The sequence below is a fragment of the Molossus molossus genome, unplaced genomic scaffold (genome assembly GCF_014108415.1).
Source record: "Molossus molossus isolate mMolMol1 unplaced genomic scaffold, mMolMol1.p scaffold_m16_p_18, whole genome shotgun sequence".
Lineage (NCBI taxonomy): Eukaryota > Metazoa > Chordata > Mammalia > Chiroptera > Molossidae > Molossus > Molossus molossus.
This window is the reverse complement of record NW_023425353.1, coordinates 65003184-65519492: the sequence shown is the minus strand read 5'-3', so window position 1 is coordinate 65519492 and position 516309 is coordinate 65003184. Positions and strand designations below refer to the sequence as shown.

The 516309-nt window shown below is 43.6% G+C and overlaps 7 protein-coding genes across 13 annotated transcripts; 3 read left to right on the top strand and 4 right to left on the bottom strand.

The window, feature by feature from the left end:
• The first annotated feature begins 34941 nt into the window (after positions 1-34941).
• Positions 34942-35838, top strand: LOC118632981 (basic proline-rich protein-like). The gene has a single exon (XM_036266321.1). The coding sequence runs from the start codon at positions 34942-34944 to the stop codon at positions 35836-35838; it is 897 nt and encodes a 298-aa protein (XP_036122214.1).
• Positions 35839-55854: 20016 nt separating this feature from the next.
• On the top strand, positions 55855-128431 carry DCAF1 (DDB1 and CUL4 associated factor 1). 4 transcript variants are annotated; one of them, XM_036266349.1, is made up of 24 exons: positions 55855-55985; positions 68475-68592; positions 80126-80202; positions 82853-82926; positions 85729-85842; positions 88284-88421; positions 89368-89880; positions 93402-93503; positions 97463-97621; positions 101356-101535; positions 102063-102272; positions 102955-103124; positions 106194-106318; positions 107254-108517; positions 109086-109284; positions 110804-110886; positions 111444-111528; positions 114762-114995; positions 115583-115676; positions 116358-116462; positions 116907-116980; positions 117772-117873; positions 123605-123857; positions 127478-128431. In XM_036266349.1, exons 2-24 carry the CDS (start codon positions 68483-68485, stop codon positions 127534-127536), a joined length of 4524 nt encoding a protein of 1507 aa, XP_036122242.1. In that variant the 5' UTR covers positions 55855-55985; positions 68475-68482; the 3' UTR covers positions 127537-128431. The 4 variants fall into 4 exon arrangements, with proteins under 4 accessions (XP_036122242.1, XP_036122245.1, XP_036122243.1 ...); XM_036266350.1 differs by lacking the exons at positions 55855-55985; positions 68475-68592 and adding an exon at positions 81673-81739 and having other exon boundaries at positions 80128-80202; XM_036266351.1 differs by lacking the exons at positions 55855-55985; positions 68475-68592; positions 80126-80202; positions 82853-82926; positions 85729-85842 and having other exon boundaries at positions 88392-88495.
• Positions 128432-131635: 3204 nt separating this feature from the next.
• On the bottom strand, positions 131636-134639 carry RBM15B (RNA binding motif protein 15B). The gene has a single exon (XM_036266354.1). The coding sequence runs from the start codon at positions 134637-134639 to the stop codon at positions 131955-131957; it is 2685 nt and encodes an 894-aa protein (XP_036122247.1). The 3' UTR covers positions 131636-131954.
• A 2002-nt stretch (positions 134640-136641) lies between these two features.
• Positions 136642-140174, bottom strand: MANF (mesencephalic astrocyte derived neurotrophic factor). The gene is made up of 4 exons (XM_036266810.1): positions 140048-140174; positions 139203-139330; positions 138298-138439; positions 136642-137156 (listed from the first exon to the last, which is right to left on the bottom strand). Exons 1-4 carry the CDS (start codon positions 140130-140132, stop codon positions 136972-136974), a joined length of 540 nt encoding a protein of 179 aa, XP_036122703.1. The 5' UTR covers positions 140133-140174; the 3' UTR covers positions 136642-136971.
• Positions 140175-143759: 3585 nt separating this feature from the next.
• Positions 143760-391145, bottom strand: DOCK3 (dedicator of cytokinesis 3). The gene is made up of 53 exons (XM_036267098.1): positions 391028-391145; positions 374966-375006; positions 369051-369106; positions 360951-361047; positions 314967-315115; positions 307619-307703; positions 301639-301680; positions 300849-301003; positions 256422-256503; positions 249926-249986; positions 248292-248439; positions 238587-238675; positions 234583-234708; positions 223983-224107; positions 222343-222505; positions 221713-221819; positions 221029-221200; positions 220572-220669; positions 218387-218470; positions 216965-217065; positions 212768-212849; positions 205576-205746; positions 201568-201760; positions 200599-200726; positions 197896-198042; positions 195539-195637; positions 190815-190909; positions 188853-188928; positions 187965-188065; positions 187642-187700; positions 185065-185213; positions 181967-182052; positions 179582-179608; positions 179350-179445; positions 177424-177484; positions 176814-176907; positions 174489-174637; positions 169367-169453; positions 167857-167961; positions 163189-163330; positions 161795-161961; positions 161562-161648; positions 160996-161175; positions 160178-160261; positions 159956-160072; positions 157471-157592; positions 156152-156290; positions 155606-155753; positions 150996-151114; positions 149769-149856; positions 145949-146071; positions 145343-145425; positions 143760-144306 (listed from the first exon to the last, which is right to left on the bottom strand). Exons 1-53 carry the CDS (start codon positions 391143-391145, stop codon positions 143797-143799), a joined length of 6213 nt encoding a protein of 2070 aa, XP_036122991.1. The 3' UTR covers positions 143760-143796.
• Positions 391146-466521: 75376 nt separating this feature from the next.
• On the bottom strand, positions 466522-490967 carry MAPKAPK3 (MAPK activated protein kinase 3). Of its 2 annotated transcripts, none has more exons than XM_036266757.1 (11): positions 490883-490967; positions 490340-490616; positions 473608-473747; positions 472483-472547; positions 471965-472044; positions 470101-470224; positions 468852-468927; positions 468414-468538; positions 467932-468017; positions 467590-467670; positions 466522-466879 (listed from the first exon to the last, which is right to left on the bottom strand). In XM_036266757.1, the coding sequence occupies exons 2-11, from the start codon at positions 490562-490564 to the stop codon at positions 466727-466729; spliced, it is 1155 nt and encodes a 384-aa protein (XP_036122650.1). In that variant the 5' UTR covers positions 490565-490616; positions 490883-490967; the 3' UTR covers positions 466522-466726. The 2 variants fall into 2 exon arrangements, with proteins under 2 accessions (XP_036122650.1, XP_036122649.1); XM_036266756.1 differs by having other exon boundaries at positions 490868-490928.
• A 7801-nt stretch (positions 490968-498768) lies between these two features.
• Positions 498769-504463, top strand: CISH (cytokine inducible SH2 containing protein). 3 transcript variants are annotated; one of them, XM_036267547.1, is made up of 3 exons: positions 498769-498886; positions 501773-501981; positions 502212-504463. In XM_036267547.1, the coding sequence occupies exons 1-3, from the start codon at positions 498867-498869 to the stop codon at positions 502736-502738; spliced, it is 756 nt and encodes a 251-aa protein (XP_036123440.1). In that variant the 5' UTR covers positions 498769-498866; the 3' UTR covers positions 502739-504463. The 3 variants fall into 3 exon arrangements, with proteins under 3 accessions (XP_036123440.1, XP_036123441.1, XP_036123439.1); XM_036267548.1 differs by lacking the exon at positions 498769-498886 and adding an exon at positions 500193-500223 and having other exon boundaries at positions 501769-501981; XM_036267546.1 differs by lacking the exon at positions 498769-498886 and having other exon boundaries at positions 500342-501981.
• Positions 504464-516309: the final 11846 nt, after the last annotated feature.

Genomic DNA, 516309 nt, shown 5'->3' with positions numbered 1-516309 from the left:
ATAGTAGTCCCCCTTTATCTAGAGGGATGGTTACATTCCAAGTCCCCAAGTGGAACCCTATATGTATGCTATGTTTTTTCCTATACATACATACTTACGGTAAAGTTTATTTTATAAATTAGGCACAGTTAAGAGATTAACAACAATAACTAATAATGAACTAGAACAAGTATAACAATATACTGTAATAAAATGTGTATGACTATGGTCTCTCAAAATACCTTACTGTACTCACCCTTCTGGTGTTGATGTGCGATGGAGTGAGGTGAATGACACAGGCGCTGTGACGCAGATTAGGCCTGCTATAAGCGTTACTTGCACACAAGCACTGGGTTACCTCGACGGTCTAATGACCAATATGGCTAATACAGGCAGGTGGCGAACACAGCATGGGTACACTAGACACAGGGATGATTCACATCCAAGGCAGGACAGAGCAAGATGGCATGAGATTTCATTATGCTACTCAGAACTTAAAACTTATGAATTGCTTATTTGTGGAATTTTAATATTTTGTATCCCAGCTGACCAGATACATGAAGCTGCAGAAAGTGAAACTGTGAAGGAGGGGGGACTACTGCACTCACATTATCTGAAAAGGCTATTAAAACACTCCTTTTTCCAACAACATTCGTCAAGTATTTCAACAATACAATAAATCAACAACACAGTATGTCACAACAGACTAAATACAGAAGCAGACCCGAGAATCCAGCCGTCTCTACTCAGTCAGGCATTTTCAAATATGTAAAACGAAAGGGTGGCCTTTGTTTTGGAAAATGTAATTGTTTTTGTTTAAAAGTTATCTATATTAATATACTGACCAATATAACCCAGATAAACAAAAGCTCTTTAGGGTCTTCAGTGACTTATTTTGAAAGTATAAGGAACCTAAGGCCAAAAAGACTGAGAACCGTTGTTCTAACACAAGACTCTAAGATTTATCTTATCATCCCTAAAATTTTAAGTTCACAAAGAAAAAAAAAAAGGCATTATTTATTTATTTTTTTATTGATTTGAGAGAGAGAAACAGTAATGTGAGAAACATCGATCAGTTGCCTCCTGTACACATCCCAACTGGGACCAACCAAACCCGCAACCTAGGCATGTGCCCTAACTGGGAATCGAACTGGTGACCCTTGAGTGCACAAGATGGTGCTCAACCAACTAATCCACACCAGCCAGGGAAAAATAGGCATTTTAAAAATGTAACAGAGGACCATGTTACATGAACATCATAAAATATTTGAACAGTCCACGCTATATTCAAATAAAAACCTCCAAGATCAATTTGATATATAAATGGTATACACAAGGTATTTTGTAAATGTAACTAACCATTAAGGGCAAACTTTCTCAATGACTTAACTTAATACTACATTTGCAAAGTCAAATTTTTACTTTTCCACTGGATCTCCGCTACCCACATCTCATTTAGAATGGCCAAGAGCTGAGGTTCCTTGTGTCCCCCTCATCAAAGATCCTCTGGCACAGGTCACTGAGCTGCACATCCCTGCAGGGTCAGCCCTAGGGGTTTTGACAATGTAGAAATAAAGCCCTAGAAGGCCACTGCTAAGAGGAGCAAATGAAAGGCTCACTTCATTCTCTATGGAGTCAGCGGGAAAAGGAGGTAGGAGAGGATGGGGAGAGGAACCCTGAGAAGGAGAGAACAACTCAGTTGGGAAGGTATGCGCTAAAGCAGGAATGACGGCTTTGGCTATGAGCAGCCTGTACAGAGCCACTACTCCCCAGATACATGTGGGCTCTGAAAAATTCTCTCTGTGCTCGCACGTGCACACGCACACAAGCACACGCACACAAACACACACACACAACCACGCACACATATGACCACCTACTTGTACCTTAAAACATCAGATCAGTGTAATCTGAGTGAGTGTGGTGAAAAAGAAAGTGAAGTTCCTAGATCTCTGAATACAGGAGCTGAAACAGGAGGAAAAGCAATTCTGGGTATGTTACCATTCAGCTTGTGAGCCATGTATCTCTTTCCACACAGCTCCAACTTCTTAAAAGGGAGTTTGCAGAGATAAAGGCCCACATCGCAGGAAAATGGATGGCCTGCTTTCCTAGGCTTCCTGGAGCCTAAGCCAGCCCTGAGTCCAGACCCACCTAAAAGGGGGTCAGGTTTCCCTACTAGATAGATGGTAAGACTGAAGAGGCTTGGAGAAAAGCCCGACCATGCTGTCTCTATCCCTCCAATGTCCCCACCACCACCACTTCCACTCCCCTCACCAGTCTTTTCCCAAAGCCCAAGCCCTCGGAGGCTCCTCCCTCTCCTAAGTGTTCTGTGATCACAAAGCCATGGAGTTCAGTCTGGGTGCTTTCAAACCCAGAAAAACGCAAGCTGTGCACGGAGGGGATGGTTTGCCCTTCATAGCCCTGCAGTCGGCCCGAACTTTTGTAAAGACTTTTCTATATCTAGTCAACCTACTCATGAGACACAGTCCTGAAAAGCTCTATGCAAATAGCATTTCAACAAATCAAAGCTTTTAAAAACAAGACTATAGCAGGGGCCCCACGTGAATCCTTCTATAATACAACTAGTAACCACTAATTTTCTGAGTTGATGTGGATCACTTTAGATTTTCAATTATTTCTTTTTAAATAGCTATGCCTAAATGGTTGTAGAGTGTGGTCTTTCCTAAATTGGTAAATACTAGAAATAAAAGTTATCATGGATGACTACTATTTTTGTGGTATGTACCATTATATTGTCAAAATATTTTATAGGTGAAGTATAATAGACTAATGTAATTGTGTTTATATGGTTACTCCAGTTTTTCACTTTGGCTTTGCCAGTGACTTGGGCACTCTGTGTACTTAGCTCCTTAAAGACATAGATAAACTCTGGTTCCACTTCTCACGGTTCTAAAGTGAACGAAAATGCTGGTCAGGTGCAGATATAATGATCTGTTCTTAGTTCTCTAAAGATTGAAACACTTAAGGAGTACAAAAATATCTTATTTCAAGGTAAAGATTTGAAACATTGGGGAACTTCCGGTCAAGAAGGCAGTGTAGGTAAATGTGATACTTGCCTCCTCCCACAACTACATCAAAATTACAACTAAACTACAGAACCACCATCATTCAAAACTGCCTGACATCGAGCTGACTGGAAGGCCTACAATTACAAAATTAAAAAAGCCACAAAGAAACTGGTAGGAGGGACAGAGACATGGATGAGCTCGCCCCACACCCACGTGTGGCGGATAAAAATCAGGAGGGGCACCTTGGCTGGGAAGGTGCTCCCTGTGGAATGAGGGGTCCCCGTCCCACAGCAGGATCCCCCCTCAAGGTTCCGGGGCCAGGAATAGAAGTACCCTCACTTCTGGCTATAAAACCAGCAGGAACTGAGGCTGAGGAAGGCTGAGGCTTCTGGAGTCCCAGGCAGTTCTTCTTTTATCCTCCCCTCACCCGAGAACACTTTTTTTTTTTTTTTTCATTTATCTTTAGATAGAATGGAGAGAAGGAGGTAGTGAGAGAGAGAAACATCAATGTGAGAGAGGCACATCGAGTGATTGCCACCCATACGACCCCAACTGAGGCCAGGGACAAACTGCAACCAAAATACATGCCCTTAGCAGAAACTGAACCTGGGACTCTCTGGTCTGCGGGCTGAAGCTCTAACTGCTGAGCCAAACCGGCCAGGGCCCAGGGTCTTCACAGGGACTTACTTGGACTCGCTCCTTCTGGCCTCCAGTGTTGGGGAGGCAGCTTGAAAGGCACCAGAGACATAAGAAGAACTGAATTGTTCGGCACTGGGGTGAGAGCTGGAGGGGCACCTTTCTCCTGGACAGGCTTGCACTGGGGGGCCTTGTTCCCTTGGTGAACCCTTCCCTGGGGCAGCAGACAGGCCATACCTGAGACTCCAGCAACCTGGCTCACTTGTTTGCCCCGCCCTGGTGATTCTGAGGCCCTGCCTCACCCAACCGTTGGGCCCACCCAAGTTGTTTCCGATGGCTTTACCATAGGATTGGCCTGTCTTGGATCCTGCTTCAGATTTTCCTAAAATGTCTCAAACAAGCAGCACCTGGTCTCAGCAAGCCCCTTACCTCTCGTTAAGTGGCCCCAAGCCTGGCACTAAAAGCAGCCAGCCTTGGTTCACAACTTGGCTTTTCCTGGGCACCTCCAAGCCCAGCACAAGAAGCAGCCATCTGCAGTTCACTTTGTAGCTTATGCCTGGTGGCCCCGGGTAAAACACAGGCAGAGGCTGACCTTGCTCCAGAGCCAGCACACCCAGTGGACAGCTTCAGTCCATATCGAGGCACCACCAACCAAATACCTCCACAAGTGACACACTCAATGAGTAGACTCAGTGGGTACCAGAGCCCTGCTGGAGTAAGTCTTCCTCTGTGTGTTGGGCCCCTACACTACTGATCCTCCAAGGGAGTCAGAGACCAGTGGTCAGTGCGCACAGCCAGTTCTTGTAGCTGATCAGCCTAAGTATATCCCTCCCATTGATGTGCCAACAGCAATCAAGACTCAATTACAAAAGAAGGGTGTACAGTTCACACTAGGAGGGCACCTTAAGGGCCCAGCTGGGGTGATTAGGGAGGCTGTGTCACTGGAACCTACAGGACACCTGCAACAATAGGCCACCCTACAAAGCCTGGGAGACACAGCAACTCTACCAAATACATAGAAACAAATACAGGGAAGCAGCCAAAATGAAGAGACAAAGAAACATGTCCCAAGTGAAGGAACAGAACAAAATTCCAGGAGAAGAACTCAACAAAATGGAGATAAGCAATCAATCAGATGCAGAGTTCAAAACACTGGTTATAAGGATGCTCAAGGAATTTAGTGAGACTTTTAAGGAACTTAAGAACTCCAAGGAACTTAGTGAGAACATCAACAAGATAAAAAAGGACCAGTCAGAAATGAAGGATGCAGCAACTGAAATAAAAATAATTTATAGGTAATCAATAGTAGAGTAGGTGAAGCCAAGAAGAAAACCATAGCCCTGGCCAGTTTGGCTCAGTGGTTAGAGCGTCAGCCTACAGTCTAGAGAGACCGGGTTCAGTTCCCGCTAAGGGCGTGTACCTCGGTTGCAGTTTGTCCCCAGCCCTGGTTGGTTGTGCGGGTGACAGCACTCGATGTGTCCCTTTCATGTTGCTGTTTCTCTCTCTCTCTCTCTCTCTCTCTCTCTCTCTCTCTTCCTCTCTCTCCCTCCCGCTGTATCTGAACAAAAAATGGAAAAATGTCCTCGGGTGATTAAAAAAAAAAAAAAAGCAAACCATTAAATTAGAATATAAGGAAGCAAAAAAACACCTAATCAGAACAGCAAAAAGAAAAAAGAATCCAGAGAAACATCTGTAACAAAAATAAATTAATAAAAATTGAAAAATAAAAGAAAGAAAAAAGAATCCAAAAAAATGAGGACAGTGTAAGGAGTCTCTGGGACAACTTCAGACGTACCAACATTCGCATCAAGGGAGTGCCAGAAGGAGGAGAGAGAGCAATAAATTGAAGCTCTATTTGAAAAAATAATGACAGAAAACTTCCCTAACTTGATAAAGGTAACAGACATATAAGTCCAGATAGCACAGAGAGTTCCAAACAAGATGAACCCAAAGAGGTCCACACCAAGACACATCATCATCAAAATGCCAAAGGTAAAAGACAAACAATCTCAAAAGCAGCAAGAGAAAAGCAGTTAGTTACCTACAAAGGAGCTCCCATAAGACTGTCAGCTAATTTCTCAAAAGAAACTTTGCAGGCCAGAAAGGGGTGGCAAGAGATATTCAAAGGATGAAAAGCAACGACTTCCCGGCCCTGTCCCCCCACCCCCCCAAAAAAAGAAAAGCAACGACCTACAACCAAGATTACTCTATCCCGTAAAGCTATCATTTAGAATCGATAAACATATAAAGAGTTTCTCGGACAAAAAAAAGCTAAAGGAGTTCATCACCACCAAACCAGTGTTATATGAGTTGAAGGGTCTTCTTGAAGGAGAAGAACAAAAATTTGAATAAAATGGCAATTAACACATATCTATCAACAACTGAATCTACAAATAAAATGAGCATACAAAACAGAAACAGACTCATGAGAACTTTTTGTTGTTTGCCAGATGGATGAGGGTTGGGGGGATGGGTGAAAAAGATAAAGGAATTAAAAAGTACAAATTTGTTGTTAGACTGATGAACCTCAAAGGGAAGGGAGGCGGGAGGTTGGGAAGAGAGACCCCAAAGAACTTCTATGTATATATGCATAACCAATGGACACAAATAATTATGTGGGAAAGGCAGGAGGGTGGGCGGGATTGGGGAGGAGAGGGTCAGTGGGGAAAAAAAGGGGGGGACATCTATAATACATTCAACAGTAAAGTTAAAAAAAAAAAGAAAGAAACATTACCTAGCTGACTATTCTCTCTAGTCAATTAGTAACAAACTTCCTTTACTTTAAAAGCACAGTAACTTTGCCCTGGCTGGGCAGCTCAGTTGGTTAGAGCAACATCCTGATATGCCAAGGTGGTGGGTTTGATCCCCAGTCAGGGCACATATAAGAATCAACCAATGGCCCTGGCCGGATTGGCTCAGCAGTTAGAGTGTTGGCCCATGAACCAGAGTGCCGGGTTCAGTTCTGCTAAGGGCACGTACCTTGGTTGCAGTTTGTGTGGATGGCAACCACTAGATGTGTCTCTCTCACATTGATGTTTCTCTCTCTCTCTCTTCCTCCCTCTCTCCCTACTGCTCAATCTGAAGATAAATGCAAAAATGTCCTTGGGTGAGAATAAAAAAAAAATTTAAAAAAAAATCGACCAATGAATGCATAAATAAGTGGAGCAATAAATTGAAGCTCCCCCCAAAATCAATAAAAAAGAAAATTAAAAACAACAACAAATTAACTTAGGGTTAAAAAGGCTAATTAAGCTTCCCAGCATGCCCATGCGTAGACAGGATGTCCTCTTCCTAGGGGGTAGGTCTCTCTCATTCTTCCCCTGGGCCCAAGAACTGGAACCATCTCTCAGGCAAGTCTCACTTGGGTTCCCTGTGGAAGGCTCTAGGTCTGATCAATGTCATAAACAAATAGCACCCCACAGGCATGTAGAAATTAGACTCCCCAGCTTGCCCTCCCTTCTTTGTGTTGATGTGGCCCAGTTCTGAACAGTCTTCTAAGGAGACTTATATAATCTATCCTAGATTACACGTTTCACTGTTACTTTATGGCCAAGACTGTTCAACCTGTGCCTAGTTCTTAGGCTTCTCACACACATACTTCAGTGGCTTGAGACTCATACCACTGAACCAATCAGAGTTACTTAAATAAACTTACTCTACAAGTCTTCTGTAGTCTAACACTGGACATAAATACTGAAGAAAACAGTGAAATCTGAATATTAGCAAAGATAAGTGGGAAAGAAAGTGTGTACTTGACCTAAAGCCAATATAGTGAAGTAGAAAAAGTCTTCTTCTTTCAAACTAATACTCCTATAAATTGGGGACAAGTATATGGGGCCTGGACAAAACTCAGGCTATAGATTTTACAAGTAAAAAGAGGAAAACCTCATTTCTATACACAGAAAATAATGGATGTGAACCTTTGGGAAGAAGGACCATCTGTCAAAGACTGGAACGTGGCCTGTGTGCCTGCCACAAATAAATCAAGATTCTACTCCATGGAGACTAGGCCAAACTTCAGTACACCAAATGGAAGGTACAGAGAACATAATAATTCACACAGGGACCTCTTGGCCAGGAGATATTGTCATAGTAGGAAGGGATAGAGGGTAAAAGCTGAGATGAAGTAAAAGCTTGAAGAAATATTTTAAAGAAAAAAGTGTCTGGGAAAAAAATGATAGTTATTTTGGTGCTCAAGGATGCTCATTCATCCTAGTACAGTGAAGGGTACAGTCTGGGGCTGCATGATTTGTCTCTAACTAGGGTGAGGCTGCACCTAGAATTAAACCCAACCCTCTGTCTCATCAGCACTCACTATGCCAACTTACAACGGCTGGCAACCACCATTCAAAACAGTCTAGTTGACTGAGAGCGAGGAATAAAAGTAGAGCACCTAGAGACAACTGCAAATCTCAAGGACAGCGGCTCCAGCCCTACTTTTAAGCAAGAAGGTTAATGAAGTTCCAATCTTCTGGTCTTTCAGTCAACAAGTAGTTATTAAACATCTTGTGGCCTATTCTCAAGTGGACATTGCCAGAGCACTGCAGCCAAAATAAAAATACTCCCCAAAAGAGAAGGGGAGTGAGTGCTAGAAGAATAGGATGAGGACCTAAGTAAGCCTCCCTCTTGCTCAGCACAGCACACAAGGAGTGCAATTCACTATTACGTAACAGTGAGGCTGAACCACAGACCCAGCTGAGTCAATGGCAGCATCTGCAGAATGCAGAGACCCAGTGCGAGAGGCTGCCAGTCAGCCCTCTAATCGATAAACTGCCAAATACCCACATCACAGCTCTTTCCAGCATCTCATCATCTCTTCCATTAACGAAAGACAAAAACACTGGATTCTACAACAAACAATTCCGACAGAAGGGCCTCTTCAAAGTCAGTGGTCCCCATTTTAAGACAGTCCTGCTCTTTTTTCCCCTTCACCTGAGGATATTTTTCTATGTATCATTAGATAGAGTGAGAGAAAGGGAGGGAGGGAGGGAAGGAGGGAGGGAGGGGGAGGGAGGGAGGGAGAGAGAGAGATCACTGTGATTGAGCCACATCGACTGGTTGCCTCCTGCACAACCAAACCAGGGCTGAGGATGAACCGCAACCGAGGTACATGCCCTTGACCAGAATCAAACCTGCGACTCATTGGTCTGTGGGCCAACACTCTTAACTGTTGAGCCAAACCAGCCAGGGCAGAGATAGTCCTGCTCTTAATGTAGTTTACATCAAGTTATCTTTGCACCAGCTTGGACATGACATACTAGCATACCTCTACTTAGATTTTTTGACTTAATACTAGTATTATTCAAACTGTATTTTACAAATGCCTTTGGTGATGCTATCTTGATCAAGAACTATGAAAAACACTCCACTTGAGAATTCACACAAACCAAGATTAAGTGTGCCATTTTATAACTCCCTCACTGATTACACTTTTGCAGCAAAGCATGTAAAATTATCTGCAAAAGAAATCATTGGCTGAGAGTACTTGGATAGTGGGTATTCTAGAGTCACGAAGTCAGGACAGCACCAGAGAAGAGCCCAGGTCAACAGCTCTAGAAACTGCCCAGTGGAAACCAGTAAGATAGCACCACAATGAAGAAGGTACACCTAACAAGCTGGACAAGGACTTCAAGCTTGGCACCTTGCATACAGGAGACCCTGTGAATTCTCTCACTGCAAAACACCTAAAAATAAGGGGAAAAAATATAATAAGCAGCCATTTTAAATACAGGGCTGTTTTCACACAAAAAAAGTAATAAAAATCCCCAAGGACCAAGAATGAAAGGCAAACTAAAACACAGATGAATTTTTTTGAGAGCTGACACTACAGCAATCCTAGGGGAAGAGCAGGGTGCCATTGGGGGTGCGGGGGGGGGGGGTGGTAAGAGACGATGCCTGGGGCTCAATGAAGCTAAAAAGGAGGGACTGTGACCTCTACATAGAGCCAGGACCTTGATGAGCTATACTTCATGAAAGAGTGGTGTTAAAAAAAAATTTACCACCAACATGAAAGATAACATAAAAGCTTGTGTCAACCTAGGTTGGAGAAGGGTAAAGAGGTATCCAATAGAGTCTGTAACCATGAGTCTGCCCTCGACCCAATTTAAGGTTGAAATATATACTTACCTACATGGTCCAAGAAATTAACAAAACCAAAGTGGTCCCAGACAAGTAATACACCCTGGTTGCCTACAAGCAAACACAAAACATTTCTGCAACATACCTCAATCTGAGCTACAGAAGACTGCCACAGACAAAGCCTGACTGAAGATAAGCTTACAATCCAAAAGTACAAGCAAATGAGGGACTAAGCAAACAAAAGCAAGAGCCAACAAAGTTAAAACTCCTAAAAACTTCTGATAATAAAACTATTAAAGGAGATAAACTATATGTTATTTCAGAAAAAGTTTTCATGAAATTCATACCCCATTCATAATTACAGAAGCAAACAAAGAACAAACTAGAAGAAAACTTCTTTCACTGGATAAAGCAATCATCACATTTAGTATAAGACACCGAGAACAAACTCTTTAAATTCAGGAACAAGACATGGTTGCATGCTATCAAAATGTCGATCAACATCAAGTTAGACAGTCTAATCAACAAATGAGACACACACATAAAATGCATAAAAGCTGGAACAAAGAAAATTGTTAATGGTCAAGAACTGTATTATTTCAATATAGAAAATCTGTAGGCAAACTATTAGAGATACAGGAGAGCTCAGTAAGGTGGCTGGAAGAAAGATTAATATAGAAATATTTATTTTATTTCTATATGCAGTCAATACTCATTTAGAAAGTGTGATTTTAGCCTGGCAGTGTGGCTCAGTAGATTGAACATCATCCAATGGACTGAGAGGTCCCAATTTGATTCCCAGTCAGGGCACACGCCCAGGTTGCAGGCTCAATTCCCAGTAGGGGGTGTGCAGGAGGCAGCCAACAGATGTTTCTCACATCAATGTTTCTATCTCTCCCTTCCTTTCTCTCTAAAAAAAAATCAATAAAAACATATATATAAAAGTATAATTTTAAAAACATCGTTTAGCCCTGGCTGGTTTTGCTCAGTGGTTAGAGCATCGGCCTGCGGTCCCAAGAGACCCGGGTTCAGTTCCCGCTAGGGGCATGTACCTCGGTTGCAGTTTGTCCTCAGCCCTGGTTGGGTTGTGCGGGTGGCAGCCACTCGATGTGTCCCTTTTACATCGATGTTTCTCTCTCTCCCTCCCACTCTACCTGAACAAAAAATAAAAAAATGTCCTCAGGTGAGGATTAAAAAAAACCCCAAAAACATTGTTTATTGTAGCAGTAATAACCACATGGTATCTAGTGATAGGAAAGATATGTAAGACCCGTTTGTGGGAAAAAACCTTAACACTTCACTTACAGACATTAAAGAGACCTAAATAATCAGAAAGATGTGATATGTTCATGGATGAGAAGAGACTATTACAAAATGTCAACTTTCCCTATAAACTCAATGTACTTTTAATTAAACTCCAAAGTCACAAAATGTGAAAACTATAGAGGAAAGATCAATAAATTTCACTAAATCAAAAATGAAAATATCTACACAAGAAAATACCATAAAGTAAAAACAAGCCACAGTTGGGGGAACATTATAAGCACAGAACCAGTGAAAGGACTGGTATCACAATTATGAGAACTTCTAAAGACCAGTGAGAAAAAGACAAAAAAGTAGGTAGAAAACGAATCAAAGAGCATGACTAAGTAACTGTTGGACGAGGAAACCCAAACGAGCAGAGAGCAGCTCAGATATTAGGTCAAGTCTGTGCAATGCCTGGCAGTACAAAGTGCTGGGGAGGCTGCTGAGCAGGAGGGATTCTTACCTACAGCTGGTGGGAGTGCAAATTGATACTTTTACTAATTGGGACTATCTAGCCAGGTTAAGGATGTCCATGCCCTGTGATTCAGAATTTTACTCTCACAGAAATTCTAGAACAGGTATATAAAGAAATTTTGAATTTACATTGTATCATCATAAGGATTAGTGGGGGGAAAAAAGCAATCTAAAACATTCATTAATAAGAAAATATAAAAAAGAAAATACATAAATATATTATAGCTCACTCATCCAATGGAATGTTACACAATTTGAAATAAACTAATGAACTAAAGTATAACATAATGAACATGGATAAACTTCAATGACATAACATTAAATGAAAAAAAGTTGCAGAAAGATTAACAAGATGATAACCATTTATATAAAATTTCAAAACATATAACACAACACTCAATGTTGTAAGGAAACATACATGTAGTAAAAGAAGGAAAACATGCATAGAAATAACATATAATTCAGAGTAGTGTTACCTCTGGGGAAAGGAAGGAAAAGGATTGGGAAGTTAAACAACTTTAACCTTTTTTATTTAATATAAATATCTGAAGCAAAATTATAATATAATTTTGAGACATAACAAAGTTTGAGGGCCATAAACCTGTATTTGTTATATTGTTCTGAACACTTTACTATATGTTCAAAATAAACAATAATCAAAAACAATAAACAATAAATAACCCCCATCAAAAACAGTAGATAGCCCTGGCCAGTTTGGCTCAGCAGTTAGAGCGTCGGCCTGCGGTCCAGAGGGACCCGGGTTTGGTTCCTGCTAAGGACACGTACCTCGGTTGCAGTTTGTTCCCGGTCCTGGTTGGGTAGTGTGGGTGGCAACAACTCGATGTGTCCCTTTCAGGTTGATGTTTCTCTCTTTCTCTCTCCCTCCCACTCTATCTCAACAAAATATCGAAAAATGTCCTTGGGCGAGGATTAAAAAAAAAAAAAAGTAAATAAAGGTTGTAAATGGCAGCTACCCTCAAAAGCCATTTCTTTGGCATTAAAAATTAGTCCCTCCCAAAATCAGTTCCAGCTCTATGATGGAAACTTGGAAAATAAGCCCTAACTGGTGTGGCTCAGCTGATTGGGTGTCATCCCACGTACTGAAAGGTTGCCGGTTCGATTCCCTGTCAGGGCACATGCCCCAGTTCCGGACTCAGTCCCCAGTAGGGGTTGTGCAGGAGGCAGCCAATTGATGTTTTTCACTCACATAAATGTTTCTCTCTCTCCCTTCCTCTCTCTCTAAAAGACAGTAAAAAAAAGGGAGGGGGAGGGGGAGGGGGAGGGGGAGGGGGAGGGGGGAGGGGGAGGGGGAGGGAGACAAATTGCTTCACTGCTTTGCGGAAGAATAGTCCTGGCCTGTGGGTTTCCGAAATCCTTACCAAGCCCCTGCAGCAGCTTCAAACCCTACAAAAGGCTTGTATCTATATAACACATTAAGACCAGGACACAGATGCTATAGCCGGCTGACTCAAGCCTCTGAAAAGCCCATTAGCAACTGAATCAATTATGTTACTTTGCTTTCCAAAAGTTGTCTCCCTCTGGGCTGCCTCTAAACTGGGCAGGAAGTAACCAATTTTTAAGTAATAATTAGAAATAACCACAGCATATTTTAGGGAATCATTTGAGAGGAACTTCAGTGAAAGGCACCTCAGGATCTGTGGAGGACAAGCTGATTCTCTGGATACTCTACCAGCTAGTAACTAATACTCCCACACCCGGGTCTTTTCCAGTGTCAGGGGGAGTCAACACTTTCATTATCTGCAAACTTAACAATCAGTTAATCATGAAAAGAACTATTAAATGATTATGCACAGAAAAGTTAATAAGAAATAAACCTTTCTCTGAAAAATGATAAAGCAAGTGCTATGGTATTACTACATTCTAGTGATTTTTGATAAACACACTGGGGTCAGAGTGGGGAAGGGTAAACCTGGAGAACATGATTTATAACAAACCAAGAGGTTCTTTTACTAAATTCACATTCTCTGTGCCCTGACATAAAGAGGCTCTGAGATCTTGGATTAGGCTTTTCTTGAAGCTTCAGAGAATAGAAGTGATGACTGAGAACCAATACTTGGAAAGCTCTTATATCATATGAAACCAAAACCATTACTTAAGGACACAGTCTCCTAGGGTACTAGTCAACAAAGGACACTGAACTGTAGTAGAGGTCCAATTCTTAAAAGAGGGAAAAAATAGTGCTACATAGAGAGCTCTAACACATTCAAAGTGCCAAAAACAGAGAAAACCTCGGGTTTGGTTTTAATAATAAATTAATCCCTCATATCAGAAACTGACTCTTACCTACTCCAAGTTATTAAAACTGACAAAATGGCTCATCATGTGGAAGCTTTGGTGGTCTCTGGGATATCTCTATCTAGTCACATCTCCAAATACTCTGTTAATTCAACAAAAACGTATAACTACCTTTTACCGGGGACACAAAGATAAACAGCGAACACAAGTTAGGTCGGGTCAAGCGTTAAGGAGTATGCCCCAGAATGAGTTATGAAGAAAGAGTGGGGACAATGACAGGAGACTAGAGGGATGGCTTGGAGAAGACTGGGAAAGAGGTGAGAAGAGCTCAAAGATAGGCAACTCTATGAACAATGATTCAGAGACAAGAAAGAGCAGATTGCGTTCAAGGAAATTCAAGAAGTTTGAATTACTGCAGCATAAAGTAGGAAGTATAGGAGAAGAGTAGAAAGTAAACCTGGAGAAGTAACAGCAAAGACCCTGGAGCACTCTGAATACATACTAGGGAGACTGGGTTTTACCCTACAAGGAAGACCAGAATGACACGCTCAGATCCATCCTGTATGTTCACTGCACTGTAGACTGTTGGACAAAAGCAAGGGTAAGTCACTCCCAGCCAGTATCCTTACCTGTAAAATGGAGGTGCCCCCTACCTTCAAAGATTATGAAGGTGGTGAATGAATATAAATGTAAACTGTACTACTATAAAGATACACAGCTCAGAATCTAGCACATTTTAAGTATTGAAAACATAGTCTGGAAGAAAATTTTGCTGTAAGAAATGTGGCAAATGGAATAAGAGGAGACAGGGAATAGTAGCCAGTTAACAAGCCAGAGGAAAGACCAGATCTGAGAACTACTTAGGAGGCAAACTAAACAGAGCTAGTGAAGCACTGTTCTCCAAGCCTCAATGGAAGAGTAAAAACACAGAGGTTTCTCTTCCAGGTTTCCCTGCCAGGGCCTAGGGTGCGGCTGTCACCTCTTCCTCAGACAACAGCCTAGGCTGGAGACCAGATGCCACATATAACCCAACTTTCACTATCAGCACTGCTGAAGAGGCAACAGGGATATCACGGAGTGGGAGCGCTCTGGTGTCAGAGAGACCCAAGTTAATGGCACCACTTAACTGGAGCAAATTACTTACTTTCTCCTCATCTGGGGTAACAACACCTACACTTCAGCTGCTGCAAGGGTTTAAGCAACATAGGACCCAGCAACATAATAAACACTCGATAGCGTAGCACAACACAAACGAATCCCACACAGATGTGAAACTTATTTTACAATGTCTCTCATGGAAACACTACAGCCTTATCGCAACCCCAGCCCATCTGGCACCCTGGGAGCCGAGCCGACCCAGTACACATCAGTATGTTGGTTCTCAGATAGACAACTGATGATCCGTTTAGGGAGAGCCTGTTTTTATTTCTAGTATGTGTGTAACGTCTTTCACCATATCATGTGCTATCTGGTTTCTAAACAAATAAAACTGGTTTCAGGGAGCTCATCTCTAGAGACAGCAGCTGGGATACTGTACAATTTTACCCAAAAGTTAACAGTTGGCCCCAAGCCCAGAAAACAGGCATTTCTCCCAGACAGAACTAGATAAACCAAGCCTACAAACAATGAGTGGATGAATCAGTGCAGAAAGGAGGAACACAGAGACAGCCAGAATAACCCACACTGCAAGGCCCTCCCACAGTCCAGAGGGGAACCAGGTAGGGCTCTGGAATGTATCAGTTCAGATCTGAAGCAGTCAGGTGAGGCAAAAGTTAACCAAGTGCAAGACACCCAAATTACTAAATAAAACATATCTGGGACACAGATATTCTCTCTGTTAAGCCAGATAAGGTTTATAGAAGCAATAAGAACCAAAAGCTCTATCCACATTAAGATTCAAGACTCCTTATGAGAGATTCGGCTGCTGGAGACAACCTGTGGAAGGAAGAATATCGGTGGAGACAAAATTTAAGCACATTAAATGTGAAAGAGGAGCCCTGGCTGGTTTGGCTCAGCGGTTAGAGCGCCCGCCTGCGGTCCGGAGAGACCCGGGTTCGGTTCCCGCTAAGGGCATGTACCTTGGTTGCAGTTTGTCCCCGGCCCTGGTTGGTCGTGCGGGTGGCAGCCACTCGATGGGTCCCTTCACGTCGATGTTTCTCACTCTCTCTCCCTCCCACTCTGTCTGTACAAAAAATGGAAAAATGTCCTCGGGTGAGGATAAAAATAAATAAATAAAATTTTTAAAAAAAAATGTGAAAGAGGAACAGTTTCCACTTCAACAGGCTATTTTATTGATGCTGCTGTTTCAGATTTGATTTCTCATAAGGAATGGATTGCTTGTATACTTCATAAGGCATTCTTTACTATTTGTGCTTATGAAATAGTAAGATAAGTGAATCTTCAAGGGATAAAAACTTAGCCCTGGCTGATTAGGATCATCTGCTCCTGGCCAAAGGGTCTTGAGTTCAATTCCTAGTCAAGGGCACGTACCTGGATTGCAGGTTTGAACCCTGGCTCCAGTCAGGATCATGCAAGAGGCAACCAATCAATGAGTCTCTTTCACATCTCTCTCTCTCTCTCTCTCTCTCTCCCCCCCCCTCTCCCTCTCTCTCCCTCCCTCCCTCCCTCTCTCCCTCCCTCCCATTCCATCTAAAAATAAATGGAAAGCCCTGGCCGGTTTGGCTCAGCAGTTAGAGCGTCGACCTGCAGACCAGAGAGGCCTGGGTTCGGTTCCCGCTGGGGGCACGTATCTCGGTTGCAGTTTGTCCCCGGCCCTGGTTGGGGTCGTGTGGGTGGCAACCAGTCAATGTGTCTCTCTCACATCAATGTTTCTCTCTCTCTCTTCCCCCCCTCTCTCCCTCCTGCTCTATTTGAAGATAAGTGCAAAAATGTCCTTGGGTAAGGATGGATAAATAAATATAAATGAAAAAAGATCCTTAGGTGAGAATTAACAACAACACTAAAAACTTGGCAAAATGTCTTCGAAATGCAATGGTTCTGTAAGATGCTGCCATACCAAATGGTTTTTTATTTTTTTATTTTATCCTTGCCCAAGGACATTTTTCAATACTTTGTTCAGATAGAGTGGGAGAGCGAGAGAGAGAGAGAAACATTGACGTGAAAGGGACACATCGAGTGGCTGCCACCCGCATGACCAACCAGGGTCGGGGACAAACTGCAACCTAGGTGCGCGCTCTTAGCGGGAACCAAACCCGGGTCTCTCTGGACCGCAGGCTGACGCTCTAACCACTGAGCCAAACTGGCCAGGGCACATGGTTTTGATTTAAAAAAAAAAATCAAGCTTTCTTCTAAACATCTACAATGTTTCTTCAAACATTTAATCTGAAATATCCACTGCAGTCAGTAGATGAAATGAAAGCCTACAGGGGCCATCTAACAGATGAGACAAGGTCACAAGTATCTCATGCAGGAATCTGGGTTGAAAGCACCTTTTGGGTCCATTGGTGAATTCTAATTTTCCCTAAACAGAGCTTGCAAAACAAACCTGGCGAAGTTCATGAACAAAGCTACCAATATGTAAAAGAGATGACTGCCGGAGACCTCCGACCTATCAGAGAAAGAAAAGCCTTTCTGAGAAAATAGGTACAGCAGAGTGGGTAAGATTTTTTTTTTTTTTTTTAAAGAATAGTTTATTGCCGCCCGACCAATGTGGCTCAGTGGTTAAGCGTCGACCCATGCACCAAGAGGTCGATTCCCGGTCAGGGCACGTGCCCAGGTTGTGGGCCAAATCACCAGTGGGGGGCATGCAGGAGGCGGCCAATCGATGTTCTCTCTCATGATGTTTCTATCTCTCTCTCCCTCTCTTTTTCTCTCCCTCTAAAATCAATAAAAAGAAAATATTAAAAAAAAAACAATAGTTTATTGATTTGTTTGTAGAGGGAGAGGAAGGAACAGAGAGAGAACAGCATAACATCTATCAGTTGCCTCTTGCCCACCTCCTACTAGGGGATCAAGCCCCAAACCGGAATATGTGCCCTGATGGGGAACCAAACTGGCAACCTTTATGGTACACAGGACGTCACCCAACCAACTGAGCCACACTGGCCAGAGCAGAAAGATATATATATTTTTTTTATTTATTTTTTTATCCTCACCCAAGAACATTTTTTTTTTTTTTTAATCCTCACCCGAGGACATTTTTCCATTTTTTGTTCAGATAGAGTGGGAGGGAGAGAGAGGAAGAGAGAGAGAGAGAGAAACATTGATGTGAAGGGACACATCGAGTGGCTGCCACCCGCACGACCAGCCAGGGCCGGGGACAAACTGCAACCGAGGTACATGCCCTTAGCGGGAACCGAACCCGGGTCTCTCCGGACCGCAGGTCAACGCTCTAACCGCTGAGCCAAACCGGCCAGGGCCCCAAGAACATTTTTGCATTTATCTTCGGATAGAGTGGGAGGGATAGAGAGAGAAACGTTGACGTGAGAGAGACACATCAAGTGGTTGCCACCCACACAACCTCAACAGGGGCTGGGGACAAACTGCAACCGAGGTATGTGCCCTTAGTGGGAACCGAACCCAGTCTTCTCTGGTCCATGGGTTGATGCTCTAACCACTGAGCAAAACCAGCCAGGGCTCTATATTAATTTCAGAGAGAGAGGAAGGGAGAGGGAGAGAGAGATAGAATCAATGAGAGAGAACATCGACTGGCCACCTTCTGCATGTCCCCACTGGGGATTGGGCCCACAACCTGGGCATGTGCCCTGCCCGGGAATTGAACTAGTGACCTCTTGGTACATGGGTCAACGCTCAACAACTGAGCCACACTGGCCAGGGGAGGGCAGAAAGATTTTTAAGACCATTTTTTAAACAATATAATGTTGTACAGAAAAACAATATTTAGATCTAAATTTTAAAAATAAAATCATACGCCCTGGCCGGTTTGGCGCAGTGGTTGGAGCATCGGCCTGCGGTACTGAGAGACCCGGGTTCGGTTCCCGCTAAGGGCACGTACCTTGGTTGCAGTTTGTCCCTGGCCCTGGTTGGTCGTGCGGGTGGCAGCCACTCGATGTGTCCCTTCACATCGATGTTTCTCTCTCTCTTCCTCTCTCTCCCTCCCGCTCTATCTGAACAAAAAATGGAAAAATGTCCTCGGGTGAGGATAAAAAAATAAAAAAATAAAAATTAAAATAAAATCATAAAAATGCAAATATTTATGCACAGGAAAAAACAAGAAGGAAATAAAGCAAAAAGTTAACCATTTTTTAATCTCTGGGTGGTTTGTTTCTTTTTTGAAATATGTTTTTTATTGATTTTTTTTTTTAGGGAGAGAGAGAAACATCAATTGGCTGCCTCCTGCATGTCCCCTACTGGGGATCAAGCCCAAAACCCAGGCATGTGACCTGACCGGGCATTGAACAGGGACCTCTCAGTCCATGGGACGATGCTCAATCCACTGTGTCACACCAGTTAGGCTGTGTTCTTTTAAATACTCACACTTGAGGATATGTATAATAATTTTAGAATGAGAGGAAAGGAGAGGGATGGAGGGAGGTGGGAGAAACATTAATTGCCTGCCTCCTGTATGTGCCCCAACCAGCGATCAAAACCACAACCTAGGTATGTGCCCTGACCAGAAATCAAACCCAAAACTTTTTGTACAGGATCATGTTAAAACCAACTGAGCCACCCAGCCAGGGCTCTGGTTTGTAGTTTTACCAAAAAAAGTTATTTTCTTCTTTATTCTTTTGTTTTGCAATAAATAACTTTATCATTGTAATATCAGCATTTTATCTTTATACATGTATTCTCTCTCTGTAAAGTCATCAGTGAACAAATCCTGTTTGGCCTTATGCTCATCCTTAGCAGTATCATATTCTTTAGGCTGTGACTGCCTCTATCCATACCTACATCCAGTGACCAACCAGGGCAAGCTCTCACACTGCTAACAAAAGCTCCCTAGGTGTCTACCACAGAGACCTCATCTCAGCTGGGGCTCACATGGGGGTCCAAGTCCCCATGTGAAAAAAGATCATCAACAGTCAGAGTCACCCTTGAAAAGACTCTTCAGTTGCCCACAGTATAGTTTTATGTATGTATTCCTATAGACATATACACCAAAAATAATTCCAAATGGGTATAATATTCAGAAAATCTTTTTTTAACGTACTGATTTTGAGAGAGAGGGAGGGGGGAAGAGAAAGGGGTGGGGGGAAGCAAAAAATATCAATCTGTTGTTTCACTTATTTACCCATTCATTTGTTGATTCCTGTATGTACCCTGATTGGAGATCAAACCTGCAACCTTGGAGCATCAGGATAAAGCTCTAATAAACAGAAATACCCACCAGGGCAAGAAATTAAATCTGTGTTTTGATGTTTGGACCAGTCTAGCAATTGTATGAAGATTTCAGTTTTCAGACTTTCCCTATTCATCCTCATCATTTCCAGTAAATCTTTTTGAGTCAATAATTCTCTATGGCCCTGGCCGGTTTGGCTCAGTGGTTAGAGCGTCGGCCTGCAGTCTGGAGAGACCCGGGTTCGGCTCCCACTAAGGGCATGGAACTCGGTTGCAGTTTGTCCCCGGCCCTGGTTGGGTCGTGCGGGTGGCAACCACTCAATGTGTCCCTTTCACATCGATGTTTCTCTCTCTCTCTTCCTCTCTCTCCTTCCCACTCTATCTGAACAAAAAATGGAAAAAAGTCCTCGGGTGAGGATTAAAAAAAAAAAAATTCTCCATTGCCCTCAATTATTATTATCATTATTCTCCTCCTTTTTTGGCAGACTATTTACCAACCCATCTCCACACCACCTAAACAATTTTTCTTCTAACGGTCAAGAACTTTTTAAGTTTATAGCTTTTGTCAGGTACTCACTCACCAAGTAAAACGGTGAGTAGAAATCACCTCAACATTTAAATCATCATTCCTGCTCTCTCTCCCTCTCTCTTTCATTTTGCAAGTGTATAGTTGAATTTTAGTAAGGTAAAATGTTGGATGTAATTCCACTGTATAATCAGAGCTCCTCTGTATTGGGGGTGCATAAAGGGAGTCTTATATTGGTGGGCTTACTATCAGTCTAGTTAAGGACACAGTTAAGACACTTATTAAGTGTGTAATAAATGACAGAGACCCCAAATACAGCCAAGTTCAGAGAAGGAAGCAATAGAGCTGAGTCTTGGAATGGGCTAAGAGGCTTCTCGGAGGTGGCAGACCTTGAGATAAATTCTGAAACAGGTCAGAATGAGACAAACTGGTAGCGGAAAAGAGGACATCCCACAAAGGAATCACGGCTTTGATCTGAGGAGCACAGAAAAGGCAGAAAGTACCAGGTTATCTGGAAAGGAAAAGAAAGTGATTCATCAATAAATACTCATTAATCATCTACTATTGACCAGTACTGGTAGGTACTGAAGATATACAGATGAGAGAATGCTGGTCAGAAAGTGATAACTGGAGCCTTCAACTGACACATACTTGTAAGCAATCTGAGAAGTACAACAAATGACTAAGGTTCTTCCATCAACTGATGAATGGATAAATAAAATGTAGCATATCCATAGAACGGAATATTTATTATTCAGCAATGAAAGGAAATAAAGTATTGATACATGCTACAACATGGACAATCCTTATAAACATTATGTTAAGTGAAACAAGCTAGTCACAGACTTTTTTTTTTTTTATCCTCACCCGAGGACATTTTTCCAGTTTTTGTACAGATAGAGTGAGAGGGAGAGAGAGAGAGAGAGAAGCATCGACGTGAAGGGACACATCGAGTGGCTGCCACCCGCACGACCAACCAGGGCCGGGGACAAACTGCAACCGAAGTACGTGCCCTTAGCGGGAACCGAACCCGGGTCTCTCCGGACCGCAGGCCGACGCTCTAACCGCTGAGCCAAACCGGCCAGGGCTAGTCACAGACTTTTAATTCCAGACTCCAAACTCCTATCCATGGCCCAGGTTTCCAGCTTGAATGATGGGTTAGGTTATAATGTTAATGCGGAAATGCCAGAAACAGCTGAAAGATGAACTAGGGTCAGAGATTTGGGTGTTTCAGGTAGCTGAAGCTTCAAATACAGAAGATGCTCCAAGAGTGTAGGTAGTGTGGGAGCGTAGCCAAGGATGGGTTAAACCATGAGGGAGTAAAGAAAAGGAGTCTACACAGAGGGTCAGAGAGGTAAGAAAAGGAACAGCCTGAGAGTATGCTATCAGGAAAGACATCAACAAGGTCAGCATAACTGACAGAGTCAAATGCTACAGAAGTTTCGGATCCATTCACTGGAACTGTAGAAAAAGACAGCATTTGGGAGGAATTCGCAAAGGCTGCCTGGTGTTTTCTGACCCTGTCAGGGCATCAGAATCTAGGGATGTAAAAATACGTAGCTCCCCAGTTCCTGCTAACGGTGATTATGTGTATGTGATTCAGTCTCTTTAAACCTCTACTTTCTCATCTCTGAACTGGAAACAAGAGCATCGACCTCATAGTGCGATGTTATCACGTGTATGTTTTAAAGCAGCTCCCAGGTGATTGTGACACATTTTTTTGTTTGTTTGTTTGTTTGTTTTTTGTGGTACGTGCTCCTAGCAGGAACCGAACCCGGGACTCTCTGGTCCGCAGGCCGATGCTCAACCGCTGAGCCAAACTGGCCAGGGAAAAATATGTTTTTATTGATTTGGGAGAGGGAGAGGGAGAGAGAAACATCGATGTGAGAGAAACATCGACTGGCCATCTCTTGCATGCCCCCACCAGGGATTAAACATGGGATCAAGCCTACAACCCAGGCATGTGTCCTGACCAGGAATGGAACCAACAACCTTTTGGTGCATTGAATGACATTCAACCAACTGAGTCATAGCGGTCAGGATTGATTGTGACACTATCTGAAAACTGGCTTTTAGGAACCCCCAGATACAGGAACCACAGAAGAATTTTTAATTGGAGAGAGGGTGAAAGGCAATTCTTTCAGAAGGGCTGCAAAGATAACAGAATGGAGATGGGAAAATCAGCCGTCAGAATCCAGGACTAGACCTGTAGGGCCAGGGTTAAGGAGAAGGCAAAGAACAGAATAATGGAGCAGGTGTAAGATAGTACCAACTAAAACTGAACAGAATCTTCTGCACAGGAAGAAACATGAGGAATGTTTTTTAAATGTTTTTATTGATTTTTTTTTAGAGGGAGGGGAGGGAGAGAGAGAGAGAACTATGAACGTGAGACAGAAACATCAATCAGCTGCCTCCTGCAGGCCCTCTACTGAGGATCAAGCCCACAACCTGGGCATGTATCCTGACAGGGAATTGAACCAGAACCTTTCAGACCATGGGACGACACTCAATCCACTGAACCACAGTGGCCAGGCAAGGAAAGGGAGGAATTTATTATGACTCTGAGGCTTAAAGTCTGGATGATTGCAAAAATGATGGCATAGCCCACCGGTGTGGCTCAGTAGTTGAGCGTCGACCCATGCACCAAGAGGTTGCTGGTTCAATTCCAGGTCAGGGCACATGCCCAGGTTGTAGGCCAAATCCCATGTAGGGCATACAGGAGGCGGCCAACTGATGTTCTTTCTCATTTATGTTTCTATCTCTCTCTCCCTCTCCCTTCCTCTCTCTCCAAAATTAATAAAGAAAAAAAAATTTTAGTAAAAAAAAATGATGGCGTATACTTCTCCCAAATCAGGGAAAACAACAGAGGAATAACTGGATTTTGGGCGTGGAGAGTGGGGGATGAAAAAATTCATGCAAGATATTTGATGAGTGATTAGTGTGAGAAAAATAAACATAATAGAGCCAACTGGCAGTAAAAATGTTTTGGACAGGAAAGCAGTACACCAGGTTAAGAATACAGACTTGGCCCTGGTCTGTTTGGCTCAGCGGTTAGAGCATCGGTCGGTGGATCAAAGAGTCACAGGTTTCAATACTGGTCAAGGGCAAGTGAGTACCTCAGTTGCACTTCTATCACTGGCCCTGGATGAAGTCATGCAGGAGGCAACCAATCGATGAGTCTCTCTCACATCAATGTCCCCCCCTCCACCATTCCTCCCTCCCTACCATTTTATCTAAAAATCAATGGAAAAATATCCTCAGATAAGGATTAAAAAAAAAAAAAAAAGAATACAGACTGGGCCCAGCCGGTGTTATTCAGTGGATTGAGCGTCATCCCATGGACTGAGATGTCCTAGTTTGATTCTCGGTCAGGGCACATGCCCAGGTTGTGGGCTCGATCCCCAGTGGGGGACACGAAGGAGGCAGCTGATTGATGTTTCTCTCTCCCCCCCCCAAAAAAAACAGTAAAAACATATTAAAAAAAAAAAAAAGAGTGGTATGAAATGGACTGGCTCAGAATCCCAGCACCGTCACTTTCTGTCTACGGGACACTGAGAAAGTTACTTAATTTCTCTAAACCTAGGTTTCTTCATTTATAAAATGAGAATAAAAACAGCACATATCTAATTTTTAAATTAATTGAAAAATAAAGATTAATTTTTGAATTAATTGAAAAATAAAGTTAAGTACAATGCCTAGCACATGGTTAGTTAGCATTCAATTAATGTTGGTAGTTACCTTTAACTACTCCATGATGACAACCATGCTTTGGAGAAGCTAAATCATATGATCTAAGAGGCAGAAAATTTTCCCAACTCTGAGACAGGACAAGAAAGCAGAGGACTCTGAATTTTGAGATCAAGCAATTACTCCTGAATTAGTACTACTACTACCATTTCACAACCGTTTAAAAACATTTCTAACCAAACTGGCTCAGCCCACTGACCGAAGGGTCTTGGCTTTAATTCCCAGTCAACCGGTACGTATCTGTGTTGCAGGTTCAGGTCCAAGGCCCCTGTCAGGGTTGTGTGGGAGGCAGCCAATTGATGATGTGTCTCTCACATCTGATGTTTCTTTCTTTATCTCTCTCTCCCTCCCTCTCCAAAATACCCTCGGGTGAGGATTAACAACAAGAAACAAAACAAAACATTTCTATAGCCCCGGCCAGTTTGGCTCAGTGGTTGGAGTGTTGCCCTGGACCAAAGAGTCGAGGGTTCATTCTGGTCAAGGGCACATACCTCAGTTGTGGTTTGTCCCCGGCCCTGGTTGGGGTCCTGCCAGAGGTAACCAATCGATGTGTCTCTCTCACATCAGTCTTTCTCTCTCTCTCCCCTTTCCTCCCTCCCACTCCATCTGAAGATAAATAGAAAAATATCCTTCAGTGAGGATATAAATAAATAAGCCCAGCAGGTGTGGCTCACTGGTTGAGCGCCAACCCATGCACCAAGAGGTCGCCAGTTCGATTCCCAGTCAGGGCACCTGCTCAGGTTGTGGGCCCAATCCCCAGTGAGGGGCATGCAGGAGGCAACTAATCAGTGTTCTCTCTCATTGATGTTTCTATCTCTCTCTCTCTCCCCCTTCCTCTCTTTTTCAAGTCAATAAAGCAAAAATATAGATTTAAAAATTAATTAATAACATTTCTATAAATGTTCCTAACTCGAAACAAAGTCTATACTTTAGTTCAGACACTTATTCAATAAATATTTATTGAAAAACCATTAATAAAAAAACTGTGCTAGACACTGTATGATGCAAAATTACACACAATGTAAATGTGGTATTCAAGGAGATTACAAACTAGAAGGCAAGAACAACTTACATACACAAATATCTGAAGTACCAGCCACACTGTGGAATGTCACTGATGCACTACCAGTCCTGACAGTTAAAAGAGGGGGGACTCACCCTGGCCGGTTTGGCTCAGTGGTTAGAATGTTGGCCTGCGGACCAGAGTCCCAGGTTCGGTTCCCGCTAAGGGCACATACCTCGGTGGCAATTTGTCCCAGCCCTGGTGGGGGTCGTGTGGGTGGCAATCAGTCGATGTGTCTCTCTCACACTGATGTTTCGCTCTCTCACCCCCTCTCTCCCTCCCGCACTATCTGAAGCTAAACTGCAAAAATGTCCTCAGGTGAGGATTTAAAAAAAAAAAGAGGGGGGAATTATCTCCAATATAGATGAAGCTATCACCTAAACTAAGCCTAGAAAGATGGTCACAATTTCAATTGGCCAATATAGATTCAGGGGAAACAATGTGGATAAAACCCCATACCCCACAAAATCCCACTACAAAACGAAACAAAACAAAAAAATGTGAATACAGATGCAAAGCTGACAAAGGTCAAAGGTGTGTTCCAGGAAGAGCCAGGAGTCAGGATTAACTGAAGAACTAGCGATGAGGTAACTGACCTAGTGTAGAGGACAAATGAGGGCAAAACCGCAGGAAAACCACAGGGTGCAGCCTGGACTTCCTGGGAGACACCAGGCAGGGAATGTCAGAAACCTGTCTGAGGAGCAGAACAGTGGCTGTGGTTCCACATATGCCGAGTAGGACATTTCTGAAACCAGCTTCTCTTAGCTGATAGGTTTTTTTGTTTGTTAATCCTCACCCAAGGATATTTTTTCCATTGATTTTTAGAGAGAGTGGAAAGATGGAAGGAAGGGGAAGACGGAAGGAAGGAGAGGGGGAGACAGAGAGAGATGTGAGAGAAACATAACAATTGGTTGCCTCCCGCACGTGCTCCGACTATGGCCAGGGATCGTACCCTTGACTGGGAATCAAACCCATGACCCTTCAGTCCATGTGCCGACTCTCTAACCACTGCTCAGGGCACAGTTGATAGGCTTTTTAAGCTGGACAGGGTCCTGGCTGTGTGGTTCAATGGTTAGAGCATGTTCCATATACCAAAGGCTTGCAGGTTTGATTCCCGGTTGGGGTACATACCTAGTTTGCCAGTTTGATCCTCGACTGGGGCACATACAGAATGCAACTAATTGATGTTTTTCTCTCTCAAATCAATAAAAACATATCCTTGGGTGAGGATGAAAAAACTATCTATCTATCTATCTATCTATCTATCTATCTACATAAAAGAGAGAATGTTCAGTGCTAGAGGAGAAATATAAATTGATACAATAGCAGAAATATAAATTGATACAATCTTTATTGGGTAATATATCTAGCAAAATTTTAAACATGCATAACCCTTGACACAGAAATTCTACTTGTAGGACTTTATCCTAAGATGTGTATACAGAGTATAAAAAGATGTATACAATGTATGCAAAGAGGTATTCAAGGATGCTTGTAACTACAAATAAAAACAAATGTCTATCACTAGGGACTAAAATAATTGATACAAGTATGTAATATAATACTATGTAACTATTAAGAGATACAATTGACATGTGTCCTAAATATGGGAAAATACAAAAGCAGTAAATGGGGGGAAAAGCAAGTTACATAAGAGTAGATACATTGTGATCCCATTTCTGCAAAAAGGAATTATTTATCTCTCTCTCTCACACATTAGCATACACAGTGAGGGGGAAATGTGGATAAATGCAGACCAAATTTTCAGTGGTAGTTAACACTGAGACATGGGATTATGGGTTCTTTTCCTTCTTTAAAAATGTTTGAATTTTACTGTGCTCATATATTACTAGTATAACAAGAAAAAAGTCAAAAGTCAAGGATTTCCTAAAATCAAGAGACTCAGTATGATAAAAGTATCATGATAATAAAAAGGGGGCAGGGGGCCTGGCTAGTTTGGCTCAGCAGTTGGAGTACGGCCCATGGACCAATGAATCCAGGGTTCGGTTCCGGTCAAGGGCATGTACATTGGTCGTGGTTCGTCAGGGCCCAGTCATGCGGGAGGCGACCAATCGATGGCTCTATCACATTGATGTTTCTCTCTGTCTCTCTCTCTGCCTCCCTCCCACTCTATCTGATAATAAGTGGAAAAATATCCTCAGGTGAGGAATTTTTTTAAAAAGGGAGGGGAGCCCTGGCCGGTTTGGCTCAGCGGTTAGAGCGTCGGCCTGCAGTCCGGAGAGACCCGGGTTCGGTTCCCGCTAAGGGCACGTACCTCGGTTGCAGTTTGTCCCCGGCCCGGATTGGTTGTGCAGGTGGTGGCCACTCGACGTGGCCCTTTCACATCGATGTTTCCCTCTCTCTCTCTTCCTCTCTTTCTCCCTCCCAGTCTGTCTGTACAAAAAATGAAAAGGTGTCCTCGGATGAGGATAAAAAAAAAAAAAAAGGGAGGGGAGGATAGGGAGCACAAATCCCAAAGTGAGGTCAAAGGTTAAGAACGAGGGAAATGGAGGACAGGTTTGGGGCCTGAGGGGAAAAAAGAGCCTTGGGAAAGCAGCTGCTGCAGAAGATGGGACCCTGAGGGCAGAGAGCTCAAGTAGGCACTGCAAACTGCTAGCAACCAAGACAGCCACTGTCCTGACTCCCTCCCAACACTGGGCAGTCTAGGGGAGCAAAAGAAGCCAGGAGAGATCACTCAGGGATGGCGACTAGCAGAGCAAGACAGTGCGAAGTCAGGCAGGCAGAGCTCTCGGACCAGGGGAAGCAGCACTGGAACTGTGGACCCCGGTGAACCGGCACCCCTGCAGACGGGGGAGGTGGGTGGAAGAGTGGGGAAGAGAAAGGTGGAGCGATGGGACGGGGAAAACACAGTAAGAGAAAAAAGCCTGAGCTCAAGTCAGAATCACACCTAAAAGCATTCTTTCATTTTTCTTCCAATTTCTATGTATCATCACATTAGAAGGAAGATCCCTACTTGTTTCCCTGGGCATCAAGTGCAAAAATATCTCCACCTGGTTCTGAATTTTTGTCTTGACCCCTAAGTGGTCTGTGAGGAAGGTGCGGCTCCCTCTGGGTTCCTCCCTACCCAGTTCTCCCGGAGTTACTGGGCTGCTCTTAATGGAGCAGAAGCTCTACTCCCTGGGTGCCAGTACTCTCCTTGTGTGTAACCTCTATCAGCCAGAAGCCTCGAATAAGCGGTGACCGTCACCCCAAAGTGAAGCCCTAACAATATCCATGAGGATATAAAAAAGGGCCCTAAACTTAGAATCAGAAAACCTGGCATCAAGTCCTATCTTTTCCCCTTATGGGCTTTGTGCACTTGAAAGTGAGCCCACCACCTCTGCGTGTGCTTCCCCATCTGTAAATGTGGCTATCTGCCCCCCAGGGTGGTTAGGAGGGTGAAGTAAAGGAAATATACAAAAAAGTGTTTCATAAACTAGAATATCCTATATATACAAGGTTTAATTAATCAGAGTAAAGCAAACATTTTTCATTTCTTTTTTTTTAACAATTTATTTTTTTTAATCCTCACTCGAGGACATTTTTCCATATTTTGTTCAGATACAGTGGGAGGGAGAGAGAGAAACATCGAGGTGAAAGGGACACATCGAGTGGCTGCCACGCGCACGACCCAACCAGGGCCGAGGACAACTGCAACCGAGGTACGTGCCCTTAGTGGGAACCGAACCTGGGTCTCTCGGGACCGCAGGCCCACGCTCTAACTGCTGAGCCAAACCGGCCAGGGCACATTTTTCACTTCTGCTTGTATATAACTTTCATTGATGGTGCTATAAAACCTTAAGGGTGCTAATACCTCCAATGTGCCTGTGCTGACTGAAACTGTCCATGTTTCTATTGCTTCTAACCTATATTATAACAACTTCTTTCTCAATATCTCAACTGCTTGCAAAAGGACTTCAGCTAACAGTTGCTTGCAACATTTAAAGTTCTTTATGCTTTGTCTCAGTTTTTCTTTTTTTAAATTTTTTATCTCATATCAATGTTTATCTTTAATCTAACTACGGTTACTTTCATGCTTTCCTTTTCTGCAGTCTGTTAAGTTTGTCATCTGCATGACAGAATAACTACTATGTAGCTTCAATAATGTTCCTCACACCTGGCCTTCAGTGGAATTCCTATGTGGTCTGATCAACCAGGAAAATAAAATCAAAGTGATTTAGATAGTATATTCTCTCAAGTTATTTTTACAACTAAGAAGAACCAAGAGGGTGACTAAATGAATTGGCATAATTCCATAACTTCTAGGTTAATAACTCAGAACACACAGCCTCCAAACAAAGAATTAATATATCAGTTTCAGTGTTAGCATAATATTAAGCTGAGCAAAGGGCTGGTAATGAGTTCAAATTCCTAAACAAAGTTTGGGCAAGTAATCATATAGTATCCTGAATATGCTGACATTTAACTCAGCTGAATCTCCAAAAGGTCCACCAGCCATCAAAAGTCACAACACATGAGTGTTGAATCCACTGCCCAAGCCCAGGCTGGCAAGTAGTTTGTCTGGAGACCTATGGCCCAAACCGACTTAGATCCTCTTCTTCACACATGAGGACGAAGTGCCGGGGTTAGTAAATGGGCAATGGAAAATCTCCTGATAGTACCAATGAAGAACTGTTACATTCTCTTCCAAGGGAAACTTTTGCAAGACCCAAAGAGAGCAACTTATAGCTCCCCCAACCCCTCAAAACCATGAATGTATAAAATAAGCAACACATTTTCACAACAAAATTAAGTATTGCTTTTAGCAACCTACAAATACAAAGGCAAAGGAATGTTGTCTTTGGAAATACAAAAATCAGATGCAGCCATGAAGTCAGAACTCTCGTCATATCACCAACTCCACAGGAATGACTTCCAGTCATTTCATATGCAGAGGCCATTCACTCGTTCTCTCAACAAACATTTACTGAGTAGCTACTCTGTGTCAGAAATGGCTACATACTGGGATATATAAATAAATAAGAGGCCCAGCAGGTGTGGCTCAGTAGTTGAGGTCCTGAGGTCGCCTGTTCAATTCCTGGTCAAGGCACAAGCTCAGGTTGTGGGCCAAATCCCCAGCGGGGGGCATGCAGGAGGCAGCCAATCGATGTTCTCTCTCATTGATGTTTCTATCTCTCTCTCCCTCTCCCTGTCTCTCTAAAATCAATAAAGAAAAAAAAAACTTTTTAAAATAAATAAATAAGAGAAGTTCCTGCCTAGTTCACAACGTAGGCATGGAAAACACAAAAGTTAAGAGTACAGTATGATTATGGGAAAAAGCTGACACAGAATGCGTAGGCCATGCAAAGGAGAGGCATTCAGCTTAATCTGGAAAGAATCAAGGAAGGCTTTTAAGAGATGGTAGTGCTGGTTTTCCCGGTCAATTCAAGCCTAAGAGTCAGACAAGTACAAGGATGGAGAGGATAACTAGCAGGAAGAAGAGCCTGAGCATGCTGGGACCTTCCAGGAGTCCACTATGGAGCCTTAAGTGCCAGAGGAATTGTGGCAGAGGAGGGACTAGGACAGAAGATACAGAAGAGGTCAGGTCATAAAGGTCCTTGTAGGATGTTGACACACAGACACTGGGTCTAGATATTCATGGTATTTTCAGGCCATAGGAATATTACTTACTTTTAACTAGAGTTCAAGACCACCTAGCACAGAGGAGGGATTTGAGTAAGGAAGACTAGAAGAGATTTAGAGCTAGTTATTTTTAATCACTTCTGTCTGGCTTGTACTAATTTTTCTCTTGCCTCCACCCCCCTAGGGAAAAAATAAAACTGAACAAGCCTATAACAAAACCTGTGAATCTTCTGTTAATCAAAAACATTTCTGAACAGAGTGCTAGATTCTATCAAAGTAGCACAAATCAGAGAAAGACGACATCTTTCCAACATCTGAAGCCTTGCAGGCAAAAAGACCCAAGTCAAATCTCTGATGGCAACAGCAGCTACAGAAACATCCAAAATAGGGGGCACACAGAACACAATGCTGCTCGGCATACTCTAGCACCCTGTCAATGGGAATGCCCACTCTTCCCCAGACTAGGATATGCCAAATAGTTACGTCCTGGCTTTTCCATAGAAACTTTCAAGGGGAAAACAAAAAACAAAAAACCTAACAGTGCTGGGAATAACCTTGGACTGTATACTGTGGACTCTTGCCGACTGTAGTACTTTGTCCAGGGTGCTAATGGGTGAAGACACTGGGTTGCCTTCCTCACCAGACAAGGAAACAGCCTCTCATCCATACATAGCACCCAGCTACACTCCTAATACTAGTATTACAGAGAACAGTATCCCCTATCGCTACCCCCAACTACATTACCTCCTAACAGCAAACCCTTACCACCATGGAGCCCTATGCCCTCATCTCCAGTCCTCCTCACAATCTGCAGAGAAGGTTATATTAGCCTCATTATACAGGTGGGAAAAAACTGAATAAAATAAGAAGCAAGACTCAGAGAGGTTACCAGTTTACCCAGGTCAAAAAGTAAGCAAAAGTTAGAGGTGGAATAACTCCAGAGACCATGCTCTTCCCATTCTACTAGGCACCTCAGAAGTTTTCTAATGAAATAAAAAACTCTAAGCCTTCTTTCTAAGAGTTTCTTAAGTTCATCCATTTGACTAAGAGGTAATCAAATCATTTCTTTGAGCAATCACTTTGCCTTCAAAGAATAAATAAACCAGTTTTCATTTTCTTGGATATTTCAAAGAATGTATTTATTACCCTGGCCGTTGTGGCTCAGTTAGTTGAGTGTCCAAGGGGACACTGGTTCAATTCCTGGTTTCGGGCTCGATTCCCAGTAGGGGACATGCAGGAGGTAGTTGATCCATGTTTTTCTCTTCCTCTCTCTCTAAAATATCTATATCTAGATAGATAGATAGATAGATAGATAGATAGATAGATATCACATCGATTGGTTGCCTCCTGCACAACCCCAACCAGGGCCAGGGATTGAACCTGAAACCCAGGTATGTGCCCTTGACCGGAATCAAACCCTTGATCCTTTGGTCCTTGGGCACACAGTCTAACTGTTGAGCCAAACCAGCCAGGACAACACACATACACACACTGTATTTATTATCTAACTGCCTTGATTTTACATTTATTCGTTTTAGGCCAAATATATACACAGAGAGATAAAGAGAGCAAAGGACAAAATTCCATTTTACCAGATCAGAATGGAGATTAGCAATTAAAGCAAAAAAATATTCAAATATAATTTACATTATATTTTATGCAGGAAAAAATTAAGAGGCAATTTCAAAAAGACTGTCCCACCTCAATCTTACTCTTCCTGTTCTAGGGGACAGCACTCCAAGTGATCAGGAGACACTCCAGCCTACTTACAGTGACCCAGACAAAGGAAGGAAGTAACGCCTTCATTCTCCCAAAACCACAGTGAGAAAAAAAAGTGTGACAGCTTCCTGGGGAACCTGAGCTCATACACATTATCCGTAAATCGCTGTGCATCCAGACACACAAACAAAATGTTTACCTTGTGGTTTGTCTACAGGAGTACTTAAAGTTAACAAGTGTGTTTAAATAAAACAATGCAAAAACAATCCCATACCAATGTAAAGACATTACAGCTAAACTTTTTCTATGGAAATATATGAAGATAATCAATTGTCACTCATAAAAGTCAATACTTTATAAAAAACATTATACAACAGCTTTACTGATCAGAAGTTTGATATACCTGAATCTCTTCTTCCTTCACAGGCCTATAACCACTTCTGAATTAAGAACAACTATCACTAAAATGTCAAAAATATCACCATTGTGGAGGTGTCCGACCCAGTGCCTGGCGTAATTCAACAGATATTGGTTTATTAAAGAATGAATTACTGAAGACAGAACATTTAAGAGAGACAAACAAAGAGCACAATTAAGGAAAAATACATAGTTTTTCAAAGATTAGGGGGAAAAACAATCCCCAGGACTATCAATACAACTACAAACAATCAAATTTACCTCACGTCTCACCTGGAAATGCATACCAGATTCCAGCTAGGCAGTACCCCCTAACACTCCAAATAAATGCATACATACAATGATTCTGGTCCAGTTTTTTTCACATAGGGTTTGATATCTCATCCACAGACAACACACCAACTTTTGCACAAATACTACATACAGAGCTCTGGTGCACAGTTGCAGGCCTGAGAACTGAAGTTTGCACACTCAATGATAAAGAAGAGACCTAGTTTACAGTCTAAATTCACTGAAGATAGGTAACATTTCTAGTGAAGATAATGTCTTGTGAGAGCCGACAGTGATTAACATTTAACAGATTCAATTTAATGACTTTTTAGCAGTAGGAAAGTTTCGTGAACGTAGGGATATAAAGAACTTTAAATTTTTTAAATTAAATGTATTGGCCCTGGCTGGTTTGGCTCAGTGGATAGAGCGTTGGCCCACAGACCAATGAGTCGCAGGTTCGATTCTGGTCAAGGGCACATAACTCAGTTGCACCCGTCCCGGGCCCTGGTCAAGGTTGTGTAGGAGGCAACCAGTCAATGTGTCGCTCTCACATCGATGTTTCTTTCCCTCCCTCCCTCCCATTCTATCTGAAGATAAATAGAAAACTATCCTCAGGTGAGGCTTAAAAAATATAACAAATTTATTGGGTAACAATGGTTAACAAGATGATATAGGTTTAAAGTGTACAATTCTATAATAAACCATCTGTATACTGCATTGTGTGTTCACTACCCAGTCAAGTCTCCTTCCATCACTACACATTTGACCCATAAAGAACTTTTAACATAAACTGTTAGAGTCTTCACATTCCTTTCTAGAGTTGCACACATTACACAACACTGAAACAAGTGAAAACAGGCCCTTAATTTAGATTTATTAAAACTGGACTGAAACCCCCTAGAATTTACATATATTGTGGTGTCTCAGTTTGTCCATCATTACAAACAATAGCCACAGTGCTGAAAAGAAAGTATGAGTCACAATTCAAAAACAAAGGAGGAAAAAAATGAACAGAGGAAAGCTTTGACTCAACATACCACAAAGAAATTCTTTACTTAAAATATTGTCAAGGATAGCGACCATTCTGACTTGGAGTAAGAAGGAATGGTCCACACTGTTTTCTACTCAGGAACAAACTCACTAAGCCCCCAAACGCCCCTCCCTGCCCCATCACCCAATCCGGTCCGCCACGTCCACTGGCAAGCAGCAGAATTCTAACAGATCTGAGTCACCCACTCCCCCGCGGGAAGAGGTCATTCCTTGTGAGGAAGCCCACTCTGCGAAGTTCCCCTGTTCATCTCCCAGGCAGCCACACCATGGCCCACATACAGCAAATTCTCCGACCTCGGCAGGCCTACCAGCCTTCTCGACACCCCAGCCTCACTCTAACGCCAAAGCAGCCAACACTACTCACTGGGACACTCCTGTGCCAAGTTCCCTGCCTGAGAACCACTGAACGATGACAGGCTGCATTCGGGCCCAGGTGAGCTCCAGCCTTCCCAGGAACTACTCTCAGAGAAGCTAAACTCTCGATGCCTGGTCTCCCCGGCCAGACCCCAGTCGGCCAAGTTCACAGCCCTCGGGGAGAAAGGCGCATCGCGATGCGCCTTCGGGTCCAGGCACACCGAGGCCCCCCGAATTCCGAACGCGAGCCCCCACCTTCACCCCACAATGGGCAACCTCCACGGCGTCTGCATCCAGGGCCAACAGCGAACGCCGCTAGAGTTGTGTCCGTGCCCCTACGACTCCCTTCCCCGGCTACAAAAACACGAAATATCGGGCCACCGAGGCCCCGGGTCGAAGCTAAGATCCCCTCCAAGCCCCCGGCCACCGGAGTTCCCCGGTCGGACCCAGCGCCTAAGGCCGGGCCGCCGGGCCCGCCTCGCTGTCCCAGGCCGCTGAGCGCCAGGGCCCCGGGCCGCGTCCCACTGGGCCCCCATTGTTGCGGGTCCCATCGGCCCGAGCAGGGAGCGGGGCCGGCACCGCACTCACCTCCCGCGCCGCGGCTCCGGGCCGGGCCCGGCCGGGCCGAGGGCCTCACGTTCCGCTCCGCCCGCCTCGGCGGTGTCGGCGGCGGCGGCGGCGGGGGCGGGAAGCAGCGGCCAGGCCCGGGCGCCGCCGATGGGCTCCCACCGAGCTCCGGGCTTCTCTGGCGGCGGCGCTCGCAGCCCCCGCTGGCGGTCCGCGCTGGAAAGCGTCCCCCTCCCGGCCCGCGCGCCCGGCCGCCCGGGCGGGAACACACGCCGCCGACAGGAACGTTCCGCTGCGAGCAGGCGGCGGCGGTTCTCCCCCGCGCCAGGTGGACCGCGACTCCTCCCCCGCTCGCGCCGTCGGCGCCGCGGCTGAGCGTCTCCGGGGTGACGGAATCCACCTGGGACTGCTTCCAGGGCCGGGTCCGACGGGAAGGGTCTGCACCGCGCCAGCCACCGCCGAGGCGCGCTGGCCACCCAGGGCTGCAGCTGAGCGTCGGCTCCCCCTCATTCCTCACTTGGGGGTAACCTTGAGGGCTCCGTAAGATCGCCTGAGATGAAAGTGCCTGGCGCGGGAAACGGGGCGGCACGCCGGGGCGCGCTCATTGCCGGGGCTACCGGTGATTGTTGCTACTACTACCGTCGCCGCCTCCAGAGGTTTGCGCCGCCCTCGAGCACCCCGAAATCGGTGCGCACCATCTCTCTCCTGCTGGCCGAAGCTGTCCTCAGAATTCCCTGGAAAAGAAGCCGGCGCAAGAATCGCTCTCTCGATCACTGCCACTTAAGGGGAGGACAAGGGTGCAGATTCTTCTTCCTCAAGTTGATAATTACTGCCACGTGGGCTCCAGTTAAGGAGAAGAGCTTATTGTGTCCGCTGTCTCCATTACAACCCCGGGCTCTCTTCCTCCTCTGAACATTGGCTAGGTGAAAAAACAAAAAATTCTGAAAGCAAGTTTTGCTTTCTTTATAAAATCAGTGAATTAAAAAAAATTCTTTCTCTTTCCCACCTTTTTTCCGGCCCATCACACCTCTAGATATGGCATAACCTAGTTATTTTCAGAGCAAATTAGTTTATAAAAATACAAGTGTGTATTCCCGGACTCTCAATGGGAAGTGAGAGCTGCAGAAGGTGCTTCAAAAAGGATCATAGCTTTTAGGTGTTCTAAAATTTTCCATTCTCACTTAGTCCCCTGGCTTCTGAGACAAGAAATTTTAGCTTGATACCTTTTCTCCCTTGTCTGAAGAGACTTTCCAGAAAGGCTCACTTGTGTCAGTCACTTGTACCTGAATTAAATGTTGTCACTGTATCACACACATATACACGTGGATTTCCACTTAGATTATCCTCTGGAAGTTAGGGCTCTGCCTATTTAAACTAATTTTTGTAACCATCTAGAAATAGCAAGCTCATGGGTTAGAAAGCAGCATGCTCAAAACCTCTGGAGGTTCTCTGCTCCCTTAAGCAAGGGCATTTTTATGCAATGGAGGACTTTCTAAAGAAAGGCTTTTAAGCATTAGGAGGCCTTGCAACACAGAACAGCATGGGAAAAGGCATGGATACAGGAAAGAAAAGAAATAGGTAGTCCTAGCTGGATTTCAGGGTTTTGCTGGGCAGGCTGGGATGGGTCATTTCTGACCTCTTATTGTAACTCCTGAAAGCTCACTCAGTGACCACTCCTATATCACTTTAGAGCCCAAGTTTTAATGGTTCAGGTTCCTTGTAAACAATCCTGTGTTAGGGCTGGGTGGGAAATGTGAGGGGCCCTGGGCTCCAGGGCCATGAGGATCTGCTCACCCTCATCACACATGTATACCCCCAGAGACAAAGTTGTCTTTCATGATAAAAACACTCAGCACCCCCCAGCCAATGTGGCTCAGTGGTTGAGTGTTGACCCATGCACTAGAAGGTCGCTGGTTCAATTCTCGGTCAGGGCACTTGCCCAGGTTATGGTCCTGATCCCCAGTCAAGGGCATGCAGGAGGTGGCCAATCGATGTCTTTTCTCTCTCATCGATGTTTCTATCTCCCTCTCCCTTCCTTTCTCTCTAAAATCAATAAAGAAAAAAAAAATTTTTTTTAAATCAACAACTAACATTGTACTCAATGGTGAAATACCACAAGTTTTGAAAGCTTTCTCCTTAAGACCAGGAATGAGACAAAAATGTCTGTTTTCACCACTGCTATTTAACATTGCACTGGAAGTTCTAGCCAGAACAATTAGACATGAAAAATATGAAAAGCAACTAAATAGGCCCTTTTGCGATTAAAACAAAACACTCAACAAACTAGGAGTAGGAGACTACATCAATACAATAAAGGCCCTATATGAAAAGCCATAACTAACATGTTCAGTGACAAAAAACTGAAACTTTTTCTCTGAGATCAGGAATAAGACAAGGATACCTACTTTCACACTTCTACTCAACATAAAACTGAAAGTGCTAGCCAGAGAAATTAGGCAAGAAAAAGAAATAAAAGATATCCAAATTGGAAAAGAAGAAATAAAATTATTTCTGTTCATAGATGACATAATCTTATATGTAGAAAATTCTAAAGATTCCATGCCCCCCCCCAAAAAAATTAGAGCTAATAAACCAATTCAGCAAAGTTGTAGGATACCAACTCAACACAGAAATCAGTTGCATTTCTTTTTATTTTTTTAATTTTTTTCCTTTTATTGATTTTGAGAGAGAAAGGAAGGGAGAGGGAGAGAGCGATAGAAACATCGATGAAAGAGAACATTGACTGGCCACCTCCTGCACAACCCCCATTGAGGATTGGGCCCACAACCTGGGCATGTGCCCTGACTGGGAATCGAACCGGCGACCTCTTGGTGCATGGGTCGATGCTCAATCACTGAGCCACACTGGCCAGGCTAGTTGCATTTCTATGCACTAACGCTGAGCAATCTGAAAAGGAAATTAAGAAAATTTCACTTATACTAGCATCTAAAGAATAAATTACTTAGGAATAAGCTTAACCAAAGAGAAAAAAAGACTTGCACACTAAAAACTAGAAAATGTTGCTAAAAGAAATTAATAGATACAAATAAATGGAAAGATATCTATGTTGAACTGTTAAGATATCAATACTGCCCAAGGCAATGTACAGATTTGATGCAATCCCTATTAAATCCCAACAGAGCTTTTGCAGAAACAGAAAAATTCATCCTAAAAATCATGTGGAGCCTGGCCGGTGTGACTCAGTGATTGAGCACCAACCCATGCACCAAGAGGTCATCAGTTCAATTCCCGGTCAGGGCACATGCCCAGGCTGTGGGCTTGATCCCCAGTGGGGGATGTGCAGGAGGCCGACAATCAATGTTCTCTCTCATTGATGTTTCTAACTCTTTCTCTCTCTCTCTCTCTCCCTTCCTCTCTCTCTAAAATCAATAAAGAAAAAGAGCCTGGCCAGTTTGGCTCAGCGGTTGAGCATCGACTGATGGACCAGAGAGTCCCAGGTTCAGTTCCCGCTAGGGGCACACACCACAAAAAGAATAAAGAAAAAAAAATTTTAATAAAAAAAATTAAATTCATGTGGAGTCTCAAAGGACCCCCAGATAATCAAAACAATCTTGAAAAAGAAGAACAAAGCTGGAGGACTCAACACTTCCTGATTTCAAAACTTACAGTGCTACAGTAATCAATATTGTACTGGCATAAAGACAGACATATAAATCAATGGAACAGAATAGAGAGCCCCAAAATAAACCCTCACATATATAGTCAAGTCAAGTGATTTTAGACAAGGATCCTTCAATGGGGAACGGACAGGCTTTTCAACAAATGGTGCTGGAAAAACTGGATATCACATGCAAAAAAAAAAAAAGAGATGGAACCCTTACCTTATACCATCTACAAAATTAAAATCTATCAAAGACATAAATGTAAAACCCAAAACTGTAAAACTTTTAAAAGCAAACATAAGGCAAAGTTTAATGATATTGGGTTTGGCAATGCTTTCTGGATATGACACTAAAGGCACAGGCAACAAAAGCAAAAAATGGATAAATTGGACTTCTTAAAAATGAAACACTGTTGTGTATCAATGGACACTATTGACAAAATGAAATGGCAACCCACGGAATGGAAGACATATTTGTAAATCATGTATTCTGGAATTAATATCCAGAATATATAAAGAACTACAATTCAACAACAAAAAACTCAGCAAACTGATTCAAAAATGGGTAAAGAACTTGAACAGACATTTCACCAAAGAAGATCTACAAATAACCAATAAGCATATAAAAAGATGCTCAACATTACTAATCATTGAGAAAATGTAAATCAAAACCACAATGAACCCTGGCCAGTGTGGCTCAGTTGGTTGGGCACTGTCATGTGCATCGAAAGGTTACTGGTTCCATTCCGGTCAGGGCACATGCCTGGGGTTGTGGGCTTCATCCCCAGAGGCGGGCATGCAAGAGGCAGCCAATCAATGTTCTGCTCTCACATCAATGTTTTCCCCTCTCTCTCCTTTGCCCTTCTTCTCTCTCTCAAAATCAACAACAACAACAACAAATCTTAAAAACCAAAAACAACACAATGAGGTACTACTTCATACCCATTAGGATGGCTATTATAAAACAACAATGTAAAAAAAACCCAAACAAACAGAACATTACAAGTGTTAGTGAGGATGTAGAGAAATTGGAACCCTTGTCTGTTGATGGAAATGTAGAACGGTGCAGTCACTGCGATAAACTGGTGGTTCCTCAAACAGTTAAACAGAGTTATGATGTGATCCAGCAATTTCACTCCTAGGTATATGACCAAAAGAATTGAATTCATGGCCTCAACAGATACTTGTATACCAATGTTCATTGTAGCATTATTCACAATGTCGAAAGGTGGAAAAAAACCCAAGTGAACCCAACACATAAATGGATAAACAAAATGTGGTATTATGTACACAGCGGAGTGCTATTTAGTCATAAAAAGGAATAAAATACTGATACAAATGACAACATATAGCAACATATTGAAAACAATGTTAAGTAAAAAAAGCAAGACACAAAATGTTATACATTAGATGATTCCATTTACATGAAATATCTAGAATAGGTAAATACATAGAGACAGAAAGAAGGTTGGTGGTTGCCAGAGGCAGAAGGAGATGGGGTATGGAGGTGAACAACAGAGAATAACGGCTTAACAGTTTTATTTTGGGGTGATAAAAATGTTTTGCAACTAGATAGAAATGGTGGTTGCATAACACTGTGAATATGCTGTGAGGTGTTCAAATCATTAATTTTATGTTATGTGAATTTTACCTTAATTAAAACAAACAAACGAAAACTAAAGCTCAGAGAGGTTCATTTACATGAGATCTCACAGCCAGTAACTAGTGGAGCCAGCCCTGGCCGGTTTGGCTCAGCGGTTAGAGAGTCGGCCTTGGGTCCAGAGAGACCCGGGTTCGGTTCCCGCTAAGGGCACGTACCTCAGTTGCAGTTTGTCCCCGGCCCTGGTTGGGTCGTGGGGTGGCAGCCACTCGATGTGTCCCTTTCACGTCGATGTTTCTCTCTCTCTCTTCATCTCTCTCCCTCCCATAAACAAAAAATGAAAATGTCCTCGGGTGAGGATAAAAAAAAAAAAAAAAAAAAAAACTAGTGGAGCCAGAATTTATTTTATTTTATGTTATTTTTTCTTTTCTTTTTTTTTTTTATCCTCACCTGAGGACATTTTTCCATTTTTTGTTCAGGTAGAGTGGGAGGGGGAGAGAGGAACAGAGAGAGAGAGAGAAACATCGATGTGAAAGGGACACATCATGTGGTTGCCACCCACACGACCAACCAGGGCCGGGGACAAACTGCAACCGAGGTACGTGCCCTTAGCGGGAACCGAACCCGGGTCTCTCCGGACCGCAGGCCAACACTCTAACCACTGAGCCAAACTAGCCAGGGCTATTTTATGTTTTTGTTTTTATCCTCACCTGAGGACATTTTTTCCCCCATTTTTTGTTCAGAGCCAGAATTTAAACCCAGATCTAAGAATTCAAATTATATATATATATCTCACAGGAAAGTAGGAGTATTTACTTACTTCAGGGGGGAATGACTGTTATGCTGGCGGACAGCAGGTTTCAACAGGGGAGGAGAGATGATGCTGGCACATAGAAGGTGGTCAGTGCCTGTTCTTCTGAGTAGGAGAGGAAGAACGGTCTCCACGTACAGACTCAGAGGTCTGGGGGAACTTGGAGCGTCTGAGAGGGCTGTAAAGCCCTCCAAGCAGTGAAGTGTTCTCTCAGGGATGGAGCAGGGTGGGGGAAGGGCAGCTCCTCTCACATGCTGTGTGACCTTGGGCAAATCACTTAACCTCCCAGAGATGGGTTCCTCCTCTGTAAAATGGGAATTACATGCTTGTAATGGTGAGAAAGAAATGGGGAAATGGCTCGAAACTCTCTCTGGAAGTCCTAAACATATGTGCGGGTTTATTTCGCTCAGAGAAAATTTGGCTAACATATTAGCTGTTTTAAATCAAGTCTACCATCTCTTCTAGAGCACATTATGGGCTCTTATTCACCTCTACATGAGATTGGCTGGAACTCCCCAGACTCATCTGCACTTTTGCAATAATCCTGGTTTTAGCACCTATCTCATTCTTACTGGAATTGTGACTGACTCCTCCAGATGGGACCAGGTGGTTCATTTCAGTAGCCTAGCGTCGGTACAGGGCCAAATTCCATGTGCCAGTATTGAATGCACTGTTAGGGTTGTCCACACCCCCATTTGCCACAAGGGGATTCAGTTTCATTCAAATGACCCTGGGGATTTGTTACACAAGATGAAAAGTACACAGTCCCTGAGGCTCCTGGGGGACACGGACACACAAACAATTATAATACTACCAGCAGAGGTTCAGAGGAGAAAATATTTGGTTCAGACACGGAGTCTAATCTCCCCTTCAGTTACTCCTCACCCATTTCCAGCTCTTACCCTACTTCCTTAGCAGTCACCCAGTGTATACTCAGTAATGTCTGGTTGGACCAGTTCAGGCCACAGGGCCACCATTCCCTCTTGCTAAATCTCTACTCCCAGTTAATAAAGTCCCTCTGCTTTAAAGCCTGACCCAAATGTCATCTTCTGTGATGCCTCCATGAACCTGAAAGCCAGTCCTTTCTCTGGGCTTTCTTGGCACTACATCTCACAAATATTTATTGGGCACATGGTGTTTCAGCCCTGGAGACAGAATTGTACAACTTGGCCTCTGTCCTAACAGCTTTTGTCCACTGGGGGAGGCGGACCAGTAACAGGCAGTTGTACTATATATAAGAGGGAAGCACAGGGTAAGCACCCTAAGGGTTGCAGGAAACACCTTCGGGTCTACCTAGCTCATATTCCCCTTCCCCAAACTGACCACCCTCTCAGGAGTGAGGCCTAGAGAGTATGTTTGTGCCTGCCATGTGTCTCAGTGCCCTAGTAGTAGCTGATTGGCCCAGGGAGAATACCTAATTGTGGGTGACCAATTGGATGCTATATCTCAAGATATAAATTTTGAGTCCAGTTTCAAAGACACAGAGAACTATGAAGCAACCAGTCACAGAGCCCTGGGTTGAGAGTCCCAGAGAAAAGAGGGAAGGGCCCTGGGGGGATAGCTCATTTGGTTAGAGCATCATCCCAATACCCCAATGTTAGGGGTTTGATCAGGGCACAAAAAAATTTAAGAATCAACTAATGAATGCATAAATAAGTAGAACAAGAAATCTATGTCTTGCCCTGGCCGGTTTGGCTCAGAGGTTAGAGCGTCGGCCTGTGGTCTAGAGAGACCAGGGTTCGGTTCCCGCTAAGGGCATGTACCTCTGCTGCAGTTTGTCCTGGGCCCTGGTTGGGTCTGCGGGTGGCAACCACTCGATGTGTCCCTTTCATGTTGATGTTTTTCTCTCTCTCTCTCTTCCTCTCTCTCCCTCCCATTCTATCTGAACAAAAACACGAAAAAATGTCCTCGGGTGAGAATAAATAAATGAATAACCTTTAAAAAAAAAGAAAGAAAGAAATCGATGTCTCTCTCTCTCTCTCTCTCTCTCTCAAAAAATCAATAAATAACATTTAAAAAGAAACAAAGAAAAAAAGAAAGAACCAAGTTTCCTGTTTGTGGATCTGAAACGTACCCCTTTTCTCTTTATAATCAAGTCTTTGTTTTGCTAGAATCTTTGGGGGTTGAATAATATCACAATGACACTAACTGAGGCAAGAGTGACCAAGTAGGCTCCCAGCTTAGACTGGGGTAAAAGCAGGGGAAGGGACAGGCGGGAGCAGGAATGAGAGATGGGTGAAGGATGGAGAAGAGGATTCTGAGTAGGGGGAACAGCAGAGGTCAAGGCAAGAGGTGGGAACTGTGCTAGTAAAATGAAAAGAAACGAGGCTGGAGATGTGACCAGGGTCCTTATAAACCACATTGAAAGTATAAGACTACTTGCATTTTAAGTTGTACCAAGAGTGAAGGCTAGAGGAATCATACCTGGGGTTACAGGGGAACTCTACAATGGTCCAAGCAGGAGAAATTGATGGACTAAAATGAAGGGGGGGGGGGGGGGGCGTGCACAAATGGAGCCAGAGCTATTTAGGAAATGACACTGTCAGGTCTTGGTAACTGAAAGTGGGGTTGGCCCAGCCAGTGTGGCTCAGTGGTTGAGTGTCGACCCATGTACCAAGAGGTGGCTGGTTCGATTCCCGGTCAGGACACATGCCCAGGTTGTGGGCCAAATCCCAAGGGCATGCAAGAGGCAGTTAATCAATGTTCTCTTTCATCAATATTTCTCTCTCTCTCTCCCTCTCACTTCTTCTCTCTCTAAAATCAATAAAAGGGAGGAAAAAAAAAAAAAAGACGTTATCTTGTCCGGCAGGTGTGGCTCAGTGGTTGAGCATCAACCCATGCACCAAGAGGTCGCCAGTTCGATTCCCGGTCAGGGCACATGCCCAGGTTGTGAGATGGATCCCCAGTGGGGGTATGCAGGAGGTGGCCAATCAATGTTCTCTCTCATCGATGTTTCTATCTCCCTCTCCTTCTCACTTCTTCTCTAAAATCAATAAAGGGGGGATGCGAAAATGTTATCTTTTTTTAAAAAGCGGGGTTAAGGGAAGGGAGGAGTTAGGGTGACACTTGCCTACCTGGCGATGCCTTCTGTGGAGAGGGAAGCTTACCTGAGAAGCAGAGTTAGAGAAGGTGTGGTTGTTCAGAGTCTCGTTGCTCAAAGCCTGGACTAGAACTAACAGCTCTGGCCTCTTCTGGGAGCTTGTAAGAAAAGCAGATGATCAGACCCCAGCCCAGCCCAGCCCAACCCACTACAGTGAAGTTCAAGGGTCTCACTGATTCAGCACTGCCCCCTCCTTTTTCCCTGGCCTTGCTCTCTACCCAGTTTAATCTTTCAGAGTCCACTAGGAACGTTAGGCCCTTCAGCACTCAAATTTGTAAACAGAGATCCTTGGGTTTCAGAGGCCTATGATATACACATACAATGGAATATTGTTCAGGCTTTAAAAGGAAGGAAATTCTGGCAACAACATGGATGAACCTTGCTAAATAAAATAAGCCAGTCACAGAAAGACAAATACTATCTTTTTTGAGGTATGTAAAGTAGTCAAAGTCAAAGAACAGAAAGAAGAATGGTAGTTTCCAGGAGAACAGAGAATGAGGAGCTGTTACTGGTACAGTGCTAGTTTTATAAGATGAAAAGAGTTATGGGGATGTATGGTGGTGATGGGTGCACATTATGAATGCATTTATCTATTTTTTAAATCCTCACCCAAGGACATTTTTCCATTTATCTTCAGACAGAGTGGAAGGGAGGGAGAGATGGCGGGGGCTAGGTGGGAGAGAGAGAAACCTCGATGTGAGAGAGACACATCGATGTGAGAGAGATTCATCAACTGGTTGTCTCCTTCACAACCTGACCAGGGCTGGGGATGAACCACAGCTAAGGTACATGCCCTTGACCAGAACAGAACCTGAGACTCATTGGTCCAAAGGCTGACACTCCAAGCACCAAGCCAAACTGGCCAGATCATATGAATGCATTTAATATCACTGAACTATACAGTTAAAATAGTAAATTTTACATTATGTGTATTTAAACACAATTTTAAAATGAAAAAATAAAAAAGAGCTAAGAACTCCTGGGATCCAGAAAAATGTTTCCACTGTTGGATGTGGGGGTTACAAACACAGTATTAGGGCACTCAATATTAAGAACCAGGTAAATTTTATTTATTTTTTTCAGATAGAGTGGGAGGGAGGGAGGGAGGAAGAGAAACATCAATGTGAAAGAGACACATCGACCAGCCACCTCCTGCACAACCCTGACCAGGCCAGGGCAGGGGCTTGAACGGCAACCAAAGTACATGGCCTTGACTGGAATCAAACCCAGAACTCTTTGGTCCACGGGCCGATGCTCTAACTGCTGAGCCAAACTGGCCAGGGCAAGAACTAGGTAAACTTAAAAAACAAATAAATAAAAAGCATTCGTTTCCTATGTAAGCATATCTAGGGCTTATAAAACATAAATGTGGCCTTTAGGAGCTACATGTCAGCCCTGCCTGGTTTGGCTCAGCAGTTAAGAGTGTCAGCCAAAGGGTCTCAGGTTTGATTCTCAGTCAAGGGCTTGTGCCTGGGTTGCAGGTTCAATCCCCAGCATACAGGAGGCAACCAGTCGATGTGCCTCTCTGACATTGATGTTTCTCTCTCTCTCTCTCTCTCTCTCTCTCTCTCTCTCTCTCTCTCCCTCCCTCCCTCCCTCCCTCCCTCCCTCTCTCTCCTTCCCTTCCACTCCCTCTAAAATCAATGGAAAAGTATCCTCGGGTGAGGATTAACAAAACAGAACAAAAAAACTATGTCATCCAGCCGGTGTGGTGTGGCTCAGTGGTTGAGCGTTGACCCATGCACCAAGAGGTCACCGGTTCAATTCCCAGTCAGGGTACACGCCCAGGTTGTGGGCCCAATCCCCAATGGGGGAATGCAGGAGGCAGCCAGTCGATGTTCTCTCTCATCGATGTTTCTATCTCTCTCTAAAATCAATAAAGAAAAAAAATTTTTAAAAGAGCTATCTGTCAACTGCCCCAGATGCTCTGCCCCTCTTAAGCAGCCGTTGAGGTCCGGGAACATGTTCATTGCAACTTTAGTCACATTATATGGCTGTTTGTGTGACTGTCTCCCCCATGTGAACATGAAGCAGGACTGTTTCCTGCCCAGCACATTGTGCTCAATGAAGGAATGAACAAATGGGTGTTCAGCAAGAGAAAGAAATGCACCAGCAGTTCTAAGGAGGCTGAGGGAAATCGCAGTTTGCGTTGTTCCCATGGTTCCCTTCATCTCTTCCTCCCCTTCCTTTGCAGCCTGTCCCTCACACCTACCACCTGCTGGAAGCCTTCCCAGATTATGCCCAGCTACCTCCAGGTTAGCCCCTCCTCCTCATCTTCCTCTCACCTGGAGGAGGCAGGCAAAGGGGCTCACAAAAGGAGGCATGAGCTAGCTGCCTTTAGAGTGTGTGGTAGGCCAGAAAAGGGAGGGTGGATGGGGAATCAAGGCCCCGGCTCCAGGACCTCCAACCTCAGACCCCAGAGGATGGGGCCTGGAATGCTTCCTCATGTCTCCCCAGGGCAGGTGTCTCAACTGACCTGGTGGAGGCCTCTGGGCTGCTCCAGCCCCTCTGTGAAGATGTCGTCCAGGGTGACATCTTCATTAGTCTGCTGAGGGGCGGGGGTGGTGGTGGGGGTTAGTGCCACAGGCCAATCAATCCCTGGGGTGCTGGCTGAATGCTCACCTCTCCTACCCACATTCTTGATGGAGGGGGAGGGGGAGCAGGAGCTCTAGACTTTGCCTTATTGCTGAGCAGCCCTGCATAAGTTAGTTAACTTCCCTGAGCCACAGCTTACGCATCTGTTAAAATGGAGTGTGCTGCCTACTTCATAGACTCGAGAGGCTGAGCACAGGACTGCGCAAAGTAGGTGCTCAGTGCGCGTCAGGAGTCTGGACTGAGTGCAGAACTCTAGCCCCAGCAGACGCCAGTGACCAGAGGCCTGGCTGTAGCATCACCAGTTAAGTCGTGTGGCTGAGCTAGTGATAAAGCCTCTAGGGCCTCAGCATCCTGAGATAAAGGGCGGGAAGGGCCTGTCCTACTATCTCCCTCCCATGAGTGGCAGCTGAGAGGGAACCATGGGACAGAGATAACTTCAGAATAAAACACAAAAGCCAACTTACGTTGAGCAACCACCTGACTCAGGCTAAGCCTTTTACGTCTGTTAGCTCAAATAATCCTCACAACCACCATGGGAAGGTTTTACATTTATCTGTTTTTTACATATAGACTATATTTTTAGAGCAGTTTTAGGTTCACAGCAAAATTGAGCAGAAAGTAGAGTTTTCCCCAAACCCCTAGCCCCACACACGCACAGCCTCCCCCACCGGGAGTGGTACATTATTTGTCACGACCAGTGAAACAACATTAACACATCATCATCACCCCAAATCCACAGTTTACATGAGGGTTCGCTCTTGGTGTCTGTATATTCTGTGGGTTTAGGCAAATGTGTAATGACATATATATTTTACTTTTCAATACAATTTTATTTTTATCAAAGCAGTTCATGCTCAGTGGCTTCAAAGCCAGAGTATTAGAAAAGCTTGTATGAAACACCAACCACACCTCTCCCTTGCCCTCCCCACCCCTCCTAACCTCAGGCCCAGCCCCAGGGGCAGAGTGGCACCCTCCTCTTGTACCCTTAGCTTCAGGGGCTACACCATTGGCACTGAAGCAATGATCCTTCTCTGGATCAGGAAACTTAAAAGGGACTGGAGACGAAGAGCTCATTGGGGCCAAATGGCCAGACTGGCCTAAGGTCAACCAGGCATCTCAAATAAGACATTCTAGGTATTTTAAACCTCTCCACCTGCTTCTTTATCAGAACAGTGATCATTCTCAGTCTGCTGGGTGAGGAGAGCTAAAGCTCAGCGTAGAAGTCCGTGGTGATGGGGAGCTGCCTGGGTGGAGGGAGATTCTGATTCTGGCTGGCTGCTTGGCCTGGGAAAATTTCTCCCCTCTGGACTTTGAGGTCTTAATGTGAAAAACTAGGAGGTTGGACAGGTGATCACTAGAGACCTGCCTGAGCTGACAGATGGCTTCTGGGCTGCTGCTGGTCGCCCCATCTCTGGAGCTCTTCCTGGGAGCTGGTGCTCCCTTGAAGTAGGCAGTACTGACTGCCCTGTCTTCCAGGTGAGGAACTGAGACTCAGAGGTTGCCAGGGCCACACCGCCAGAGAGAAGCAGGGCCAGGATTCTAAGCCAGAGCACACGCTCTCCTTCCCTGGGGCTGGATCCCTGCGCCTTCTGTCCTGCTTTCCCTGCAACAGGTGCTCTGGTGTGTGAGTGGCATGTGGGTGGGTGTGCAGGTAGGCACTCCCATGGCTTCCAGGAGCAGCTGGGCCCAGCTTATACTCAGCCCCCAGGATTTCAAGCATCTAGGCCCCACCTCAGGGTGAAGACCATCATAGCCACATCCTGTGTAATGCCAATCTCTTCTCCTAGACCAGTAATTCTCTGTCTTTGCTGTGATTAGGAGAGACGCTGATTGAATGGATCTGGACTAGGGTCCTGGCACGGCAAGGCATCAAAGCTCCACAGGTGATTCGAATGTGCAGCCAGAGCTAAGAACCTCATACTAGTCCGGCAGCTTACTGAAGGACCTTGTGCATTTCCCATGCCTGTATGCTCTCCTTTGGCCTGCCTCCCCAGCCAGAAGGGTAGGGCAACCTTTGCTCTCAGCTACAGTGCAGTAGCTCCCTTTTCCTGTAACAAGGTCCATGGCACCACCACTCTGCTCTCCTGAGTTCGTTGTACTCAGAGTAGTAGCCAAGGACATGACATTTTCTCATGGATTCTGTGGAACAAAAGCCCCTGGAATCCAGGCCTGCCTGGCTTGTTGTGTGGGTAGCCCACCTTGCTGCGTCCCTCTGCTCTGCATGACAGTGGGCGAAATGGGGAGGGAGGTTTGTTTGTTTGTTTATTTTTTTAATCCTCACCTGAGGATATGTGTGTGTGTGTGTGTATTGCATTTATCTTCAAATAGAGCGGGGGAGAGAGAGAGAGAGAGAGAGAGAGAGAGAAATATCAATGAGAGAGACACATTGAGTCACTGTCACCCACATGACCCCAACCTGGGCCAGGGACAAACTGCAACCAAGGTACGTGCCCTTAGCGGGAACTGAACCTGGGACTCTCTGGTCTGCGGGCCAACACTCCAACCACTGAGCCAAACCGGCCAGGGCGAGAGGGGTTGTTCTTTATCCAGGCTGCCCTGGGCATCTTCTGGGTCCTAGGTGAGACTGGCAGCCCCATGCAGTTTCCTGCATTCAAATAGAGACAAGGGCAATTCTGGAGGCTATGAGGGTCTCAGAGCTGACTGTTAGCTGGAGAAAGACTGTCCCGTCTCCTGTCTCCTGTCTACTGAACTCAGGTACAGACAGGTGCCTGCTGTGCTCCTGACTTAAGACGCCTACGTGGGCCCCGGGCCACAGAGCCCTGGACGCTGATTTCAGAGCCCTCACCGGAGAAGCGAAGCTGGGAGCAGAGGGCCCGGTGAGAGGGCCAGAGGTGCCCTGGCAGTTGTAAATAAGCTGAACCGGAACTAGGAACTGGAAATGGTAGTGGGGAAGATACTCGGGCAGGGCTCTGATGCGGCCACCAAACACGGCTTTCCTTGGCCTGTTCTCATCCTGCATGAAGCCAGGGTTTGAAGTCACAGATTCACGGCGAGTCAAACCTGGAAGGATCTGGAAGCATAGGCTACTTGGTTTCCAAACTGAGTTCCTTGAAACCCTAGAGGTTCCTCAGAATTGGTTGGGACTTGGCCACACCATGTCCTGCAACTCCCAACATGGCTCCTTTTAGCTACTCGATGAAAAGATGTACAAGGTTTCACTGGGGAAAAGGGATTCCATGGTAAAATAATACTAACACAATTTGAAGCCATACATGTAGTAAACTTAGGAGGGAGGGGTGGGGAAACTCGCCTCAGGCCAGGTCTGTCCTCACAGCTCACTGCCGGCCGAGCAGCAGCCAACAGACAGCCGAGGCTCTCGGTGCAGGTGCGGCTTAGCGAACGACCCCAGGCCCAGACCTGCACACCCGGAGAGGCAGTCTGTCGCTGCCTTGGCTCAACTATCAAAAGTCTGGTCTGTTCTCACCTTGAGAGGAATGTAGGGCCCTGGCCTGGGAGGTGGGGCTCCTGGGTTCTAGGCTGCTCCACCACTGCCTGGAACGTAGCCTTCTCTTTAAGGGAGGCCAGGGAGCATAACCCACTAGTCCCTAGACTCTGGGCCCTTGAGGGCAGGACCTGTCATCCTTACTTACCATGAACACAGGGTACAGGACCAGGCACAGAGCTGGAGCTCAGGAATCGCTTTTGTTCGTTTGTTTTTAAAACAAGTCTTACATCAAGTGGCCGGCTCCCCACCCTCCACATGCAAACTGCAACCTTTCACAATAGTGGCTGACTCTCTGCACTGTAAGTAGTGAAGCTCCTTCCTTCCACCTGTTTTCTTCCCTGGGCTGGCCCCTCTGGCAGTGAGTGTCTCCACACTGGAGGAAGTTTGTGCTGAGCACTGCATTGCTCCCAGCATCCCCCTTCCTTTGAGCAGGCCATGAGGGCTGCTTATCGATCAAAGCAGTACAATTTGGCAGCTGCTGCTTGCCCAGGAAGCAGGGAAAGTAAACAAGTGGATGATCGGGAATGGAATGCACGGAGGGGAAGATCTGGCCCCTGGTCAGAGGGCTTAACCTCTCTGCCATGAAATACCCAGAACAGCAGTGATCAGGACCCTTATATATACCCCGCTGTGGTGGGGAGCTCCTTCCGCACCTCCCCCCAGGTCTTGAGGGACAGGCCCATTTCAAAGACCACAGCCCTAGGCCACAGCTGTGCTCCCCTCCTGGCAATGACCAAGACCTGAGAAACTGTCCACATCCCCAGGTCTCCAACAGATCCCCTCACTCCCTACAACCTGAGCCCCTCCAGGCCCCACACCCTTCTCCAGAATCCAAAGGCCACTTCTGAAGCCCCCAAGGAATTCCCGCTAGTCCCTGGTTGTCTTGATGCCTGGTCATGTGGGGAGGCAGCCAGCTTTGTGACTTCACAAAAGGTTATCTTGTGACAAGTTTGGGTCTGGTGAAGTAGGAGCTGGGCAGAGGGGCTCTCCCCAGGAACATCATGTGACTTTTCATGGAGAGACACCCCCACCTCTGAGGGAATGAAGAGGAAGGAGCTGCCTCACGGTAAGCGCCCAGGACACACCTCTCTTTGATGACTTTGGTTCCCAGGCCTAACTGGGTACTCCTGGCTATATGTAGCACGATTTCTAGAAGGCCCAGGCCCACTACTGCTAGATTTGGGCAAGGGCAGGAGGTGGTTACTCCAGGTGGTGATGATTGTGGGTCTCTGACCTCAGAATTGGGGGCCAGAGCAGCTTCCTCCCATCAGACCAGACCATTCTTCTCTGGGCTTTTCTAAATTAAAGAACTGACTAAGTGGGAAGCTTTATGTGACCTGAGTCTTCATCAGGGTCTGCCTCAGCAGTCCCCAAAGTACTTTCCAGTGGGCCTAGCCAGAGATTCCTGAATCCTGTAAAAGGTCTTGTGGCTACAAACAGGCATGGCCAAAAGTCCAAGGGCTTCTCTGTCCAATGCTGATTTCGATGTTGTTTCTTCCTGGAATGATTTACGATTCCAGAAACCTGAGGCACCTGGAAGACAGAGTTTGGCCCTCATGCTACAGCTCCTCTTTGTGCTTGGCAGGTCCACTGTGAAGGCCCACTGGCCATCCCCTCTGGCCTCTGTTTTGATTGTGACATCACCACCCTGCCAGAGAAACCCAGGGAAGGAAGTGTGCTCTGGGCAAGAGTTCTAGATGCTTCATCAGGAGGCAGGGACCATGGCTAGTTTGGGGAGGGTGACCTGTCTGGCTTCACATCCAAAGGGATCCTTGGCCTGGACTGCCTTCACCCCTGATTGGTGGCAGCCCTTGCAGGCATGAGGAAGCCTAGGAGCAGCTCCTCTTAAAAACACATTCTGACCCACTCAGTTTTTAGTTCTGGGCTGGGACAGAGAGTGAACAGGTGATCCCTAAGAACGGTAACTTCACTACTTCCCAGTGCATCTCGGGTTTTTCTGGTAAGGAGCTCATTTCTCATGTAAACGAGGAAATCCTGAGCTCTTCCAGCAGGCAGTACTGGAGGCAAAGAGAAACCAGCCTGGGCTGAGGCAGCCCTGAAGAATTTCAGTGGGGACAGCCACAGATCCAGAATAAGCGAAACAGGAATAGACATCACTTAGCTAGCAGAGCTGTGTGCCAGGCCCCAAGCTAAGCACCTCACATGCATCATCCCGTTTAATCCCCACAACAATGCTAGAAAAAAGGTGTCCTTATTCCCATTTTCCAGGCAGGGAAACTGAAGCTCAAGAGGTGAAGGAATTAGGCTGAGGTCCCACAGCTGATAAATGGAAGCACCACTATTAAGACAGACGTCTGTCTGCCTTCAAAGCTGGACTCACTGTTGACCTGTCTCTCCTGCAAACTATTTCCAGTATAGAGGAAAAACTATTTTCTCATCCCTGACCATCAGCAACAGGGTTGAAGAGAGAAGGGCAGAAAGGAAGAATTTGAGCCTGATGTCACCCAGGTCATCAGCTTTTGGATAAGGGAGCCCTGACTGCGTGGCCTGTCTAATCTTTAATGAGACCCATTGGGAGGCAGCTGTTGTGATCTGCTTCCAACTATTTTTCAGATGATTTAAACGAGGCCTTGGGGACTGCAAGGGGGGTCCTTGGGGTCTGTGGCTGAGCAGTAGCTCTGAGGTGGGGTTGCCAGATAAAATATAAGATGACCAGTTCTATTTTAATGTCACATAAATAATAATTTTTAAAAATATAAGTATGGCCCGGGCCGGTTTGGCTCAGCGGTTAGAGCGTTGGACTGTGGTCTGGAGAGACCCGGGTTCGGTTCCCACTGAGGGCACGTGCCTCGGTTGCAGTTTGTCCCCGGCCCTGGTTGGGTTGTGTGTGTGGCAGCCACTCGATGTGTCCCTTTCACATCGATGTTTCTCTCTCTCTCTCTCTCTCTCTCTCTCTCTCCCTCCCTCCCTCCCACTCTATCTGAACAAAATATCGAAAAATGTCCTCGGGTGAGGATTAAAAAAAAAAAGTAAAAAAAAAAAAAATTTAGGGCATATATATATGCCCTAAATATTGCATGGGGCTCTTCTGAGGGTTCTCACTCTGACTCGGGCCCTGGCAGTGGGAACTGGGGTGGGACTGGGAGTTGCTGCTTAATTTCCCACTTGAACATCAGGCCCATCTAGGAAGTTGTGCCGGTGGGAGCATTAGATAGAGAACTGACTTCTGGAGACTACAGCTGCTGTGATTACTGGACAAGTGTGGGCTTCAAATGTTGCCTTTGTGGAGCCTCAATTTCCCCCTCTGTAAAACAAGAGTGGTAGACAAGGATGTGGTCATACAGGAGTGGTTGCTTTGCAACCTCTTGGGCAGTGGGGGTTAGTGTTCCATTTTTCTAGGAGGCTGTGGGGGCGCCCAGGCAGGGAGAGGGCACTGAGTGAATTACTGGAATTGCCCGTCCTGTGAAATGTGTTAGTGAGCATGCTTGGAATGTTGGCGCATCCCAGAAAACCTGAGTGCTACCCTTTCCCCATCTCAGGGTGGGGATTTTGGGAATGCCTGCAGGTGTGTGGCCATGAGTGTGTAGGGGTGTTGGCAGGAGCAGAGGGGCTGCAGGTGTTACCGAGCAGAGATTCTGGAGGGAGTAGTTTCTATACAGGTTCTGTATAGCTCCTGTTCTGCTTCCCCAGTCTGGTTTCTCCAGAGCGCCTCACTCTCATCACTGACACAGGGACACAGACTGGGTTTCTGAGGGGAGCAGTGCCATCTGGTGGCAGGCTGGGGCTGTGCCAGGAACAGGAGAGCTGGACCCTGTGTTCCCATGAGGATTCTGCCTTTGAGGACCCCAGCCAGTGGAGAAGTCACCACTGCACTAGTTAAACCATGGACAGAGAAAAGATATCTAAGGCTTGAACACTCCATCCTTATGCATTTTGGGTTTATGACCCAGGGAGACCTAGCAAGAAAGTCAGCCGAAGGAGTGCTGGAGAACAGGCATTGGAAAGTTACAAGTCCAGCCTCTGGACCCATGAGCCTGGGCCCCATTCCTTGGGCCACCTCTCTGTGCTCAGATTTCTCGTCTGCATAGGTGGCTAACTGTATCTACTCTGTAGGGGTGGTAGTGAAGGTTATATGAAAAAGTTTTGGTGGAACAGTTGGCTCAGAACTGAGCCTGCTGTAAGTCAAAAGAAATGATAGTGGCCATTATTGATATAGGCAAAGTTCCAGAAGCACAGAGAAGGGAGTTGTGAGTCATGGCAGGTGAAAGGGTTGCAGAGAGGTGACGAGTCTGTGCACTGCCACCCCACATTCTAGAATTTTGTGTAAGCAGCTGCTCCAAGTTACACACTTAAGGGAAGGAGAAAGGTCTCTTTTCTGGAAAAGGGGGAATGAGGTCCAGCAGGGAGTACAATCAAGAGACCCAGCATTCAGGCTATGACTAGCTTCTTACTAGCTGTGGAACCTGAGCATGGCAGCAGGCTTGCTGTGTTCGGTGTTCCCAAGTGAAAATGTTGGCCCTGAGGACTCCATCGAAATGCACAGAAACTAGCTTAGGACCCCCAGAGAGATAAAGGCTAGGCAGGATCTTGTCAGGGACAGATTCTGCTCATCTTTGGAGTCATATTTATCTTTCACGTGCCTAAAGAAGGACCTTGAGTCAGTCAGTTGTTCTGTTTCTGCTGCTAATTGGTTGTGATATTAGGCAAGTCACTCACTCTCTCTAGGCTTCACTTTCCCAGCTGCAAAATAAAGGAATTAAATTAGATGACCTCCGAGGTCAGCCCTGCCTTAATTTATGGCCTTTTTATTTATTTTTTTTTCCCTTTTCTCTGCCTCACATATAATACCTAGAATAAATATCTAATGATTCCACGGACTACGTATTGGACAAAAAGACAAAGAAAAACCAGAGCCCTCTGTTTAATGGGTGCTCTGATTTCTGGTGCGCTTGTGGGAAATATTTTCTCAGATTCTGGTCCGTTAATAATGGCGCAAATGGGAGAATGAAACAAAAGCTCTCCCCTGTCACACGGGGCGTAACAAGGTACTGAGAGCGTTTATAGAGCTTGTTTGGAAGGACTCGCGTTCCTCACTTTTCGCTTCCGCTTTCTCAAACAGCCAAAAAGTACACTGCAGTTCGCGTTAATCCTAAAAACTACAAATCCCAGAAGTCCGTAGTGTGGGCCAAGTGCTCATGCGCTCATTAAGATGCCCCCCCCCCCCCCGGCCCCTAGAAGAGGAACTTCATTTCCCAGACGGCTGCAGAGTTCGTCGATATTCCTCCGCTCGAGCAGGCGTTCTCCTCCCGCCTCCTGCTAGCGAGCCTCGCGCCCAGTTGGGAGGCGTGCGCGCGCGCGCGCGCGAAGCACGTAGCGCGCGAGTGACGCATAATATGTGGGCCGCTCTGGAGCCGTGGTCGCGCCGTGTGTGAGTGAGGGAGAGTGCGGGACCTGAGGCGGTGTGTGTGAACTGTGGCTGCTGGCGGGGTCAGGGGGGAGCGGCGGAGCCGCCCGGGAAGGTGAGTGGGGAGGGGAGGAAGACAGCTGTCTGGGGAGGGCGCGAGGAGACAGGGCGCGTGGCCCACCGGGCGGGAGAGTGGGCGCCGGGCTGGGGGAGGGGCGGCACCTGCCTGGGCCGCCGGCGGGCAGGGGGCGGGCCGGGCCGCCGGGGAGGCTGGGCCCCGGGCCTGACAGGACTTTTCCTCCTCCAGATTCTTGGCTCGGGGGCGGGGCCTCCACGTTCTCTCCCTAGTCGGCAAAAGCGGCTTCCCGAGAGTAACTCTTCCGCCCGGAGTGGGGGATAGGGGTGTGCCCATCCCTACCTGTACGAGGGCTCCGTCTCGTGTCCCTTGTCACCTTTTTCCTCTTAATCATCCCAGTCTCCGTTCCGTACGGACTGGGGGGCTCCATCTTCCCTGCCGTACGACAGCCCCCTTCCCACACTGTCTCCGCCTCTAGCTCCAGTCACCTGGGCGGGCTTTCCCCTCCCTCGGCCTCGAGCTACCTCCCCCTGCACCCGCCTGGCTCTCCGACCGGGCGAGGGGGCGGAGCTTGCCGGGCACTCCTCCCACCCTCCTGGTGGAGGGGAGGGGTGGGCCGAGCTGCGAGGGTCCTGCGGTGTGGGGCCAAATCTCGGAGTGCCAGTCAAGCTTCCCGGGAACCTGCTTCCGTGGGTTGTAGTCGTTTGCAGCTGGGGTGTCACAGGCGTTTGCTTAATTCTGTCTTCACTTCCTAGGCGGTTTCCTCTTATTGCAGGGTTAGCGCTCGGGTTTCGCATTCGTTGAAGTCGTAGTTTTGTAGCCTCTGTAGTAGTTTTTTTGGAGCCTCAAACGACTCATTCCTGTCTACATCACCTTGTGTGTTTTTTCTCACTCTGTTTTCAGTGAAGCCTTTTAATTAGTCTACGTGTTTTAATTAATTTATGTTAGCAGCATCTTCCTGTTCTGAACGCTTTAATGTCGAGTGAGAGGTTCATTGACAGTGTCGTCCTGTAATTTTCTTGTTCTAATTTACTGGAGTTTGCCTTTAAGGTTTGCATAGGCTTCACTGGAGTTTATCTTTAAGGTTTATATAAGCTTGTATGTTTAGACTCTTAGGAATCGATTTGGTGTTTTTCTGCTTGATGCTGTCAAAATTTGGGCTTTATATATTTGAATATTGAGCTAAAAGAGACATGGGATGGTGAGCACACAACACAATATACAGATGATGTTTAGACTTGTTCCCCTGAAACCTATATAATTTTATTAACAATGTCACCCCAATAAATTCAATAATTTTGTTTTTAAAGCTAATAGAATTTAGCCCTGGCTGGTTTGGCTCAGCGGTGGGAGTGTCGGCCTGCGGACCAGAGAGTCCCGGGTTCGGTTTCCGCTAGGGGCACGTACCAAAAAAATAAAAGCTAATAGAATTTAGGGAATATATAGGAAATAATTTTGTACTCAAAATCTCTTGAGTGGTTGCTGAGCACAGTGGTTTATTGTTCTACCTTTTGTACAGTTGTTAAATTTAAATAGAGGAAGAATCTGGTGAAATGAACCACACGTTAGCTTAGCTTGAAGTAATGATTGAAATTGGTTTATTACTAATTTTCTTATGTTGTTTTGTAAAGGAGATGATCACAGGCAAATAATAGAAAATTGTTATACATGATTTCATACTAAAGCTCCAAACTTGAATTTTTTTCCTCCTTTTTTTTTTTTTTAAGTAAGGAAGAATGCTTTTATAAATTTGTTTCAGGTTATGGGGTCTTTGCTTAAAGTGGACTTTATTTTAGGCTTTGGAACAATTTTGTTAATAGGCCATTCAGTGTTGTGTATTGGAAGAGGAGAAATTTTATGATTCAGTTAAAAGTTACAAAATAGTTGAAAATGGTAGAGCTGGGGTATTAAAGTATGATGGAAAATCTTTCTCCTACCTTTATTCCTTAGAAAGTCAGTTATCGGCCACAAAAGTCATCGTTGTTCTCTGTTTCTTGTGTATTCTAGGGATACACACACTGCTTTTCTCATTGATAATATATTTGAGAGTTGGTCCAAATTAGGAAAGGAAATACATCCTAATCTTTTCCTTTTTATTGTGAAAAATTTTAAACATTAAAAAGTTGAAAGAATAGAAAATGAACAGTTGTTTATCCATCTAAGATTCAACATTTTGTCATATTTTCTCTTTATATGGGCGTGGTGTATATTTATTTTGTGGAACTATTTGAAAATACATTGCAGACATATCACCCCTTAAATACTTTGGCAGCCATCCTCTAAAAATGAGGACATTCTACATATTTTTGTAGGGCTTAATGTATTATTCCATTGTATGGACAATATTATAATTTAACCCTCACAACAATTATTTCCATTTTGTATATAAGGAAGTTGAGATTTGGAAAAGTTAAATAACTTTATCAAGATATCACAGGTCTTTCTGTGGAGTTGGGATTTGAATGCTTGAAATCCTTTTCTTTATTGATTTTCGAGAGAGAGGAAGGGAGAGGGAGAGAAAGATAGAAACATCAATGAGAGAGAACATTAATTGGCCACTTCCTTCATGACCCTCACTGGGGATTAGACCCACAGCCTGGGCATGTGCCCTGACCCGGAATTGAACCAGCGACCTCTGAGCCACACTGGCCAGGCTGAAATCTTTTTCTACTAAGTAACAATTGATCAGTCTTGGGAACTTCTCTGAGCCCATTTCCTCTTCTGTAAAAAAAAAGGGGAGGGTGGTTGTGAAAGTTCAGAAAATCGTAAGTGAATTACTTACCTATCGTAGTGAATCGTAAGACGTTACTTAGCTAAATGTCTGCTCCATACTAATATTCAGCAATTTGTAACTATTGTGTCATTATTGGATAGGCTATACATTCTGCATACCACTTAAAGAACTCACTTTAAAACATGGTGAATTGAGAATAAAAATAAGAAAAAATAAAGAAGAAAACAAAAAAACATGGTGAATTGAGTAATTCCCCTTCACTGTCTTGTGCATAACAAGATATGTATAATACATTTATGTGCCCTGGCCAGTTTGGCTCAGTGGTTAGAGCGTCGGACCATGGACCAGAGAGTCCCGGGTTTGGTTCCCACTAAGGGCATGTATCTCAGTTGGTTCCCACTAAGGGCATGTACCCCAGCCCTGGTTGGGGTCGTGTGGGTAGCAACCAGTTGATGTGTCTCTCTTGCATTGATGTTTCTCTGTCTCTTTCTTCCTTTCTTCCTCCTGCTCTATCTGAAGATAAATACAAAAAAATAAATAACTAAATACATTTTGTGATAGTAGTTTTCTTTTTGCATTTATCTTCAGATAGCGCAGGAACTGTATGTGCCCTTAGCGGGAACCGAACCCCGGACTCTCTGGTCCGCGGGCTGATGCTCTAACTGCTGAGCAAAACCGGCCAGGAATGTGTTAGTAGTCTATTATTATTATTATTATTTTTTTTATCCTCACCTGAGGACATTTTTCCATTTTTTGTTCAGATAGAGCAGGAGGGAGAGAGAGGAAGAGAGAGAGAAACATCGATGAGAAGGGACACATCGAGTGGCTGCCACCCGCACGACCAACTAGGGCCGGGGACAAACTGCAACCGAGGTATGTGCCCTTAGCGGGAACCGAACCCGGGTCTCTCTGTACCGCAGGCCCACGCTCCAACCGCTGAGCCAAACCGGCCAGGGCTAGTAGTCTATTATTGATAGTAAAATGAACTATCATTGCTGTTGTCATTTTAGTCTATTATAAGTTTATATTTTCCCTGGGCAAGTGATTATTGCCAAAGTTATAACTATTCTTAGGCATAATTAATCAGAAGTTTTAAAAATGATACCAGAAGTATATGTTTAAGTTGAACTCTAAACTTTTAGTATTTTAATGTCCTTGAGTTGACCTTTATTAGAGGTAGTCTTTTCTTTAAACTTTGTCTTTATGTATGTGCTCCACTAGACTGATTGCTTAAGTTTTCCACAAGGTATTCATTCCCTTGTGAAATTTTTCCTCCATTAAAATGATTGTAAAATTCACATACCATAAATTAATTGTTACTTATTTTATTTTTAAAATATTTTTTCTTGCCCTGGCCAGTTTGGCTCAGTGGTTAGAACGTTGGCCCTCGGACCGCAGAGTCCCAGGTTCGGTTCTCACTGAGGGCAGGTATCTCGGTTGCAGTTTTCCCCAGCCCCGGTTGGGGTCATGTGGGTGGTGGCCACTCGATGTGTCTCTCTCATGTTGATGTTTCTCTCCCTCTCTTCCTCCCTCTCTCTCTCTTGCTCTATCTGAAAATAAATGCAAAAATGTCCTCGGGTGAGGATTAAAAAATATATTTGTATACACACATATATGTTTTTTTTCTTTATTGATTTTAGAGAGAGAGGAAAGGAAATGAGAAAGAGATAGCGAGAAACATCAATGAGAGAGAGTGATTGGCCGCCTCCTGCATGCCCCTCACTGAGGATTGGGCCCACAACCTGGGCATGTGCCCCGACCAGGAATTGAACCAGTAAGCTCTTGGTGCATGGGTTGACGCTCAACCAGTGAGCTACACCAGCCAGAGCAATCATTACTTATTTTAAAGTGTATGTAATTAAGTGGCATTTACTATTTTAATGTTGTGCAACCTCACCTCTTTTAGCTTCAAGACATTGTTATCACCCCAAAAGGAAACCCTATACATACCCATTAAGAAGTCATTTCCTATTGCCTCCTCCTCCAACCCCCTGGCAACCACTAGGCAACTTTCTGTACATGGATTTATCTATTCTGGATATTTCATATAAAAGAATCATATAGTATGTGACCTTTGGTGTCTGGCTTCTTTCATTTAGTGTATTTTCTTTTCTATTTTTTTTTTCTTTATTGATTTTAGAGAGAGAGGAAGGGAGAGGGAGAGAGGGATAGAAACATCGATGAGAGAACATTGATTAGCTGCCTCCTGCATGACTTCCACTGGGGATTGGGCCCACAATTTGGGCATGTGCCCTGACTGGGAATCAAACTTATGACCTCTTGGTGCATGGGTCAATGCTCAACCCGAGCCACACCAGCCGGGCTCTTTATTTTTTTTTTAAATCCTCACCCTAGGATATTTTTCCATTTATCTTTTTTTTTTTTTATCCTCACCTGAGGACATTTTTCCATTTTTTGTTCAGATAGAGTGGGGGGGGGGGGGAGAGAAACATCGACGTGAAAGGGACACATCGAGTGGCTGCCTCCTGCATGACCCAACCAGGGCCTGGGACAAACTGCAACCAAGATACGTGCCCTTAGCGGGAACTGAACCTGGGTCTCTCTGGACAGCAGGCCGACGCCCTAACCACTGAGCCAAACCAGCCAGGGCTACTTTTTTTAAAGAGCATTAAACATAACCCTGGCCGGGGAGCTCAGTTGGTTAGAGCATCATCCGGATATGCCAGGTTGAGGGTTCCATCCCCAGTCAGGGCACAAACAAGAATCAACCAATGAGTCCTGGCCAGTTTGGCTCAGCAGTTAGAGCTTTGGCCTGCGGACCAATGAGTCGTGGGTTCCATTCCAGGTCAAGGGCACAGTACCTCGGTTTTGGTTCCTCCCTGGCCCCGGTCCAGGTCATGTGGGAGGCAACCAGTTGATGTGTCTCTTTCATATCGATGTTTCTCTTTCTCTCTCTCTCCTCCTCCTTCTTTCCTTCCCTCCTACTCTTTCTAAAGATAAATGGAAAAATAGCCCTGGCCAGTTTGGCTCAGCGGTTAGAGCATTGGCCTGCGGTCCAGAGAGACCCGGGTTCAGTTCCCGCTAAGGGCACGTACCTCGGTTGCAGTTTGTCCCCGGCCCTGGTTGGTCGTGCGGGTGGCAGCCACTCGATGTGTCCCTTTCGTGTTGCTGTTCCCCACCCTCTCTCTCTCCCCCTCACTTTCTCTCTCTCCCTCCCACTCTATCTGAACAAAAAATGGAAAAATGTCCTCGGATGAGGATAAAAAAAAAAAAAGTTTTAAAGAGCCACGAAAATGTTTTTCATAATTGCTATACCATTTTACATTTCTATTAGCAGTATACGTTCCAGTTTCTCCACTTCCTTGCCAATGCTTGTTATTTTCTGATTTTATGGATGTAGTCATTCTCATAGGTGTGAGTGCGATCTCATGATTTTGATTTTCATTTTTGTAATGGCTGATGAGGTTGAGCATCTTTTCATGTGCTTGTTGGCCATTTGTATATCTTCTTTGGAGAAATGTCTATTCAAGATCTTTGCCCATTTTTGCCCTGGCCAGTTTGGCTCAGCGGTTGGAGCCTCCGCCTGCGGACCAGAGAGTCCCGGGTTTGGTTCCTGCTAAGGGCACGTACCTCGGTTGCAGTTTGTCCCCAGCCCAGTTGGGGTTGTGTGGATGGCGGCCACTCGATGTGTCTCTCTCACGTCGATGTTTCTCTTTCTCTCTTCCCCCCTTTTTTCCTTCCCCCCTTTCTCCCTCCCACTCTGTCTGAAGATGAATGCAAAAATGTCCTCGGGTGAGGATAATAAATAAATAAATAAATAAATAAAAAGATCTTTGACCATTTTTGAATCGGGTTTTTATTGATGTTGAGTTCTAAGAATTCTTTATGTATTTTGGATACTAAATCCTTATCAAATATATGACTTGCAAATATTCTTTCCATTTTGTGGGTTGTCTTTTTACTTTCTTGATGCTGTCCTTTGATGCACAAAAATTTAAAATTTTGAAGTCCAATTTATTCTTTTATTGCTTATGCTTTTGGTGTCATAAATAAAAAAAAATTCCTTGTTAATTTCAAGGTCATGAAGATTTTTCCTTCTGTTTACTTTTTTAAAAAGTTATTTTTTTTCTTTATTGATTTTAGAGAGAGAGGAAGGGAGAGGGAGAGAGAGATGGAAACATCTATGAGAGCCCTGGCAGGTTTGGCTCAGCGGTTGGAGCATCGACCTGTGGTCCCGAGAGAACCAGGTTCAGTTCCCGCTAAGGGCACATACCTTGGTTGTGGTTTGTCCCTGACCCTGGTTGGTTTGTGTGGGTGGCAGCCACTTGATGTGTCCCTTTCGCGTCGATGTTTCTCTCTCTCTCTCTCTCCTCCCACTCTATCTGAACAAAAAAGTGGAAAAATGTCCTTGGGTGAGGATTAAAAAAAAAAAAAGAAGAAACATCGATGAGAGAGAATATTGATTGGCCGCCTCCTGCATGCCGCCCACTGGGGATCAGGCCCTCAACTTGGGCATGTATCCTGGCCGGGATTGAACCAACGACCTCTTGGTGCATGGGTCGATGCTCAACCACTGTGCCACACCAGCCGGACTCCTTCTGTTCACTTTGAAGAGTTTTATTGTTTAAGCTCTTATGTTTAGATTTTTCTTTGATCCATTTTGAGTTAATTTTTGTATATGGTATGATGCAAGGATCTAACTTCCTTCTTTAGCATGTCGTTGTCCAGTTGTCTCAGCATAATTTATTGAGGAACCAGTAGTCTTTCTACTAGTGGTCTAATGATTTTTCTACAGATTCTTTCCTTGTTAATGGTCTTGGCTCACTTGTTGAAAATCAGTTGACCATAAAATGAGATTTTATTTCTGAACTCTCAATTCGATTGATTTGGTATCCATGTCTTTCCAGTTCTAGTCTTTTTTTTTTTAATTCTCATCAGAGGATATTTTTCCATGTATTATCAGACAGAGTGGGAGGGAGAGGGAGAGAGAGAGAGAGAGAGACATCCATTGGTTGCCTCTAGCACGACTCCGACCAGAGCGGGGGATCGAACTGCATCCAGTGTACATGCCCTTGACTGGAATTGAACCCCAACTTGTTGAGTCTTTGGTCCACGGGCCAATACTCTAACCAGCCAGAGCCAGTGATACAGTCTTGATTACTGTAGCTTTGTAGCAAGTTTTGAATTCTCCAACTTTTTCAATATTATTATTTTGGTTATTTAGGGTCCCTTGCAGTTGCTTATAAATTTTTGGAAAGAAGTTTCCAGTTTTGAAAAAAAGGTCTTTATGTCTTGTGCTTTTTTGAGTTAAATATTTTTCTTAATATTTTACTCTTAATATTTTGGTGCTATTGTAAATTAAATTGTGTTCTTAATTTTATATTTGGATTGTTCATTGCTAGTGTATAGCAATACAACTAATTTTTGTGTGTTGATGTTGTATCCTGTAGCTCTGCTTTGCTAATTTGTTATATTAACTCTAGTAGTATTTTTGGTGGATTCTTTAGAATTTTTTATATATAGGGTCATACTGTTTGTGAATAAAGATAATTTTACTTTTTCCTTTCTAACTTGGATGCCTTTTATTTCTTTTTCTTGACTAATTGCTCTGGCTAGAACTCCAGCACAATGTTTTTTTGTTTTAAAGATAGAATAATCACTAATTCGTAATTTCTCGAAGAACAACTAACACTAATCTTCACCCAAGGATATTTTTCCATTGATTTTCAGCTAGAGGGGGAGGGAAGGAGGAGGGAGGGAGAGAGAAACATTGACATGAGAGAGAGACATTGATTGGTTGCATCCCGCACGACCCGGACCCCAACCAGAGCTGGTGACCAAACTGCAGCCGAGGTACATGCCCCCGACTGGAATCCAACTCGCCACTCTTTGGTCCGTGGGTCAACGCTCCAACCACTGAGCCAAACCATCCAGGGCCAGTACAGTGTTTAATATAAGTGGTGAAAATGGGCATCTTTGTCTTGTTTCTGATTTCAGAGGGAAACCTTTCAGTCTTTCAATATTAAGTATAATGCTAGCTGTGGGTTTTTTGTGTGTTTTTTTTTTAAATGCCCTTTACCGTGTTGAGGAAGTTCTCTTCTGTTCCCAGTTTATTGTTTTTATCATAGAAGGTGTTAGATTTTGTCAGCTGCTTTTTCTGTATCAATCAGATGATCTTTTTGATAGTTTTTTTTTTCATTCTGTTAATGTGTGTGTATTATATTAATTGATTTTCATGTGTTGAACCACCCTTGCATTTTAGGAGAAATACCACTTAGTCATGATATATAATCCTCTTTATATGCTGCTGTATTCAGTCAGCTTGTTAGTATTTTGTTGAGGATTTTTGCATCTATTTTCATAAAGTATATTGGTCTTTAGTTTTATTGTGATGTTTTATCTGGTTTTGGTATGGGAGTAATGCTGGTGTCATGGAATAAATTAGGAAAAAATGGTGGTTCCTGTTTTATTTTTCTGAAGATTTTGAGGACTGATTTTTTTTTTTTTTTCATTTATCTTCAGATAGAAGGGAGAAAGACAGAGAGAGAAATATCAATGTGAGAGAGACACATCAACTGGTCGCCACCCACACGACCCCAACCGGGGTCAGGGACAAACTACAACCAAGGCACATGCCCTTAGCGGGAACCGAACCCGGGACTCTGGTCCGTGGGCTGATGCTCTAACTGCTGAGCCAAACTGGCTAGGGCTGAGGACTGATTTTAACTTTTAAGTGTTTGGTTAAATTATTGCTCCACCCAACCTCCCTGGCTAGTACTTCTCAATATTGTCCAAGTAATGGAAAACAAGGAAAAACTCAAAAACTGTCATAGACCAGAGGACACTAAGGAAATAACAACTAAATGCTATGTAATATCCTGGATGAGACCTGAGGACAGAAAATGGATGTGAATGGAAAAACTGGTGAAATATGAATTAACTCTGGAGTTTAATTAATAATAATGTACCATTGTTGGGTTTCTTAATTTTTTTTTTTTAATCCTCACCCAAGGATATTTTTCCATTTATCTTCAGATAGAGTGGGGGCGGGGGGGAGACATCGATTGGTTGCCTCCCGCATGACCCTGACCAGGGATAGGGACCAAACCGCAACTGAGGTTGTGCCCTTGACTGGAATCGAACCCGGAACTTATTGGTCCTCGGGCCAATGCTCTAACCGCTGAGCCAAACTGGCCTGGGCAGGTTTGTTAATTTTGATACTACCACTATTAAATAGGATGGTAACATTAGAGGAAACTGAACTGGGTGAGGGGTAAATAGGAATACTACTATCTTTGCAACTTTTTTGTAAATCTAAAGTTATTCCATGTAAGAAATTAGTAACAGTAAAAATACAGCCTGGAGGGTTTCTTTTTTTATCCTCACCCGAGGACATTTTTCGATATTTTGTTCAGATAGAGTGGGAGGGAGGGAGGGGGAGAGAGAGAGAGAGAGAGAGAGAGAGAAACATCGACATGAAAGCGACACATCGAGTGGTTGCCACCCACACGACCCAACCAGGGCCGGGGACAAACTGCAACCGAGGTACGTGCCCTTAGCGGGATCCAAACCCAGGTCTCTCTGGACCGCAGGCTGGTGCTCTAACTGCTGAGCCAAACTGGCCAGGGCGAGCCTGGGTTTTCTTAAGGTCAGAAGTCCATATTTGTCAGTCATACTTGCAGCATTTCCTTTGTAACTTTTAATTTAATTTTAATCTTTTTGTTTCTGGAAATATTTGTTCTCCTTTCTAGTTATGGGTAACCCAGGTGACATAAATCAATACTACTAGAATTGCCTCTACTTTATGAAAATTCAAATGTTTACATTTTAGATACTTTTATGTACTTCTTTTTGTCTATGGTAGGTATCTTTAGAAGAGTGAACAGTAATCCTAGATCAGCTAGTAATCCCTTTCTTGTGTAAAACTTTTTGTAGAATGGTTGCTAGCTCTGGCTGGTTTGTTCAGTGGTTAGCGCATCAGCCTGTAGACTGAAGGGTCATGGGTTGGATTTCGGTCAAGGGCATGTACCTTGCAGGAGGCAGCCAAATCGATGTGTCTCTCTCACATTGATAATTTCTCTCTCTCCCCTTCTCTCCTTCCACTCTCTAAAAAATAAAAAGCAATGGAAAAATATCCTGGGGTGAGGATTACGGGAAAAAAAAAAAAGAATGTTTGCTATTTCAGTGAAAATAACACATTTTGCATGGCAGGATCTGCCATTTTGATCCTAAATCTACTTTGGCAAATAATTTGATCTGTAAACCATTAAACATTTGAGTTTCATTCCCTTTTGGAGCCCTTTATAAACCTCTCTTCCCAATGTAGGTACGTCTCATGTGGTTCTCTAAAGCCTGTCTCAGCTCCTTGTCCTTGTAGTACCCCCTGGGCTGACCACTCAACCCAGCAACTTCTTCCAGGAAGTTGCCTGTGAGGGAGGTCAGGAAGCCTGAAGGACAAATGGGCTTATAATACTCCTTCCCAGCTTTCACGTTGGTAATGATAGCCACTTTGTTAAGACTTAAACAGGAAAGTGTTTATCTTTTATAGAGTTTTTTCCTCCAAAGACTTATAAAAGAGCAAAATATCAAAAGTTGCTTTTGACGCCCTGGCCAGTTTGGCTCAGCGGTTGGAGTGTCGGCCTGCGGTCCAGAGAGACCTGGGTTCGGTTCCCGCTAGGGGCGCGTACCTCGGTTGCAGTTTGTCCCCGGCCCTGGTTGGTCGTGCAGGAGGCAGCCACTAGATGTGTCCCTTTCACGTCGATGTTTCTCTTTCTCTCTCTCTCTCTCTCTCTCTCTCTTTCTCTCTCTCTCTCTTCCTCTTCCTCCCTCCCACTCTATCTGAACAAAAAATGGAAAAACGTCCTTGGGTGAGGATAAAAAAAAAAAGTTGCTTTTGATAAATTTTGCATTTTGAAAAATGCATCCTGAGCCCGGCTGGTGTGGCTCAGTGGTTGAGCGTTGTCCCATGCACCAAGAGGTCGCCGGTACGATTTCTGGTCAGGGCACATATCCAGGTTGTGGGCCAAATCCCCAGTGGCGGGGGTGGGGGTGGGGATATGCAGGAGGCGGCCTATTGATGTTCTCGCTCATCGATTTCTCTCTCTCTCTCTCTCTCCCTCTCCCCTCCTCTGTTTCTAAAATCAGTAAAGAAAAATTATTTAAAAAAAAAAAAATGCAACCTGAAAGTTTTGGAGCTCAGCTATCTAGACCTGGGGTTATTGTTTGTATGATATGTAGGTGTATGCACTTTTTTTTCTTTATTGATTTTAGAGAGAGGAAGGGAGGGGGAGAGTTAGAAACATCGATGAGAGAGAACATCGATTGGCTACTTCCTGCATGTCCCCCACAGGGGATTTGGCCCACAACCTGGGCATGTGCCCTGACTGGGAATTGAACTGGCGACCTCTTGGTGAATGGGTCAACGCTCAACCACTGAGCCACACTGGCTGGGATGGTGTATGCACTTTTAAGAGGTGAAAGGGACCCTAGCTTTTATCTGATTCTCAAAAGGATTTCCTGATTATAGAAAGTTTAAGAATCAGGATTTCAATCTGTTTTTCTAATTTGACATTGAGTAAACTGAGGTTGAGAGAGGTGACAGGACTTGTTCATCATGACTTGGTGAGTATCCAGGCTCCCAATCCCAGGTTTCTCACTGTGCCACAAATAAAAATTATCTAAAGGGTCCAAGAGTTAAATTTTTTATGCTTTTAATTATTTTCTATGCTTGTTCATTCTTTTTCTTTCTTCTCACTTTCCTTTTTTAGGATGTATGTCAGGTTTATTTGTCTTTATTATTATTATTACTTTATTTTATTTTTTTGCTTCTTTAGGCCAAGCCATGACTACGGTAGCGGTACATGTGGACTCCAAAGCTGAGCTCACTACCCTGCTGGAGCAGTGGGAAAAGGAACATGGCAGTGGGCAGGACATGGTACCTATTCTTACCAGGTATGAACAATTAAGGTTTTTTATTTATTTTCTATTTTATTTATTTTTATGGTCCAAGGAAAATAAAAGTTTTATTTCAAAACAGTGACTTCCTTATATTGAAGCACTGGCCAAAATTCAATACTGATAACCAATTAAGGTTTTTTAAATACTACCTTTTAAAGAAGGAAAACTTGTAGAAAAGTGTAGGAACATTGCACCTTCACTGTGAATTCTGTTTTTGTTTTTTAAATATATTTTTATCGATTTTTTTAGAGAGAGAGAAGAAGGGAGAGAGAGATAGAAACATGTTTGTGAAAGAGAAACATGGATCAACTTCCTCTACTGGGGATCAAGCCTGAAACCTGGGCTATGCCCTGACCAAGAATCGAACCGTGACCTCTCAGTCTGTGGGAGGATCCTCAGTCCACTGAGCCACACCAGCCGGCTCACTGTGAATTCTAAATCCATTTTCCCCTTTCATCTTTAGTTTTTATCTCTTTGCTTCTTTTTTTCTTTTTATCTTCACCTGAGGATATTTTTCCATTTATCTTCAAATAAAATGGGAGGGAAGGAGAGAGAGAGAGGGAGGGAGGAAGAGAGAGAGAAAGAAAGAGAGAGAGAGAATCATCAGTGTGAGAGAGACACATCAATTGGAAAAACATTGATGTGAGAGAGACACATTGATTGGTCACCTCCTGCACGACCCTGATTGGGACTGAACTGCAACTGAGGTACGTGCCCTTGACCGGAATTGAACCTGCAACTCTTTGCAGGGGCAGTATTCTAACCGCTGAGCCAAACCAGCCAAGGTTATCTCCCTACTCCTTGAAACTCTTTAAATTTCTTACCTTTTCTCTTAGGCCCTTTGTTCTCATTCTCCTCTATAGGTTCTTCTGCCTGTGTTTTAAGTCCAGGGCTTTGTTTGTGGTTCTCTTCTCCCTTCACCCTAAATATTCTACTTAGATAGTTCTTCTCCGTCCATGATTTTAAAACATTATACCTATGTTAACTTTCATGTCTCTATTTTTACTTCAGCCCCCTCTGTTTTAAAATTTCAGACCCATTTCTCAGCTGTTTGTTCACACATTTTTACCTGGCTGTTCCACCTGAAACATACCACATCCAAAATAGACCTTATCGTCTTTATCCCATACCTGTCCTGTTCATAGCTTATTCCATGCCTTGGTGTAAATAGTTTTAAATTAAAACACTGAAAACTATCCTCTTTGCCCTGGCCGGTTTTGCTCAGTGGTTAGAGCATCAGCCCACGGACCAGAGAGGTTCAGGTTCAGTTCCCGCTAAGGGCACATGCCTCGGTTGCAGTTTGTCCCCGGTCCTGTTTGGGGTCGTGTGGGTGGCAATCACTCAATGTGTCTCTTTCATGTCGATATTTCTCTCTCTCTCTCTTCCTCCTCTTTTTCAAGAAAATGCAAAAAAAAAAAAGAAAATGTCCTCGGGTGAGGAAAAAAAAAAATACCATCCTCCTTAGTGTATTCCTCTACCAGCACAATTTAGTCATTGAGCCTTGAGAGTTCCTTTTCCTCTGCTTTCTTCATCAGATATTGATCAGTTCTTGACTGGCCCATTAGGCAGTGTGTATTATCTGTGTGTCTCTAGTTTACCACCTTCTGATACATCCTCCACTTTGCTGAAAGATTCATCTTTCTGCACACAAATCTGATTGTCATTCCTCTGTCCTTGATTCTTCCCTGGCTTCCTTTTTCCTACAGAATAAAATGCAAACTTTCTATTTTTATTTTTTAATTTCTTTAATTTTAAAATAAATTTGAGTTCGGCCAGTATGGCTCAGTAGTTGAGAATTGACTCATGCACCAAGAGGTCACTGGTTCAATTCCCAGTCAGGACACATACCCAGGTGTGGGCCTGATCCCAGTGGGGGGCATACAGGAGGCAGCCAGTCGATGTTCTCTCTCACTGATGTTTCTATTTTTCTCTCCCTCTCCCTTCCTCTCTCTCTAAAATCAATAAAGAAAAAAAATTAAAATAGATTTGAGAGAGAGAGAGGAAATGGGGGTGGAGAGAGAGACCACCATTGATTTGTTGTTCCACTTATTTATGCAGTCATTGGTTAATTCTTGTATGTGCCCTGACTGAAGATTGAACCCGCAACTTTGGTTTATTGGTATGATGCTCTAACCAACTGAGCTACCTGGTTAGAGCCAATGATCTACTTTTTTAGGAATAAAGAAAACTGATCTTATGAAAGTTTAAACAGGGATAAAATTCATTTGTTCATAACTGCTCTTTTTTTTTTTTTTAATCCTCACCCGAGGACATTTTTTTCTATTTTTTGTTCAGATAGAGTGAGAGGAAGAAAGAGAGAGAAACATCGACGTGAAAGGGACACATTGAGTGGCTGCCACCCGCATGACCAACCAGCAACCGAAATATGCGCCCTTAGCAGGAACTGAACCCAGGTCTCTCTGGACCACAGGCTGACGCTCTAACCGCTGAGCCAAACTGGCCAGGGCCATAACTGCTCTTGATACATGGGGAACATGTGCAAGTAGAGTGTTTTTTTTTTTTTTTTTTTAGGGACAGAGTTGCTGTTGACCGGTGGAAAAGTGGGTTTAATTTATAGAGGCATTGGAGGTTAAGAACTAATCACAAGATACTTGAAATGCAGTCACAGTGATTAAATAATCTAGGTATTGTGCAGTTAATGTGAGGATTATGGTTGGAACTGAAAGAAGGAGAGAATCATAAATGGGGATCATGTTCATAGTGAATTTCCTTGGTTGCTTTAAAATTTTTATCAAACGTATACTAAAAATACTAAAAAATAAATTGTATTTTTCCTTTTTTAATCCTCACCTGAGTATATTTTTTCATTGATATTTAGCTAGAGTGGAAGGGGGGAGTCGGGGAGAGGGAGGGAGGGAGGGACAGAGAGAGAGAGAGAGAGAGAGAGAGAGAGAGACATCGATGTGAAAGAGACATTGATTGGCTGCCTCCTGCATGACCCTGACTGGGGCCAGGGATGGAACCTGCAAGGAAGCCAGGTATGTGCCCTTGATCGGGAATTGACCGACCCTTCAACCCTTCGGTATGAGGGGCGACTGCTGAGCCAAACCAGCCAGGGCTCAAATGTTTTATTTTCAAGGCTATTTTACATTGATCATTTTTGCCATCATCTTTGTCACTATGCTAAGTTTTTCAGCAATATAAAGCCTAAAGTAGAGGGCACTGTCTTCAAGGAGCTAACCTTTTGGGAGGTAACTAACTGGATGAGAAACAATGCAGAATAGTACAAAATAATATATAATGAAGTGTTAAATCTGGCAGTATGGTTCATAAATATCGTAGAGGTTATGAGAATGGAAAGAACTTGAATGTGTCATTTTCTTATATTTCCTCAACAAGTATTTGAGGATCTTTTGTGTGTCAGAACTCTATGAGACACGTCTCTGAATCTCAACTTCCTCATTTGTTACTAAAAGTATCACTGAGAGTTACATTGTTAAAAGAAAGCCATCCTCAGAGCTACTTGAGAAAGACTGTATAGCCAGACAGTAAAATTCTAAGGTTAGAATCCTAGGTATTAACTTCAGTTCCAGTGGGCTTTCCAGTACAAAATGAGGTAAAGTTTCCTTGGAATAGGGATTTGAAAGATGGTAGAAAATAACTTGATGAAAAGCAGGGAAACAAGTTTTCTAGAAAATGTGACTGGAACAAAGCATTGAGGAGAGAAGGAACTGGGGCATATTTTGTGGCAGTGAGGAAATGGGCCTCACCAGAATTGGAGGGCGAATAGAAGGCAGGAATGGAAAATAAAGTTGTATGGAGCAAGACCCTAAAAAGATCTTCAAATTTAGAGCGGAGTTTAAGGGACAGAAGGGTTAATTCAAAGTATAATTTATTTTAGATAAGGGCAACTTACACCATCCTCCAAATTGTGGGTCTTTTAGTTCATTGGATATTATTTCTTTTCCCTCCCTCCCTTTTTGTTTGTTAATCCTCACCCGAGGACATTTTTCCATTTTTTTGTACAGATAGAGTGGGAGGGAGAGAGAGAGAGGAAGAGATAGAGAGAGAAACATTGATGTGAAAGGGACACATCGAGTGGCTGCCACCGCACAACCAACCAGGGCCGGGGACAAACTGCAACCGAAGTACATGCCCCTAGCGGGAACCGAACCCGGGTCTCTCCGGACCGCAGGCCGACGCTCTAACCGCTGAGACAAACTGGCCAGGGCTCCATTGATTTTTAGATAGAGTGGAAGGGAGGCAGGGAGGAGGAGGGGGTGAGGGGGGGGGGAGAGAGAGAGAAAGAAAAACATCGATGTGAGAGAGACACATTGATTGGCTGCCTCCTGCACAATTCCATGGAGATTGAACCTGCAACCCAGGTACGTGCCCTTGACCAGGAATCAAATCCATGACCCTCTGGTCCTCAGGCCAACACTTTAACTGCTGAGCCAAACTGGTTAGGGCTAGATGTTTCTTCATGTATGTACCTTCATGGCTTTTTCATCCCCTCCCTCAGTTGGCTGCAGGTATAGATATTTGGTATATTCCAGGAGAAACAAATGAGCCCTGACCAGGTACCTCAGTTGGTTAGAGCATTGTCCTGATATGCCAAGGTTGAAGGTTCTATCTTTGGTCAGGGCACATACAAGAAGCAAACAATGAATAATACATCAATAAGTGGAACAAATTGATGTCCTCGTCATCACCCCCTGCTGTCTCCGTCTTCCTCTCTCTCAAATCAATAAATACAAGTTTAAAAACCAACAACAAAAAAAGAAGCAAATGAATTACACACCTACCCACTCTTTTATTGACCACTAATTTTTTTTTAATCTTGGCAATTTTCCTAAGGAAAGTGTATGGCTCTTTATATATTTATATATATTTTTAAAATTTTTTCTTCTTCATTGATTGGAGAGGGAGAGAGATAGAAACATTGATGAAAAAGTACATTGATGAGCTGCCTCTTGCATGCCCCACTCTGGGGATTTGGCCCACAACCTGGGCATGTGCCCTCACCAGGAATTGAACCGGCAACCTCTTGGTGCATGGGTCGGTGCTTAACCACTGACCTACACTGGCCAGGCGGCTCTTTATATCTTTAATTAATTTTATTATTTGTTATTTCATTTATTATATCAAGCCTTTGACTTGATTCTGTACAAAGGGACTGACATTGGGCCAAACTGTGAGCATAATCCAGATTCCCTTTTTAAAAAAATACACTAAAGTATAATTTATATATTGTACTCTGCTTGATGGATTTTTTTTTAATCCTCACCCGAGGACATTTTTGCATTTATCTTCAGATAGAGCGGGGGGGGGAGGGGGGGATTGGCTGGTTGCCACCCACATGACCCCAACCGGGGCAGGGACAAACTGCAACTGAGGTACGTGCCCTTAGTGGGAACTGAACCTGAGACACTCTGGTCTGCAGGCCAGCGCTCAAACTGCTGAGCCAAATCTGCCAGGGCTTGATGGATTTTTATTTTTTATTTTATTTTATTTATTTATTTATTTATTTATTTATTTATTTATTTATTTATTTATTTTTTTGCCTGTTCTTTTTTTATTTTTTATTTTCCACATCTTTATTGTTGGATGTAAAATGTATTACAGATGTTGCACATTTTTCCCCCATTGACCCCCTCCTCCCCACTCCCGCCCCCCTCCCACCTTTTCCCAAACTATTGTCCATGGCCATTGGTTATGCATATAAGTTCTTTGGTTTATCTCTTCCCACCCCCCCAACCCCTTTCCCTTTGAGGTTTGTCAGTCTAGCAATGAATTTGTGCTTAATCCCTTCACCTTTTTCACCCATTCCCCCAACCCTCTTCCCAACTGGCAACCAACAAAATGTTCTCTGTATCTATGAGAATGTTCCTGTTTTTCCTGTTCATTTTGTTTGTAGATTCCATTGTTGACAGATATGTATTCATTGCCATTTTGTTTGTTCATACATTTTATCTTTTTCTTTAAAAAGACCCTTCATTATTTCATATAATAACGGTTTGGTAGTGATGAACTCCTTTAACTTTTTCTTGTCTGGGAAAGTTTTTATATGTCCATCGATTCTAAATGACAGCTTTGCAGGATAGAGTAATTTTGGTTGTAGGTTCTTGGTTTTCATCACTCTGAATATTTCTTGCCACTCCCTTCTGGCCTGCAAAGTTTCTTTTGAGAAATCAGCTGGCAGCCTAATGGGAACTCCCTTGTAGGTAACTAGCTGCCTTTCTCTTGCTGCTTTTAAGATTCTCTCTTTGTCTTGAACCTTTTGCATTTTAATGATGATGTGTCTTGGTGTGGGCCTCTTGGGGTTCATCTTGTTTGGGACTCTCTGTGCTTCCTGGACTTGTATGTCTGTTTCCTTCACCAAGTTAGGAAAGTTTTCTGCCATTATTGTTTCAAACAGGTTTTCGATTTCTTGTTCTCTCTCTTCTCCTTCCGGCACCCCCAAGATGCGAATGTTGGCACGCTTGAAGTTGTCCCAGAAGCTCCTTACACTATCCTCATTTTTTTGGATTCTTTTTTCTTCTTGCTGTTCTGATTGGGCGTTTTTTGCTTCCTTATATTCCAAATCGATGGTTTGCTCCTTGGATTTACGTACTCTAATATTGAAGCTATGTAAATTATTCTTTATTTCAGTTAAAGCCTCCTTCGTTTCTAACTGTGCAGCGATCATTTCTGACTGGTCCTTTTTTATGCTCTTGAGGGCCTCACTGAGTTCATTGAGCATCCTTATAAGCAGTATTTTGAACTCAGCATCTGTTAGGTTGCTTATCTCCATTTCGCTTAGTTCTTTTCTTGGGGTTTTGTTCTGTTCTTTCATTTGGGACCTGTTTCTTTGTATTCTCATTTTGGCTGCCTCCCTGTGTTTGTTTCTGTGTATTACTTAATGAGAGGTATAGGGCTCGCTGAGACCAGATGCTGCTCGTTTGAAAGAATTTAGGAAAAACCTGAAGCAGGATCCAAGACAGGCCAATCCTATGAGTAAGCAACTGGCAACAGCTTGGGTGGGCCTGAAAGTTGGGTGGGGCGGGGCCGGGCGGGGCTACCAGTGTGAGCCAGGTTGCTGGAGTCCCAGATATGGCGGCTGTCTGCCGCCCCAGGGAAGGGCTCACCAAAGGAACAAAGGCCTCTTACAGCACGTTTGTCCCCGAGGAAGCCCCCTCTCCAGCCCTCGCTCCAGTGCCAAACAGCTCAGTTCTTTCCTGTATTTCTCTGGTGGCCCTTGAGCTGCCTTCCCTCCAGGCTTAGAGGGAGAGAGTCCAATAAGTTCTTGCGCAGGCCCTTTAGGGAGCTGCCTGTGGCTCCAGCCGCTTCAGCTTCCCTGAGCCTCAGTTTCCAATGGTTTTTCCAGCCAGAAGTTATGGGGATTTTCTTCCTGGCACTGGAAACCTGAGCGGGGCACCTGGTGTGGGACGGGGACCCCTCAGTCCTCAGGAAGGACCTTCCCAGCCTCGGGAGCCTCCTGATTTTTATCCGCCACACTTGGGTGTGGGACCAGCCCATCCCGCTGCTGCGCCGCCGCAGCCGCCACCCCTCGCAGCCGCCACCCCTCGCGCCACCGCCCCTCCTACCGGTCTGGATGTAGCTGCTTTTTTTTGAATTCCGTAGTTGTAGGACTTCCATTCAGCTTGATTTCAGGCGGTTTTGGATGATGGTTGTTCTGTAGTTTTGTTGTAACTTGGATGTGGTTGTGGGAGAACGCGATACTGCGTTTCCCTACGCCGCCATCTTGACCGGAAGTCCTTGATGGATTTTTTTAAAACCATGATCCAGATCAAGTTACAGAACTTGCTCAGCACCTCCATAAGGCTGTCTTCTGCCCTGTCCTAGTCAATACCAACTTAAATTGTTGTTCTGTTTGTTTTATTTAAATTTTTTTCTTTATTGATTTTTTTTTAGAGCGAGAGGAAGGGAGAGGGAGAGAAAGATAGAAACATTGATTGGCTGCCTTCTGCATGTCCCCCACTGGGTATTTGGCCTACAACCTGGGCATGTGCCCTGACCGAGAATCAAACTGGCGACCTCTTGGTGCATGGGTCAATGCTCAACCATTGAGCCACACTGGCCGGGCTTTGTTTGTTTTTAATTCTCAGTTTTTATAGTAACAACGCCTAGCCCTGGCCAGTTTGGCTCAGCAGTTAGAGTGCTGGCCCGCGGACCAGAGAGTCCCGAGTTCGGTTTCCGCTAAGGGCATGTACCTTGGTTGCAGTTTGTCCCTGGCCCCAGTTGGGGTTGTGTGGGTGGCAACCGGTCGATGTGTCTCTCTCACATCGATGTTTCTCTCTCTCTTCTCCCCTCTCTCCCTCCCACTCTATCTGAAGATAAATGCAAAAAATGTCCTCGGGTGAGGATAAAAATAAATAAAGCACAATAGAAAATTATAGAAATATTTTTTAAAAAAATATAACAACACCTAAATAGCTCTCACGTGTTAGCTTTGTTCTAAGTAGAGTGTGTATATATATATATATATATATATACTAACTTAAAACTCAAGGAATAAGTACTGTTACCATCACTTTACAGATGAGACACAGATAGGTTAGGTAACTGGACACACAGTGGAAGAACCCTGGCCTTCTGGCCCCAGAAATATGTGTTTTTTTTTTTTGGTGGGGGGGTGGAATTGTTTTTTATTTATTTTTTCCTTTATTGATTTTAGAGAGAGAGGAAGTGAGAGGGAGAGAGAGAGAGGCCTCCTGCATGCCCCTCACTGTGGAGTTGGCCCACAACCTGGGCATGTGTCCTGACTGGGAATTGAACGGTGACCTCTTGGTGCATGGGTTGGCTGGCGCTCAACCACTGAGCCACACTGGCGGAACTAGAATAGTTTTTAATATTTAAATACAAAGTGAACACTGACTGTTTTTTTCTCATTTAGACACACACACAGGTCTAATAGCTAAAATGTGCAGAGGAATTGAGCTCCTACTCTGCTCTGTACAGCCCCCATCCTGTGGTTGAAGTTGCTACCGGCCCTCCCTCTTTTCCAACATACATAGAAATTCACAGTGGCTGCTTTTGCACTATAGCTGTAATGCATTTTGAATTTCATGTAGTGTGCACGTCAAAACATTGGTTGGGCACATCTTTCCCAGTGCCTACTCCACAATGAGATACTGAGGAGATCTTCTGGTCAGGAGTAATTTGATGAAAGGTGGGATGGTGAGAGTTGGAATAACCATCTGCACTGTTGCACTCTGGTATCAGAGTGAGGACGGAAGTAGTAAGCTAGGATAGCTTGGAGGGTACAGTTGCAAGTTGGGAGTCTATGAGACAATGAGGAGGGAAATTCTCCCAACCAGGTTTAGATAGGTTGATGTGCTAAAGTTAAAAAAAAAAATCAGCAGTTCAAACACTTGAATTTTCAAACTTCTCTCACCAAGACAGGTCAATAGAGCATAACAATCTAGATCTTTCCAGGAAGTGAAGGTAGAGCCCCTGGCATTCCTTCTGACTGTCCTGTATTAGGCCTTAGAAGTATCTACCACTGCTGCAGTTGCTCCATCTGCAACTTCTCAGCCTCAAAGACAACAGGAAGAACCAGGATCATGAAGGAAGTTGTTCCAATCCACAAGGCTGCCCTGGAAAACCTGTACATTTTTTGAGCCATGAAGAGGGAGAGATCAAAAGTGGTTCATGCTGTGGACCAGATCGTCTCTGGAAACATCTCCGTCGGACCCCAGAGTCTCAGACTGGGTCTCATTTAGCTCCTCGTCATCCTTTTCCAGCTCCTCGTCAGTCTTCTCCACATCACCTTTCAGAAACAATTCTTCTGGGGGTAGGGGAGCACCAGGACCCACAGCAACGGCGGTGATGGCCATAGCTGTATGGGAGCGGGGGCCAGAATCCATGTTTTTAATTTCTGCTGTGCTTTACTGCTTAGTTTCAACTAGAGGTACTAGTAGATCATATGTACTTTTAAATATGTTTTGTGTGATTGCCCTTTGCGGCAAAGATAATTTTCAGAATTTAGAGGGAAAGGTAGAAAAAGTAGAAATAGTTCTGAGGCTTGATGGGGAAAAATAAACTAGAGTGGGTTTGCAGGGAGCTTAACCCTTAAGACTAGGAAGTATGGTTTTGTGGAAATAAAGCATGTAGTAGGAGAGTTTGAGTTAGGATAGCATGCTAGATATTAGAGAGTGGGACAGCCTTGTATTTGATTGTCATTATGATAGATTAAAATGTCAGTCTTGCTTACAATACTCTAAAAGTGATTTTTCTTGTTTCAAAAAAGGAACTATTGCCCTGGCCGGTTTGGCTCAGCGGTTGGAGCGTTGGCCTGCGGTACAGAGAGACCCGGGTTCGGTTCCCGCTAAGGGCACGTACCTCGGTTGCAGTTTGTCCCCGGCCCTGGTTGGTCAAGCGAGTGGCAGCCACTCGATGTGTCCCTTCACGTCGATGTTTCTCTCTCTCTCTCCTTCCCGTTCTATCTGAACAAAAAATGGAAAAATGTCCTCGGATGAGGATAAAAAAAAAAAAGGAACTATTGATACATGAAACAACATAGGTGACTTAAAACATGCTTAGTGAAGCCCTGGCCAGATAGCTCAGTTGATTAGAGTGTCATCCTGATACACTAAGGTTGTGGGTTCAAACCCCAGTTAGGGCACATAACAAGAGTCAACCAATAAATGTATAAGTGGAACAACAAATCTCTCTCTTTCTCTCCCCCCTATACCCCCTTCTCTAAAATCAGTATAAAGTAACAACAACAATAACAACAACAAAAAACACAGTGAAAGTAGCCAGATATAAAAAGAGTATATGGATTCCATGTATATGAAATTCTGGAATAGGCAAAACTAATCTGTAGTGTGAGAGAGAAAATGATTGACTGCTTGGGGGCACGGGTAGGTGGGAGCTTTGGTGGGGGAAGGATGTTGTAGGCTGAAGTAACAGCACAAAGAACATCCCTGAAGCAATAATGAACTTGGACTCTTTGAAGATCAGAGAAGGCCATGTTACTGAAGCTTAGTGAAAGAGGGGTGGAAGAGTAGAAGTGGTCAGAGATGTAGATGGAATTTAGATTATTGTAAGCCATGGAAGTACTTGGGTTTATTTCAGTTATTGTGGTAAGTCATTGGAAGTTGGCGAATGAATTGTTGGGTCAAGCATGGAAGCAAAAAAGCAAGGAGACCATCGAAAAGGCTATTGCAAGTAATCCAGGCAGTTGATGGTAGTGGATTGGACAAGGATAGGAATGGTCAAGATTTGGAGAAATTATTGAAGTTGAGAGAGATTTTGAAGGTAGGGCTAACAGGAATTGTGGGGGGTAAGGAGAAAAGGAGGGTTTTAATGATGGATCTTAGGTTTTTGGCTTCTGAGGGGATGGTAGTGCTATTTTTTGAGATAGGAAAGGAGAGAGAAGAATAATTTTGGGAGTAGAAATTGTTTTATGAGATGGTTGTTTAGATTTCTGTTCCTCGAAAAATACCCTTTATCTAACTTTTTGCTTTTGTTTTATACTTTGTTGAATTGACTATTGTAGGTGGTGGTACATGTTTTTATATGCTTGTCTAGAGTTGACCCTGTCTTCCCTTTGTGATAGGATGTCTGAATTGATTGAAAAAGAAACTGAAGAATATCGTAAGGGGGATCCAGACCCATTTGATGATCGACATCCTGGTGAGACCTGTGTTCTCTTAAGCCTGGCTCTCATTTCCTTAGAAGATTGCTTAATAGAAAATATTTTTCAATTGAAATAGCATATTTCATGTTAAGTTTTAAGACCTAATATTTGTTAAAATATTGTTCAAGGTGGGAGCAGTGAGGAAAAATTGAAAAAATTTATAATATTTACAGATCAAATAGAACATTAATAAGTTAAAGGAACTAAATTATATAGATATACCTTATTGACTCATTTGGTATGATTACAAAGATTTAAAAGGAAAAAAAATGTTTTCTCTTTCTTACTTTTAAACCAAAAGGTGTTATCCTCTATGCTTTTATCTTTTTAACAGTGATAACTTTTCTTTTACTGATGGGGAAATACAGTTGAGAATGCATTTGGTGCCTTGGTTTTTGTTATGAAACAGATACTTGGAGCCTTGAATAATAAACAGGCTTCTTGATGTTGTTTTAGTGTCTTAACAGCTTAAATATGTTCTCTCATGTCACTTTAGTTTTATTTTGGGCTGATTTAATTGGAGTTGTGACAACCCAGCCTGCTTTGGTATGGAATTTGCTTTAATACAATACTATATGGGACTTGAGACTGCCATTTTATGGTCTCTATAAGGTTGATGACCAGTGGGCAAAGCTTAAGTCCACACTGCATGTAAATTTTCTCAAAAGCGGGAGCAGTCCTTTGTGGAGAGAAGTGACTGAGATTTTGGATATGGAGAGATGGTGAGAATGAGTGGGAGTTATAAAAATAGGAACATTGTATATCCACCTAAATGTTCCAGTGTTTATTCTATTACTTAGACATTTGTTCTCAAATGTAAGTTAGCCATTTCAGATAGAATGTCCAGTTGTTTATGTGATATTACCTGCTGCCCTTGTCCTAGACATACCTACTTGTGACTTCCGAGGACTGTTTGCCTATTTAACCCACATTTTCAGTAAGGCAATCGGAGCATAAAGAAGTATGAAAGTGAATGTGAAATAAAAATGTTAAAGTATGGCATTGTGAGAAGAACTAAAAGAGAGATAATCCTGCTTGGTGGTACTGCCTTAGGAAGGATGAAATGGTGATGAGGTACAAGGGAGAGGCAGAAAGATAGGCTTTTTTCCCAGTAGAAATTTAAAGAGTTTTTTCCTCCTTGCCTCTTATGTTAAGCAGTGTTTGTCATTAGGCATACTTTCTATTAACATAAGGGTCTTAGTTTCATCATTTTTAAAGATAGAGTTGGTAATCTGAGGTTCTCTTTTGTTTTATGATACTATTCTCTAACTTTTTGTGAATTACTTTGGGATACTAATTACAGCTTGGGAAAAACTTCCTATCAGCAGCTTTCATCTTTTCTTCATCCTTTGACTAAATTTTTCACTCTAATGTTTCGAAAAGATTAAATAAAATATTTGGTATCTGTTTTAAAAACAAACCAATAATTCTCCCAACCATTAACTGATTTTTTTTTTTACCTTTAGGCTGTGTGTTGAGTAGATCCTAGGTCCCTGGTCTCCTTTCCCCAGGAGCTTGGAAATCAAGGCCAAGGTTACTGTTTGTCGTTAGAGTTGATGATTGCTTAGTGGGATTCCCACCCTAACCCCACCCCCACCCCCTGCCTGGGGTGCCATTGCAGGTTTGAGGACATATCTCTGCTGCTGTTGGTGTTGTAGTTGAAAGGGAGCTTGTCTTTTCCAGGCCACCCATCAAAAGTAAATGTGCTTCCTACCTTTCTGTGTCTGGGAAGTCACTGGTTTTCTTTGTTTTAGGCTCCTTTCTGATTTTTTTGTATACACTTTGTATATATTTGTAGACTTTGTACACATTTAATGATGCTGGCCTGGGTCGAGTGCTTGTTTATTTAATTCAGCATTGCTATGTAGGCAATATCCTATGAGAAAAGAAGGTGAGTTTTTATAGTTGCCTTTAAACTTTTTTTTTTTTTTGCATTCATCTTTCAGATAGAGAGAGAGGGAGGAAGAGAGAGAGAGAAACATTGATGTGAGAGAGACACTTTGACTGGTTGCCATCCATACTACCCAGGGACAAACTGCAACCAAGGTATGTGCTCTTAGTGGGGAACCGAACCTGGGTCTCTCTGCACTATGGACTGACACTAACTGCTGAGCCAAACAGGCCAGGGCTAAACTTCTTTTTCTCCTTATTGATTTTAGAGAGAGAAGAAGGGAAAGAGAGAGAGAGAAACACCGATGAGAGAGGACATCAATTGGCCACCTCCAGCATGCCCCCCACTGGGGATTGGACCAACAACCTGGGCATGTGCCCTGACTGGGAATTGAACTGACAGCCTCTTGGTGCATGGGTCAACGCTCAACCACTGAGCCACATTGGCCGGGCTGTAGTCACTTTTAATTTTAAAGAATGTTTCTTAAGAAATCCAATTTATCAAAGAATCTTTTGTTTCTATTTTTTATAATATGTTTTTATTGATTTTAGAGAGAGGAAGATAGAGAATAGAAACATTGATGAGCTGCCTCCTGTATGCCCCCTTTTGGGGATAGAGCCCACAATCCTGGCATGTGCCCTGACAGGGAATCAAACTACTTATAGCAACCTGGGTGCCTTTATAGAGGTTATAAGTTGCTTGTCTGGGATGACTTACTTATTCCTTTGTTTGTTCACCCCCTCTTCTTTTGGTAGGTCGAGCTGATCCAGAGTGTATGCTGGGCCATCTGCTGAGAATACTCTTCAAGAATGATGATTTCATGAATGCAGTAGGTTTGCTTTTTACTTTTCTTTAAAAAAAAATTATTTTTTTAAAATCCTCACCCAAGGATATTTTTACATTTATTTTCAGACAGAGTGGGAGGGAGGGAGGGAGGGAGGGAGAGAGAGAGAGAAAGAGAAACATCGATGTGAGAGAGAGACATCAGTTGATTGCTACCTGCATGACCCCAATTGGGGCTGGGGATGAACCCCAAATGAGGTGCGTGCCCTTGGTCAGAATTGAACCCGGGACTCTTTGGTCTGCTGGCGGACGCTCTAACCACTGAGCAAAACCGGCCAGGGCACTTCTTACTTTTCTTCAGATTATCATCAGCAGATGCTGTACCTACTATTTTTTTGTAAATAGTTTGCTTTCTTCTGAGGCCTTGACAACATTGGGAATAGAATGAGTAGATTTTTAAATTTGGTATTGATTCAGTGAAATAAGAGTAATCATAGACTTACTCCTTATCAAAGTCCAAGGTAGTTTTTCAAGATGTGTACTTTGGTCCTGGCCGGTTTGGCTCAGCGGTTAGAGCGTCCGCCTGCGGTCCGGAGAGACCTGGGTTCGGTTCCCGCTAAGGGCACGTACCTCGGTTGCAGTTTGTCCCCGGCCCTGGTTGGTCGTGCGGGTGGCAGCCACTCGATGTGTCCCTTTCATATCGATGTTTCCCTCTCTCTCTCTTCCTCTCTCTCCCTCCCACACTGTCTGTACAAAAAATGGAAAAATGTCCTCGGATGAGGATTAAAAAAAAAAAAAAGATGTGTACTTTGTTCAGTTGAATATTAGTGAGAGCTCCCAAGGCATCTGTCCTTATCTTTGGGCAAGGTGATTTTGAGTTTGGGAATATAGGAGTCTTCTTGGGTTCCTCAGTAGAAAAGTAAGAGTGCTGTAAGTGGCGTGATTCTGCATTGACACTGTAGTGTGTGTGCATTGGGAATGCGGAGGGAGAGAAAAGTGCCTTCTCTAACTCAGGGCTGTTGAGTAAATGAGAGGGGGAAATGCACACACACACACACACACACACACTCACACTCACACTCACACTCACTCGCAACTCCTAAACATAGTAGTTGTTCAGTAAGGTGTGGCTGTTTTTGGGGGCAGCATGGCATGATGCTTGAGAATATAGGCTTTGGTAGTGGGGGGGAAACCGTGTTTTAAGTTTGATTGCAGCTCCACCGTTCACTGACCTTTAGGCATCTTAAGCTTCTCTAAGTTTTATTTTCTGAATCTAGTTCTTACCTTAAAATGTTTTTGTAATCCTTGAATGAAATTAAGAATGAAAAGTGTTTAGCAAAGAACCTGGTTCATGAGGGCTCAGTAAGTATTAGCTATTATTATTATCTATATTGTTTTTACTTTCCATTTTATTTGTCTATCATCAGTGTATCTTCTCAGCTTCAGATACACTTCCAACTGCTTTCTAGACTTTCCCACCTGTATATCCCTTATGGGCATCTTGAATTCTGTGTATCTAATTATTTATTCCACAATCTGTTTCTCTTGTTCTCTAACTCCGTACTGGTGTCCTTATCTAGCCAGCTAGAAGTTATCCTTTATTCCTTCAAACTCTCTAGTTCAGTGGTCTTATCGTTCCTCCCCCTTAACCTTCACAAATCTCTCCACTTCTTTCTGCCTTTGTTGCCAGACCTAGGTTTAGCCATTACCATTTCTCACTTGGTTACTTCAGTAGCCTCGCCTCTTGACTGTTTTCTCTTGGTTGTCCTCATCTAACCCATTCTTGACTTTACTGCCCAGAAACCTGTCTAAAATGCAGAAAGTTATCACAGCACCCTCTTGCTTAAAAGTTTCCTGTTGCCCTCAAAGTAAATCTTAAATTTTTTATTTTGGTATATGTAACCAATCTCTCTCTGGTCTTTGTTCTCTCAATTTTTAGTTCTTGCCCTTCTTTCCTCCCCAGTCCTGCTGAGTTACTTCTGCATGTTCTGGCTTGGAATCTTTCCTTTCTTAAGCCTTCTGAGATTCCTATGCAGGGGTTGTGTGGCCTCCTATGTGCTTCTGTAGCATCCTTCACTCATAATATTTGTTTTCTCAGCTGTCAGCTTTGTTGGATTATGAACCCTTTGATGGTGGGACTGTATCTCATTTGCTGTTGTATATCCAGCACAGAGTACAATATGCCACTTCATGGTAGAGATTCAGTAAATTTTGATGAGTACTCAAAGGAAAGTTCTATTAATACATTCATTTATATATTACATATATGAAAATAAAAAATTCACTTTTTCATAACCACTGTCAAGAATGTGAATGGGGGGGGGGTGCTTCTCTTTTCTTGCTTTATCTTTCTGAAAAAAAAGTATATGAGCTTGGGGGTGATTTCTTTGTGATATTCTGAGCTTTAATTTCTATGGTTGCTGAGTTGTTTTGGGGGAATTTGACATTAAAGTTGCAGAAGAAATTACATATGATGTCATCATGGCTGAGCAGGATCATAACTATAATAATTAGAGCTTTGATTAGGAATTGTTAGATACAATCTTTAATACCTCTTAAGCAAGGGGTGAGACTATATTAAGGATTTATTAGACTTCATTAATTTGACTGGGTTGAGTTTTAGACAAAAAGTATTCCTTCTTGCCCTGGACAGATGGCTTGGTTGGAGTGTTGTTCTGTACACCAAAAGGTTGTGGGTTCACTTCCTGGTCAGGGCATATACCTAGGTGGTGGATTCCATCCCCAATCAGGGCTCATTGATGTTTTCTCTCACATCTCTCTCTCTATCAAATCAATAAACATATCTTCGTGTGAGGATTAAAAAAGATATTCCTTCTTTTCTTTACAGCTGGTGAATGCATATGTGATGACAAGTCGAGAGCCCCCTTTAAACACTGCAGCTTGCAGACTTCTACTGGACATCATGCCAGGACTGGAAACTGCTGTTGTGTTTCAAGAAAAGGTACTTACTAAAAAGAAAAGTCATTATTTTATTTTTAAGTTGAGTGGTGATATATTGATTTGTCTTTCTTAAAATAATTGTTATGGTTTTTTCTTATTACGATAGTAATATATGTTAAAGAAGAAATGGTAGAAATCAAGACAGTAAGAAAAATTTAAAAAGTTATTTTAATGAGAATTTGCTGTTTGGGTGCCACAAAGTATTTCAGAGAATAACATTAGAATTAATGCTATAATTTACAGTATTGTATATTAAAATTTTCAATTAGCGCCCTGGCCAGTTTGATTCAGTGGTTAGAGCGTCGGCCTGCGGACCAGAGAGTCCTAGATTTGGTTCCTGCTAAGGGCACCTACCTTGGTTGCAGTTTGTCCCCGGCCCTGTTTGGGATTGTGTGGGTGGCAACCAGTCGATGTGTATCTCTCACATCAATTTTTCTCTCTCTCTTCCTCCTTCTCTTCCTCTCGTTCTATCTGAAGATAAATGCAGAAATGTCCTTGGGTGAGAATTAAAAAAAACAAAAACAAAACTTCAATTAGCTACCAGTACAGGAGACCAGAAGTCCAATGTCCTTGTAAAAATAATTTAATGTGAATTCATAGTATTTTCTTATTCTTTTTATTTCTGTAAAATTCTGTTTCGTGTTTCATTTTTTAATCCAATAATTTGAATCTGCTCTCTTTTTCCCTTGGTCAGTCTGGCTAAAGGTTTGTCAGTTTTATGCAAAGAAACAACTTTTGGTTTCATTTTCTATACTTTTCTATTTGCTATTTAAAAAAAATTTTTTTTTAAATTGATTTTAGAGAGAAAGGGAGAAGGAGAGAGAGATAGAAACATCAATGAGAGAGAACATCTGTTTGCCGCCTCCTGCGTGCCCCCCACTGGGGATTTGGCCCACAACCTGAGCATGTGCCCTGACTGGGAATTGAACTGGCGACCTCTTGGTGTATGGGGTAATGCTCAAGTACTGAGCCACATTGGCCGGGCTGAAATGCTATTTTTACACCCACTAGATTACAAAAAATAAAAAGTCTGAGAGGCTATGTGTTGACAAAGATGTAGAAAAAAAATTTATTGGTGGTGGAAATGTGAATTGTTACAATCACTTTTATTTATTAAATAGCTTGGCAGTCTCTGTAAAGTTGAGCATGAACATACCCTGTGATGTAGTTTTTGTTTCTAGGTTTTAACCCTAGGGACATGCTTGCACAAAAATAATTTATAATTAAGGCTACAAAATAGCAAAATATGAAGGTGAAGAGGTACACTGCCTGGGATCAGACCCCAGCCCTGCCATTTACCAATTTTGTGACTTTGGATGTTACTTAACTTCATTGTGTTTGTTTCCTCTTCTGCAAACACAGTACTTTCTTATTATTTAAGTGTGGCGATTACATGTAATAATATAGATGAATGTGAAAAACAGTGTTGAGTAAAATAACCTAAGTTTCATAAAAATATATACAGTACCATACAATTTATATAGTTCAAAGCATATAACACTAAACAAAAGTTTAACAAGAAAATTGTTAAATGTTAGGAATGTAGGTACCTTTGTGGAGGGAGGAGGCAGATGGGACAAGGAGGGACACATGGGAGGTTTCTGTTTTTTCTTATTTATTTATTTATTTATTTATTTATATCCTCATTCGAGGACATTTTTTTTTATATTTTGTTCAGATAGAGTGGGAGGGAGGCAGGAAGGGGGAGAGAGAGAGAGAGAGAGAGAGAGAAACATTGACGTGAAAGGGACAGAGAGAGAGAGAGAGAGAAACATTGACATGAAAGGGACACATCGAGTGGTTGCCTCCTACACGACCCAGCCAGGGCGGGGGGCAAACTGCTACCGAGGTACGTGCCCTTAGTGGGAACCGAACCTGGGTCTCTCTGGACTGCAGGCCGACGCTCTAACCGCTCAGCCAAACCGGCCAGGGCAGGTTTCTGTTTCTTAAGCTGGGTGGTAGATCATAGGTGATTTTTATTTTCTTTGGCTGGACTATAAATGTTTATATGTATTATATTTCATAATAAAAATACTAATTAAAGGTAAGTTTGGTCTATATGGAGTTGAATACTTCTTTAATGGAGGAATTTTCAGCATTAATAATGTTAAATATTCATTATGAACTTCAAAGAATTTTTAGTGTTCCCCACTTGGACATGGAACCTTTTCAGTCTTAATATCGGAAGTAGGACTGTATTATGTGGCTGTTGATTTTTAGCTTGAATTTTAATGGCGAGATAGGATTATATTTTACAGATGCACATGTATTTAATTAAACCATCTAATGTTAGACATTTAGTTTATTTGCATTTTTAAGTTTTACGACCACCATTAAAATATTAAAAATTCTTTCACAGGACTGTAATTTTTGCTTATATCTATCTTATTTATGAAAATAGGTTTTCTTCTGAATTGTACTATTTCATTTCCTTTACTATAGGAAGGAATTGTTGAAAATCTTTTCAAATGGGCCCGAGAGGCTGATCAGCCATTGAGGACATATTCTACTGGGCTATTAGGAGGTGCTATGGAAAATCAAGACATTGCTGCCAATTACAGGGATGAAAATTCACAGCTGGTAAAGACTCTGTAAAAATGAGTTTTTGCAAAAGAATAATCACAAGTTTTTTCTTGTTACTTGAACTTGAATAGGTACATCTTATTTATTACCTTATACTGGAGAGTACCTGTAATTACAGCATTTCAAGATTACTTTTTTTTTTTTTTTTTTACTGATTTTAGAGAGAGAGAGGAGGGAGAGGGAGAGAGAGATGGAAACATCGATGAGAGAGAACATCGATTGGTTGCCTCCTGCATGCCCTCCACTGGGGATTTGGCCCACAACATGGGCATGTGTCTTCCCTGGGAATGGAACCTGAGACCTCTTGGTGCATGGGTCAACGTTCAACCAGTGAGCTACATCAGCGGGCTCACCCAGCATTCTTTTTAAAATGCAGTTTAAACTAAATTGCCCACCTAATCCCTCTCTCTTTTTAAAAGTAAGCACAATACTACATTTAAGGTTGGCCTCCAAAATAAATACTTAAATGGAAAAGAAAAAAATAGTGAACTTGAAAGACAGATTATGTAATTATGTATAATGTAGGTGACGGTGTCTAACAATATAACTTAGGTACAGTTTGAAAAAATAACATTTGATTTTCAAAGACACTTAAAAAATTGTGAATACTGTATATCTAGTGTTGGCCTGTTTGGGCGTGATGGTCCGTGCAATTAATCTTGATTCCGAGAGATCAGTTGTGAATGATATGTTTTATGTGCAGGTCTTTTGGTTTGGGTTCTCTGGGAAATTTTATGGGGAATGAGACTTTTAGCTGTTGCCTATTTCATCAAGTTCTTGGAATCAAGTAAACATATTTACTAAATCTTTACTGTTACTAGGCATTTGGGTAACTGGATGAATATCTAGTTGTCTGTAAGTGGGAATAAAACTTATTTATTAGGAATCATTTAAATTAAGATGCAGACAAGACAACCCTTTGTATTCTAATATCTGTTGATAGGTAGCAATAGTGCTTCGAAGACTGCGGGAGCTACAGCTTCAGGAAGTGGCTTTGCGGCAGGAAAGCAAGCGTCCCAGCCCACGAAAACTCTCCTCTGAACCCCTTTTGCCTCTGGATGAAGAAGCTGTGGATATGGACTATGGTGACATGGCTGTCGATGTAGTGGATGGTGAACAAGAGGAAGCCTCTAGAGACATGGAGATCTCCTTTCATCTTGACTCAGGCCACAAGACCAGTAGTAGAGTGAACTCAGCAACAAAACCTGAGGAAGGAGGATTGAGGAAAAACAAGTCAGCCAAACAGGGTGACAGAGAGAGCTTTAGGAAAGCCAAGCAGAAGTTGGGTTTCTCATCATCGGATCCTGATCGTATGTTTGTTGAGCTGTCTAATAGCAGCTGGTCAGAAATGTCCCCCTGGGTGATTGGCACCAATTACACTCTTTATCCTATGACTCCTGCTATTGAACAGCGACTTATTCTCCAGTATTTGACCCCTCTAGGAGAATATCAGGAGGTAAGTTTATTGGGAAGAATACTGTTCACACTTTGGTATTACTGTGTTTATTTCTGTGATATTTTATGGTAGTATTTTCTACATTGATGTGTTTTTACTCTGATACAAAAGTCTTTGCCCCAAACTGGCAAACTCTCTCCCTTTTTTTTAAAACTTATCTTTATTGTTGATTGTATTACAGATGTCCCACCTTTTTTACTCCCTTGACCCTCTCCTCCCCAGTCTCACCCCCCCCCCCTCCTGCCTTCCCCACACTAATGTATGTGTCTGTTGGTTATGCATACATGCATATAAGTTCTTTGGTTTCTCTCTTCCCACCCTCCCTCTCCTCTTCCCTTTGAGGTTTATCAGTCTAACAACCAATTTGTACTTAATCGCTTCATCTTTTTCACCCAACCCCCCTCCCATCTGGCAAGCAACAAAAAGTTTTCTGTATCTATGAGTCTGTTTCTGTTCTGCTTGCTCATTTTGTTTATAGATTCAATTGTTGATATGTATTTATTGCCACTTCATTGTTCATGTTTTTTTTAATCTTCACCCGAGAACATTTTTTCCATTTTTTGTTCAGATAGAGTGGGAGGGAGAGAGAGGAAGAGAGAGAGAGAGAAACATCGATGTGAAAGGGACACATCAAGTGGCTGCCACCCGCACGACCCAACCAGGGCCGGGGACAAACTGCAACCGAGGTACATGCCCTTAGCGGGAACCGAACCCGGGTCTCTCTGGACCGCAGGCCAACGCTCTAACTGCTGAGCCAAACATGTTTTTTTATCTTCTTCAAGAAGACCTGTCAGCATTTCATATAATACTGGTTTGCTTGTGATGAACTCCTTAGCTTTTTCTTATCTGGGAAACTCTATATGGCCATTGATTCTAAATGACAGCTTTGCAGGATAGAGTAATCTTGGTTGTAGGTCCTTGCTTTTATATTTCTTGCAACTCCTTTCTGGCCTGTCAAGTTTCTTTTGAGAAATCAGCTGACAGCCTTATGGGAGCTCTGTTGTAGGTAACTAACTGCTTTTCTCCTGCTGCTTTTAAGATTCTCTCTTTATCTTTAACCTCTGGCATTTTGATGATGATGTGTCTTGGTGTGGACCTCTTTGGGTTCATCTTATTTTGAACTCTGTGCTTCTTAGACTTGTTGTCTGTTTCTTTCACCATTTTAGAGAACTTTCCTGTCATTTTTTCGAATAGATTTTCAATTTCTTGCCCTCTTTCTTTCTCCTCCTGGCACTCCCATGATGTGAATGTTGGTACGCTTGAAGTTGTCCCATATGCTCCTTATACTATCCTCATTTTGGGGGATTCTTTTTCTTTTTGTTCTGATTTGGTGTTTTTTGCTTCCTTATATTCCAAATTGATGGTTTGCTTCTTGGCTTCACCTACTCTACTATTGATTCCCTGTAAATTATTTCTTATTTTAGTTAGTGCATCCTTCATTTCTGACTGGTCCTTTATTTTGCTATTGAGGTCCTCACTAAGTTCCTTGACGTTCTCATGAAGTTCCTCGAAGTTCTCACTAAGTTCATTGAGCGTCCTTATAAGCAATGTTTTGTACTTTTTATTTTTATTTTTTTCTTTACTGATTTTAGAGAGAGAGGAAGTTCGAGGGGGAGAGAGAGAGAAACATCGATGAGAGAGAACATCATTTGGATACCTCCTGCATGACTCACACTGGGGATCGGGCCCACAACCTGGGCATGTGTCCTAACTGGGAATCGAACAGGCGACCTCTTGGTGCTTGGGTTGACGCTCAACCACTGAGCCACACTGGCCGGACTATGAGCAGTGTTTTGAACTTTGCATTTGTTAAATTGTTTATCTCCATTTCATTTAGTTCTTTTCCTAGACTTTTTTTCTGTTCTTTCATTTGGGACACGTTTTTTTGTCTCTTCGTTTTGGCTGCCTCCCTGTGTTTGTTTCTATGTATTAGATAGAGTTACTATGTCTCCTAGGCTTCCTAGGATGGCCTGTTTTAGTTGGTGTTCTGTAGGGTTCAGTGGCACAGCCTTCCCGGTCACCCAGCTGGGCCCTCGAAGTGCACCCCTCATGTGGACTGTACAACCTTTTGTTGTAATTGAGTCTTGATTGCTGTTGGCATGTAAGTGGGAGGGTTTTACTCAGGCTGATCAGCTGCAAGGACTGGCTGTGCCCCCTAAACACCAGCCTCTGACTACCTTGGATGATCAGCTGTGCTGGGGCCCACCACACAAAGCAAGGCTTACTTCAGTAGGGCTCTGGTACCCACTGAGTTCCTTCCATGAGTGTGTCACTTGTGGAAGTGGTTGGGTGGTGGTGTTTCGATGTGGTCTGAAGCTGTCCACTGGATATACTGGCTCTGGGGCAAGGTCATCCACTACCTGTATTATGCACGCGGCCACCAGGCATAAACCACAAAGGTATCTGCTGCTGATGGCTGCTGCTTGTGCTGGGATTGGAGGTGCCCAGGGAAAGCCAATCTGTAAACCAAGGTTGGCTGCTTCTAGTGCCAGACCTGGGCCACTGAGCAAGAGGTATGGGGCTTGGTGTGGCCAGATGCTGCTCGTTTGAGAGAATTTAGGAAAATCTGAAGCAGGAGCAGAAACAGGCCAATCCTATAGTGAAGACACTGAAAACAGCTTGTGTGGGCCCAAAAGTAGGGTGGGGCAGGGTCTCAGGGAATCACCAGGGTGGGGCAAACAGTGTGAGCCTGGTTATTGGAGTCCCAGATATGGCGCTGGTCTGCCGCCCTCACCCTCATCCGGGAACGGCTCACCAAAGGAACAAAGGCCTCTGCCAGCACGTCTGTCTGGGAGAAAGCTTTCTCTTCAGCCCTCTCTCCCTGATGCCATACAATCCAGTTCTTCCTCATGTCTCTGGTGCCTTTCAAGCTGCCTCCCCTCTGTGCTGGAGCTCGGAGCGAGTGGGTCCAAGTAAGTCCATGAGTGGGCCCTTTTAGAGGAACTGCCTGGGACTCTGGCAGCCTCAGCCTCCCTGAGCCTCAATTCCCGCTGGTTTTTACAGTCAGAAGTTATGGGGACTTCTCTTCTTGGCACTGGAACCCTGAGCTGGGTGCCTGGTGTAGGAGGGGGACCCCTCATTCCTGAGGGAGGACCTGCCCAGCCGAGGTCGCCCTCCTGATTTTTGTCTGCCACATGAGAGAGTGGGACCAGCTTGTCCGCACCTCTGCCCCTCCGCCCCTCCTACCAGTCTGGATGTGGCTTCTTTAATGTCGTAGTTGTGGAACTTCCATTCAGTTTGATTTCAGGCAGATCTGAAGGATGTTTGTTCTGTAGTTTAGTTGTAATTTTGACATGGTTGTGGGAGGAGGTGAGTACTGTGTTTACCTCCAAACTGGCAAAGTTTTATGCACGTCACTTCTGATAAGGCTTCTTCGATCAAAGTGTGTTTGTATTATTTATCTTCATAAAGGAGGTAGGGAAGAGGTATCTTATTTCTTTCATCTTTTATCCTCATAATGGAATAGAAAATAGGTGAAAATAAAGCCAAACATTAAGACTTGTTTTTGGTCTTCATTTCAGTTACTTCCCATATTCATGCAGCTTGGATCACGCGAGTTGATGATGTTCTATATTGACCTGAAACAAACTAATGATGTCCTACTTACGTTTGAGGCCCTCAAGGTAAAGTTCTTAAAAATATTTGGTGACTGAGCATTTTGACATGGATGTGCCTATGTGTTTTAGTATATAGCATCTTTGGGTTTTTATTGCTCAGGGCTTTCTATTGCCAGAAATATCAAAATAGGAACATATGAAAAATTAAAAAAAAAAATTTTTTTTTCTTTATTGATTTAAGAGAGAAAGGGAGAGGGAGAAAGAGATAGAAACATCAATGAGAGAGAATATCGATCAGCCACCTCCTGCATGCTCCCCACTGGGATTTTGCCCACAACCTGGGCATGGGCCCTGACAGGGAATATAACTGGCAACCTCTTGGTGCATGGGTCGATGCCCAACCACTGAGCACAAGCCAGGCAAAATTCTTGTTTAGATGGAAGAGATGAAGCTTACTAAGTGCCTTCACTGAGATTCAGGGGTCAGTCCTAGAGGACTGAATGTTAAGGTAGAAATTGGATCTAGACCTGGAAATGGCCTCAGTTATTGTTGCTGAATAGGAATGGAAAATTGTGTATATGACCTTATTTCATGCTGCCATTTATTTATTTATTTATTTATTTATTTTTTATCCTCACCCGAGGACATTTTTGCATTCATCTTCAGATAGAGGGGGAGGGAGAGAGAGAGAAACATCGATGTGAGAGAGACACATAGACTGGCTGCCACCCACATGACCCTAACCGGGCCTGGGGACAAACTGCAACCAAGGTACATGCCCTTAGCAGGAACCGAACCCGGGTCTTTCTGGTCCACAGGCTGATGCTCTAATTGCTGAGCCAAGCCGGCCAGGGCTCATGCTGTCTTTTATATTTTCTCTCTGGCAGCCAATAATGCTTTTTCTGAATTCTTAGCTATATATTATATGTTGATAGATCATCTAGGGTGAACAAAATATAAATCAGAAAGTGAGTAAAGAAATAGTGGCAGACCCAAATTCAGTAAAGATAAATAATTTCTTAGGTTGCAAAGGGGCTAAATAAATATGGGAGGGTGGGTTAAATCTAGCCCACTAAGTTCATACATGTCTATGATATTTCAGATAATCTGAAGGGAGAGAGAGAAGTTGAATGAATAACATTAGGGCTCTGACATAGTTCTACTCAACAGATAACTAATAAAGTACCATCCTGTGATGTTGACAATATTAAATAAGTGCACTGACTGTTTTTTATGGTTTGGTTAAGAGAGACAACATGTAAACTTATGATTTCTTTTTGTTATTACAGAAGTTGTGAAAAAATTGTAGGGCACAGAGGAAGGAAGGAGTGGTCTGCTCTCTGAGAAATTGTATTTTCCAGAAAAGACTTCTGAAAAAGGAGAATGCTCTGTCTGGGTCTTTAAAATCACAACTTCAATCTTGATATTCCAGAGCTTTGCTGTCCAGTAGAACTTTCTGTGATAATAGAAATGTTCTACATCTGTGCTGTTCAGTACACTGGCTGTTAGCTCATGTGAGCACTTAAAATGTAGCTAGTGCCACGAAGGTGCTGCATTTCTTAATTTTAATTAGTGTTACTCTAACTAGCATATGTGGTCAATGACTGCTGCATTGGATAACATTGTTTCAGAGTATATGGAAATGAAATAGAAATGTGAAATTTGCCTTTAAAACCTTAGAAATTTTAAATTTGGAGGAGGTCATACATATATTGGAGTAATGTATATCCCTGTGCGTGAGATGTGTGTGTGTATCAACTCATGATTGTACTGTTGTACTTTGAACCATGGGATATAGTTGGAGGTCACAGTTGTCTCCAGTGGCCCAGGAATAGGAGAGAGTGGAAGAAGGGATTTGGGCAGTTGCTATTTCTATAGGTTTTTTTTTTTTTAATCCTTACCCGAAGACATTTTTCCATTTTTTGTTCAGATAGAGTGGGAGGGAGAGAGAGAGAAACATCGACATGAAAGGGATACATTGAGTGGTTGCCACCCGCACAACCCAACCTAGAGCTGGGGACAAACTGCAACCGAGGTACGTGCCCTTAGTGGGAACCGAACCCGGGTCTCTCTGGACCGCAGGCCAACGCTCTAACCACTGAGCCAAACTGGCCAGGGCTCTATAAGCTTTTTTTTTTTTTTTTTTAATCCTCACCTGAGGACATTTTTCCATTTTTTGTTCAGGTAGAGTGGGAGGGGGAGAGAGGAAGAGAGAGAAACATCAACATGAAAGGGACACATCGAGTGGCTGCCACCTGCACGACCAACCAGGGCCGGGGACAAACTGCAACTGAGGTACATGCCCTTAGCAGGAACTGAACCCGGGTCTCTCGAGACTGCAGGCCGACGCTCCAACTGCTGAGCCAAACCAGCCAGGGCAACTTTTGTATGAGGAATTATAACAGGTTTTGTTATTCAACTATTTCCACAAAAAGTCATATATGGGATTAAAGAAAATGAAATAAGGATAAACGGAAAATTTCAAGAGAGATCTTCCTTATAGGGAAATAAAAGTGTGAAAAGATGTGTGTACTGTTTGTTCAAAAGGAAGACTCAGTTATGTAAGAGAAGAGACAGTTGAAATTAGTAAATTGAACTAGATTTTATGTGGAGATACAATATAAGGAAAGAAAATAGTATCTTTGCCCATGTGAGTGCGTTGAGCCAAACAGAATTAAGATGCTTGATAAAAGTTGAGCCTGCTTGTTCTGTCTCCCCACATACCTGTCCCGGCGGTGGAGCTGCCACTTCGTGGTAGTGACATGAGAAAGACCACACATAGTGGCCTAATTGTTAGAAAGGAACCATACAAGGTGTAGCTGCTTTTGGGGGGAAGGACTGGGTGGGAGTGTGGTAGATAGAGGTTTGTGTAACACCAAAAACAGTATAAAGGGAAGGGATTTGAATTACTATACGGATTAATCTGAGTGGGTGTTGGGAGAACTTCTGAAGAGAGTACACATATCTGCTGTTTTTGCCACTGACCTTGGCAAGATCCATACAGGTATCAAATCGTGTAATTGTAAATCTGCATTATCTTCTTATCTGTGTCTTGTGCCTGGGTTGTCACCTGGATGACACCTTAGCATGAGAAACAGGAGAGGGAGCTCCAGCTCTCCCAAAGCCTCTCCCCATTGGCCTGGTTTCAGAGTCATTAAGCAGCCTGCTGCTTGCATTGCACTCCCTGCCCTTAAAATTGCCCAGAAGATAGGGTCCACCCAGAGAGGCTAGTGGGAATTAACTAGGAAGTTAACAAAACTCAAAAGATAAACTTTAAAATGTATTTAAAGTGTATTCTTACTAGTCCTAAAAGTGTACTAGTTTTGCTGAAGATTGTTCTTTGGGGATATATTTAGGATCAATGTAAATCAAAGCAAATGTTGGAGTTTTATTAGATGATGAGTCAGTGATTGAACCAAAGGTAGAACATACAGCTGATTATGTTTAAAAGGATTAAAATGGGAAGATTACCAAAATCCTTTGGGAAGCTAGGTAATAAAATGGTTGTAGGATTATATCATTACTTACAGCAGTATTTTTCATTTCATGTTTTGCATCTTTATGAAAACCTATTTTGGAAGGGCATCCTGTAGTATTTTTTTGTTTCCCTTAAGCACTATATGTTTTACTTCTGTTATGAAGGAGTGGTTTTCTATTTCAGAGGATTCCTTGTATTTAGCAGCTTAATTTAGTATTTTGTGAATTGATTGTGATTTTTCTAGATCAGAGATTTTCAATCTTTTACATCTCGTGGCACACACAAACTAATTACTAAAATTATGTGGCAAATCAAAAATATATTTTTTGCTGATCTGACAAAGATAGGTATAGTTTTAATTCATTCACACTGGACAGCTATTATTGTGTTGCTGTTGTCATTTTTTAATTTAAGAATCTTAAGGGAAAAGAGGTCATTGCCTTTGACTATATAGTCAGGTATTGCATGTTTTAAAAATTCTTGTGGCACACTAGTGAAAATCACTGTTCTAGATTGTTCCATGGTAACATGTGTCTTTTTTGTTTAGCACCTAGCATCTCTCCTGCTCCATAACAAGTTTGCCACAGAATTTGTTGCACATGGTGGAGTACAGAAATTACTGGAAATTCCTCGCCCCTCTATGGCTGCAACTGGTGTATCCATGTGCTTGTATTACCTGTCCTATAACCAGGATGCCATGGAAAGAGTAAGTGCAGTTCTTTCAGGTGTATGGGAATGGGATTGGGTCAGGGGACAGTCTAGCATATTCATAGAATAACTTTTGGATAAGAAAAAAATGAATAGGAGTACATTAAAAATTTTATTTATTTGTTTATGCCCGGCTGGTGTGGCCCAGTGGTTGAGTGTTGACCTATGCACCAAGAGGTTGCTGGTTCAATTCCTGGTCAAGGCATATGTGCAGGTTGTGGGCCAAATCCTCAGTGGGGGCATGCAGGAGGTGGCCAGTCAATGTTACCTCATTGATGTTTCTATCTCTTTCTCTCTCCCCCTCTCTTCCTCTTTTTCTAAAATCAAAGAATAAAAAATTTTTTAAAAAAATTATTTGTTTTATTTTTTGGTTTATCCTCACCTGAGGATATTTTTTCCATTGAATTTTAAAGCATGAGAGGGAGAGACAGACAGAGATGGGGGATGGGGTGGGGAAGAAACATTGATTTGTTCTTATTTATGCATTCATTGGTTGGTACTTGTATGTGCCTCGACCTGAAACCTTGACTTATTGGGACGACGCTCTAACAAACTGAACTACTCAGCTAGGGCCAATTGGAGTAAATTTAAAAAAAAATGTTTTAATTGATTTTTTAGAGAGAGTGGAAGGGAGAGATAGAGATATTTACGTGAGAGAGAAACATCAGATTGGCTGCCTCCTGCACACCCTCTACTGGGGATCGAGCCTGCAACCTGGGCATGTGCCCTGACCGGGAATCAAACTGACCTCTGTCCATGGGACAGTGCTCAGTCCACTGAACCACACTGGCTGGGCAGTTGGAGCAAATGTTAATGAAAGAAGCAAGGAGCCTGAATGTCCTGTCAAAGCTTTCTAAAATTGTAAAATTGTTTAGGAAAGGTCTTTTTATTCCTGACTCTCTTGGGGAAAAAAGCAAGCTGGATTGGGGTTTTATTTAGTTTTGCCATTTCTGTTACCTTATGATTAGTCTTGAGGCTTTTTCCAGTGGATTTATATGTTGCATTATTTATTTATTTATTTTTAAAGTATGTTTTTATTGATTTTTAGTGAGAGAAGAAAGGAGAGAGAGATAGAAACATCAATGAGAGAGAGACATTAATTGGCTGCCTCCTGCACACTCCCATGGGGATTGAGCCTGCAACCTGAGCATGTGCCCTGACCGGAATCGAACCAGTGACCTCTTGGTCCATGGGTCAACACTCAACCACTGAGCCACAATAGTTGGGTTTTAGTCAGTTTATTGTAAAAACAACAGATGATGCTTTGTGTTTGCTAACAGATAGTTTGTAGTGGAGATAGTAAAATCATTTTACTTCTCAGGGCTCCACAGGCTCCCAGTCTGGTTCTTCTGTTTTTCTAGTTTAGACCTTTATTTGTTAATCTTCACCCGAGGATATTTTTTTATGGATTTTTTTTTTTTTTTCATCTTCACCCGAGGACATTTTTTCATTTTTTGTTCAGATAAAGTGGGAGGGAGAGAGAGGAAGAGAGAGAAACATCAACATGAAAGGGCCACATCGAGTGGCTGCCACCCGCATGACCAACCAGGTCCGGGGACAAACTGCAACTGAGGTACGCTCCCTTAGCGGAAACCGAACCCAGGTCTCTCTGGACCGCAGGCCAACGCTCTAACTGCTGAGCCAAACTAGCCAGGGCTTTATTGAATTTTTAGATAGAGTGGAAGGGAGGTGTGGTGTGGGGGTGGGTGTGGGGGGGAGACAGAAACATAAATGGGAGAGAACCACATCGATTGGTTGTCTCCTACACGACTGGGACCAGGGATTGAACCTGCAACTCATGTACGTGCCCTTGACCAGAAATCGAACCTGTGACCCTTTGGTCCGCAGGCTGATGCTCTAACTTCTGAGCCAAATTGTCCAGGGCTCCAGTTTAGACTTTCTAATTTACTGATTTTAAAATGGTATAAGTAGATTGTACATTTGAAAAGTAATGGGTCCCCAGACACCCCCTAGGGGAGTTTATTGTCTTTTCTATGCCTGAAACATTTTTCTAATATTCTTTGTGGTATGGCTCTTTCGGTAGAGTAAGGTTGGTAAATTCTTTTGGAGCTATGTCTTTATTCATCTTTGCATATTTATTAATAAGGTAGTGTTCTAATTTTATTTATTTTTTCTCTTGAGATCAACATTATGAAAGGGTATATAGTCTTTTAAGAATTGTAACCTACACCTGGCTGGTTTGGCTCAGCAGTTACAGTGTTGGCCCGTTGACCAGAGAGTCCCAGGTTCGGTTCCCGCTAAGGGCACATACCTCGCTTGCAGTTTGTCTCCGGCCCTGGGTGGGGTTGTGTGGGTGGCAGCCACTCCATGTGTCTCTCTCACATTGATGTTTCTCTCTCTCTCTCCCTCTCTCTCTCTCTCTCTCTCTCTCTCCCTGTATCTCAAGATAAATGCAAAAAAAAAAAAAAAGTAAGAATGGTAACCTAATAATGTGTGTGTATATACAAAAGCAGTTATGGCTAGGATAGAAAGTACCAAGCAAACCTGGGCAGTGTGTTAGAAATCCTTGTCTGCCCCACAGAATGTGTGTGAATGAATCAGTGAGTGAATGGGTGTTAAACTTGCAGACTTTGGTATCAGAAGGCTCAGCTGCTTTTATCACCCTGAGGAAGTAAGTCCCTTGTCTCTCTGAGCCGTCTCTTCATCTGTTAAGTGGGAATCCTAATACCTGTGCAACAGAGCACATTGTGAGCATTAAAGAATGTAAATATTTGCAAAATTTGTAAGTATAGGTCCAATTTAAATATTTATCAAAATGGGAGTTGTTTTCAGGTTTGGAATAGATTGTTATCAAATTTCATTTGTGACTTAAGCTTTAAACTCAGAATGACTTGACCAGGAATGATTATTGTGCAATATCTATTGACACAAGTGAAATTTTTGCCGTTTTGAAAGGTTTCCTTACTCTCCCCAAATTTTAATTGTCTTATTTTTATTTATTTATTTACTTACTTAATTTTTGTTACAGATGTTTCCCCTTTTTCACCCACTGATTTCCCCCTTCCCTTCCCTCCCCACTCTGTCCCCACCTTTGTTGTCCATGTCCATTGTTCATACATACATGCATATAAGTTCTGTGGTTTATCTCCCCCCCCAACCCCTCTTCAGGGGATTGTCAGTCTGTACCCCACTTCCACGTCTCTGGGACTACCCCGTTCCTCAGAATGTTATGTTCATTATATTCCACAAATAAGTGAGATCATGTGATATTTGTCTTTCTCTGATTGGCTTGTTTGGCTTAGCATAATGCTCTCCAGGTCCCTTCGTGTCATCTCAAAGGACAAGAGATCTTTCTTTCTTACATCTGCATAGTACTCCATTGTGTATATGTACCACAGTTTTTTTATCCATTCATCTACTGATGGACACTGGGGCTGTTTCCATATCTTAGCTATTATAAATAGTGCTGCTATGAACATAGGGGTACATATTCTTTCTGATTGGTGTTTCAGGCTTCTTAGGGTATATTCCTAGAAGTGGGATCACTAGGTCAAATGGAAGTTCAATTTTTAATTTTTTGAGGTAACACCATATTGTTTTCCATAGTGGCTGCACCAGTCTGCATTCCCACCAGCAATGTACTACAGTCCCCTTTTCTCCACACCCTCACCAGCACTTGTTTGATGATTTGTTGATGGCAGCCATTCTGATAGGTGTGAGGTGATACCTCATTGTTGTTTTAATAATTGTCTTATTTTTTATATTTTTCAGGTTTGCATGCATCCCCACAATGTTCTGTCTGATGTGGTGAACTATACACTGTGGTTAATGGAATGTTCTCATGCCTCAGGATGCTGCCATGCTACCATGTTTTTCTCAATCTGCTTCTCCTTCCGAGCTGTGTTGGAGCTCTTTGACCGCTATGACGGTCTTCGTCGACTGGTGAACTTGGTGAGGTTCTTCATTGGCTTCTCTTTGCAAGGAGTAGAGGTCCTGCTAGTCTTGACTGCCTTTCAGCAGCATTGAGGAGAGGAAGCTTCTTACTGGAGGAAGTTTCCTATCTTTTTTTGGAGATGAAGTCTTTTTTTCCCCCTTTAGTGACAACTTTCTCTTTCTTTGAAGTGTTTAGAGGACTCTGTACCATTATAGACATGCCTTGAATTTAGTAATTATTTAGTAATTATATAGGGGGCATTGCTGTCAATAATCTTGATCTTTCTGAAAGCAAAAAGTTTTGTGCCTATCTGTCTTTAAACAGGATTGAAGGCTATGTAATTTTTAATACGGGTTTAATGGTTTGCTTTCATAAAGTTACTCTTAGCATGTATGGACAGATGTCCTTTGTTAGTTGTCAGTCTTGTTGAACATAAAAGTTTAGAAATCTGTTTCCTCTTTTTACTTTTCTCTCCCTATTTGTTGTCTCACCTTCCTCCACCCCACCCTGCCTTTGTCCCATTCTTTTGCTTTTTTCTTAATAGATCAGTACTTTGGAGATTCTAAATTTGGAAGATCAGGGTGCACTTCTGAGTGATGATGAAATATTTGCTAGCCGCCAAACTGGGAAACATACCTGCATGGCCTTGCGCAAGTACTTTGAGGCTCACCTGGCAATTAAATTGGAACAAGTGAAGCAGTCACTTCAGAGGACTGAAGGTGGCATTCTTGTCCATCCTCAACCCCCGTATAAGGTGAGAGGATCTTATTAAAAGGGACTGGTGTTAGCACACTCTGTAGCAATTGTGGATCTGAAACTCACATTCAGATCAGTGGAGTCATTGCAGGGTGTACAGTGTTGGATTATACTTGTCCTTTCTGGAGGCAGAATACCTGAAAATGGATGCAGTGGGTGGATTTCCAGGATTCATTTTATTCCCAGTTGTGAATTGCTACTTCTCTGGGATACTAGAACTGAAACATGAAGTGTGTGTAAAAGGGCTGCCTTTTATGAAAAGTGCTAGATGTTTTACTTCCTGTGTGAGATTTATGAAAGGGTGCATCTATAACTCCACTTCTGTATCATTTTTGGACTTGATATGTTTTGGGATGAAGGTTAGTATCTGCATGTTTTAAAAATCACAAGTTGAAAGATTATTTTACATGGTACCTCTTTTTCTTAAGCTGTGAAATACGTGAATTGACAAATTGAACACACTGTTATCTTTTTGGACAGAATGTATTATAAGTCCAGTTATAAATGAACGATTAAACATATTCATTTTTTCACATGTGGGCTATTGACTGAAGGATTGTGGAATTTTAAAGCTATTATTACTTAGATTTATTGTTAAAACCTGTTGGCCATTGAGTTGTACTGGAGAAGATAGCACGAAGATGATAGAGTTCTTTAATAATATGTCTCTCTCCTTATAGGCATGTTCGTATACTCATGAACAGATTGTGGAAATGATGGAGTTTTTGATAGAATATGGCCCGGCACAGCTCTACTGGGAACCTGCTGAAGTCTTCCTCAAACTTTCTTGTGTCCAACTCTTGTTGCAGCTTATTTCTATTGCCTGCAATTGGAAGACCTATTATGCAAGGTGGGACCAGAGAGGGGTTTCAAAGGAAATTAGATTTTGCTTTCTGCTGAAGTTGATGGTTTTCACATAGTATACCCTTAACAAACATTTGGTGAACTGAATTGAAATTTTGGGCTCAAATCTGAAAAACTAGAGTAAGCATGATGATACCTTTTTTAATTTACAGAATGTTTGTTTATATTTATGGTCTTGGTGATTATAACTGCACATTGGCAGGGGTCAGCATCTGTACTCTGAGAAGTTACACGATACACATGGCGACACCTGCAGAGGTAGGGGTTGAAATCCTATCTCGAGACTGGAGTCCAGTATTCTTTGGTACTTAGACTTTAAATATCTCTACTGCTTGGCAATCATATATATAATGTTTACTTTAATTGCACATAAAACTATTTTTTGCTTTTGTTGTGATTTTCACAGTTCAGCTAAAAGCACTCAGAGCATAGCAGAATGAGGCTCAGAGAGGACAGCTGATGGAATCAGGAGGTTCGGTGGGTTCTGTAGGAGGACTGTGGAAAAATAATTAAAACTATATTTTGGTAAAAATGGAGTCTGAAGAGAAAATAAAATAAAGTTCATATATATAGTGGTTCTTGACCTTCCCTATCCATCCACTGCCATAAAGATGAGAGACTTATTTATGGTGCATATAGCTTGTTTGCTAAATCCCGGGATATTAAATCTAGGGGGAAAGTTTTGGAGCAGCCATTTTCATACTTTTTTTTTTTTGTGGTACGTGCCCCTAGCAGGAACCGAACCTGGGACTCTCTGGTCCACAGGTCGACGCTCAACCACTGAGCCAAACTGGCTAGAGCATATACTTTTTTTTTTTTTAAATCTTATAACCAATTTCCTATATTAAAAATTATTGCCCTGGCCAGTTTGGCTCAGCGGTTAAAGCGTCGGCCTGCAGTCCTGAGAGACCCGGGTTCGGTTCCCGCTAAGGGCACGTACCTCGGTTGCAGTTTGTCCCCGGCTCTGGTTAGTCGTGCGGGTGGCAGCCACTCGATGTGTCCCTTTCACATCGATGTTTCTCTCTCTCTCTCTCTCTCTGTTTCTCTCTCCCACTCTACCTGAACAAAAAAAAATGGAAAAATGTCCTCGGGTGAGGATTAAAAAAAAAAAAAAAAATTATTGAGAACCTCAAAGAGCTTTTGTTTTTGTGTTATATCTAGTGATATTTATCACATTAGAAATTAAAGCTGAGAAAAATGTGAAAATATTTATTTTTATGAACTTATTTAAAAATAATATGAACCTTATTGCATGTTAGCATTTTTTATGAAAAATTTCCAAAATAAAACCAAATGATTTGAGCAAGTTTTAAAAATGTCTGGCTTACTCTGTCATATTTACTTTTATATTCAATCTTTTGTGATATCATATATGACATAGCCTCTGGATAATACTACCATCCACTCATGAGATGGGACAGGGAAATAACATCTTAGTATTATTATGAAAATAGCTATTATATCACAGGACCTTCTGAAGGAAACCCCCAAGGTTCCCTAACCACACTTTAAGAACCGCTGGAGGTTATTATATTTACTTTGAGAATTTTGTTTAAAAGGTGATGAGAGCTCAAAAGATAATGAGGAAGGTTATAAATACATTTTGGATTGGTAAATCCTTATGTGGATTATTAAGAAAAAGTAAACATGTTTGGAATATGTCCTTTAAAAGTTTATTTTTAAAGATAAAATTTAATAATTTCTGCTTAGAATATATATAAAGCCTTATATAAAGAGAAAATTACTTTTAGCCACTTAAATTTTTCACAATCTTCTTTTCTATAATGTATGTAAATGTACATAACAGATTATAGTAATCATATTCATCTTTTTTAATGAAATATTTCAAAATATAGAAAGGTACAGAGAATAATATAACTACTTCATACCCAGGTTTGGCATGTTGCTTTATTTGCTTCTTTCTGAGTTCCTTTACATTTTCTGCCTCCCCAGAGTGACCAGTCTTATGAATTTGAAGTGCATTCTTTCCATTCGTGTATTTATACTATACATTTGTGTATACATAAACAAAAATATAGTACCCTTTTGTATCTTTTAAGGTATATAAATATTATCCTGCATGCATCTTTTGCAAATTTTTTTCTCTTATGTTTTTGAAGTTTATATGTGTTATTTATTTGAACTCTTGTATTTCTATCTACAATTTATTCTGTTGATGAACATTTAATGTTTGTTGTGGGTTTTTATTTTTATTTTTTGCTTTAAAATGAATGGTACCATGAACCTCCTTTTGGAATCTCTAGAGGATATGATGTATACAAGATGGATTGTCGGGCTTCTGCATTTCTTTTTTATTGGATGTTGCCAAAGGGCTTAGAAAATGATTATACCATTTTCTTCTCCCATAACTGGCATAGGGAATTTCCATTTCTCTACCTTCTTGCCAGTACTTGGTATAGTCACATTTAAAATTTTATATCTAACATTTTTTATTTTATTAATGTTGTATTTTGAGCCTTTCCCCTTGTCCTTTAATAAGAGTTCTTTGAAAATAGTTGTCAGTACCTGCAGAATATCATATGAGGGTATCATAACTAACACATGTATTCCTATTGTCTAGGTGGATTTTCTAATTCTTTTGCTATTCTTTTAAATGATGTGATAATGGACATCTTAATACATAAATACTTGTTTGTATGTCTGATTATTTTCTTAGGCCAGATTCCAAGAGTTGAAATTCCTGGACCAAAGGTTATGAACATTTTAAGAGTCTTGTTTTATATTTCCAGATTATTTTCTAAAAAGGGTGTCCTAATTTTTCCCCCAACCAAAAGTTTGTGAACATTTGTCTCTACATTGTTACCAGCATTGGGAATTATTCTTTGTAATATTAGCAGTTTGATAGGTGAAAATTTCATCCCCATGTTTCTTGCAAGTAATGTCATGGTGATTTAGAAATCTTCTTGATGTTATTGGTTAAGGACAGAGCCACAAGGTAGTAGTTCTGATCCTCTCTCTGTTCCTCTTTTTTTAACTATGTTGTTTCTTGTGGCTGTATACTATTTCCCTTTGACTAATTCTTCTTCCTGTCCAGGAATGACACTGTGCGCTTTGCTTTGGATGTCCTGGCTATTCTTACGGTTGTGCCAAAAATCCAGCTCCAGCTGGCAGAATCGGTGGATGTGCTGGATGAGGCTGGCTCCACCGTCTCCACTGTAGGTAGGTTGTGCCTTGCTATTTGTGTTATTGGTTGGTCTGGATTTATTTTCCTTTGCTATTCTCGTTGTGGTTACTTACCTGACCTAAGCAGTAAGAAACGGTAGTAGAGGAGGGTACCTTGTATATCTCTTCTAAGTCATGCCATACAGCTTTATATAACAGAGTCATGTTAGTGAACTCAGGTTTTCTGAGTGGTATAGGCATTTCTGCTATAATGGTATATGTGCGCTCCTGAAAACCTTGTACTCTGTAGAGTCTCGTGTTGAGAATAAGGTGTATAGGAAAATTGTTGGGGCATATAGCAAAAAACTTAAGCAACTTTGTAATCTAAGCTCTAATAAAATTAGTAATTGGCATGCAGCTCAGAATGGATAGAACCTATCATACACAACAAAGGAAAATACACTCTATTTGAAAATGCTACACTTTACTAAGAGCAGGGCTGCTAAGGTGCACATGAAAAGTAGTGTGACTGCCTGTGGGTCCTGGGGTGCACCACTCTTGGGAGAAAGCCAAGGCAGAGCCACTTGTTTCTAACTTTCCTCCTATATAGCAGAAAGTTCCTGCTGCCGCTGGAGCAGCCAGGCTGAGGGTTTTTCTTTTCTGATGAAGGTTTTAATTTAGTCCCACTATCTTTGCTCTTCTTACCTAGGAGAAAATAGCACATTAACCTTAGTGATCTCTACATACTACTGACATTATTCCCCTATTTAACAACTGCCTATGAGGTATTGCATCATAAAGGAACATTATTGTAGAACTGATTGTATTTTACTTACAAATAATTCCTTGTACATTTTTTAAAAAGTGTGGCAGTTTTAAGTGTAACAAAATGAATAGAACTTTAAATTTTGACTTTGAAACAACCATTGAAATTGGCCATGAGTATTATGAGAGATAATATAAAATGTTTTGTTTCCCCCCCTTCCTTTTAGGTATCAGCATTATTTTGGGAGTGGCTGAGGGTGAGTTTTTCATCCATGATGCTGAAATTCAGAAGTCAGCACTTCAAATTATCATCAATTGTGTGTGTGGCCCAGATAACCGAATTTCTAGTATTGGCAAATTTATCTCTGGAACTCCTCGGAGGAAGCTGCCTCAGACTCCCAAAAGTAGCGAGCACACCCTGGCCAAGATGTGGAATGTGGTCCAGTCCAACAATGGCATCAAGGTCCTTCTGTCCTTACTGTCTATCAAGATGCCCATCACAGATGCAGACCAGATCCGGGCCCTGGCCTGCAAGGCCCTGGTGGGCCTGTCTCGAAGTAGCACTGTTCGGCAGATCATCAGCAAGCTGCCCCTTTTCAGCAGCTGCCAGATCCAGCAGCTGATGAAGGAGCCTGTGCTGCAGGACAAGCGCAGTGACCACGTTAAATTCTGCAAGTATGCCGCTGAGCTCATTGAACGGGTATCAGGAAAGCCACTTCTCATTGGCACTGATGTGTCCCTGGCACGACTGCAGAAAGCAGATGTTGTTGCCCAGTCAAGGATCTCCTTCCCTGAAAAAGAGCTGCTTCTGTTGATACGAAACCATCTCATTTCTAAAGGGCTTGGGGAAACGGCAACTGTGCTGACGAAAGAGGCTGATCTGCCCATGACTGCTGCCTCCCATTCTTCTGCCTTCACCCCAGTCACTGCTGCTGCTTCTCCTGTCTCTCTTCCCCGAACCCCTCGCATCGCCAACGGCATTGCAACTCGCCTGGGCAGCCATGTGGCTGTGGGTGCCACTGCCCCTCCTGCCCCCACTGCCCATCCTCAGCCACGGCCCCCCCAGGGTTCACTAGCTCTGCCTGGCCCGTCTTATGCAAGCAACTCCCCTTTGATTGGTAGGATCAGTTTTATCAGAGAGAGACCATCACCCTGCAATGGCAGGAAAATTAGAGTGTTGCGGCAGAAGTCGGACCATGGCGCCTACAGCCAAAGCCCAGCCATAAAAAAGCAGTTGGACAGACATCTTCCTTCCCCACCTACGCTGGACAGTATCATCACAGAATATCTTAGAGAGCAGCATGCACGCTGCAAGAACCCAGTTGCCACCTGCCCACCTTTCTCTCTCTTTACTCCTCACCAGTGTCCTGAGCCAAAACAGAGAAGGCAGGCACCAATAAACTTTACCTCAAGACTGAACCGCAGAGCATCATTTCCAAAGTATGGTGGGGTGGATGGCGGATGCTTTGATAGGCACCTTATCTTTAGCAGGTAAGGAGAGGCCACCTCCCTCCTCTAGGGACTGGAATGATTTGGGCCATATCAGCATAGAGTGATTCGTTCAGAAAACCCTTTATTGGCCTGAAATACCAGAGATTGTCACTTTATGTGAATAGATGAGCAGTGTGACTGTACCCCTTTTGTCAACCATGGGTTCCTTGTGTGATTGTTGCCAACATATTGATATAATACTATGTGTTCTTGTTACAACTAGCATGTTTTCTAGAACCTATGGAACATGCGGTCTCTAGGGTCCTCAACTTGTTTCTGTGCTGGTCCAAGTTGTCTTCTATTTTGGTTCTTTACAGATCTTAGGTAAAGGTCATGAGGTTACATGTTTTAAACATGGGAATTTTAGTTATTGTTTAAATTTGTGGGTGGAGATCCTTTTCTCATTTAAAGTGAAAATGAACTACTAAAGGTCATGTGATGTGTTGGAAGAACACATTTGAAACATAAGTGCTCTGTTTTTTCTTTAATCCTTCTAGCAAAGTGTTCTTTTTCTGAGTCCCTGCACATGTTTGTCTCTGATTCTCTCTCTCTCTCTCTTTTGGCTTAGGTTTCGTCCTATTTCAGTGTTCCGGGAAGCCAATGAGGATGAGAGTGGCTTCACCTGCTGTGCATTCTCAGCACGGGAGCGGTTCCTGATGCTTGGCACGTGTACTGGGCAGTTGAAGCTCTATAATGTGTTCAGTGGACAGGAGGAGGCCAGCTATAACTGTCACAACTCGGCCATCACACACCTTGAACCTTCCAGGGTAAGGGTCCCATCCTTGGTGGTTCTCAGTTATTCTTCTAAGGTGGGTTGATGAACTTTGGCCCCATTGGCTGGCTGCCTGCATGTATTTGTACTGAACGTTTTTTTGGAACATAGCCATGCTCATATGTTTATGTATTATCTGGCTGCTTCTGTGCTACAACGGCAAAGTTGAATAGTTGCAGCCATATGGCCTGCAGAACATAAAGTATTTATCTGGCCTTTTAAGTAAAAGTTTGCCAACCCCTGTTCTAAGACCTGAAGATATCTAAGTATCTATATGTGTATATATATTGATATACATGTATATATGTATCTGTACGTATGTTAATTTGCTTCTGTTGGAAACAGACTACCAACTATGAACATAAAAAATTTCTTTTTATGTCGGAAATCTCAAAGTACTGTGAATTTTTAGGAAATAAGCATTATATGATTCCAGTGGGTCATAGTTCATTAGTGCTATTTTATGGATGGAATTGACACCTTTGCTGTTCCTAAAAGTCAGGACTGTTAAGATGACATGGATAATTTTCCTAATTCAAAGTAAAGGAGGCTTACCCTTTATTGAGTTTTCTCTTTGAAACACCTTTAAGAGTCCCAGCTAGAAAGTCTAACAAATGTTTTCAGTTGACTGATATTTCAGGACTGAGGAATATGGCCAAATATTAAGAAATGAGGGAGCAGCTTGATATCTTTCCAAGTTTTTTTCCCTTTACTTACCTTTGGAGCTATTGTATTTTATGTTACTAGTTCAGGAGGATTTAATAGTATCTTTTTTTTTTTTTTTTTTTATCCTCACCCGAGGACATTTTTTTTTGCATTTATCTTCAGATAGAGTGGGAGGGGGAGAGGGAGGAGAGAGAGAGAGAGAGAGAAACATCGATGTGAGAGAGACACATAGAGTGGTCACCTACACGACCCCAACTAGTGCTGAGGACAAACTGAAGCTGAGGTACGTGCCCTTAGCAGGAACTGAACCCGGGACTTTCTGGTCTGTGGGCCGACGCTCTAACTGCTGAGCCAAACCGGCCAGGGTGGGCAGTAGTATCTTAACTTTAGTTATTTTTTAGGACACTGCAGGTATAGGTACTTAAATCCTAGCAGCTTCTGACCATTTCTTGGTTTCTGGGAGTTTTTTTTTTTTTTTTTTTTATAATTCAGCAATATATATATATATTTTTTTATCTTCACCGGAGGACATTTTCCCATTTTTTTTTGTTCAGATAGAGTGGGAGGGAGAGAGAGAGAGAAACATCAATGTGAGAGAGACACATTGAGTGGTTGCCACCCGCACAACCCAACCAGGGCCGGGGACAAATTGCAACCGAGGTACGTGCCCTTAGTGGGAACCGAACCTGGGTCTCTCTGGACTACAGGCTGATGCTCCAACCGCTGAGCCAAACCGGCCAGGGCCAGCAATATTTTTTTTTAAGATTACACTTTAAAATGCTAGTGGCAGATAGTGAAGTACACATATAAATACATGGTTACCTACCTTGGGCATTTTCTTCTTTTAGGACGGGTCCTTGCTGCTGACATCTGCTACTTGGAGCCAGCCTCTGTCTGCACTTTGGGGAATGAAATCAGTGTTTGATATGAAGTATGTATCTATTTGTACAACCTAGCCTTTGTGTTTTACAGTTGACCTAATTATACACCACCCTACCCCTTTATTTTATTCTTAGACTCAGAACCTTTTGGGAAAAGAGAAATGCTGTGAATTATTGCTAGTTTTTCTCTTCCTCATCTGTGGCTCATGTTTAATAAGATAAGGTTTTATATTTCTTATTTCCTAGATATGCTTACTAGGAATATACATTCCTATCACATAGCAGACCCTTCACTAATCCAAAATGGCACATGTTTATTTTCTCATGTTCACGTGTAACAGCTGCACTTTTTGCTGGGGCATATTTCAAAGGTACATGTGCCTTATTAGCCATTTCTTTAATCAAGCAATTCTTGTTAATAATTTTGTATCTGCTTGGGTGAAAGGAATTTTTAAAAAAATCTTGTGTACAATATTTCCCTCTTTGTGGGCTGAGAATCCACAGGTGAGTATAGTTGGTCATGAGCCTGAAGATCGCCTTTATTTTCAATCATTTGAATGGGTATGTCCTGAAGGTCTGTCACTTAAGTACTTCTGTTTGTCCATAGGCATTCCTTCACAGAAGATCACTATGTTGAGTTCAGTAAGCACTCTCAGGATCGGGTCATAGGCACAAAAGGAGACATTGCCCACGTAAGTACTGAATCTGCTCTTAAACTGATTATGCCTGTTTGTTTATACTGAAATCTGGACTGAATGTGAAGACTTAAGTCCTGTGGGCAACTAGAAATTACTCAGCGATATTCTTTCTAGTTAAAATCTATAACTGTAATGACTTAGTTCTAAGCTATCTGGGAAAAATGTAAAAGGAATGAACAGGAACTTAATCTGGCAATTTGAGAAAGATGTCATTAGCACAGCAGATACTTTAAAATACTAAGTTTTAGATGAAATAAAGTCCCTGCCTTTCTGGAGCTTCACTGGGGATACAATAAATAAGCAAATATATGGTATATCTGGTGGTAAGTGTTGCTAAAGTACAGAAAGCAGGGGAAAAGGTAGAGGGTACTTGTTAGTGGTGTGGGGTACTTTTGTTTCATCTCAGATAGTTGGTGTCACTGACTGGGTAACACTTAAACAGTGTCTTGAATTAAGTCTGGGTGTCATGCAGATATGTGGAGGAAAAGTGTCCCACGAGGAGGGAATGGCAAGGGATTAAGCTCTTACTTGGGAGGTAGGATGGAGAGACGAGGGAAGAGTTGAGATCAGTGGGGGCACATTGTGTAGTATCTTGTAGACTGTTGTTAGAACTTTGGCTTTGCCTCTGAGTGAGGTGAGCAGAGGACCCATGATGATCGGATTTAAAGTTCCTGAAAGTGTGAGTCTGGTTTCTGTGAGAGTAGCAGTAGCAGGCTTCCCAGTTAAGGGGGTGTTGAGCCAGCCCACTCCTGAGCGCTGCAGTGGGGCTGAACCCAGGTGGGCATGGTGAAGGCGCTGACACATGATGGGGCTGGACTCTGGGTTTTGGGCACATGAATTTTGTGATTCTTTCAAGTAGGAATGGCCAGTTGAATATTCAAATTGGGAGTTGAGAGAGGTCTGGAATGGGAGATATAAACATAGGAGTTGTCCACATGTTGATAATTATTTAGAGCCATGAACCTGGATGAGATCATTAAGTAAGCTAGAGAAGAAAAGAACTGTGGGAAAGAGTCCTGGCATGTGCCAGTATTTATTTTTTATTAAAGAAAAATTTTTTCCCCTTTATTGATTTTAGAGAGACAGAGAGAGAGAGAAACATCGATGAGAGAGAACATTGATTGGCCGCCTCCTGCATGCCCCTCACCAGTGATCGGGACCACAACCTGGGCATGTGTTCTGACCGGGAATTGAACCGGCAACTTCCTGGTGCATGGGTCGATGCTCAACCACTGAGCCACACTGGCCGGACGGCATGTGCCAATATTTAGAAGTTGCCGCCCTGGCCGGTTTGGCTCAGCGGGTAGAGCGTCGGCCTGCGGTCTGGAGAGACCCGGGTTCGGTTCCCGCTAAGGGCATGTACCTCGGTTGCAGTTTGTCCCCGGCCCTGGTTGGTCGTGCGGGTGGCAGCCACTCGATGTGTCCCTTCACATTGACGTTTCTCTCTCTCTCTCCCTTCCTCTCTCTCCCTCCCACTCTATCTGTACAAAAAATGGAAAAATATCCTCGGGTGAGGATTAAGAAAAAAAAAAAAAAAGAAGTTGCCGAGTGAGGAGGAACTTGGGAAAAAGACCAAAAAGTGGCCAGTAAAGGCAGCAGGAGACCCCAGGAAAGATGTTCTAGGAGACAAGGAAAGACCTTTTTGAAAAAATAAATGTTTTTTTATTGACTTTTTAGAGAGGAAAGGAGAGAGAGAGATAACATCGTTTGGCTGCCTCTGCATGCCCTGTGTTAGGCATTGAGCCCACAACCCGGGCATGTGCCCTGACCGGGAATCAAACCATGATCTCTCAGTCCATGGGACGATGCTAAATCCACTGAGCCACACCGGCTGGGCGGGCAGACTCTTTTAAGAAAGGATTGATCAATTGGGTCAGAAACTGCTGATGAGTTGCACAAGATGAGAATTGAGAGGTGACTTGATTTGACAGCGTGGAGGTCATTGTTAACTATGTCGAGCTAGTTCCATGCAAGTTTCCATGGGTGAAGATCTGATTAGAGTGGTTCATGAGAGAGCAGCAGGAGAGAAGTGGATGGCACTGCGTATAGACAAGTCTTTTGAAGTGTTTTGCTGAAAACAGCAGAGAAGTGGGTAGTAGCTTGAGGTGGGGGATATGGGGTGGTGAAGGATTTTTCCCAAACTTTTGAAAATGTTAAAATACATAGAAGAGTTGAAAGAACAGTACATATACCTACCATCTAGATTCATTAATTTAATAATTTGCCATATTTTCTTTTTTGTGTAAATGTGTGTGTGTTTTTCTGAATCATTTGAAAGTAAGTTGCAAACATCATGACATTTTATTCCTGTCTTATAGCATGTATATCCTAACAGTAAGGACATTTATTCCATAATTACACTCTGTTATCAAATTTAAGAAAATTTATAGTAATTCCCAAATATCATCTAATATCCATTTCATACTCAATTTTCCCGATTGTTCCTGATGTGTTTGGTTTCAAATGTTTTTTGTTGTGTGTTTTTTTTGAACCAGGATCCAGCCAAGATTCACATATTGCATTTGGTTGTTATGTCTCACTAATGTTTTAAAGCCAAGAACCATTTCTCCAGTTTTCATGACATTGACTTTTGAAGAGACCAGGCTAGTTGTCTTGTCCCATGATCTGGATTTGTTTGATTGTTTCCTTGTGGTATCTCCTTATTTGTTCCTGTATTAAAGGAGGATTTTTTTTTAAAGATTGGAAATATTACAGCATGTCTGTAAGCTGATGGGAAAGATCTGGTCTCTGCATGGGTTGCACACTGTAGACTTTGGAACTCTTAGTATTGTAGGGTTAGAATATGTACACTGGGAGATTTTAAAGAGAAATACTTCATTAATGCCTTTTCAGAAAGTAACCCTTAAGAGTATTCTATGGATTGTTGTTTAATCCATATGGAGAATTTCTCAGTTTCAATCTTAGAAACTCTCTGTTTCTTGAAAGGGGGAAGGGGAAGAAGAGGGTTTTCTTTTCCCTATTGCAGTCACATTTTTCACTTTTATACCTGTGAGGACTTTTCAAACCTTAAATGGGAATCAAAGCATTTAAACTTTGCTGGGGTGGTTGTGGTCTTTCTATTTTCCAGTTAATTTACAATATTAGGGCTTTTGTAATTTTGGTGGGTTTTGGAAAGCATGGGAGAGATATTTTAAACAACTTCTCTTTGAATTTTTCAGTGAATGGATTGGTCTGATTTTTCTCTTCCCACCCCTTCTTCTCTAAAGATTTATGATATTCAGACTGGCAACAAGCTGTTGACTCTGTTTAACCCAGATCTTGCCAACAACTACAAGAGGAACTGTGCCACCTTTAATCCTACAGATGATCTTGTCTTAAATGATGGCGTCCTCTGGGATGTCCGCTCTGCACAGGCTATCCACAAGTTTGACAAGTTCAACATGAACATCAGTGGCGTTTTCCATCCGAATGGGCTGGAGGTCATCATTAATACTGAGATTGTATCCTTTATACCCATGTCTTACTACTTCTCTAGTTTGTGATACAGAAATAATTTATTTTTCTGTCAATATCTGTTTCAAGTGTCTACACAGGTCCCACACACATAATAATCTGGTGCCTCTCCTTTGAAGTGTTAGTTTCTAGTAGACTCATGTCAGTGTTGGTAATTACCAACGACTTTCACTAGTACATTTTCTTTGGGAAAATTGACCAGATTCCTGCCTTCTACTTCCCTAAGCATTGAACTGACTTTTATCTTTTTTCAGAAGATTTTACTTTTGCTCTATAGAAATCAGTTGATAGGCATAAGAGTAAAATGAAGTTCTACTATTGAGAGGAAGGGAACTCACATAGCTTTCATGTATGTGAGGATAACAAAGGAAATTTTTAGGGACGTTATTCAATAACATGCTTTTATTTTACCCTGATCTCATCGACTTTTAAAACGTTAATACCTAGCAAGAGGGGGAAAGTGTTATTTCAGAATTTCCCCCAGTAAGTTAGGTAAGACGTTTTGTATAAAATAATTTTCTTAAAAACATAAAAAGTAAAATGAAATAGTTTTTCTTGACCACTCCCCTCTTAGTGGGACCTTCGCACTTTTCATCTTTTACACACAGTTCCTGCTCTGGATCAGTGTCGTGTGGTCTTCAACCACACCGGGACAGTGATGTATGGAGGTAATGAACTCTTTACTTTTCTTTGTTGTTCTCTCTCTCTTCTCTCCCCCATCACTTAGCTTGATACTTCCTTTTTGGAAAATGCTCTCAAATGTGAATTGGAAAACATTTGAAAGTTGTAACATAAAGATAAAATGAACTCTGGCCGGTTTTCTTAGTGGTTAGAGCGTCCGTCTGTGGACCGGTGAGTCTTGGGTTCAATTCCAGTCAAGGGCTCGTACCTCAGTTGCGGTTCGTCCCAGGAGGCAAGCAGTCGATGTGTCCCTCTCACATTGATGTTTCTCTCTCTCTGCCTCTCCCTCTCCCCCACTCTATCTGAAGGTAAATGGAAAAATATCCTTGAGTGAGGATTACAAAAGATAAAATGATATATAAATGTTGACACAAGATGAAAAATATACTGATTTAGGATGAAAGGCCACTGACTTTGAAGATAAGTAAATCTTGCGTAGAAAGAAATTTCATGCAGTGATTTCCCATGTGAACTTAAAAAGCTTTGCCTTTGTGGTCTTGTAGTGGTGTAAGCCTTCACCCTGTTAACGCTTTTTGGGAGCTAGATGAGAGGTTGCATATATTGTTTGCTAAATTGGTTGGGACATGCAGTGAGGACACTTGTGAATAGGGGATGATTCTAATAGTGTTTTGCTCCCCTGCTCTCTTTTCCCCTCTCCTCCCAACTAGCTATGTTGCAGGCAGACGATGAAGATGACTTAATGGAAGAGAGGATGAAAAGCCCTTTTGGGTCATCCTTCCGAACATTTAATGCAACTGACTACAAACCTATAGGTAAGCATGAATGGGGCAGACCTTGATCATTTTGTTATATTTTGGTGTTTTTTATTTAAGGTCCCCCATTTTCTGGGAGTACTATAATTTTCATTGAAAAGCAGAGGAGTTATGGAAATATTTAATGAACAGTCATCTTTAATTCCTTTAGAGCAACAGTTCAAGTGGGTCGGGACCCCTTTGGGGGGTTGAACGACCCTTTTGCAGGGGTCGCCTAAGACCATCAGAAAACACATTTCTGATGGCAATTCATAACAGTAGCAAAATTACAGTTATGAAGTAACGATGAAAATAATTTTATGCTTGGGGGTCACCACAACTTGAGGAACTGTATTGAAGGGTCGTGGCATTAGAAAGGTTGAGGACCACTGCTTTAGAGGAAAAGCTGATTTTAAGGTCAAAACAGTAGTCCAGTCCCGAGTCTTGTCCCATTCTGTTTTCCAGCAACCATTGATGTGAAACGGAACATTTTTGACCTGTGTACAGACACCAAAGACTGCTACCTTGCTGTCATTGAGGTAAAGGGAGCTAGCAGAAGCCCTGTTTATTCTGTTGTAATGTTTAGGATCACTTTACTACAGGAATTTTGTTTGGTATAAGATATGTTATAAAGTTGATGCATTCCTGGTGGTAGATTGATAACCTCATTTGATGGGGTTTGGGAGATAAACAGTATAAGAGAAATAATAAGAAAATGCCAATATAGCCCTGGCCAGTTTGGCTCAGCAGTTAGAGTGTTGGTCTGTGGACCAGAGAGTCCTGGTTTCGATTCTGGCCAAGGGCACATAACCTCGGTTGCGGTTCCTCCCCGGCCCCGGTTGGGGTTGTGCAGGAGGCAACCAGTCGATGTGTCTCTCTCACATCGATGTTTCTCTTTCTTTCTCTCTTCCTCCCTCTCTATCTGAAAATAGATGTAAAAATATCCTTGAGAGAGGATTAAAAAAAAAAAGAAAAAGAAAATGCCAATATTAAACATTCTGGAGAGTCCTGTCTCCTGAAATCTTGGACTCATAAGTTATCCCTTTTAAAGAGGTGTCTGGATCTCTCTCCAGAGCAAGACAGGTTTGTTTCAAGGATGGTGGTCTCACTTGTTTTTATAGCCCTCATTAGTCAAGGCCTCTCATCCTGTTTTTCTTTCCTTCTTTGTGTCCTAGGTATAACATTTTCGGTCAGTTCAAGATTTTGGGGTATTGGAATCTTTGATAGCTACAGGGTCAAGGTGCATGGATGCCAGCCAGAGCTGAGGTGTGGGATGGGGTAGGCCTTCTGAAGACTAACTGCTCCTTGTGAACTGGGTGTTCCGTTTCAGAACCAAAGCAGCATGGATGCTCTCAACATGGACACAGTGTGCAGGCTGTATGAGGTGGGCAGACAGCGTCTGGCAGAGGATGAAGATGAAGAGGAGGACCAGGTAAGTGGTCTTTGAGATTTCTTTCTCCTGAACAGTTTTTATAGAAGCTATGCTCTTCTGCTTTTTGCTACAGGTTTTTTTTTTTTTTAATCCTCACCCACCCAAGGACACTTTTTTTTTTTTTTTTTTTGCATTTATCTTCAGATAGAGTGGTAGGGAAAGAAGAAGAGAGAGAGAAACATCGATGTGAGAGAGACACATCGAGTGGTTGCCACCCACACGACCTCAACTGGGGCCGGGGACAAACTGTAACTGAGGTACGTGCCCTTAGTGGGAACCGAACCTGGAACTCTCCTGTTCGGAGGCCGAATCTCCAACCGCTGAGCCAAACTGGCCAGGGCAGCTACAGGGGTTTTTAAAGAACAGCCTTTGTTATCTATTGGCATATTCTGAAGGCCTGTCATGTGCCTTTAATTATTGAAACTCAGAAGAAAGTAAATTTTGTTATTACAAAACTTTACCCAGTATCTGATGGTCCTGGGAATTCCACTGTAAATTAATCTGTAGGTTAGCAATCTGATTTTGTTTTAGAGATTTCTTTGAGCTCACCCTGGGGACCAATGCCCTGGCTAATTTCAGGATGTCAATTTTATGGCATGGTCTATTTTCACAATAATAGAGTAGAGCATATAGGTAAGGAGAAGATTGTGATGCTTTTGAGAAAGTTAACATTTATGAAATGTGAGGGGATAGTATCATATCTCACAGAGTGTTAGCCTTTCCTTTGATAGGGGATTTTAATTTATGGTCATATTATGCTAGGTGCTTGCCTGTGTGGTGTGTCAGTATCAGTTCTGAAAAGTTTCGGCAGATCTTTCCTGTTTACTGGGCTCATAACCACATTCTTTTTCCAAGCTTACACTTTCCAGGCCAAATTCTTCTGTCCAATCAGAAATATTTATTGCTGATTGAGTAATATAAAGTTGAAAATAAATGACTAGGGTTTGACTTTCTTGTTGCAGATAATAAAGCAGGTAAATATCTTTTTTCCAAATCTTGGGTTCATTTTCTGTTGTTTTTTTCCCTCCCTGTATGATATTGCTTCGTGTTCGTGCTTTGTCTCCTCTTTAAGGGCACAGAGTTGCTCTGGGTGGGGAGAGGTGCAATCATAGGATGAGAGGAAGCACACTTTCCTTCGTTTGCTCTGCCATCGCTCCCCCCACCTCATTCCTGCCCTACTCTATGGTAAATCATGCCCACTGGTTAGGGCTAATGGAATACCTACCTGTTAGCGTCCTTCCCAAACAGCTGGTAGTTAAGATTTAAAAGAACTTTTTAAAAGCAACCATTTTTGAAAATGGGAATTTTTTCTTTTTTTTTTATCCTCACCCGAGGACATTTTTCCATTTTTTGTACAGATAGAGTGGAAGGGAGAGAGAGGGAAACATCGATGTGAAAGGGACACATCGAGTGGCTGCCACCCACACGACCAACCAGGGCCGGGGACAAACTGCAACCGAGGTACATGCCCTTAGCGGGAACCGAACCCGGGTCTCTCCGGACCGCAGGCGGACGCTCTAACCGCTGAGCCAAACCGGCCAGGGCGAAAATGGGAATTTTAAAAACACTTTCTGGATGAAGTCTGATGCTGTGGGTGAGGGCCCGATGCCTTCCTCTCTCAGGGTTGGTGCTGGGCACAGGTGTTTTGTCCCTTTGGGATGTAGGTGTGTAGACCACTGTGGGGCTTTACAGATCGTAACCCTCCGGGTTTGTGCTCCAGTCACTGAGTAGTTGTCTTTTTTCTTTTTGGAAAAATTTATTTGAGCCAAATAGAGGATACACAAGGTCTCAACAGACTGAGAAAAATGCTTCCCATTGAGTATTCTTTCACCTGTGATCAGAAGCTAAAACAGAGACTCACCCAACAATCCCGTGTGCTTTCTCTCTCTCTCTCTTTTAAAGTCCTTTCCAGAGGATATTTTTTTCCATTGATTTTTTTAGAGAGAGCGGAAGGGAGGAACCGAAGGAGGGGCGGGGAGGAGAGAGAGAGAAAACCATTGATGTGAGAGAGATACACAGATTGGTTGCCTCCTGTACATGCCTATATGGGGCCTGGGGAATCGAACCTGCAACCCAGGTTCATGCCCTTGACCCTTCAGTGTGTGAGCCAACACCCTAACCACTGACCCACACTGGCCAGGGCTATGTGTGCTCTCTTCATCTCCACTGTCTCTTGTGGAATGTTCTGACTAGCTCAAGAGAGCCCTAATGGATGGCCTTAGGGCCCAGTCTGGAAGAGCCTGCAAGGTTTCTAGCTTTGAGAAGATTTGGTGTGTGTGTGGGTGTGCAGTGTGGATGAGTTAGCATTGCTTCTGCATTTCTCAGGATCAGGGCACATTTCTTTTCAATCCTTACCGGAGGATATTTTTCCATTTTTGATTAAATAGAGTGCGAGGGAGGGAGGGAGGAAGGGAGGGAGAGAGAGATAAACATTGACGTGAAAGGGACACATTGAGTGGTTGCCTCCCACATGACCCCAACCAGGGCTGGGGATGAATCACAACCAAGATTCAAGCCCTTGACCGGAATCAAACCCGCAACTCATTGGTCCGTATGCCGACACTCTAACCCTTGAGCCAAACTGGCCAGGGCATCGGGGCACATTTCATCCATACTGATAACACAGTCCTCCTGGATCATCTGGCACATTTCATTCGAAGGACATCTGAAAACTGTTTTTGCCCTTAAGCTCTTGTTGTTTTGATATTTGATTTAGAGATATTTCTATGGGGTAAGACCATATCTAAACAAGTTCCCTTAATTCTGTTGATTCACATGTCCTCCTAAAATCATTGCAGTCATGTTTTGCTATATTTACTGTTTCCATCATATTTCTCCTCACCGCTTCTTTCCTGTGTCAGGTGTTTTTTTTTTTTTGACTCACTTTCCTTTGTGGGTTTCACCTAATTTTAAAAACTAGAGTCTTCATTTTCATGAGTCATTTGTTATTTAAAGTTTTGTCCTAGTCTGGATATCTGCTCTCAGGTCTCAGATGTTCCAGGTGTGACTTAAATCGCTCAGGGATGCAGGCATCTGTGATTGACACCTTTGAATTTGCCTTTTACCTTAGCAAAATAAACTCAGTGGCCTGAGTGGTTAGCTGCCATCTGATAAAATGGTCGAGCATAAAGTGCCTGTGTAATTGGTTATTTACTTTAAAAGCTTTATTGAGTACATGCTATAAAATGTATGTTTAAATTAGTTTGGAGATTAACAAGAAGGGATGAACTGTATCATTATGTTGTATGAAGACATACACAATGTATTTGACAGCCATAATATTTGGTTCCTGGGGCTCTTAGTTGGCTGACCTTCAGGAATTTGATGAGAGCAGAGATAAGCCAGTCGCTTATCAAAGCTCATATCATCCATTGGAATTTTGATATCTGTGTTGTTTTTCAAAATCAATTCAGTCCAACTTTGATGTTGGCTTTTAGAAAAATTATAAAACCAAAGATTAGTAATTGATCATTGTTCCTAGATTTTGAAGTCAGTACTTTTCAACTAGTTACAGTTAACCTTAAAAGCAAGGGAATAACGCTTTTTCTCTCCGTTCCATTTTGGAATCTGGGACACACTGGGTGCTGTGCTTTTCCAAGTGTGCCACCCATTGCCTGTCTAGAAGTGGGTGGTAAGAGTTTGTGCTGCTAACACTCCTGCTGTAAGCCTGGTTAGTGATATGTGAAAAGCCTTTTGTTTCCTCCTAAAAAGTTTAAAATGTATGTGAATTAGATTCTGTCAGTGAGGAGAGAAAACCACAAGCATTTATGACTGAAATGACCCTGTAGCTTTTAAGGATAGTTAACAGTAGGAAAAATGTCAAAAGGAGTAAAAGCAGGAGTTTAAATTTTACTGAATGTGACAAGTTGACATAAGACAGTAGGTAGGTTCAGATTTGAATTACATTTGTAAAAAGTTATTCTGCTAGCCCGGCCAGTGTGGCTCAGTGGTCAAGCATCGACTCATGGCACCAAGAGGTCGCCGGTTCAGTTCCCGGTCAGGGCACATGCCCAGGTTGTAGGCCCAGTTCCTAGTGGGGGGCATGCAGGCGGTGGCCAGTCGATGTTCTCTCTCATGGATGTTTCTCTCTCCCTCTCCCTTCCGCTCTCTAAAAAATCAATAAAGAAAAAAGAAATAATTTTTTAAAAAGTTATTCTGCTGTTCTCATTTTTAGATTCACTTATTAAAGTATGACCAGAGATTTTGTTTTCTCAGAGTTTGGTTATATTTTGAAGGGAATATAGGCTAAAAGCTATTTCTCTTGAACAACAGACATATTGAAGAAGAATTTTGAATGGTTTAGAAATAAATGCTGCACTGATTTAAAAGATGACATTGTTTAAGTCCTAGAGAACAAGACAGTTGGATGTAGCCAAGAAGGTCAGTTGTAATACTTGGATTCACGTTGTAGGTTCTGCCATTGGGAGTCTGTGATAGGGTACCTATTATTATAGAAAAGTAGAATTTACAACTAGCAGGCACTTCAGAGGTAATCTTGTGTTTTCTGGTTCTTCATTAAGGGTACACTTTATAGTTCCTGGGGAACTTTTCCAAAGTCCACCTGTGTGAGCTTCATTTATAAAGATTGATTCTATGGACCCTGAGTGGGGTTTAGGCATGTGTACTTTGGAAAACATTTTCCCAGGTGTTTCTGATGGTTACACCTGAGCAGGAGCCACTGACTTAATTAAATTACCTCATTCAACAAGAAATTGGGATTTTGAGAAGTTGGCATTAGATGTTCAGTGAATGGTCATTGCTTCTGCTGTAATTCTGAAAGATGAGCAGCATCTTGGGGCTTCTGGAAGGAGTAAGATCAGAGAGAGCTGGAGAACTGGAGACGGCAGGGGAAGGGAGAATGTGGTGATGCAGTGAAGATTGGATGGTGGGGGAGTCCTGGGGACCCAGAACTATGTGACTAATGTTGGTCACATTTACTGGGAAACACCTGTCATCTATATCAAGGCAAGGAGGTGTCCTCTTTTGCTTGAAGGGAAACAATTTGGATACTTGTGCAAAGTTGAAATGTGTGGCAGATGCTAGAATGTGTCATTCACAAAGCCAGGTATTTCGCCTTCTGGTAGTTTCCCCTCCTTTGGGAAGTTGTCTTATGAATGAAAGTTTGGACAGTTTCTCTAGCATACTCTTTATGTGTGTGTCATAACAGAAATGGGGTTACCTGTTAGTGTTTTGTGCTGTAAAAATCTGACTTGTATGGTTTGGATCACTGGATATTTATGATAGCACTGCTAGAGGTTTACCCACATTCTTGGGCAAGAACTTGAAGGGCATAGGAGCTGATGATTCAGCAGCTGTGTTCTTCCCCTGTTTTGCTAGGTAGAAGTACAGGTAGATTCCAGGTGTAGAAGCTTTTGTTCCAGTGCCTTATCTGACTTCACTTGGTTTGGCTGATGCAGGACAGAGAAGAGTCCCTTTGGGGTTATTAGTTAGGAACCTAGCATATTGATGGCAGAGACCTCTGTAAAGGGAGTTTTCTGTTTCTTTGGATAAGGCTGCATGACCAGTAATGCCTTCGTGGAGTAACTGTCATCCTTGCCTGAGTTTCTTGAGGGACATGTGCATGACGAGTCTGCTGGTCCCTGAAATCTGTGCTGACCTCGATTACTACTCTCTCCAGTGACAGTTTCCTCCCATCCTTTGGGAAGGAGGGAAGATTCCTATGTGTCAGTCTTCTGTATTCATACTAATGGACCTAATGCTCTCTTACCAGGAAGAAGAAGAACAGGAGGAAGAAGATGACGACGAAGATGACGACGACACCGATGATCTAGATGATCTTGACACTGACCAGTTGCTGGAGGCAGAGTTGGAGGAGGATGACAACAACGAGAACGCAGGGGAGGATGGGGACAATGACTTTTCTCCCTCTGATGAGGAGCTAGCAAATCTTCTAGAGGAGGGAGAGGACGGGGAGGATGAAGACTCTGATGCAGATGAGGAAGTGGAACTGATCCTGGGGGACAGTAAGTCCAGGACTGACCATGGGGCTGAGCCTTGGCACTCAGGGAAAGGGGCCTTCTCTGTGTCAGCCCAGCCCAGTGTGGAAACCACACCAGAGTTCTGTGCCCCTTAACTGTCGATTCAATCCTCTGGCCCCTTGAGGAAAAGCAGTTTACCATTTCTGACCCTCTGCTCTCCCCATCAGACTATGTGACCAAACAGTTGTGGTCTCTTCTCTTTAACACAGAAGCTGGTAAACGTGTTACCCTTTGTAGGCCACAGTCTTTCTTGTGGTTCGGAAGCAGCCAGAGACAGACAGGAGTTCTGCTCGTGGCTGCTTAGAGAGCGAGCCTCGGAACGGAAGGCCGGGGTGTAGTTCTTCCCCAAGGCACAGCTGGCGTCTGCTGTCTCTGCTCTTTTCTGAAGTTCTAACGTGGAGGCGTCTTTCCAGTCTGCTTTTGCCTTAAAGGCCAGAGGGCAAATGTTTCTTTGGCTTTTGTTTTTTTCTTTCCTCTCCCCCATCCCTCCTTATTCCAACTTAGAAAAACCTCCAATTTTTCCAGTAACTCCCCATTAGGACAGGTTGCTGAAGTCAGATGGTCCCGACTACGCTAAGGAACCCTGAATAGCATAGCAGTGGTTCTGAGGGCTGACGCATCGGCAGCCTCTCTGTGGTCCTGCTCTTCCTACTGCTGCCCCGCCCGATGGAGTATCCCTGTGACAGCCATTGTTTGTGTAGCTAACCCAGTCAGCGTTCTCACGACCACAGTATTATACTTAATTTAGTAGCCCTAACCACATGTGGCCATTAAAATTTTAATGCATACAATCTGAAAAATTCAGTTCCTCATTTTCATGTCCACATTTCAAGTGCTAAGTAGCCTCATGTAGCTACCATATTGAACACAAATACAGAACATTTACATCATTTCGGAAAACTGCATTGTGCTGGCCTAGACCCACAGATGCCAAGCATCTTTATAGTAGATGTTTGGTTTCACATAATCATTGGTGTGTGGTGGTAGAATGGGAGAGGGAGAAAAAGAGGGAAATATCTTAATGCTTCTGGCCCTCAAGATCGAGGGCAGCCGGCTTAGGGAAGTCTCACGTGTCCTCTGTGGGACTGGGAGGGATGCCTTCTATCTGCCCACCTGCTGTTTACCAGCTGCCATTTTTTTCAGTATGGGAGGTTAAGGTGATTCAGTGGAGGAAGACTTGTCTTATCCCTAGCCATCGTCAGAGAGCCTAAGGGGCAAGGGACACATGACAGTATTGATGCCAGAAGGGCAAGTGTTACTGAACCTTTTGTCATCTGAATAGTGACACGTGGGCACAAACTCCATTTCCCTTCGATTACAAATAGTAAGGTGGGCTAAAGGAGCAGCTGGTGGTGTGTGTGCCCCCAACATGAGAGTATCACCAATTTTACCATTAACTGGAATATAAAGCCACTAAATTTTATTTAACCTGTACAATTACTGCCTCCTTTTGTCTTTACTGTTTAGTTTAGGAAATCTTTCTTTCCTAGCCCAAAACAATCTGGAAAACCTTAATTCTGTCAGCAATGAGAATGTTACTGTAACTTGGTGGGAAGATTTGTGATGTAGAAATGCCATGATAGATGACAACTTGACATTTTAGTGTGGGCTCAGGAACTGAGGTGGTGGAGAGCAGCGCCTGCAGTGTGTGCTCCATCGCTCTTAGACTCAGCTGCTTGCAACCGCAGATGGAGGGCACATTCCCTGGGCCCTTGGTTTGCTGGTGTTTTGCCTCACTCTAAGCCTATAGAGCAGTAGCGCTTAATCTTCTGGGGTTTGTGGAGCCCTGTTAGGATATGATGAAAGATCAAGACTGCAGGGAACCACACGTGCCCACCTAACTTAACCTAACCTGTGCCTGATTCCTGATGCAGAACCCAGCCCTAGGAAGAGGAACTCCTTGACTCTTGAGTTCTTTGTGTTTCTCTGTTCCAGCTGGTTTTGCCCCCACCCCCACCCCCACCCCCACCCCCAAATGTTATAGAGCAACAGGTTAAATATTGCAAACAATTGTGTTTACATCTAGACGGCCTTTCCTCAGAGGGCCAGGGTCTGCTGAACACTTGGAGGACGAGGAAAGGCTGAGGAAGGTAGAGCAAGGAGTCCTGACACCTGAACATCAGGAAGTTAGTGTCCAAGCCCTGAAGGTTCTTTCAGATCCTGTGCTTGACATTCCTGTGTTTAACATTCCTGTGTTTAAAGGGCTGTGCTGTGATCCGCAGCCAGTGGCATGGACAGTCCTAGATGCAAGGCAGAAATGTTCAGACTCTTAGTAGCTATATAGCTGATAGACAGGTCTCAGGTAGGTGGGTCTGGCATTGGTGGCTCATAGCGGGGATACTCGGGAGGTCAGCTGTGGGTCCCAGGCATCATGCTTGGCCCTGGGGAGTAAGCCCCACCCTTCCCTGCTGGCACGTCCTCAGTTCTGGCAGCAAGGAAGCTGATGAGGCTGTCTGACCAGCTGTGATCTTTCCAGCCTGTTTCCCCTCCTCACCAATAAAGTCAGGCCATGTTGTGCCCTTTTTGACCCAGGAACACTGGTTTATCCAGCCATCTCTCTGGCTTATTTTCAAGACTTTCTTGAATCAGGGCCTTGCATTTTTTCACTTCATTTTATCCTCTTCAGTTTTCTTCCTAAAGATTATAGTGAAGGAAGGAAGGTGTGGGAACATGCTTTGTTCTTCCTCAGCTGATTCTCTCAGGATCTTGGAAGGCTGATGAGGGCTTGTGTGGGACCTGTAGCTGCCCCTCTCCCGTGGGAACTCCAGAGCCCATGGGCATTGGCAGGGCTATAGGTCAGGCTGCCCACTTCCCTGGGTCCCTTGTTAAAAAACATTTCACAGCTTCTTGAGCTATGAGCACTAAGACTATCCCCTTATCTTCTTCACTCAGCAAATACTAGAGTCCTTGGGAACTAGGGAGTAGGTGTCCCTCCGATTTTGGTCAGCCAGAGACAGTGCCAAGGGCATCTCACAGCTTGTCCCTGCTGGCCTCCAGATGGAGTTGCCAGGCACCAACCCTCTGCTGCCGCTGCAGCTGGCCCGCACCCTTTGAGGAATTTGTTCCTGCAGATGATATTCAGAAACTACAGAGGACTGAATCCTTGGTTGATAATCTCTACCTTTAAGGGCTCTTTTGAGAAGAGTGACTAAGGAGTTAAAGAGAAATCTCACTCTTGCTTGGGTTCAGGTCCTGGGGATCAGGCAGGCCTTGCCCATCCCTGGAGGACTCCAGAGGCCCAAGGGCTGTGGGGCTCACCCATTGCTCCCTTTAGCCCTGCCCCTTTGCAGCCATTCAAAGCATCATGGGTAGAAGCTTGACAGGGGTTTGCCTGGTCCCTAAAGGGCCTGCAAGGCAGGATGAAGCTCTAGAATCAGAGGATACCACATCCAAGCCCTTTGAAAGTAAGAGAGCAAGAGGTCCCAGGGGTGACCACTGTTGCCAAGAAGTATATTCTCCAGATCCAACTCCAAGGAGTTAGTTGATGTGTTTTCCTCTTCTGAGCGTTGCTCAGACATAAATATATATGTACATGCAGGGGCTTCCTTCCTGAAAGCTGTCTAGCCCCGTGTGTAATCTGGCCTCTCCCTTTGCTTACCTTTCAGCCGACAGTTCTGACAACTCTGATCTGGAGGATGACATCATCTTATCTCTGAATGAGTGAGGAGCCATCACCACGTGGACGATTCTTGGCAGGCGAGAAACTGAGTCAAATGAATTCAGAATACCTTCCCTCCCCTTCCTCCCAGGGCCGTGTCTTTTAAGGAACTGTATGGCCTGCACTCAGAGGACTATGGTTTAGAGGGTCTCACTGGGCCCTGAGGACCCTTCCAAAGCTAACCGCTACAAAAGACAACGGGTTAGGCCCTAGTTTGCTCCCCCTTCATGGACATATCTTTCCTCAAGGGGAAAAAAAAAAAAACATGTTTCTGGGGTTATTTCACAATATATTTTCTTTGTATAATGTTCTTTACTTAAAAGAACAAGAAATAGTTTTTTATAAAACTTAAAAAGAAAAAAAAAAAAGCCAGGCATTTATAATTGAGGGTATGAACTTATATCCACCAGACCAGGTCCTTGTCCCACTTCATTTTCTATGGAAGAAAAATGACGTCTAAAGAACAATATAGAGGCATTTTTACATACGTATTTAAATGAAAAGGAAAATCGTGGTTTCTTAAATTGATAAGGATTAAGACTATTTTATTATAAATATAATATATGATTTTTTAACCTGTTTTGTTGCCTCATAAGCTGTCAGGTTAACTTGTCTTCCTCTGGACCAGAGGTGGGAGGAAGGTGCTGCTGTTCGCCGAGTCAGTACCTGGATTCACCCAGCTTTGTGGTTTGGGGCAGCAAGGTCGTGTGGATATTGGTTTGTGGAGTTGAGGGAACTTAGGATATGAGTTCACTCCCTCTATTTTTCTTTGTCCTTCAGTTTTTCAAAAATCTTTTTTTTTCCCCTTCCTCCCCAATGTGGAAATTACAAATCAAAGGCCTTTTTCTTTAATGTAAAGTGTATTTATTTAAAAAAATACAAAATAAACTACAAGTCTGTCTTTGTTTATGGCCTTTCCCTGTCCTCTTTTACAAAGGGGGTCTGCCCCTCTCCTGGCAGCTCTAGCCAGGCAGCAGAAGACGCCTTCCAAGAGGCAGTCCAGGATGGTGGTGAGAACACATTCTGCCCAAAAAAGCAGTCTGGGGAGAAAAGTAGCTTAGTCCCAGTGTCTGCCCCCGGCCTGCAGCTCTCCTCCAGAGACTGTCTTTGTAAGAGCACCTCACGGGCCGAGTGAGGGCACTGCCCACTGTGTGCACCCCCCTGTCCCCGGGCTCTCGATCAAGAAGGCAGCTCCGGAGCACAGGTACGGTGGAGGTGGCAAAGGTAAGGAGTGGAAGCATTTCGGCCATACCTATAGCTGGGTGACTACTGCTCCCTAAAAGGCAGTGTTTTAGTGGATTTGAGCAGTTCTTCAGCTTAGGGATAGTTGGGGCTTGGTCAGGCTGGGCTTACAGAGATTTCACAGGCCCCTAAAACTGGCCTCGAGTTGAACTGTGCTGCTGCAGTCCCAAGCACTTCGCACTCACCCACCCTGCCCTCCCCTCCCCACCGTAAGCAGGAGACCCTAGTCCCCTTTCTTCCTTCGAGTTTGCCCAAGTAACAGCTTCTTGATTTCTATCATGTAGGTGTGTAGCTCAGAGAAGAGGGAGCAGATTTGGTTGTGAAGTTAACAAGCAAGACAAGACAGCTAAAACTCACCAGGGGCTGGTGAAGCCCTGCTGGGCTTCGGAGCACCATACACTCTGTCACACACACCGAAGCGGGCCTGTGTCGCACAGGTACCTCTTGGTCCTCTAGAGAGCAGAGGTCTCAGCTCCTAAGTTGCTTCATGCCTCAGCTTAAATAGGTTGCTAACACCTAACCAGTAGAATAGTTTGCTGGTGCTGAATGGATTAGAAGAAAACGGGTTAAAAAGTAAAGAAATAGCAAAAACACTATATTTTAGTCATTAACCAAGCCCCTGTCTCCCTGAACTCTGCCAAGAGCTCTTGGGAGCACCCACAGGTCTCTTGGGTAGAGGGGGACCTCCAACAGGAAAGCAGAATTCTGGTCGACTTGACAACACACCCTTAGGGGAGTGCCCTGAGACACTAAGGAAACAGCAGCCCTCTTTCTCATCCCCACCGGGGCTCAAGGCCTGAGTCACTTAGGAAACACAGGAGGCAGATTTTGCCTTTAAACAACACCCTAAACAAGACCTGGACCCCAGGGGGAGGCACTGGCGCCAGCAGGTAAAGCGTTTTCTTCCGGAGACCTTGACCACCTGAGCTGCCTGATTGTGCGGGCCAAGGCCTTTATGAAAGGGCACAGAACCTGTTGCGTCTTACGAGTCAAAGGAAGGAAGCAGTTGAGGAGAGGGTCTGAGAAAGAGGAGGAAGGTCACACAACAAGCTGTGCAGTTCTTCACCAAAACTCTAGTTCTTTTGGGGGCCAGAGAACACCTATCCCTGAAGAAGGGTGGACAATAAAGGGTTGAAGTATCTTCGATCAGATTTCCTAGGTTCCTCTCTGGGAAGGCTAGGGGTCTTGAGTGCCCACTCCGAAGGCACCTCTGGCCTGTGACCCAGCACCTGTCAGAGCTGCAGGAGACCCTGCAGTGCGCCTTGGAGCCAGCCAGCCAGCCCTCCCGCCCTCGCTCTAAACGAGACAAGGCCCACCCCTGCCTGGAAGAGAGCGGCTGTGGCCTGGCTGTGCCCGACTTGCTCAGAAGCCTGGCAGTGGTGGCCCCAAGCTCAAGTACAACAGGCAAATAAACACGTTGAACACTCTTCCCTTGTGTGGATGTTTTGTTACGAACTTGCTTATTCTCTTGTGAACACCAGCAGAGGCCCAAGGAGCAGTGCTTCCCCAGGCACCGTCCCCTATTTACCATAAATCTCCAAGGGCTCAAAGACACCTCTTCTGTCTTTGTGGAGAAGCATCCCCAGGCTCCACCTCACGAATGTCTCAAAACCACCTGCACTGCCACTGCCGTGAGCCAGCTAGGGTAGTGCACCAGGCCTGGAGCATGGCATGGCCGATGGGGTCAGGAGTCCCTGGTCATTTGGGGGCTCATTTCTCTCACTGGAGCTTTGTTTTCCTTTCACCCTGACAATGACCCTTTTGGAACAGCCAAACTACCACACAAATATTCGATGGTATTTGGGCTATGCTCCGTGCTGCTGTATGACAGTTTGCCAGTGCTGGCCATAACGTGTTGTCAGAGACACATGGTAACAATTCAGTGCTACTTCAAGCCGCCTTTCCCTCCCGGCTCAGGGAGGCCTCCACATCCCTCCAGCCTGGCTGGAATGGCTGAGCTCTCGTACGTCCAACACCACTGAGGCTGACCTCGTTTCCCCACAGGAGCACTGATCTCCCACGGGTCTGTCTCCACCTCCTCAGTATCCAGGCAAGAGGCCTAGGCACACTCACCTTGCACCTGGGAAAGTTAAGTCAGCATCTTCCTCACCCACTGCACTTCATTGCAGCATCACAAAAATCTTCAGTGTCCCCCACAAAGCTCTAGGGACTTGGCACAGCCCTCCACATTGACAATCAGTTCTGAACAACCAGAGGAAGAGCTGGAATTCACAAGTTCAAGAATAAGCAAGGGAAGCTGCCTCCCAACCTCCGTTCCAGCATTTGGCCTCTAGTGTCTGGGAGTCTGAGGCAGCTCCATCTCCAACTAGGTGTCCCTGGGTGGCTGCATTAAGGCGAGAAGGGAGGTTGAACACGAGGGAGTCCATGTGGCTCTGTGGCACCAAGACCCCTGAGCATCAATATTGCACTGCTCCTCCCGTGACTAAAAGACCACACAGCTACTAAAGACAACCTGCTTGCAAAGAGGCCTTAAGACTGGGTGCTTTGTCCAACAGCCACAGCTCAAACTGATGGACACACAAGTTGTTTAGGGCAGAACCAAAACCAAAAACTACTGTAGCTGCTGGCTATAGACCTTAGGCACACGCCCTTCCTTTGCATGAGCTCTGCTCAAGCTGGCATGGCAGGGGCCCGAGTACAAACTGAGGCCTACTTGCTCTCAGCCAAGGTTAAAAACTGATGTGAATCCAGTCCTGACTCAGCCCAGAGAGCGGAGATGAGAGCCACCAATGCAGCAGGACTTTGAAATATACCAGTGCCAGAAAGATGACGTAGGGCATTTTGTGGGGAAGGTCTTCCATCTTTGAGAAAAAAGATGATTAAACCAGGACTCTGAACAGGATTAAAAATCCATCCTCTGACAAAGGTTTTACTGACAACTTTCCATACAGTCAAAAAATTAAAAAAAATACAGAACACAGCAGACAGTATCTTGTACACTAGAAATCAGCATGACAGGAGTCCCTTCTCGTCACTGTAAAAAAAATCCCAAAAACCTAAGCTTAGTTTTGGTGTGGGGCAGGACTTTGGTCCCCCACCTAATGAACCAAAACAACCCAGCAGAAAATTCAAACCAAGGGGGTGGGATAGAGGCAGGGGATCAGATTTTAAAATAACTGCTTTTGTGACACAAATGTGGAGCTGGAGAAGACAGGTTGGGGCTAGGCAGTGTCTCTTACTATAACTATCACCATGTGTTCTTCTTCTAGCTTGCCCAATGTCCTCAGTGCTGACTGGAGGTACTGCTGTGAAAAGTCGCAGGGTGGGAAGGCATAGAGCATACCTGTGCTGTCTCTGCCCTTGGACCCACCCACCGGCAGGCTGATCACACCAGCCGCCTGCTTCTGTTTCAAGTAGGAGACCAGGTTCCTGAGAAGCCGCCTCTGTAGGCCTGGCTCCACCATGGACATCCCCTCAGTGCCAGGCCCACTGGGGGTGGCCTGGGTGGCTAGCAGCACTGCATAGCCATTGGGGCTCCCCTGCTTGATGCGCCGAGTGACCTCGTCAAGCTTGGGTTGGTCCAGTCTGAGGCGCTGGGCAATCTTCAGCTGAGTCAGCTTACTCCCTGAAGTGTGGTCTTTGAGGAGACCACTGATCACCCCCTGGTCCCCCTCCAGGATGTGCATAGACGTCGGGAAGCAGCTGTTTTTCAACACTAGAAGCCCATTCCAACCCAGCTGCAGTGTCTGGGCATACTCTGAAAGATTCTTGAGCTTTTTGGTCTCGTGTTTTGGCTCTTCAAGAGACTTTGGCTCAGCCTCCGCAGTCCGATGATTGCGCTCGCTCTCGCGTGTCTTCTTCCCGTGGGAAGAGTCTGGAGCCTCATGGTGGTGGTGGTGGCCACGCTCCTCAGCCCCGTGTCTGCTGTTGCTGAGAGAGTTACTGCTGGATTCCTTGGTCCCTTCGCTGGAGTGATTTTCCTTACGGCTGCGCTCAGGTGTGCGGTCAGAGCCTCGGTCAGCCTGCTGCCCACCACCCTTGGTCCTGCTTCGTTCCTCGTAAGGGGAGTGGGTTGTCCTCCCACGATCACTGGAAAGACTCCTCCGCTTCCGCCTCTCCTCCCAGGGCTTGGGCAGGCCCCGGTCCCCATCTCCTCCCCAGCGCTCCCCACTCCGGCTGCGCACTGAGCGGCTGTAGCCCTCCAGGCTGTTTCGGCGGTCAGAGCTTTTACCGGGGCTGGTCCAGTCCCCTTCTAAGAAGGTCCGGTCTCGGTCTGAATACAGGAGGTGTGGAGGGGTCCTATCACGAACCCGCAGGTCGGCATCCAGGTTTCGGTGCCTGGTATACCCATCTGGGAGAAGCTCGTAATGCACAGGGAGAGGGGAGGGCTGGTACTGCTGGGGATACCGAGTCTCCTCTGCTTTGGCAAAATCCACACGCAGCCTGCGGTCTGGACCACCCAAGGGAAAGCCCCTCATTTTAGCACAGGCGGCCTGGGCTGCATCCAGGCTCTCATACTGGATGTAGGCAAAACTGTCTCCTTTGACATGATCAATGGTCCGAATGCTCCCAAAGCGGTCAAACTCCCGGGCCAGAGCCGCCAGTGAGGTGTTAGGTCCCAGACCACCCACCCAGAGGCGGGTGGTGGGATTGGCCTTGCCATAGCCAATCTTAATAGGGTTGCGGCCAATCACCCGGCCTGACATGGCCACCTTGGCCCTGTGGGCCATGTCTAGGTTCTGGAACTTGAGGAAGGCATACGCACCGCCCTGGCCGCGGGCCGGTCTCTTGATAACCACTTCCTCAATGATGCCATACTTTTCGAAGGCCCGTCGCAACTCCACCTCCGACACACTATGGTCCAGGTTCCCAATGAAGAGGTTGCGCGTGGCCCGCTGATCGTCCTCAGGCATCAGGTCCTCCTCGCACACAGCTGGGTAACCGTAGGGGCGCCCCCGGTCATCGTACAGCCCGTAGTAGTCCAGGGCCCGCTCCCGGGATAGTCCCACCGCGGCGGCGGCGGCAGCATCCAGGGCAAAGGCTGCAGCGGCGTGGCGGGCGCGGGGCTCCCGCAGGGGCGGGGCGGCCACGGGGGACAGCGAGCGCTGCTTGTACTGGTAGCCACCGTGCAGCGGCAGGTAGCTGAGCGGGTCGGTGGGCGTGGGCGGCCCTGGGGGCGGCGTGGAGGCGGCGGCACTGCTGCTGCTGCTCCTCCGGCTGCTCCCCCCGCCGCCGCCGCCGCCGCCGCCGCGCAGGTACACGGGCTCCACCTTGAGCGGGCGGTCGTAGAGCAGCAGCTGGCGGGCCAGGGCGTGCTGGCGGGCCTCGCGCGCGTCCTGCGGGTGTCGGAAGTTCACGTAGGCGACGCGGCCCAACTCGGGCGTGTGAGACAGGCGCAGGCTGATCTCGCCGAAGCGCTTGAACTGGTGGAAGAGCCGGTCCTCGAGGTGCTCGGCGGGCAGCGCAGGGCTCAGGCTGCTGATGAGCAGCGTCTTGTACTCGGGCGCGGCCGCTGACGAGCCGGGACCCGCGGGCTCAGCTCCGGGTGGCGGCGGAGGTGGCGGCAGTGGAGACGAGCGAGGCGAAGCTGAAGCTCCCGGGTCCCCGGGGGCCTTGCCGCCGCGTCCCCCGCCCCCGGCGCCCGAGCCCGAGGAGCGGCCGCTGCTCACACGGTGATTGGCGTCCCCGGCGCCGCGGCCTTCGCGATGACCGCCCCCACCGCCGCCGCTCCCGCGGGGTTTGTCGCGGGTCCGTGTTGGAACGGGATGCTTGGCGCCGCCTGAGGCCTTGTGCGCCGCCCGCCGCCCGCCCGCCTCCGCCTCCCGTTCGCGCTCCCGCGGCCGCTTGGCTGACGATGACGAGCCGCGCCCGCTCGGGCTCGTGTCTCGCTCGCTCTGCCTCTTCATGGCGCCGGCGCGGCGGGCGGGCGGGCGGCCCGCAGGCCCCTCACAGCAGCAGCGGAGGCGGAGGCCGAGGAGGCAGCGCCCCCGGCGCCGCCATCTTGGACAAAAGGACTCGGTGCGGCGGCGGGGCGGGGCGGGAACGGCGCCCAGGGGCTGGGCGTTGCGTTATCAGGCTGCGCCAGCCGGGCCATGTGACCTCCGGGTGGGCGGGGCGAGAGCTGCGCCGGGCTTGCGTAATCGGACTGCGCCAACCCGTGCCACATGACCCGGCGGCAGGCGGGCGAGTCCGGCAGGGCGCTGAGCTTTGGCGCCATCGTGTGGCCCCCGTACCTGCGGCTGGGGCGACGCTGAAATCAGTCCTCGCGAGAACCGGGCTAACTGGCGCATCCCGATCCTACAACTCTGCGCGCCGTGACCCCCGGACCTTGAAGCAGCGTCCCCTTTACGTGGTATCCCCTCAATCCTCACCACGGCCTCTCCTGACGGGGGTTCAGGACTGACAGCCCCGAGGGTTGGAGCACGCACGGCGCACAACTTGGGCACACGTTCAGGTTCACCTGCAGCGCCTCCTGCCCCGCATCTCCTCCCACCCACCCCAATTGGCTGGTCATGTGGAGGGCGAGACTTGTCCAGGCCCTGGCACAGAAACCTGATACAACAAACCTACAGTTTATGGGGTGGGAATAGGCTCCTTGGCACCAGACGGCAGGCCGCAAGGGCACAGAGGCCAAATTCACGGGTTAACCACAAATTGCCACGCTTACCTCTCACTGGCCAGGACCCTCCTATCCACCTCCGGGGCAGGACCTCCTCTCCGAGGTGAAGTGAGGTGAGCCAGGGAGAGGTGCTGGAGGCATGGCAGAACCTGCCCCAACTTCAGCCACAGAAACTGTGGGGTGGGAGGTGCGCACCAGTTCTTCCCTCCTCCCACATTGCAAAGCAGCTCCTGGAGCAGCTAAAACAGGTGCAAAGGGAAAGGCCTTAGAGTAAACACCTGTAACACAGCATGACCGGCTGAAATCTGCTTCCAGACAGGAGTTAACCCTTTCATAGATAACCATGGAGGTCAGTCCTAGGGTAGTTGGGCTGTTTCCCTGTTCGGTGTGGTCAGCTGAGACATCTCCATCTTCCAGGACTTCTGGCTCCAACTGTGGATTTTCCCAAATAACTTTCATGGTCTCAGGACACTGCTCGTCAGATCTTAGCCCACCTAATTCCCGCAGTCAGGGAAGTCTTGGCCTGCGGAGTGCTCTGCATCCGGCTTTCCTCTCAGACATGGTGCTGCCAAGCACTGGTGGATTCGAGGGCAGGTTGCAATAGGCCCCTTATGTAGGCAAACTGAATTTAGGAATAGCACAAATGAAGAGATCTGAGGGCTGAGCAAGTCCTTGGAAAGAGCTGTTTCTTAGTCCTTCCCTTCAGGAGGTCTCTGCAGGCCCAAGAAGCAGAGATGTTTCCATCAAGCCACAGCCCCTGTGGACAACTGGGTTTCCCAAGAACCAACTCCACAGAAAGCAACTAAAAAACAGATCTGGGGACACTCTGAAGACAAGCCCTGAGGACCTCAACTGTAAAGGCAAAGAGCAGCTTCTCACTGGCTCTTTTGTACAAACCGACCCCTGCTGGTCTTGCAAAACCCCAATGAGGCCTCAGAGGCTTGGGACTAACACTAGACCACAAACTCTGATGAGCAAGTAGATAGCCAGACCTGGACAGTGGAGTTGCAGGCAGGCCAAGAACATCTTTAAAAATGTGACGGTAATGAACACAGCTACTAAAGTCATCACAGAAAACCACTGCCCCTCCCCTTGTCCATCAGACTCAGCCTCCAAAGAAGCTGTGCAGCCTCCAGCCCCTTATGAGGGTAAGACAGACACTGTGGGCTGGGGAATCAAGCCCAGCTTCCTCCTGCCCCGCCCCCACTCCCATAGCCTCAGCCTGTGTCCCACCCTGGTATCTCCAGCACTGATGGTTGAGGCACAAATGTGAATGTACCTGAAAATTCTTTGTAAACCGGAAAGCATAAATCGGTAGGATCTTCATTGGGGGTAAGACTCTATTTCGGTATTCACTTTAATTCTCCAAGGACAGCTAGAAATTTTCTTCCTTTAATAAAAAAATCCCAGACACACTTTGAAGTCCCAGAGGAAACCAGCAACAGAAGGTAGTGAAACCCTTCCCACAGGGCGCTGGAGAGCCAGCATCATCAGGAAAGCTCCAGGCTTCACACCTGACATTGTCAGGAGCCGGCCCAAAAAATAAATTACAAAACTGCAGTTTGGGGAAGACACAGCTGAACTATTTCTTTCCCTCAGGTGCAGCAGGGATAGGGCGACTACAAATCAGTCCGTGAACTGGCTGCCTTGGGGGCGTATTTAGGCATCAGTTCGTTGATCTTCCGGATGTAGTCAGACTTCTCTGCACAACCTTTGCACGTCTCTCCCCAGTCGTCCAAGATCTTCTTTAGCTCTTTAACTCGGAGCTTCTTCAGGTCCACTGTGCTCAGGTCGATCTGCTTGTCTGGAGGAAAGAGCAGGATAATTACCAGCTGGGCAAGGGTGTCCACGGAACCCCAGCAGTCCCAGGCTAGACCCCCACCACCCCTTAAACAAGCAGCCCTACTGGTGGTGGGAAGACAGCTCCAGACATACACAGGTGTGTCAGTGCCCTGCTCCCAAGAGGGGGACGTTGGCCCCTTCACCAGGAAGGCTGGTCTCCACTCATGCTGGCAGTGTCAACTAGACATGTAGTGTCACCAGGGACAGAGAAGGAAGTCACATGGTCCTTATAAGAGGGGTGTGGCTCCCACTCCCCCAAGTACTACTCTTAAATAGTCATGGTAGAGGTCAAGTTACTGTAGAATGACACTTCCAGGATGACAGAGCAGATAGATCCCCCAGCCCCAGTTTACCAACGCAGGCCCTGGTCAGGCACCTGAGTCAGGAGCTTACTCTCCATAACTACTTGTGACCACAGAGAGAACTTGAGCCAACTGCACCTCTCCCTGGATCACTCTCAGAAGTCCAGACATCCTTGACACAAGTGGGTGACACAGACCTTTGGACACTCAACTCACAATAAAATACGATGTTAAAATTTTACAGAAGAGGACAACTGTTCCTGGCCCTGACTTTTTCTCCACCAGAGACCTACTCAGCAGGAGATGCTGAGGTACAACTCCTGGCTTGCCTGTTTGGACCAGCATTTCTTTTCAAAATTACAATGGTCACTGGGCCCTCAGAGTTTGCAGCCAGGAAAGCCTATTAAACCCAAGGGAGGTCAGACCACAACCTCCCCTCTGCCCTCACAACGTCCCCAACTTCACCCAGACTAATAGCCAGATCTTCCTTCACCAACTTGCAAGGCTCTCTGTGACCAGTTCACCCACTTGTCATGCTACTGGCTGCGTTTGCACTGCCTACTTCCTCTCTCTGGAATGTTCTTCCATTCCCTTGGCTAATGTCCCACCTCCTTCAAAGTTTGCTGAAATGTCACCTCATTGAGACCTACTCTGACCCCTCCCACACCATTTAGACCACCTGCCATATTCAGCTATATACTCACGATGGCTCTAATCCATCACCCGGCTGGAAGGCAAGCCCCACAATGCCTGAGCACAGAGGGCAAACAGGCCCGTGAAGTAGGGCCTAGCCACACTCACCATACTTCAGCTCACAGATCTGGCTGTCTTTCTTCTTGAGCTTCTCACAGATCTTCTCCACAGGGATGTGGTGGGCCAGCGGCTTTGACACCTCATTGATGATCTTGGTGGCTGCATCATCTGTGGCCCCAATATAATAGCACTACAGCAAGAAAGGACAATGGCCTTCAGAAGGTGCCACTCAAGAGCTGTCTCCAAAACATACTGACACCTCAAAGCATCTTCTTTCTCTCCCAGGGCCTCATTTTCTCAGGCCTCGCCTGTCCTAGCAGTCAGTGTAAGCCCCAAGTTCTTAATGCATGCTCAATCCCATAGCTGGCAGCCACCAGACGAATTTAAGAGTCACCAGGGTTCAAACCTTTAAACAGAGAGACAGACAAACCAGACTGCCAAGGAAATTAAAACTACAAAAGCCATTGTTTCATGGGATCTCCTGTCCTCCATCTGTCTCTGGCCCACCCTGTGCACACTTTATCTTGTTCTCACACATGCCAAGCTCGTTCTGGCCTCTGGGTGCTCCCACTGGCTGTTCCCTCTACCTGAGATGCTTCTGCCCACCATACGATGACCTTCCTCAGAGTGATTCTTGACTACCATGTACTGTCCTCTCTACCATACTATCTATTTTCTTCATGACACCCACCCCATGGCATCATTTCTTTGCCCGACTGTCACTTTTCTCCCCTGATATTCCCAGTGCCCAGCACAGAGTAGGTGCTTAGTAAATACTAACGGGATAAAAATATGACAACTGCAGAGAAAGCATTTCAGTCCAGCATTAGTTCACCAACAGAACTAATGGAAGCCTCCTGAACAGACAAGTGGACAGGGCCTTTTATCCAGGCCTGTGAAGCAGAGGGTTAAACACAGCCAGTGTCAGCCGGGGAGGGTCACCAGCTACTTACCAACCGATTCTCTTTGCCCCTTGCTTCGCGGCAGAACTTTATAAGTTCTTTTTCAATAGAGGCTGGTGAGAATGTGACATCTCTGTCCTTGAGGTCCTGGTAAAATCTTCCCAGGTAAGAAACACAAACTGGAAAAAAGAGGGAAGGGAGACACTGAGCAATCACCCAGTTGCACCCTAATCCACCAGGAGGTATGGAGAGAGGTGAATTTTTCCATCACCGGTTTTTCTCTGGTGCTCACAGTTGGACAGAAGGCAGCTCCTGGTTGCTGGGGTCCCCTGGTACACCCAGGGCATGCGGGGAACAAGCACCACCCAATTCACCACAAATGGCTTCTCCCTGCTTCTTCCACGAAGTTTAAGCCCAGACTGAACGTGGCCTTGAGTTGAACTCACTATGACCACATAAATGGGCAAACTGGAGACCGAAGGAAAGAATTCAAATGCAGCTTATTTTCCAATACCACACTGGACCCCAAGGTGCTGCTTCGCAACCCCACAGGAACTGGCGTGGTGCCCACGGCCGCGTTCAAGACTCCCCATCAGGGCCGCTCCCGAGAGCCTCTGCCCAGTGATGGTAAAAGGACGAAAACTCTAGCGTTATCTCAATTTCAGGCCAAGTTTTCAGTACGGTCTAGTGCCAACTTTTTCTCGTCGGACCCATGTTTTCTAGTCCCACGAAATGTTTTCTAGGTCCGGCGTCGACCCCTCTTCGGGCAGCCCCTCAGGGGCCGGCCGCCGCCGCCTCGGCCCGTTCCAGCCCCGGCCCCTCGGCCGCTCGTTGCTTTGGTTACGTTCAGCGTCGCGCCAGGACAGCCCGGCGCGCGGACCCCGGCCCCGCCGTACCTTCGCAGTCGCCCGGCCGCAGCGCCCGGCTTTCAGGCAGCACGCTCAGAGCCAGCGCCACCGCCAGTCCGTGCGTGGCCCACATCCTCCACCTCCTCCTCCACTGCCGCCGCTGCCTCCCGACTGAACCGCGCCCGTCGCGCGGCGTAGCCTCCAGGTCCCGGCCGCGCGCCGTAGCTCCCCATTGGCGGGCGGTCCCTGCGCCCTCCCACACGCCGTACTTCCATTGGTCCACGCCTGCCGGAGCCCAGACGGGCGGCTCCACGCTGCCTTTCCTCATTGGCTAGTGGCGGCACCGCCCCCGGCCCTAGACAGTTGTCGGCTGCTGATTGAAGCAGGGTCGGCCGCAGGAAGCGGGGCGGTGCTGGCGGCGGCGGAAGTGGCACGGTCGCCATCTTGGGCAGGGGCCGCGGCTCTGACAGGGACCCGATTTCGCAGTGTCAAGTGGGGATCGGCGCCGTCGGCGTCTGCTGAACTGCCCCGCTAACCCCTGCTCTGGGCCCCGCGCCTGCCCAGGAAACCCTGCGGATCTCCCCGCCCAGGACCCCGACTAAGTGGCGCAGGTCAGGGGCTCCGGGGTCAGCCGCGACCCAATGAGGCAGGCAGGGAGGACGGCCGCCGGCGGCGAGGCTGCAAAGTGGTTTCTTTTTTTCCTAAACGATCACGTGGGCCGGGGGAACAGCCTTTGCGGAACGTCTGTGGAGGACTCGGCGCCTGCGAGTCCCCCGAGCGCTGGCGGCTGGCTGACTGGGCCAGAGGACCGCTCCAGGAAGGGCCAGGTGCCGGGACTCAGGGATCAGAAGCACGCCGCCTCGCGCGGGAGGGAAGGAGGCTCGGGAGGCGCGATCCCGCTCCAGGAGTAGCCGCTGAGTCCTCGGAGGCTCCGGAAGCCTGGCCGAGGTGGCTGGCCCGCCGCCGTTGTTTCCCAGCTGAGCGCTCAGGCCCCTGGCTGCCCAGCACCTCCTGAGTAGGGTCCCCGGGGTCTACTGAGAAGCATTGGAGGTTTCCTCTTTGGCTGCCCTCCTTTCAGGTGTAAGGCTTGGCTATCTGTCCTTGAAGGCAGAACGTGGGAAAAGAATGGCTCTGTGCTCGTCGGAGAAAGATTTCCAAGGGCCTAAAAGGGCTTGGAGCCCAGCGGCAAGGGTCGGAGAGGGGCACTTGCGCTGCTCCCGGTCAGTGAATTCAGTGGGTCGGTATCAGGTATTCATCTTTAATTCACATCACAGCAATCAAGGGCGTGGGGAAAGGGGGAAAAATCAAGTGGCGGGATATTTACATCTAAAATTCACATTACTTGTTAGATTTATAACATGCTACCACAATATATACAGTAAAATACCTCTTGGGACACTAGTACAAATTTTGTCCTTTTAACTTTGCTTTCTGGTACAGGTAAGATAATTTTAAAATCACTTTTTTTTTAAAACATAAATACACAAAAGAAATGGTTAGAAGTGTTCTTATTTTAAATAAGCACAGAATGCCAGAGGTTAAAAACACATTTATAGGGCTGAACACCAATTGGACATCACACTCTATACATTTTTTGCTCAAATTCCTGTACAAATACACAGCATTCAAATAGGTATTTACAAAATAAGCTTGAAAGAATGAAAATCAGTTATTTCACAATCTTTTCAGAGGATTCTCACCTCTGGCTTCCCACTTCCCTTCAGACTGGCTGATTCTCCAACAAAAGGAATTTGGAATCTGTTTTCATCCAGTTTGGGAAAATGGAGAGCAAAAACAAACCTGGCTCACCTTGCATAAAGGAAGGCTAAATGAACCCATACTTGCCCTCTTCACCCTCCTGCACCACCTGGTGAAGGCAGATGTTCTTATGTGATGACTGCTTTATCCAGGGACTAAGGTTCAGGAGTGCCCTAAAGTCTAAAGATACCCTCCTACTTAATCAAGTACAAAGCTAGGCCCCAACACTTGTGAATGCCCGTGGTCCAGGCCTGCCCTCTGATGTTGGGGCTGCTGTGACTGACCCACTGTGCCAGGAGTCATACTTACAGTACGAGAGAGGATACACACTGGTGATTAACACCCCCAGATGCCCTGAAGGTAGCGTGGCCCTCCATCTTCCCTAGTAGGTTTCTTGCTGGCATTCCTATTAAACAGCTGGTGTTTACAAGAGAAAAACACCCTGACCATGGCCTTGTCTGTTTGGAAAGAGGAGCAATGATGAAAGGGGTCTTGGGCCCAGGGCCCAGCCATTGAGGTCAGACAGGCCAGCAGAAGAGTAACTAGGAGAGAACATACCTGCTCAACAAGAAGGCAGCCTTGTGAGCATCAGAGTTGTGAACTCAAGCAATAGAAAGATCAAGTCTGTATGTAGACTTTTTAAAGTAACTTAGAAGCACCCTGGTAGAATACTATTACTTCCCCACCCTGTCCCCCCAAATAATAAACCAAGGAAAATCAGTGCTCTGACCTGAAAGTTTCCCATAAAGTTTCCACTGTACTCTGTCCAACAGACTGGGGAGGCTGGAGAAACTGCACTCCTGCCTGCCCTGAACCCTGAGTGGTGGTCCCCACCGCCCGGAGCAGGGCGCCCCTGCACTTGGCCACTTGGATGAGGATAATTCAACATGCATGGCTCCCTGATTCCAAAAGGAGAAGCTCCTTCCCACCCTGCTTACCCAGGAGCTTGCTAAACCTGACCATGAGTTCTCAGGGCTTGGAAGCCTGGCTGGGCAGCCAACCCCTCTGCTCAGAGGTAGTGCTGAAAATCCCTGATTCAGGAGCTGGATGACAGGCATTCTGGCCACTTTTGAAAGCTCAGGATATCTGGCCCCTGCCACACCTCAGCCTCACTCCTATACCAGCTCATCTCTCAACACATGGCCTCCTGGGCCTTGGGGACGAAGGCAGCTAATCCCTTTGGTTCCACACCCCTACTCAAGTCCCAGAGGGTGGGAGGTAACCATTTCAGATCCATTTGGAAAGGGGGCTCCTGCAGGGCATGAGCTGTATTGAGAGTGGAAGGGAGCAAATGGTCAGAAATAAAAGTGATGGAAGGAAAAATCCAAGACAGCTGGAGACAGGACTGGCCAGTAGAAGCCTGGCAGTGTACCCCGGGCATGCGGTCAGGCCAGGTCACATGCATGAGCTGGCAGGTTGGCCCAGCCAGCCCCGGTTGCATATTCCTGGACGAAAGAGTGGGCAGGTGGGCAGGCATTTGTGCAAAACAGCTTGTAGCCCCCTTGTCCACCACCTGTGACATGTAGTCCACATGGTCCATGCAATCCCTGAATACAACCATGAGCTCTTCTGTCCACACAGCAAAAGAAGAGGTCCCTAGTGCAATTTCCATTCTTCTGTGCATCTCTACCCTGGAGGGGGGGCCTGGGACAGGAGCCCAGACCCTTCAAAGCGATTCTGTCTGTGCAATATCTCCATAGAGCTCCACGTGGTCTGGAACTGCAGGAGGAAGAAAGCATCTACTGCACACACACACAACACACACACACACACACACACACACAAACCTGAAAGGAAAACCCATGGAAATGGAAGCATAGAAATGAAATAAAAAGAGAAGCCACAACCTTCATGCTGCTGCGGCCTCTGTACATGGCAACACACAAGTTCACGGCAGTAGAACGTAGACTCGGGTGGTTCTCTCCTGAGTGCCAGGCCTCTCTGGCTCCCTGGGTGGGGGTTTAGGGGGCTTGCTTTTCAGACCTGGAATGGTTGGGCCAGCTGCTCTGAGGGTGGCTTCCCAGCTGCCTCCCTGCCCCTCACTGTTCCCCTCGGCCATGCTCCCAGGCCATGCGGACCTGCTCTTCCTTGGTGTTCCCAGGAGGCAGCGAGGCCTTGCGGTGTAGGCCCCGAGGCCTATCAGCCTCTTCACGCAGCAGCACAACCTCATCATGCTCCAGGGCTGGCAGGCGGGGGTGGTAGGGTTTGGGTGGCAGCGCAGGCGGGTCCATGGGATCCTGAGGGATGACACATCCCGGGGCTGAGTGGCTTCGGCATGGCTGGGCCTTGATGGAGTCCAGGACGGCAGACTCAGAGAGGCTGTAGTGAACAGGGAGGTAGGGCGGCTCAAGGTCTTCATCAGCATGCCAGGCCTGGCTGGGCATGGAGTCCATGGTGTCGGTTCGAGGCGGAGCCTCTGAGGAGTGCCCAAAGTTACTCTCACTCAAGGAGGACACACCACTGCTGGCACTGCCGGACAGTGTAGAGTTGCTGCCGTCCAGGCCCGACTGGGGGCTGGTGGGGGAGGCTGGGATAGGATGGAGAGGAGACTGTAAAGAAAGGATGGGCACGTTAGAATCCCTCTCTCCAGGCAGGCTGACAACCATGGTGTGAAGAGACGACCAAGTCTGCTTAATGAACTTCAACAGAAACCTCAGCAGCAGCCCCCCTGCTCCCTCTGGCCCTAGCAGGCCCAGGGAGCCCCAGAATCACCTGCATTTGTATGGGCCAAAATATGGCTCTGCCTTGGCTGCTGGGCATTTGTGCCCCCTGAAGCCAAGTGCTGGGCCACTGGCTATGGCTCTGGGGTACTGACAGAAGGGCTGGGTTGTCAGGCCAGTTGGGGATGCACCTTAGTGGGGAAAGAACCTTAGTTGGCCATGAACCAGGTGAGTGCATTCTGCTCCTAAAATCTGTGATATGGCCCTGGCCGGTTTGGCTCAGTGGTTAGAGTGTTGGCCCTTGGATTGAAGGGTTGTGGGTTTGATTCCTGGTAAAGGGCATATATCTGGGTTGCAGGTTTGATCCCTGGCCCCAGTCGGGGTCATGCAGGAGGTAATCAATCAATATGTCTCTCTCACATTGATGTTTCTCTCTCTCTCCCTCCCACTCTATCTAAAAAATCAACGGAAAAAGTATCCTCGGGTGAGGATTAACGACAAGAAAAAATCTGTGGTATACTCAGCTTTTTCTAATTTGTAGAATTTTTTGTTTAATACATATATAAAGCTTTGGTGCCTGATGCTTCTTGCTGTAACTGGACTCTAGTTTAAAATGCTCCACGATCCATCACCATACTATTTCTTTAACTCTTGAACTGTAGTTTGCTGGCACCTTGTGGTATTAGCAGAGTTGCCCACACACAATGGGTACTAACCCCTCTACCCCCATCACATCGGTTGCAGGATATATTAGTCATCTGCATCCCAAGTGTGGCTCTGGCCACCCCTAGCTTCTGCCAGGCTGGGATCTCCAGGACAATGGGGAAGGAGAGAGCTCAGATTCATTTTGTAGACCCTAGGGGTTGTATAGCAGATGAGATAACTCATCTTGTAGTCTGGTGGGGTTGTTGCTTCAGTACATTACCTTGCGCAGGGTCCGGGCAGGGAGGGCCGGGGGTGTGTCACCCAGTGGGTGGTGGAAGGTGTCAAAGTGTAGGGAGTAATGACCTGCAAAGTGAACAGAACCACAGCCTCAGCTGGGGCCCCCCCTTGGGCTGCACACCAGCACATTTTACTGGGCCAACTGGGCAGATGTGGGAAGAGTATCCTGGGAACCCCTCAGCATTGAAGACCACAGAAAAAGCTCTTTCACCGAAGTTCTCCAAAATACAGGCTGCTGGAGTAAAAGACATTCATGTTACACAGGAGGTCAAGACGGTCGAGTGTGTCAGGGCCCGTGGAACAATAGACTGCAGGCAGCGGCAGGTCTCCAACCCACTGCTGGGTGATGACAGTTCCGTTGTCTTCAGCTGCCCTGGTTGGGAGGGCCTCACTGAGCTCACCTGCTGTACTTGGAAACCTCACGGACCCCAAAGCCCAGCAGGATCCTTCCTATGGCAGGGATGGTTTTTCCTTGGCTGAGTCAGCTCAGAGAATGGCCAGTCTTCTTAGCCTGGAAGGCTGCTGCCCTTGCCCCTGAGCAGAGCTGGAGACCAGGGACTATCTGGGGACCCGCTGGAGGTCTTCTTACCATGCAGCAGGCTTCGGGGAGGCACTGGGGGGGCCAGGATGCGCCCCATGTGGGCAGACAGGAAGGGCTGGGCCTCTCGGGCTCCGCTATCCAAGCTCCAGCTGCTGGGGGCTGCTGGCACCGCTGAAGGGTGGAAACACATGGCATGAAGGGAAGTTACTTCTTGAGCCACCCTGTGGGAGAAGCCCATCCTACAGTGTATGGCTTCTCCAGGTGTGCACTATGTACCCAGCACAGGTGGGAGTGGCATGGCAGCCCCTGGGGCAAAAAACACTGGCCAAGCAAGACACTATGGCCCTTAGGAGGGAGTGGCCAGGGACAGAAGCTGCTTAAGATGGCAACAGAGTGAACTGATGTCTGAAGAGTACTCAGGATGAGGCAAGATGAGAGCAAGTGCAGTAAGCAGTGAATAGCTGCAGCCTCCGGGATTTGCCAGGAGGAGAAGAGAGAACAGAAAAGGTGAGAAGAGGAGCGTGGAACAGGCCAACAAGACTGAGAAAATACAGAGAGCATAAGCCACAGAGCTTCTCACAAAATCAAGAGTCAGGGCTCTCTTATTGCCTTGGCCAAAGGGGAAAGCAGGGAGCAAGATGGGTGGAAGGCAGCGACTGTTCCTTCTAGAGCTGGTGTCTGACCAGGGAGGGGGCAGGAGCTAGCCCCCAAACTGGCCTCACAAAGGTCCTGTGGTAACATACAAGCTTTGCCCATTCTTGTTGCTTCTGTGCCCACTGGTGGGGTGTGGGATGCACAGGGTGTTTTCTAGGTAAGGACTGGTATTCACTGTTCCCACAGGAGGGAAGAGTATAAGGCCCAAGAGTCACGGCCCAGGTCCAGCCGCACCTGCTGCTTCCCGAGAGGAGCTCTGGCTGTGGAACCCATGGATGCTCTGAGGCATGCAGAGGCCCAGTTCCTGGCACCCACATGCTATAGATGCAAAGTGAAGTGGGCCTTGGACTAAGGGAAAACACAAAGTGTCCACCTATGCTAAGAAAGGAGTCCAGTGCCAGAATGCTGGCCCCTCAACCACAGCTAGGGTGAGTGGCTTCGCTGGAGGGGAGGGGAGAGAAGGAATGGCTGGGCGTTGGGGTCCGAGGCTGCCACTCTGCAGGAGCAGCAGGAGACGTGAATCCTGTTGGCCAACTCCTCCTGGAGAACAAATACCACCATGAAGAAATATACCCTTTCTCTGACGGAGCCAGGCAAGCACTATCTCCCTGTTGGGCTGTCTGCAGCAAGGCGGAAACTCAAAATCCAGGGGTCTATTCACTGGCTTTGTTCTGAGGCAGTTGTAGTGAAAGTGAGCCTGCGGAGACCAGGGTTTGGGTTCTTCCTGCTCCAGGTACTAAGTGGGGAATGTCAGGGTCTAATGGGTCCCCAGAGGCTCTGGAAGGGAAGGAGCTGGAGTCCAGCCTTCAAGGAGGATGTGGCCAGGAGGGGTTGGGCCCCATGTGGTCCAGGGATAAGTGGTGATATCCATCCTCTCCTCCTCATTGGTCAGGACCTGGTGTGCGCTTGCAACAAAACACAGGGTAGAATTCCACTATCTAAATAGCTTCAGTTCTAAGGAAGGTTGCTCAGTCTCATGGGATGGTTGATGGCTGGTGGCCAGAGGCAGGGCATGGCAGTGATAGAATGGGTAGGCACTCAGCTATGGCCTGAAGGGAAGAAAGAATTCTGAGTCTGATGAGCATTAAGTGGATTCTACCAGAAGGCCTCCTAGAGCCTGAGCCACCCCAAGAACAGGACAGGTCCATCCTCACGCAGGCAGCATGACCTTCCTGGTCCTCAGCACTGAAGTACTCTCTCCCCTCAAATAAAAAGCCACTGAATCCAAGAGAAGAAGAACCTTGGAGGTGGGTTTGGGCAACTTCCCCAGAGGGGTTCTAAAAGCCCAAAATTTCACATGTACTTCTAGGCCCTGGAAGAATTGTGAGGTTGCAAAAGTTCACCCACAAGGGCTCAGCTGCAGTCAGGAAGGCTATGGGGGGAAGAAAGCTGGCAAGGTTGCAGTAGTTTACAAAGGGGCCCTCTAAGCCACCCCACATGAACCAGAAATGATCAAGCTTGCCCTGTAGGCTGATGTTGGTGAGCAGTGAGGCAGTGGACCTCTGCCATGCAGCATGAATGCACTGGGGCTAGTGGAAAATCTAAGATGGAGTGACTTCTAGAAGAAGAGGGACAATCCCCACTGTGTCCTGGCCACTTCTTTCTCCCCACATGCTAACAGTAGTCCAGCACTGGCCTGAGGCCCCCCAGTGCACAGCCCATAGCCCTGAGGCTTGCTTGGTCTGGGAGTCATTGCCTGGCAAAGAAAGACATCTGCAAATGAGAAGTGGAGTACTCATGGGACTCAGTGTCCTGGTGACAAGAGGATGGTGACAAGTTTGTATAGTTCCTGCCCTGGAGGATCCAGGTAGTGACTTAGGAAGTTGTTCCTTTGGCCTATGTGTTCCCTCAAGGCAAGTGCTGGCCTTGTGGCATGGACATGCTTGATCTAGGCTCAGCCTCTTTTTTGAGACAACCTGCTTTCCTTCCAACAACTGGGGATGGGGTGTTCAGCTTCTTGCTGCAGCATGGTCCGAGGCCTGAAGCTCTTCTGTATCCAGTTGGCATAGGGTCCTGGTCTGGCCGCCTGATCTCTGAGTCCATCTGTGTTCTTGGCTAGTTTTGAGATGTGGAAAAGCCACTGTGGATTCTGGTCCTTGAGGCCAAAGAGGCACTCTGATTTGGGGTGCAGGTGCAGGGTCCAGGTTAGCTGCATGTTTGGGGTTGTGCATCCTTAAGGCTAGGAGGTATCTTCAGCCAGAATTTTTATGCCCTTTGTGGTTCAGCACCCGGTGCTGATGCCTACTAAGCACCGAGGTCGTGGACCAGTTCTGTTGTACTTAGAGGACACAGGCATGCCCCCTGAAATGAGCAGGGGAGCAACAATGACAGTATGCACAGCAGACATCACTTGGTGAGGAGGTGAGGGGAACCTACAGGGAGATGGGCTGACAGGGGCCCAGGTTCTGTATGGCAGGCAGACTTAGAAGAGTCCCCAGATAGCCTTAGCAGGCTTAACAGAATCCCCTCTATATTAGAACTAACTCAGATCTCCATGTCTGGGGCTTTGGGTCAGGGTCATGTAGGTCCAAGCCTGATTCTTCCATCAGCTTGCCAGAGCAGGACACAGGATAGAAGTCCCCTATCTAAGCAGCCTCTGTTCTAGGGATTTTCTGGTCTCATGGATAGCTAATGGGCCGGCAACGTGTAAGATGAACACAGCAGCTACCGGCCAGAGTGGCTACAAGAGGACTGGACTCCCTCTGGGTACCCCAGGCTTTTCTTGGACGAGACTATCTGGGAAATTCACTCTGCTTTGGCCTGTCTTTCCCAATCTTCTTGGGCTTGCTTGGCCACAGGTCTGTTCTGAGCAACAAGGAGAAGTCCCTGAAGGCCCAAGTTGAGAGGGATCAAAGGGGCTCCAGGGCTTGCTAAATTCTGGGTCTGGTTTGGAGACACCTAGGGGAGTGGTTCCCTGTTTACACACGGCAGCCTGAGTTTCCATAAAGGTGGGATCAGGGCAGGTGGTAGCTGGGGCCTCTCTGAGTTGGGCACTGGGGAGGGAGAGATACAAACTAACAGGATCCAAATTTTAGCATCAAGCAGACATGGGTTGGATAGTGAGCACAGGAATTGGTTAGGACTTTGGACAGAAAGACAAGCCTGGATGTTGGAGTGTAGCTCAGCCTTGGCCAGCTGGTGCTCAGGGACAAGATTCAAATGCTCTGGATAGGGACACACATGGGGGGAGGCCACCTGGGAAAGGGAACAATACCTTTTTCAGCCACAGACAGATTAGGATCACTGCAGGGTTTGCAGGCTCCAACCACTTGCTGGAACAGGGCTGGCTGGAAATTTGGCAGCTGAGGGAAAGAAACAAACATCGAAAAGGGTGAAAAAAACCAGTTATACCTTGGGGGGCAGTGTTGTGGGCCACAGGAGCTAGGACATTCTAAACCCAGATGGGGGAAATTAGAATGGTGGCATGGCTTATGCTTGAGATCTGTTGAGAATTTCAGGCAGCCACAGGAAAGTTGCCAGTGTGTCTGGCTCTGAGTGCTGCCATGTGCAACACCGAGGCACCACCCTCCAGTGTCTGGCTGGGCTCCAGGCTGTCTGTGCATGGCCAAGAAGAAGGACATAGGCACTGGAGGGTATCCAACTGTATCCATCTGTCCTGCCAGGGAGACACACTGGCAGAAAGGATTTAGGGACCCCTTCCACCCTGAGTGCTGGCAATTTTAGCCTCCTGGAGATCTCCCACACAGACCCACGTTAGCACTGAGGGTAGAGAAAGTGCAGCACTCAAGCCTAGAGTCACAGACAGGACCCACTGTTTTGATGGGCAGCTGCCAAGCAGACCTATTCCTAGCAGGGTTGGTCAGGCACAGGGAGGTACCATTGAGAAAGTCCTGGCACTCTGGGACTAGGGAACAGTTGTTTGGAGGTGACTTTCAGGGACTCAGAGAAAAACAATGCAGTCTGGATAGGGGAAGGGGCTAATCCCTGTAGCATCTGTTCAAGGATTCCATGTAGGGTATTTGGAATGCTGTGCAAATGATGTAGAGAGTTTTCCCAGCAGGTAGTGAGGGGCTTTAGGTGAATGGATGGATGAAAGAAGCAGAGTTTGCCCTAATGAGAATGCCTTTCACACACAGGGTTTAAGGCCACCCTCCAGACCCATGTCTACCACTATCTGTTTGAAACAGAAACCAGTTTTCTTTGCCAGACTGTTTAGGGTGAGGAGATTCAGGAGGCTGGCCAGAAAGACAGCCAGCCACACAAGCGATGGTAGCTCCAACCCTGCCGCCCTTCCACCCACACTGCACTCCATCCGGATTGCTGGTCCTCAGATTCACCGCAGTCTCCATCCAGGAGCCTGACAGCCTTCTGAGGGTCTTGCAGCAGAATGAGGGAGGCACAGGACAATGCAGAAAGCCTAGCAAGTGCGATAAGCGAAGCCCAAGCCAATAGAGAGCAGTCAGTCGGCTGGGTCTGCTACCTGTCCATTCTCCAGAATGGCTGCTGGATACATGGCACTGCTTGGACGGTCCCGGTGTGTGGGCAGCAGCAACATCATTTCCCGGGCATGGCGGTACTTATCTGGCAGAGAGGGAGAGCCTGTAACCAAGTGAGAACAATCACGCACAGATGACAAGCCACAGATGGAGAGCCCAGCGGGCAAGCACCCCTGGGGTCAGGGAACCAGGGTTGGTGTCCCCTTGCAGCTGGGTGAGGGTGAGCTCAGCAAGCACCAGAGGAATGAAGCAGCCTGGTGGTTAGATGGCACTGGGGCTGCACCTCGCATCCCAGTACAGGGGAGGCAGATATATTAGGGTGATGTAGACCCACTGACAGACTCCCCCTCATCATGCTCAGAGGCAGATTGTAAGGAGAGTTGAAGACTGGAGCTGGGTCCCTAGAGGGCCTCTGCACCCAGCACTCTTGGGAGATGGGTGTGGCCTGAATGCTGGGCCCTCTTAGGGCCAAGACATGGGCACAGGCCAGCTTACAATGGAGCCGTCACACAGAGACAGACACTTGGATAACAGCAGCACAGCTCTTACTTGACACACTGTCTCCACACACTTACCTTCTCCAGACACCACGGGCCCTGTTCTTAGCTAGCCTACTATCTTTTCCCAGAGACCCTTTCCTCCCAGATTCCAGGCCCCTAGCACCTGACTCTGACTTCCTGGTCATTCTCCTGTAGCCCTTGAACTAGACTGGCTGGGGACACAGGGCCAGGGGGCTCTCCAGGGTTTCTTACTCTGAGATTTGCTTTTCAGTGAACATGAAGCCCTGGGGTTAGTCTGAGAGTTGTGGGGCTTTAACCCAGGCTCTTGAATTAACTTGGTTCATGCTCTTGTGAGGCCTCTGTGTAACCCCCTCTGGCCTGAGGGGCTGTTATGAAGGCCAGACCACATCAGATGTGGTGCAGCCCAGTACCCATCAATGCGTGCCATAGCTATAGTCCTGTCAAGCCATGGTCTTTGAGGGGACCTTCCACAGAACTATGAGAATAATCTTATGGCTTCCCTTGGGAACAGATAACTTGGAAGTTCCCCAAAATGTGCACCACTCATTGAGCCAGATGCCAGCATGTCCACAAGAAACTAGGAGGTCATCTGGACCCCTCACAGGATGATCACCTAGACCCAGTGCCCCTTTCTTGTCCACTGGAAGCCTCTTGCTGGCTCCGGTGGTTGAAACCTCTTTCTGTGGTGCTGGAGAGTTGAGACCAGCCCATGGGCTCCATCTGAGAGGTAAACCTGGAGGCTCTGTGTCCCTGAAACCCAGGGTCTCTTAGGCCTGTGTGTGCAGTGCAGGGGTTGTTAGGGCACAACCAGAAAAGTTCTGCAGCCAGCTTGCCCCAGCAGTCCTTAAGAAATTCCTCTCGTACTCCTTGTAGTCCAAGAAGATGAGGCCTAAATAACCTGAAGAAGTCAGTATAATAGAAGCCAGTAACATCATTATTACTTAAGTAAACTTCCACAGAGGGTCTGAGCAATCCTGTTTGTAGAATCCCAGGGCTGGCTTTAAGACCTAGTCTTAAAAATATCCTTCATTGAGCCCTGGCCAGTTTGGCTCAGCGGTTAGAGTGTCGACCTGCGGTCCGGAGAGACCCGGGTTCGGTTCCCGCTAAGGGCACTTACTTCGGTTGCAGTTTGTCCCCGGCCCTGGTTGGTCGTGCGGATGGCAGCCACTCGATGTGTCCCTTCACATCGATGTTTCTCTCTCTCTCTCCCTTCCTCTCTCTCCCTCCCACTCTATCTGTACAAAAAAATGGAAAAACTTCCTCGGGTGAGGATAAAAAAAAAATATCCTTCATTGAGCCCTGGCCGGTTTGGCTCAGCAGTTAGAGCATTGGCCCACAGGCCAATGAGTCTCGGGTTTGATTCCAGCCAAGGGCACATACCTTGGTTGCGGTTCATCCCCGGCCCTGGTTGGAGTCGTGCAGGAGGCAACCAGTTGATGTATCCCTCTCATGTTGATGTTTCTCTCTCTCTCCCTTCCACTCTGTCTGAAGATAAATAAAAAATATCCTTGGGTGAGGATTAAGAAAAAATATATCCTTGCCCTGGCCGGTTTGGCTCAGTGGCCTGCGGTCCAGAGAGACCTGGGTTCGGTTCCCACTAAGAGCACATACCTCGGTTGCAGTTTGTCCCCGGCCCTGGTTGGGTCATGTGGGAGGCAGCCACTCGATGTGTCCTTTTCACGTCGATGTTTCTCTCTCTCTCTTCCTCTCTCCTTTCCACTCTATCTGAACAAAAAAATGGGAAAATGTCCTCGAGTGAGGATTAAAAAAAATAAAACACACACACACACACACTGACAAGGGAATGAGTAAAGTATGGTGTTTTGAAAAGCTAGCCCTGGATTGCTACTATTTGGTGACCTTTTTTTTTTTTTTTTTTTTTTTTTTTTTTACTGATTTCAATGTTTTGTTTTAGAACTTGTGCTCTGAGGCAACCTCAAGAAGATGGCTTACTAAAAAAACAGGAGAAAGGCTCCTAATCCCACTGATTTCTATAGTGCCTTCCCAGCAAGTAACTTCCAAGCCCTTCCAGCCATAGCTCTGAAGGGGCTCCCTCCATGGGGCATGCATAGAAACAGACAACAGGATCAATCACAGCCCTTTACACCAGCTTAGTTACACCAAACTCACACCTACTACTGCTGCATGCAACATGCAGCTGGTACACGGTACTCTGCCTCACAGAGCTCACAGACTGGATCACCAGGCCAGCCCTACACCTGCACCCTCAATATCCTAGGATAGAGAGACAGCAGCTGACAGGTCCCAGGACACTGCTGAAGATTTGTGTCCATGTCCTGGAGGCCCCTCTAATGCTATAACAAAGGGGTACTCTGTGCTATCACTAAATTTCCCAACTCTGCATCTCACTTCCCTCCCACTACCTTCTGCTCTGGGCAGCCAATCCCATGGTAGGAAAGAGTTACGGCTACTTTTCACAAAAACATTTAAACTGCTTTTAAACGGACACAAAGGCCTTTTAGTCACAGGACTTTAGAACTATTGAGTTCTGGTAAGCTCCAGGGAGGCTAAATCCCAGCATGACTGAGTTATTCAAGGAGGATCAAGCACAACCTGTTTCCTAGTTCTGATCAGTCTTTGACCACCAGGGGGAGCTGCCGATTTACACAACTGACAGTTCATTTGTCTTCTCTAATGCTAGTAATGCCTGCTTCTGAATGCTGCTCCCTTTTTCTGAGTGCCAGTCCAAGTTAGGAAGGCAACCACAAGAGTGGACCGGGCATCAGACTGAGAATAAGTGAGCGTAAAGACTCATACTTCAAATTTAGTTTGGCTATGGACCGGTTGTATGGCCTGAAGGCCCTCTCACGGGCCCTGTTTCTCCCATAGAAATGAGGGGTTGGGGCCAGGTGCTTCAGGTGTGTCTATAACTGTGCCTGTTGCAACCTTATCCCCAGGCTTCTCCTAGTGGGCTCCTGCATCTCTCTATCACTTTGCCCCTGTTCTCTCCATCACTCCTACTGTGGGTATTAGAGGTTGGTGTGCTTTGATGAGACTTTTTTTCCTTAAGGACCCTCCATGTCACAAATTGGTGCTGTTCATCTTTGTCTTCATAATAATGAGAAGAACAAAGAGACTTCATCCCTCTGAAGCCTGGAAACAAGAGCCAGTGACTAGCAGGCAAGCTCTGACCCTGTTTATCCTGGATAGCCAACTCTGGGTCACACTAGAGCTTAGTTACCACAGCTAATTTCCATTCCACTGTAAACGTTTCTATCAAAAAGGACAGAGAGCCCAGCCAATATGGCTCAATGGATTGAACGTTGTCCCATGGACTCTGAGAGGTCCCAGTTCCACTCCTGTGCAGGGCACATGGCCGAGTTGCAGACTTGATCCCCCATAGGGGGTATGCAGGAAGCAGCCAATCAATGTATCTCTCTCACATCGATGTTTCTATCTCTCTCTCCCTTCCTCTTTCTCTAAAAAAATAAATAGAAACATATTTTTTAAAAAGACAGAGAATCAAATTTCACTGTGGGAACTAAGATCAGAATGTGAAAAAGATACGGACTTTCATAGAACGGTATTTATCACTTTGAATAAGAAGTCAACCAAAATTTGGAAAAGTAAATAGATTTTTATAGAGCCACCTCTCCTGATTAAGCCTTTCCCAACTGACCAATTCTTTTGGGTTGCTCTTACTGTTTAGAATATAACATTTTCCACAGTTAATTTTAGCCTTCAAATTTAATTTTCATACTCTGTCATGATGCTTGCTTCTTCAAGCCTCACTTTTGCCTTAACTTTGATCTTTACTCTTGAAAACATTTCAATGTTTTCAAGAAAGAATCGAGCTTCTCCTAGGTGAAGGTCCTCTTACTAAGGTGAAGAGGCAGTGGGCTAGCTACCTTGGTGGCAGCTGAGCTGCAGCCACTGCTCAGAGAGGGGTCTGATGCCTGCCAGAAAGTGGTCTGGAGCTAGAGACCCCGAGTCCTTAGTGCTCAAAGCACAGGTAAGCATGTTCTCAGAGACATAGCCACAGAGGAGAGGACAAGTGGGGCTCATGAGGCCCTTTCATCTCCCTTCTGCAAGCAGCACCTTGCCATCCTTACCTCGGGCACTGGAAGGGGCAGAGGTAATCATCTGGGATGGTGCTGAGTGAGTGGAACTCAGGCTGGAGGAAGAAGGGCTTGCTTGGGATGAAGACAGAACAGAGACGTTGGTGACTGAGCCCTGGTACCTGGGATTGGGATACGCGAGCTGCAAAGGGAGAAAAATCAGCAGGATAGAGGTCTGAATGGCCAGGATTGTAGGACTGGCCTACCCTTGACTTCTTCATGCCATGAGGTGCCCCAACCTGGTGTCTGATGCTGTACCCTGGGCCCTGATGAAGGCCAGGTTGATGGCTGGCACTAAGGGTCACCCACACCACCCATGGAGCAGTGCTGTTGGGTGAATTCTAGTGATGGTGGCCATGGAGGAAGCAGGACTTAGCCATCAGGACTGCCAGGCAGGAGGAATCTGGCAGAGGATCCTTCCCATGGGACCTGTAAAAGCAGCCAGGACTGAAACTGGATTTCATTCTTAGGAAATAAGGCCTGGGAACTGCAACATGGATGGTGAGGTGGAAAGGCAGTCCCCTTGAGCAACTCTGGTACCTGCATGTGGTGGTGCAGGTCCTCAGGAGCCTCACCCACGGAGCTGTCACCCAACATAATCATGTTTCCTGCTTCACTAGATGCGTGTGAGGAGAGAGAGGATGATGAATGGCGACCTGTGCCCATCAAGTTCATGGGGCTGTGAACAAGAGTAGGAAATAGAGAGGAGTCAGACCTGCAGCTAAGAAACTTTACTATGTGGTGGGGGGACAGTAGAAAAGGGTATATAAAAGTCATCCCCAGCCTCAGCCACCACTGGTTTGGAAGGTTCCATAGCTAATGCTCATACCCATCTGAGGCCTGGAGCAGTCCTGAACCCCATGCTGCTGCTCAGGGACCCTGTTCTGGGAGGACTAATGGTAGGCTGGCATAGCCTCTACCTAGAGTGGAATGGTTTGGCCACTCAGTCTGATGACCTCAGCAGGTTCTCAGAAGGAATGAAAGAGATCCACTAATCAGGTCACAGATCTGAGGTCTCCCTTGGATGTTAATTTGAGCCAGTAACCATCCTCTGCTGGGATCTGCTCCTTGGTCAGGGTGTCTTCCTGGTATGGGGAAGTTATCAAACTAGCCACTGTGAACCATCTCTGGGCTTCCTTTCATATGTGTCCACAGCTTGCTAACAGCCCTCCTCTACCAATATGAGGCAGCTCCTCATTCATTCATTCTTTCTCACCAGCTGAGTGCCCACTCTGTTCTGACTTGCTGCTCACACTGGAAAACAAACCTAAGTGAGGGGCTTATCCCCTGGCCTGGACTTCCTGCCCTGGAGGCTTTGGCAGGACCAGGACTCCTGAACTCATAGAACAGCCTCACCTCGATGTCCCCATCATGATGTTGTTCTTTTCTTAAATACCATTTGGTGATCCTCATTCACCTTTGGGATCAAGTCTAAAGGCTTGAATGAACCATTCAGAGTTGGTCCTGCCCCTCCAGGCTTGGAACCCTGTGTTGCAGCCACTTGGCTCAACTTGCAGTGCTGACCTGGCTGGCTTGTTCACACACTGGAGTGAATGCACATGTCAGCTACTTTGCCTGGATCTTGCTCCATCACCCCTAATCCGAATCTGTTCTGCCTTCAAACTTCTATTTATTCTTCAAGACTCGCCCCAAATGTCCCCTCTCCCCTCCTCTAGGTTCCCACAATACCATGTATACTCCTCTGCCACCCAGGACAACTGGGTTCAAAGCATGGTCCTTGTGTACATGGGTAAGAGGGCACATGAGTGAGCACACAAGCACTGTTTTGGACTTCCTTGTCCAGACCTTTGATATTCAGACTTCTGTGGAGGTGACACTGCCCAGCCCTAAGGCCTTACCTGTGCCGGTGGGTCATCTTGATGCTCTCAGGGCTCATGGGGCTATGGGATGTTAGGACGTTGCCCCGCGGAGTGCTGGTACCTGAACACGCAGGACTTAGCTTGTCTAAACCCGGAAACTCCTGTTGAGAAATGAGTGCTCCTTCATTAAAGAGTAAACAACAAATAAGTTATTAAGGGCTGAAAGAGCAGGCTTGTGGTAGAAATGTAAAAGAAAAGAATCACATACTGTGAGCTGAACCAGAACTGCTGGGTTCTTCTGAACAAGGACCGCTTCCTAACTAAAACATCCTCCTAACCATAGTGGAGGATCTATCTCTAGGTGACCCCACTGAGATAACACATCTGGACCAGGCTGAAGCTGGTCTGAGTTCATAGGAGGGTGTTAACAGGCTTCCTCACTGCAGAGTTAAGTAGAACAGGAACTGGGAAGCAAGCAAGGAAGAGCTGATTATCAGCTGTCAGTCAGTGGGCGCCTCTTACATAAGCACTGGGGTTGGGTTTTATTGGATTGCTAAATGGCCCAGCTCTTAGTGACCTGGGTTAAGTTGTCTGTGACACAGTTTATGGGGAGACAGGGCAAATCCTGATGTAAGTAATTGAAAAAACAGAGCAGTTCTATTTTGGCATAATTAAATTCTTATTAAAGATGTAGACATCTTAGAAACTTTTGATCCCAAATCCTCCTGGGTGACAGCACACTGGTTTGTGTCCCTATTTGTGACTGAGTCAACAAAAAGCACAACTGACCACGTTTTCTCAAGTCCTTCTTAAGTCCACTGGGGATGTTTCTGAGCTTGGCCTGAAGAAGCAGCAGGTTTTCACCCCCTTCTTCCAAAGCATGCAGAAGGCTGAAATGTACTGCCGCTGGAGGGGACACCTCCTTGTGTGCCCTAGACCTTGATGAACATAGGTGAGCACTTTGTACTTTCTGCTGCAGTGACCTGAAGCCTGCATGGCAGAGAAACCCCCATGGCCAGGATCTAGCTTGCCTGAGTCATCTGCTGTGATGGAGAAGTTTGCACACAGTGAAGACCAGCACCAAGTCAGCAGGAGATACAGTGGGATGAGAGGTAATGGAATACCCATCAGATTCAGTGACACTACCCCAAGTTCTTTATTAAATGGACATCCAAATTTTAAGGGGGAAACGTAAAATACTTTTTTTCAGCATTTCTCACCTTGAAAAACCAAGGGAGAATCATTACAGAAAGAAATGTCAGGCTCTATGGGCTCTTCTTCTCTGGAAAATGTGCCCACTTCTCAAACTATAGACAAACTTCTTTTTTACATTCTATGCTCTCTACACATGTGCAGGACAAACTGAGACCTGCAGGGACTGAAATGAGACTGGAACCTCCAGCCTCCAAGAACAAGGCAAATCAACTCCAACAGGTCAGGCTCACTGAGTCTGAGTGGTCCCGCCCCCCACCCTGGGCCTCTTTGGCCAGTGGTGATCCCTGAAGGGGAATTTCTTGTTCACAATGGCCTTGCCCAGTAACGACGAGCTCTACGTCTCTTGCCTCCTTGCCATTTCTACCTAGTGGTCCTGGGTAATGAGAAGAGAGGAGAAGGTAATTGGGCTCATACCCCTTGAGATTTGGCAGTCAGCTTGTTTAGCAGGAAAGCTTTTCTAGAAAACACTTGGAGTTATCCCCATGGTTGAAAATGGGGTGAGGGTATATGAACAGGGGTTGAAGACAATGCGAAAACTATTTTCTGACAGCCAGCATTCTCTGTGAGACCCCTGAAGGGAAAAACAGTCCCGGAATAAAGCCCTGTTTCTGTTTGTGAGCATGAGTTCTTGGGCCAAACCCTGCCATGGAGGCCTAAGAGCCAGGCCAGAGTTAGGAAGACCTTCTGGTACTGAGTCAGAGTCTAGGTCCTGAGCCAGCCCCAGAATCTGCCTGATCTCTCTAACAACAGCCAGTATGAAAGTATTCTCCACCCCAGGCTTTCTCAGATGTGAGCCTGAGTCAACAGACAAGTTGGAGGAAGGGAGCTCGAGGGGAAGGGGAAAGAGAGGGAAGAGGGAATGGGAGAGAGAGAGAGAAGGAAGAAGGGAGCAAGAGAGACACCAAGAGATAAGGGAGGATGAAGATGGGGAAGGAGAGAGGAGAGAGATGGGGAGAGTGGGCAGGCTTAGACTGTGTCTTACCTCTTCAGGCTCTTAGGATGAAAAATATCTCCAAAGAGATCTCTACATGTGGGCCATATATTTTAGCTCTTTTCCTCCTCATATGAAAACCTCTCTTCACTGGCACAGTAACCTGAAAAAATGTTCTTTGCCCTTAAATCTGACTTCTTTTTAGGGAGTGAATGAACGACTCCTGGGCTTTCTTCCCATGGATAGAATACCCACCTCTGCAATGAAGACAGCTTTCCCTTAACCCCCCCCCCCCTTCCTTTTGCTTGTTGCACAGGTCTGAAGGTAGTTCAGACACCTGGTTCTACTGCAGCAGGGGCAAGGCTGGGATCAGCTTACATGGTAGAGACTGGCCCGCATCATCTGGAACTGATCAATCAACTTCTTATGTAGAGGGCGCATTTCTGGGTGCACAAACTTCTCATGAACTGCCAGCCCGACTCCAAGGATATGGACCTATTAGGTGATATACCATGTTCCTGTTAGTGAGGGAGCAGCCTTGAGAACTGTAGCCTAGCCTTTCCCTCCTGGCCACTGGCCTCTAAGCCCTGTAAGACATACCTGTTCCTGCATGAGCTCCTTGAGCTGGGTGATCTTCTCAGCATCTCCTGGATGCTTGGTGATGTAATCTTTATCAAAGAAGGCCTGTGAAATAGAGGCCAAGTCAGGAAGACTCTTCCCAAGACTACTACTTAGGGCCCAGCTAGCTTGAGTCTGAAGGTGCACCTGAAAGGCAGCCGCCGGGCTGCCTCCTCACAGGTACACATGCCAATGTACCTCTAGTGGCCTGCTTGAATCTCCTGCAATCACAGGTGTATTTTTTGTGTCTAAGGAGGGCTGATGGTGGCCAGGGTATGGGGCTAGTATCTTAGCCAGCCCCCAACTCACTTCTTTTTTTTAATATGTTTTTAAAATTAATTTTAGAGAAAGAGGAGCGGAGAGGGAGAGAGAGATAGAAATATCGATGAGAGAGAAACATTGATCGGCTGCCTCTTGCAAGGACCCTACTAAGGATCGAGCCCACAACCCAGGCATGTGCCCTGACCAGGAATTGAACTGGTGACTTCTTAGTGCATGGGACAATGCTCAACAACTGAGCCACACCAGCTGAGTCCAACTCACTTCTTGTGAAGGGCTAGGCTCCAGGACTTTTCTTGGGGGCGACTTAACATGTTTCCATAATCAGAAGGATCACCCATCAGGCAGAGTTCGAAGAATAAAAACAAAGAACCCTCCCAGAGCTATACCACAGAAATAGGAAAAGTGGGGAGCTTAAAGTCTCATTCCAGGATCATCCTCAGTCAGCTGAGGCATAGGTGGGAGAGGGTGAGTTGGGAAGGCTGCCCTAGGAAGCTGGAGGCCGTGTAGGCACCACTCACTTCTTGGTAGCGTGCGATGCCTCCATTGACTGCAGCATCGATGACGCCATTCAGGCACATGCTGAGCAGGTTGATGTTGCCGTGCACCTGCTTGTGTTGGTACTGGCCAATCAGGGCCCGCAGCTCCTGGTTCTTGTTCTCTACAACTTGGATGGCATTCTCCAGAGGGCTCACCTCCACCTGAGGCACACAGTACACAGTGTCATCACAGGCACAGTGACAACCCCTCCCTCATCAGAGTCCTGGGAAGCTGCTTCCCTGCCCTTCTCCCTGTGGACTTGACTCCCTGGGCTCTTTCTAATTCTCTCTGCTGATCTGTAGGCACTAAGACGTGCAGCAAAGAGTGAAGAGCTCTGGTTTCCTGAACCTCAGAGAATAGCTTCCTCATCTGTACACTGGGAGACTGAAAGTACCTGCTGCCTCAGAGTGTTGTGAGGACTAAATGAGAGAAGGGGTACAAAGCCCCCAGCACAGGATTGGCCCGTGGGAGCCTATGCCAGACAGGTGACCAAAGCTCTCCCTCCCTCCCTCCCGTGAAGATCAGCTCCATCTGCAACATGGCTCACCAGTTCCCTCCTCTCCACTTCAAACCACCGAGAGATGCCGGGCAAGCTATGGGTCAGGGTCAGCGTGGTGCGCTCGATCCATAGGCTCTGCAGGGAGAGTACAAGTAGGTACAGGCCATTAGGTGACTTTTGCCACACCTGCCTGCCCGAGGATGACGCAATGACAAGTTCCCGAGAAAGGGGGCTTGCCCTGGTCACTATGAACATTGCCCAGCTTTCTTAGATTTGTTCACCTTGAATTCATTCTCCTTGTCCTTGGGGCCTTTGTGAAAAGGCCTGTCGTACCGAAACTTCCTCACATTATTGACGCGGTAGAAGCTCTTGACGCGATCCGGGACCCTGTCCATCTGCAGGACATCCACATAATCTGGAATGGGCGTCACGGCATAGATCTGCAAGTCTGAGCAGGAAGTGAAGGGGAAATCCAGACTTGCCAAGGAGAGAGGAGCATCAGAGCCTCTGTTCCCCACTGGTGGAGGCAGCTGCACTCAAGGGGTGGGTCAGACCCAAGCACAGTTAGGCTAAGTTTCCCGGTCTGCTGCCCTGCCCTGCGCCCGCTGAGCACTCAGGCAGGCTGAGCTGTCAAGGCCAGGTGTTCTCCTGCGCCCCTTTAGTTCAGAAGGAGGAGGGTTCAGGGGAATGCAGGTGCCCACCACACAGGAATGAGAAAGTTGGGCCCACTGTAGGTAAACTACTGACTGTAAAACAACTTTTTTATTGTTAATCTTCACCCGAGGACATTTTTAGAGAGAGTGAAAAGGGAGGAAAGGAGGGACAGAGAGAGAGAGAGAGAGAGAGAGAGAGAGGAGAGAGAGAGAAACACCAATGTGAGAGAGACACAAAGATTGGTTGCCTCCCAAACGTGCTCCAACAGGCCCGGGGATCAGACCTGTACCCCAGGTACGTGCCCTTGACCAGGAATCAAACCCGCAACCTTTCGGTCTGTGGGCCGATGGTATGGGCTAAAACAACATTTTAATGAAATATCGTTTGGGAGACTTTGTGGAGAGATAACATATGGGAGTCCATCTGCCCCCTGCTTCCCCTTGAACAAGCTTGCCACAGTCATGGCAACTGTCATGAGGTCTCTAAGGAAGCTGTGTGAGGGGCAGGAGGGGCCACTGTTTGCATTCAGACTTCCATGTGCCACCAAGACCACAGGCACTCCCCATTTCTTCCCCCACTCCCTCGGCGCCATCCCTGGAGCCCTGCCTCTGTCCTCCTGACAAATATTTAGGATAGTAACAGATGACAAATATTTGGGGAGTACAGCAGGGCATGGTCCTGGTGGTTGGACCCCAACTCACCCTGTACAGTGACTGCTCCTGATTATCTAGGAAGGCCCTTCATAGAGGAGGGTGGGGATGGGCAGAGTCAGCCTGAGGGATAAAGGTTCCTCTGAGACACTGATGACTAGGCCCCCACAGCTAAGAAAGTGCCAGGGTCTCCTTTGTGAGGCACAAGTGCCCTCCTAATTGTGGGCTTAGTGATGAGGACATGCGCTGGTTCAGGACTTATGGGTAACCTAGTCTATAAGGCCAATGACATGGCAGAGGGGCAGCTGACGGGGTGGGCCTCACCTTGAAGGTCCCCAGCCATCCTCCCCCCACCAAGTGTGAAAAGATACACTGGGCATCGCACTGCAGGATGGCGTCGTCAGGGTGGTTGGGGTGCTGCATGGCAACGGCCTGTGGGAACTCGCTGAGCATCCTCTGCTGGAAGGCCTCCAGCCTCTCGTAGTCGTGGCCACGGCACACGTATTCTTTGTTCTGTTGCAAAGAGGACAGCACACTCTGTGCCCTGCCTGCAGCCCCAGCTCCACATGGGGTCAGCAGTTACTCATCTCACAAACAAGTCCTAGGAGCCTGGGGTGGGCATAGGACACAGCACTCAGTCCCTAAGGGAGATGATGGTCAAGAAGGGGTAGGAGAGAAGGGAGAACTGCACTGGGATATAGCAATGGAGAGGGGGCACAGGATCCAGGAAGTTTGGAGGATGGAGGGCACCCAGGAAGGGGTGCAAGGTGAGGGGTGGGATTCTGGAAAAAGCCATGCCTGGGAAGAATCCTAAATGGTCCAGCTGGGTTAGCCTGGTAGGAGGAGCAGGGAGGGACAATCTACATGGGTACAAAAACAACCAGGGCAACAACAACCAAGACCAGAAAAGGCATAGCTGGGAAGGTGTGCATGGAGAATTGGTGAGTGAGTGACTAGAGAGGCTTCCAGGTATGTGTGCTTTCAAAGGATCACTTTTTAAAAAACCTCCACCTGAGAATATTTTCCTATTGATTTTTCAGATAGAGTAAAAAGGAGGGAGGTGGGGGGGGGGGAGACAGAGAGACAGAGACATCAATGTGAGAGAGACACATCAATTGGTTGCCTCCTGCATGCTCCCCAACCAGGGCTGGAGATCGAACCTGCAACCGAGGTACATGCCCTTGACTGGGAATCAAACCCATGACCCTTCAGTCCATGGGCTGATGCTCTAACTGCTGAACCAAACTGGCCAGGGCTGAAGAGTCACTTTTGTCAGCTGGGAGAAACTATCTATACACTGCCCAGTGGGTGGTAGGTATTTAGGAATTGTTTATTGCAGCAATTCCTTTGCAAATATCTCAGCAGAACAAACTGATATCATTCTAAATTCAAATTTCTTAAAACCTGTGTTATATCATATTTGATTTGGGTTAGGTCTCCTTTTTTTCCCTTTGTGGACTAAAGTCATGACAAGGCACCCCCAATCCTGCTGCTCTGTTGACCTCACACCTGGTCAAGAGTGGGTGGCTGGGGGAAGTTCCTCTGAAGCCCTCTTGCGACATCTCTCTGCCTGCCCAGCTGCTACCAGATCCACTTTGACAAAACAGTATCAGGCACTGGCAGCCCCTCCTGCATATCTTCAGAGGAACAGACAGGAAGAGGTCCCACAGGGCCAGTATATGCTTCCTGGTACAGGGAGGATCAAAGGCCAGGCCTCGAAGGACCTCAGCCTTCTTGAAATAGGATTTGTACCCCCCTTTCACTTGTTCTCTTACTATGGGAAAACTCAGCTAAGGCTGGGCCACATGTCTGGATGGATCAGAATGGAAGGGCAACACCATAATGGAAGTCAAGGTCAGAAGAAACAGGCTGGACTCTCCAGAACACACCAGTGGTCAAAGGACAGAGACATTTCTAAGTCCTTTGCTTGAGAAGTAGACCTGACAAAAAATGTAATTATGAAGAAATGGCCTTTTTATATCCACTCATAAATGTATAATCCTCACCAGTATCTATTCATGGGTCAAATGAAGAGAAACAAATTCCCCTAAGAAGGGAGGGCAGATGTTTTCCTGTCTCTGAGCAGATTATTAGATAATCACATTTGTGAAGTGAGGCAAGCAGATGGCCCAGAGAAATCAAGCTGACAGAGCTAAAGTAATCAATGGACTATGTGTTTGGGGAAGACCCAGCAGAAGGAAAGCACATAGCATTGACCTTGAGGCTCACTGTTGGTTTCAAGTTTGCTCAGACAAGAGCCCCAGCACCCCAACACAAGACAGATCTGGTTGCCACTAGTCTGCACTTTGTCCTTGCCATCTACCAGCTACCTCCTCTAGGACTTTTTCCATTTGCTACAGATGAACTGAGCAACTGAGAGAAGGGAAGGCAGCATGTGGGTAGGCCAGGCTGATTTATATGCATGGAACATCACTCCTAGCCACTGGTCCTATGCAGACATAGGGATAGACTGACAGGTGTTATTTCCTAACACCACCTGTTACTCTTCTTCCATTACTGGCACTCTGAACATTCAGACTGTCATTCAGACTGTCATTTCAGAAGTAGCATATTACAGCAATGGAGGTGGAGGGTAGCAGAAGAAGACAAAGGAATTCTACGAGAATTAGAAATCCTTTGACAAATGGATGATTTGAACATTCAGACTGTCTGAACCACATCTGAACATTCAGACTGTCATTCTGAGCATAATCTGGGTGGTTCAGGTACAGGTTCTATGCCAGGTCCTACTTGTCAGAATGCTCTGAGAGCCCTGACACTGATGTGCCCTGTGACATGAGCATGAGGGGTGGGAGCCAGGTTGAAGCATGACAGAGACCTCCTGTTTGGCAGGGATAGAAATGGGGGACACCAGGGCCTGCTTTTGTATCATATATCCAAAATAATGATGTTTTAGAATAAAATTGAGTTTATGATATACAAATTATGAGACTGAAAAGGAGAATAAAATGACAATAAAGCATAATTTGCAAAGATGAAATGAGAAAGAAATAAGTTCCAGGGCTAGAATCATCAATTTGTCAAAGGATTTCTAATTCTCGTAGAATTCCTTTGTCTTCTTCTGCTACCCTCCACCTCCATTGCTGTAATATGCTACTTCTGAAATGCCTGGGCTGGATCGTCCCTAGAACATGAAAGAGGCCCAACCTTCCTGAGGAGGTCCTCTGCTCATTCACATTCTATTACTAGAATCACTCTTGTGAAATGGAATTAGAGCCTTCTTGGGGATCACAATTATGCAGTGTGTGCTGGCTATCCCTATCAGTATTATTAGTTCTTACAGAAATCATGTTCCCTTTTAGCCTAGAATGATTACTGCCCAGGAAATGTGCAAGTTGACCTGCGTTACATCTGAAATGTGATCAGCCTGGACTCCGTTGCTAGCAGATTGGTTAACTTACACATATAAGCATAACCAATGGACACAGACAACAACGCTGGGGTTGGGGGAGAGTGGGAACAGGAGGAGGGTGTCAATGGGGGAAAAAAGGAGAAACATCTGTAACAAAAATAAATTAATTAGTCCGGCCGGTGTGGCTCAGTGGTTGGGCGTTGACCCACGCACCAAGAGGTCGCCGGTTCGATTTCTGGTCAGGACACATGCCCAGGTTGTGGGCCTGATCCCCAGTGGGGGGCATGCAGGAGGCAGCCAGTCGATGATCTCTCTCACTGATGTTTCTATCTCTTCCTCTCTCTCGAAAATCAATAAAGGAAAACAAAAAAATTAATTAAGAAAAAAAGAATAAATAAAATAAAAGGAGCATTAAGCACAGGTGACCTGTGATGTGATACCTAGCTTATTATTGCTCACTGGCTAAAGTGATTTCTTCAATAAGACAGGATCCCAACATATCAAAGGGATTCTATGAACCTTCCCATCTGCTTGTTGAGACTTGTGGACACTGAATGTTGGTGAGATATTGGAACTGGGAACAATCAGAGCTCCTCTTAGGTTTCAACTGCTGCCCCAGGGTCCTTTCATCAGCACAGCTTCATTGAGGTAATCTGAGAATGACAAATCCCTATGGGCTACAGCCCACAAACCCACGCTGACTTCTACTGGAGCCTCTCATCTGCTGAATAAAAAAAAAGATTACAGTCGTCCCTCGCCACTTCGCACTTTGACATTTGCAGCTTCACTCTATTGCGGTTTTTTTCAAGTATAGTATTTGAAAAAACTGCGATAGAGTGAAGCTGCAAACGTTGAAGCGCGAAGTGGCGAGGGATGACTGTGTATAAAAAAAGAATCCTACTTTGCAGAAATTCATTTATCACAATAGAGTCTGGAACTGATTAACCGCGATAAACGAGGGCTGACTGTACAACTGTTCAACTGGTGTCAGGACATCTATGCTCAGTCATTCCCTCCATTGTTTATATCCCAGTCCAGCCTTCCAGGTATTGGTGGAGAGAAATGTCTGTCTTCATCCTGGGCAAAGAAATAGCTGTCTAGAAAGGCTTTACACAGCCAAATCCAATGTTTGACAGTTACCAAGCCCCAGGAGCAAAGGGGACTGTCCTCCAGGTTGTCTCAAATCAACAGTTCTCCACCCTGGCTGAACAGCCTCCAGTGCAATCAGGGGGAAGAACCATCAATTTAAATGATGAACCCTAAGAGGCCAGCCTACTGCTGAGGTCAGGACTGTACTGGTGTCCTGTCTGGCTAAGACAGTCACAATGGAGGAGTCTAGGTACTGAAAGCAGAAGTTGGAAGGCTTCTAAACATACTTGTGATATTCTCAGACCCTGGTAATATCCTGCAGAAACTTGGCTGATCTGGTAAGAAAACCCCCTCATGCTTCAAGTAGCTATAAAATAGTACAGCAGAGCAAAACAGGGTCTAAGTAGGCAGCCAGTCCAAGCAGGTAAAGCCAAATGCCTTTTGTTGGCTGGTCAGTCCTTCAAAAAAAGTAGTCAATAAAATAGGGAAAAAGGTTAAAAAAAAAAAGAGGACAGTTTATGAATGAATTATGTGTAAAATATGATCTAAGTTGTTGTGACCACCTGAATGGACTCACCCGAAGGAAGAAAGGAAACTTCCTGCCATAGAAGCCAACCCGAAAGAACTCAGGCTCCAGGCGCTGCTGCTCCATGATGTTGTCATAGTAGCTGGCTTCCATTTTCTGTAAATGAGAAAAGCAGTTGCCTTCAGGTTGGCTTGACTGCTAGTGGTCCAAAGCAAGTCCTCCAGGCCCAAGTAGACATTGTCTTTTGTAAAGAGAACATAGCAACTCAGTCTAGAGGAGAAGGGAGCCCCTAGCCGTGATCAGCTCTCCCCAGGGTGCTGCATGGTGGAAGAGGTAGCCGCCCTTCTCTTCCATTGTCATATTATAGTGGGGTGGGGATAGGCTGCCCCTGCCTTCCCAAGAGGCTGCTCTGTGTGTTCTTCCCAGTGGGTGGAACCAGCTCCATAGAGACCCAGGCTTCTTGCACTTTCAGAGGCACACATTTAACATGTGTATTTAACAACACCCCCCTACCCCTCACCAGGATTTCTGGTTTTCACTGATATTACACCAACTGCCCCTGGGATAGTGTTGCTTATAGGTGGCTAACAGCAATTCTCAGCACCATTTTGCACCAGTTCAACTGCATTGCTTTTATTCATCTATCATGTAGCTAAAGAGGCTTATTGACTGAGGAAGGTTCAATTGTCAGTATCACTGGTACTGGTTCCAATGTAGGAGACTTCAAACTTTAAAAGTTGAACTACTAACCATGATGTCTGGCATTTCCAATGTTGGTAAGTTTTTCAGTCTTGGCTGACCTGGCTTTACATTCAGAAAAACTCATTGGACTTCTGACTGAGAAGATAGCTCTAATGTATTCAATCAAGCCAGTCTGCCAGGAAAGAGTGGCCTTCAAAGACCAGTAAGAAGCTAATGCTAGAAAGCTATGTTTATTATATAAGCCCAAATCCCGACTGGGATCAGGGTACACAGTCAAGCTAGCCATGCTGACAAGGGTGAGCTGAGACTGCTGACCTCTTTGTCAATGAACTCAGCAGCTGTTAAAATTCAGAACCCAGCACCAGCACCCAAAAAAAAAATTTGGTGGAGACCTTCAAAGTCCATGAGGCATTTCATTTAATTTTTGAATATTTTGCTTCAAAGAAGGGAGTAAGAACGAGGTGCCTGAAAGTGACCATAAGCCACAGCAGGGAAAGATCTAACCAAGTTTTCAGATGAAGTATCCCTGAACAAAATTATTTTAGGAAAAGCTTCTTCATAAAGTTGAGCTGCCACCTTCTCCTTTGACCCCCCCACCCCCCACCCCCGGTGTGTGCTGCTTCTCCTTTTCTTCAGCACCAGTCTGGATCAGACAATAATTTATCAAGTGTGTGTTTTGGCTCCCTTGCCAAACTGCAAGGGTCACAAAGGCAGAAACCTGGGCCCCTGCTCCTCCTTAATGTCCAAAAGCACTAAACCAAAGCATTGGGCCTGTAGGGAACACTCATTCAGAAACTGATGCCAGAAGAGTCCTGGCATCTGCAGTCAGGGTTGGGGTGGGGGTAGGGACAAAGCTCACCCGAATCCAGCTGAGGCTCTGATAATCGTAGAGGCTCTCATACTGACACGCCAGCTCCCTGCACAGTGGGATTCCAAACTCCCAGCTCTGCGTCAGAAATAGGAACAAGGTTTTAGCACCTCAGGCATCCTTGGAAGGGCCGAAGCCCACACGATACACATCAGAGGGCACAACCAAAGGTCTCCTGTAACTCACATGTCACAAAAACCATATGCTCAAACCAATTTGCAGAGCACAACACAGAGCACTTTGGCTTTCTAGCTCAAGGCACAGCTTTCAGGTTTCTACTCAAATGTCACCATCTTCAAGACGCCTTCCCCTGACTACCTTGCCAAGGACAGGTGCTTCCACTCTCTGTTTCATTACTCTGAAGTTATCTTATTTAAAAACAGTACTTACGTTTTTGTAGTAGTCTCAATTAGATGATAAACTGCATAAAGGCAAGGACCCTATTTATTTACTTTATCCTCAGAGCCTAGGACAGTACTAGGCACGAGCAGGTACCCAATAAAGATTTAATGAGTTAATAAAGGAAACAATGACTTTGAATTAAGATTATTTAAACTCAAAAACAAGCATGGAAACCAAACCTGACAGTTTTCTTTATAGAAAGACTCAAATCTTAAAGTAGGCTTCAGATAAGCCTTGCTTATTTACTCAAGCCCCAGGCTGTTTCTGTGGTGTGGCTCCTATAATGGTGACAGGCCCATCTAACAGGTGCTTGAGAAGGGCTGCAGTGGCCTTCACTAAGGAGCAATATTGTCTATTTCCTCTTTTTAAAATAGTGCTTTCTCTCTTGGTTAGACTGGGAATCACTGGTTTGCTTGATATTTTAGTCAGGTTCTTCTTCTTAATATCTAAATACTAATTAAATGTTTTATATTATAAAAAATTTTAAACATGAAAAAACAGAATAGAAGAATGAACCCCTAAGTACTCATCACGCAGCTTCAACAATGACCAATTCATGGCTAGTCTTGTATCACTCATGCTCCACCCACTGACTCCTCCCTATAGTTTCTTTTTTTTTTAAATCCTCATCCGAGGACATTTTTCCATATTTTGTTCAGATAGAGTGGGAGGAAGAGAGAGGGAGAGAGAGAGAGAGAAACATCGATGTGAAAGGGACACATTGAGTGGTTGCCACCCGCACGACCCAACCAGGGCCGGGACAAAATGCAACCGAGCTACGCTCCCTTAGTGGGAACTGAACCTGGGTCTCTCCAGACCGCAGGCCAATGCTCTAACCTCTGAGCCAAACCGCCCAGGGCTAGTTTCTTTCTTTCTTTTTTTTTTTTTAATATGTTTTCATTGATTTTTTTTTTTTTTTAAGAGAGAGGAAGGGAGAGAGAGAGAGAAACATTGATTGGCTGCCTCCTGCACACCCCCTATTGGAGATCAAGCCCACAACCAGGGCATGTGTCCTGACCAGGAATCAAACTAGGACCTCTCAGTCCATGGGACGATGCTCAATCCACTGAGCCGCACCAGCCAGGCCCTCACCATAATTTCTGAAGCAAATCTCACATACTTTCACCCATAGGTATTTCAGTATGAATGTTTAAACAATAAGGACTATATTTTTGTTTCTTTTTTTTCTTTATTGATTTTTTTTTTAGAAAGAGAAGAAAGAAGAGGGAGAGAGAGATAGAAACATCAATGAGAGAGAACATAGATTGGCCACCTCCTGCATGCCCCCGACTGGGGATTGGTCCACAACCTGGGCACGTGCCCTGAACAGGAATCGAACCAGTGACCTCTTGGTGCATGGGTCAAAGCTCAACCACTGAACCACACTGGCTGGGCAGGACTATATTTACTATTTGAAATAGCATCAGGGCGAAGGACAACAGTATTTATTTCACTTGGGTCTGTATTTCTCAAAAAGAGCATATTATTTCTATCCTTTAAAGTGATTAATGTCATATGGATTAAAACTGCAGGACCAATTAAAAATATTGAAAAAAAAAGAGAATTTTATATAGACCCTGACTCCTGCCCCAATACAATGCCTCTGCTTCAGGGAGCTAAAAAGCCTCTTGCACCCCCACATCTCAGCTTTAAAGGGGGCACATGTCAGTCCCTTCCCTGGGTCCAAGTGCTGCTTGGGCAGGTTTCAGCCAAGGGCCCCACAACAGGATCTGCCTGACAGGCAGTTGGCTAAGCAGCTAAGCTGCATGCAGACTTCTGGCCTGCCTACCAAGAGTGCCCTTTGGGGAACTGCTCATTTAGGTGATGAGGGCCCCATGTGGGCTAAAGGCACTTTACCTGCTGATGGCAGCTCCCAGTAAAGCAGGTCTTCTCCCCTACTGGGATCAATGCTCATCTGCCTTGCTGGCATCTCTGCCCTAATTTGTAGCCCTGCTGCTCTAAGCCCTTCCCCACCGCCAATTACCTTAAGAGTGAGCCAGGACCAAGAGTTTTAAGATATTCTGCCAGCCTTGAGGGGTTGTGCTGGAAAACCGGTGGGTCTCGGGGCTTTTAAAAAAATCTTCACCTGAGGAAATGTTTTTTAAATGATTTTTTAGAGAGAGAGAAACATCGATGCTAGAGAGAAACACTGGTTTCCTCCTACACTCGACCCCACCTGGGATCCAACCTGCAACCTAGGTGTACAGGACAACATTCCAACTAACTGAGCCACCTGGCCAGAGCGGGTCTGGGGACTTTGAGAGCTGCCTCTAAACACAGGCAGGAAATGTGCCGCAGGTACAATGCATCCACATCTACATCTTTCCTCTTGGTTTCCTTCCTCCTAGTAGGAGGAATAGCAACTCTTAAACTCCTTACCAGGGTCTAAAATGCAATCACTCCTACCAGCTCTGGAAGATGTGTGCTTTTCCACATTCTTCCTACCGCTCCCCCCCAGGATAACACAAAAGTTGCACTGACTTAGGGCTCACTCTAGTCAAACTGGAAAAGAAGGCAAACCCTGGGATTCCAAGATTTTGTTACTTATCCTATAACATTCAGGTCTTGCTTTTCTGGAGCTATTGAAAAAACAAACATGCCCGGCCAGTGCGGCTCAGTGGATTGAGCATTGTCCCATAGACTGAGAGGTCCCAGTTCAATTCCCAGTCAGGGCACATGCCCGGGTTGAGGGCTCAATCCCTAGTGGGGGGTGTGCAGGAGGCAGCCAATTGATGTTTCTCTCTCACATCGATGTTTCTCTCTCTCTCCCTTCTTCTCTAAGGGATAAAAATATATTTAAAAAAAGAAAAAACAAACAAACAAAAAAACCCTGAATACTTTCCAAAAACTGATTAACCCTACCCACTGGTTCTATCACATACTGAGGCACAGGAACAGAAGTTGGACCTTCTGTATGAGCCCCCCAAAAATGACTCTGATAAATACCCCTTTGAGGATGAACTCATGGAAGAGTTCATTGAGGGGTCTGTACTAAGCACAGAACCTGCTCCCCCAGCAATCCACAGCAAAGGCAGGATTGCTAGCAGTGGAAGACCCCCAAGAAGGTGGCCTATGAAGCCTCCCAGTCCTTCTTCCCTTCCAACTCATCCACAGTACTCGGGCGGTTTTGCATTTCACTCCCTTGTCCATACTAAGCTTCAAACCTACTTTTCTAACACTATGAAGTGTGAGAGGAAGAGGGGGCCATTAATGCTCACATGTCCCACTGGTAGGCTCCGTCAGATTAGGGTAGCTCCAATTGCACTCTCTGCCCATGGAAAGAAAAGAGAATATACTAAAAGCACTCATGCCCACTCACACCACACTTATGCCATTTCCTCCAAGTGGGGAGAGCTTGCTGGGCATGTGGGTAAGTGACAGCTTTAGGTGAGCTATGTGCCAGGAAGACAGTCCTAAAAGTGCGCTGGCATGGGGTCCTAAGTCCAGTCCTGGACCAGCAGGGAGAGGAGGCTTTGGACCAGCATAGCACATCAGCCAGGTGTCACTGACAGAACTGAGCATGGGCCTCCTTTCTGGGCTGGGTTACATGACAGTTCCCAAGGTTTTAGAAAGGTGCTCACTAGAGCATCCCCTGCACATGTGAATGTTTTGACAAACACAGAAGTCTCTTATGTTACATAAAATTGATAAATGTTTTCTGATGTATGGCAAAAGCTAATGTTTAAATCTTCCTTTTCTATGATGAAAAAACTCATTTTAGAAAACCAATTTCCAATCAAGTTAGGGGCTCAGCCATTAGAGTTTCCTGAATAATCCTATTTCAGTCTTTATAACATGCTCAAAGCTAGCCCTGGCCAGTTTGGCTCAGAGGTTAGAGCGTCAGCCTGCGGTCCAGAGAGACCCAGGTTTGGTTCCCGCTAAGGGCACGTACCTCGGTTGCAGTTTGTCCCCAGCCCTGGTTGGTCATGCAGGTGGCAATCACTCGATGTGTCCCTTTCATGTCGATGTCTCTCTCTCTCTCTCTCTCTCTCTCTCTCTCTCTCCCCCCTCCCTCCCTCCCTCCCACTCTATCTGAACAAAAAATGGAAAAATGTCCTCAGGTGAGGATAAAAAACAAACAAAACATGCTCAAAGCTGAGTAATGAAAACACCTTCGACAAGTTACATGCTCCAGCTTTTCCAGTGTATGGCGAAGGTGGTGGGCAGAGGGCCACCAGAAGCTCTCCCAGAGATGGAAGCACGATGGCCAGGAATCCACAAGGAAGCCTGAGTCAGTGCTGACAATGCCTGCCACCCACAGCATCGAGTCCGATGGAGGATAACCCCAATAAAAAAGCCTAGGCTGTGTTATGAAGAAGAGAAATCCAAGATAAGAACACGTACCATTAAGGGGCAGTGCAGGGCTACTTTGGCTAGGGTTAAAATCCATTCATTTTCACAGCCCACTTTCTAGGGCAGATTAGGTAGCCACATCTAGTAAATAGAAGTGGGGGCCCAGAAGCCCTGCTGTAGGAGCACTAGCATTTATAAATGTGCAAAGCTGGCATGTGGAGTTGTCGCTTACACCCCCAAACTAGAACTGGCTCCAATCTACAGAATCAGCTTTTTTTTTCCCTGCCAGAGAAAATCATGCTGCCTCTAACTCTGATACACACACATGGGCATCCACCCACTCACCACACTCTGCAGCTGCTGTCCCACAGTGTCACAGCAGAAGCTGAGGGGCGAAAGGCTTTCTGAATGACCCTACCTTGCCTTTGTTGAAGTAGTGGATGATCTTGCGGCACAGCCCCTCTTTCCGCTGCCACTCGGTCTGAGATGGGTAGTGCAGGAATTCCCGTAGAGGCCGCTCCTCCCACTGCAGCAGCTCACAGTAGAGGAGCAGAGTGAACGCAGCCTCTGTGGGGCCAGGCAATGTGGAGTTTAAGGACTGGGTAGCATGCCAGGGCAAGGCACGTGCAGCCCAAGTCAGGGACACTAGATACCAAAGGTGAGACAGAGGAGCTGCTGCCAGCCAATAACCTCTGACCACAGCATGAAGGAGCCAAAGATACTGGTAGACACCTTCCTCCCACAGCCTCACTTGTTCTGGGCTCCAGGTGATGTATGACCCAGCTACCTGAGTCTTTGTACAGGTTGTCTTGCTTTGGGAGACATGGACATGTCAGAGAGAGCTCTTGGGTTCTTTTCTGTTCAAATGACTAGAGCTTCCTTTCTAAGCCTATCAGAACTGGCTCTTAGGGGTGAGCACTGACCAAGGCTTCTCTCTGCCCTCCCTGAGCCAACCTCAGTGCCTCTACCTTCACGTTCTGATCTCTGCATAGCCCTGGGAATGACCCTTTCTCCTCATCTCTACTGTTTCTAAAAGGATCAGAGAGAGGAAGTATAAATGGTGATAAATGTGATGGGCCTGGAACAAGAAGCTCCATTCCTAGAGGAACGTAAAGCTGATGCTGGACCCAGGGCAGAGGCCCAGTGACACTTTACCCTACATGTGGAACAGTTAGAGGGGGTAATATATAACAGCAGCTAAAGACCATGGCTCCCTAAATTCCACGGAATGAATCATATCAAATTACAGCTGCTGCTCAGGATCCTCACTATATCATCTATTCTTTCCTGTTCTTTTTGCTCATTTTTAGTGGTTATTGGAAAGTTAATTAATTCTAGTTTTTGCCTGGCCTTCAAGGTACTACTCAGGTCTGAACTCCATGATTATGAAGAACCTCATTAATTATTTTGTGACCTACTTCCAGTTTTAGCCAGGCCCACTTGCTTGCAGAGACTCTCCAGGCTCTTCCTCATCCTTGCCTCTGCCTGTCCTCTGGCCACTGGACCCTCCTGCCCAGGGATGTACATGCCTCCTCCCTGGGTCTATGAGCCTGTCCTCTCTGGGGACAAGCCCCTGAGGCATTCAAGGCCTGCCTTTGAAGCTTAGGAAACAACATATTATTTTCAGATGTCATTCCCCAGGCCACGGAGATAGCCTCTACCCTCTCTCTGTCCAAACCCTGACCCAGCCTCTTGGTCATGGCCCTGTCCTCCAGTTTAGTAAATGTTGCTACTGATACATGGAATTTATCAGTCTATCATTCCGCTGCCCTCTTAGGGAGTAGCCGGGATCATGGGTGGGAGTGGATGCAGAGAATGGGAGGGCCAGCTCAGTCATCATTTACTTCTTGCCAAGCTGTGTAGTCAGAAAAGGTGGCATCTACGCCAAACACTCTTAATATCTAGAAATAAGAAAAAAAGGATTCTGTGTTTCAATAAATCCATGTACTTCTAGTAGCGTTTGTGGACAATAGCTTGAATTTCCTTATCTAGCACATGCATTTAAGTTTTATGGCTCAATGGCTGAGATGTAGTGGCTGATCACCACAGTAAAGAAGGTGGCTATTTGCGGGGAACAATGGCACAAGGTGATCAGACAGGACTCCTGACTCAGAGTAGGGCTCAGTAAACAGTGTGTGACAGGCACAATGAAATGCTTTTAAATGTATTCTGTTAGAAAAGACCATTGTAATGGATTAAATTGTAGATACAATGAAAGAACTTGTCAGAAAGCCCTCTCCATATTGTCCTTTGGGAGCTCAACGTGGCTGATGTGTAGTTGTAGGGGAAGAGCCTAGATGGCAAGTCAGGTCTACCATCAAATTCTAGAAGTCCAGGGGTAGGCACCTGTTCCTGTGTGAAGGCCTCACTTAATTCCAGCTGTGAAGGTACTCAGAAAGGCTCTATGTGTGAGGAGTGACAGTGAGCTCAGGATGCTCTGAACCTGGCACACCAGAATTTGGAAGTCACCCATGAGGCCTCAAAGGGGGGCATAGGAGGCAAGGAGAATGGAACAGCAGCCTCAGGCAACAGAGGACATGGCAGAGGCACAAGTGGAAGTTCGCCTGCTTTCTCCACCACATGTTACAAAGCAGTTGAGGGAAAGGAGTGAGGTGAGGGGCAGCAAGGCCCCAACACTCTGCTAAGATCTGGCAGACACCAGTCCAGAGCCATTCTCTGCCAGCTGTGCACATCCATCCAGTCTGTCCTCACTGGGAGGCATGGCTCTCCCTCTCCCACTCACCTGTGTAGTTCTCAGCCTGCAAATGCATGTCACAAAGCTTATGGATGTAGCGAATATACATCTCTTCTTTGTTAATCTCTGATTTGTAAAAATTCTGTAACAGAAAATGAAATACAGTTAACGATGAGAGAGACTGTGACCCGGGAGGCCATACCTGAGCTCCAGGCAGCTGGTCACACCCCTGGTATGCTGGGTAGGAGTGGGAGGGCAGGCTGTGGAGGCAGCTAACACCAGAAAGGGGAAGGACCCACTAGAAGGGACACTTGCTTGGGGTGGAGCCACTGGCAGATCTGCGGGAGCCTTGAGTAGTGAGACCGAGGAAGAGTGCCAGTGTAGACTGGGGATCAAAGCAGACTGGGAGTTAGGGTATGTCAGGGTTGGTGGGACCTAGTCAAGAGGCTAGGCTAGACCTCTGTCCAAAGAGAAGCTCATTTCATTCCTTTCCCAAGTGGGAATGAGACGGAAGAGGTGCAGATCTCCAAGATGCCAGTAATGGAACTGATGTCCTGACTCAAACTCTTAGGCTTACAGCCATGTACTGTAGGAACGCCAAGCCAAAGGACAGAAATGATTCTACAGGGCAGACAGGAGAAGAGCCATGTCCTCTTACCATTAGGTTAACTGTGCAGCCGATCTTCTTATTCTCTGTTTCCTCTCCTTTCATGCAATCCCTAGAAGGGAGACCGTAGATGAGTATCCCATGGCATGAAGCAGTGCCTCTGGGACACAAACAACTGTAGTGTTACTGAGGTATTAGTGTGATCCAACCCATGGGATGCTCTCCAACTAAAACTGCTTCCCCGATGCTTCCCCTGGAGGAGGAGCCAAGAAGACTCTCCTAAAAGAGGCTTTTAAAACATCTGGGTGTGGCTGTGTGCAGTGGGCTGGCTGTGCCTACACCAGTGGTTGGGCAGCCCTGTGTGACTCGAGGGGCCTGGGGAAAAAAGGCTCCATGACTTCTGGCTCCCTCTTCCAGGTGGAGATTACAACAGAGCCCCAAGGTCTTGGCAACCCCAGCTCTGTCCCTGTTGGTTCCAGGGCACTAAGAAAACCCTTCCAGGGCTTTGCTTCCTAATCTGGGAAATGTAGTTGCTACCAACAAGCATTTTTATATCTGACACAGAATGTCTGGGATTCATGAAAAAGTTGAAGACAGTAACTCAAGAGTTGAAGGGATACTTCTCTGAGTACCTAAGGTTCATGCCAGCATAAAACTCATACTATAGGTTTAAGTCATTCTGGAGTACAACCTATTGATTATTTGTGTGTGTGTCTGTGTATTAGCTTTACATATATATTATAAATATATATACATTAGCTTTAAATAGCTATTTTCTTAGTAAGTTCTTGTTGAACTAAACTGCTTTGGGATAGAAGACTTCCTTGGTTCCTGCATAATCTTTCAGTAAGTTTATCCAATCAGTCGATATGTACTATACACCTGCCAGGGACTATCAAGGCTCCAAGAAGGCCCACATATTAGGAGGGATCCCAGGAAGGCGCCGTGCTCTCTCTCTCTCTCCCCATTCCTCTCTCCCTCCCTCTCCATACCCGCTTTGGCCATCAGCAGATTCTTTTTCTTTTTCTTTTTTTATCCTCACCTGAGGACATTTTTTTCCACTTTTTGTTCAGATAGAGTGGGAGGGAGAGAGAGAGAGAGAAACATCAACGTGAAAGGGACACATCGAATTGCCGCTACCCACACGACCCAACCAGGGCCGGGGACAAACTACAACCAAGGCACATGCCCCCAGCGGGAACCGAACCCAGGTCTCTCTGGACCTCAGGCCGACACTTCAACCACTGAGCCAAACTGGCCAGGGCAGATTCTTTTTTTTTTTAATACTTTTTCATTACTTTATTTCTAATAGCCATTTTGACAGGTGTGAGGTGATATCGCATTATGGTTTTAATTTACATTTCTCTGATGATTAGTGATGTTGAGCATCTTTTTAAAAAATTTATTTATTTTTTTACTTATTAATTTGTTTTTGTTACAGATGCTTCTCATTTTTTCCCCATTGACACCCTCCTCCCCTTCCCCCCTCCCTCCCCCGCTTTGTCGTCTATGTTCATTGGTCATGCATACATGCATATAAGTTCTGTAATTTATCTCTTTTCCCCCCAATGCTCCCCTCCTCTGAGGCTTGTCAGTCTGTACCTCACCTCTATGTCTCTGGGTTAATTTTGTTCAGCAGTTTGTTTAGTTCATTATATTCCACAAATACGTGAGATCATGTGATATTTTTCTTTCTCCATCAGCAGATTCTTTGTGTGTGTGTGTGTGTGTGTGTGTGGTACGTGCCCCTAGCGGGAACTGAACCCAGGACACTCTGGTCCACAGACTGATGCTCAACCACTGAGCCAAACTGGCCAGGGCTCCATCAGCAGATTCTTAATGACTGGTGATGGCACCCAATACCAAAACAATCCCCCCCTGAAGGGCACATGGTTTCAGTTCTAAGGTCAAGGGATGTCCTTGCTAGAGAGAGTATCCTGACCAGAGAAGAGGTCAGGTAGGTGCCTGAGAAGATACCTGTAGTCAAGAAGGCGTTCCATGAGGCGGGTGACGGAGGTCACAAAGGAAATGCCAGTCTCACGCCATGTTTCCTGTTCAACTTTCTCCAACAGGCTATTTGTGGAAGCGTAAGGGAAACAAACACAATACACAATTCACGAGCATTCCCTGGGCACAGGAGTGAGATCCTAGAGCCCATGGGGCCTGTGATGGATCTGGAGACAGCAGACTTACCACACTGCAGTCTTACCTGGGGTAGGGCCCAAATAGCTGGGTTCTATTCCATGCAGCAGAAAGCAATGATAAGGCAATTACTGAATAAGCAACAACAAATAAACATATTTACCATTGCCCTGTACACGATCCTAAGAATGTCACTGAACTGAGGGAGGGGTTTCAAATCCCCAGCTCCTTTTGGTGTACACTGTGAGGTCTGTTGTGAAGAAGCAGCTGAGTAAGAGTTCCCTGAGGGCCGGGTCTGGCTTTGTGCACTGGCTGACTGTCTCAATCACTGCTCAGGTCCATCCTCAGCAAACATATAAATCAACCTTTTATGTACAAGTGAAAGATTCTTACCACTCTCTAGGGCCCAGCATGAGGCTCTCCAGGAGCTACACTTCGCCATCTCTACTATCAGGGCATGCTCCCATGCAAAATGTACCAGAGCCAGAGCTAAATGCCCAGGTCCTCTTCTCACTCGCCAGCCCCATGCTTCTGGTCCCTTAGGACAACCTCTGGCTTCTCTAAAGAGCTTGGCTTCTGAGATCCTCTGTCTTCCCATAGGTGTCTCCTGACTCCTTTCTATACTGTCCCTAGCTCCCTAAGGTCATGAAAAGTCACCTGGACTAGCAGGCCCAGTTAGGGGCACATCACTGGGGACTCACACCCACAGCCTGGCAGCTGTTAATGCTGCTTTGACGTTGACTATCTCCCCTGCACAGAGTGTAGAGCCTGAACCGAAACTTCTGGGAAAGTGAGGGTTTCCCATGTGACTAAAAGAGAAGGCAGTACTACTGGCTCTGGCCTATGACCCATGTGGATAAACCCACTGGGTCAGCATTCCCCAAATTGTGTTCTGTAGAGTTCTGCTGTCCTGGACGTCAGGGAGAGGTATTCTGTGAGCAAACAAGCATGGGAAGTGCTGATCACAACATCCTCCTTTTGCAGATTTTCACTTTTTTTTTGCACATTAAAGGCTTTAAGAAATTCTACAATTACAGAAGCCTGTTCAATTGAGTCTTTTCTAAACTGATCAGTCCATGACCCACTTTCCCCCACCCCAGAATACCTATCTATAATCTACCCCAAAACACAAATTAGGAAATGCTGCTCCATGTTATCAGTGGCTTTCAGTTCTCAGATATGATTTTGGAAGACTTTGTGAAACACTATTAGTAATTACAAGTTATTTTTATGCTTCTTCCTTTGTAGTAAAGTCATATGTTAGTTGCTTAGGAAGATATTTCTCTTCCTTACTTCCACAATTAGAAACAACAGCTTCAGCTGAAAGAGAAATACTAAAAGATGGATTCATTTTCACAAATTATAATTATTTAAATTTCAAATAAATTCACATTTTATTGTGTGACTCATCAAGGAACCAAGTGGGCATGGCAGAACAGAAAGACTTCCCTCTCTTAAAACCAGAAGATCTGGGCCCTCCCCCCAGAGCTGCTTCTCACTGGCTGTGCAGCCATGGGTGTGCTGATACTGCTCTGAGCTTAGTTTTATTGTCTCCATTAATCAGGATATTATCTGCCCTGCCTGCTGCACAGGTGTGTTGTGAGGATTAAACAGAAAATGTCGACACATTCTGTACAGTGTAAAGTTCTAAGCAAATGTATAGTATTATTACTGGAAAAGTGTGTTACAGGTTTATCTTCAAAATGGCACTAAAACAGAGAAAATCTCAAAGTTGGAAATGAGAGGGGAGGAGACTCTAGAGCTATAAATGTCTCAAGATTTTGTTTTTTAGAAAGACAAAATACCCAACACCACTGTCTGTCTGGGAGGACTGTGGCCCCAGTGAGTCCCTCCCTTTGAACTTAGCCCTGTGGCAAGTCCTGTAAGGCCTCTTGGTCTCCATGAACTCAAGACAGAAGCCATGAATGATGGGCTTGGGAGAACCCTTGATGTCACTCAGTACAACCACCCTGTTTTACAAACAGGGAAACTGGCCTGGTGAGGGTATATGACTTGTACAAGTCACAAAATCCATGTTAGTGTTTTTCAAGTTGACTGTACAATCTTACAAAGCAGAGAATTAATATCGCTTTTCAGCACCTCATTGAGTCCCCATGAGCTATTTGCCCAACAGGATACAGTGCATGCTATGAAGACATATAATGATCCTTTTCCTGAGGGCAAATGTAGGAGCTCAGAATGATCACCTGTCTCTGCCTCTTCAGTCAATTATTGCAACCTCTGAGAGAGCTTGCTGTCACAATGCCACTTTTTTTTTTATTCCCCAAACTGTGTTCTGTAGAGTCTGTGATCATTGCTACCACTAGGAACAACCCAAGTCTCTCCTGATACCCATTCTCTTAAGCCAGCCCAGCACAGCTGCACCCCTACCCTTCATTAGCCCTCTTCACACCCTTCCCCAATGTGGGTGCCTGGGACTGAAGCAGCTTACAGCAGGCCGAAGAGCTCCCTGTAGCTCTCGTCGCCTTTTCCTTCTGAAACCATGCTGTCCAGCTTGTCAATCAGCTCGGCCTCCACCTAGAGGGAAGCAGAGACTTTATAAACCGGAGCCCAACCCTGCGATAGATGAGGACAGTGGGGAACTGCTTCCTACTTTGCCCTTGCACCAAATAAATCCTAGGGAAGGCAGAATGTTACCTCCAGCCCTAAGAAACCACCCTGCCTTCTCCAGCCAGGAAGACCTCCCACTCCAGTGGTTTTTAAAAAAGTTGGAACTTAATAATTCTCTTTTCCCAGTCTAGGGGCAAAAAGCAAGAGCTCCCTGGACAGAAAGTATTTTGGATACAAAAAAGGCCATTGTTATAGGTTTTTCTTTCTTAAAAATATGTTCATTCAATTTGTATGTATAAAAAACATTTGGTTAGAATTTTACCCTTTAGTCAGCCAGTTACAAAGGAAGGAAGCTGGGGGTCTGACTGCCATTAGGCTGGGTTGAGGGAGATGGGTTTCCTTTGGAGATCCTCCTTCAGGAAAGAGGCTCCACTGTTTGTCCCCACAGGACCTGAACCCTTGGGCCATCACTGGGGTCCCTGCATTTGCTGGGTTCTTAAGCTGTAAGGGACAAGAGTGCATTTGTTACTGCTGCCTGCTGTTCTGCAAGGTGTTCAGTGTGCTCAGCCGCTTTTCTTTTTTTTTTATCCTCACCTGAGGACATTTTTTTTTTTCTTTTTCTATTTTTTGTTCAGATAGAGTGTGGGAGGGAGAGAGAGAGAGAGAGAGAAACATCGACGTGAAAGGGACACATCGAGTGGCTGCCACCCGCACGACCAACCAGGGCCGGGGACAAACTGCAACCGAGGTACGTGCCCTTAGCGGGAACCGAACCCGGGTCTCTCAGGACCGCAGGCCGACGCTCTAACCGCTGAGCCAAACCGGCCAGGGCTCAGCCGCTTTTCTAATAGGCTTTATTAGGGTTACTCTGAGGCAAGAAATTAGCTGTATATGATGTGAGATAAAATCTTTTAAACTCTTCATTAGCCTTGAAAATGTGGTATCGTGGTATTATTTATATAGGTATTTCATATAAACAAAATATGGCATGGTTATACTTAATAATTAACTATAACAGAAGCATTTTGTCTTTCCACATAGGGCCAAAGAGTCCTAAGGTAATGAAATAATAAAATAATTGAATTAGGAAATTCATTGAGGGCAATAATGGTTTCTGAGACCCCATTAGTAGAAAACAAGATGGTTTGGTATATGGCCGGGACAGGGACCGTCACACATTTATGTTTGTCCTGATAAGTCATCTGCTTAAATATACATTTCACAGGAAACAGCAAGTCTGAGACAAGGGGTCCTTAAGGATTGATGCCACCCAACTCTCTCTGTTGTCTCGGGTTAAGTAAAGTCAGGTAGAGCTGGCCTAGAAGCCAAAGGTAGCTCATTCCCAATTAAAATCTTGTCTTGTCTCACTTGATCAATCAGCTGGTCACAAGCCTCCCAAGGGAAGCAGGGTCTGTTTATAACAAGACATTTCCCTTCACACATGCAGGTACAGGTAGACTGTGCTTCCCCAGAACAGGGCAAAGGTGGGGAGGGGACCTGGAGCAGCAGAGATACAACAGTGCAAACATGGGTAGAGCAGTTCCCTAGAGTTCTCAAAATGGGTCCCTGGGCCAGTACCATCAATCACCAGGGATCTTGTTAGAAATGCAAATTCTCAGGCTCCCACCAGAAACTCAATGGGGAGACAGCAATCTGTATTTCTTTTTTTAAAAAATAATTGTCTTTATTGATTTTAGAGAGAGAGGAAGTGAGAGGGAGAGAGCAAGAAACGTCGGTGAGGGAGAACATCAATTGGCCATCTCCTGCATGCCCCCCACTGGGAATTGGGACCACAACCCAGACATGTGTCCTGACCAGGAATTGAACTGGCAACCTCTTGGTGCATGGGTCGATGCTCAACCACTGAGCCACAATGGCCAGACTAAATTGTTTTTTTAATTGATTTTTTTTAGAGAGAGAAGAAGGGCAAGAGAGATAGAAACATCAATGTGAGAGAGAAACATCGATTGGCCGCCTCCTTCATGCCCTCTACTGAGAACTGAGCCCGAAACTCGGGCATGTGCCCTGACCGGAAATTGAACCAGGATCTCTCAGTCCATGGACGACACTCAATCCACTGAGCCACACGGCTGGACAAACAAAGCAAATTTAAAAATTATTATTTGCCTGGTCTGTTCCTCACTGTTAAGAGTCACTCACTGTAAGACCACTGGATCATCCCAGAATCACAGAGTTGGTAGGGAGCTTAGTGCAAAAGTGGTACAGTCCCCAGGCCAATACAGAAATTCCCCTTAGAGGTCTCCTGGGAGCTCCTACTTGGGAACCACCAGCAAAGAAGAATTCCCAATCTCCCAAAGCAGACCAGCTCAGTGGACAATTCTTGTCGCTAGTAAGTTATTTCTTTTATTAGCTAAAATCGGCTCCCCTACCACTGACCCCTATGGGTCTTAGTCCCATTCCTTGAATATAGATATACGTATAGGCAGGGGCATCTCCTCCATCACAGGGATGGCAGAAGAACTGCATTGAAAGACAGCCTGAAGTCACTCAGTGAAAAGCCAAAGGTTTACACCTCCTAGAACCATTCCTCTGTATAGGAGTCTGTGAAATTCTGGGCTACCCCGAGCCATGAGAAATCATCTGGTCTGGGCTCTAGCCCTAGAAATGCTGGAACCTTGGGGACCCCCCAGAGAGGAAGAACAGCATGCTCCCAAGGCCCTCTCCTGGATTAAACTAGGAGGTTACAGTCTTAGTCATTCTCCCCTTGATCAGAAAGTTCCTTTCATATGATATTCATTCCTTTTCTCAGATTATTTTCTGGCCTCTAACTTTATGAGGAAAATCCACAAATCAGTTCTGGCCAGCAAGTAAGAGAAAAACCTTTTAATAGGATTCAAGATGGCCAAGCTACAACTCATCCCCACAGGAACCTCAGCCTGGCCATCTGAGTCACCTTCCTGGGCAGAAAAGGTTTATTTCAGAGGAGAGCACCCTGAACACTGCCAGGTGTCATCTTACCTGTTTGAAGTTGCCATTTTTTCTCTGCTCCCAGTCCATCATGTCATGAAAGATGGGAATCATGATATTCCGCACTTCTGGCTGTGGGACCAGTGTCACACCCAGAAAAGGACCAATCATTCCCGGAATAAAGTGGATCTTATGTTCACCTGAACAACAAAACCCAACAGATATATTAGTCTATGCTTGCTTTGCTCCTTCACGGAAGCTTCCCAAGTGGGGCCACAGCATGTGCTTTGATCTGCACTGGAAGCATCTGAGAACAAAGCAAGCTCTCCCCTATGCCTTTCTGAGACAGTCCCTCTCCTGGCTTTTTGGCATTCATGGATAAAATTGACCCAGCCCAGTTAAAACAGATGTTCAACAGGCACAAATTGCCATTCCAAAGAATTTACTGGGAAGTTCCCCTAACTACCTGAAAATCATTCTGAGGTCAAGGAACCGAGTTCACTACTCCAGACAGAACAGGATTTCTGAGTAACTTGTGATAGCTTCATATAGTCTGCTCATGACAGTTATTTAGCAAGAAAAAAAAAAACCCATCTAAACACACAAGGCACACTCCCTGGGTTTTCTACCTCTAGCTCAGAGGCAGTTTAGCGATGAGGATGTTCAATCCTTGGTCCAGTCACTAGAGGTCTGAAGTCCAGGGGCTTCTTCACTGCCTGTGTTCATGAATGCCTGAGGTCCCCTCATGAGTTATCAGGAGCCTCATGCACAGCCCTGCCTTACTCCCGTAGATTGGCTTAGAGACTCTCTCTGGGTGCCCCCCAGCCCCTAGTCTTCATATTGCATTTCTGATGGTAGAACTGCATCTACTCAGACCACAGGATAAGTTGCCCTCTGTACATTCCCCGACTGGGGATCAAACCTGCAACACAGATACATGCCCTGACCAGGAATTGAACCAGCAACCCTTTGGTGCATGGGATGACACTCGACCAAATGAACCACTCTGGCCGGGCATCCAACCTTTTTAATGAGGCCGTTTCATGGGAAGTGGGTGATGTGGGTTTCCCTGCAATTGGCCTGATCTGGGACATGGTCCCAGAAGCCAGGGTCAGTCCTGAGGACCATGAACAGAACTTTTCTCTTCTTTGCAATGGTGAAACAGAGTGAACCATCTGCCAGAGCCTTCAGTCCTTCAGATTCTAAGGAGGAGAGACAAACTGCGGGCTTGTAATAATGCCTGCTATAGCAAAGTAAAATAAACGCTTGAGGACCAGAAAATGCCATTTCCACCAAAAACAACAAGAAAAGATTGGCTTTATTAGGCAAATTTGGCATCATTTTAAATTTCTTCTATTTATTTATTTATTTATTTTTAATCCTCACCCGAGGACATTTTTCCATATTTTGTTTAGATAGAGTGGGAGGGAGAGAGGGAGAAAGAAACATTGGCGTGAAAGGGACACTTTGAGTGGCTGCCACCCGCACGACCCAACCAGGGCCAGGGACAAACTGCAACCGAGGTACATGCCCTTAGCGGTAACCAAACCTGGGTCTCTCTGGACCGCAGGCCGACGCTCTAACCGCTAAGCCAAACTGGCCAGGGCAATTTCTTCTTTTTAAACAGCTTATTTAAGGATAAAATGTTAGCCCTGAGGTTGATTCTGGTGTTTGGTGCACCTGCTAGTTCATTGTGTTCCTGGGAATTTTAGAGTCTACACCCAAACTGTGCTGGATGCAGGAAGTAAGAGTACTGAAGATAAAAAGGCTGGTTGGGGAAATGCATCTCCACTCATGGGTAGACGGCCCTAGTGTTTGCTGGTAGGACATTGCTTGTTCTTCTAATGTTTGAGACTGGGATGGTTAATGAAGGACTATAATATTTTATGACCATTATTCCTAAGGCTTCAGAACCATGAGCTTAGTTGAAAGCAGACTTTGCTAGGAAGAGCAACAACAGCTTCTCTAGCACTCTGACAGGCTACTAAAAGCCTCCAGTACCAAAGGATGGCTGACCTAGCCACCAGGGCAATCCAAGTATGCTACCCCAAACCCTCAAAATTTTAGATCCAAAGCAGTGGATATTAGAGAAACTGTAAAGAGAAGTTATCAAAAGAAAGGAAACTAAAACCAATCTCACCTAAGGGCTGAAATTTCCTTCTTACATTCAATTTTCATGCAATTGGATGTCAGGAATGTGATCTGCATGCCTGAATTCCAGAAACCCAAGAAGTGTTTCAGTCTTTATTAACAGGCATAGCTGCCTTTGCTCATGTGCAATATCCAGACTGGGACACAAAGAGCAGAGAGGATCTTACAGGCATGAGTTCTCAAACTGGAAAGAACTACTGGAGCCCTCATCTTCCTTTTTTTTCCTTTTGACTTTTAGTTCTCAAAAAAGGAATTGTGAATATGTATAACTGGGGTCTTATTTCTCAGCCTAACTCTCCTGCCACAGGCTTGGTGCACACGTGCTACACTATCCATATGAGGTGTTATGTTAAAGACATGTGAAGATTTCTTGGGTCTAAATTAACATTCTTAAAGCCTGGTGGAAGTTATTAGTCTTGTCACTTTTTATTTGGATATGCAATATGTAGAAGGGACAAATAAGGAAAAAGGACCTACCCAAATTCTGCCACATGCTGAAGAGTTCATAAGCCATCATCACACGCATATCCCCATACCTGGAAACAGTAACACAGGAGAGCCAATTAGTGGAAGAAGGTTCAGGAATACAAGGCTACAAACCCAATGAGGCCAGTACTTCAGCACTATTTCTAATGTTTCCCAAAATACTAAGTCATCTGGCTCTCAACGACACTCTCTCACTTGGCTCCTTGGGAAGCAAGCTCAGTGAGAACCTTGCGGACTTCTGACAGAGCCTTCCAAGGAAACACAACCCCATCTGGGCATGTGGCAAGGAGGTGAATAAGAGACATATGTCTTACTTATCTAGAATCTTCTTCCTCTTGGCTGAAGTGATGATTTCTAGCTGGAGGCTTGGTTGATTTATGAACAGAACTGCCAGGCTAAAATAAGAATTCCACACCTAGAGAGACAGAAAAAGAAAACATGACAGCCCGAGTCTGTAACCTTGCAAGGACAGATTCTAAATATATGCATGTAGCACAGAATTTATTTTACAACTTTAAGATCTTCATTTTTTTTTCTTTTAAAATATCTTTGCAAATAAGACTTTATTTTTTTCTTTCTTGACTCCTCTGAAGTCAACAGTGTTAATTCTGGACTAGGAAGCATACTCATGGATGTCTGGCTCCCAGTACCTCCCAAAGTAGAGCTCGCTCTAGGTGATATATTCTAGTCACTATCAAGCTTGGAAGCTATTTGATACTATGAACATGTTAATAATAAAAAAAAATCAGTGAGCCCTAGCCGGTTTGGCTCAGCGGTTGGAGCGTCCGCCAGCGGTCTGGAGAGACCCGGGTTCGGTTCCCCCGAAGGGCACATACCTTGGTTGCAGTTTGTCCCCGGCCCTGGTTGGTCGTGCAGGTGGCAGCCACTCGATGTGTCCCTTTCACATCAATGTTTCTCTCTCTCTCTCTTCTTCTCTCTCCCTCCCACTCTATCTGTACAAAAAATGGAAAAATGTCCTCAGGTGAGGATAAAAAAAAAAAATCAGTGAGCTTGCTCCAGTCCCCAAGTTGACACCTAGCCGAGTCTTTCTCAAATTCCTGATCTACAAAATTGTAAGCAAAAGACAATGGTTGTTTTAAGTAAAAAACAAACAAACAAACAAACAAAAAAAAACCAGTGTGCTTGGTTTTTGGCTTTCTAGTGTTTTTACAAAGATAGTGATGGGTCTCAGGAGCTCCTACCTTAAAGTCGAAGTCTGTCTCTGTGAAATTCTTGTGCAGTGCAGAAGACAGGTACTGGACAGTGGTGACTATAATACTGTAATAAGGGAACAAGGCGTTGGCAGGGTTAAAAGACTAACAATGGCACCTGATAGCTTAGCATCAACTATCTATGGTCTGTGTGCAAACTTAGTGAGTACAACATGCTCTCATATAAGATGTGACTATAGAGGAAAGAGATCGGTGATACAAATCCCCCAGAAAACCAGTCTTGGAGAAATGTCCCATTGTTGGCAGAACAGCACAGAACATTAGTGGGTTCTAGATTCAGCTCTACCACTATCTGCCTTGGCACTATTTCTTTCTGGGCCCCCGTTTCCTTGCTATAAAAGGGGGCAGATGGGCTTGATGGTTCTTTAAAGTTTCTTCCAGTTCAAAGAGTGATTCTAGTATTTTGGGGACTTTTGGGTAATAAACATATATTATGACCACCAGAGGACTTAGAGCATAATTTTATTGTTTTACATGATAATTGGGGTTTCTAGCTATTAAATATGAACGCTGTCATATACTATTATTTTCATCTGTAAGTCCTTTGATTCCAGCCTTTGGTTTAGAATGTCACTCTCAGTTTTAGCCTGGGCACTTATAAGGGGTGATGAGAGGCTGGCTTGCTGGAACCAAGGGCACAGGTTGAGGTACAGAGGAAGTGAAGTGAAAAAGGCAGGTAAGGGTTTGATTATAGAGGGCCTTGGCTGCCTGACAAAGGAGTTGATTTTTAGCAACCACCACCGGGGCTTTGATGCAGGAGAGGGGCAAGGCAAAAACTGCATTAGAGAGACTAATTCACCAGCAGAGGGGGTGCTGAATTTGAAAGGTAAAAGCCTTAAAAGAAGAGGCTGCTCTTGCAGGATGGGCTGGGGATCCTGAGGTGCTCTGAGTAGAGCTGAGAGGCAGAAACAAGAGGGAGTCAAATGGAAAATCTACTATTTGAAGAAATATCTGTGTAACTTTGTTTACAACCATTCTCCTGCTCTGTTCTATATAAAACGTTTGCAGTTTTGGGAAAGAAAAAAAATGGACACTATGGCAGGTACAAAGTGGAAAGACCATGCTGATACCTTGCTAATATAACTAACATAAATAATTTTACTATATACTTCGTAATGCCAATATAAAAGGCAGATCAGCAGGAGGAGGCAGTGGGCTATAGAGTAGTAGCCAACTGGCCTTCTCCTGAGTGCAGGGAGCCCAGGTGAGGCAGCACCTCAACTCCTGCATCACTTGTCTGGTTTGTCAATTAGAAGCACAGCCTAGAAATATAAACAGGGCAGGCAGTTTGGGACCAGTTTTAGTGTGAATGCTGTGGCCAGAGTCAGAAGTGGTCAGAGTCTCATAGTCATGTCTCAGGTGGGTAATTAGCACTACCTGTGGGAGGCAAGCAGTGTCTGGCAGACAACACAAACCAAATCAAGAGGAGGGCTTGGGATGCTGCATGAAACTAGAGACCCACAGAAGCCAATAGGCCACAAAACAGGCCTATTGCAGGATGGGCTGGGGATCCTGAGGTGCTCTGAGTAGAGCTGAGAGGCAGAAACAAGAGGGAGTCAAATGGAAAATCTACTATTTGAAGAAATATCTGTGTAACTTTGTTTACAACCAAAGAAGGAATCTTCTCTGGGTATTATATTTCACATCGGTGATGCGTCCTTTTCTAGCCTTATCATGACATCATTTGCCAGGCACCTAGGCTCCATTATTTTATTGTAACTATCTTTGACTCTTTCTTTCTTTGAACTTATGGTAAATGGTCAAGTCCTGCTGATTGTGCCTTAAACATTTTTTTTCACATTTATCATCTCCTCTCTGTCCCTATGGCCTTCGTCTTGACCCCTTTCTTGCTTTCTCTCTTGCACATACATGCACTCTCCTTAGTCTGAGAACAACTCAGTGGATGCTAGTACAGGGCCCTTCCACACTCACTTGCTTGTGAGAAGTCTCATCACCATCCAGTCCCGAGGAAAGACACTCATTTTCATCAGGTTCCGGAACACACAGAAAATCTTCAGCAGGAATTCCTGAAATGAAAAGAAATCTGACATGACATACCCCCACTACCACTGCAGCACTTTTCCTCTGCGGGGCTCACCTGACCTCTAGACCACGAGAATGGGTCAGACCAGTGGGCTAGATTCTGGTTCCCTTCATGATTTGCTTCTCTCTTAGAGAATGAGTTCTAGGCACTCTTAAAGGTCAGATATGAGAGCAGATCCAAACTGGGTAGAACAGAAGCAGCCCAGTGCGTAAAGCCCAAAGCCTAGGGAAGGCTAGAATGCAGATGAACTGGTATCCAACTGAGTCTGTGGGTCTCATTCTTTGGGTCATGGCCCCTGAGCATTTAATTTTAGCATCTGCTTTATTGGATGTTAAGAACACATGAACAGGAGATGCACTTTAGGAATAGCAGAGTAAAAACCTAAAAAATGTGTTCCTCCAAGAAAGCAATGGAACAGTGGCAATGACTGGTTAATCAAAGGTGTACAATAATCCAAAGACTGTTATTAAAAAAAAAAAAAGGTTGACTCTCAGTAGGAACAGTGAGCTTCATTGTGTTGTAACTTTCCCATCCCTACCCCCTCTCTCCCTACCTCCATGGTAGCTTTGAAAACAAGCAGCTACAGAACCACGGTAGTAGTGAAAACCAGCAGCCTAGCAGTCACTGAAGGGACAAAATGATTTTGGAGCTACTGAAAAAGTGCTATTCCTAGAGAATTGTTACCTTTTTTCTGGTTAATCCTCACCCAAGGATATTTCTCCACTGATTTTTAGATAGAGTGGGAGGGAGGGAGGGAGGGAGAGAGTCAGAAAGAGAGAGAGAGAAAGTCATCAATTGGTTGCTTCCTACACGACCTCTGACCAGGGCCAGGGATCAAATCTACAACCCAGGTATGTGTCCTTGACTTGGGATCAAACCTGTGACCCTTTGGTCTGTGGGCCAATGTTCTAACCACCGAGCCAAACCAGCCAGGGCCAGAGAATCATTACTTTTTGATCTACTTGGTAGTCACCTAGGAAAGCCTTATTCAGAGGAATTATTTGACCTGACTCAGAGCACACTCAGTGAGAAAAGCCTTATCACTAGAGCATTTGTTGGGGAGAAAAATCAGTCATATTAATTTAACATCTCAGCTACATAAAGCAGCCATATCAGTTGGGGCAAACAAGATAATGCCCACAACACTTAAAAGAAAAACTGGGGGCCCTGACCAAGTGGCTCAATTGGTTGGAGCATCGTCCCATACACCAAAAGGTAGCAGGTTTGATTCCTGGTCAGGGCACATATGTAGGTTGAAGGTTTGATCCCTGGAGGGGGCACCTACGAGAAACAAGGGATCAATGTTTCCCTCTCACATATATGTTTCACTCTCTCTCCCTTCCTCTCTCTCTAAAATTTATAAACATATCCTCTGGTGAGGATAAAAAAAGAAAAGAAAAATCTGGGGAATGAGGTATCCATAGGGGTCACTGAAAAGCTCTGGCATATTCCTGGGAATCTAAAAGGTCATACATGTGTACAGGGCTGTACACATTCCCAGGAAAGACCTAAGAAACCTAGTATCTCTGGCCAATTCTGAGGCTCTATGTAGGTGGGAAGTGATAGTTAAGGCAGTAATGTAAAATGCAAGAGCACTGACAGCAAGTCTCAACACACACACACACACTTTACTAAGTGTGGAAGACTTATTGATATAAGGCATTTAAGGAAATTTCTGTCCAGTTATTAGTTGATCACCAAGCTAACTGAATGAAGACTTCAGTGGCTGCACACAACAAAGAATACAGACATTTAAAAGTTATTCCAGGAAAGTCACTAAAGAAGCAAACAAACATCTTTATCATCAACAAAATAACAAAAGCAACAACAACAAAACCTGGGGATGTGTGTGTGTGCATTGTGTGTGGGGGGGATCCGATTTCCAGAGTTGCCACATTACTTAAATTGTCTAGTTTTAAACAAAAATATTATAAGATGAGAAATAAAACAGAAAAGTGTGGCCCATACACAAGAAAAAAGGAAGTCAAGAGAAACTTTCCCCGAGGTTGCTCAGATGTTAGACTCACTAGGAAAAGACTTGAAATCAGCTGTTATAAATATGTTCAAAGAACTAAAGGAAAGTATAAGAGGAATACCAAACAAAATATCAATTAAATAGATGGATATTATTTAAAAAGCATCATATAAATTCTAAAGTTGAAAAGTATCATAACTGAAATAAAAATTTCAGTGGAGGGGCTCATTAGAAGATTTGAATTGGCAGAAGAAAGAATAAGAGAATTTATAGATAGGGCAATTAAGATTATCCAGAGGAACAGAAAGAAGAAAAATAAACAGAGCATCAGAGACCTGTGGGACACAATCAAGTGTACAAACATATAGATAATAGTGTCAGAAAGAGAGGAGAGATAAAGAGGAAGAAATAGTAAATAAATATTTGAAGAAACATTAGCCCAAACTTCTCAAATGTACTGAAAAAAACCCTTTAATCTACATATCCAAGCAGCTCAATGAACTCTAGCCTTTTACCACCCTGTGAGAAGACTGGGGGCTACTCTCCGGAGAACTTGAACACTGAAAATCTGTCCTTAAGGATACAGCAACAGTTGAGGGCTGAGGTACCAAAATGAAAATAGGAATTGACAGAAAGTTTACCTGCTGAACTGGAAGACTCCCAGCCTCCTTTTCCTATTTGGTTTCCCAATGCTGGTGGGCTATACAATCCCTAGGAGTGGTAAAGGATTCCTCTTTGAGGAAACAGGCACATCCAAGACAGTAGGCTAACAGACAGAGGACTTAGAGGATGTTCAGACTAAATGGCCAGACCCTCTTCAGTCATTTACAGGGAAGCCTACTATAGACAAGCCCTGTAGACACAAAGAACTATCAGTACCAAAGGACCTCGTTTTTGGTCACAAACTGACATCCAGGAGTCTACATACTGGAGGAAAGTCTCTAACATGAAAGAAAGAGACTGAAACAAGTAAAACCAGGGCAAGTCTCCAGAGGAATAATAAAAATGACCTGACAGTAGTTGTCAAATTTGACCATGAGGAAAGTTGGAAAAAGAGGTATATTATAGAGATGACAGAAAAAGCAAGAAATCCTAGCCAGATCTAAAAGTTAAAAGAAAACAAAACCAAGCAAATAACAAGAGGCAATTAATTCCAGGAAAACAAAGAGTTTCACAAGAAAAGAAGTGTGACAGCACAGCTCTTGGCTCACCACAGCACTCAGACCTACCTAGCTGTGTTGTAATAAAGAGAGTGGATACCAAATTAAACAAAAATGTATGTTGGAAAAATGAGAGGAAGGACATGTATGTGTGAGAGGAATGATTCATGAAAATCATCCTCATTTTCCATGGGAAGAAGAAAGTAGGTAATAACTAACAATTAAAATTAAAAAATGGCAGTAAAAGCTACTTGAACAGCAAAAGAGTTTCAAATGGCTGCCTTTGGGGAGTAGTGACTGGACGTGGGTCAGGCTGAGCCAGGGAACCACTGTTTTATGTTGTAAGATTTATAGTATGCTTTGGCTTTTAAAATTATGTATACATATTGCTGTGATAAAAATAAACATTTAATTAAAAACTAAGAGAATGATACTAGCCTGAGCTTCTGCGAATCTGTTAGTATAATACACACACACACATCCTAGATAAAAAATAATCTAGAATAGCTAAGACTGGATTCTCAGGCTCCATATCCCAGCTCAAGCATTGCTTGACCTGAATATGAGCTCTGGGCTCTGGTTAACTTTTGGTTCACTTCAAGAGCTGTCAAGTTCATTTCTCTGAGAAGATAGGCTGGCCTCACTGTAGCAAGTTAAAGATAACAATTTGCAGAGATCATGTCTGGGGAAAGGCAGGCAGGATCAATACCAGAAAGTGACAACGGGTCCTTAATAACTGATAGAGTATGATTAAGAAAGATCACACAAATGAAATACAATGTAATGTATTACTTTAAAATGCAAGTGACTTGGCTCTGAATGCAGGAAAAGCAAAGACCTAAAGTTTGCAATAGTTCCTTTATCCAGAGATGAACTAAGTATGTATGTTCTAATGCAAAGACACAAGCCCCAGAAGCCTGTCAGCAGCTGACACCACGTGAAGCTTGGGAATGTTCTACTGTTTGGATCATGGGCCCATTTCTCTGCGCTATCTGCCTCTCAGTGCTCTGGATCCAGAGTCTGGCAGCCAATGGACAGTGCTCACTTCTGCTCTCTATGGGTATCTTCCAGAAATACACTTTAATGAGGAAAAGTTGTCACCATTATTATTATAGTTATTAAACAGTGAAGCCAGGTCTACAGGGGCAAAATATAAGGCTTAAGAAAGGCAGGAGTTCTGGTTTGCTGCCAACAAGTGTGGCCCAGAGTAGCTTCCCATAAAGGCACATGGTCACAAGGTTGCTATCAGTCAGGGAAAACCTGCCAATATCACTGGGGTCTGGCTGTATGGGAACACAGCCAGCTTGCAGCTTCTGAAAGCCTTACAGACAGCTGTAAAGTGGGTCTGGTGAATCTTACACCCCTGGCTGCCCTGGTCTGGTCATTTACACTTGTCCCCTGGCAGGGCAAAAGCACCTGGGCAGTCATAGCCACATGCCTACTTCCCTGGGTGAAAGGTAAATGCTTTGCTTCCTACCTTGAGTTCATCTTTACTCTGAAAGTTGTCCAGGAGGTGCTGGTAATGGGTGTCACACATCTGGCGGAGCAGCGAGAGAAGGCAGGACACATACTCACCCTGGGGAAACCCAAAAAACACTTAGCACAGACAATTACAAGGGGTATGTTCCCCCAATCCACAGAGGGCAAGGACAGAAGGAAGGGTCTGAGATGGCCCCCAATGATCATGAAAGGGAAGGTGATAACTCTGGCCCTAACAATGAGTTTTCTGCTATAGGAGGCCTGGAGGGCTTGGGAGTTTTAATAAAATTTTTGCAGCATGGGGCTAGTTGAAAAACCTTAACCTATAATAAAGAAGTACTGCAAAGTGAGACAGATATTTAAGTTTTTTTTTCATAGAAAAGTTTTGGCTACATAGCCCTTTGTCACTGTATGAGTCCAGAGCACCATAGTGAAGTCAGGGTATTCAGCCTTCTTTGGACAAAATTTGGACTCTGCCCATCTTGCTGGGTCCTTCTACAAGGATCTCCAAAGCTGACATGTGGTTAGTGAACCAGGCAACTGGAACACAGTAGGTCAACATAACTGTCTGGAAAGTACAGGAATAAAAACTGACCTGTATGAGAAGATAAGCTATGGGCTTTAAGACAAGTGAAAATTTAAAAAAATGAGTCCTTAAATTTTCTTCAAATTTCAACTGGAGTACGTGGAAGAAAACCCTACTTTATTTTATTTATTTATTTATTTATTTTAGCCTCACCCGAGGACATTTTTCCATTTTTTGTACTGATAGAGTGGGAGGGAGAAAGAGGAAGAGAGAGAGAGACAGAGAAACATCGACGTGAAAGGGACACATCGAGTGGCTGCCATCCACATGACCAACCAGGGCCGGGGACAAACTGCAACCGAGGTACGTGCCCTTAGCGGGAACCGAACCCGGGTCTCTCCAGACCGCAGGCCGACGCTCTAACCACTGAACCAAACCGGCCAGGGCAGAAAACCCTACTTTAAAGACTTCCACCATCTCACGGCAATTTTTGGCACTGGGCAGCTGGGCACGGCCTCCTCTTGGATGACTGCCTCCTCAGAAAAAAATGGAGGAAAATGACTTCATTTGGACAATTTTCAAATCTTTTAAACTCACTGGAATTTGACAACAGTTTTTTAGTTTCTCAAATCTTGTTCAGACCCAGAAAATTATTATACATATATGTATGTAAGATATATATATATATATGCACATGAACCTCAGTTTTATCTAAAAAATGAGAATAAGCCAAAATTCATAGATTTGTTGTAAGGTCAGATGAATGTACATAAAGCATTTGAGTAAAAGGTCTAGTACATATAGACATGCTCAATAAACTATAATTATCATCATCTTCATTAAATCTATATAAAATAAAATGCTTTGTAAGTATTGCTAATAAATGAGTTAATATTTGTAAAGGGCGTACAGCAGGGTCTGGCCCACAGTAAACACTGTGTCATTGCTAGTTAGAATGGGTTACCAGGACATGCCAGGGTGCTTGTGTGTTTACCTACAGTGAGAGCGCCCTCAACAGGAGCTCCTAAGGGAGCAGATACACTTTCCAAGCCCAATGCTCCAGAACACATGCCTGCTCTCTGCTCTCCCTGGCATGTGGAGCTTGGCCTACTTCCATAGAGGATGTTCTTCAAAGAGAACACTGTACTCTCCCACCTGCTGACTGAAAGATTCCATGCAATGTTTATCATGTTCCAACACCAAGGCTAAGAAGTTCACTCTGGGTATAGGAGAGGGGACTCTAGGGGATGCCTTCTGCCCCTCCTGAGAGGTTTTCCCTGTCTGTTCCTCTTCTAATTAGATCATGGGAGATAACTGTCCAGTAATGCCAGTGCAATTCTATCTCATCACATTTTTCCTGAGGCTAGACATTAAGATGCAAACACCGTAAGACAAAAGCAACTAACCTGTAGATTCAAGCAAATTCTGAGAAAATTATTCTGCCATGTACATCATTTAGAAGAGCCTATTCCTAAAAGGAACAGTCTATTTTCCACCTTCAACTTCTTACCACAACTTACTACATCTCTATTGCATTACAATTATAGGAAATGACTTGGCTCAAAGGCAAAAGCCAACGAAGACAGCGTGCAGGGAAACAGGACAAGACACATTTCCTAAATCTGCCCTAAAGTGGACTTCTGGGATTATGAACTTAGAGATTTCAGAGTGGAGATGGGAATCAGAATGGAGGAGGGAAGATGACAGCATGCTGACAACCATGCAGGAGGGAGGCTGAGATGAGGGTGGCGTGTGGTGAGGTGGGGGTTGGTGTGGAGGAGCCCCAGGTTAGAAAAGAAAGCAAGGAAACCTGAATGTTAGTTACTAACAGTGATCTCGGCTGTGCACTGCGGGCACCGCTGCCCTCTTACCGCCTCCTGAGCGTGCGATTTGCTCATGATGGTGAGCAGAGTCTGCAAGAGCACGTCCAGGAGGCTCTCCACCATCATCTCTACCTCCTCCATGACATCTGCCTCCTGGAGCGAGCAGTAAGAGAGCACACCATTAGCATCAGGCCAAGCTGACGTGCAGCTGGCAGTACTTACGAAGTCAGCCACCTCGGGACTGGTCTTCGGACTGAATTCTCAACACAGCTCTCAGCCTCACTAGCATGCAGTGTCAAGAAACCTGGGGAGACGGCTCTGAGAGGGGGTGAGGAACACCTGTCGCTGATGCTCCAGTATGGTGGCTGAGCCTCACCCTAACCCAGCACCACCTGACACCTACAATTCTGAAATGCAGGCATATACATTAATTTCAGTATACAGGACAGAAGTGAAGGTCCTGAGTTAAATGTCAGGAGAAAGCACAACACTGCTGACTTACACTGAGAAGATGGTAAAGTATTCACACCACAGGGTGTGGGTACAGCGCCCTCACCATTGCTACTGCACACAGAAGTATCTTAGTCTTTCTGAAGACTTTTCTTCTCAGGGTTTTCTCTCTGGGTGATTTCAATATTTACCAGCCCTGTCTGCTGCCTAGGTATGCCTGGGTCCCACTTCTAGCTCCTCAGCAATGGGTGGCTGGTCCACTTGAAGGACTCTGGCCTCACAGAAACACAGAGCATGCCTCCTCTCTAAGGGCTGCTGCCCAGCCATGAGGCTCTGAACTCAGGAAGAGTCTGTGCTATCCTTTTATAGACTCTCACATTCAATATGAATCCTGTAGCTTAATTTTAATGATCTCACAAAGATTTCCCAATGGCCCCTTATCCAGCCTCTTTATGTTATTACTGGTCCAAATGTTCATCTGTCCATCCATCTAGCAATCCATCATTCCTTAAGCATTTATCATATACCAGTCACTGAGAACCTGAGTATACAAAGGTGAACGAGGAAGATAATATCTCTGCTCTCATGGAGCTTCAATTTCCTTCATCCTCTATCTGTCTATTCGATACAATTACACCCTGCCTCATTCCATATGAAGAATTTGAGCAGCTCTTGGGCCCAAAGTTGTTTCTCATCTGCTGAACCAATTGTAACACTCTTACCTGTGACGCCTCTTTGAGTAGTTGTAAGCAACTAACTGCACCCGACTCTAGCCCACAAATACAACCAGACCACCTCTTTCAGTTTTTTATCTTTTCCCATTCCTCCTCTTCCCTTTCGTTTATCCTTCAATCTTTCTCCTTTTTTAGCAATAAGCCTCCCACCCCCTCAAGTCTGACTTTGGGTTACTAGTAGACCTTAAGCACCTCGTGTTGCCTCTCTAAGGCCTGGTGGGAAGGAGAGCTGCCAGGCCTTGCCTAGAGCCAAGAGCAAACAATAGGGCCACTACAACTCTCACAGTGGCTCTGCCAAACTGGGCCCCATCACCAGATGGTACTTTAAGTCTGGACACCAGAGCACCCTGTTGGGTCCCTGTATCGTGCTCAAACCAAGCAACTCTTTTTGGCACCTCTCCTGGTCCACATAGCCTAATCTTGAATATTCTTATCACCTGCCTACTGGCCTTCATTTTCTTTCTTCTTTTTTTTTGTATCCTCACCCAAGGACATTTTTTGATATTTTGTTCAGATAGAGTGGGAGGGAGAGAGAGAGAGAGAAACATCGATGTGAAAGGGACACATCAAGTAGTTGCCACCGGCACAACCCAACCAGGGCTGGGGACACACTGCAACTGAGGTACGTGCCCTTAGCGGGAACCGAACCTGGGTCTCTCGGGACCGCAGGCTGACGCTCTAACCGCTGAGCCAAACCGGCCAGAGCTGGCCTTCATTTTCAATGCACTTGAAATTTTATTCTCCAGGAACCTTACCTCATCTTAATAAGATGGTGTAATAAAACCTCATTCTTGTTCTTATTTCATTATATTTTCCTATATTTTCTAAATTTTCTATTAAAAATGTATGTTTCTTCTATTATCATAAATACATAAAGTAAACATCATTAAAATAAATTATACATGCCTGATACATGTCTTTCCTTCCCTTCCTACCATAGATTTCTTTTTAAAAGAAAATATAAAGAAGAAAAAAGGCAAAGCATTACTAGTTGAAACCTCACCCCTAAAGCACCATCCCATGAGGCTCAGAGCTCCTGTGGACAACATTTATCTCTCATACATCCTGACCTCATCTGGCACAGGACAGGGATGCCATATGGGTGGAATCAAGCTGCCAGGAAACTGACAGAGAAAGTCTGAATGAGCAAGCTGCCTCTCAGCTTGCCTGCCCCTACTCTGTTCATGCTTGAGCATCCTCAGAACACCCCCAGGGACACAGAATTAACACCTTTGACAGAAACAGAACATGGCACAGGATTGGGCTTTCTGGTACTACAGGTAAGTACATTTCTGGGTGGATTCAGGTAGATTTATGGCAATGAAACTTAAAAAGAGCAAGACCGTGTTGTGTTGAGAAGCCTGCTGGGCACACACAGGCCTCCATTCACTCGGGTACCTTGCTGTCACTGATGAAAGCTTCTCTGACTGAGAAGTGTACAAAGCAATCTTTGTTGGTCTGCCTCTGGCTAGAGTAACACCAGTCTGGGGCAGAGCTGAGGGGGGAGTAGGTGTGGGGCCACTACCAGAGAGCTGGTCTTGACAATTGAGAAGATGCTGCCAAGAATCCCTGAGCAGATGAGCAACTCTTTCTGCTGTCTCAGGTGAAGGTGAATGTGATGGAGAACCACAGGAAGCAGGATGCGGCGGGATTCTGGAAGAGAAAACACAAGGTGAAGGAGCCCTTCAGAAGAGAACGAGCCACCTCCGGAAGCTAGTGGCACTGTGGGCTTAGCTGGTATCAGAGTAGGAGGGGCTGAGGCTGAAGCAAAGCTAGAGGCCACCCCCTTCCCTTTTGTGGGCCTACAAGCCCACTTTCTGGGCATTATAAGACATCCCACAGCATTATCCTTCCACTTTGCTTTCCTTCTTTCTTAGGTCAAGACTTAGTACCTATGGCATTTTGTGTGGGATGAATGTTAAGACACTGCTTCCAAATGAAATATCTTTAATGACGAGTCTAAATGGTTTAGCTTACAGTGAAATGACACACCAATGCTATGAGCTGCAGTGACTGAACTTGCACACTTGATATGGATTGTAAATGGTCCCTCTTCAAAATACCCTGGCTAAGTGTCCTGGCACTTACAACCCCAGCATTTACTCTGTGGCAGTCATTAGGCCCGCCCATTTCCCCCTCAGGCTTGTGGGATGCTAGGTGTGACCACAGCAATGAACACAAAAGAAAGCAGGGCTTTTGTCACAAGCCTTTGATAATTACCTAACCCTTATTACCAATCCTACTTTCCTTTTCTCCTCAATGTTACCCAAATAGCATTGCTCTGCAGGCCATGTCATGTGCGTCTCTAGGAATAAACTGTGAGTGAGGCAGTAGTTCTATGTCTTGTCTGCATTCTCGAACATAGTTTACCGAAGAGTCTGCATTTTAAGGGCCACTGGCTTCTTGCATGATAGTTGGTAAAACTGATCCTTTGATTACCACTTGGCTAGCACCCTGAAAAGGTGAGTGTGACTCTCATTCCAACTTGATTTACCTGAGAAAGAAAACAGGCGGCTGTCCACAGTCCTGGCGATGGACTGCAACTTCACCACATCCATTGACTGCCCGATGTGTACAGTGCTAGGCATGCTCCCCAGAGTCCCTCTCACAAACTCTGCCACCTCCTGCACGGTGAACATTTGTAGCAGCTCATCAAAAATGGTTGGGAAAGAATTGAGGAGTGCAGCCTGAAAATGCAAGTGAAGCTGTGGTTAGCTCAGAGGTAGGTATGTATCTACCTTGCATGCTCAGACCAAGATATAAGGTGGAGAGAGGTTGAGAAGGCACTGCAGGCCCTGCTGTGGGTAAGCTCCTCCCTGGCCATTCACCCCACCCACCCCTGTAGCACTCTTGGTACATGGAGCAGGGAGAACCAAAATGGAAATCAAAATAAGAGAACTGACTGTGGCCCAGGCCACTTGAAGCTTCCCTAACTTGCCAAGGCATTTGCTGGCAAGATAAGTGAATATAAAATGAAATCAGCTCACCATAGCTTAATATCCATAGCTGTTTTTGCTTATAAAATGGATTTAAATTTTTGTCTCTGTCTCTATGATCAAGCTTTTGACCTTTCAAATTTTGGCCCAAAACTCCAGCTAGGAGTCTCTCAAAGAGAGTATGGTAGAGAGAGCTGAGCACCTGCAAGCAACACTAACTGAACTCTGCTTAGAGCCCTGTAGCCAGCAATCCAGCTGAGAGCTGGACTATATTTTCCCAGGATAGAGATATTTATTTGAAACCATGGAATCTAAAGACTTTAATTCCTTCATATGTGATGCCTGGTGGTCTCAAATATAAATCCAAAGGATGAAGAATGCAGACTTAGTCAGACATGAACTCTTGAAGACTTTTGATGATGCTGACATAGATTTCAGTGACCTAAATGGCCCAGAGAGTGTGTGTGCTTAGAGACACCTATTCTAGAATATCAGGTCTGGTAGACCCATGAGGTGGCTTCTTGAGGACAACAATATGATAGTAATTCCAGAGAGGAATTAGGGAGGCAGGGTAGTATAGGAGACAGACTGTAAGTTTTGGAATTAGACAGATATGGGTTCAAATCCCAGCTTTACCATTTATCTGCCATAGAACCTTGAGTGAGTTACCACCTAATCCTCAGTTTTCTCATCTTAAAAATGGGGATGATATTACTTATTTCCTGAAAATGGTATGAGGAAAAAAATTAGGTGCATCGAGTTCATTTCCAGTAGAGTGCCTGGCACACAGTAGGTCTTCGGTAAATGCTGGCTCTCATTCTTCTCTCGTCTATATGGAGGTAGCATGAAGGAGGCTTTTTGCTCTTCTCAGTCCTCTTACATGATGAACCCAAGACATACAAAGGGAAATGGAGCATCACCTTGAGACAAAGAGACGAGAGTGCACTCTTCCTAAGTGGCAGGTAGAGGAGGGAGATTGTTTTTCTGACTGATTCATCAGGCTGTTGACACTGGCCTAGAGCGAGTGGGGGCTTATGCCACTGGGAAACAGGTGTGTCACACTGCAGTATCTGCTCAGGCCAGGCCCAAGTACAGAATTTACATGAATTCCATCTGAAGAGTTGTAACTCCCTGAGATAACAAGGTGGTTATTTTTTTTTTATTTTTATTTTTTATCCTCACCCGAGGACATTTTTCCATTTTTTGTACAGATAGAGTGGGAGGGAGAGAGAGAGGAAGAGATAGAGAGAGAGAAACATCAATGTGAAAGGGACACATCGAGTGGCTGCCACCGCACGACCAACCAGGGTCAGGGACAAACTGCAACCGAAGTACGTGCCCTTAGCGGGAACCGAACCCAGGTCTGTCCGGACCGCAGGCCGACGCTCTAACCGCTGAGCCAAACCGGCCAGGGCACAAGGTGGTTATTTTGCAGTAATTAGAAACAGCACAAAAACATATTACCATAAGCAGCTAGATAAAATAGACAAAGTGGGAAAATCAGGCACTTCATATTTAACAACAGTAGCTGATTTGCTCTCTTAAACAATGACATTTCTTATACTTATGCACTAGGACAGGACACTTGAACCCTAACATCTCTTAGTGGTCAGAATCAAAGACATAAAGTCTGACTGAATAATATACTTGGTGAAACTTATGAAACACGAGCCTGGCACCAAAGAAACAGGTCTGATACTGACTTAGATCTAAGCTGAGACTAGATCTCAACTACTTTTCCTGACGTGGCAAGAGCATGCCGCTGAGTACAGAGCATTGCCGAGTCCTCAGAAAGCATGCCTGCTTTGTTCTGGTAGCTACCTCAGAGTTAGCTACCTCTCTCTGAAGGTTGAGGGGAGGAGTCCTGGGCCCTTGTTGGTAGGAACAGGTCGGCTGAAGAAGAGAAAGGAGGAAGATGAGTTGTTTGGGGGTACTTAGGAGGGGAGACCATGGAAGGAGCCTTTCTTATAGAGGTACCTGGCAAACTAGAGGTATTTCCGTTTTTTATAGAGTCTAACTACCATTTGCTCTCCTGATCTCTAAATCAAGGGGTCTAAAAGCAATTGGCATCGAGGGGCAACAAAGACACATGGGAAAAAAAAAAAACTATTCTAATCCTAAATGAGATATTTAAACATACATTTATACTCATGACAGTTCTGGCAGCAGAACTGACATGGGAAAGGCTATCTAGTCTTAGCTGATAGGTTTTGATATAATAATTGGCTTCAAAAAATACAAGAAGTGCAATCTATTAGAAATAATTCTGACATTTATAAGAGAAAGTAACCCCCTTGTGATCCTTGATCCTTTCCAGGGTGAGGCTGCATGGGAAAAGTAACAGATTAGCTGACTATATACATATATAAAATTTTTGTTGTTAATCTTCACCCAAGAGTATTTCTTTCCATTGAATTTTAGAGACAGTGGAAGGGGTGGGGGTTGGGGGGAAGAGAGACAGAGAGAAACATCAATGTGAGAGAGAGACAACCCAGGTATGTGCCCTTGACTGGGAATCAAACCCATGATCCTCCAGTGTGTGGGTGGACACTCTCCATTCACTGAGACACACCAGCCAGAGCACTGACCAGATATTTTTAATATAAGAAAGCAAATTTCCTTCCCACACTGATTTTTCTAAAAGAATCTAATCCTAATTCTTGGCCAAAGTTTTCTAGTGATTTCTGCTATTTTTCAATCTATTTCATTCTTTTTTGAGTGTGTGTGAGAGAGAGAGGTAGAGAGAGGGAGAGAAAGATAGAAACATTAGTGAGAGAGGACACTGATTGGCTGCCTCCTGCATGCCTCCCACTGGGGATTGGGCTCACAACCTGGGCATGTGCCCTGACCAGGAATTGAACTGGTGACCTTTTACTGTATGGGTCGACGCTCAACCACTGAGCAACACAGGCCAGGCCAACCTATTTCTTTCTTTTTTTTTTTTTTTTTAATTTTTTTTTCTGTATTGATTTTGAGAGAGAGAGAAAGGGAGAGGGAGATAGAAACATCAATGAGAACATCGACTGGCCACCTCCTCTATGCTCCTCACTGAAGACGGCCCACAACCGGGGCATGTGTCCTGACTGGGAATCGAACCAGTGACCTCTTGGTGCATGTGTCGACGCTCAACCACTGAGCCACACCGGCCTGGCCCTATTTCATTCTTAACTGCTGAAATGGACAAGTACTAATCTGAAGTTTTAAAATTTAGTACAGTGACTAGGAGATTAAATTCTCTATACTTTGTGAATGTCCTCTAAAAATAAGATGTTAATAAGCAACTAAAATATGATAGTTAAATAAATCTCATCTAAAGAGTGCTCCTGGGAACAAAGTTGTGCTTCTCTACCATAAGCCATAGGGCTATTTTTATATTTGGTAGCTGGGGCTGGTTTTGGAGTAAAAGCAGCTTTTCATTCAATTAAGTATTTCCTTGTAAATCACCCCTCACCCAACAAACAGGGACCTGGCAGGACTTCTTTGACTTTGGAAAGGCAGAGGACAAAAAGATCACCTACTAAGACAGGCAAGAATCCAGCATCAAAGCTTTCCTGCAGCTCACAGACCTGAGTGAAGAGGAGTGTTTCTGAGTTTCTGCTGTCCAGACTGAGCACAAACCGGATGGAGTGGAAAAGTTCTTGGATGCTGGACCGGAACTGCTCCTCTTCCATCCCACATGTGGCTCGTGAGTACAGTATCCTCGACTGCACGATGAACTTGAAAAGATACTCTAAGGCCTGGAGGTATGGGAGCAAAAGGCATGGAAAGTGTTAAAGATGGTCAGGAACTAACACAGCAGGGAATAAGGGGCAAAGTAACAGCAAATTCTACACTAAAATCAGGTGATGGACAATTTCAACTGTGGAGACAAGAATTTTATTTTTTTAACTTTTCTTGAAGTTCACTGAGCAGCAGCTGTCTTCTTCCTGAAAGAAGACAAATTACTTCACAACTGTTTCAAGATTCTGGAATTGAGGAATCACAGACTGTCATGGAAACAGTTGAATCAAGAACATAAAGGATTAAAAAAAATTCAGTTTCTCTGCATTTTTTTCAGGTCTGGCAATAAGCACCTCCAAAGACAATGCTGTAAGAATCTCTCCTGAATTTACACTGAAAAAGGAGTCATCTGCATCTTTGAGATGTACCTGGGGCCTGACATGGTGCCAGCCTTCTCACCAGGGGTCAAGGCTGGAGAAAACTTGTCCTGGGCTACGCAGCAGTTGGTGAACCTGACATACCCACTCTCCACCCTTCTTCCAGACCAGGACACCTGCCATAAACAGTTTATGAGCAATACAGAAGATGAAGCCCCCAGAACACATTTTGGGAGCAGAGTCTGATTTTGACGAGTCCCTGCAGCTTGGCCCATGCTTATGAGTAGAGAAATTCTCTTTTAAAATAACAGTCAAGATCCAAGACTATGCTTTCTAATAAAAGAAATGCCACATATTTCCCAGGCACTGGAAAAGCAGAGACACTAGGGAGAAACTAACCTAAGGATAAAACAAATGGATCTCAGTTACTTGAAATATGTAACAGGAAATAATTCTCAAGCTACCTTCATGAGCTACCTATATCAGCAAGTTTGGCAAAGCAAAATGTGTGTCTATGTGTGTGCGTGCGTGCACGTGTCCCCCATACAAACTTCAACTGGCATCAGAGAATGGCTAGTTCAGAAAAATGCATCTTCCAAGGCTTTCACTAGAAGATGGAGTAGAAGTTACAGTGTGTGGCCTCATCTCCAGAAAAACTACAGCCTCCATTCCAGTAGCCTTTTAATGTCTGGTCTGTAAAGAACCTATGGACTGTTTTGCATATTCTAATTTAAAAAAGGCAAATGTTTCCTCATCACCAGTTTTCTCAGTTTGAAACAGCTACCACAGAGATGTACTGGGGGGCTCCAAACATGCACTAGCATCAGAGTGAGAGGCAGAAACAGCAAAGCCATTTGCACTTCTTGGACATGAGGGTTTCTCCACTAAGTTCTAAAATATAAAACACCTCGAGGATGGCAGCCCTGTAAAAACTCGGATGACAAGTCCACTCCCAGTCATCCCTCCTCTTGATGTTTACAGTCAGCACCAGCGTGGCCAGGACTGCCTCTGGCCAACTCTGACACATGCAACTGGAGAAGGAGAGGAGGGAGGACAACTGGGGTAGACAGTGAAACACTTAACTGTGGCTGAAGGAGTTGCTCTGTCCTTTTCTACTTAATAAACCTGAAAGGAAAAGAGACCCTAAAAGTTATTACAACTCTTTGTCAAGAAGTTCCATTGTGCCCTCTCTTTCCTCCTCATGGTTCCCTGGTATGGAACTGAGGCAGCTCAGCAGTGAGAGTATGTTGTCTTTCTGGAACACCTTGAGGAAAGCCATCCTCAAACCGGCCAAGAACAGCCCTACAGGTCATTCACAAGGGAACAAATAACAGCTCCTTTATGTTCATCCTCTTTAGTGGTAGAACTTTCTTGGAAAGGTCTTGACTCAGAAAGTAAAAGGAAGAGATGTAGTGAATCAGAAGAATAAAGAAGAGGCTGCCTGGTCCACACCATGTGACACCAAAATGAGAGGTGCCTGCCAGCCAGGAGCACATGAATCCTATGAGGAAGGATGACAACAGGATCGGATGGAGACTTACTTGGTCCAGAGGACTTGTAAACTGAAATGTGCTGAAGAAGGGGAAATGGTCTGAGAAAACCGTGGTATTGGATGCATTAGTACTGAATGCCATTCAATCAAGTTTGAAATGCTAAGAACAAGCATGAATTAACTCAGAAAAATGGCTCCCCAAACCTCATGTCTCCATAACTGAGCCTGCATCAACCCAGATGACCTAGCCAGATTCCTTGGAACTAGCCTCGGTTCTTCCTTTTTGTCAATGCCCTCATCCAATCTAACATTTGAAAGTCCCTGTTACGGTCACATCCACCACCTCTTGGTAGCTTGACAACTCAAGCTCTCTTCCTTTCAGGCTTTTAAACATGCTGTTTCCTCCATATGAAAGACTCCTCCCAGCTCATAACATTGATTTCAGCTCAGAGTCACACCTCCTCAGAGCTTTCCCCAAATTTTTTTTTAAAAAATTTATTTACTTTTTTAATCTTTATTGTTAAATGTAGAATGTATTACAGATGTTCCACATTTTTCCCCCATTGACCCTCTCCTCCCCCCTCCCTCCCCCCCTCCCACATTTTCCCACACTATTGTCTGTGTCCATTGGTTATGTATATTAAGTTCTTTGGTTTATTTCTTCCCATCCCCCAACCCCTTTCCCTTTGAGGTTTGTCAGTCTAGCAATGAATCTGTACTTCTTAATCCCTTCACCTTTTTCACCCATTCCCCCAACCTCCCTCCCATCTGGCAACCAACAAAATGTTCTCTGTATCTATGAGAATGTTTCTCTTCTACCTGTTCATTTTATTTGTAGATTCCATTGTTGATAGATATGTATTCATTGCCATTTTGTTTGTTCATATATTTTATCTTTTTCTTCAAAAAGACCCTTCATCATTTCATATAATAACGGTTTGGTGGTGATGAACTCCTTTAACTTTTTCTTGTCTGGAAAACTCTTTATATGGCCATCGATTCTAAATGACAGTTTTGCAGGATAGAGTAATCTTGGTTGTAGGTTCTTGCTTTTCATCACTCTGAATATTTCTTTCACTCCCTTCTGGCCTGCAAAGTTTCTTTTGAGAAATCAGCTGACAGTCTTATGGGATAACTCCCTTGTAGGAAACTAGCTGCCTTTCTCTTGCTGCTTTTAAGATTCTCTCTTTGTCTTGAACCTCTTGCATTTGGATGATGATGTGTCTTGGTGTGGGCCTCTTGGGGTTCATCTTGTTTGGGACTCTCTGTGCTTCCTGAACTTGTATGTCTGTTTCTTTCACCAAGTCAGGAAAGTTTTCTGCCATTATTGTTTCAAACAGGTTTTTGATTTCTTGTTCTTACTCTTCTCCTTCTGGCACCCCCAAGATGCAAATGTTGGCATGCTTGAAGTTGTCCCAGAGGCTCCTTACACTATTCTCATTTTTTTTAATTCTTTTTTCTTTTTGCTGTTCTGATTGGGCATTAATTCCTTATAATCCAAATCGATGGTTTGCTTCTTGGATTTACATACGCTACTATTAAAGCTGTGTAAATTATTCTTTATTTCAGTTAATGCCTCCTTCAATTCTGACTGTGCATCCATCATTTCTGACTGGTCCTTTTTTATGCTCTTGAGGCCCTCACTAAGTTCACTGAGGTTCTCACTAAGTTCATTGAGTATCCTTATAAGCAGTATTTTGAACTCAGCACCTGTTAGGTTGCTTATCTCCATTTCGCTTAGTTCTTTTCTTGGGGTTTTGTTCTGTTCTTTCACTGGGAACCTGTTTCTTTGTCTCCTCATTTTGGCTGCCTCCCTGTGTTTGTTTCTGTGTATTACTTAACGAGCGGTATGGGGCTAGCTGAGACCATTTGCTGCTCGTTTGAAAGAATTTAGGAAAACCTGAAGCAGGATCCAAGTCAGGCCAATCCTATGGTTAAGCAAGTGGCAACAGCTTGGGTGGGCCTGAAAATTGGGTGGGCCTGAAAATTGGGTGGGGCGGGGCGGGGCCTCAGGGAGTCAGGGCGGGGCTACCAGTGTGAGCCAGGTTGCTGGAGTCCCAGATATGGCGGCTGTCTGCCGCCCCAGGGAAGGACTCACCAAAGGAACAAAGGCCTCTGACAGCACGTTTGTCCCGGAAAAAGCCCCCTCTCCAGCCCTCGCTCCAGTGGCAAACAGCTCAGTTCATCCCGGTATGTCTCTGGTGCCCCTTGAGCTGCCTCCACTCCAAGCTTAGAGAAAGAGAGTCCGAGAAGTTCGTGTGCAGACCCTTTAAGGAGCTGCCTGGGGCTCCAGCCGCTTCAGCTTCCCTGAGCCTCAGTTCCTGCTGGTTTTTCCAGCCAGAAGTTATGGGGACTTCTCTTCCTGGCACTGGAACCCTGAGCAGGGCACCTGGTGTGGGACGGGGACCCCTCAGTCCTCAGGAAGGACCTTCTCAGCTGAGGTATCCTGATTTTTATCCGCCACATGTGGGTGTGGGACCAGCCCGTCTCGCCACCGGCCCTCGCGCCTCTGCCCCTCCGCCCCTCCTACCAGTCTGGATGTGGCTGCTGCTTTAATTCCGTAGTTGTAGGACTTCCATTCAGCTTGATTTCAGGCGGTTATGAATGATGGTTGTTCTGTAGTTTAGTTGTAACTTTGATGTGGTTGTGGGAGGATGCGATACCGTGTTTACCTACACTGCCACCTTGACCAGAAGTCCCCCCAAAAATCTTGATGTGAAGTGAATCTTCCTCTCTAGCCAGTTCGTTCCTGGCTTATTTCCCGTTTACTTTCCTTCAGAGTATGCACCAAGTCTCTGCCCAACCCCCACACTAACTGTATATTTTTCTGTTTTACATGTTTATTGTCTGTCTTTTCCCCACTTGAATGGACACACTATGAAGGCCTAGCCTTTTTTGCCTGGGCTCCTGCTGAATCCCCAGGGGCTAATACAGTGTCTGACACATGGCAGGTATCAAGCAATATTTACTGAATAAATGACAATAAATAATTCTTAAGAGAAAACAACTTCTGTAATGCTTTCTCCAGTATTCTTTTTTTGGGGGTGGGGGTGGGCGTTAATCATCACCCGAGGATATATTTTTTCCCATTGATTTTTTTTTTTTTTTTTTAAAGATAGAGAGGGAGGGAGGGAGGGAGGGAGAGAAAGAGAAACATCAATATGAGAGAGACACATCAATTGGTTGCCTCCCATACAACCCTGAATGAGGCCAGGGATTGAACCTGCAACCCAGGCACATGCCCTTAATTGAGAATTGAACCTATGACCCTTCAGTGCAAGAGCCAACACTCTTAATCATTGAGCCAAACCGATCAGGGCCAATATTCTTTTATTTTTTTTAATAAAAGAGCTTTCTTTGTTTATTTTTTCTTTATTGATTTTAGAGAGAGAGGAAGGGAGAGAGAGAGAGAAACATCGATGAGGGAGAATATCAACTGGCCACCTCCTGCATGCCCCCACTGGGGATCGGGCCCACAACCTGGGCATGTGCCCTGACTGGGAATTGAACCAGCAACCTCTTGGTGCATGGGTTGACGTTCAACCACTGAGCCACACTGGCTGATTCTTAAGCAATTAATTTATATATTCACATAAAATCTTTTGCACCTTATGAAATCTTTACTCCCTCAAATATTATGGGAGGCCCCTGACAGGTGCTAGGGTCAGAGAAGAATAGAACCCCTCACATCATACTCAGGACCCTGTTCCACATCTATGTCTGTGCCTGCTTCCCCTTGAGACACTGGAGATGTGTTCTTCAAGGGAACAGGCCTATCTCATTCCTCTTTGCATCTCAGCACCCACAACAGAAGCTGACTGCTCTATAAACATGTACAGTATGTAGAAGAAAGGAAATAAGACTCATGGGTTTAGATTTTTATAGAAGGTGCAGAGAAGAAAGCAGGTAAACATGAATTTGTGATTTGATCTTCCCTCTTCAATCTCATGTCACTGGGGCAACATCTGTTTCATCTGTTATCATATGGACAAGAACAACAAAATCACAGGCCCAGTTCTGCTTAGAAAAGATGCTGTGATATTAAAAGAGGACAGAGAAGCAACAGAATTACTTTGCTGCCACTCTTCTTTTATTGCTAACTAGAAAGAGAGGGGAAGACATCCCTAAAAAGCAACTAAAACAAAAGTAACTCAAGAACAAGAAAAGACAGGGACCGGAAGGTAGAAAGCATAGACTTGCTTTAAGTGAGTTCCCAGAGGAAACGTCATCTTTTTCAATCTCTGTCTGGAGAATTACTGAACAAAAGAGGGATCAACATTCTCATAGGTCAGTCTCTACAGCAAAAGCAGTAGCCATAAAAAGAAGTTACCAGAAAGTGAAATTAACTCACAGTGAAGACAGTTCCCTATAAACGGGCTCTGCCCAACACGGCCAAGGGCTGCCTTGTCATAGAACCTGTCCAGGCAGGAGTGTTGCCATGGGGGAACCTAGGTTCCTCCAAAGGTCAAGGGTTTAAGATTATCTTCTCAACATATCTACTCAGGTCTTTTTACTTAAATCAGTTCTAAAAAACAATGTTCAGTAACTTTTTTTTTTTTATCCTTAACTGAGGACATTTTTCCATTTTTTTGTTCAGATAGAGTGGGAGGGAGAGAGAGAGAGAAACATCAACGTGAAAGAGACACATTGAGTGGTTGCCACCTGCACAAACCAACCAGGGCCAGGGACAAACTGCAACCGAGGTACATGCCCTTAGCAGGAACCGAACCCGAGTCTCTCCAGACCACAGGCTGACGCTCGAATCGCTGAGTCAAACCGGCCAGGGCCATTCAGTAACTATTGAAGAAGGAAAAAGTATTGGAAGATCCTAATTTTAATCCATGATGCCACCAACACTAGCTTAGAAGGAGCTAATGATCTGTTAGCCAGTGGAAGCAAAGACTCATACTGTTGGCAAAAACCAGAGAGGATAACCAGGAGCTGTGTGCACATCAGTACTCCTTCTTGCTTCAACATAACATCATCAGGAATAAATACCTTCAATACAAAATTGAAGTAAGGAAAGGGGAATTATGTGGTCCAAAGTGTTCCTGCCAACAGGCCAGTATAGTGGGATGTCCACAATTGTCCTGCAAACTACACCATTTGGGTTACTCACAAATGACTGCAGGGGTGGGCCATTTGCATACAGCAAGCTCAGTACGTTACCCGCATGGCTTCCTGAATGTGGTCCTGCCGAATCAGTTCTGCTGAGCAGTCCATGTACCACTTCAAACAGCGGATGAGCTCCCTGGGGAGGAGAACAGTTCCAGAAACCCCACTTTAATCCACAAGCAATGCAGCCTGAAATGTTTTCAGCCCCGAATAAGCCACACAGGAAATAATATCCTGCTGATGAGCTAGACTGGAGTGATAGATCCACTGCCCATGTGAAATCTTTGGATCATCTGAGACCAGACAACACTCCTTGTCCATAAAGAGTCGCCACTTTTTTTTTTTTAATTTAAAAGAAAAAATTTTTTTTCCATTATTGATTTTTAGAGAGAGAGGAAGAAAGAGACAGAAACATCGATGAGAGAGAACATAGACTGGCTGCCTCCTGCATGACCCCCACTGGGGATTTGGCCCACAACCTGAGCATGTGCCCTGACCGGGAATTGAACCAGCGACCTCTTGGTGCATGGGTTGATGCTCAACCACAGAGCCACACTGGCCAGGCAAGAGTTGCCACATTTTAATTAGCAATTACAATCACTCTTTACCACTCTCCCTGATAACATTCCTACTTTGATTACAAGAAAGTTCTCCCAAAGTCTTGGACTGCATGTGTATTTTTGTTTTTGTTTAAAATTGTTCTGTCTCTACAAGATACAATAATGACTAGTAAACAGTAGACTCTGCATAAAGGTGAAGAGTTCCATGTGCCCCTCCTTGCTCAACCTTCATCCCATCTATTTTATTTCCTTAGGAACCAAGTCTCCTGAGTGAAATGGGATTACACACTTCATGGCCTGCATGTTTACATGGCAATAGAGCACAGAGGTCAAGAGTACAGGCTTTGGTCAGGCAGCAGGAAGCCTATCAGCTTCTAACTCTATATTCTTGGGCAAGTTATTTGATCCCTCTGTGCCTCATTCTCTTCCTTTAAAACATCAAGGAAACAATAGTACATCTCAGAATTATTGGGACTACTAAGGGATGACATATAAAACACATAGCATAGTACCTGCTCTTCAAAGTGACATCAAAGTGTCATAGTTTCAGTGACTCCACAGCCTCGCCACCCTTGGGTTTTATTTATATTTTCAAAAACTGTGCTAATTCCATAGAAGAAAATAATGGCTTTTAAAAAGTTGCTTTAACAATTTTAAATAACCTGTTTATTTTTTTTTATTATTGTTGTTAATCCTCACCCAAGAATATTTTTCCATTGGTTTTTAGATAGAGTGGTAGGGAGGAAAGGAGGGAGGGAGAGAAAAAAACATCAATGTGAGAGAGACACATCGAGTGGTTGCCTCCCACAAGATCCTGGCAGGGGCTGGAGATCGAACCTGCAACCCAGGTACGTACCCTGGCCAAACCAGCCAGGGCTCATATTTACTATTTATAATATTATCTCTTTTGTCAACTGTCTTTTTATTTCTTTGACACTTATTTGTGTGTGCTCTATTTAGCTATTCACATTTCCCATGGAAAAAGCAAGACTTTTATTTATTTTTATTTTTATTTTTTTGGCAGCTTTGACAACTATGTAAGAAACTATGGTTTAAAATGTCAGTTGAAAGCCCACAGCAGCATTTTGTTTTGTAGAAGTAGAAAAAAAATTTTTCGCCCTGGCCGGTTTGGCTCAGCGGTTAGAGCGTCGGCCTGCAGTCCTGAGAGACCCGGGTTCGGTTCCCGCTAAGGGCACGTACCTCGGTTGCAGTTTGTCCCCGGCCCTGGTTGGTCGTGCGGGTGGCAGCCACTTGATGTGTCCCTTTCATGTCAATGTTTCTCTCTCTCTCTCTCTCCCTCCCACACTCTATCTGAACAAAAAAAAGAAAAAAAAAAGAAAAAAAATTTTTCATATGGAATCTCAAGGGACCCCAAATAGCCAAAACAATCTTGAAAAAGAAGAACAAATTAAAAAAACTCACGTTTCCTGATTTTAAAACTTACTATAGAGTTATAGTAATCAAAACTGTCGCACTGGCATAAAGACAGATATATACACCAATAGAATAAAATAGCACAGAAATAAACTCTTGCATATATGGTCAAATTATTTTCAACAAAGGTGGCAAGGCTATTCAATAAGGGAAAGAATAGTCTTTTCAACAAATTATGTTAGAAAAGCTGGATATCTATATGCAAAAGGATGAGGTCAAACTCTTATGTTACACAATAAACAAAAATTAACTCAAAATGGATCAAAGACCTAAATGTAAGAGCTAAAACTATAAAACACTTAGACAAAAACACAGGGGTAAAGCTTAATTACATTGGATTTTGCAATAATTTCTTGTATCTAACATCAAAATCATAGGAAACAAACTAAAAAATAAAGTGGACTACATCAAAACTGAAAAGTTCTGTGCATCAGCAGACACAGTCAACAGAGTAAAAGGCAATGGGAGAAAATATCTGTAAAACATATACACCTGACAGGGTAATATCCAGAATATATAAAGAACTCCAACAGCTCAACAACAAAAACCGAACAATCTGATTCAAAAATGGCCAAGGGCCCGGCTGGTGTGGTTCAGTGGTTGAGCGTTGACCCATGCACCAAGAGGTCACCGGTTTGGTTCCTGGTCAGGGCACATACCCAGGTTGCAGGCTCAACCTCTAGTGGGGGCGTGCAGGAGGTAGCTGATCCATGTTTCTCTCTCATTGATGTTTCTAGCTCTTTCTCCCTCTCCCTTCCTCTCTCTCTAAAAATCAATAAAAACATATTAAAAAAAAGAACAAAAATAAAAATGGGCAAAGGACTTGAATAGATTTTTCTCCAAAGAAGAAATACAAATGGTCAATAAGCTTATGAAGAGATGCTCAATATCACTGATTGTTAAAAAAATTCAAATCAAAACCACAGTGAGGATACCACCTCACAACCATTAGAAAGGCTACTATTTAAAAAAATCCCAAAATACAACCAAAAAAACCCCAAAATGAACCGAACAGAAAATAACAAGTGTGATAAGGATGTGGGAATATTGGAACCCTTGTATAACTTTGGTAGGAATGGAAAATAGTATGGTTGTTCTTCAAAAATTAAAAATAGAATTACTATATGATTCAGAAATTCCATTTCTGGGTATATATCCAAAAGAACAGAAAGCAGGGTCTTGAAGAGATACTTGAATACCCATGTTTATAGCAGTATTATTAACAATAGCTAAAAGATGGAAGCAACCTAAGTATTATCAATGGATGAATGGATAAACAAAATGTGGTCTAGCCCTGGCCAGTTTGGCTCAGTGGTTAGAGCATCAGCCCACGGACCAGAAAGTCGCAGGTTCAGTTCCCACTAAAGGCACATACCTCGGTTGCAGTTTGTCCCCCGCCCTGGTTGGGGTCGTGTGGGTGGCAACCACTCGATGTGTCTCTTTCACATCGATGCTTCTCTCTCTCTCTCTTCCTCCCTCTCTCCCTCCCACTCTATCTGAAGATAAATGCAAAAATGTCCTCGGGTGAGGATGAAAAAAAAAATGTGGTCTATACATACATTGAACATTATTCAGGTTTTAAAATGAAGGAAATTCTGCCCTGGCCGAGTTGGCTCAGCAGTTAGAGCATCAGCCTGTGGACCAGAGAGACTTGGGTTTAGTTCCTGCTAAGGGCACGTACCTCGGTTACAGTTTGTCCCCAGCCCAACTGGGGTGGTGTGGGTGGTAACCAGTTGATGTGTCTCTCTCATATCGATGTTTCTTTCTCTCTCTCTCTCCCCCTCCCTGCTCTATCTGAAGATAAATGCAGTGTCCTTGGGTAAGGATAAAAAATAAATAAATAAATAAATAAATAAATAAAAGGAAATTGTGATACATGCTACAACATGGATGAACATTGAGAACATTATGCTAAGTGAAAAAAGTCAGACACAAGAAAGACAAATATTGTATGATTCAATTTATATGAAGTACCTAGAATGGGCAATTCAGAGAGACTTAAGATATACCTGTGGTTGCTCAGAGTCTGGAGGACAGAGTTGGGGAGTTAGTGTTTAATGGGCACAGAGTTTCAGTTTTGCAAGATGAAAAGAGTTCTGGAGATGGATGGTGGTGATGGTTGCACAACAATGTGAATGTACTTAATGCCACTGAGCTGTGCACTTAAAAATGGTTAAGATAGTAAATTTTGTTATGTGACTTTTTTTTGAGCCTGCTTCTATTCAAACACAAGTCCCAATAATGATGGCACACTTACTTGTATGCCAGGGCTCCAGCAAAGTGCTTCTGGATGTATGTGTCCATTACAGGCCGGAAGTGGAAATACTTGATGTCTCTGAGCAGGTTGATGATGAATACCTGGGAGAGATGAAGGGTACCAGGGTTCACTGAAGGCCTCAGACCTATGCCCACCACAAAACAGAAATCTTGCTTCTTAAAGGAATGGCAAACTGTCAATGTTTTTTTATTTTATTTTATTTTTTATCATCCTCACCCGAGGACATTTTTCCATTCTTTGTTCAGATAGAGTGGGAGGGAGAGAGAGGAACAGAGAGAGAGAGAAACATCGATGAGAAAGGGACACATCGAGTGGTCGCCACCCGCACAACCAACCAGGGCCGGGGACAAACTGCAACCGAGGTACGTGCCCTTAGCGGTAACGGAACCCGGGTCTCTCCAGACCGCAGGCCGACGCTCTAACCGCTGAGCCAAACCGGCCAGGGCATCAAACTGTCAATGTTTTATCTAGTGTTCCCTGTTGGTAGTGAATGTAAGATTTCCATTCTGTGTATGAATTGCTGTCTTATCTGTTCTGTTCTTATAATCCAAATCCAAACTTGGGGCTCATCTGTCTGTGTTAGTGTTACTCTGAGCCTCTTCATAATAATGCTGGGTGTACAATACAAACCAGGGAAAGACAAAACAATACTTATGTAGGTGGCATAAATACTACTGCATTTCAAAAAACTTGGTAAAAAGAGGAAAGAAAGGATTATCCTTGGAGCCAAATTAGCCTAAGACAGGCTGTGCCCTTCAGAAGTGGAAGGTGGCTGGCCAGGGAAGTAAGGAAAAAGAAAAGCCAAAGGGGAAAACTATGCCAGTGCCATTCTTGCCTCTGTTCCTCACCTATCAGGTAGACTTGGAATACCTGGTTCTCCTTGACTACATAGCCTCTTGTGGTACTGGATATGTTAAGCAAAATGCTCTGAACATCCTAATCACTGTCCATTCCCACTAAGCAACCTCTTGAAACTGGTTCCAAACAACTTCACAGAGAGAGAAAGTGTGATGTTCAGACCAGCATGAGTGTGTCTCTGCTTTTCCTGGTGGTTATATCCAACTCTGTAAGTGAAAAAATGGACAATCTGATTTCCTGTATCAGTCTCTGGGCCTTTTGTTGGTGTAGGTGACTATTTCAGGGGCCAGGCAACTCTGCAGTAGTGATGAAATTAAGTATCAGAACTACGAAGTTGAGGCCTGGGCCTGTGCATGCTGAATTCTTCAAATTTTATCTTGTAGGGATCTGCCTGGCAGGTTGGTTGGTCTTCTTGGGTGATACTCCTCAGTCCCTTTTCTATTGGAAATATTGAAACCTTGTGCTGACTCACTCTAATAAATTATTTCTCTCATTTAAAAATACATAATAAGAAAAAGAAAAGCCAGAAAGGATGAGACTTACCAAAGATTGAAACACCAACAGGCCGTATTTCTCTGTATTATCATCCAAAATCACAAACAGCGTATCTAAGATGTCCTGCAAAAACTGTAGAAGCATAAAAATCAGAGGGCTCAGCTCTTAGGATCTTGTACACAGAGTCAAACTTCCATGTACCAATGAATTTACCTCCTAATAAACAAAGTCAAAGATCTTAAACTACCTCTTAAAAATAATTTAGTACCCATCTCCATCCAGCTAAAGGGTAACTAGGTGGACTTGAGTGTTTGCTTATAGCCCAAAGGAACATAGAGAGACTCTTTCTGTTGGGTAAATGCTAAACTTGTAAGGAAAGAGCCATTACCTAAAAAACCTAGGACATGTATAGAGAATAACAATTGTAAAACCAAGATAACCTAAGTGATTCTGATGCCGAATTGGTTTTGAGAAAAAGAGCTCATTTTCCTAGGACCTCAAAAGTTCAGTAGTGCCCTGCTTGCTACTGTGACCTAACTCTATAGAGGACATTTGGATGAGGATGTGGCAAGCTAGGCCTTACCTACAGAAACTAGGTTTTGATCTAGAAATCAGTATCCCAGAAAAGAGAATGCAGCTGATGAGGGCTGTCAATGAAAGTTAATGGTCTAGAAGCACTAGTTTTTCTTTTGTTGTTTTTTAGAGCATGTACCTTTTTCTTTCTAAGATGCAAACACCAAGGGAGAGAATACATACTTTTGGATGCTAGTAGTCTTTAAAAATAAAATCTAACAGTCTGTTGATCAAAACACAATTTAATAATACAATGCTTACAATTTACTTCAAAACAACATAAGGTAGAAGGTGTAGATAGGGATGTGGATGGGCAGGAATGGCCATGGGTTGATGATTGCTGGTGCTGGGTACATGCAAGGCTCTCTATACTATTCTGTATACTTCTGTGTAGGTTTAAAATCTTCCAATAAAAAGTAAAAACATATTTTAAAATGCTAGTATATTCTCTTCACATTCTCTTCTGGCTGGCTTGAGACAAATTATTGATGCTAAAACTACATCTGCTGATAGAATGTTCTCGTGAGGAATTCAACTCAGCTTAAAAAGATCACAGACTTTTCTAATACCTTGTCTGTTTACTAGATGAATTTATCTTAACTTACAAAAACTAGTATTAGTTTACTTGTTAAGAGATCTTTCTAAAATTTACAGTACTCTGAGCAAGTAATTAAAACAAAGTTCATAGGCAACTTCATAAAAGCACAGAGAGGTACACAGACTTTAAAACTGTTCCTGATTTGGAGACACCATGTTGTATATTATGGAGTCAATGGAGCTGTGAAGAGTGGATTGCTAACTGATTTAATACTTGCAAGAACAGAGCTAAGAATGCTCACAATAGACAGGTAGCCTTCTTGAGATTTCATTTCTATCCTACATTCTGTTGCTCTTGCTGATGACCAAAAAAGCACCTCCATTTTCCTCAGTGGAGTTCAGTCCATTGTGTAGAATTCATCTGCAGGACTTCACTAGCAGGAAGTACTTGGGGGTTTCCTGAGCTAACACCAAGGTGGGCCAACACTCTGGGTGGAGAAGCCTTACAGAGACAGCGGGAGACTGGTAGTATTGCTGACAGCCTGCTCAGGCCATCAGATGGGAAATGCCACAAAGGTATTTGGGGAAAGCAGTGGAGGCAGAGAGTAAGGAATTTCTCCAGCATGGGCTCTAAGGGAGAGTGGGCAAAATTAGCAGCTGCAGGTTACTGGAGCAGATTTAGAGTTCTTCTAGATAATCAAGAGAGTAGAGCCAGAAAGACATTAGGCTGGGTGTGTGGTGAGAGGGTTACAAAGTAAGGAAAATGAGAAAGACTCTAAGAAAGGGAAAGAAGACCTAAAGGAATGCAGGCAGCACAAAGCTTGGGGATTGTTTCTGAGAGGATACTGTACTATTACCCTTTAATTATCATCTTATGCTCTAGGAAGAAAAACAAGTTAAAAAATAGGGGTTAAATATAGTTTCTGAAAGGTAACAAACCTGATGTGAAACTTTTAAAGAAGAAACTAACTTTAAAAAAAAAGTAAAATAATTTATTCCTACTCATCTAAATACATATTTTGAGAAACGGTCTTGGAGGCTTGCTGGCAGAAATCAAGGAGCAGTGAGGCCTTCTGACCAGCTTCTTGCTCAGGCAGCATGTGTGAATTTTGGGATGCCATACCTTAACAATTTCCTCTCCACTGACGTGCCGTAGCCGCCCTAGTATGTCCATGATCCTGTCTGGAAAGGCCTTCCATTTCAGCAGAGCGAGGAGGTCCACTAGAAAGCAAGCCCAAAAGATGATGAACCCTGGTTATGCCAAGGACAAGCAAAGTCCAGAGTCTCCCAGACATGGGCAGGTGGGATCTAGATGGACAGAAATAACTGCGAGCATTACCACAGCCTCTTCAGTGCTGAGATTAAGGCCAAAGACACACACATCTGTGCACTCTGGATGTGCACTCTGAGGTTGCTAAAACCACGGGAAATCTCATAAGCAGCTACTGCCAAGTGATTCTTCAGCTTCGAATGAAAAGAATCCCCTCACTGTGGCATGAGAGCAATAATTTCTGTCTCCCTTAACATATGTCAGCAACTGAGGACAGGGAGGGCACCACGCCGCAGGCATCATCACCTACCATTCTGGGTGAGTTTGGTGGAGGAGAGCTGCGTGGAGATGAAGAAAGACTCTTTGGTGCTGCGCTGGAAGATGAGGCTAGAGGGGATGTTAGGGCAGCCATTGTAGTCCTCTTTGCAGCACGGCAGGCCCAGGTACAGAGCATGGTTGTTAAATGTGCTATTCTCATCACACTATAGGCAAAAGTAGAGAACACAGAGTATTTCCTGAACCATGCCCATGTAAAAATTAGGTCCCAGAGGTTTCTGGTTGAGGTCTGTGCTCTGTCCAGAAACTCCCCAGAGTAGTTGACACACCTTTAAAGAAAAACATGGCAGAGCATGTGGCTTCCACCTAGTTTGCGGGCAACCTTGGGTGGCAGCTATGCTGTGACAGCTGACTGAACCATGATCTCAAATAGCAAGCCTCCAAATATACTAGCCAAGGCCACAATGGCACAGAAGGGTAGTAACATATTTCCATTACCAGTGGAGTGGAAGGCAGGGAAAAAAGGGTCTGCAAGCACTGCTTGTGGGAGGAAAGCCACCGTTATGCACAAGACAAAAGCCTGCCCACAACTATCCTGCTGTCACCCACCAGCACATGACCCTGGATCTGGCCCACCCCAAGCAAACCATCTGAGAACTATGTGTGAGAGAGGCCTCAGGGGTTAAGGGTGGAGGTGAGAGATAGCCAGGGCCCAAACCTTATACACATAGAGTTCGTGGATATCATCAGAGAGAGTGGTGCCATCGTCCCGCATCAGAGGTGAGAATGCAAAGCCAAAGAGTTTCTTTTCCCCTTTGTCCTTTGCTGTAATCAGAGCCAAGTGTTAGCTGTTTTACCCTCCACTTTGCTTTTTAAATTTAGAAATTCCCCTGTGCTTACCACCTATGCTCTTTACTACTTTGTCCCTTACTTTCATTAAGTATTAACCTGACTGCAGGAATGACAAGAAATGTACTGGACTGCATTTCCACTTATATCCCAAGGTACACAGGCTATCTAGACCCAAACAGAAACAAAATTGCTGGTCTTGAAAAGCCAGAGGTTTTCTAAGAAGCAGTTTAATATGCACATAGGAAACACCCAAAGGGGAATGACACTGGCAATTACCCAGTGTCCAGGTCAGACACTAGAACAACCAATACCTGACTCCATGGTTTAAAAACACTGTCCAAAGAACAGCCTCTGATGACATCCCATCTCTGAAACGGCTATTTCTACACAACTTCTCACTTTTTTTTGCCCCAATAAGAACTCTCTCCATTCTATTCCAGAGAGGAAAGAGTTATATTCATGTCTTCAAAGGAATGTGGAGAGAAGTCGTACTCACTGGAACAGTGTCTGAACTCGAAGCGAAGGTGGGAGCCGCGGAACCGGTCGATGGGGATGGGCAGTTTGATAATTTCTCCCCAGCGAGGACTATTACTGTGGTAGAGGACGAACGAGTGGTAGGAACTTCTGTTTGGCTCTCCTGAACCCAAGCTGATGCAATCCTGGAACAGAGAAGCAAAATAAGGTGTCACCTTCTTGGAGAGAATGCCTAGATTTCTCTATCACTAGGACACTTTCTCTTTTGTGCATCTCATTTCCCCACCAGGCAAAATCTTTAACATAAGAAACTTCTTTTGGCTTAAATTAACTACTTTTGGAAACAACTGTGTCAATGGTATAAGCTCTCAGCAGTCACAGTGCTCCTCGTTTTCCTTGGGCAGAGGTAACTCACACACACTGTGCAATAAACCAGAGGGCGGCTCAGCTGTGCATCTGAATCACTGAGGTGGGTCCTGTACCCTCACCGAGAAAGGAATCAGTGGAGTCCATGGGAGAAGTCTACTGTACATGGCACACTGCCAGATCAGAAGAATAATGAAATTCTGAAGTGGGAAGAGCGTGTTTCCTAACCTACCTTAACCTAGTGTTGTACTGGCATTTTAGGTTGCCCTCAGCTGACTCCTTGGAGATATAAACAAGGTAGATCAGATCTAACTTGACCCCAGTTCCCAAATATTGCCATAAAGATGCAGTCCTGGGACTGAGAGGACAGGAAGCTGCTGGCCATATATATGCAGGAGCAGCCCCATCTGCACAGCAGTGTGTGGACACCTGACAGCTCTGCTGACCTTGGCATGACATTCATGCAAACAATGGAGAGGCCTCAGTCCTTGAGGTCAAATCATTGTTTTGACCACCATTTCCACATTCTCCTTTATTTCTTCCTGGCTTTGGGAGATGATTTTGGGTAATTTTACCTTTTTCTTTTGTCAAGTGTGGATGATCATTCTTGTTCTACCTACTCCACAAGGCTGTTGTCAACAGACATAAGCAAGGTCTGTAAAAGACTGATTTGCCATCTATCAAGTGCTCTGCAAATGATGCCTTATGATTTGTCAGGGACTTTACCATGACGTGACTGAGGGGAAACTGACATATTGACAACAGAAAAGCAGCATCCCAAGGCTTCACTTTCAAAGACAGAAGATCCCTACAGTGTACTGGCTAGAAGTAATCTGTCAGGGCTTGAGCCTGCTGTTCTTGTCATGTTACCTGGTACCAGCAAGTTAGTACCTAAGTCTCACCCTTGACCAAAGAGCAAATATAAGTTCCTGTATTAGCTCAAGGATCAAAAAGAGTGGGATCCAGTAACAGTTACCAAAAGTTGGCAGCTCAATGCTAGACGGAATGACAGAAGTAACAGGTGGGATAGAACTAGAGGGAACAGGGCTAAACGGGAGCAGGAAGGAGTCAGGTCAGACACTAGGGAGCATTTCTATAAAGGCTGTTGACAACGCAAGTTATTTTCAAGGCATGCCTAGGGTTTCCTTGAAGAAAGGAAGAGGCAGCAGAGAAGAACGCATGTGGATGACCTGAGTTCAGTCCTGCCTGAGGAGAAGGGGTCTCTGGACAAAGTCCACTGAAATAAGAGGATTATTTCAGTTTTAGTTTCCATTCAAACTGGCTGGCAAGCCTTACCTTCAAGATTTCTCCATCGGCATAAAGAACATACATGGTCACTTCAATATTCTTTTGTACACTCTTTCCCCCTCTCTCAAAATCCCCCTTCTCCAGGGTTAGGTACAGGTCATTGCGGATATCGCCTGTGGGGAAAGAAATGCCATGTCTCCATGACCACAGAAGCCACACTCTCTCATTTGCATAGAGGACTAGGCTAGCAATTGGAGCCTCCAGGGTTCAGGTGGGTGCTCAGGGCATTCCAAGCTTGGTTAATAATGATGGACATCCTACTAATATCAGTGGAGCAGTACTCAGGTTGCTCAGCACGTGCTAAATCTGAGTTCTGAAGTGTTTACCATAACCTGTGCACGGTGGGAAAGGGCAGGGTAGAGCATCTTCTCTCAGGCTCTCTCCTCTCCAGGAGAGTAGCTGCAATCTCAGCCTCCCACAAAAGAAAGATTTTAGAATCAACTTGAATCAGTCTTGTCTTGCCTTGTCTGTGTCTTAATTAATCCCTCCTCCTTTCCCTAACCTCCCCTACTCCCAAATGTTTTTTTTCTTTTAAAGGTTTTCATTTTGCAATCCTCAATGCTTCTGAGTCTGACTGGAGGATACACAACCCTCCTTACGGAGGCCTAGCTCCAAGTCCCAGTTCCTGCTGGAGTGCCAGGCAGGTCGCGGTTCTACCCTACCTGTCAGTCTTTCTTCTTTTTGTTACAAGTGCTTTGGGAGCAGGTGACACTCCTTCAGAAGCAGGTGCTGAAGCACTGGGGTGACAATCTGGTGTGTTCTTGCTGCTTCCCTGTGCTCTGACTCCATCCAGCCCACATTGTCCGTATCTGCTGCTTGAGACAGCAGGAGAAGCTCAAACTGCCAGTCCATGACCTAAGTCACATCTACCTTTCTAGGGGGATGGGGTCATCTATTCCTGTGTAAGAGTGTATTTAGGCTGCTCTAAGCTTCCACATATGCAACATGAGTTTTATTCACTTTCTAAAAAAGGGTTTTTGACTTTCAAAAACAACAACAACAACAACAACAATAAAACAGTAGTGTGTGTGTGAATCTTCCAAGGAAGAAAAATAGCAAAGGAAAACAGGTAAGGCCAAAGTGAAGATGTGTTAGTAGCCTGAAGAAATCAATTGACAGATAATGAACAATTAACTTGCAAAGCAAGCCAATTCAGAAGCCAGACATTCTTTCTAGTTCATTTCTTAGAAACAATGGCACATCTATATAGCTCGTTACTTGGAATCACAACAACATAAACAGGTTTTGTTGTTTGTTAGCAAGGGAGCTTTCTGGTTTGGTCAGATATGCAATGAGGGCCTCTTTTTTAATTGTGGAAGTGTCTGAGGATCTCTTATGCATGACACAGTGACTGGCATTAATCTCGGGCTTTTGAGGTCTTCATGACCAGACCTTCTGTTCTTCAGGTTACCTTCCTACCCCAGGAGTGCATTCATGGTTATTTGGTCGTATAATGAAGCTCTCAAAAATACTTTGGCTCATCCAGAGACATGGAGTAGGGAACAGACTGACAAACCTCAGAGGGAAGGGGAGTGTGGTGTGGGAAGAGATAAGCCAAAGAATTTATAACCATATATGCATAACCAGTGGACACAGACAATAGTGTGGGAAAGGCAAGAGGGGGGGTGGGAGCGGGCAGGAGGGGTCAATGGAAGAAAAAAGAGGGGACATCTATAATTCCTTCAACAATAAAGATAAAAGTAAAAAATAAAATACTTTGGCTCAAGTAGAGAAGAGCAACCCATAAGAAGAAATTAATTGTTCTCTGACAGCCCAGAGAACTTTGTGTGAAAGCCATTGTGTTCCCCAAATAGCCCTGAGGCTACCAGAGAAGAGGAAAATGAGTTCTGAAAATTGCACACAAATGCAACTGTTGGGTAGGTGGGACAACCTTGAGGGTGTCTGTCCTTGCTGTCTGCATCGACTTTCCCCTTAGGTTGAGTCGAGTCTCTACTTTGAATTCTGATGAGTTTGGATGTCTCCTTTGGACATCCCAGCTTGGGCCTTCCTAGAACATCTTTAAAATACCACTCCGGTGTATAGACAGGAAACTGCAATTTATCATCTTGCTACTGTCAGGACAGAAGCTTAATAAAATCAGTCCTGAAAGTAAAATCCAAAACTAACTGGGAACTTTACTATGGGTTACTGCTATTATAATGGGATAAATCCAAGTTGGTTATAACCTTTAATTTTTAACAATTGAAACAGACATGTCAGAGCCTTCTTCTGATAAAAGCCTTTTAGTTACATATTAGCTTCTCTGTGGAGTTTAAATAATTATTCAATTTCTAGGCTGATTTGGCAAAAAAAAAAAAAAAGTGATTAATTCAGAGAATTTTAATGTCTAACCTAGAGAATAGGTTCTTTGTTTAAATATTGCTAAATATTAGTAATTAAATTTTAAATATTTAATAACTCTCTGGAAGTTACTCTGAAGGTAATTCACGTGACTTTTAAAAGCAGATGTTGCCTACCAGCAATAGTATTCTAGCTTGTACAAACATTTTCAATTTCTGGAGCTCTATACACAAGGTGACCACGTTACAATAAACATGTCCTTCAAATGAAACATTTAGAACTTCCTAGACATATATATGATATGGAATATAACACAAAACTAGACATTGTCTTGGAGACTGATAATGTCAGAATTTGGTCTGTGTTGGTTTTATAGAGCAAGCTCATAGTTTCTGGGCAGCTCCTCCAGGGCATCTTAAACCAAAATGCCAATTTCAAATGGAAGGACTGAGCTATATATTCCTATAGTTCTAATTCTCTAAAATGTTTCTATTTAAACAGAATGCCTTTGGTGATCATCTAGCTGAGAAAATTTGGCAATACAAGTAACTGTACCCTCTGAGTTACAGACTGAAGTAGTTTGATTTCATCAGATCTTTGGCTGCTCTTTATTTGGAGAACAGACCTGCCTAGACAAGGGCTGTTTTCAGTCAGAACAGGTATTAAGTTGCCTTATGGGTTGCAATTTTGCAAATTATGACCTCAATTTCGAGAACAGCACTTTGTAAGTGTTAATGTTCCTGGGCCTTGTCAAAATCTCTCTGGGAGATCATTTAGATGACACTGTCCACTAATTTTCCTGGAATTAGGAGAAAACCTAAGAGGCAAATGTGAAAAGCTTCAGGAATCTGATGACCCAGGACAGCCTTACAGATAGCCTCTCAGGGATCCTCGCTCTTCAGCTGTCACTCGTGCATGTAACATGTTCACACAGGCTACTAGTGGAATCATGCTTTTGGGAGGCTCCTGTAAACTTTAGTCGCAATTTCCAAGAGAGGAATGAAGACAGGCACATTACAATGAGGGTGGGAAAGAGAAGGGCTGAGCAGTGATTTTTTAGGTTAACTTGCAGACCACTGCCTGGTGCTGTAATTTGAATTACCTAGGTAGCGTGTTAAAACATTTCGAGCATCTACCCCATGAGATTCCAGTGAGGCTTGGATACATACATTAAAATAATCTCCAGGTGACTCTGATGCTCTCTAGGGTTTAACACCAGGGGACCAGAACATGGGGGTCTGCTGGGAAGGTGCTGATAAAGTTTGGCTGTGGGTGGGGGGCTGGGAAACTGTTATGCAGCACAGAGGAACCCTGGGCTGTATAAAAGGGGAGGCTTTTCTGCAGGGAGTGGGAGGAGGTATTGTTGAGGGCAGTCCTGCTTCCCTTTGTTAGGTGTCTCGGGCTTCCTACATTTGGCAGAGCATCCAACAAAATCAACAGTGCCATACATCTCTGAGAGCTTAGTGCTCAGTTAACATGTAACAGTTTCTTGAATGGAAAGATGAATGAATGAGGCTGTTTTATAAGAGGGCCTCAGAATAAGCAGTCTTTGTCCCTTTCACAGTTTCACACAGTAGCCAGTGTCAACTGTTGGTATATCCAACTGCATGTCAGGGACTACGGACTTAAAAGTAAGCATAGGTTGGCACATTTTTTTCTGTGAGGCCAGATAATAAATGCTTCGGGCTTTGTGGGTCCCATAGGTCTCTGTCACATGTTCTGTTTCTAAAACCCTTTTAAAATGTGAAAAAAACATTCTTAGCTGGCAGGGAGTACAAAAACAGGCTGTTGACATGTGGGCTATAGTTTGCCGATACCTGGTTTGGTGTGTTTATGTGTCAAGAACAGCTTCACTACACTGCAACTATACATTTAAAATCCACATTCCTGCAAGTCTACACAAACAGTTGCTGGGAAAGAACAAAGTAATGGACCTGAGGCCATCTTATTATGTCAGGGTTGGCCTGAAACATTCTGGGGTCTTCATGGAGTGAGAGGTCTTAGAAGGAAACAGTGCTTTTTAGCTACCAGAAATCTTAGGGGCTGGGGAACACTTTGACAGAGCTGCATCCAGGAGGGACAAAGAACTGTCAGCCTCAGTGGCCAGGTCTGACCCTCTGAATACCTGTATCCTAGTATGACTCTGGAGAAGCAACTCACAACATGTTTGCAGGTCTGAAAGCAATCTCCATAGAGGTTTCAGACTCTCTGAGGTTCAGTTCAGGCACCAGAGCATCTATTAGTAACAACCTCAAGCTTACTTGGAGTTTTGGAGCCACATTATTCCAGCCTATGCAGAATTCCCTTCAGGAGAAATGATCCAGGATAGCCCACATACATGTGGCCTTTCACTTGTGTTTGAAGTCTTTATTATTTTCATGTTCCTTCTGTATAAACTACACATTTTAGGAGGTTTTCAAGGCTAACAGTATGTAATACTATATTATATTTATACCTTGTCTACCCCTGGATGGAATCAGGAGGGGCTTCTTTAGATAGTACTTTCTTTCCCTTAAGACCATGTAAAACTAGAACTTTCTCCCAGCAGACACAGCAGCCTACTTGTGATGGCACCAATTCTCTCTCTTGGCAGAATGGAAGTAAAGTCTCTTGACTGTATTCATGGAAATGTAGAGACATTAATAACCATTCAGTTTGGACAGTTTCAGGTATATAACCAATGTTTTATTTTGTAGTTCTTATTTTGAGGAAGACACCAAAAAAATAAAATAAAATAAAAAAACAGGAGAAGATGACCCTTGGGAGGACTTAAGTATCTAGGAAAGATAGGCTCTTCATTTTTCTAACCATGTTTTCAGTGTCACACGTCTACTGTTTGTATTGTTACAAAGTCAGTGATGCTCCCTGCTCTAACAGGATGACAGGGATGGGCATAGTGACATCACTATATGTGGCTGTTCTTTTCTTGGTCATATGATGTGATGATCTTTCAACCTATTGTAGGTCCAGATGTGACTGTTCCTAAACCACTCCTTAGATATACTGTCAAAGTATCATTTGACACTCAGATGGACCATGGTCTTATGCATCACCTGTGATAAATACTTTCATCACTCCCCTTAAAGAGAGCTTTCTTTCAAAAATCATACTTTTGTGTGTTTACCCTTTAATGAGATGTGTCCAGCAGAGCTGAAAAGAGAAGCTTTCTGCCTTTCTGATTCTTTGTAGCTTGGAATGAGCCTACTCATTTTCTTTGCAATGGGAGTAGCTGATCTGTCTCATAAAAATCTTTCTCTGAAGCTGTACACCTAGGGCTTGTTAAGGTTTTCTAAACATTCTGACATGTCCTTTGCTTCCTCAGATCTTAATGATCACCCAAAGTAATACACAGTCTTCTAGGCTGGGCTGGTAGCTTCTCTTCTGTCTTGTCAGTTACCCCAAAATGTGAGGCTGATGAAGGATTAATAATGTACATGACACCCCACCCCAGATTGCAACATTCCATGAAACAAATGAAGATGGAAACAAAGCAGGCAAAAAGCACATAGGACACACAAAAGCAGGAACTTACACCCAACTATCTTCATCTCTGCACCAGAAAGAAAGGGGCGAGAATGAGGGGACAGCACAGAGAGAAACAAGAACAATTAAGACAAACAAGAAAAGAGAATAAAACATCACTTGCAGGTCGGCAATGAAGCATGCACTTTTTACCAGGGGTCAAAGCAAAGGACAGAGTGTATTTCTGAGCACAAGGGCAAGAATCAGAGGGTCCCCCAGAGGGATAGCATGCTTGCATCACTGCCTTCTAACGGGCAAGTTCAGGGAAACCCAGAGAGGAGCAGTACTTGTGCCAGGTCTGATTCAGGGAAAGGCAGAGCATCCCTGCAGCAGTATCACCATCACTTGAGAGCTTGTGAGAAATGCAAATTGCCAGGCCCCACCTCAGTCCTACTTTTTAAGAAACTCTTGGGGTGGGCCCAGCAATCTGTGTTTTTCCAAGCCCTAAAGGTGATTCTGATACATACTAAAGTTAGAGAATTATGCTTTAGGAAAAACTTGTCATCATTTAGAACATACTAAATCAATTTAGAACATACTTGTCAGATTTCTTCTGACAAGACAGAAAACCATTTAACTAATATAAAACATAATCCATATTGTTCCCAGTAAATGACCTTAAAAATTCAAGGTTTAAAAGACAAGTTAAAATACTGTAATCTCCACAGAGCCATGACAGAACTCTGTAATGCTACGAAGTCCAGGGAACAGACCTTCTGGGAGAGCTAAGAAGTAGAGAGGGCTGTAGGAGGCGACAGCACATTCCTGCTGGCTCAGACAAGGTCTGGAGAAGATACAGCCTTCTCTTGAGCAGGAGGTTTTAAATCATCTCTTTCAGTTTACAGTCTTTTGGTTGACAACTTTCTTTAAGTTTTTGGGGGGTGTTAATTCTGACAAGTAAGTTACTGAGAATAGTGTTAACTTCAGCTTGTTCATCTGAAACACCTGTCCTGTTTCCATCCTTCTTGCCCATCTTCTTGAAAAAAATCTAGGAAAGGAGCAAAAGTGTGCTACAGTTATTAGCTTTTATACTGAACTAAAATGAATTTTGGGAAGGAGGAAGTACCACAGAAATGTGACAAACCAACAAAAGGCTATAAGTGTTCAGCTTCAAAATTCAGCTTAAATCCCCCTATCTATTTGTTCTATACTAGAAGTCAGGGCCTCAGCTATGGCACACAGTAGGACATCTCTGGTTCACAGCAATCACATGATGTGTAGGTACACACCCATGGAAAGCAATGGGAGACCATCAGAAAGACTATTTCCGAAATGGTAGGCTGGTACTCGTGTAGCTAGAGCCTGTCTGAACTCCAATTGTACAGTTACTGCTCTGTAACTCAGAGCTGTTAAGCTATCAATATGCTTTGATAAGGACATACCTGGGCCATCCAAAAAAGGGGGGGGGGGCTCTCCAAATGAGTGTCTGCCAAATGCTGGGCAGTTTTAAAATAAAGATCACAGTTTATGAGTAATTCTGATTTTTACATTTACTCTTACTTCTCAGACTTAAGTGTTGAAATGCTCATAGTTACTGACATACTTTATTTCCTTATTCATTTCCCATATATCCATGTGTCAAGAAGCTGCTGCAACTTCTTGTAACTTGGTCACTGTTAGGGCTGAGAGACTACTGCAGCCCAGGTACAATATTTCCATAGGTAAAGGGTAGACCAGCTGCAAATGGACAGGTAGGCAGGGCTTGGAAGTCTCAACAAAGGTCTTACCACAGTCATGATTTCCCAAGACAGGTTGACTGCAATGTAAAACAGTCCAGCACACTTTCCGACCTGCAGGCCAGCCCTGTCACTTTCCCAAGGATGGCAAACCCACTCTGATATCTTGGGATGCATTAAGAGGGCTGGCAGCTGTTAGCTCACAACCCTGGGAGTGGCCATCTGTGCAAAAAGCTCTTTCCTCAGGGGAGGAAGGGTGAAGGAGGAGAAGAGTGCTTTCTGCCTGTGAACCATTCTTACTTTCAGCTTCAGTACTCAGCACTCAAAGGCATATAACACAGAAAGCAGCATACTCACAGCCCCAGCCTGAACTTTCCAGGACTGCCAGTGTCTTGGCCTTGTGGGGCAAATCACACAATGATCCTGGAGCTGCCCAGAGGAGGGAAAGCCCCCTTTAACCTCATTTACCCCACCAATGCCTGTTACAGCTGATTTCCACGGTGACGTCCGGTATATCCAGGAGTCCTTTATAACCTGTGTGCCAATGATGCAAAGAGATGCAGGGTGCTCTACAAAGACCTCTTTCCACAGATGAGGTTTGGACAATGTCACTTCTGAAATCAAAGTTTGCTTAAATTATTTTTCACTGAAGCTTGTTCCTTTCTAGTTTATGCTCACTTAACTTTAATTCTATGATTGAATGAAGGAAATGTCCAAATCTTAGACATACAAGTTCTTAAAAGAAAGGAAAACTTTAAATACATTTCTTAGAGTATATGACTCCACCTCCTAAGCCTGGATATCTAATTTAAAAAGATCACCAGCCAAATCTGGGTAACTACCTACTCTTTCTTCCACGACACGTTGCCAAGAAGCCAGGGACTATGCCTGGCCTCTTCTTTTCCCAATAACCAGGACCATAGAGGGCTGAGGAATGGTGTCAGGACAGAATGGGAGAAGCATCCTGCGGAGGACTTCGCATCTACAGGAGCCACACAGGGGCCTTTCATAAGCATGAATTCTCCTTAGCATTTAAAAATAAACATGGAATTGATTGAGTAGCCCAGGTCTCCCATCCAAAAGACCCTCCTCGTGTGCATGGGCAGAGATGAAGGCAGAAATTTAAACACTTCTAAACTTTTGGTATAGTTTTGAATATGGACCAGTAGACTTTGGCAATGGACCTAAGAGATTACCAATATGCTTCTAAATCCCAAGACTCTCTTCAGATACAACAGGAAAAATTTGGATTCACCTTTTGATTTCAAAAATTTAACAGAAATTCTTAGGAAGCTTGACTTGAGCCTATCCTATTTATCATGACTACACATATATTGCTATTAAAAATGAAATCAGCCCTGGCCGGTTTGGCTCAGCGGTTAGAGCACTGGCCTGTGGTCCAGAGAGACCCGGGTTCGGTTCCCGCTAAGGGCACATACCTTGGTTGTAGTTTGTCCCCGGCCCCGGTTGGTCATGTGGGTGGCAGCCACTTGATGTGTCCCTTTCACATTGATGTTTCTCTCTCTCTCTCTCTCTCTCTCTCTCTCCCTCCCTCCCTCCCTCCCTCCCACTCTATCTGAACAAAATATGGAAAAATGTCCTCGGGTGAGGATTAAAACAAAAAACAAACAAACAAACAAAAAAAATGAAATCATGGTGCACAGCAGTCAAATAATTGCTAGCTTCATTTTGTAGATTACTTTAGCATCTTTAAAAAATAATTCACTTCAGAATGGCAGGCTATAGGTCTTGGTTATCTTTAAGTGGGTTTAACTTATTAATCTTTTGTGGACTAGTTAATTCTGATAGCTCTCAAGCCAAAGAATTGGATGGCATTGGGTTTTATATTAGAAGCAGCCGTTTCCAAGAGACATTTCCCTTCAGAATGCCTTTTATTCCTAGCTTCAAATCTTACTTACAACACATCATACTTGTAGATGATTCACAGCAGCCTGTTTTGCATGTAGTGTCTATGGAGAGGTATCAAAGGCAACAGAAAATAAGTCTTGGCCTAGTGTGGGAAAGTGGAAGGCAGCTGGAATCCATCACATGAGCCTTCTCTATGCTCAGGCCACACTCCCCTTTGGTAGGTGCTGGCAAACATTTACAACAGAGAATTTAGAGCACAATGAAGAACTCCAAATAGGTGATATTTACAGTGGTCACAATCAGTTCAGTCTAGCCTGGCCTGGCCCTTCTACACAAAAGCAAATAAACTTTTAGTGAATCATTAAAACTCATTGGAAACGGTGGATTCATAACTCCTGTAATCTGTCCAGATAACCAGCTATTTGTCTGTTCTGAGTTCCCTCTCTTTGTTTGCATCTTCTCTGGTTATCAGACCACCTGCTATCCATCTGAGACACCACTCTACCTTCCTTCACTCGCTATGGCCCCCTTGGCTCTGATGGCTTGTTAGGATCCACTTGTCCAGTTTTTCATGCATCTGCATGACTAGGAAACATGAACCTGGGATTGACCTACTGGACCTATAATGGAACATCAATGCATTCCCATTTTCTGCTTTGGCTCTCCTCTGGGCATCAGATGAGGGGGAGTGGGCTGAGACAATTCCTGAGAAACGGGCCAGGTCATACAATTCACAGTGCCTAATTGATACCATTTGCCTGATCCATTTTTCTAATATGTAAAATGCATCTGTTCTTCCTGCATGACGTGGTATTCAGTAATACTACAGGCACTTATTTTGGTATATTCTTCCCCTCAAAGAGGAAGTTCTTTTGAGTCATTTCTCTCTTAAGGAATGTAATGGAAGTGTAAAAAGCATCCTCATGAAGTTCCATGGTGGTTGTAACCACCCAGCTCCACACAGACAACAAAGCCTACCTACTGGATTGCCATGCTGCACTGGTGAACATGATGTGGGGCTTCTGGAAAAGAACAAATACCAACAAGAGCCAAAGGGGCCACCAGCTGCAGACTGCAGTCAGCAACCTGACTTGAGATGCAGAGGTTTTAATGGCTGCAGGGCTCCTTCACAACTTAGTTTACCAACTGCTCATGAGAGAAGCACTGGGCTCCATCCTCCTAACCCTGCTCCCACCTCAGCCCCAAGAAGTTCTACCTACCTGGCATGATGACATCAGGAAATCCCAATTTTCTTGTAATTGCCAATCCCCTATTAAATATCATGGGGTTTTCTCTCCTTATCTGTTCCATGTCTCCACGAAGAAGCTGCAGAGAAATGATAAGGCCTGCAAAAACAAAAGCATTTTTTTCTTCAGATCCACATTTACACCCTGTATTATAGTACTAGAAAAGACAGAATCACATTTTTTTTCCAGAGGAAAAATGTACAAAGTTCAGCATTTTTCTTGAGAAAAATATTGATGCAGAAAATATACATTATTCTGAAGAAACATTCTGGAAAGCTAAAGGAATTTCAGTCAAGATAGTCTCAATAACCCAGAGAAGCTGTTCTCTACCTCTGTATAATTTTGTTAAATATGACAAATAAGAGGAAGAGGGCTTCAGTTTCTGCAGAGAGCAGGTTAAATGGCAAAGAATAAAAAAAAGCCACCAGTGGAAGCTGTAAAGACTCCACCTCCTTTTGTAAGAGGTGGGATCCTAGAACTTCTAGATCTCCTTTCTGGTTCTGAAACCCTGGGGGATAGAAGCGCATGCCAAATAATGCTAAGTTCTGGTCTTCTGGATGTAAAAGCCTCTGTGAAGAACTCAGAAAAGTGGCCCACTTGCCTACCTGGTATGCAAGCAGTCCCTTAGCAACACTTGGTTTTCTACCTACCAATTGTCTAGTTCTCAAGCCAAAGAACTTGAAAGTAACTAATCTATACAATTTCTCTGTTAATATGATCTCTGACACAAGAAAACTGTTTTTTTTACTGAATTTCATCTCAGGTGGACAACAATGTGGGGACTGCCAGGGGAAGGTTGAGTTGGAAGGTTGAGGGTATGGGGGGGATAAATGGTGATGGAAGGAGACCTGACTTGGGGTGGTGAACTCACTATATAGTGTACAGATGGTGTGTTGTGGCACTGTGCACCTGAAGCCTGTATAATTTTGTTAACCAGTGTCACCCCAATAAATTCAATAAAAAAAAAGACTGTCCCATAAAAACAATTAGAAAAATTGACAATATCAACAAATTGACAATATTCCTATGTGGAATACTGGATGGTCAGCAACCTGACCCTGTTCCTCTCCACCCCCATCTTTCATGGAGGAGCTAGGTGAGGATTAGTAATGTAAATTAATCTTAGTCCAAGATATATAAATAAAACTATAGTTAATAGTCACTTAAAAATACAAAAGCAAACAAATAAACCCAACGTGTCAACTGTTTTATCTGTCTTCACTGGTTTTTAATAACGTTTGTGCTATTGGAATTGTTAAAAATTAGTCTGTGGCTACAAATCTAAGAGGCTAACAATGGAAACAAGGAGCCACATATATTAGAGCTGCACCTAAGAGAGTTTCTGCTGAATGATACATTTATTCTCAGCACTCAAACCAACATAGCAATTCCTTCTACATTTTCATATGATTTGACTTGAAGGGAAAACACTAATGACTTATGAAACAAAAAAGACATTTAACAAAGATGGGTGGCAGATTACATCATAGTAAATTAATTTTGTTTTTTTTTATTTTTTTATCCTCACCCAAGGACATTTTTGCATGTATCTTCAGATAGAGCAGGAGGGAGAGGAGGAAGAGAGAAACATCGAAGTGAGAGAGACACATCGAGTGGCTGCCACCCACACGACCCTAATCGGGACCGGGGACAAACTGTAACTGGGGTACATGTCCTCAGTGGGAACTGAACCTGGGACTCTCCGGTCTGCAGGCAGACGCTCTAACCACCGAGCAAAACTAGCCAGGGCAGTAAATTAATTTTTTATAAAGGAGTATCTTTAATTAAGGAGACTAATAAAGACCTGAACTACTCCTTGAGTAACCTATGGAATCCTTTGACATGAAAACCCCAGGGTCCTGCAGTGAAAGACCCATGCTCAGAAGCTGGGTAGAGATGAAGGCTGTTCACAGCAGCTTGTTTTGCATGCAGTGTCTATGGAGAACCAGCTTCCAACTGGTTAAACAGCCAATATCTGTGACTTCTGGACAAAAACCATAGACACTGAAGATGGCATGGTCCATGCTCATTCTGGGGAGTAAGACAAAAGTCAGCATCTTACCTGGTGAGGTGATAGTAAAAACTGCTTTTAGCTGTTTCTTTTAATGTATTATTATCATCATCTCACTTTTTAAAAAAACTTTAAAAAATTTTTTTAAATGTTTTTATTGATTTTTTTAGAGAGAGAGGAAGGGAGAGATAGAAACATCAATGTGAGAGAGAAACATCGATCAGCCACCTCCTATACCCCCCCACTGGGGATCAAACCTGCAACCAGGGCATGTGCCCTGACCAAGAATCAAACCAGAACCTCTCAGTCCATGTGATGGATGCTCAATCCACTAAGCCACACTGGCTTGGCTTACACCATCTCACTGTTAAAATATTCTCCATGTTTTAATTATATCATGTCTCAAGAACTTAAAAGTCAAGGCCAGTTCTTTATAAATCAAATAAGTAAAAAAAGCAAAAAACACTATAAATATCAATGTGAATGGTTATTTTCCAAATTGCTAATAACTTTTCTACACTTTAAAACAAGATTTTATTTGCCTCTTGCTTTAGCCTAGTTTTAGGTAAGGAATATGGACACCCTTCCCCCTTTAGTCACACTGCATGGAGCTCCTTGGCATCCAGGTACATTCATAAGAGGAAATAGTCACTTAAAAATAGTGAGAGGCTCTGAGGACCGTGATGCTACAGAGTTTTAGATGAATCAAGTACTCCCAGCTGCGCGTCTCAAACTCTGCAGCCTCCGGTGTGGAGCTGCTCTGAGGACTATCCTCATTGAAAATCTGCTGACCCTGATAGAGGGGGGAAAAGGGTTCTCAATAGCTTTGGGAACTGCTATGTAGTGGCTTTAACTGTCACTTAAGGACAACTTTTTATTTATAAGTCTATGAAAATTAAAACAAGTAAGGTTCTGTAAAAAAGATTATGAGCCCTGGCCAGTTTGGCTCACTGGTTAGAGAACATCGGCCTGTGGTCCAGAGAGACCCGGGTTGGGTTCCCGCTAAGGGCATGTACCTCGGTTGCAGTTTGTCCCTGGCCCTGGTTGGTTGTGCGGGTGGCATACACTCGATGTGTCCCTTTCAGGTCGATGTTTCTCTCTCTCTCTCTTCCTCTCTCTGCCTCCCACTCTATTTGAACGAAAAAATGGAAAAATATCCTCGGGTGAGGATAAAACACACACACACACACACACACACACACACACACAAGATTATGAAATAACTTAGAGGTAAAACTGTCAGGAGAAACATGGTTCTATGTAAATTTGAGAGCTATCTTTAAGGGCATACAAAAGTTCACAGGCTTTTAAACAATGCTTCTAATTTAATCAAGTAATTAATGTTCAATTTAGAAAACAACCTTTCTGATGTGCAGAACTACACCAAGATTTAGACAGAAATTATATAAACAAGGTCTTAAAAGAAAAGGAGGAAAACAGAAAAGGAGAAGTTGAGCTAAGATGAAATCTGTCTTGTAACAAAGATTTTCTATTCCAGCTCCAGAATGACTGACACTGGCAGAATAATCTTTGATTCTCATTTGTGTCAGGCTTTCTTGATGCTATAAATAGGAATAGGAAAAGTGATATTAATATTTGTCCCTTCATCAGGGGTGGGGAGGGCTGGGTGTATGTAATCTTTGTTCAGGAAAACACAGACTTCACAATGTGACAGACCCTGCAACACTTCTATTCACTCTGGATTTACACGGGAACCCAAATTACTTATCAGAGCACATGGAATCTGTCACAGAAAAAATAATGTATTTTGGTTGGACTTAATTAGGAAAGGTCCTGAATTATCACAAAAAGAAATAGAGACATTTCTTCCCCTGGAGAGGAGAAGAAATATCTGCAGGGAATTGAACTTTACATGTGGCAACTGATCAACACAAATTGATTAGATGCGAGATCAGCAACTGCAAATGCAGCACAAATTGTATTTCTAGCCAGAGAAGTACGTCACCATGGCTGGCGCTGGGGGCGGAGTACTTGGCGCTGGACTTGCGGATGATATTCTCGTGGATCTGGGACCACTCACTCTCATTGTTGCACCTGCAACAGAAGGACAGGCATTAGGACTCTCAAGGTCTTAAACACCTGGTCTGATATTCCAACAAGTGACACAAAGTTTGAAGGGACATTTCAAACTAATTTTCCAAAAGGAGTAACTTTATGTTTTATTGAATTAGACAAAGCTGGTTTTCTGCTGAGGCACACAGAAGATACACACTTGGGGAAAGAATAGAAACTCTAAAATAAATCTACAAATACTGTTTAAGCGGCAAAATACCCTTTTCCCTGAAGTAGCATTCTCCCAACTGTCAAGTTTTCTTCTTTTCTAGTTCCTTACACACACACCCCAAAATCAAACAAACAAACAACAACTAGGACCCAGAGGAAAGTTCCTAATGAAACAAAAACAGTTCCTCTCAACAAGCACTGTTCAGAAACTGACTTGCCTTGCACTGGCTTTATTCTGTCATTCAGCTGTCATACTGCCCCAAGAGGAAAATCCTGCTAAGCACAGGGCAAAGTGGATATCTGCTTGTGGCTGTATTTTAGCCAGACCAAAAAAGTTTTGAAGAGCAGCAGGTTTGGTTCACCGTGAAATCCTCTGTAGTCAAGGGGAAGGAGGGCTTAGCAGAGAAGGCAGATGACTAAATTTGGAAGAATGAATTTCTTTCCTAGGGATTTCTGGACTGAGACCAAAGAGAATAAAGGCACAACACTGCATCCCTATTCGTTTTTGACATTTTAGAGTCTTCCCCTCTAAAGGGAAATTCCAAGAGCTGCAACCACACAATCACTTGGTATAGCTCAGAACAGAGACTAGGAATTCCTTATTCTAATGCGGACACTTCAATGAAACAACTGGAATAAGATCAGGGTCATTTCTTGAAAATTTCATGTGACACTGGCAGTCCCCAAAGTCGTGGCCCCATCCCTGCTCCTGTTAGATAGGGAGGTATAGATCCACTGACCACAGAAAACAGGACCCAGGGACAAAGGAAAATCCACAGGGTCTTTCCATGGTTGTTCAGAGGTATACAAGTCCAGTACCACCACTTCCAAGAGGAAATCTCAGTAAGTTATATCATGTGCTACAAAGCAGTGAAGCACAACAGCTTTCTAAGTAAGAGGGTTAGTGTAGAGGCCATGCAGAGTTAAAGGAGTTTGGTCACTAGTTTAATTGTGTTACTCAATCGGTGGTTCTTCAGACTCTTCAGTTGGTATAAATAAGCTTGCAAAGAATTGTCAAAGATGAGGTTCTCAGAGCTGGAAGGATATCTTCCTGCTCGCAGAATTCCTTCCAAAGTAAGGCAGAAAGTGTTCTTTGAAATGATCACTTACAATTTAGCAACTCGGTTGGAAATGAAAAGTGAGAGGTGCTGGTAGCAGCACATCCAGCCCTTCCTGTTTGACACGCACACAGTCTCATCTTCCAGTCAGTGCATCAGAGACATGCCCAGCTGGTGAGAATTCAAAGATGTGTCTTCCTGTCAGGTTTTTTTTTTTTTGTCACTTTCTGGGTTTACAAGATCAGTAGTTAATTCTTTAGTAGATCTCTGATTAAAGTTTGCTATAAATAACATATTTTCTCTTTTCATTTCAAAAGAAGAGTCTTGAAAATTAACTCCCTCCCTCTAAAAAAAGACTCTCACTGGTTCCTTGGCAGTAGAGTGTAGTTGGTGCTTTGTTGACCACATCAACGTGACAATATGTATTATTTCACTCACATGTACCCTTCTCCCCAACACATACAATTCAGATGCCAGACAACAGGCGGCCTGTCCCTGCCACTGCACACCTCTTAACTCTTGGTGGCCTTTATAACTCTGCCTTCAGCCATTTCCTTCTTACCATACAAGCTCTCCTGGGCAATCATACCTACTACCATAGTTGCAACAACCACCAGAAGCTGCCAAACCACAAAGCACTATCTCCAGCACAGACTCATCCCTAAGTTCCTGACCTACATGGATACAAGAGAGCTTTTGTCATTTCTCCCCGACCTGTCTGCTCCTAGAGACTCCCTCTCACTGCATGGAACCTGCTGGTTCACTAAACCAGAACCCTTCCAGCTGTCATGTCCTGTAGATTTTGCTATCTTAAAATCTGTCATACCTGACCTTACCTCTTTATGGTCTTGCTTCAGTTATTATCATCTCTCTTCTGGACTAGGGTAATCATCTCCTAAATGGACTTTCAAACATCTCCCTTTCCAGAATGCCATGAGGAGCTCCTCAAATCATTTGAAACTAAGTGGATGTGGTGTCCTCAGCATCTTTTAACCAATCGTTAGGATATTTTATAAGATAAAATGATCGATGTAAGCATTTATTGAATAATCAAATGAATTGAGATTATAATCAGGCATGATTACATCATCCAATCAAACTAGTATTTAGAGCATGATTACTCATGTTGATAGTTTATCCTCAATCATGAGATGCATGAGAGACAGTTATCTAAATAGGTCTGTATGCTTCTGTGGCAGTCCACCTTCTCTACAAAGGCAATGACCAGCACAGACAATAAAGTAGCACTTCCACCACTACACATCCAGGGATTTACTCAAGAAATACGATGAGAGGTTTTTGGTTTTTTCCAAGATTTCAGACGCACCACAGCCAAGTGAGTTCAGAACACCCTTCTCATTTGCTCACATACTGGAGCACACTTTACCATTTGTCTGTTTCCCACTACCTCATCTTCTTGATTTCTGTATTTCTGATGGGATTCACCCACTTTCTTCTCATCTTTACCCTAGGCGGGCAATTCAAAAAAGTAGTCACTTATATGAAATGATGAAGGGTCTTTTTGAAGAAAAAGATAAAATATATGAACAAACAAAATGTCAATGAATACATATCTACCAACAATGGAATCTACAAACAGAATGAACAGATAGAACAGAAACATTCTCATAGATACAGAGAACATTTTGTTGGTTGCAAGATGGGAGGGGGGTTGGGGAATGGGTGAAAAAAGTGAAGGGATTAAGAAGTACAAATTCATTGCTAGATTGACAAACCTCAGAGGGAAAGGGGTTGGGGGTGGGAAGAAATAAACCAAAGAACTTATATGCATAACCAATGGACACAGACAATAGTGTGGGAAAAGGCGGGAGGGGGGCGGGAGTGGGGAGGAGGGGTCAATGGGGAAAAAATGAGGAGCATTTGTAATACATTCTACATTCAACAATAAAGATTTAAAAAAAAATAAAACCAGCAATGCATAATCAAATAAAAAAAACATTTAAAAAAATTTTTAAAAAGTAATCACAAAAATATAAAGGGTTGCCCTGGCCAGTTTTGCTCAGTGGTTAGAGCGTCAGCCCATGGACCAATGAGTTGCGGGTTCGATTCTGACCAAGGGCACATACCTTGATTGTGGTTTGTCCCCAGCCCTGGTTGGTTCGTGCAGGAGGCAACTAATAGATGTGTCCCTCTCACTTTAATGTTTCTCTCTCTATCCTTCTTTCTCCCTCTCACCCACTCTATCTGAAGATAAATAGAAAAATATCCTCGGCTGAGGATTAAAAAAATATATACATATAAAGGGTTGACTGTAAGAACTTTAGGTTTGCATTTTTCTTTTTCTTTTTTAATCTTTATTGTTGAATGTAGAATGTATTACAGATGTTCCACATTTTTTCCTCCATTGACTCCCTCCTCCCTACTCCCGCCTCCCTCCCACCTTTTCCCACACTATTGTCTGTGTCCATTGGTTATGCATATAAGTTCTTTGGTTTATTTCCCCCCCCCCCCCGCCCCTTTCCCTTTGAGGTTTGTCAGTTTAGCAACCAATTTCTCCTTCTTAATCCCTTCACCTTTTTCACCCATTCCCCCAAACCTCCTCCCATCTGGCAACCAACAAAATGTTCTCTGTATCTATGAGAATGTTTCTGTTCTATCTGTTCATTTTGTGTGTAGATTCCATTGTCGGTAGATATGTATTCATTGCCATTTTGTTTGTTCATATATTTTATCTTTTTCTTCAAAAAGACCGTTCATCATCTCATATAATAACGGTTTGGTGGTGATGAACTCCTTTAACTTTTTCTTGTCTGGGAAAGTCTTTATATGGCCATCGATTCTAAATGACAGCTTTGCAGGATAGAGTTATCTTGGTTGTAGGTTCTTGCTTTTCATCACTCTGAATATTTCTTGCCACTCCCTTCTGGCCTGCAAAGTTTCTTTTGAGAAATCAGCTGACAGCTTTATGGGAACTCCCTTGTAGGTAACTAGCTATTTTTCTCTTGCTGCTTTTAAGATTCTCTCTTTGTCTTGAACCTTTTGCATTTTGATGATGATGTGTCTTGGTGTGGGCCTCTTGGGGTTCATCTTGTTTGGGACTCTCTGTGCTTCCTGGACTTGTATGTCTGTTTCCTTCACCAAGTCAGGGAAGTTTTCTGCCATTATTGTTTCAAACAGGTTTTCGATTTCTTGTTCTCTCTCTTCTCCTTCCGGCACCCCCAAGATGCGAATGTTGGCATGCTTGAGGTTGTCCCAGAGGCTCCTTACACTATCCTCATTTTTTTAAATTCTTTTTTCTTTTAGCTGTTCTGATTGGGCGCTTTTTGCTGTCTTATATTCCAAATCGATGGTTTGCTCCTTGGATTTACATACTCTATTATTGAAGCTGTGTAAATTATTCTTTATTTCAGTTAATGCCTCCTTCAATTCTAACTGTGTATCCATGATTTGTAACTGGTCCTTTTTTATGCTCTTGAGGCCCTCCCTAAGTTCACTGAGGTTCTCACTAAGTTCATTGAGCATCCTTATAAGCAGTATTTTGAACTCAGCATCTGTTAGGTTGCTTATCTCCATTTCACTTAGTTCTTTTCTTGGGGTTTTGTTCTGTTCTTTCATTGGAGACCTGTTTCTTTGTCTCCTCATTTTGGCTGCCTCCCTGTGTTTGTTTCTGTGTATTACTTAATGAGCGGTATGGGGCTAGCTGAGACCATTTGCTGCTCGTTTGAAAGAATTTAGGAAAACCTGAAGCAGGATCCAAGTCAGGCCAATTCTATGGTTACGCAAGTGGCAACAGCTTGGGTGGGCCTGAAAGTTGGGTGGGGTGGGGCGGGGCGGGGCCTCAGGGAGTCAGCAGGGCGGGGCTACCAGTGTGAGCCAGGTGCTGGAGTCCCAGATATGGCGACTGTCTGCCACCCCAGGGAAGGGCTCACCAAAGGAACAAAGGCCTCTGACAGCACGTTTGTCCCGGAGAAAGCCCCATCTCCAGCCCTCGCTCCAGTGGCAAACAGCTCAGTTCTTCCCTGTATGTCTCTGGTGCCGCTTGAGCTGCCTCCCCTCCAAGCTTAGAGGGAGAGAGTCTGATAAGTCCGTGCGCGGGTCCTTTAAGGAGCTGCCTGGGGCTCCAGCCACGTCAGCCTCCCTGAGCCTCAGTTCCTGCTGGTTTTTCCAGCCAGAATTTATGGGGACTTCTCTTCCTAGCACTGGAACCCTGAGCAGGGTACCTGGTGTGGGACGGGGACCCCTCAGTCCTCAGGAAGGACCTTCCCAACTGAGGTGTCCTGATTTTTACCCGCCACATGTGGGTGTGGGACCAGCCTGTCGCGCCTCCACCCCTCCTACCAGTCTCAATGCAGCTTCTTTAATTCCATAGTTGTAAGACTTCCATTCAGCTTGATTTCAGGCGGTTTTGAATGGTGGTTGTTCTGTAGTTTTGTTGTAACTTGGATGTGGTTGTGGGAGGACGCGATACTGCGCTTACCTACGCCGCCATCTTGACCGGAAGTCAGGTTTGCATTTTTCTTTTTTTTTTTAATTTTTTATTTATTTATTTATTTATTTTTATTTTTTTTATCCTCACCCGAGGACATTTTTCCATTCTTTGTACAGACAGAGTGGGAGGGAGAGAGAGGAAGAGAGTGAGAAACATCGACGTGAAGGGACCCATCGAGTGGCCGCCACCCGCACGACCAACCAGGGCCGGGGACAAACTGCAACCAAGGTATATGCCCTTAGCGGGAACCGAACCCGGGTCTCTCCGGACCGCAGGCGGGCGCTCTAACCGCTGAGCCAAACCAGCCAGGGCAAGTTTGCATTTTTCTTTATTTTTTTTTTCTAATCCTCATCCGAGGACATTTTTCCATTTTTTGTTCAGATAGAGTGGGAGGGAGAGAGAGAGAAACATCAACGTGAAAGAGACACATCGAGTGGTTGCCACCCGCACAAGCCAACCAGGGCCAGGGACAAACTGCAACCGACGTATGTGCCCTTAGTGGGAACTGAACCTGAGTCTCTCTGGACCGCAGGCCGACACTCTAACTGCTGAGCCAAACCAGCCAGGGCTAGGTTTGCATTTTTAGAAGGCTGCCTACTACTATAGATAGTAGGGATATTTTTCCTATACTTTATTTCACTTAATTATCATAATCCATAAGATAGGTATTGTCATGATCATTTTACAGATGAGAAGAGTTTAGAGCTGTAGTGAAACATAGGTCTGCCTCGACCCAAAAGCAGGAAGGTGAAGGGAGAGAGGGCTACAGAGTACAGTAACCCAAAAATTGCAACTATTTAGTCTCAATTATGATTAAAATTTAGTTTAGTACAAATACTCCATATTAAAATTATTTTTCTTTGGGTGTGACCTGCTTTATTTTGGCCTTTATTTGATTAAAAGTCCTAATAAGCTAGAAAACAGGCAACATCCTACAAATTTAGGAATACTACTAATGGGGACCACTGGTTCATGCAGTTCTTACTTATACTGCAAAAGGAGAAGCACTGAGAAGGATAAAAAAAACCAGCTACATTTCTATAAAAATGGCCCAACTCAACAGTTTTTAAGATCAGGCTAACATAAATCTCCAATCTGATTTTTTTTTCTTTTTTATCCTCATCCGAGGACATTTTTCCATTTTTTTACAGACAGAGCGGGAGGGAGAGAGAGGAAGAAAGAGAGAGGGAAACATCGATGTGAAAGGGACACACCGAGTGACTGCTACCCGCATGACCAACCAGGGCCGGGGACAAACTGCAACCGAGGTACATGCCCTTAGCGGGTCTCTCCGGACCGCAGGCGGACGCTCTAACTGCTAAGCCAAACCGGCCAGGGCGATTTTTTTTCTTTAATCCTCACCTGAGGATATGATTTTATTAATTTCAGAGAGAGAGGAAAGGAGAGGGAGAGAGAAACATTGATTGGTTGTCCCCCACATGCACCCAAACAGGGGATCAAAACCACAACCTGGGTATGTGCTGACTGGGAATCAAACCCACAGATGCTTCAACCAACTGAGCCACACCAGCCAAGGCTTGATGCATTTTGACGGGCTCTCATGGACCATGAGAAATTGTCTACTTAGGAAAATTTAAACCATTTTTATTTTACAACTTATACATATTTATTTTAATACAAACTAAAAAAAAAACACAAAACAAAAACAGTATATATATAATTATAGTGCTTTAGTAGGAATACTTGTTTTCCTCCTCTTTCCAGATGGTAAAAGGGCTTCCATGAGTAACACTTAAGCCCTTTCCATCACTGTCCTGAGAGAAGGAACAACTCCTTTAGCTAGTGCATTTAGAAAAGTGGTTCTCAACCTTCCTAATGCCTCGACCCTTTAATACAGTTCCTTATGGTGTGGTGACCCCAACCATAAAATTATTTTCGTTGCTACTTCATAACTGTAATTTTGCTAGTTATGAATCATCATCGGAAATATGTGTTTTCTGATGGTCTTAGACGACCCCTGTGAAAGGGTCATTCGACCCCCAAATGGTTCGCGACCCACAGGTTGAGAACAGCTGATCTAGAAGAAGGACCCAGCATGAAATCTCAAGTTCTGCCTCTTCTCTCTTTTGGGACCAACCTGTTACCAGAGAGCACACAATTTCTGCGATACCAGGCTCCACAATGATGGTGACTTTAAAAATCTTTCTAATTTAGCCCTGGCTGGTTTTGCCCAGTGGTTAGAGCGTCAGCCTATTAACCAGAGACACCCAGGTTTGGTTCCCACTAAGGGCACATACCTCGGTTGTGGTTTGTCTCCGGCCCCAGTTGAGGTCGTGTGGGTGGCAGCCAGTTGATGTGTCTCTCTCACATCAATGTTTCTCTCTCTCTCCCTCCCGTTCTATCTGAAGATAAATGCAAAAATGTCCTCGGGTGAGGAGAAAAAAAATCTTTCCAATTTAGGGTTCATTCTCATCATAAGTTATAGTGGGATGAATGTGGCCTCTAAAGATATGTCCATATCCTAACCCCTAGACCCTACGAATGTTACCTTATTTGGAAAAAGGGTCTTTGCAAGTGTTTTCCTAATTAAGAATCTTGAGATGAGATCATGCTAGATTATTAGAGTGAGACCAAGTTTAAGGACAAACATCCTTAAAGGCAAAGAAGATTAAGACAGACAGAAGAGAAGATACAGGCAAAAGAAGAGAAAACATTGTGACCAGGAGACAGTGGAGTAATGAAGGCATGCGAAGAATCCCCAGAAGCTGAAATGCAAAGACCATATTTTACTCTAGAGCCTCTGGGAGGAGGGTTGTCCTGCTGGCATCTTGACTTCAGACTTCTGGCCTCCAGACTATGAGAATAAATTTCTATTGTTTTAAACAACAACAAACGTTTTAAACAAATTTGTGGCTCTTGGATTTAAACATGATCTCAAATTTAAGTTTTTTTGCTAATAAAGGTGACATGTTTATCTGCCTTACACACACGTACACACACATACACACACTATAAATGTATATTGCTCTGGTCAGTGTGGTTCAGTAGTTAGTGTATCTTAGAAGCAAAGACAGACAATATGCCTGGATTCTGTGTTTCTTTTTTTCTTTATTGATTTTAGAAAAAGAGGAAGGGGGGGGGGAGAGAGAGAGAGAGAGAGAGAAACATCGACGAGAGAGAACATCGATTGGCTGCCTCCTGCCTGCCCCCACTGGGGATTGGGCCCACAACCTGGGCATGTGTCCTGACCGGGAATAGAACCAGCGACTTCTTGGGGCATGGGTAAATGCTCAATCACCGAGCCATACCAACCAGGCTCTGTGTTTCTTTATTAGTTTTTTTTTCTATTGTTTAACAAGAGTCAGGATGAGATGTACTGCTGCGGTAGGACAGGTCCCTTGGCTGATGAACACTAAAAATAATGCATGCCTAGCTGGAGGGGATTTGTAGATCTGTGGTGGCAGAAGTGAAGAGTAAAACCTCAGCTCCTAAGAAAAATTAGCTTTTCTTCAAAGGCAGGGAAACCTGATTTGTGCTTGTTCTTTGAAGCAATCTGCATCAGTAGCCAGCTCAGTTACCATAGCTGTTGGCAAGCATTAGACACAGAAGACTCTCATATCCAAAACCTTTCAAAAATTCCATTACTAGCTTTTCTGTAATTATTTAATAAGGTTGGTTAATCCTGGTTAGAAGAGGAAATGTGTACTACCAGACTTACTTTAGGAAAAAAGGTTCCAAATTCACCTGCTTCAGAATCACCTGGAAGCTTATAAGAAATACAGTTGCCAGAACCTCATCCAAAACCTTAGATCAGAATCCCTGCATTTTCAAAAAGCTCTCTATCCCACATATCCTGATGATTCTGTGTTCCACAAAGCTTAAGAACTGCTGCTCTTGAGGACAGTGCTGGGTTGTCTTATGTTACAAATCATTAATATTTCTGATATCCATTACTCACGTGTAAACCTTAAGAACAAAATCCTTTTCTTCCTTTAATTCCGTGAGTGACTGTAGGACATCCAGGATACTTAGGACCGCACAGCCATATGGTCGCCGGTAGTGCAGGTGAGCAGGTCCCTTCTTTGAGTCATTCAGGAGCATCCGACCTGGGGCACAGGAGAAAACACCAGTCAAACTGAGAACTCCATGCTCCTCTCCAGTGTCCCTGATTGTCATCCAAGGATGCTAGAGCTATAGGCACCTTAGAGATCCTCCAAATTGAAAAACTAATTTAGGACTATACAAGGATGCAAGGATATTTATTTGGAGGAATGCCAAACAGGCCTTTGGCCTGCACTCTCCCTCTGCATCCCATTCAATCAATCATCCTTATTACCTACCTCAATACCAAAGGTGCATTTATTAATCATATGACAATACAACAAAGGTTTCATGAATTTCTTAGAAAACCCAATGTGCTAATAGATTTACATTTAGAAATATTAAGAAATTTTAATATTTTAGCTGCCAAAGTTGCTCCTGTACCACCACAGGAGCAAGAACTGTATCACAAAGTGGATAAAATATTGCTTTTCCTGCCCTGGCTGGTTTTGCTCAGCAGTTAGAGCATTAGCCTGCAGTCCAGAGAGACCCGGGTTCAGTTCCTGCTAAGGGTGTGTACCTCGGTTGCAGTTTGTCCCCAGCCCTGGTTGGTTGTGCGGGTGGCAGCTACTCGATGTGTCCCTTTCACGTCGATGTTTCTCTCTCTCTCTCACTCTCTCTCCCTCCCACTCTATCTGAACAAAAAATGGAGAAATGTCCTCGGGTGAGGATAAAACACACACACACACACACACACACACACACACACACAAAACCTTGCTTTTCCTGCTTACCGGGGCTGTGCCTACAGTGGCAAGAGGATTTGCCAATGTAAAACTGGAACCTCGACAAATGTGTTATTAAGTAAAGCAGAACAAAAAACAAAAGTAGAGCAAAATAGTTGTTTTGTTGGCAAAGGATTAAAACATATTCTCTGACAAAATATGTAAAATCTTCCAGAACCCAAACCTAGAAAAGAAGACTTGGTTAATTATAACCCCCCAAATTATGTCATAATCTTGAATTAAGGCTGGGCAAACCAACCACAAAACAGTAGCAAAAATCACTTTTTTTCATCTTGAGTGGCACAGAAGTGAGATGCCATCCATCTACTGCACTAAGAACAGTCACTCAAATTTTGTAGAAAATAGCACAGATATATACTTTGATACAAAACACAGCAAAGGCCATTCACACCACCTGTTAAGCTGGCAGCCATGGCCATCTGCTGTAAGATGTCAGTGGTAGAGGGCTGACACAGAGGCAGGGCACTATGATAAAGACAATGCCTTAAAGCAGTCTACCTGAAATAAGTTTGAGTCCAAAACAAATAGGGAACAAAATATTTTGAGTGAAAAAATGTATTCATTTATATCAAACTCAGCTACCATAGCAGCTGAGTTTAAGACAGAGCTCCAATACAAGCTGGATTCTAATCCTGAGGCCTGACATAACAGGTAAGAGGTGGGAGAAGACAAAGTTCAGACATAGCAGATACTTATCCCCAGCTGGACTGGTCTTAGTCACAGGAATGAATAAGGTGAACAGTACCTATTCGTACCACATGGGCAACTATATACAAATCTCTCTTCATATCTTTGCTGCTCAGATCCTAAAAAAGAGAAAAAATAAGTTAAGGCAATGAATACACAGAAAATAATTAAAATTTCATTTTGAACCTTATAAGGTTTGCTTTTATGGCTTTTAGCATATAGTAGAGGTAGGGGAGGGAGGTTCAAGCACATCACAGTTTAGTGCTTATATGACTTCTGAAGTAAAAGTCATAGCTTATAAACCTTGGGAAGTTTATTTTATTGATAATACTTTTCCAGCTCTTATTTAGAACACCTAACAAATATCTACAAGAGTTCTCTCATTAGAAATCTTCATGATACTGCCTAATATCACATACATTTTTGTAACAAAAGAAATGTTCAATGCACATAAATGGGAAAACACCAAAAAGCTCACTAATGACTAAAATTCTAAAAGTTTATTCTTTACTAATTTTACACTTATCCCACAGTCTACAAATGATTGTTCCACACTAGGTATGTTCCCTTGAAAAGAGATTATGTTGGTCTTAGTGAAACCTCAATAATTTGATCTAAATTTCTAAATTTATATATAAATATATATAAATAAAATTTATGCTTGAGTATAAAGATGAAAATAATTTCAATACACAAGTCTGAATCAGAATTAGAAACTTTTAAAAGAGTTATGAAAATAATTTTATACATTATATGTTTAGAACACACTTTGAAATAAAATGTTTGTTTAGGAGTACATATTTATACTTTAACACACTGTACTCAAAGTAATGTTTCAGACTTCACCAGGTCATCAACTCACTGCTCACTCCTAGCCATTGTTGTGAATTAATGATGATTGATGTAGTAACCTCTGTCCTTAATGAGACAGGCTCCCATCATTTCCTTTTTGCTTCCAGGAAAAAGTTCCTTAGTTTCACTGCCTCCCGATCTTTAATTTTTTGATTGGTCCCAGATACTTGTCTCTCTCCAATAAAACAGGAGAAGGGGCAACCAAGTGGAAGTCATGATTCTGAATGAGCTTTGAGATCCAGAGTCCCCATGTTTGCTTTATTTTTATTTTTTTTTTTAATTTAAATTTATTGAGGTGATATTGGTTATAAGGTCATATAGGTTTAAAGTGTACATGTCTATAATACATGATCTGTATGTTGTATTGTGTACCCACCACCTGAAGTCAAATCATCTTCTGTCACCATATATTTGGCCCCTTTAATCCTTTACTATCTCCCCATCCTCTTCCCTCTGGTAACGACCATACTGTAGTGTGTGTCTATGAGTTTCACCCTGTTGCAGGGTTAGGTCTAGGATGAGGCAAACAAGGCATCTAAGGTTCAAAATTTAAGGAGGTCTCATTCTCAAAATCCTCTGCTTTGCTTGCCTCATCTTAGTCCCAGCTCTGCCCTGCAGAGTGTTTCTGAACATATAAAGGAAAAGGAAACATTAAAAAATCATGTAATGGTGAAACTAAAACTTTTGGATTTTAGATGGTCATAATGTTATAATATTTTGCTAAATTCTTGATGAAATAATAAAATATGCTTGCAATGATATAGATTACAAAATAGTTTAACATAAACTGGTATTTCTGGAATCACAAAGTATATTTTTACATGAAAGTTTTACATGTCTCTTAATATTAAAATAGGTGTTTCAGGCTCCATTTCTAATTCCTTTAATTTACAAATGGAATTTAAAATTATACCTCACAATAGTACTCTATTTTGACATGTATTAAGATCAACTGAAAAACAGATTACTATTTTTATGTGATTTTAGGGACTGACGTGTCTATTACTGAAGGATACAGAAATGTTTGACACATCTCATATTTTTTTAAAAAATGTTTTTTATTGATTTTTCAGAGAGGAAGAGAGAGAGAGATGGAAACATCTATCAGCTGCCTCCTGCATGCCCCTTAGTGGGGATCTAGCCCACAACCTGGGCATGTGCCCTGACTGGGAACTGAATCAGGACCTCTCAGTCCATGGGACGACGCTCAATCCACTAAGCCAAACCAGCTGGGCTGGTTTGGTTCAAAGTGAAATGCTTCCTTATGCATAGCTTAGATTATGTTAATCCAAACGATCAAATGCCACTATAATTATCAATCCCAATATACCCAGGCAACTAATCAGATAGGTTGTACACAAAAAAATGGGACCTCTCCCTTGACTGTCTGATTGAATAAAAGGAAGAAAACTTAAATATATTTTACAGTATTTTTTCAAGTGGCTGGGTATATGGTGCCCAGAACTCTTTGTGGTATTTATTTGAGGTCAATAAATATATGATAATAATCAGTGCAAGAAAACATTGTGAGTAAAATTATTATTGTGAGTCCCACATAATTTCAATGTCAAATTTTAATGTCAAAACTATCTTATTAAATGTAAATGCATGTTACACAGTTGCCACAGAGTTATTAAACATACACTCTTCAAAACTAAGTACCAAGTGTGGCTTTCCATATTAAAATACTCACAAGGCCTGTAAAGATGGGAAGAGAGATGACTCACCCACCATTCATCTGATGCGCAAGGTTGGAATTTAGATTTATTTACTGGACCATACCCTCCAACCCCACATAATTAGAAGCTGGTTCCCAATTATGTGGGTAGAGAGGGCAGTGACTCAAGGCTCAGCATCGTAGACTTACTTATTAATATTCTATTTGCAATATGGAAAAGTCAGCTCCCTTCCCTGTGCCTTTTTCTATAGAGATAACGGAATTTACAAATATAAAACAAAGCCAATTTATTCATACTTATGCTGCAGAAAAGGAGGCAATATTTTAATATGTAATGTTATTATACTAATAATCAAATTCATTCTTAATTCCAATAAATAACTACATAAAATTATAAATATGGAAGAGTATAAATAAATGTAGCAAATATAATGCCAACTAATGCAGGAAAAACAGTACAAGTTCATTCTCTGAGTTGGTCACTCAAATATAACAAAAAATAAACACATTCATTTACTTATATAACAAATCATTATTGCGGTCTTAGTATTTGTCAGGCACTATGTGTGAGGCACTGGATATCTAGCAATGAGTAAATACACAAACATGTTTTTCAGGCTCATATAAACAGCCATTGCTTATCATGAAAGTCAGCAAAATCCTCACTGTATTAGACATCCACATAAATATGAAACACCTTATCTTCTTAGATTAAATTCTTCCTGCATACGAAGCTCTGAAATCTAACAAGGTCAGAAAAAAAAACAGGTTTTCCAGTGAATAGCATTGTGCCAGAATAATGTGACTGTCCGTAATGTAGCTCTGATGTCTGCTTGAGTAACCCTGCAAGACTGCTCAGTTTGTATGTTCCCCTTTTTCCTGATGCTAAGGTAAGTTAACAGGTTGGCATCGACCACAGCTGTGGTTGCATTTTTTTGCATTTACTCGAAACTTTGTAGCACATATGCCAATTTGGAACTCAGGAGGAACTCAAGTTTTAGATAATGAGAAGACAGGTTCCACCAAAATTATTTCATGTAGCTTAAAGCTAAACAAAAAACTCCTGATTAAGACAATCTTGTTCAAAACAAAACAAGCTGATGAAAAAAACAGACCCAGAGACATAAAAGTAGGGTACAGGCTGACAAATCTCAGAAGAGGGGGATGAGATGGAGGGAAGAGATGAACCACAGAACTTTTATGCATGTACGCATAACCATGAACATAAACAACAATGCTGGAGAGTGGGGGGCAGGATTGGGAGGAAGGTGTCAATGGGGGAAAAAGAAGAAACATCTGTAACAAAATAAATTTAAAAAAGTAAAAATAAGAACAACAAATTTTCCAGATCTTAGCAATTGTAAATAATGCTGCTATGAACATGGGGGTACATATATTCTTTCTGATTGGTATTTCAGGCTTCTTAGGGTATATTCCTAGAAGTGGGATCACTGGGTCAAATGGTAGTTCAATTTTTAATTTTTTGAGGTAACACCATATTGTTTTCCATAGTGGCTGTACCAGTCTGCATTCCTGCCAGCAGTGTACTAGAGTCCCCTTTTCTCCACACCCTTGCCAACACTTGTTGTTTGATGATTTGTTGATGGCGCCCATTCTGACAGGTGTGAGGTGATACCTCATTGTTGTTTTAATTTGCATCTCTCTGATGATTAGTGATGTTGAGCATTTCTTCATATTTACAATAGCTAAGATCTGGAAACAGCCCCAATGTCCATCAGTAGACAAACGGATAAAAAAGTTGTGGTACATATACACAATGGAGTACTATGCAGCTGTAAGACAGAAAGATCTCTTATCCTTTGAGACAACATGGAGGGACCTGGAGAGTATTATCCTAAGCGAACCAAGCCAAGCAGAGAAAGACAAATATCACATGATCTCACTTATTTGTGGAATATAATGAACATAATAGTCTGAGTAATGGGGTAGTCCCAGAGATGTGGAAGTGAGGTACAGACTGACAATCCCCAGAAGAGGAGGTGGGGGGGGGAGATAAACCACAGAACTTATATGCATGTATGCATGAACAACAAAGCTGGGGACAGGGAGGGGAGAGATGGGGAGGGGGGTATCAGTGGGGGAAAAACAAACATCTGTAACAAAAATAAATAAATTAATTAAATAAAATAAATAAATAAAAACCTCTTTTTATTTATATATAAAAAAAAAAAAACAAATTTTAAAACTGGGGAAAAAATCTTATGGGCTTTGTGAAAATTCCTCAAATCTCTTTTTGGATCTTTTTAAAGAAATCTAGGGCTGCACTGCAGAAGGAACATAGAAGTGTTATTTTTAGCAGCCTGGTGCCTCCCCCACTGTGGCAGCACGAGAGCACATCATGAGTGTCACGTGCATCTCTGATTTATAAAGTTTGAGCTACAGCTTAGGCTTTTGGGCGCATATAGATAATTAAAATGCTGTGAAATAAAAATTTTGATTTACTGTAATTACATTCAAATTTCATCATAATTAAGTTAATTTCTTCAAGAGACAAGGACTGCACTCATCATATTTAAGGAGAGCACATGCACACAGCTCTGTTGCCACAATGCCAAAGAGCAAGGAATCAACAATTTCTTTTGCTGCTTTAACCAAAAAGATCAGAAAACCAAGATCTAGTAAAACATCCTAAAACTACTGGGACATTCTAGACAGATGGGTGTGTTGTCTCTTTCCAGTTCTGTTTCCTAATGATGGCCCCAGAGCCCCGCCTCAGAGTTCAGGCACTCTCACTTCAGAAGCTCTCCCCCAATCCTCTAACCTAAGTCCATTAGCTGCAGTTTGGACTCTTTTTCTTGTTCTTTTCCTGTTGAAGAGAGAACGTTGACCTTCCCAGACTAAACCATCTAAACTCCTTTAACCATCTTCATGGGTTTGCATCTCTTGCTCTTTCTTTCTGCATTATCTCCTAAGCTTTGTATGCTGAGCGCCAAGATGGACAAAACATCATTTTAGCTTAACCAGGTTTATAAATCTTTCCATACATCTGGAATATTTTCAATAACTATCCCATTGAAAGTGGTTTCTGATTCTGCACTAACATTATTTGAGGTTTTGAAAAATAAAGTTGTAGGTAAATGAACAAAAAGTCAGGTAAACAAATCCAATTTTACCTCTCAGAGAAAGTCACATATCCTATCACAAATCCCATTTGTGTTTAAGAGGCACACTGGAAGCTGAGACACCTGGCTATCACCCATCAATCATGCACCACACACAGGGCAGTGTCACTGAGACCACTGCACATCCCTGCACCAACAGGTTTTGATGTATCTCAGATTTACTGGAGAAGATCAAAGAATCTACAATAGTCAAAGCTGGTTTAAAATTCTGACAGTCTTGTTCTCTTCTTCAGCACATAAATGAACTCAAATAAAGGGGGAAAGTTAGTTTTCACTGAGTAAAAAAAAACCTTAGTAAATCAGAATCCATTTGAAAAATACACAAGGCAATGTGACATTGTGAGGCTTAGCACTTTCCAACAGCAAATCACCAAGCCTTCTCTGAGCTGATGAGTTCACGGTCTTAGCCTGGTTATTTAGAAAACAACCCAAAGTACAGATCAGAGTAGGAAAAGACCTCTGTTTGGTATCTGAAAGAGAACTATTTAGTTTGTCTCTCTTTATATGCACTCACTAAAAAGACGTAAATCTGATGGATGTCTTTTGAGAAACTATACTTATACATGAGAGAAATTCCCAATGGCCTTGAATAAGAGTAGTAAGTCTGTTCTCAGACTTTAAGTGTCTATTATATTAAATAGCTTATAAAATCTACATCAGTAAAGGTACTTGATTATACTTCTTTAATAAAAAATTCAATTAAAAACTAATTTCAGTTTTCTTAAATATTTCATTAAAACCTGACAGAAACATAAATCAAGTCCTATTCTCCCCAGTGTGTGGGGAAATAAGAATATGCTCATTTCCAGGGTGACAATATCCATATAGCAGGCCCCTGGTTGGAGTCAACAGCAGAGAAGGGAAAGAGAATTTGCACATACTGTAAAAAGGGCACACATTCGTTCTATCTTCTCTGGGTTCCTTGGCCCACCATTCTTGTTCAGTCTCACCAGAAACCGCTCACTGAAATGTAGGAGAGAGAGACAGAGAAATGTAAGGGACCACATGCTCCAGAACAAATAAAAAGGGCATTTATAGAGAAACCCTAAACACGTTCAGAACAGCTCACAGTGACAGGCAAGGCCAAAAGTACATGTTTTGTGGCAGGACGCTATTTTTCTTGCCAAACAACATGCAACAGATACTACAAACTGCCTAATAGGTGTTGCTGTTTACTTGCTGCTTGTGGCTCTTATCTCCCTAAAGGTGTGTGCTTCCTGAAGGCAGCAATGAAGACTGACTTATATTAGCCCAAATACCCCCAAGCTCCGGACATAATGCTAAGCCCATAACAAGCATATACATTCTCTGATGTGAACACTCAGATCATAAACATATTCATCATACTAGGTCCAAATAATCTATATTACACAATTTACATCTTCCAGATAACTCTCAGGAATCATTTTTAGGGCTAAGAGAAAAATGTTACAGGGACTTAAAAAAACTTGGGTAAAAAAGTCAAAGAGAAATAATGTATTATAACTAAAGCCACAGCCAGAATTTAATAGGGCCATTAAAATGTTTTATTCCCCAAACAATACAGGCTAATCATGATGGAAAATATTGGACTAAAAAGCCTCGGAAACATGATATAACCTAATAACAAAAAAGAAAAGAAAGAAACCCTCAGAAAAGTGCTTGTAACATCTGGAGAAAGGTCTTAGGGCTCTCTCATCTCCTACTGCCCCTGCCCAGGATCTCATTCCCATCTCTTCATCTCAAGGTTCTCTATCAACTGTAACAAAACAAAACAAAAAACCAAACTGAGCCATGGCAAAGAAAATGTATGTGATTCTAAAAGTCTTTATTTCTCCTCTGCCCAAAGTCATGTATGTACTCACTACACTTAGGTGGTTTCAGTAAAAGGTCCAATAGTAAAAGTCGTACTAGAATTACATGATATGTTAGCACATCAATTGCACGGGTTGCTCAGTTCACTTATTCACTTATTCAACAAATAGTATTAAGTTCTATGTGCTAAACATGAAAATACAAGTGTAAACAAGATATGAATAAAGTACTTTTCTTTATAGAGCTTGTGGTTCTGGTAAGTAAATATGCAGAAATTAATCTCAAAAAAGATTTGAAACAGATATAAATTTGAGATTCTTCAGCCAGGGGATTAGATGGAAATAAGAATCGAATACACTTAGAATGAGGGGGGAGGCGGGGACTTTGGTCAGAACCTTAAGGGACACTGGTATTTAAGAAGTAGGCAAAAGAAGAACTAGACACATAGGGACAAATAGAAAAACAACAAAAATAAGGAGAATGGTAGGGTGCTCTATTAGTCAAGGGAAGAAAGTGTCTGAAAGAGAAGGGAGGGGGTCAATGAGGCACAAGGCTATTAAGAATCACATGAGACATGGGCAAAACGGTGTCCACTGGATGTCAAACAAAGATTATTGGTAATTCTGGCAAGAACCATTTAAGTAAAATGGTAGAGAAACAAGCCCGGGCTGGATTGGCTCAGCGGTAAGAGCATCGGCTTGTGGTTCCCACTAAGGGCACGTACCTCGGTTGCAGTTTGTCCCCGGCCCTGGTTGGTCTTGTAGGAGGCAGCCACTTGATGTGTCCCTTTCACATCGATATTTCTCTCTCTCTCTCTCCCTCCCACTCTATCTGAACAAAAAATGGAAAAAAAAAAGTCCTCAGGTGAGGATAAAAAAAAAAAATAGAGAAACAAGCTAGAGACCAGTGTGAGGAGTAAGAAATGAGAAGCAGAAACTATGTCTAGACCACTCTTTAAAGAATAGCTGTAGGACTTCCGGTCAAGACGGCGGGTAGGAAAACACGGTATTGCGTCCTCCCACAACCACATCAAAGTTACAACTAAGCAACCATCATTCAAAACCGCCTGAAATCAAGCTGAATAGAAGTCCTACAACTACGGAATTAAAGCAGCAGCCACATCCAGACTGGTAGGAGGGGCAGAGGGGTGAAGGGGTGGAGGCGCGAGGGCCGGTGGCAAGAAGGGCTGGTCCCACACCCACGTGTGGTGGATAAAAATCAGGAGGACACCTCAGCTGGGAAGGTCCTTCCTGAGGATGAGGGGTCCCCGTCCCACACCAGGTGCCCTGCTCAGGGTTCCAGTGCCAGGAAGAGAATCCCCATAACTTCTGGCTGGAAAAACCAGCAGGAACTGAGGCTCAGGGAGGCTGAAGCGGCTGGAGCCCCAGGCAGCTCCTTAAAGGGCCCACACATGAACTTCTCAGACTCTCTTTCTCTAAGCTTGGAGTGGAGGCAGCTCAAGGGGCACCAGAGACATACAGGGAAGAACTGAGCTGTTTGCCACTGGAGCGAGGGCTGGAGATGGGGCTTTCTCTGGGACAAACGTGCTTTCAGAGGCCTTTGTTCCTTTGGTGAGTCCTTCCCTGGGGCGGCAGACAGCCGCCATATCTGGGACTCCAGCAACCTGGCTCACACTGGTAGCCCCGCCCCACCCCACCCAACTTTCAGGCCCACCCAACTTTCAGGCCCACCCAAGCTGTTGCCACTTGCTTAACCATAGGATTGGCCTGTCTTGGATCCTGCTTCAGGTTTTTCCTAAATTCTTTCAAACAAGCAGCATCTGGTCTCAGCTAGCCCCATACCGCTCGTTAAGTAATACACAGAAACAAACACAGGGAGGCAGCCAAAATGGGGAGACAAAGAAACAGGTCCCCAATGAAAGAACAGAACAAAACCCCAAGAAAAGAATAAGTGAAATGGAGATAAGCAACCTAACAGATGCTGAGTTCAAAATACTGCTTATAAGGACGCTCAATGAACTTAGTGAGAACCTCAGCGAACTTAGTGAGGGCCTCTAGAGCATAAAAAAGGACCAGTCAGAAATGAAGGAGGCACTAACTGAAATAAAGAATACTTTACACAGATTCAATAGTAGAGTAGGTAAAGCCAAGAAGCAAACCATCAATTTGGAATATAAGACAGCAAAACAACACCCAATCAGAACAGCAAAAAGAAAAAAGAATAAAAAAAAATGAGGATAGTGTAAGGAGCCTCTGGGACAACTTCAAGCATGCCAACATTTGCATCTTGGGGGTGCCAGACGGAGAAGAGAGAGAACAAGAAATCAAAAACCTATTTGAAACAATAATGGCAGAAAACTTCCCTGACTTGGTGAAGGAAACAGACATACAAGTCCAGGAAGCACAGAGAGTCCCAAACAAGATGAACCCCAAGAGGCTCACACCAAGACACATCATCATCCAAATGCAAGAGGTTCAAGACAAAGAGAGAATCTTAAAAGCAGCAAGACAAAAGCAGTTAGTTACCTACAAGGGAGTTCCCATAAGGCTGTCAGCTGATTTCTCAAAAGAAACTGTGCAGGCCAGAAGGGAGTGGCAAGAAATATTCACATTGATGAAAAGCAAGAACCTACAATCAAGATTACTCTATCCTGCAAAGCTGTCATTTAGAATTGATGGCCGTATAAAGAGTTTCCCAGACAAGGAAAAGTTAAAGAAGTTCATCACCACCAAAACGTTATTATATGAAATGTTGAATGGTCTTTTTGAAGAAAAAGATAAAATATATGAACAAACAAAATGGCAATGAATACATATCTACGGACAATGGAATCTACAAACAAAATGAACAGGCAGAACAGAAACAACAGAAACATTTCATAGATACAGAGAACATTTTGTTGCCAGATGGAAGGGGGGTTGGAGGAATGGGTGGAAAAGGTGAAGGGATTAAGAACAAATTGGTTGCTAGAGTAACAAACCTCAAAGGGAAGGGGGGTTTGGGGGGTTGGAAGAAATAAACCAAAGAACTTATATGCATATATGCATAACAAATGGACACAGACAACAGTGTGGGAAAAGGCAGGAGGGGGGCGGGAGTGGGGAAGAAGGGGTCAATGGGGGAAAAATGAGGAACATCTGTAATACATTCAACAGTAAGGATTTAAAAAAAGAAATAAAAATAATAGTAAAAAGTTATATGCCTGGGGCATAACTACCCACCCAAAAAAAAAAAAAAAAAAAAAATAGCTGTAACCAGGTGGAAGTTATAAACTTTTAGTTAAACTGGCATGTTGGGTTAAGGGAGGGTTTTGTTAAAAGACAGGATAACCCACATGTATATACTCACTTGATTGTCAATAAAGGTATCAAAATTCAATAAGAAAGCATAGTAATTTCAACAAATGGTGCTGACAATCAATATAAAAAACTGAACCTTGATCCTTGCCTACAAAAAATTAACTTGAGTGAATCATAGAACTAAATACAAAAGCTAAAACTATAAAAATGTTTGTATATCTTGTTCACAACTGTATTGTATTTCCATATTTAGCAAGCAATAAAAAGTCTTTGTGATCTTGGATTTTTATTGTTATTATTTTTTAATCTTCACCTGAGGATATGTTTGATTTTTGAGATAGGGGAAGGAAGAGAAGGAGAGAGACTGGGAGGGAGGGGTGAGAGAGAGAAAGGGACAGAGAGGGTGAGGGAGAGGGAAGGAGGGAGAGAAGAAGAGAGGGAGAGAGGGAGAGGGAAGGAGAGAGAGAGAGAGAGAAACATTGATGTGAGAGAACATCAACTGGTTGCCTTCCATAAGTGCCCCGACCAGGGATCAAACTCACAACCTAGCTATGTTCCCTGACCAGGAACTGAATTTATACCCTTTCAGTATACAGGACAACAGTCCAACCAACTGAGCCACACTGGCCATGGCAACGATCTTGGATTATTAAGCAAATATCATAAATCACAACAAAATAATAAACTGGACTTTATCAAAACCAAAACCATCTTCTCTTTGAAAGACAGTGCTAAGAAAATGAAAGAGAAATATAGACTGAAAGTATTTACACTCATCTATGATAGGACTAAATTGAGATGAACATATAAAAAAGAGTGCTCAGAACTCAATGATATGTTAATAAAAAAAGATCTAAATAGACCCTTCACCAAGAAATATACAGGAATGGCAAATAAGCTAAAGAAAATATCACTTGTCACTAGAGAAATGCAAATTAAAATCACAGTGAGATATATCTACACACCTACTAGAATGGCTAAAATTAAAGATTAAATATACCAAGGGTTGGTGAGAATGCGATCAACTAGAACTCTTATAAACTGTTAAGGGGAGTGCAAAATACTATAGCCATTTTGGAAAATAATCTGACAGTATCTTTAAAAAAATTTTTTTTAAATGTTTTTATTGATTTTTTTTTAGAGAGAGAGAAACATTGCACACTTCCCCACTGGGGATCAAGCCTGCAACCTGAGCCTGTGCCCTGACTAGGAATTCAACTGAGACCTTTCAGTCCAAGGGATGATGTTCAATTTAGTGAGCCACACCAACCGGACCTTACAATTTCTTATAAAGTTGAACATACACTGACTATATGACCTGACAATTCTATTCCTAGGTATTTACTCAGGAGAAATGAAAACACACCCACAGCAGCTTTATTCATAAAGGCCAGAAACTGCAAAGATGTAAATGTCTGAGTGAAAACTATGAAACTCTTAGAAAAAAATATAAATATAAATCTTCATAATCTAGGATTATGTAATGGTTTCTTAGACTGGACACTAAAAGCACAAGCAATCAAAGAAAAAAAGAGATAACCTGGACTTTATCAAAATAAATTTTGTGCTTCAAAGGACACCATCAAGAAAGACAGAGACAATCTACAGAATGGGAGAATATATTTGCAAATAATAATGTATCTGATAAGGAACTTGTATCTAGACTCTAGAAAGAACTCTTACAACTTAATTATAAAGGACAGACATTTCTTCTTTAAAAAATATGTTCTTGCCCTGGCCGGTTTGGCTCAGTGGTTAGAGCATCGGCCTGCGGTCCGGAGGGACCCGGGTTCGGTTCCCGCTAAGGGCATGTACCTCGGTTGCAGTTTGTCCCTGGCCCTGGTTGGTTGTGCGGGTGGCGACCACTCGATGTGTCCCTTTCACGTCGATGTTTCTCTCTCTCTCTCTTCCTCTCTCTCCCTCCCACTCTATCTGAGCAAAGGATGGAAAAATGTCCTCAGGTGAGGATGATTAAAAAAAAAAAAAAAAATATGTTCTTATTGATTTTTTTTTAGAGAGGGAGGAAAGGAGAGAGAATGAAACATTGATATGAAAGTGACATCAAGTGGCTGCCTCCTGCATGCCCCCTACTGGGGATTGAGCCCGCAACCTGTGTATGTGCCCTGACCAGAAATCAAACTGGGACCTCCCAGTCCATGGGACTACATTCAAACCACTGAGCCACACTGACTGGGCAAGAATAGACATTTCTTAAATAGCGATTTCTCCAAAGAAGATTAAAAAATGGTCAATAAGGACTGAAAAAGATGTTCCAAATAATTAACCATTAGGAAAACACAAATCAAAACCACAATGGAGGTACCACTTCATTTCTACTAGATTGGCTTTAATAAAAAAGACAGGTAATAATAAGTGTTGAGAAGGAAATAGAGAAACTGGAACCATCATATACTGCTGATGGAAATGTAAAATGCTTTAGCCACTTTAAAAAAAAGTATGACGGTTCCTCAAAAGATTAAACATAGTGTAGCATATGATCCAGCAGTTCTCCTAAGTATATATACCAAGAGAAATAAAAATATAAGGCCACACAAAAACTTTACATGACTGTTCATAGCAGCATTATTAACAACAGTCAAAAGGTAAAAAACAACCAAAATATTCATCAAGAAATGAACAAATAAATAAACTGTGGTCTTTTGTAGGTATATCCATACAATGGAATATTTTTCAGCCATAAAGGGAATGATGTACTGATACATGCTACAATGTAGATGAACCTCAAAAGCATTATGCTGAGTGATAGAAGCCAGTCACACACACACAAAAAAACACCTTCTGTAAAATCCCATTTCTATGAAATGTCCAGAATAGGCAAATCTATACAGACAGAAAACAGATTCAGTGGTTGTCTAGAACTGGGGGTTTGGAAAGAGATAGGGTGACTTCCAAAGGGTATGAAATTTCTTTTGGAGGTGATGAAAATGTTCTAAAATTGACTGTGATAATGGTTAAATACACCAATGATCAATGAGAATGAGATCAACTAAAACTCTCATAATTTTTTTTTTAATCCTCACTCGAGGACATTATTCCACTTTTTTGTTCAGATACAGTGGGAGGAAGAGAGAGAGAAACATCGACATGAAAGGAACACATCGAGTGGCTGCCACCCACACGACCCAACCAGGGCCAGGGACAAACTGCAACCGGGGTACATGCCCTTAGCGGGAACCGAACCCGGGTCTCTCTGGACCGCAGGCCAATGCTCTAACTGCTGAGCCAAATTGGCCAGGGAAGAACTCTCATAAATTCTTAAGAGGAATGCAAAATATCGTAGCCTCTTTGGAAAATAACCTGACAGTATATACACCACCAATATACGAAAAGCTCCTGGATTGTGCCTTTGAAAGATGAATTCTCTGTTATGTGAATCATGTCTCATAAAGCTGTTGCCAGAAACAAACTACAACTAACCTTTTCAGGGCTTAATCTTGCTCTCAGATAAAATAAAAGTCATATCTTCAAGATCTGTAAGGCCTGTGTGGGACATTTGGCACATCATTCAAGCCTTTCTTGTTTACTACTCTCCACACACACTGATATCCTAGATTCAAGTTCCTTGAACAAGCAAAGCTCATTACTGCCTTAGGACCTTTACACGTGCGTGCTGTTACCTCTGTCTGGAATGCTGCTCTTTCAGCCCAAGTGGTTTAGCTCACATGCTAGTTTCCCAGAGAGGTCAACTTTGAGGATGTCAGCAAAAGCAATAATTCTCCTTCTCTTCACATTACCCTCTCTCTTCTTTACAGTACTTGGCACAAACTCATTATTTTCTTTCTTTATTATCTTTCTCTTACATGAGAAAATCAACTCTATAAAGACAAGGATCCTTGTTTACTGCTATATTTCTAGTACTTCCAAGAGCCTAGGTGCACAATAAATGTTGAATAAATGAGTGTCAATTTCATGAATAACTGCTGTGTAGTATATGGAAGCTTGCTGATGAAAGTCACCAGTACTGATAGGTAGTACTGCCATTATTCTATGCAGAAACAAAGGCAAACAAGATGGTCAGAACAAATCAACCTTCTAACTTGGTGGCCAAGGACTGAGAAGCACCAAGTATGTGCATGGCAGAGAAAGTTTCCCAGCTGCTCATTGAAATCCATTTCTCCATTTCTTCTTGAGCAGCCAGCCAGACTACACTTGTCAGCTTCCCTTGCAGCTGGGTGCAGCCTTGTGAGTGTTCTAGACATTGAAATGTTGATGGAAGTGAGATATGCCACTTTCAGGCTTAGCCCTAAATACTTCTTACACGTGTGTCTTGATGCTCTTTCCCCTTTCAGATGCCTGGAGTGGAGACGACCCCCAGGGCAACCTTGGGCCATGGTTGATGTCAAAGTACCCATTAGTTTGAGTCCAGTTTGGAGCTTCTAGATACCCACAGAAAGTAGTGCTATGAGGAGGGGCTACACCAAGCTCTGGTTCAAAGACAAAAAGATAAAGCAAATTCAGAGCTGCTGGTCACCCAGAAACCAAGAACTTTTTCTCCTAAGGCCGTTCTCACAGTGCCTACCTGAGCTTCACATTTCCTAGAGTCTTTCAGGCTTCTGGTTTCACCTGACCTTCTTCACAATTTGCAAAACATTCCAAATAACTGTGTGTGTGTGTGTGTGTGTGTGTTTTCATTTTAAAGGGTTTTTGATACACATATAATTATTTCCTGTTTTGCTAGCTTCTTAATAGTGTATATTAATAAATGATGCTTTCTGTTCACAAACTACTTGAAGGCCAATATCTATCTGATGTTTCTTGATTTGGTAACAACTATTTTGCAAAATAAATGGTTGTGAAGTATTTCATTAAACACAGGTTTCTATCCTTTAGGACCTCTCAGAAGCTTAAAATGTTATGTGTTTTAAGTACCAACCAGACAGGTGACATTTGACTGTACAACCTGCTTTTGTATAAGGTAATGGAGTCTGTATGAACAGTTTGGTAACTGCTGACTGAATCTATTTCCCAACTAGAGTTACAGCAAGTACTGTACTGTACTGTACTCCTATTTCCCAAAGGTGTGTGTGTGTGTGGGGGGGGGGGGGGATGTGGCCAAGAGAGTAAAATTTTCTTAAGAGATTTTATAAACAGCCACCTCTCTATACGAGGATAGCACATCAGTTTTTCTCAATTATCCAAGGAAAAAGAAATGACGATGAATTCTTCCTCTTTAATAAGCCAAGCTATAAGAGAACCACTCTACATTTAGGTGTCTTTAGAGTGAGCTATGCATGAACAGTATGTGAAGTCACACTGATTTCATATTTTTTTTTTTTTTTTTTTTTTTTTCATCCTCACCGGAGGAAATTTTTCCATTTTTTGTTCAGGTAGAGTGGGAGGGAGAGTGGGGAACAGAGAGAGAGAGAGAGAGAAACATCGATGTGAAAGGGACACATCGAGTGGCTGCCACCCGCACAACCAACCAGGGCTGGGGACAAACTGCAACCGAGGTACATGCCCTTAGCGGGAATCGAACCCGGGTCTCTCAGGACCACAGGCTGACGCTCTAACCGCTGAGCCAAACCGGCCAGGGCCACACTGATTTCATATTATTGAGCAAGTTCTCACAAATGAATTCCATAAATCAAATCTGTGACAAGACTGTCTTAATTTCAAAATCACTTGCTTTCACAAGAGTTCTAATTCATACACTTCTCTGTTGATGCTAATGTTCAGTGACTTCCCATGAGGGGCCAGCTGATGCCAGGCCCTGAGTCTTGATCCTCAGGAAGGTGATTTTCTGAAGACTCTGTTTTGGAAGTATAAGCACGCTCCTCAATAAATTCATAGGAATTCTCTCAACTTTTTCAATTTAATCTCATGTTTCTCATTTGGTCCTCTGTGGAGATAGATGCCATCTCTCTCATGAATAACTTTCCAGGTGCTTAAAACAGGCAAGTAGCCCCAAAGCCACACTATGTGGTCCTACTCAACAGGTTAGGAAATCTCTAATATTTCCTCATAGATTCATTTTCCAGTTTAGATCACTTGGCTTTATTTTTCAAGTCCTTTAAGTTTTCCCACTTCATTCTAAAGCAGGAAGAACAGAAATGCATAAAGGGTTTCATAAAGGCAAATCAGTGCTGTGGTTTTCAAATTTATTTTTAGTATCAGCTTTCCCCTTCTTTTCAACAAAACCTTGCATTGTTCACCAATATATGAAAAATTAAAAAACAGAGGTACTTTGGTTGAATCAGAAATGGAGGGAGGAGGGAGCAGGCAGGAGGAAGAATCCTCCCCACCTAGGCCCCTCTCCTAACTACACATCAGGGCTCCAAAGAACACTTTTATAACTACTAGTACAAAAAGGTTCTTCCCAGCCTTCCTTTTTATTCTTTCAATAAACATTTATAAACTTCTGCCATGTTCCAGGAACTCTACTAGATGCTGAAAATTCAGAGTTGAAATGATCCCAATCCTCAAGGTTCTGAGTCTATTGGGAGAAAGATACATAGAACCCAAAAATTACAGCACAATGTGAAAATGCTCTAATTGCATAGAAAGGGGTTGCTCTACTGGGATTAGGGTAGACTGACTAAAGGAGATATTGGAACAAATTCTTGCAATATTGCTAGGCTTTTGGCATTTTGTAAGGCGTAGGAGGAAGAGAAGGGGGTTTCCAGGGGAGAGTGAACCAAGTGCAGACTCTCTTAAGTATGAAGCAGCTTTATGGTGAGAAAGCTCAGAGCATGAATTAAGAGGTCACTGGAGGTCAAAGGTGCCATGCAACACAGAGTGGACAAATTCACAGTGTGAACTATATGGGAGGGTTCTCCAAACTTGGCTATCATCAGGAGTATCCAGCAACTTATTAAAAATGTTGATTCCTTGGCCTCATCCTAGATCTTCTGGATCAGAACCTCTAGAGGAGAGAATCTTGGAGGGAGTCCAATAATCTATTTTATTTTATTTTTTTTAATCCTCACCCAAGGATATTGTTTTGCATTTATCTTCAGATAGAGCAGGAGGGAGGAAGGAAAGAGAGAGAAACATTGATGTGAGAGAGACACATAGATTGCTTGCCACCTGCACAACCCCAACTGGGCTGGGGACAAACTGCAACCAAGGTACATGTCCTTAGCAGACGCCGAACCCAGGATTCCCTGGTCTGTGGGCCGATGCTCTAACTGCTGAGCCAAACCAGCCAGGGCAATAATCTATCTTTTTAAAAAGGTTTCATTGGTTAACAAGTTTGGAAAACCCCATTATGGGCATTAGAGAGGCTCTGAACAACTATGAGAAGCAGTGTTGACTCATAAGTCTTTAAAATGATCACTTTGGCTGCAGTGTAAGGCAGGTTGGTAACAGAAAATACTGCATACAAATGGAGTAGCCCTGGGAAGCTATAATGCAGCTTGGGGACTAAAGAGAGGTGAAGGATGCGTAATATATTTAGGAGACAGAGCTGACCAGATTTAGAAGTTGAATGAATGTAGTAGCGTCAACCAGAGAAGACACAAAGGAGGGAGGTAGTTCAGATATGCATGCTGACTTTGAGATAGGTAGATAAACAGAAACCAGGCATCTGAAAAGCCACGTCACATCTGAAAGGTCTGGGTGGGAGACCCAGCTCTGCCCTCATCAGTACATCAGAGCAGCCACTGAAGAAGCATCTTCTGTGTACAAGGCATTGTTGAAAGTATTTCTCACCCTGGCCAGGTGGCTCAATTGACGGGAGGAGTGTCATTCCATACACCAAAAAGGCTGCAGGTTCGATTCCTGATCAGGGCACATATCTAGGATGCAGGTTTGATCCCCAGTTGGGGCACGTACAGGAGGCAACCAATTGATGTTTCTCTCACTCTCTCTCTAAAAAAATAAATCAATAAATAAAAATAAATCAATAAATAAAAATAAATCCTTAGATGAGGATTTTTTAAAAAAGTGTTTCTCTTCTTTCCTAATTGCATTTAATCCTCATAATAGACATTTCACCTCTGAAAAATCTGAGAGTCAGAGGGGCCAAGTTCCAGGCTTGAGATTAGAAAGCAGAGAGAAAGGTAGAGTTGGAATTCTAATCTGAATCTGTTTGACCTCCAAGCCCATGCTTTATCTGTATTTAATTTTATGAAATGAGCATAGAAAGGAAAGTGTGTGATGGTGGGAGGAGAGGGGTTTCATGGGCAAATATATCTGGGAAGTGCTGTAAAGCACATCTTTCCCTAGAGACGCACAGTGAGTGTCTGCATATGCTCAGAGAGATGCTGCATGAGGGAATCCCAGCTAGTCTCAGAATGCCTAGTACCCACACAGGGCACCTGGCCCTTCTGATTAGAGAGTGTGTGACAAGCTCCCATTCCAGCTCTGCTGGCGGCACCTAGTCTCTTTTAAGTTCATGGCATTCCCACCCAGGTGACAGAGAGAATGGGAAATGCTTTGCCTGATTTGTAATAAGCAGACACTTTCGAATGACAAATAATCCCCCCCCCAAAAAAAACCAGATTCTTTTCATTTTCTTTAAACTTAGACACAAGTAAAATTGTTATTACATATTCTCAAATATAGTTATAATAGCATTTTTATAATTATACAGCCCCTGTAGAGTCTTTAGAATTCAGGCACTTCTCACAAAAATGAACTAAATGGTAACTTTATGACCAGTTATGAGGGAACTTCCACTGCTTTCACTCTAATGACTTGCGTCCTCACCCCAGGATCAGGCTCCCAATTCTAACAATAAAAACCACATGGATGAATAAATGGGGGTGAAGTGAGAGTGAGGCTCTGCTGTCAGGATAGCACAATGCCGAGTCTGTTAATCTTTGCTATCTTTTATGAAAGATCATACCCAACATAATCCAATAGTGGCATTTCCTAATGAATATTCTAGTAACTGGAAAAAAAAACAAAACCTAAAAAATCCTCTCTTTCACTAATAGGATCTGATTGCACGTAAAACAAATTTGAATGAGCAAACATCACTCTCTCCAGGAATTCAGTGCATAAGAGCTTCCACAGTTTTCACAGTTAGGCTTTGGAACTTCTACTTTGCAGAATGGAAATGAAAGGTTTTGAACAGGACAGCAGCAATTACCAACATGTGTGCCACACATCAGAGCTTATCAGCACTTTCTCATGCAGTACCTCGTGATAAACAGGAACATGGAGGAATACTCCCAAGTTTTCAGTGGAAAGAGGACTTTCTGGTCTTGTTCCCCTTCCTCACCACACACTTATATTGATAATCCTTTGCTCTGTGCTTTCCAGTTGTGTTCGAAATGTGAACATTCTTGTTCTTCTAAATTTCATTCCATTACTCACTACACGTTTTCTCTCTTCAGCATGACAGAGAGTAAGAGGAGTATTTACTCAAAAATGAAAGAAGAATTATAGTATTTATCTAAGGTTTTTCCTGGACTGCCATATAATACACAATCACGCACCTGCTCGCATGCGCGTGCGCACACACACACACAACTGCATATTTGGCTTGTTGTAACTACATAAGTCTTCTAATGATATCAGAATATATATTATTTATCCTTAGTAACTTGTTCTTATTACTATTTTTGCTGCTATTTCAGTGCCTCAATGAGGCAAAGTCTTTTTTTTTTTATCCTCACCAGAGGACATTTTTCCATTTTTTGTTCAGGTCGAGTGGGAGGGAGAGAGAGGAACAGAGAGAGAGAGAAACATCGATGTGAAAGGGACACATCGAGTGGCTGCCACCCGCACAACCGACCAGGGCCGGGGACAAACTGCAACCGAGGTACGCGCCCCTAGCAGGAACCGAACCCGGGTCTTTCAGGACCGCAGGCTGACGCTCTAACCGCTGAGCCAAACCGGCCAGGGCAAAGTCTTCTTTTTTAATGTTATATATCATGAAGGATTCCTAATGAAAATAGCAGAGATTATAAAAACCAAAATAAACATACAGAGAAGAAACAAAAAAATCTTAACAGTTTCCTTAATGGAAGATAGAAAACTCAGCCAACATGAAAGCCAAATAAATATTTAAATCTGCCAGATGTTTTATCAGATTATTTTCTAGGCTTTTAAAGTATAAAACTGAGAAACTCAGGAATAATCTCAAGGAACAAAAACAAATAAGATTTCCTAAGTACTAAAACTTTGAAAGTATTTAAGAATTCTATTTTTTTTTTAAAGATTAAAATACAGCAACAATGTTTGCTGCACTATACCAAATTCTTTTTTACTCTCATTTAATATGGAAAATGGATAATACATTTTTTTTTTTAATTTTATTTTTGTTACAGATGTTTCTCCTTTTTTTCCCCATAGTCATCCTCCTCCCCATTCCCCCCACCCTATCCATGGCTTTGTTGTCCGTGTCCATTGGTTATGTGTACATGCATATAAGTTCTGTGATTTATCTCTTCCCTCCCCCCACCATCCTCTCTTCTGAGGGTTGTCAGTCTGCAACCTACTTCCACATCTCTGGGTCTACCCTATTCCTCAGACTGTGAGGTTCATTATATTCCACAAATAAATGATCATGTGGTATTTGTCTTTTTCTGCTTGGCTTGTTTCACTTAGGATAATACTTTCCAGGTCCCTCCATGTCATCTCAAAGGATAAGAGATCTTTCCTTCTTACAGGTGCACAGTACTCCATGTGTATATGTACCACAGATTTTTTATCCATTTGTCTACTGATGAACACTTGGGCTGTTTCCAGATCTTAGCTATTGTAAATAGTGCTGCTATGAACATGGGGGTACATATATTCTTTCTGATTGGTGTTTCAGGCTTCTTAGAGTATATTCCTAGAAGTGGGATCACTTGGTCAAATGGCAATTCAATCGTTAATTTTTTGAGGTAACCCCATAGTGTTTTCCATAGTGGCTGCACCAGTCTGCATTCCCACCAGCAGTGTACTAGAGTCCCCTTTTCTCCACACCCTCACCAACACTTGTTCTTTGATGCTTTGTTGATGGCGGCCATTCTGACAGGTGTGAGGTGATACCTCATTGTTGTTTTAACCTGCATCTCTCTGATGATTAGTGATGTTAAGCATTTCTTCATATGTCTCTTGGCCATTTGTATGTCCTGTTTGGAGAGGTGTCTACTTAGCTCCTCTGCCCATTTTATAATTGGGTTCTCTGCCTTACTTTTGTTGAGTGGTATGAGTACTCTATATAGTTTGGAAATTAACCTCTTATCTGATGTATCATTGGCAATGATGCTCTCCCATACAGTGGGTTGCCTTTCCATTTTGATGGTTGTTTCTTTTGTTGTGCAGAAGCTTTTTAGTTTGATGTAAGTCCCATGTGTTCATTTGTTCCTTTGTTTCTATTGCCGTAGGTGATGTATCAGGGAAAATTCTACTGCGTATGATGTCTGAAATTTTGTTGCCTACATTTTCTTCTAGAATTTTTATGGATTCACGGGTCACATTTAAGTCTTTTATCTGTTTTGAGTTTATTCTTGTGTATGGTGTAAGTTGGTGGTCTAATTTCTTTCTTTCTTTCTTTCTTTCTTTCTTTCTTTCTTTCTTTCTCTCTTTCTCTCTCTCTTTCTCTCTTTCTCTCTCTCTCTCTCTCTCTCTCTCTCTCTCCCTCCCTCCCTTTCTTTCTTTCTTTCTTTTTTTTTGCATGTAGCTGTCCAATTTTCCCAACACCATTTATTAAAGAGGCTGTCTTTACTCCATTGTATGCTCTTGCCTCCTTTGTCAAATATTAATTGAGCATAATGTCTTGGGTCCATTTCCGGGTTCTCTGTTCTGTTCCACTGGTCTATATGCCTGCTCTTGTGCCAGTACCAGGCTGTTTTGATTACAGTCGCTTTGTAGTACAACCTGATATCTGGTATTGTGATCCGACCTACTTTGTCCTTCTTTTTCAAGATTGCTGTGTCTATTTGGGGTCTTTTTTGGTTCCATATGAACTTTGAAGTATTTGTTCTAGTTCCGTGAACTATGTCGTTGGTATTTTGACGGGGACTGCATTGAATCTACAGATTGCTTTGGGTAATATGGACATTTTAATGATGTTAATTCTTCCAATCTATGAACAAGGTATGTGCTTCCACTCTTTTATATCTTCCTCTATTTCTTTTTCCAATGTCCTGTAGTTTTCTGCAAACAGGTCATCCTTCACGTCTTTGGTTAAGTTTATTCCTAGGTATCTTAATTTTTTTTGCCATGATTGTAAATGGGATTGTTTTTTCAGTTTCTCTTTCTGTGAGTTCATCACTGGTGTATAAGAATGCCATCGATTTCTTGATGTTAATTATCATCTCACCTGCAAATAATGACAGTTTCACTTCCTCCTTTCCAATTTGGATCCCTTTTATTTTTACTTCATGTCTGATTGCTGTGGCTAAGACTTCCAGTACTATGTTAAATAAGAGTGGCGAAAGTGAACATCCTTGTCTTGTTCCTGTTCTTTTTTTTTTTTTTTTTTTTTATTTTTTTTTTTTTTTATCCTCACCCGAGGACATTTTTCCATTTTTTGTTCAGGTAGAGTGAGAGGGAGAGAGAGGAACAAAGAGAGAGAGAGAAACATCGATGTGAAGGGACACATCGAGTGGCTGCCACCCGCACGACTGACCAGAGCCGGGGACAAACTGCAACCAAGGTACATGCCCTTAGCGGGAACCGAACCCGGGTCTCTCAGGACCGCAAGCTGGCGCTCCAACCGCTGAGCCAAACCGGCCAGGGCTTGTTCCTGTTCTTAAGGAAAATGCTTTTAGTTTCTGCCCACTGAGTATGATGTTGACCGTAGGTCTTTCATACATGGCCTTTATTATGTCCAGATATGATCCCTCTATTCCCACACTGCTGAGCGTTTTTATCAGAAATGGGTGCTGGATTTTGTTTAATGCTTTTTCAGCATCTATTGATATGATCGTGTGGTTTTTATCTTTCGTTTTGTTTATGTGGTGTATCACATTTATTGATTTGCAAATAATGTACCAGCCTGGTGTCCTTGGGATGAATCCCACTTGGTCATGTGAATAATTTTTTTTGATGTATTGCTGGATCCGATTTGCTAGTATTTTGTTCAGGATTTTGGCGTCTATGTTCATCAGGGATATTGGCCTGTAGTTTTCTTTCTTTGTGGTGTCTTTTTCTGGTTTTGGAACTACAATTATGCTGGCCTCATAAAACAAGTTTGGAAGTCTTCCTTCTTCTTGAATTTCTTGAAATAGTTTGAGGAGATTGGGTGTTAGTTTTTTGAATGTTCGGTAAAACTCCCCCATGAAGCCATCCGGGCCTGGCCTTTTGTTTGCTGGGAGAGTTTTGATTACATCTTCAATTTCCTTAGTTGTTATTGGTCTGTTCAAGTTTTCTCTCTCTTCCCAGTCCAGTTTTGGGAGATTATGTGTTTCTAGAAATTTGTCCATTTCGCTTAAATTGTCAAATTTGTTGTCATATAATTGTTCATAGTAGTTGTTAACGATCTTTTGTATTTTCGTGATGTCAGTTGTTACTTCTCCTCTTTCATTTCTGATTTTGTGTATTTGGGTTCTCTCTCTTTTGTTTCTTGGTGAGTCTAGCTAAGGGTCCATAAATCTGGTTTATCTTTTCAAAAAACCAGCTCTTTGCCCTGGCCGGTTTTGCTCAGCGGTCAGAGCGTCGGCCTGCGGTCCTGAGAGACCTGGGTTCGGTTCCCGCTAAGGGCGCGTACCTCGGTTGCAGTTTGTCCCCGGCCCTGGTCAGTTGTGCGGGTGGCAACCACTCGATGTGTCCCTTCACATCGATGTTTCTCTCTCTCTCTCTGTTCCTCTCTCTCCCTCGCACTCTACCTGAACAAAAAATTGAAAAAAAAAAAAATGTCCTCGGGTGAGGATAAAAAAACAAACAAACAAACAAAAAAAACCAGCTCTTTGTTTCCTTGATCCTTTGTTTTTTGGTCTCCAGGTCATTTATTTATGCTCTGATCTTTACTATTTCCTTCCTTCTACTTGCTCTGGTGTTTTCTTTTTGTTTGCTTTCTAGTTCTTTAAGTTGTGAGATTAGTCTATTAGAAATTTTTCTTGTTTCTTGAGGTAGGTCTGTAGTGCTGTGAACTTCCCTCTCAGAACTGCTTTCGCTGCATCCCATGGATTTTGTGTTGTTGTGTGTTCATTTTCATTGGTTTCCAGGAAGTTTTTAATTTCTTCCTTGATCTCCTCGGTAACTCATTCATTCACTGTTTAATAACATGCTATTAAGCCTCCATGTGTTCAAATGTCTTGTTGCAATTGATTTCTAGTTTCATGCCATTGTGATCTGAGAAGATGCTTGATATGATTTCAATCTTCTTGAACTTGCAGAGACTTAGTTGGTGTCCTAACATGTGGTCTATCTTTGAGAATGTCCCATATGCACTTGAGAAGAATGTGAATTCTGTAGTTTTGTGGTGTAATTCTCTGTAGGTATCTATTAAATCCATTTGATCTAGTGCATCATTTACAGTCTCTGTTTCCTTGTTAATTTTTTGTCTAGAGAATCTATCCAGTGATGTCAGCGGGGTGTTGAAGTCCCCTGCTATGATTGTATTGCTGTCGATTTCTCCTTTGAAGTCTTCCACAAGATTTTTAACATATTTTGGTGCTCCTATATTGGGTGCATATATGTTCATCAAGGTTATATCCTCCTGTTAGATAGAGCCTTTCAATATTATGTAGTGGCCTTCTTTGTCTCTAGTTATGGTCTTCATTTTGAAATCTATTTTATCAGATATGAGTATTGCTACCCCAGCTTGTTTTTCCTTTCCATTTGCTTGGAAGATGGTTTTTCATCCCTTCACTTTCAACCGATGTGCATCTTTTGTTGTGTGGTGGGTCTCTTGTAAACAATATACATATGAGTCATACTTTCTTATCCAATCACTATTCTGTCTTTTTATCGAAACATTCAATCTATTTACATTTAAGGTGATTATTGATATGTATTTATTTATTGCCATTTTTGTTTAGTGTGGTTATATTTTTCTTCATATTTCTTCTACTAATTACAGCAGTCCGTTTAACATTTCTTGCAGTGCTGGTTTGGTGCTACTGTATTCCCTTAGCCTTTTTGTGTGTGGGAAGCTCTTTATTACACTTCCTATTTTGAATGATAGCCTTGCTGGGTAGTCTGGGATTCAGATCCTTGTTTTATATGACCTTGATTACTTCATGCCATTCCCTTCTGGCCTGTAGTGTTTCTGTTGAGAAGTCAGCTGAGAGCCTTACAGGGGTTCCTTTGTAGGTAACCTGTTGCTTTTCTCTTGCTGCTTTTAAGATTCTCTTTGTTTTTAATTTTTCGCACTTTAATTACTATGTGTCTTGGTGTGGGCCTGTTTGAGTTCTTCTTAGTTGGGGCTCTCTCTGCTTGTTGAACTTGAATGCCTTCTTCCTTCACCAAATTAGGGAAGTTTTCTGTCACTATTTCTTCAAATATATTCTCTAACCCTTGTTCATTTTATTCTTCTTCGAGGACTCCTATGATGCGAATATTATTATGTTTCCAGTTGTCTCACAGTTCTCTTAGCTGTCTTCCTGTTTTTTTTTTTTTTTTTTTTATCCTCACTCGAGGACATTTTTCCATTTTTTGTTCAGATAGAGCGGGAGGGAGAGAGAGGAAGAGAGAGAGAGAGAAACATCGATGTGAAGGGACACATCGAGTGGCTGCCACCCGCACGACCAACCAGGGCCGGGGACAAACTGCAACCGAGGTACGTGCCCTTAGCGGGAACCGAACCCGGGTCTCTCTGTACCGCAGGCCGACGCTCCAACCGCTGAGCCAAACCGGCCAGGGCTGTCTTCCTGTTTTTAAATTGTTTTTTCCTTTTGGTTTTCTGATTGGTTGTTTTTCTACCTTGTCTTCTAATTCACTGATCCGGCCCTCAGCCTCCTCTACTCTGCTGTTTAATCTTTCCATGTGTTCTTTATTTCTGATATGTCATTCTTCATTTCTTCTTGGTGGTTTTTAATTTCCAATTGGTTGATTTTCAACATTTCTATGTCTTTACTCATGGTGTTGATGTCCTTACTCATGCTGTTGAGCTTCCTCAAAATCATGGCTCTGTATTCTAGCTCTGTTAACTTGCTTAACTGCATCTCATTTATCTCATCTTCGGTAGTGGTCTGTTGTTCTTTCATTTGGCATTTGTTTCTTTGTTTCACCATTTTGGCTATCTCGGTGGGCTTTGGAGCCTGCCAAATTTTTCCTGTAGGTGTTGGTGTTCTGTTGTTTGTGGCTCCCTCTACTGGGTTTGGGTAAGCATGGGAGGACCCACATTAAACACCACTGTCAAGTCTTACTTTCTTGGGTAGAGTTGCAAGCCCAGGAATGGTTCAGTTATTTTCTAGATTTTTGCCTGGAGACTATTAGTCACAGTTACTTGAAAAGCCCTGGGTTCTCAGGTGAATGAAAAAACTCCCTCAGGTGTTCAGCATAAGGGAATTACTTGAGGGTGGGGCAGATGCTGTTTGTTAATGAGCCTTAATTTGCATTTCAATGGCCCACAGGGTGGGGATGAATCTCTGAGGGAGGGGCTGCCACCTCTCACCAGAGCTCCGGGAAGGAGTAAGATGGCCACCGTCCTGCGTGGCTGAAACTCAGCAAAAGCTCTGAGCACCCTCCAAATCCCGAGTGTCCCCCCACAGTTCCAGTCCAGTCTGCCCTCCCTCTGCCAGAGCCCAAGGTGAGTGACTGTGGCTATTTTAGCTTCTGTCCCGGCTCTCTGCACTGTGGAGCCGCTTGGGAGTGTAACCCTGAGGGCACTGCTAACAGTTAAGACCGCTGCTGTCCGTGGGCTCCCAGCCTTCCTCTCACACCTCCGCAATCCTACCAGAATCAATTCAGTGTCCCTAGTTACATGGTCCTCGCAAGCTGCTTTTCTGTTGCTTTCTCCAGATGATTTGTCTTTATTTTAGTTGTAATTCCAGTTTGGTCCTGGGAGATGGTCTGTGTAGCTTCCATTCACTCTGCCACCATTTTGGAATCTCTGGTGATACATTTTTAAAACAATACTACAGCCCTGGCCGGTTTATCTCAGTGGTTAGAGCGTTGGCCCTTGGACCACAGAGACCTAGGTTCGGTTCCCGCTAAGGGAACGTACCTCGGTTGCAGTTTGTCCCCATCCTGGTTGGGATCATGTGGGTGGCAACCACTTGATGTGTCTCTCTCACACAGATGTTTCTCTCTCTCTCTCTCTCTCCCTCCCGTTCTATCTGAAGATAAATGAAAAAAAAAAAAAAATGTCCTCTGGTGAAGATAAAGAAATAAAATAAAACAATGCTACAATAACATAGCTAGTAAGGTATAAAGACAAGATTTCAACTCAAGTCTGAATTCTCCAAAGCCTGTACTCATTTCATTTGTCTTTCATGATGTATATTTAAATGGTGAAAATAAGATACAATATTGATCAGAAAGAAATAAACCAATTTGAAAATTGCTACATGTCTCTAAATGCCTATAGATCTGAGACTACAAAGGACCCACTTGCTCATTCTTCATTTTCCTCTTTTCTTCATGCCTTTCCCTCCTCTTGATATCCTGTGCCCATGGACTCAGTCTACCCTTTCTGCCATGGCCCCGAACAACCAGTTCACCCATCACTCAGTCCACCAGGTTCTATGCTGCACTACACAATATGGCAGCCTCTAGCCATATGCAGTTATTTATATTTAAATTCATTTAAAATTAAGTAAAACTAGAAATTCATGAAGGAGAGAGCATGAGGAAGCCTGTGCATGGAGGATTCCTCCAGTCTGTGTCCTTCTCTTTTATGATCCGGCTGTATATCCTCACTATGTCACTGTAATAAACCTCAGCTATGAATACAACTATATGTGGAGTCCCATGAGCCCTTCTAGGGAATGACCACTAGGGGCTGTCCCTGGCTCTCCAACACATCCTTTAAGTCTGAAGTCCTTTTTCTGTGAAGCAGCAGAAAATGCACCTCCTACATCTCTGCAGCTTTCAAAGAATCAAGCAGAAGCTTACAGTTTATAGAGACATACTAAATGAAAATAAACCTTACCTAATAAAGTCTTCTTGATGTTTATAAGGACAACACAATTAAAATGCCAAGGTAGCTGAGAGCAAAACGAGAAGTAATAAAGGGGCAGTTATCCCCAAAGAAGGTTCCTATCTGTGCACACACAGCTTTTTCCTACTTTAAAGGCTCTCAAGGGCTGCACGGCAATAAATGAATATTCTGAATGTGCCTGCTGCCGCCACAGGGCTCTGATGACATCTTAGTTTGATGGAATCTCTCTGCTGTACTGCTACCTAGGCAAACCTGACAGAAATCCTGTCACCTGAGGTCCCAGGGAAGGTGCCCAGCAAAAGCAAGGGTTTCTGTGGTGAAAAGAATCTTTGCAGTGGCAACCGACCTTTATTTGTCCTTCCTGTCTTTCAAAAGCCCAATGAAAGCATATAAAACACTGATGTTTGGACTCAAGAGCAAAGCTCCAACATATTTACTATACATTTACAATAACTATAACTGTGACTACTGAGATTCACTGTCTGTCAGGCCTGTTCTAGGGATTTCACTTTGATGAAGTAGACATTATTAGTTTATAGTTGAAGAAGTGAAAGCACAGAGAGGTTAAGCAGTCTAGCTTATTTGACAGCACTAACCACAGTAAGGCAGGGAGAATCTAGCAGGAGTGTGAGTTCAGAGAGTTTATGACAAGGGCAAGGAAAGACCTCAGAAGTCAAAGCCCAGAAATCCTGATGAGTCCTAACTTACAGGGCTGAGGCTGAAGAATCTCAGGCAGGGCTGGTACTGGGGATGGGCCATGGTGGGTTGAATTATCCTCAGGGGCACTGGGATGAAGCCACAGCCTGGTCATAGCTGACCACAGACTGGTCTTGGCTGACCACAGCATGGTCAGCAGAGTGTGAAGCCAGAGGGGGAAGATTAAATGAGGTAGATGCGAAGGCACAGGTCCTAAGATAGCAAAGGGTCTGTCCCCCAAATGGATCTTTTAGTCCTTACAGGGGAGTTCTCAATCTGGGGTAAGATAGGCTTCAGAAGCTCTGAGTATGCTCAGAAGCTAGATATGCTCCTGTGTGCACGTGAAGTCTCCCAAGGAGAGAATATCAAAGGGTCCTAGGCTTCTTCATGGTTTACTTCTGTGTCTTCACACATCCGTGAATCCTGTAGGCCCATGTCAAGTGCCAGGATGTTCTTCCAGGCAGTAGGAAGCTGACTACAAGCTGATTCCTTCATTTCCTCTAGAGACATACTTTTTGACTTCTGATCCTATGCAAATGCCACCAACCAATTAAGATAAACTAGGTTAACTGTTCCTCTGAAGCCATCTGTACGGTGCTCAGCCTTATCCGCATGAGCCTTAATATATCCTACAAATTTCTGAGTGGAAAAAAAAAAAATTCAGGCAAACTATATAAGAAGTAAAACAACTTATACTTCAGGGTTTCTGAAGCAGAGAAATGCCTGATTCTGGTCTCAGTAAATTTCTTCCTCAGCTTTTCTCTTAAATCTGGGCTCCTGATGTGCCTCCAATGATACAACATCCTGGCACCAAGACTCTGTATCTCAGGGAACTGCTGATAGGGTAACCTGATTATTGTTTTTGAAGGGACAGTGAGGAATCATCAAGTCACCCTGGGCTGCTGGTAGCCATGATTATGACCAGTAGGTCCCTGTAAAAGTTTCTGATTTCTATTTCCTGCTGATTCTGCGCTATGCATGGCTAGTCTCTCATGAATCCCTGTGGCAACATGGTGTAATGGAAATACAGCAAGGGGTGGATCAGGACTTGACTGTACACTAGCATCCTGTTCAACCCCAGAGTTGATGTGGGGACTGAATTAATGACATAGGCCTGGCACATCACATGCATTCAAGGAGTGCTCATTCCTGTCCCTTTCTAGCCCTCATTCCCCAGAGACCAATCCAAACCTTCACATTTCTAGTTAAGCCTCCCAGGAAAATAAAAATCATTGGACGTGAATGTCTTACAATTTTCTTCCAAATTTATCACAGCCCAATTTAATGTATTTATGATTCCAGACATTTCTAGCCACCCCCAGTCCCTTGGGACCAAGCCCCATTGCACAATCTCTTCTATCTTCATACTGCTCTCCGAAAGCCTTCCCCCAGCCAGTCTGCCTTTCCCACAAACTCCTTCAGAGCATATCCTCATTCCTGCTGCTATACTCTTGCACAGCCCACTCACTCCTCAATCAACTTGGAATTAGTTTCTTCTTATCCAATGGTCTAAAACACTGTTTAAACTAAAATTCCCCCTAATGGCCTCCAATGAAATACTATCGTATCTCACTGCTCTGCAGCTTCTGGCATTTCAGTGCTGGCCCAGGAAAGATTCTCTCAGCTCTTCAAATATTTTCTGTGTTGGCTTCAGATGATTCTTCTGACTTCTTTGCAGCTTACTTAGCTGGATCTTTTTCCTCTTCCTCCCTACTTCTTTCCTTAACTCAATTCTTTCTCAAAATATTCCCTTTTGGGGATCTGACCGCCTCTTCTGACTTCAACAACTGAATACTGACACCCTAAACTCTGGCCCAGACTTCTCTCCACATCAACCTTCCAATCTTTGGGCAGTTTTAAACCACTTTCTTTTTCTTTAAATGTCTACAGTACAAATCTCATTAACTCTCAAGGTTATATGGCATTTCCTGCATGGTGGCTATAATGCCACCCCTTTCTTCTGGAATACAGCTGAGTGAGATATAGGGATTCAGGAGCTTGTCAAATTCAGGAAACCAAGTTTATGCAGTCATGTTGCAACAAAACACCCCCCACTCTATTCTACCAAAACAGACTTTTTAAAAACTCATAGCTGTGTATATTTTATATTTGAAACTCCAAATTTCCATTTCTCTCATACCATTTACCTCTGTCTAACAAGTCATAACTGTGGACATTCCTGCTTCCCATGCACTGCGAAGGATCAACCTAGTCTCAGAGCTTCCTCTCATTTGTGCTGTATCTTTTCTTCCTTGTGCCTGATTTCTAGTTACCCTAACAACAGCTTCATGGTGTGCTCCATGGACAGCAAGCCTGCACATCCAATGCTCAGTTTTCCATTCTCTCTCATGAGCCTCCAATCTCTGCTTTAAGCAGCATATAGCACATCCTTTCAAAAGAAAGTCCTGACGCCTTGACTGATTTGCTGACAGCACCTAGTGTTTTTCCACTTCCATGTGAAGATTTAAAGATACAGTTTTAGCCCTGGCCGATTTGGCTCTGCAGTTGGAGCGTTGGCCTGTGGACCAGAGAGCCCTGGGTTCGGTTTCTGCTGGGGGCACGTACCTCGGTTGCAGTTTGTCCCCGTGTGAGTGGCAACCACTTGGTGTCTCTCTCTCACATCGATGTTTCTCTCCTCTCTATGTCTTCCTTCCTCCCTCCCTCCTACTTTATCTGAGTATGAATGCAAAAAAAAAAAAAAGTCCTCGGGTGAGGATAAAAAAAAAAAAGATACAGTTTTAAAAATATCCCTCTGTCTTGAGATGATCTCTAGTAACTCCAGCTCTAAAGCCCAGCAGATGTTCTACATTGCATTGTGAAGGCAGAGACATAGTCCTTAGTTTGTGAGGAAATGACTCTGCTTCTGACAGAAACACTTCCAATCACTATAGGTTGTATCTTAGAGAGCCCAGCCTCAGAAATCCTCTATGAGTATGACTCTAATGTCCCCAGGTACAGGCCTTACAGTTAAACTGTTTCTCTAAGCATCTGGTTTCCAGAGAAATACAAATTAGTTGACATATCTCCCACCAAAATATATTTTAACAACAATAAGGCTTTTTGAAACAAACACAAGAAATATAGAAAACTGCAATGCTGTATTTCCTTTGATCTTTTTATTTTCCTTCACGCACTATTCTGGGTTACCTTCAGTAGTACTTTGCAAATTTGAGACTTAGAATTATGAAAGAACTTAGTTTGCATTGGTGTCAGGGGTGGCAAGAGCAGCAAGAAGGGACTGTACATGGCCTCAGAAACAATCAAGTCCTAGCTGACACGGTGTGTGTCAGAAGAGAGGTCCCCTTGCACGGAAAAATCTGTGCTCTTCTCTTGTTAGCCTACTTACTGTCAACTCACTGAAACATGAGACTCCGCTCCCCGCAGCCTTTGGAAGCTTCCAAACAGCTCTCCTCTGAGGCTTAATTTCCAAAGCTTTCCTCTTCACCTGGCTCAAAAATGCTTCACAGAATACTTGGGGCTAGAGAATTTCCTCTTAAAAAGCAGTCTTCTCAGCTGTAGTAGAACCTGGAACTATCTGCTTACGTATTTATCAGCTGCACTTCTCTGAGTGCAGAAATTCTTGTGAGCAGGAACACAACAGGTACTGGGTTAAGACCTGCCGAGTCAATGATGGATAGTCTGTACATTCTGAGAAGGAAGCTGACAAGAGATTCTCTCCTTGACCAAACTCGAGTCAGGCTCTTCTGAACTTTTTTTTTTTCCAACTAGGCCTCGATTTTAGACTTCCATGTCCTTCTTTGCATTGTCTAATTTTAGCAAGAATCCTGCTAAGCTGATTTAGCCAGAATCCCCCACCTTCAATACCTGATCACATTCAATATCAATCAGGTTCCTCATTCCCCATCACCCCACCGCCCACCCCCACCAATGTTTGATCACCCTGGCCTGCCTTCAGCAAAATCTTGTAAGGTTGGTCTAGCCAAATCCTCTCTCACCCCAATGTTGCTTTTTAGTCATCACTAACTCCCACCTGCTCTTTGGCTATAAAAAATTCCACTTTCCCCTGTTGTATTCATAGCTGAGCCCAATCTCTCTCCTCAACTGTAAAACTCCACTGTGGTGTTCCTGAATAAAGTTTGCCTTACTGTCTTTTATTATTATTATTAATATTAATTTATTTTTGTTACAGATGTTTCCCCTTTTATCCCCATTAACACCCTTTTCCCCATTCCCCCGACCCCGTCCCCAGCTTTGTTGTCCATATCCATAGGTTATGTGTACATGCATATAAATTCTGTGGTGTATCTCTTCCCTCCCCCCACCCTACTCTTCTGACAGTTGTCAGTCTGTACCCTACTTCCACGTCTCTGGGTCTACCCTGTTCTTCAGACTGTTATGTTCATTATACTCAACAAATAACTGAGATGATGAGCTATTTGCCTTTCTCTGCTTGGCTTGTTTCACTTAGGATAATACTCTCTAGGTCCCTCCATGTCGTCTCAAAGGATAAGAGATCTTTCTTTCTTACACCTGCATAAACTCTATTGTGTATAAGTACCACTGCTTTTTTATCCATTTGTCTACTGATGGACACTTGGACTGTTTCCAGATCTTAGCTATTGTAAATAGTGCTGCTATGAACATGGGGGTACATATATTCTTTTTTGTTGTTGTTCAGATAGAGTGGAAGGGAAAGAGAGGTAGAGAGAGAGAGAAACATTGATGTGAAAAGAACACATCGAGTGGCTGCCACCCGCATGACCCAACCAGGGCTGGGGATAAACTGCTACCAAGACACATGCCCAGGTTACTCAGGACCGCAGGAAAACACTCTAACCGCTAAGCCAAAAGAACCAGGCCTATATATTCTTTCTGATTGGTGTTTCAGGCTTCTTGGAGTATATTCCTAGAAGTGGGATCACTTGGTCAAATGGCAATTCAATCTTTAATTTTTTGAGGTAACCCCATAGTGTTTTCCATAGTGGCTGCACCAGTCTGCATTCCCACCAGCAGTGTACTAGAGTCCCCTTTTCTCCACACCCTCACCAACACTTGTTCTTTGATGCTTTGTTGATAGCGGCCATTCTGACAGGTGTGAGGTGATACCTCATTGTTGTTTTAACCTGCATCTCTCTGATGATTAGTGATGTTAAGCATTTCTTCATATGTCTCTTGGCCATTTGTATGTCCTGTTTGGAGAGGTGTCTATTTAGCTGCCCATTTTTTTTTTTTTATCCTCACCTGAGGACACTTTTCCATTTTTTGTACAGATAGAGTGGGACGGAGAGAGAGGAAGAGAGAGAGAGAAACATCGACATGAAAGGGACACATCAAGTGGCTGCCACCCGCTCGACCAACCAGGGCCGGGGACAAACTGCAACCGAGGTACGTGCCCTTAGCGGAAACCGAACCGGGTCTCTCCAGACCGAAGGCCGATGCTCTAACCGCTGAGCCAAACCGGCCAGGGCTAGCTGCCCATTTTTTAATTGGGTTCTCTGTCTTACTTTTGTTGAGTGGTATGAGTACTCTATATAGTTTGGAAATTAACCTCTTATCTGATGTATCATTGGCAATGATGCTCTCCCATACAGTGGGTTGCCTTTCCATTTTGATGGTTGTTTCTTTTGTTGTGCAGAAGCTTTTTAGTTTGATGTAGTCCCATGTGTTCATTTGTTCCTTTGTTTCTATTGCCGTAGGTGATGTATCAGGGAAAATTCTACTGCGTATGATGTCTGAAATTTTGTTGCCTACATTTTCTTCTAGAATTTTTATGGATTCACGGGTCACATTTAAGTCTTTTATCTGTTTTGAGTTTATTCTTGTGTATGGTGTAAGTTGGTGGTCTAATTTCTTTCTTTCTTCTTTCTTTCTGTTTTTCTTTTTTTCTTTCTTTCTTTCTCTTTCTCTCTCTCTCTCTCTCTCTCTCTCTCTCCCTCCCTCCCTTCCTTTCTTTCTTTCTTTTTTTTTTGCATGTAGCTGTCCAATTTTCCCAACACCATTTATTAAAGAGGCTGTCTTTACTCCATTGTATGCTCTTGCCTCCTTTGTCAAATATTAATTGAGCATAATGTCTTGGGTCCATTTCCGGGTTCTCTGTTCTGTTCCACTGGTCTATATGCCTGCTCTCGTGCCAGTACCAGGCTGTTTTGATTACAGTCGCTTTGTAGTACAACCTGATATCTGGTATTGTGATCCGACCTACTTTGTCCTTCTTTTTCAAGATTGCTGTGTCTATTTGGGGTCTTTTTTGGTTCCATATGAACTTTGAAGTATTTGTTCTAGTTCCGTGAACTATGTCGTTGGTATTTTGACGGGGACTGCATTGAATCTACAGATTGCTTTGGGTAATATGGACATTTTAATGATGTTAATTCTTCCAATCTATGAACAAGGTATGTGCTTCCACTCTTTTATATCTTCCTCTATTTCTTTTTCCAATGTCCTGTAGTTTTCTGCAAATAGGTCGTCCTTCACGTCTTTGGTTAAGTTTATTCCTAGGTATCTTAATTTTTTTTGCCATGATTGTAAATGGGATTGTTTTTTCAGTTTCTCTTTCTGTGAGTTCATCACTGGTGTATAAGAATGCCATCGATTTCTTGATGTTAATTTTGTATCCTGCTACTTTGCCAAATTCATTTATTAAGTCTAGTAGACTTCTGATGGAGTATTTGGGGTTTTCTATGTATAATATCATCTCACCTGCAAATAATGACAGTTTCATTTCCTCCTTTCCAATTTGGATCCCTTTTATTTTTACTTCATGTCTGATTGCTGTGGCTAAGACTTCCAGTACTATGTTAAATAAGAGTGGCGAAAGTGAACATCCTTGTCTTGTTCCTGTTCTTAAGGAAAATGCTTTTAGTTTCTGCCCACTGAGTATGATGTTGACTGTAGGTCTTTCATACATGGCCTTTATTATGTCCAGATATGATCCCTCTATTCCCACGCTGCTGAGCGTTTTTATCAGAAACGGGTGCTGGATTTTGTTTAATGCTTTTTCAGCATCTATTGATATGATCGTGTGGTTTTTATCTTTCGTTTTGTTTATGTGGTGTATCACATTTATTGATTTGCAAATATTGTACCAGCCTGGTGTCCTTGGGATGAATCCCACTTGGTCATGTGAATAATTTTTTTTGATGTATTGCTGGATCCGATTTGCTAGTATTCTGTTCAGGATTTTGGCGTCTATGTTCATCAGGGATATTGGCCTGTAGTTTTCTTTCTTTGTGGTGTCTTTTTCTGGTTTTGGAACTACAATTATGCTGGCCTCATAAAACAAGTTTGGAAGTCTTCCTTCTTCTTGAATTTCTTGAAATAGTTTGAGGAGATTGGGTGTTAGTTTTTTGAATGTTCGGTAAAACTCCCCCATGAAGCCATCCGGGCCTGGCCTTTTGTTTGCTGGGAGAGTTTTGATTACATCTTCAATTTCCTTAGTTGTTATTGGTCTGTTCAAGTTTTCTCTCTCTTCCCAGTCCAGTTTTGGGAGATTATGAGTTTCTAGAAATTTGTCCATTTCGCTTAAATTGTCAAATTTGTTGTCATATAATTGTTCATAGTAGTTGTTAACGATCTTTTGTATTTTCGTGGTGTCAGTTGTTACTTCTCCTCTTTCATTTCTGATTTTGTGTATTTGGGTTCTCTCTCTTTGTTTCTTGGTGAGTCTAGCTAAGAGTCCATAAATCTGGTTTATCTTTTAAAAAAACCAGCTCTTTGTTTCCTTGATCCTTTGTGTTTTGGTCTCTATGTCATTTATTTATGCTCTGATCTTTACTATTTCCTTCCTTCTACTTGCTCTGGTGTTTTCTTTTTGTTTGCTTTCTAGTTCTTTAAGTTGTGAGATTAGTCTATTAGAAATTTTTCTTGTTTCTTGAGGTAGGTCTGTAGTGCTGTGAACTTCCCTCTCAGAACTGCTTTCGCTGCATCCCATGGATTTTGTGTTGTTGTGTGTTCATTTTCATTGGTTTCCAGGAAATTTTTAATTTCTTCCTTGATCTCCTCGGTAACTCATTCATTCACTGTTTAATAATAACATGCTATTTAGCCTCCATGTGTTCAAATGTCTTTGCATGTTCTTGTTGCAATTGATTTCTAGTTTCATTTTGTTTTGTTCGATCCTCACTCGAGAACATTTTTTCATTTTTTGTTCAGATAGACTGGGAGGGAGTGAGAGGAAGACAGAGAGGGAGAAACATTGACGTGAAAGGGACGCATCGAGTGGTTGCCACCCACACGACCCAACCAGGGCCAGGGACAAACAGCAAGCAAGGTACATGCTCTTAGCGGGAACCAAACCCAGGTCTCTCTGGCTGACACTCTAACCTCTGAGCCAAACCGGCCAGGGCTTGATTTCTAGTTTCATGTCATTGTGATCTGAGAAGATACCTGATATGATTTCAATCTTCTTGAACTTGTAGAGACTTAGTTGGTGTCCTAACATGTGGTCTATCTTTGAGAATGTCCCATGTGCACTTGAGAAGAATGTGAATTCTGTAGTTTTGTGGTGTAATTCTCTGTAGGTATCTATTAAATCCATTTGATCTAGTGTTTCATTTACAGTCTGTTTCCTTGTTAATTTTTTGTCTAGAGAATCTATCCAGTGATGTCAGCGGGGTGTTGAAGTCCCCTGCTATGATTGTATTGCTGTCGATTTCTCCTTTGAAGTCTTCCAGAAGATTTTTAACGTATTTTGGTGCTCCTATATTGGGTGCATATATGTTCATCAAGGTTATATCCTCCTGTTGGATAGAGCCTTTCAATATTATGTAGTAGCCTTCTTTGTCTCTAGTTATGGTCTTCATTTTGAAATCTATTTTATCAGATATGAGTATTGCTACCCCAGCTTTTTTTTCCTTTCCATTTGCTTGGAAGATGGTTTTCCATCCCTTCGCTTTCAACCTATGTGCATCTTTTGTTGTGAGGTGGGTCTCTTGTAAACAACATACATATGAGTCATACTTTCTTATCCAATCACTATTCTCTTTATCGAAACATTCAATCTATTTACATTTAAGGTGATTATTGATATGTACTTATTTATTGCCATTTTTGTTTAGTGTGGTTATATTTTTTTCATATTTCTTCTACTAATTACAGCAGTCCGTTTAACATTTCTTGCAGTGCTGGTTTGGTGCTAATGTATTCCCTTAGCCTTTTTTGTGTGTGTGGGAAGCTCTTTATTTGACCTTCTATTTTGAATGATAGCCTTGCTGGGTAGAGTAGTCTTGGATTCAGATCCTTGTTTTATATGACCTTGATTACTTCATGCCATTCCCTTCTGGCCTGTAGTGTTTCTGTTGAGAAGTCAGCTGAGAGCCTTACAGGGGTTCCTTTGTAGGTAACCTGTTGGTTATCTCTTGTTGCTTTTAGGATTCTTTCATTTTTGGCATTTTAATTACTATGTGTCTTGGTATGAGCCTGTTTGAGTTCTTCTTAGTTGGGGCTCTCTATGCTTCTTGAACTTGAATGCCTTCTTCCTTCACCAAATCTAATCCTTGGTCATTTACTTCTTTTTCAGGGACTTCTATGATGCAAATATTATTTCATTTCCAGCTGTCCCACAGTTCTCTTAAGCTGTCTTCCTGTTTTGTTTTGTTTTTTTTTCTTTTGGTTTTCTGATTGGTTGATTTTTTTCTACCCTGTCTTCTTATTCACTGATCCAGTCCTCAGCTTCCTCTACTCTGCTGTTTAGTCCCTCCAGTGTGTTCTTTATTTCTGCTATGTCATTCTTCATTTCCACTGGTTGGTTTTCAATGCTGCTATATGTTTACTCTTGGCGTTGAGGTCCTTCCTCAAGATCATGGCTCTGAACTGTGATAATTTGCTTAAATGCATTTCATTTATCTCATCTTTGGAAGAGGTCTCTTGTTCTTTCATTTGTTTCTTTGTTTCACCATTTTGGCTATCTCAGTGGGTTTTGGTGCCTGCCAAATTTTCCCTGTCAGTGTTGGTGTTCTGCTATTTGTGGCTCCCTGTACCGGGTTTGAAGGAGCATGGGAGGACCCATGTTAACCACCACTGTCAAGCCTTACTTTCCTGGGTAGATTTGCAAGCCCAGGAATGGTTCAGTTATCCCCTAGCTTTTTGCCTGGAGGCTATTAGTTGCAGTTACAGTGATACCTCGGTTCTCGAACGCCTCGGTTTTCGACCAAATCGGTATTCGACCAGGAGATTCGAGAAACTTTTGTCTCGGAATCCGAACAAATATTTGGAACTCGAACTTCCGAGATGAGCCGAGTTGAGCCGAATGGCGTTCATTCGGCCCAGCGCGCCTTGCTTGCGTCATCAGTGTGAGTGCAGAGAGAGAGTCACGCTTTGTGGAGTCACGCTTTCCTATTGGGTTTCATTGCTTCGGTTCTCGAACAATTCAGTTCTCGACCGTCCTCCTGGAACGAATTATGTTCGAGAACCGAGGTATCACTGTACTTGAAGAGCCTTGGGTTCTCAGTTGAATGTGCCTTACTGTCTTTAACAAGGGTCTAAACAGTTTTTCCCTTAACAAAAGCCCTCAGTGGTGATTACTAGATATACCAACCTGGGCTCTCACATCTGGCAGATGCTCCCTGTTGATCTGTAACAGACCAATCCATAGTAGCTGTATTTGAGAAGGCTATAGCCATTCTTTAAATGATCTGTTGGACCAGGATAGATGGAGTGGATCCTTTAAAAACCTTTTGTTGATAGCACCTAGTGGGAATCAGCAGCCCAAGGTGCAGAGCCAAGTGGATGCTAGATACAGGAATAGGAGTGACTGACCTGAGTCATTCTACTTATAGTTTTAGCCTTGAGGCAGTGGTAGAAATAGGAAAAGAAGAAAATGCCTTTTCTCTGAATTCAACCAGATTCTACACAAAGTCGTTTTTGCAACTATGGACTTCGTGCTGGAAGTCCACCTTCTGAGAGTTTCTAAAAAATCATCTATCCATTTGATAAATATTAACCAGTTCACTGTAGACTCTGTAACATTTCTGTTTGCATGTATGACACTTTAAAGAAGAACTGGGGGAGGGATTCATATATGCATAATATGGCTATTTTTGAGTTTGCAATTTAAGTTGAAAAACTTGTTCTAGCTGGTTTGGCTCAGTGGTTAGAGTGTCGGCCTGTGGTCCAGAGAGACCCAGGTTCGGTTCCCGTTAAGGGCACGTACCTTGGTTGAAGTTTTTCCCCGGCCCTGGATGGGTCGTGCTGGTGGCAACCACTTGATGTGTCCCTTTCACGTCGGTTTCTCTCTCTCTCTCTCTCCCTTCCACTCTATCTGAACAAGAAATGCTCGCGCGCACTCTCGCGCTCTCTCTCCCTCCCTTCTCTCTCTCTCTCTCTCTCTTCCCCTCCCTCCCTTCCACTTTATCTGAACAAGAAATGGGAAAATGCCCTCGGGTGAGGATAAAAAAAAAAAAGAAAAGAAAAACTTGTTCAAAAGTTTTACACCTCCTTATTCAGAGGGATTTTCCTTCTACATAAGTTATCTGTTTTCTTCTCCAGCATCTTGAAGATTTTGACCTCTACCTGTCTAGTAATTTTCTATCTAAGAAAGACTAATCAAATTTAGCCACTCAGGCAACTCATTACCATTTTGAATGATACCTGAAATCACACTTTCTTAATGTGGACTTGGGTCTTAAGACAACATAAACATGTACATTAGAATGTGAAGAACCAAAACAGTTACAGGAATCCCCCAATATTAGGTATATTTTAGAATTCCATTTAATTTTTCTATTAGCTTTTTAGCTACACCTCTTTGCATTATTTTTTACATCTTTAACTTTTCACAATCAATTTAAAGTTAGTATTTTCCCATTTTATATAAAATGTAGGAACCTTACAACTGCAGAGGTTAAATTACGACTCCCCCGTCTTTCCTGCTACAGTTGTCAGTCATATGTACTATATGACACCCTCAAGAAAATGTTATTTTTGCTTTGTACAATCATGCTTTTTTAACTAGGAAAACAAACAGTCTTCTTTATTTACCTATCTATTTACTATTTCAAATGCTCCTCATTCATTCCTGAGTTTCTGAGTTTGCTTCTGATTCTTTCTTTTAGCCCGTGAACTTCTGTTAGCATATCTTGAAGTATTATTCTACTTGTGACAACTTCTCTCTTTTATTTTATCTGAAAATGTCTTTTTTCATCTTCAGTTTTGAAAGATTTTTTTATACTAGATACATAGTTTTGTGTGTGTCTGTCCTTCAACAGACAGACTAAGTGTTTTATCTTCTGGCCTCCCTAGTCTCTGATAAAAAGCCCATCAACACCTGAATTGCTGTTTCCCGGTATGCAATGTGTCATTTTTATGAGCTGCTTTTAAGATTTTCTTTTTGGTCGATTTTAAGCAGTTAGACTATAATGTGTCATATTTATCCTGTTTTAGTGTTGGATGGGCTTCTTTAATCTGTAAATTTGTCTTTCACAAAATTTGAAGAGTTATTTGCCATTATTTCTTCAAATGTTTTTTCTGCCCCATTCTTTTTTCCTTCTTAAATTCCAATGAGGGCTTTTTGAAACTGTCACCCTAAGGCTTTGCTAATTTGTTTTGTTTCAACACTTTGCTCTCTTCATTACATTGGATCATTTATATTGGTCTTCAAATTCACTGATTTTCTCTATCATCTTATAATCACCAGATAGTTTTATTCCATAGATAGATAGATAGATAGATAGATAGACAGACAGATAGATAGATAGATGTGTGTATGTGTATTTTTTTTTTCCTTGAGAGAGTGAGGGAGAGATAGAAACATCTTTGTGAAAGAGAAACATCGATTGGCTGCCTCCTACACACCCCCTACTGGGGATCAAGCCTGCAACCTAAGTATGTGCCCTGACCAGGAATCAAACCAGGACCTCTCAGTCCCTGGGACAACACTCAATCCACTGAGCTATCCCTAATATTTTTAATACTGATATTATATTTTTCATTCTAAAGTTTCTATTTGGTATTTAAAATATTTTCTATTTCTTTGTTGAAATTTTTACTATCTTTTCATTTACTGAACATGTTATAATCAGTGCTTTAAAACCTTGTCAGCTAATTCCTACATCTGAGGTATCTCATGACGGGCCTCTGTTGAAGTCTTTTTCCCTGAGAATGGGTCACCTTATCTTGGTTCTTTATATGTCCCATAATTTTGGATGGTATTCTGAATGTTGTGACTGTTGGGTTGTTGAGCCTCTGGACTCTTATATTCTTCTGAAGAGGGTTAGTTAGTTAGTTAGTTAGTTAGTTTTAATAGGGAATCAACTTGGTTAGGCTTCATCTATAATCCATTTCTCCTGTGACTGATGACAGGTCAAATTTCAGTTTTCTTTTTGCCTTAGTTGCTAGCTGCTTTGAGTTTGCCTTGCTTATGTATGGTTCAGTGATCAGCCAGTGACATGGGCAGATTCATACATGGAATTTGGAATCCTCCATCTTCTGCTCTCCCCTCTCCAGGACTCCCTTCAGGTGGTTATGCTTGCCCCAGGTGCCATCTCTTAATTCCTCAGGCTAGAAATCTAGGCCAGCTGCCCTGACCAGGTAGCTCAGTTGGTTCTAGCATTCTCCAATATGGTCAAGGTTGTGGGTTCGATCCCTGTCACAGCACATACAGGAGGCAATCAACAAATGTATTAATGGGTAGAACAATAATTAGATGTTTCTTTCTCTAGAATAACTAAAAAAATTTTTAAAAATAAAAACATGGCCAGTTTTCTACTGGAGTTTTGGCTACCCTGTGCTATGCTGAAACTACAGCTCAGACCCAAAACACAAAAACTGAAAATTCACCCTGTATTAGTCCCTTTCTCCAAGTTTGTACTTCCCTCCAATATATGTCTACTTTTATTTATTCTGCAGAACCTTAAGGTGGTTGTTTCTTGTATTTTATCCAGTGTTAGTAGTTAATTGTGGAAGGGCTGGCCTGTTAGATCATTCCATCATACCAGAAATAAAACCAGCACCATTCTACCTTTAAAATAGCCACTATCCAAGCCACTATCATCTCTCATATGCATTACTGCAAAGGCCTACTCTCTAGTTTCCTTATTTATCCTTAAGTGACCAAAGGTAAAGGCTAACTGAACTTCATCCCTTGGCTACATCTCATTAATATGGACATCATTTTGAGATCCAAGGATAAGAAGATAGCAGAAAAGAAGTCTATGCCCTGGAAGATAGCCCCATGGTATTTTCACTTTCTCATTAAAGCCTTCTATGACTACCTTATTCAAAATCATGAATCCCCTTCATACTTTACTTTTTCTATTCCATAACATTTATCCCTCTAAAATACTATACAATTTTCTTATTTATTATATTTATTGACTGACTCCCCCCCCTACTAGAATATAAGCTTCATGAGAGCAGGAATTTTTGTGTGTTTTATTCACAGCTATATCTCCAGAGCTTGTAACTGTGGAAGCACATAGTAGTGCAAAATAAACATTTGACTCATAAATAAATAATTATACCAATCTATTATAACTTTAACCTCCGATACCCCTTCATTCTCGACATTCCTCTCCAGGCAGATTTTTTTTAACTTATGTCAGAAGCATTACTAATTCTATTCTACTGTGTACTGTGTGTTATGGTCTAGAGTAGACAGAGCAGAAGGCAAATTTCTGGTAAACAAAGAACTCAAAAAACCTGATCATTTATTTTACCCTTTTTATCCTGATTCTGTAGGATACTGTATAAATAATTTTCTCCCACCTGACATTTAGGCTCAGGATATAATGAGAGATGGTCTACACAGGAGAGCAATTTCTGACCTTATTCTCTGATGGAAAAATCATAGTTAGTTCCACAGGCCAATGCACATATCTAAAGTAAAAGTTTCACTTTGTCTATCTCACAGCATATTTTCCCTCTAATGTTTCTGAGCACGATCTGATGCCTTAGGCATACATGTAGAAGCATGTTGGGTTGTCTTAGCCACTGGAATGAAATACAATTGACCCTTAAACAATGTGGGGATTAAGGACACTGACACTCCCCCATCCCTGGCCACAGTAAAAAAATCTGCATATAACTTCTGACTCCTCCAAAACTAACTACAGCCACCCCTCCAATCTGTTGGGGGTAGTTCTAGAACCCTCCCCCACCATGGATACCCAAATCTGTGGATGCTCAAGTCCCTTATATAAAATGGCTTAAAACAATGCATACAGTTGTCCCTCCGCATCTGCAGATGTGCAACTGTGAATCTAAAATACAGTTATTAGCTTTTTAAAGTTTATTTTAGAGATAGGAAGGGGGGGAGAGAGAGGGGAAAATATCGATGTGAAAAAAACTTCGATCAGTTGCTTTCTGCACTCGCCTCAACTCGGGGATTGAACCTGCCACCTTTGGTGTACGAAACGATGTGCCAACCAACTGAGCCACACCAGCCAGGGCTGAAAATACTGTTTTTGATCCACGGTTGGTTGAATCAATGGATGTGAAACTCAGGGATCTGGAGGGCCAATTGTATATTTATTGAACAATATCAACATATAAAAAGACCCACACAGTTCAAACCCGTGTTGTTCAAGGGTCAACAGTCACCAGAGCCAGGGTTCTAGCTCCTCTTATTCCTGCTGGGACTCAGAAAATCCTTGGGGGACTGTTGGGGAGTGGGCTGGAGACTGTCCCAGCCCAACTTAAAACAAGCTAGACCATACATGGGCCCTGAGTGGAAGAACTGAACTGCAGAACCATCACCAGCTGCCTGAGCTCTTGCAGATGAGCTCCAATTGCATTGTAAGACATGATCTCTTTTGCAGAGGGAAGCAAAACTGTTTGACTTAATAAACAATGTTCTCACCCATCATTTTAAAAGAAAATTTCTCTCCAGGGGCACCTGAGGTTTTCATAGAGGCAGATTATCTCATTTGGGTAGAATGCTTGACTTTCAGCCAGAACCCTCTACTTCAATTACAGAGGCAGCTGATTTTCAAGGAAAGGTTTATTCTACACAAGGGTATTTTGAATGCTGAGTAAACACCAGGAGAATAAGAAATGAGGCTTTTTAGCTTTTTTTGCATAGCATCTGTGAAAAGATGGCTAACATAAGTGTTCTCATGTCATAATCAAGAGTAGTTGAGTTTTTGAGGGCAACTTAGCATTCCTAAGACCTAAAAAACAACAACAAAAAACCCAGTATAGAAAAGACTCCTTGGGGAAAACCAGTTAAGTGGTGCCCTGAGGCTGTAGAGCTCTCTGCTAAATTTCTAAGGGCCAGAGAGAAACAGGCATATTAACAGGCACAACAGTGCTACTGAGAAAGTTAGTTTACACAATAAGAAAATTTACATAATAGAAAAGATAAGTGTATCTATACATAACCAAATACAGATAACACAAATTCTTTTCTAGAAGATGACTGTGTGTACTATATTGAGGAGGTAATTATATGATAATTATTAAATATATTAAGATAATGGTTAACAATCATGATAGATGTATATACAGGTAAAGATATTTTATTATTATTATTATTATTATTATTACTTTTACTCCTCACCTGAGGATATTCTTCCACTGATTTTTAGATAGAGTAGAGGGGAGGGAGGAAGAGAGAGGGAGGGGGGGGGGAGAGAGAGAGAGAGAGAGTGAAACATCAATGTGAGAGAGACACATGGATTGGTTGCCTCTTACAAGACCCCAAATGGGGCCAGGGATTGAACCCACAGCCCAGGTACGTGCCTTTGACTGGAATTAAACCTGCGACCCTTTGGTCCATAGGCTGACGCTTCAACCACTGAGCCAAACTGGCCAGGGCCAGAAAAATATTTTTAAACAAAGATAATGAGTTCCTTATAGAAGGGGAATCTATGATAATAGGACAAAATAGAAAAGACATTTTAAATTCTGGCCATCTATAAGCTTTGTTCTTCTCTTACCCCATCATCACTGAAAACCAAAGCAGATGTTTGTTCCACACTGCCAAGCTGATCATTTAAATAAAGGGAGAAGTATAAATGAAAATTTGGTGTTATTTTTTTCACAGAGCAAAGCCAGTATTTGTTATAATTCACTATAATTGTCTTTTCCTTAAGACTGTTGCCAGCCCCTTTAAGAATTGCTACCAAAACTTTAAATATCTGTCAGTTCAAAGATTCTTTTTAAAAATTTTAGTCTTTTAAGAAGTTACTAAAGATTTTAATACATACACATGATACGAATATAGTTTTCCCCCACAAATACAAGTCATACTATGCATACAGTTGTAAACACTGCACAATATTTCATTAAGTTTCTTTTATATATACAATGTGTTTATGTAGAAGTAGTCTCTCTTTTAGGCAGAATTCTAAGACAATCCCCCAAACTTGTCCCCTAATTCCAAGGTTGCATAATCCCCAGGACTGTAAAAATGGTGGCTTTTATTCCCATGATTAAGTTATATGATGAAACTGTAAAATGAGATTATCTGGGTGAGCCCGACCTAATCCCATGAGTCCTTTAAAAGTGCAGAATTTTGCCCCGGCCGGTTTGGCTCAGCAGTTAGAGAGTGTCGCCCGCGGACCAGAAGAGTCCAGAGTTCGGTTTTGGCTAAGGGCACGTACCTCGGTTGCAGTCTGTCCCTGGCCCCGGTTGGGGTCATGTGGGTGGCAACCAGTCAATGTGTCTCTCTCATGAAGATGTTTCTCTCCCTCCCTCCCTCCTGCTCTATCTGAAGACAAATGCTAAAAAAGTCCTCAGGTGAGGATAAAAAAAAAAAAAAAGATGGTAGATTCAGGGAGTCTACGTTTAGGGAGAAGAAATGTGAAGGGCTTGGCATGACAGTGGGGATGGAGTGGGGTCAGTGATTTGATTGATATTAAGGAGACAGAAGTTGACAGAATACAGTGATTAATTATGAAGAGAAGGAGCTAAAGAGGGAGGAGCCCGTGGGGATTTCTAAGGTGCTGACATGGATCTCTGAGCAAATGATAATGCCTTTCAATGCCTTTGATTTAAGGAGCACAGGAGGAAGTATATCTGTGAGGAAAGAAAATGAATGCAGTTTTGATATGCTGAGGTAGAAATGTCTGGGACATCCAATGGCAGAGGTCTGGCAAAAAAAAGTTATAAGGACTTGAAGCTCAGGTTGGGATTTCAAGGCTAAATAGTTGATTCTGTTTGGAATAATATCACACACACACACACACACACACACACACACACACAAATAGAGCTCCCAAGGCCCTGCCAGCTGCTGTTTCTTCCCTCTAATATTCATTAGTCAAGATATATCATGATGCACTATGTGATTTGCAATTTGTCACTCACTTTAATGCTTCTACTGCTAGATTTGCCTGTGGAATCAGCAAAGTGACAAAATAGGGGAATGGTAGGTCTTAAGTTCACTGCCTCTACTCACATATGTTTTCTGGCACAGAGGTGAGAGTGTCCTGGCAATAATGAATACTAGGCTAGCACCATTTGACTGGAGACTAGACTAGAAATATTTTATTGGAAAGACAGTCATTCAAGCTTTCTTGAGAAGAAACAACTAAACCAGTGGCTCTGTATCAATACTCTGTGCACATGATTTAATATATCCCTAACTTTCATGACTTCTGACAACTGCTTGAGAAAGTAATACATGATCAATATAATATCCAACCATAACAAAAGCATAATTATCTAGTAATTCCAGCTCAATTATCTAAAATTTTTGAGGGCTTATACAACTACACAAATCCTAATGAAAAGAAGAACATTTTTTTTATTAAACCTAGATCTAAAATTCTGCTCATTAGTTCACTCTTTAAAAAAATTTTTTTTTTCTTTATTGATTTTAGAGAAAGAGGAAGGGAGAGATAGAAACATTGATGAGAGAGAACATTGACTGGCTGCCTCCTGCATTCCCCACACTGGGGATTGGGCCCACAACCTGGGCATGTGCCCTGACCAGGAATCAAACTAGCGACCTCCTAGTGCATGGGTCAATGCTCGACCACTGAGCCACACCAGCCGGGCTCATTAGTTCACTCATTAGAGTGAACTAATAGATGGTATTGTCAACTAATGACATAGTTTTATTAAACAAATAGAAAGGTGGTATAGTTTTCCAATATGTAGGGATTTTTAAATGACCTAAACATTTCCAGAAACTCCACAAATTTTTTTTTTACATTTCTTCTTTTGAAATGTTTTATTGTTTACTGAGGCTAAATTAGAAACAATAAATTCAAATTTAAAACAACTGATGCGTTGATGATTTTGCACGGACTGTGAACCAGAGCCATGGGGTCTCTCTGCTGAGCTTGGATCTTCTCTCTGTAGTTAGTGTAATAACAGAGGCACTGTCATAGACACTGGGTGGGGTGCCAGCTAGGATCGTGGAGAGAGAAGACACAGTCCCTTGCACTCAGGATGACAACATGGTGTGTTCTGGTTTTCAACCAGCAACCCATGGACTCCCAGTGGTTCCACAGGGTACTGGGTAGGGTCAGGGACACAGTGAGATTCCCATTATATCCCTTTTCCCTTCAATAGTGGAGTTCTACTTTACCTGTTTCATATACTAAACTTTCTCATAAAATTTAGCTTAAAGAAAGATTTATTCCACAAACAGAAATAATACTAATAAAGTTTACAATCCCCTGGTCTAGTAGAAAAACTAGAGCAGCCCTGGCCGGTTTGGCTCAGCGGTTAGAGTGTTGGCCTGCGGTCCGGAAAAACTAGAGCAGCCAGAATCTACATAGATGCAAGCCCTGGCCTGCAGTCTTACCTGTGTGCAGCAGCTGTAACGGCCTTCACCACCACTACCACCTTCTCTACCACAGCTTTCCTAGAAGCACTTACTGAAAGCCACTGGTGCCAAGACACAACCACATGCCCTCACTAATGAGTGTATAATTTTATTACTATGTCAAAGTGAAGCGCAGTGCTTTATTCTGGGTGGGGGGAGTTAAGATCAGAGGCACTGTGGAGCATGTAATACTGATTTTCCTCTGAACTGTGTTATAATTTCCATTTAAAAATTTTCCACATGTAACATTCAATTGGAAAAAAACAGTTGTTTCTTTTTTTAAAAAATATGTATTTCTTCTTCTTTTTTTTTTTTTTTTTTTGAGAGAGAGAAAGGGGGGGGGGGATACTAATGTGAGAGAAATACATCAATCAGCTGCCTCCTGCACATCCCCAACCAGGGGTCGAGCCCTCAACCTGGGCATGTGCCCTGACTGAGAATCAAACCGGGACCTCTCAGTCCATGGAACAATGCTCAATCCACTGAGCCATACTTGCCGGGCAAAACAGCTGTTTTCAAATTTTAAATTAAAAAAGGCAAAACAGCCCTGGCTGGTTTAGCTCAGTGGTTAGAGCGTCAGCCCGTGGACCAAAGAATCCCGGGTTTGGTTCCCGCTAAGGGCAGGTAGCTCGGGTGCAGATACTGGCTATTTAACCAGTTGAAAGCTGGTTCTCCATAGACACTGCATGCAAAACAAGCTGCTGTGAACAGCCTTCATCTCTACCCAGCTTCTGAGCATGGGTCTTTCACTGCAGGACTCTGGGGTTTTCATGTCAAAGGATTACATAGGTTACTCAAGGAGTAGTTCAGGTCTTTATTAGTCTCCTTAATTAAAGATACTCCTTTATAAAAAATTAATTTACTGCCCTGTTTTGCTCAGCGGTTAGAGCATCTGCCTGCAGACTGAAGAGTCTCAGGTTCGGTTCCCACTGAGGGCATGTACCTCGGTTGCAGTTTGTCCCCGGCCCTGGTTGGGATAGTGTGGGTGGCAGCCACTCGATGTGTCTCTCTTACATCGATGTTTCTCTCTCTCTCTCTCCCTCCCGTCCTATCTGAAGATACATGCAAAAATGTCCTCAGGTGAGGATAAAAAAACAAAACGTGATACTCTTAACACAGGTAGTTATCAAGCAATACAAAAGTATTCCAAGATTTATTTTCTCTCTGCCCACCTAGAAGATGACTATGGAGAAATGATTGGGCTTCCTAAAATTCCCAGTTGGCTACAAAGGTCACCTCACCCCAACAGAGCCATGCTGGCCTCTAGAGGAAGAGAAACCTACAGTGTCTCCTTGACTCCTCCCTCCTTTTCAAGGGGACAAAGCACTGCTGCAGCTGGTCATGCTTAAGGGCCTCACTGCTCTGCCAAGATTCATGTCAGCCCCTTTCTGCGCCTCTCTTCCAACCCCAGGCAAAGACGAATGATGGAGTCAGGCCCACCTTCCCTTCTGCTCAGCACAGGCTCTCCCCTTCACAAGGCTGGAATGGCACTGAGGGCTGGGCTGCCTTCACAAAGAACACATTAGCCTGTTTCCCTGTGAATCTTCTCTCCCACAGGCAGTAAGGCAGAGCCCAGGGTGTCCTGCATTCCAGAGCTGAGCCGCTCTGCTGAATTTGCTTTGTTCTAGGTTTCTCCTATTCCGTTTTCCCTGGCACTGAACAGATGCATCCTTTTCTCTCCCTGAAGTGATGACAGCCAAGATTGGGATTTGAGCTTCCATGTGGACTAGGCACAGGATAAAAAACAGGCCACCACACATGCCTTCAGAATACACTGGGATTTGAGAGAAAACTCCCAGCTAAATGAGAGTTTACTTTATCTTATTTTGCCTCCTCTGTGCATCTAACTTCTCTGAAGGCCAGAGATGCCTATGACCCCAGCTATACCGTCCCAACCCAGAGTCTCAACCTCAGCAGAACTTCTAGTAGTTTTTACCTGATCTGCTTGCCTTCTCTCATATCATATAAGGAAAAGAAAACATCGGTATCTTCCCCAATGGTATTATAGGTGAAACTCTTCAGGCTGAGGAAAAAGTGATGTGGAACTGGCATCCGACAGGTTTCCCCATGACGTGGACGCATTGTATCTACCTAACGAGAAAGGCAAAAAACAGTGATTTCTATTTTAGCTATTGATTATATTAATCATAAATGAAATGAAAACTAAATAACTAACTCTTGTCATACTGAGAGAAAGAGAGAAAGAGACACTGGAGGTGTTTTCTCTGCTAGTAGGGGTGCTGTGTCAATATGCTTGGTTTGAGATTGGCAAATATGCAGCTGGGAGAAGTAAACAGAGTGATGGAGACAGAGGAACAGTAATTCCAATTTATGAGTGAACTCACAATCTCCACCAGGTCACAAACATCTCAATTCTCTAGGGAACCATTTTCAAAGTCACTTCTTGGGGATCCTGCCATGACCCTAATGCACTTGATTTACCCTGTTAGGTGGTAATAGTTACCATTCTAAATGGCATTTTTATTTCCTTCCAGCCTGATTCATTTTAGTCTCTCAGTCTCCTTTCTTTCAGTTGTGCTTATGTAAATTTGCACAGAGGAGTGGAGACTGGACAAATGTGCTTAAAGGTTAGGCTCCTTAGATGAAAGGCACCACACAATCGAAAAGTCAGTGGTATGTATCATTTTCCGGTGCATCCCTATGTTGTGATCTCTTAGAAGAAAGAGTTGTGGGCAAAATCCAGGAGGACTGGTTAAACTGCTTACCTGGGATGTGCTTTGCTGTACACTCTGCCGACTAGATAAATGCTATGGAGAGAAAGAAAGAAAAGTTCACTCAACTGGGAAGAAAATTTCTATTAGGCATCTTCTTTCCATATGCTAGGCATTCTGTTATGTTTTTTATATAGATGATCTCACTTAATCCTGATAACCCTGTTAGGTAAATGTCATTCATATATGATGGAGACAACTAATGCTTAGTACAAGAAAGTGATTTGCTGAAGTTCACATAGCAAGAAGGAGGCAAAGTCTGGATTCAAACCCAAGTCTCTCCACCTCCAAGTACCAGCCAAGTCAAAGGTGGCATATACTACTGGAATTTTGCTTTGGCACCATCCTATCCACAAACTGTACCATGCCCTGAGCTACATAATCCAGTTTTTCCAGGCTCTCCACACTGAAAGAGGTGTAGCCTTTAACCAAAGGGGCTCCCTCCCAAACATCTCTCCATGCTGTTCTACTGCTGCTGGCTAAAGTTAGAAGCAGCAGATTCCAATCCCAGCCACACGCAAGTAGGTTGTGAAACTTCAGAGAAATCGCTTCCTCTCTCCAAGAGATATTTTTTTTCAACTGTAAAAATAAGATAAAAGCTTTTATTTTCTTCCTCACAAGGTTATTTTGAGGCTCAACTTTCCTAATGGAAAGCAGCATGACATTGTAGTTAGGGACCTAAGTCAGGACACCTGGTTTTCAATCTTTGACTCACACCTGTATTTCCTTATTTGGAAACTGAGGATAACATTTTGTGCTGAACTCAACCTCATAGGATTTTGTGCAGATTAAGTCAGCATCGTACCTATATTTGTAAGTGGTTGATCACTGTTATCCATAATTAGTATTCTTTTTCTTATCGGTATCCTTCTTTATAATTAGTTGTTACAGAAAAGTCAGTCACATTTAGAAGTAACCCTTGTCAGAAAAAATGATGGGCTCACAAACATAGGTCCCTGGTCTTGGTAAACACAACAGTGAGTTTCTATCCTGTTCCCCTCTGGACCCTAGAGGTGTGAGACAACATTCATTTGGTGAACTGTTCCACATCATATGGGTATAAAGAATGGCTGCTGAGTAGAATGGTTTTATTTTCCAAATATACACATTTAACACTAAATAAAACTGAAGTACAATTAAATATTAATTTAAATGCATCTCACAAGCTATATTTGCTAGTTATTAAATATTCATGTGCATTATTAAATTAGCAAATTATTGACTATTAATATTCATTCATGGGACTATACATTTCTATGGTACATATTAAATACAGTTGGCCCTCTGTATCTGAGGGTTTCACATCCATGGATTCAACTAACCACAAATTGAGATATTCGGGAGGGGGGGAGAATCCCCAAAACTTTCAAAAGGCAAAAACTGAATCTGGCACGTGCCAAGAACTATAATGAATCCATGTGAATGAAGTAATGAGTGGGCACACCCTGTATGCAGATAGTCCTCCATTTTATATAAGTGACTTAAGCATCTGCAGATTTTGGTATTTGCAGAGGATCCTAGAACCAGTTCCCTGAGGATACTGTATAATAAAAAGAGGCCTCCACCAGCTAGGGAAATCATCACATAGAACGTGTATGTACAAAAGAAAAGTTCACATATAAAAGAGACTACAAAAATGCTTTTTAAAAATCAGGTTTAAAAAACAAATTAAGTTTTCTATGGTTTACTGACCTATATCCCACTGGAAAGGTTATTAGCCTAAAATACTTTCCATTGTTTTATTTTACATTCAAGGGCTGCACTAAGGCATTCTTCTGAAGTGGATTTACTGACTACTCTTAAAAATGACTACCAATCTTAAATACAAATGTTCAATTGTAATTACATATGGAAGTTTACAGCTAATTTCAGTGTAAAACATTCACGCTGACAATAACAAATGTTTTTCTAGAGTTCAGAGGCATAGAGTTTGGGGACAACTTTTCAGCCTAGTCTGAAAGCACACCACATGGGTGGCCAGAGAAAGGCATAGGAACGAGCATTTGGAAGCATCTTCATTGGCGCTGTAACAGAAAACCTCTGCCCTGCTGTAGGGCAGCCTTCAGCTGGCCAGCTGACACTTCCCTCTACAGAGCCATCACTACCTATATTACAGCTATGATTACTGTTTCATGTTTCCTACCCAACTCTAGACTTTGTTCTCTCAGGAAGCACAGCACCTGTCTTAATCATCTTTATATCCTAAAAGCCTAGCAAGGTACATAAAAAATATAACTTGACTTTAAAATGCAGAGACTACTTGACTGCTTCTGCCAAATTTCCCCCCAAAGAAAAGTCACTGTCAGCCCTTTGAAGTCTCTGGTCCATTTAGTTTATAAAAGTCTACCAATATAGGAAAAACAACAACTGTATAGCTATCCAGCTAAATAACACAATCAATTCTCTCTGTATATGTTGAGAAGTGTATTAGGTATTATGGGTCTTACGAGGAAATATAAGACATTTAGTCAGCATTACCAATGATGTTAATTATTAGTAAATAATACAATCAATTGATTTAAATCCATAATTAGAAGTATAACATTGATCTACTAAGAATATAAATTAGCACTAGAAGAAAACAGACTAACACAGTTCCCAACACATGCTAATGTGAAAGGATAACGATGTAGCAGGAGGTTATAACGTGAACATTCATTCTGTTAGGTCTTCCCACAATTTAGAAGCTCTCATACTATGGAATCTTCAAGTGCTCACTTTTCTCAAGAGGCATGGTTAATTAACATAAATATTCACTGTTGCCCTTTGAAATGCTTTCTAGTTTAGGCAGCACCAATTCTCTACTATTAAAAGTGGATTTAGACTTGCTAGTATGTGAAAGCAAGAACTGAGGAGCATTAGGGCTTCCTTTGGTTCTTGTCATAGAGGAAATCCATCTGTGTACTTAAAGAGATTTTTATTAATCACTGTCATTCAACCCTTGTGTAGGGGCTTAAATTTTTTATAAAAAAACAAAATGTTCTAATTGCAAACTTAAGTATAATCTTATTTATAAAGGTTTTCTTGTGTTGAGTCTTTTAAAATCTCCAGTAATAAATTTAAATGTTAATACAAAAAGGTTCTGAATGGTTATTCCTTTGAAGCTTGTTGAAAAGTTTAAGATTTAACCAAAACATTTACTGTGCATTTACTGTATGCATTTTAATATAAAAATAAGTGGTTTTTAATGAATTCATGAACTAGACTCTCAGAATCAGTTTTTCTTTAACATATCTAATTCTTTCGTCAAAAAAGCAAATACATGAGACAAAAAGACAAAAAAAAATCAGCACGAAATGAAATAAAATAAAAAGGGACTTGTACCTTAAGCCTTTTTGAGAAACCAACATTTTAAATTAACATTTAAATGTATTAAAATATAAGCATGCAGTTTTCAAAGTTAAATAGCCTTAAAAAAGCTTGCAATAAAATTACCAGTCCTCTGTTCAACCTGTCCTGTGCCCCAAAGATAAGTACTTTCAACTCTTTACTGTGTTCTTTCCTAAAATTTATCAAACATTTCTAAATGTCATACTTACAATGTACTCTCTTTATCCAATTTTAGATTTCTCTACTGGCCTCTTATAATGGAAGCTGAGGATTACTGCATTTGTTTATATCTATTTCACTTCAACTATATGCTTAATTTCTCATAAGTTTCAGTCAAAACTTGTTTATACTATTGTAACATTTAAATATTGTTCACTGCTGAGCCAAGTAGTGTGCTTCAATTACACTTACTTTCTTTCACTGCTTTCTGCTTTTGAATTTGAGGTAACTTAGTTTTATTTAAACTATAGGGCCTTTTCCTATGCCCTCCACAGAATACCTTTCAATCACATTCTCCACATGGTAAAAACTACCAGATACTTGATGAAGTGGTTTTTCACCTGGAGATATCCCTCCTAGCCACCCTTCTGCTTTCACTGGGATCAGTTACTCTCTAGGCCTGTTGCACAACTGTCATCCTGTGACTTCCCCTGATGTTATCCTGAGAATTCTTTGCACTTCTCAACTGAGTCAGAATTCCTTTTCTAGATGGCACATAATAGCATCTTTTGGTTTCCTCCTCTATTTTAAATAAATAATTTATCCTTCTGTAGTTTCCTGGAAAAGGCTTTTAAAGAAAGTTTTTTTTGTTTTGTTTTGTTTTTGAGACTTCAAGTGACCAAAATTTTCTTTAGGCTATTTTCCTACTCGATTGATAATGTGGCTCAGTAAATATAAAATTCTAGGCTGAATTTTTTTCTCTCTCAGAATTTTAAAGGCAATTCTTCATTACTGCTAATTTTCAATGTTGCTTTTAGGAAGACAAATGGTATTCTTACAACAAATCCTTAGTAGGTGACCTATTTTTCCGTCAGGAAACTCTCAGCTTTGTGAGCTGAAATTTTACAATTAAATATTAAATACCTTTTCGACCCTTTTAATTTGGAGACTCATATCTATAGTTCTAGGAAAGTGTTTTTTCTAGCTTTGAGATATAATTCACATATATTGTATAAATTTAAGGTGTACAATGTGATGATTTGATACACATATGTATTGTGAAATAAGTTAATATATCCTTAATTTAACATAATTACATTGTTGTTGTGAGAAGATTTAAGATCTAATCTTTTAGAAACTTTCAAGTACATAACACACTATTGTTAACTACCATCACCATGCTGTACATTAGATCCCCATAACTTAATCCTCTTAGTTTTAGAAGTTTGTACCCTTTGACCAACATTCTTCCCACCCTCAGCCCTGGCAATCACCATTCTACTCTGCTTCTATGAATTCAGCATTTTTACTGTCTACGTATTAGGTCATAAAGTATTTGTCTCTACCTAACTTACTTAGCATAGTATTCTTAAGATCCATGTTGTCACAAATGACAGGATATCCTTTTTTCTTATTGCTGAATAGTATTTTATTATATATACAACCTTTTCTTTAGTCATTCATCCATAAATGGACATTTAGGTTGTTTCTATCTCTTGGCTACTGTGAATATGCTGCAATGAACATGAGAGCGCAGCTATCTCATTGAGATCCTGATTTCAATTCCTTTGTATACATATCCAAAAGTGGGATTGCTGGATCATTTGGTGGTTCTATTTTTTATTTTTTGAAGGATCTCCATACAGTTTTTCATAGTGGCTGTACAGATTTATATTCCCACCAACAGTGCCCAAGGGTTCTCTTCTCTCCACATCTTGACACCACTTATCTCTTGTCTTTTTGATGACAGGCATTCTAGGTGTAAGGTTATATTTCATTGTGGTTTTGATTCACATTTTCCTAATGATTAGTGATATTGAACACTGTTTCATTTTTTAAAATAAAGACTTGTAATTCTTTCTATAACCTTTAATTCTCATCAATATATACTCCTCAAATATGTGTATATTCCTTAAAGTGAGGTTTTACCCAGTCCCTTAGTCTAAGCTTAATTGTCACCTAGGTTTCTGATGTTTGTTTCACTTAAAAATTTTTTTACCTTTCTTTTATTAACTTCTTCTCAGTCAGCCTGCAAAATGTAATCTTGGTCATCAGTCAACTGAATATATTTTTATAAGGACCAATAGACAGCTAAGGATTTAACAGACTATGTCTCTCTTAGAAACACTGACACATCATTTCTAGGTTTAATCACTACATTAACCAATATTTGGCTTTTTTCAGCTTCAACTGAAGATAGAATTTTAGTAGCTGGTGAAGGCTGAAGGAGCTCTGTTCACCAGCAAAATCAACAGAGAAATGCCCCACAGACATTACAGTAAGCACAGCACTCTACACAGTTAATTTCATTTAGAAAAGCAAGGATGATATACTGTCAAAATAAGAGAGACCCTCCCCCTTAATTATACTGGGACAAAGACAAAGGAACAATTTTAGCAACATTATTCCATAACACAATTAGGAAAAATAAAGGAGAAAAAAACAAGGTGTGCAGGAACAAGCTACCCTGCGTTAGATTTCTTACCATTTTATAGAGATCAGAGACACTAATCTGGTCTGAATCCACTACTTCAAAGTCCTTTCGAGGCACCAGGTCCAAGCCCAGATGCCTAGGAAAGAGAAAGATCATACTCAGCATGCCATGTCTTCAGAGTTACTCATCCTTCTTTATGTGCCTGAAAGCCCATACCTGCCATGACCTTGTGGACAGAGGCTCAGACACTGCCTCAGGTGAGACATGCCTTTATCCAGTAACACTTCATTGTGCTCACCTTTTTTTCCCCTTATTGATTTTAGAGAGAAAGGAAGGGAGAGGGAAAGAAAGATAGAAACATTGATGAGAGAACATCGACTGGCTGCCTCCTGCACGCCCCCCCACTGGGGATTTGGCCCACAACCTGGGCATGTGCCCTGACCAGGAATCGAACTGGCGACTTCTTAGTGCATGGGTGGACGCTCAACCACTGAACCACACCAGCCAGGCCATAGTGCTCACCTTTAAGTAAATAAGTAAGGCTAGGGATTTTAAGTCTGGCATACTTCTAGTCATCAAGCAGTTCCCCTTGTGATGGTAAGAAGGATACATTTAATATCACACTGTTAACAGATCGACTGAGTTCATTAAGGATGAGTTTTCTCTAGATCATTTATAAGACACATTTACTTTTTTTTTTTTTTTTTTTTTATCCTCACCCGAGGATATTTTTCCATTTTTTTTGTACAGACAGAGTGGGAGGGAGAGAGAGGAAGGGGAGAGAGAGAGAAACATCGACGTGAAGGGACACATCGAGTGGCTGCCACCCGCACGACCAACCAGGGCCGGGGACAAACTGCAACCGAAGTACGTGCCCTTAGCGGGAACCGAACCCAGGTCTCTCTGTACCGCAGGCCGACGCTCTAACCGCTGAGCCAAACTGGCCAGGGCCACATTTACTTTTTATTTCTCCCCATCCTACAGGTATGCTCAAGGTTCCGTCATGCATTACTTACACTACCATGAAAAGTTATCCAGGATGCAAGCAGATGTGTAATTCAAAGTCAAACACATAAAAAATTACCTGCTGAAGATATTAAACTCAAAGAAATGTATGTTTTGGTTGAATTTTATCTCATTTTCAATTTAATTAAAACTGACAGTGGGTTATAGTAAAGACATCACTACATCTTAGCCAATATCTTAAGAAAATTAAACAGAAGTTTAACCAAGGAGTACTAATACTAAAATACACAGTATTTAGAAGATCTGGTATAACCTGGGCAGAAAGGAAGAAGTAATGGTGATTAATGATTGATTGGGAGGCAGGATGAGACAATGAATAACTCTGGGCATAGTCAGAACTCTTGGGTTCAAACATGGTACATAATTTATAGTCAATAAATGTTAGCTCCTTCTCTCTCTCTCTCTCTCTCTCTCTCTCTCAAAACAGCTCTAAACCTGGAGTCCAGTGGAGCTGTGGACCCCTGAAACTACTTACAACAGTATGTGTGCATGCTCATTTTACAAGTGATCATTTAAAACATTTTCCAATTTTTCTGTAGTCATGCTATTGAAACCTTTTAAAATACAAAACAGAGACAAAACTTCATACATATTCTTTAACAACTAGAGGTCACAAAATATATGTATCATCATGTCTAAATATTAGAATTAATGAAAATAATCCAATCAAAATATGTGTTTTCAGTATAATAGCTTAAGAAAAAAAAAATCCAGATGGATCTAAGTCATCAGGGCTGGGATTGAGTATATGTGCTCTGTGTTAGTGCACCACACACAGTAATGGACCTGTCTAGAAACTGATATCCATGCAAACTCTATCTTATTAGCACTATGACACTCTTATCTTGCTTGTCCATACAACTAATCACCCATGTACCCAATCCACTCACCTAACAGACCTTTTATGCACCAGACGAATGGTGCTGAATACAAGAAACACAGTAGTTTTCAGTCAAGCAAATGTTGGTATTCAGCAGGCTAATTCTCCCCCGAGAGCAGAGTGTTTTCCCTCTCCTTGAAGTCACTAGAGCACAGGACCTTTTTTTTAAGTTCATGTTTTACCTTCTATTAGAACAATTTTTGAAGTACAATTAATACACCATGATTGGCAGGCAGGTCTTATTTAACAGTTACAGGGTAGTCAAAATTTGTTGCTTGCTTGAAGATGGCAGCTCTCGCCCCCCAGTACCTCCTGAAGGGTTGTCCCCTTCCCAGTGCACAAAGCCACCAGGTGTTGAATTCTTTCTGCTTATCAAAATGTACATATCTTTTGTTCTGCTCCCTTAGAACCGACCCCCTGCTTGTGAAGGCAGACGTTAAGTTAGGTGAACTAATCTAGGCTAATGAGTTAACTAGAAAATATATTGCTTTGATCCATCAAAATACCTTAACTTCTAAAAGCAACCATCAGAAATGGAAGTGATAATGGCTGTTCAGGTACCTACTGGTTGGAGAAAACATTTTTATTGTGTGTGCTCTTGTGACTCTCAGTTCCTACTATTTCCTCTCTTACAACCCAACCTGGCCATTTTTATATTCTGGGCATGTTATGTTCATTGAGGACAGGGTCCAGGTCATATTTCTTTTTTATATTTTCCATGAAGTCCAAAAGATAATTTTTATAACTCTTTAAAGCAGTGGTCCTAAAATTGTTTTTCTTTCAGTACAACCAAGAGATCTGACATACTGCCTTTTATAAAAGAAATTGTAAGCAATACTGATTTTCTATCTATAGGGTGAGGAGAAAAAAATCAGAATCTTGAGATTGGGGTGGATATATACTTTGGTATAGGCCCCTAGGTAATTCTGCTATGATAGGTCCCCACTGAATATTCAATGAATCAAGTTATTAAGTAGGAATTCTCTGTATTATGTAAACCATCTGTAAAGAAATAAAACCTGGGACAAGGCTAGAATCTAAAAATGTTAAGAAGTGACCAGTAATTCTCTGTTTTCTGACCTTTGTTTTGGCGTTACACTCGTGGCATTTTCTGCCTACCCCCCACCCCTTTCCTTAAGGAACGTAAGAAGCATCTACCCAGTCTACAATAACTCCCATTTCAGGACACTGGATTTGCCTCTTAGTTTCTGTTTCCCAGAATTTTACAGTTATGCTAAAAGTGGATAGTGAAGCAAACACTCTTAATGTCTTACTAAAGCACAATTTACACATATAAAAACTTCCAATGAAGATGACTATTTTGGTTACAAATCCTTTTGCAGATGGTCTCAGTAGCGCAAGTTGCATCTCTTCTACCTAAATAGCATCCCGTCTATCATCTGTGGCAAATCCAAGTTAAAGTCCCTGTCTGTACTCTTTCCTTCTCTCACTGGCAGACTGTTAAGTGTCTACTTCTGTTAGGTATAAAACTTTCTTTTTTTAAAATATATTTATTTATTTATTTTTATTTTAGTTACAGATGTTTCTCCTTTTTTACCCCATTGACACCCTCCTCCCCATCCCCGCCACCCCGTCCCCGGCTTTGTTGTCCATGTCCATTGGTTATGTATACATGCATATAAGTTCTGAGAGCACAGGACCTTTTAATGTCTCAATTTCATTAGGAAATAAGAGAATGATTAACGGGTGATGTGATAAAATAGAAAGCAATTTCATTCTAAGACTGACTTAAATGGAGGAAGAGTAGTTTTCAAAAGCTAAACTGGAGGACTGTCCTCATTGGAAAAAGGCAGAGATGCTGCACAGTTAGAAGCAACACATGTTCACTACAAATTTCCCTCTGAGAAAGAGGTTCCTGGCTGTTTTTTTTCCTGTAGTTTAAGAATAATGAACAGTAAGTGTATGCAATGGTCAACTTAGTCTTTTCTCTATCTCTATAGCAAAGGGAGGCAGTGCAGCAAAGCAATTAGGAGCATAAGTTCTGAAGTTATATTGCCTGGTTCGTATCTTGACTCTTCCACAAAACCACACTGTCTTATCTATTATCATAGGCTGTTGTAAGGATTAATCCATGTAAAACACTCAGTACACTGCCTGGCATTATGAATTGCTACTGCTGTTGTAATTATTATCAGTTTGTGTTTCATCATTAGTCAACATATGGCCTAAAGTATAAGGACTGTGACCAGAGAGACATAGTGTCTGAATAAGACTCAAATAGATTAACACAAGCAGGTGACATATATCTACATATATTTACATACAGATGTAGTATAAAGCTGAATTTTCAAAAATGGTCCTACTAATTGTTTAAATGTTTCGTCTTTGCTCATCACCCGTCATTGATCACTCATCATTCATACTAATAATTCAATAAATATTTACTAGCACCTACTCTGTGCCAGGCCCATGATGAACTTGGGGACACAGCAGTGAATAAGAGACATGGTCCTGGTTCTATATGCCTTCAGGTGCACCTCTCTAAGGGCCCTCAATCTCTATATAAAATTATTTGAATTGTACACTTCTTCTGAATGTTCTATATTCTATTTTATTTTCTATTGTATATTTTTCTTCTAGGGTTCCTCATCTGAACCAAAGAACACAAAAAACAATTTGAAGTTAATTAATTACATATAATAAATGTTTTAAGGCATTAGGATTTAGTTTTTGCTCAGAATCATTTGAAAAGACTGGAGATGTTAGAATTTCCTGTGGGTAGTGCCCTTTTCTAATTCTTATAGTATAGAGAGCATACAGATAGTAACTATACTAATGAAAACATGGTATATTTATATAACTATAAAATATAATAAGATATAATTATAGCTACCCTTTACTTAACATTTACTTGGGATAAGCATTTTATATATATCATCTCTAAGCACTATGGGAAGTAGACAGTATTAGACCCATTGGATAATTGAGGAAATTAAAGTGGACAGAGGTTAACTCAGTGGCCCATTAAGGGAGCAGATTTGGGCTTGTCTCAAGCTAGGTCTGTCTTATTCTGAAGCTATGGTATTTCCACTATACCTGTTGCCTTTCTACTAATGACCATGAAAGTTAAGTACTAATGGCTATAGGTGATTGTAATCAGTTCAGTCATAATAGTTTGAGGGATGATTTTGTGTCAATACATCAATCCAGAAAGGAAAAAATACCGATTGGTATTCGCAATGGTATTTGTATTTGTATACCAAGAAGAAACGCATTTTACTACTTAGATTCATCCATGTAATGCCTACCAAGTGCAGCTGCTGTGCTGTGCTGAGTGTAGTGTGTATAAGTGAGTCATCAAAACAAGATAATCTGACATAAGAATTTTGACACAATCACACTATAAACATAGTTATCCCAGACTTCTTGAGTAGGGCAAGACACTGACTGGTGGACACAACAGCCTGTAACAGAAGTTTAAGAAGTCATGGAAACATCTGCTAATTTCAGATGTCATGAAGCTGGAAACTATCACCAAGTCCTTAAAGGGAAAGTACTGAATCACAAACCTTTCTGAGTCTTAGCTAAAAATCTACTCAGAGGAAATTCAGTGGGGTGGTGGGTGGGTGGCAGTAATTTCTGCAAACTGTAATTTAAACTGCTACTTGTGTTGCTTCCTCCAAGACCAAGACCCTTGGCAAGGAACATAAACTAAGCAGGAAGAAAGAAAGATGGGTGGGTTAGGATATATGGAATCTGGGAGAGAAAACAGAAAAGAGAGGCGGAGGAAGGAGAGACTAAAAAGAAAGAAAAACTAAAAATTATATATTTGTTGGTGATTTGTCTTAAACATTTAAACTTCACAATAAATATACTGATTATTTCATTTGATACTTATAATCCATAGAAACATCATTCTAAATCAACAAAAGCTCATAAAATATTTACATTTTATTCAAATCTGAACTTTCTATCTAAAGAATAAACACAAAAACTCTACAAATTATTGTAAGAAAAGTATTTCGGACATAGGTATTTTTCTAAGGCAAAAATCAATTAGGTTGAGTCATTCCTGGATTAATGCAATTTTAATTTAGCTATATTGTATTCATTAGTGATGAAAATAGAGACTGAGAAGAAACTTTTATAAACATCTTTATGAAAGGTGTTGAAAATACATTAACACATTAAAATTACATTGCTAGACAAATTATTTTAAAATTCCCTTAGGGAGGATGTAATTAACTGACTCTTTGTATAGGAGACCTGAACAGAGATAATGGCCAATTAATTTGAACACAGCTTTGTTTTATGCCCTTCCCATATTTTAGTTCCTAAAAATGTAAGAACATAATTTTATAAGTGATGATTTCTACCTAATACAATTTTAATAATTTTTACATATAGAATGAGTCTACACATTGACTAGGCCAACAAATGTACACCACATAAATTTAATGCCCAATTATTCAAATTTTTTACCAAATAAATAATAATTACTATGCTCAGGAAACAAAATAAAAATTGTTATTATATAGATTACTCAGTATTTATATAGAAAGCTCAGTATTTAATTTTAATTCTAAATAAAAGTGTAAAGTACCAGTTTAGTTTCTATCTTTGAAAGTTCTCATGTTAAATCAGATATGTATTATGGGACATACAATATTCACATTAGGAGTATAGAAAAAAGATCAAATAACCCATGGACTAGAAATACTGGTAATAATTTGCCTGGATTTAAGAAACCCTTAAAAATAATCAGAGAGATAGTCAAGTCCTGCATAAAGTGTACAGGCTTTGGGATTAGTCCTAGGTACAATCACCATCCCTATCACTCACTATATAACATTGGAAAAAGTGCTTTCTGAACCTGTTTCCTCATTAGGTAATACAGATCTCTTTTCTTGAAACAGCATACTAGTATTTCATTGCTAACAGTGCATATAAGTTAGACCGTGCACTTACCACAATGCTATAGGTAGATGCACTCAATAAACTATTAATAGCTGTTATCAATAACTTCTAAGATAGGTTCTGAAAAGGTAGAGCTATAATGTCTATGTAAGAGCTTACAGAAAAGGCATAAAAGTTTAAAATCATAGGTAATTAATATTTATTTTATTTTTTTCCTTTAATAATGATAGAGCTACAAAGTTCTCATTTAAGATTTGAAGTGACTATATTTTTCCACTGGGGGAAAGGGAAAAAACGGAAAGAAAGGGAAAATAAAGAAGTGGAAGGGAGGGAGAAAGAAGGAAAGAAGATACAGAAATTTGAGCTGGAAGAGACCTCAGTAGATAATGTTGTCCAATTTGTTTTTCCAGGAGTGAAAATAGAGGCTGAGAGAGTTTCAGTGGGTAGAACCAGTGAGTGTCCTTTAGAAACGGTGACTCACAGTAAAAATAATCAAAGCTTAGTAGAGAATAATGACTTTTAATCACTAAAGAGAAACTTTGATCAAGTACAAACTCCATGAGGACTGAATATTGTAAATAAAACTGAGAGATGTCCAAATGCAGGCATACTTACTCATTCCCCCAGTCCAGTCGCACGGTGATGTGCCGCTTAACCTCTCGCACCTGATCCTGAGTCAGGTGACCAGACAGTAGTTGCCTTCGAAGGTCAATAAGTTCATTCATCACATGGCGTAGTTTGTAGAAAAGATCTACTTTGTGTTTCTGAAAGGGCATTTTTGGTGTTGGATGAAAAAAAAATGAACATGGAAAGGGAATGAAAAAAGAGAGAGAGATAGTTAAACTATGAAAAGTGCTCATTTCTCTAAACCTCTAAAAAAGGCCATGTAAAGAGAAGCTTATTTAAGAATCTTAAAGTCGTTAGTTTGTACAGTCTAAAAGCCTCTACATAGTGACATGTAACAAGTAATATAATTTATCTGGATCATACACAATACTGATTATCTCTATTCTATCCTGGACTATTCATTTCCCAGTAAATCCAAGTAACTAAATTTTAATTAGAACAGAAAGTTACACAGGAGCCTAGATCTGTTTTCTCTGGCACAAGTTACTATCCTGTAAAAACAAACATTCCAACCACCCAGCAACGTCTCTGGTTTTTCCAGGAGCAATATTCAAGCTGGGAGAGGGAGGGAAAGAATCACTTGCCCTATTTTGAAGGTACTAAGGTTTCAAAATAAAGCCAAAGTCTCTGGAGTAACATTCACTCCAGGTTTCCAGGCCTCATCTAGCTTTAATTAGCTTTTGTAAACAGTATGTGTCCCTAGTGTCACAGATTTCTACTCTTTTTAGTTTAATAAAACATGTCACCTTTGTAAGAGTTAAGTGGGAACCTTTTAATGAACTTAATGATGTCATAGTGGGTATGCTTACAAGTAAAAAATGAAAATGCCATGACAGTAGATGCTTGAGCAAAAGATATACTTAAGAACACAAAATTTAAAACTAAATTCCTATTTGCTCACAAGTGAAATTTTAATTTTGGAATTTTTAGGTTTCTGTTTGTATTGTGGAGAAGCATACTTTTACATAATTGAAATTCTTGGAATGTAACTTATCTAAAAAGAATGCTTTTAAAAACAGATCAGCCCTGGTAGGTTTGCTCAGTGGTTAGAGCATCAGCCCAAGAACCAAAGGGTAGCAGGTTTGATTCCTGGTCAAGGGCATGTACCTGGGTTGCAGGTTCAACCTCCAATGGGAGAAAACCATTCAATGTGTGTCTCTCACATTGATGTTTCTCTCTCTCTCTGCCCCCTTCCCTCCTTCCACTCTATCTAAAAAACAAATAAACAAACAACAGCAAAAAAAAACAATGGAAAAGTATCCATGGTGATGATTAAGAAAATAATAGCCCTGGCCAGTTTGGCTCAGTGGGTAGAAGGTCAGCCCTCGAACCAATGAGTCTTGAGTTTGATTCTGGTCCAGGGCGCATACCTCTGTTGTGGTTAGTCCCGGGCCCTGGTCGGGTCATGTGGGAGGCAACCAGTTGATGTGTCTCTTTCATCCCACCCGCCCCCCCCTTTTCCTCCTTCACACTCTAGATCTAAAGATAAATAGAAAAATATCCTCAGGTGAGAATTAAAAAAATAAAAGTAGTAATAAAGACCAATTAACCTATATTAGCAATTTTCAACCAGTATGCCACAAGAGTTTTTAAAACATGCAATACCTGACTATTTAGCAGGGGCATTGACCTCTTTTCCCTTAGATTGTCAAATACAAAAATGACAATAGCCAACACAATAGCCGTCCGGTGTGTATAAATAAATATTATACCGCCCTGGCCGGTTTGTGTCAGCGGTTAGAGCATTGGCCCACAGACCAGAGAGACCTGGGTTCCTGCTAAGGGCACGAACCTCGGTTGCAGTTTGTCCTGGCCCTGGCTGGGGTCATGTGGGTGACAACCAGTCGATGTGTCTCTCTCACATCGATGTTTTTTTTCTCTCTATCTGAGGATATATGCAAAAATGTCCTCAGGTGAAGATAAAAAAAAAAAAAAAAATACCTATTTTTTTTTTTTTTGTCAGACTGACAAAAAATATACTTTTTGGTGTGCCACAGAATTTTAGTAATTAGTTTATGTGTGCCATGAGATGAAAAAGGTTGAGAACTGCTGACCTATAACTATATTGTTAGTAAAGTCTCTATCTGAGATTTTCCCTAAAAGGGGGCTTGCTAAAATAAGCCTGATTTAAGTGGCTATAAATAACATTAATTATAAAGCAAATTACAAACCAGTAGAATTAGCTAATGTTTTTTAGGTGGCAGTGATCTTATAACAAATGTTCAAAACATCATACTACTGAGAAATCATCTAATGAAGCATTAGACTTTTAAAGGTCCATCTTAAAGAGCAATTATTTTTAACAAGAATACCTTAGGAATCATGTACTGTAACTACATCATTTCAAATGGCATTCTATCCCTTCTTTAGTTGATGAATATGTGAAGAAAAGTTAAGCACCTTGATGGCACACAATGCTGGCACAAGGACAAATTTACCAAGTCTTGCCAGCTCAAAAAGCAACAAGGCCTAAGCAGACTGCATCATCTGGCAAATAGATCTTGAAGATAAAGCGGTAAAGGCAACACCGTTTTGATAAAACAGGGCTACATTTCTAAATTTAAAAGAGAAAGTTAGAATTATTATTTTCCTATCCAACCATACACAATCTACTGCATACATACATGAGCATTTATTTGTTCACTCAGTTAACAAATGCTCATGGAGTACCAGCTGAATGCTATCACTTTGCTGTGATTCCTACTCTTGTGATGTTTTCATTCTACAGAGCAGAGATAGAACTTCTCACCACCATTTTTCTTTTGTCCAAGAAAAAAAAATTAAAGCAGCCCTGGCCGGTTTGGCTCAGCGGTTAGAGCGTCGACCTGTGGTCTGGAGAGACCAGGGTTCGGTTCCCGCTAAGGGCACATACCTCAGTTGCAGTTTGTCCCCGGCCCTGGTTGGTTCGTGTGGGTGGCGACCACTCGATGTGTCCCTTTCACATCGATGTTTCTCTCTCTCTCCCTCCCTCCCACTCTATCTGAACAAAATATCAAAAAATGTCCTCGGGTGAGGATAAAAAAAAAAATTAAAGCAGAATAGGGACAGTGGGTAGCCAAGGGTGAGTTGACTGAGGCGTGGGAGAAGGTACTCCTTCAAGTAGGCTGGTCAAGGAAAGGCTTCTTTGGGAGCTGAACTTTGAGTAGAAATATGAATAAAATAGGATGACAGCATTTGAGAAAACTGGGGAAATTTTAGAGGCATAAAAAAATCAGCAAGATCAAATGCCTTGAAGTGAAAGTGGACTTGGCATGTTCATAGAGAAGAGAGAGCTCAGTGTACCTGGAGCAAAGTGAAGAAGAGGGAGCATGGTAATAATGCAGTCAGAGAGGCAACAGGGATCAGATCAGGCAGGCCTTTGTAAGCCATCCAAGCAAGATAGGAAACCACTGGAAATTTGCATCAGAAGAGTGATGTGATATGACATACGTCTTGAAAGCATTACTCTGAGTGCTCTGTTGAGAATAAACCATGAACAAGAAAGAAGAACTCTGGAGTTCCAGTCAGAAGGCTATTTATTGCAACAATTCACAGAATGATGGGTGACTGGATAAAGGTAAGACTGGTAATGATAAAAATTTTAGGGCTTAGAGTTTTGATATGTTAGAGCTGTCAGGATCTACTGATAGATTAGAGGTGGGATATGAATGAAGTCAAATATCATTCTTTATTCTGGCCTGGTAACACATCTGAAAGAGAGAAACATGATTTAATTTGGACATGCTAATTTGACATTTGATATTTGGAGGTCAGGAAAGGGAGAAGTAGCTAGCAGAAAAAATTATGAGGGAGGAGTAAGCAGGGAAGTGAGAGGAAAAGCAGTATTGAAAACAGGGTTTTAAGGACTTTGTCAAATGCACTGAAAGGTTAAATAAAATACAGACTGAGAACTGGCCACTGGATTTGGCATTGTAGTGGTCATCACTGCCCTCTACAAGGGAAATTTTGATGAAATGAAGTGAGTTCATGAGAGAACAGAACATGGATGAACCTAGCATGTATGATGCTAATGCTAAGTGAAATAAGTCAAAGAAAGACAAACATATGATATCATTTATATGTGGAATTTAGAAAAACAAGTGAACAAACAAAACAAAAACTGACTCATAGAAATAGAGATAAAACTGATAGTTGCCAGAAGGGAGGGGGTGAGAGGATGGGTGAAAAAAAGAGGGGAATATATTTAAAAATATTGTGATAACTGTATGGTGACAGATGGTTACTTAATTAGCATGGTGATCACATCATAAAGTATATAATTGTCCAATCACTATATTACACACCCGAAACTAATATAATAATGTGTACCAACTATATTTAAATTTAAAAAAAAAATGAGCCCTGGCTGGTTTGGCTCAGCGGTTAGAGTGTCGGCTTGCGGTCCAGAGAGACCCGGGTTCGGTTCCCTCTAAGGGCATGTACCTCGGTTGCAGTTTGTCCCCGGCCCTGGTTGGGTAGTGCAGGTGGCAGCCACTCGATGTGTTCCTTTCACGTCAATGTTTTTCTCTCTCCCTCCCGCTCTATCTGAACAAAAAATGGAAAAATGTCCTCGGGTGAGATAAAGGAAAGAAAAGAAAATGAAAGAGAAGAAATGGAGGCAGAGCAATTCTTTTGCAGAATTTTCAGTAAATGGAAGCAAAGAAATGGGGTAGCAGAACAGGGTTGTGTGATCAAAAGATAGATTTCAGGCTGTTTGTATGCTGAAGGGAATGATCTAATAGAGAAAATTTGATGATGCAGGTGTTAAATTCCTGAGTAGCCACAAAGAGGTGGCTCCCAGGTCAAAAGAAGAGGTTTCACTTAGGCTGGATACCCTACGTATTGTCACAAAGAGGAAAGGTATAGAATATGGCTAATGCCACAAGTAGTTGAGAGATCTGATGACAGGAAAACTATTTTTCTTCTGGTTGCTTTAGTCTCAAGGAAATAAAAAGTGAGGCCATCAGCTGAGAGTGAGTGGGGTGGGAGCAGATGTTAGAGGTTTGAGAATAGAGAAGATGTAAAATAGTTTCACAGAGAGTGATAACACAAATCAGCAGGGGAAAGGTAGTTCAACTGCCAGATGGTTTTGAGATTTGTGAACACTAATTAAAATGTTGTGCTTTTTTTTTTTAAGCTAAGTACATTTGACCCTTGAACAACATGGGTTTGAACTAGGCAAATCCACTTATATGTGGATTTTATTCAGTATTAAATCCTTGCATTGTTTTCAGTCCGTGGTATGTAGTTTATGGATGTGGAGGGCCAACTGTATGCATTGAACTACACTATTTTATATAGGGAATTTGAGCATTCACCGATTTTGGTATCCATGAGAAGTCCTGGAACCAACCCTGAGGATACTGAGAGACAACTAAGTTTTGAGGGAGTCAAAAGTTATACACTGATTTTCAACGGTGCTGTGCATTGATACCTCTAACCCCTGTGTTGTTCAAGAGTCAACTGTATAATGTATATTGATACTGAAATATCACATATATGTATATATGTACATATGGATAAATATATATAATGTACATGTACATAGACATAATATTTACATAACTCACATGCACATACACATAGATACAATATCTATAAAAGAATACACTAATATAGTCTTTAAAGCATTACAGTTATTATTATTTTCTTATCCTCACCCGAGGACATTTTTGCATTTATCTTCAGATAGAGTAGGAGGGAGAGAGGGAGGAAGAGAGAGAGAGAAACATCGATGTGAGAGAGACACACTGACTGGTTTCCACCCACACAACCCCAACTGGGCCTGGGACAAACTGCAACCGCAGTATGTGCCCTTAGCAGGAACCGAACATGAGTCTCTCTGGTCTGCAGGCCCACGCTCTAACCGCTGAGCCAAACCAGCCAGGGCCAGTTTGTTTTTTGTTTTTAAATCAAGAGTTTCTAACAAATGCTATTTTCCAAAGATGACTATGCTATTTCTCATTTTAAGCACTCTTCTGCAAAAATGTGACCTTGATACTCCTCAGTATAAAATGAGTCCATTTCTCATACCCTTGAATCCAGGCAGGTCCTGAGACTGCTCTGACCAATCAAACTGACAGCAGTGAGTGAGGCCAGGTCCTAAGCACAGCCCTTAACTAGTCTGGAAGTTTCTACCTCTTGCCTCTAGGAATACATGTTCTTAAGAGGGAGATTCCCTCTCAGAATCCACCTGCCATGCTGTAAACTAAAAGGAGAGGTGCCACAAGGCAAGATACTCCAGTAAGCAGTCCCTGCTGTGTTAAGTGAGCTGTCTTAGATGCCATGCTTAGCTCAAATGAGCCTTCAGAGGACTACAGCTCCTACCAATACCTAACTGCAACAGAATGATAAAACCCTATGTAAAAACTGCCCAATCCAGAGAACAACATAATAAATGTCTTAATCCATAAGCTTTAGGTGGTTTATATGATAACTGTACAGTATTTTCTCTAATAGAAAAATCAGTTACTGTTTCTGATTATATAGAGGTGGGAATACTAACCCTATACCAAAAATGAAATGAATCGTATAATCAGAAAGCAGCATTATTATTGTAATCAATGTGGTGCTAATTTCTTTTTCCAGGCCAATCCAATGACCTCTTTGACTAGAGACCTGAATACTAGAGTCTCCATGAGCATTGGTGAGGGTTGCTCTGACACCACACTGTACTCGGGTTTGTTAGCAGAAGAAAACACACACCGTTCAAGGTGAGCAATCTGGGTGACTAGCCCCAGAGCACACGCTTTACTAGGATCACGTGACACCACAGAACAGCAGAATATCCAAATCAGGCTGAACAATCCTTTCCCACTGAGAGGCCTGCTCCTCAGTAGATTAAAATAACAGTATAACTAGGCAGGCAGTAATGTTTAGTTTTCCTGCACAATCATCCCTAGTTCCTGTCACTGCTAAAATAAAAAGCAGGGAAAAAGAATTTTTGTAAGCATAAGCAGAAAAAGAAATTTATGGCCCATCCTAGCAACACATTCAGCCTCTCCAAAAGCTCAACAGTCTAATATTTGTCAAGAACATTCACAGACTATTTGGAAAGTATACTGAAGAATCAGCAGAATCTATAAATTTAACTATTTTGAAATCACATGCCAAGTAGAATTTGTCTCATCAGTGTGAAAGAATCCCTGGAACTCTGCAGAAAAAATCTGAGGTTTAATACTCCTGGTTTAAAATTATTTTTACTAAACTGCATGTAACCCAATGTGGAAGAAAGGTTGTACTGCAATGATACCTTTGGATTAGTAAATAAGCAACACTGTAGAGTACCCATCATAAAGTATGCTACCATTATTTTAAAACTACATATGCATAAAGATGTGCTAATATGATTATAAAATTCTAAGTAAAAGAAAATTACATCGAAAGTACTGCTCTCCTCAAAGAGAACAAATGTCCTGCCATGAGTACTAACAACTTGAGAGGTGAAAATCAATCTAATGGTAGTTAAGCTTTACATCTAAATTTCAAGTTGTTAAAGGAAAATTCCCAGATCCCTCTCCATTTTACCTCTTACTTTTTTTTTTTTTTTTTTTTTTTTTTTTTATCCTCACCTGAGGACATTTTTCTATTTTTTGTTCAGGTAGAGTGGGAGGGAGAGAGAGGAACAGAGAGAGAGAGAAACATCGATATGAAAGGAACACATCGAGTGGCTGCCACCCACACGACCGACCAGGGCCGGGGACAAACTGCAACCGAGGTACGCGCCCTTAGCGGGAACCAAACCTGGGTCTCTCCGGACCGCAGGCTGACGCTCTAACCGCTGAGCCAAACCGGCCAGGGCTACCTCTTACTTTTGAACATTTACTTTATATGTAGGTAGATGGTTTATTTTCTCATTTTATTTCTTGTTAACAAAATAACCATTATGAACTTGAGTTTATTTAAACTTCTCCACTATTTCTTTTTTTAAAAATTGCTATTAATATTCAAATCTCTTGCCCTGGCTGGTTTGGCTCAGTGGTTAGAGTGTCGGCCCAAGGACTGAAGGGTCTCAGGTTCAATTCCAGTCATGGGCACGTACCTGGGTTGCAGGTTCGATTTCCAGTTGGGGTCCTGCAGGAGGCAACCAATCGATGTCTCTCTTTCACATGGTTTTTTTTTTCCCCCTCTCTCTCTCCTCCTCCCTCCCTTTCACTTTCTCTAAAAATCAATGGAAAAATATCCTCGGGTGAGGATTAACAACAACAAAAAAAATCAAATCTCTTACCATAAATTAACCTCTAATCCTATTCAAAATGTTTATGTTATACCCTAAAGCTTTAGGGATCATCACAGTATAATATAAAAATATCTAAAACGTGCCCTGGCCGGTTTGGCTCAGTGATTGGAGCGTCGGCCTGCGGTCCAGAGAGACCCGGGTTCGGTTCCTGTTGGAGGCACATTCTTCGGGTGCAGTTTGTCCCCGGCCCTGGTTGGGTCATGTGAGTGGCGACCATTCGATGTGTCCCTTTCATGTTGATGTCTCTCTCTCTTTCTGTTTCTCTCTCTCTCTCTCTCTCACTCCCACTCTATCTGAACAAAAAATGGAAGGGTGTCCTCAGGTAAGGATAAAAAAATATATATATATCTAAAATGTACCCTGGCCAGTTTGGTTCAGCAGTTAGAGCATCGGCCTGCAGACCAGAAAGTCCCCGGTTCGGTTCCTGCTAGGGGCACGTACCCCGGTTGTGGTTTGTCCCCAGCCCCAATTGGGGTTGTGTGGGTGGCAACCAATCAACATGTTTCTCTCACATCGATGTTTCTCTCTCTCTCTCTCTTCCCCCTCTCTCCCTCCTGCTCTATCTGAAGATAAATGCAAAAGTGTCCTCGGGTGAGGATTAAAAAAAAAAAAAAAGAAAGAAAATATCTAAAATGTAGTACTTGGCAACCCCAACAACCTTTCTGCTACAAATATATTTGAGTCCAGGAATTTAAACTTTTATTTTAGGTTACTGAACAACATAGTCAGCAAAGCCTTGAAAAATGAGTTCAAAAGAGAAAATTCTATGAAACAACACAATATCTAAATCCAAGCTATTTCACACGGATCTTCAAGTACATATTCGCAAATAAAAATACAAAGAAGCAATGTGAAAATTCATTTTAAATTGTTCACTAATATAGGGGGTATGCCTATACAATCTACTTGCTTAGCATATATATTTACTGTTTCATCTGTGAGGGGCCAGGATGTCTTCCTCACTCCACTCCCAACCCAAACACATCCTCTCTCATAGATTCACTGATAATCAAATTAACACCCTTTATGGTTTTGACCTTCTTTTACAACAGAAGAATTTTCAGGAGAGCCAAGACTATTTATTTATTTGTTTTTAGCCTTATATGAAGATTTGTTTATTGGTTTTAGAAAGAGAGGAAAAGATAGGGAGAGAGGGAGAGAATGAGAGAAAGAGGAAATAAGGGGGAGAGGGGGAGAAGGGAAGAGAGAAAAACATCTATTGGTTGCCTCCTGCCACATGCCCCAACCAGGTATTGAACCCACAACCTGGGTATGTGCCCTGACCAGGAATCGAACACACCACCTTTTGGTATATGAGCCGACACTCCAACCAAGTGAGCCACACTGGTCAGGACTGTGTATAGTTTTCTTAAGACTGCTTGTGAATCTATAATTATCTCAAAATAAAAACAAGGGAGACCATGAAATAAGTGCTCATCATTAGAATGATTTGACGTTGTAAATAAATTAAATATCCCCCAAATTAGTGCTTAAATTCAGAGCTATTCTGCTATAAATTCTGGAAGATATATTTTATAAAGGAACTTTGTAAAACGTAAATGTAGTATTTATATAGATGAATTAAGGCCCATGAATAGATATACCAACTTGGAAAACAGGAGAAATAAGAAAAGACATGCCCTACTAAATATTATTATATTTATCATATGTATGTATATTTGATATATATCAAATAATATATGTATCATAAATATCATATATTAGACATCCTGCAAAGCCTTTTTTTAATCCTCATCTGAGGATACTTTTCCATTGATTTTCAGATAGAGTAGGGAGGGAGGAGAGAGAGAAACATCAATGTGCGAGAGAGACACCAATTGGCTACTTCCCACACGACCCCAACCAGAGCTGGGGATCAAACCGCAACTGAGGCACGTGCCCTTGACTGGAATTACACCCGAGACCCCTTGGTCCATGGGCTGATGCTCCAACTGCTGAGCCAAACAAGCCAGGGCAACCACAAAGTCATTTAGATAAAAATTGGCATATTACAGCAAGAAAAGGAGAGCCTAGAAACAAACTGGTATGAACAGCTGTTATATAGTAGAGACGAGATTACAAATCAATGGAGAACAAACAGCTTGATTAGTAGGTGGTGTAGGAAAAACTGGCTTATAATATTGAGAAAAGTAAAGTTGGAATTACAGATTTCCATATAGAGAATGAATTCCAGATGGTAAAGACATAAATGTGAAAGGTAAAACTATGAAACTAATAATATAAAAAGTAGTAAGAGTATTTTTGTGACTTTGAGATGGGATAGATCTGTTAAACAAGACCCCAAGCCACAAACCATAGGAAAAAATTGTGATTACATTACTATTTAGGATTTATGTACAATTAGAAAACCACAAAGAATACAGATAGATGACAGACTGGGGATAGAGAACAGATATACACAACAGCCAAATATGGCAATTAAAGATGTAAAAATTATAAGTAATTGCTACAAATAACCAAGAAAAAGACAAAACCCAATAGAAAAATAGACAAAGGATATGAATAATTAACATGAAGGAAAATGATAAAAACAAAAATATAAAGTGATAGTCAGCAATACTTCTAATCAGAAAAAACAAACAAAAAAAAAAACAAAGGAAAATAAAGAATCCAATTAAAAAATGGGCAGAGGCCCTGGCCGGTTTGGCTCAGCGGTTAGAGAGTCGGCCTGCGGTCCGGAAAGACCCGGGTTCGGTTCCCGCTAAGGGCGCGTACCTCGGTTGCAGTTTGTCCCCGGCCCTGGTTGGTTGTGCAGGTGGCAGCCACTTGATGTGTCCCTTTCATGTCGATGTTTCTCTCTTTCTCCCTCTCTCTCCCTTCCACTCTATCTGAACAAAAAGTGGAAAAATGTCTACGGGGAGATTCCAAAATGGCGGTGGAGTGAACAGAAGTTACACAGACTGTCTCCCAGGACCAAACTGGAATTACAACTAAAACACAGACAAATCGATGGGAAAAAGCAACAGAAAAGCACCTTGCGAGGACCACTGCATCGATCCTGGTAGGATTGCGAAGGCGCGAGATGGGGGCTGGGAGCCCACAGACAGCAGCTCCCTCAGGTTAAAATCCCAAGCGGCCCCACAGCGCAGAGCCGGGACAGAGGCTAAAAAAGCCACATCCACTCACTTGGGCTCCGGGAGAGGGAGGGCAGACTGGACTGTAACTGTGTGGGGACACTCGGGATTTGGAGGGCACTCAGAGCTTTTGCTGAGTTGCTGCCACTCAGGAGAGTGGCCATATTGCTCCTTCCCAGGGCTCTGGAATGAGGCAGCAGCCCTTCCCTCAGAGATTCAACCCCACCCTGTGTGCCATTGAAATGCTACTTGAGGCTCATTAACAACCAGCATCTGCCCCACCCTCGGGAAATCCCCTTATGGTGAATACCTGAGGGAGTTTTTCAATCAAGTGACAACCCAAAACTCTTCAAGTAACCTGGACTGCTAGCCTCCAGGCAAAGAGCTAGAGGATAACAGTAACTTTCCTGGGCTAGCAACCTTAACCAGAAAAGTAAGATTTGACAGTGGTGTTTACCGTGGGCCCTCCCTCACTCATCTAAACCCAGGAGAGGGAGCCACAAACAACAGAACACCAACACCCACAGGGAAAACTTGACAGACTCCAAAGCCCCCTGTGATAGCCAAAATGGTGAAACACAAGCCAAATGAAAGAACAAGAGACCTCCACTGAAGATGAGATCAATGTGGAGCAGTTAGGCAAGTTAACAGAGCTAGAATTCAGAGCCATGATCTTGAGGAAGCTCAACAGCATGAGTAAGGACACAGAGATGCTGAAAATAAACCAAATGGAAATTAAAAACCACTAAGAAGAGATAAAAAATGACATATCAGAAATAAAAAACACATTGCAAGGTCTAAAAAGCAGAGTAGAGGAAGCTGAGGACTGGATCAGTGAATTAAAAGACAGGGTGGAAAAAAATCAACCAATCAGACAACCAAAAGGAAAAAACGATTAAAAAACAGGAAGACAGCTTAAGAGAACTGTGGGACAACTGAAAACGTAATAATATTCGCATCATAGGAGTCCCTGAAGAAGAAGAAAATGAGCAAGGATTCGAGAATATATTCAAAGAAATAGTGACAGAAAACTTCCCTAATTTGGTGAAGGAAGAAGGCATTCAAGTTCAAGAAGCAGAAAGAGCACCAAGTAAGAAGAACCCAAACAGGCCCACACCAAGACAAATAGTAATTAAAATGCCAAAAATTAAAAACAAAGAGAGAATCCTAAAAGCAGCAAGAGATAAGCAACAGGTTACCTACAAAGGAAACCCCATAAGGCTCTCAGCTGACTTCTCACAAGAAACACTACAGGCCAGAAGGGAATGGCATGAAGTAATCAAGGTCATGAAAAACAAGGATCTGAATCCAAGACTACTCTACCCAGCAAGGCTATCATTCAAAATAGAAGGTTAAATAAAGAGCTTCCCACACACAAAAAAAGGCTAAGGGAATTCATTGCACTGCAAGAAATGTTAAAAGGACTACTGTAATTAGTAGAAGAAATAGGAAGAAAAATATAACCACACTAAACAAAAATGGCAATAAACAAGTACATATCAATAATCACTTTAAATGTAAATGGACTGAATGCTCCGATAAAAAGACACAGAGTAGCTGATTGAATAAGAAAGCACGACTCATCTATATGTTGTTTACAAGAGACCCACCTCACAATAAAAGACTCACATGGGTTGAAAGTGAAGGGAGAAAAAAACTTTCTAAGCAAATGAAAAGCAAAAAAAAAGCTGGGGTAGCAATACTTATATCTGATCAAATAGATTTCAAAAGGAAGGCCATAACTAGAGACAAAGAAGGCCACTACATAATATTGAAAGGATCTATCCAACAGGAAGATATAACCTTGATAAACATATATGCACCCAATATAGGAGCACCAAAATATATTAAAAATCTTCTGGAGGACTTCCAAGGTGAAATCGACAGCAATACAATCATAGCAGGGGACTTCAACACCCCGTTGACAGCACTGGATAGATCCTCTAGACAAAAAATTGGCAAGGAAACAGAGACTCTAAATGAAGCACTAGACCAAATGGAATTAATAGATATCTACAGAGAAGTAAACCCAAAAACTACAGAATTCACATTCTTCTCAAGTGCATATGAGACATTCTCAAAGATAGACCACATGATAAGACACAAACTAAATCTCTAGAAGTTCAAGAAGACTGAAATCATATCAAGCATCTTCTCAGATCACAATGGCATGAAACTAGAAATCAATTGCAACAAGAACATGCAAAGACATTTGAACATATGGAGGCTAAATAGCATGTTATTAAACAATGAATGAGTTACCGAGGAAATCAAGGGAGAAATTAAGAACTTCCTGGAAACCAATGAAAATGAACACACAACAACACAAAATCTATGGGATGCAGCAAAAGCAGTTCTGAGAGGGAAATTCATAGCACTACAGACCTACCTCAAGAAACAAGAAAAATTTCTAATTGACTGTCTGTCTAACCTTACAACTTAAAGAATTAGAAAGCAAACAAAAAGAAAACCCCAGAGCAAGTAGAGGAAGAAAGTAGTAAAGATCAGGAACAGAAATAAATGACATAGAGACCAAAAAAACATTTCAAAGGATCAGTGAAACAAAGAGCTGGTTTTTTGATTGATGGACCCTTAGCTAGACTCACCAAGAAACAAAGAGAGAGAACCCAAATACACAAAATCAGAAATGAAAGAGAAGTAACAACCAACACCACAGAAATACAAAAGATTGTTAACATCTACTATGAACAACTATATGGCAACAAATTCGACAATCTAAGCAAAATGGACAAATTTCTGGAAACACACAGTGTCCCAAAACTGGACCGGCAAGAGAAAGAAAACTTGAACAGACCAATAACAACTAAGGAAATTGAAGAGGTAATCAAGACACTCCCAGCAAACAAAAGCCCAGGCCCGGATGGCTTCACGGGGGAGTTTTACCGAGCATTCAAAAAAGAATTAACACCCAATCTCCTCAAACTATTTCAAAAAATTCAAGAAGGAAGACTTCCAAACTCATTCTATGAGACCAGCATAATTACAGTTCCAAAACCAGAAAAAGACACTACAAAGAAAGAAAACTATAGGCCAAGATCCCTGATGAACATAGACACCAAAATCCTGAACAAAATACTAGCAAATCGGATCCAGCAATACATCAAAAAAAATTATTCACCATGACAAAGTGGGATTCATTCCAGGGATGCAAGACTGGTACAATATTTGCAAATCAATAAATATAATACATCACATAAACAAAACGAAGAATAAAAACCACATTATCATATCAATAGACACTGAAAAAGCATTTGACAAAATCCAGCACCCATTTCTGATAAAAACACTCAGCAATGTGGGAATAGAGGGATCATATCTGGACATAATAAAGGCCATATATGAAAGACCTATAGCCAACATCATACTCAATGGGAAGAAACTAAAAACATTTCCATTAAGAACAGGAAGAAGACAGGGATGTTCACTTTTGCCACTCTCATTTAACATAGTACTGGAAGTCTTGACCACAGCAATCAGACATGAAGTAAAAATAAAAGGAATCCAAATTGGAAAGGAGGAAGTGAAACTGTCATTATTTGCAGATGACATGATATTATACAAAGAAAACCCTAAAGACTCCATCAAAAATCTACTAGACTTAATAAATGAATTTGGCAAAGTAGCAGGATACAAAATTAACGTCAAGAAATCAACAGCATTCATATACACCAATGATAAACTCACAGAAAGAGAAACTGAAAAAACAATCCCATTTACCATCGCAGCAAAAAAATTAAGATACCTAGGAATAAACCAAAGAAGTAAAAAACCTATTTGCAGAAAACTACAGGACACTGAAAAAAGAAATAGAGGAAGATATAAAAAAGTGGAAGCACATACCTTGTTCATGGATTGGAAGAATTAACATCATTAAAATGTCCATACTACCCAAAGCAATCTGTAGATTCAATGCAATCCCCATCAAAATACCAATGACATATTTCACATAACTAGAACAAATACATATTTGTCATGACAAATATGAACAAAAGTTCATATGGAACCAAAAAAGACCTCGAATAGCCACAGCAATTTTGAAAAAGAAGGACAAAGTAGGTGGGATCACAATACCAGATATCAGGTTATACTACAAAGCGACTGTAATCAAAACAGCCTGGTACTGGCACAAGGACAGGCATATAGACCAGTGGAACAGAACAGAGAACCCGGAAATAGACCCAAGGCAATATGCTCAATTAATATTTGACAAAGGAGGCAAGAGCATACAGTGGAGTAAAGACAGCCTCTTTAATAAATGGTGTTGGGAAAATTGGACAGCTACATGCAAAAAAAAAAAAGAAACTAGACCATCAACTTACACCCTACACAAGAATAAACTGAAAAAGAATAAAAGACTTAAATGTGACCCGTGAATCCATAAAAATCCTAGAAGAAAATGTAGGCATCAAAATTTCGGACATCATACACAGCAGAATTTTCACTGATACATCACCTAAGGCAACAGAAACAAAGAAAAAATGAACACATGGGACTACATCAAACTAAAAAGCTTCTGCACAGCAAAAGATACAATCATCAAAATGGAAAGGCAACCCACTGTATGGGAGAACATCATTGCCAATGATATATCAGATAAGGGTTAATTTCCAATATATATAGAGTGCTCATACAACTCAACAAAAGGAAGACAAAGAACCCAATTAAAAAATGGACAGAGAAGCTGAATAGACACCTCTCCAAACAGGACATACAAATGGCTAAGAGACATATGAAGAAATGCTCAACATCACTAATCATCAGAGAGATGCAAATTGAAACAACAATGAGGTATCACCTCTCAGAATGGCCGCCATCAACAAATCATCAAACAAGTGTTGGCGAGGGTGTGGAGAAAAGAGGACTCTAGTACACTGCTGGTGGGAATGCAGACTGGTGCAGCCACTATGGAAAACACTATGGTGTTACCTCAAAAAATTAAAAATGGAACTTCCATTTGACCCAGTGATCCCGCTTCTAGGAATATACCCTAAGAAGCCTGAAACACCAATCAGAAAGAATATATGTACCCCTATGTTCATAGCAGCACTATTTACAATTGCTAAGATCTGGAAACAGATCAAATGTCCATCAACAGATGAGTGGATAAAAAAGCTGTGATACATTTACACAATGGAAACTATGCAGCTGTAAGAAAGAAAGATCTGTTATCCTTTGAGATAGTATTACCCTAAGTGAAATAAGCCAAGCAGAAAAAGACAAATACCACATGATCTCACTTATATACGGAATATAACTAACATAACAGTCTGAGGAATATGGTAGACCCAGAAACATGGAAGTAGGGCACAGACTGACATCCCTCAGAAGAGGAGGTGAGGGGGAGTGGGAAGAGATAAACCACAGAACTTATATGCATGTATGCATAACCAATGGACATGAACAACAAAGCCAGGGACAGGGTGGGGGGGATAGGGAAGGGTGTGCCAATGGGGTAAAAAAGGAGAAACATCTGTAACAAAAAAAAATTTTTTTAATAAATAAGTAAATAAACAAATAAGTAGAAAAATGTCCTCGGGTGAGGATAAAAAAAAAAAAATGGGCAGAGGACCTAGAGAGACACCTCTCCAAACAGGACATACAAATGGCCAAGAAACATAAGAAAAAATGCTCAATGTCACTAATCATCAGAGAGATGCAAATTAAAACAACAATGAGGTATCACCGCACACCTGTCTGAATGGCTGCCATCAACAAATCATCAAACAAGTGCTGGCAAGGTTGTAGACAAAAGAGGACTCTAGTACACTGCTGATGGAAATGCAGACTGGTGCAGCTACTATGGAAAACAATATGGTGTTACCTCAAAAAGTTAAAAATTGAACTGCCATTTGATCCAGTGATCCCACTTCAAGGAATACACCCTAAGAAGCCTGAAACACCAATCAGAAAGAATATATGTACCCCTATGTTCATAGCAGCACTATTTACAATTGCTAAGATCTGGAAACAGACCAAGTGTCCATCGACAGATGAGTGGATAAAAAAGCTGTGGTACATTTACACAATGGAATACTATGCAGCTGTAAGAAAGAAAGATCTCTTATCCTTTGAGATGACATGGAGGGACCTGGAGAGTATTATGCTAAGCAAAACAAGCCAATCAGAGAAAAATACCACATGATCTCACTTATTTGTGGAATATAATGAACAAATCAAGCTGATGAACAAAACAGACCCAGAGACACAGAAGTAGGGTACAAAGTGACAAACCCCAGAAGAGAAGTTTGGGGCCGGAGAGGAGAGATAACCACAAAACTTATATGCATGCATGCGTAACCATGGACATAGACAACAACGCTCAGGACGGGGCGGCAGGGGGTAGGAGGGTGGGTATCGGGAGGAGGGTGTCAATGGAGGGAAAAGGAGAAACATCTGTAACAAAAATAAATTAATAAAAAAATTAAAAACGAGAATGACAAAAAAAAAAAAAAAAGACAATGAGATACCTCATTATATCACCAGAATTGAAAAAAAAAAATCAAGTTAGCGCAGCCTAGCCTGCAATCTGGGGAAGTAATCTGGTCAAGGTAAACAGATATATATACTCTACAATGCAACAATCTACTCCAAGTGGTATCCTTCAGGAAACATTTACAGGTTTTTATTATAGCACTATTTAGAGTAGCAGAAGTTGAAGGCAAACTAGGAGCAACAAGAAGAAATAACAAACTAGATGTACATATAGCAACATTATATTGTTTAAGAAAATATAAATTTCAATAACTTATACATAACTAAAAACACATATAACCCTAGCTGGCATTGCTTAGTGGTTAAGAGTGTCAACCTGGCCCTGGCAGGTTTGGCTCAGCAGTTGGAGCGTTGGCCTGTTGGCCTGCGGTCCAGAGAGACCTGGGTTCGGTTTCTGCTAAGGGCACGTACCTCGGTTGCGGTTTGTCCCCAGCACTGGTTGGGGTTGTGCGGGAGGCAACCACTCGATGTGCCCCTTTCACATTGATGTTTCTCCACCCCCACCTCTCCTTCCCACTCTATCTATACAAAAAGAAAAATGTCCTCGGGTAAGGATTAAAAAAAAAAAGAGTGTCAGCCTGTGTCCTGGCCCAGTTTGGCTCAGCGGTTAGAACGTCAGCCTGTGAACCAATGAGTCATGGGTTCAATTCTGGTCAAGGGCATGTACCTTGGTTATGGTCCTCAGCCCTGGCTGGGGTTGTGTGGGAGGCAGCCACTCAATGTGTCCCTTTCACGTTGATGTTTTTCTCTCTCTCTCTCCCCCTCCCACTCTATCTGAACAAATGTGGAAAAATGTTCTTGGGTGAGGATAAAAAAAAAAGTGTCAGCCCACACACCAAATGGTCACAGGTTCGATTCCCAGTCAATGGCATGTACCTGGATTGCAGGTTCAATTCCAGGGTCCCAGTCAGGGCATGTTCGGGAGGCAACCAATCAACGTGTCTCTCTCACATTAATGTTTCTCTGTCTCTCTTTCTCTCTTTCTCCCCCTCCCTCCCTCCCTTCCACTCTCTCTAAAAAATCAATGAAAAAAATATCCTTGGGTAAGGATTAACCAAAACAAAAAAACTCTTCTAGCTAACACATTTTCCTTCAGATAAATTCATACTAGTTCCTAAAAAGTCTGGTAAGCTGCATTCTTTTTTTTTTTAATCCTCACCTGAGGATACTTTTCCATTTTTTGTTCAGGTAGAGTGGGAGGGAGAGAGAGAGAGAGAGAAACATCGACATGAAAGGGACACATTGAGTGGCCGCCACCCACACGACCAACGGGGACAAACTGCAACCGAGGCACGCGCCCTCAGTGGGAACCGAACCCGGGTCTCTCGGGACCGCAGGCCGATGCTCTAACCGCTGAACCAAACCAGCCAGGGCAAGCTGCATTCTTTTTCTAAGCTAATTGCTGCTATGCTATGAACAATTATATATTGCTTTTGTCACGGATTTCCAGAGGGAAAACTTATTTCCTTATTTTAAAAATTCTTGGGGACGATAACCTTGGTTTTGCCCTTATTTGTCTTTAAGGCTAGATCTAGCATTTAAATAAGACCTGGCCTCTGAATTGCCTACTACTGATATTCCCTAGAGTCACTTACTTGATGCAATGAATTCCTCCCCACTTTAAGCCTTTCCACTTAATCCTCAGTAAATATCTCTTATGGGACCCTTGACTCTGATCAGCATTTGTTAAGCTTATGACAGATTCTGTCATTGTTCAAGGGTCATGGGAAGAAAATCAGAGTTCCCCTTTAGACGAAAGTTTAAATACTTTGGGACTAAGAATATGGTTAGGTAAAATGATATTAAATGTTATGAAGTTGTCATTTTAACAATACTGCTATTAGGTGAGAAACAATACAAGTGATAATAACAAGTTTTGTATTATTATTGTCAGTATTAGCCCTTATTCTAATTACAGAATCAATCTACTTGCATCTTACAAGAAAGAAACCATGTCATATTATGATTATCCATAAAAAGTAAATTTAATTCATCAGCAGTATCACTTTTAAATAAATGAGAATAAATAAACGTCTATTTTGGAATCATACCTAGGTAAAGTTATTTCAAGGTTCAAACCAAGGAAATGGCATATGCAAAAAAAATAGTACTGGGAATGCTCTTTTTAATTCACATTCATTCAAATTTATTCTCATTCATATCCTCCCCTCCCCCCCTTCCCTCCCTTTTAAAGACTTTCTTCCTGCATTAAGAGCTAATGTCAAAGCCTGGGAGAACAATGACTGACACCTAAACCTGTTATCACTATATAATTAACAGTGAACCAACATATGACCAATTTTTTAGCTCCCCTCAGATATTCGGTAAAAGATCTATGTTAATCTGCTCTTCTTTCCCACTTTAAAAATAACACAACCTCTCTATAGCAGTCTTATGGTCACTTTTCACCCACCTAGACTAATTCCCTTTAGAAATATTCAGTCATAGGAATGACTGACTTACACAGTTGGTACAATACTATTGTTTTGAGCAAATTCACCAATGGTTAAGAAAAGAAAGAATTTTAAAAAGTAAGTGTTCTTTTACATGGTAAAATAATGTCTTAATCCATTCAGGCTTCTATAACAAAATACCATAGCCAGATTGGCTTATAAACAATAGAAATGTATTTCTCACAGTTCTGGAGGCTGGAAGCTCCAGATCAGGGTACCAGCCTGATCAAGTTCTGGTGAAGGCTTCTTTGGAGTTGCAGACTGGGAACTTCTTGCTGGGTTCCCACATGTGAGGTCTCTTTCAGAAGAACACTAATTCCATTCATGAGGCCTTCACCCTCATAGCCTAAGCACCTGCCAAAGGCCCAACCTCCCGATACCATCACATTGGGCAGTAGGTTTTCAATATAAGAGTTTTGGGAGGACATAAACATTCAGACCACAGCAGATAATGCTTTTAGCTTAACACATGGATGACAGATGCTGCTAAAATAAGTTGAAACAATTGGGGAAATCACTCCTAATCTGTAAATTTTCTTCAAGAAAGAAACATGGCCCTGGCTGGTTTGGCTCAGGGGTTAGAGTGTAGGCCTGCGGACCAGAGAGACCCAGGTTCGGTTCCCACTAAGGGCACATACCTCGGTTGCAGTTTGTCCCCGGCCCTGGTTGGGGTCATGTGGGTGGCAGCCACTCAATGTGTCTCTCTCCCATTGATGTTTCTCTCTCTCTTCCTCCTTCTCTCCCTCCTGCTCTGAAGATAAATGCAAAAAAAAAGAAAGAAAGAAAGATGAATTCATTTACCAACATGTTTATAAGGGATGGAACAATTATCAGGTTTTGCTCACTACTACACTCTAAGGTGTAACACAACACAGTTCCTTTAAGTATACAATATATAAGTGGTGAATGAATAAAATATGAGACCAACAAAAAAAAGAAAGTTTGTTAATGGTCTATAGATATGATACTACCCAATAAATTTTTTTATAGGTTCTCTGAGAGGGATTTTAATTAAATTAACCACAAAAATGTAAGTTCCACCACTAGGCTGTAAAGGTCATGAAGGCAGGAAACTGTGTCTATTTCATTTGCTGTTGTATCTCTAGACCCTATAACAAAGTATGACATAGAAATTATTACTATTTCTAGAAATAAAGAAATAAACAAAAAGCTCACAAGGTATTCATGTAGGAAGAAAATTATATAGAGAAAAAGAACAAGAAAACAATTATCACAAAAGTCAAGATAATGGTCATTTCGGCATAAAGGGCTCCTAAATTACTGTCAATGTTTATTTCTTTTTTTTCTTTTTAAATAAATTTATCGCCCTGGCCGGTTTGGCTCAGCAGTTAGAACATCAGCCTGTGGTCCAGAAAGACTGGGGTTTGGTTCCTGCTAAGGGCATGTATGTTTGGTTGCAGTTTATCCCCGGGGCCCCTGTTGGGGTTGTGTGGGTGTCAGCCAGTCCATGTGTCTCTCACATTGATGTTTCTCTCTCTCTCTTCCTTTCTCTCTCTCTCTCTCTCTCTCTCTCTCTCGTTCTATCTGAAGATGAATGCAAAAATGTCCTCAAGTGACAATTAAAAAAATAAATAAAAATTTAAATAAATTTATCTTTCAATTACAGTTGACATACAATATACTAGTTACAGGAGTATAACATTTCTATACTATTACAAAGCAATCCCCCAATAAATCTAGTACTATCTGATACTATACATAGTTATTACAAAATATTGACTATATCCCCTATGCTGTACTTTATATTCTATTACTGTTTTCTAACTACCAATCTGTACTTCTTAACCCTTTACCTTTTCACCCATCCTCTCAATCCCCTTCCCTCCCATTTGTTTCTGTTCTGTTTTAGTGTTTTTAGATTCCACATGTAAGTGAAATTATATGGTGTTTGTCTTTCTTTGTCTGACTTACTTCACTTACCATAATACTCTCTAGGTCCATCCATGTTTTCACAAATGGTAAGATTTCATTATTTTTTATGACTAATATTACATTGTATATATGTACTACTGCTTTTTTTTTTTTTTTTTTAATCCTCACCTGAGGACAGTTTTCCATTGATTTTCAGATAGAGTGGGAGGGAAGGAGAAAGAGAGAAACACTGATGTGAGACACACTGATTGGTTGCCTCCTGCACGACCCCAGCCAGGGCCGGGTATCAAACCGCAACTGAGGTACATGCCCTTGACCAGAATCAAATCAGAGACCCTTTGGTCTGCGGGACGATGCTCTAACTGCTGACCCAACAGGTCAGGGCCATACAACTGCTTTTTTATCCAATGATCTATTGATGGGCACTTGGGTTGCTTCCATATCTTAGCTATTGTAAATAATGCTGCAATAAACATAGAGGTGCATATATTATTTCAAATTAGTGTTTTGGGTTTCATTAAAAATGGGACAATGTTTGCCTTAGCCAGTTTGACTCAGTAGTTAAGAGTGTCGGCCTGCAGACCAATGAGTCACAGGTTCAATTCTGGTCAAGGGCATGTTCCTTGGTTGTGGTTCATTCCCGGCCCTGGTCGGGGTTGTGCGTGAGGCAACCAATCGGTGTGTCTCTCTCACATTGGTGTTTCTTTCTCTCTCTCTCCCCCTCTCTCCAATCCCTCCCTCCCACTCTGTCTAAAAAAAAAAAAAAGTGGGGCAGTATCTTTTTTAAAACGGGGTGGTGGGTTGTTACTTCATGTTAATTACTTGTTCCACATTTGACTCCCTTCCAAAATCTGCTTGCCTTTATTCAGTTTTCAGTACTCTGGTAGTTTTTTGTATTGGTTTCAAGAAGTGGGGGGATTTGGGGGTCTGCGTAAAACAGGTGAAGGGATTGAAAAGTACAGACTGGCAGTTACAAACAGTCACAGGAATGCAAACTACAGCATAAGAAATATAGTCAATAATATTGTAATAATCAGATACAGTGCCAGGTGGGTACTGGAAATATCAGGGGAAACACTTTGTAAAGTATATGATTGTTTAACCACTATGCTGTACACCTGAAATTAATACAAACTAATACTGAATGTAAACTGCAATTAAAAATATTTTTAACTTAAAAAAAAAAAAAAGATATTGCCCTAAGGGAGGCTGCAGTCTCCATGACAACTAAGAAAAGCCAGTTATCTTTCTGGCTGAAGGAAACAAGAAGAGATCCTGGGCAGCCAAGGCACTATGAGGGAGGAGAAGACACTGATAAAGAGAGAGCCCAATATTAGGTATTTTAATGCAGACCAAATCTCTAACTGACCCCTGAACCAAGCCTGCATAAGAAAATTGAAAGCAGCTTGCACCTGAGGGTAAGTGAACTGAACCTGCCAGGCATAGCAGTGTGCAGTTTCAATCTAGCCAAATTAACTGACCACTAAAACAAAAACATCAACATTCTCAGGAACGATATAAGAGAATCCGGATTCTAAACAAAATAACATTTGCAATGTCCAGGATATAATACAAAGTTATTTGATCTGAATCAGATGAGCCAAGGAAAATATTACCTAGTCACAAAGGAAAGGACAATCAACAGATGCAATACTCAGGTGATCAAGATGTTGGGATTATCAAAAACTTTAAAAGAGTGGTAACTAAGTGAGGTAAAGGAAAATATGCTCTTAATAAATGACAAAATAAGAAATCTCCGCAGAAAAACTGATAATATAAAAAAGAACCATTTGGAAATTTTAGAACAGAAAACAATATGAGAAAAAATTTTAAATTCACTGAATGAGCTTACTGGCAGAACAAAAATGACAGAGGAAAGAGTCAGTATGAGTTACTTCCTGGAATCTTCACTTCTCACTTTTAATAATTTTTTTCAGAGTTTATTTTGGGAGAGGTAGCTGGCATTCCAAACTAGTTTGCAATCTTTTAGTTGTTGTTAATCCTCACCAGAGGATATTTCTTCCATTGATTTTTAGAGAGTGGAAGGGGCCCTGGCCGGTTTGGCTCAGCGGTTAGAGCATTGGCCTGCAGTCTGGAGAGACCCGGGTTCCTCTGGCATGCAGGAGGCAGCCAATTGATGTTCTCTCTCATTGATGTTTTTATCTCTCTCTCCCTCTCACTTCCTCTCTCTCTAAAATCAATTAAAAAAAAACAAAAAAATAAAATTTCAATACTTAAAATTCCTTATATTTTTACACTGTAGTCAGCAAAATGCATATGCAACAAGCGTGTGACATACTGAGGAGACACAAATAAGGCTATTATATAACCTAGATTTTCTACAGGATTCCTCAATCTAAAATATTACAATAGTCTGTACTATTTTCACCACAGAATAACAAAATGCTCATGCAATTCCAGTATGTCTTCTCCCAGACTATCATTTATTTTTTTATTAATCCTCACCCGAGGATATTTTTCCATTTATTACCAAATAGAGTGAGAAGGGAGGGAGAGAAACATCAACGTGAGAGAGACACATTGACTGGTCACCTCCTGCACAACCCCGACCAAGGCTGGGGATGAACCACAACCAAGGTTCGTGCCCTTGACTGGAATCAAACCCAGGATTCATTGGTCCAAGGGCTGACACTCTATCTGCTGAACCAAACTGGCCAGGGCCCAGACTATCATTGAAAGGCAGCACAAAAATCCTGTCAGAACGTGTGTGTGTGTGTGTGTGTGTGTACATATACATATTTTTTATTTTCTGAAAGTAAAAAACTGGAATGTAGAGCAAGATTGTAGGTCCTGGACTGGGATCCACAGAAACAGCTGGTTTATCTTTTGCATGATGGCAGTGGAAGTGCAAGGAGCCATCTTTTTGAGTGCTCTGGGCCTGTCATCACAGAAGCCTCTCAAAAAGAGCACCCTGCAAGCCCCCTTCCTTGACAATGACTGGAGGACAGCTTTGAACCTTCTGTTAGACTCAATTTATTCTGAGATTACTTCCTGAGTGTTCATTCTTCAGCAAGTATTGACAAGAAAGTTAAGACCCAGGCTACTATGTATCAGTCAGAAGCATCTCTAAGCTTTAGTTAGCAACAGTGTTTCTAGACAATGGCAGCTGAAAGGATATAACGTATCTATTACAATTTCAATGGCTTGTGTAAGACCAGGAATGATTTCAATGAAAAGGGGCATAAATAATAGAAAAATCCTATTAATAGAGATCTTAAAACTCAAAATCATATTCATATCAAGAGTGCATCTATATATATCACCATGTAATCCTTTTATTGGTAATAAACTGCATAAATTTTCTTAGAAAAACTCTAATAATATTGCATGTAGATAACCAAGTTATCAGCTATTTATCAGGGTGAATATTAAATTGCCATTTTATAAATCCAAAATGGAATAAAATATCAGCCATTTTATATAACTTAACAGATTCAAAAAAAGACTAAGTTTATACTTATATAAAAATTTAGAAAATATAAAACTTTTAAGAGAAAACATGAAAAAACCTTTATTACCTATGCATAGGCAAATAATTCAGCCATGATATCAAAAGCATAATCCATAAAATAATCAATAAATTGGACTTCAAAATTAAAAACTTTTGTTCTGTGAAGATACTGTTAGGAAAATAAAACAAACTACAGACAAGGATAAAATATCTGCAAATCAGATATCTCACAAAAGACATTCTAATATCCAGAATATATAAAGAGCTCTTAAATCTTAATAAACTAATTTTAAAAATGGTCAAATGACTTGAAAAGATACTTCGTCAAAGAGGATAAACAACAGGCAAATAACAAATTAAAAGATGTTCAACATCACTAGCCAGTAATAAAATGTAAATTAAAAGATGATGAAATACTAAAAATAACTGACAATACTAAGTACTACTGAGACTATGGTATAACTGGAACTCTGATATAATTTGGGTGGGAATGTAAAATGTTACAGCTTTGGAAAACAGTATGGCAGTTTCATAAAGTTAAACATACACCTGCCATATGATCTAGTAATTCTCTTGGGTAAATATCTAGGAGTGGAAAGAAAAAGATACATCTCACAATATATGTACATGATGATCATGACTGTATTAGAGAGGGTTCTCCAGAGAAACAGAATCAATAGGATGTGTATGTATACTGGTTCACACAATTATGGAGTCTGAGAAGTCCCAAGATCTACAGTCAGTAAGTTGGAAATCCAGGAGAGCCAGTGGTATAGTTCAAGTCCAAAGGCAGAAAAAGACCAATGTTTCAGCTCAAACAGGCAGCAGAAGCTCCTCCTTAGTCCTGAGAGGGTCAGCCTTCTGTTCCGTTCAAGTCTTCAACTGATTAGAAGGCCACACGCATTAAGGAGGGAAATCTGCTTTACTTAGTCTATGAATTCAAATGTTAATATCATCTAAAAACACCTTCACAGACACACTCAGGATAATGTGTAACCAAATATCTGAGCCCACCTTGGCCCAGGCAAGTTGAAACATAAAATTAACCGTCACAACTGTTTTATTCATAATGGCCCCAAAATTGAGAACAATCCAAATGTTTACCATCAGGTAGGTAAACAAACTGGTATATCCATCCAATGGAAAACTGCCCAGGATAAAGAGAAATGAACTGGGTGACTTAGAAAATGGCAGAGTAGGCAGCTCTAATCACTCGCTCCCTCACAGAAACAGTAAAAAGAAGCAGAAACTGTCAGACCCAACATTGTCAGAACTCTGGAAAATAATCAAAGATTTACAGAAACCAAGCAAATGCTGGACCAAGAAAAAGGCAACTTAAAACGATAGTAAAATTTTGTGGTATTTTTATTTGCCCTTAACTAAGACCTTGCCCAGTATGACTGTCCTGAAGCAGTGGCAGTCCTAAAGCTGCAGCAGGCTGTGTTTCCAGTAGGGTACCCTGGTCCTTGGTTTTAAAGAAAGCAGAGCAGACCTTGCTCAGAAATAATTGTGTGTGTGCGCCAGTTCTAATCTGTCTGGGGGATACCTGAAGGACTGATGCAAGGCACTTATTTTTATTTTGCCTAATTTGGACACAGGCTGAAATAGTAGTGGGCACTGTTAGGAAACAGTGCAAGATAAACAAACAAACCGAGGACACCAGGGACAAAAGACTATGGTTGGAGACATGTAATAGATCACTTAAGGTCTGGGAGCAAAACCTGGAGGAGGTTTTCTTTGAAATTATGACATTCAAAACTACCCATGCTAAGAAAAGACTGGAGAAGATCCTCAGCTTTCACCTTGAGTGGATCCCTAAGCTCAGGGAAAGCCTAGCTAAGGGCTGAAGGTGTACCCAGCACAGAACCAATGTGCAAAGATAGGGAAGGTATTCGGTTTTATGTTTGTCTTTTTTTTTTTTTTTTAATAATCCTCACCCAAGGATATTTTCCCATTGAATTTCCAGATGGAGTGGAAGGGAGGAAGGGTGAGAGGGAGGGAGACAGGGAGAGAAAGAGAGAGAAAGAAACATCAAGTGACTGCCTCCCGCAAGACCCCAACTGGGACCAGAGATTAAACCAGCAACCCAGGTAAGTGCCCTTGATGGAGAATCAAACCTGCGACCCTTCTGTCAGAGGGCAGATGCTCTAAGTGCTGAGCCAAACCAACCAGCACTCAAAATCATAGTTTAACCATGCTAATAAAACAGCAACTTTAGTGACTAAACATGACAAGTAGTACAGTAGTTTGGAAGTCAAGAGATCTTAAATGTTTTTGACCTAAGCTACTAGAATAATAGAATTGCCATTTACAAATATGGAGAAGATTAAGATGTGGGGACAGGATGTAAGAGCCTGCATTGCATATGTTGAATTTGAAATTCATATTGGACTTCCAAGTGAAGCTGTTTCACAGACATTGGATATCTGAGTCTGAAGTACCAGGGAAAGGTCTAGATAGAGATATAAACGTGTGAGTCATCAGTATGAAGATACCATTTAAAACCATAAAGCTGTATAAAACCTAGGGTATGAGGAGAAGCCTAAAGATTTCACCTGGGGGTGCTCCAAGTTTCAGAGGTCAGAGGGTACCTACTACACAGTACATAATTGGTTTTCTGTTTGAAGAACTCCGATATAAATATTTAAGTGAGATCAAGGGCTGGGTTCTAGCCTTTGAGAGTTCACCAAATGAGTTTCCCTCATAGCCAGCCAGCACAGTGCTTAGACTTAAATGTCTGTCACATGAGTAAATGAATAAATTATAATGTAACATGCTACAGAACTCTACTACAATGGCTACACCACAGACTGAAGAGGATATAGGCCTTCCACTCTTTTTAGAAATTTCAGATCAAGTTGAAAAACTGACAAGTTAACCAATAACTATTATCTGTACTGACATTCTATTTGGGCTGTCATTTTCTGCTAAACATGAGTTAAATGTATTGTTCTGTGGGTTTTTCAGCAAAAAAAATTATTCAGAAATATTTGCTTACTTGATACAATAAATGCTGTATCACAATAAACTGCCATTTTAATTTCTATTTTTTAATTCTTTAAAGATATTTTAGTGTTGATTAAATGAGCTTAAATTTTAATAAAAATTAGAACATTATTTAAGTACAGATTAATAAGCTTTTAAGCCAACATTTTGGAAATAACTGTTTCAGGGTTTGAAATTAAACAAAACAATGTCCAGAGGAAAACAATTATATAATATTTAATCATATTCTAGGATTAGCTATTAGATCTATTTCTTATCTGATAGTTTTTCATTTATAAAGGCTTTATATCTAACTTCTAACTTATTGTTTTGTATATTAAATTTCAGTAATCCCTTGCTTGTGAAGAAGTCATAATGTTAATCTTTACATTGTTTATTTAGAATTTGGACATTTTCCCACAGAAATAATTTTCCCACAAGATCTAGAGCAACCAGTCTTTCAGGTTTGAAGAAATTAAAAGACACTGCTATATCAATGATACTACATATTTTAACCATTATATGTAAGAAGTCTCTAGGGGAAAAGGTATTTAGACCAAAGCCTTTGGAATACCAGATTCCTGTGCTTAGGTATCAGACACTGCCCTTCTCTGTGTTGTCTCCCCTCCTCCAGCAACAGGAATAGTATTACCAGCTCCAATGACCTGGGGTAGTCCTTGCTGCCACCACTCACCCAAGAGGTGGTGGTGGTTGATGTTTTACAAAAAAATTCTGGGCCCCATCTCCAGAGATTCTGATTTCGATGACTGGTGTGGAATCTGGGTATAAGTACTCTAAAAGCTCTCCAATTATTTCAGTAGAGAACTAGAATTAAGAGCCATGGGTCTGAAGTACATCAGGTTGATAGCAGAGAGATGAGGAATAGGAAGACCTAGATTCAAATCTAGCTCCTCCATTTACTAGCTTAGTGAAATGGGACAATTTTTGTTACCTCTCTAACTCTCAGTTTCTTCATTTATAAAATAGAAATAATTCTATCTTCTTCAATGCTGTCATGTGGATTTGATAAAATAACGTCTATAATATAGCAAGCATCCTAAAAGTGTTAATAGTATTGTTCATTTCAAAAAATTTTTAACATGGCTTCAACATCATATTCCTTTTTATCAATTTTTTAAATTAAATTTATTGGGGTGACATTGGTTAATAAAATTCATGTTTCAAGTGTGCAATTCTGATACATCATCTGTATATTTGCTCTGTGTGCCCACCACCCAAAATCAAATCTTTTTCCATCACCATATATTTGATCCCCTTTTTCCTTTAGTAACCTTCCATACCCATTCCCTCTGGTAACCACCATACTGTCGTCTATATCTATGGGTTTTTTTTTTTAATTTTTCTTGTTTGTTCATTTGTTCAGTTTTATATCCCACATGAGTGAAATCATACAGTTCTTAAGTTTTCTGTCTGACTTACTTAGTATATTCTTTTTTAAAATATGTTTTATTGATTTTAGAGAGAGGGAGGGATAGGGAGGGAAAGAGAGTGAAACATCAATGTGAGAGAATAACACTGATCGACTGACTGCCTCCTGCACGCCCCTCACTGGGGATCGAACCTGCAATCTGAGCATGTGCCCTGACCGGGAATCAAACCAGCGACCCTTTGGTGCATGAGAAGATGCTCAACCAACAGCCACACCAGCCAGGGCAAGCATAATATTCTCAAGATCCATCTGTCAACATGATATTCTTTAAAATTAGATCCTCAATGGAGAGAAGCAGCAATGTCTTCAATTTAGAAAATAAAAAAGGTCTAAATCTGCTTTAAGGAAATGATTTTTATTCATCCAATTTTCTCCTCTTGGCACTGGTCACAGCAGAGATTCTAATTGTACTTAGGGAAAGAGCTACCAAGCACCCCTGTAACTAGCCTCTTAAGCAGCCAGTTGTTTTTCTACCTTCAAAAGGAGTGGGTGGGGCAGTGAATTTGATATGGCCAGTGCAGCATCAAGGTATCTACCAGCACAGGGCTGGTGAGTCAGGGGAAATCTGATTCTTTCTGGGCCCCAATTCTAAGGTGAGGAGGTTCACTGTTACCATTTTAGTGTGTTTCTTTCTAGTCTCTCATTTAACACTTTTTATTATAAAAACAGTATACTATTAAAAACACAAATAATGTAGAATTAAATTCAAAGTCTTTTGCTTTCTGTGTGTACCTCTCCCACCCCCACTCCCTATTCTACTTCCACAGTAACCATACTAATGGTTTGATGTATACATATGCTTCCAGACTTTTGTCTCTATACGTGCACCACTATACTAACATTATACTAAAATAAAACATTTTCCTTACATATTCTGCTCTACAATTTGCTTATTTTTACTTAGTATATAATAACTTTTAAGTTCAATACAAATAATATTCATTTATTCAACAGATACTGTGTATTTTTGGTTAGCTATTAATCCTCACCAGAGGATATTTTTTCCATTGAATTTTAGAGAGAGTGGAAGGGAGTTGGGACGGGGAGAGGGAGAGAGTAGATGGAGAGAAACACTGATGTGAGAGAGACACATCGATTGGCTGCCTCTGCACTTGCCCCGACCAGGGCTGGAGATCGAATCTGCAACGCAGGTACATGCCCCTGACCAGGAATTAAACCTGAGCTCTCTGGTGTGCAGGCCGACACTCTAACCACTGAGCTCATCAGGAAATGAATAAATGTATGTGTACATATAAGATGCACTGTCAGGCATGGGTTATACAGAACTAAAGAAAACAAAACAAGGATTTATCTTCATGGAACTGACTATAAGCAAGGGAAACAATGAGAGCTACATTATAAACAAAAAAAGTCACTGAAGGTAATCCACACAGAACTGTGACAGCAAATAACCAGGGTACCTACTTCAGTTGAACTGCTAGGGAAAGCCTCTCAGATGAAGCAACATTTAAACAGAGATCAAAGGAAGAGGAGTCATCGAAAAGTGAAGAGCCAGGGCACAAACATTCCAGGTAGAAAAATCAGCAACAGCAAAGATCCCAGGTAGAAATAGTTTAGGGCCTTAGCAAATGGGAGAGTGGAACAGAGATGTAGACAGGGCTCATGACCAGTGATTGGCATTTATTCTAAATGCAATGGGAACCACTGAAAGACAGACCACTGAAGAACACTCTGATCCCACATGCATTTTAAAGAGATCATGGTTCCTGTTGTGTGGAGAGAGGAACAAAGAGAAAAGAAAATAAAAATGCCACACACATCCCATTTCCTTCTTTAGTTTCTTTATTTAGGCCAATGTTATACAGTATTCCGCCTAAGAATCAAATCAGTAAGAAAAGATGTAGAGATGAGAGAAATTGAGAGACTTAAGATGCATTATGAAGACAGAAATAATGGAGCTTATTGAAAGATTATATGTAAAAACTGAGGAAGAAAAATAAATTACCAATTAAAAAACTGGATGGAAAAGTTTATAGAGGGCAATGAGATTTTTTTTCTTCTTAACTTTATCAAGTAAATACATCATAATTCTTTTTTTTTTTTTTTTTTTATCCTCACCCGAGGATATTTTTCCATTTTTTGTACAGATAGAGTGGGAGGGAGAGAGAGGAAGGGAGAGAGAGAGAGAAACATCGATGTGAAGGGACACATCAAGTGGCTGCCACCCGCACGACCAACCAGGGCCGGGGACAAACTGCAACCGAAGTACGTGCCCTTAGTGGGAACCGAACCCGGGTCTCTCCGGACCGCAGGCCGACTCTCTAACCGCTGAGCCAAACTGGCCAGGGCTACATTATAATTCTTAACTGGTCCCAACTGAAGACTTCTGGTTGTTCCTGTCCTCTACAATTACCAATGATGGTGCACAGACACTCTTATACTGATATCTTAGTGATCCAGGGAAGGCACATCTGTGTCATAGAGTTCTTTTGTTTATCCTCAACTGAGGACATTTTCCCATTTTTTGTTCAGATAGAGAGAGAGGAAGAGAGAGAGAAACAGCAACATGAAAGGGACACATCGAGTGGCTGTCACCCACACAACCCAACCAGGGCCAGAGACAAACTGCAACCGAGGCGCATGCCTTTAGCGGGAACCGATCCCGGGTCTCTCTGGACTGTAGGCCAATGCTCTAACCACTTAACAAAACTGGCCAGTGCTGTGTCAGAGTCTTCTAAGGAAAACTGCTTTGCAGAAGGATGGGCACATTTAACAGATTAATAGATATTACCAAATTGTACTCCAAAATGTTACATCAACATCAAATACTAGGTATCCTTTTAGTTTTGTCAATCTAATAAGTAAGAGTCTGTATCTCTTAATTTGCATTTATTTCTATGAATGGTTGAACATGTTTTAATATGTTCACTGGTGGTTTGTACTTTCTTTTAATGAAATGCCTGCATAAACATCTTACTATTAAAATCTACCAGAATATCATCAACAGCTGTTATTTAGTACTGCTTTTGGTTCTGTCCAAAATTCTTCCAGAACTTCATAATCATTTGCTATATTTGTGTATGTGTGTGTGTGTTTTAAGTAACCACTCTAATACAGAATAAAAAGCCAAATAACACTTGCATTTGTAAACTAAGACAATGGCAAAATGTGGAAACGTGAAACGAGCTAACAGTATAGACATAAATGTTTGTGAGTCTTGTGTGTACAAATGTGAACATGGCAAAAATTGGCTGAAAATCTCTGGGGTAACACAGACACCAGCCAGAGTCTACCTCTCTTCCAGAATATGTTTCCCAGTTAGCTGCCTGAGAGTTTAGGAGTGAGCTCCTGGTCTACTGGATAACCAGCCTAGTATACACTGAAGCAGAGAAGAAAAGGCATAATGATACCATCCCCAAAGGCCAGAAAACACAGAACTATCTCGAGGATAAAAGAAAGAAGAAATTGTACCTCCAAATGAAGAAGGTATTAAAAGCTACAATAAATCCCCCTTTTTTTAACTATTCATATTTGGATGGCTACTCATCTGTAGTAAGCAATGTTTAAGTTTCAGGCTCATATTTTTACACACCCACTTCTGAATCCTGACTTATACAAAAGGGCCTTCCCTTAACTGTGTATGAGAAATTTTGGGCACCCTTCACATTTTTGTTAACTTTAGCAGTATTATTAAAATAAATTCCTGCCCTGGCCAGTTTGGCTCAGCGGTTAGAGCATCGGCCTGCGGTCCAGAGAGACCTGGGTTCGGTTCCCGCTAAGGACACGTACCTTGGTTGCAGTTTGTCCCTGGTCCTGATTGGTCATGCGGGTGGCAGCCACTTGATGTGTCTCTTTCAAGTCGATGTTTCTCTCTCTCTCTTCTTCTCCCTCCCTCCCACTCTGTCTGACAAAATTGGAAAAATGTCCTGGGGTGAGGATAAAAATAAATATGAATAAAATGAAATAAATTCCTTATAAAGATATACATATTGGTATTGATATCCAAAACTAACTATTGCCATTAATGGACATTATATGTAGTCTCAACATTCTGCATATGATCTTGCAAAGAAGGGGTTCAATAATACATAATGAGAAAATAAATGGCTAAATAAATTGATGCACCAGGTTGGTCCTATTCATAGGACCAATGCCTGACATTAAGACTCTGTCCAATTTCTCTAGGTTGAAACACTTCCCTCCTATTACGCTCCTCATACCTTCTTAACAATCCTTCTATTTTTTTCTTGTCATTGTTAATCCTCACCTGAGGATATTTTTTCCATTGATTTTGAGACAGAGTAGAAGGGAGGTGGGGGGGGGGACATCAATGTGAGAGAAACGCATTGATTGGCTGCCTCCCACACTTGCCCCGATTGGGCCCAGGGAGTAAACCTGCAACCCAGGTATGTGCCTTTAACCAGGAATTAAACCCACAACCCTTCAGTTCGAGGGCTGATGCTCTAACCACTGAGTCACATCAGCCAGGGCTTTCCATCTTTTTTTTTTTTTTTTCCTATTTATCTTCAGACAGAGTGGGAGGGAGAGATAGGGAGAGAGAAACATTAACATGAGAGGGATACATCGACTGTCTGCCTCCCACACAACCCCGACCAGGGCCAGGGATGAACCACAACTGAGGTACATGTCCTTGGCCAGAATCGAACCTACAACTCATTGGTCCATGAGCCGACGCTCTACCGCTGAACCAAACCAGCCAGGGCTGGGCTTTCCATCTTTTTTTTTTTGCATTTATCCTCAGATAGAGCGGGAGGGAGAGAGGGGAGAAGAGAGAGAGAAACATCGATGTGAGAGAGACACATCGACTGCTTGCCACCCACACAACCCCAACCAGGGCCAGGGACAAACCACAACCCAGGTACATCCCCTTAGCAGGAACCGAACCCGGGACTCTCTGGTCCGTGGGCCGGCGCTCTAACCACTGAGCAAAACCGGCCAGGGCTGGGCTTTCCATCTTTTAAATGTACTGTACTTTCTTTCCCTGACCATCCTACCTCAACTGTCCTCATTCATTTCCAACTTTCAGGGCCTGTACCATTTACTGTCTTTATTAGAGGGTCTGGTCAACAACAACAAGGATTTAAGTGTTTGTTCTCAAAGTGTTCAATATGCATCACTGGTATGTTCCAGAAAACTTCAATTTTAGTTTTGTTGAAAGTAGTTCCAGACTAGCACCTCTAGATGTAGCAGAAGTAAATGACAATTCTCTCTAGAGGAAAACTCTTTAATCCTAGGCCTCAAAGCATCCCCACAAATAAAATTTCAAAACAATGAACAATGTAGCCAAATATATAAACACCTGAGGTACACCAAGGCAGAACCAGTAGAACAGCAAACATCAGAAACAGACTTCAAAGACTTGAGTTATTGGAATTATCAGACAGATTATAAGACATGTATTCTTTTTTTTTTTTTTTATCCTCACCTGAGGACATTTTTTCCATTTTTTGTTCAGATAGAGTGGGAGGGAGGGAGAGAGAGAGAAACATCGACGTGAAAGGGACACGTTGAGTGGTTGCCACCCACACAACCCAACCAGGGCCGGGGACAAACCGCAACCGAGGTACATGCCCTTAGCGGTAACCGAACCCGGGTTTCTCAGGACCGCAGGCCAACGCTCTAACCGCTGAGCCAAACCGGCCAGGGCAAGACATGTATTCTTAATATGAGTTTTTTCACTGCTCTAAAATTCCCTGTGCTCTGCCTACTAATCTCTCCCTCCTCCATAATCACTGACAATCACTGATTTCTTTACTGTCTCTATAGTTTTGCCTTTTCCAGATTGTCAGAGTTGAAATGACTCAGTATATATAGTCTTTTCAGATTGGTTTCTTTCATTTAGAAATATGTACTTAAGGTTCTCTCCAGGTCTTTCCACGGCTTGATAGCGCATTTCTTTTTCGCACTTATTTAACACCTATGTTGACTATATTTGGAGGTGGCAAGTAGGCAGCTGGATATATAGGTTTGAATGTCAGAAGAGATGTCAATGCCAGAGATACATATCTGGTAGACATTGGTATAGAGATACTAAAGCTGTAGGTGTGACTTTGGAAGAGAATGAGAAGAAGAAAAAGGGGTACAGGACTGAGCCTTGAGGAATTCCAACATTTAAAGTCACTGACGTTCCTAGAACTACTTTGGATCCAGAGACAACCCCAAACTCTCAATGTTTTTGAGACCTGAGCATTTTAAATTTTACTGGGTTCCTGTGTAATAACCTTCCATTACTTAAAATAATAATTAAAATTATTTTAAATAATTACTAAATTAAAATAAACAGCGTTCTGCAAATCAGTACTCATTAAACTGTGGACTGCATCTCATTAGTAAGTCATAAAATCTATTTAGAGGTTAGATTTAGTCATTACTTTATTTTTTTTATTTTTTTTTTGTTAAAGATGTTTCTCCTTTTTCTTCCATTGACACCCTCCTCCTTCTCCCTCCTCGCCCTGTCCCCAGCTTTGGTGTCCATATCCATTGGTCATGCATACATGCATATAAGCTCTGTGGTTTATCTCTCCCACCTCCTCTGGGGATTGTCAGTCTGTACCCTACGTCCACGTCTCTGGGACTACCCTGTTCTTCAGAATGTCATGTTCATTATATTCCACAAATAAGTGAGATCATATGATACTTGTCTTTCTCTGTTTGGCTTGTTTCGCTTAGGATAGTACTTTCCAGGTCCCTCCATGTCGTCTCAAAGGATAAGAGCTCTCTCTTTCTTACAGCTGCATAGTACTCCATTGTGTATATGTATCACGGCTTTTTTATCCATTCGTCTACTGACAGACATTTGGGCTGTTTCTAGATCTTAGCTATTGTAAATAGTGCTGCTATGAACATGGGGGTACATATATTCTTTCTGATTGGTGTTTCAGGCTTTTTAGGGTATATTCCTAGAAGTGGGATCATTGGGTCAAATGGCAATTCAATTTTTAATTTTTTGAGGTAACACCATAGTGTTTTCCATAGTGGCTAGCAGTGTACTCCCACCAGCAGTGTACTAGAGTCCACTTTTCCTCCACACCCTCGCCAACACTTGTTGTTTGATGATTTGTTGATGGCTTAGCCACTACTTTAAAATACAACAGAATAGCCCTGGCCAATTTTGCTCAGCAGTTAGAGCATCAGCCCAAGGACCAAAGAGTTGTGGGTTCGATTCCAGTCAAAGGCACATACCTCGGTTGCAGTTTGGTCCCCAGCTCTGGTTGGGGTCATGCAGGAGGCAACCAGTCAATGTGTCTCTCTAACATTGATGGTTCTCTCTCTCTCTCTCTGTCTCTCTCCCTTCCTCTCACTCTATCTGAGTATTTAAAAAAAAAAGAAAATACAGCAGAATAGACACAATAAAGTGAGTTTGTATGGAGCACGGTTTTACCAAACAATACCTGTTTCAGTATGTCTATAGGTATGTTTGTGTGTGTGTGTGTGTATTGGGCTGCAATGTAAAATGTATTTCTTACTGTGAGTTGCATACAAAAAACCTTTAAGCCACTGTTATAAACCATAAAGTATTAGTGATTAAAGGTGAATCTGAACAGGTTATCTACCCTTTCTGTGTCTCAGTACCCTCCTTTATAGACTAGAATAATAATTGTACCTGCTCATAGGCTTTTGTAATGATTAAATTAGATCAGGTGAATATTCAACATATGGTAATTCTAAAATATAACCACCAACTACCTTTATTAATACACTAAACAAAATTTTAAAAAATCAAAAATAATAAATTTCTAGAATATATTCTTTCCCTCCCTTCCTTCCTTCCTTCCTTCTTTCCTTCCTTCCTTCCTTATTAATCCTCATCGGAGGATTTTTTTCCCCATTGATTTTTTAGAGAGAGAGAGAGAGATGTGAGAGAAACACAACAATTAGTTACCTCTGCACTCACCCCAACCATGGCCAGGGATCGAACCTGCAATCCAGGTACGTGCCCTTGACCGGAATTGAACCCGCGACCATCTGGTACACAAGCCAACATTCTAACCACTGAGCTACGCCCACCAGGGCTATTCTTAATTTTTATAAACAGAATTTCTAAATATTAATCAATGTATAAAAAAACACTTGTTACAATATAATAATCCCACCGATGTGTGTTTAACACAGAAAATCTGTTTATCTGTGATAAACAGACTGTAAAGAAACAAAAGTAAGTAACTAAGAACGCACATTATTTGGTCCTCATGCAAGGTAATCACAAAGATAAGAAGCAATCTTCACTGAAACATTAAAATTTCTATGGCTGAAAAAGATGAAGCACTAAGACATACAGAACAGACTAAAGATTGGAGAATGTTGCCTGGAGAATGGACAGAGTTAGTATGTGGTTGCTAGGCAATGCGTTTCCAGGCTACAGCAACTTACCATTGCAGCAGTGTGTGTGCTGCTCCTATAAATGATATTGTGCTTGAATAACTTTAGAATCTTTTTATAACAACCTTTCTCATACATAAGCCTGAGCTTAGAATGACAACATAGGAAACAGAATGCTATGTAAATGTATATTGTTTTTAGGTTATGTAATTTAATCTGCCTCTCCAATATTATAATGCCACTCTTTTCAAATAAAAAACATGCCAGCCCTGGCCAGTTAGCTTAGTTGGTTAGAGCATCATCCCAATACAATAAGGTTGCAGGTTCAACACCTGGTCAGGGCACATACAAGAATCAACCAATGATGGCATAAATGAGTGAAATAACAAACTGATATTTCTCTCTCTCTCCCCAGCCCTTCTCTCTCTCTAAAAATCAATAAAAAAATAAAATATAAAACATGCCAGATGTAAGATAGAAAGATCTACTATATGTCAAGAAAGAAAATCTAAAAGAACCCAATTATTCAAAACATTAAAAAAGGCAATGTAAACTGTAATAGTTGTTTTGTTTTTTTAACCTCAAAAAATATTCTAGTAAGAATAAGAGCCAGCCTATACTAAAATCTAGAAAGACTATATTAAAATCATGTCATTGTGTCACTGGGTGGAGAGAGAATGCGGTGTGGCGTGAAGTTGTTACATTTGCACATTAGATATGACATCTATAGTAGCCAAATTCATCTTCACAGCTGAATGTAAAATTTGTCATTCTTGGGAGACATGTCACAGACAAACTCAAGTCAAACATGAGTAAAGGGGTTTATGAAAGGAAGGAATAACTGAACATCATATATTTGTGTTTTATTTTATATTGTAATTCCATACTTGCCTAATTTTTTTTTTTTTAATCCTCACCTGAAGACACTTTTCCATATTTTGTTCCGATAGAGTGGGAGGGGGAGAGAGAGAAACTTCGACGTGAAAGGGACACATCGAGTGGTTGCCACCCGCACAACCCAACCAGGGCCAGGGACAAACTGCAACCGAGGTACATGCCCTTAGCGGGAACCAAACCCGGATCTCTCTGGACCGCAGGCCAACGCTCTAACCGCTGAGCCAAACTGGCCAGGGCATTGCAGAATTTTTAATAAAGATTTTTAGAGACTTCTGGTCAAGATGGCGGCCCAGGTAAACGTGATCTCGCCTCCTCCCACAGCCACATCAAAATTATAACTAAACTACAACACAACCATTATTCAGAACCATCTGACATCGAGCTGAATGGAAGTCTGACAATTACAGAATTAAAGCAGCAGCTACACCAAGACTGGTAGAAGGGGTGGAGGCACAGACAGGCTGATCCCACACCCATGTGGGGCAGATAAAAATAAGGGGGGACACCTTGGCTGGAAAGGTGCCCCCTGAGAAGTGAGGGTCCCCTGTCCCACACCAGGCCGCCAGCTCAGGGTTCCAGTGCCCGGAAGAGAAGTCACCATAACTTCTGGCTGTAAAAATCAGCAGGAACTGAGGCAGAGGGAGGCTGCGGCTGCTGGAGCCCCAGGAAGCTCCTCTTGAAGGGCTCGAGCATGGACTTATTCGAACTTGCTCTCTCTGAGCTTGGAGGGGAGAAAGCTTGAGGGGCACCAGAGACATACAGGGAAGAACTGAGCTATCTGGCTTTGGGACGAGGGTTGGAGAGGCAGCTTTCTCCTGGACAGACGTGCTGGTGGAGGCTGATGTTCCTTTGGTGAGCCCTTCCCTGCAGTGGCAGCCAGCTGCCATATCTAGGATTCCAGCAACCTGGCTCACACTGTTTGCCCCGCCCTGGTGATTCTCTGAGACCCCGCCACACCCAACTTTCGGGCCCACCCAAGCTGTTTTCAAAGGTTTTACCACAGGATTGGCCTGTCTTGGATCTTGCTTCAGAGTTTACTAGAATCTGTCAAGTAAGCAGCATATGGTTTCAGAGAGCCCTATACCTCTCTTAAGTGGTCCCAGGCCTGGCACTAGAAGCAACCAGCCTTGGTTCACAACTTGGCTTCTCCTGGGCTCCTCCAGGCCCAGCACAAGCAGCAGCCTTCTGCAGATCACTTTGTAGCTTATGCTGGGTGGCCCCGGATAGAATAGAGGCAGTGGCTGACCTTGCTCCAGAGCCAGCACACCCAATGAATTGCTTCAGACCACATCAAAATACCATCACCCAACCACCTCCATAGGTGAAACTCTCAATGAGTGGACTCAGTGGGTACCAGAGCCCTGATGAAGTAAGTCTTGCTCTGTGTGGTGGGCCCCTACACAGCTGATCCTCCAAGGGAGTCAGAGGCCAGTGGTCAGTGGGCACAGCCAGTCATTGCAGCTAATCAGCCTGAGTAAATTCCTCCCACTGACGTGCCAACAGCAATCAAGACTCACTTACAAAAGAAGGGTGTACAGTCCACACTAGGGGTGCACCTCTAGGGCCCAGCTGGGGTGATCAGGGAGATTGTGCCACCGGATCCTACAGAACACCTACAATAATAGGCCACCCTATGAAGCCTAGGAGACATAGCAACTCTACCTAATACATAGAAACAATCACAGGGAAGCAGTCAAAATGAGGAGACAAAGAAACATGCCCCAAATTAAAGAAAAGAACAAAACTCCAGGAAAAGAATTAAACAAAATGCAGATAAGCAATCAATCAGATGCAGAGTTCAAAACACTGGTTATAAGGATGCTCAAGGAACTTAGTGAAACTTTCAAGGAACCTAAGGAGAACTCCAAGGAACTTAGTGAGAACATCAACAACATAAAAAAGGACCAGTCAGAAATGAAGGATGTAGTAACTGAAATAAAAATAATTTACAGGGAATCAATAGTAGAGTAGGTGAAGCCAAGAAGCAAACCATCGAATTAGAATATAAGGAAGCAAAAACACCCAATCAGAACAGCAAAAATAAAAAAGAATCCAGAGAAACATCTGTAACAAAAATAAATTAATAAAAATTGAAAAATAAAAGAAAGAAAAAAGAATCCAAAAAAAATGAGGACAGTGTAAGGAGCCTCTGGGACAACTTCAGACGTACCAACATTCACATCAAGGGAGTGCTAGAAGGAAAAGAGAGAGAGCAAGAAATTGAAGATCTATTTGAAAAAATAATAAGAGAAAACTTCCCTAACTTGGTGAAGGTAACAGACATACAAGTTCAGATAGCACAGAGAGTTCCAAACAAGATGAACCCAAAGAGGTCCACACCAAGACACATCATCATCAAAATGCCAAAGGTAAAAGACAAATCTTAAAAGCAGCAAGACAAAAGGAGTTCATTAACTACAAAGGAGCTCCCATAAGATTGTCAGCAGATTTCTAAAAAGAAACTTTGCAGGCCAAAAGGAGTGGCAAGAGATGTTCAAGGTGATGAAAAGCAACAACCTACAACCAAGATTACTCTATCCTGCAAAGCTATCATCTAGAATCAATGGACATATCAAGACTTTCCCAGATAAGAAAAAGCTAAAGGAGTTCATCACCACCAAACCAGTATTATATGAAATATTGAAGGGTCTTCTTGAAGGAGAACAACAACAAAAATATGAACAATAAAATGACAATTAATACATATCTATCAACAACTGAATCTACAAACAAAATGAGTGAGCAGAACAGGAACAGACTCATAGATACAGAGAACTTTTTGTTGCATGCCAGATGGGCAGGGGGATGGGGAGATGGGTAAAAAAGATGAAGGAATTAAGAAATACAAATTGGTTGTTAGACTGATGAATCTCAAAGGGAAGGGGGTAGGGGAGGGCAGGATGAGATAAACCAAAGAACTTCTACGCACATGTGCATAACCAATGGACACCGACAGTAGTGTAGGGAAGGCAGGAGGGGGGCAGGATTGGGGAAGAGGGGGTCAATGGGGAAAAAAGGGGGGAACATCTGTAATACATTCAACAATAAAGATGAGTTTAAAAAATTTAATAAAGATTTGTAAAACAAAAGTTTTAGGTTCTCAGCAAAACCAAGAAGGTAGAAAGATTTCCCATACACCTCCTATCCCCAGAGATGTGTAGACTCCCCCATCATCAAATCCCCAACCGGAGTGGTACATTTGTTACAATTGATGAGCCTACATTTAAACATTATCATCATCCAAAGTTCATAGTTTACATCAGGGTTTGATTTTGGTATATATTCTATGGGTTTGAATAAATGTATAACAGCAGCATGTATCCACCATTCAAGTAGCAATACAGAGTTGTTTCACTGCTCTAAAATCCTCCGTGCTCTGCTTATTCATCTCCCCACCCCCCCCATAACCACTGACAACCACTGATCTCTTTTTTTCTCTCTCTAGTTTTGCCTTTTCCAGGTTGTCATATAATTGAAATCACTCAGTATATTGCCTTTTCAGGCTGGTTCTTTCATTTAGTAATATGTACCTAAGGTTCTTTCATGTCTTTCCATGGCTTGATAACTCATTTTCTTTTTAGTGCTGAATAATATTCCATTGTCTGAAGGTACCAGTTTATTAATCCATCACCTATTGAAAGACATTTGGGTTGCAAGTTATGACAATTATGAATAAAGCTGCTATAAGCATCCCTGTGCAGGTTTTTGTGTGGACATGGCTTTTAATTTGCATATATTTTTCTTTATCAAATTATTCATCCATATGTTCCACCTCTCTTTAAACTCTCTAGAGTAAAGATCATAGGTCTTTTATCTTTCTATTTCCAGGTCCTAACAGGTCTGGGTACATGACAGGTTCTCAATAAATGTTGGTTGAACACGACAAACTGAATCAGACCAATGTTATTCAAGTAAATGTTATTAGAAAGTAGTGAATCACGGGTTCAGACTCCAAATATTTGGGGGTAAAGGGATGACCACATATAGAGTAGATATTTTATAAAGGTAAGCACAAGGCAGAATAGAATACCAGGTTCATTTCTGTAGGCTTTTATTCAAATGTCAATTTAGTTTATAAAGTCTCTCCAGTGCTCTTCCAGTTTGCCCATTTGTGTGTTACCTAGATGACAGAACTCCACTTTATCTTCAGCAGGTACTTGGGTGGGCAGAAGCACTACTTCTTTTCAGCAGGGTAAGGGTGGGAGAAATAGGGTTCTGTCCATAGGATGTACTAAAGAGGGGCACTGCCTCATTAATGGGGGGGGGGTGAAAGTCAGAGTCCTGTCCCAGGCTCAGCTGGGAAGGGCACCACCTTTTTTAATACAGGGGGAGTGAAAATCAAGAGCTCCAACCACAGGCTCCTTTGCAGAGGGATGCTTCTTCCTTACTTCAAAGCAGAGAAGGTCAGGGTTTTGTTCACAGAACTCTGTAAGTTAAGGACACCACCTTGTTTTTTTTTTGGTTTTTTTTTTATCCTCACCCGAGGACATTTTTGCATTTTTTGTTCAGGTAGAGTGGGAGGGAGAGAGAGGAACAGAGAGAGAGAAACATCGACGTGAAGGGACACATCGAGTGGTTGCCACCCGCGCGACCAACCAGGGCCGGGGACAAACTGCAACCAAGGTACGCGCCCTTAGCGGGAACCGAACCCGGGTCTCTCCAGACCGCAGGCCGACGCTCTAACCGCTGAGCCAAACCGGCCAGGGCGACACCACCTTGTTAATACTGAACAGATGTTGCCCTGGCCAGTTTGGCTCAGCGGTTAGAGCGTCGGCCTGCGGTCCGGAGAGACCCGGGTTCGGTTCCCGCTAAGGGCACGTACTTCGGTTGCAGTTTGTCCCCGGCCCTGGTTGGTCGCGCGGGTGGCAGCCACTCGATGTGTCCCTTCACGTCGATGTTTCTCTCTCTCTCTCTCTCTCTCTCCCTCCCCCTCTATCTGTACAAAAAATGGAAAAATATCCTCGGGTGAGGATTAAAAAAAAAAAAAAAAAATACTGAACAGATGTGAAAGCCAGTGTCCCATTCACAGGCTCTGCTGGGGAGAGATGCGACCTGGTAATTGCTGGTGAGGCAGAATTACAGGCTCCACTGAGGAGGGGCATTGCTGCATTACTGCAGCAGGAAGGGTAGACGTCAGAGTTCAGCCCAGAGGCTGCATTCACGACAAAGGCAAATCTAGTTACTGCAAGTGGAGAAATGGGTGTGTATGTAAGACAGAGCTCTGGCTACATACTCGGCTGCTGCAATGTCTGTTGGGGTGGAAGGGGGCATGCAGCTTTTATTTATTTTTCCTCACTCAAGGATATTTTTCCACTGCTTTTTAGATAGAGTGGGAGGGAAGAAGGGAGGGAGGGAGTGAGAGAGAAAAAAACATAGATGTGTGAGAGAGACACATCGACTGGTTGTCTCCCGCACAACCCCAGGGCTAGGGATCGAACTTGCAACCAAGATATTTGCTCTTGACCAGGAATTGAATCCAAGACTCTTGAGTCCACAAGCCGACACTCTAACCACTGAGCAAAACCAGCCAGAGCAGGAGCATGCAGCTTTTATTGTGATGCTCTCCTAGAAAGCAGGCAGGATAGGTTAAAAAGTTGCTGTCTATTGGGCCATCCTCTGGCTAGAGAGAACAGGCTCTCCTTGGTGCTATTTTATTTTTTATCCTCACCCAAGGACATTTTTGCATTTATCTTCAGACAGAGTGGGGGAGAGAGAGGGAGGAAGAGAGAGAGAGAAACATTGATGTGAGAGAAACACATCAACGGGTTGCCACCCACACGATCCCAATCGAGGCCAGGGACAAACTGCAACTGAGGTACATGCCCTTAGCGGGAACCAAGCCCAGGCATCTCTGGTCCACGGGCCCACACACTAACCACTGAGCCATACCAGTAACCTGCTCCTTGGTGCTATTTTTAATCTTGGTGCTATTTTTTTAGTCTGCACCCATTAGCATTTCCAGGCCAGGATATGCAGAAGGCAAGAAATAACAACAATCAGGGAACTCACTCAATCCTTGAGTTCCAAGGTCCCTAGTCAGTTCACCTTCTTCTAACTTTCAGAGTTTTCTAGCAGGTGATTTATAGGTTTCGTCCAGGATTTTTGTTGTGATTAGTAGGAGTAAAACTGAATGGGTTTACTCCATCTTGTTCAGAACACAAACCCTGTCACTTATTTTTGTTTTAAATTTTGTGTGTCCTATCACTCTCTGTTTCCAAAGGATATAGATTGGGTTTTTATTAATCTTTTCATTAATTGTTGGCCAATAGAGAGTGTCATATATGACATATCTTTTACATTTAGTAGCTGAAAGAAAATGTTGATACAACTTCTTGGCCTTTACTTACCAGTAGGTTCACAATGTAAGTCTCAAGTTTGTTCACTTACTCAGCAAATACCTGTTTTATTAAAGCCTCTGAGGAAACAACAATGAATAAGATAGCTAAAATCCCTGGTGTTATGGACCTTACATTTTACTGACTGAGACAGGGTGGAGAGGCTGCAGGCATGTAAATGTGTTCTCTTCAAGTTGATCAAAACTCTGCCTACTATGTTTCAGTTAATATTAAGAACATACATTTGAAAAACTGCAAATATTCAGAAATCTAAAAAGTTTGCAATTGGCATATCCAAGGTAATTTTTTCACTTGCTACAGTGAAACTTTAATGATATAAACTAGTTATCAACTACTTACCACATAGAGTTGTTTCCACAGACTGGCCCATTCTTGTAGAGTTGCTGTAACCTCAGTCACAATAGAGTCTTCGAGTGGAACCACAGTTTCATACTGCCTACAAGCACAACAAACAGCCACATTATCTTTGATAAATTACCATAATACTGTCTATTGCCCTTTTCAACATGTATAACTCAAATTTTAAATTCACACAAATATAAAAAGAGGTACACCTAATTGAAGATCCTTTGCAGTGATATCCTACAATAGTGTACATGAACTGAATTAATGTAAAAACATTTGGGTTTAGCCCTGGCCAGTTTGGCTCAGCGGTTGGAGCCTCGGCCTGCAGACCAGAGAGTCCTGGGTTTGGTTCCTGCTAAGGGCACGTACCTCAGTTTCAGTTTGTCCCCAGCCCCGGTTGGGGTCGCATGGGTGGCAACCATTTGATTGGATGTTTCTCTCTCACATGGATGTTTCTCTCTCTCTCTCTCCCCCTCCCACTCTATCTGAAGATAAATGCAAAAATGTTCTTGGATGAAGATTAAAAAAAAAATTGGGGTTTCACTATTTGTGTATATGTGTGTGTATATATATGTATATATGTATACACATATACATGTATATCTCAATTTTACATTTTAGAAATAGTCTTTAAGACAGAATTTTAAAAATACCATTTTAAGTTTTTTTTTTTCTTTAAAAAAAGACAATAGCACTGCCCAAGTCTTGCTTATATTAATTTTTTTTTAATTCTCACCTAAGGATAAGTTGATTTTTTGTTTTGTTTTTTATTGATTTTTAGAAAGACAGGACAGGAGAGAGAGAGAGAAAGAAACATCGATGTGAGAGAGAAGTGCAGATCAGTTGCTTTCCATATGTGCTCCAACGGGGATCAAACCCACAACCTAGGTATGTGCCCTGACTGAAAATGGAACCTGCATTCCCAGGTTCAGGACAACGCTCCAACCAACTGAATCACCCAGCCAAGGCTTGCTTATATTAATATATATTTGTGTTATTTATCATTTATTAGTAGTATGAAATAGTTCATGTCCTTGGTATAAAAGATGGAAATGGGTTGTCGGGGCGCAGACTCTGGGTTTTGAATGGTTTTATGAGCTCTCCCTTATATTGGTGTTGTATTTCCTTATAAAATAGTGTTAGTTGAGAAATGCTGGGTCTGGTAGAGAAATTCTGATCCTGGAAAAAGAAACATACTGGGTTTCTCTCATCCTACCTTGTAAGCAGAACCACGGTGCCAGTCCCTATGCTAACTGCCAAAAGTTGATCAGTGAACAAAAATGGAAAGGGCCCCTATCTTCAGAGAGCTCTTGTTCTGAATAGGGAATCAGACAGACAAATAAATCACAACAAACAGGTATGAACAATGACGAATCTAAGAAGAAAATGAAAGTGTACACAGATTTTTAGATGGGGAACATGATTTAAGAAGAGAGGATCAGTGAAGTCTTCTCTGAAAAAGTGGCAAGGCCTAAAAGATGCATAATGGTCATGACAGGAAAAGCGTGTAGGGAGGGAAAGGATCAGGTATGGTGTCTGCAGAGGAAACAATATACGAGAAGTCACTGAGATGGAAAAGAATTTCACATATCAAAGAACTTAAAGAAGGTTGGTATGGCTGAAGCCAGCTCTCATAGGGCCTTTTCAAACAATACTAAAGATTCCAGATCTTCATACATTTTAAAACAAGAAGCTTTTGAAAGGTTGTTCAAATAGGGGTATAACTTGATAATTTTTTACAATGTCTATGCCAATCTTGAGGAATAATAAAATATTTTCTTGGACTAAAGATTTTATATACTGATATGGTGAGGTGATTAGAACCCACATTCTGATTTGTTAGCCAAAAAGCAAAGGAAAGTGTATTTCAAAAAATTAGTATTAAGTATCATTCCTTTTTTCTTTTTTCCTATTAAATCCTCACCCAAGGATATTTTTCCATTCATCTTCAGAGAGAGGGGAGAGGGAGAAACACCGATGCAAGAGACACATCAATTGGTTGCCTCCCGCAAGAGCCTGACCAGGGCCAGGAATCAAACCACAACTGAGGTACGTGCCCTTGACAGGAATCAAACCTGCCATTCTGGTCTGCGGGCCAATGCTCTAACCGCTAAGCCAAACCAGCCAGAGCTAAGTATCATTCCTTTACACAGGAAAATAGCTGACAAACCAGCTATTTTCAAATGGGTGTTCAAAGATGGCTCAATGCATTAATATGGAGCATCAACAAATATGTTACTTGATTATGTTTTATGGCTTTGTTTTATTTTGTGTGATTTATTCCAGCAGATAAAAAGAATCATCTCAGAATGATGGCAGAGAACTATCCATATTCATCAAATTTATAAGCTGATTAAAATAAAAGCTGTCATCAAGGGCTTGCTAAGAGTAAAATATGAATACATTTTTTCCTTGTGTCACTAGCATCCAAGGTACTACTTCCCAGACTCAACTTGATCAATTATTTCAAGTATTATAATAGTTTTTAAATAAGTGATTTAATTTACTTTAATTTTTTAAAGTAAGTCATACTGAATTTCCTCTCAAAAGAAGAAGAGTAAGCCAATGATAAATGCCAGCTCTGAAATGGAAGACGTCTTCATGACTCACACACACAAAACTGAATTGAATGAAAAGACATACTTTACTTCTTCAGGCTACTGGATGACTAGGTATAAATGGAAATTTATGTGGTTATTTCTATATATTATGTCTTAAGAATGCTACAGAGATTATTAGGAGATTACAGAAACAATCAGGGAGATCACAATCTTAATAAAACATAAAAATAAAGCTCAAGTAGATGCCCTATAACATCAAATACATGTTCTAGAGCTGTTCCGAAGGAAAAAGGTTTACTTCTGTTGATCAGATCAAGCTTCATGAAGAAAGTGAAATTCCTAAAGAAGGTTGGGTTAGTAAGGCAAAAAGGTGGAGAGATGGCCCTGTAGGCTCTAATACGCTATGAAAAGAGATGTAGAAAAAGTAATGAGCAAGGCATATTAAAGAGAATTTGTGCCCTGGCCAGTTTGGCTCAGCAATTAGAGCATCGGCCTGTGGTCCAGAGAGACCCAGGTTCGGTTCCTGCTAAGGGCATGTACCTCGGTTGCAGTTTGTCCCCGGCCCTGGTTGGGTCGTGTGGGTGGCAACCACTCGACATGTCCCTTTCACATCGATGTTTTTTTTTTCTCTCTCTCTCCCCCTCCCACTCTATCTGAACAAAATATCAAAAAATGTCCTCGGGTGAGGATAAAAAAAAAGAGAGAGAATTTGGGGACACATGGGAAATGTCTGAAGACAGAATGGTATTGTCAGTCCAAGGCTATGAGATTTAAACTTTGCACTATGAAAATAGATATGGGAGTTGTGTTTCAGTAATATTAATGCAGTAATGATATATAGGATAAAATGAAATAAAATTTCTGGAAACTTTCATCTATTGGGTTTCTAGCTACTTTAATCACTGAGATATATGGAAACCTTACATTGTTTCTATTTTAAAGTTTCAAGACTTTGGACTTAACTCAATTTATATTAACGCAAGTCTAAACTAATACTGACTCATTTTTCTTAGGTTATAATACACACTCAATATCCTGAAAATTCTTAAAATTCAGACAGTGTTATTTACAAACACAATGTTCCATAGGCCAAGAATAATGTAGCCAAAACACTAGGAAAAAAATCATCTAATAAAATTAATTAGTAAGGAGATTTCCAAAGGAATTCTGGGTTAATATAGAATAAAGAGTTTATGAGAAATAAAATTTGGTAGTAAGAAGAGAGGATACTTTAATTCAATGGATACTTCACAGAAACATAGCTGAGAGCATGAACTACAGGATAAAATAACTTGGCCTCTCCATTCCTATTTTCTCTACTTCCAACCATGCTACTTTGAACTCTCAAAGTCTTACCTATCTCATCTAAAACAAGAAGATAATCCTATCTACCAATCTAGGATTCCAAGGTGTAATGAGATGGGTGTCAAGTCTCAAATACAATGCCTATTAAGTATAGACTATTTAATAAATGGTAGCTATTGACTCTTAATATTTTAATTTTCATTCCTTATAAATTACCAAAATACATCTAGAATAAAACAGTATCAAGATCAGTTAAATTTAATATTGTACTCTTAAAATATATTTTACAAAGATTTCTCATCAGCCCTGGCCGGTTTGGTTCAGCGGTTGGAGCGTCGGCCTGCGGTCCTGAGAGACCCGGGTTCGGTTCCGCTAAGGGCGCGTACCTCGGTTGCAGTTTGTCCCCGGCCCTGGTCGGTCGTGCGGGTGGCAGCAACTCGATGTGTTCCTTTCACATTGATGTTTCTCTCTCTCTCTCTGTTCCTCTCTCTCCCTCCCACTCTACCTGAACAAAAGATGGAAAAATGTCCTCGGGTGAGGATAAAAAAAAAAAAAAAAAAAAGATTTCTCATCAAATAGCTCAGCAGTCAGAACGTCGACCCACAGACTAAAAAGTCTTGGGTTCGATTCTGAACAAAGGCACATACCTTGGTTGCGGTTCAGTCCCTGGATCTGGTCAGGGTTGTGCAGGAAGGCAACCAATAGATGTGTCTCTCTCACACTGATGTTTCTTTCTCTCCCCTCTCCCCCATCTGAAGATAAATGGAAAAATATCCTCCGGTGAGTATTAAAAAAAAAAAACAGCTCTATAAGTTCATGCTTTGGCATATTTACCCCAATATACTGCAGGAAAAATACAAAACAGAAAACCTAATACATTTCTGAACTCCAAGATAAAATGAACATCTCAACAGAGCAGCAACGGTTCAGGAAAAAAATAGAGCAGTGAACCAGGGTGAAATCACAGGCCTTCTAGGCTCTGAAGTCGAAAGCCAGCACTGACAACTAGGAGCATAGATTTGGAAGATCTACGGAACGAAAAGTACTCAAAATGAGAAGACCAAGTCCAGCTTCACTACTTGAAGCTCCATAAAAGAAAGCCAACATGAAACACAGCAAAAAGTGTCACTGAACCTCACATGAACTATGGCTTTTAGCAAACAATGTCTCTGTAGGGAAGGAGATCTAAAATGCCTCTTGTAGGATTTGGTTCTACGCTGGGGCACTGGGAGCAGGTAGAGGAAACTGCAAAAGCACTGCACAGATGTCCTCAGGAAAGAAGGGGAAAAACAAAATCTCCCACTTCTAAAAACCAAAATTCTAAATGCATGAAGAATTTAATGTTCAAATGCTTAAAAATAATACAAAAAATTCTTTTCAGGATTTTATAAAAGTTTGATAAAATTTTTAAATGTTTACAATGCTGAGAGAAATACATTTTATTTTAGAAAGGAAAAATATGAAACAAGAGCAAACACAAGAGCCAATTGATATGCAAAAGAGCCAACTAGGAATTTTGCAAATGAAGACATTATCAACAAAATGTCCATCAATAGCTGAATGGAATAATGAAACATGATATATTCATATACTGAAATATTATTCAACCTTTAAAAGAAATGACATTTTGATACATACTACAACATGGATGAGCTCTGAGAACACTATGCTAACAACTGAAATATGCCAGACACAAAAGGACAAATATTGCATGATTTCATTTATATGAGGTATCTAGAATAGAAAATTTCACAGACAGAAAGTAGAACAGAGGTTACCAGGAGCTGAGGGGAGGGGGAAATGGGGAGTTATTTTTAAGGAGTACAGGGTTTGGTTACAGACGATGAAAAGTTTTAGAGTTGAATACTGGTAAAGGTTTCACAATACTGTGAATGTACTTAATGCCACTGGATTTTACACTTAAAATAGTTAAAATGCTAAATTTTATGTTATGCATATTATATCACAATTTTTGAAATGACAAAAATATTATCAATGGAAAAAACTCTCAACCGAAAGAATACACACAGGACAGAATTCAAGAGAATATTATTTGAAACAGAATATTGAAGAGATTACTACTAGCAAAGGATTTCCCACTTTCCTTTACAATTATTACAAATGGGACATGGCTCCTGACTTAAGATGAGTCCTTTGTTATTAAGAAGTGTAATATTTTGTTGGCATCTTCTGAGGTACTCTATTTCTGGATCCCTAGACACTCTGTACCTCCTTTTCTCATTTCATCTCCAAGCAGCTTCTTGCCCAATTTCAGCTCTCATAAGCCCCTTTACTGACCAGATTTATAAATCAGGGGTATTACTTTTGCATTTCAAGGTGGGCCATTTACATTCAGAAAATGTATTTTATTAGTACTTTCTGAACTATATGTTTTCTTGATCCTAGTCTAGATACTTCCTTTTTATTTTCCCACAAAATTTCTCTCTCATTGTGATGCTTTTGGCAGTCCTTATTTAAAAATCTGAGGTGGCAGAGTATTTGTTGCAAAGACTTATTAACACAGGATTTTCACATTTTCTTTCTCTGTCTTTGTGTCCAATGTTTTATAAAAGGACATAAAGAATGAGAAATATACCAGTCATGCATTCATATAAGAATCTTCTCAGTTATATTCTTACTGTGCTTCAATAACACATTTATCTTGGAAGGCATACCAATCATTTGGTAATAATTCGCATCTACAAATCTACCCTTCCCAGCATTGATTCTGAGGCTGGGATTTGCCAACTTTGTTTCACAAGCTCCTTAGTCAGCTAGGGGGACTAGAAAGATACTAAGGAAAAGAATGTAAGGAAAGTATTTCTTGTTGTTCCTATAAATGATTCCCCACCAGAGAACACTGGTTCCAGCCTCGAGCTGCTTTTGGCAGTCCCAGAAACAGCCTCAGTAGTCTTTATCCATACCAGTAGCAGTCATGTGATATCAGCTCTTCAGATGTTTGAGCTCCAGTGTCTCTTAAGATCCATCTTCCAAGTTTCTGGGTTCTGGTATCTCCAACCTATTATCTTTTGTATCTCCCAACCATTAGAGTATAGACAGCTTTCTGCAGTTAATATTCTAGTTTATATCAGTATTTCTTCTTTCACTCTTCATACTTATATGTAAATAATTCCCTATATTAAATTCTACCTTGTAAAGTGACTCATAAGTTTCTCTTTCTTGACTAAACTCTAATTTACCAGGTTACTCTGATGCTTATTCAACCTCGGGTCAAAAACATTATTTCTAGTATCAAAAGCTATCATAGTTAAACAGTATCTTAAATTTTATATTTTAAAATAATTAATTTTGGAAAAAAAAATCACAATTTTATAATACATATTACTTTTAAAAATAGAACATGACATCCCTGGCCAGTGTGGCTCAATGGTTAAGCACTGGCCCATGGACCAGAAGGGTCACAGGTTTGATTCCCAGGCAAGGGCACATACCTGAGGTGCAGGTTCGATCCCAGAATCTGGTCAAGGTATGTGTGGGAGGCAACCAATCGATATGTCTCTCTCACATTGATGTTTCTGTTTCTTTCTCTCTCTCTCTCTCTCTCTCTCTCTCTCTCTTTCCTCCCTCCCTCCCTTCCACTCTCTTGTAAAATCAATGGAAAAATTATTCTCAGGTGAGGATTAACAAAAAAAAACAAAATAGAACATGACATTAAAGAATTGTTTTTAAATCACAATCAGACTGCAAAAACAACAAATGTTGATATTTTGATACATTTATATCCTGTCTCTCTCTTCTTCTCAGAGACTGTTTTTGTTTCTCAAATTTGTGATCACACTATGCATCCATTTCATCCACTTATCTTTTTAAGGTATGTCTTTAATGTTTTTTCCATTTCTATGGCCAAAAGAAAAGATTTTAAGTGTCCCTCACTTTGACATAAACAAAATGACAGATTTATCACTAACTCCTATCCTACCATGGGCTGTTCTCAAAAGAGTACATCATATTTTTAAAATTCTGCACGCATAATTGTTTTTATAAAATTCACAACTCAGTTACCTTTCCAGGATACAGGAAAACAAATTAAAGTTGTCAGTATTTTAACAAAAAATTATGTCCTCAGAATTATATATAAATGAAGCAAGTATATTTTTGGCAGAAAAACATGTCAATAGCATATTTATACAATGAACAAAAAAACAAAAAAGCCCTCCTCTGCAACCAACAAAAACTATAAATAAATTTAGTAAGGCCAACTACTCACCCCCTATTACTGACAACTGCCTTTTTCAAGTGAATGTAATTTGCAGGAAAGATCCCCTGTAAAAGAGAAAAGATTTTCTATTAGAAAAAGTAATCTGTGATAACATCTAAAATAGCAGTCAGATTTCACCATGGAAATACTCTATCAACAACATAGTAGATCTCTTGATATAGCAACCACTTTGCTAATTAAGAATGCAATGTTTCTGCCCTGGCTGGTTTTGCTCAGTGGTTAGAGTGTTGGCCTGCAGAGTGAAGGGTCTTGGGCTCTATTCTGGTCAAGGGCACACACCTGGGTTGCAGGCCCAGTTGATGTCACCCCCCGCCCTCCCCCCAACTTCCACTCTGAAAAATCAATGGAAAAATATCCTCGGATGAGTGTCTGGAGCATCAGTCCTCATACCAAAGGGTCAAGGGTAGGTACCCAAGTTGCAGGTTCGATTCCCTGCCTGGGGCTCAGGCAGGAGGCAACAATAGATGTTTCTCTCTCCCCGCCCTCCCTTCTACTCTCTCTAAAAATCAAAGAAAGAAATATACTTGGATAAGGACTAACAACAACAAAAAAAGAATGCAGTATTTCACAAATTATATTAAATAGGAATTTCACTGTCATTTGCGATCAGGGAAAAACTGTGATCTTAACTACCAACAATATTTTTTTCAGTTATAGATTGAAAATGTTCCATGAAATCACTCTCAGCATATAGACTTATGTACAGCGCTTGGCATGTATCTACAAAAACAAAGATACTGTCTAACCAACAACTCACAGATGAGTCAGCTTGGCACTAGAGAAACAATTATCGGACTCTGACTAATATTTGTATTCACAAGAATTAATCAATTTGGGAGCCTCTATAACTATTTCTTCTTTGATTCTTTCCAAACAGTTTCCATTTTGGTATTTGCCATATTATTATTTCAATTCCTAAGGAACAAAAAAATGTATTTTGTTTTAAAAAAATAAAGTTTTCCAATGAATGTTCCATCCTTTTCCTGATGTAAGAAACTCCTTTCCCATAAAACACAAATGGCCTAAATTTTGTATATGCTTTGGCCCATATCATTAACAATAATAAACTCAATCAATACCACACAAGGTCATCAGCAACTAAACTACAGTAATGCGTTTTATAGTTTTCAGATCTTTTATAGGTACAGATCTTTCACCTCCTTGGTTAAATTTATTCCTCAATATTTTATTGTATTTCATGCTAGTGTGAATTGTTTTATTTCTTTTTCAGAGATTTAACTGTTAGTATATAGAAACACAACTAAATTCTCTATGTTACTTATATGTCCTGCAATTTTACTGAATTTGTTGATTAGTTCTAACAGATTTTGGTGGAATCTTAGAATTTTATACAAATAACATATCATCTGCAAACAAATAAAATTTTACTTCTTCCTTCCTGATTTGAATACCTTTTAATTCCCTTTCTTACTAGCTAGGACTTACCTATACTATGTTAAACAAGGGTAGTGAGAGTGGGCATCCCTGTCTGTATACTATCTGTAAGCCTGTCATATGAAGTCTTTATTAAGTTGAGGTATGCTCCTTCTAAACCAAATGTGTTAAGAGTTTTATCCATGAAAGGATATTGTATTTTGTTAAATGCTCTTTCTGCATGTATTGAGATGATCGTATGGATCTTTATCTTTCATTTTATTAATACAGTATATTAATACAGTATATGATTTGAAAATGTTGAACCATCTTTGCATCCCTTGGATAAATCCCACTTGATCATGGCATGTAATCCTTTTAAAGTGCTGTTAAATTCAAATTGCTAATTATTTTCTTGAGAATTTGTGCATCTATATTCATCAGGAATATTTGGTCTATAGTTTTATCTTCCTGCAGTGTCCTTATCTGGTTTTGTTATCAGGGTAATGCTAGCCTTATGAAATAAGTCTGAGAGTGCTCCCTCCTCTTCAACTATTTGGAAGAGTTTGAGAAAGACTGGTGTTAATTCTTTCTAGTTTGGTAGGATTCATCAGTGAAGTCAACTGGTCCTGAACTTTTCTTTGTTTGTAGGTTTTTGATTACTGATGAAATCTCCTTACTCATTAACTATTCAGATTTTCTATTGCTTCCTGATTCATTCTTGGTAGGTTGCATGTTTCTAAGAGTTTATCCATTTCTTCTACATTATCCAATTTGTTGACATATAATTGTTCGTGTAGTTTCTTCTGATTTTTTTTCCCTGTGGTATCAGTTTTCACTTCTTTTTCATTTCCCATTTTGAGTATTTTCTTTTTTCTTTTCCTTAGTCTATCTGAAAGTTTGTCAATTTTGCTTATCTTTTAAAACAACCAGCTCTGTCCGGCTGGTGTGACTCAGTGGTTGAGCATAGACCCATGCATTAAGAGGTCGCTGGTTTGATTCTTAGCCAGGACACATGCCAGGTTTTGGGCCCAATCCCCACTTGGAGGCATGCAGAAGGCAACCAATCAATGTTTCTATCTCTCTCTCCCTCTCACATCCTCTCTCTCTAAAAAATCAATAAAGGAAAAGAAAAAAAAACTTTTTAAATAAATAAATAAAACAACCAGCTCTTAGTTTTGATGATTTTTTCCTATTGTTTTACAGTCTCCATTTCATTTATTTCCACTCTGATCTTTATTTCCTTTCTTCTGCAAAATTTGGGCATAGTTTGTTCTTTTTCTAGTTCCTTGCAGAGTAAGTTAGGTTGTTTATTTGACAGCTATCTTTTTTCTAATTGTAAGCATTTATCACTATACACTTCCCTCTTAAAAGTGCTCTTGCAGCATTCCATAGGTTTTAGTGTGCTGTTTTCCTTTTCATTTGTGTCAAAGTATTTTTTTATTTCCCTCTTGATTTCTTCTTTTACCCACTGGTTGTCAAGGGGTGTGTTGTTTAATTTCCATTTATTTGTGAATTTTCCAATTTTTTCTCTGTTACTGATTTCTAGTTTCATACCATTAGAAAAGATACATGGTATGATTTCAATCTTCTTAAATCCGCCTTGTTATGTGACTTATCATATGATCTATTCTGAAGAACATTCCATTTTCAATTGAGAAGAATATACATTATGCTGCTGATAGATGAAAGGTACCATATGTGTCTGTTATAGAAGTTTGGTCTGAAGTTTAGTTCAAGTCCAGTGTTTCCTTGTTGATTTTCTGTCTGGATGATCTATCCACTGATGAAAATAAGGTACTGAAGTCCTTCACTATTATTGTATTGTTATCTACTTCTAGCTTCAGATCTCTTAGTATTTGCTTAATATAATTCAGGCTCCATTTTGGGTGTATATATATTTATGATTATTCTATCTTCTTGATGAGTTGACCCTTATCATTATATAATGACTTTCTTTGTCTAGTTACAGTTTTTGGCTTAAAGTCTATTTTGTCTAATATAAGTATAGCTACCTGTGCTCTCTTTTGGTTTCCACTTGCATGAAATAAATAAATGTATGTAAATAAAAAAAAACATAATTTTTTTTATCCTCACCCAAGGACATTTTTGCATTCATCTCCAGATAGAGTGGGAGGGAGAGAGGGAGGAAGAGAGAGAGAGAGAGAAACATCGATGTAATAGAGACACATCAAATGGTTGCCACCCACACGACCCCAACTGGGGCCAGGGACAAACAGCAACCAAGGTACGTGCCCTTAGCAGGAACTGAACCCTGCGTCTGCAGGCCGACGCTCTAACTGCTGAGCCAAACTGGCCAAGGCAGATGAAATATTTTATAATGCTCATAAGACCTTTAATAAGTCACCTTTTATTTTTCTTTAACCACTAATTGCTATGAAAAACCTACTGAAATTCCTATTGTGACCACATTATTAAGAAAAATAAAAGATGTATAGGAATGCATTTTTTTCTTTTAAGTGTGTTGAATCACTAAATGGATATCTTTTACAAACACTAAAGAAATTTTAACCATATTTCTACAAAATATCACTGCCACAGGAAATGAAATTCAGTTATTAATACTGTCTTTCCATTTCTTAATTTCTGAAGTTTAAGAATACAAATACAAGCTGTTAAAAGTATGTAGATGTGTTTTTAATAAATGCTACAATAATCCAATAATCAAGAATAAAGTTGGTATTACCAAAATACACTCTCACAAATTACAGCTTTCCAATCATTTATAAGATTTCTCATTTATTCAAATTCTAAATTTTTGACTATTTTAAATCAAGATAAAAAACAAACAAACAAAAATACATATAGAAATGATGCCCTTATAAGCACTCCTAAAATGAAAATAACAACTTAAAGTTTTTAAATTGGAAATACAAGGGAAAATGTTACCTATGAGTAGCGGTTTTCAACCAGGGGCAATTTTATTACCCTTACCCTATCCTAGGGCCTTTCTGGACAATGTCTGGACACATTTTTTTTTTTCATTGTCTCAAGTTGAAGGGAGGATGTTACTGACAACTAGTGAGTAGAAGTGACATATGCTGCTAAACATCTTATAATGCACAAGATAGCCTCCCACATAGCCTCCCACAACAACAACAAAACTATCTGGCCCAGAGAACAGGGAGACAGCTCTGATGTGTATGTGTGTGGTGGGGGTGGGAGGGAGTGTAGGAATTGAGCGAAAAAAAAAAGACAGAGAACTCATGGACATGGACAACAGTGTGGTGGCTGCAGAAGGAAGAGGGGTAGATGGAAGTCAAAGAAGGTACAGGTGGGATAAACGGTAATGGAAAAAAAACAAAACAAAATAAAAATAACTATACTCATGTTATAAAAAGCTACTAATATTAACCTGGGGTCCACATGATAAAATAGTAAACATATAGGCTTTCACATTAGACTAATTCAAACTTCAACTTGTAAGCGTTGTGGGCTCAGCAAATCGCTTGGCATTTCTGAACTTGAACACCCTCAATTTTGAATATAGATGATATCAGTTCTTATACTACAGTGTAATTATGGGGATAAAATGAGATGATATCTCTGAAATTTTTAACATTATATCAGACACATAGATCTTCAATAAACCTTCTTTAATTGTACCTTGTGGCCAGAACAATATGAACTCATCAAATCTCACATGAAAAACAAAATTATCTGGCCCAAAATGTCAATGGTGCATAGCATGAGAAGCCCTGGCTATGATGATTTAAAGTTTGAAGACACTGTCTTCTCATAATCATTACCTTCAAAGCAAACAAAATGAATGATTCTACTGGCAAAACTGATGGTTATAACTCTAAACAATTTTCTATTTTTATAAAAATGATACATTTTTGATAGTTTTTATATACAAAAAAAGCATAATAAATATTAAACTACAGGAAATATATAAGAAAGCTGATAATGTCAATTATATGAAAGTGTAAGCAAAAAAAAAGATGTTTCAAATGCATTTAGAAGAATGTTCCTAAGTGTATAATAACTGCTCATTAAAATATATTTTGTTTGATCAAATCAACATTAATTGATAATAGAATAAATATATAAAATTTAGTTCATAAAATGAGTATTCTACACTTATTTATGTCTTGTTTAAATTATATTTTAACAGGAACAGTATAATCAACAATAAAGACATCTAATTGAATAATTATTATTTGAAAATTTTTTCTTTTTGTGTTTTACAAAAAAAAAACAATTCATCTAATTACATAACTCCACAAAACTGGGCCTAAGAATAAGTGAATATACATTTGTCAAATACTTGAAGGAAAAAAAATAAATATCCTGATAGACTTTTCCACAATAAGCTTTCCATCTATGACCATACATGCATTTTCTGTCCTTTAGAACAAAAGAAAACATTCTAACATTCTATAAAGGAAGAAATGAGTGTGGCTACTGTAAAATATTTTTAAAAGGGCAAGTAAGAATTGTTTTTATATAAAACACACATACTCGGCTACTTCCTACACTAAAAAGGTAATAAAATTATTTATTACCTTTATATTTGGCTTCTTCATTGAAACTCCTCTGTACCAACCTAAAACAAAGCATACGAAGGATATTAAAATCATATTGTTGTCATAAAATGAGTACTGTTAGGAAAAAATTAATTAATGCAAAAATTTCTAATAAAGGCACATTAACTGTGCCTTCATTAGTAGTTTACTCCAAAAGGAAGTCAGTCTTACAATAAATACAACGTTCCTCATTTTCTTCAAAAAGCACAAAGCCCTACACCAGTGGTTCTCAACCTTCCTAATGTCACAATCCTTTAATACAGTTCCTCATGTTGTGGTGACCCCCAACCATAGAATTATTTTTGTTACTACTTCATAACTGTAATTTTACTACTGTTATGTCTTAGGCAATCCCTGTGAAAGGATTATTCAACCCCCCAAAGGAGTCGCAACCCACAGGTTGAGAACCGCTGCCCTACACCATCTATGCTGCTGCAAAGGTAAGATTTCTTTTTTACGGCCAAGTAGTATTACATTGTGTAAATGTACCACAACTTTTTTTATCTACTCATCTACTGATGGACACTTGGGCTGCTTCTAAATCTTGGTTATTGTAACTAATGCTGCAATAAACATAGAGGTACAAATATTCTGTTGAATTAGTGTGGCAGGTTTCTTTGGATATATTCCCCAAAGTGGAATCGCTGGGTCAATAAGGCAGTTCCATTTTTAATTTTTTGTGGTAACTCCATGCTGCTTTCTACAGTGGCTGCACCAGTCTGTATTCCCACCAACAATGCACAAAGGTTCCCTTTTCTCCACATCTTCATTTGTTGATTTATCCATGATAGCCATTCTACTGGTGTAGAGTTGTATAAGTTCTTTATAAATTTTGGATATTAACCCCTTATCAGTTGTATCATTGGCAAATTATGTTCTCCGATTTCGGTATGTTGTCTTCATTCTGTTGGTGGTTTCCTTTGCTGTGCAAAAACTTTTTAGTTTGATGGAGTCCCATTTGTTTATTTTTTCTTTTGTTTCCCTTGCCCGAGGAGATATATCAGAAAAAAATATTGCTATGAAAAATGTTCGAGATTTTACTGCCTATATTTTCTTCTAGGATTTTTATGGTTTCAAGTCTTACATTTAAGTGTTTAATCCATTTTGAGCTTATTCTTATGTATGGTGTAAGAAGGTGGTCTAATTTAATCTTTTTGCACATATCTGTCTAATTTTCCCAACACCATTTATCGAATAGACTGTTTTACCCCATTGTATGTTTTTGCCTTCTTTGACAAATTTTAATTAACTATAAAGGTGCGGGTTTATTTCTGGGTTCTCTATTCTGTTTCGTTGATCTATATGTCATTTTTATGCCAGTACCATGCTGTTTTGATTACTATGGCCTTGTAGTATAGTTTCATATCAAGTAGCATAATTCCTCCAACTTTGTTCTTCTTTTCCAAGATTGCTGAGGCTATTTTGGGGTCTTTTGTGGTTCCATATAAATTTTTGTTCTAGTTCTTTGAAATACAGCATTGGTCACTTAATAGGAATCGTGCTGAATCTATAGATTGCTTTGGGTAGTATGGACATTTTAATTATGTTAATTCTTTCTATCCAGAGTATTATGCTACGTGAAATAAGCCAGTCAGAGAAAGACACATACCATATGATTTCACTTATATGTGGAATTTCATGAACAAAATAAACAAAATTATAAACAGACTCACAGATACAGAGAACTGACAGCTGTCAGAGAAGGGGGGGATGCTGGGGGTTGGGTGAAAAAGGTGAAGGGATTAAAGGAACAAACAAACAAATAAAAACTCACAGACAACAGTATGGTGTTACCAGAAGGAAAAGGGGTTGATTGGAGGTAGAAGAGAGTAAAGGGGAGATAAATGGTGACAGAAGGAGACATGACTTTGGGTGGTGAACACACAATACAATATGCAGATAATGTATTACAGACCTAATACACTTGAAACCTATACAATTCTATTAACCAATGTCATCCCAATAAATTCAAAAGAAAAAGAAAAAGAACTTGCCAAAAAAAAGCACAAAGCCCTTTCAACTGAGTAAGATAAACTCCATGAAAATCCCCAGATGACATTATTGGGGACAGGAAAATGTCAACAACATACAGCTTTTTTGGTGGCAGACAGGCAGTACAGCCCAGACTTCTGTTTCCTCGTTTCATTCACTCTCCATACACTAAACTACACTACCCTAATTTCTTCCTGCTGCTAAAACTAACATTTGTGCTTCATTTACTCCCTCTTAGCACTCATACACAGTAATAATAATGGAAGTTTCAATTACACAATAAAACCAATTTTAAGAGAAAGGCAATTTCATTACCAACTTTTCTCAATTCCAATCTATTATTTTCAGAGTTCTGCTATAGTTTCTCTGCTTGGAAACTAAATATTGAAAAACAGCTCCAATGAGTAGAAAGGAACGCCAAGAGTTGTATTTAAAAGAGAAAGATGAGCCCTGGCCGGTTTGGCTCAGCGGTTAGAGCGTCGGCCTGCGGTCCTGAGAGACCCGGGTTCGGTTCCCGCTAAGGGCGCGTGCCTCGGTTGCAGTTTGTCCCCGGCCCTGGTCGGTTGTGCGGGTGGCGGCCGCTCGATGTGTCCCTTCACGTCGATGTTTCTCTCTCTCTCTCTGTTCCTCTCTCTCCCTCCCACTCTACCTGAACAAAAAAAAATGGAGGGATGTTCTCCGGTGAGGATAAAAAAAAAAAAAAAAAAAGGTGAAGGAGGAGGAAATTACTAGTAATAGCTATTATTAATTGAGAGCTTATTACTTTTTTTTGAGAGTTTATTACTCTTAATTTCCATGTATTGGAATTGGAAGTTTGTTCCATGTACTAACCTTTATTTATTTTTTTGGTATGTGCCCCTAGTGGAAACTGAACCTGGGACTCTCCATGTACTAACCTCTCAATCTCACAACAAAACTATGAGAAAAAGAGTAAAATTTTTCTCCATTGAAATCATAATAAACAATTAGAGGAAAAATATCCTTGCTTCTCTTTAACAAAACAGCTAAAATCATAAATTTGAATAACTCAATTTACACCTCGACAGTCTCAATATCTTCATTCATTAAAAAGAAAAAAGTGATAACCTTACCAACATGACATTTCAGAGTATCTTAAAAAGCAGAATAGAGAATAACAGCAGCAGATATAGGAAAGTAAGGATCTCCAAAAGGACTCTTTCCTCAATTTAAGCAATGAAAACACTGACAAAAACTATCAAAGGTAACTTTTTTAGAACTCTGGAAATAAAAGACTTGAAGTAATCCAAAGACTATTTATTTAAGAACTCTTAATCTTGGTAAGAACAATGACCTTTTTATTTTATTTTATTTTTTTCAATCCTCGCCCCAAGGATATGTTTTTCATTGATTCTAAAGACAGAGGAAGGGAGAGGGAGAAAAAGAAACATCGATGTGAGAGAGAAACATCAACTGGTTGCCTCATGTGTACCAGGGATCGAACCCACAACGTGGGTAATGTGCCCTGACTGGTAATCAAACCTGAAACACTTTGGTGCATGGGACAATGCTCCAACCACAGAGCCACACGGGCCAGAGGTAACAATGACTTTTCTAACTTGCTCTATCCCATGTGCCTGTCCACAGCCCTGTGTTGAACTTGAAAACCAAAAGCCCTGCATTCATCGTGAAAATTAGAACACTAACAGTTCTCGAAGAGGACAAAACAGATAAAATAAAGAAAACCTAAGTAAATGAAGAGGTTTAACATGTTCGCAAACTGCAAAACTTGGTATTGTTAAAAAGTCAATTCTCCCCAAATTGACCTATAGATTCAATGCAATCCGAATCAAAATCCCAGCAAAAATATTGGTATTAAAAGTTCTTTCTAGCCCTGGCCGATTTGGCTCAGCAGTTAGAACGTTGGCCTGCAGTCCAGAGAGACCCAGTTCGGTTCCTGCTAAGGGCATGTACCTCAGTTGCAGTTTGTCCCCGGCCTTGGTTGGGTCGTGTGGGTGGCAGCCACTCGATGTGTACCTTTCACGACGATGTTTCTCTCTCTCTCTCTCTTCCTCTCTCTCCCTCCCGCTCTATCTTAACAAAAAATGAAAAAAGTCCTCGGGAGAAGGATAAAAAAAAGAAGTTCTTTCTAAAATTTATCTGGAAGGGCAAAGGACTACTAGAATAGTCAAAACAACTCTGAAGCGGAAGAAAAGATTTGAATGACTCACACTGCCCAACTGGTTTCAAGATTTAATATAAACCTACCATAATCTAGATAATATGGGACTGGCTAAAGTACCACAGATCAATGAAATAGATTGGAAAATCCAGAAATAAACCCATATATAAATTAACAACTTATTTTTTACAAAGGTGCAAAAGCACATCAATAGAAAAAATGACAGTCTTTTCAACAAATAGTGCTAAAACAATTGGATATACATATCCAAAAACCAAAAAAAGGACCTCCACCCATACCTTGCACTATAAACAAATTACTTCAAAATGCATCATAGACATAAATATAAATCTAAACATTTAAAACCTGTACAACAGGGGTGGAGAACGTCTAGCCTGGGGGCCATATAAGGCCCACAAAATCAATACCAGTTAACATTACAGGCCTCACCAAATTAGCCTGACCAAATACAGCAGGCTAATTTTTTTTTCTTTTCTTTTTTATTAATTTAAATTATTTATTTATTTTTGTTACAGATGTTTCTCCTTTTTCCCCCACTGATTCCCCCCTTCCTCTCCCTCCCTGCCCTCTCCCCAGCTTTGTTGTCCATGTCAGTTATTCATGCATACATGCATGTAAGTTCTGTGGTTTATCTTTCCCCCCCAATCCCTCTTTTGGGGATAGTCAGTCTGTACCCCACTTCCACATCTCTGGGGCTGCCCCATTCTTCAGACTGTTATGTTCATTATGTTCCACAAATAAGTGAGAATATATGATACTTGTCTTTCTCTGTTTCGGTTGTTTCGCTTAGGATGACACTTTTCAGGTCCCTCCATGTCATCTCAAAGGATAAGAGATCTTTCTTTCTTACAGCTGCATAGTACTCCATTGTGTATATGTAGCACAGCTTTTTTATCTATTCGTCTACTGATGGACACTTGAGCTGTTTCCTGATCTTAGCTATTGTAAATAGTGCCGGGAGGCTAATTTTTAAGTCGACAATTCTGTATGTCCCACAAATGATGTTGTAAATATCCAAATGGCCCTTGGCATAAAAAAGGTTCCCCACCCCTGCTGTACAAGAACAATAGAATATTTTTGTGACCTTGGGTTAACCAAAGATTTCTTAAGCACACTCCATAAAAGAATAAACTAGTAACATAATCTTCATAAATATTTTAAACTTTTACTCTTCAAAAGACAGTTATGAACCTAAACCTATAAAACTCTTAGAAAATAGCATAGTGAAAATCATATTAGATTTGACAATTTCTTGGATGACACTAAAAGCAAAGGCAACAAAAGTAAAAATGGCCCTGGCCAGTTTGACTAGGCAGTTAAGAGTGTTAGCCTGTGGACCAAAGGGTCACAAGTTCAATCCCCACCCACCCACCCCAGTTGGGGTCATGTGGGAGACAACCAACTGATGTGTCTCTCTCACATGGATGTTTCTCTCTCTCTCTCTTTCCCTCCTTTCTTTCCACTCTAGATGAAAATCAATGGAGCCCTGGCCAGTTTGGCTCAGCGGTTAGAGCATCGGCCTGCGGTCCGGAGAGACCCGGGTTCGGTTCCCGCTAAGGGCACGTACCTCGGTTGCAGTTTGTCCCCGGCCCTGGTTGGTCGTGCGGGTGGCAGCCACTTGATGTGTCCCTTTCACGTCGATGTTTCTCTCTCTCTCTCTCTTCCTCTCTCTCCCTTCCACTCTATCTGTACAAAAAATGGAAAAATGTCCTCGGGTGAGGATTAAAAAAATAAAAAATAAAAAAAAAGAAAATCAATGGAAAAATATCCTTGGATGAAGATTAACAACAACAAGAAAAGTAAAAATGAATAAACTGGACTACATCAAATGTAAAACCTCTGTACATAAGCCCTGGCCATTTGGCTCAGCAGTTAGAGCGTCAGCCCGCAGACCAATACATTGCAGGTTCAATTACAGTCAAGGACACATACCTCGGCTATAGTTCATCCCCAGCCCTGGTTGGGTCGTGCAGAAGGCAACAAGTCGATGTCTTTCTCTCACACCAATGCTTCTCTCCCTCTTTCCCTCCCTCCCACTCTATCTGATGATAAATAGAAAAAATATCCTCAGGTGAGGATTAAAAATAAACAAACAGATGTAAACAATAATAAAAAAAATAAAAACCTCTGTACATCAGAAGACAACAGAATGAAAGGACAACCGTCTTACAGTAAAAGTCTCAGCAAGCTGATTTTGGACATTGACAAATTAATTCTAAAGTGTGTGTAGAGAGGTAAAAAACCTAGAATACATAACACAATACTGAAGAAAAACAAAATTAGAAGACTGACCCTACCTGACTTCAAGATGTACTCTAAAGCTACAGTAATCAAGACAGTGCAGTATTGAAGAAATATCAGACAAATATATTAATAGAAGAGAATAGAGAACACAGAAATAGACTCACAGAAATATAGCTAACTGATTTTTGACAAAGGAGCAAAGGCAATACAATAGTTTTTCTTTTCAACAATGGTGTTGGAATAACAGACCACCCCCATGAAAAATATAAATCTGGTCACAGTCCTTATACCCTTTACAAAGATTAACTCAAATTAGATAATCCCTGGATGGGTGGTTCAGATGGTTGGGGCATCAACCCATACACCAAAAGGTTGTGGGTTTGATTCCAGATGAGGGCACATACCTAGGTTGCAGGTTCAATCCCTGGGCCCAGTCAGGGCACATGCAGGAGGCAACCTATTGATGTGTCTCTCACATTAATGTTCCTCTCTCGCTCTCTCTTCCCCACTCCCAACACCCCACTCTCCTAGAAATCAATGAAAAAAATATCTTCAGGTGAGGATTAACAAAAAATTAATTAAGGCAACTAAATTTCTAATTGAGATGTAATGTTCAACCCTGTGTTATAATGAAATCACTAGAAAGTAGAATTTAATAGTTATGAAAACTGTATTCTATTTAAGCAATTAGTCAACAAAGAAGATAAAAATATAGAAAATAGATTTTTAAATTATAACCACATTAGAAAAATAAATTAATAAAAAATTATGAAAATATATATATATAACCACATTAGACTGAAGAGCAAAAAACAAACTGTAGATTTTAGAAAGATAAAAATTCACTATACTTTCAAAGATAACATTCAGAGAAACATTATACACTGTTTAAAGGTAATTAGTGTACAAAAAATTGAAGAAACTGAGAATACCAGATAATTCTCATAGAATTAGGAAAGTAGGCCCTGGCCGGTTTGGCTCAGCAGTTAGAGCATTGGCCCATAGACTAGAGAGTCCCGGGTTCGGTTCCCGCTAGAGGCACGTACGTACCTCAGCTGCAGTTTGTCCCCGGCCCCTGTTGAGGTTGTGTGGGTGGGAGAGAGTTGATGTGTTTCTCTTTCTCTCTCTCTCTCTCTCTCTCTCTTCTTCCCTCTCTCCCTCCCGCTCTATCTGAAGATAAATGCAAAAAAAAAAAAAAACCCTCAGGTGAGGAAAAAAAAAAATGAATTAGGAAAATAGCACACGAGTGTGTATGTGTACTAACCGTTTACTAAATACGTACTTACTGTGTGAATGAAATGAGACAGGTATAAGTGTTTACATTTGTCAACTTAACTCAAATACACTTTATGTATGTATGTATTTTTTTTTAATCCTCACCTGAGGACACTTTTGCATCTATCTTCAGATAAAGCAGGAGGTGGGGGAGGGGGGAGAGAGAAACATCGATGTGAGAGAGACATATCCACTGGCTGCCACCCACTCGACCCCAATGGGGCTGGGGACAAACTGCAACCGAGGCATGTGCCCTCAGCAGGAACTGAACCTGAGACTCTCTGCTGAACCAAACCGGCCAGGGCCACTCTATGTATTTAAAAAGTTATTTCAAACCTGATTGTTTTAAGGAAACTTTTTTTTTTAATCCTCACCAGAGGATATTTTTCCATTGATTTTCATATGGAGGGAGGAGAGAGAAACATCGATTCGAGAGAGACACATCGACTGGTTGCCCGCTGCATGACCCTGACGAGGGCCGGGGACCTAACCACAACCGAGGCACACACCCTTGACCAGAATTGAACCCACGACTCTCCAGTTCACTAGCCAACCCTCCAACCACTGAACCAAACCTGCCAGGGCTTAAGGAAACTTTTTGTAAAAGTTAATCTCATTATGTTTAAAGAGCAATTAGTAAGAAGGGAAATACAGATTAAGAAAAAAGGTTGTGCCCTGGCCGGTTTGGCTCAGCAGTTGGAGCAACGGTCTGCAGACTAGAGTGTCCCAGGTTTGATTCCCGCTAGGGGCACCTACCAAAAAAAAAGGTTGTTTGCTATAATATTCTAGGTCTGAGTATTCATATTTATATTAAAGATTAATTATTCTGAAAGCTACGATTATTTAAACATGTAGACAAAAATAGTGGTCACCTGTGCTATGCTCTGTGCTCAGTGTTTTCATATTTATAATATCAAACACTGTGGAATAGCACTTTGTTAAATATGCATTATAATTTAGGTTGTGAAATTACCCAATGTTAAGTGAGGCTATACTATCAGAAAGGGACAACAGTACTACTACAATTGCTACTGACAGAAAGGCTGCAGAACAGTGTCAGCAGTGTTAAACCAAAAGAATAAAGCCTCTATATAGATCAGGCCATCTGACAGTAAACAATCAGCAGCGCTTTACAAAGATTCTGGGTGCAAACCTATGAAGCCAGATAAAAAGCACCAAAAGCAGCCCAACAAAAAGTACTCTACCAACAAGAGGTTTCAAACTTTTTATTTCAAAGGCGTAACATTCTTCCCTGACAGAAGAAAAAAATGCAAATGTATTTACCTTCACCCCCAACCCCAGGATATGGCTGCACAGGAAGTAGAGACAGGTAGATGACAAGCACAATTTCTCTTCTATTCCGTATCATAATTCAAAACAGTTTAGTTACAAATCATGGTTTATTATGAAGGGCATGCTTGCATGTAGATCCACTATTAAATCATTTAAGTAACTAATTATAAAATCAAAAGCCAAAAACAAAATCTACAATCTTCTAAAAATACTAAATATTTTTCCTTTGGTATATCAATAAAAATATGCACAGCCCAATTCTCCTTTTTCTTTTTTCAATCCTCACCCAGAGACATGTTCATTGACTTTAGGGGGAGAGGGAGAGAGGGAAAGAGTGAGAGAGAGAGAGAAACATCGACTGGTTGCCTCTCATCCACGCCCCAACCCAGGACCCAACCTGCAACCCAAGTATGTGCCCTGACCAGGAATCAAACCTGCAACTTTTTGTGTACAGGATGATGTTCCAACCAACTGAGCCACACTGGCCAGGGCCAGCCCAATTCTTTATCCTTTTTCAAATAATATAACTAATTGGCAGAAAAAAGTGGGCTAACCACTTGTATATTTAAAAAATGTATACAGACTTACAGATATTAACAGAACATTCCACCCAAAAACAAAATACATATTCTTTTCAGTGTACACAGAACATTTTCCAAGACGGACCACATGTTAGATCACAACACAAGCCTCGATAAATAAAAGACTGAAATCATATCAAGCATCTTCTCTGATCACAATGGTATGAAACTAGAAATCAATTGAAAGAAGAAAACTAGAATAAACACAAACACATGGATGCTAAACAACATTCTACTAAACAATCAATGGGCTAATATATAAAAAAAAGAAATAAAGATGAAATGAGCCCTGGCCGGTTTGGCTCAGCGGTTAGACCGTCGGCCTGCGGTCCATAGAGACCTGGGTTCGGTTCCCGCTAAGGGCATGTACTTCAGTTGCAGTTTGTCCCCGGCCCTGGTTGGGTCGTGCGGGTGGCAGCCACTCGATGTGTCCCTTTCACATCGATGTTTCTCCCTCTCTCTCCCTCCCGCTCTATCTGAATAAAAAATGGAAAAATGTCCTCGGGTGAGGATTAAAAAAAACAACAACAAAAATGAAATGAAAATACAATGATCCAAAATCTATGGAACACAGTAAAAGCAGTCCTAAGAGGGATATTCATAGCATTACAGACCTATCTCAAGTAACAAGAATAATCTCAAATAAACAATCTAACTTTACACTTTAAGGAACTAGAAAAATAAATAAATAAAGCCCAAATTCGAAAGAAAAAAATAATATGGAGCCTGGCCGGTGTGGTTCAGTGGTTGAGCGTCGACCCATGCACCAAGAGGTCGCCGGCTCGATTCCTGGTCAGGGCATATGCCCAGGTTGTGGGCCAAATCTCCAGTGTGGGGCATGCAGGAGGCGGCCACTCAATGTTCTCTCTCATCGATGTTTCTCTCTCTCTCTCTCTCCCTTCCTCTCTCTCTAAAATTAATAAAGGAAAGAATATTTTTTAAAAAATGTGTTCTTAAAAAAGAAAAAAGAAAAGAAATAATAAAGATCAGCACAGAGCCCTGGCCAGTTTAGCTCAGTGGTTAAGATCATCGGCACGCGGATCAGTGAGTCATGGGTTCAATTTTGGTCAAGAGCATGTATCTCGGTTGCAGTTCCTCGCCGGGCCTGGTCAGGGTCATGCGGGAGGTAACCAGTCAATGTTTCTCTCTCACTCACTCCCTCCCACTCTATCTAAAGATAAACAGAAAAATATCTTTGGGTGAGGATTTAAAAAAAAGTTTAGAGCAGAAATAAAGAAATTTATATATATATAAAAAAAACATACAAAAGATCAGACTGACGAACCTCAGAGGGAATGGTAGGGAGGTGAGAAGAGATAAACCAAAGAACTTATTATATGCATATATACATAACCAATGGACACAGAAAATAGTGTGGTGAAGGTGGGGGGGGAGGACAGGAGCAGAGAAGAGGGGGTCAATGGGAAGAAAAGAAGGGACATCTGTAATACTTTCAATAATAAAGCTAAATTAAAAGGCTCAGCTGGTGTGACTCACTGGTTGAGCATCGACCCATGCACCAAGAGGTGACCAGTTTGATTCCCGGTCAGGGCACATGCCCAGGTTATGGGCTGATCCCCAGTGTGGGGTATGCAGGAGGCAGATGATTGATGTTCTCTCTCATCGATGTTTCTTTCTCTCTCTCCCTCTCCCTCTCTCTCTAAAACTCAAAGAAAACATTAAAAAAAAAAAATCAATGAAACCAAGAGCTGGTTCTTTGAAAGATAAGATTGACAAAACTTTAACCAGACTCATCAAGAAAAAAAGAGAGGACCCAAATAAATAAAATCAGAAATGAAAAAGAAGTAACAACTGACAACAAAGAAATACAAAGAATTGTAAAAAAAATATTACAAACAACTAACTATATGCCAACAAACTAGACAATCTGGAAGAAATGGGTAAATTCACAGAACCAATCTTCCAAAACTGAATCAGGAAGAATCAGAGAATCTGAATGGACAGATTACAACTAGTGAAATTAAGCAGTAATCAGAAAACGCCCAACAAATGAAAGTCCTGGATCAGATGGCTTCACAGGTTAATTTTACCAAACATTCCAAGAACTAACACCTACCTATCCTTCTCAAACTATTACAAAAAATGCAAGAGGAGAGAAGACCCCCCCAAACTCATATTATGAGGTCAGCATTACCCTAATTCCAAAACCAGATAAAAACACTACAAAGAAAGAAAATTATAGGCAAATATCCCTGATGAACATAGATGCTAAAATCCTCAACAAAATATTAGCAAATCAATCTAGCAAGACAGTAAAAAGATCACACACCATGATCAACTGGGATTTATTCCAGAGATGCAAGGTTGGTACAATATCCACAAATCAGTAAATGGGAAACACCACATGAACAAACTGAAGGATAAAAACCACATGATGGTATCAACAGATACAGAAAAAGCATCTAAAATCCAGCACCCATTTATGATAAAAATCTCTCAGCAAACTGGTAATAGAGGGAACATACCTCAACATAATAAAGGCCATATATGACAAACCCACAGCCAACATCATACTCAAGGGACAAAACTACAAACATTGCCCTTAAGATGGGTAACAAGACAGGGTTGTCTGCTTTCACCACTCTTATCCAGCATAGTACTGGAATTCCTAGCCACAGCAATCAGACCAGAAGAAGAAATAAAAGGCATCTAAACTGAAAAGGAAGAAGTAAACTGTCATTATTTGCAGATGACATGATACTGTGTACAGAGAATTCTAAAGATGCCACACAAAAAACTACTAGAATTAATAAATGAATATAGTAAAGTAGCAGAATACAAAATGAATATCCAGAAATCAGTTGAATTTTTTACACCAATAATGAACTATCAGAAAGGGAACCTAAGAAAACAATCCCATTCACAATTGCTTCAAAAAAATAATAAAATACCTAGCAGTAAATTTAACCAAGGATATAAAAGACCTGTACTTAGAAAAGTATGACACTGAAGAAAGAAATTAAAGTTTGATATGCTTATATGCATGTAAGTTCTTTGGTTTATCTCTTTCTAACGCACCCCTCCCCCCCACCTCTGATGTTCGTCAGTCTGATCTTTTGTATTGTTTTTTTAGACTCTATACCATGTTTATGGGCAGGAAGAATTAAAGTCACTAAAATGTCTATACTGCCCTGGTCGGTTTGACTCAGCGTTAGAGTGTCCGCCCATGGACAGAAGGGTCTCGGGTTTGATTCCTGGTCAAGGGCATGTACCTGGGTTGCAGGTTCGATTCCTAGCCCTAGTCGGGGTCGTGTGGAAAGCAACTAATTGATATTTCTCTCTCTCTCTCTCCCCCTCTTCCTTCCTCCCTCCCTCCCTTCCACGCTATCTAAAAATCAATAGAAAAATATCCTCAGGTGAAGATTAACAAAATAATAATAATTTTTTTTAAATGTCCAGCCCTGGCTAGTTTGGCTCAGCAGTAGAGTGTCAGCCCATGGACCAATGAGTAGTGGGTTTGATTCCAGCCAAGGGCACATACCTCAGTTGTGGTTCATCCCGAACCCTGGTGGGTCATGCAGGAGGCAACCAGTCAACATGTCCCTCTCACGTTGATGTTTCTCTCTCTCTCTTTCTCTCCCTCCCACTCTATCTAAAGATAAACAGAAAAATATCCTCGGGTAGAAATGTAAAAAAAAAAAAAATGTCCACACTACCCAAAGTAATCTATAGATTCAACACAATTCCTATCAAGGTACCTATGGCATATTTCACAGAACTAGAAAAAATATGCCAAAAATTTATATGGACCTACAAAAGACCACGGATAGTCTCAGCAATTTTGAGAAAAAAGAACAAAGTTGGAGGAATCATGCTACCTGATATCAAACTATACTACAAAGCCCTAGTAATTGAAACAGCATGGTACTGACATAAAAGCAGACATATAGATCAATGGAACAGAATGGAGAGCCTAGATATAAACCCAAGTCTTTATAGTCAATTAATACACAAACAAAAACATACAATGGGGTAAAGATAGTCTATTCAACAAATGGTGTTGAGAATATTGGATACGTGCAAAAATAAATAAAGAAAACTAGACTATACCCAGCCGGTGTGGTTCAGTGGTTGAACGTTGACCCATGCACCAAGAGGTCGCTGGGTTCAATTCCTGGTCAGGGCACATGCCCAGGTTGTGGGCCTGATCCCCAGTGGAGGGCATGCAGGAGGCAGCTGATCGATGTTCTCTCTCATCAATGTTTCTATCTCTCTCTCCCTCTCCCTTCCTCTTTCTCTAAAATCAATAAAGAATAATTAAAAAAACAAACAAACAAACCTAGACCACCTTCTTATACCACACACAAAAATAAGCTCAAAATGGATAAAAGACTTAAATATGCCCGGGCAGTGTGGCTCAGTGGATTGAGCATTGTCCCATGGTCTGAGAGGTCCTGGTTCAATTCCCAGGCAGGGCACATGCCCAGGTTTCGGCTTGACCCCCATTAGGGAGCAGGCAGGAGGCAGCCGACTGGTGTTTTTCTCACATCGATGTTTCAATCACTCTTAAAAAAAAAAATGTAAGATTCGAAACCACAAAAATCCTAGAAGAAAATATAGGCAGTAATATCTCAGACATTTCTTGTAGGAATATTTTTACTGATTTATCTCCTCAGGCAAGAAAAAATAAATAAACAAATGGGACTATATCAAGTTAAAAAGTTTTTTCACAAAATGTATAAAGAACTTATACAGCTCTACACCATAAAAAAAAAAAACAAAAAAAAAAAACCAATCCGATTAAAAATGGGCAGAGGACCTGAAAAGATACTTCTCCAAAGAGAACATACATCTGGCCAACAGGCATATGAGAAGACATTCAACTTCACTATCATCAGAAAGATGCAAATTAAAACCACAAAGAAAGCCCTGGCTGGTTTTGCTCAGTGGTTAGAGCATCAGCCTGCAGTCCAGAGAGACCAGGGTTCGGTTCCCGCTTAGGGCACGTACTTCGGTTGCAGTTTGCCCCCAGCCCTGGTTGGGTCGTGCGGGTGGCAGCCACATGATGTGTCCCTTTCACGTCGATGTTTCTCTCTCTCTCTCTCTTCCTCTCTTTCTCCCTCCCGCTCTGTCTGAATAAGGAATGGAGGAATGTCCTCGGGTGAGGATAAAAAAAAAAAATTAAAAAATAAAACTACAAGGAGATATCACCTCACACCTGTCAGAATAGCATTATGAATAAATCAACAAATAACAAGTTTTGGCGAGGATGTGGAGAAAAGGGAACTCGCATGCACTGTTGGTGGGAATGCAGATTGGTGCAGCCACTGTGGAAAGCAGCATGGAGTTACCACAAAAAATTAAAAATGGAACTGCCTTATGACCCAGCAATTCCACTTCTGGGAATTTAGCCGAAAAACTAATTTGAAAGAATATATATACCCCTATGTTCATTGCACCCACTATTTGCAAAAGCCAAAATTTGGAAGCAGCCCAAGTGCCCATCAGTAGGTGAGTGGATAAAAAAGCTGTGGTACACTTACACAATGTAATACCACTTGGCTGTAAAAAAAAGGAAATCCCTCCGGTCGGTGTAGCTCAGTGGTTGAGCACTGACCTATGCACCAAGAGGATGCGAGTTCACTTCCCGGTCAGGACACATGTACAGGTTGTGGACCTGATGTCCAGTGGGGGGCATGCAGGAGGCAGCTAATCCAATGTTCTCTCTCTTCCATGTTTCTATCTCTCTCTCTCTCTAAAAAATCAATAAAGGAAAAAAAATTTTTTTAAAGAAGGAAATTTTACCCTTTGAGACAGCATGGATGGACCTGGAGAGCACTATGCTAAGGGAAATAAGCCAGTCAGAGAAAGATAAGTACCATATGATTTCACTCATATGTGGAATCTAATGAATAAAATGAACTAACAAGCAAAATAGTGACAGATTTTTAGATAGAGAGCAGGCTGCCAGCTGCTATGGGTGGGGAGTATAGAAGGGTGGTGGAAAGTGCAAAAAAGAAAGAGAAAAAACTCATGAACACAAATAATAGTGTGGTGACTGCTGGGTGCGGGAGGTGGAGGAGAGTATGGGGAAATAAATGGTGAAGGACTGAGACTTGACTGGGGTAGTGAACACACAATACAGTGTACAGATGATGTGTTGCAGAATTGTACACCTGAAATCGGCATAATTTTGTTAACCAATGTCATACCAATAAATTCAATAAAAAGGAAGAAATTTTTTTTTAATTTAAATACAAAAAGGAAAATGGAAGGATTGTTACTACACATAACAATATCACAGATACACTCTTGGCAAAAGAAACTAATTCTAACATTTATATGAAAATAGCTCATACCTTTATGATGAACAAAGATCAGGAAGGATTTTATAATAGTATATTATAATGTGGTTAATCACAGCTTCAAAATGATGGCTTATAATGTTACTACATATACTATTATATATAATAAATGGATATAATACAGCCTAAAATGATCACTAATTTGTATGTTTTATAGGTCCATACTTACCTTCACATTTTTCAAGAATCTGGACTGTTTCTCCTATTTCTAAGACCAATCCTTGAGGGACAGATCCTCGAAAACTGCATATCACTAGAAAAACAAGAATAAACATATAAATTAGCATATTTAAATACTGAGATAGTGTCAGTGTTCCTGAAATTAAGCACTAAATTTTCTTAAATATATACTCTTCTTTCTTCACTAATTCACCTCTCAAATATGTAATCAATACTTTGAAAAGCAATGTTAGGTAGATCAGGACACTGAAGTACATTTTAGCAAAATTACTATTCCTGAGTGGTGTGTTCATGTGTGTGAAAACATTTCTGTAAGCAGTCTCTCCCTCAACATGATCTGTTTGTCCCTTTTGGGCAGTATGTTTCAATTACTTAATAAAATATTAACATTGGAAGTTTGTTACCTACTATAGACAAATATTTTTATAAAGATTCACCAAATAAATATTATGCTTTGAGAAACAGAATCCCCATAATAAAAATGGAAACATTAGAAATAAAATAAAAATTAAATATACAGCCCTGGCTAGTTTGGCTCAGCAGTTAGAGCATCAGCCCACGGACCAATGAGTCACAGGTTTGATTCCGGTCAAGGGCACGTACCTCAGTTGCAGTTCATCCCCGGCCCTGGTTGGGTCGTGCAGGAGGCAACCAGTAGATGTGGCTCTGTAACATCAAAGTTTCTCTCTTTCCCTCCCTCTCACTCTATCTGATGATAAACAGAAAAGTATCCTCGGGTAAGGAATTTAAAAAAAAATAAATCAAATGTACAACAGAAAATCTATAGATACCAATAGATACAAACTATAGATACAAACTCCTATGGTTTTTTAAGCAAACTAATAAATTGATTCTAAAATTTACATAAGACTACAAAGAACCAAGAATAGCCTTATAAATATTAAAGGACTTATATTACCATACATCAAGAGTTATAATAAAAAATTTATTATTTTAAAACACTAACACTGATAGGTACCTAAGACTGATCAGGAAAAAATATTATCAATATCAGCAATAGAAACATAAAAACCATTAATGTCATTAATAATTAAGTTATATATAAAATGATATTACAAAAAACTTGATACCAACAAATTTCAAAATTCTGAGTAAATGGGCAAATTTATAGAAAAATAAAACTTATTAAAAATTGAGAAAGCAGTTAAAAACTTAAATAGTCCTATATCTATTATAGAAAAGTTAATATGTAAGTCCCATAAATGAAATACAAATTCCCTATTACTTTACCAGTAAATTTGTCCAAACATTTGAGTAAAAAAACATCAATCATAAAGTCTTTCAGAGAACAGAGAAAAGGGGATTCATTTTGAAGTCAGCATAATAATAAAATCTGACAACATTATAAGAAAGAAAAGTTACAGGCCAATCTCTCTCATGAGCATAGAGACATAAACAGATTAAGCCTCTGAACTCTTTTTTTTAAAAAAAAGTATATCTTTATTGTTGAATGTATTACAGATGTTCCTCATTTTTCCTCCACTGACCCTCTTCCCTACTCCCACCCCTCTCCTGTCTTTTCCCATACTATTGTCTGTGTCCATCGGTTATACATATATGCATATAAAGTCTTTGGTTTATTTCCTCCCACCCTCCCAACCCCCCTGCCCTTTAAGGTTTTTCAGTCTAGCAACCAATTTGTACTACTTAATCCTTTCACCTTTTTCACCCATTTCCCCATCCCCCCTCCCATCTGGCAACCAACAAAATATTCTCTATATCTATGAGAATGTTTCTGTTCTGCTTGTTCATTTTGTTTGTAGATTCAATTGTTGATAGATATGTATTCATTGCCATTTTGTTTGTTCATATTTTTTATCTTTTTCTTCAAGAAGACCCTTTAACATTTCATATAGTAATGGTTTGGTGGTGATGAACTCCTTTAGCTTTTCCTTGTCTGGGAAACTCTTTTTTTTTTTTAATCCTCACCCGAGGACATTTTTCCATTTTTTGTACAGACAGAGTGGGAGGGAGAGAGAGGAAGAGAGAGAGAGGGAAACATCGATGTGAAAGGGACACATCGAGCGGCTGCCACCCACACAACCAACCAGGGCCGGGGACAAACTGCAACCAAGGTACATGCCCTTAGCAGGAACCGAACCTGGGTCTCTCCGGACCGCAGGCGGATGCTCTAACCGCTGAGCCAAACCGGCCAGGGCTCTGGGAAACTCTTTATATGGCCATCGATTCTAAATGACAGCTTTGCAGGATAGAGTAATCGCGGTTGTAGGTTCTTGCTTTTCATCACTCTGAATACTTCTTGCCACTCCCTTCTGGCTTGCAAAGTTTCTTGTGAGAAATCAGCTGACAGTCTAATGGGAACTCCCTTGTAGGTAACTAACTGCTTTTCTCTTGCTGCTTTTAAGATTCTCTCCATGTCTTGAACTTTTTGCATCTTGATGATGATATGTCTTGGTGTGGGCCTCTTAAGGTTCATCTTGTTTGGGACTCTCTGTGCTTCCTGGACTTGTATGTCTGTTTCCTTCCCCAAATTAGGGAAGTTTTCTGCCATTATTGTTTCAAATAGGTTTTCAATTTCTTATTCTCTCTCTTCTCCTTCTGGCACCCCCAAGATGCGAATGTTGGCACGCTTGAAGTTGTCCCAGAGGCTCCTTACACTATCCTCATTTTTTTGGATTCTTTTTTCTTTTTGCTGTTCTGATTGGGCATTTTTTGCTTCCTTATATTCTAAATCGATGGTTTGCTTCTTGGTTTTACCTACTCTACCACTGAATCTGTGTAAATTATTCTTTATTTCAGTTAGTGCCTCCTTCATTTCTGACTGGTCCTTTTTTATGCTCTTGAGGCCCTCACTAAGTTCACTGAGGTTCTCACTAAATTCATTGAGCATTCTTATAAGCAGTGTTTTGAATTCAGCATCTGTTAGGTAGCTTATCTCCATTTCGCTTAGTTCTTTTCCTGGGGTTCTGTTCTGTTTTTTCATTTGGGACCTATTTCTTTGTCTCCTCATCTTGGCTGCTTCCCTGTGTTTGTTTCTATGTATTACTTAACAAGAGGTATGGGGCTAGGTGAGACCAGATGCTGCTTGTTTGAAAGAATTTAGGAAAACCTGAAGCAGGATCCAAGACAGGCCAATCCTATAGTTAACCAACTAGCAACAGCTTGGGTGGGCCTGAAGTTGTATGGGGCGGGGCCCCAGGGAATCACCAGGGCAGGGCAACCAGTGTGAGCCAGGTGGCTGGAGTCCCAGATATGGCGGCTGTCTGCTGCCCCAGGGAAGGGCTCACCAAAGGAACAAAGGCTTCTGATTGCACGTCTGTCCCGGAGAAAGCCCCCTCTTCAACCCTCGCTCCAATGCTAAACAGCTCAGTTCTTCCTTGTATGTCTCTGGTGTCCCTAGAGCTGCCTCCCCTCCAAGCTTAGAGGGAGAGAGTCCAATAAGTCCGTGTGCGGGTCCTTTAAGAGGAGCTGCCTGGGGCTCCAGCCGCCTCAGCCTCCCTGAGCCTCAGTTCCCACTGGTTTTTCCAGCCAGAAGTTATGAGGACTTCTCTTCCTGGCACTGGAACCCTGAGCGGGGTGCCTGGTGTGGGATGGGGATCCCTCAGTCCTCAGGAAGGACCTTCCGAGCCGAGGTATCCTCCTAATTTTTATCCGCCACACGTGGGTATGAGGCCAGCCCTCCTACCAGTCTCGATGTGGCTTCTTTAATTTCATAGTTGTAGGGCTTCCTTTCAGCTAAATTTCAGGCGGTTTTGAACGATGGTTGTTCTATAGTTTAGCTGTAATTTTGATGTGGTTGTCGAAGGACGCCATACCGCGCTTACCGACACTGCCACCTTGACCGGAAGTCGATCCTCAAGCCTGCTACCTCTTGTATTGGAAACAGTGAAGTTCTTAACAAACATGTAAGATGGTATAACACAAAAGAATCTGGAAGAATCCAAAAGCAAGGGCTAGTTCTCCTACACTGCTTAATTTCCACAAAAATGACTTTTTTTGGCTGGAGGTAGGCTAGAAAGGAAGGAAGAGGTCTCCGTAATTTCAGGTGCTTAACTACCAAAATCCTACTAGAAGAAGAAACCTACAACACATATACAACAAATCACGTTCTCAAAATAATTTGAAACCAGAGGTGAATTTAAAGTAACTGATGGTAAAACCTAGCCCTAACCCAGCTCAAAACATGCTTGACATAGAACAAAACATACCTTCTCTGGGGGAAAACAGTATCCATTTCGTTCTTATAAACACAAGGTCCAGCATGAAATCAGAGATTATAACATACTAAAAGAACTGGAAAAAAAAAAAAAAAATGTGGCCCATACTCAATAGAATAAAGCAAGTGAAAATAACCAGACCCTCAGATGACCCAGATGTTGATACTAGCATAAGAGAACTTTAAATGACTAATATCAATATATCAAAGAACTTAAAAAAGATGAAAAAAATAGCCCTGGCCGGTTTGGTTCAGCGGTTAGAGCGTCGGCCTGCGGTCCTGAGAGACCCTGGTTCGGTTCCCGCTAAGGGCGCGTACCTCGGTTGCAGTTTGTCCCCGGCCCTGGTCGGTTGTGCGGGTGGCAGCCGCTCGATGTGTTCCTTTCACATCGATGTTTCTCTCTCTGTTCCTCTCTCTCCCTCCCACTCTACCTGAACAAAAAATGGAAAAATGTCCTCGGGTGAGGATAAAAAAAAAAAGATGAAAAAAATAAATGATAGATGAAAATTTTTAACACAGAATTCAAATCTCTAAATAAAAATTAAAAACAGAAAATTAGAATATTATAAATTTCATATTCATTAGATGGGCTCCACAAGAGAATGACTAGAGCTGAAGAATCAGTATGAGTGAACTCTAAGACAGGACAATATAAAAAGTCAACTCTTTTTAAGCCCTGGCAACAATCACATTACAGGTCCAAGGACACATGAAAAAAAATCACATCAAGGACTTTTTCCTTAAAAACACTGTAATGCAACAAGTGTACCACATTATCACTTTAGTCCTGCTTTAGAAACCCACAAAAATATTCAGTCCCTTACATAGGTTATGTTTTTTCTTATTTCTAGGTTTAAAAAATATGTCAAAATAGTCTGCATTTGAAGTATTACTGCACTGTTATTTTTTTTTTAATCCTCACCCTTCCTCTCTCTCTCAAAATCAATGAAAATATATCCTCAGGTGATTGTTAGCAGGGCTTGAAGAGAGAGAAACATCAATCAGTTGACTCCCATACATGCCTGATGGAAGACTGAACCCACAACCTAGGTATATGCCCTGACTGGGAATTGAACCCACAACCTTTTTGGTGTATGTGATGACATCCAAACAACTGAGCCACCTGGCCAGGGCTGCACTGCTATTTTAATTAATCCTAAAATAATTACATTAAATAAGAAACCATCTGAACAACAGTTATTTTTGTGTTGTCCATACAAAAGGAAAAACAAAATGTAGCTCAAACAAAAATAATGCATTTGCCTTTGTAATACAGACAAATCTCTTACAGTATAATTGTCTTCTTAATTAAGTTTTGCTAGGAACAATAAGGAAATTATTTTGCATTCCTTGAGCTGGATGAGCGAATGACACACCCAGGGAGTAAATGGATAGCGAGAAAAAAAAATCTGGTTTAAGGCATATAAAATTTGGCCATGAAAGATGATGACTAAAAAAGTTAGTACACAATCTCAACATGATGTTTATTTAGCTGGAAAACTGTCATTATGCAGTAGCATAATTACAGAGAATTGTTTCTGCTTGGAAGTACAAAATATGATTTTTTTAAAACCTAGCAACCATACACTGAGATCTGAAATATGATTATTTAAGACTACTGATGCTAAGTTATAAACCTAGAAAAATTAACACAAACCAGGCTCATTAGGCACAGTAGATAAAATGAAAGTAATAAAAATAAAGTGGTAGGTACTTTATTTACGGCAGGGGGAAAAGCAAAAGACCCTACTACCATTTTCTTTTGTGATTTGGACGCAGTCTCTCACTATAACTGCCTGCATAAAAGGCCAACACTGACAAAATACTGGGATTCAAGGGGTGAATCTAATTTTCACCTATAATAGAAAATAGGATAGCCCTGGCCAGTTTGGCTCAGCGGTTAGAGCGTCGGCCTGTGGTCCAGAGAGACCTGGGTTCGGTTCCTGCTAAGGGCATGTACCTCGGTTGCAGTTTGTCCCCGGCCCTGGTTGGTCATGCGGATGGCAGCCACTCGATGTGTCCCTTTCATGTCGATGTTTCTCTTTCTTTCTCTTTCTCTCTTTCTCTCTCTCCCTCTCTCTCTCTCTCTCTCTCTCTCTCTCTCTCTCTCTCTGTCTCCCCCCCCTCTCCCCCCCCCTCCCTGAACAAAAAATGGAAAAATGTCCTCGGGTGAGGGTAAAAAAAAACAAAACAAAACAGAATAAAGCCCCTAAATCACTTCTCTTTAAAACCTAACTTCATGAGAGAAGAGAAAATGTGCCTGAGAATTTGATGAAAGCTGTGGCGACAATGAGAAATATGCACATAAGATCACTGATATCCATGAAAAACAGCCACTGATTTCTTAAAATATTGCAAGCATTTAGCACTCTTGATCTTAAATTCCTAGATCAAGCATTCAAAAATGAGGGCTTCATGATTAGTTACAGGGAAAACCTCTTCAGACACCTCCACTCCACTGGTATTAATATGAAGCCTCCCAATACCTGAGAATAAATTCCTTGACAAATTACTGGGCTTGTTAGGTTTAAGGAAGCTAAAAATCATCACGTTCTCTGCTCTAATATATAGTTGGGCAATAACATTTTAAAATTTAAATTCCACAGGAAGCTAGCCAAATACAAGCATCTAATTTCCCTCTTTCCTAAAATTTATCTCACACCACAGTTTAATTTTTTTTAATCCTATAACCCATAGGATGAAGAAAATGAGAAAGGAAACAAAACCTAAATAATTTTAAAAACTGAAAAACAGATAGTCAAGTCTAAGAAAACTAAACTGATACCAATAGTATAGCAATTTTCAACCATTTTATCTCATGGCATAAACAAATTATTAAAATTCTACAGCACACCAAAAAATATATTTTTTTGCCAATCTGAACAAAAAATGCATAATTTTAATTCATTCACACTGGATAACTATTGTTGTTGGCTGTTGTCATTTTTTTTATTTGACAATCTAAAAAAAAAGAGGTCAGTGCCCCTGACTAAATAGTCAGGTATTGCATGTTTTAAAAATTCTTGCAGCACACTGGTTGAAAATCGCTGCAATAATAGAAAGAACCAACCCAATTTACAACTCAAAATCAATAACTGGCAGTAATGAGCTCGAGCCGGTGTGGCTCAGCTGGTTGGAGCACTGTCCTGTATATCAAAAGGTTGTGGGTTCGATTCCCGGTCAGAGCACATATCTAGGTCTCAGGTTTGATTTCCCAGTCAGGGCACATGCAGACGGCAACCAATTGATGTTCTCCCTCCTATCGATGTTTCTCTCTCTCTCTCCCTCCCTCCCTTCTCCTCTCATATCCTCAGATGGATTTTAAAAAAGAAAAAAAGGCCCTGGCAGGTTTGGCTCAGAGGTTAGAGCATCAGCCCGGGGACCAGAGAGACCCAGGTTCGGTTCCCGCTAAGGGCACGTACCTCAGTTGCAGTTTGTCCCCGTGCGGGTGGCAATCACTCAATGTGTCTCTATCACATTGATGTTTCTCTCTCTCTTTCTCCTTCTCTCCCTCCCATTTTATATCTCAAGATAAAATGCAAAAATGTCCTCGGGTGAGGATTAAAAAAAATTTTTTTTAAGAAAAAAGAATTGGCCCTGGCCAGTTTGGCTCAGCGGTTAGAGCATCGGCCTGCGGTCCGGAGAGACCCGGGTTCGGTTCCCGCTAAGGGCACGTACTTCGGTTGCAGTTTGTCCCCGGCCCTGGTTGGTCGTGCGGGTGGCAGCCACTCGATGTGTCCCTTCACATCGATGTTTCTCTCTCTCTCTCCCTCCCACTCTATCTGTACAAAAAATAGAAAAATATCCTTGGGTGAGGATAAAAAAAAAAAAAGAAAAAAAGAATTGGCAGTAATGGGCAACTCTGAAAGTGGAGGGAAGGAGACAGGGAGGAGTTCAGGGAAGATGCTGAAATAAGAAAGAACTGATTTCAAATTGTTTAGACAGCATTTAGATCATTAAAATCACCTCCTCCAGTCCCTATCTCAGTGTATCCCCTTTTCCTCCACTCAGGAAAATGACTGGAAGTTTATTTTCTGGAAGAGCAAATGGATTTTTACTCTGAATTGGGTGACACAAAGCACATCTGAGGACTAGGGAAAAGTATAAAAATAGGAACATTATGTGTACAAAGAAAAAAAAAACTCCAGCCCTCTTTCAACTCTGAGCTCTCAAAATTCTGGTAGTCAAAACTTTTTACCCTTCAGGCATTCTCATACTATTCATTTAGAGTTTATGGAAAGAGCTCCCAAGGACCCAATATACTGAACGAAAATAAAGTCACACTAAAGAACATATTGTGAAATTTGTGAACATATTGTAAAATCTCAGAACCCTGGGAGCAGAATTATGTTTCTATTAATAAACTTCCAAACAGAAAAACAGATTGCACCCAAAAGATCAAGAATCTCAGTCTTTTTAATACTAACACTGCAGAAGACAATGGAACAAAGCCATGAAAATGCTAAAAAAAATTATTTCTAAAAAATTACGATAAAATTAAGACATTTTCAGATATGCAAATGTCTTACACAGTAGGAAAACACATAAACTAAAACCACTTTGGAAGGCAATTTGGCATTACATTCTCAGACTGAACTGTGCAAGTGTTACAATTCAGCAATGCCTCTCCTACCACACACCCTAAGAAAAATACACATGTATGCCAGGAGGCAACACAAGATTCATAATAACAGCGTTCTTAATAACAAAAGAGAGGGGGAAAAAATAAATGGATTAATAAAATACAATATATTAACCTAGCTGGTGTGGCTCAGTGGTTGAGCATTGACTCCATGCATCAAGAGGTCGTAGGTTCAATTCCCAGTCAGGGCACATGCCCGGGTTGTGGGCCAGATCCCCAGTGGGGGACATGTAGAAGGCAACCAATCTATGTTCTCTCTCATCAATGTTTCTTTTTTTTTAATCCTCACCAGAGGACATTTTTGCATTTATCTTCAGATAGAGTGGAAGGGAGAGAGGGAGGAAGAGAGAGAGAAAAACATCAATGTGAGACACATCTAATGGTTGCCACCCATACAACCCCAACCGGGGCCAGGGACAAATTGCAACCGAGGTACGTGCCCTTAGTGGGAACTGAACTTGGGACTCTCTGGTCCACAGGCTGATGCTCTAACTGCTGAGCCAAACTGGCCAGGGCTCATAGATGTTTCTATCTCTCTCTCCCTCTACCTTCCTCTCTCTCTAAAACTCAAGAAATAAATAAATAAAATAAAATGTATTAGAGCTACACACAACTCTGTTGAATCTTAGACTTATATTAACTTTTTATTTTTAAAATTATAAATTGAGCCCTGGCTGATGTGGTTCAGTGGTTAGAGTGCTGGCCCAAACACCAAAGGGTTGCAAGTTCGATTCCCAATCAGGGTTATGTATCTGGGTTTGATCCCCAGTCAGGGGTTGGGGCGTGTGCAGGATGCAACCAATCAATGTGTCGCTTTCACATGGATGTTTTTTTCTCTCTCTCCCCCCACCCCCTTTCTTCCACCCTTTCTAAAAATCAATAGAAAAATATCATTGGGTGAGGATTAACAAAAAAAATTGTACATTGAAATTTCTTCTTTCAGTGTATAGCTCTATAAATTTCAGCACATGTGTAGACTTGCATCACCATCACCATAAACAACATTCAGAACAGTTCCGTCACAACCCCAAAAACTCCCTCGTGCTGCGTCTGGAGAGTCACACCTTCCCCTCTCTCTACCTATGGCAATCACTGATTGGTTTTCCATCACCGTAGTTTTGTCTTTTGCGGAATGCCATAAAAATGGAATCATATGTTTCTAACCTTTATGACTGACTTTATTCACTCAGCATAACACCTCTGAAAGTCATTCAAGTCGTTGCATGTATCAACAATTCATTCCTTTTCAGTGTAAGGTAGTAACACTCCATACTATGGCCATACTACACTATTTATTCACCCAAGTCCCAAAGTGAGCACTGTATGATGTAGATGTGAAACAGACTCAATACCAATGGCTCAGCTCATTGCCCACTGACATGTCTTCTTTTGTAAAGGCTCTGTTCAAATCTTTTGTCCATTCTTTATTATGTTATTACTGAGTTTTGAGATTATAAGTCATTTGCCATACAAATGTTTTACAAATATTTTCTCCAGGACTGTGGTTGCCTCTTAGTTTTACTTATTGTTTTTTGAAAAGTAAAAGTTTTTAATTTTGATTAAATACATTTCATCAAATTTTTCCTTTTCAAGTTTGTGCCTTTTGTGTCCTATTTAGGAAATCTTTGTCTAACCCAACATCAAAAAGATATTCTTTATTTTCCTCTAGAGATGTAATGGTTTTAGTTCTTAAGTCTGTGACACATTTGAGGTTAATTTTGCCTTGAGAAAAAGACTATTAAATCCAGCAAGTGAATTTATGTTTCCAATACTGTATTTTTCACTTACAGAATGTCTATGTGGTTGTAGTCTATTTATCTTACTCTGCTGAAATACCTTTTCACTCATTTAAGCATATTTTATTCTGCTTCAGTGAAGATAGTTTTAATTTCACTTTAAAAATTTTATTTGTTAGTTTCAACATGACTCATCTAAGGCCACAGTGGTTGATTTCTTCTCTTTCTTGTTGCTTCATATGTCCAGTAATCGTGGGATTGTATTCTTGCCATTTTAACTTGCAAAGATTAGAGTTTCTGTTATTTAAGGGTTTCTTTTGTTTAAGCACGCATTTTATGGATACTGTAAAACTAAATTTGTTTCTTGGGCTGCAGTTCCAGTCTCAGTTCTGGTCTTTGTTAGCTGAGCTGCAATGAGCTTGTTCTGTACCTAAAGTTCAGTGAGGATGATGGACAGAAAGAATTGTAGGATCCTCTCTCAATCTTTCCCTTTCATGATTTCCACAGTCTACTGAGTGGCCATCATCATCATTACTCTGGTTTCCCCAGAGTAAGACTGTGATTTTTCCACCATCACTGCCACATCTTACTAAAAGCCATGAGAACAAAAACATATTTTGTACAGTTCTCTCCTCAGAATGTGTACTCCACACCAGCATCTGTATGTGTCTGTTCACTCTCCAGCCACATTAGGTAGATGATTTTTCAATTATGTTGAAACACTACGGGTTTGTTTGTTTGTTTGTTTGCTTTAGAGTACTCACCTAGAAGTTCCTCTGTCATTACTGAAAACAGAATCCCTGGACTGCCAATACTCTTGTTTTTAAAATGGATTCATGAATGTTTGTTTCACTACCATGCCTCCTTACCTATATGTAACATATCTTCTTTTGTGTTTATATTTTAAGAATTAGAACTTTTTTTAAAAAATAAGGTTACTATGGGAAATGTTTTAATATACATTGTAGTGCCTGGTCAGTGTGGCTCAGTGGATTGAGCATTGTCCCATGGACTGAGAGGTCCTGGTTCAATTCCCAGTCAGGGCACATGCCCGGTTGTGGGCTCGATCCCCAGTAGGGGGCATGCAGGAGGCAGCCGATCAATGTTTCTCACATTCATGTTTCTCTCTGTCCCTTCCTCTCTCTCTAAAAAATCAATAAAAATATAAATTATACCTCTGTGTGTGTGTGTGTGTGTGTGTGTGTGTGTGTATAGTAGTAGTAGTAGTATAAGATCAGAAAAATGGAATGAAACTAAACAAACAGGTAACGCTGGGTTTTTTTCTCACTTGGACAATTGGTAAAATATTTCATTATCTATCATGAGAGAAATATAAGGTAAAAAGTCTTTAAAAATTTGCCCTGGCCGGTTTGGCTCAGCGGTTAGAGCGTCTGCCTGCGGTCCGGAGAGACCCGGGTTCGGTTCCCGCTAAGGGCATGTACCTCGGTTGTAGTTTGTCCCCGGCCCTGGTTGGTCGTGTGGGTGGCAGCCACTCAATGTGTCCCTTTCACATCAATGTTTCCCTCTCTCTCTCTCTTCCTCTCTCTCCCTTCCACACTGTCTGTACAAAAAATGGAAAAATGTCCTCGGATGAGGATTAAAAAAAAAAAAAATTTATATACAGCCCTGCCCAGTGATTAGAGCATTGGCCCTAAAATAACACTGAAAATCAACTGTAATTGGAAAAAAACATTTAAAAAAGAATTCCAAATAGTCAAATAGGTTAGCATCAGGAGCTAAACCCAACAGAATAAAGTTTAATAGGAATAAACATAAAAATCTCTAATTTAGGTTCCAAATGATCAATTAAATACAAAGGGTCTTAAAAGTAGTTCATGTAAATAAAGGACCAGTCAGAAATAAATGATGCACTAACTGAAATAAAGAATAATTTACAGGGTATCAATAGTAGAATAGGTGAAGCCAAGAAGCAAACCATCAGTTTGGAATATAAAGAAGCAAAAAACACCCAATCAGAACAGAAAAAGGAAAAAAGAATCCAAAAAATGAGGATTGTATAAGGAGCCTGTGGGACTTCAAGCGTACCAACATTCACATCATGGGAGTGCCAGAAGGAGAAGAGAGAGAGCAAGAAATTGAAAACCTATTTGAAAAAATAATGACAGAAAACTTCCCTAACTTGGTGAAGGAAACAGACATACAAGTCCAGGTAGCACAGAGAGTCCCAAACAAGATTAACCCGAAGAGGTCCACACCAAGACACATCATCATCAACATGCCAAAGGTTAAAGACAAAGAGAGAATCTTAAAAGCAGCGAGAGAACAGTAGTTAGTTACCTACAATGAAGCTCCCATAAGGCTGTCAGCTGATTTCTCAAAAGAAACTTCGCAGGCCAGGAGGGAGTGGCAAGAGATATTTAAAGTGATGAAAAGCAAGAACCTACAACCAAGATTACTCTATCCTGCAAAGCTATCACTTAGAATCAATGGCCATATAAAGTTTCCCAGACAAGAAAAAGCTAAAGGAGTTCACCACCACCAAACCAGTATTATATGAAATGTTGACGGGCCTTCTTGAAGAAAAAGATAAAAAATATGAACAGTAAAATGGCAATAAATACATATCTATCAGCAATTCAATCTACAAATAAAATGAACAAGCAGAACAGAAACAGACTCACAGATACAGAAAACTTTTTGTTGCTTGCCAGATGGGAGGTGAAAAAGATGAAGGGATGAAGAAGTACAAATTGGTTATTAGACTGACAAAACTTAGAGGGAAGGAGAGAGGTGGGGTGAGAAGAGAGAAACCAAAGAATTTATATGCATAACCAATGGACACAGAAAACAGGGTGAGGAAGGCGGGAGGTGGGTGGGAGTGGGAAGGAGGGTGTAAAGGTGGGGGAAAAGAGGGACATCTATAATACATTCAACAATGAAGATAAGTTTAAAAAATAAAAAATAAAGTAGTTCATGTGAAAAGCTTAGCTAGCTCTGGTGATTTAATATAAATAAACAGCATGAAATGGTTAGCCAAAAAAAATGTCATTTCAACTTCATTAACAAAAGCTCAGGACACAGAACATCAATAGTAGAAGTTCTATTCTACTCTAAAATGAATAATCAGAATACTTCCTGGTATGCTTTGCTCAGCTGGGAGGCATTTTAAAAGAGGTTCTAGTAAGAGTAACCCAAAACTTGGAGGAGCAGATAAAACCATACAAACAATGACATAAATTCTCTGTGGGATAGAGAGAAGCATGATACAGAAAACCTGACTTCAAAGAATGATGATCCTACTTAGGATATAATTATAAACATGAAGTATGTCAGCATAAATAAGACACCAGCCTTTACTCAGCTCAGATGAAATTCAGTTGCCAGGGAAGAGATTGTTGAGAGCATTGAATGAGATGATAATATATTTTAAGAAAAAAACCTAAGCCCTAGCCAGTTTGGGTCAGCGGTTAGAGCATCAGCTCCCTATGCCCAAGCTTTTTTATAACTTTATAAAAATATTCTATCTCCAAAATGCCCTTCCTCTTACACTCTCACCCTCACTCCAATCTTCTGAAAACTTCAATTCAATTCTCAAGTCTTAACCCATGCATTTCCTTGTCCTTGAAATATCCTGACCTACCCCAAGCAAACTTAATTATGTCACTCAACAATCAATAAATATGCACTGGGCATTTTCCATGTGTCCAGCAAGATGCCAGGTGCTAGAGATACAGATGTAAATAAGACAGACCCATATGCTGCCCTTGCAGAGCTCACAGTTCAGTGGAGAAGAAAAACAAGTAATCCCTGTAAAATGTGTTGAGTGCTATGTTAAAGTACATTAAAGGTGCAATGGGCGCATATAGCAGAGGAATTAAACCTAGTCTAGAGGTCAGAAAAGGCCGCCATGAGGAAACTTAAGCTGAAAACTGAAGAATGAATATAAATAAGACAGAAATGGGTGAACAAGAGTAAAAGTGTTACACCAGCATGTGTAAAGAGCAAAAAGGCAAGAGAAAGTATAACTCTCTTAGGAAATAAAATATGTTAAATTGGTTGGATAATACAGTTGAAAAGAAGAAGGCTCACTACGTAGTTAGAGACATAAACCAAGGCCAGATCTCCAAAATCAAGAGGCTAAAGAGAACATGCCATATTTTAAACAACTTAAGATATGGTTCAATATAGCAGATTAATAACTTGGTGACAAAAAAAAAAAAAATGAAGCTGGAGGGATAAGCAGAAGTCAGAGTATGGGGCTTTTAAATCATTTTAAATTTGGACTTTAGCCTAAGAGAAGCAATAGAAAGGTTTTAAGCAAATAAGTACCAAGATCTGTTTTTTGTTTTTGTTTTTTAGTAAAATCACCCAGGAAGCTACAGTGTAGAAAAAGGAATAGGGAAGCATATAAAAATTGAATGCAGGTAGACCAATAAAGAACTTATCCAGCAATACAAAGAGATCATGGTGGCCTTCTATCCTTACCTCAGACTGCTGAATATAGACTGGCAAAATTCTAGCTTCATATGACTGACACCATTTATTTAGACAAAAAAAAAAAAAAAAAAAATGCTAAAGTATGAACAGGTTGGAGGAGATTGGAGGATCATGAGTTCTATCTAGACAAGTGATGTACCTGTGAGACATCCAAATGGAGATACCTTAGTAGAGTGGGATATATGTATTTGGAGCTCCAAATACATAAGTGAAATAAAGAATATTGCTTATCACACTGGAGACAGTAATACTTTTTTGTGCCACCTACCATATCCAAGACATACCAGAATTAGTTTACTCGAAACACTAAATGTGACCATAAATTCTTGAAGAGCTCAGCCTTCATGCCTAACACAAAGTGCTCAACAACTTCTTTATGACTTGAAAGTGAGTTTCTTTCTGCATAAACTCAAAATAAGCTCCATAACTCACCTTTTTCCCATTATCCATACTACAAATTAACTTCACTAAAAAAAAGTTTAGTTTCTAAAATTTCAGTAGTTTCCCAAAGAATACAAAAACAAATAGTAAATCTTAACCCTTTACTTCAAGATCCTCAAACTCAAGTATACATACGTCTGTCTGCAGGCAGATGAAGTCCTACTAAAAGATAAAGAGCCACAGATGGTTTTTTTAAAAAAAAAACTATTGCAACCTAACTTTCTACCATAAGGAACTTGAAAAAGAATAGAAAATTAACCTAAAACAAGCAAAAGAAAATTATAAAGATTAAAATGGAAGTAAATATAATAGAAAAACAAAATAGAAAAAAAATCCACAAAACCAAAAGTTAGCTCTTTAAAAACATCAAAAAAATTTACAGACATTTAGTTAGACTGATGGGGGAGGGGGGAGAGAGAGAGAGAGAGAGAGAGAGAGAGATAGATAGATAGATAGATATCTCAAATTACTAAAATCAAGAATGAAAGACAGGACATCACTACCAACTTTATAAAACTAGAAAGATTATAAGGGGTCACTATGGACAACTATACACCAACAAATTATGTAACATATAAACTGAACTAATTCCTAGAAAGACACAAATTACTGAAGAACTAGAACATCTGAATATGTCTATAACAAGTATAAAAATCAAATTAGCCATTTTAAAACTTCCCACAAAGAAATGCAAAACCCACGAAAGCACAGGACAGATGGCTTCTCTGGAGGATCCTATCAAACATTCAAGGAGGAATTAATATCGATCTTTCATAATCTCTTGCAAAAAAACATAAAAGTAAAGAACACTTTCCAACTAATCCTATGAGACCAGTATTATCCTGATACTAAAATGTGACAAAGACATCACAAGAAAGCTACAGACCAATATTTCTTCATTAATACAGACACAACAATCCTCAACAAAATGTTACCAAACAAAACTCAGCAACATTTTTTAATTGGTTATACATTACCAAGTAATATTATATTTATCCCAGGAACTGTAAAGTTGGGTCAACATATAAAAATCAATTAGTATAATATACAATATCAGTAGAATAACAGACTAAACCCACACAATAATCAAAGTATATACAAAACAAGCAGTTGACAATATCCAGAGTCCTTTATTTTGAACTTCCTCAACCTTATAAAGGGCACCTATGAAAAACTCATCGTAAGCTAACATAATAATTATGATTGAAAGAATGAACAGTTTTCCCAAAAAAAACAGAAACAAGACAAAGATTTCCACTATTGCCACTTTTTTATTTTTCCTTTATTGATTTGAGAGAGAGAGGAAGGGAGCAGGAGAGAGAGACAGAAACACTGATGACAGAAAACATCCACTGGCCGCCTTCTGCATGGCCCCCACTGGGAATTTGGCCCATAATCTGGGCATGTGCCCTGACCTGGAATCAAACTGGCAACCTCTTGTGCATGGGTCGACGCTCAACCACTGAGCAACACTGGCCTGGCGCCACTTTTATTTAACACTGTAGTAAAAGTACTAGCCAGGGCAATTCAGCAAAATAGTAATAACAATAATAATAATAATGCATCCATACTGGAAAGTAAAACTCTGTTGCAGATATGATATTTTATATAGAAAATCCTAATGAGTACACTAAAAAAGTACTAGAATAAAAAAAAGTTCAGTAATGTTGAGCATACAGATCAATCTATTAAGTAAGTTTACTTCTATAGACTAGCAATGAACAATCCAAAAATGAAATGAATACCATTCCTTTTATAAACAGATTTCTATCAACAACTGTTAATAATAGCATCAAAGAAGAAAAGATACAAATTTTTTAAAAGCAGGACAAGATATACACTAAAAACCATATAAAAGTGTTGGAAAAATCAAATAACTAAATAACTGGAAAGACATCCCATTTCATGGTTCGGAAAATGTTACGTTGTTAAGATGGCAATGCCCTACAGACTGATCTATGGATGCAACACAATCCCTATCAAAATCACAACTAGAAAATACAAAACAAAAGCCCAGACAGTGTGGCTCAGTGGTTGAGCACTGACCCATGCACCAAGAGGTTGCCAGTTTGATACCTGGTCAGGGCACATGTCCAGGTTGGGGGCCCGATCCCCAGCGGGGGGCATGCGGGAGGCAGCCAATCAATGTTATCTGTCATCAATGTTTCTGTCTGTCTCTCCCTCTTCCTCCTCTCTTTCTAAAAATCAATAAAGAAAAAATAATTAGAAAAAAAATCACATCTGGTCTTCTTGAAGAAACTGACAAGCTGATCTTAAAATTCATGGGAAGATGCAAGGACCCAAAATAGTCAAAATAACCTTGAAAAAGAAGTAACTTGGAGCCCTAGCTGGTGTGGCTCAGTTGGTCGAGTGTTGTCCTGTTTACCGAAAGGTCACTGGTTTGATTCCTGGTTAGGGCACATGCCCAAGTTGCAGGTTCAGTCCCCAGTTGGGGTGTGTACGGGAGGCAACCAATCAATGTCTCTCTCTCACATGTTTCTTTCTCTCCTTCTCTTTCTCTCTCTCCCTTGCTCCCTCCTTTTACCACTCCCTTCCTCTCTCTCTACAATAAGAAAGAGAGAGAGAGAGAAGGAAGTTGAAGTATTCACACTTCCCTATTTTCAAGCTTATTACAAAGCTACAGTAATCAAGACGTGGTACTGGCATAACTCTCACAAAAATAGAATTGAGAATCCAGAAACGAACCCTCAGATTTATATTAAGTTGTTTTTCACAAGAGTGTCCAAAAAATGTAAATCAATAGGAAAAAACAGTCTTTTAAATAAATAATACTGGATTAATTCAATATCCACATGCAAAAGAATGAAATTACACTCCTACTTAAAACTACACAAAAGGACTTCCGGTCAAGATGGCGGCGAGGGAAACGCGGTATCGCGTCCTCCCACAACCACATCAAAGTTACAACTAAATTACAGAACAACCATCATTCAAAACCGCCTGAAATCAAGCTGAATGGAAGTCCTACAACTACCAAATTAAATCAGCAGCCACATCCAGACTGGTAGGAGGGGCAGCGGCACAATGGCGGCCCAATGGGCTGGTCCCACACCCAAGTGTGGCGGATAAAAATCAGGAGGCTCCCACGGCTGGGAAGGTCCTTCCTGAGGAATGAGGGGTCCCCGTCCCACACCAGGTGCCCCGCTCAGGGTTCCAGTGCCAGGAAGAGAAGTCCCCATAACTTCTGGCTGGAAAAACCAGCGGAAACTGAGGCTCAGGGAAGCTGAAGGGGCTTGAGCCCCAGGCAGCTCCCTAAAGGGCCCGCGCAGGGACTTATCGGACTCTCTCCTTCTAAGCTTGGAGGGGAGGCAGCTCGAGGGGTGCCAGAGACATACAGGGAAGAACTGAGCTGTTTGGCACTGGAGCGAGTGCTGAAGAGGGGGCTTTCTCGGGGACAAACGTGCTGTAAGAGGCCTTTGTTCCTTTGGTGAGCCCTTCCCTGGGGCGGCAGACAGTCTCCATATCTGGGACTCCAGCAACCTGGCTCACACTGGTAGCCCCGCCTTGCTGACTCCCTGAAAAACGCCCCGCCCAACTTTCAAGCCCACCCAAGCTGTTGCCACTTGCTTAACCATAGGATTGGCCTGTCTTGGATCCTGCTTCAGGTTTTTCCTAAATTCTTCCAAACAAGCAGCATCTGGTCTCAGCTAGCCCCATACCGCTCGTTAAGTAATACACAGAAACAAACACAGGGAGGCAGCCAAAATGAGGAGACAGAGAAACAGGTCCCAAATGGAAGAACAGAACAAAACCCCAATAAAAGAACTAAGCAAAATGGAGATAAGCAACCTAACAGATACTGAGTTCAAAATACTGCTTATAAGGATGCTCAATGAACTTAGTGAGAACCTCAGTGAACTTAGGGAGGGCCTCAAGAGCATAAAAAAGGACCAGTTAGAAATCATGGATACACAGTTAGAATTGAAGGAGGCATTAACTGAAATAAAGAATAATTTACACAGCTTCAATAATAGAGTATGTAAATCCAAGGAGCAAACCATCGATCTGGAATATAAGGAAGCAAAAATGCCCAATCAGAATAGCAAAAAGAAAAAAGAATCCAAAAAAATGAGGATAGTGTAAGGAGCCTCTGGGACAACTTCAAGTGTGCCAACATTCGCATCTTGGGGGTGCCAGAAGGAGAAGAGAGAGAACAAGAAATCAAAAACCTGTTTGAAACAATAATGGCAGAAAACTTTCCTAACTTGATGAAGGAAACAGACATACAAGTCCAGGAAGCACAGAGAGTCCCAAACAAGATGAACCCCAAGAGGCCCAAGGGTTCAAGACAAAGAGAGAATCTTAAAAGCAGCAAGAGAAAGGCAGCTAGTTACCTACAAGGGAATTCCCATTAGGCTGTCAGCTGATTTCTCAAAAGAAACTTTGCAGGCCAGAAGGGAGTGGCAAGAAATATTCAGAGTGATGAAAACCAAGAACCTACAACCAAAATTACTCTATCCTGCAAAGCTGTCATTTAGAATCGATGGACATATAAAAACTTTCCCAGACAAGAAAAAGTTAAAGGAGTTCATCACTACCAAGCCGTTATATGAAATGATGAAGGGTCTTTTTGAAGAAAAAGATAAAATGTATGAACAAACAAAATGGCAATGAATACATATCTATCAACAATGGAATCTACAAACAAAATGAACAGGTAGAACAGAAAGATTCTCATAGATACAGAGAACATTTTGTTGGTTGCCAGTTGGGAGGGGGGTTGGGGGAATGGGTAAAAAGGGTGAAGGGATTAAGAAGCACAAATTCATTGCTAGACTGACAAACCTCAAAGGGAAAGGGGTTTGGGGGGGTGGGAAGAAATAAACCAAAGAACTTATATGCATAAGCAATGGATACAGACAATAGTGTGAAAAGGTGGGAGGGGGGCGGGAGGGGGGAGGAGAGGGTCAATGGGGGAAAAATGTGGAACATCTGTAATACATTTTACATCCAACAATAAAAATTAAAAAAAAAATAAAATTAAATTAAATAAATAAAATAAATAAAAAACTATACACAAAGATAAAATAAAAATCTAAATGCAAGAGCTAAAACTATAAAATGCTTAAACAAAAGAGTAAATTCCAATAAGCTTAGATTAAGCAGTAATTTTTTAGATACAAAACCAAAAGCACAAACAACAAAAGAAAAAGTAGTTAAACTTCATCAAAATGTAAAACTTTTATGCTGCAACTGACACCATCAAAAGAAGTGACACACGCCATAATCAAGTGACATTGATTCCAGGGATGCAAGGACGGTTCAACTCCCACAAATCAATGTGATACACCACATTAACAAAATGAAAGATGAAAATGATATGATCATCTCAATAGATGCAGAAAAGCATTTGACAAAATTCAACATCCATTTATTTTAAAAACTTTCAAGAAGTGGGTATGGAGGAAATGTACATCAACATTATAAGAAAAGAAAAATGCATATGACCAACCACAGATAATATACTTAATGGTGAAAAACTGGAAGTTTTTCCTCTAAGATCAAGAACAAGAGAAGGATGCCCACTCTCACCACTTTTATTCAGCATATATTGGAATTCCTTACCAGAGCAATTAGGCAAGAAAAAGAAATAAAAAGCATCAAAATCCAAAAGAAATAAATAAAACTGTCTCTATTTGCAAATGTCATGATATTATACATAGAAAACCCTTAACACTCATCAAAAAAACTATTAAAACTGCCCTGGCCGGTTTGGTTCAGCAGTTAGAGCATCAGCCCGCAGACCAAAGAGTCACGGGTTCGATTCCAGTCAAAAGCATGTAACCTCAGTTGTGGTTCAGTCCCCAACCTTGGTCGGGGTCGTGCAGGAGGCAACCAATCGATGTTTCTCTCTCTCTCTCGCTCTCTTTCTCCTTCCTTCCCTCCCTCCCTCCCACTCTGTCTGAAAATAAATAGAAAATATCCTTGGGAGAGGATTTAAAAAAAAAAACTATTAAAACTAATCAGCAAAATTCAGTAAAGTCACAAGATACAAAACCAATATACAAAAGTCAGTTGTCCGGTCAGTGTGGCTCAGTGGTTCAGCGTCGACTCATGTACTAAGAGGTCGCCAGTTCAATTCCCAGTCAGGACACATGCCAGATTGTGGGCCCAATCCCTAGTGCGGAGGACATGCAGGAAGTGGCCAATCAGTGTTCTCTCTCATTGATGTTTCTATCTCTCTCACCCTCTCACTTCTTCTCTCTCTAAAAATCAATAAAGGGGAGAAAATTTTTTTAAGTCAGTTGCATTTCTATACACTAATAACAAAGTATCAGAAAGAGAAATTAAGACAACAATTCCATTGTACATCTGAAACTAACAATGTTATATGCCAATTATATCACAATATAAAAATAAAACCCCATTTACAAGTGCATCAGAAAGAATAAAATATCTCAGAATAAATTTAACCAAGGAGGTGAAAGACCTGTACATTGAAAACTATAAGACACTGATGAGAGAAATTGAAGACAAATAAATAGAAAGACATTCCATACACAGATTAGAAGAATTATTATCGTTAAAATGTCCATACTACCCAAAGAAATCTACAGATCCAATGCAATAACTCTACAAATTTCAATGACATTTTTCACAGAAAAAGAACAAACAATTCTAAATTTGTATAAAATTCAAAACCCCAAATAGCCAAGAGAGAGAAAGAAACACTGATGTGAGAGAGAAATATCGATTGGTTGCCTTCTGTACACACCCTGACTAGGGAGGACCAAACTCAAAACCTGGGCATGTGCCCTGACCAGGAATCAAACCCAAAACCTTTTAGTGTACAGGACAATGCTCCAGCCAACTGAGCCACCAGGCCAGGGCAGCCAAAACAATCGTGACAAAGAGCAACAAAATTGAAATCTTCATGCTTCCTAATCACAAAGCTGTAGTAACCAAAACAATATTGTCTGTATTGGCATAAAAACAGACACATAGATCAATAGAACAGAATAAAGAGCCTAGAAATAGGCCCAGGCATAAATAATTAATTTACAACAAAGGAGCTAAGAATATACAGTGAGAAAAGGATAGTCTCCTCAACAAATGTGTTTGGAAAATGGAAACAAAATAGCCATATGCCAAAGAATGAAACAAAACCCCTTTCTTACACCATATACAATAATCAACTCAAAACAGATTAAAGACCAAATATAAGACCGTAAACAATAAAACTCCTAAATAAAAACAGAGGGGGTAAGTTTGACATCAGTGTTAGCAATGATATTTTTAACTTAACACCAAAAGCAAAAGCAAAAATAAACAAATGAAACTACATCAAATTAAAAACCTTCTTCTACACAGCAAAGGAAACCATCAACAAAATGAAAAGGCAACTGACCAAGTGAGAGAAAATATTTGCAAATCTTATATTTGATAAAGGGTTAATATCCAAAATATATAAAGAATTCATATATCTCGCCCTGGCCAGTTTGGCTCAGCGGTTAGAGCGTCGGCCTGCGGTCCGGAGAGACCCGGGTTCGGTTCCCGCTAAGGGCACGTACTTCGGTTGCAGTTTGTCCCCGGCCCTGGTTGGTCGTGTGGGTGGCAGCCACTCGATGTGTCCCTTCACGTCGATGTTTCTCACTCTCCCTTCCTCTCTCTCCCTCCCATTCTATCTGTACAAAAAATGGAAAAATATCCTCGGGTGAGGATAAAAAAAAAAAAAAAAAAGAATTCATATATCTCAATAGAAAAAAAAAAATACAAACAATCTGATCTAAAAATGGGCAGAGGATCTGAATAGGAATGTTCCTGAAGAAATACAAATGGCCAACAGGTATATGACAAGGTGTTCAACATTACTAATTATGAAAGAAATGCAAATCAAAACCACAATGAAGTATCACTTCACTCTCACCGTAACTGCTATATTCTCACCATAATCTCCTGAAGAGATGGTGCATAACATTTATCAAGTTCTCAAAATGGAATCTGACACATGCCCCATCCCTAACAAAAAAAAAAAAAAAATCAACTAGATTAAAGAAAATATGAAAGATGAAAAAGACAAGTAATGCATAATAAAATTTTTATTTAAAAGGTTTAAAAAGCAAAATCAAGGTTTAGTGTCTGGAATCTATGCTCTCTTTATCCACTGCTCTGGGACAAAGGTAGGTTTGTTCCAACTTAGTGTCCACAGAAAGGTAGGCATCTTCCCCGTAGAGCTAGTGAGCGAAGACACAGACACCAAAAGTAGAATGCCTTATTTGAATCTTGGCTCCACCATTTACTGATTTTGTGACCTTGGGCAAGGTGCTTTCCTGTGTCTCAGTTTCCTCGTCTTTAAAAATGATTTCAATAATAATATATACTTCTAAGGATTACACTGAAGATTAAAGAGTTAACATATGTAAACTAGTTAGAAGAGTATTTGGTATAAAGTACTATTTAAGTGTTTGAAATTATTATTCCACTATTTATTTACTTTTTAAAAGTACCTACATACATTTTTATTTACACATAGAATCTGAAATACCAAACCATTAACAGCAGTTACCTGAGCTGGGTCAGGGGAGAAGAGGGAGTATACTTAGAGGGAATGATTAAGAGGAGGCTTTCACAAGTGTTACTTTCGTAATTCCTTAAATAAGGATTTTAAAAAATTAAGGGCACTGTATTTGCCTATACCATGTATAAGCATACTGCCTCTACATAAGCATTTCATGGTGTCTCTAAAGTTGTACTCCTTTTTTCTAATCCTCACCCAAGGACACTTTTCCATTGATTTTCAGATGGAGTGGGAGGGAGGAAGAGAGAAAGAGAAACATCAAAGTGAAAGACAGACGCACTGATTGGTTGCCTCCCACAGGACCCTAACCAGGGCCAGGGATCAAATCTCAACCATTGTATATGGTTGGAATCAAACCCACGAACCTCTGGTCCATGGGCCGACGCTCTAAATGCTGAGACAAACTGGCCAGGGCTAAAGTTGTACTCTTTTATAACTCTAGTATAGCAATACTATCACAGGATTCAATACTAAAGTTTACTTTGCTCTATGTGTTTTTGTTTTTTTTTTTTGTTTTTTTTTAATCCTCACCCGAGGACATTTTTCCATTTTTTGCACAGATAGAGTGGGAGGGAGAGAGAGGAAGAGAGAGAGAGAGAGGGAAACATCGATGTGAAAGGGACACATCGAGTGGCTGCCACCCGCATGACCAACCAGGGCCGGGGACAAACTGCAACCGAGGTACATGCCCGTAGCGGGAACCAAACCCGGGTCTCTCCGGACCGCAGGCGGATGCTCTAACCGCTGAGCCAAACCGGCCAGGGCTACTTTGCTCTATGTGAAGTAAAAGAAAATACCATTGCTAAATCTTTTAACACAAACACTAGTCCTCAGAACAGTCTCCACTTTGAGATGGAAACCAGTTTACATACATTAGAGCTACTGGGTTGTCTTTTTGCATTTCTAGATAAAAGTGCTTCAAGTTAGAGACTGTCTTTTTAAATGTGTTTTAAACGCACTACAGGCAAAGAAAAATTCAGAAGGGGTTAATATGCCTTAATAGAAAGAAAACTAGGTATCCCAATTGAGTCCCAAACAGGTTTCCATCATGAAGTGATGAGGGGAGCACATAATGTCTTAATGTCTAGTGAGTCAGAAGAATGGGAAAGGGGGAAACTAAGGGTAGAGGCACAGAAGATAGATGGAAGAAAACAGCAAAGTGTCTATGTCCCATAATGACCACAGAGACAGTGAATTATTTGGGAGAGATGCAGACAGAAGAGTTGAAGGAGGTTTCTCCCCAAAAATGTGAAACCCAGGAGCACAAGCAGAGGGCACTTTTGAGAATTTTTAGTAATAAAAAATATAATGAACAAAATAGACCCAGAGACACAGAAGTAGGGTACAGACTGGCAAACCTCAGAAGAAGGGTTAGGGGGAGAGAAGAGATAAACCACAGAAGTTACATGCATGTATGCATAACCATGGACATAGACAACAATGCTGGGGATGGGGTGAGGGAGGGATCTGGAGGAGGGTGTCAATGGGGGAAAAAGGAGAAACATCTGTAACAAAAATAAATTAATAAAAAATTTAAAAAATCATAACACTAGAAGGAAAAAGAATATTTATTAACACATAGCACTAATGTTTAGTATCAGAACTTGTTTTTGTCATTTAACTAATTGAAATATCAAATTTAAAAGAAAATGCAGCCCAAGGTATTAATTCCATTTACTTTATGAACTAATAAAATCTAACTGTCATTTCCTCAATCAATAATCTATTCCCAACTTGCAATCTTCAAATACCACAGAGAAAAGTACTCTCTCATATGTATCAAAGTTAATAAGGTCGTTTATAAAGCAATAATGCTGACAACAACATAATATTTTCTTAGTGAAATTATATACAAATTCTGATCTCATGTGAGGAAAGATAAGTGTATTTATTTTACTGAAGAGGCAAATAGAAGAAAGTTAAGTGATTTGTTCATAATCATTACAGGTTTTTCCATGTTAGGAACAGTATTGCCTAGGTTCCTCTGGCAATTGTTTTATCTAGTTTCTCTAAATCTAAAAGAACTCTTAGACTCCTCAATTTACATTCCTACAATACCTTTGTCCCTGAATTAAAATGTTTCAGTGGCTTCCCACTGCCCACAGAAAGGGCTAGATTCCTTACTCTGACACATTCAAGGACCTTCACACTCTCAGTCAAACCTATCTTCCCAATTTTCTCCCAGTGTCACGGGACTTGGTCTATTAACAGTTCTCCAACAACGCCTTGCACAAATCTCCAATCCATACCTCACTGATTCCTACTACCTGGATCTGGTCTCATGCTTCCTCTTCATTCACCAAAATCCTGACTCATCAAGACTCAGTTCTTTCACCCTTTGGAATCTTTCCTGGTGCCCCCAGGCTCTGAATTCTTATGTTCCATTCTACTTCTACTACATGTTTGACTTTTACTATAGCTTTTACTGACTTTTACTGTAGTATGGTGTGTATGTGCATCAGGTAGTCTTATCTCCTCACTATTCTATGTGCCCAGCTTGCCTAATCCTCACACTTTACAGAAACTCTCTCACTCTATGTGATTTCAGTGGGGCTGTCAGTCAGAACCCTCAACCACAGGTGGACATGTGAAATGAAGTAGACTGGGCCAATACTATACAGTCCCTGAAGTCTTCCCAACAGAACATCTCTCTTACCTATTCTATCATAAGCTGTAAAGATGTAATCCCAGAGATGCCAAGAGTTGTTCCCCAATAATGAAAGGAGTACATTTAAAGAAGTTAATGACTGCCCTGGCCGGTTTGGCTCAGCAGTTAGAGCGTCGGCTGCGGTCCAGAGAGACCCGGGTTCAGTTCCCGCAAAGGGCACGTACCTCGGTTGCAGTTTGTCCCCAGCCCTGGTTGAGTCGTGAGGGTGGCAACCACTCGATGTGTCCCTTTCATGTCGATGTCTCTCTCTCTCTCTCTCTCTCTCTCTCTCTCTCTCTCTCTCTGTCTCTCCCTCCCTCCTTCCCTCCCACTCTATCTGAACAAAATATGGAAAAATGTCCTCGGGTGAGGATTTAAAAAAAATAAAGAAAGAAAGAAGTTAATGACTGCAAAAAGAGTCCAACACATAGACATATACCAAAATGTAAGATGATGACATAGAGGTCCTGATGTCTTTTTTTATTATTATTATTTTTTATCCTCACTCGAGGACATTTTTCCATTTTTTGTTCAGATAGAGTGGGAGGGAGAGAGAGGAACAGAGAGAGAGAGAGAGAGAGAGAAACATCGACGTGAAAGGAACACATCGAGTGGCTGCCACCTGCACGACCCACCAGGGCCGGGGACAAACTGCAACCGAGGCATGCGCCCTTAGCGGGAACCGAACCCGGGTCTCTCAGGACCGAAGGCCAACGCTCTAACCGCTGAGCCAAACCGGCCAGGGCGAGGTCCTGATGTCTTGAGGCCCTGATCCTAGTCTAACCTGAGGTCAGACCCATTCATGCCTTTTCTGGTTACATGAACCAGTAAATTCTCCCTTCTTCTTCTTCAATTTAAGATGGATTTCTATTAGTTATAATTGAAAGAGTTCTTTGGATAAACTCAATAACAGGAATATGTTTGTTTCTTCCATTGAATTGCCCTTATGGTAAGCATCTGATAAATATTTCTAAACTGATTCCTTCTTCTGGAGGCTTTATCCAAGATTCAATGATAGGAGAAAAAGCCTTGTACAGGGAATCAGGTCTGAATTCAAGACCCAAATAGTCAAACTGTGTAACCTTGAGCAAGGTACTATATGTCTCTGACTTTGGTAATCCCATGTGAAGAAGGTTGAGTTACATCATTACGGTACCTCCTATATCTAAAATTACATAAATATAAAATTACTAGCTAAGTATTATTGTCAAGTGTCACTGTTTCAACTACTAACATCAGAAAATAAAACTTCCCAAATCTAATTTTCACAATCCTCTAGATTAAGGGTCTTGAAAGTAGGTAGTACCTTCCTTCTTCTTTCATTGTTCCCCAGAGCCTTAAACATGCCATATCTTCAATAAATATCTACTTAATCAATACAATAATTCAATGAGGTATTTTAACTTTCCAATTAGACTTTTATTAACTTCATGTTACTACCTATGTTTTTAATTAACTCAAAAAAAAAACTTCTTCCTCTTCCACTCTTGCCAAGAAACAAAATTTAACTTTTCTTTCCGTCTATGGTCAATATAACAACTATAGTTGATATAATGTCAATCTTTGACGCATGTAATCTCAATACCATATTTATACTCTGACTCTCTTAATCATAACTAAAAGTCTTTCCAAATTCTGTATTTTCAGGGCTGAATTGTTCTTCAAGAACTTTTATAAATTTATATCTTCGCCCTGGCCGGTTTGGTTCAGCGGTTAGAGTGTCAGTCTGCAGTCCCTAGAGACCCAGGTTCGGTTCCCGCTAAGGGCATGTATCTCAGTTGCAGTTTGTCCCCAGCCCTCCTTAGGTTGTGTGGGTGGCAGCCACTCAATGTGTCTCTTTCACATCAATGTTTCTCTCTCTCTCTCTCTTCCTCTCTCTCCTTCCCACTCAATCTGAACAAAAAAAAAAAAAAAAGGAAAAATGTCCTCAGGTGAGGATATAAAAAAAAATGTATATCTTCATATTGAATCTGTTTGAAATGTTTTCACCAATTTCCAACCACTACAAGTGTATGAGTTCCTTTCACCAACATTGTAATTTCTTTTAACCACACAGTCTCTATGAAATGAATAATTAGAGAATATCCAACTAGAACATCTCTAAGTGAAAGTGAGAATCACTCCAACGTGTTGACTCAAGAAGATCAGAGTGACTTAAAATAACTTATCTTGATGTTCAACTTTCAAATAATTTTCATTTGATTAAGGGATTCTGGGAAGAACCAGAAAATATCTTGGAATGGTGAGATCTGGGCTAAGTAAAATTTTTTATTTTTATTCATCTCTACTTGCTATTCTTCCAACAAAACATGTTAACCTGTGTAATTTTAAATTACTCTTTAAAATTATATAAGTAAGTTTTTTAGTATCTTGACCTTCAGTATTAACTAATATGGTAAGAAAGAATGCAGGCCTTGGCTGGTTTGGCTCAGTGGTTAGAGCATCAGCCCACAGACCAAAGAGTCACGGGTTCGATTCCAGTCAACAGTATATATCTCGATTGTGGTTCAGTCCCGGGCCCTGGTCGGAGTCCCGGGGGGGCAACCAGTCGCTATGTCTCTCTCACATCACTATTTCTTTCTCTCCTCCCTCCCCCCATCTGAAGATAAATGGAAAACTATCCTCGGGTGAGGATTTAAAAAAAAAATGAATGAATAAATGAAATGAATCAGGATTAAGGAAGAACAGAACTACCAGCAAAATGGGGCATAAATACTGACAGGAAGGAAGAGATGAAATGCCCAGATTCACCTGATACATTTACAAATACAAATACACATAGCAGGGCCGGCCATGAATAAGTAGTAACTTGGGTCAAGTGAAATGGAAACTAATCTTGCTATGAAAGAAAAAAGTTAATATCAAAAATCTACAGCTAGCATCATACTCAATGGTGAAATACTGAAAGCTTCTCCCCAAAGATCAGTAATAAGACAAGAATGCCTGCTTTTGCCTATTCAACACACAGTGCTAGAAGTTCTAGCCAAAGCAATTAGTCAAAAAAAAAAAAAAGGCACCCAAATTAGAAAGGCAAAAGTAAAATTATGTCTTCACAGATAACATGATCCTATATGAAGAAAACTTTAAAGAACCCATACTCCTTCGCCCCTCCAAAAAAAAAAAAAAACCATTAGAGCTAATAGAGGAATTCAGCAGTTACAGGATGCAAAATTAACATGCAAGCACAAGGGAAACTCTTTATAATGGCCCTTTCCAACTTCTTTCCCCCTCTACAAAAGAGCTTCCTCTATTTTTGCTTTAGTGGACTTGTACATAACCCACATGACTGCACATGTTCCAGGCTGCCATTCCTCACAGATCCTGAATAACCCCATCTCGCTGAGAAAATATCTGGCTTTTGTTTAAGATCAACAGATTTGGTGGCCCATACAAGGATCAAGAGAAGACCCCCAATAGCTCTAAAGCTGGTGAGCAAACAGATGAGGGACCCTGGAGTCTGAGGGTAAGTTTTCTCCTGGATCTGGGCTTCCACTCTTTGTATTCTGAAGCTCTCCGGGCTCTATTTGGGACCTGTTTAAGGCTTTGCACTCTTCTGTTACAGTCCTTCTTTATTTGTGAGTACTTGCTTTGGCACACCAGCCTCTGAGATCAGGCTGTTTCTTGAGACTGCTGCTAGTCTTCATCCCGATTTCCCTTTGAAACTGGACTGTTTCTACAGAAACTTTTCTGGCCTTCAGTCTGGTTCTAGATCAGACTGTCTCACTGAAACTGCTTCAACCTTCAACTTGACTTACTTTGGAGCAGGTTGCTCTGCCAGAACTGTGCTGTTCAGCCCTGACTTGACTCCTTCAGGACCTGGCTATTTCTCTGAAACTGGCTGCTTCAGCCTTTGGCCTGACTTCTTGGGATCAGTCTGTTCTTAAAGTGGGACGCTAGTATTTGGAATGCAGACTGTTTGAGCCTTTTCTCTAGAGAAAAGCCTCTGGAAAATGGGATCCCAGTTATCTAAATAGTTTCAGGGCATCCAGTCCCTCCTCATGCGCACTTCTACCTAACTGGACTGATATGACTAAAAGTAATTTAGAATATCAATTGCCTCTATGAAGAACTATTGAAATCCTCAAACTTACTTTTCTTAAAACCAAATTAGACAACCATAGCTCTGAAGTTGATAATACTGAATGGAACATATATTTCAATTGGTATTTCAAGGCTTCCAAGCATTCCTATGAGTCTAAAATCGCCTCTTTGGCCCTGGCCGGTTTGGCTCAGCGGTTAGAGCGCCAGCCTGCGGTCCTGAGAGACTCGGGTTCGGTTCCCGCTAAGGGCATGTACCTCGGTTGCGGTTTGTCCCCGGCTCTGGTCAGTCGTGCGGGTGGCAGCCACTCGATGTGTTCCTTTCACATCGATGTTTATCTCTCTCTCTCTGTTCCTCTCTCTCCCTCCCACTCTACCTGAACAAAAAATGGAAAAATGTCCTCGGGTGAGGATAAAAAAAATAAAATAAAATAAAATCGCCTCTTTGCAAAATAAAGTGTTTAGATTAACTGAGGCTAATAAGCACCTAAAGAAATGATACTTTGTCTCTGGCTCCCCCTCTGGTGCCATCTTCCTCCTCCTTTGAACCTTTCCTCACTCCCTCCTCCTTTAAGCTTATCAGTAACGGTCCCTTTAAACTTAAGCCTTCTGAGGATCCTAATAAACCCCAAGTTTCTTATGTTCCCTGGACTAAGGCCAAATTGCACCCATAGTTACAGAGTTTCTTAAAGTAACTGAGAATCATACTAGATTTGGTGAGGAATTTAATAGTTATTCAAACTTATCAGCCTGGTTTCTCTGACTTATATCAGTTAGTTCATATGCTTGACAGGGAAGGTCAGGCATATGAAATTTGCTCCATGGGAACATCCTGAAAGGAATTTAGAACAGCAAACCCCTAACTTTTGGCAAAGGCTGCAACACTCGCTGGAGACCTCCACCAAGCAATTATAGTAGTCTTTCCTAAGCCTGTTGATTGGAACAAAATTCAGGCTTGCTCACAAAAGCCTGATGAAACTGCTCTTAATTATTATAATCGACCTCAGAATGTTTTAAAAAAAAAATTCTAATCTTCCTTCAGATATTGACTCCACTGGGGGAGCCTTTAACTCTGTTTATTAACAGGCTGACCCAAGATTTCTCTTTTTGTTAAAAGAAAGAGGTAAGAATAGGAGACCATGTTCACTCTAGATTTGGTTAATTTAACAAATCAGCTTGCTCACACCCTACATAAATCACCTAGAAGAACACAAAAATTCTTAATTTTTAGCTCTGTCAAATGAAGGCCCCTGTGCAAAACCAAATCCTTCCTACCTTCTTTCATTATTGCAAAGAGTAAAGACATTGAGTAAAAAGGTGGAAACGACCCAAATGTACATCAAAAGAAAATGGATAAACAAATGTAATATATAAACAAACAACAGAATATTATTCATTCATTAAAAAGAAATTAAATTCTGGTATGTGCTACAACATGGATGAACCTTGAAAACATAATGTTCAGTAACATAAGCCAGATACAAAAGGACAACTCTATGATTCCATTTATATGAGGTATATAGAATAGTCAAATTCATAGAGATGGAAAGCAGACTAGAGGCAACTAGGAGCAGGAGGAAGGAGTATAGAGTGGGATGATAAAAATTTTCTAAAAATAAATAGTTTATTTTCTAAAAATAATTTGAATGTACTTAATGTCACTGAACTATACACTTAAAATGGGTAAAATGTATGGATTTTTTATATATTTTACCATAATAAAGATAATTTTTAAATATCAAGGTGAATTAACCAATTAAAAGAGATTACATATCCAACACAGAAACCTGCTATGGTTCCTGAGAAAGAAACTCAACAAAAACAAGTGCTTTGTGGAACCACCACAGTATCGTTGCCGACAGTTCTATAACACTGTCTCATTAGAGCTTAAATATTTTGGTATGTCTAAATGTATCAAAAGATTTTCTTTTCAAAAGGTTCTTTCCCTCCATCCATAATGCTATATATACCCCCTAAGTGCTTTCTCCCTTTCCCATACCAGAAAGTAAAACAAAACCCCCTCTTTCCTGGCTTTCCTCATGACAACAAGATGGTTGCAGCAGTACCAAATGTCATGTCCATATGCACCCACCCAAAAGGATGCTGCTCTCTGCTCAGAACTCTGCATCAGGCTCTATCACTCCCAGAACACTGCCTCTGACCCAAGCCTTGACTATGAGTTAGTAACTTCTTTTAACAGAACTGAGTCTATCATAAAGGCCCTGAATCTCACTTCAAAGGAGAGGAAAGGAGCTACACAGCTGATTATCCAGTTTCCCTTGAACAAGTTCAATTGAGGTCTAGCTTGTAAATGTGTGGCTGGGGAGAGAAGCAAACAGAAGTGAGTGGCTGGCAAATGGGAAAAATAAAAGGACAATATTTGAAGTAACCACAGAAAAAAATGTACAGAGATAGAAAGAACACATTGACAGTGAGTCAAATAGTCCCCCAAATCCCCTGAGAGCATCACAGTCAAATGAGAAAAGGAACAAACAAAAGAACCACTAACTGGGACTTCCGGTCAAGATGGCAGCGTAGGTAAACACAGTATCACATCCTCCCACAACCACATCAAAGTTACAACTAAACTACAGAATAACCATCATTCAAAGCTGCCTGAAATCAAGCTGAAAGGAAGTCCTACAACTATGAAATTAAAGAAGAAGCCGCATGGAAACTGGTAGGAGGGGCAGAGTCTGCGACAGGCTGGGCCCCATACCCACATGTGGTGGATAAAAATTAGGAGGATAGCCCTGGCCGGTTTGGCTCAGCGGTTGGAGCGTTGGCCTGCAGTACAGAGAGACCCGGGTTCAGTTCCCGCTAAGGGCACGTACTTCGGTTGCAGTTTGTCCCCAGCCCTGGTTGGTCGTGCGGGTGGCAGCCACTCGATGTGTCCCTTCACATCGATGTTTCTCTCTCTCTCTCTTCCTCTCTCTCCCTCCCACTCTATCTGAACAAAAAATGGAAAAATGCCCTCAGGTGAGGATTAAAAAAAAAAAATTAGGAGGATACCTTGGCTGGGAAAGTCCTCCCTGAGAACTGAGGGGTCCCCGTCCCACACCAGGCGCCCGCTCAGGGTTCCAGTGCCAGGAAGAAAAGTCCCACTAACTTCTGGCTGAAAAACCAGCGGGAACTGAGGCTCAGGGAGGCTAAGGCAGCTGGAGCCCCAGGCAGATCCTCTTAAAGGGCCCACACACGAACTTACTGGGACTTGCTCCCTCTAAGCTCAGGGAGGAAACAACTTGAGGGGCGCCGGAGACATACAGGGAAGAACTGAGTTGTTTGGCATTGGAGCGAGGGTTGGAAAGGGGACTTGCTCCTGAATAGACGTGCGGTCAGAAGCCTTTGTTCCTTTGGTGAGCCCTGTGGCGGCAGACAGCTGCCATATCTGGAACTCCAGCAACTTGGCTCACACTGGTTGCCCCACCCTGGTGATTGCTTGAGGCCCCATCCCACCCACCCAACTTTCAGGCCCACCCACCCAACTTTCAGGCCCACCCAACTTTCAGGCCCACCCAAGCTGCCAGTTGCTTTACCATAGGATTGGCCTGTCTTGGATCCTGCTTCAGGTTTTCCTAAATTCTTTCAAACAAGCAGCATCTGGTCTCAGCCCCATACCTCTCGTTAAGTAATACACAGAAACAAACACAGGGAGGCAGCCAAAATGAGGAGACAAAGAAACAGGTCCCAAATGAAAGAACAGAACAAAACTCCAGGAAAAGAACTAAGCGAAATGGAGATAAGCAACCTAACAGATGCTGAGTTCAAAATAGTGCTTATAAGGATGCTCAATGAACTTAGTGAGAACTTTAGTGAGGGACTGAAGAGCATAAAAAAGGACCAGTCAGAAATTAAGAATGCACAGTCAGAAATGAAGGAGGCACTAACTGAAATAAAGAATAATTTACACAGATTCAATAGTAGAGTAGGTAAAGCCAAGAAGCAAACAATCGATTTGGAATATAAGGAAGCAAAACAACACCCAATCAGAACAGAAAAAAGAAAAAAGAATCCAAAAAATATGAGGATAGTGTAAGGAGCCTTTGGGACAACTTCAAGCGTGCCAACATTCGCATCTTGGGGGTGCCAGAAGGAGAAGAGAGAGAACAAGAAATCAAAAACCTATTTGAAACAATAATGGCAGAAAACTTCCCTAATTTGGGGAAGGAAACAGACATACAAGTCCAGGAAGCACAGAGAGTACCAAACAAGATGAACCTCAAGAGGCCCACACCAAGACACATCATCATCAAATTGCAAAAAGTTCAAGACAAAGAGAGAATCTTAAAAGCAGCAAGAGAAAAGCAGTTAGTTACCTACAAGGGAGTTCCCATTAGACTGTCAGCTGATTTCTCACAAGAAACTTTGCAAGCCAGAAGGGAGTGGCAAGAAGTATTCAGAGTGATGAAAAGTAAGAACCTACAACCGCGATTACTCTATCCTGCAAAGCTGTCATTTAGAATAATGGCCATACAGTTTCTCAGACAAGGAAAAGCTAAAGGAGTTCATCACCACCAAACCATTACTATATGAAATGTTAAAGGGTCTTCTTGAAGAAAAAGATAAAAAATAAAAACAAACAAAATGGCAATAAATACATATCTATCAACAATTGAATCTACAAACAAAATGAACAAGCAGAACAGAAACATTCTTATAGATATAGAGAACATTGTGTTGGTTGCCAGATGGGAGGGGATTTGGGGGAAAGGGTAAAAATGGTGAAAGGATTAAAAAGTACAAACTGGGTGCTAGACTGACAATCCTCAAAAGGAAGGGGGTTGAGAGGTGGGATATACGCATAACCAACGGACACAGACAACAGTGTGGGGAAACGCAGGAGGGGGGCAGGAGTGAGGAGGAGGGAGTCAATGGGGGAAAAATGAGGAACATCTGTAATACATTCAAAAATAAAGATAAGTTTAAAGTGGAAGAACTAATGCTCTATGCTGACAAGAGTGCAGAAAAACAAGTACCCTACTGTCCTGGCAAAAATTAATTTCAAACATACAACTGTTCAGCCCTGGCCGGTTTGGCTCAGCGGTTAGAGCGTCGGCCTGCGGTCCAGAGAGACCCGGGTTCGGTTCCCCCTAAGGGCACATACTTCGGTTGCAGTTTGTCCCCGGCCCTGGTTGGTCGTGCGGGTGGCAGCCACTCAATGTGTCCCTTCACGTCGATGTTTCTCACTCTCTCTCCCTTCCCCTCTCTCCCTCCCACTCTATCTGTACAAAAAAAAAATATCCTCGGGTGAGGATAAAAAAAAAAAAAAAAAATGTTTTGCCCTGGCCGGTTTGGCTCAGCGGTTAGAGCGTCAGCCTGCGGTCCTGAGAGACCCGGGTTCGGTTCCCGCTAAGGGCACGTACCTCGGTTGCAGTTTGTCCCCGGCCCTGGTCGGTTGTGCGGGTGGCAGCCACTCGATGTGTTCCTTTCACATCGATGTTTCTCTCTCTCTCTCTCTGTTCCTCTCTCTCCCTCCCACTCTACCTGAACAAAAAATGAAAAAATGTCCTCGGGTGAGGATAAAAAAACAAACAAACAAACATACAACTGTTCAGAAATAGGAGATTAGATAAGTTACTGTATATCCATAATGTGGAACAGCAGTCATTAAAACAATGAACAGCCCTAGCCGGTTTGGCCCAGCAGTTAAGAGTGTTGGTCCTCCTACTAAGGAGTCTCAGGTTCAACTCCTGGTCAAGGACATGTACCTGAGTTGCAGGTTTGATTCCTGGCTGGGACCATGCGGAAGAAATTCAATCCATGTATCTCTCTATAATCAATCAATGTTTCTCTCTCTCTCTCTCTCCCCCCCACCTCCCTCCCTCCTCCCTTCCACTCTATCTAAATTAATCAATGGGAAAATGTCCTTGGGTGAGGATTAACAACAACATAAAAAAAAAAAAAAAAAAGGGCATTCAGACATAAGAAAATGTTCACAATACAACAGATTTAAAATAAAAGATTATACCCTGGCCAGTTTGGCTCAGAGGTTAGAGCGTCGGCCTGCGGTCCAGAGAGACCCAGGTTCAGTTTCCACTAAGGGCATGTATCTCAGTTGCAGCTTGTCCCCAGCCCTGTTTGGGTCGTGCAGGAGGCAGCCACTCGATGTGTCTTTCATGTCAATGTCTCTCGCTCTCTCTCTCTTTTCCTCTCTCCCCCTCCCACTCTATCTGAACAAAAAATGGAAAAATGTCCTCAGGTGAGGATAAAAAAAATTAATAAATAAAAGATTATAAAGGGAAAATGGAGGTGAAGTGAATGAAAGTTACATAGATCGTGTCTCAGGATCAAACTGGAATTACAACTAAAAGACAAGTCATCTGGAAAAACCAACTGAAGAGCAGCTGGAGAGAACCCTTATAACCAGGGATGTAAAGAGGACCCTAAATCAAGACAGGCAGGAGTGCCCTGGCCAGTTTGGCTCAGCAGTAGAGCATCAGCCCATGAACCAATGAGCCGCGGGTTCAATTCCGGCCAAGGGCACGTTCCTCGGTTGCGATTCACCCCTAGCCCTTGTCTGGGTTGTGTGGGAGGCAACCAGTCGATGTGTCCCTCTCATGTTGATGTTTCTCTCTCTCTCCCTCCGACTTATCTGAAGATAAATACAAAAATATCCTCGGGTGAGGATTTAAAAAAAAAAAATACTGGTAGGAGCTGCAGAGGCACAAGAGGGCTGGCTAGGTGCCCATGGGCAGCAGCTGAGGGCTGTTTTAGCTGTGAGCAGTTCCTTCTGAGACGTCGGGGGTTAAAACCCCAAGCCGGTTCCTCAGCACAGAGTAGTGGAACAGGGAAAGGCACCCACATAACACTTTTCTGCTGAGAAAAATCATCAGAGCAGAGGTTTTTTCCAGCAGGGAGAGGCACAGGGAACACCAGCACTTTCCTGAAGGGCCAGTGCACTGAATTACAGCTACAGCCACTCACCTCAGGCTCCAGTAAAAGGAGGAAAGACTGGACTGGAATTGTGTGAGGAGAATCAGGGGTTTGTAGCCCTGGGGAGGAAGCTGGGAAGGAGGCCATCAGGAGCTCTATGCTGAGTTATTTCTCCACAAGACAGTAGCCATCTTCCTCAAAAAGCCCCTTCCCAGAGCTACTTTAGCCTAGGGGAGAGGCAACTGCCCCTCCCTAAGGAATTTAATACCACCCTGCCTGGAGAAGTACAACCTGAGGCTCATTAACAGCCAGAGACTACCTGCCAGCCAGTAGACAGAGAAGAGCCTCTGAAAGCTGGACCTGGCTCTCAGTGTTGGGTGTCACGGCTCTGGGGACTGATCTGTGAAGGCTGAGGCCTGAGTTCCTATGCTGAGCCACTTCCCCATCCTTCAGTAGCCATTTCTGTCAAGTAGCCCTATCAGAGCAGTTTTAGCCTGGGGGAGAAGCAACTGCCCCTCCCTGGAGAATTTAACACCACTCTGACCAGAGAACAGCAACTTGAGGCTCATTAACAGTCAGAGACTACCAGCAAGCCAGTAGGCAGAGATGAAATTCTGAAGGCTTTGAGCCTTGGGCCTGACTCTCAGTGTTGGGTGACATGGCTCTGGGGACTGACCTGTAAGGGCTGAGGCCTAGGTCCCTGCGCTGAGCTAATTACCACACTGCAGAAACCATTTTCTTCTCAAAGCAACTTTACCCCAGGGAAAAACAATTGCCCCACCCACTGGAAATCCTCTTACCCTACCCGTACCTGAGGGATTTTTCATTTGGCTGAGGGCTACAACCTGAGGTTCATGAAGTAACTGAGAGTAATAGTCTGTCTGCAGGCAAAAGCTCTAGGACAACTGAATCTTTGCTTGGCCTGCAACTCTACCCAGGAAACTAAGACTAAACATTGGTGTTTAGCGTGGTCCCTTCATACTCGTCCAAACCCAGCAGAGGGAGCCAAAATCAGTGGAACACCGACACGGGAACAATTTGGCAGGCTCCAAATCCTGCTGAGACAGCCAAAACGGTGAAACAAAGAAACAAATCCCAAATGAAAGAACAAAAGAATTCTACAGAAGGGATAAATGAAATTGAGTTAAGCAAGTTATCAGAGGCAGACTTCAGAGTAATGATTATGAGAAAGCTCAACAGCATAAGTAAAGATATAGAAACAATGAAAATCAATCAACTGGAAATTAAAACCATCAAGCCAAAATGAAGAATGACATAGCAGAAATAAAGAAAACACTGGAAGGAATAACCAGATTATAGGAGGCTGAGGATAGAATCCATGAATTAGAAGACAGGGTAGAAAAAAATCACCCAATCAGAGAACCAAAAAGAAAACAAAAAACAGGACAGTTTAAGAGAGCTGTGGGACAAAATGAAATGTAACAATATCCACATCATAAGAGTACCAGAAGAAGAAAATGAACAAAGGTTAGACTAAGAATGTATTTGAAGAAATAGTGGCAGAAAACTTCCCCAACCTGGTGAAGGAAAAAGGCATACAAGTTTAGGAGGCACAGAGAGGCCCAAGTAAGAAGAACTCAAAGAGGCCCACACCAAGACACATCATAATTAAAATGCCAAAAATTAAAGACAAAGGAAGAATCTTAAAGGCAACAAGAAAAAAGCAACAGGTTACCTACAAAAGAGCCCCCATAAGGTTATCAGCTGATTTTTCAACAGAAACACTACAGGCCAGACGGGAATGGCATGAAGTATTCAAGAAAATGAAAAACAAGGATTTGGAATCCAAGACTACTTTATCCAGCAAGGCTATCATTCAAAATGGAAGGTGAAATAAAAAGCTTTCCAGACAAAAAAAAGCCAAGGGAATATATTAGCACCAAGCCAGCACTGCAAGAAATGTTAAAAGGACTGCTATAATAAGCACAAGAAACAGAGAGAGAAACATAGCTGTAATAAATTAAAATGTCAATAAATAAGTACATATCAATAAGCTTAAATGTAAATAGATTAAATGCTCCAATCAAAAGACCCAGAGTAGCTCAGTAGATAAGAAAGCATGACTCATATATATGAGTTTACAAGAGACCCACCTCACAACACAAGACACACACAGGTTGAAAGTGAAGTGATGGGGGAAAAAATTTTCCAAGCAAATAAAAATGAAAAAAAAAAACCTGGGGTAACAATACTCATATAAAATAGACTTCAAAATGAAGACCATACCATGAGAAAGATAATGCCACTGCATAATATCAAAAGGATCTATCCAACAGGAAGATATAACCTTGGTAAACATACATGTATCCAATATAGGAGCAGCAAAATATATTTAAAACTTCTGGAGGCGCTGGCCTGTTTGGCTCAGCGGTTAGAGTGTCAGCCCATGGACCAAAGAGTTGCGGGCTCGATTCCAGTCAAGGGCACATATCTCAGTTGCAGTTCATCCCTGGCCCTGGTCGGGGTCGCTTGGGAGGCAACTAGTCAATGTGTAGCTCTCACATCGATGTCTCTCTCTCCCTCTCTCTCCCACTCCCCCTACTCTATCTGAGGTAAATGGAAAAATATCCTCAAGTGAGGATAAAAAAAAAACTTCTGGGGGACTTCAAAGGAGAAATCAACAGCAATACAATCATAGCAGAGGACTTTAACATCCCACTGACATCACTGGAATGATCCTCTAGACAAAAAATTAACAAAGAAACAGAGACTCTAAATGATGCACTAAATCAAATGGACTTAATAAATATTTACAAAGAATTACACCCCAAAACTGTAGAATTTACATTCTTCTCAAGTGCACATGGGACATTCTCAAAGACAGACCACATATTAGGACACAAACTAAGTCTCTACAAGAAGATTGAAATCACATCAATCATGTTCTCAAAGCACAATGGCATGAAACTAGAAATTAATTACAATAAACACACTCAAAAACATTCAAACATATGGAGGCTAAATAGCATGTTATTAAGCAATGAATGAGTTACCAAGGAGATCGAGGAAGAAATAAAAAACTTCCTGGAAATCAATGAAAATGAATACACAACACAAAATCTACAGGACGCAGCAAAAGTAGTCCTATGAGGAAAGTTCATACCACTACAAGAAACAAGAAAAGAAAAATTTCCAATAGATTATCTAACCCTATGACTTTAAGAACTACAAAATAAACAAAAAGAAAAACCCAGAGCAAGTATAAGGAAAGAAATAGTAAGGGTCAGAGCAGAAATAAACAACGTAGAGACTAAAAAACAATTCAAAAGATCAATGAAACAAAGAGCTGATTCTTTGAAAAGATAAACAAGATTGCTGAACCTTTAGCCACACTCACCAAGAAACAAAGAGAGAGGACCCAAATAAACAAAATCAGATATGAAAGAGAAGTTACAGCTGACACCATAGAAAAACAAAGAACTGTTTAAAAATACTCTGAACAGCTCTGGCCGGTTTGGCTCAGCAGTTAGAGAGTCAGCCAGAGGAGCAAAGAGTCATGGGTTCCATTCCGGCCAAGGGCATGTACCTCGGTTGCAGTTCATCCCTGGTCAGGTTGTACGGGAGGCAACTGTCAATATGTCTCTCTCACATCAATGTTTCTCTCTCTGTCTCTCTCCCCCTCACTCCCACTCTATCTGAAGATAACACAAGAATATCCTCAGGTAAGGATTTTAAAAAACATACTATGAACAATTATATGCCAACAAATTGGACAACCTAGGTGAAATAACAAATTTCTAGAATCACACAGTCTCCCAAAACTGAACAGGGAAGAGGCAGAAAACTTGAACAGACCAATAACAACTAAGAAAATTGAAGCTGTAGTCAATAAACTTCCAGCAAACAAAGCCCGGGTCTAGACAGCTTCACAGGGGAGTTTTATCAAACATTCCAAGAAGAATTAACACCCATTCTCCTCAAACTATTCCAAAAAATTCAAGAAGAAAGACTTCCAAGCTCTTTTTTATGAGGCCAGCATAATCCTAATTCCAAAACCAGATAAAGACACTACAAAGAAAGAAAACTATGGGCCAATATCCCTGATGAACACAAATGCCAAAGTCCCCAACAAAATATTAGCAAATCAGATCCAGCAATACATTAAAAAAATTATTCATCATAACAAACTGGAATCCATCCCAGGAATACAAGGCTAGTACAATATTTGCAAACCAATAAATGTGATGCACCACATAAACAAAATGAAAGATAAAAATCACATGATATCAACAGATGCTGAAAAAGCATTTCACGCCCTGGCCAGTTTGGTTCAGTGGTTGGAGCATCAGCCCGTGGACCAAAGAGTCGTGGGTTCAATTTCAGCCAAGGACATGTACCCAGCCCTGGTTGGGGTCGTGTGGAAGGCAACCAATCAATGTCTCTCTCTCACATTGATCTCTCTCTCTCTCTCTCTCTCTCTCTCTCTCTTTCCCTCCCTTCCTCCCACTCTGTCTACAGATAAATGGGAAAGTATCCTCAGGTAAGGATTTAAAAAAAGGCATTTGACAAAATCCAGCACCCATTTCTGATAAAAATGCTCAGCAAAGTGGGACTAGGGGGATCATATCTCAACATGATAAAGACCATATATGAAAACTCTAAAGCCAACATCATACTCAATGGGCAAAAACTAAAAGCATTTCCCTTAAGAAAAGGAACAAGACAGGGATGCCCACTTTTGCCACTCTTTTATTTAACGTAGTACTGGAAGTCTTAGCCACAGCAATTAGACAAGAAGAAAAAATAAAAGGGATCCAAGCTGGAAAGGAGGAAGTGAAACTGTCATTATTTGCAGATGACATGATATTGTACATGGAAAACCCTAAAGACCCCATCAAAAATCTACTAGATTTACTAAATGAATTTGGCAAAGTAGCAGGATACAAAATTAAAATCCAGAAATCGGTGGCATTCCTTTTTTTTTTTTTACAGATAGAGAGAGAGGGAGAGAGAGAGAGAGAGAGAAACATCGACGTGAAAGGGACACATCAAGTGGCTGCCACCCGCACGACCAACCAGGGCCAGGGACAAACTGCAACCGAAGCACGCGCCCTTAGTGGGAACCGAACCCGAGTCTCTCCGGACCACAGGCCAACGCTCTAACCGCTGAGCCAAACCGGCCAGGGCTCAGTGGCATTCTTATACACCAATAACGAACACTCAGAAAGGGAAACTAAAAAAAAAAAAATCCCATTTACCACTGCAACAACAATAAAAAAAAAATACCCATGAACAAACTTAACCAAGGAGGTAAAAGACCTGATCTCAGAAAACTACAGGACATTGAAAAAAAAAATAGACGAAGATATAAAAAAGTGGAAACATATACCATGTTCAGGAATTGGAAAAATCAACATAATTAAAATGTCCATACTAGCCCTGGCCAGCATGGCTGAGAGGTAAGTGTATCATCCGCAGACCAAAGAGTCTCAAGTTCAATTCCTGCCAAGGGCACATACCTCGGTTGCAGTTGGTCCCCAGCCCTGACTGGGGTTGTGCAGGTGGCAACTAATCAATGTGTCTCTCTCACATCGATGATTCTCTCTCTCTCTTCCTCCCTCTCTCCCTCCAGCTCTATCTGAGGATTAATGTTAAAAATGTCCTCAGGTGAGAATTTAAAAAAAAAATGTCCATACTATCCAAAGCAATCTACAGATTCAATGCAATCCCTATTAAAGTACCAACAGCATAGAGAATAAATACTCCAAAAGTTTATATGTAACCATAAAAGACCCCAAACAGCTACAGCAATCTTGAAAAAGAAGAACAAAGTGGGAGAAATTGCTATATCAGATATCAAGTTATATTACGAAGCCATCGTAATTGAAACAGCCTGGTACTGGCATAAGAACAGGCATATAGGTCAATGGAACAAAACAAAGAACCCAGATATCGACCCAAGACAGTATGCACAATTAACGTTTGACAAAGGAGGCAAGAGCATACAATGAAGAAAAGACAGTCTCTTCAATAAACAGTGCTAGGAAAATTGGACAGCTACATGCAAAAAAATGACAGTAGATCACCAACTCACACCATACACAAAAATAAACTCAAAATGGATAAAAGACTTAACTGTAACCCGTGAAACCATTAAAATCCTGGGGGAAAAAATGTAGGCAGAAAAATCTCAGACATCACATGTAGCGGAATTTTCAATGACACATCGCCTAGGGCAAGAGAAACAAAGGAAAAAATTAATAAATGGGACTACATCAAACTAAAAAACTTCTGCATGGCAAAAGAAGCCAGCATCAAAATGAAAAGGGAACCCACTCTCTGACAGAACATATTGCCAATGATGCATCGAATAAGGGGTTATTATCCAAAATATATAGAGTACTCATACAACTCAACAAAAGAAAGACAATCCAATTAAAAAATAGCAGAGGCGCCCTGGCAGGTTTGGCTCAGTGGTTAGAGTGTCAGCCCACGGACCAGAGAGACCCAGGTTCAGTTCCCGCTAAGGGCACGTACCTCAGTTGCAGTTTGTCCCTGGCCCCAATTGAGGTTGTGTGGGTGGCAACTAGTTGATGTGTCTCTCTCACATCAATGTTCCTCTCTCTTCCTCCCTCTCTCTATCCTGCTCTATCTGAAGATGAATGCAAAGATGTCCTCAGGTGAGGATTTAAAAAAAATAGCAGAGGTCCTGGCTGGTTTGGCTCAGCAGTTAGAGCGACAGCCCATGGACCAGAGTCGTGGGTTTGATTCTGGTCAAGGGCACTTACCTCGTTTGAGATTCCATAACCAGCCCTGGTTGGGGTCATGGGGGAGGCAATCAATCGATGTGTCTCTTAATGGGCAGAGGATCTGAATAGACACTTCTCCAAACAGGACATACAGATGGCCAGGAGACATATGAAAAAATGCTAAACATCTCTAATCATCAGAGAGATGCAAATTAAAAAGACTGTGAGATACCGCCTCACACCTGCCTGAATGGCACTATCAACAAATCCTCAAACAACAAGTGCTGGCAAGGATGTGGAGAAAAGGGAACACTGCTGGTGGGAATGCAAACTGGTGCAGCCACTATGGAAAACAATGTGCTATTTCCTCAAAAAATTAAAAATGGCACTGCCATTTGACCCAGTGATCCCACTTCTTGGAATATATCCTAAGAAGCCTGAAACACCAATCAGGAAGAATATATGCACCCCTATGTTCAAGCAGCACTATTTACAACAGCTAAGATGTGGAAACAGCCCAAGTGCCCATCAGTAGATGAGTGGATAAAAAAGCTGTGGTACATGGACACAATGGAATATTATGCAGCTGTAAGAAAGAAAGATCTCTTACCCTTTGAGACAACATGGATGGACCTGGAGAGTATTATGCTAAGCGAAATAAGCCAGTCAGAGAAAGACAAGTACTACATAATCTCACTTATCTGTAGAACACAATGAATAAAATAAGCTGTCGACCAAAAGAGATCCAGAGTCATGGAATTAGGGAACAAACTAACAAACCTCAGAGAAATAGGGGAGTGGGAGGGGTGGGAATAGATAAATCAAAGAACTGATATGCATATGTGCACAACCAATGGACACAGACATTAGGTTGGGGAAAGCAGGAGAGGGGTGGGCAGGAGGGGGTCAGTGGAGAAAAAAGGGGGATATCTGTAATACTTTCAACAATAAAAAAAGATTATAAGACAACGTATATAGTATACATTTATTTTAAATGCCTACTTAAATGTATATACAGAAAAAAGACTGGAAATATATACTAACATGTTGAGAGGGGTTATGTCTGGGTAACAAAAATAAGATACACCTTATTTCCTTTTATGTTTATTTTGCTACATTTACCAACATTTCTATAATGAATCTGTATTTTATGTAATCAGAGGAAAAATGTTGTTACATAGAAAAATGAAAAGCTCAAATCTATTTAACATATTGAATTCACAATACAGGGAAGACTAGAATACATTATATTTTAGAAAAATTCCAACAACAAAAAAAGAATCTTTACTTGGTGCTTCTAAAGGTTTAACCTTGAGCTCTCTGAAAAAGTCACTCACCCAAAACATAGCTTCCCCAAAGATGTCAAATAAAAGAGGTACTGTTGGGGTAAGTTTAAATTGCAACCCTATTACCTGCTACAAGATTTCTGAATCATTGTTGTGACAACTGTGAAACTCCAGGTGAAATGGATTCATACTGGTCTCCTAAGGCTCCCAACCAAAATCAGTCATCTGAACTCAGCAATATATCTTCCTAACAGGCTCAAGAAAGAGAAAAGCCATAATGTCACAAATTTCTAACAACCAAACAATAGATTTGCAGCCTGCCTTTTAAAATACTATCCAGTGCACTGGCCGGTTTTGCTCAGTGGTTAGAGCGTCGGTCCGCGGACCAGAGAGTCCCAGGTTCAGTTCCCGTTAAGGGCACGTACCTCAGTTGCAGTTTGTCCCCGGTCCCAGTTGGGGTCGTGTGGGTGGCAGCCAGTCAATGTGTCTCTCTCACATCAATGTTTCTCTCTCTCTCTTCCCCCCTCTCTCCCTCCCGCTCTATCTGAAGAAAGAGGCAAGTGTCCTCAGGTGAGGATAAAAATTAAGTTAAGTTAAGTTAAGTTAAGTTAAGTTAAGTTAAGTTAAGTTAAGTTAAGTTAAGTTAAGTTAAGTTAAATTAAATTAATAAAATAAAATACTATCCAGAGCCCTGGCTGGTTTGGCTCAGGGGTTAGAGCATCAGCCTGCAGACCAAAGAGTCACAGGTTTTATTCCGGTCAAGGGCATGTACCTCGGCTATATTAGGGCCCGGGCCCTGGTCAGGGTCCTGCAGGATGCAGCAGTTGATGTGTCTCTCTCACACCTTCCTATCTTCCTTCCTTCCTTCCTTCCTTCCTTCCTTCCTTCCTTCCTTCCTTCCTTCCTTCCTTCCTTCCTTCCTTCCTTCCTTCCTTCCTTCCTCCCTCTCTCCCTCCCTTCCTCTTTCTTTCTTTCCCTTTCTTTCTTTTTCTTTCTTTTTCTTTCTTTCTTTCTTTCTCTCTCTCTCCCCTTTCCTCCCTCCCTCCCATTCTATCTGAAGATAAATGGAAAAATATCCTTAGGTGAGGATTTAAAAATTAAAATACTATCAGGATTAACAAACAAAGCAAAATAAAACTCTTCACTCCGTTGACTCCTAATTGTTTACTGATCATTCACTATGTGATAGGTCCTAGGTTACAAACATGAAGACAAAGCTCCTTGTCCTGGAGAAGCTCAATCCCCTGAGGCAAAGAGATACAATTAAGCTTATCTAAAAGGATAAGTGCCATACTGGAAGTTGGTCCAACAGCTGTAGGTGCAAGATTAATATAGGGCAGAGCTGGGGAAGGCATCAAAGAGATGGCATTTGAGCTTTTTAAGCTGGCATTATCCAGGCACAGAAAGGCAGTCACTGCATTTCTGTCATATTATAACAACCTGAGCAAAGCAACAAAGGTAAGAAAGTTCTAGACCTGTCTGGAAAAGGATAAGTTGTCCAGCATATCTACAGTATAGGGAATGTGGAGAAAATGTCAGAAACAAAACTCCAGAAAATTTCAGTCCACTCTTCCTCCTATACATGAAGATGAAAATGGACTTAACATCTTTCTGATGTATAATTTCTTTGTTACTCCCCACACTTAAAACTAAGGCCACACAGACCTCTTATAAGCATCTTTCCTCCTTAGCTACAGATCATAGTCTGGCACAGAACCCAGCCTAACCCCAAATACTATCAGGTTCACAAAAGTAGCCCAGTTGTGATTGTCATAAAATGTTTGACAGTCATCCAGATAATTTGCATGGAAAACAAAATCTACTTGTTTACAAACTGGACACTTTTCTCTAGAAAATCAAATTTCTTCGGATTCTGTTCAACATTTTTATCAGCCACTTAAAACAAGGCAGGTTTTATCAATTATGGTCATAGATAAAGGTTCAAAGAAAGGATAGTACTATGTGGAATCACAAATTCAAGTTTCAAGAAAACTTGAGGGGTTATACTGATGAGCCAAACGCACCTAGCCCCTCCCCCAACTTAGGACCAACAGTGGCAAGCCAAATATACTCCCTCTCAATGAAATGTAATGGAAATAAACATAACATCTTTTTTAAATGAAATAAATTTACATTTATGCTTATTATCAATTGTACAAGTTCAGGATGGAGGATCTAACTTGATTTCAGTTCATATGAAATAAAACCTAGAGTTTAGCTGCTATGAATTCAATATAATTAGTGTGAAATGGCAAGTTCAAAAGTCTCCAAAAACCAGGCTTTGTGATTAACAAAAAATATAAAATTCAATGCTACAAATATGTGTATAGCTCTGGCCAGTTTTGCTCAGTGGTTAGAGCATCAGCCTGCAGACCAAAGAGTCATGGGTTCAATTCTAGTCAAGGGCATGTACCTCGGTTGTGGTTTGTCCCTAGCCCTGGCCAGAGTCATGCAGGAGGCAACCAGTCGATGTGTCCCTCTCATGTCGATGTTTCTCTTTCTCTCCCTCCCCCCACCCCTCCATCTGAAGATAAAATAGAAAAATATCCTTGAGTAAGGATTTAAAAAAAAGAAAAAAGACCATGTGTATAAAATCTTCTACATTGCCCTGGTCGGTTTGGTTCAGAGGTTAGAGCATCGGCCCGTGGTCCAGAGAGACCCGGGTTTGGTTCCCGCTAAGGGCACATACCTCAGTTGCAGTTTGTGCCTGGCCCCGGTTGGGGTTGTGCGGGTGGCAACCATCGATGTGTCTCTCTCACGTCAATGTTTCTCTCTCTCTTCCTCCCTCTTTCCCTCCCGCTCTATCTAAAGATAAATGCAAAAAAAATATATCCTCCAGTGAGGATAAAAACAAACAAAAAAAACCTTCTACATGCCTGGTACTGAGTTAAGTCTGTCAATAATAAGAATATAAATATGATATAATTCATAGTTTTAAGAGTTTATAGCCTAAAGCAGTATTGTTGTTTTTAACTGTGGGTCACAAAATCAATTGAGTTGCCACCAATATATATATATTTTTTTGGTACATGTCCCTACCGGGAACCGAACCCAGGAATCTCTGGTCCACAGGCCAATGCTCCAACCGCTGAGCCAATCCAGCCAGGGCACCACCAATATATATATTTTTTATCCTCGCCCGAGGACATTTTTCCATTTTTTGTTCAGATAGAGAGAGAGAGAGAGAGAGAAACATCGACATGAAAGAGACACATGAAGTGGCTGCCTCCCGCCCGACCCAACCAGGACTGGGAACAAAGTGCAACCGAGGTGTGTGCCCTTAGCAGGAACTGAACTCAGGTCTCTCTGGACCACAGGCCAACACTCTAATTGCTGAGCCAAACTGGCCAGGGCACCACCAATATTTTTTAATGAAATAAAAATGAATAGAAAATACCAGAGTACACTGTACAAAGTACACAGTAAGTACTAATCCATGAAACTTAACTTTTTCATATATGAGTATGTATATGTATATATACATACACAGATAAGAGATAATTTTAAATGTATTTCTTATTGTATATCACTCAAAAGTTGGAATACCATTAGTCTAATGAAACAGGATTAAATATACCACTGTAAGGTACAAAGTATCATAGAATATAAAAGTATAAACTCTCTCTGGTTGGAGAAAGAGAGGGGTATGGTCAGGGATCTAGAAAAAGATTTACAAAAATAACATTACATGAAAGGAGCCTTGACAGATAGGAAAAAATCTGAGAGATGAAGACAGCGAAAAGCATCCCATGTAGAAGAAATAACACGAATGAAGACATAATGCAACAAATAACAAGAGGTGTTTAAGAGATGGCAAATGGCAGCACCGGTATAATTAAGTCCAGACAGAAGGACTTGGGGAAAGTTCAGTTTGGCTAAAGTGTCAAGTACAAGTAGGTCAGCAGATGAGGCTGAAAAAACAAATCTAAGCGGTAACATAAAAGTGCTATACATAGTAAACACTTAATGAATGTTAGCTATATCAACTAGCCTTAGTTAGTTCTGGAGCCTTAAACCTTAACTCAAAGATCCCCTACAATTCTAAAATTTTATGAATTATTAAAGGCCTATTATGCAAATTATTTATATGTGGGCACAGAACACAAACTTAAAAGAAATGACAGGACCCTGACTGGTGTGGTTTAGCGGTTAGAACAGGCCCACAAACTGAAGGGTCATGAGTTCAATTTCCAGTCAAGGGCACATACCTGGGTTACAGGTTTGATCCCTGTCCCCGAACAGGGCTTATTTGGGAGACAACCAATCAATGTGTCTCTCTCACATTGATGTTTATGTTTCTTTTTCTCTCTTTCTCCCTCTCCCCTCCATCTCCCTCTCAAGCCCCCACCACCTTCTTTCCACTCTCTCTAAAAAAAAAAAATCAATGGAAAAAATAGCCTTGAGTGAGGATTAACAACAAAGAAGAAGAAAGGACTGTCCATTCTACTCAATGAGGAAGAATGTTCTAATCGCAGTCACCTAACCATAAAATTGATTGTCCCAAAAAGTGGTGAGGGCACTGTGACTAGACGTTATTTGAACAAAGGCCACATGCACATACGTTTGAGGTATGATACTAAGTCTACAATATAAAGCTCTGCATTTATCACACATTAATTCTTCCATCAGTTTTGGTTCTCACTATCAATCTGCAAGAGCTCATGAATGAATTTTGAAGACAGAAACAGATGGAAGCAGAAGGTTGGAATTATTTTCCATTGTAGATAAGTGGGAAAACAGGAAGCTCCTGAATGACATTTCCCAACATAGTAATTATCTTTACTAGGGTATCCTAAAGGTGATATAGCAAATCAACTGCAAATACCTGGGCCACAGCTAAAATAATTTGGCAATGTATTTATGAAATTTTTTAGTTCCCTGAGCCTTTATTTGAAAAAAAAATCTTGCTTTTCCACACAAAATATGTCAAGAGGGGTTATGCAAGAGTCTTGAGAGTATAATCGTAAACACGTTTGTTCATTACAGTAAAAGCATAACACTGGAATTAAAGCCCTAATATAGCATATCCAATAATGCTTACACATTGGGAGTAATTTCAGATAGAATGAAATGTCTTTATAATCAAGAATAAAGACACAAGAATTCAAAAAATATCCAAAATACAAACTATTAAAAATTAAAATTTAGCACTAATATAAAAATATGGTATGAGTATAAAGTACTTTCAACCTCAATGACTATCCTTTTGAGACTGTCGTACTTCAGAATGTGTCTAAAAATGCTAGATAGAAAATAGTCTCATGTTTACAATTTAGCTTAATGTTTCTAAAGCATATTCTCTTAAAGCAATGCATGATAAAATGAACTGTAACATTTGAATAGTCTATAGAATATTGTTGCATATTGCCTTTCCTATTAAAAATGTTGATAATTTCCAGTTGATCATTTCCTGTTTGCTTAATGGACTGACAGACTGAAATAAAGACCTCTTGGTTTGGAAAGGCACTCAATAAATGTTTGCTAAATTAAACTTTTCTCCCTACTAATAATGTCTTTAAAAGATGGCAATAGTACCCAACACATTCTTCGGGGCTATTTAAAAACCTGCCTTCTTCTGCCCTGGCCGGTTTGGCTCAGCGGTTAGAGCATCGGCCTGCGGTCCGGAGAGACCCGGGTTCGGTTCCCGCTAAGGGCACGTACTTCGGTTGCAGTTTGTCCCCGGCCCTGGTTGGTCGTGCGGGTGGTAGCCACTCGATGTGTCCCTTCACATCGATGTTTCTCTCTCTCTCTCCCTTCCTCTCTCTCCCTCCTACTCTATCTGTACAAAAAATGGAAAAATATCCTCGGGTGAGGATAAAAAAAAAACAAAAAAAAAAACAAAAAAAAAAAAACCTGCCTTCTGGCCCTGGCCAGTTTTGCTCAGTGGTTAGTATCAGCCTGCAGACCAATGAGTCATGGGTTCAATTCCAGTCAAGGGCACGTACCTTGATTTCAGTTCCTCCCCGGCCCTGGTCGGGTCCTGTGGGAGGCGACTGGTGGATGTGGCTCTATCACATCGATGTTTCTCTCTTCTCTCTCTCTCTCCCTCTCTCCCACTCTATCTGATGATATATAGAAAAATATCCTCAGGTGAGGAATTAAAAAAAAAAAACCTGCCTTCTGACATGTCATGCCCTGAACCTGTACTATCAATGCAAATCATTACATTCAGAAACAGAACACTAAAATACTATGAAGTCTTATAAAAGTGTTTAATATAGAAATAAAATTCCTTAAGTATAACTACTCAATTTATTGAAAAGTCTGTAGAGAATGCCTTATCTCCAAGTGATACACTACTGAAAAACTCCTTTCAAAGGCAACACCATGTAATAAAAGAAACTACGGCTCAGAATCCCAAAGTCCTAAATCCAAATCTCAACTCAGGACTTGCTGACTTAAGTACTTTAGATCACAGTCACTTTCTCTCTGATAAAGTTTCTTTCTCATCTGTTTAAAAAAAGAGGGGAGCCCTGGCCAATTTGGCTCAGCGGTTAGAGCATTGGCCCTGGGACGAAAGAATTGCAGGTTCAGTTTCGATCAACAGCACGTAACTGAGGTGTGGTTTGTCCCTGGCCCTGATCTGATGTGCGGTTTGTCTCTGGCCCTGATGGGAGTCCTGCAGGAGGCAACCAACTGATTCAGTTTCTTTCTTTCTCTCTCTCTCTCCCTCTCTCTCTCTCTCCCTCTCCCCTCTCCCCCATCCCTCCCTCCCTCCCACTCTATCTGAAAATAAATAAAAAAATGTCCTCAGGTGAGGATTTTTTAAATAAATAAATAAATAAGAGGGGAGAGGTGATATTATGGTGTAAGGCTCAAGTAGAGTCATGTTGTGGAAGTTTCCTGGAAACACTAAATCATAACACATCAAGCACATCCTCACTTTTCAGAACAAAAGTAAATCCTGGGTATATGACATCTATCTATCTATCCCTAGTGGATATCTTGACCTCTGAGAGGTATGGGGCCCTTTCAGAGGCTTCAAAGGCTGGGACTGCCTCAAGAAGCAAGTAACTAAAGAGCCCACTACCCTCACCATATTTCACTTGTAGCCCATTTACTAACAGATTTAGTGAAATTTTATGAACACGGGTTCTTTCCCATAGAAATTTTATAAGTTGAATTTCTCTTAAAGAGTAGAAGCTTTTTAAAATAAATGAATAAAAGTGTTGGGCATTTTTCCCCCTCATCTAGAGAAAAAGCAAAAGGAAATCAGGTAAAACAGAAAATATGCATTACTATTTAAATTAGAAAAAAATAAGTATGACATTACAAAATTAAAATATAAGGCACTCTGATTGGTAATGAGAAAAAATTTTCAAGGTCTACTAAGTGGGGATTAGGAAAGAATAAGCAAAAAATGCCCTGAATTACTTAAAAATTTACTTCATGAAGCAGAATAAAAAGATGATCTTCTGAAGCAGCTTCTACTGCTAAGATGCCAAACTAATATGTATATATACAAACCTTTAATGCTATTCTACTTAAGGAGTTTAATACAAACACTGTTTAATTTGTTGACAGTGTTTGCTGCTATTAGAGGATAGGAAAAGTATTTTCTTGGTCTTCGGTTTCCATATTTGGTAGAATGAGTACAATCAATATAGGAAAGGACAGATGCTTCACAAAAATAGCTGGATTTTTCTCACCTGATATACTTTATAGAACAAGAAGCTTCTTGGAAAGGTAAAATAAAAAATGAAAGGATGTAAGCCTTTCCAAGCGTTCACAGCAACAGAAAGGAAAGGAGACAATCTCTAGCAGGAAAAGGGACATAAGAAGTCAGAATATGGAATAAAGAATTCAGTAAAGAACAGCCCCTTGTAATACTAGAAAAGAACAGCAAGAGAGTCAAGTATATCACAAAATATTGCCCGTTGCCAAGAAAAAACTTAAGGGGAACAAACAGTCAAATTGTTGAAAGACAAAAAGGACTAACAGCCGCTGAGACTCAGTTTCTTTATCTGTATGATGAAGATAACATTAGTACTGCTCTGGGATCTACACTGTACAACCTAAGTGAGGATCCCCAGCACATTGACGGATTTGATCCTCAAAAAAGGGCAGGTTCCTCCCCTCCCTCTAAAGTCAACCACAGAAAATTAAATTGAAAGGAAAGCTCAGATATCATCCTGTCTGAAGTTAATAAATCGAATAATTTTAAAATGTTATAACCTGTACAGAATTTCTAAATTATAACAAAAATTAAAAGGCAGTAAGGTATTACCACAGGATCTCAAAAACCTTACCAATGTCAAACATTACCAGTGCAGTGGAAAAAAAACTCCTCTGCACTGCTGCAACAAGGGCTCCCTTCCCTCACCAATACCTGAGCAATCCCTCCAGTTGGCAGGAAGTACATATAAGTTTTCCCTCCATGCTGAAAGAATAATGGGTTAGCAAGAAGATAAAGAAATCTGTGCTCCAAGTTGGTCATAAAAATCAAAGCTGAAACGCAAATCATTTTCTCATAGTAATAATAATAGTTAGATTTTCCAGTTAGCAATTAAAGAAATTATGCAGCTAACATACCACTTTTAATTTACTGGTTTTCTCATTTCATGTACAATATTTAAGCTATGTTATAAATTGAACTGGATTTTATGAACAGGCCTAGGAGTGCAGCCCTAACATGGGGGGGTGGGGGCGGGGGAGTACATATCCTGGGTTTTAAACAATTTATTCAAGAACTTTCAGACCATAACTGAGGAAGAAATAGAAGAAGAAAATGCTGAGAGAAGTAAGAAGAAAGTTGCCTTGTTTGGCAGAAAAGGCAGCTAAATTATACTAAACCACAGTTGCTAATGTCTTCAGGACATCTCTCTCATTTGACAGGCACTTATGTCCTTCCCTATGTCCATGCTGTGACCCTCCACAAGAAATAATAACGTTTCTAAAGCTAAACTCACAGTCCTAGAAAATCAAGAATTCCATTCCACCTTCCCGAGTAAATCACATACCAAAGTCTAGTACTCTGAGATTCACATATGCCTATCTTAATTACCTTGCATTGCCTTCTACACAGAACTAACACACCTGAGGAAACAGCTACCTAGTGTTGTTATTACTCTAAGTACTAAGGGAAAAAGAAGAAATTAACATTTATTAAGCACTTGGTAGGCTTTCATTTGATTTTCACAACCCTGTCGGTAAATATCATCCCCAGTTTACACATTAAGAAAATGATGTTCAATAACCTGCCCACAACACCAGTAAAGAGAAGCCAAGACTCATAACTGCCAACTCCACTACTCTAGAATTCCTCCCCAAAAGGAAAGAAATCGAGTACCACTGGACAGTTGAACACTTTCACATCAATTATTTACTATTCCAGTTAAGCAGTTCTGAGAGCAAGTTATGGCGAGGTCAGACCATCAGCTCTTCACTTCACAGAATCTATTTAGTATTTAGGGAAAGCTCTAAGAGAAAGGGTAAAATGTCCCAGAGGTGAATCCCTCCCTTTGGCATCATTTCCCAACACCGGCTCAGCAGCGACTAGCCCTACGGCTCCTTTTATCACCTCCATCCTAGCATGTCATTATGCCAGTACAGTTCAGCTAATTCAAAACTTCAGAAAGTTACCTTTCAAAACAAAATTTTCTACCAGCACAGATCTCACTGCAGATCCTTAAATTTAAATAAATTCAGTTTTCACATATTTGCTTCAGGGTATTACTAAACGTTTCTTACCACTACCAGTTTAAAAAGTGACTTTGTACTGAACTGTGAACTAAACCTTGATATAGCTGCAGCAAAAATGGGAAACAAAAATCTATGTTTAGACAGATTACCTATCTATAGTTTTCCCTACACGTTAGGGGGGGGAAACTGTACACGCAACATGTTAAATCTGTTTCTAACAAGATGACAGGTGACTTACGATAATGCAGTGTTGACTTCAACTACTCTATCATGTCGTTGCCACGAAACACTAATATTATAAAAGTCACATTCAATCCCTTAAATTACCTAATACTCTTGTTAAAGATGTTAAACGTTACAAGAATTGTTTAACACTGGTAAGAGATTAAAAGGGGGATTCCGAGAGGAATAACGGTCTTCTCTAAACACAGGTTTAACAAAACCAGGGCTATGAGGCACCGGGTACTGAACATTGACACAGGTCCAAAGTCACTTCCCATTGTGAGGCGGTTGTTTTGGTTAATACTGAAGGCAAAACAAAGTCAAATGGATCAAACACCTGAAGTCAAATGTCTGCAAAATTTTGAATTAGGAAAACGTCCACGTTTTTTATCCTTTTTTTTTTTTTTTTTGTCCTGTTTCAGTCCAAAAATAAACATTGGGCTCATCCATCTAGGTGCGGAAACTCATTCAAATCGAGGTTTGGGAGCGGAGAAAACAGATTTCCAGAATTCGGCTTTTGGCTTCTGGGGTAAAACTGCCCGGCGCCCCAACCCCGAAACCTCGGGCGGCCGCTGGGCCCCGCCAAGCCCTCCCGCCCTCCCGCCGCACCTGCCGAGGCCGCGCCGCCAGCGCCCCCTGCCGCCCTCCCGGCGCCTCGAGACCCATCCCACCCCCGCGGCCCGCGCCCCCTGCCCGCGTCGCCCTCACCCGCGCTCGCCGCCGCGGAGGCCGCGCAGCCTGCGGGCAGGGGCGGGGGAGCGCGGGCGCGAATCGAGGCGGGGTCGCCCAGGCCGGGAGCACGGGCGCGTCCCGCGGACCCCCGCCGCCGCCAGGCCGGAGCCTCACCTACCTACGCCGTATTTCTCCTCCTCCGTGGGGGTCCACATGGCCGGGCCGGGCGCGGCCCCGCGGGCGCGGCGGCCGGGCGACAGCGCGGCGGGGACGGCCGCGGGCCCGGCTGTGGCGCACCGCGAGCCGAGGCGGGGGCGGTCAGGCGGCGCGGGGCAGTGGGTGGCGCATCGCTCGCAGGCCGCCCGGGATGCTGCCGCTGCCGCCACGTCCAGACCGCGAGGCTCCGCGGGAGACCCAGTGGTCCCCGGCGGTGCGGGCGAGGGCTCGCCACCTGTCCGTCGCCGCCGCTGCTCCCGCGCCGCCGCTCGGCTCCTCACAACTCCGCCGCTCGGCTCCCGGCGCCGCCGCGGTTCGGCTCGCCTCAGCGGGCTCGCAAGACTCCCGCGCATGCGCCACTCCCCGGCGCGCGGGGGCTCGCGCTGCCTGGGCTCGCGCCGCCCGAGCCCGCGCGAGAGCCCACCCGCCCCCCGCGCGCCAGCGGAGGGGAATCCGCAGGAGGAGATTGGACAGCCTGGCGGCGGTCAGACCGGCTCTCCGGTGGACCCAGGGCCTGGGGGGCAGCGAGCACGGGAGCGAGTGGGACCCTGCGTGTGGGAGCCCTCTGGCCCCCATGGTTTCCGTGTCCACGGCCTCCGGCCTTGCGTGTCGAGGTCGCCGCGGGTCTCCTGGCTGGAGAGGGGAGAGCCCGGAAGGGAGGGGATGATCCTGTTTTTAGACCCATCCTGGAGTCACCCACAGCGTTGTCACGGCCTCATCCCCGAAAGGCCCCGCGAGGTGGGGTAGCCACGGGAGAACCGGGCGGGACATACTCATGCCCCAGGCCCTTGGGTCTCCGGGAAGCCTCCGAGGCCCTTGTCTCGCTGAGTTAGCCTGCGTGGTCATCACGGTAGCCTTCCGAGTAAGAAAGCACTTCCTCCTCGGGACCAGGGGTTCCTGGCCTGGTCACTGCCTCTGCTGCTCCTAGATCTCTGCCTTTCTGGGTCGGTCCCCAAATTTTTCTCCATTCTCTCCTCCCTAAAAATCTGTTTATTCTTATGCCTACAGATATCACCTTGTGACTCTAGGTCAACCACGCATCAAAGATCAGGATAGTCTGGCACCTGCAGGACTTATTCTTTCCAACTATGTCTGGACCACATGGCGTTTCCAGCCCTCATACCAGCAGATCTATCCATCTGTCACCAGCACTATCAAGTCAAAATCCTGGTGTCAGCCCTGGCCGGTTTGGCTCAGCGGTTAGAGCCTCGGCCTGCGGTCCAGAGAGACCCGGGTTCGGTTCCCGCTAAGGGCACGTACCTCGGTTGCAGTTTGTCTCTAAGGGCACGTACCTCGGTTGCACTTTGTCCCCGGCCCTGGTTGGGTTGTGCGGGTGGCAGCCACTCAATGTGTCCCTTTCACGTCGATGTTTTTCCCTCCCACTCTGACTGAACAAAAAATGGGAAAATGTCCTCGAGGATAAAAAAAAAAATACTGGTGTCATCCCTCACTCTCACTCTCAGACACCGCCACTCTTCAAAGCCCAGCTCAGTGTCTCACCTCCAAAACCTCTGATCTTGCAGCTAACAGACTGGATCCTTCCCTTCCTGGGATTCCAGCTGTGTGCATTTGTGTCTTATTTCTCCCAAAAGGCAAGCTCCAAGGGAAAGTCAACCGTCTGGTCCTTCAGAACCCAGCCTAGCACCTAACACAAACTTGTTGAATAGGAACCAAGATGAATATAAGAATATCTTGGTAATTAACAAATCCTGTTGATTCTTCCTTCACAGTGTCCTTTATGATTGGTTACTCCTCCCAGGCCTAACCAAGCTCACCTGGATTATAGTAGTCCCTCATAATTCCCATTATTCATGAGGGGATATGTTCCAAGACCCCCAGTAGATTCCTGAAACAGTAGGTAGTATCAAACCCTGTTTTTTCCTATACATACATACCCTTCCATTTAAAGGGTATGTGCAGCTTCTCTTTTGCATACCCAAATTGCCAGCATCACTACTTTTGTACTTTGGGACCATTATTAGGTAAAATAAATGTTACTTGAACACAAGCACTGTGATACAGTGACAGTCAATCTGATAACCAAGATGACTACTAAGTAATGGGTGGAGAGTGTCTACAAAATGCATACACTGGGCAAAGGACTGATTCACATTTTGGGTGGAATTTCATCGGACTACTCAGAACAGCATGCGATTTAAAATTTATGAATTGTTTATTTCTGGAATTTTCCATTTAATATTTTCATACCACAGCTGAAGGTAAGTAACCAAAATAGAAAGCAAAACCATGGATAAGGAGGGACTACTGTATTGCCACAGATTCCAAGTTGCTGTAGACTCCTCCTCCCACCAATGAATGCTTCCTACTCCTGCTCCCCAAAAATGTCCTGTAGATGATTGAGTTTCTCAGTAGCTAGGTGCTTTTTTTCTGTTGGTCCAAGAACATAATAAAATAAATATCCTTATTTATGTAGCTAACTATTCCAGGAAGACAGACCCCTGCCCAATGGCTACCACGGAATGTGTACTATGGATTAAAGCCACATTCTTTCTCCAGGCAGCTATACAGCAAGTGGGGCCAAATTACATAGACCTTCTGAACAACCTTAAAGCTCTTATTTCATGCTCTAGTTTCACTCCATTAGCTGATGTATGTGATGACAGTCTCAGAGCCTAAAGATGGGTTTTCCCAAAGTTTCCTCTCTTATTCCCAGTCTGAATCCATCTCAGATGGCAGCTTCCCTAGACGAAGACAGTCCCAATTCATGACTGCACACCTCAACTCAGAGGGCACCTGATAAATCCCAGACTCCTACGGTCTGGCTGTTTGTACTAAATTTAGGTTGTTTTCTTGAGTTGAAGCAAAAGAGCATAGCATATGTCATGGAGACTCAACCTTCAACAGGACTGTGCACCTGCTCTCCTGTACCCACATCTGCTCTGAGCCCTTCCTCAGGGTCTCAGTCCACTCGACTGAGTGAAGCTCTCACCTGCACAAGCCTAAAATGTATAAGATAAAATTGTGATAATAACTAGCATTTTATTAACTGTTTACTAGATGTGAGCTCCAGAGCCAAGAATACAAGGGAGCACTGTCTCCCCTTAACTCTGCTTACTAACCTTGGGGCATGAGCTCTTATTGTCTGGCAGAGACTGACGTAACTTTCTTTTTTTTAAATGTGAGCTGACCTCCAGCTTTGAACATCAGGACCCTTGGTTCCTTGCCCTCCCCTCCTTCCTACCCTTTCTTCCATATGTTCTTACCACCACCCATCCAGGTTCCCTGTCTGCTCCTTCTCAGAATCCCGAGGAACCCACAGCATCATTGTTGCTCCCTGTCCCCCATTTTTACTCTGTTCTGCTTCACAGGCTCCTGCGGTCCTGGGAACACCTGCTCTGTCAGTACCTTCATCTTCCATTCCCTCTGTCTTCCTCATCTTGATCTGACTTTGAAGGAGAATCATCCACTCCAGATTCCTTTGCTTCAATGCAATTCCCTTGACTCTCAGTCCTCGAAGATCTGCTTTCTTGCCCTGTCACCTTCTGGAAACTGCTTTCCTGGAAGTCTCCAGGGCCATCCCAACTCCAGACACAAGCGTTTGCTATTCCCTGGCTTTGGCTGGGCCTTTGCATATAATATCCCTCAGCCCATGTACTCTCCTCTCTTGAAATATGGGCCCTCCTCACCCTCCAAGAGCCACTTCCCCAGGAAAGCTTCCCCAACTGCCCTTGCCTGAAGGGGTTTTGTTCTCCCATGAGGGCCTTTCCTGTAGCACTTCCTCGTCCCAGCCTCCTCCAAGAGATCAATGTGTCCCCTTGCACAGTGACAAACATCAATTTCCTTCTTCAATGGCAAAGATTGCTCTTCATGTAGTTTTACCTCACACATAAACTGACATAGTGCCTGACACCTATCAGGAATTCAACTCCTATGTACTCTTGGGTGAATGATCTGCCTGTATGTTTCCTGAGAACACAATGAAGTAGGTTGGAAAAAAGAACTGAGAAGTTTGCTTCAACTGGTCACAAATCTCCAAATTCAGAAACTTGAGTTAATTAGAATATATTTCCTCAATATGGGCACATTGGCTTTAATTAAAAATTCATTGAGATATCCCTATTGAGTAGTCATATAAAAGATAAGCATGGTGGAGCAATTTAGCTAAGAAACAAAAAAGTTTGCAGTTTGACTTACGTGTCACTATTGCTTTGGGGTGGAACTCATTACCTCTGAAGATAAATTACAACTTGAAGAATGGGAAAAGAATTGAGTTTTCAGCAGGAAATTCTTTAAGATTAGTGGCAATAGCCCATAACCAAACAGATTTTGTACATAAAGAGGACAGCATCATCCTTTTCTGTTAAATGGAACTTAAGTTAATCAACAATATTTCAACATAAGCAAACTCCCTAATGATAAACTCCCCCATCACCTTTGGCGAATGAAACTGGTCCTCTACAAAGCTGAATGGGCTACACTTATCTTCTCTCCTTGTTTTCTGCTGCCTGGAGAATCAGCAGCATTTAAGGAGCCAGCCAGTCTGATGACTCAGCTCATAAAACAATGTGTGGCCACAAAGATGATGTTTATTCAGAAGCATCCTGGAGGCTCTTGCTGCAGAAGTCGGCAAGCAGCCGGCAAGTGGCACCCGATGCTCATTCTCCCAAGAGTTTCTGGCCTTGGTGCCAGGGCAACACTCACTTCCCTCTCTCAGCAGTTGATCTCACCTGATGCTCTGTCCAAGCAGAATAGTGGGAAGACTTCAGAGACATGCAGTGAGGATAGAGGCAGGGCCAGGTGCAGTGCAGTGATAGTGGTGACATTCTGCCTTCTCTGGATGAGGAGTAGCCTACAGTTAGAATTTACGCCCATATGCAGTCCAGGGGCGGGTGGATAGACAGCTGGAGAACAAGTGTTACCCAAGTCATCTCTGCCCTGCTGGATTTTTTGGGTCTGCTCTGGTTAATAAAGCATCTACAGAGCTAGTTTTCTTCATGGTGGAGAGACACCTAAGCTAGTCTCCTCCACCTAATGTTCCCCTAAAGCAACAACTTTTAGGAAATTTCCTCTCAGGAAGCAGGCAATATTAGAACAAAGACCAAACAGGGTCAGTTAACTGAGAGGTGGCTGACAATGTTAGGGTCCTTTCAGGTGGAGAGACCTAAGTGACTAAGAGGATATTATTAGTAGTATTTTGTTTTAAATTTTGTTGCATTTGAATACCTTGGCAGGGGAGGGGATAGGGAAGAGTGTAAAAAAGAGACAGATTAAGCAGTGCAGTATTTTTTTATTTTCCCTAAAATGACAAGCTTTAGCCATCTGTTTCTATTTTATCAACCCATTCAAAATATTAAAATGCAAATTCCTTGCAGTTAGCCAGGGTCTTTCAAATGAGAAATGACTAAAGCTCCCCGATTTCAACCTCTAAAGACTGATGTGGCACTTCTGGAAGGGCCATCGCTATCAAGCCCCAGCATGAGAAATACCCTGGATATGTCACAGGCTCCTCAGTACTTCCTCCCTGCCCATTCAAGACTCAGAGCTACCTGGAGACACTGCCATGCTGGATTCTTTTTGGTGTCCTCAGAGCCTAGCATACAGGAATTGAAACATAGCAGGTGCTCAGTTATTGCTTGAAGAGATACATTACTGTAGGGATCATTTTTTCCCAGAAATTTATACCTTTGTACCAATATAGTTTTTGTTAGTTTGTTGTTTTTTTCTGTCCAGGAAAATGGGAAGAGATAGAATAAAAAACAAGATCCTCCTGCAGGAAGGGCAAGTAGATAGAAACTTGGCATTACTTAGTTCTCCTTTCCCTTTGAGGGAAATAACTGTGCCCTTGAATTTCTGCACTAAGTCACCAAGGAGGAATTGAAATTAAAAACCTTGGAGAGTAATTAGCAACAAAACGTTCTAATGTCAAGATGTGAATTTTATGGGACCATATTTATAATATTAATTGGGCCTCTGCGTAGCCAAATGGTAAAATTATTGCTCCAATACAAATAGACCCAAAAGAGAAAAACAGCCCAAAATAGCACAGATATTGCAAATCAGGACAGAGTAATTTCTCTACACATAAAAAGCAACCAATTGCAATGCTTTCACCAATTCATTTGAGTTAAGTGCAAAACAAAGCCTATCTCTGAATTGTTCTGGGGCTGGGGCTAGAAAGGGAACAGGGACAGTTTCCCCCAGTTCACATGCTTTTCACCTTGAAGTGTGGGACATTTTAATCAATCATTCACCACATATTTATTGAGCACCTATTATGGACCAGAGCAGAAAAAGTTCACGGTCTTTCCTGTTACAGAGTTTGCCATGGTGGGGGGGGGGGGGGGGGGGGGAGCTTGAACCAATTATCACACAAATGAATCTCTAATTAAAGACATAAGTACTAGGGCAGAAGAATATAGTGTACAAAGTGAGCATCCACTAAGGGGCCTGGCCTAGTTTGGTAAGTCAGGGAAGACTTCTTGGAGGAACCCATGTTTAAACTGAAACCTGACAATGCAGATGAATCAGCCAAATAAAGAAGGAGAGAATGTGCTCTGGGCAGAGGGAGCACCATTTGGGAGGTAGGTCTGGTGAGGAGGGAGCTTGATGTATCCAAGATATAAAACGGCCAGTGTGCCTGCCCTGGCTGGTTTTGCTCAGCGGTTAGAGCGTCGGCCTGCGGTCCAGAGAGACCCGGGTTCGGTTCCCGCTAAGGGCACGTACCTCGGTTGCAGTTTGTCCCCGGCCCTGGTTGGGTCGTGCTGGTGGCAGCCACTCGATGTGTCCCTTTCATGTTGATGTTTCTCTCTCTCTCTCTCTCTCTCTCTCTCTCTCTCTCTCTCTCCCTCTTCTCTCTCTCCCTCCCACTCTAGCTGAACAAGAAATGAAAAAAGTTCCTCTGGTGAGGATTAAAAGAAAAATAGAAAAAAAACGGCCAGTGTGATCAGGATATGACAAGTGATCAAGCAAGTAAGTGTATAGTGGGAAGAGATGTGCCTGAGTGGGAGGCAAGGCCATGTCTTGAGGCTTCCTGGATCCCATGACATTGGGGCAGCAATCATTGCCAGGCCTTGGGTCAGAAGCAGAGGCAAGAGATGTGAGTAAGATCAGGCCCTAGGACCTGGCCCCTCAAGAAAATCCTGGGCTTGTTAGGGGAACAACCTAAGCCAACGCCCATCCCCTTGGGCTCAGCCGCACATCGACACATTTCACAGTTCTCCAAACACCTAACTAAGGCTGTATAGAACCACTCCTCACCCAGGACCGCTCCAGGCTCCCCCTCCTCTTTGAGCCGATCCTTGATACTTCTGAATATAGGTTTAGCCCTCATCTCCCAGACTCCGTTCTCCTGACAGAGCCAACTCTCCAAAGCCTAGGAGGGGTTCTGGGCCCCACTGCTTCAACTGCCACCTCAACTTTTTGCTTGTCACCCACAGCCCTGTCCATGTTAAGGGTCTAGGGAAAGAAAAGCGTGTCAAGAAACAACTGGCCCTGAGTTCAATCAGGGACCATGGCTAAACTCCTTGAGGAACATTTACTAGAGGATGCAAAAAATTATTTAAAGAACTGTCTCCTATACGCCTTAGATGTACTATACCCAGAACGTGCAGGACCCTGACCCGGGAGCAGAAGGACCAGTCCTCGTTCCATTACCACGGAGGAAGAGCAATGCTAAGAAATGGAGAGTATTTTGTGCTCCAGTTAGTACTGTGGGTGATGGATCAGAATTTGTAATATGCAGTCATGAATTGTGGAACAACTGGGGAGTGATCTTGATCTGGAAACCTGTCATGCCGGGAGCCATGGTGATTTTTCATGAGCACTTGTTACCAGGTGGCCCTTGCCGAAACCCCAACCCCAACCTGCCAGCCCGTGGACTTTTTCAAGTGTTTTTTTTTTTTATCCTCACCCGAGGACATTTTTTGCATTTATCTTCAGATAGAGTGGGGGAGAAAGACGGGGAAGAAAGAAAGAGAGACATCAATGTGAGAGAGACACATTGACTGGTTGCCACCCACACAACCCCAACCAGGGCCGGGGACAAACTGCAACCAAGGTACATGCCTTTAGCGGGAACCGAACCCGGGACTCTCCAGTCCGTGGGCCGACGCTCTAACCACTGAGCAAAACTGGCCAGGGCGACTTTTTCAAGTTTTAAATGACCTAGCAACAGTGAGTAGAGCTTGCGGTCTCCAGGTTCACATCTGTCTCTAGTCACTTTCCAGCTAGGTGACCCCAAGTAGCGCATCCTCTCTAACCACAGTTGTCTCCTCTGATGAGTGGGAATAATAACAGCTCCTACATCGGCATGCTTATGAGGGTAATGCCTGTGAAGCTCTCAACACAGAGCTAGCAAAGGGTAAATATTCACTGCACAGTGGAACCTCATTCCCTTCCCCACCCACTCAGATTCCTTCCCAAAAATGCTAGGTCTCCTTGCATTTGGGGAACCAGGCTGCGAGAGCTGATTCAGTCACCCCAACCAGCTGGGCTGGCCTCCCGCATCCACCTCTCAGCAGCCGGCATGTCACTCAACACCAGCCCCTTCTCTCTCTCCAACACCAAAAGGTATTGATTTCCTTGAGCTATTTCCATGATTCCTTAAGAACCACACATACCATCGGTTCCCCTCTGTGACCATCATATCCCCTGGACACAGCCAGTTTTCCGAGAGCCATGGGGTCTTCAGCTGTTTTATTTTGCACTAATTTAAAGGTCAAACATGAATTTCTCCCCATTACTGTGTCTTGTCACACAGACTCTCTGTTTCATGCATTAGTCACAGTCTTGCTATCAAATTAAATATTCCTCGGTGGTTATTTTTAGAGAAATCTTTTTCTCAGACTATGAGGCGCAATGATGTGTGTGCACCCACAGTTCTGGAATCCAGGCGTTATCAGGTGGGCTCCAAATTGTGGGAGGGCACAGATTCCTCTAGAAAGCAGCAGCCAGTGGCACAGCGGAGTTTGTAACCTGGCTCTGTCCATGAAATTCCCTACCCAGATGAAAACAACTAGGGTCGGACAATCTGATCATTCATTAGTGAGTCCACTAAAGGCCCAAAGGAGGCTCTTGGCACAGTGTGAGTTAAGCAAAGCATGCTTGTGCCATCCCACCGCTTGTTCGACTCGCTTCTCATTCCTAGTATAAGGGCACCAAGCGTAGTTATGCTCCCATGCCCTGCACCACCATAGCAACTTGCTCTAAGGAAAGGGCCTGTAACCCTCCTGACCGAGGCCCGAGTGAATACCTCCCTTCGCGCTCCCACAGTCTCCCTCTGCCCGGGCCAGCATCGACGGATGAGGCCCTCAGAACAGATTTCAGACTTAATGGGTGTGTGTGGAGGGGGAGGGGCTTGCTAAGAGCAAGTCCTCATCACCCACTGGAAGGCACTGTTAGTTTAAGAAAGCTGTGCACACCCTGGCCTGTTTGGCTCAGCGGTTAGAGCGTCAGCCTGCAGTCCTGAGAGACTCGAGTTCAGTGCCCGCTAAGGGCACGTAGTTTGTTGCAGTTTGTCCCCGGCCCTGGTTGGATCGTGCAGGTGGCAGCCACTCGATGTGTCCCTTTCACGTCGATGTTTCTCTCTCTCTCCCTCTCCCTCTTCCTCTCCCTCCCACTCTATCTGAACAAAAAAATGGAAAAGTGTCCTTGGGTGAGGATAATAAAAAAAAAGAAAGAAAGAAAGATAAGAAAGCAAGCTGTGCACATCTTACCCTTGAGGAACTCACAATGGAGTTGAAGCAGCAAAACCCACAAAAATGGACTAGATGAGAGTTCCAGACAGGACTCAGCACCTTCCTCTGGGGAGTGGACTATAGAGGAAGGGGTGTGTTTCTCACGCCTAATGCTTTTTTCCATGTGCTGATGTCCACTGACTGGGATACCCCAGGCCTCTCTTACCCAGAGCACGTGAGACTGGGTAGGGGGAGGTGGGCCTAATTCTGGGCTCAGTTCACAGGCCCATGTGGCCTCACACTAAGCTGTTTCCTCCCTCAAGCCTTCGAAAAGGTGATGCCTTGGCCTCCGTCTGGGATTTTATTTCTCAGCTTGTTCTGAAGTTGGACAGGTGGAAGGGGACTGCTTGTTGAGAGGCCTCTCAGAGCGCATCTACAGTCTAAAATGCTATGGGCACGCAGAGGCCAGGAGGCCGAGGCGACGGAGAGATCCAGGAGGGCTTGGCTGAAGAGGCAAGGTCTCAGAGGCTCAGCCTATTGAACCTGGCAGGAGTAAAGGGGGGCACTCTTGGTGGAGAGCTCATGAACTAGGCAGAGAGAGAAGCAAAGACAGGTTGGCAGTAGCTGCAAGGCCAGAGTGGCCAGAGCCCGAGATTTCCTTCAGAGAGGAGGCAGGTGGGTAAAGACAGATGACAAAGAATTCCTAGCAGTCAGTAGACACTAGATTGGCCAGTTGGTCCAGGCATGTTTGCAAAGGCTTTCTGGGTCCAGTGGCAATGATGTTTTAGGGGAGAATCTGCAGGGCAGGCTGAGAGGCTCCTGTGCCCAGGCCATAGTTCCCTAGTGTCAGGAAGTCGGTCTGGTCTGGGGAAGAGGCACTAAAAACTGTGCAGAAGGGATCACATAAAGCCTTCAGGAAAAAGGATGTGGCCATGGAAACTGGCTGACAGGGTAGTGGGAGATACTCCAGGAAGACACAAAGGTTGCCTTGGATCACAGCAGTGGGTAAGCACAGCCCAGGCAGGGCCTGGGGAGCCACTGGGAAAGCCTACTTGGAAAGTTACAAGTGTGAGTCACTGCATAGGATCTGCTCCCTCCCATGAGGGGAAATAGAACCAGTAAAGGAACAAATGGAAATTGAGCATCTTCTCTAACCATCGAAGAAAGACAGATGGAAGCTACCACGAGACTCCTTTATTGGCCCATCAAATAAAAAAACAAATTTAAATGACAGAATATGAGAATAGGCTGCCTCATGTAGTATTTTTCAGTGGGGTGGGTCTAGTTGACCCCTGCCCAAGCTATATGGCAAGTGGGTACCACAAACCCCAAAAACATTAGTTCTGTGAAAATGGATCAAGGGAAAGCTCCACCCACTTAGATATCAATACAATATTGTCTATAAATGTTGGAAGTAACCCAATACCACCATAGAATAAATTAATTAAACATGAGGTGTTACCCATGCAATTTTATGCAACCAACAACAGCAATGAAAGCCGTATAGCAACATGGAGAAAGTCTATTAGGTAACATTCAGTGAAAAATAATCAGGCCTCAAACTCTGATCCCAGCATAGTTATAATTATGCAAGAACAATTGCAGGTAGAAACAAACCAGAGTAGAATATACCAAGAAAAGAAGCTTTCCCTCTTTTCTGCAATTTCCCAATGAGTGTGTGTGGCTTTTGTGACAAGCTCCCCTGTACAAAGCAATGCAGCTTTCTCAGGACAGTAACACGCGCAGGCAGGACATGGAGCTGAGCAGCTCTGCACTCTGGCCCTGCGCTCTGAGGCTATCCTCCCTCCTCTCTTGGAGCCCATCCCTCCGGGTGCTGAGATTGGAGGATTTCTAGAAGCTGGGATCTCGTGACAGAGAGCCAGGGACAGCATTGGGCATGGTTTCTATGTCTGCTTCATCTTCTCCTCTCTCCCCAGCCTGTCTTGTCTACACATCCACCCTGGCTGGCCCAGGCTCTGACTTCCAGGGCACAGGGCCCATTTTTCTCTTTCCTCGTGCCCAGTGAGCGCTCTGGTCGCTCAGCGGACACCTTGAGCTCCTCAGGGCTCCCCACCAGGTGCTTGGAGAAAGTTGCCACTCCCCTTCCCTGTGCTCACTGCCTCCATGTCCATATTGACAACTCCCACCTCTCCAGTCGGGCTCCAGCCATATCCCTTCACTGACATACTCATGTCAAGATCACCAAGGTTGTCTGTGATGAAAAATCTGATGGTTCTTTCTCTGTCCTCGTTTTACCTTTTCTGCTTAGTGACATCCAATACAGTGACCATCCCTTCCTCAGAACACTTGTTTCAAGAGACTTCCCAAAAAAGATAATCTTTTGGTTTTCCTCCTACCTTACTGTTCCCTCTCAGTCTACTTTCCTGGCTCCTTCCCTAACCTGTGCCCCAAGGTTAAGTCTCCTATTCATCCCGCTCCACTTTCTCTTCCCTCTAACCTGGTCTTGTGACTCTGGATTCCATCTACATCATGATGTCACCCAAAGCTGTGCCTCCAGCTCCATCCCTCCGGCTGCCCTCCTGACATCTTGACTATCTCATGGAATCTTGAAATGGAAGTGGCCACTCCTGCCCTGGCCAAGTAGCTTGGTTGGTTAGAGCTTTGTCCTGAAACGCCAAGATTTCAGGTTCGATCCTCCTGTCAGACCACATGCAAGAATCAACCAATGAATGCATAAATAAGTAGAACGACAAATCTCTCTCTCTCTCTCTCCCCCTCTCCCTCTCGCTCTCCCTCTCCATCTCCCTCTCCCTCTCCCTCTCCCTCTCCCTCTCCCTATCTCTCCCTCCCTCCCTTTCTTTCTCTCCCTCTCTCAAATCAATCAATAAAAAATGTTTTAAATAAATTTCAAAAAGAAAAGTGGCCACCCTCCAAAGTCTTATCTCAAGAGACAGTACCTCCATCTCCCCAGCGACTCAAGGCAACATTTGACGGTCACCCTTGATGCCCCTCTTCCTCCCCCGCACGCATGCCACAGTGAACCTATGACTCTGACTCCAAATGCATCCAGGTCTCCCATCATCCCAGGCTGGACAGCCTCCCCTCTCACCCAGAGTGCTGCTGCCTTCTGGTTGGTCTCCCTGCTTCCACTTTTGTCTCTACAATTCTTCCCAAGCAGCCAGAAGATTTTTTTTTAATGTAAATCTCAGCATGTCATTCCTCCAGGTGAAAGAATGGCCTCACAAGAAACAAAACTTCAGCGACTTTCTCTGTCTTACTCTATTGTTGCCACTGCTATTTTATATTATATTGGAAGTCCCAGCCAGTACACAGGCAAGAAAAATAAAGGCATAAAGATAGAAAAGGAAGCCCTGGCCGGTTTTCTCAGTGGTTAGAGCGTCGGCCTGTGGTCCAGAGAGGCCCGGGTTCGGTTTCCACTAAGGGCATGTACCTCGGTTGCAGTTTGTCCCCGGCCCTGGTTGGGTCATGCGGGTGGCAGCCACTCGATGTGTCCCTTTCACGTAGATGTTTCTCTCTCTCTCTCTCTCCCCCTCTCTCTCCCTCCCACTCTATCTGAACAAAAAATGGAAAAAATATCCTCCAGTGAGGATTAAAAAAAAAAAAAAAAAAGATTGAAAAAGAAGAAGTAAAGCTGTCTTTATTCACAGATAATATTACTGTGAATGTAGAAAACTACTGAAACTAATAAGTAAGTTTAGCAATGTCACAGAACACAAAATTAATACATAAAAAAATCAATTGTACTTTTATAAACTATTGGGAATTTTAAAACATCTTAAGTTCTACTTGCAATAATATCCAAAAACTAAAAATACTAGCTATTAATGTAATGCAAGATGTGGAAGACTATAAAATGTTGCTGAGAAAATTAAATAAATAGAAAGACATGCATGTTCATGGATTGAATATAATCAATACAGTATGGCATTACCAAATATATAGACAACCAGGTGATCAATAGAAGAGACTAGAATTCAGAACTAGACTCACACATAAATAGTCAAGTGATTTGTGATGAGTGTCATAGGAATTCAATGGGGAAAGAAATATTTATTTTTCTTCAAGAATGATATTGTCTAGATATCCATATGGGAAAAAGTATAAATCTCAATCCTGAACTCCCACTATACTAAAAAATCAATTATAGGTAGGTCATGCCCAAAATATAAAAACTAAAATTAAGATTCTAGGAAAGGAAAAAATATAGAAGGATATGTTTGTGACCATTAGCATAAGTAAAGATTTATTAAAGAGGACATAGAAAAAACTAATTATAAAAGAAAAAATTATAAATTGTACTTCAAAAAACTTAAAAGCTCCTATTCATAAAAGGCACCATTAAGAAAATGAGGTAGAGCCCTGGTCAGTTAGGCTCAGCGGTTAAAGCGTCAGCCTGCAGTCCAGAGAGACCGGGGTTCGGTTCCCACTAAGGGCACGTACCTCGGTTGCAGTTTGTCCCTGGCCCTGGTTGGGTCGTGCGTGCAGGAAGCAGCCATTTGGTGTGTCCCTTTCACATCAATGTTTCTCTCTTTCTTTCCCTCCTACTCTATCTAAACAAAAAATGAAAAAATGTCCTCGGGTAAGGATAAAAAAAAGAGAGAAAATGAGGTGGAGAAAAGATTCCCAACACACATATATGACAATGTATGTGTGTGCAGTATTTATAAAAAACTCCCACAACTCAAAAACAGACTAAAGACTTGAAGAGTTACACAAATGGCCAATAATCACACAGAAAGGTCCCCAATGTCATTAATGATTAGAGAAATGTAAACTAAAACTACAATAAAATACCCCTGCACACCCATCAGAACAGCAACGATAAGAAGACTGATAACACCAGATGGCTGATGAGGATGTGGAGCAACTGGAAGTCTCTTGCCGGTGGAGATATAACATGATTCAACCACTTCCGAAATTTGGCAGCTTCTCAAAGTGTTAAACATACACTAATGTATGTTCAGAAAGTTCACTTCTAGGTATGTACTAACCATTTCAGTCCTAAGTGTTTACCCCAAAGAAACGAAAGCATACATCCACACAGAGACGTAGAAATGAATGTTCGTAACAGCTTTTCTCATAAGAGCCACAAACTGGAACAAACCAATAGCCACCAAATTGTGATACGTTCATAAAATAGAGTATCACTCAGAAATCAAAAGAAAAGAACTGCTAATAATACAACACGGATGAAGCTCCAAAAGAAGCAAAAGAAGCCAGACACCCAAAGCGACATACTTCCGTACTGTATTATCCCATTTATATGAACTTCTTAGAATCGGCAAAACTTACCCATAGGATTAGAAATCAGATCAGCGTCTGTGGTGGGGCTTTACTGGGAACTTTCTGAGGCTATGGGAATGTTCTATATCCTTACTGGGATCCTGGTTACACGAGTATTCATTAGCTCCCTCAAGCTCTGGCACACAGTAGGCATCTCCTGAATGCTCACTGGGTGGCCAGCAGGTGGCCCCACACCCCAATTAACCTGCCCTGACCAGCTGCTCTGAGTCCCTGGAAACAGGTTCCTTTGAGTCACTGGCTGCCTTCTGCCCGTCAGAGGAAGAGAGGGCAGAACCATCAGAACCCCGGCAGCTTGGCATGTCACCTAGCAGACACTTGGGCTGCATTGGTGAGCAAGGTGTTTGGGCTTGGCAACCCCTCTCCCCCTTTTCACCGTTGCCCTGCCCGCCTTGTGAGGATTTCTCCCATTTAGGAGATAAGAAAACTAAGACCCCGCAACGTGTTTTATATGCCTGAGACCACAGAGCATTCCCACAATCTGTCAACTGTCTGGCCCGGATTCTCAATGTTTCGCTTTACTGTTGGGGAACCTCAAAAAGTGAAACAGCCTTCCCGAAGGCTTCATGTAAACCAAAGCTCAGGTCTCCTAGCTCTAAACAAAATAAGCACACACACATAGGGTGGGCGGTAGGCTTCCCAGACCCTTCCCTGCCTGCTGACCTCGACTCCAAAGGGTGCCCAAAGGGACAAAGAACTTTATCCTGCTGGGTTTGGGGGCAGCTGTGAGGAGGCACTAGGGAAGCAAAGGGCTCAGCCCAAGACATCCAGGTCCAGAGACAGCTACCCAGGGAACTATGCCCCACCCCCTCCCTGCCAGGGAGAGAGCTTCAAGCACTCCTGGAAACACCGAGACCCCTGCAGGGCTTGCCGCAGACTGCATGTTGAGGCTCAATTGTGCCGCTGCAGTGGAGGGGCTGAATAGAGGGCAGAGAGGGACTGCTGTGGAATAGCAATGAGCCTGGCCACTGGAAGCCAGCCAGCTCCAGGTTTGCAAGACAGAGAACTCTGCTGTCGGCTGGGTCAGGGGGAGCATCTCTGGGAAGAAACATCTCATACACACACACACGCACTCACACATGCACATGTGTGAATACACCTCTTATGGATTCTTTATTGAAAGGTCCCAGGGAAGTCACATGGAGCCCACACAAATGCCTGTATCTGAACAGGCTGGTGTGAACACGTGGCCATTTGACTTCTTAGCTCACCTGATACCAGCTGTCAGGGATTTGTTCCCACTTCACTGACAGCCACACTGAGGTCCAAAGAAAGTGACTTGGACGAGCCTTGGTTTGTGAGAGATGCACCCAATGCCCGAGATCTGGGGGCCCGGCCCAGGGCTGGGCTAGTTCCTAGTCCAGGTTCCTCATGGGCTCTTGGAAGTGACCCAGCAGACTTGGGGACAATCCTTCCATCCTCTCCTCTGCTAACTACCTCTGCTGCACACCCCTCCCCCACTTGGGCACCAGAATGTCCTCTTCCCCACAACAGCAATGGGCCAAGTATGGCCAGAGCAAATCCTTCCCTGGGACAGGGACTGGCAGGCAGGCAGGCAGACACCCGAGCAGAAGCCGAGACTGCTGAAGCCATAGTCTTGCGTGTGACGGCCACGCTGGCGCAAGATCAAGACCAGCCCCAGGGAGAAGCCCAGACAGGCAGAGCTGAGGGGCGCAGAGAGTCCTGCAATTCTGCATCAACCCTGTAATCTATCAGAGACACTCCCCAGCCCCTGGGGTGCACAAAATCCCCTTTTTGGCTTAAGCTGGCCCATGACACCTCCTTTTCAAGCCACATCCTTCCTTCATAGATTATTTTAAGCCTGAGACTCAACATTATATTTTATTCTTTGTATTTGTATTATATTTTATTTTATTCTTTTATATTATATTTTATTGTTGTATTACGTTCTTTTGTATTATATTTTATGCTTCTCCCACATGAGTGTGAACTCCCTGAAGTGAGACCCCTGTCTACGGCTCTCAGACTGCCTTCCTTGCACCCAGCATGGGGTCTCAGGCACAGTGGGTGCTCAGCAGCCAAGGAAAGGAGTGTCTGTAACTCTGCAGCATGTGACTAGACAGACTCTATGTGCCTTTGCACCTGCCCATCATTTCACTGGACACAGTACATGATGAGGGTTGGTCTGAGCCGCAGCCTCCGAGAGACCTCCAGACGCCCTTTAGAATGGTAGGCCATCCTCTTTGAAGCCTAAGGCTGGAACCAAGGTCTAGGAAGTTCATACGATGCTGCTTTGGAGAGCAGGCCCTTTGGAGTGAGACCCCACAGGTGGAGAAAGTCTGATTTTCTGCAATGGAAAATCCCAGAGGTAAATTTGGGGCTGGATTGCTTTTCTCTCAAGCAATGTCAAGTACTTCTCTCCTTGAGGGCTGAGATTGCTGGGGTGGCAAACAGGTGCCGGGCACGAGCCGTACACCAGGCACCCCACTCAGTCCTTCACATGCATCTTTGGCTGGAGCCCCCAGATGACTCCCAGAGTGGGCACTGTCGTTCCCACTACACAATTGAGAAAATTGAGGCAGGAAAGCTGGAGGACTTGTGCAAGGTCTCCAGGTTGGGAAGCAGCACAGGTCTCAGGAGTGTGAGCCTGTCCCTGCCTTCCAGCATCGCCACACTTCCCCCACACCCCAGGGAGAAGGAGGTTGAGGAGGGCGTGCTGCTGCGGAGCCTGACAAGCTCTCAGAAATCTGGAAGGTTTCAAGACAGGAGCTGAGGAAACATGCCACTGTCAGGGCCCCCCTCAAGGCTGCCACAAGGGTCCCTCGGGGTTGAGGGTGCTCCATTGCTGGAGTAGTCAAAAGACAGTCTCCAGCGTCCTGCCCCCTCCCCTCCCCTCCCCTCCCCAACATTCTCACTGCCAAATGAAATCTGGCAGCTTCTGAAAATAGCTCAGTGCTGCAGCAGGCACTGTGCCTGCCCTTCAGCAGGCTGGCACACAGCTGGGGGTGGCCACTGTGGGCAGACGCTGGCGCACACAGGGCCAGGGGTGGATGTCACACACAGTGCACTGGGTGGCAGAGCTGGGGGTATGCGGCAGCTGCCATCCCTCCTCTCTTCTGACCTGTCCATGCCTGGAGGGGCCACGGTGGCTCTAGAGCCAGCCTGGCCCCTTCTTCAGGTCTGAGGCCCCCTCTCCAGTAAAGGTAAAATCACCAGTAGGTGTGAGTGGCTGCCTTTGGCCACTTTTGTCCACTCATGTAGACAAAGAGAAACCCAGGAACCAGGAGGAAATGCCAAAATGGTGTTTATTAATAGGACAACCCAGCAGTGTTGTCCTGTGTGACGTGGTCAAGGGTTTCCCAGCCAGTAAGGGGTGAGGAACCCGGAACCAGGCTGGGTGTCAGGCACTTGGCAGACCGATATCAGGGGCAGTGTGTGGCTGGGGAAGCCTGGACTGGCAAGGAATTCTCTTGGCTCCGACTCAGGCTGGGACCAGGCTTTCAAAGCTTCACTCAGCAGCCCTCCACTGTCGCAGGTCTGGTCTGGAGTATAAAAAAGACCCCTGCCTGCCAGGGAGCCTCCAGGCCCTGCTCTGGCCCTGCACTCTCACAGAAGTCCACCAGGGTAGAGTCCACAGTGAACTGTTATGGAGAGAGGCTCTCCAGCCTGGGATCCCGTGAGCAGGTGGAGGCAGAGAAACTGTACTGGCTTTTGTCACAGTGACATTTTCCAAAGTAGAAAAGTGTTAAAAATACCTCCTACCCTCCGCTGAGATGAGAGGCCACTCTTTGGGTAGGGGATAGTAACGAGGGCTGGGCCCAGGGACTGTGGAGGAAGAGCTTCAAGGGCCCTGTGAGATGCAGCAAGGTGGGGCTGGACCACCCAGGGAGGCAGGCAGAATGACCCTGTGGCCTCCAGGAGACCCAAAGGGCTGAGCGCAGAGACAAGCAGTGGGAGAAAGACCAGCCTCCCCTGGGAAGGCAAAGGCAGACCGAGCCTCAATTGCCCCTTCTCCGTCCCTTGTTCACTCACTCCACATTCACAAACAGTAACTCTGTCCTTAGTCACCATGACAACCAATGGCCAGAAGCCTTTCCCAAGGCCAGGCCCATCTGCCCACCCCATGGGGGGTATCTTCATAGAAGGAGGGAAGCCCAGCCACAACTCCCAGCGGCCTAGAAGTCGAAGGCCGTGCCTAGGGCAGGACAGAGCCCTGGCCCAGAGCATTCTGGATGAAGGCGGCGCAGCTGCAGCGGGTGGCTCCCAGCCCAGCCACTGTCCTCATCTAAGGCCGGAGCCTGAACTGGGGCTCTGAAGGAGATGGGGGGTCATCGTACTCCATCCTGAAGTTTCAAGTGACAAATTAAAACACAACAAAATAGTCCTTTTGTTTAAAAAAAAATGACCCTGGGCCCTCCGGGTCAGGGCCTTAGCCCACTCCAGTCTGTCCCCGAGGCTCAGAGGCCCAGCTCCTCCGAGGCCCCGCGAGCTACTGGTTGTTACAGCCCTGCGAGGCCGAGGAGCCGCCCGCCTGCTTCTTTCTTCGCTTGTTGAGGAGCGGGTTGTTAGAGGTCTTCAGGTCCTTGATCTTCACCTGGTCGTAGTCCACTCGCATGGTTGCCAGGGCACTGGTCATCTCCTCCTGGGGACAGATGTCAGGATGTATTGACCTCAAGAGCCATCACCCTCCTACCTGGGCAGCCCTTTAACAATGCCAGTGATGTCAATGACAACCTTTACTGCCCAAGTACCTACTGTGTGCCCAGCACCGAGCCTGCCCATCTGCATCACCCAGATCTCCCTACAGTCCTCGGTGGTGGACACCGCGCTCATCTGAACCACAGAAAGTGCCTTAATGACTGCCTCGGACCACACCAGGGTAAGCAGGACAGGGATCTGGACCACTGTCACCTGCTCAGAACCACAAGGCCTGAAGAGATGCCATCTTACTGGACACAAAGGGCACTGGGGCTTGAAGACTGTGCCCTGGAAGTCTTGGGGTTCTGAGCTGCTGCCCCGTATGCTCAAACCTGGCCTGTTGAATCTAAAACCAGGCCGAACACCATCCCAAATGTTGTAGACTATAAGACGGGTTAAAGCCAAAGCTTGGGGCAAAAAGCCCCTTCACTGAGCCCTGGCCCAAGGCCCTCCCGACACTGAGGGAGTGAGCCTGGAGCACCACCCTGCAGGGGGCAGTGCAGCTCAGTGCTCCATGTGGCACTGTGGGCCACTGGTGCAGTCATGGACCCCTGTGCTCCAGGCATGGGGCAGGGGCCGAAGACCCAGACTCTGAGTTGTAACCTTTTCCAAAACCTTGGAATCTGCAGGGAAACTGAGGCCGAGTTCACCCACCTTGACATCATCCCAGTGGTCTTTGTCTTCCTGCAGTACTCGGGCTGTGTGGAGGGGGGTCTGCGGCACCACCATGGATTGCTGGAAGGAGCCCCAAGCCCATGAATTAGAACCTGGTCATCCAGGATTTCACTGGCTCCCCCAATACCACTTCTTCCAGTCTCAGATGGGGAAACCGAGGCTGAGGGAGGTAAAGGAGTCTGACTGGAGCAGTGGCAAAGTGAGGTTGTAGGTGGGGCACTATCACACATCTATGGCCACACCAAGGCCTCCTGATCCATCACCCTCCTGCCTGGCAGCCCTGCTTGCCACCCTGCCCACCACAGGACCAGCAGTGCTCACATTGATCCAGGGATGGTTCATGAACTGCGTGATGGTCAGCCGCTCCGTGGGGTCCGTCTTCAGCAGGAGGCGGATCAGCTGCTTCGCTAAGGACAAGAGGGGAGTAGTGAAGTTGCAGGGTTCCTCAGAGCCAGCCCTCAGAGCTCCCCAGAAACCACAAGCTCTGCAGGTGCTCCCGAATTCCCAGCCCGGGAAACAGTGAGCTAACAACTCTTGCTCGTGTCAGCCTATCGGAGCTTGGTCATTTGTTAAGCAGCAGTGAGTAACTGATATAGGGCAGAACTGCGTGTGGGCCCCACAGGGAAATATGAATGAGGCACAGGAGTTAGAGGAAGTTCTGAGGCAAATTCTGAGGCTATTTGACAGATACAGAAACTGAAGTTCAAAAAAGTCAGGTGACTTGCCTAGGGTCACACACGTGGGGGAGCTAGCACTCAAACACAGGTCATTTCACCCAGAATGAAGGCTGATGGGTCACTCACCATCTTCAGAGACCTCTGACCACTCGGGGTTGGGGAAGCCATACTGGCCCAGGCGGATCCTCCTCTTCATCCCTGGGGAGATAGCCTGGCCCGTGTTGGAGTAGAAGGGCGGGAAGCCGCACAGGCTGGGAGAGGGCAGAGGTCATCAGGCATAGGTGTGGGGGCAGTGCCAGAGCAGACCCTTCCTCCTCCCCAAATTGCTGACTGGGGACACAGGCAGCCAGACACCATGCTAACAGTCCCAGCCCTCTGGCCCCCTGGACTCTTCCCAGGAACGCTGTCTCCCCTTGGTATGGAGAGGCCCCCAGGCAGCCTGAAGGATGGCATCCCATGACCAGAAGGGAAGGGCAGCTTGCATGAGGAGTGACCTGCAAGGGTGTGTGGTACTGAGCATGCATGGTGGGGAGGGATAGGAGGGGGTGAAGGAGTTGTACTCACAGGATGTACATGATGACTCCCAGAGACCACATGTCACACGACTTGTCATACTTCTCAGGACCCAGGACCTCAGGAGCTACCAGAGCAGAGGGCACAGGAGGGCTCTCAGCCCTAAGGGTCTTGGAGTCTAGGCGGGAGCCTGAAGCCTGGGCAAGGTGGGGAGCAGGTACGCATACTAAGGAGGGGGGCAGAGCAGACTAGTGTCTGGCACCTTCTGGGAAGGCAGCATGTGTGAGATGTTGGGGGAGGAAAAAAGCTCCCAGAAAAAATAAACCTGCTTCTAGGCTGGGCTGGAAAGAATGATTGCCTCCTGGCTCCTTTGGTCCAGTCTCAGCCTTGATGAGGAAGGAGGAGAGAAAGGCCGGTCTGGGACTTGGTGAGGTCCTGTCATAGGTGAACGGGCCTCAGGCACCAGCTGCCCTGTGTCCCTTTCCTCCTCTCACACAAGGCAAGAGGGACTGGGGCCGGGCACTGAATCCCACTGTCTGCTTGACTCATCCCATGGGGCCTGGGTCTTCTCATCAGTGCAATGAGATGGGTAGGCCAGAAGATTTTTTTTTAAGTTAAAACACTGCAAAACCTGTCCTGGTAAACAGAGTGCCATTTCAAGTGTGTGGGGGCTTCCTACCCCTTCGGCAGCTCTCTTGGAAAGCCTCCCCTGAGGGAGAAGGGCCCTTGGCGAAGGGAGTCATCACGCCACTCACGTGAGGTGCTTGTAGCAGGGACTTTTCCCGGTCTGAGGGCTGCCTCTTCCCAGGGGAGCAAGGAACTCTTCCAGGAGTACGAGTGTTTGCACACCCCAGCTCCATCCATGCCCTGGCCTGAGGGACCCTCTCCCACAAGGCAGGTGGCCGGTGCCCTGTGTCCCTGTCATGTGGGAGGAAAGGCCTGCCCACTTTCTGAGCATGAATCCCAGGAAGATAAGAACTGGAGAAAAACAACCATGGTTGGGCTCTGTCCAGAGCTGACAGCAGCCTTTTATCACGTATATATTTAGAGCTGCTGTGATGTCATTCAGCTCACAGACCACAGCCAGAATCTTCCTGGATCTGTTTTCAAAAGCAGAAGCTGAAGTTCGGAAGAATATTTTTGCAGCCTCTGGCCCCCACATCACTGGCTCCACACAGACCGAATCCCACTCCCTCTTTACTGCGCTTCAACCCTCGGACTTCTGCACTCACCACCTGCCCCACACCGCCTCAGGGTCCAGTGTGGGGAGAGAGGTTCACACCATGTCCTGAAGACTCACCCACATAATAGGGAGTGTAGCAGGGTGTCTGCAGGGCATTCTGGGTGGTCTCCTTGGCAAAGCCAAAGTCGGTGAGCTTGAGCACTGCGTCTTTCTCCTTGGATGTGTACAGCAGGTTTTCAGGCTGTGCCAGGAACAGAAAACAATGGTCTGGAGTTAGGCTCCAGGTGGGGGCAGAGTCCCAAGGTGACCTTCAGCCAGACTTCCGCTCTCACCCCACTGATGCAGGAGGAGCCAGCCCCATCCCATGAAAAAGACCTGGGCCTGACCACCACCAACATGGGCCAAATATAGAAAAGACCGAGGTGACCGGGAGGTGATGCCTCCTGAAGAGGGGAAACTGAAGCAAGCGTTCAAAGTTGTCAAGAACCAAGTGCCCTAGAGAGCCCAGAGGCGGGAACTTCTGAGCCTGAGTTGGTGATGCTGCCATGAAATGCTAAATGCAGGTTCTGGGGGAAGACAGGCTGCTCATGAGCCAGTGTTGCCAAGCACACGTCCTGTACCCAGCCCACAATGAGCCAGCAGGGTAGCCCCACCTGAGGCGCTCAGGGAGGAGGCCCCCACCTCTCAGGCCCCCGCAACTGCACAGAGATAGTTCTTCCCAGTTGCAGAGCACAGAGAGACCTGAGGGGTGAGGGCAGTGGGGAGGTCTGCATGGAGGAGGCAGTCCTGAAGTTAGTTTTTAATGAATGGGTAGGACCTAGGTCTATGGAGAAGAGGAAGGACAGGGTATTGGCTAAAGTTCCAGTATAGAGCCAGTGAAAGCTATTTCTCAGGTTCTAATGAGGTGATCTGACCTTGGACTGGGATCAAAACAGGGAAGCAGGTTTTGTTTACACAAGGGAACCTCCCCTGCGGAAGGTTTTCCTCCCCTTGGGAAAAAAGGAAGCCAGGACCAAAACAAAGCAAGGGTTCTGAAGGTGAGTCTGCCGTGGCTGCACATGGACCCAGAATCCAGGGAGAACGGTAGGCGTTGGCAGTACCCAGCCAGAGGAAGGCCCTGATGCAGCAGCTGGACCCGCAGCCCTCCTGGGCCCAGGGAGGAAATTAGCCTTAGGAGGCTAACGCTCTGGGCCTGGGCAGAGGGCTCAGGACCTGCAGATTCTGCTCTGATGATGGCTGGCACTTGCATGCATAGATGGAGCTGCCTCCGTTTGCATTTCATTGGGCTGATCCTGATAACCTCTTAGACCCAGTCATCCCTGGACAGGAACTGGGAGAGCAGAGCCTCCCGCACATCTGTGAAGTGCAGCCACAGAGAGGGAGCAGGCCTGACCTCTGGACCACTTCAGCTCCTTCCTCCTCCTCACCCAGCGGCTTCTTTCCCTGAACAGGCTGGCGCAAGAGAGCCCAAGCTACTGAAACTATGGCTGTTACTTCACAGAAGCCCCAACAGTGCCAGGCAGTTCCTGCGTGAGGCCCAGCACATTCCTGTTTACAAAATTCCTTGCTTAATGAACAAATGAGCGAATGAACCCCAGTGTGGCAACTTAATGGCCTTGGACAAGACAATCTCCCTCTGAGCCTCAGTTTTTTCATCTGTAAAATGGGCAATGGCACCTAACCTCACAGGGTCAGGTCAGGGTTAAACGAGATGCTTGCCAGGACCTCTTGGCTTGTAGTAGGTCCTTAGCTAGTCTTATGGCTATGGGGACCACACAGTTTGAAGGAACTGAGGAGACCCATCTGGCCAGAGCAGAATGAGTGTGCTGGAACTGGGGGAGAAGAGACTGAGAAGACCAGTCTGGGCCAGAAGGCAGAGCCCTTGAAGGGACTTGGCCTCCATCTAGTGGGTGCTGAGAGTCTTGGGGATTGTGGATCACACTCCCCTCCCTGGTCCCCTAACCTGGTCCTGGAGCCTCACCTTGACGTCTCGGTGGGCGATGTTCTGGCTATGCAGAAACTGGATGGCGGTGCCAATATCACGCATGATCTCTGCAGCTTCTATAGACAGAGGAGGGGTGAGTGATGGTAGTCAGAGGTCAGGCAGCCTGGGGGCCCCCACCCTGATACCCCCAGGACAGCACAAGATGATGACATGCACTCTTACAACCCACGACCCCCATCCCACACTCCTACACCAGTCACCCTAATTTCCTCTGGGGATGCCTTAGCCCACTAGACCTCTTTCCTCAGGCCTGGGCTACCTCTCCCCAGCGCAGCAACTTGTCGGTACCAGAAGCTTTGAGGCTTCTACCCCAAGGCCATAGAAAGCTCATCTCCAACAAGGTGTTACAGACTCTTTGGAGCAGGGACACTCTGTCTGCCTCTCTCTTGTTCAGCAGGGGAGACTGAGGCACAGAGCAGGGCCTTGCCCAGCATCACGCAACAACTCTACCCATCTCAGTCCGAACCCCCACTGCTCCAGCTGCACGCATGTACCTCTCTCAGTGAAAGCCTGGTCGCCACGCTCCTGAATCCTGCTGAACAACTCACCACCTTCCATGCTATAAGAGAAGGTGACTGTAAGCAGGGAGGGGGAATCGGCGGCAGCCTGCCCCTGGCCCAAATCATGGCCCCAGACCCTGCTGCTCTTGCCCTGGGGAGCCTCCCTGTCAGCTCCCGTGTCTCCAACAGCCTGGAGCATGGTGGGCTGTCAGCTTGGGCACTGAACTGAACTCTTAGGCCCTCCCCAGGGTGCTCTTGTGTTTCCAATGGCACTGCCCCCACCTGGCTGAGGCTTGGGCAACCGCACCCCCATACAAGTCTTAGTTTCCTCAAATGAGAGGTATCAATTATCATCATGACCACTGTTTTCTGAGCATCTGCTATGACTGTGCCCTGGGCAGATGATTTGTGTGAACAGCTGTGTGACCCTGGGCTGGTCCCTTCACCTCTCTGTGCCCTAGCTTCCTCTTTTGTAAAATGGGATTATAGCACCAGCCTCACAGAGTTGTAAAGACGGAATCGGCAGTACACATGGAGCACTTGGAATGGAGGAAGTACAGGGTGAATGGTACATTAAGATTTTCAGAGAGGTTCATAGCTGCCCAAGGTCACACAGCTACTAGGGGGCAGAGCCAGGATCTGAACCCCAAATCTGACTCAAGAGCTGCTAACCTTAGGGTAAGGGGGGCCCAAAAGGCAGACAGGGAGGAGCCGGAGGCTCAGACATGGGCCTGAGATCTCAGGGAGGCTAAGGCTGAGCCACAGTGCTAGATGGAGGACACTGCAGGCTCCTGGCTCTGGGTCCTGGTCACCCAGCATCCGGTAGGAAGGAGAGAGTTGAGGGACCTCATACTTCCTGCGCTTCCCCAAACCTCCCCACAACCACCTTCAGGTGTGGTGGCCTTTTCTGACATCTCTTCCAGCTCTTCCTCGGAGTGGAGGTCACACCCAGGGAGGCCACCTTAGAGTCCCTGGTGTTTCCTCTCACCCTGGGAATGGCCTTGTGCTAGCCATACCGCTCAGGGGCTGGGGTCCCTCCTGGAGCTGCTATCTGAAGAAGAATGGCAGGGGCCTGGGGACCACAGGGGTGCCAACAAGGTTCAGGGCGGTGGGCCATACCATTCCATGATGATGAGGAGACAGCGCTTGCTGTGATGCATGTTCTCGTACACGTCCAGGATGCGCACGATGTGGGGGCCACCCGAGGCCTGCCAGTGGTGGTCCACCTCCTGCCGGGCCTTGGGGCTGTCGTACAGGAGCTGGAGGCAGGTCAGCATAGGGAGTGTCAGGCTCACAGCAGCCACCCAGATAGTGCCACTGCCCTCACTTTGCAGAGAAGGACGTGGAAGCTCAGAGAGGCTGTGACCTGCCCAAGATTGCCCAGCTCATGAAAGACAAAATGAGGATTTATATCCAGGTTTCCCTGATGTGTGGTCCAGTGAGCCTCTAGACCTGATTGAGGGTCAGCCTCATGCAGCTGGGCTGGTGACTCAGGGAGGCCGCGGGAGGGGCTGACAACTTGGAAGGGCTCAGAGGCCAGAGGACCCCTGCCTCGCTTCTCAGGGCAACAAGTGAAGTGGAAATTGAAGGGTTTGTTAAGTCCAATCACACACCAGCTGTGGGATCCTAGGCCAGGGCCACACATCCCTTGAGTCTCGTTTTTACAAGGGGATGGCACGAGGGTTGTGGACCCAGAAATAGAGTCTGGGGGCAGAGAGGACCCTGGTTGAGGGAGGTGATGAGATGGCCGGGTGGAGTGAAGTCCAGGTTTGAGGCTAAATTTCTCCAATGACTCAGTGTGGCCTCAGGCAAACATTCCCAGCTCCAAGCCACAGCCCACAACTCTGTAAACTGGAGTAGTAAGAGTCATCCTCACAGGATGCATCACAACAAGGCAGGAAGGTGGGCGGCGCGGAATCCTTGCTCAGGTTAACTCAGCCCTGGGCTATGGCTGCCAACCATAAGGCCAATTACTGGAAATGAGCAAGGCCCTGGAATGGTCCTGCTTGGAGGAGATGTAGGGGAGAAGTCAGCTTGCAGGGGGAGGTGGCCAGAATGAGGAGAGCAGCAACAAGCCATCCCCTGGCAAGACTGCTCACCAGAAGCCCAGCCACGTTTGTTTTCTAATAGACAATGGCTGAAGACCAGCGCAGAAACCAAGACTGGGATTCAGATCAGTTCCGTCTTGATCAGCACCCGCAGGACCCTGGGCCACCCCCAGCCTCAGTTTCCTCCTCTGCCAACGCACTGTTGGGGGCAGGCTCTGGGCCCAAGCTCTCTAGGCAAAGGTAAACCGTGGCATGGCAGGAAGAAGGGCAGTGGGTTCTGGCATTTACTGCCCCTTGGCTATCCCTCCATTTCTGGAGCTGGTCCCAAACTGGCTGCACGCTCTCAAGTCTGTCTCTGCACATGCCCTCTTGCCCTCTTGCCCTCTCCTTCTCCATCCAGTCAACCTCCTCCTCCTGAGGAACCTTCTGGGCTCAGTTCATTTGTCTCCTCCGCAAAGTCCTCCCAGCACCTGCCCCAATGGTTTCTGCCCCTGTACCTCCCACCAGGCTGGAAGCAGCTTGAGGGCAGAGGCAGGTCCTGAACGAAGGGGGGACGGGGAGTTGGGGGGGTGGATGGGCTGCAGTGGGAGGGAGCCAGAGATATGGGAGGGAGAAGAGGAGGGGCCAGAGAGTGAAAAGGCTGGGCCTGTACCCTGTGCTTCCGCTGAGGTGGGGGAAGGGAGAGCTTCTCCGTGCCTCCAAACCCACTCAGTCCATATTTAGGGACTCACTTCCTACACAAATTAAAATAGTCCTTCTCTGAATGCCAAGGCCCTGAGAACAGCACAGCAGCAGGGAGACGATTGACCCTAGAAACCACAAATGCCATCACTGGCCTCTCTGCAGGGGCCCCATCCTGGCCCAGTGGCCAAAAATCTCCTGGGCTGTCACTCTTGATCCATAGGACTGACCTTGAGTGTGGTCCCAAACCTCTTAGAGTCTCAATTTTTTCATCTTTCTTCCTCATAGCCAGAGCCTTCTTCTCCTTCAGGAGCCCTTCCAATGCCGCCTCCTCCCAGAAGCTCTCCCTGATTATCCTGTCTAAAGAAGGCCTCAAGGGTTCCTCGTTTTCTCCCCACCCTTTATTTTTCTTCCTTTATATATGTGCTTTGTTTATTGAGGTATACTTTACATACAGTAAAATGCACAGATTTCAAGAGTCCAGTTCAAGTAGAGTTTTTTGTTGTTGCTCTTTTTATTACCAGTTCAATGAATTTTGACAATTGCACACACCCCTGGAACCCACACCCCCATCAAGACAGAAAACATTTCCAGCTCTCTGGAGAGCTCCCCCTCATCCTTTTTTACCTTCCTCCTGTGTAGAACTTGCTCACAACCTACAATTAGCTTATCCCTTTTGATAACCCTCCTCACACACACGCACGCACGCACACTGCACATTGCACGCACAGTGCCTGGCTCTGTTCTGAACCCTTTACAAATATTAGGAGGAAGGGACTTCATTATCACCATGCTTTAGCTGAGAAATGGAGGCACACAGAGCAGAAGTAACTGGTTCTAGATCGTGTAGCTGTTTCTCCAGCCAGGCGACCACCATGCTGCCTCCCTCATCAGACTGTGGGCTCAGAAGGGCAGGCCAGTCAGCCTGGTCACCTGTGGGTCCCCATACTGGGGTATAGGGCCTGGCACAGAGCACTGGCTCAGATAATATTTATAGATTTAATGACCAAATCTATAAACAGGAGGTAAGAAACCTTCACAGTGCAGTATGAGGACAGAATGAGATTAAACTGAGGACTCAGGAAGGCTCAACCAATGAGACACATGACAAGCTGGCCAACTTGTTTCCCACTGTACCTCACCCACCCTCTCTGGTGAATCACACTTAACCTCTCTTCTAAGGAGCCCATCCTGACTGCTCCAGCCCACAAGGCCATTGCTACAAATTGGCTTCATTCATGCATGTACATGAGTCCACACTATCCTCCATAAAAGATATTCCCCAACAACAGCCCCTTTTTTCTAGGCCTGGGAATGAGCACAGGGCTAGGAGACAGAAAGCCTAGGTTCTACTCCCACTCTCAGTGTGACCTTGGGCCAGTCCTTTGCTTCTCTGGGCTTCTGTTTTCCCAATGCTAAGCTGCAGGGCTTTGGCTTGATTGGGTGGAAGGGGACCTCTGGTCAGGGGCGTCTTACAAAGTACCTACCATAGCCCCACTCCCATATCCCTGCCCCCATGGAGTAGACCCTGAGTCTCCATAGACCCTACGTCCAAATGCTTAAACCAAAAGGGGGCCACCCAACGTCTTAGTCCCCAGTCACAGCTTGGAAGAGAAAAAGACGGGGTGGCCTTCTGCCAATCCAACAGACCCCACCCTCCTCTCCCTCCCATCCTACATCCCCTGGGCTTGCCCAGGGGTCCACTAAAGCTGGAGGGTCTGTGATGGCTCCGGGCAGCTCCACAGCTCCAGCTGGCACCCAACAGGAACCCCCACACACACCTGCGAGATGGAACCCCAGCTTTCTCCCACAGGAGGGATCCCGGCTGTACCTGAGGAGTGGCCCCAGGAAGTGACATGAGCATGGAATGTGAGAGGACATTTCCTTGAACCTAGGACACTGCTCTAGCCACAGGCTTTGATCAGTGGTTTCCAACTCCCTTCTCCCCTCACTCTCCTTTGCCAAATTTTCAGACCCTGCAGCTGGATGGCCGAGCCCCCTACCAGCCCCATCAGACCATGGACCCCAGCAAAGGTTGAGGGCAAAAGGGCCCATGGCCCTTCAGCTCACCAGGTGAAATGGGCCAAGCCTCCTCACTACTTCCCACGGTGTCCCTTCCCACCCAACGACAGAGGTTACTGTGGGTGGAGGAATTCTTAAGTTCAGGAGCTAGGCAAACAACAGCCGCATTTGACTACTTGAAAAACAATTTGCAATTTACAAAACACTCTCTTTTCCTATATCTCATGGGAATGCTGGGCGCCACCCTGTGAGGCAAGCAGGGTGGGGACCGTCAGCCCCAATTTACAGATTGAGGAAAGAGAGGCTCAGGAGGATGAAGTCATCGCCTTGGGGCTACCTGGCAGGAGGATGGCAGGGCTAGAAGAATCCAGACAGCCCCTCCCTGAGGGGAAATGACAGGAGGGGGTGGCCCCAAGTCAGGGAGGTGCTGCCCAAACTACAGCTTGCAAGACTTGGGAAACTTGTTCTGAAATAAATGTGTGCATAGGTGCACGGGTGTGTGCATGAGCAGGGGCGTGTGCAATGGGAGTGTGTGCATGAGCAGGGGTATGTGCATGAGCAGGGATGTGTGCAGTGGGAGTGTGCATGGGCACATGGGTACATGCAGGTGTAGGGCTGTGTGCACAGGTGTGTATGGGGGATGTGTGTGAGTGGTGGGCCGTGGGTATGCATGTGTCTCCAGCCTCTGTGATGTTGACTTTGAATCCCCAGAGTCTGGGACCCATCCATCTGTCCATTTATTCATCCAATATTTTCTACTCCAGCCTCCGCTAGCTACTCCCAGATGAGGAAGGACCACCAATCTGGCCCACATACCCACCCACATATTCAGAGTCCTCAGCCAGCTCACTCAGGGCTGGGCTCTTCTCAGGTAAAAATGTTCACAGTATCTCCATCTGTCTCATACCACAGGAGGCCCCAAGGCCACCGGTTTCCCCCTCCCCCCGCCCCCAACCTCCACACTCCCAGACACTGAACTGCAGCCAGAGCTGAGCTGCTCTGTGGCCTCTGCTGGAACACCCACTCCTTCCGGGGGAAGAGAGCCGGCCTACAATCTCTCCATCAGTGAGGCGCTGGCAAATCAAGAAATATGAACAACCCACAGCCTGAGAGACATCATCCCTACAACAAAGGGAACCTTCTGGAGGCCAGGGATCCGTCCTCTCACTGTCCCTTGGGCCACTCGAGTCCCACCACATCCATGGCCTGGCTCACTGGCAACAGGGTTTCGGGCATTTATAGTTCTACAGCATGAGAGACCCAAATAAAAAACAAAAAACACGCCAGATTCTCTTTAGAATGAAGAGAAAGAAAAATGTACCAGAAACCTATGTAAATTCATGACTAATCAAGCACATATTTGAATTCTGAACTTCCTGGGAGTCTTGGCAAAGAAGGAACCCAGGCCCTGGCCGGTTTGGCTCAGTGGTTAGAGCATTGGCCCATGGATCGAAGAGTCGCAGGTTTGATTCCGGTCAAGGGCATGGACCTTTGTTGTGGTTCGGTCCCCGGCCCTGGCGGTGCTGGGGGTAACCAATCGATGTGTCTCTCTCACATCTATGTTTCTCTCTCTCCCTCTCTTTCTCTCTGCCCCTCCCTCCCACTCTATCTGAAGATAAATGGGAAAAGAGCCTCTTGTGAGGATTAAAAAAAAAGAAGGAACCCAGGTAGGCTCTGCTGCTTTTATCACCCTCTGAAGAGAAGCACATTCATTTATTTGAGCTTTTGCCAAGACCAAATTCTTTTTTTTTTTTTAATCCTCATCCAAGGACATTTTTCCATCTTTGTTCAGATAGAGTGGGAGGGAGAGAGAGAGAGAGAGAGAAACATTGAGGAGAAAGAGACACATGGACTGGATGCCTCCCAAACGACCCCAACCAGGGCCGGGGTGAATCACAACTGAGGTACGTGCCCTTGACCAGAATGGAACCCACAACTCATGGGTCCACTGGTCAACGCGCTAACTGCTGAGCCAAACCAGCCAGGGCAAGACCAAATTCTTAAAGCAATTTAGCATTTGATGTTATATGAGGAAAAGTATAACATCTGGCAATGCCTTCAATGATAGTTTTGCAAAAGATACAAAGTCAAATAACCATATCTAATATGGACCCTCAACAAGACGGCCAGCACATGGCACTGGAGCCTGGCACTGGGCAGGAGTGCTGAGATGACATCACCAGGGCCATTACCTTCTTGAGATTCCAGCCGTGTTCTGGGCTAGAGTATGGAGAGGAGAAAGGCAGGAGAGGCCGGTGTATCCCTTGACAACTGCTCTCCCGCCTTGGGGTTCTCCTCCAAGCCTCCGGCAAGGGCAGACACCACAGTGCTCACGCTCAATGCCGAACACTCAGGCAGCAGAACTGAATAGAATATTACAGAAAAATATGGGTTTTCATTGTGGGGAACCGCTATTCTCTACAGAGGAAGGTTAGGAATAAGAAAAAACACTTTGAGCCCTGGCCGGTTTGGCTCAGCGGTTGGAGTGTTGGCCCGCAGACCAGAGAGTCCCAGGTTCAGTTCCCGCTGAGGGCATGTACCTCAGTTGCAGTTTGTCCCTGGCCCCGGTTGGGGTCATATGGGTGGCAATCACTCGATGTGCCTCTCTCACATTGATGTTTCCCTCTCTCTTCCTCCCTCTCTCCCTTCCGCTCTATCTAAAGATAAATGCAAAAAAAAAAAAAAAATGTCCTCAGGTGAGGATAAAAAAAAACCAAACAAACACTTTGAATCTACCACACCCCCTCCTCTATAAGCATTTTCAACTCAGACACATCAAAGGTCTCTTCTGGCTCCCAGGGCTGGGGTTCTTTTCCCATGGGTTAGAACACACTTCACCCTGTCCCCTGGCCAGCCAGTGTGACCCTTGCTGGCTGCTCTGTCTACTCAGAGCAGAGCCATAGTCCTAGGGATGGGACAGTACAGGCTGACCTCGAGTTCAGGAATCAGAAACAGGAATGTCCTTTTTTATTTAATCCTCACCTAAGAATATGTCTTAATTGATTTTTTGAGAGAGAGAAGCATCAGTGTAAGAGAGAAACATCAATCAGTTGCCTCCCACATGTGCCCTGACCGGGGATGGAACCCACAACCTTTTGGTGTACAGGACGACACTCCAACCAACTGAGCCACAGAGCCAGGACAAGAATGTCCTTTTTAAGGCCTCAGTATCTTCCATACATAAAGCCAGAGTCACACACACCCCCAAGGACACTAGAGCTATTTGGGGAGCTGCCTGCTAGCATCAAATCTAACTTTTTAGCCAATTTCACGTTACAGCCTGAGACATGTGCCATTATTCTCACACACACTCATTTCCCAGCTTTTCTAGCTCCTTCCGGGAGCTAATGGAACCAATTTTGCAGCTATGGGTTAGCTGGCCTCATGCCAGGTCGGACCTCGCTTCATTGAGTTCTGACCACGTCCATTGACCTCTCTTCCTCACAGCTCACTTGATACCACTGACCCCAAGTGCCCAGGCTCCTGCTGGATGTCACCCTTCCGGTCAGTGTGACTGTCTCTCCCTGGTGCTGTGCTGGCCAGGGTGCTTGGTCACCACCCCATTCAGTCCTACCATGTCCTGGGAAGGCCCAGCATCATCCTTCCACCTGTGAAGAAGCTGTGACTCGGAGACATTAAGTGACTTGCCCAAAGTCACACAGCTAAATAGTGAGTCAGAATTTGAACCCAGACCCGCTGGCTCCTGGACAGTGGGGACCATGCAGCTGCGGTGCTCCTTTCCTAGGTGGAGCTTGGCCCCACCCCACTTTGCTGGGAAAGGCTCAGTGAGGAGGGGCAGACCCCCAGGGTGGAGAGGGTGAGGCTGATCTCCTGGAAGGGACCCCGGTGGGAGGAAGCAAGACTGAGAGTGGGGGACCCAAGCCGGGGGAGTAACCCAGCTGTGGGCTTTGGCAGACCAGTGGAGGGGCACATCCCCACTGGCTCAGGTGCATGTGTCCTTTTGAACAATGTTCCCTCATGCAGAGTGTATAGTGAACCTCCCTGAGCCCCAGCTCCCCACCTGTGAAATGGGCACATACTCTCCTCACACATGGCAATGGGGAGGGGCCAGGCAGGTCTGAGACTATCAGCATCTGCCTTAGGGTGGTAAGAGGCCAGGGAGAGCTTTGACTCCCCCTCTCCCGGAGGTTACCCACTGAGTAAGTGGCAGGATCTGAACTCCCTCTGCCAGGCAAGTGCCAGATCTGGCCTTCCGCCCACAGCCTCCCAGGAGAGGGCTGAGGAGGGGTCCTACCAGCGCCCTGACACCCCTGCGTGCATACTCAGAGGGTCAGATTTGTTGTCCTCCTTTAACTTCTTAGAGGAAGAAAGGATATTTCTGTCCAGATCAGCCCATAACTGGTGAAACATCACCGAGGTTCTGTTTCTTTACGACAGAATGAAAACAAGACGCTTTCATCCTAAAACTGGGAAATTTTAGCAAACACAAGTGTTTTATTCTAATCTCAGAAATAATATCCCTTCAATAGTCCCTCTTCATGAAGAGGCCCCACCTTGGCCACAGAACGTGTGTTTCAGCTGGCCAGCTGTGCCACAGCAACACCTGCAGAGCAGTCCAGGGCTCCAGAGGGCAGTCCACCTTCCCTAAGCAGGAGGTGACCTCCCTGAGGCACCCAGCAACCCATGCCTCGGGCCAGCTCTGAAGAGTGGGGACCCAGAGCCCTCTAGCTCTCAGAAGAATGACAGCTGGGCTCTCTCATCTGGAGGAGCCCTCACAGAGATTAGCAAAGGGATGAGAAGTGGAACATTAGGGGGATGGACTGCACAACCTCCAGAGGCATGGCGCAGAGGCCCTGGGAACCTTCTGACTCCACCTCCCACACCTGCTCTTCCTGAAGCCAATATTACATCTGCTTACCATTTCTCCCATTTCCCCTGACTTCATCCATGTCCCTGTAGCTCCCCACACAGGCCTGGCTGAGCACAGGCAGCCATCGCCCAACTCAGGCTCTTCCCTGGCCCCCGTCTCTCCCCATCCTGTTCAGCTAGAGGGCTCCCAAGTTCCAACACCAAGCCAGCTCCCGGGAAACTTGCCTAGTCTCTCTGATCATGCCAAGGAACCATAGATGTCACTCTGGCTGGTGTGGGTCAGTGGTTACAGTACAAACCCTTTGCACCGAAGGGCTAAGGGTTTGGTTCCCGGTCAGGACACATACACAGGTTACAGGTTCGGTCCTGTCAGGGTGCGTGCTTGAGGCACCCAGTTGATGTTTCTCTCTCACATCAGTGTTTCTCTCTCTCTCTCCCCCTCTCCCTTCCTCTCTCTAGAATCAGTGAAAAGCATGTCCTTGGGTGAGGATTAAAAAAAGGAGCCATAGTCCAGCCGGTGTGGCTCAGTGGTTGAGCGTCGACCTATGGACCAAGAGGTCGCTGGTTCGATTCCTGGTCAGGGCACATGCCCAGGTTGTGGGCTTGATCCCAGTGTGGGGCGTGCAGGAGGTGGCCAATCAATGTTCTCTCTCATCGATGTTTCTGGCTCTCTCTCCCTCTCACTTCCTCTCTCTATAAAATCAATAAAGAAAAAGAAAAGAATAAAAAAAAAAAAGGAGCCCTAGACGTGAACAAGGGGAAGCAGGGAAGGGAGGAAGGCCCAGCCCTCTAGGACATCAGGGTAGTGCCTCAGTGAGGGACACTCCTGCAGTGGGAATGGGCTGCAGTGATCACCCCCACTCTCTCAGGCCTTCCTAGGGTAAACATGCACCCTGGTGCAGGCTCAGCCTGACTCAAGCATTTAACGGAGCCATGGAGTACAGCGGAGAGGGGTCTTCAACCTGAGTCATAATCCCACAGCTCCTGTCAGAAGAGCACAGATCCTGTTGGTCGTGTCACTGCAGCTGACTGTTCCCCTGGGAACCCCATTTGCTAGCTGACTCAGGAGAGGCATCTTGGGGTACCCCAAGCCAGTCTCTGTGTTGCCCATCTACTTGCAAGAACAGCTCCAGTAGGGGGCAAAGGGGGGCCCACCACCTGTTTCCTGGCACTGCCCATGTCACTGCCCACCAGAAGGGTATTCAGAGCCAGAAGGGGGCCCTTGTCAAGCAGAGCACCAAGCCCCTCGTCTTACATATGGTCAGGCTGTGACCTGAGAGAGGCCCTGCTCCTGATCCCCAGCTGAGCCTGGCACACAGGGAGGAATGGCTGAGAGCCACAGCTTGGCTGCCAGACAGGCTGGGGTTCCAGCCCAGCCTGGGCATGTCCCTGCTATGTGACACCGTGACTGAGTAACTTTGCCTTTCCGAACCTCAGTCTCTGCATCCATGACATGGGGCTGACAACAACCCATTCTTAGATTCTGCTGTGTTTGTGTTTAGCACATAGGAAGAACTCCAAGGAGAGGGGGTGCTTTCATACCCAACCCCCCAGCCGTGTGCTGCTGCCAGCCAGAGAACATGCAGAATCACACCAGCCCGTCACATCCTGAGAATGGGGTTGTTTTTGCCGGGGGGACATCTGAAGAACAATCTGTGAGTCCCTCATAGAGGCTGCACCCTTAAGAAAGGCCTTGGCCCTTCATGTCCCTAAAAATAGCCTCTGAGCTTCACTGAGGTGAGGATCAGGTGCAGGGTGTAGGCTGGAGTCAGCTGCCCTGGGGTGCTCAGGCCAGGTAGGGCACACTCACTGTACCCTCTAAGGTGGAGGCAGGTTGCATGCACCTCACATCTCAAGCCCTCCCAGCCCCTCCACAGGTACTTCCGCTGGCTCTGGGGTTCTGGCTCAGGCCCCAAGCAAAAGTCTCAGACCACTGAGCCATAAAAAGAGACCCGACAGCAGAGGCTGTAGCCAAAGCTGATTTCCCACACTCCACAGGGGATGCCTCAGGTTACAAGCTTGGCGCAAATGCTCCTGACTCCGCTGCTCCAGCTGCCAAGGCCACCAGCACCTGGTCAAGGCCAGCAGCAGGAGGGGACACTGTGAGTGGCATGGGCACAGCCAGGCACTCCTCCCTCCTGTGTAGCATCCCCCTCCCCGTGACTAGAATGCATCCCCAGCACCTGACCAGCCCCATCTGTCCTCTGCCTGCCCTCAGCCCGTGGGCTACAGAGAAGAGGTCCACCTGAGCCTGGAACCATGAGGCAGACAGGGAGTGGCAAGGCCCGAGAAGGGAGGGACTGGGCGACAGCAGGAGCAGCACAGCTGACGAAGAAGAAATGAGAGGGACAAGAAGGCAGAGAAGACAGAAAGACAGAAAGCGCCACAAAGAAAAAGCAGCAAGGACAAAGCCCTCATCTAAAGATAAAGGAAACCTTACCACCAATCCTGCAAAAAACTTCGATCAGTATTCTCAGCGTCTCAGGTGTGTCTAGCTGAAAAGGCCCCCTGAGGTTCCTTGTCCCCCCAAACAGCCGCCTCCTACCCCTGCTCTAAGCAATACCCCAGTTCCCACACAGCAGGACTTTAATCACAATTACACAGGCCCTAATCCACTTAGTTCCAAAGGGGCAGAAGGATGTGGAGGAGCCCAAGACCCAGAGCTCCTTTCACACCCTCTTTCCCTCCCACAAGAGGCTGGATTCCCCAGGTTCGGGGTGAATGCAAGTGAGTCCTCATTAAGGCCAACACTGTGCCACCAAAACGCACCCAGGCCACCCCAGATGAGAGCTCTGCCCTGAGAGGGTTGTGGCCTGTGCTGCTTCATAGCAGGAACGCGGGGAGAGCTCCAGCCACCACGACTGAATCCTGCCTTCCACATGCTCAAACCCAGGGCTCAACCGCACCACAGAGACAGTGGGTTTGAATGGGGGGAAAGGAGAAACATCTGTAACAAAAATACATTAGTTAAAAATAAATAAATAAAAGACAATGGTTTTGCAGAATATTCTGAAACTGTCTTTATCCAAGGTCACTCAGGGAGAACGTGGCAGGAAGGATTTCAAGCCCGGAGCCTGCTCCTCTCTTAACCCCAGCAGCCTTTCACGTGGGGTCACACAAGATCTCGAACTGATGGAAGTGAGGACAGCACAACCGGTGTTCTCCCCGGAAACTATGGGAACCGTGGTCATACTGCCCTGAGAGCAGCAGACCCAGACATGCAGGGCTTGGTGCACACTATGGCACAGGTGTGCTGGGAACACCCCTCACCTAAGGGTCTTGCCTGGTGGCCATCACCTTTGGATACACAGCAGTCAGGTGCCTGGCTGGTACCCAAGGAAGTTGGGGGGCTGCAGGGGGAACCCCCACCTGCTGCCCCTCACAGGGGTCTCCCATGATGATGTCCCAAGGAGACCCTGGGAGAGGAAGATGAGGGGTCCAAGTAGAAAAACAGCTTCCCCAAGTGCAAATGTAGGCAGACATTATGGACCTCTTGTCGCGAAGGCCAGGCCCTCCCCGCACAGCCTTTACTGAAGGACAGCCCAGCCCATCCAGAAGCTCCTGAGCACCCTGGCAGCAGCCCTGTGCAGAGGTCCTGGTAATGCTACGACAGTAGCTCTGCGGGCAGAATGGAGGCACCAAAGACAGAGCCTCCAGTGTGGGGAGGCATGAATCAGGTGTGGGCAAATGGAGAGGGAGAGTCCCCGCCAACCTTCTGTCCTCATCCTTCAAGGCCCTACACAAATGCCTCTTCTTCCACACAGCCCTTCCATCCCCACGGCTCCCAGGGTTTGTGAGGGCTGGACACCAGCCCCGCTGCGAGCAGCCACATCCTGCCCGGACACAGGATTGCGAGTGGGGAAGTGGTACTCCACAGCAGGCACTGAGCTGTCCACACCGGGCCGGTCATCACACACATCCTGTGGCCTCATCCATATCCATCTCAGGCCAGAGACCTGGATTAGAGCAGGCCGTCTCTTCCTGAAGCCCTCTGGTGGCCCCCGCCCTCTGGACTCACAAGGCTTGAGATGAACCACAATCTTTCTGAGGTGGCCCCGCGGCCATCAAGGTCCTTGTGGTATCACCACCTATCCATTCACAGGCACAGAGTCCTGTATGGGAAGCAGGTATAGGCAAACACTAGAGTGGCACTTGGGGCCCAGCCCAGGCTGCCAGGAGCCATGGAGAACAATGCCAGCATCCTCCCAGGAGCCAAGTCTCAGAGACCCTCCCACAGCCCCAGAGACTTGCATGAGGCACGATGAGGTGACCTCGATGCTAAGGCTCTGGCATCAAACTGCCTAGGGTCAAACCCCAGCCTTGCCACTCACCAGCTAGGCATCATGGGCAAGTCGTTTACCTCTCTGAACTTAAGTGTCTTCATTCATAAAATGAGAACGACAGGAGTTAGGTAAGGTAACATGTGTCGTGCATGGGAAACAGGGCCTGCCAACAGAATGTTCTGGAAAACTGTTAGCTGTGTATGAGACTAGAACCCACAACACCAAGGCCTGAGCCTGGAGGGCTGGCATTAGCTCCTGGATGGAAGTCTCAGCAGAGGGGATCCTGATGGAGGCAGGAGAGCAGCTTCTAGAGCGGTGCGCAAGGCCAGCTGGGCAGGGGGTGAAGCATCTCCAAACAACCCACTTCTGCTGAAAATTCCACTATGTGCACTTCTTAGGGTGTGATGCCCTCCCTAGGATCCAGCCCAGCAGGCTCTACCAGCGTGAGCACCTGGAATACTCCCCTTCCTGGAGAGGGGCATTCTGGGGAGAAGCCCAGGGCAGTGAACACGGCTGGGGACTCTTGTACAGGGCTGCCAGCCCCTCCATAGGCTCCCAGATATGTTGATTCAGTAACAAGTGGCCCTGTAGAGGCTGATCTGACTGGTCTGGAGAGGTAGGTGAGGGGGTGGCAGCTGCCAAATGAGAAAGTACCTGGCCTGCCTGGCAGCCCCACCCAGCCCCAGATCCAGCTCCACAGCACTAGCTCCAACAGGCCAGCCCCACCCATGAAGCAATGCAGGGAGCTCCTGGGCATGTGGGTCCAATACCCCACCACTCCACTCCCTTCCATGAAGACCAGAAGAGAAGGGCACTGGGAGCCACAGGGGCCTCCAAAATGCTCCAGTGGTCAGAGAGGGCCCCACCCCCAGCCCCAGACACCAAAGAGCAGGGGCAAGAAAGAAGACTCTACCTCTCCTTCCATGTGATGCACCGCTCTGACTCCGCAAGGCCTTTTATTTATCTAAATAAGTGCCATGGTTACTTCTGCCTGCCAGGAGGCTGAGGACCATGTGGGCTAGGCAGGAAGTCAGGAGGGGAAGGGATTCTGGCCTCTGCTACAATCCCATCCCAATCAGGTCACATGACTTCTGACTACTAACTCCAGGTCCTAATTTTCATATATGTGATTAGCATGGAGGGGCTGGGTCTCAAATGTAGTGAGGCGACTGGTGGGGGACAGATCTTCAGGACTGTGCTGAGTTAGGAGTGAAGCTTAGGGGTGCCAATTAGCCAATGAGGCCTGGGAAGGAGCACAGTCAAGAAGTCAGTAGGAGGCAGTCCTCCAGCTCCTGCCAAGGGGCAGCTGCAAGCGCTACAGCGGCACGGAGAGCGGCACGACCACACTAGCTGCAGAGGCTGTCCTTGGGAGGGAGCCCCTGAGTGCAAGCAAGGCCAAATGGACAAAGCAGCTGTCAGGGGCTGAGGGAAAGGGGAAGAGGCCCAGCTTCCCATGAAGGAGGAGCCTGCTCTGCTAGGGCCCCCGGAGAATAGCAACAGCCACAGAGAGAGCAACCACAGCTCTTCCTGTTTTATGAGTGCCTACTGGGTTCCAGGATTCGTGCTATGCACTATCTGCCATCTTGAGCAACAAGGCCAAGAGGATGGGCGTGGAGAGAGGTCAGGGTGCTAGGCCTGAACCACAAAGAAGGGTAGAGATGGCTTGAACATGCCCAGGCTATAAGACGAAGACAGGCCAGCCTGGGAAACTGGGATGTGTCTGGGGAGGCAGAAAGACTCAAAGCCCAGGGACCCTACCTAGGCTGACCGGGGCAACTGGGGAGAGGGCTAGGCAGAAGTAGAACAAGGGCTGAGACCCATTCATGGACTGGCTGAGCTTCCTGGGCCCAGGCCTGCCCATGTGCTGAGGTCTCCAGGCTCTGGCCCTCCTGGGCAGAGAGCAGAGGAAAATTGTAAGTGGAAAAATGACACCTCCCTCCTCAAGGCTAGAGCTGCCACTCACGGTACAGGTCCAGTGTGCCAGAGGTGGTGCTAATCCTACCTTGGGAGGTGTAATAAGAACCTACCTAGTTGGGTAAGGACTTCCAGGCTTGGTCACTGGTATGAGGGTCAAGAACAGAAAGGTGGGGGCCAAATCTAATCCATGTCCCCCTTGAGGGCCAACTTAGGGCCAGGTCCTGAAAGTCCTAAGCCAGTAGCACTAGCCATGCTCACCCATAATGCCTAAAGGTATACAGCAGGGGAATGTTGTAGGCCAGCCCCACTTCCCCGTCATGAACAGAGAAAGCATTGAGGCCTCACATCCAAGGAGAGGTGCTTTGGAAGTTGCAGTCAGAAGTTTCCCCAAGTCACTTATCAGACACAGCATCTAGGGGAAGGGCCCAGGCCCAGCCTGCTTGAAGCCTGTGCTGCCTGGGCCATGCACTGCGGCCTCCCACTCCATGTCTCCCTCGCTCACAGCACCTGAAGCAGCTCAGGGGCTAGTCAGAGCTCAGCCCTGGCTCACAGGGCCAAAGCCTTGGTATTAAGAAGAAATTCTCTGGCCTAAGACAGCCCCTCCCCACCCAGACTGCACCCAGACACTCGCACGGGTGAAAGGGCTAAGATGGTACTGAGGGAGAGGGTGGAAACGCTCACTTCTCACCCCCTTAGCCCCATCACCTCCCAGTAGAGCCATCTTTTCCCTGAAGGACTCCAAGAATCCCTTGCCTGGGACTTCAAAAGGGCCCCAACCCCACTCCTCTGCTGGGTTAGTAGGCAGAGAAGCTGTGTCTGAGACCCTGCCTCAGCAGCCCAGCCCCGAGCCTCCTCCAGACCCATTCTCCTGATCCCCGCCAACACCACCCTAGGGATACGCCCTAGTGCCCCTGGGAAAGACACAGGGAGCTGAGCTCAGGTTCTTGCTCAGACACTTGCAGACCTTGTGCCTAAATAAGTCCTGTAGCCTCTCCAGGCCTGCATCAGGCTCTATACTAACTACTCTGTGCACATCGTGCACATCGCTTCATTCTAAGCACACATCAACCCCTGTCTTTCCCCTGGACAGAGGCAGAAACCTGGTTTCAAGACTCCAGAACCTAGTCCAAGGTCACAGAGCTGGCAAATGCAGGCCAGAGATTAGAGCAGGACTGTGAGCTCAGGCTCATAATTGCAGCTTCTATAAAACGGGAAGATCCTTCGCCGTGTTCTAACCTCCAGGAGCCACTCTCCTTGCCATGCTCTACCCATCCAGGTGGCCACTGGCACAAGCTGCAATTGACTGAAGTTCCCAGATCCAAGGGATTCTGGATATGGGGCAGGGTTCTGGGCCTAGAACTCGGTGGCTTAAGCTAGAACTAGGTGGCTAGATCAGCCACCCCCAGAACTCCCCAGATTCCAATTGTATCAGTGAGGTTTTAGCCAGGCCTCCAGGGAACCTATGATGTGATGTGGCTAGCTGGCTGGCCACTCTTTTCCCAGGAACCAGGGTGGGTCAGGCATGGAGCAGGACTTGCTTTTTTCATCGGGGGGGGGGGGGGGGGGCTGTGATTCAGCTGGAGCCGGTCAGCAGCCTCCTGCCTACCAGTGGGATGGTCATCATCAGCCTTGCCCACCAGCCAGCCCTGGAAGGCTCCCACCACTCCATTCCAGGGGCCACGGGAGAAAGTAGCTCCACCCCAAGCTTTGGTGGTGGCTCTGCCTCAGAGGGAAACTCAGACCCACTCCAATCAGAAGAGCTTCCCATGGAAAGAGGGCACCTCTTGGGCGGGAAACACATAGGCCCCGCCAGAACCCAAGACAAGAGTCACTCCTTCCCTTCTTCCGGGTACAGCAGGCTCTACCCATACAGACTCCACCCTTTGCTCCCTAACACACCAGGAGCTTAGCTAGGCAAAGCTCAGTTTCCCACCTATAAAGCAGGGAGGAACAGGAGCCTGACCCTGTTCATGAAACGCGATGCTGAACATAATAAGCTAAGCAGGGGCCCATAGGCCCCTGTTGTTGGACCCTCCGGGTCACCCAGGGGCAGTGAGGGGGGTCACTGACCTTCAGAGCACACTTCTGACCGGTGCGCCTGTGGAAGCACTCCAGCACCTTGCCGTTCACACCCAGGCCCAGCACCTGCTTGGACAACTGGTAGTCATCGGTCACTGCGTACTTCTTGGGCTCCCGCCGCCCCGTGAGGGCCAGGGCGCCAGCTGGGCCGGGTCCGGAAGGTGCACCTGGCGGGGGCAACGGGCCCCCTTGTTCCTCTCCTGTCTCGCCATCCATGGCCCCTGCGGGGCGCTCAGGGGCGGCCCCAGCCTGGCGCTTCCAGGGCCACCTGGGGAAGAGGGGAAGAGTGAGTTCCGCCCAGACTCCCCCAACACGCCCCAGCCTTGGAGCCCGAGCCCGACTGGGCTGCGGGCTGGAGGCAGCGCCAGGAATGCGGGACAAAGTGCCTGCGAGAGTACGACGTGCGGCGCGGGGCGGTGATCGCGCAGCCCCGGCCGGGCACCTATCAAGAGAGTGCGGGGCCAGAGTGGCCAAGAGGTCCCGGGAACAGGAGGCTGAGGGGACCCGGTGAGAGCGTACCTGGCGCGGGCGTACCTGACAGCAGTGCACCTGTCGGTGGCGCTGGCGAAAGGCAGGGGCGCGGAAGCGGGAGCCGGCGGCCACCGGCGCCCTGAGCCACGAGTCGTGCCGCCCGCGGCCCACGTGACTGCACCCCCTCCCCCGTCCGCGGCTAGAAGTCGGGCTCGGTCAAGCCTTAAAGGGCCAGGAGCTCCCAGGCAGGACCCAGAAGGGTGGGAACCCTAGTCAGGCCCCACCCCAGAGCTGGGGCCTACGCAATGGGGACGTGGCTTCCCGAAGGGGCGGCAACCTCCTAGGCTCCTCGGGCCACGCGGGGAGACCCCCTCCGCCCCCTGCGAAAGCGGCCGGGTCCCGCAGGGGCTGTGCGAGCCCCGGATTTTACGAGCAACCTAGGAAGGGCGAGTGCAGGAAGTCTAGTTCCTACACTTGGGCCGGGTTTTTCTCTTCTGGTGCCAGGCGGCCCTCCAATATGGCTTGTAAAGCTTGCGACTTCCTTAGTGGCGCCCAAACGCCAGCTTACCTAAAATCTTAATTTTTGCCAACATGCTGAATGGAATAGCATTTTGTTGTGATTCGTGCCTCTCTAGTCCCCGGTGGCTTTGAACGTCTCTCTAGCACTGATGTCTCTCCCCTGTGTGCATCTCCTGCTCGTATTCTTGGCTTATATTTTCCCTTGAGATGCAACATCCTTAGACCAGAAATCCTCAGTTCTCATTTGGCCAGATCTATCAACTTTTCACCTTATAGTTTGGGCTTTTGGTGGCGTGTGGCTCCTCCCACCCTGGCGTGTGGCTCCTTGGTTGGGGCGTCGTCGGGTGCACGGGAAGGTCACAGGTTTGATTCTCTGTAGGGGCACATACCTAGGTTTCAGGTTCATTCAGGTCTGGCAGGAAGGGGCAGATGGGTGTGCCTCTCTCACAACGATGTTTCTGTCTTTCTCTCCCTCTCTCTCTCCCTTCCTCCCTTGCTAAAATAAATAAAAAATAATTAAGTCTCTTCCTTCCACCCCAGTGACAGATATTCTATATTAGCCTTGTGGTTTTCCCTTCCACATTTAGGTCTGTTCTGAGAGCCCCTCTTAAGGCTTCCTTACTTATTTTAGGCCAGTTTTCACAGGCTAACAACTCTTATTTCACAGATGAGGAAATGGAGGCCCCCTGAGAAGAAACAACTTTTCTAGAGCTGTCTCCTTGGACAAATCTGCACTACTCCTGCACATTCCCACCTCACCAACCCCAACTCTGAGGGACGAAAACCAGGTGGCTCATCTAGGACTAGGGAGGTGCGACTAGGTACAGGATCCCTGCGCGTGCCTCTGCTGCCATCTACAGGCCACCTTCAGCACCGTAGGCGCCGGGGCCTCCGTTTAGCCTTTGTCTCAGAGCCGTTCTCCTGGTTTAGGGATTAGAGAACAGCGACACCCCCATGCCTCGACATACAAATGCACGTGGACTCCTGAGCTGCAGGTACAGACTCCTCAGAGCAGCAGCTCCTGAAGAGCGGGTGTGTGCAGGCATTGAATTGAAATGGGGGCGGGCGTCTGCCCTGCCTCCTTATGGCGACCTTCACATAGCAGGCAGGGTTCAGTGAAAGAGGAGGCCTTGATGACAGCCACAACTGACCTCCTGAACCCTTCTTTCAGATCAGACGCTCACTGGACTGGAAAAGGGAGAGCTGTACCCATCCCATACAGCCTACACAATGGACACACAAGACAGAGAAACCCTGAGAGGCAGAGCAATCTGCCAGAGGTCAGTAGCTATCATGGCACAGCCTCCATCCCAACCCCAAAGAACAACTCCAGGGCCCAGCTCTTACCCTCAAATTATGCCCTCCTCTTGTGTGCCTCCATGACTCCTCCTACTTCCACATGTACAAACATATTCTCACACCGTTCACACATGCACACAGAGACACACCAGCATGCACACTCTCACACATTTATGCCCAGCTGGACCCAGGACCTCTGTCCCTGAGCTCCATCTGAGATCTCAGAGCCTCGGAGGAAACCCTGAGATCTGGAAACTTCCACTGCTTGGAAGCTGGAGAAGGATCCTCCCTCTGGAGATGATTGATTTGGGTCAGGTGAACCTGGGGCTAGCAGTCAGAGCCCAGCTCATAAGCAGAGGACTAGGCAGCTGAGGGTGGAGGCTGGCTCCTCTTCCCAGCCACGAGAATCTCAGTGCATGGTTTTCTAAAAATGGAATTGGGACTTCTGGTCAAGATGGCAGCGTAGGTAAACGTGGTATTCTGTCCTCCCACAACCACATCAAAGTTACAACTAAACTACAGGACAACCATCATTCAAAACCGCCTGAAATCAAGCTGAATGGAAGTCCTACAACTACGGAATTAAAGCAGCAGTCACATCGAGACTGGTAGGAGGGGCGGAGTTGGATGGCTGGTCCCACACCCACGTGTGGAAGATAAAAATCAGGAGGATTCCTCGGCTGGGAAGGTCCTCCCTGAGGACTGAGGGGTCCCCGTCCCACCCCAGGCACCCAGCTCAGTGTTGCAGTGCCAGGAAGAGAATCCTCATAACTTCTGGCTGGAAAAACCAGTGGGATCTGAGGCTGAGGGATGCTGAGGCAACTGGAGACCCAGGCAGCTCCTCTTAAAGGGCCTGCGCACGGACTTACTCAGACTCACACCCTACAGGCTCCAGCATGGGGGAGGAAGCTTGAAGGCACCAGAAATATATGAGGAAGAACTGAGTTGTTTGGCATTGGAGTGAGGTCTGGAGAGGCTGTCAGAGGTCTTTGTTCCTTAGTGAGCCCTTACCTGGGGCAGCACACAGTTACCATATCTGGGACTCCAGCAACCTGGCTCACACTGTTTGCCCGGCCCTGGTGATTCCCTGAGGCCCTGCCCCATACAACTTTCAGGCCCACCCAAGCTGTTGACAGTTGCTTTACCATAGGATTGGCCTGTCTTAGATCCTGCTTCAAGTTTTCCTAAATTCATTCAAACAAGCAGCATCTGGTCTCAGCTAGCCCCCTCTCGTTAAGTAATACATAGAAACAAACATAGGGAGGCAACCAAAATAAGGAGACAAAGAAACAGGTCCCAAATGAAAGAACAGAACAAAACTCCAGGAAAAGAACTAAGTGAAATGGAGATAAGCAACCTAACAGATGCTGAGTTCAAAACACTGCTTATAAGGATGATCAATGAACTTAGTGAGAACCTCAGTGAACTTAGTGAGGGCCTCAAGAGCATAAAAAAGGACCAGTCAGAAATGAAGGAGGCACTAACTGAAATAAAGAATAATTTACACAGATTCAATAGTAGAGTAGGTAAAGCCAAGAAGAAAACCATCGATTTGGAATATAAGGAAGCAAAACAACACCCAATCAGAACAGAAAAAAAAGCCCTGGCCGGTTTGGCTCAGCGGTTAGAGCGTCGGCCTGCGGTCCGGAGAGACCCGGGTTCGGTTCCCGCTAAGGGCATGTGCCTCGGTTGCAGTTTGTCCCCGGCCCTGGTTGGTCGTGCGGGTGGCAGCCACTCGATGTGTCCCTTTCACATCGATGTTTCCCTCTCTCTCTCTTCCTCTCTCTCCCTCCCACTCTATCTGTACAAAAAATGGAAAAATGTCCTCGGATGAGGATTAGGAAAAAAAAAAGAATCCAAAAAAATGAGGATAGTGTAAGGAGCCTCTGGGACAACTTCAAGCATGCCAACATTTGCATCTTGGGGGTGCCAGAAGGAGAAGAAATTGAAAACCTATTTGAAACAATAATGGCAGAAAACTTCCCTAACTTGGTGAAGGAAACAGACATATAAGTCCAGGAAGCACAGAAAGTCCCAAACAAGATGAACCTCAAGAGGCCCACACCAAGAGACATCATCAAAATGCAAAAGGTTCAAGACGACAAAGAGAGAATCTTAAAAGCAGCAAGACAAAAGCAGTTAGTTACCTACAAAGGAGTTCCCATAAAACTGTCAGCTAATTTCTCACAAGAAACTTTGCAAGCCAGAAGGGAGTGGCAAGAAATATTCAAAGTGATTGAAAAGCAAGAACCTACAACCAAGATTACTCTATCCTGCAAAGCTGTCATTTAGAATCAATGTCTATATAGAGTTTCCCAGACAAGAAAGAGCTAAAGGAGTTCATCACCACCAAACCATTATTATATGAAATGTTGAAGGATCTTCTCGAAGAAAAAGATAAAAAATGTGAAAAAACAAAATGGCAGTGAATACATATCTATCGACAATTGAATCTACAAACAAAATGAACAGGCAGAACAGAAGCATTGTCATAGATACAGAGAACATTTTGTTGGTTGCCAGATGGAAGGGAGATTGGGGGAATGGGTGAAAAAGGTGAAGGGATTAAGAAGTACAAATTGGTTGTTAGACTGACAAACCTCAAAGGGTAGGGGGTGTGGAGGGTGGGAAGAGATAAACCAAAGAACTTATATGTATATATGCATATCCAATGGACACAGACAACAGTGTGGGGAAAGGCAGGAGGCGGGTGGGAGTGGGGAGGAGGGGGTCAATGGGGGAAAAATGAGGAACATCTGTAATACATTCAACAATAAAGATAAATTTTTTTAAAAATGAAGGTACATTAAAAAAGTAAAAATGGAATTAATTAGATGACAATTTACCTAAAATTTTTATAGTTGTATTTCTTAAACTGGTGTCCTTTTATTAAAAATATTAATTGCATAAGTAATATTTGCTTATTATAATAAATTCAAACTATACGGAAATGTAAGTCAGCAGTGGCGATGCCTCTCCTCTTGCAGTCTCCATGACCAGCGCCAGTGCTTACACAAACACACACAGCCCCTACATGGATTGCACATAGACAGATGTTTTGCAACTGCTCACTTAACCCATGAGTCAGAATCCATGGTTCCTCTCTTGCTGCTCATGTTCCAGCAGCTATCTGCCACACCCACCATGAAAACCATCGATTTGGAATATAAGGAATATAAGCTGTACGTCCATGATAGCCTCTGGAATAGCTTACAGTGACCAGGGATCCAGTGAGTGCCCAGGAGAGCAGAATACCACCTCCCCCCTGCACAGACACACGTGGGCTGTCCTTTGGGGAGAGGAGAGGTTGTACATGGTGAGAATATAGGGATCAAATGAGCCAGACTTTGAAGAAGGCACTGCTGTGTACTTTTTTAAAAATAATTACTTTTTTTAAAAAATCCTCACCCAAGGATATTCTTCCATTTATCATCAGACAGAGTGGGAGGGAGGGAGAAAGACAGAGAAAAACATTGATGTGACAGAGCCACATTGACTGGTTGCCTCCCCCTCCACCTGACCAGGGCCAAGGATGAACCGCAACCGAGGTACATGCCCTTGACTGAAATCAAACCCGCAACTCATTGGTCTGCGGACCAACGCTCTAACCGCTGAACCAAACCGGCCAAGGCCCAAGTATATTTTTACATTTATCATCAGATAGAGTGGGAGGGAGGGAGAGAAAGAAACATTGATGTGAGAGAGAGAAATCAACTGGTTGCTTCCCGCATGACCCTGACCAGGGCCGGGATGAACCACAACCGAGGTACATGCACTTGACCAGAATGGATCCCGCGACTCACTGGTCCGAGGGCCAACCCTCTAACTGCTGAACCAAACCAGCCAGGGCTGCTGTGTATTTTTGTGACTTGTTTTGTGACTGCTCTGGTGGAGAGGGGCAGGGAGATCCTGGAGCAAGGCCCATCCCTGGGGAGCAAGGGAGGGGTTACCCTCTAAGGGACACTCTGTGGATTTGGCAAGTGAGAGAGATTACCACTGGGTGGCAGTGTGGGACCAGCAGTCAGTAGGGGCAGGAGTGGAGGAGCCAGGACAGGAGAGATGATAATGAAATGGCCAAAGGTATCCACAACAGCTGGGGCAGGCAGGCACCTGTCGCAAAACAGCGGCACACCACTGTTCACAGCACCAGGTGAGATGCATAGCACTGTCAAACTTACAAATGGTTGGAGGGCAAAACCCTGAGGTGTTAGTTTACACATACAACTGCACAATCACTGACTTTTGTAGGGGATGCTTTCGAGGGGACACCCATGGTGCTCTGATTGGCCTGGGCAGGAAAGCTTCACTGAGGATCTTTCAGCTGGATCCTGAAGGATGCCTAGGAGTTGACATGTCATAGGCACCTAGAGAGGAAGTGGGGAAGGGGCAAGGGCCCTGGGCATCAAGCCCTAATTCACCACCTGTCAGCTGTGAGATCCAGGGTACATTGTAAATTCTCTGTGCCTCAGTTTCCTCACCTGTAAAAAGAGGACAATATGCAGTAGTCAGACAATGAAATGAGGCTGGAAATTACTGAGAGCGCCTAGCACTTATTAAACATTCAGTAGTTACAATGAGAGGGAAAGGGTAGAGTCTTGGGGTAGAGAGGTTGGGATTGGGCCCCATAGAAACCAAGGTTCAAATCCTACCTCCGCTGCTTGGTAGCTGTGAAGTCCCTTTGTTTTTATAGTACTGGGACAGTAGACAGTTCCTATTGAAGAACTCTTACCTAGGGGCCCCATGCAGGACTCTCCAGGTGCCCCAGCCATGAAAGTGGGGGGCCTGACTCCACCTTTTCCAGGAACCTGGGGTATATACTGAGCAGTGGGGAATGAGTGGGAGTGGACCCTGCCACTTCAATTCTCTTACTCTCCTTCTGGCCTAAGGACTCGGAGGGAGTGTGCACAGACCTTATGGTCTTTCAAAATGCTCCTTGGTGAGTCCACTGGGAAAAGGTGGAGAAGGTCATGGGTAGGAGCATGAGTTCATGATTCAGAGTTGGAATCAAACTCCCACCCTTCTACCTCTAACAAGGCATTTTGTTCTTCTGGTCTGCAAAATGGGGGACAATACCAGCTGTTGAGGATCAAACTTAGCTCCTCGTAGATGGAATCAGGTGTCACGCTCAATCCCTCTACCTTTGTCACCCTACCTCGGCTTAACTGCAATGTTTGCAGCTTCTGCATTTGTTGGAGGTCCACCAGCCCAGAGTCACAAGTAGACTGTCCAGTGGGATCTGCTGGGGGCTGACCAACCCTGCCTGCCTCTCCAAGTGGGTGGTCACTTCTTCCCTGATTGGCCGGCAGGCCAGAGGCAAACATGGGCGGAGAGTGGATAGGCCTGACAGGTGCAAAAGGTTGGGATGTATGCCTTCTTCCCAAGCGCTTTCGGAGAAAACGTTCTTGCCCGGATCCCTTTGGCTGTGGTGGCCACAGGCTCGACCTCTGTGGACCTGCTTGGATCTGGGGCCTCACTCTGCACCCCTCTGCTTCCCATATTCCTCTCCTAATCCCACCCCATGCCACTCACCTCCCCACCTCACTACACACAGCGTCCGTGGGTCCAAGTGTGGCCCACAGGAGGCGCTTGCAAACACCAGACAGACCGCCCTGGGAGGCTTTGGCCCCGCCCTCGCGCTGCCATCTGCAAGGAAACAGGGCGCCTGGCCCAAACGAAGTGCGTGCACTGGGGAAGTCTGGCCTCTGGTCGGTAGAGCCCCGGCCCCTCCCGGCCCTCTCCAGATCGGGTCTGTCCCTACTCTTCCCCGGTCACGCTCAAACCCGCTAGTTCACGTCAGCCGCGGGTCACTCGACTCCGCCTCCTGCGCTGCGATTGGTCGGCGCTCGAGGCCCCGCCTCCTTTTCCTGGAAAGTTCTTGGAAATCTGTCAAAGGTGTTTCCTTTGGAGGCCCCGCCGCCCCGCCGCCGGAGCCCACGGCCCCGCCCGCGCCGCTCGGCGGCCTGGCTGCGGAGCCGGCAGTTCTAGGAAGACGTCGCTTCCGGGAAGGGCTGGGACACCGAGGACAAAAGATTAGGCGGCTCGCCCCGCCTCGCCCTCCCGGCCCGCCCCCCGCGCCCTCCCGGTCCGCCCGCGCCGCCGCCTCTCAGTTCCTAGCAGCCGCCGAGGCGCCCTGGTTGTCTGCCCCGAGGTCTGCGCTCACTTGCTTCCCTCCAGCCGCCGCCGTCCGGCCGAGACCCCGCTCCGGAGCTGCCGCTACTGCTGCCGGGACATGGTCCTCTGCGTTCAGGGGTGAGTAAGCGCAGCTCTGCCTCGCCCGGCCTCCGCGCCCGGGACACCCCAGAGTGTCGGCCTCGTGCTGGCCGTGGGGTATGAGGGCTTGACGGGTTGCAGATGGCCAAGCGGAGAAGGACATAGGGAGAGACAACAAGGTATGGTGACAGCACCGTCAACCCTCCCCCTCCCAACTCCTGTTGGAAAACTGGGGGTCGGCTGGGGACAGGAGGAACACAGAGTGGGCGAAACCCGGTTCTGGCTGGAGCAGATAGACGCCAATGGTAGCATATTCTCCAAGATGTGGCTCACCTGCCCAGACCCCCTTCTGGCCCCAGAGCCCTCTACCCCAGCCTGCCGGCACTGGGCCCACTGTGTGACCTTGAGCCAGCCCCAGCCCCTCTCTGGCCATCCCCTCTCCTGCCACGAGCTAGCAATTAGGCTTTTCTTGGGAACCAGCCTGAGATCCTTGTCTCTCCTCAGGCTGGCATCTGCCGACCAGCAACTCTTGGGGGATCCTGGGTTTGTCTGGGGCAACCAGACACAGTCCAGTCTTGGGTCCTGCTTCCCTTCTCCTAATTTCCCAAAGTCTTGCGGGGGTGGGGTAGGGCTAAGACAGTCTTGGCCTCAGCTGAGCATTCTTAGCACATTCCTTTCAAACACCCAGAGACCAACGTCACCTTCAACCAAGGGGTCTGATGCTTTCCAGACTGATCTGACAGCTCAGAAAGCCCCACGGAGAGCTGGGTGGCCCAGTGGCTGCTGTTATCAGAACTGGGTGATACCAAGTGAAGTGAGGAAGGGTAGAAGGTGGGGCGAGGTTGAGGTGCCCCTTGCCCTTGCTCTAAGCAATGCTCCTTCCAGGGAGATCAGGAGATGCCAGGAAGAATATACTTCCATATGTCTCCCTGATTATCGCAGGCATCTCCCTTCCTCCTCCCTGAAAACTGGAACTCCTGAACACCTCATCACCCCACCACCCCCAGCTGCCTTCCTCAGACCCCAACACCAGTTCTAGAGTCCCACACTGTCTTTAACTTTGCTTCATCTGAAACTCAGGGCCAGAGTTGGGTGTCAGGGAGCAAGATTTCAAGACCTCCACACACATAGCCACAGGCTAGCTGGACCCTCCTTGGGTAGGAGAAGGAATTCCCAACTGTAGTCTTGGGCTGCCAGCTTTGTGGAGGGGTCCCCCCTCAGGGCTGAGTTTGCCCCATTGGCACTTGTCCCCAGGTGGGACTCCCAGGCTGGGTAGGCTGCACAATAGGCACATACATGTACAGGCCACCCACACCTGGAATACACCAGCCACCGCCCCTGCCATGATGATGACACAGCCATGGACACACTCCTCCCCAGATACACAGTCACTCTTCAGAAGCTTGTGGACCCAACAGGGTCATTCACACACCCAAACACCATGTCAGCCCTAGACTTGCCCACACCCACCTAGGCCCTTCTAAGTTGTCTAGACATGGCTACCCCCAGAGGCTCCAGTCTGACTGGCTAACTGCCCACCATGCTGGAAGAGGCCCAGCAGGCAGGCCACCAGCCAGTTCACTGATTCCAGAGCCCCCATAGTGCAGCCAGAGTGGGTGTGGAGAGGTATGAGGCAGGCTGTGGTACGCCAGAGTCTTGTGGCCCCTTCTGCTCATGAGTGCTTATGGGCCCTTATTTGTTAAAATCTTTAAGGATCACCTCTAACCTTCACTGCTGGGCATGGCTCCCCTGCTGGCTCCTACCCGCCTCTTCCTGCCTCCTGAGCGATGTCTGGCACTGTTTGCTCATGCTGTCATCTCTACCTGGAGGGCCTCCTCTCCTCTTCCTTTGGCCTGGCAGGCTCGGCTCAGGAGCAGAGAGATCCTGACACCCCCATGACACCCTTTGCTTTTACAACTAGGGTATAAGTTCTCCTTGAGGGTTGGGCCCATGGTTTCATTATCTTGGTCTAGCAGGGTACCAGACCCAGAGCTGAGGCCTAAGGATGCATTTTATGAGTAGTGAGGGGGGGACCAATTACCCCTTCCTAGGGAACCAGAGCCATGCCCCTCATTCCCAGGAAGCACGGCATCACCATGCTCAGTGTGCTTCCCCTAGAAGGAACCTACTGCTCAGACTGGGACCAGCTCAGTGACCCAACTCTAGCCAGCTGAAGATATGGTGTGGCCAAAGCACTCAGCATCTGGGCTGGTAGGACCCTTCCTAGCCGGCGGGGAAACAGTTCTAGTGAAGAGCAAGGTCTGCATAAGACCACAGAGCCTAGTAGGGCTTGCCAGGGTCGGACCTGGAATGTGGGATGAGTACACTGCCCTTTGGCAGGAGCTCATATTTGTGGAAGGTGGGACTTGCCGGAGCGTTTAGAGGCCAGTGACCGCACTGGACACTCAACGAGGAGGAGCAGAGAGCAGGATAGGAAGCTGACCTGTTTAATTCCTGTCTGGTGTGGACCTAGGTCCTTCCCATGGCTCACCCAGGGCCAGTACCATTTAATCAGCCCACCTCAGCCAGGAGGGTACCGATGTGAGGCGTCTTTGCACTGAGTCCTGTCAGTGTGATGGGGACACCAACTGGCCGCTGTGAGTTAGAAAGCCTGTAGGGAATGATCTGTGGTTTTGATTGGTGCAAAATAGAGAGAGCAATTACTTACCGTTCAACAAATGCAAGAGGGTGGAGAAGTCTCTTTCAAAAGAGAACCCACATCTAGGGAAGCAATCAAGGGGAATGTTGTGATGATAAGTGGGAGGTGGGGTACTGGACTCATTGAGCCTGTGGATGGGCAGAGGGGAAGCTATGGCTCAGTGAGATGGACTGGCCAGAGTCATGTAGCCAGTCTGGGGCACAGGGGATCTTTGGAAGTGGGGAGAGCACAGGGCCTCCACTCACTGCCCACCCACCTCCTTCTAGACCTTGTCATTTGCTGGCTGTGGAGCGGATGGGGCAGCGGCCCCTGTGGGCCCAGCCTGAACCAGCTATGCAGCCTTTGCCTGATGGGGCCTTCCTGGAGGAGGTGGCAGAGGAGACCCCAGCCCAGCCAGAGAGTGAGCCCAAGGTGCTAGACCCAGAGGAGGATCTGCTTTGCATAGCCAAGACTTTCTCCTACCTTCGGGAATCTGGTAAGTCTGAGGAGAGGTCAGACTTTGACCTGGCAAGTCTGAAAGAGGAAGCTTAGCTCTGACTGTTAAGCCTGATTTGAGAGGCATAGCCCTATCCAAGAGAGTCTGATGGGGGAGGTGCAGCCCTTCCCAGGGAAGCATGAAGCGGGAGACAGAGTCCTGCCCTGGCTTGGTGCCCCCAGATCATTTCCACTGTGACCAATCTCTTGGCCCCCTCTCCACTTGCCTAGGCTGGTACTGGGGTTCCATTACGGCCAGCGAGGCCCGGCAACACCTGCAGAAGATGCCAGAGGGTACATTCCTAGTACGTGACAGCACCCACCCCAGCTACCTGTTCACACTGTCGGTCAAAACCACCCGTGGCCCGACCAACGTGCGCATTGAGTATGCCGATTCCAGCTTTCGCCTGGACTCCAACTGCCTGTCCAGGCCACGCATCCTGGCCTTCCCAGATGTGGTCAGCCTTGTGCAGCACTATGTGGCCTCCTGTGCTGCTGACACCCGAAGTGACAACCCGGACCCTGCACCCACTCCGGCCCTGCCTATCCCTAAGGAAGATGGTGACCCAGCACTGCCTGCCCCTGTGGCCACTGCCGTGCACCTAAAACTGGTGCAGCCCTTTGTGCGCAGGAGCAGTGCCCGAAGCCTGCAGCACCTGTGCCGCCTGGTCATCAATCGGCTGGTGGCCGACGTGGACTGCCTGCCACTGCCCCGGCGCATGGCTGACTACCTACGACAGTACCCTTTCCAGCTCTGACCGGCTGAGGCACTTCCTCACCTCACTCAGCCGTCCTCTGGAGGGGACACTGGCCCCAGCTGGACTTGGGCTGTCACTGTCCCTACTCCAGTCCTCCTGGTGCCCACGTGCTTCTGGCAGCTGGACCAGGAAGAGTCAGCAGGAGCAAGGCTGGGAGCGAGGAGTAGGGGAAAGTGTCACACAACGTGGAAGTGGGCCCCCAGCTCACATGTGGCTCCATGATGGTGAGCCACGTGTTAGAAGAGAGGGAGACAGGCAGGATCTTGTCTCACCCTGTGGGCTGGGCCCAGGCTCCCACTCACCTGCCGTGGCCTCCTGAACTCTGTAGACTGCTGGCCTGCTTTCTCAGTTCACAGGGGACGGGCCCTTCCTCCCAACCTGACTATCTTAGGGAGGATGATGGCCAGAGGAACTGCGGTTGACAGTGACAGTCCCCTGGTGGGGGAGCAGGCCAGGCTGGGGACTGCACAGTTATACAGTATTTATTTATTTATTCTCCTTGGGTTGGTCTCAGGGTGAGCCAACCCCACCTCTCTGCCCTGAGCCCTGAGCGCTCCAGAGACCCCAGCTCTGCCGCAGCTTCTCTGGTTCCTCGCTGCGGAGAGCCCCATCCTGAGACGGGTTGCTGGACCCAAGGCAGCCATGGATGTCCTGACGCTGACTTTGCATCTGCGAATGTGTCCACCTTCTTCTGCACCAGCCCTGTTTTGGGAGGATGGGCGCATGGACAAGAAAATGGAGCCAAAGCTTCAGCACCCAGCGGAGCCTGACACTCGCCCCCAGCAGGGCAGAGCCCTGTCTGCACAGAGCTGGTCTCACTAGCTGCCCCTCCACTCTGCTGGGTCTGCTTCCTGCCCAGGAAGGTGCTTGCCTGTCCCCAGAAAGAAAAACACACATATCTGATAAGACTTTATAAAATAATTATTATAACAAAAAAAAGTTTGGTAGTCTTTTTTCTTCTACTGATTTTTCTGTAATGACAATAAAATTGTGCCTTTCATTTATGGAGCCCTGAGTGGGGCCTCTTTTGAGTTTTGTACACACTCTGTCCCCTTTGATCTTATCATCATCATCCCACTTTATGTCTGGGTCAGCCAAGCCCAGGGGCCCTGCCCGGGCACAGGTGCACCTTTTCTCATTCCTCCTCGTTCCCCTGGGAGGATGGAGGCAGGAGAGGGCCCGCTGGACTGCTGCAGGGCCACTGCCCAGGCTACTGCCAGGCGTGGGGGGCTCGGAGGAGCACCAGGCCTAAGATGTGTAAACAGGAGCCAATTAAAGATGAAAAGTGGAGAATTCTAGGGGGGGTGGATGCTGTGGACCACTCCTGCAGACAGCATCTTTTGAGATGAGGAGGCCAGTAGTCAGAGAAGTGATGGCCAGTCATCCTGCAGAGAGGGGACAGGGAGTGTTGCGGCGTGACGGGGAGCTCCTGTTCCCAACCACAAGCAGGTCTGGGGAGTGGTCACTGTGTGCAGTGGGGCAGACACGTGAGTTGGGAATAGTGGCCAGTAAGCTGGCAGACAGGATCTGGCCTCAGGTGGGGGCGGTGGGGCTGGGGGACCCGCTCCTCTCGCTCAGGGTTCTGCACACTAACAGTAAGGAGAAGAGCTGTTGAAATGACAACTCGCCTTTGTCTGACAGTCTGACTGGAGCACTTCAGCGCCTGCATCCCACTGTGTCCGGAAGTTTTCTGCACCTTGACTTGAATACCTCACAGAAAAGCTCCCCTGAACCTCGTTCATAGCCTTCCAACCCTTATTTTATTTATTTATTTTTTATTGATTTTTAGAGAGAGAGGAAGGGAGAGGGAGAGAGATGCAACACTGATGAGAGAGAACATCAATTGGCCGCCTCCTGCATGCCCCCCACTGGGGATTTGGCCCACAACCTGGGCATGTGTCCTGACTGGGAATCGAACTGGCGACCTCTTGGTGCATGGATTAGTGGTCAACCACTGAGCCACACTGGCCAGGCCCAACCTTTACTGTAGAAATGGTGCTCACCTTCCTGTTTTCTTAGCCTCTAGACAGTTAAAGTTGCAGATCAGAAGAGGCGGATGCTGGCGGATGGAGAGCAGGAAGGTGTGGGGAGTAGAGGAGGCGGGAGAGGCTAACGAGAACCACGGAGGCCCAGGGCTTTGGGGGCAAAGAGCGCAGTTGCTTTGGGGTGAGAGTGAGCAGGAAGTGGGTGAGGGCTGTCTTTCCTGGGAGTCGTGCCCAGCCATTCAGCCTGTTACCTTCTCTGCAGGCTACAGAACCTGATGACACGCCTCTTCCAGGTAACCAGGGTCCCGCTAGGGATGTGCAAAGTTCCTGGGTCTTAGTGACTGTGTGACTCCCAAAACGCCTGTGACGACCTCTCTGTCTATTTTCCCCCCAGATCTGAGTCACCCAGTCAGTGGGCAGGTAGCAGACAGGAGTGTCCAAAGGCGGGCTGTTCTCCACCTGGGGCGGCGGCCTGGACAGAAAGCTGCTGTGGCCAGAGGAAGCCCAGCAACTTCATTGCCAACACAGGGCAGTTGTCTCAGGGTGCAGACAATGGGCAAGGGTTTCGTACCTCATGCAGTTCCCTGAGGACACAACAGGGAACAAGATGGACATGGTGTCCATCCTTGAGGGCTCTAGGGCTGGTGGGCAAGAGACAACAAACAAGTGAACAAATGGGCACTCCGGACAAGTGTTGAGAGTAAATAAAGCAAAGCAGAGGATGGGGCAGAGTGTCTTTGGGTGTGGGGACACTGCTGCAGATGAGAGGCTCAGGGAACTCTCTCAAGCAGGGTGACACTGAGCCTGAACACGTGAGCAAAGAGCGGGACAACTTAGGAAAGGACACCCAGGTGGCAGGAGCTGACAGTGCAATGGCCCCAAGCAGGTCTAAACCTGGTATGATAGGAGGAAGGAGTCGGGAAGAGCTGCCCGGGGCAGAGGGGCACGTGGTGTGGCGGAGGGCCTCTTCAGAGTGTATCAGGGAAGTGCTGTGATCTGATGCCCATCTCATTTCTGGGTTAGACCTGTCAGCAGGGTGGGGTGGCCCCGAGATGGCCTGGGGGCAGGAAGCCAAAGGAGGCTGAGATGTCTGGGATATGGCAGGGTGGGGTGGGGTGGAGTGGGAGGAGGTGAGGACTGCAACTTCGTCATCCTGGTTCTTGCTCCTTTGGGTTCTCACCACAGCCTTGCACACAGCAGAGGTTGTCCCCATTTACAGCTGAAGAGGTAGGACTCAGGGAGAGGTGGCGGCTCTTTGAGGATCACACCGCTTATGAGGGGCAGAGCCAGGGTTCAAACTCTGAGAACTCTGCTCTCCCTCCCAGCGGCTAGCAGGCCAAAGCCTTGGCACCCACAAGGTGGTGAGTGCATGAGAAGGGGTGGGGCAATTCAGGAGGGCTTTCTGGAGGAGGGGGCAGGGGCTAGGGCTGGGGCTGGGCCCTGGAGGATTCTGCCAGGCCAAGGGGAGGTGGGATTGGAGATTGGTACTGTGCCGTGTGCCCCCCTGGACTCAGTCCTCCTCTGGAATGACTTTGAGGACAGAGATGCCACTAGGCCATCCAGGTTTCTCTCGTCAGTGAGAGGTCTTACTGGGATGTTTCCCTCACGGTCACTGAGTGTTCTAACAGCCCCTGAATCTCCTGGCCCCTGCGCCTGGGCCTGGTTTTTCATCTGCCAACTGAGCAAATCTTGCTGGGCCAAAGCTGAACGCAGGCCTGAACGGGCTGGGGGCACGGCTAGGCTGGCTCCCCTCTCAGGGGGAGCTCTCCCCTCCTGCACAGCCACCCACAGTGAACTGAGAGAAGGCAGGAGGTTCTGGGGACCTCACATAGGTCCTCTTTCTCCAGGAGAGGTGGCGCCAGCACAGGCCTGGGCAGCCCTCTCACACCAACCTGTTAGGCCAGTTTCAGGAGAAAGCAAGTTCGAGCTTTGCCAGAAATCCAATCACCTCTCCTCGTGAATGGGTCCTCCCCACCTCTGACTGCGGGTGTGGGGTCCCACAGCTGGCCACCCAATGAGTCACCCCAGCAGTCACTCAGGGGCAGCAGGCTGGGGCTCCTGTATCCAAGACTGGAGACAGAGGAGGCCCCTGGAGGTTTCATTCTCCTAACACATCCCCACACCCTGGGTTTACCCCGAGCTCCCCTCCAGTCTAAACGGAGTGCTGCGCACTGGGCTCTGGGAAGTTTCCCTCAATCACTGACCTCAGGTGATTGCCCGGCTGTGAAATGGGGAGTGTGACAGCACCTCTCTCAGAGGGGACATGGGGGACCCAGGGGGATTTTTGAAGTGATGATCAGGAGAGCCTGATAAAATTCAACCTGGCAGCTGCTACCGCTGTCACCGTAACTATTCCCTGTCCATTTGTTTTAATCCCCTTTGCGAGGTGGACTAGAAAGTTATTGGTGTGCCCTGAGGTCCTCAGGGGGTGCGGGAGAGCGGGGCTGGAACTCGTTGGGACTCTGAGCAGCCTCTGACCCCATCAGCTCTGCCACTGCCCTTCAAGCCCAGCCCTCCACCCTCAGGCATCATTTGCCATCTGCGGCCTTGGGTTCTAGTCCTGGTGAATAGACATTTTGGTTTGGTCTCTATGTGGGCTGGGGTGGAGGCAAGTCCATCCCAACCTTCTAGCAACTTCTTTTCCATCTCCAGTTGAGACTAGACCATCTTCTACCCTCGCCTGGACCCTGGATCGGTCCCCCTCAGGCCTGCTACCTGCCCATTCCTCAGTGGTCTGTGCCTTCACAGGTGAGTTAAGGGTGAGGGAGGTGAGCTGGGCAGGTGCCTCTAGTCTGTGCCATTTCAAAGATGCAAGCTGGAGACCTGGAGAGGCAAAATAGCTTGTTCAGAGTCAACCAGGGAGGAAGTGGGCATACAGAGTTTAAACTCCAGGCCAGGGAGCTGGTGCGCCTCACCCTAGAACTCTTGAACTGGAGTCTGCTGCCTGCTGGCTGGCAGTGTGAACAGCCTGCCTCATGGCCACCCAGACTCCTGGTGTCCAGACCTGGACTCTTCACTGCCCCTAGACACGTCTCACCCTTCTCCCATCTTGGAGACGACCCCACATTCACTCCTGTCCTGTTGATCTCCAAGTCCATTCGCCTTGCCCCTGGTCCCTCCCAAGCTGCCCTCCTCTGCCCCCATGACTGTCTTGCCCAGATCCAGCCTTATCATCTCTCACTTGCCCAGCTGGGCCATCCTGATGGCCTCCTCATCAGCCCGACCACCATCTCCAGAGTGAGGTGCTCACAAACACAGCTTGCCCTGCCTTTCCCACTTAGCGATGTTCACAGGCTTCTCCATATCTTGCCCGTGCCTCAGCCCAGGGCCTAGGGTATGGCTTTCCAAACTGCCAAGCCTTCCATTCTGCTTCCCTCCGAAGAATTCACCACGCTGCCATTCGTCCTGGAATAAAATATCCTTTCTCAGTTCTGCCAGGGAAAACTCTTACTCACCCTTCAAAACCCAACTCAAATGCTCCTTTTCTAATAAGCCTTCCCTAACTTCCCCAGACTTTAGTGATGCCTGCTTTAAGTACCCTACCTTGGGAATCTCCCTGGAGCTTGAGTTTTCCCAGGTCTCTCCAGCCTAGGGAAGAGAAAACATACTTTTCATAACAGATTAAAAAAAGTCGTCCTTGCCCTGGCCAGTTTGGCTCAGCGGTTAGAGCGTCGGCCTGCAGACCAGAGAGTCCCGGGTTCGGTTCCCACTAAGGGCACGTACCTCGTACCTCGGTTGCAGTTTGTCCCCGGCCCCAGTTGGGGTCGTGTGGGGTCAACCACTCGATGTGTCTCTCTCACATCGATGTTTCTCTCTCTCTCCCTCCTTCCTGCTCTGTCTGAAAATAAAATATCCTCAGGTGAGGATTAAAAAAAAAACACAGTCATTCTTAGGCTTCTTGTGAAATCTCTCTCTCTCTCTCTCTCTCTCTCCTCTCTCACACACACACACACACACACACACACACTTCACATGAAAGTCCCCTGGGGGTGTGTCTGAAGAGGCAAATCAGCCAACTGGGAAGAAAGAACACAGGCAGGATTCAAGGCTCAGCCCCACCAAAATCTCTCTAGGACCTCAGGCAAGCAGTTTAACCCCTTGGAGCTTCAGTCTCTCGTTTATCTCATAGAGACAGTGGCAGAGCCCCTGCCATGGGTGGGGTGGGGTTGGAAAGTGGTGGGCCTGGCTTTGGGGGTCCCAGAGTGAGTGGAAGCTGATGCTCACCCTGAGGAGGAGACTCAGCAGGCCCAGAGCGGGAGGAGCCTTCTGGTGGGGCCAAAGCTTTATGCTCAATGGAAAGACATGCGTGTCCATGAACCAGGTCTAGCTGAAGCAGGCAGGGCTCAGGGCACAGGAGTAGCCTCTGAGGGCTGAGGGAAGTTGAAACTGCTACAACCCCTCCAGGCAGTCCTCTGGGACTGTTCTACCACACAGTCCCCCCTGATGAGACCCACACTCTGATGGTGTGGCTGGAGGGAGAGTGACAGCCAGCCAATGCACCCCAGGCAGGGTCCTGTTCCAGGACATTCCCCATACCCAGCGCCGATGAGCCACACTGGCCTTTCCTGTCACCAGAGCTGGGCTCCTCCTCCGTCAGAGGTAAGGATTTCACTCAAAGTCTGGATTGGCCCAAAGATTTGCTCTTATTAGTGCCTCTGGGACCTCAGCCTCCTCCAAAGAAACACTTCCACGGCTGCCCATCCCCACCAGCCCCACTTCTGAACGTGTGTGTGCTGACCTTTGCACTTGGCAAACACGCCTTTGTTTTTCTCAGCTCCTTCAGGCCATGTTAGTAAAGCAGGTAGGTTCTCGGGAAACCTTCTCTCCAAGGCCCCAGAGGAGGTGAGGCCCAAGGAGGCTATCCAGGAGAAGGGTTAGAGGAGTGTGGGGACAAGATGAGGGGGGCCTCTCCTGGCAGAGTCCTTACCCCACTGTGCTGGCTGTTGGGGCTGGCCCTGGGGACCCTCACCAGCTCAGTGTTAGCAGCCGGGCACTTGGTAGGCAGGCTGAGCTTCGGCAGGCGAAGGTGGGTGACCCGGGGAGGCTGCTTTATCTCCCCGAGCCACTTATGTCTGCAGGTAGACCAGAGTCCCGGCTTTGCTGCCATTGCCATAGCTTCCTCCCTCCCTGCCCCAGAGCTGCCCAGGCCGGTCTCCACTGGACTCGACCTCTTCACGCAGAGCCCGCGGGTGTCCGACTGGGGGCTGGGGGCCTGGGAGCACCTTGCCAATCACCCCCTTCCTCCTGGAGCTCAGTGGGTGAGCTGGGCATGTGGGTTCCCAGAAGGCCTGGGGTGAGCACCCGCCCCCACTCAGGGTGAGGTGTTTTCGCTAGAATCACAGCAGCTGTGGCTGGAGGCCTCTTCCCAGGAAGAAAGAGCAGAGCGCCTCTTCCAAGAACTCCGGGGGGGGGGGGGGGGGGGGGGCAAGGGCGGGGAAGCGGGGGAGTTAATTTTAAACCAAACAGCCTTAAACGCTTCTCAGGAACTGGTTGCTCAACGTGATGTGGCAGGTCCCAGGCCAGTGGGCAGGCCTGGTGCCAGCTCAGAAGTGGTGGGCGTGGAGGACACGCCCCAGAGGGGGAGGCCCAGTGACCTTGAGAGAAGTTGGGCCCTGTCCTTGTCCACGAATCAGGGCCTGTCACCTCTGACTCCCACCGACCTGACCTGACTTGCTAGGGTGTAGGGTGGAGTGACTTCCTCTGTTCTAACCAGGCAACGTGAAATTATCACAAAATTAATATAGGTGTCAGGTCCTTCCAAGGACCCCAAGACTGACTGTCCCATCCCCATTGCTCAGAATCTGCCACTTTTGTCCCCTGGCCTGTCCCTCTGGAGGGCATCTGATGAAGGCCTGCTCTGAGGCCAGGGTAAGACCTGTGCCATTAGTCTCTAGGAAGAGACCCTGGAGTATCAGGCCAGTGGGGGCCCCGGGGGAGATGGGGGGTAGACTGCAGCAAGCTGGCTGAAGGTCTGGGCCCAGGAGTGAGCCTCCTGTGTGTGCAGGAAGGGTCTGACCTGAACTCACTGGGCCTGTCCCCAAAGCTGACTGGGAGTCAGCACCTTCACATACACTGACCTTCTGTCCCCTACCCAGTGTGGCCACCCCCTCCGGCTGACAGCCTGGGCCCACCTCCCTGTGTCTGGTTCCTAAAGAGGCTCCTCCCAGGATACCCCCTCCTCCACTACCTCCACCAGCTGCCCAATGAGACCCCAGTAGCCTGGGCTGGGCGAGGTCTGTGTTCTAGGAAAGAATCCTGAGTGAAGGCTGCCAGGAGCTGAAGTTCTTGGAATCCGCACTGCAGGGAGAGGGGAGCTTCTTAGAACTGGCTGGCCACTCCAGGGAGACAGGCTCAGAGGACAGGCAATGACCTAGTTGAGGGGGAGGGGGTACAAACGCCTCAGCTTGTGTCCCTACCTCCAGGAAGCCCTCCTTGACTTCAGGTGCCTCCTTAGATGCCCCCATCTTGGCAGCAAGTCTGCTGGGTCCTTCTAAGGGCTCTGCCAGCGCAGGCCCAGGTCTGGCACAGCTTCGATGGTACCCAGAGTCCAACTGAGGGGTAGGCACAGAGTGACAGCCAGAAACAGGAGGGGGAAAGGTGGCGGGTGTGCCCCATTTTTCCCCTGGCTCCTATTCAAGCAAGAAGTACCTGTGGACACATCTGCTTTTCCCACCGGTGCACAGACCTGATGCCTGTGGCCCTCCTGGCGAAAGGACAAGCGGAGGCCCGCACTACAGGAGCAAAATATTTAAAAATCCTAACGCACCCTGGCCGGTTTGGCTCAGCGGTTAGAGTGTCGGCCTGCGGTCCAGAGAGACCTGGGTTCGGTTCCTGCTAAGGGCACGTACTTCGGTTGCAGTTTGTCCCCGGCCCTGGTTGGTCGTGCGGTGGCAGCCACTCGATGTGTTCCTTTCACATCGATGTTTCTCTCTCTCTGTCTCTTCCTCTCTCTCCCTCCCACTCTATCTGTACAAAAAATGGAAAAATGTCCTCGGGTGAGGATAAAAAAAATAATAATAAAATAAAAATAAAAATAAATAAAAATAAAAATCCTAACGCGAGGTACAAGCTGCTAATGAAATATGTACTGTCCTCCTCCTCAGCAAATAAACTTTTGTAACAATAATTATCTGTAAATCTGTGATATTTATGTCTGAAAATCATGTAAAAATATAAGAGAAAGTCAAATACCAAAAATGATTGAATTTAATGATTATTGCTCATGCCCAGGTGTTCGGTGATGTTAGGTAAGAAAATAAAGATGTGCCTAATTTATGAGGTATTATATATTTATTCTGTAATATTTACTGTCCTTGATTTTATTCCAATAAAACAATTGATCATACTATTATAATCAAGATTGTCACATAATTACTATTGTATTAGCAATAATGATCTAAAAGACTAAAATAAAATATTACATTCAAAGATTATAAAATATAAATTTAATTTAATTTAAAATATTAAAAATTTTAAGTATTGAAAATATATTTTAAAAATTTATTGTTAAAATGATCAAAATTAGTAAAATCAAAAGGCAACATACAAACTCTCAACTAAGGTCAAATGCAAATTCAAATGATTTGAGATTAAAATTTTATTCAACTTGTTGAAATTTTTATTAACTGTTAAATATTTTTATAGAAATAGACCTTCTCAATTCACATTCAAATCCTCTGGGAACTTCAAGGCAAATTCACAAGCTCCCTGCACGGCCCTGGGGCCTGAGGGATCGTCATGAGTGAGTTGTTTGGGTTTGTCTCACACTGTGCCAGCGCTGAGTGTCAAATCCCCAGTGACGGTGATGCCCATGTGTTCTTTAGCCCATTTACTGGGAACTGACTGTGTGTTTGTGATACATTCTCCATAACTGGCCCAGGCAGATCTGAAGAGGGCTGGCAGACCAGGCACAGTCTCCAATAAATGGGGTTGGAACAATTGGAAACAAAATGAAGTCCAATGTCTTCCTCACACAGGCAACCACCATAACTTCTAGATGGACTAAATATTAAAACATGCTAAATGGGCCCAGCCTGTGTGGCTCAGTGGTTGAGCATCGACCCACGCCCCAGGAAGTCACCAGTTTGATTCCTGGTCAGGGCACAGGCCCCGGTTGTGGGCCTGATCCCTAGTGGGGGGCATGCAGGAGGCAGGGAATCGATGTTCTCTCTCATCGATATTTCTATCTCTCTCTCCCTCTCCCTTCCTCTCTCTCTAAAAAAAAAAAAATCAATAAAGAAAAATTGTTTTTTAAAAAAACCATGATAAATGGAATCCTAAGGGTCCTTTAAAGCACCTCCCTGCGTGTCAAACAGTAGCAATTCTAGGTGCGAAACCTTTCTCCCTTCAGGTGCCTCCCCTGCATCACCTGCAGGGCAGATCTGGAGAAAGGACAGCCACATCAGAAACCCACTGAGGATCACTGCCCCATCTTGGGGGACTTTCCCCAGCAGCAGGCTCTGGGACAATGATCCAAATACAAATAGCTCATTTGAGAGGTGATGCCAAAACAAATTTTTTTTTTTTTATCCTCACCTGAGGACATTTTTCCATTTTCTGTTCAGGTAGAGTGGGAGGGAGAGAGAGGAACAGAGAGACACTTCGAGTGGCTGCCACCCGCACGACCAACCAGGGCCAGGGACAAACTGCAACCGAGGTACGTGCCCTTAGTGGGAACCGAACCCGGATCTCTCTGGACCGCAGGCCAAAGCTCTAACCGCTGAGCCAAACCAGCCAGGGCCCAAAACAATTTTTTATGGTTCTCTTCCATGTCTGTTTATTTGTCAGTAGAGGCATTGACTGGCCTTGTTCCAAATAATTCTTTTAAGAGTGATTATCATAGTGAACAGCCTTAGTGATTATCTCTCTCCAGGGAAAAAGGCAGATTTATATATTGTCTAGTATAATAAAGATAATATCTCCCTCTGGGGAAAAGGTTGGGCAGGTTTCTTGTAGCCTATTATAAAAGATTTGGGTTCCCTTAGCTCAAGGTTCCTCTCCTGTAATGCAATCCTCTGCAAGTACAAGGATCATCTAGACCTTATTGAGTCACCCTGTGGGAACTGGGGTTCAGGATGTGGTGCAAGAAAATGTTGATCTTCTGTCTACTGCTGCTACTGTAGTGAATAATAAACTGATCTTTTTTCTGAACAGAGAGTCTGGTGTCTCCTACCAGCATCCTTGGGAATATGGCAGGCTCACTTGTTAGTTTGCAAGTTGAGTACAACCTCAGAGCCCTCGCTAGAGGAGAGAGAAAGTGAGACAGGGAAGAAAATAAAGCCAAAGCAGATGTGTTTTGAGTGGGTTCCGTCTGTGGACACCTGAGGTTCAGTCATCAGTTGAAAGACGGTATAGAACATATCTCAGGGTTGTCCCACCAAAGGGACGAGAAAGCTGGGGTGTGTATCCACTAATTCCCGCCCTTCACTGGTTTAGGGGGTGAGTTTCCTGGCACTTTTGGTCACTTACCAAGCTGACCCCTGCAGCAGAGAAAGTCAGGCTGAGTATCACGGCTGCTGTGTGGGAACTTGAGACAAGGGGCTGTGAGCTGCTTGGAAGTCACCAGACCTGTGTGGGTTCCGTGTGAGCAGGATCTTATCTGAATACTGCCCATCCCCAGTCCTGGCAAAATACCCAGCAGACAGTGAGCGGATGCCTGCTACACGGTTCAAGGATAAGGGCCTGTGTACTTGCCGCGGTCCTCCACTAGGCCATGAGCTGCTCATGGGCCGTGTATGTGTCAAGTTTTCCTTCATACTCCAGTACCCAAGGGCAGGCCTGCCAATGAGCAAATACTCAGTAAAGGTGTGTTGCATGAATGATGCAAATAAATATGCTTCTAAAATAAATGAAGAAGACTCTGAGTCATCCAGGACTGACTGAGCCATCCCTAACTAGAGAGAGGCTGTCTGTCCAAAAGCCACAGCGTGTAGAGAGACACCAGAGGCCTCCCTACATACGTAGGAAGCAAGATGCAAATGCTCTAGCCATCACAATTTTTCAGTATTATCTTGAACATCTTAGCCAAGCCATAAGACAAGGAAAATAAATAAGAATGACACACATTAGGAAGAAAAAGACAAATTTGTCATTACTTTTAGTGGTTTAAAAGTTCCGTGTAGAAATTCCAAAAGAAGCAAAGAACAACAGATCTAAGAGAAACCAAGAAAGTGGCCAGTTATAAGAGAAACCACATAAATTAACGGCTTTCCCTGGCACCAGTGAGAACCACTTAGGTCATCTCTCTGTATAATCAATGACAGCAAACACTGTGTCACCTCGGAGGAAAACAAGCAGCAGAGCTAACTTTTCCTTAGAGCACAGGCCTGTGCAGCCAGGGGGAACTGCAAGCCACCTGCCTCGTGGCGGAGTTCTACCCTCCCGCCCCCCAGAACCCACCCAACCTTCTCCAGGGCCCCTGAGTCAAGTGCACAGGCAAGGTCCTGATGTGCCCCCACCTCCAGCCCTGAGCTGGCTCAGCTGCACACAAGCTGGCTGCTCCAGGGGTGGGTTGGCTGTGAATGTTTCTTGAGACACAGCAAGGCCAGCAGCTGCAGCCCGGACAGTCAGGGGAGGGGAGTGAGGGGACAGCAGGTAGTGATGGGCTCAGAGCCTCATGGGCCAAAGGCAGCCTCTCTGCCCCCCCACCCTCCCACCCCGGGACCACAGGGAGGGAAGCGCTCTGCAAAGGAGCAGAGGACTGTCTCCAGCCATTTAGTGAGTGCAGCACCCAGCAAACCTAATGGTTCTCTCCACCTCACCCGGCCCCACCATCCCCCCACTAAACACAGGCACGGATGCCTAGCACGCAGTCGAGGGGTGCTCCGTGTGTGCAGGAACAAACAAAACCTGCAGTGGTAACCCGAGGGGCCAGCCTGCCTAGAGCGCAGTATTCCGGGCCTTCCTGCCCTCAGGGCACGCTGAGCCCGCCTGCTGGCCTCCGTGCTGGCCTTCCGGGAAGGACAGGGTGGGGCAAGTGGTGACGCTGGCAGAAGTGCCGTGTCCTCTGCTAGCTCCAGGGGGACCTCAGGGACTGGCAAAGTCTGAAAGTTTGGCAAAAACCACACAGACTCAACAGCCTGGGCATGGCTCCCACTGTTACAGCCTCAAAGGACCCTCCACCCCCAGCCTAGGTCTCTAGGAATCAACTTTGTTTATTGGGGGTGTGTGGGGGGGACACTCTCCATTGCTGAGGACCCAGCCTAGGGACCCAGTCACTCATCAGGCGCCTGCCAGCAGGAGGCCATGTCCCGGCCACCTGAATCCGCCCCCCCCCCCAAGGCCTGGCTTACAGTTGGTTCTCAGTGCCTGTGGGTGAATAAAGGGCCTGGGGACGAAAGGGGAGACGGGACAGAGGACCTCAGTCACCCCTTCCCCCAGCTTAGGAGGTAGCCTCAGCGCTCAGCAACCGAAGATGCTGACAGAAAAAGGACTTGTCCCAGATGCTGTGTCCTCACATGACCCCGAATTCCACCCCACCCCAGTGGCTCCAAGAGGAGGCCGAGGTGCTGAGTCTTGGCTGTGACTCAGCGGAAGGAAGACAGGAAGGGGGTGGTGGCAGTGCTGGGGCCCCAGGGCTTTGCTTCT

What these genes read in the sequence shown, in the direction of transcription:
- MANF (XM_036266810.1), bottom strand. Translation starts at nt 140,132, where the DNA reads ATGTGGGCCACGCACGGACTGGCGGTGGCGCTGGCTCTGAGCGTGCTG. An exon ending in GCGGCCGGGCGACTGCGAAG is followed by an intron (nt 139,331 to 140,047) that starts GTACGGCGGGGC and finishes TCTTTTTTCCAG; the next exon opens with TTTGTGTTTCTTACCTGGGA. An exon ending in GATCTGTGAGCTGAAGTATG is followed by an intron (nt 137,157 to 138,297) that starts GTGAGTGTGGCT and finishes TCTTTCCTCCAG; the next exon opens with ACAAGCAGATCGACCTGAGC.
- DCAF1 (XM_036266349.1), top strand. Translation starts at nt 68,483, where the DNA reads ATGACTACGGTAGCGGTACATGTGGACTCCAAAGCTGAGCTCACTACC. An exon ending in ATTTGATGATCGACATCCTG is followed by an intron (nt 80,203 to 82,852) that starts GTGAGACCTGTG and finishes TTCTTTTGGTAG; the next exon opens with GTCGAGCTGATCCAGAGTGT. An exon ending in CAAAAGGAGACATTGCCCAC is followed by an intron (nt 111,529 to 114,761) that starts GTAAGTACTGAA and finishes TCTTCTCTAAAG; the next exon opens with ATTTATGATATTCAGACTGG.
- CISH (XM_036267546.1), top strand. Translation starts at nt 501,672, where the DNA reads ATGGACTGGCCAGAGTCATGTAGCCAGTCTGGGGCACAGGGGATCTTT. An exon ending in CTCCTACCTTCGGGAATCTG is followed by an intron (nt 501,982 to 502,211) that starts GTAAGTCTGAGG and finishes CCACTTGCCTAG; the next exon opens with GCTGGTACTGGGGTTCCATT.
- RBM15B (XM_036266354.1), bottom strand. Translation starts at nt 134,639, where the DNA reads ATGAAGAGGCAGAGCGAGCGAGACACGAGCCCGAGCGGGCGCGGCTCG.
- MAPKAPK3 (XM_036266757.1), bottom strand. Translation starts at nt 490,564, where the DNA reads ATGGATGGCGAGACAGGAGAGGAACAAGGGGGCCCGTTGCCCCCGCCA. An exon ending in GGAGTCATCATGTACATCCT is followed by an intron (nt 468,539 to 468,851) that starts GTGAGTACAACT and finishes GCCCTCTCCCAG; the next exon opens with CCTGTGCGGCTTCCCGCCCT. An exon ending in TGAACCATCCCTGGATCAAT is followed by an intron (nt 467,671 to 467,931) that starts GTGAGCACTGCT and finishes GGCTCCTTCCAG; the next exon opens with CAATCCATGGTGGTGCCGCA.
- DOCK3 (XM_036267098.1), bottom strand. Translation starts at nt 391,145, where the DNA reads ATGCTAATTTATATGTTTATTCTTGTTTTTCTAGTGATATGCAGTTTT. An exon ending in TGTTGGTGTTTCAATCTTTG is followed by an intron (nt 217,066 to 218,386) that starts GTAAGTCTCATC and finishes CATCTCTCCCAG; the next exon opens with GTATTCATCATCAACCTGCT. An exon ending in CTGCCCGGACCCTGCGCAAG is followed by an intron (nt 144,307 to 145,342) that starts GTAATGTACTGA and finishes CTTTCTTTACAG; the next exon opens with TCTCCTCTCCATCCTATCCC.
- LOC118632981 (XM_036266321.1), top strand. Translation starts at nt 34,942, where the DNA reads ATGCGCCTTCGGGTCCAGGCACACCGAGGCCCCCCGAATTCCGAACGC.